The following is a 464,361-nucleotide window of genomic DNA, read 5'->3' on the forward strand; positions in this document are numbered from 1 at the left end:
TAAAGATAGGTTTTTTTCTTCTATTTTTCAGGTGGTCTCAGGAAGCTGAGGAAGGTGGAGGATGCAGGTAAGGGAAAATTGTTACTGAAGAGTCCTGGGGAAAATCTGTATGACAGGAAAGGCCAGACAGAAGATAATCTGTGTATAAAGATTACTTCCTTTGGCCCTAAACCCCTGGGCTCTGAGCTCTTTCCCAGGCTCAGCTAAGCGAGCAGAACCTCTGACAGTCCCCCACCCAAAAGGAATCCAGACCTTACCTCACGGGGGTCCACATGCTCGCATCACCTTTCCCTGGATAATGGGATGCTTCATTAACTGGGCAGCAGGGATGCTAATCTCTGTGTTTATATACCAAGATCTGTAGAACTGTATCACCGTGCACAGCTATCTCTGGAAGGTCCCTCTCTGAGCTCTTAGAATTTAATGGTTTTTAAAAATTTAATTCAGAGAACATTTGTGTGTATATATTATATATATATTCTGTTCTTTTAAAGTTTCAATTTGTTCTATTCCATAAGTGTTATTAGAAATCAAAGGACAGGTCCACCCAAAGCCCTATCGTCTTCCTTGGGTTATATATATATATTATTGAAATATAGTTGATTTACAATAATATATATCATTGAAATATAGTATGATTATACAATGACTGTATCAGTACATCAGGGTGATTCAGTCATACATTTGTATATATACTTTCTCATGTTCTTTTCCAGTATGGTTTATTACAGGATATTGACTATAGTTTCTCATTCTATACAATAAGATCTTATTGTTTATCTGTCCTATATATAATAGCTTGCATCTGCTAGTCCCAAAATCCCAATCCATCCCTCCCCTGCCAGCACTCCCTCTTGGCAACCACAAATCTGTTCTCTATAAATGTGAGTCTGTTCCTGTTTCATAGGTTAGTCCATTTGTATCATGTTTTAGATTCCACCTGTGAGTGGTATCATATGGTATTTGTCTTTCTCTGTCTGACTTACTTCACTTGGTATGATAATGTCTAGGTTCATCCAAGCAGCTGTAATGGCATTCCATTCTTTTTATGGCTGTGTAATATTTCACTGTGTGTGTGTGTATATATATATGTAGCACATCTTCATCTGTTCTTCTGTCTATGGGCATTTAGATTTGTTTCCTTGTCTTGACTATTGTAAACAGTGCTGCTGTGAACATAGGGGGTGCAAGCTTTGTTGGAATATGGGCCTAGGGTTGGGACTTCGGATCATGTTAACTCTGTTTTGGGGGAGGTTGCGCCAGGTTGCAGCACATGGGCTCTTTAGTTGTTGTATGCAAACTCTTGGTTGCATCATGTGGCATCTACTTCCCAGACCAGGGATCAAAAGCAGGCACCCTGCATTGAGAGTGTGGAGTCTTAGCCACTGGACCACCAGGGAAATCTCAACCCTGGTTTTTGCAGGGAGCCTGCATACTGTTCTCCATAGTGGCTCTACCAATTTACATGACCACCAACAATGTAGGAGGGTTCCCTTTTCTGCATTCAGAGAGCATCTTAATTTGCCAGCCCCTGGGCCAGTCATAACCTCAGAACAAAGAGAAGAGCATTATAAGTGGGGACAAGGGAAGTTCTCAGTGCCGTGGGGCCCTAAGTTGCTCTGCATTTGGGAGGGTTAGGACAGGCATGGGCCGGAGCCTGGGTTACTTACACTAAGGCTTGCTTTCCTAACCAGAAGGGCACTTTGCTTCAACCTTCATGGCTCAGCTGCCCCAGGCAATTCACTGCAGTCCCAAAGGAGCTGACAGAAAAGCAGCTTACTCACACGTGAACACACGCGAGGCAGCTGGCCCCAGGCCCTACTCACAAGCTCAAAACTCAGATGTAACTTGAGGTCCTGGATTTGGGGGCAAATTCGCCGCCCCCCCTACCTTTTTAGGTAGCTCCCCTGAAATGCTTTCTCACCTGCCTCGGCTACAGGGCCCCTGTCCCAGGACTGTCTCCGACACTGGAACCGTATCTGGGCTCCACCTGACGAAGAGACCCGCTAGGTCTGCCGGCTGCCCTTTGCCAGAGGCGCTTCGGGAAAACTTAGAGGAGGTTAGTTGCTTCCCCTGGTGAGCACGCGACCTGGCTGCAACCAGCTCCGGGTTCCAGGGGTCGTGGAGTGAGAAAACGTCCTACCAGCCTGGCTTCCTCTAAGCCACGACGAGGATGGACATGAAGTGCGCGCGCAGAGCGCTCCACGCCACAGTTCGCCCACTCAGCCTTGCCCACCTACGTCACGCTCCGCGGGCCCTCCCAAATCCTCCTGATTGGTGGAGAGCAAGCACGAGCGCTCCCGCCCCGCTCCCGGGCCCGCCCTCCTGCGGCACTGCCCCGCCCCCTGGCATACTGGTCTTCCAGCTCCCCTTCCAAGTTCCAAGGCGAAGGCGCGGGAGCGAGAAGGCCCTCGGGCCCTCCAAGTGTGACGGGGCCTTTGCCTTCATGCCAGCGCTCTGGCCCTCGCCCCAGGCCTGACAGTGGCTGCCTGCTCTTCAGAAGTACAGTCCCTGCTCAGCTCGGCAGCCACAGGCCCATTCCTGTCCTTAGCCCTCCACTCGCTCCCCAGGCTGGGCCCCTTATTGCAGAGCACCCGGAAATGCCCACTGCCCAGGTCCCGCTTGACGCCTACACCGCTCCCCCCTCCACGTGCCAGGAGGTTGGTCCCCGAAGACCCACAGTCCAGCACGCGGGTTCTCGAGGCCGATGCTGAAGTGGGTTCCTCAGGCATCCCACGCCTGGAGCCTCCAGCCCTGTCCGCGGACCCTTCCCCCACCCAACTCCTACTCTCCGGACCCTTCGGAATTCCCCACTCTCTGGGACCTTCACCCCCGACCCGCGCACTCTTGCGTCCCCCTGAACCTTCCTCACACTCCCGAGTTCTCCCTCGCACTAGCGCCCCGAACCTCTCCGCGGGGCCGCCTCGCTGTAAGGGACCACTCTTAGCAGCCTCTATTCGCAAACCGCTGCCCTCCGCTCCACGTGACTGAGCACTCGCTTCCCGTGCCGGGATGGTCCTCACCCAGCACCTCCCCCAAGACACCCTCACGGGACCCTCCTCCCCATCCCTCGCATCTACCTCCTATTCTTCCTTCCTCCTCCCGGTAAACATCCTTCCAAGGGCCCTCCTCACTCTCCCACGCGTGCGATCTCGCCTCCGACCCCAGGGCCGTACCCGCACCTCCGCGGGCCTCTGCCTAGCCCCCGACACCCCTCAGCGCACTCATCTGCCAGACTCCTCACGGCCTTCGCACCCCAGGCCGCTCACCCCACTCATCTTCCCAGGCCTCCTGACACCCCCACACACCTCGGCCCTCACATCTACCGCCAAGACCACTCTAGAATCCCCTACACCCCAAGCCCGTCCCCCGCACCGCGTCTGCCCAAGAACCCCTCCCGCCCTCCACCTAGCGCTTCGGTCTCACCCCGCACCCCTCTCCCCCCGGGGCTGGCGGGCAGCGCCGGCGGCGGCGGCGGAGGCTGGTCCCCCGGCCGGGACACACCCACCCGCCCGCCCTCCCGCTTTCCCTCGTTCCCTCCCTCATTCCCTCCCTCTCTCCCGCCCGCCCTCGCTCCTCGCTTGCTCCTTCCCCCTCGCCCTCTCCCGCTTCCCGCGGCGCCCGGCCTCCCGCTCCGCCTCCCCTTGCGCGGCTCTCCCGGGCGCGGCTCCGGGGTTCATGGTGACGAGGCGGCGGCCGCTCCAGCCCAGAGGCGGCGGCGGCGGAGGCGGCGGGAGCGGGGGCGCGAGCCCGGGCCGCCTCTTACAGAGCGCGGGGCCGGGCGGCGGGCGCGCCCAGGCGGCGGCGGCGAGCGCCCCCCCGGCCCGCGGCCCCGCGCGCCCCCCGCGCCGCGCGCCCGTGCGCCTGGCTGCCGGGGGGCCGGGCCGGCGGGCGGCCGCCGCGCCGCGCACCCATGGACGGCCCGGCCATCATCACCCAGGTGACCAACCCCAAGGAGGACGAGGGCCGGGCCCCGGGCGCCGGCGAGAAAGGTAAGGAGGGGCGCAGGCCGGGGGCGTGGGCGCTCCCCGCGCGGCCGGAGTTAGCTGCCGGGCGCTGGCGCGGGCTGGGGGAGGGGTGCGTGGGTGCGGGGTGCGCAGCAGGGAGGCGAGCGGGCGGGAGGGTGAGTGTGCCCGCGCCGCTCGAGGCGCAGGAGGGGGCGTGCGCCTTTCCCCGGGTGGCGGCGATGTGGGGGTGACCCTGCGGGCCAAGAGTTTGTGTGTGCGCTCACGCCGACGGAGAAGTTGTGAGCCCGCGTGTGTTTCTGGCAGGTTGGAAGTGTGTGTGTCGTGTGTATGCAGTGGGCAGAGGTTGGAAGGCTATGTGTGCCCTTAACGGATAGGTTGTGAATGTATGTGTCTATAGGATTCCGTGTGTGTGCACTTGTGTGTGTATACTTGCATGCTGTGGGTATGCACGGGCCAACTGAGAGATGGTAAAGGTGTGTGAGCACCGGTTTTGCTGACAGGCTGTGAGTGTGCGTGTGTACATTTTGTAGAGGTTTGTGTGTACATGACCAGGAGGTTGTAGAGTTGTGTGTGTGTGTGCTCGGGCATGAGCCCGAGCCTGCAGAGTTTGTATGTGTTCATTCCCTATAGAGTTTGTGTGTGAACATGTGTGTGCTTACAGCACTGAACTGGCAGGTTGAGTATGCTGTGCCCGTGGACTGGCAGGGTGTTATGTGTGTGTGTGCAGTTATACCTAGGAAGACTGAGTGTGTGCTGTGCCAGACCATGAACCTGTGTGTGCGCCCAACAGTGAGGCTGTGTGCTTGGGTATGTTTAGTTGGTTGCGCAAGTAGGATTGGGGGCAGCATTGCTGAGCTAGCCCCCTGCTTGACTCTGCTGTCTCAGTGGCACCTGTTGGGTGCATCTGCAGGGTTTGGTGGCCCTTTTTAGGGCCCAGTTCTAACGGACCCTCGGAGGAGCCCTTGGGTGCCAGGTGTGTCCCTCCCGGGAGAGCTGGCACCGTGCTGAAGCACCTGGTTTGATTCCAGCACATTTTGGCCCCATCACACACCCCTCATTGCTCTTTTCCTTTGTGTCCCTGCCCTTCTTGGAGACCTGTTGTCCCCCTCTCTCACGTGCCCTGGTTACTGTCCCTCTAGTAAGCGGGCCTGAGGTTTGGACAGTTTTGAAGGGCCAAGGAATCTGGCTTGTTTTGTTCTGGTGACTAAATCTTCCTGCTGTGTGCCTGGCAAACACCTGCACCGAGGTCAGGAGCAGCCCACTGGGATGCTCCCCCCTCCCCTCTCCAAGCCTGGCCTTTGACTTTGGCAGAGAGTCAGATTTCTTAACATGTGTTACTAACCTTGCTGTGCCAGTCGGGTGAGGTGTGCAGCTCTACTGAGGAGTGGCATGGGGGTGGGGGAAGCACTCCATTACCTCTCCCCAAGCAGGAATCCCTGGGCAAGCCCACGAGGAAAACGCCAGAACCCACCAGAGTCACCCTTCAGATTGGCGATTTGTCAATTCATTTGCACTTTCCATAGACCGTAAACACTGTGTGTCTGCAGACTTGTTTTCTTTTGTGTAAAATTAGAAATCAGACTCCCCCAGGGATTTTTCTGTGCCTTACAGAGGGGCTGAAAAACTGGAGGAGGCTGCTCCAGATGAATCTCCATGTCTCTTTGGGGCCCAAGTTGGCAGCGCCTTGCTTGGTCTGACCTTCCTGCTCCTGGGGCTGTCAGTTCCTGGGGCCCTGGCCTGCTCTCCCAGCGCTGGGCATGTTCCCTCAGGGACAGTTTGCTTGGAGGCATCGAGGAGATTTGATGCCTCTGCTTCTCCTCCAGTCTGGATTGAGTGCTTTGTGTGATGCACAGCTCTTGTGAGGAGAGGTGTGGCAGAAAACAGGAAGATATTTGTCGGGACTTCAGCCTTGCTACTGTTCCCCACCTGATTGCAGGAGCAGGCGCCTCCCCAACTTTCTCTTTTCCTCTAGCTCCTAAACTTTTAAAAGTGGAGACAGTTATCCAAAATTCAAACCACGTACAAATATTCAAGGATGGTGCTTGTTCTATTTAACTTGTTTATGTTTCTTTTCATGACAATCTTGTATTATCTTTAACTGCTTATTTTGTTTGTTTTCTAGTATCAGATTGGTTGGTTGATAACTGATTAGAGGAATTCCTTACCTGCCTCTCTGGGGTGGGGTCGGTGGCTTCTTGTAGTCAGTGCTTCTTGTGGAAGCATTAAAATCCTACCCAGTTTAGTTTCTCACTTTAAAACAAAATAATTTGGGTTAACTATAGTGTGGCAGTAAACTGTAGAACATAGCTTTGGGATACTTTCCTCAGATTCATAAACCACTAAACATGTTTAGCAATGTTTCCTGCTTAAGCATGTTGATATATTTAGACAGGCACAATGGACTTTGTATCATTCAAGTTTTAGGTGAACTCTTAATCGTTTTGGTTTTAATTATGCTGCCTGAAATGTAAGATTTTGCGATAGGAAAGAAATTCTTGGTTTCAAAAGTTCACTTTTATCTTTTGTCCTTAAAATTGGACTACTGATGACTGCCTGTGGGTCTGATTGGGGCTGAGTGAGATGACCTATGCTAGACTCTGCCCGGCTCACCGCTGCGTCGCGTATGCCTTTCGTTAGGTGGAGGTTTGCAGAGGAAGTAGTAAGCGTGGGCTGGGGCCCGGGTTGTTTGCCCAGGTTGATGCTTTTTGACACTGTGCCACCTGGTAGTGCAGCACTCAGAGATGATTGTCCCTGTCAGAGGTGTGGCCTGTCACCAAAGATTTATTTTGTAATCTTGTTTGACTTGACTGATAGTATAAAGAGACAGAGGCAGTTTTCAGTGTGAGTTTAGCCCAGGCTGCTTTACTATCTGGAAATTTACTCTTACAAATCAATAAGAAAAAGTCTAACAATATAGTAGAAAAGTGGTCAGAGATATGAACAAGAAAAATTGTAGAAGAGGAAATTTGAATGTCCCAAAAATGAATGAAATGACGCTTTACTTCCTGTGAAATTTTTCTCCTCTGTCAGCTTGTTTAAACGTTTAAATGACTGACAACGTTCAAAGTAAACAAAAGTTTTGGGAAAGGAATGCTGTTAGAAACCTTTGTGAGAGAATGAAGTGAGTACATACTTTTTAGAGAATATTTGAGTACTGAATCTCTTAGAAACATATTTGGCTGCAAGTAATAGAAAACCAGACTTACTCTGCAGCTTAACCTGACAGAGGTTTATTCTTGTCACATAGCAAGCAGTCTGGAGGTAATTGTCGATAGCTTTAGTTCAGCAACTCATTAGTATCACAGCTGACATCACTGTAATTCCCTTAACTTTCCTACGTGTTGTAATGTGGCTGCCACCCCTCCAAACACCATAGCCACCTTCAGGGAAGGAAAAAGGTCCAGCTGTTTTTAATTGGAAACCAAAAATATTGCTAGGGACCACCCGGCAAACTTTCGGTGGTGTTTAATCGGCCAGAACTGGGTCACATAGTCACTCCAACCTTTGTTTTGGAAGCAGGAAAGAAGATGATTGGGAATAGGTGGGAACAGGTGTAGTCTCAGCCAATCAACAATATTGGTCATACCTGTAAAGCCAGGTCTACCTCTGGTTCTGTCCTAGAGAAACAGCTTTATATGTGCTCCAGGAAACACAAGGATTTTCACCAATGTCTACATTGCTTGCAATATAAAATATCAGAAACATCGTAAGTGCCAAAGGATTAGACTGTAGTACGTCAACACCACAAAAGAGTGTAAGGCGCTTAGAAAGAATGAATTAAATTAGATCTAAGGACACTAACATGCACATTTCCAAGAGATTTTAAAGCAGAGTGGGGGTAAAGTAATTGAATAATATAAGCAGTGTGATCCTGTCTGTATTTTAAAAAATATCAGACACACAGACATGAAACTGTACATATGTCTAGAGACACACAAAAAATAATCTGAAAAAATGCTTCAAACAAACAACAGTGATTTTCCCTGGGGAATAGACTGAGATGGAAAGTGAGGGAACTTTGCCTTTTTGTTTATTAATGAAAATATCCTTGTGTTTTACAGATGAATTTTTTTAACAAAAGAAAAGAAATTTCCCATAGCTATTTGGAGGAAAATAAGTAATTTAAGGGAGTTGAATAATAATAAAACAAAAGCCCCTCAATTAATATGCAACACTAGCAAGCACATATCAGTTCTTGCTGAATAATTATTCTGTAAGCTGATACATGTCTCTTGATGAGATTTCTGTAGGCAAGTTTGTTTTGGCAGATTTTTGGCCCAGGATACTAGGTATATTTCCTCCACATGTTTGTGACACTTAAGCTTAACTCAGAAACCTTTAACCTTTGGGCTGCTAACAAAATTACAGCAAGGAGAAGATTCTTGGAAGCAATAGTCATTTCAGATGCTGGAACAAATTTGAAGTAGATTCAGTTTGATTAACTTTTTAATATTAAACTTTTTATTCAGAAATGACTCTTAAGTTTACATGCAGCCGTAAGCAGTCACACTGACCTCCCTACCTAGTTCCCGCTAATGTTAGCATCTTGCCAAACCTTTGTACAGAATCATTGGCATGGTCAGGACACAGAAAAATTCCATCAGCTCAAAGATCCCTCATGGTGCTGTTTTCTAACTACACCTAGTTCTCTTCCGTTCCCACTCCTTCTCAGCCTATTGGAAACCACTCGTCTGTTCTTCATTTCTGAAATTTTGTCATTTTAGGAATGTGTATACATGGAATCAAACAGTATGTGATCTTTTGGAGTTGACTTTTTTCATTCAGCATAATTCTCTGGATTTTCAGCCAGGTTGTTGCTTATATCAGTATTTTCTTCTTTTTTATTGCAGAATAGTATTCCATGACATGAATATACCGCAGTTTAACCAGTCACTCTTTGAAGAACATCTGATCATTTCTGAATTGGGGCTATTACACATAAAACTGCTATAAACATTAGTGGACAGGTTTTTGGGTAAAGAGAAGTCATCATTTCTCCAGGAAAAGTACCCAGGCATGCAATTGTTGGATCATATGGTAGTTGCATATTTGCTTTTTAAAGAAACTGCCAAACTTTTCCAGATTAAATGTACCAGTTTATAATGTCACCAGCAATCCATGAAAGATCTAATTTCTCCACATCCTCACCAGCATTCGATGTCACTTTTTTGTATTAATCATTCTGATATGTGTGTAGTGGTATCTCATTGTGGTTTTAATTTGGATTTCTCTGATGGCTAATGATGTTGAACTTCTTTCCATGTGCTTTTTCCTTCTGTATATCTTCTTTGATGAGATGTTCCTTCTTGTCTTTGTTCATGTTCTAATTGGATATTTCTTTCACTGTTGAGTGTTGAGAATTCTTTTCATATTCTCGATGTTAGTCCTTCATCAGTTATGTGGTTTGAAAATATTTCCTCCTTATCTGTAGCTTGTCTTTTCATCCTCTTTTACACAGTCTTTTGCAGAACAAAAGTTTTTACTATATCAATTTTTCCTTGTATTGATTGTGCTTTTGAGGTCAAGTCTAAGAACTCTTTATCTCACACTAGACCTGAGTGTTTTGTCATGTGCCCTTCCCAAAAGTTTTGTAGTTTTATGTTTTACATTTAATACCATTATCTATTGTGATTTAGTTTTTGTAAGGTGAAAGTGAAAGTGTTAGTTGCTCAGTTGTGTCTGACTTTTTTGACCACATAGACCGCAGCTTACCAGGCTCCTCTGTTTGTGGAATTCTCCAGGCAGGAATACTGGAGATCCCCCTTCTCCAGGGGATCTTCCCGACACAGGGATCGAACCTGAGTCTCCTGCGTTGCAAGCAGATTCTTTATCATCTGAGCTGTCAGGGAGCCACAACTAGATTAAGTTTTTTGTCTCTGTCTAATCACTTTAGCCACATTTGTTGAAAAGGCTTTCCTTCCTCTTTTGAGTTTCTTTTGCATTTAAAATCAGTGTATCAGTCAAAAACCAGTGCATCATATTTGTGTAGGTCTCTGAGTTTTCTATATTATTCCACTGATGTATGTGTCTGCCCTCTGCCTATACCACTGTCTTGGTTATTGTAGCTGTATATTAAGTCTTGAGAGAGAATGGCCTGATTCCTTCAGATTTTATCTTTTGTTTTAGCAGTTCTAGTTCCTTTCTGTATATATTCTGTATATACGTATGTATTACAATAATCTTGTCTATATCTACAGAAAGCTTGCTGAGATTTGATAGGAATCAAATTAAACCTGTGTGTCAGTTTGGGGAGAATTAACATCTTCACTATATTGAATCTTCCAGTTCATGACCACGGTCTTTCCATTTATTGAGATATGGTATTCTTTGATTCTTTCATCAGGGTTGTGTAAGTTTTCAGCATACAAGTCCTATTAATGTTTTTATTAGATACATATCTAAGTGGTTATGTGTTTCTTTTTTTTTTTTGAGTGATTTTAGTTATGTTTCTAATTTTGGTATTCACATGGTCGGTGCTAGTATATAGGAGTGCAGTTGATTTTTGTATGTCTTTCTTATGTCGTCTAACTATACTGAACTCACTTATTAGTTATAAAAGACTTTGTCTATTTCTTGGGGCTTTTAACATAGAAGCCTTTCAAGATGTCATCACATAAGAACATTTCTGTTTCTTCCTTTCTGATTTGTATGCCTTTTATTTCTTTTTCTTTATTGTGTCGATGAAAACTTAGAGAAGTATGTTGAATAAGAGTTGTGAGAATGGACATCCTTACCCTGTTCCCATTTCAGTCTGTTACTGTTAAGTATATTGTTGGCTGTTTGTGTGTGTGGGTGTATGTCTTTACTAAAAGGTTGAGGAAGTTCTCCTGCATTCCAGTTTTTCTGAGAGTTTTTATCAGAGATGGATGTTGAATTTTGTCATATGTTTTTCCTATATCAATTGATACGATGATGTGAGTTTTCATCTTTGGTCTATTAATATGGTAGATTACACTGATGGATTTTAAAGTATTGAACCATCCTGTATGCCTAGAGTAAGCCTCATGATTTTGTATGTAATTCTTTTTATGTATTAATGAATTCTGATTGCCACCATTTTGTTAAGGATTTTTGCATCTGTATTCATGAGTGATATTGGTCTATGCTTTTCATTTTGAGTATGGTCTTTATCTAATTTGGTGCCAGCTTTGTAAAGTAAATTGGAAAGTATTCTCTTCTCTTTTCTGGAAGAGATTGTGTAACACTGGTGTTCATTCCCAGTGAAATCGTCTAGACCTGGAGATTTCTTTGGGAGGAATTTTTAAATGACAAATTCAGTTTCTCTAATAGTTATAGAGCTATTCAGATCATCTCTTTCACATGGGATAAGTTGTGTCATTTTTGTTTTTTGAGATTTGATCCATTTCATCAGTTGTCATATTTGTGTGTAGAGTTGTCCATAGTATTATTCCCTCATTATCTATTCGATGCTTGCAGGGTCTGAAGAGACAGCCCGTGTTTCTAACATCCCCACTTTCATTTGTAATATTGGTGATTTGTGTCTTCCATCTTATTTTTTCGTGAGACTTAATAGAGGTTTCTCAATTTTCTTGATCTTAAAAAAAAAAAAAAAGAGAGACCCATTTTGTATTTCACTGATTTTTCTCTACCACTTTTAATGTTTTCAACTTAACTGATATCTGCTCTGTTCTTTATTATTTTTCTTCCTTATGCTTGATTTGGGTTTATTTTGCTCTCTTTCTAGGTTCTTGGAATGGAACTTAGATTATTGATCTGAGACGTTTCCTTTTCCTAACATATGCATATTGCGCCACACATTTTTCTCTTTGTATTATTTTTGCAGTAGCTCAGAAATTCTGATGTTATATTTTCATCTTCATTCAGCTCCATGTGTTATTTTAGAGAAAACTTATTTTTAAATTTAGTTATTTTGTTTAATGTTGTCTGTGCTGGGTCTTGGTTTCTGCGAGTGGGGCTGCTCTCTCGTTGCGGTGCGCAGGCTTCTCATTGCGGCGTGCAGGCTTCAGGAGCTGCGGCCCCCCAGCTGTGGAGCACAGGCTCACTAGCTGTGATGCACAGGCTTGGTTGCCCCACAGCACGTGGGATCTTCCCGGACCAGGGGTTGAACTCATGTCCTCCACATTGGCAGGCTGATTCTTAACCACTCGACCACCAGGGAAGTCCTCAGTGTTTTTTGTTGTTTTTTTTTTTTTAATATAGACTTAATTTTTTAGGATAGTTCTAGGTTCACAGCAAAGCTGAGCGGAAAGTGTTCCCGTGTACCACTGACCCGACGCGACTTCAGCTCATTTGGATAAATAATAAGGAGCACTGTTGCTGTACTATATGGTGAGAACGCTTTTTGTTTCGTAAGAAACTGTCAAACTGTCTTCCAAACTGTCTGTATCATCTTTAGTGTCCAGAAGTTTAGTTATGATATGTCTCAACATGGATTCCTCAGGTTTATCCTATTGGGGATTCACTTGGCTTCTTGAATTTGTGAAGTTGTCTCTTAGAAAATCTGGGACGTTTTCAGCCTTTATTTTCTGAAGTACTTTTTTAGCCCTGCTCTTTTCTCTTCTTCTCCTGGGACTCTGATGACACAAATATGAGGTCCTTTGTTATAGGCCCACAGGTTTATCAATACCAACTACTCTTAAAAAAAAAAAAAAAAAAAACACTTTTCTGTCTGTTGATCCAGATTGGGTAATTTCTTTTGTTCTATCTCCAATTTCAGTGATTTGCTCCTAGTCCCCTCCATTCTGCTATTGAGCCTATCCACAAGATTTTTGTTTCAACTTTTGTTTCATCCTGGTGGCTCAGATGGTAAAGTGTCTGCCTGCAATGCGGGAGACCTGAGTTCAATCCCTGGGTCAGGAAGATCCCCTGGAGAAGGAAATTGCCACCCACTCCAGTATTCTTGCCTAGAAAATTCCATGGATGGAGGAGCCTGGTGGGCTACAGTCCATGGGGTCACAAAGAGTCGGACACGACTGAGTGACTTCACTTTCTTTCTTTCACTTTTGTTTCATTTAAAATTTGCCATTCAGGATAAGAAAGCTGTGGTACATATACACAATGGAGTATTACTCAGCCATTAAAAAGAATACATTTGAATCAGTTCTAATGAGATGGATGAAACTGGAGCCGATTATACAGAGTGAAGTAAGCCAGAAAGAAAAACACCAATACAGTATACTAACACATATATATGGAATTTAGAAAGATGGTAATGATGACCCTGTATGCAAGACAGCAAAAGAGACACAGATGTGTAGAGCGGACTTTTGGACTCTGAGGGAGAGGGAGAGAGTGGGATGATTTGGGAGAATGGCATTGTATACTATCATGTAAGAAACGAATTGCCAGTCTATGTTCGATGCAGGATGCTTGGTGCTGGTGCACAGGGATGATCTGGAGGGATGATGTGGGGCAGGAGGTGGGAGGGGGGTTCATGTTTGGGAGCTCATGTACACCCGTGGTGGATTCATGTCAGTGTATGGCAAAACCAATACAGTATTGTAAAGTAAAATAAAGTAAAAATAAAAATTTTAAAAATAAATAAATAAATGAATAAAATAAAATTTGCCATTCAGTTTTTTATGTCTTGTTTTTCTTTGCTAAGACTTGCTATGTCTTTGCTGAGGCTTTCTATTTCCATTTGTTTTCAATATCTTCCTAATTGCTTTTACCATAGCTGCTGGAAAATTTTTGTCAGGTAATTGTAATAGTTTTCTTGGTATTGGCCTCGATTGCCTTTTTTTCGTTCAGTTTGAGATCTTCTGGCTCTTGGTGTAACAAGTGAATTGCAGTTGAAATCTGGACTTTTTCTTATCATGTTACGAGAGTCTGGGTCTTATTTAAAGCTTCAGTTTTAGTTGGTTTTCTCGGACACTGCTCCAGCAGAGAAGGGGAAACACTGCCCCGTTATTGCCAGGGACAGGTAGAAGTCCAGGATCTCCACTTGACCTCTCCTGACAAACTGACGGGCAGGGAAGGGAGTTTCAGCTCCCGCATGATCTCTGCAGTGGGAGCGGGTGAGGGTGAGAACCCTGAATCTTCCTGTGCCTCCCCTGACACCTGGGTAGGAATGGAAGTCCAGGCTAGCCACATGGTCTTCACCGGCACCGCTGGGACAGGGTGGGACCCGTTACCAGCAGTTAGGAATGAACCTCTCTTCTCCCTACATGGCTTTCTCAGCCACTGCCCCAGCAGGGTGGTGGGGTGCCTCCTTACAGCCTGGTCGGGGTGGAAATCTACATACCCTTTGGGTTTTGCTGACCTTGGTGGGGTTGGGGCCACAGTGTGTGCGTGAGTGGTGTTCTCTGCAGTAGAGCAGTTTTATTATCTGAACGTTTCCTGTCTTGCCAGACTGTCCCTTTGCTGGTCCTTTGGTTACAAAGAATAGGCTTCTGAAAGGACTTTTTTTTTTTTTTTTTTTTTTTTTGTCAGCAGCTGTTGATTTTTGCCCATATGCAGCTCCTTCGGCTCTGAGTTTGGGTTTTATGATGCGAAAGAAAACCCGGGGGTCACCAGCCTTGGTTTAAGTTCTCAGCTCCCTCCCTGCTCTGCCTTCTTCCCTCCACCTTTCAGTCAGCTTGTGTTTGCTCTATAAACTGGGATTTTAGTTGTACTAGTGGACAGATTAGGAAGAATTATGTTTACTCCATCTTCTTGGAAGTAGAAGTCCCCTGATTAATTTTTAGACCTATCCAAATTGTTTTAAGGAAGACTGGAATTGCTGAGTTGTCCCTTTAAATGTTTATTTCAGCAAAGTGCTAGTGACTGATGTAAAAGTCAAATTGGGTTAGTGCTTTGAGAATCTTGATTGTCCCTGAAAAAGAGAAATGATAATGAATTCAGTGTGAAATCAAGTCTAGATCAGTGGGGCTTCAGTGACAACTGTTGTTGAGCCAGCCTTCAAAGGATGCATTCTTAAGCTTTCGTCTTAACACCAGAATTTAGATCAGCATTCTCGAGTATCCTGAGTTAGATGTATTTTTGATCTAATATTCTGTTTGATTGGCAAGCAGGTTTAAACCTGTATCTTATCTTTTATTTTGTTTCTCAGTTGAGAATGCATCCATTTAAGTAGATAGAAGTGTCTTCCTGGGGTAAGCACAATGGAGCTTATCTCTGGTTTTAGCACTGCTGGTTACTACTAGACAGAGCTCTCTGGCCAGTGTCTGTGCTGCCCTGGAGGTAGGTTTGGGGGCTTCCAAAATTTGGCTCAGACTGCACTTGACTGGAGTGGCCCATGTCATAGGGGAAGTCCATATGCAAGTGTAGGACTGGGTTTTCAGGAGGGACTACACAGCTTCAAGTATAACTCTGAAGTATTTGTTTATTTTCAGTCCAGTTTTGTTGAGATGCAGTTGACATGTGACACTATTGAAGTTTAAGGTATACAGCATAGTGACTTGACAGACATACGTATACATATATAGTGTGAAATGATTACTACAGTAAGTTTGAACATCCATGACCTCATAGTTACCAGGTTTTTTTCTTATGATTACAATTTTTAGGATTCACTTTCTTGGCGACTTATAAATATACCACCCAGCATTCTGAACTCTAGTGAACGTGTTGCTCATTACATGCCTCTTGCTTGTTATCTTGTAAATTGGAGCTTTGTACCTTATGACCACCTTCACCCAATTCCTTTGCCCCTCACCCTCTGCCAGCCTCAAATCTGATCTCTTTTTCTGGGACTTTGGTTTTGTTTCAGAATCCACATATAAATGAGATCATAAAGTTTTTGTCTGTCTCTGACATTTCATATACCATACTTGCCCCCAAGGTCCATCCATGTTGTTACAACTTCTTTTTATGATAGAATAATATTCCTTTATATAATATATATGTGAATATATGTGTGTGTGTGTGTGTGTGTGTATATATAAAGAGTCGTCTTTATCCATTCATCTGACAGTGGACACTTAGGTTATTTCCATGTCTTGACTATTATAAATAATGTTGTAATGAATGTGGGAGTACAGATACCTCTTTGGGATCGTGATTTTGCTTTCTTTGGATGTATACCCAAAGTGAAGCCAATGGCTTTTTCTCTTTCAGTGAAATTCAGTGACTTTTTCTCTTTCGGCAGTTGGGGAAGGAGAATACATGATAGGGCCAATGGGTTCATTAAGTCCTTTCAGCCAGGAATTGGCAGAGGTCAAGAAACACTCTGGCCACAAAGAGTTCTAGATTTACATATACGTATATAATATGTTTTTCACTTGCTTTGGCAGTAATATACGATGCTAAGGTCACTAGTGTATAACTACTGGAAAAGGGAAATGTCAGGATTCTCTTGGGAAATGTTGAGGTGTAATATTTCCCTTGGAACTTATTTCCAGATTTTAAATCATGATTTATCATATATTTGAAGTTCAATATTTTTTAATGACCCAGATTTCTTTTCAAAAATCTACTTTCATTAAATAGTGTCTTTTCCTTTACTCTTTTAACGTTTATTTTCATATTTTTAAAATGAGAATGTATAGTCAATGCTTTATTTAAAGTTAACTTAGGCAAATGTTTGCATTTATGACCTTGAAGTAACACATAATGGAGCAAAGGCTTAGGAACCTTGCAGCGCTGGGTTAGGATGTGGACGTTTTTATATTTGGGGTCAGCACGGAAACACTGGTGGCACAGCTCTCTGAAACCAGGGCCTGCTAAACAGTGGTCTTTATGGATGCTGAGGGTGGTGTGACCACCGAAGTAATCACTCATTTTGATTCTGAGTTAAAACCTGCTTTAAGTTAAAAACTGAAAGATTTCTTTGTAATTGTAACTTGTGTTAAGGCTGCTGCTGCTGCTGCGTCACTTCAGTCGTGTCCGACTCTGTGTGACCCCATAGACGGCAGCCCACCAGGCTCCCCCGTCCGTGAGATTCTCCAGGCAAGAGCACTGGAGTGGGCTGTATTAAGGCTACTTGCCCAAAATGTTTTAAAATCCTGGTACTCAAAGCGCTTTAAAAAGTGAAGAGAAGTGGCTTAGTGTGTGATGGCTGATAACTGTTCTTACCTTTCATAATTAGTGTTTAACCTAAGCTTTCAGTGTTTCAGGGTATCTGGAAGAACAAACCACACTCCTTTGTCAACACAACTTGAATAAATGTCGCCTTTCGGTGTCAGAGTGAAGTCAGTTTTCCAGTAAACATGCACCCTGTAGTCAGCGTTCTGTAGATGTCTCCCTCTGCGTCCTGTCCAGGAGCCAGCTTCCATGCTCAGCATACCACAGATCTGTTCTGAGTTTTTGACTCAGTCATGTCCAGATCAGAAACCAATGACTTCAATTCCACAGACCTCCATCAGAGCCGTATTTTCTTACCCCTTTTTTGAGGAAACAGTTCAACAGATTTAATTTTTGCTTTGGTTAGAACAAACACATTTCATGTTAGTCATCTACCAGGCATATACAGTTGGAGGAGCTGAAACTGTCAAGGGTGTGAGCACTTACTGGTGAGCATGAATTTTTCTGTCCCACAGGATACTCTGTTTCACTGCACAGGCTTGACTTCTTGAAGTTTTTAAAGTTTTTTAATAACTTTTTAAATAAGGTAAACTTATATAATAAAAATCATTCTTTTGATGTAACCCAACGATGGTTTTCAGAGAAGGCAATGGCAAGCCACTCCAGTACTCTTGCCTGGAAAATCCCATGGACAGAGGACCCTGGTAGGCTGCAGTCCATGGGGTCGTGAAGAGTCGGACACGACTGAGCGACTTCACTTTCACTTTGGTACATTGGAGAAGGAAATGGCAACCCACTCCAGTGCTCTTGCCTGGAGAATCCAGGGGACAGGGGAGGCTGGTGGGCTGCCGTCTATGGGGTCACACAGAGTCGGACACGACTGAAGCGACTTAGCAGCAGCAGCAGCAACAATGCTTTTGAACTGTGGTGTTGGAGAAGACTCCTGAGAGTCCCTTGGACTGCAAGGAGATTCAACCAGTCCATTCTGAAGGAGATCAGCCCTGGGATTTCTTTGGAAGGAATGATGCTAAAGCTGAAACTCCAGTACTTTGGCCACCTCACGCGAAGAGTTGACTCATTGGAAAAGACTCTGATGCTGGGAGGGATTGGGGGCAGGAGGAAAAGGGGACGACAGAGGATGAGATGGCTGATATCGTCACTGGTTCGATGGATGTGAGTCTGAGTGAACTCTGGGAGTTGGTGATGGACAGGGAGGCCAGGTGTGCTGCGATCCATGGGGTCGCAGAGTTGGACACGACTGAGCAACTGAACTGAACTGAACTGAAAGTTAGAAAGCTTCCTAGGTGGCTCAGTGATAAAGAATCCACCGTCAATGCAGGAAATGAAGTTCAATCCTTGGGTCAGGAAGATCCCCTGGAGAAGGGAATGGCTACCCACTCCAATATCCTTACATGGGAAGTCACATGGACAGAGAAGCCTGGTGGGCTTATAGTCCATGAGGTTGCAAAAGAGCTTGACTCGAAGAGCTACTTAGCAATAACGACAAAGATTAGAAAGTTCTATAAGCTTTGACAAACTCATACAGCTATGTAACCACCTCCGTAATCAAGATAGAGAACATTTCCATGATTGACAAAGTAACCCCTGTGCCCCTTAGCCATTACCTGCCTTCCACACTCAGCCCAGAACAGCTCTCTCTTCTCTCCTCTTCCTTCCATTTTCTGAAACTTCATCTAAACAGAATCATGCAGTCTGGAGCCTTTGGCATTTGGTTTCTTTCACTTAGCAAAATGCTTTTGAAGTTCCTCCAGGTGGTTTCCTCTATCAGTTGTTTGTTGGTATTTCTTGCTGAATAGTATTTGATTGTATGCATGTGCCAGTTTGAAAGTGTATGTTTAACTTTATTGTTAAAAAAACCTGCCAAGCAGTTCTCCAGAGCAGCGGTGCTATTTTGCATCTCCACCGATCGTGTCTGTCTCTTCTGGTGGCGCTGTATCCTTCTCAGCGCCTGCTTAGCATCGTCAGTTTTTAAATTTTAGCCATTCTGACAGACAGCTAGTGGTATTTTGTTGGGGTTTTCATTTCTAGTCCCTTAACAACTGATAATGCTGATATTCTTTTTATGTGCCATTCAGATATGTGCCATTCACATTTTGGCAAGGTGTCTGTTCATACTGCTACCAATTTTAAAAAATAGTAGATTATTTGATTTCTCGTTATTGAGTTTGAAAGCTATTTTTGGTATATTCTGGATACAAGTACTTCGTTGAATATGTGTTTTGCAAATATTTTATCCTAGTCTGTGATGTGTCTTTTCATCCTCTAAGCAATGTCTTTGACTTCCCAATTTTTTTGTGGTTAAACACACTTTACATTAAATTTACTGTCTTACAATTTACTTAATAATTGTATATTCTAAAGCATATGCAATTCAGTGATAATAACTACATTCGTGTTGTTGTGAATGTATCACCACCATCCGTCTTCAGAACTCTTTTCACCTTGAAACCTCTGAAGTCCTGTACCTGTTAAATAATAACTCCCCATTGCCCCTCTCCCCAGCCACTGGCAACCATCTTTCTGCTTTCTGTCTCTTGTTTTGACTACCCTACTCATATAAGTGGAATCATACAGTATTTGTCTTTACATGACTGACTTATGTCACTCAGTATAAAGTCCTCAAGGTGGGTCCGTTTGTAGCGTGCCAGAATCCATTTGCAGCATTCCTTTTTAAGGTTATATTGAGAGAGAAGGAGGGAGAGAAAAATGCATATGTATCAGATATCTTCTTATAGATGTGCTATGTAAAGCATACCGCATTTTGTGTACTTATTCGTATGTCAGTGAACACTTGGATTGCTTCCATGTGGTAGCCATTGTGAATCCTGCTGCTGTGGATGTGGAGATGCAGTTGCTTGTTTGAGTCCCTGCTGTCAGTGCTTTGGGATGTATATTCAGGAGTGGAATTGTGGCATCACATGGTAATTGTATATTTAAATTTTTGAGGAACCACCATACCTGCTGTCCCACAACAGCTGTACCATTTTGTGTTCAAGCCCAGTACAAGGATGCCAGTTTCTCCACATCCTCACCAGTGCTGTTATTTTCTTTACTGATAGTAGCTGTCCTAAAGGGTTCGAGGTGTTGATGACGTCATTTGAAGAGCAGAAATTGAAGTTTGTTTGCATGTGAATGTTCAGTTGTTTCCACCTCAGCTACTGAAGAAACCATCCTTTTTCTATTGTATTGCCTTTGAATCTTTATCAAAAAATCAGATGACTGTATGTGTGTAGGTCTATTTCTGGACTCTGTTCTCTCCTTAAATTTTGATCAGCCTCCTTAATGTGAAGCAGCGTTAAGCTTAATATAGTACCAGCCCTCCCTCAGAAGTAAATTTTTGGTCATGATTTAAGCAGAAGAGAAGACCAAGACATTTTACAATCTGGCCGGGCAGATTTACTCTGCATTTTGCAGTGAAGGGTGTTCTGAAAGACAAAACCTATGACTTTCTCCATGCTTTTTTAGGACCTTACCCAAACAGACTGTACATTATATCTTTTTCCAGGTTTAAAATAGGAACTGAGAATTTCTTCTATCTTGAGTATCCTTCTGCAGAAAGCTAATACAAAAGTACAAGATAAGATAAACAAGCATTTGAGTTTAAAATATAGTCTCCCATAGTTATACAATACTGTAAAAATAGTGACTATCTTGATGGAATCCAAGAAACAGAAGCATATAATGTCACCAGCACAGAAACAAATGTGCTAAGCCTCAGCTCTGCCGAGAGTACCTAGGCTCCAGAGAACATGGGGAACACCTTTCAGGCTGTGCACAGGTAGCTGACCAGTCCCACACACACAAAATAAGGAAGTGTTTCTATTACCTAAACAAAAGAGAAGAGCCTGGCAGTCACTGGGTAGCTTGAGTTCTTTTGCCACCAGGTAAATCAGGTGAAACCTACCTGAGAGCAAAATCTTCATCCAGGTGGTATGACCCAGTTTGTATAGAGACCACTATCTGTTTGCCACTGGTGTTAAGACATCTCTTAGAAAATGATGTTGAGATGATCAGCACCTCAGAGGTGGAAGACCAGTTCAGTTCAGCCGTTCAGTCATGTCCAACTCTTTGTGACCCCATGGACTGCAGCATGCCAGGCTTCCCTGTCCATTACCAACTCCCAGAGCTTGATGAAATTCATGTCCATCGAGTCAGTGAAGCCATCCAACTATCTTATCCTCTGTCGTCCCCTTCTCCTCCTGCCTTCAATCTTTTGAAGCATTAGGGTCTTTTCCAACAAGTCATTTCTTTGCATCAGGTAGCCAGAGTATTGGAGTTTCAGCTTCAGCCTCAGTCCTTCCAATGGATATTCAGGACTGATTTCCTTTAGGATGGATTAGTTGGATCTCCTTGCAGTCCAAGGGACTCTCAAGAGTCTTATCCAACACCTCAGTTCAAAAGCATCAATTCTTCAGTGCTCAGCGTTCTTTATGGTCCAACTCTCACATCCATACATGACTACTGGAAAAACCATAGCTTTGACTAGATGGACTTTTGTCAGCAAAGTAACATCTCTGCTTTTTAATATGCTGTCTAGGTTGGTCATAACTTTCCTTCCAAGGAGTAAGCGTCTTTTAATTTCATGGCTGCAGTCACCATCTGCAGTGATTTTGGAGCGCCCCCTCCCCCAAAATAAAGCCTGACACTGTTTCCACTGTTTCCCCATCTATTTTCCATGAAGTGATGGGACAGGATGTCATGATCTTAAGTTTTTTGAATGTTGAGTTTTAAGCCAGCTTTTTCACTTTCCTCTTTCACTTTCATCAAGAGGCTCTTTAATTCTTCTTTGCTTTCTGCCATAAGGGTGGTGTCATCTGTATATCTCAGGTTATTGATATTTCTCCTGGCAGTCTTGATTCCAGCTTGTGCTTCATCCAGCCTGCAATTCGCCTGATGTACTCTGCATAGAAGTTAAATAAGCAGGGTGACAACATACAGCCTTGATGCACTCCTTTCGCAATTTGGAACCAGTTCCATGTCTGGTTCTAACTGTTGCTTCTTGACCTGCAGACAGATTTCTCAGGAGGCAGGTAAGGTAGTCTGGTATTCCTGTCTCTTGAAGAATTTTCCAGTTTGTTGTGATCCACACAGTCAAAGGCTTTGGCATAGTCAATAAAGCAGAAACAGATGTTTTTCTGGAACTCTCTTGCTTTTTCCATGATCCAATAGATGGCAATTTGATTCCTGGTTCCTCTGCCTTTTCTAAAACCAGCTTGAATGTCTGGAAGTTCACGGTTCGTGTACTGTTGAAACCTGGCTTGGAGAATTTTGAGCATTACTTTGCTAGCATGTGAGATGAGTGAGTTGTGTGGTAGTTTGAAGACCAGGTCAGTGGCTAAACTTCTTTTCTATCTTCCTGTCTTCTATCTGGGCCCTTGTTCAGTTATTTCTCCACAAGCCTGCTGGATGTAAATTACCAAAGGACAGCTCTGATCATGCTCAAAGGTGTTTCTCACTGGCCTTAAGATAAAAACATGGTGTTTCACAGCCTGTAGTCCTTCACAGACTGACCCTGGGCCACCTTTACTGACTCCTGTCCAGGGATCCCCTTCCACATGGTGATGATGTGAACCTAAACGTGCTGTGCATTTTTACTCCATTGTGCACGTGCTGGTTTCTCTTATCAGATGCCTTTTCCTTTATATGCCTGATGGATTCTTCTTATCCTCCCAGATCCATCTCAGATGTTACCTTCTCTTGTCACCTTCCTGCACTGTCTGAGCAGGGTACAAGAAACACAGTATAATGTTCAAGAACACAGACTTGGGTTTGAATTCCAGCTCTATCACTTTTGAGTTGTGTGAACAAGTTGTTAATCTCTCTGCTCCTTCATTTCATAGTGGTACGTACCTAATAGTGTGATTATGAGGATTAAATATTAATAATATGTATGTGTGTATATAGTACAAATCAAAATGCATAAGTATTTAATAAACATGTCATATTATTATTATCTCCAGTTCGTTTAGTCAGCAAACATTTATTGAGCACCCACTGTATGCTGTTCACCTGTACCAGGGACTTGGGATGCACAGATAAGTGAGCCCTGGCTGTGCTTGAAGAGGAGGATATTCAGGGCCATGGAAGCTGCCACTTATTTTATGATGACTGTCAAGTACTGTACATGCGGATCTCAGTTCATTAAGATACAGGTACTGTACTCCCCACTGAGGCTCAGAGAAGTTAATAAGCAACTTGCCTGTATGATCTAGAACGTGTAGATATGTGCCTGCCAAACAGTGGAGCCAGGTGTTAAACCACTGGCCGACTCCGTTCAAAGGAAACTTAGGAAGTGCTTGGAGAATATCATAAGCCCTTTGAGATTTATACTTGAAAGACAGCAACCATATTTTTCTGAAAGATGCTTCTTTCTGCTTCTGCCAGAGGCGGCATATTTAACAGGATGAATTCTAGAGCTCACCCAAGTTGACAGGCCACATTTTCTTACAATTCATCTTCTGTTATTTATATAATAAATTCTGTCTCCTTGAGTCTCGCTATTAACTCTTAAATCTCATCAACACTCTTATATTTAGTTGTGAACTGTGAATAGTAGAAATGAGGAGGGTTAAAGTTTATAGTAAAGGTTAAGAATCCAGTCCATGGGGTTCTTGAGGCAAGCATAGCTTTTCTCTCTTAAGATTGTGGCAGAAGTGATAGGCTTCACTATTAACACTTACACACTATGTCTAAGTGTGTAACTAAATAAAAGTGGAATGTTGAGATATTTTAGAGTCATGGGATGCTAAGAAGGCTCTTAAAGATTCTTGAATCCACTTGTATTGGTCAGACTTCTAAATAGCAAAACACAGAATCCACCTAAACTATTCTAGACAGAAAGGAATTAGTCAAAAGAGTTTAGTGGCTTGTAGACCCTCTGGTAAGGCCAAAGAATTAGATTTGGCTGTTTCACGGCCAGAAAAGACATTGAACTATATCTTAGAACTACCTTGCCCTCACTTGTTGCTGTTTCAGCTCAGAAGCATCACCACAACCGTGCTTGTTCTCCCTGAAACTTGGTGATCATTTTCTAAGAATTATTAGAAATAAAAGGAAGCCACTGCCTGTAGGGCCACTTGATTCTCTTAAGGTATATGCTCATTTGAGGAGCTGGGCTGAGATCTAGTTAGAAAAGATCTTATAAAAACAAAATCCCAGATAAATAAATAGAGTCTTGTTCAGACAGTGAAATAATTTACAGCAATTAAAGGGGATGCGCCAGAGCCGCATCTTTTCACAAGGCTGAGATTTTAGAATGTGACGTTGAACAAAAATGCCGGCTCCATAATAACACATAGAGGGTGATAGCGTTCCAGAAACCTTTGAGAGCATGCAAAAATAGCCTCTATAGGGTATGCATGTATGTAAAACTACAGAAACATCCCCAGGAATGAACTCAAAATTAGTGGTGGTTTCTGGAGATGGGGAACAGGGAGTGGGACCAGGAAAGGGTACACAGGTAGCTTCCATTGTATCTTTAATGTTTTGTTTCTTATGGACTATTTTCTTGAGAGAGATACAAGCAAAATGTTAAGTGATCCAAGATCTGAGTAGTTGGCTAGCCCAATATATAGCTGTCTGTTATATTTATTCTCTCTGCTGCTAAGCTGCTGCTAAGTCACTTCAGTCGTGTCTGACTCTGTGCGACCCCATAGATGGCAGCCCACCAGGCTCCTCGTCCCTGGGATTCTCCAGGCAAGAACACTGGAGTGGGTTGCCATTTCCTTCTCCAATGCATGAAAGTGAAAAGTGAAAGTGAAGTCTCTGAGTCGTGTCCAACTCTCAGCAACCCCATGGACTGCAGCCCACCACGCTCCTCCATCCATGGGATTTTCCAGGCAGGAGTACTGGAGTGGGGTGCCATTGCCTTCTCCGATTTTTTCTCTCTACTTCTCTATATATTTATTCTCTCTACTTCTCTGTATATCCAAGGGTTTCATAATTTAAAATGTTAATCCTTGGCTTCAGTTGTGTATTGAGGTAAATTAAAAAAAAATACTGCCTCCTCTCCATAGAGATAAATTCAACAGAAACAGTAAAACTGCAGTTGTTGAATTTAGCTGGTTCCCTTCCTGAAAGAAGGGAGTTCAGGAAGGTATCCGAAACGTTTGGTCACTGAGCTTTCCAGAGGGAGTGAGCAGCCCTCAGCTGCAGCTCCGGCTGTGCCGGGTGTGCGAGCTGGAGCTGAGTTGCACCCCAGTCCTGCCCCATCTCTCTCAGGTGGCCTTCTGCTGGGTGTCATGAGTGCTGGGCCTGGAGCCAAGCTGGCTTTGTGCAGCATGCTGGCCACAAAAGTCCATGTTGGTTTTTAAATGCTCTATTTACAAATGCGTAGTCAGATAGCCCGGGTGTCATCAGAGGAATCATTTGCTTGACTTGCCAGCTCTACCCTGTTACCGTGGGAGTTTATTTTGAGGATAAAGGAACTGAAATGTTGAGTCAAGTCCTGCATATTAACCAAAGGAAAATCATATTGGAAGGAGAACAAAGAAATACGTGAAATGCAAAATCAAGAGGAGTCATCTTAAAAGAAATCATTTGAAAAAGTGTTTGAAGACCCGCGCCATCCCTGGCACACAGAGGCCCTCACAAAGGCTCTGAACTGATGGGATTTCAATCTGGATGGAGTGCTGGTTCCCCCATGGTCTAGGCTGCTTCCAACACTGGTTTTTTAGCGCAGGGATTTCTCCTTGAGTGGTCCATGAGTAGAATTGAGGGAGTCCATCAACTTGATTAGGAAAAAATGTTACATCTTAACTTTCTTTGACCTCTAACCAAAATTCACCATTCTCTTAATTATGAAATAACTGGCAGCAAACCTGTTAATATTAACAGTGCCTGTAACTTTATCATCATACCCCAAACAGATTGGCTTGTGATCTTTTTCTCCTTAAATATCCTTGTGAGGTTTTGATATCAAGGTTATACTGGCCTCAAAAAACAAATTGGAGAATTTTATTCTCTGGAAGAAACTGTGTAAGGTTGGTGTTATTTCTTCCTTAAATATTTAGTAGATTACAGTGGTGAAGCCCTTCGAGGTCTGAAATTTCTTGTTGGGAAGTTTTTTAAATATAGATTTAACTTACTTAATCTATACCTGACTATTCAGATACTCTATTTCTTCTCATATAAGTTTTGGGAAGCTTCTTTTTCTTAGGAATTTGTCTATTTCCTATGCTTTCGAAATACTAGGCGAAAGTTGTACAAAATATCCTTGTATGTTTTTAACATCGGTAGGTCATGCTCTCCTCTTTTTCATCCTTTATTATTAGGAAAAAATTTTTAAACATTAACACAACTCAGAGTTCTTAAGCATTTAGGGAAATGACAACCATTGATAAATGTTTAAATTAGTACACCCTTTCTGGAAGACTGTTTCGTAGAATAGTATATTTTGATATATGAAATGTGAGTGTATTTTATCCGACTACCTGTTTTAAAGAATTTTCCATAAATAAATAATTTCACAAGTGCAAAAATACTCACCACAGCATTATCTATAGCAGCCAAAAAAAAAAAGGAAACAGATCAATAAGGGTCAGGGAAGTAATTGTGCTATTTACATTTGCTAGAGTACATTTATTTTATCTTATTTTAGATTTTTTTTTTTTAACTTTATGGCACCACACAGCATGTGAAATCTTAGTTCCTCAACTAGGGATTGAACTCATATACCCTGCAACTGGAAGCAGAGTCTTAACCACTGGACCACCCTAGAGTACCTTTTGTAGTTACAAAACATATGACAGACATGGGAATGTGCTAGGGAGATACTGTTAGTTACAAAAAGCAGTCACAGAAGAATGTGTACAACATAACCTCTTCTGTGTTGAATATATGATTCTTTTTTAAAATGCATACTTCTGTATGTGAATGCGTATGTAGAAGATAATTGGGAGGCATGGTCACCAGGTTTCTAACAGCGATATATGTGCGTGGTAGGATGTTGGATAGCAGTTATTTTCTTTTTTGCTCTTCGGTGTTGTTTAAAATGTTTGTATGGACATGCATCACTTCTACAAAAATAGCAAAACTTTCTAAAGAGCTTGGCTGTAACAAGAAGATGAGAGGGTGGTAGGGGAGGGGAATGTCAAAGCATTTTTCTTGACTGATGGAGAACAGCCAGAGAAGAAAGAGCTTGAAGCTGCAGTAAAGAAGCGATAGTCAACTGAAAGACAGGCGGGCCTGGACTCAGACACAGAAGTCAACCCTCAAGGGGCAGTACAACATTCCTTCCAGAAAGAAGGGAAAGACAAGAGAAGATATGGAAGAGTTCCGAGCCAAAAGAAAGGGAAAATAATGTTCATAATTAACTCACAGCTGCCAGTTTCTTAGTGAAATCGGAGGTGAAACTATTTGAGTAGAGCCAGGGTCTTGAGGATAGTGGTGAGGGTCTCCAACAGGATTGACTGTAGAAGAGAGTCACTGGGGTGTGGGCAGTTGAGCCCACCTGGGGGTCTTAATAAAACTTTGGTTTAAGGGAACCCAGTGGTGTGGCTGGGCAGCTCTTCTCTAGGAGAAAAGCACAGTTGGTACCAGGCTATGGGGGTGGCTTGGGAGGCATCGTAGCACTTCAGAGGATGAGAAAATTCAGGATACTGATTGACCTTAATCCAGGATGCCTGGGAGGAAAGTGAATTAGGAAGAGTACCAAGGGCTGGGGATTTATTTGGAATTTGGACATCCAAGAAGCCAGAAGACAGGTGCTCAGGGTCAGGGTGGGTTTTCGGAGCTTGACATCTTATGGAAGGCCTGCTCAGTGGCCATAGGAGGACAGGAATGGTCACAGAAGTTGGGAAGGTCCGAGGGTTGTGAAACTTGGAGGTCCAGTGGTCTTGCTCATGGATGTGAGCATTTCCCAGGATAATGACAGGAATTCTTTCGGAGAAGATTTTGAGACAGGTGCTAAGAGATTGGGTTCATGGACAGAAAGACTCCTCAGAGCAGGCTTGAGGGAGGGAGCTGGTAGAGCCCTGGTCTGGATCAGCTGTGGGCCCACAGGGAGCTGGTTGACCTGCTCTCCTAAGACCAGGAGCCTGAACCCCAAGAGAAGCCTCCCTTCATGACTGTGGGGCTTTGCAGTCCAAAACTGGCAGAAGGAATGCTCTGCAGACACTGCTTAGCGAAGGGACAAGATCATGGGGTACAGGTAAGTGGGTAAAAATACGAGAATTAGGGTTCTAATGAGAACGGGATCAAAAGAGAAGCAGGCTAGAAAGAGGAAGGCTGAGCTGCAAAGGGGTGGCGATTTGTTTGCTGGTTTCCCAAAGGAAATGCTGAACTATATGTTTCTTTTTCTTATCACAAAGCAATATCTGCTCACAGCTGAGAGAATAGAAACTACAGATAAGCAAAAAGTAAAAACGAGTAAAGAATCATAAGAGCCACTCACAACCCCTGGGTCCTGGAGCTTTTCCCGTTGACATGTTCCCTCCTCCTGTTCCTGCTGCCACGGATCCAGGTCAAGGCCTCACAGGCTCTAAAACAAGCTTGTCCTCAGGGTCAGATTTCTCTTCCTAGCAGAGCTCCCAGGCCGGCCTCCTCCGGACTCCCAGCCCTCCCATCCTGCCGCCACAGCCATCTTCCCCAAACACCCCATTCCCGCTTCCCTTTTCAGGTTCCATCATATACCACGCCCCGCTCTGGCTTTCCAGGGCTTCTGTAACCTGGAGCCATCTTACCTCCCTGACTCGTTTCCAAACCCTGCCCTTTACTTAGACCTGCTTTGCTTCCCTCCCAGCTCCCTTCCCCGGCCTCCTCAACATCCAGGCCTCAACATCCAGGTCTTCATGATACCTGCCCCGTCGGGCTGGCTGCCCCCAGATTCTCCCAGTTGTCAAGGCCCAGTGCCCTGCTCCAGCCCAGACTGACTGATCTTCGCCTTCTGGATGCTTGACTGACCACTCCTCCTAGGGCCTCGTTGGTTCTTTGTCAGTTCATGCTCAGGTATGACAAGTACACTCAGGTATACTTAGAAGGAAGCCCAGGATTTACAGCTGGGAGGAACATCAGTTCAAGGGAGGCCAAGAGACAAGCCCCCCAAAGTCAACCAGCAAGTTGTTCATGGAGCTGAGACTGGAACCCTGATTCTCAGACATGAACACTCCTCATTGAATTAAATATTGCTTTCTAAATAAAGCTTTTCTCTGATGCCTGGACATGAAGCCCCAGAGACGCAAAGCAGTGGTTATCAGTGATGAGAATATATCAGGCTGCTCAAAATCCAGACTGCTACGCCTGATAGGGGGAGACGCTGATTCAGTAGGTACAGGATCGGCTCTGAGTATCTGCATTAACCAAATAAACAAAACTCTCTGGCTGATCCTGATGTAGAGAGCCCTCAGCTCACCCTTTGAGAAACAGAGCTCGCTCTTGTCTTTGGTTTTTCTTTCTTTGTTAAGTTCTCTGACATTTGCTTGTGGACACGGTTAAGCTCTCCCGAAGCTTCCCATCTCGGGAGCAGGCTTGGGTAGCCAGCCCCCCACCCCATCCAGCACGTGACAGCAGGAGTCTGGTGCTACGACCCGTTCATCTTCTCAGGCCCCAAACTGGCCTGGGCCCAAGCGCCTGTCTTCCTGATGTGCACGGCCATTTGGCCTCAAGAGCCAAGTTATTTTTCAGAGTCCTTGGAGGCAATACCTTGGCAAAAGGTTGAGTGTAGTGGAATTCTTTGGAAAACATCCCCCTGGCCCAGGGTGTTTCTGAGCACCTTCTGTAGCGTGGATGCCCAGGCTCTGGGGGCTGCCAACTGTCTGTGTCACAAGGTATCCATGTAAACCAAACCCATGCTTGGGCCCGGGCTCTCCAAGCCCTGGCACATGCAGCCGGGCCAGGCTGGCAGGAGGAGGAGCCATCTGCGCGGTGATGAGGGCCAGGCTCCGGGCATGCCGCCTGCCTGGGTCTGTGCCTTGTATCTACCATTTCTAGCCACGTGACCTTTGACATCCCTTTGCTGCTGTTTCTTCATCTATAGAGTGAGAGTATAAATTACTATAAAGTTAATTATAATTGTTTTACAAAAAAATGAATTCCTACCCCACAGGATAGGTGATGAAGGTAACAAATGAATGCATAAAAAGCTCTTGAAACAGCGTTTGGCACATAGTGAGTGTTCAGTAAGGGACTGCGGTTATTATAATTATCTCATGAAAACTATGATGAAATAATGAGACTCACTGCTCTCCACCATTAACAGTCCAAGAGTTACCAGTTGCCCCTTGTTGCACGAGCGTAGATTAAAGGAATGACTAATAACGTAGTAATTGCTCTTCAAAATGCTGCCTGGGCCCTCCAAGACAATTAAAATATGCTAGGTATTTCCTAGCAATAAGGTCAAGCCTTGCATAATTTAACAGCTCTACAGCAGTTCAGCATTTTGGTGCTTTGGTAAGGTGGCAGTTATATAACAGGCTGCAACCACGCACATGAGCAGAGCCAGAGGTGGGGGAGAGGGTGCTTTGAAAAGATGTGTTAAGCACAGGAATGAAGGGTGTGATAGATGAAGGACCTGGCAACAGCTGCAAGCTTCAGAAAGTTTGAGTCTGGGGGAATGCATACATGCCCTGTGTCATTTTGGCACATGTTGGCTTGAAAAACATCTCCCAATGTTAACTATCAACCTACTGCCATTCGGAGGTATGAAGTTTTGTCTTGTATTAGCCATATTTCAGGTGTTTTCTCACTCCTTGGTAATATTTTAAGCTAAAAGTATGATTGCATCAATCTCTAAAGTGACACAAAGCTGAATCAGTCTCTGAAATCATGTCTTCATCAAATTTTTATGTAAAAACGCAACTTACATTGTTGCCAAAGTATCCCCTTCCTGTATCCGATTGCCATTCTAACCTTCTTTGGTGCTTCAGACGTAGTGGTTCCATCCTTCAGATTCTAAGTACAGGAGAGCCTAGGAGGGTGTTAGAAAGCGGATGCCAGTGGCTTGTTTCTGTTTGGGAGTGAGAGATGCTAGTCTTATGAGTCCTTCGCAAGTGATCTCGTGTGCTAACCACAAAAATACTTCTTAGACTGCCCTGTTTGAGTTGTGCAGTATTTCTTTAACAGAAGACTGACATTCAAATAGACTGCTTGATGTTTGTCATGACATAAGGCCCAGAACCTCTAGCGACCAGAAGGTCAGTTTGTTTCTGGAACCGTCTTTAGACAAAGATCATCCTCATCTCCTCTAAGGACCCAGAACTGGTTGCCCACACTTTTCAGAGATAATGCTCAAACCAGGGTCTTTAGAGTCATGGATGAGGAGAGAGCTATGGGGATTGCTGTCAGCTAGGCCAGGCTGAAAGCTTGCCTTAGTAGGGCTCACTGGAGAGCCTGCTATTCGCCTTACTAAGGAGCTGCTGTAGAGTAAGTTCCTGGGAATGAGCGAGGCCCAGGAAAGCCTTGTTGGATGGCAGTCTGTAACTTTACCTTAAGTCTTTTAAAATAAATAATTTTTAACATTTACAAATGAGAGCAAAATTTTAGATGAATATATTCTTTTTTATTGCTGCCTGTCCAAGCATTGTGGGAGGTCAGAGTGCTAGCTTAATGACCAGGTGGCTGGCAGTAGCTTGGAGGCCTTAGCCAGCTCTAACTTTCATTTATTCACTGAATACCAGCTTAGTGCAGGCCCTGGACTACCTGGACTACACTGTGCTGTAGAGGAAGGATGATGGCTGGAAAGTCACTGAGCATGTATATGTAAGGCATTATTTTGAATTCCAAACTATTTGATATTTTTCATAATAAAGTTTTTTAAAAGTGAGCTAGCATATTTGATAATAAGGAGACCTTGAAAAATGAAAAAGATAACTAGCTTAAATGCTTTTTAAATATAATAGACTAGAAAACAAAATCAGGATGCTTGCAAAAGGCAAAGTGAAAAGATGAAGAGAGAAAATAGGAGAGCAATAGTAAATTAAAAATTTTGGTGATGCATCCAGGAGTTTGAATATCTGAATAGGAGTTCCAAGGCGAGAGAAGGAAATTATCAAAGAAGTAATACAAGAAAAATTTCAGAACTGAAGGTCAAGGAACTTTCAATCCAGAGCCCAGCACAATGAATGAAAAAAATTACCCTTCTCTGGACACACTGTCATCAACATTCACAACTCCAGAAACAACGAATTGTAACAGCTTTGGGGGGGGCAAATGAATCACAAATAAAAGAAGGAAAATCAGAATGCCATCAGAGCGCTTAACATCAGCACTGAAAGCTAGGCTACAAGACAAGAGAGTAAAGGCGCCAAAATACTGCGGGAAAATTATTTTGCAGCTAGAATGTTATGCTCAGCCGAATTCTCAATAAAATCTCAGGACAGAACAAAGACATTTTTAAATCTGCAAGGATTTTAAGTTTTGCTTCCTGTGGGTCCTTTTTTAGGAAACAACCAGAATACTTCACCAAAATGAGAAAATGAAAAGGAAGGAGAACTAGAACCCAGAAGGCAAGGAACCGACACAGGGAAACAACCCAGCGGGGCCCAGCATATATGAAATAGGCCCAGCTACTTTGAAATTCAGATTATCTGATGGACTTACTGTGTGGAAAATAATATTTGTATATATATTGATAGTTCAGTTAGAGGGTCTGAAAAAGCCTGAATGCATAGAAAATTAAGCAGACTAAACAAAGAGGGAAGTGTTAACTCCAAGGAAAAAAATTTTACAAGGGGGAAAAAAAATAAACTCCATGGCTTTTCAGTAAGCAGTTCCTTGTCACGATAATGTAAAGGAAGAACGGTGGTAGGTGGCACAGAAGAGCTAAGACCTAGGCAGTTATAACAGGAAGGTAATAGGTGAAGGGTAAATAGATCAACCAAGAAATGGCCATATTAACATATTACTTGAGTTTTTAAAAAAGCTAAAAGCATTGAAAACTCGCCTCAAGGTACTGTGTTTTGGTTTCAGCATTTTTGAGCAGTTTGATTTAAACCATGTGTGTTTGTTTGCTCTGAGAAAAATGAAAATGAATGAAAAGGAGAAAAAAGTTGAAAGTTTGACCATCAGTGGGAAATTTCAAGCCTACATCATCCAAGCATTTGTCCCACAGGCATCAAGTGGCGTGGTGGATGGGAGCACACAGACAGTCTCTGTCAGATCCAGCCTCTCTGTCTCCATGTTTCTTAGCATGGGACAACCTTCCTGTCCTTTGGCAGGTGACTGGACCATCTCCTGCCAGAGTCATACCAAGTTTCAGATGAGGTTATGAGGCTGAGCAGGAGTGTGTGCATCATAACAGGAAGGGTGGAAAGAGGAAGGAAGGAAGGAGAAAATCCCCTTCATAGATGGATTTAGAAAATGATTTGCCACTTTACTATCGAGCCAGCTTCAGGGAAATTCTATCTGAAATGCACCAACCAGCTGAATACAGCATCAGATGGCAGTTCCACTTCTTGACCATGTGAAGCTGCTGGTGTGACTCAACATGTGTCTGTTGGCCAGCTCCAGGGAGCAGTGGGTACACCTGGATATCCCATTCCCACCCCAGATCCAGGTTGGAGTTGGAGTGTGATGCTGAGGGTTCTTTATGGCCTGATCCAGTGATCTGTCCAGAGAATATAGAATGGACCAGGTTCCCCCCAACCCACACCCCTCATCCAGGGGGCACCTCTCCATCCATCATCACTGCTGTCCACAGGTAGCTTTTCGTAAGTCTGAGGCCTATCCCAGTCCAGACTAATCCATATCTGGGCTCTCTGCCTGAGTCTCGTTAGAACTGGACCTCTGAGACTATAGTGATGTTAGCGATAATCAGGCAGCTGTCCACTTCTTATACCTACTCCTGTTGAGCAGCCCTGTCTGAAAGAAGTGATTGCTTTTTCTACTCCTACACCAGGGCACCAGGCCAGCCATAAGCAAGGACACAGCTGTCTGTGTTGACTGGTCTGCACTGAAACCCAGTGCGTCCTCTTCTGCTCCAGGCCTGGAGGCCATTTTATAGGGGAGCCATTGTACCAGAGTCCTAGTTGGGAGGACCCCTTGCACTCTCAGTTAGTTGTGGTTTAACCTGTTTGTGGAAGTGTTTTCCTTTGAACAAAAAGAACATCTTTCTTTTACCTTCCAGGTAGTGAGCCATTTTAAAAAATCTTGATTGTTTATTATAGAAGTAATGCATGCTTGTAATAAGATTGAATCAGTATAAAACTGTGTTAGGAAAAGGATGATACATATGTATGTACAACTTTGAACAACATACATACATGTATGTATACATACATGTATGTTCATAGACAACTATGATTGCACATATATGGTTATTCAGTAAAAATGAGATCTTATGCAATGCAACTTGTTTGTTACTGTGACATAACTTATAGACACCTTTTAAAATTTTTTTATTTATTTTAATTGAAGGATAATTGCTTTACAGAATTTTATTTTCTGCCAGATACCAACATGAATCAGCCATAGGTATACATATGTCCCCTCCCTCTTGCATCTCCCTCCCATCTCCCTCCCCATCCCACTCCTGTTGGTTGTCACAGAGCCCTTGTTTGAGTTCCCTGAGCCATACAGCAAATTCCCATTGGCTGTTTCACCTGTGGTATTGTAAGTTTCCATGTTACTCTCTCCATACATCTCACCCTCTCCTTCCTCCCCCACCCCTGTCCATTGTCCATAAATCTGTTCTCTATGTAGACACCTTTTTATGTCCTATAATTCTGCCTCTTTCTCAGAAATATTCTTTATACTGATGTACCCTGGTTTATCCAAGTCCCTTATTGATGAACATTTATTTAAATCCCCCCCGACTTTTGATGTTAATATTAGTGTTGCAAAGCAGCCTTAACCTTGAAGTCAGACCACCTTATTTGGATCCTAGATACTCCCATTTACTTACTTTATAATCTTTAGCAAGTTATTTAAACTCTTTAAGTCTCAGTTTCCTAATCTGTAAAATGGGAATAAAGTTATCCTCGCAATGTCCCTACCCTAAAAAAAAAAAAGCTAAGTGAGATAATATGTATAAAACTACTTAGCATATCATAATAATGATAACTAACATTTATTGAGCACTTACTGTCAGCCAAGCACTGTGTGGGTAAACAAATACTATACTGTTTCACACATGAGCCTTATAACAAGTATCTTAATATCTGAAAAGGCAAGTCCTTCATTATTATTATTAAAATGACATTAACTATTCCTCTGCATTTACTCCTCCAGGTAAATTTTTTAAATCAACTTTCCACCTACCTCCCATCAATATGACAAGCTTTTTTTTTTTTAAATCCAGTTGGAATTTTGAAGGGTATCTCTACTTTTGAAGGTTGCCAGAGTAGAAAGACCCTTATGTCAGAAGGAACTGGGTGGTCTTGTGGTGGCCCTCCAAAGCCACATGACCATGGGCAGTTCATTTAAATGCTCAGCTTCCCTACCTATAAAATGGGAGGGATGATCCTTACAGGGTGAAGGGGGAGGATATTGTAAGAAAGTGCTGGAACAGGGCCTGACACTTCATAAATATGTAACAAACGTACTTGCAGCTGAGGTAGGTATTTGTACTTTGTCTTCTGGCCCTTTGTCATCAGCACCATTTTCAGTGGCAGCTCAAAGATGATCTGCAGTGAAAAGAGTTTGTGTGAGAACAAGAGCAGCAGTGAGCAGGCAGGATGAAGTCTCAGGCCCCCGCTTCCTGTGCAGGGCGAGCTGAACATTTACGACCCGTTGAAGATTAGCCAAAAGGGAGGAAAAGGAATTGGGACAAACAGGCTGTTCCGCCGCGCCGGCATGTGCCACCGACCGTGGAGGGGACTTCCTGCTGCAGGACACATCTGACCTTTGGAGAGGCACTGTCCGGGTGAGGCTGCCCTTTAGCAGGACAGAACACAGCTGTTGTTTAGATATCAGAGGCTAGTTAATAACTGTGTTTGGCAGTCAGCTTGGGAAGTTAACAGTGTGAGAAACAGTCCGGTTCTAGGTTTAAGTACTGCCAGCATAAGGGAATCTTTGTGTTACCAACAGGTTGTTTGGTAATCCTTTGAACAAAAACGAACATTTAGCAGCTTTAAAAAATATGAAGGGAACTCATAAAAGCCGGAGCAGATGTACAGGCAAGGGTCACACTTCCAGTGCCCTCTGGGGAACGGTTTCTGGACTAACACGTCCAACAAATGTGTTAATTCAGGTTGAGATTTCTAAGGCAAATATTGACTCAGTCACAGTATTTGCAGTTAATTCTCAACTTGAATGTGTCCTTTCAGAATGCCTTTGCCTGGCTGTTTTCTTTCCTCGTGTGTGTTAGTTTGCCCACCCTTCACTTTGAACCTTAGCAGGTGAGTTTTTAATGACCAGCTCTGCATTCTTTCTCTAGGCTTTGAATAATGTGTAGAGGAATAAATATAACTATTTCTTCATTTCCCTAGTGGCATAACTGTGGGGAAAGAGGGAAGAGAAGAGACAGTTTAGACCAGGAGATCCTGGCGGAATGTAAATGATTCTCAGTCTTAGGTCACATTACATAAAAATAACTTCTTACCCACAATTCAATATTAAAGGAAAAACTGAGGTTGTTTTGTTTTTTTTTTCCCTCTTCTCAGTTCACTTGATACTTTAGTTCCTGTTAATTTAGAAACGTGTCTTACAGTTTCTTTGAATTGGTGTGCAAACTGCTGCGTGGTTAACCAACTTCTAGTGTAAAATAGAAAGTGTTCACTAAAAGATACAACAAATATACCATATACTTATTTTACCTTAGTGTTGGAAGATATTTTCACTGGATACAGAATTCCAGATTGAAAGTTTTTTCCCCAGATGCTGCTATACCATCTTTTGGCTTCCTTGGTTTCTGATAAAAATCCAGTGGTTTCTGGAATCATTGTTACCTTTATATAATGTAGCATCTTTCTCTGGCTACAGTCAAGATTTTTTCTTTATCTTTTGTTTTCTTTACATTTATCCTGCTTGGTGTTCATGGAGCTTTTTGGATCTGTAAATTTAGGTTTTACAACAAATTTGGAGAATTTTCAGCCATTATTTCTTCAAATATTTTCCTATCCTATTCTTTCTTATTTTTCCTTCTGAAACTGCAGTTATACATGTGGCAGACTTTTTCGTGTTGTCCTGCAGGTTTGATGTTCCTTTTCTTATTCAGTCTTTTTTTCTCTTCTTCAGGTTGGGTCATTTCTGTCAGTCTATCTTCAGATTCACTGACTCTTTAATTTTCTCCATTCTGTAAGCTCATCCAATGCTTTTTTAAAAAATATTTATATATTATATTCTTTAGTTCTAGAACTTCCAGCTTGTTCTCTTTTGTTGTTTCTTTTTCTCTGCCACAGTTTCCTATATATTTCATTTATTCTTTTAGGCCATTGAGCATAATTATGATAGTGCTTAAAAATTCCTCTCTGTTCATTGTGACATCTGGGTTATCTTGGGACCGCTGTTGATTGTCTTTTTTTCTTGAGGTCGGATTGCATCTTGCTTTATTTTTGTATACGTAATAATTTTAGAGTATATTTTGAACACTGTACTAGTATGAATACCGTGACTTCCCCTATATTCTGAAGAAGTTGTTTATGGGGTGGGGAGATTGTTGTTTGTTTTGGGTTTTGCGTGAGCTCTCAATTAATTGGTTGAACTAAAGCCAAAAACTTGGTCTCTTGGCTCATAACTGAGGAGCACCTCAGTTCTTGGCTCAATAATTTTATCTTTAACCAGGTTGCTTAGAGTCTGCTCTATACATGCCAGGCTCAGGAGTCAGTCAGAAATGGGGCAGAGTTTCAGCACTGAATTTGAGTCCCTCTTCGGCTCTATACTTTCTGTGATTTTCTCTTTACTTTCCAGCATCTGTAGTTGTCTCGAAATCTCTCCCCACAGGACTACATGCTTTCTGTTGGCGTTTAGCCATCTAGCAGGGCATTGACTGCAGCCTGCCACCAGGCTCGGAGCCATAAAACTGAGAAACACATGTGAATCTTTTCCCTTCTTCCAGGGAAAGCGTTAGCCTTCTTCTACAATACGCCTGCTTTTTTGTCTTTCCACAGTGCCTTCAGATAGTTGTTTTTTGTATATTTTTCTCTAGAGTTTGTAGTTATTTTCTCTAGGGAAACTAGTCCAGTAGGAGCTTACTTGGCCATATCAGAAGTAGAACCAAAAATATACTTTTTAAAGAACATTTAAATGCAAGCTGCTCCATCCCATAATTAGTTCAGATTAGCAAGTTTGAAAAATATAAGTAGAGAAAAACATGGAACTGGAAAACTTCTAGAGGAAACTGTTATTTATAGGGTCTTGGTAAACAGCAAACTACTATTAATACGCAAAGAAGCAACATAGTTCATTGTAGACTTTAGCATGTTAATGAGGTACCAAAAGCTGCTTTGTAAATCTTTTCATCAGAACTTTTTATTTCATTCTGGTGTAGTAAAAGTTGCCATGCAGTAACTTATTGTACATACCAAGTCCATTATTAAAGGAAGAAACGAATTTCTCTGTCAGAGTTGGAGATTTGTCCAGTCAGCAAATGATAGAACAATTATACAAAAAAAAAAAAAATCAGTAAAGGTATAGATGAATGCATAAACAAAATTGATATAGAATACTACATCCAGCAGCAACAAAATGCACATTCTTTTAAAATGCACGTGGTGTGTTTACCAAGTTGGTCAAAGTAGTGGGCTGTAAAATAAGTCTCTATAAAGTTTAAAAGTTTGAAATATATAGAGAATATGGGATATCCTCTGACCACAGTGGAATTAAATTAGAAATCTATAACAGAAATTTATCTAGGGAAATGCCCAAATACTTGGTAATGCAGCAACGCACCATATATATATAAAATCCATGGTTTTTATTGCAAAGAAGAAATCACAAGGTATTAGAAACTGTTTGTAACTAAATGATACTGAAAATACAGCACATCAGAATTTGTAGGATGCGGCTAATGAGCATATAGAGGGAATTTTATAGTTTTAAATATTTGTATCAGAAAAAAGAAAGGTCTTAAATGTGCTGTCCAGTAGCACTTTGTGTGAGGATGGAAGTGTTCTGTATGTTGTCTAATCTGGTAGCCACTCACCATGTGTGACTATTAAGTACCTGAAATGTAATTAGTATAACTAGGGAGTTAAAATTTTAATGTATTAGTTTAATTTAGATTTAGATATTCATATGTGGTTATTGGCTACTGTGTTGGACAACACTGGTTTAAAAATCAGTAACTGACGGTTTCCTCTTAAGAAAAGTACACAATATAAGTAATAAGAAGGATACAATAAAGATAAGCACATGAATCAGTGAAGTAGAAAGTAGATCAAGAATAAAGAGAAAATCCATAAATCCAAATACTTGGTCTTATTAAAGATCAATAAAATTTGCTAAGTACAGAGAAAACACAGATTACCAATATCCAGGATAATAGAGGAACTACAAACACTGGGAAAATAATGGACTATTATGAACAACTGTGTGCTGAAACAGTAAACGATTGAGATGAGCTATATAAATTCTTTTAAAAAGTGCAGCTCATCAAAACTAACACAAGATGACACAGAAAGTCTGAATAATCCTGTGTCTATTTTTTTAAAAAAGTCTAATTCAACATCAAAAACCTTCCCACAACAATTTTGAACTCTCAGACAATATTGATAGGAATATAAAATGGTATAGTCACTTTGGAAGAAAGTCTGGCATTTCTTATAAAACTAAATATATACCTCTTTGACTCAGCAATGCTATTAATAGCTTTGCCTGCAAGGGAAATTGAAACATATATTAACAAACACAAGTAAAGCCTAGGTATGCCCATCAATAGGAAAATGAATAAGCAAACAATAGGATCTTTATATAATAGAATACAATTTAGCAATATTAAGAAGAAAAGTACATTCATAAGATGCAAGAACACTTATGAAACTAAAAAAATGCTGAGTGAAATTGTTAAACAGTCAGAACTAATCCATGATGGAAAAAAAGTCAAAACAGTGATTCTTTATGGAGGAGTAAGGGGGTTTTAGTCAGGTTTATATATTTGTCTAAACTCAGTGAATGTACACCTCCCACTTGGTTACGTCACTGAGTATAAATTTTACCTCAAAAAAGTTATATTGAACTGAATTTTTTAGGGAAAGTCTGACGTCTGTAGTTTACTTTGAAATACATCAGAAAGATTAGATGGATTGATGGATGGACAACAAAATGAATGTATACATGTATATATGATAAAGCAAGTATAGTAAAATGTTAGTGGTAGAATCTAGGTGGCTGACCATATTTATTTATAAGTATTTAAGTATTTATTTAAACATACTTCGTTGTCTATATGAAATTTTTCCTAATGTTAAAGAGAAAAAGTACAGAAAAAGTATGCTTTTAATTCCATGTTCACATAGTAGAGCTTCCCTTGTGGCTCAGCTGGTAAAGAATCTGCCTACAGTGTGGGAAACCTGGGTTCAGTCCCTTGGTTGGGAAGATGCCCTGGAGAAGGGAAAGGCTACCCACTCCAGCATTCTGGCCTGGAGAAATTCCATGGACTGTATAGTCCATAGGGTCTCAAAGAGTCGGACACTACTGAGAGACTCTCACTTCATTTCACACAGAATTACTGAAATTCAGTGAGTTGAACCTTCACTGGGATCTGCCTTTTCTTTTTTAATGTTTATTTATTTATTTAGCTGTGCCGGGTCTTAGTTGCAGCATGTGGAATCTTTCATTCATCTTTCAGTGAGTTGAACCTTCACTGGGATCTGCCTTTTTTTTTTTTTTTAATGTTTATTTATTTATTTAGCTGTGCCGGGTCTTAGTTGCAGCATGTGGAATCTTTCATTCATCTTTCATACTTGGGATCTAGTTTCCTGACCAGGGATTGAAGCCAGGCCCCCTACACTGGGAGCTCAGAGTCTTAGCCGCTGGACCACCAGGGAAATCCCAGGACCTGCTTTTATAGACACGAAAACTGTGTTATGAACACATTTTTTCTGAATTTCTTGAGAGCTACTATAAACAAAGGACCATGGAATAATTAATTAATATGACTCAGGTGTTTTCCCTGTCCTCTGGAAACTTGCAATCTAATGAAGCATGTAAAACAAACATACAAATAATAGAGTACAGAAGGCCATACTTTCTCTAGAAGGTAAGGACAGGCTTGGTGTGGCTGTCCAGCAGAGTGAGAGTGTATTAGGTTGGAGAAGCCATGGCGGCTGCATGAAGGAGGGGATGTTTTACATACTAAGAGCACAGACGACTTCAGTAGGGAGGACAGTATCCCAGGTACAGAAAGGAGCCTGTGCAGATTTTGAAAGGATGTGAAATAAAGCTGGAAAAAGGGACCAGGGCCTTGAATACCAGGGTTGGGTTTTTTTCAGTAGATAGAAAGGAGACATACGTAGGTAGCGTGTTTGGGTGAGGGAGAGAGGTGAATACTACATTGTAAATGTTCTGTATCGATACCCAGAAATGGAGGAAGTGCAGATGAGAACCCCTCCCCCCACCTCCCACTGTCACACCCCCTTAGAGGGGTGCCACCCAGGCCCCTGCTTCAACTTGAAGGAGTTAGATTAGAGGATCTCCAGGGTCCATCAAATTCTGTGATCTAATGACTGGAAAAAATTGTTGCATGAACAGATTAAATATTTCCTCTTGCCATGTTATATTGCTGTGTTAGCCAACTCTTTCTTCATAAAGTCTGGATTGTACTGTTACATAACTCTCTTATATTACAGTGTCCATATTCTGGGTGTCAGAACTGTGAGCTGTTGCTGTGTGGTAATGTTGCTTTTCACAGACTGGTAACATTTCAGGCTCTTAAAATTTTAATGTTGTGGGAAGAAAAATGATTGAGTCTTTAAACTGGATGGAAGTTACAGGGGAAACCTCCTGCGTATGTCACAGATGGGTCTGAGTCATCCAGACGTGCTTGCATCATTCTGATAATTCCCAAATGCAAGGAAACAAAATCTTAAAGTTTTATGTGTGTCTGTGTGTGTACTAAGTCGCTTCAGTTGTGTCCCACTCTTTGAGATTCCTTGGACTGTAGCCCGCCAGGCTCCTCTGTCCATGGGATTCCCCAGGCAAGAATACTGGAGTGGGTTGTCATGCCCTCCTCCAGGGGATCTCCCTGACCCAAGGGTTGAACCCGCATCGCTTCTGTCTCCTGCACTGGCAGACGGGCTCTTTACCACTAGCGCCACCTGGGAAGCCCAGTTTCTTGTGTTGAAAGAAAATCTACTGCTGCATGACTTTTTAATAATGGCTTTCTTGTCATCTCTTATATGTTTTGATCTTTTGGCTCAGGGGAAATAAATGTCCCAAATATATTGAACCATTGGGTAGGTGATGATAAACTTTGATCTCTAAGCATCCAGGTCTGGATGGATATCTGTTTGTGTGGAGAATGAAGGAAAGATGCTGAAAATAGTAACTTTCAGACCACTGGGTTCTAACATTTGATATGAGGAAAGAAATGATATGCTGAAAAAGTGTGAGATGGGAACATAGACTCTTTGGTAGGAAAAAACAGGAGGTAACTCAGAGCCCTCTCCTTGGTATGTTTGCCTTTGCTGGCTTGATGACTGCCTTAGACCCCGTTCCAGAAACACAAGTTTGATCTTTGATGGAGTGCTAGTTACACTGAGAGCTCTGTTGCAGAGACAGCATGCTTCTTAGCGTTCATTCACTTTTCTTCTTATTAGGGAGAGAAACCATGCCCTGACCTCAAATGCTTCAAAACCATTTGAACACCACGCCACACCTCTCCAAAGGTCTTGTATATTTGTGCTCTGTGAACAGGGCAGAGATGGTCAGTATTCCTATTTATTGATGGAATCAGTCCAGAGAATTCCTAAGGTCTTTTAGAAAGAGGGTGTTCTCTCTGGGGACCCAGTGAGCAGCAGGGTCTCAGTTCAGAGCTGCTTCAAAGACCTATGGACTGTGGCTTCAGACCCAGCCCCAATTTAAGGAGAGGAAGCTGCTTTTCCTCTGCTGGGAACTAGAGACTACCACATCAAGACTCTTCCATTTTTAAACACTTCACTGAAATGTGCGCTCTTTGTTAGCAAACAGCATGTTTTGAGGCCAGATATCCTGTCCAAGTAATAATAATGCCACAGCTTCTATCATTAACATGCTTTCCCTTCCTCAACTTATAAGGATTTTTCATCCAGTTGTAAAACAAACTGTTAAACCTTTTGAAAATACAGAGGAATGTAAGCCATTAAAGTCATCCATAATGCCACAACTGAAAGGTGTTAATCATTGTTAACATTTTAAGATTCTTTTTCTTCCTTTAAACTTTCTGTTATCTACATAAATGTCATAAGGAGATCATGGGAAATATGCCAGCTGTTTTTCACATACATGAGAATTTTTCTCATGTTATAAAAAAATCCTTAGAGAATATACTTAATGACTACAGAATATTCATTCCATTTTGTGAACACAGCATCATTTTAATAGAGCCTCACTATTAGACATTTAGATTGTTTGTAATGTTCCTTTGGAAAAGTGGCAGTATCCTTGGTTTCTTCTTCTGGGGAGGAGGAGAAATATGTGGGTTTGCCTAAGTGCCTGGTGCCACAGACTTAACCTGTTTGGACCCCTTCTTGGGGCCCTGTCTGGCTTTCTGTGCGTCCAGATGGAAGGACCGGGGAGGGTGACCTCAGAGCCGCTGATCATGGCCAGGGTCACTCTATTTGTGCTCTTCTTCCTGGGGACAGGCAGGCTGTGGGCATGGGAGTCCATCCCAGTGGACAGCTCCTCTGCTTCCAGTAGTCCTGGGAGGCCAGAGGACCCACCCCTTCCACGCTCTATCTTCCTCAGGAGAGATGCCAGTCTGAGTCCCACATGGCTGTGGTCTTAGATCTAAAACAGAGAAGCTGTACGTGGCTTGGAGCCCGCTGGGCCTAGTAATAGTGGTACTAACGGCGGCTAGTATTTAGTGGACATTTGCTATGATGCTTCAGGTGATCTGCACACAGCAGCTTGTTCATTTGCAGACCTCCTGTTCTGAGAGTAGGCAGTAGTGTCTCCCAGTGAAAATAAGTAGGTGGGCTCAGAGCCACACAAACCAGCTTGGGGTCCCGGCTCCCTCCATTGACCAGGAGCTCTGTGACTTGGGCAGGTGCAGTTGTTAGGCATGAATTCAGCTACAGAGATCAGAAAACTTTACCAAGAGTAACTTAGACAGGCAGGTAGTTATTTTTCTGGAGGGAGCCAGCCCAGGGCTCATGCAGTATCTTCAGGGATCTAGCCTCTTTTTTTCCCACCTCCACTATCTCCGGTTAGTGGCTTTTGCCCTTGTGCTTATGACATGGCTGCATCTGAGGCAGGAAGAAGCAGAGAAGGAGAAAGCGAGGCAAGCCCTGGACCAAGAAAGCGGAAGCTTTCTTGGAAACGCTCAGCTTTATGTCTCAGTGGCCAGGACACTATCACATGGCCACCTGGCTGAAAGGGACTCTGTGGGGGAAGGTTTAGCTGGGCACACTGCTGTCCTAGAGAAACCAGGGTTTGGTTAGAAAGGGAGATGAATATTTGATGGGTCAGCAGCCATCCATGTCTATGTCAGCAAGTCACCCGTCTCTCTGGCACTCACTGCTTCCTCCTCCCTAGTCTGGTCAGGCTCTCTCAACTGACAGGAGGTGTGCCCAGTTTGCCTTGGGCTTTGGGAGATCCCCAGGGACGGGGAGACCCGGGCATGGGATCCAGCAGCACCCTGTCCATTCCCTGTGGGTCTCTGTGCCTCCCAGCAGGCCCGCGGGCCCCTTGTTCATGAGGTCTGGCTTGCTCTGTCCTGCCATCACTTCAGAATCCGGCGTCTGTGACTCTGCACCACACCCCAGGATTCTTCGTGGTGTGGAAAGCTGACCTTTCTGCCCTCTGCTTTCCCTTGCTCTCCTCCTCCCTCCACTGACTCAAGCCAGCTGCCGCCTCTGCTCCTGTGGCTGCATCTTACATTCAAACCCCCAGAAAGACAGCGTCCGGGGTGAGGAGCATCACAGTCAGGCGGAAGCTTCCTGCCCAGTGGTTCCCCCATCACTCTTTAACCACCGGACACACTGTGGCTTCTTTCCTCACCAGAGAGAGCCCTGTAGCTGGGGCAGGTGCTGAGGGAGCCCCAGCCTCACCCCGACCCGCTCCCTCAGGGAACCTCGGGGCACAGCTGCATGGCTCTTGCGTTGCCGTGCACACTGAACCCGCAGGAGTTGTGCTCCGGGAAACACTGCCTCTGGGTGGGCCTCAGTTGTTGTCTGAGACCATTTGAGATGGGGGTAAGCTTCCTGTCGTCTGGGTGTTGGAGAGACAGCCAGAGCCCCCGCATGCAGACTCCAGGGCACAGTGGAGAGTGTGGGTTTCGTGAAAAAGGTGGAGGAGAGAGTCGGGGAAAGGGGGCTGATCTGACTGCAGGCATCCCCAGGGAGGCCCTTGTGGTCCACAAGGAAGACGCCATCAGCCAGGCCCCTCATCCCAGGCTGCTGAGGGGTGAGGGCCAGTTGTCAGCACAAAAGAGGGAATGTGTGTGCACATTCTTTGAAGCTGTGACTCACTCCAGAGGCTCCTTGTGGCTGTTATTACAGCTGCTGCCGCTGCAAAACAGCTTTGAACCCTAAGGTGTGAGACCGCCTTTGGAGGTGGAGGCAGAGAGCAGGGAGGGTTGTTTGGCAACACGGAGGTGAGCGACACGTTCCACGATCCAGGGACGGGAGGAGCGTGGGTGAGTAAGGCTCCTCTGTCTCTTGAATAACACTTTTAGGTGGTCTGTGTGATTCTGGATGCAAGGAGAGTACACACGCCTGGGCCCTGAGGGTCAAAGGCAAGATTCAGGCCAGGAGGCCCTGTTATCACGAGGCTGTCCAGGTGCACAGGGGGCAGAGGTGTGTCACACCCCCACCAGCCTGTGCTCAACCCGGCCTCTGAGCCGGCCTAGTGGCGTCAGCTTGGGGGCCCCCGACAGAAGCCTAGGAGGCCCTCTTCTCTCATTTGCCACGCAGTCGAGCTCTGGCCCAGAGATGCTCTGGCGGGTCGAGTGCTGGGCCAGCACTCTCCCAGTTCACGTGTGATTGGTTCTGACGCTCCCAGGCTGGCCCATCACTGCCGCTGCCACTTGGGAACTGGTTTATTCAAGCAGCACCCACCTGGACTCTAATGGTTGAAACAGAAAATCACTGGACGGCACAGCCTTCCTCCCCAGATCCCCGGCACACACTCTCATGGCCTGAGGAGCTCCCCTCCAGACTATCTGGGGCTGGGGGGCCATGGAGTCAACCTCCTCAACCTGAAGAATTCTGTAGAATAAGCGTCGGCTCCGTGGGCTGGCTGCCTGTTGGACTGCCAGCAGAACAGCCCTTCGCTGAAACTTTGAACTTGGTCCTGTGAGATTTGCATTTTAAGCTGAAAAGAAAGCCAGATTGCAGAGCAGAGCCAAACTGGTTATGTTTCTTCCTTTTTTTTTTTTGGCCGTTGAGCAAATTCTTTTGGGGGAGGGTCCTCACTTGGTTCCTTTCAGACACCTCTGTCAGAATTCAGAGGAAAGAACCCACATTAGTGAGTGGAGGAGCCCAGGTCCTGACCTCACCTGAGCTGAGAGAGCACCTCACAACCTGATGAGCTGTGCCAAGGGAGAACCCGCTCACAAGGAGCGGTGACTCCTGGGAACAGGGCTGGGAGCCAGGGGCCCATCAACGGCAGGAGGAATCCTTCCAGCTCCCCAGCCAGAGCACTACTATACCCCAGGCTCCCGAGAGTCAGCACCTAGGGGATCCCGGGCTCCAAGACTGGGCCCCAGGGATGGCCCTGCTCACCCTCATCTGGGCGCTCAGCCTGTAGCTCTGCACACGGCCTCGTGCAGAAAGCATGGGCGTGGTCCTGAGTCCCCTTCCATCCCTCTCATCTAGGACACACCTCCCTGCTGCATCACGCGGGACTGGTCCCAGTCTCTCCTTCTTCCTTCCCCACATCTCTGGTCTGGAGAAGCAGTGTTCTGCCCATCCTCCCATCCTGCCTGCAGTGTGGCAGCCGCCTCCTGCCTCTGGGGCTCATTCAGCAGCATCCTGTGCATCTTTCTGGCTCAGCTTGCCAAGACACAGTGCGCTCTAGTCAGGCCCCTGTGTGGCCGCTTTCAGCACCTCCTCGCTGCCTACCAGAGACTGGGCCGGGGCAGGGGGGGTGCGGGGGGGAACCTTGCTTTGTGATTTGGTCACCCTCTGCCTCTCTGAGTCGTCTTACACTTTGTTCTGCCCACAGCTCCAAACATAGGCACTCAGGAAACACTTAGAGATGGAATGACTGAATATAAAAATTTGAAAGCCAAACAAATTCTCTGATGTTTTTGATTTCATAGTTACAGAATTGCCACGTTCATATCTGCAGGAGATATTAAAAGAGTATCATTGTGATAGTCTTTCTCTGGTTTTCTTTAAATAAGTCTGTTATCCAAAGACTTGAGAAGCCGGTCTTATTTCATAAAGGGGGGTGAGGTTTGTAGAATATGTAAGAAAACTTGAGAGTCAAATGACATTTTGATCTCTTGTTTTGAATTTGTAGCTCAGATAATGCCTACCAAAAGCATCTCAATAATTCACTCTTTTTTAGCCAGCCAGTTCTTCAGTCAAGTTTAAAAAGGCTTGGAAGAACATGTGATTTTTAAAATATCCTGGAGGATTTTTCCAGGCCTGGGCAACTCTCATGGGTCAATGCACAGCTATTTCTGTGTGTGTGTAGAGTGGGCGGTGCCCTGCCTGTTCACAGAGGGGCCAGGGCCTGGCTGTCTGGCCAGTGGGGGGAGAGGGGGAGGGGTTGGATGCAGGACTCTCTTCTTGCCTCCTCATACCACAGCTGGGCTCCACTGCAGACCCACAGGCCTGCCCTCCCCACCCCTGGTGTTTGTGTGCCGGCATCTGCTGAAAGGTGTTTATTCTTATTATCTGGTCCCTTTATTCATTTTTTAAAATTATTTATTTATGTACTTGGCTGCGCTGGGTCTTAGTTGCAATATGCGGGATCTGCCGTCTTCTTTGCAGCCTGTGAGATATAGTTCCCTGACCAGGGACTGAACCCGATCCCCGTGCATTGGAAGCATGGAGTCTTAGCCACTGGACCACGACGGAAGTCCCTGAGCTGGGCCGTTTAAACTGTGGTAACCCCAACTCTGGGTCAGGCATAGCACCCAGGTATAGGCCAGATAGGTGTTGTGAGGAGTCACTTGGGGCAAGTGTAGACTGTCCCACATAGGGATGGCTTTGGAGTACACCATCCATACCTGTGAAACACACACCCCAGCTGCTTTGAAGGCCTGTTATTTTTCAAGAGTTGAGTCATGCTTAAAGGAAGAAGAGTCGTCAAGTCAAATGGGAAGCAAAGGAGTGTGGCCCAGCACCCAGGGATGGAGTGCCCAGCCCAGCCCTGAACTCAGCCTCTGATTTTCTGGGCCAGGCCACTCCCCAGGGCACACCACCTCTCAGCTGGGAGGCTGGCTCAGCCCTGTCTCGTGCTGGATTTGCCCCTCGGACCCACTCTTGGCCCTCCTTCGCCCTGCCCTGTGCTCTGGAAGCTGATCGTGGGGACTGTATGGACGGGCCCCTGGCTTCCTGTCCCCTATTGTGCTCTTTACCCAGTGGGGCGAACCCACGGGAGATTTGAGGGGTGGGTGAAGGGGGCTGGGGGAAAGGGGGGTTGTGAGGCCAAAGTATTGACTCTCCCGACTCCTCCCTGAGGCGTCACCAGGTCTGGGCCCTGGTAGGCAGCCCTCTGCACAGGGCACTTCGTCTCAGGTTCCATAGCCTCCTCCCTCACCCCTGTGGTCCCGGCGGTACCTGTGGCGCTGTTTCTGCTCCCAGAACACTGGGCTGTGGTTCCCCTACCCCTGCCCGCCCCTCTGTAAACGGTCCCTTTATTAAACTCTCCTCGGATTACCCAGCCTGAGAGTGCCATCTGTTTCCTGCCAGAACCCTGGCGGATATGGTTCCTAAGATCTTTTCCAGCTCTGAAAAAAGATGCCTGCAAGCAAGGGAGAGCTGGCCCTTTGGGGTTCCCATTTTTCACTGGTGCCTCCCTGCCTGGTTCCCTGGGATCATGGGAGAGAAGGCCTGGCAGGAATGTGATCCCTACAACAGAGTCGCTAGGACAAGGATCCCAGGGGCCCTGGCAGACACAGACTGTAGGAACCCCGACTTCCAAAGAGTGGGCAGGTGTGCCATCCGCTGTGTGGAGGGGAGAGGGCAAGGGGTAATCAGAACAACTGAGGCTGGACTGTCACTCCCACCCCTCTGTGCCTCTGTGACTCTGGGCAGGTGGCCCCACACTCAGAGCCTTGGCTCCTTCCCTGCCAGCCCCGTGTGGACTGCACCAGCCTTGGCCCACACATGATGGTTATGCAGTGCAGAGGAAGGAGTCTGTGTGGACTAACGAGCTGCTGTCATAAACAGCTTTTATTGTGATAGGGTCACAGGCAGGGCACAGAGCCCCGTGGGGACATCCCCACTACTCATGTCCCAGCTAAACTCGCTTCATTTCATCCTTTGCTGTTGTGCGCGCTTGTGGAGACGAGCGTGGCTCCCAGAGTGTCAATTTCAGGATCAAAGCTTGACCTCAGAGACACCAGGTTACAGAATCATGCCATCAAAGAGCCGTGGCCGACTCCAGCCATCTCTGGAATTCAGATCTAGACCTTGAGAGGTCTTAGGCAGCCCCTGTGGCCTTTCTCAGAGCAGCTGCTTCGAAGTAGGTCTAAGAGGGGAAAAGGGAAATTAAGAATATACTTTTTTAAATATGCTGCTGTTTCTGCTCAGTCACTTCAGTTGTGTCTGATTCTTTACGACCCCATGGACCACAGCCCACCAGGCTCCTCTGTCCATGGGATTCTCCAGGCAAGAATGTTGGATTGTCATGCCCTCCTCTGGGGGATCTTCCCGACCCAGGGATTGAGCCCTTGTCTTTTGCATTGCAGGCGGATTCACCACTGAACCACTGGGGAAGCCTACTTTTATTTTTTTTTTTGATAGAATAATGTTTAATTTATGGGACTTACTTTATTCTTTCCAAATTTCTTACAAAGGGCATGTTTTACTTTTTTTTTTTAATTTTTATTTTTGCTTTATTTTACTTTACAATACTGTATTGGTTTTGCCATACATTGACGTGAATCCACCACAGGTGTACATGAGTTCCCAAACATGAACCCCCCTCCCACCTCCCACCCCATATCATCTCTCTGGATCATCCCCGTGCACCAGCCCCAAGCATCCTGTATCCTGCATCAAACATAGACTGGCAATTCGTTTCTTACATGATAGTATACATGTTTCAATGCCATTCTCCCAAATCATCCCACCCTCTCCCTCTCCCTCAGAGTCAAAATATATCTATTCTTAATTATTAAAGTTATCACAGAGTGCTTGACATACAAGAAAAATACATTCTTTTTAAAATATTTATTTATTTTTGCCTGCGCTCGGTCTTTGTGGCTGCACGCGGGCTTTCTCTAGTGCGGTGCACGGGCTTCTCCTTGCAGCGTCCTCTCTTGCTGCAGAGCACGTCCTCTGCGGTGCGCTGGCTCAGTAGTCATGGCACACGGGTTTAGTTGCTCCACAGCAGGTGGGGTCTTCCTGGACCAGGGATGGAACCCATGTCCCCAGCACTGGCAGGCAGATTCCCAGCCACTGGACCACCAGGGAAGTCTGAAAGATACCTTCTTGGAAACTACAAATGTCAAGTACAGTTTTCTCTTTAAAAAAATAAATAAATAAAGACCCTTAAAGAAATGCCATCATGCTCACTTGGCACTGTGGACATTGTGTCATGCCATGTGTCAGCCAGAGGGGAGTCAAAGAAGAAGAAAAGGGCGAAGGAACGAAGGGCCAAGAGAGGGCCCAACACTGCATGCCCTGTGGACACGCACCCCACTGTGCGGATGACACCGCCATTGGGAACTGTGCACACAGCAGCGTGGGTGACCTTAGCAACACGGTGCTCGGGGGAAAATCGAAATGAGATACGCAAGCCAGTATTTCCATGAGCTAAAAATAAGCACACAAGAAAGCCCATCCCACATGCACAGAGTTTGCGAGCACACGTAGATACACCTCACACACGTTAAAGAATCTGACTCTGGGGCAAGGAGCATGGAAAACCAGGCACGAGAGAGAAATGCGCGCACAGAAACACGACACTTTCGCCTTGTTGTTGTTTAGCTGCTGAGTCGTGTCCAGCTCTTTGCAACCCCATGGACTGTAGCCCCGCCCAGGCTTCTCTGTCCATGGGATTCTCCAGGCAAGAGCACTGCAGTGAGTTGCCGTTTCCTTCTCCAGGGGATCTTCCCAACCCAGGGATCAAACCCATGTCTCCTGCATTGGCAAGTGGATTCTTTACCACTGAGCCACCTGAAAGCCCCAGAGCTTCCACCTGATGCAGGGAAACCCAGTGCTCCTGAGGTGCAAGGCAAGCGGAAAAACAGCCCCCAGTTTTTCTTTTTAAGGTTGGAAAGAAACTTTAAAAAGCGTTTACTGTTCGATTTGCCTACTCTTCCCCACTCTAGCCCTCCGTGTAACCCCTAAACCACACTGGTTAATGGATCAAAAGTGACCTTTGTAGGGTCAGAATGCAAACACCACACAGATGCAGCCCAGAAACCACTTGAAAGAAGGGATGCTGTGAGCCGCCCTTCAGGCTCTCTTCTGGAAACTCAGCCGCCTGCAGTGCCTGCCAGGCGGATGAGTGTCCATCACAGCAGGCAAGAGTACCACCCTACCTGTGGTCTCTTGTTTCAAAAGTGCCTCCTGGAAGGTAGGTAAGTGTGTGTGAAGGATAGGGTGGGGTGATTTGGGAGAATGGCATTGAAACATGTATAGTATCACGTATGAAACGAATCGCCAGTCCAGGTTCGATGCAGGATGCTTGGGGCTGCTGCACTGGGATGACCCAGAGGGATGGTACAGGGAGGGAGGTGGGAGGGGGGTTCAGGATGGGGAACACGTGTACACCCGTTGCGGATTCATGTCAATGTATGGCAAAACCAATACAATATTGTAAAGTAATTAGCCTCCCATTAAAATAAATAAATTTAAATTAAAAAAAAAAGAAAGATAGGTAAATGCATGCGAACCCGTCAGAAGAGTCTGCTTAAAATACTTGAAACTTTACACCCGCTCTTCTCTTGTTGGTTTGTTTCCGCTTGTCATATCATGGGTAATTTTTTTGCCAAAGTGACGATCACAAATGTACATAATCACGTGTTACATAAATTGCATTTTTACATCTTTATTCCAGTTATTCTGTCCTTAGTGTTTTCATTTGGCAGTATTTTTCCATTTTGCCACATAGACTCTGTTACATCATTTTTAATGGCTAATATTTTATTAACTAAATACCCCAACACTTATCACAGTGACATTTAGGCTGCATTCCACTTATCCTCCACTTCTGAGTGATGCTGAAGAGAAGGTGTCTATGCTGCATATAACTTCCTCATATTTTAGAAGAATCCCTTAGGATAGACTCAGGAAATGAAATTATTGGATGAAGGAGTGAACAAAAGCATTTACGACTCTTGGTACAAATTACTAAATTGCTTTCCAGAAGAATAGTAGCAGTTTATACCACCATAGCATGTTCTTGTACCAACATTATGCTTCATAAGTTCTTAATTGCTGATTTAATAGCTTATATATGTTGATTGCATTTATTTGATTAACAGTGAACTGAAAGTCTCTCAGTTGTGTCTGACTCTGTGCAATCCCATGGACTATATAGTCCATGGAATTCTTCAGGCCAGAATACTGAAGTGGGTGGCCTTTCTCTTCTCCAGGGGATCTTCCAAATCCGGGGATCAGACCCAGGTCTCCCACATTCCAGGTGGATTCTTTACAAGCTGAGCCACAAGGGAAGCCCTATTTGATTAATACAGAGGTTGAAATTTTTCCAAGTTTGCATTTCTGTTTATATATTATTGTACTATTGAGGGGTGATTTTTTGTTTGTTTATTAAAAATTTTATTGGAGTATAGTTGATTTACAATGTTGTGTGTAGTTTGGGGTATATAGCAAAGTAATTCAGGTACACATATACATATATTCATTCTTTTCCAGATTGTTTACCCGTATGTTATTACTGTGTTGGGCACAGTTCCCTGTGCTATATATAGCAGGTTCTTGTGATTCAGTTCAGTTCAGTCACTCAGTCACGTCTGACTCTTTGCGACCCCATGAACCACGGCACACAAGGCCTCCCTGTCCATCACCAACTCCCAGAGTCCACCAAAACTCATGTATATTGAGTCGGTGATCCCATCCAACCATCTCATCCTCTGTCATCCCCTTCTCCTCCTGCCCTCAATCTTTCCCAGCATCAGGGTCTTTTCAAATGAGTCAACTCTTCACATCAGGTGGCCAAAGTATTGGAGTTTCAGCTTCAACATCAGTCCTTCCAGTAAACACCCAGGACTGATCTCCTTTAGGATGGATGGGTTGGATCTCCTTGCAGTCCAAGGGACTCTCAAAAGTCTCCTCCAACACCACAGTTGAAAAGCATCAATGCTTCTGCGCTCAGCCTTCTTCACAGTCCAACTCTCACATCTATACATGACCACTGGAAAAACCATAGCCTTGACTACATGGACCCTTGTTGACAAAGTAATATCTCTGCTTTTCAATATGCTATCTAGGTTGGTCATAACTTTGCTTCCAAAGAGGAATTAAGTCTTTTAATTTCATGGCTACAGTCACCATCTGCAGTGATTTTAGAGCCCCCCAAAATAAAGTCTGACGCTGTTTCCACTGTTTCCCCATCTATTTCCCATGAAGTGATGGGACCAGATGCCATGATCTTTGTTTTCTGAATGTTGAGCTTTAAGCCAACTTTTTCACTCTCCTCTTTCATTTTCATCAAGAGGCTCTTTAGTTCTTCTTCACTTTCTGGCATAAGGGTGGTGTCATCTGCATATCTGAGGTTATTGATATTTCTCCCAGCAATCTTGATTCCAGCCTGTGCTTTTTCCAGCCCAGCATTTTTCATGATGTACTCTGCATATAAGTTAAATAAGCAGGGTGACAATACACAGCCTTGACGTACTCCTTTTCCTATTTGGAACCAGTCTGTTGTTCCATGTCCAGTTCTAACTGTTGCTTCCTGACCTGCATACAGGTTTCTCAAGAGGCAGGTCAGATGGTCTGGTATTCCCATCTCTTTCAGAATTTTCCACAGTTTATTGTGATCCACACAGTCGAAAGCTTTGGCATAGTCAATAAAGCAGATATAGATGTTTTTCTGGAACTCCTTTGCTTTTTCCATGATCCAGTGGATGTTGGCAATTTGATCTCTGGTTCCTCTGCCTTTTCTAAAGCCAGCTTGAACATCTGAAAGTTCACAGCTCACGTATTGCTAAAGCCTGGCTTGGAGAATTTTGAGCATTACCTTACTAGCGTGTGAGATGAGTGCAATTGTGCGGTAATTTGAGCATTCTTTGGCATTGCTTTTCTTTGAAATTAGAATGAAAGCTGACCCTTTCCAGTCCTGTGGCCACTGCTGAGTTTTCCAAATTTGCTGGCATATTGAGTGCAGCACTTTCACAGCATCATCTTTCAGGATTTGAAACAGCTCAACTGGAATTCCATCCCCTCCACTAGCTTTGTTCGTAGTAATGCTTCCTAAGGCCGTCTTGACTTCACATTCCAGGATGTCTGGCTCTAGGTGAGTGATCACACCATCGTGATTATCTGGGTCATGAAGATCTTTTTTGTACAGTTCTTCTGTGTATTCTTGCCACCTCTTCTTAATATCTTCTTCTGTTAGGTCCCTACCATTTCTGTCCTTTATCGAGCCCATCTTTGCATGAAATGTTCCCTTGGTATCTCTGATTTTCTTGAAGAGATCTCTAGTCTTACCCATTCTGTTGTTTTCCTCTATTTTTTTGCATTGATCGCTGAGGATGGCTTTCTTATCTCTCCTTGCTATTCTTTGGAACTCTCCATTCAAGTGGGTATATCTTTCCTGTTCTCCTTTGCTTTTTGCTTCCCTTCTTTTCACAGCTATTTGTAAGGCCTCCTCAGACAGCCATTTTGCTTTTTTGCACTTCTTTTTCTTGGGGATGGTCTTGATCCCTGTCTCCTAAACAATGTCATGAACCTCCATCCATAGTTCATCAGGCACTCTATCAGATCTAGTCCCTTAAATCTATTTCTCACTTCTACTATATAGTCATAATGGATTTGATTTAGGTCATACCTGAATGGTCTAGTGATTTTCTCCACCTTTTTCAATTTCAGTCTGAATTTGGCAATAAGGGGTTCATGATCTGAGCCACAGTCAGCTCCTGGTCTTGTTTATGCTGACTGTATAAAGCTTGTGATTAAATATTTTATATATAGTAGGATATGGATTGGGGGTGATCTTGGGCTGTTCTTTTTAATTTGCATGTAGCCTTTGTGTGTGCATGTGTGTAGTAAGTCGCTTCAGTAGCGTCCAACTCTGTGCAACGCTGTGGACCATAGCCCACCAAGTTCTCTGCCCATGGGATTCTCCAAGCAAGAATACTGCATGGGTTGCCATGCCCTGCTCCTGGGGATCTTCCCAACCGAGGGATCGAACCCGAGTCTCTTATGTCTCCTACTGGCAGGCAGGTTCTTTACCGCTCGCACCACCTGGGAAGCCTGTATGTAGCCTTCACCCAATATTTAATCTTTTTCACAATTCTACAACTCTTTCGTTTGCCCTTTAAAACTTTTTGAAATTTTACATAAAAAATTTTTAAAGAAACTGATACTGAGTCACTGGTGTTTTAATTTTGTTGAGTAAATAAAACTCAGGATACCCTGTTGGATAAACTTGAGAAAGAATTTTTACAATATGGCAGGATGAAAAATACATCCAGTTGATGCCTTGGAAGATAGACAAAGCCAGGTTCCCATCCCTGCCTGTGATGTACCAGCTGACCAAACCAGTCAAGCTCTGTGAGCCTCACTGCCTTCACTGATGCCAGGAAATGACCAGACCCACCTTGCAGGTGTGGACCAGGGTCATAAGCAAACACTGGCACAGAGGAAGCCCAGAAAATGTGGAGCCCTTTCCTCCGCTTGCCCTGCAGAAGCAAGTGGTTTAGGGGGACCACGCCGCAGGTCTCACCCGGCACTGCCCCTGGCCATGCTTCTTGCCAGTTGCTGGGAACAGTGGACTTGTTGTTCTGGCCTATCTGCTCACCAGCTTCCTGTTTTTCCTGGTGTGGTCGTGTTCTTTTAGTCAGCAGCAGGACAGAGAGAACTAGGCTGGGATGGGTAACCTCAGTTCTCAAATTCCTCTCACAGCGAGAAAGCCTGGTCCTTTCCACCAGGGATTCTGTGATGGTGATCGTGGGGCTGTGTGAACTTGAGCAGGGCTGTGATGCTGAGCCCCCAGTGTGGGGAGGTGAAAAAAGAATGACAAGTCACCCTTGCTGGGAATTCAGGACCCATGAACTTACACTAATGGATTTTAAACATAAGCTGATTAAACTTTAAACTTTGATTTCCCACAAAGTGAATGTCTCACCCATTCCCATGCTCTTCACATTCTGGGAAGAACGGTTAAGACGTGAGCACTGGGGCCAGACTGCCTGGATTCAGATCCCATCTCTACGGTATGTTAGCTCTGTATGTGATGTTTGGCCCATGACTTCACCTCTCTGTACTGCAGCTTCCTCATCCGAGGAGAACGGGAGACTCAGAGTAACTGCATCGTAGGGGTGTTGTGAGGCTCGAATGAGGTCACGTGAGTGAAGTATTAACAGAATTCGGTAGCCCGTGGTAACCTGACAGTAGTTAGCAAAAGGTCCTAAGGTTTTACTTGCTTAACTCCATCGGAATCTCTGGTTCTCACAGGTTAGGCTGGATGCTTTTAGTCAAAGATCTGGAAGTTCAATTTAAAGGTAATTTTGTGAAATTTCTCGGCCCATTAGGAGTAGATAGTATTTATGAAGAATATGCATCAACAGTATAGCAGACATATTCAAAAAAATTAGTTGTAAAATATTATATTCTTATCGGCTTTGATTTTTTTTTTTTTTTAATTCAGGGCTCTTTTCCTATGGAAGAAGTTTGCTTGCTGCTGAAATAGATGTCCCTTTGTCCCAGGAAAACACACTGAGACTGAATTCCGGGACCTGGGGCTGATGGGAGAGGTGTGAGCTCACCACGGGTGAATGTGGGCCTGGGTGTCTGGGGGAGGTGAGGCGGGCGGGTTACAGCTCTTCTCAGGCTCCAGTGCTTCCAAGGTCAGGGCTCCTGCTGTGTGTGCCAAGTCCAGGCCTCTGCCCTGTGCCACGGCTGTACTAAGGTTTGCTAGATGATGGTCTGTGTCCCTCAAGGTGCTGGGGCCGTGCAGAAGTTACAGTGAGCGTGTGGGTCATTCCAGCCACTTAATGCTCCTGCTTCTTTCAGAACAGCTTGCCACAGAAGACTGACTTGGTTAATTGCTGTTCTCAGGAAATCTCAGCGAAGGTTGAGCTCCAGAGGGGTTTACACTGCTGCCACCTTCACTTTTCCACATTATGCTCTGTTGAGATGAGTGAATACTAAGTCAGTGTAATATTCCCTGGGGTTTACAAATTGGGGAGATGACAACCTTTGGTAGCAATCTTGAGGGTATTTGGAACTTGAGGACCGAGTCAGCGATGCAGAATGACAGGTCCCCTCTTGTTGCTCAGCAAGATCCAGGAGGGAAGACCCTGGAGGGAAGTACTGCTGTGTGCCTGGAGCCCAGACAGCTTGGGGGTGGAGGAACGGTGAGCTCTTCTTCACCTGTGGTGCAGGTGGGCTCTTGCTAGTTCCGCTGAATACCCAACCAGAAGAACCTTTTCACAAGCAACAGGGATTTCAACAGAGAAAAAAATGTTTAACATTTTGGTGGATTTCCAAGATAGGTTTCAGACTCTCTTCTTGGAAGGGTCGCAGCAAGAATCAGGGTGCTGTTCAGATACCTGGGTGGCAGGTGGAACCCTCTCTACAGAGAGGGAGGAGCAGGAGTCTGATATACTTACAAGTCAAAAACTGTCCTTTAGAGAAACCTCTTCAGTTCGTTGCAGTTCAGGATATTCATCTGTGACTTTGAGAGCACGTTGGTTTATGGTATCTTGGGAGTGAGGTTCAGCGGTGATATAACTGTTCCAGCAGGAAAGCACCAGGAGGGCTGCAGCCACTCCTGCAGTCAGCACAGTCGGTTCCTCCCTTCCAGGCAGATGTTTTCAGGCCAGAGTCTTAAGTTCTAGAAAAGGGTTTTGTAATCCCCAGCTTCTTGTTGGTTTTGAAATATTTCCTTTATAGGGATTTTTGCATTAATAGTCTCTCAGTAAGGTGGACCCTCAGTAAATCAACTAGTTGTTAGCCGGACTGCAGGCTACTCAGGTACAAGTTGACTACACAAGGCAGAGGAGCCCTCATATACTGAGGATAGGAAGAAAGGAAAAGATCTTCACTGAGGCTAGGGGTGTGTGTGTGTGTTGGGGACATGGGAGCAAGCCTAGTCTTCAGGAGTAATGAAAGGCAGAAATGTATTAGGAATCTAGTTATCATTTCAGAGGGAGTCTGACACTTTAAGCAGGAGTTTATGAGAGCCCAGGAATTTCCTGACTTCCCCATACCACACACACTAATTGAATACTAGCCATAGTTTAGGCACTATGTGATTTGTAGCTGTTGTTCAGTTGCTGAGTCTTGTCCAGTTTATTGCAACCGCATGGACTGTAGCCTGCTGGGCTCCGCTGTTCATGCAATTTTCTGGACAAAAATACTAGAGTGGGTTGCCGTTTTCTGTCATCCTGTGTTCATCATCACCACAGCCCCAGCACCCAGCCCCAGTATATTTTCAACAAAAACTTCCACTTAATTGTTTACTATGTACTGGACACCTTCCTAAGTACTTTATGGGCATTATTCAATTTAATCTTCACCATAACTGTCCTTTTGCCGATGAGGATAACTGAGGTTCAAAGGAGAGTTTAAGTAGTTTAATTAGAAACTTTGATAGGTATATAATGAAAATCAGCATTTTTAAACCAAGATCTGCCCATTTATCCACTACCTTGTACACCTTTGAAATGAATAAACAGTGCAAGACTCAGTGGGCTGTGTTCTTTATATTCAACTGCCTGGAATCTTCTGGACTGAAATCTGTAGGTGGCAGGACACTGAGCTTAAATCACTTCGTTTGCTTTTTTCCCCAGAAAGCAGAGAGAGGATGGCTTCATGGCATACTGTCTTGCTTTCAGATGGAAGTAAGGACTGAGGACACCCTGCTAACTGGACATGCTTATTCCGTCTGTTTATTTCAACAGAATTTTGTGGCCTTGTCCAAAGAGATGTTATAGATGAAGAAACTGAGATCCAGAGAGGGGAAGAGTCTTGCCCAGGAGCAGAGCTGTTGTCCCAGGAGTCTAGCAACTTTGGTCGCTCTGAGTGTGACCATATCTACATCTGAGACTGTCTCAGCACTTTCTATTCTTGCATTGGTTTTTTTGTCTATTCTTTTGCCAAAATTACCGTTTCTTACTTACTGTTGCTCAATAATGTTTCAGTATCCAGTGAGCAAGTCTGTTATCAGACTTTTACATTTCCACATAAATCTTAGGATCAGATGATCTGTTTCCATTTTCACAAAAATGCACAAACAAGAACTGCTGTGGTTTTCATGCATAGTGCATGGAATCTTTAGACCAGTCTGGGGAGAATTGACATCTTTACAATACTGAATCTTCAAAACCATGAACATGGTATGTCCCTCATTTTCTATGGACTTGAAACTTTTCTTCAAATCACGTTTTAAAATTTTCTAAATACAGGTCTTGCCTTTCTCTCTGCTTATTTCTAAATATTTTATTTGGATGTTAGTGTAAATCATACCTTAAATTTTTTTTTCCTTTGCTAAAGATTTATTTTTAGTGTTGTGAAATACAAGAAATATTTTCAGACCAACCTTCTTCCAACTAATTGTTGATGGTAGAAATGTGTCTGAAGATTCTTTTGGATTATTTCTGCACACAGTCACAACATCGGTGAATGAGATGTTTTCCCTATTTCTTTACCTCTCTTTTTCCACTGTAATGTTGAATAGAGGTGGTGATTCAAGCCTCTTTGTCTTGTCCTTGATCTCAGCAGGAAGCTTTCAGCATTTCACCATCAAGTATGATGAGCGCTAGAGTTATTTATAAATACCACTTAACAGATTCAGGATGTCTCTATCTTGTCCTAGTTTGCAGGGAGTTTTATCATAAACAGATGTTGAATTTCATCAAATTATTTTTCTTAATCTATTGATACGATTTTCCCTTTTGTTCTGTTAATGTGATGAGTTGCATTCCTACATTATTAAGCTCATTTGCTTGTGACATACTGTTACCATTTTTATTCATTACTGGCTTCATTTTGCTAATATTTTGTTGAGGATTTTTATATCTATGCTCACAACAAAGATTGCGTCTAGTTTTGCTGTTTTATAATGTCTTTGCCAGATGTTTATGTCACCGTTTAATGAGTCTCATAAAGTGAATCGGGACATGCCATAATTTTTGTTCTCGGGAATAATTTGTGTAAGACTGATATTATTTCTGTGTTGAGCTTGTTTAAGATTGGTTATTTGCTCTTTAAACATGTGGATGTTTTCCTTTAGTACTTTGACAACATTCCAGAGTCTTTTACTTTTCTATGTTTTCATTAAGAAATTAAAATTCCATCTTATGGCTTCTGCTTTGATAATAGTATTTTCTCTCTCTGTCTGCTTTTAAGATTTTTCACAGCAGTTTACTATGATATGCCTAAATATAGTTTTCTTTTTGTTTATCCTGTGCAGGGCTCATTTAGGATCTTATATCTGTGCTTGATGTCTTTCTTCAGTTGTGAACATTCTTGGCTGTTATTTCTTCTGCCCAGTTCTCTCCCTTCTCTCCTGTGACTCTGATTGCATATCTGTCAGTCCTTCTTGTTGCTTCCCCAAGAATCTCTTACCCTCTCATCTTTCTTTTCTGTCCTTTTGTCTTGAAGTTTCAAACTAGGTATTTTCTTCGGCCCTATCATTTAGTTCACTAATTGTCTCTTCAAGCTGTGTTTAAGCTGCTGTTAGATCCACTTATTGAATTCTTAATTTTAGTTATTTTTAAGTTAAAGAATTTCAGTGTGTTCTTTTTATTTTGTTTCTAATTCTCAGAGAAACTTTTCAATTTTATCTTTCAACTCTTTGAACAGATTAAGCATAGTATTTTTTAAAATTCCACTTCTGATAACACCTTTTTTTGTTTTTCAGCACTTGTGAATTTGTTTCTATAGTGTGGTGGGTTTTTTAACTTGGAATCCATTCATATTGCCTCATATTTTCATATACCTGGTTAGTTTTGATTGAGTGCCAGACATCAAAGACGGAAACTTACAGAAATAACTGGAGGATGTCCTCTTCCTGTAGGGAGAGTTTCTCTTTCCCCTGGCAGGCCCTGGGGCACCTGTGGTCTGTTGTACCGGTAGCCCAGCTCCGGGGACTGAGAGGGCTCCGTCCCCATGAGGACCGGTCTGCTTGTCATTCATCTCTCCTCTTAGGGTGGGGCACTTTGGGGATGAGACTCCAATTTTAGTGTCTCTGGTTCCACAAAGTGTCCAGGGAGATGCTGAGCATTTCAGCCTCTTAACTAACACTTCCAGAAGAGGCAAGCATTCTTAGAGGAAACTCATCCCACAGTGCTGGGATCACCTCTCAGAATTTCTCTCTTCTCTGAAATCTTGGCTCCGTTCTTCACTGCTTGCTAATCCTCTGTAACTTCAGGCAGAATTTTTAAAATATTTTTCCAGCTTTTCTTGTTCTCAGCAGGCAGATTAGTCCAAATTACCTAGTCTAACATTATTTCAGTGGCTTTTAAATGTGGTGCTCTTACTCGCATGATGTTTGTTGTGGATTAAATTGTGTCCCGCCAAAAAATATGTTGCAGTCCTAACCCCCAGTTTCTCAGAATGTGACCTTATTTGGAAATGTTGTTGTTTAGGCGCTCAATCGTGTCCAACTCTTTTGTGACCGCCTAGACCGTAGCCCGCCAGGCTCCTCTGTCCATGGTAAAAATACTGGAGTGGGTTGCCATTTCTCCTCCAGAGGGTCTTCCCAGTGGTCGAACCCACATCTCCTGCTTGGCAGTCAGATTCTTTACCTCTGAGCCACCTGGGAAACCCTTATTTGGTAATAGGGTCACTGCAAATATAATCAGTTAGAATGAAGTCATGCTGGAGTAGTGTGGGCCTTTGAGGCAGTGTGACTTGCATCCTTATGAAAAGAGGAGAAGAACCACAGAGACAGAGACGCGCAGGGAGAAAATGGCCGTTTGATGGCTGGGGGCAGAGATTGAGCGATTCACCTACATGCCAAGAAAAGCCAAGGATTACCAGCAGACCCCCAGAAGTAGCAAAGAATTCTGCCTGCAGGTTTCAGAGGGCACATGGCTCTGCCACCACCTTGAATTCAGACTCCAAAACTGTGAGACAGTACATTTCTGTTGTGATAAGCCACCCAGGTTGTGGTACTTTGATATGATAGCCCTAAGGAAACTAATACAGCACCTTATAGTATACAGAGTACTTTCCCATAAATATCTTGTTTGTTCCGACAGGAAAGTGGAGGGACGGGTGACGTTGAGCGAGGTCAGAGTCAGAGAGGCTGAGGCCCAGAGAGGAAGCATCAGCATTCTAGGTCCCGCAAGCCACAGGCGACATCTGGGCGTGCCTGGCTTCCTGCTTCTTTCTGTCCCACTGGAGATGCCATAATTCTCCAGCTTCATCACATCTTTCCAGGGTCCTGGGTATGGAGAGGTTCCCACGTGACCATGCGCCAGTGCCCATTTCCTTGTGTGAAAAGGACAGGCACTTACTTGACTGGGCAGCACGCACATTTATTTATCCATTCATTCGTTCAGTTCAGTCGCTCAGTCATGTCCAACTCTTTGCGACCCCATGAACCGCAGCTCACCAGGCGTCCCTGTCCATCACCAACTCCCGGAGACTACCCAAACCCATGTCCATTGAATCAGTGATGCCATCCAGCCATCTCATCCTCTATCGTCCCCTTCTCCTCCCGCCCTCAATCTTTCCCAGCATCAGGGTCTTTTCAAATGAGTCAGCTCTTCGCATCAGGTGGCCAAAGTATTGGAGTTTCAGCTTCAACATTAGTCCTTCCAATGAACACCCAGGACTGATCTCCTTTAGGATGGACGGGTTGGGTCTCCTTGTAGTCCAAGGGACTCTCAAGAGTCTTCTCCAACACCTCAGTTCAAAAGCATCAATTCTTCTGCACTCAGCTTTCTTCACAGTCCAACCCTCACATCCACACATGACCACTGGAAAAACCATAGCCTTGACTAGACGGACCTTTGTTGACAAAGTAATGTCTCTGCTTTTTAATATGCTGTCTACGTTGGTCATAACTTTCCTTCCAAGGAGCAAATGTCTTTTAATTTTATGGCTGCAGTCACCATCTGCAGTGATTTTGGAGCCCAGAAAAATAAAGTCAGCCACTGTGTCCACTGTTTCCCATCTATTTGCCATGAAGTGATGGGACCGGATGCCGTGATCTTCGTTTTCTGAATGTTGAGCTTTAAGCCAACTTTTGCACTCTCCACTTCCACTTTCATTTATTCAGCATGCACTTAACCAAGTTACCACCTGGTCCTGTTGAGTTAATAGTAGAGACATACAGTTCAGGGAAAGACAGATTGGAGAGGGACAGGACAAGCACTCAGTCCCTTTCCCGAGGAGCTCACAGTCCAATGGCAGAGAAGTTTCACACTTAGACTGTTGTAGCTTTTCTGCTAGAACTTTGCAGGATGTGAATTGTCTTACAGAGGTAAAATGAATTTACCACTGTGCTTTATATCAAATGAAACAGAAGAAAGTATTTGTATAGCCTATTTAATATTTATGATACATCTTTTGCCCTGAAGTGTTAGACACTCTTATTGTAATTATTTAGAAAATCATATGCTGATAAATTGTCCTAAATTGTATCCCAATATAGCTGAATAAATTTAGACCTTATTAGGTAGATGTCATCCAGTTGAAAATGTAGCCTGACAGCAAATGCCAGACCACAGTGTACTAGATACAATTTTGCTGGTAAATGTTTCTGTTTGGTACACCCTGTAACTCAGCCATCAGGGTTTTATATAGAACTTTGAAAGACACTTAAAGGAAGCATCAGGCAGTTTCTGTCCTCAGCCAGAGACAAACTGTAAGCGATGAAACCTTCACTCTTCCGTTCGTTCATCCTTATTAGTACGAGTGTTGAGGCACTGGGGATATGGTGTTGAATACAACATGAACAAACCAAGTATAACATTGACAGCAGAAATTCCAGAAAAGAGCTGGATGAGCCAAGAGCCTCAAAGGCATAGTTGGAATTAGAACAGAGGAGTTTGAGTTGGAGTCTTTAGAGAAGAATTTCAGAAAGTTTTTCGGAATTGGCCTTTTTAGTATGAAAGAGGAGGAGCTAGAGGAAGGCCTGGGAGTCATCCCAGGTGAGGGGAGATGGGAGCAGAGGTGGGGCAGGGAAGACACCAGAAGCTCCAGGAGAGGCCTGTGCTCCATAGACTCACTTACCTGCACACTTGCTTTGTGGAATAAGAGAACAACCCTCAGGGCCCGAGGGTTCAGTACAGCCTCTCGCCTCTAACAGACTGACTTTGTGCAGGTCACTTCATTCCCCTGTGCATTTATTAAGGAACCCGAAAGTCCACCAGGTATGGGGTACATTCCTCCATGTCTCGTTTGTTAGAGTCCCTCCCGTCCCTGCCAACCTGCCCCTGCCACTTGCCTTGTCAGGCTTCGGAGGGCCCTGTCTGATTGGGCCACCTGGGTCCTTGTGGTCCTCCCTCCCCTCCTCCCATCACGTGCTTGCTCTTCTCTCAGCTCCCTGCCCCTGCTCCAGATTGGCTCAGTACCTTCAGGGGCACACGGGGAACATTCCAAGCCTTCTGGCATTTGATGTACTTCTTGGAGCTCTCCAGCATGTAAACATGGTCCATCTTTCTGTAGGAATGTCATCTGGGTTCACATTTCTAGAAGAGTACAGTCCCTGCCCTTCTAGTCAAATGCTGTTTCCTTATCAGTCGGTCCTCTTAATCGTTCCCCGTCACACGTTCTCTTGATTTGATGTGGTCACAGACCGGGTAGAGCGAAGCTTGCATCGCCTTATGATGACACTAAGGGTGTTCTTTCATTGTGATCCAGTTTTTTTTTTTTTTGTCTTTTTGCATCTCATTGATAGAATCTTAAATAAAGGACAGTGCCTGGAGCTTGGAAACAGTTCAGTTCATTCACCCAACATTCTTAGCTGGTTAGAATCATGAAGAAAACACTGTTACCTTCCCCCAAGGAGCTCCCAACTCTAGAAGGGGATTGAGCCCTAAGGAATGACGAGAATGGAACAATAGTAGAGCATCTTTTATTATAGTAGGATTCGTGTCAGTGGAAATGTTTATTATTAAAAGGAGTATATGTAATATGAACAGTAGATTGTAACACTAGTGGCTTTTCAGGTGGCCCTAAAATCCCTCTTGGGTTGAGTGGATCAGATACAGTTCTTCCTGCTTCCCTCCCTCCACATCCCCCTTTTTCCTTCCTCTCTCCCACTTTGCCCCTATCCCTCCCCGTTCCTCCTCCCCTTTCCTCCTCCCCTTCCCCCTCCCCCTCCCTTCTTCCCCCCAGAGCAGCTCCTTTCAGCTTTTAGTGTTCTAGATTAGGGGTCCTTGTAAAAGTTACGATTTTTCGCTGAATATCTATTGATATTTGAAAGTTTGAAAACTACGCTTCTTTCTATAAATCACTTCACCTTGGACTCCTGGACTCTTGGGAAAGTACACACTTACAGATCTTGAGAGCAGAGGATCCTTGAACCTCGGCTCCTCCAAGATAAGACCTCCCACCTTAGGACATGCCAAACAGTACCCTCAGTATAGAATTTAAAGCTTTTCCCTTTTCTGGGAAAACAGCATAGAATTTTGCCTCATGTTGATAATTAACACAGCATGACAGGGCAGATTCTCTGAATATATTTTCACCTCCATCTTTATTTTAAAAAGTGAAGTGTGAGGTAGAAACTGGAATAGGAAATAGATGGGACAGGTGTTGAGGACCTCTTCCAGGAAGGGTTATTTAATGACAGTAGGTATTTTTCTAATTCAAAACCAGGTCCTGGAGAAGCTGAGGAATTGCTGGGTGGCTGCAGTTTCAGGAGCTGGAGAGTTAGTTAGTAGCTAGGAAGGAGGAGCCTGCAGCTAGGGAGGGATCAGCAAGGATGGAATAGGAGGGGGGCCAGAGCTCTGCTTCCTCACGAAGATGGGGTCTCCATCGCCATCTGCCCCAGGTCCCCTCCTGGGTTCCGGAGCTATGTTTGTCTGGGCCCCAGAGGCGAGCGAGAAGGAAGCTGGGTTTGCAGTGCCTTCTGCTCGGTGAGGAAGCCAAGGAAGATGCCCACAGTACGGCTGGAAAGGGAGGCTGATGGAGTGATCAGGGGCCAGGGAGCTAAGTTAAGAGGATGGAGAGTCACGGAAGCCCTGTGGGTCCACCATCTCTGATGGGGGCTGTATCGGTTTCCTGGGGCTGCTATAACAAATAACCACAAAATTGTGGCTTGAACACACACACGTGTTCTCCTACAGTTTCTGGAGGTCAGAAATCAGTTTCACTGGGGTAAAGTCACGGTCTTGGCAGGGTGGGTTCCTTCTGGAGGTTCTGGGGGAGAATTGGCTTCCTTACCTTTTCTGGCTTCTACAGGCACCTGCGTTCTTTGTCTTATGACTCCTTTTTCATAACCTCTCACTTTCATCTCACAGCTTCTAATTCTGCTTGGCCTTCTTGGCATCCTCCAACAGCCCTGGGATTGGATTACACATAGGGGCCCATCTGGACAATCTAGGCTCTTCCCACTCCAGACCCTAACTTAATCAAATTGACAGGTTCCCTTTGCCATGGATGGTAATGTTCACGGGTCCAGGGATGGGTATGTGGCTCCCTTTGGGGAGGAGCATTGTTCGGCCCTCCACAGGGCAGAGAAATTTAGCTAAAGAGTGAGGAACAATTTCTGGAATTCATGATCTGTGCTTGAGCTCTTTGAAGAAGTGCCGCAGTATCCTGTGTTGGGGGCTGGACTGGCCTAGCTGCCAAAATTGAGCTCCATCCACCTTCCAGCCAATGGAATGTTCCCTAGCATGCACAGGTCTTGGCGAGGCTGAGGACCGCGTGGGCAGCTGTCTCCAGAGACGACTCATCTGGTGCTGGAGCTGCTTAAGGAGGGAGAAGTTGCTTCTCCTTTTAATTGGAAGCTTGCTTTGCTCCATAGCCCTGCTCCATCTCAGAGCTGCTGTGTTTCCCAGGCTGTGGAGCATCTGCCCTGCAGAGTAATATCAGAAGTGGGGGCCAGAGCAGCCCTGGCAGGAGGGGTGGGTGTCCCCAGCTCTTCTGGTCCATGGGTGGTGACGGGCCAGGCCCTGGTGGCCATCTTGGTTTGGAAACGTCCTTGGGAGTGACATTTTCCAAACAGTGACCTTTCATGGGGGAAAAACAGCATCTGGTTTAAGATCCCACATCCTCTTGGACCCCAGAACTGCAGGGCTTTTGGTAACCCCAGGGGATTTACTGAGGGTGCGTTGCACTTGCTGTGTGGAATGGAGCAGATGTTTGGGCTTGAGTGCTCGCTTGCGTTGAGAGGACCTAGTCCTTCAGGGTCTTCTGGTCTGTCTCCACCCCCAGCCCTCCTGACCTCCCTGGGCCTTCTGCACTTCCTCAGCCCCGTGGGCCTGGGTCCAGCCTGTCCTGAGTCCTCTCCTCCACCCATGGCTTTTGATCAGTACCCATTGGGCCTCTTTGAGCCAAGGAGCCAGAGCCCTCCCACCCAGACAAAGAGAGGGGTGAGAAAGTGGAGGGGCAAGGACCATCCTCCCTGCCTGTGCCTCATATGCTTGTCCCAGGACTTTGTTATCTGTTGTGTCATTTTTTCTCACAGCATCTTCTGCATGTGGCCAACACAGGACCACGTTGTTGTTGTTTTTTTCCAGATAACAAAGTTTAACTTCTGGTCGGCTAAATGCCTTGCCTGAGACAAAGGCTCTGGAGACTGGCTGCAGTCCAGGATTCTTTCCATCACTCCCATGCCCAGGGTGGAACCCTGTCGACCCAGGCTGACCGTCACACCAGGGGACCCTTTCGCACTGTCTTCTCCACAGTCAAGGCAGAGGATATGCGGGCCCAGAGTCTGCTCTGCAGGCATGTTTGACCTGTGTCCTGTTCAGTACCCTCCAGTTCAGAGATACTGTGACAGGTATTGGATATATACCTTTCTCCTCCACTGGTTTAGGAGTTTCTCAAGGACAGAAACATTCTTTTATTTAACTATTTTTGATCTCTCAGTGTCTAATCAATACGTGGTACCTAGCTGTTACGAGAAGGCACTCCCAAGCACCACCACTTACACACACCCACACCTGCACACACATGGAGTATTTGTAGATTTCGTGCTGATGTAGACTTCCTTTCTGGGGCCTGTGCAGTCTCACGATGGTAAGGGAATATACCTCTCTACGAGAATGGTCATTTCAACCTCTGGTCATCCCAGGACATCCTGTGTCTTTCCTCCATGCCCTCTTGTCTTGGGCCTTTCCTCTGGAGAATTTAAATATGCTTGAGGACTTTTCCCCAGGTGGCAGAGAAGGCAGGCCTCTGCCTGGGGGAGCAGAGGCAGCCAGGGGCCCGCGGGGAGGAGCCTGAGGGTGGCCATCTCTAGCAGCCCCTGGAAGTTACTGAGTTTGGCTCTTGAATGTTGTCCTCAGACTGAGGGCTTGCAGTGCTGGCAGCATGAAGGCCTGGGTCTGTCCCCAGGCTGGGCCATGGTGGTGCAGGAAGCAGTATCCTGAGGCTCCTGAAGCAGGGGCAGCGGTGGCCAGTCGGATCCCCAGAGTGAAACTGGATCTCAGGATGAGCATTAGCCCATGGGGAGGTTCTCCCTCCTCCGCCCAGCCTGGGAGGATTGGGGTGTTATTTTATTAAAGGAGCTAGCAGGCTTCCTTACATTCAGTGTCAGATAAATCTTCCCTAAATACATCGCTCCTGTTTTTCCTTGCAAATGTGGCCATGTTGAGTTATGGGTTAAATCAGTCCTTTTGGACTAGCGTGGGCAGCTTATCTCCTTATTACCTAGTATTTATGGGAATGGTCTGCCAGGTTCCAGACAAGTAATTGGCAAGTGAGTCTTGTGAACAGGACCAGCTCACTAGCTGGGGCCTTGCCACCTACTGGCCTGAAGCACTAAGTCTGTGTGTGTGTTTCTGCATCAGGGCCATCTTCAAGGCTGGAGCCCAGCCCAGGCTCAGAGCCCACTGGCCTGGCAGCACTGTTCTAGTGTGTGGGTATTTGACAAGCCAGGACAGTGTGACCCTCATGGACAGTGGAGTGTTAGTTCACCAGGCATCCTTGCTTCCCTGTGTTACCTTATCTCATCTCACATTGCAGCAACCCAGTGCGAGCCAATCAGGCCACCAAGGGGCTGCACTGGAGGAAAGATGACTCTAAAAGAGTGGGTGGTGAGAGACCTGTCATCATCAGACTTTGCAGAGATCCCAGGGGGAGGGATGATGGCATGGGCCAGGGTGATGTCCCAGGGAGAGGGGTGATGGTGTGGGCCAGGGTGATGACTCCATAGATGGGGAGAGAGCTCTTGCCTGGTGGCTGACTGACTGGGGCGGGGGGTGGGGGGGCACGGTGCAGGAGGAAAGCTGAGCTTGGCGTCCACTTCTCTGGTGTTCTTGAAGTGACATGGAAGCGGTCCCTCGGAGGAAGGAGCCCTGAGCTCTTTTGTGGGGGAACCTTAAAGATGAGGTGAAGACTTCAGGGGAGGCTGCCAGCCCAACTGATAGTTCAAGTGGATTCTTAAAATATCCCATCCTGGCAGAGTGGAACTCTGTGTAGGAAGAATCACATGGTGCTTCTTATTCCATGTGCAGTCCCAAAAATGTGATGTTTATTTAGAAATATGTGGTTTATGCTTTTTTATCTAGAAAGGTTTCTTGGGATCGTTTGTTACTATTTTTCCATTTGTAAAGTTTCATACCCTAGAAAATTCCTGGTTAAGGAACAAATAACCAAAAACACTTCTTACAAAGTCATGCTTTTATGGGAATTCAAATTGTACAGTTGAAAACTCTAGGCTGTCAGCAGTGATTAGAATGTGCATATTTCCATCTGAATCATTAAACTGGTAGCTAGTTGATACCAACAAGTCTTCTAAGTATTCCTTGATTTTCTCGGTTTTTTAAAAATGAAGCAACACACTTACAAACAAATTCAAAACCCAAACAGTATTAAATCACTCACTCAGGCTGTCAGAAAAGTATGATCGTAGGAAAGAAACAAGATAAACACGTGATTTGATAGAATTTTCAAAATTAACATGAGAACGTCTGTCCTATCTGTGAGAAAGGATGCCTGTTTCAATCAGAGTGTTGTGTGGATAAACTCTCATAGTTCACTCTTGTTAAAAGGGAAGAGTTTCTGTGTTTAAAAACCAGGGACGAGAACAAGCCTCTTGCCATACAGTCCAGGGTGAGATTTTCTTTGCCTTAAAATCCTTGAGGTAAGAATTTTCCAAGTTCATTTGGATTCAAATGAAAGCTGTTTCCATGCTGTTGCCTAAAGAGAGAGAAGGAGCACTGTGTGTCCTGTTTATATGATGAAAATAAATATTGCTAGTTGCTCTCTTGTCCCTTTTGGTTGCTGTCACAGGATTGGAAAGCTTGTTTATCCATGTGAAAAAGGAATTCAAAAGGGTTATGAAGTCCAGAGTTGACATTTGAGAGGCTGAAAAACAGAGAGGAAGGACCCAATGCCAGCAACTTTTCCTTGTCCTTGGAGACCCCCAGGGCTATGACTGCCAGCTTTTCCAACAAGCCTACCCTGGTGGGCAACGTGTCAAATGTCCCAAGGCTCTCACTGATCCTCCTGCCTCCACAATTGCAAAATAACGACAAAAGTAAATATTTGGGGCCAGGTTTATTTTGGTCAGACAAGTTCCAGTCTGGTTTCTAAAATTAGGAATTCTGCGGGATGCACGTGGTTTGGGCATCCGGCCAGAGAACTCGGTCTCAGGGATGTGCTGTGCTCTTATTTGTTGTTGCTTGCTTGGAAATGCGCATCCGAACCCTCTCTTGTGTCTGTCCATCTGTGCAGACCCACTGTCCATGCTAAGAATGCTCTCTCCAGTTCACGTGGATACGCGCCCACCCCCCTGCCCTGGCTGGCAGGATTCCCACTTACATAAGGCTCAGACCCCGCTGTCTGTCCCTCACAGACTGCCAGCCAAGCCTTCTAAGAGCTCAGCTCTCATCCTGTCCTTCTCCTTCTTCAGAACATTCTCTTAATCCCTGCCTCCACTGCCTTCAGGGTAAAGCCCTCCAGGCTCTGGTCCCACCTCATGGTTCCTCCTCTGCCACCAGCCAAACTGGCCTCCTCATTGCCCCTCAAGCACACTGGCTGCTTGCTTGCCTTTGTAACTTGTAACTTTCCATTTCCCCCATATAAACACCCCTACCCCTGCCTTCTGTTCATCCTTCCGGACTCAGCTGCAGACCCACCTCCCCAGGTGGACTGCCCTGCCCAGGGGAAGCCTTTGCCAGTCACCGAGCACATTTGCCAGCATCATTTGGCATGGTTTCTTCCCCTCGAAGCCCAGAGCAAAGGAGGTACTTGGGAAACATCTCTGTTCAGCCTTGGCTTGTAGTGGCGCCTCCTGGAAGCTTTCCTTACCCTGGAGGAGGCTGCCCTCCCCACAGTGGCTCCTGGGATTATCTTTCTCATCCTCTCAGACTCGTGGAGCTCTCTCTAGAATGTAGCAAAGGCTGCTGTCACCATAAACCTCTGACTGGGGCTGGGGTGGAGTGGCTGGGGCCTGCATTCCCAGGGCCCTCTTTGTCTTCATTTGCCCTCTTGGGTCGAATAGGAATAAGCAAGGCCAGCTTCATAGGCACGCAGCCTGTGTCCCAGAAAGGACCCACACTTGGTTAAATGCTCTGCTGTTAATGTCTCGAACTTCTTACTTTTTTGAACAAGGGCCCCTGCGTTTGCATTCTGCACCAGGTCTTGCACAGTATGTATCTGGTCCTGGGCACAGGACAAGTGTTAACACGCAGGTCGAAGTGGGGCCACAGTCCAGGAGGAATGCTGGCTGAGGTCTGCGTGGAGGCCAGTGGAGGGCCAGGAGACTGGAGGAGATACTCAGCTCTTTGCTTGGAGGAGTCACAGCTCTTTAAGGCAGGAGTGTTCCACGGAGGTGCTGACTTCACAGGACCTCACTTTGGCCCTAAATAGCCTTATTCAGGTCCTGTCATAAGCCTGTCATTTTTATAGTGCTGTTCCAACAACTTTCACATCTTAATCAGAGGAAAAGCCAAGTCCTTCCAGTGGCTTGCAGGCCCCCTGACCTAGTGCTTCATCATTGACCTACTCCCCTATCGCTGTCTCCTCAATTCTGTTTCAGCCACACTCACCTCCTTGCTATTCTTGAACATGTCAAGAATGCCCCCACCTGAGGCCGTTTGCACCTGCTGTGCTCTGAGCCCAGAAGGCTCACCCTCACCTCCTTCAGGCCTTTGCTCATAGTCACTTAATCAGTATAGTCTTCCCCAAATATCCTATTTAAAATAAAACACGCGCACACACACACACACACACACACACACCACTCTTTAACCTCTTTCTTCCTTTACTTTGATCTACAGTACTTATCACCAGCTTACTTACTCTGTGTTTTACACGTTTATTGATTTATGGTCTGTTTCTCCCCCTGGAAGGTAAGTTCAGTGAGGGCAGGGATTTTTGTAAGCCTTGTTCGCTGCCCTCTTCCTGGAACACTGCCTGACGCATAGCAGGCGCTCAATAGACATGTGCTGGGCGGATTCGCTGTCCTTGGCGGCTGACAGTCCTACTTGACCCCAGAAGGATGACCAGCAGTAGCTGGGGAGAGGTGTGTGAGGCCACAGGAAGTCAGAGAGGTGATGGCAGGCTGGCTGGCAACAAGGAAGTTAAAATGTGCCACACGAATAAGTAGAGATACAGCTTAGAAAGGCCAAAGTGAGCGAGCAGCAGGAGCTAGGAAGAGACCCTCGTTGAAGCTGTTAAGGAGTTAATTTCTGTTCTCATTTGTTAATAGAGACATAGATAGATGCCCTTCGACACTATAAATAAGAAACAGCCACTGACTGTCACCACCACATGGGCCTGCATCTTCTCAGCAGCTACAGAACTAGCATCTCCGTGTGAGTCCGTGCAGTCATGTCACTGCCTGGGTTCCCTGAGACACCGACCCGTAACTTACCTCCCAGCCCTTACTTAGGAACTGCCCACTTCAGTGCCTTTGGAGAGCCCTCTAGCTCCAAAAACCAGAGATCATCACAGGAGATCCCTCAGTGATGTCCCTGGGCAGGTGGAGGCCCAGGTATGTCAGTGGGACCGCCTTAGAAATGTCAGTTCCTGTTATCAGATGCACGGGCCTGACGTGCAAGTGTGGGAGGGACCTCTGATCAAGGGAAACCCCCTTGTCAGAATAACCAGATATCCTAGTCTTGCCTCATAGAGAACAGAGACTCTGGCAACAAATGACATATGTACAGAGTTGATCATTAGCAAAACTGAGGTCAGGATTGAAAACTGACTGACTGGCGGACTTAAGCTTTATTGTCTAATTTTTTGGCCTTGGAAATGTCGGTGCTGTGAGGGGGATAATTGAGGACTCGTGAGGCATTATTTGAGGTGATTATCCCTTTTCTTGGGCTCCCCTGATAGGTCAGTTGGTAAAGAATCTGCCTACAATGTAGGAGACCCCGGTTCAATTCCTGGGTCAGGAAGATCCGCTGGGGAAGGAATAGGCTACCCATTCCAGTATCCTTGGGCTCCTTGTGGCTCAGCTGGGAAAGAATCCTCCTGCAATGCAGGAGACCTAGGTTCAGTCCCTGGGTTGGGAAATCAGTTCAGGTTAGTTACTCAGTCGTGTCCGACTCTTTGCAAGCCCATGGACTGCAGCACGCCAGGGCTCCCTATCCATCTCCAACACCTGGAGCCTGCTCAAGCTCATGTCCATCACATTGGTGATGCCATACAATTATTTCATCCTCTGTCGCCCCCTTCTTCTCCTGCCCTCAGCCTTTCCTAGCATCAGGATCTTTTCCAATGAGTCAGTTCTTCACATCATGTGGCTAAACAATTAGAGTTTCAGCTTCAGCATCAGTCCTTCCAATGAATATTCAGGACTGATTTCCTTTAGGATTGACTGGTTGGATCTCCTTGCAGTCCAAGGGACTCTCAAAAGAGTCTTCTCCAATACCACAGTTCAAAAGCATCAATCTTCAGCGCTCAGCTTTCTTTATAGTCCAACTCTCACATCCATTTGTGACTACTGGAAAAACCATAGCTTTGACTAAACAGACATTTGTTGGTAAAGTAGTGTCTCTGCTTTTTAATATGTTGTCTAGGTTGGTCATAGCTTTTCTTCCAAGGAGCAAGCGTCTTTTAATTTTATGGCTGCAGTCACCATCTGCAGTGATTTTGGAGCCCAAAAAAATAAAGTCTGCCACTGTTTCCATTGTTTCACCATCTCTTTGCCATGAAGTGATGGGACTGGATGCCATGATCTTAGTTTTCTGAATGTTGAGTTTTAAGCCAAATTTTTCACTCTCCTCTTTCACTTTCATCAAGAGGCTCTTTAGTTCTTCTTCACCTTCTGCCGTAAGGGTGGTGTCATCCTCATATCTGAGGTTATTGATATTTCTCCCAGCAATCTTGATTCCAGCTTGCGCTTCATCCAGCTGGCATTTTGCATGATGTACTCTGCATAGAAGTCAAATAAGCAGGGTGACAACATACAGCCTTGATGTACTCCTTTCCCAATTTGGAACCAGTCTGTTGTTCCATGTCTGATTCTAACTGTTGCTTCTTAACCTGCGTACAGATTTCTCAAGAGGCAGGTCAAGTGGTCTGGTATTCCCATCTCTTGAAGAATTTTCCACAGTTTATTGTGATCCACACAGTCAAAGGCTTTGGCATAGTCAATAAAGCAAAAGTAGATGTTTTTCTGACCCTCTTGCTTTTTGATGATCCAGCAGATGTTGGCAATTTGATTTCTGGTTCCTCTGCCTTTTCTAAATCCAGCTTGAACATCTGGTAGTTCATGGTTCACATACTGCTGAAGCCTGACTTGGAGAATTTTGAGCATTACTTTACTAGCGTGTGAGATGAGTGCAGTTGTACAGTAGTTTGAACATTCTTTGGCATTGCCTTTCTTTGGGATTGGGATGAAGACTGACCATGTCCAGTCTAGTGGCCGCTGCAGAGTTTTCCAGATTTGCTGGCATATTGAGTGAAGCACTTTCACAGCATCATCTTTCAGGATTTGAAATAGCTCAACTGGAATTCCATCACCTTATGTAAGGTGGCGGAGGAATAGGACAGGGAGACCACTTTATCCCCCACAAATTAATCAACAGGTCATTTGAATGCTGAGCTGCTTCCACAAAACAACTTTTGAACGCTGGTGGAGGACACCAGGCACCCAGAAAGACAGCCCACTCTCTCTGAAAGGAGGTAGGACAAAGTATAAAAGACAAAAAGACAGAAGAGTTAGGGACGGAGACCTGCCCTGGGGGGGAGTCGTGAAGGAGAAGTTTCCACACAGTAGGAAACCCTCTCTCAGGTGGGTCTTTAGGGAGTTTTGGAATCTAACCGGGAGAGGAAAAAAACCCACAGAAGACATGCCTAACCACAACTGCAGAAAACAGAACTTTCCCACGAAAGGCTCTAACCTAACAGCCTAATGCGCAGCCTGGCCCTTTCACAGAACAAAGGATTGAGTAAATACCAAAGGAGAGCCAGCCTGTTGCTTCGAACCAGCCCCTCCCTGCCCAGAGGCAGAGAGGCAGGCTTGTAGGCAAGGGGCTGCTACAGTCTCAGCCCCAGAGATGGCATCTTCCACCAAACTGTGAGCAGGCTCCCAGCTGCTAACCCCGTCTTCCTGAGATCCCGGATGGTGGACACCCACCACAGGATCACAGCCTGAGGTCACCTCTCCAGAGGAGACACCCGGCACGCCTGAGACGGTGCACAGCCAGCAAACCTAGCGGCCAGGATGGGGGAGGCGATTAAGAGGCATGGTCCACCTGGGACAGTGCGCTCACTAAGCACCTGGTCACCTGAGCTTCTCAGACCTGGGAAGGGCACAAAACACACGTGCAACCCACACAGACTGAGCCAGAACCGGATCTGAGTGTCTCATGTGAAGGTGTGGGTCAGCAGTGGCCTGCCGCAGGGGTTCTGGGTGCAGCAGACCTGGGTATGGCATAGGCCCTCTTGGAGGAGGTCGCCATTAACCCCACCACAGAACCATCAGAACTTACACAGGACTGGAAACAGACTCTTGGAGGGCACAAACAAAACCTTGTGTGCACCAGGACCCAGAAGAAGGGAGCAGTGACCCTACAAGAAACTGACCCAGACATGCCCAGGAGTGTTCAGGAGTCTCCAGCGGAGGCGTGGGTCGGCGGTGGCCTGCTGCAGGGTCGGCGGCACCGAGCGTAGCAGTGCGTGCATGGGACCTTTTCAAGGTGGTTGCCATCATCTTCGTTACCTCCACCACAGTTTGGCCTCAGGTCAAATGAGGCCAAACTCAATGAAACTATGAGCCATGCCATATAGGGCCACCCAAGACGGAAGGGTCATGGTGGAGAGTTCTGACAGAATGTGGTCCACTGGAGAAGGGAATGGCAAACCACTTCAGTATTCCTGCCTTGAGAATCCCATGAACAGTATGGAAAGGCAAAAAGATAGGATACTGAAACATGAACTCCCCAGGTCGGTAGGTGCCCAAAATGCTACTGGAGATCAGTGCAGAAATAATTCCAGAAAGAATGAAGGGATGGAGCCAAAGCAAAAACAAGACCCAGTTGTGGATGTGACTGGTGATAGAAGCAAGGTACGATGCTGTAAAGATTAATATTGCATAAGAACCTGGAATGTTAGGTCCATGAATCAGGGCAAATTGGAAGTGGTCAAACAGGAGATGGCAAGAGTGAACGTCGACATTCTAGAAATCAACAAACTAAAATGAACTAGAATGGGTGAATTAACTCAGATGACCATTATATCTACTACTGTGGGCAAGAATCCCTTAGAAGAAATGGAGTAGCCATCATAGTCAACAAAAGGGTCCGAAATGCAGACTTGGATGCAATCTCAAAAACGACAGAATGATCTCTGTTCATTTCCAAGGCAAACCATTCAATATCATGGTAATCCAAGCCTATGCCCCAACCAGTAACGCTGAAGAAGCTGAAGTTGAACAGTTCTATGAAGACCTACAAGACCTTTTTAGAACTAACACCCAAAAACGATGTCCTTTTCATTATAGGGGACTGGAATGCAAAAGTAGGAAGTCAAGAAACACCTGGAGTAACAGGCTAATTTGGCCTTGGACTATGGAATGAAGCAGGGCAAAGGCTAATAGAATTTTGCCAAGAGAACGCGCTGGTCATAGTAAACACCCTCTTCCAGCAACACAAGAGAAGACTCTACACATGGGCATCACCAGATGGTCAACACCGAAATCAGATTGATTATATTCTTTGCAGCCAAAGATGGAGAAGCTCTATACAGTCAGCAAAAACAAGACCAGGAGCTGACTGTGGCTCAGATCATGAAATCCTTATTGCCAAATTCAGACGTAAGTTGAATAAAATAGGGAAAACCACTAGACCATTCAGGTATGACCTAAATCAAATCCCTAACAATTATACAGTGGAAGTGAGAAATAGATTTAAGGGACTAGATGTGATAGACAGAGTGCCTGATTACTGTGGTCAGAGGTTCATGACATTGTGCAGGAGGCAGGGATCCAGACCATCCCCAAGAAAAAGAAATTCAGAAAAGCAAAATGGCTGTCTGAGGAGGCCTTACAAATAGCTGTGAAAAGAAGAGAGGACAGGGAGGCCTGGCGTGCTGCAGTCCATGGGGTCGCAAAGAGTCGGACACAACTGAGTAACTGAACTGAACAAGCAACAGGGAGGGAACACAGTCTCGCCCATCAACAGAAAATCGGATTAAAGATTTACTGAGCATGGCCCCAACCATCAGAACAAGACCCAGTTTCCCCCTCAGTCAGTCTCTCCCATCAGGAAGCTTCCATAAGCCTCTTATCCTTCTCCATCAGAGGGCAGACAGGCTGAAAACCACAATCACAGAAAACTAACCAACCTGATCACATGGACCACAGCCTTGTCTAGCTCAATGAAATTATGAGCCATGCTGTGTAGGACTACCCACAACAGACGGGTCATGGTGGAGCTGCTGCTGCTGCTGCTAAGTCACGTCAGTCATGTCCTACTCTGTGCAACCCCACAGACAGGAGCCCACCAGGCTTCTCTGTCCCTGGGATTCTCCAGGCAAGAATACTGAAATGGGTTGCCATTTCCTTCTCTATCACGGCGGAGAGTTCTGACAAAATGTGGTCCACTGAAGAAGGGAATGGCAAACTACTTCAGTATTCTTGCCTTGAGAACCCCGTGAACAATATAAAAAGGGTTGGGAAGATCCCCTGGAAAAGGGAAAGGCTACCCACTCCAGTTTTCTGGCCTGGAGAATTCCATGGACTGTATAGTCCATGGGGTTTCAAAGAGTCGGACATGACTGAGCGACTTTCACTTTCATCCCTTTTCTCAGGTGTGAACCACTATCTAGTGTGACTGGATAGAGATCAAATGTAGATATGATTGCATTTTAATTGTAGAACCAACATAGAAGAAGCATATTCCGGGTGAACTGGTTTGCTCCTTTGACTAGTAATTCTTCTGGAAGAAGTTTGACCCAATAATAGCAGTTTTTAGTGGAATTTTATCAATGCATTGTGGCCCTTGTCCACAAGAAGAAGCACATGCATTCATTACCTAGATGATACTTGCACTGTTAGGCTGTGGCGGTGATGCACCAGGAGTGGACAAGCCCCACCACTGCACTTGGGTCACTCATAGGCCAGAGGGAAAAAGAGAGAGAGCCCATGGTATGCTGGTCGCAATAACAGTGGGCAGAAAGGTGTAGGCTTTGCAGTCTAACAAGCTGAGTATAAACTGCACTTCTACCACTTGGTACCTAACTGTGCATTCTTGGGCCAAGCCTAGGTGCCTGGCTTCTAGGCCATTCAAATGAGGGTGGTGATACCTATGTGAGGGGAAGATTGTGTCAGGCTGAGCATGTAAAGCTCTCACCCAGTACAGGAGGTGTTCCTTCCATCAGTGGGAGCTGTGGCTTCCTCGCAAACCCTGTGGTTAGAAAAAAAAACACATGACATGAAATCTACTCCTTAGTGAATTTTTAAGTGTACAGTACTATTAACCATATGAATGTTGCTGTACATCACGTCTCGAACTTTTTCATCTTGCCTGATGACCTCAAGGTGCATTCATGTATAGCATATGACAGTGTTTTCTTCTTTTTTTAATCACTGAGTAGTATTCCACTACACACGTGCACACACACTGCAGTTTCTTTATCCATTCATCCATTGATGGACGTTTTAGTTGCTTCTGCTGCTGCTGCTAAGTCGCTTCAGTTGTGTCCGATTCTGTGCAATCCCATAGACGGCAGCCCACCAGGCTCCGCCATCCCTGGGATTCTCCAGGCAAGAGCACTGCAGTGGGGTGCCATCGCCTGCTCCACTTCTCGGCTAGTGTGAATGGTGCTGCAGTGGACACGAGAGTGCAAGTCTCTCTTTGAGACCCTGTTTTCATTTGGATGAATACCCGGAAGTGAGATTATTGTGTCATATGGTGGTGATACTTCTAATATTAAAAATGTGGGGTTTTTAATTTTTGAGGGGTCTCCACGTTGTTTTCCACAGCAGCCGCCACATTTTAAATTCCCACCAACAGGGCACAAACGTTCCACTTTTCTCCATACCCTTACCAGCACTTGTTATTTTGTTCTGATGATGGTCATCCTTACAGGTATGAGGTGATACCTCATTGTAGTTTTAATTTCCATTTCCCTGGTGATTAGTGATATTGAACATCTTTTCATATACTTGTTGGCCCTAGCATGTATTCTTTAAGAGAAATATCAGTTTATTAATCTGATTGTTTGGGGTTTCTTGCTGTTGAGTTAGAGTACTTTATGTATTTTGGATATTAACCTCTTACTAAAAATATGATTTGCAGATATTTCCTCCCATTCTGTTGGTTGCCTTTTATTCTGTTGATTGTTTTCTTTGCTGTGCAGAAGCTGTTTAATTTAATGTTATCTATTTTTGCTTTCATTACCTGTGCTTTTGGTATCATATCTAAAAACATCATTGCCGAGAGCAGTGTTATGAAGCTTTCCCTTTTGTGTTCTTCTGGTTTTATAATTTTAGGTCTTAACATTTAAAATCTTTAATCCATTTTGAGTTGATTTTTGTCTATGGTATAAAATAAAGGTCCTATCATATTGCTTGGTGTGTGGATGTCTAGTTTTCAGAAATACCATTTGTTAAAGAGACTGTACTTTCTCCACTGTGTAGTCTTGGCTGACTCCCATGTTGAAGATCATTTGACTATGTATGCATGGGTTTATTTCTGGGCTTTCTATTTTGTTCATTTGGTCTGTATATCTGTCTTTATGCCAGTACAACACTTTTGTAATCTCTAATATGTTGTGAAGTCAGGAAATATGAAGCCTCCAGTTTTGTTCTTCTTTCTCAAAATTGTTTTAACTATTTGTCATCCTCTGTGATTTCTTATGAATTCTAGGATTGTTTTTTCTAATATTTCTGCAAAAAAAACACAAAAAAAGCCTCTGGGAGTTTGATCGGGATTATTGACATTGTAGATTGCTTTGGGTAGTGTGGACATTTTAACAGTATTGTCTTCTAATCCATTAATACAGGCTATCTTACCTTTTGTTCTATCTAATGTATTTCACCAGTCTTTTGTAGTTTTCGATGTAGAAGTTTTTTGCCTCCTTGGCTAACGACCCTGTGGACTGTAGCCCACCAGGCTCCTCTGTCCATGAGATTCTCCAGGCAAGAATACTGGGGTGGGTTGCCATTTCCTTCTCCATTTTATTCTTTTTGATGCTATTATAAATCCAATTGTTTTCTTAATTTCCCTTTTGGATTGTTCATTATAAGTGGATAGAAAAGCAACTGATTTTTATACATTGCTTTTGTGTCCAACAAGTTTGCCGAATTCATTTATTAATTATAATAGTTCTTTTGTGGAATCCTTAGTTTTCTGTTATACTATAAAATCACGTCATCTGTGAGCTGAGATAATCTTACTTCTTCCTTTCTGATTTGGATGCCTTTTATCTCCTTTTCTTACCCAGTTGCTCCCACTTCCGGTACTATATTGAATAGAAGTGGTCAGAGTGGGCGTCTTTGCCTGGTCCACATCTTAGAGGAAGAGCTTGCTGTTGTTTACCTTTAGTATGATGTCAACTGTGAGGTATTTCGTATCGCCTTTATTACGTTAAAGTGTTTTTCTTTTAATCCTAGTTTTTAAATTATTTTTTATCATGATTCAGTGTTGAATTTTGTCAAGTGTCTCTTCTGCATCTGTTGATGATCATGTGATCTTTGTGTTTCACTCTGTTTTGGTGTATCACATTGATTCGCTTTTGTGTGCTGAACCATGCTTGCATCCCAGGGACACATCCCACTTGGTCATGGCATGTGATCCTTTTAATGTGCTATTAATTTTGGTTTGCTAGTATTTTGTTGAGGACTTTTACATCTATATTCATCAGGGCTGTTGGCTTGAGGTTTTCTTTTCTTGTGGTGTCTTTGTCTGGCTTCGGTATTAGGTTAATGCTGGCCTCATAAAATGAGTTTGAAGTATTATTGTCCTTCTGTTTACCTTTCTGAAAAAGTTTGAAAAGGACTGGCTTTAATGATTTCTTAAATGTTTGGTAGAATTCTCCAGTGTAGCCATCTGGCCCTGGGGTTTTCTTTATTGAGAGATTTTTAATAATTGATTCAGAGTCCTAATTCATTATTGGATTGTTCATATTTCCTATTTCTTCTTAACTCATTCTTGGTAGGTTGTATGTTTCTAGGAGTCTGTCTGTTTCTTCTAGATTTCCAACTTGTTGGCATATAATGGTTTATTTTTTAATTTATTTTATTTTTGGCTGTGCTGGGTCTTCATTGCTGTGCATGAGCTTTCTATAGTTGCAGCAAGCAGGGGCTACTCTTTGTTGTGGTGTGCGAGCTTCTCACTGAGGTGGTTTCTCAGTGAGGAGCACAGGCTCTAGGCTCATCAGCTTCAGTCGTTGCAGAGCGTGGGCTCAGTCGTTGCAGAGCGTGGGCTCAGTAGTTGTGGCACATGGGCTTAGTTGCTCCGCAGCATGCAGGATCTTCCCAGACCAAGGAAGGGACCCCTGCCTTGGCAGGTGGATTCTTAACCACTGGACCACCAGGGAAGTCTTGGCATATAATTGCTCATAGTTCTCTCTTATAATCCTTTCTACTTCTGTGACATCAGTTGTAATGTCTCCTGTTTCATTACAGATTTTACTTATTTCAATCTTCTCTCTTTTTCTGTTAGTCTAGCTAAACATTTGTTAATTTTGTTGGTCTTATTAAAAAAACCAGCTCAGTTTCACTAATTTTTAAAATTGTTTTTCTGTTCTCTATTTTGTTTATTTCTACTCTAATTGAGGCTGCATCACCAACTCAATGGACTAGAGTTTGAGCAAACTCTGGGAGGCGGTGAAGAACAGGGAAGCCTGGCGTGCTGCAGTCCATGGGGTTACAAAGAGTCAGACATAACTGAACAGCTGAACAATAGCAACTCTAATCTTTATCGTCCCCATTCTTCTTTTAACTCTGTTCTTTATTTGTTCTTCTTTTTCTTATTTCTTGAAGTGTAAAGTTAGGTTATTTACTTGAGACCTTTCTTCTTTTTTAATGTAGGTATTTACTACTATAAAATCCCTTCTTCATATTCCTTTTTCTACATCCCATAAGTTTGGGTATGTTGTGTTTTCATTTTTATTTGCCTCAAGATATTTTCTAATTCCTTCTAATTTCTTCTCTGACCTGTTGATCATTCAAGAATATGTAGTTTAATTTCCACATAATGGTGAATTTTCCAGTTTTTCTTCTGCTCTTGATTTCCAGTTTAATTCCATTGTGGTAAGAAAAGATGCTAGGTGTGATTTTAGCCTTAAATTTGTTAAGGCTTGTTTTGTGACTTAATCCATGATCTGTCCTAGAGCATGTTCCATGTGCACTTGAGAAGTATATATGTTGTTCTCTTGCTGGATGGGATGTTCTGAATATGTCTGCTAGGTCCATTTGAAATAAAGTGTTGTTCAAGCCCTCTGTTTCTTTACTTGGCTTCTCTAGATGTTATCCATTACTGGTGGGTTATTGAAACCTCCCACTGTTACCATGTTGCTGTCTATTTCTCCCTTAAGTTCTGTCCATTTTTTCATGCTCTCATGTTTTTGCATGTATATGTATAATTGTTACGTCTTCCTGGTGAGTTGACCCTTTTACCATTAGATAATGTTCTTTTTTGTTTCTTACGACAGCTTTTGACTTAAAGTCTACTTTGTCTGTATAAGTAAAGCTCTCCTTTATCTTGGTTACCATTTGCAAAGATTGTCTTTTTCTAGTCTTTCACTTTCAGCCTATGTGTGTTCTCAAATCTAAAGTGAGTCTCTTGTAGAAAGTGTATCGTTGGATCTTATTTTTTTTAATCCACTGAGTCAATCTGTGTCTTTTGATTGGGGAGTTTAATCTGTTTATAGTAATTACTGATAAGTGAAGTTGCTCAGTTGTGTCTGACTCTTTGCGACCCCATGGACAGTAGCCTACCAGGTTCCACCATCCATGGGATTTTCCAGGCAAGAATACTGGAGTGGGGTGCCACTGCCTTCTCCAGGAGATCTTCCCCACCCGGGGATTGAACCCCAGTCTCTCACATGGTAGGCAGACACTTTACCGTCTGAGCCACCAGGGAAGATCAGGGAAGGTCTTACATTTTGTTAATTGTTTTCTGTCAGTCTTATTACATTTTTGGCCCTCTTTTTCCTAGCTTTCTTCTTTGTGTTTTGTTGGAGGTTTTTAATAGTCACATGAACTTATTCCTTCTCATTTGTGTGTGCGTGTGTCTCTTCCATAGGTGTTTTCTTTGTTGTTGTTGTTGTTAATCCCATAGGTTGTTACCAGGGGACTTTACATAAAACATAGTTTTAACAACCTATTTTTAAGCTAATAGGTAAAGCTACTTTTAATCTTGGCATAGTTTTTATGACTAAGATACAGATGGATTTTTTTAACTTTTTAATTTTAACCTTCCTTTAATTACTTTAATGAAATTAACTAAAATTAGTGGGTGTATATTTTATGAGCCTGATGTGAGTAAATCCCAGTTGTATCTTTTTTAGAACTTGATAAAGTGATTCTGACATTCATCTGGAAGCATAAAGGATTAGACTATCCAAGAAGTTTTTTAAAAAATAATAAATGGGGACTGATAGTATTAAATATAAAACAACAAAATCTACAGTAGCAAGGCTGTATATTACTGGCGCAAGTAAAGGAGTGGAGTGGGATCAGGTGGAATGGGGTAGGGTAGAACAGAATCCCCTAATCATTGTATAAGGATGAATTATTCAGTAAATATTATTAGTATATTTGGCTAGTCTTTTGAGGGGAAGGTAGGTTCGTATAGCCTATTGTATACCAGAATAAACTCCAAACAGATAAAATATTTAAAGAAGAACTAGAAGAAAATATAAGTGAATAGTATATAATAGGCTGGGAAGGAATCAGGTGAAAAATATTTAGATTTGATTTCCTTAAAACTTCTGCACATATGTAACTGCTGTTTTAAAAAGTAGGAAACGGAAAGCAGAGACAATTTCCTGTGTACAGATTAGTCCAAGGATTTTGTGTCTGATATATGGCAAAGAAACCTTTGTAAGTCAAAATATTAAAAAAATAGGCAAAAAAAAATGTACAAGCAGTTTTCAAAAGAAGAGATAGAAATGACCAAAAAGTATAGGGAAGATTGTGGAACTCAGATGGCAGCCTGAGAAATGCAAATTAAAACAACAGCACGTGGCCGTTTTCACCTTTCAGCTTGGCAAAGGCTGTTTCAGGTCTCAGTGTTTGCACAGCCTACGTGGAACCCCCATGAGGGGGTGGGTGCGCATCAGCACCACCTCTCTAGGTGGCAGATTGTCCATAGTTATCTAGAGGCTTGACATTTTTTTTTCTCAAAGACTTTGGCCTTTGAAAAGCAATTATACTTCTAGGAATTTCTTCTAAGGGGATAAGTCAGATGTGCACATAAAATTATGTACGCTATGCTCCCTGCAGTATTATTTTTGGTGGTTCAGTTTTTTACTTCTTATAATGCGTGATGCACAGTATGCCATTAGTATTTTAATACATGATGCAAAATCCAAAGGATACTAAAGTAATTCTTCCTCCTTTCTGGTGAGCTCTACATTCCTCTCCCGTGGGGCAACCAGTTACTTACATTAGTAAATCCTTCTAGAGACACTCTTTCCATCAATAAGAATATGCACATGCTTGTGCTTTCTATTTTGTTAATTTATTTGATTTTGTATTTGAAGGTTGATGGTAGCATGCTGTATGTTTCAGTGTACCTTGCTTCTCTTATTTACTGTATCTCAGAATGTGCTCCGTTATCAGTAGGCTGTATAGTACAGAGGTTAAGAGCCCAGACCAGTTGGATTTGAATAAAGCCTAGTACTTACTGGCTCTGTCATCTTGAGCAAGTTTCTTAACTTCTCTGGGCCTCGTCTAGAAAATGAATATAATAATAGTCCTTACCTCATAAGATTACTGAAAGGATTGAGTGAGTCAAGATATATATAAAGTGCATGGAACACCGCCTGGTGCATCTTACATAAGATAAGTGTTAGCTGTTATCAATGCACACGGAACTGCAGCCTTCTCCTTGACAACTGTGTAATATTGCACATCTGGGATGTATTATATTTTGTCCCACACTGATAAACAACTAGACTGTTCCCAGCATTACTGTTGCAAACAAACTGCAGCATTTATTATGACACATTTTTAAAGGAAACAACACAAATATGCAAAGTTAGTTTAATTGTGGCACAGTGCACATCCATTCAGTGGAATCCGATACAACCAATCAAACTGAGGTTGTAGAAGGATATCTCATGAAATGTAAAAACTTTCAAATATATTTTTTAAGCAGAAATAAGCATTTTAAATATTTACTCAGTTTTTTCCACTATACGTATAAGTAGATTATAGAAATTGAGAAGCGATACAAAAATATAAAGAAAAATTATAATTAAGCTAGTCATAGTATCCAGAGATTGCTGTGCTTACTTAGAGTGAAGTCACTCAGTCGTGTCTAGCTCTTTGTGACCCCACGGACTGTAGCCCACCAGGCTCCTCTGTCCACGGAATTTTCCAGGCCGGAGTACTGAAGTGGGTTGCCATTTCCTTCTCCACTGGTGAATCTCATATGATCTCTCTGATTTCGGAAAATGTGCACTATGTATTTTATAGAAAGCAGGAGTTGTGACCTTTACTAAACACAGCCAGGAGCCGTGCGTTAGCTTCTGTGGCCGCCGCGTGTGGGCGGTATAGATTGAAACTGCTTGGAGGAGGGAGGCTTGTTGTGGGCAAGAGCACTTCCCAGGAAAGGCGTGCTGCAGGGATGAGCGTGCCCCTAAAGAATCTCAGAAGCTGTTCCTTAACAAATCAGTCATTTTCATTGTTCTGTGTTACCTTTCACACATTCGCTTGTTCAGTAGACATCCATTATGACAGGCCTATTTTGCACCAACGTATTTCTAGGCTTAGGAACTCAGACATGAACAACATGTGTTCCAAGCAGGTAGCTGCTTGGAACCTTCTGGAAGCTGCCTTCCCCAGCTTGTCCAGAGCAGAAGACAAAGTCACAAGCGCTGGACAGCTCAGCATCTAAGATGCCCTGCCTGACGCTGCGCACATGTGCCTCCCCACGCGTCTTCATGATGGTCAGTTCTTGTGGCTGCGCAACATTCGCTCCGGTTGCTGTGCGCTGATTTAATTAAGCATCCCTGCTCTGCTGGATGGTCAGACCGCTGGTGTGAGTGCAGCACGGTCTTTGACACATCACTCACCTGCTTTTCATATGACTTGTTCCAGATAATAGAGTTACCAGCAACGTGTGAGTAAATGGGCCCAGGCCATCAAAACCTTACCACCATTGGCTATCTGTTTTTATTTTTATCATTTCTGCTCATTTATTAGATCCACAACTGGGCCTTGTTGTTTAAACATTTCATTAATTTGATTACTGTTAAATGTCAACCTTTGCTTCCTCGAGATAAGTGTGTTATCTGTTTAAATCCTTTGTTCCGCTACTGATTTTGGCTTTCAGTATGAAAAACAGACTCTGTACAGTGATGGTTAAGAGTTCATATTCTAGACCCACACAGACCCAGTGTATCTCCAGCCCTGCAACAGGAGCTGCATCACGTGGGCACAGGGGTTTGCAAAAGCACTGAGGCCAGGAAGGGCATTCCCAGCTGAGAGGCTTCCTAGGAAGCTGTCACAGAGTTGATGGCCCAGGGACATTGAGGGGTCAGTAGCACAGCCTGTGTGTCTGGCTTCATCTAATAGGGCTGCTGGGAGTGTTACAGGTTCATTTTGGGCTTTTCAGAGTACAGTGTTTGGAGTGAAGGCAGGTGGTCCAAAGCCTCATATTCAGAGCTTCTCCCTGGAAATAAAACCCAAATCCATCAAGTGCTGGGGAGAGACAGGGAAACAGGTGGGGAGGCCAGGCGCCTTACAGCCGGCTGCTCTGGCTTTGAACCCCAGAACCCTCCCTGCATACTCGTATGGACTCTGAGCCTTGATTTTCTCATCGGAAAATGGGGTGATGGTATGGGCAACTGCACATCGTGAAGGCCACAGGTGAGCTGTGTCAGGGGCTCACAGAAACAAGGCACTCAGCTGATGTGGGCTATTAGGAACCAACTATGAACAGGGGAAGCACATCCTCCCATCTCTGGAGGATGACACCAGGGTTTCTCCTGCCCAGTTCTTAGCCATCAGCCCTTGCCGGCCCCCCGCCTTGATTTCTCACTGCTAGAGGAACCACTGCCAGTTCCAGGTTGCAGCAGGAAAAAGAGCTTCCAAAGGCACGTTTCCTTCAGAGAGTGGAGGGTGTAATTCCCTGGGCAAATCGATCCTTTGCAGATAGAGTCGGGACTGATGGGACATCTCAAAAAGTGACTCAAGTCCTTTTTCTAGGAGCGAGAGATGTTTGAATTCTCAGCAGCCACATCTGCTTTTGAACCCTGCACGGTCTGCGCCCTGGCCTCTCCCCACCCCCACACCTCCCAATTTATTCCAACAGAGGAAAATTGTGTTTGTTGACGACTCGTTCAGGGTGGGAAAGGAATGTAATGTATGCATAGACTGCCCAGAATTTCCTGTTAGACACTCATTCCAAACCACGGCTCTGGGATGCATTCCAGAGATTGCAGCCCAATTCTGGAAGAGAAGAAATGGTGCATTCATTTAAAAGCTGACCCTTGAGAGGAACTCCCCCTCTTTCCTTAAAAAAGTGTGTTTAGTTTTTTCCGTGGTAATGTGGTTGTAAATCCAGTCGTATGGCCTCTTCAGGGTTGTAATGCTCTGACATCCACAGGGGCAGAGAAATAGCCTTACTTTGGGAAACTCTGGTGTCCAGTTTTGCAGTTCTGATAACATCGGTGTCTGCATATTTTTAATATTCTGCTGTAAATAATGTGGATGACACAAATCTACTGTGCAGTACCTTTCTCGGTTCTGCTTGAGACATGGAAGAAACTGGTTCTGAGGGCAGGTTTTGGTGCTTTGACACCTTAGCCGTAGACTTTGTGTGTTAAGTCAGTTTTCTCCTAGAAATTCTGTTACACTGGGTCTTTGGCAGTCTGGACCCCGTGCCAGCACTCAGGCTGTCTTGGCACCGTGGAAACGAAAGGTGAACCTTGACCCCTGTAGCTGCCAAGGTGCAGTTTCTTCTCTTGGGGAGACACTTGAATGACTAGGGATGAATTCACAGTCATTGGAGAAGGAAACGGCAACCCACTCCAGTGTTCTTGCCTGGAGAATCCCAGGGACAGAGGAGCCTGGTGGGCTGCCATTTCTGGGGTTGCACAGAGTCGAACACAACTGAAGTGACTTAGCAGCAGCAGCAGCAGCAAACATTCCCACCCACGTCAGCTACTTTTGTCTTGACCCTGAATCACTCTTTTGATCATATAGAGATGGGGGTGGCGGGGCGACGCTAGGAGTTATAGACCAGATCAGAGACAAGGATGGTTGGTGGGATGCTCACAGAGGATGGTATACAAAGCCCTGATCCTGGGTAGACTCTAGAGATTCTGGTTCTGCAGCCAGGGGTTCGGGATGGTTCCTAAGCCTCTCTACATCTGGAATTGAAACCAGGTCAGAACGTAAGAATTGTCAAAGGGCAGTGGTGGTGCGGCCTGGGCAACTACCACAGTACCTAGGAAACGCTGGCTTTGGGGTCTGGATACAGAAGGGAGCCAGTCAGGTCAGGAAGTAGAACAGGATGATCAGAAGAAATGCCCTTTTCGGCCTCTTACGCCCACCGGTTGTGGGTTCAGTGGTGCATTCTGCCTCTCGTCCCAGTGATGGACCAAACCCCACCATCAGCCTCGGTGGACTCTCCCCATGGCATTCCATACTTTTAACTATGACACTTTAGTTCTGATCATATTTCATGTAAGACTTCCTTGAAAAGGCCTGAATTCTAGGGCTTATTTTAAGTTTCACGTGTGGACCTGGTTCTTACTTGTTTACTTTCTAACATCATTATTATTATACAAAGAAACCTTCACTAGATAGGAGGTAGAGTTCTAAAGAGCTTCTTCACGTTCTAAGTTTAGAATTCACATAACCAAAAACAAAATGTGTCTGCCTACGTGTTTTCTCCTAAAGCCAGGCTGTCTTTGTGAGTACTGTCGTCTGGGTACAAGCTACCTTCTGTTCATAGTGCAACAATGCACTGGGCTTAGACCGAAAGTTTTTGTTGCTGTATCTTAAGGCACTGGTAGACTTGCTCTCATATACAAACATATCCTGTTTTCACTGTGTCCGTGCAACAACCCTGGGAGGGTAGGTATACTCATGTTACTGGTGTCGGTTAGGTAGATGAATTCACACTGACAAACAAAATGCAGGGCTGAGACTTGAACCCAAATGTCCCTCTAAAGCCCATTTTCTTTCCGTGTAACTTGTATTTAAAGTCGATTTTTAAATAAGTTCCATTCTAGGTGCACAGAAAGAGTCCACATCTGTGATTTTTAAATATCCTGGAAATCTTCTCTATGGATGGATAGCCTACATCAGCCATAATCTAAAATTTAAATTCAGTAGTTCCAATTATGGAAGTCAAAGCCATGACATGCGGTACAGATCTGGTCATATCACTCTCCGTGTTCATAGGATCAAATCCAGACTCATCACCGTGGTTTACAAGGGCCTTGCTGACCTCACCCCTGTCTCATACTCCTCACCACATTGATTTCTCAGATTTCATGCTCCTCTCACTTCAGGGCCTTGACACCCTGCTATTTCCCTGCTTCCCTGCCCCCTCCAACAATTTTATGAAGCTGTTAGCCCAGTTCTTAGACTTCTTTCTCCTAAGAAATCACTCCTACTCTCCCTGCCCCAAATCTAGACCATGAGCCCTTCTCCAGGCCCCAGCCACGCCCTGGGCCACCCCACTGTAACAACAGTCAATGTTCTGTATCAGAATTGCTTATTCCCGTGTCTCTCCTCCTGGGCGTGTGTATCATGAGGTTAGGATGGTGCCTGTGTGATTCATCAGTGTCTCTACATTGCCATGCCTAGGAGCCCACATCTTCAGGGGATAATCCTTTCCATTCCAAATAACATAAACCCAATCCATACTGGCTTAAAAGAAAAAGAGAGTGTATTCTTTCATGTAGCTTAAAATGCCAGAAAGTTCTGGTGTATTGAAACCAGGTCCACAGATGATGTTGTCTGAGGTCTCTCCCTCTCCACAGCTCAGTTACTTTCTCCCCAGTGTTGGTTCATGTGATCAGGTAGGTGCTTCTCACTTGGTGGCCAAGATGGCCCTAGTGGCTCCAGGCTTACATCCTGCCAGTTTCGCAAACCAGCAAAGAAAAAACATCTCCTTCAGTAGCTGTAGCATTGAGTCCCCGGGCTAACGTTCGTTGGCCCAGCTTGGGTCACGTGCCCATCCCTAAGCCTATCACATAGCTCTGATTGGCCGGGCTGTGGCGATGCACTGAGAGTTGGCTGGGGGGAGAGTGGTGGAACTTTAACCAGAAGGACAGATGGTGGATCCTGACAAGCAAAAATGTTGCGTTTCTACTACACACCCTGTCGGCAGCTGGTGCTTTGAAGATACTGGTTCTTGCTGCTGGGCCTGCAGTCTTCCCAGAGGGATTGGGGAGGTATTTTGGATGATCCCTGTCTTACCCTGAGGACTGAAGACTCAAAGAAGGCAGCCATCTCTGCTCCCACGTCAGCTGCCCCATCTGTAGGCACTCTTAAAGCCCTTCATCTGCTCTGCTGGAGGGTGGAAGCTCCCCAGCCCTTGGTGGGGAAAGAGAAAGGTGTGTCTGAGTGGGAAGCAGGGTCTTCATCTTCTGGGCTGCGGTGATATCAAGTCCGGCGGTGAAGAGGGAAGCGTTTGCTCTCAAAATGTGTCCCAGGAAACAGAGCCCCGTGCCTGTTTGTCCTCAAGGTCACACACTCCCCATATGGTCAGAGGGCACTGGGCAGGTGAGTGAGGCCCGTACCCAACATCTCCAGCTCTTTACAGCCTTTCTCAGGATTTCTCAGAGAAGCATTTCCTACCCAGGGCTGCTCAGAGAAATGGAGGCGTCTTAGGATCACCCCATCTGGCCCTGCCAGGGATCTCCCAGTCCTACCCTAGGGGAGTCCATTTTCGGGGCCAAACACCTGTATGGAGAGAAGGACAGCTGCTGGGAGCAACCATGAGCACATCTTCCTTAGCAGAACTAAGGGAGAAAGTGGGGCAGTCCTTCTGACAGACCAGCACGCCAGGGCCTGAGGGAGATGGCAGAATAGAAGGGCCCAGGAGGGGAGCCTGCAGGAGAGACGTGTTGGGTCTGTTGGCCTCCTCACCTGGGAGGGTGCGCCTTTTGATGCACACTGAGGGGCAAGGAGCTCCCGGGTGAGAAGCAGACAGGCAGGCGCAGAGCCCATCGGAGGAGAGCTGAGCCAGTGGGTGCTCGGACACCTCATCTTGAAAGCACTGTTCTTTTCCTAAGGGAAAGCAGGTGAACAGGCACCAACAACATTCATCTGGACACTTCACCCCTCCTTTTCTTCCTTTTTCCTTTCTCATCTCTGCCTCTCCAGTTGAGTAAACTCACTTCTGAGATTTTTCTAGTTTTGCATTTCTAAATTACAGTGTAGGTGACCAAGATCTGTCATAGTAAGTTGGGCCTCCTAATTGTCAGGTGCCAGGGAACAAATGTGTACCCACGGAATCTAGCCTGTGATCCAAGGTTTACCTGCAGAACCCCCACTCCTGTATGAAGCAAAAGCTTTTAGGAGACTCATGGTAATAATAAGAGCTAACATTTATGAAGCGCTTGTCCTGTGATAGGCATCATTCCGAGTGCTTGGTAAGAACTCATTTAACTCTCACAATAAGCCTAAGACATATAACTTGGGTCCCATACCTACATTTGCTAGTCGAGGCAGTACCTGGGAAGCTGACTGCAGAGGCCACACTTAGGACCACCAAACCGTCTCCTCACTTGTCAGGCTACATCTCAGTGGGTCCTGTCAGTAGTTATTATGGGACTCAGAATCGGCAGCAGTGAAACAAGCTTCACAGCTGTCGTAGTGGTCCAGAGACAGAAGGTGAGGGCCCTAGCTGGGATGTGACAGAGCCAGGGCATTGTTGTGGACAGGTTTAAGAGCTGCTAAGAATATCAATGGACATGAGTTTGGATGAACTCCAGGAGTTGGTGATGGACAAGGAAGCCTGGCATGCTGCAATTCATGGGGTCGCAAAGAGCTGGACACGACTGAGCAGCTGAACTGAACTGAAGAATATCAAAACCAGTGACTTAATGAGGGGGAGAAGCATAGATGTTTATACCAGGAGATTGGTGCTCCAACTGAAGAAGGGACCTGCTGGGTGAGGGGCTCATAGGAGGCATCCAGAGACGACATCTGTCTGGCGGGCAGGTGGATAAAGTGGCCTGGAAGTTGGGAGAGAGGAATGGGCTGAAGATGTAGCCTAGACATGCACATGTTTATTGGGTAACTCAGTGGCAGAGGAATAAACCCCTTTCACTGGAACAGGCTTCTTCCAAGAGGTAGGCTTTGAACCAGCCCCTGAAGAACAGGGATGTTCTTAGAAGTGGGGAATGAGGAAAGGAGGAGCAGGAGGTAGGGTGGAGTGTGATGAAGAGTCTTCCTGAGAGAAACCAGAAGTCAGGTGCACACGTGGGCATGGAGAGGAGCAGGAAGATGATCCAGGGAAAAGCAGCAGAAAGCTTTGGAATGATTTTTGATGATGTTTGCCTCCTAAACTGATAAAACATGGGTATCTTTATGAAATGTTTGAGACTGATGTTTGAAGTTCCTATCCCTTTACTCCTCCAAAATATTCTTAAACTCAGTGTGTGTATTAAACTGTCTTTTTTTAATATCTTACTGTTAACAATTCTGATACAGACCATCTTCTGGCCCCCTGGGCCACCACGAGACCTCTCCTGTTATCAGTAGGGACATTCAAAGGGGCGAGTGAAGACAGGTGGTGAGAGGCCGAGTCTTGACTAAGCAAAGAGAAGGAGCAGGGCCGCCTGTGTGTCCAGGGACGGTGAGAGGCCAGGTGGGCTGCCAGGTGAGAAAGGCGGTGGAAGCGCTCTGCTGGGGCAGGCCACGGACTTGGCGCCTTCTTTTCACACGGCCTCATCTGGTGTGGTAGGTGTGTTCCTTGCTGGCGATGTCGCCGTCTGGGGGTGAGTGTGGGCCACCACAGCCAGGCCATTTGCCTCCTGCAGGGCTTACGGTGCTGCCCTCTCCTGCTTTTCCCTTCAAACCTCCCAGAATAGAAAGCAGAGGAATAAGTCTAAAGGGTTAAGTTTAGGAATAGGATGTGGTTTCTCCTGAGCTTTACAAAGTTGCTGAAAGAAAGCTTAACAAGACGATTTTCTTTCTAAAACGTTAGAGTAAAATATAATAACCATCACGCATTTAGAAAAACAGAAGGAAGAAATGTAAATACTCATATCTAACAATTTCCATTAACATTGATAGATATATTTTGCCAGGCTTTTCTCTATTGTAATCTCTTCGTTTGTTTTGCACAACTATGATCAAGTCATATATACAGTTATCTCGCTTTTTCGACCTAATGTTGTAAACATTTTTCCATGGCAACATAGATTTTGATTTCATACATCAACTGTGAAAGCCTTTTAGCAGAGGCTTATGAGTAAATCAAGGGCCTCTGGATTGTAGCCAGTGGAGAGGCGGCCACTGGGGTGGAAGGCAGCAGGGTCTGCCTTGACCTTTTCAGGGAAGCGAGGGTCACGGGCGGGGTGATGCTCATACTGGTCCTCAGGAAATCCATCCATTTCCCCCGCTAGCCTGCTTTTGAGAGTACCAGCCCAGCCCAAGAGTGATTAGACGATTCAGAACCCCCAGCTTCCAGGTGGTTCCTGCAGGCCCTGACGTTGACCTTATTTAGCAGGAAGATGCCCAGACCCTCCCACAGCCCTGGACGTGAGACCACTTGAGCTGCTTCACCTCTTCCTGTACCGATCAGGGAGCAGAGTGAGCTGCCATTTCCCCATCGGGGGCAATGGTTTGCCAAGTGACCCGAGCAAATAGTAACCCCGCAGTCCTGTTTGTGGCTGCCAAACGGGCAAGTAATCATATGGTGAAAGTTATAAGTAGCTCATGATCTCCAGAGTCAGGAATTTTTTTAATATATAGGTTAGCTTGTTAGTTTGTTAGTTATGGGGAAGATTTATGTGATCTGTTGATGAAAACAGGATCCAGGAAAGTGAGTTTTACAGAGCTATTTACTGCCCAGCCCGGGTGTTAACAGCTCATTGTCTCCAAGATAGGAACAAACAGCTTGTTTATTTGTAGAGAAATGTACTATCACCCAGAGAAGAGACAGTTTTTTCTTCCTCTGACTAAGTTATTTGAGTGAGCCATAAAAACTAAAACACCCGTAGTAACAACAGAACAGCTTAAGCAATCATTTATATTAAATATGAGTTTATGGCCATGCTTTTCTCCCCATTTGGCGTATTCCCTCTGTCTTAATCTGACCCGAGCTGTTACAGGATTGTCTTTGGCGTGGTGCATGGGGAAAGCACGTGCTCTGGAAACAGGCCCACTTGTGTTTGAGTCCCAGCACAAGCACTTCCTAGCTGCAGTGAGGTAGAGGCAGTCACCTGTCTCCTTGGGTGGCTAGGAGGGTGGTTTGAGATAAGAATTGTGACGTGCTCGGCCCAGCAGGCCAGCCCTGGGGATAGTGGTCACTGTTGCTGCCACCTCTGCTGCGCGGGAGGTCCCTGTGCCTGGTGGTCCCCGTGGCCTGGTCTGGTCGGGCCAGGCGTGTGGAGCCTGAAATGAGAAAATGGATGCCCTTTTCCATGGGGTTGCAAAGAGTCGGACACGACTGAGCGACTTCACTTCACTCCACTTCACTTTGACATACACCTGAGGGTTCATAAGGAAAAAAAATAGCCAGGTGTTCCAAAGATTCATGGTTCTCAAGTTCATCTTGAGTGAATGAAAATCTTTTTTTCTCCCCCGGCCACACCTTGTGGCTTGCAGAATCTTGGTTCCCGGACCAGGGATTGAAACCAGTTGCCCGCGATGAAAGCTCCCAAGTCCTGACCCCTGGACCACCAGGGGATTCCCACTGAGGATCTTAACTTCATACTTCCTAGGCCATTTGCCCAACCCCTGACTAGAAACCATCCAGGCCTGTCGAGCTGCTGGCAAAACAGCCTTTCTGTCCTTTCTCAGAATTTCCACCTGAATGCATTTGGTTTTACTGCTGGCAGAAGTGTGCCTGTAGACTTCCAGCAAAGATTTTGTGATCTCTTGAGAGGGTGGGTACTATACAGATCCCTCGGGTGTACAAAGAGGAATCATGCCAGAATCCCTCTGTGGGAGAGATGGACACCCAGTTAGAATAGCACATGTTCTAAACAATTTCCTGCAGTGGTAATTTTCCCACCAGCCCCCAGCACGGGCCCTGTGCCGGTAGCCTGTGCGCAATGCTGCTGACCCACCCAGATGTGGCATGTGGTGGGACTGCATTCCCAGGCAAAACGCTCCTGCACCTCCAGGTTGTCAGCGTCCCCCCCGGAGGCGTGTTTCTCATCAGCACTAATTTTTGCCTTTTATTTCTGACTTGTGGCGGCTTGTCTTGTGAGCCCTGGATAACAGAAAGGACCCATCCCTCCCTCTGGAGCCTCAGTCCATTGCAGGCCAGGGACTGAGTGGGTGGCACAGTGTTGCCCTGGGTCTCATGAAGATGGGCTCTGTCCTGGCCAACCCTTGCATTCTGTGCCATCTCTCCTGCAGTTTGTTTTAAGTGTGACGGAAGCGTCCACCCCTAGGCTCTCTAGGTCCAGGCTCTTATCAGCTTCTTGGCAAGTGGCAGAATTTAAGAAGAGGACTGCTTCGTGCCCTCGCACATGTTATTTCTTTACCCATGAAGTTAGTCTTGCTGTGGTGAGCAGGGAGCATCCAGGAACCCAGTTTCCAAGTGAGTCTTTCTTCACACTTCACAGAGAACTGCTTCTCAGCAAGGATCAGATCTGATTTGTGCCTGCAAGGACCTGTGTTTCGAAGTAGAGCTTGTGCGAAGGTTGAAGGACTTTATATGCTGGGCCCAGGAATGCAGATGGCACCTGACCCCGGGGATGGCTCGGCTAATGAGCACACAGCCCCCACTGGGCCAAGGTCAGGGGAGTTCTGTCCAGCCAGCAGGACTGGACTTCATCAGCCATCCTGCCCTCTAGGAGTCACACAGCAGTCTCTCAGAGGGACGTCCTGGTACCTTTCGTCTTCCAGTCGTGACTTGGTCTCGGGTATCATCGAATTACAGTTGACCACACTGTGCCGTTTCTCTTTCGCAGCCTCCCAGTGCAACGTTAGTCTGAAGAAGCAGAGGAGCCGCAGCATCCTCAGCTCCTTCTTCTGCTGCTTCCGTGATTACAATGTGGAGGCCCCGCCAGGCAGCAGCCCCGGCGTGCTTCCGCCGCTGGTGGAGGAGAACGGTGGGCTCCAGAAGGTCAGTGCAGATGCTCAACTGCCGCCACGGGGTCTCTGTCCCATCCTTGATGAACACCCTTAGGAAGACTCTCTGACAGTATGTGTACAGCCATTAACTTAAAGATTTGAAATTGCCAAAAAAGTTCATCATTTTGTTACAGGATGTGTCAGTCATTCCTATTTCACAACGAAAGAACATATTTGATGCGAGTTAGAAGAGTCACTTCACATTTTTATCACATTCTGTTGTGGGAGGTTGAACATATGAAATAGAGAGTTAAAGAACCAGGAACAGACAAAGAAATGAAAAGTCCAGAGGAGAAACAGAAACTTGGAAAAAAGCAGATAATAATTTAAGTGGATTTAACTACCCTGTTTAGTCATAAACGTTTGTTATATATTCTTTTATACATATCAAATAAAACATTTTATGTCAGATCATCACAATAGGTAAAAACAAGTTCTACCCACATGCTGTCTAACAGACATCATATTCAAAACCAAATGATTCAGAACAGTTCAAGGTAAGAGAATGAGCAAAAAAAAAAAATTACAGAAGTATAAGCCAAAAGGAAGCAGGGATAACAGTAGTAATCTCATGCAACATCAGGAAAAAAAGGAATATGTAAATCACATTGGCTCTTAAAGTTTTCACTCAAAGGTAACAAGACTCATTTCAGCTTACTTTTATTGGCCAAAGCAATTCCCATGATTATACTTAACTTCAAAGAGCATGAAAGAATAATCCTACCATGTGCCCAGAAAGAGAGCTGGAATTATTTGGTAAACAGTGCTAATGACTTACAGAGCAGGTGGCTACTAGTTTCTGACCCAGCATCCAACATAAAGTAATATCAAAAAAAAAGGTAGAAAATAAAGAGATGGGCAAAGTATACAAAGCAAATCAAATAAATAGAAAGCAAAAGTGGCAATGTTAAAATCAGACAAACAGAATTCAAGGCCAAAAGCATTAAACAAGAGAAAGTGGGACATTTTATGTTACAGCATCTAATACATGAAATATATAGTAGCCATAAACCTTTACATACCAGTCAACAGTACAGCCAGAGACATAGTAGAATATCATTTGAGCATCATAAAAAGCTGACTTCTAAAAATAAACGGCCAACAACATAGGAAAATCATTGGCAGTTCTGGCTAATATATGTAATAGGATTTAAAAAATGAAACGATCGATACGAATATGGAAAAGATAGGAAGCCAGTTTTATTTGCAGATGGCATGATTATTTGCATTGAAAACCCAAAATACTACCGAAAAATGAGAGTTCACTAAAAGCTTTTGGTATGGTGGCTCTTATTTATTGAGAAATGTGCTGTGTTTCTGAATAGGAAGACTTGACATAGAAGAAAAACTATCTAAGAAGAGCTGAGAAATTTTTGGAAAAATATAATGAAAGATAACTTGCCTCAAGAGATACTAAACCTTACCCTCTGTTGATGTGGAAAACTATGTCAGTAGAATTTGTATAATGAAGTTTGCCTGTAAGCCCTGTCGCAGCCCTGTATTCTGATATCTCCCCTCAGTGTACTTTCCTGAAACTGTCAGCTTGTACCGTTTGAAAGGCATTGCTGTAGAGAGTTCCTGTTAATGAAGGGAACATAGTTTGTATCCTAGGCCTGTAGAGGATTAAAAAAAACGAAAGGAGAAGAATTAGCCCAACTGGGCCAGCGCCCTTGAAGTTGGACCTGCCCCGGCCTGGGTCAGGTCGTGGAAGTGACAGACCTCTGCTGGCCCAGTGACAATGGCCACGTTTCATGACAAGGTGAAGATTGAGGACTTCCAATATGACAAGGACTCTGGGACGTGTTTCTACTCCTGCCCATGTGGGAATTTCTGCACCATCAAGGAAGGTTTGAAGAACAGGGAAGACATGGCAACGTGGCCTAGCTGCTCTCTCCTTGTGAACGTGATTTATGTCAAAGATCAGTTCACGTGTGGAGAGACAGTCCCAGCCCCTTCTGCTGACAAAGAACTAGTTAAACACTGAAGAAGACATGTTAGATTCCAAAGCCTGAACTTTGGGAAATGAGCCAAGCTGGAAAAATCGAATGCAAAGTCAATAGCTTCTTCATGGGTACAATCATTTTGGAGAGAGAGAGAGAGAAGTCACTGCTGTCATAGTAAGTTTTGTTTAATGAATACCTGCCTAGATGAATGGCTTGAGAAGGTGGTGTTGAAGAACCTTCCTCCTGGAAGGTTTCCTGGAGCCCTTGGCTGTATCTACCAGAGAATAAAGGTCTTTAAAGTAAAGGCATCTCCTGCAGCAGAGCTGGACTTAGCTGGACCTAGTGTTTGTTCGTGGAAATGTCCTTCGGTTAACACTTGTCAGCGTGGCTTTTTAAAGCATTCACCCTGAATAGTGCATCACTTGCATAGTCCATGACCCTTCAGTGCGTGAGACCAGACCCTGTAGAAAGAGCCCATGTCAAAGTGGGGCAGCTCTGCCCTTTGCACTTGCCTAATCAGGACACTGGAACGTAAAGCCCAGGCTCAATAGATGTGGAGGCCAGTTGCAGGCCTGTCTCTACCACTGCCTCCCAGGCAGTCTCTGCCTCTTTGAGCTCAGCCTGCTGGAGGAGGAGAGAACGATTCCGTGCACCCTGTGTATGTACTGTGTCCTCGAGAAAAGCTTCTGAGCAGTGGCCTGGTGGGACAGCCATTGCAACTGTCGCGATTACAGCCTGGACTGAAGACCAGTTGCCCCAAAATGAAAGTATGAAAGTGCCTACAGCCCCTGGCCAGAGGCGAGGAGGAGTTGGCACTCTGAAGACTCCAATGGCAAAGACCATGGAGGACTACTGAGGGTGAGGCAAAGTGAATGCCACTGCTAGATGCTTATTCACCATGCACGCCCCGTGATCACACACACACATAAACCTCTAGGGTCATTCTCAAGCTCAGATACCTGTCTAAGGTAGCAGCTTTGGTCGTGGTCTGTGTTTCCTCAAGCCCTTCCAAAGTAACCATTTAGTGGGTGTTACCTCCCACCTCACTGATTCATTCACTTAGTCTAAAGATGCACTTGTGTTCGGGGGCTGTTTGCCATCTCCCCACTAGCACTTTGGTTCTCAACTGGAGATGACTGTTTCCCCTAGTAAACATTTGACAGTGTCTGGTGACATTGTGGGGCTTCCCTGATGGGTCAGTGGTAAAGAATCCACCTGTCAGTATAGGAGATAGCAGGTTCAATCCCTGAGTCAGGAAGATCCCCAGGAGGAGGAAATCGCAATTCACTCCAGTATTCTTGCCTGGAGAATCCCCATGGACACAAGAGCCTGGTGGGCGACCATCCATGTGATCACAAAGCGTCAGATGCAACTTCAAGACTGAGCACACACACGCACACGCACACGCACACGCTCAGAGACATTGCTGTCGACGCTCCAGGGTTTCTACTGGCATCTAGTGCCTGGGCCAGGGATACTGCTGAGCACCCTACAGAGCACAGGGCAGCCCCGAATGTCAGCAGTGCAGGGTTGAGAGGGTCCACAGTGACCCAATGGGCTTGTGAGCCTCTGGTTAAAATCTGTCCCACCAATCTCCAGATGTTAGGACCATAGTATTTAAAAGCTTCTGAAATGTACTTCTCTGCATAAGTTCTTGAAAACTGAGACTTTATTTGATTGCACTGTTATGTTGGAGAATAGCACACCTCTGCCCTTAATGATGACAGAGGCAGTTGTGAATCCTTAAGACAAGCCCCCAGTGTCCTGAGGAAGGAAAGAGCCGTCAAGAGTACGTCAGGAGGAAACAAGAGCAACTGTCACACCGCAGAGGTGATGACGAGGGACTGGAGATAATCCAAAAGTTGCTAAATGGTTCTTGGAGCAGAGATCAGAAAGGTACCAGCCATCTGCCACTGTGTCAGTCAGGTTTGACTTCTTCTCATGAGACCCCTGTCCCCAGTGACCCCCCTGAATAAAGAAGGATAGAAGTGAAAGTGAGTCGCTCAGTCGTGTCTGACTCTTTGCGACCCCCTGGACTATAGCCTACCAGGCTCCTCCATCCATGGGATTTTCCAGGCAAGAGTACTGGAGTGGGTTGCCATTTCCTTCTCCAGAGGATATTCCCAACCCAGGGATCGAACCTGGGTCTCCCGCATTGTAGGCAGACACTTTACCGTCCGAGCCACAGGAAAATCCATCCCATAATATATAAATAAATCCATCCCATAATTCTGGGAGATTTTTTTTCCTCCTTTGCTGAAACTTTTCTTGTTGCTCTGACTGAGCTTGAGTAATAGAAAAAAGCTCAAATTTATGGCCAGAGTCAGAGCAGGCGTTATTAATTGGCCTGGTGAGGCGAAAAAGAAGGATACACTCTCACAAATCCTTCCATGTGGAAGACTGCAAACGATGCACCTCCTCATCAGGGACCATGGTGCTGTGACTCATTGCCTCCCATCTCATCAGCTGAAAAAGAAGAAGAAACACGGAAACTGGAAATTCTCAGTGGAGATAAATTTGATTTTTTATTAGCTTTTCTCAATGATGCTGATATGAAGTGTTTCCATGGACCAAGTTTAGAGTGACTGGCATTCTGGGGATAAGGAATGGTTGAGGCCCTTTCTTGGGACCTGAATTTTCTGAACACTCCCCACCAATACAGGTTCTGTTCCCTTTCATGGGAAAGCTGTCCCCCTTGCCTGTGTCCTTGGAGGGTATTCCTTGCACCATGCCTGTCCCATCTGCCCAGTCCTCCCCTAGAAGAGGGCCAGAAGTGGCCAGGGGATCCTCAGAATCTGGTTAGACTGTCTCCATTTCCCTGTGTATCATATTGACTTGAGGCTTTAGTCTTTGGAGAAAAACTTACTTACAAGCATCAACAGGTGAGTTATTAGAGAGATTTATGGATCAAAGTAAAGTATGGGTTTTCCTTTTTCCTTTTCAATTAAGGATTAAATTCCTGGGAGTAAAGGAGGCACTATTTAAATAAACAGGATGACTTATGAGCCTCAGGAACCTGGCCTGGTTTGTCAGGGGAAGGAGTGGCTGGGAGGCAGAGGGGGAGCCTAGTAACTGAGGACTATTCTTGGGTTCCTCCTGCTCATTAAATCCCACCAAGGTGCAGAGAACAGGAGGTCATATGGCTGCAGTACTCAAGAGTACTTTGAAGTTTCTTTTGAGAATATGATCTATTTCTCTTTAAACCTGACAATGATTTTGTTTTTTCTTTCTCCTTAGGGTGACCAGAGGCAGATCATTCCCATACCAAGTGTATGTATATTTATCCAATTTTATTTAAACACTCATAGAATCTTGTAGCTGTGGGCCTACTAATATAAAAGACTTTTTTTAATATTTGACTTATATTGAGCTTTTTAATCGTGGTATAAAGAGCTCTGTTGTGTTTGGGGGGGCAGGGGAGTGAAGCTACATTTTAAACTGTTAGCAGGAAGTCCTGAGAACTTTCTCAAGAACAGCAAGGCAACCAGCATTTATTAACCAAACTCTGACCTTTCTCTCTGAGAAGGGCCTCCTGAATAAGTTTAAGGCAGCACACATCCTTCTCCCCCACACCCCATAGACTGGGAGACCATACTTTTGTCCCAAAGAGGTTCTTTGCAACAGGTTCTGTCTCAGTGGTACCAGGTTCCCAAGACCCCCCTCCCAGGGGAGCAGGCCATTTCTGATTGCTCAAGTGTCGGTAGCTTGGCTATGGCTCCATCAGAAAAATCAGCCCAATCATATTCACAGACCTTGCAGGACCACCCCTGCCCCATTCCCTGCTTCCGCCCTGACTCTCCCAGGCTGGCTGTCCTGCAGCTCTGCTGCAGCTGGGTATTCCCTTGAGCCACCAACTTCTGTCCTGGAGTTCAGGAGACTGACCAGAGTCTGAGCCCAGCACAGGTTGTCCCCACCGCCCCTCCTCTTCCTTCTGCTCTTGGCAGCTGAGCCAGGTAGCCCGAGGCCAGCCAGCAGGAAGCATTGATCTTCGGTCAATGATCAGCTCCCAAAAGAAACTTGCAGTTGAGATGCCAGTACCAAACAAGATCTTTCAAACAGTCTGTCTCCTTAGAGAAGGACTTAGGTGTTTTGTTTTTTTTTTCAGATGTCCTGATACTGGTATCCTAATCCATAAAGATTCTGATTCAGATTGTCTGATTGAAGTCTGTTCATCTGTCTTTCCTTGGGCTTTTTAACATTATTTTCTGGGAGCATCCAAGAGATACTGATCTTACATTGAAAGAAACGATGGATTTCATTAGTACAGGTTGACTCCAAATTTGGTAGTGGATATCACTTGAGAATTTTTTCCTGAACTTTAACTCTGCATTGATTTGCAGATTGCATGAGTTTGTGGAGTGATTGTGACTTTGCCAGCATGCCTAGGGTTTAGGCTTTGTTGGGAACTGACTTGGATCAAAAAGATGGATCAATCAGTATAGCTTCTAATCCAGTGTTTGAGTAGGGTACCCAGTGGGATTGCTACCAGGCGTCTCTTTTTAATCTTTATAATAGAGTAGTTTTGTGTATTTTCCCTGCAAGCATGTCTACATTCAACAGATGACAACAGGTGGCCTCTGTCCCTCTACCTCTGGTACTCTGATAGCTCTGTTTTTTTCCCAGAGTTAATTCACAGCTATCTATAAAGTTAAGTGCTATATCAAAGTATTTGTCAGGGCAAACACTCTACTGAGACAAATGACCCTTTCTCCACAAATCTCTTTCTAGAGTCCCAGAATAAAATAGCCAAGAGGGAAAAGACATCTTCTGTAATTTAGCTCAGTGTTAGGTCAGTAAACTGCAGACTGTTCCCTACATGTGAGACACTGGGTCAGGCTTTAAGAATCTGACATACTTTGCAGGAAAACAAAGCCTACCCAAAGTAACTCACATCTTTGAATGATCACCTCCAGAAAAGCAGGTCCACTGATGGAGACCATGTGACCTCCGCTGGCTGTGTAGCAGGCAAGACTGAACCCAGGCCCATCTGGAGGCCAGCTTTGCCAGAGGATTCGAGCCTTGGGGTCCCCTGCAAAATCTGCACCTACTTGTCTCAGTTTCAGGTCACATAAACAGTAGCACTGGCCTGTGGTCCAGAAAGGGCAGTGGTTAGTACTGAGAGCCCCTGAGAGCTCGAAGCACTGCCCCACAGGATCAGAAGTCCAGGTTTGTACTGAGCCTCCAAACCAAGTCCTCATACCCTGTAAAAACCTTGTCCAGCCCATGAAGACAAAGGTGCCCCCTGAGCCTGTGGGTGCCCAGAGGAGGTCCAGCTGGAGGCCCATCGCTGCTGCTCCCCTCACAAGTCCCCCTTTTGTTATTCACATGCTGTAGTTTACATGTGCAGGTTGGGTCTTTTGATTTTGTTCTTGTTTTTTACTAAGCTCGTTTTTTCATTATTCAATTTTTCATTGACAGCTTTTAATATTTATTTGTTTGTGCAGACTTCTCTCTACTTGCAGCAAGCAGTGCTGCTCTCTGTTTTCAGTGTGCAGGCTTCTCGCTGCTGTGGCTTCTCTTGTTTCAGAGCACGGGCGCTGGAACACAGGCTCAGTAGTTGCGGTAGACAGGGTTAGGTGCTCCACGGCGTGAGGGATCATCCCACATCAGGGATCAAAACCATGTCTCCTGCGTTGGCAAGCAGATTCTTTACCACTGAGCCCCTAAAGAAGCCCTCATTCATATTTTTTCATTATTCAAAGTCATGGTTTAAAAAAAATACTGAAAGATTAAAATAGAAAAGAAAATCCCCCAACTTGATCTCACTCCTTAGAATACCCTTCTAGTATTTGTTGTATATCCTTCCAAAAACTGTCTAAATCAACACAAGCACCTTTAAACAAGCGAGAGTATTACAAATTGTTTTTCGCTTTTAGCAGGATACCGTGAATGTCTTTCCAGATATTAGTCCTCAGCAAGCTGCCTCATTGTTTTACATGTGGTTGATGGCATTTACTTGGTTTCCACTTCTGTGCTCTTAAAAATAAATATTCTTGTGCTTGTGTGTTTGTGCACCTGAGTGATAGTATCTAGGTGATCGGTTCCTAGTTGTGGAAATGCTAGGTCAAAGGGTATACTGTATATTTTGGTAGATTAAAGGCAAATTATCCTCTAAAAACCTAATTTAAATTCCCACCAAGAGTCCATCCCCTTATCAAAAATGGTAGTTAGGAAATATTTTAATCTTTGCTGATCTAAAAGTAAAGAATGGTATTGATTTATTGCTTTGTTTTTTCCTGAATGAATATGAACATCTTTTTACAAGTTTATTGTACATCTGTATTTCTCCTTCCCTATTCGTTTATACTGTTATCTTTTCAAATTTCAAGGAAATTAGCACTCTCCCCTAAATTTATGATGTATCTTTCGGGCTTGTCCACAATCATTTTGGCCACAAAGAAGTTTAATTTTGTATAGGGAAATGTGTTCATCTTGTCTTTTATGGCTTCTGAACTTTACATCATGCTTAGAAAGATCTCCCCACTCTATGACTGTGACCCACATCTTCTCCTAGTATTTTAACAATTTCATTATCACACTTAAATCTTTGATCCATCTGGATTATGTTGATGTAGGGTGTGAAGTCGAAATTCACCCTTGTTTGCTTTTCCAGGTAACCCAGATCCAGCTTTATTTGCTTTTCCAAATGGCTAGTCAGTTGTCCCAGCATCATGTACTGAGTAACCCATCTTTTATACACCTATTGGAAGTGACATCTCTACCTGGACTTGGTTTTAAACGTACCACTTAGTAACATTTGTCTCCCAATTGGGAGCTGGGGCTTGAGGCCCTCTGTACACCTAATCAGAAGCCTCATGGTCTGTCTGGTACAAGTCAGGTACCGAAGGGTAAGGAAAAAGACAGAGGAACAGTTCGGAAACAGTAAAGTTTGGTGGTAAGGCTGAACGTGAGCACTCAGTGCTTTGGCCCCAGTGTAGACCTAACCCCGTAGTTCCACACTCTTGCTGGAATAACAGACAACCTGGTGCTCCTAGCACCAGTGAGACAGTGCAGCTGAGCCATAAACATGTTGAAAGACAAGAGGAGAAAGTTGTTTTCTAACAGTTATGTTTCTGTGCTGTTGGCTTACTAAGCCTTTTATAAACAGCAAGCCTTATGAAAAGCATCTAAGCAGAGCAGCTCCTCTCACTAGAGGTGGTGCCGAGTCCGCTTTGCCCACAGCCCTGAGACTCTGCCCTTAGCTCGGAGGTATGGGGATGGTGGGGGACAGTGTGCAGACTCAGCGCCCAAAACCTCAAGTGCACAGACCACCATCCGTGTCCCAGGAGGAACACTGCATTTTTAAGGTTTGCGAGAGTGTGCTATGGGGTGAGCGCCTTAGATCAACTATTCCTGGCTGCCAGTTTATGACCAAACAGGACTTTCACTTCCACTCCCAGGAAGATCACTGGTGTGAGCACCCTCCCCAGACCTGCCCCCTCCCTCACCCCCCATGATTTCTTGCCGCCATTCCCACACCCTGGCCATGCCCACCCATGCTTTGGAACAAATCATCATGTTCAGAAAAAGCTCTTTTTTATATACTTGGTGTTTCTCCTATTCTTCAGCTTTATGATGGCCTGAGAGAAAATTTGCCTCAGGACATTTTTTAGTTAATGATTCAAGCATCACCTGAGCAGATCACTGAAGTCACAAAACACGACTGCAATTATGTAGTGTCCTTGCATGTTCCAAGGACACAGCAGCTGTCCTGAAGAATTCTTACCCTCAGTCTGAAGAATTTGCATTAATCTAAAGCTGAGCTTTCTGGGAAGCTGCGTGCATTTAGGAACCAGGCTAAGGATTAACGAAACTCCACCCACCCGCCCCCCACCCCCCCACCGCCCCCCCGCACAGTGCATGGCCCCAGCCTGGCCTAGTTCTCTGCAGCACAAATGATAAATCAATAGCTTGCTTATTATGCCTCTCACCCCACTCACTCTTTTTTCTCTTAAAATAATATGGGAAGGCTTCTTCCTTACTGGTAACTCAGAGAATGCTTGTAAAGTGTGGGTTAAATCTGCAAAGAAAGTAATTTTTATTCTTGAGCTTGGAAAATAACTGAGCCACTTTTGGCAGATCTTTGATGTTTTCAGATATGCTCGGGATAGAAGTTCTAGATCTTTATTTTCCAGGCTGGCAATTACATAAAGTTAAAATGTTGTTTTAGTCTATAAATGCATAGAAAAAGGTCTAGGCGGATACACACCAAACTAAAAAGGGGGGCACCTGGGGAAGGGAATGGGGGATATGGAAGAGGGAATACTTGCATTTTATATGTCTATATTCTTTACAATCAGAATGTGTTTTTATTACATAATTGTGAAATAGAAAATTTTTTAAAATTTTTTATTTTAGTTGCAAGTATGTTTTCTGCTATGGTCCACACAACAGAATAACCCCAGTTCTGTATGTTGTGTTCATTTATTGGGCTCCTTACACTATGCCTTTTTAAATCTCTTTTTGATACAGAACCTCTTGCAGGTTTTGCAGGGTTTTTGTTTGTTTGATTCTTTGCTTTTGGCCATGCCACACAACATACAGGCTCTTAGTTACCTGACCGGGGATTGAACCCAGGCCCCAGCAATGAAAGCACTGAGTCTTAACCACTGGAATTCCAAGAAATTCCCATGGTTTATTTTCATTTTTTAAAATATAAAACTCGCTTACTGATTTGAAATGAAGGGCAAAGTCCTTTCCATGACCCTGGATCCCACACCCAGGGTCTAAGACATGTCCTTCCCAGAGTCACACCGTCCGGGATTCTGCCTGTGAACATTCGTTAGAGCCAAGGGAGTTGGGAGGCCATAAGGGCCTTTTCTCCTGGGTGATGTTGGAGAGAATGAAACACACACACTCGCTCGAGAGAGCCCCTGGCATTAGAAACGCTCCTGTCTCCACCCAGGGCTCATCCTGCTCAACCCCACCAGCCCTCCAGCCAAGATAATCATTGCATTTGCAAATTTACCTAACCTGTTGACCGCCTGTGTTACATTCACTATTGAACTAGCTTAAGTCCAAAATTAAATTCCGTGGCTAATGTTCAACTTAAACCAAAAAGAGAGAAAGAAAGAAAGAGCCATTTGGAAGGAAATACTTCTAGATTTCTTTTTTTCTTCTTGTTTTATTTGATAAGCTGATTTGTCCATTCTTCAGTGGTTCGGGGCAGATAGAGATTTTCGTGTTGATTTGTTTTGCATTAACTCCAGAACAGAGATTGACCTTCCTCCAGGACAGAAAATTAGCTAGTTAATATTGGGTAGTGAATATGCCACAGAGTAAACTGAAGTGCTTAAAATCATTTCTAAAATGAAGCAAGGCCCAAGAAATAAATACTCTAAGTCAAAAATTGAGATTGGCTGAGGATATCCAGTATTTTCTTAACTCTTTATGACCTCTTTATCATAAGATTGTCAGCTACTACAAAGGTACATAAATGGGTTTTCTGGTTAACACACAGCATGCGAATTCAAGTGTGACTGCCAGGGACAGAGACTCTAAAGGGATAAGAGCGTCGCTTTCACCCAGTATTGTACCGAGTGGGGCATGCACAGCAGAGGGCACTGTATGTGGGCCAGTCTGATTTCTGTTTCCTGTTATTGGAGGTCACTCTGGATTGCTGGGCTCCCCTGGTAGCTCAGCTGGTAAAGAATCCGCCTGCAGTGCAGGAGACCTGGGTTCGATCCCTGGGTTGGGAAGATCTACTGGAGAAGGGAATGGCTACCCACTCCAGTATTCTGGCCTGAAGAGTTCTATGGATTGTATAGTCCATGGGTAGGCTCGCAAAGAGTTGGACACAACTGAGCGACTTTCACTTTTCACTTTGGATTGCATTTTGCTGGTGGTTCTATAGTTCCTCTTAAAGGTTTTTCAGAATTTCAGTCACTTAAAAAAATACTATGGTCCAGTATAGCTCTAAAATATACTTACATACCATACTGAGTTTAAAATGAAATAGGACCCCAGAACATGGGTTGCATGGTTAGAATAGCTGTTATAATTGAACATTCATTTTCATATTGTCCATTTTAATAATAGCAATAGCTACCACACATGTGCCAGGCAGAATGCTGGATGTTTTACTTCAATTATAGCTGATAACGACCTTTTATGGTAAGTATTATTCTCCCAACTCAGAGCCAAGAAACAGAGCTCATGAAACAGAGCTGATATTCCAGCCAAACTTTGTCTGGTTCCAAAGCCCAGGCCCTCATCACAGCTTTTCATACAGTGGCACAGTATTTGTTCGGTAAAACTTTGGTAAGCTACTTCTTCCTATTGTTTTTAATAAAATTCCATGATGCACCTAACCAGGCATTTAAATGTTTGGTTTCATTTCTAACCTCATTGACATAGTGTAACACAATAATAAGGGAATTGGTTAATCTTTTATATAAAGGTAATAATGTTTTTTTTCCCCCCCTGCTTTAGCCACCAGCTAAATACCTCCTTCCAGAGGTAACGGTGCTTGACTATGGAAAGAAATGTGTGGTCATCGATTTAGATGAAACATTGGTGCACAGTTCATTTAAGGTAAATCAACATAAAAAACGATCGAACATCTTTGTGATTTGGCCACAATTGTATTGGAAAATGGAAAACTAAAAACATGAAAGCTTGTGGTTTGTTGGCATATGACTTCACTGTTGATAAAATCCCAGTAACTGTTGGTTATTAACTCAGGTAAACATTAACTCAAGTAGTTGAATATTAACATAATTAGTTTGGGAGAAAAAAATCCACTGGGCTGCCAATATCCCTGAGACCTCATTCTTATACAGTTTAAGTTTTCCAGCACTCTGCCCCCTGCAGAAATATTTTCCAGGTGGCACAAGGCAGTCAGTGCCCCAGGACACTGCTGTGTGTTTGTCTAGGTAACTGAGCACTGCACAAGCTGCAGGTTATATGGGGAAGGACAAGGGGAGGCACAGTTGAAAACTAGCAAGCAACTGACTGTCCTGGAAATTTTCCCAGACCAAGTTTTGGAAGATGCCCAACTCTGAAGAAGAATTTCAGAGCTACGGCATCTGAACAGACTCAGTCATTCATCTTAACGGCTTTCATGACAAGAGCTTGCTGGAGTTTTTCCTGAGCTTCATGGCTAAGTGTGTATCCCCCTGCATGCCCTCCCTCCTGAAGGCCAGGGGCTGCAGTACTCTCTGCGTGAGCATCACAGTCTGACTTCCATCTCCTCCCTCACGCCTCCCTCTCCATCTCCCCACCAGAAGAGCAGCCAAAATTACAAACTACCCAAGGGCCTCCATGTATGTGTGTGTGCTCAGTCCTGTCTCTGCAGCCACAGGAACTGTAGCCCACCAGACTCTTCTGTCCGTGGAATTCTCCAGGCAAGAGTACTGGACTGGGTTACCATTTCCTCCTCCAGGGGATCTTCCCGACCCAGGGATCAAATCAGTGTCTCTTAGGCCTCCTGCATTGCAGGCAGATTCTTTACTACTGTGCCACCTGGGAAGCCTGGGCCTCCAGGGGGAACTGCAATGGCTGTACTCCTAAGAAATGAGTTAATTAATCATTTTTCCAATTTTTGAAGTTGTTTGAAACAAGTAAATGATGAAAAAGTTTGGAAATAGGGGATTGGTGTGTTGGGGGAGAAGCAGAAGGCGTATAGGGTCCTGGTCCTGTTTTCCTTGGGGTGTTTCCCTACTGTTGCTGGCCAGTTAGACCATTTTCCTCTGTTTACCACCAGCCCATGACCCTGCTTACTTTGCTGGAAGATATGAAAGCACCACCTGAGATGAAGGGTGTTTCTGACACCAGCCAGTCACTCCTTGATGGCTGTATGGGAAGTGGGAGAGAGCTATCAAATTTTCCTGCAGACCTTTCTGCCAGAAACATCCCTCTTTGGGCCTGCTTCTCACTAAACAGAATCCTCCTTGACAGGTCAGGGCCAGGCAGTTGTCCTGGAGTCCTTGGGAGTGTGGAGGAGGGGCCACACACCCTCCTGGCAGGGAGAAATGGCCTGGCTGACCACTGGAGCATATGGGTACCACTCATTCCACAGCCCCACATGGGCCTTCCCAGGATTGATCCCAGGGATTCAGTGACCTCATATCCCAACTCAACTGTGAACTGCGTTGGAAGCCTTTCCTCCCCTGTGGGCAGGATGCTCAGGACTTTTTCACATCCCTGAGGAGCAAAGGCCTTTAGGGCAAAGGTCAGTTGTCATCACAGCATAGCCAGCTTCCTTGCAAGCAGCTCTGGGAGCGTGGGCATCACCAGCCAGATTGCACAAGATTACTGAGGGCTCGTGGCTCCAGGGAGGGAGCCTTGGGAGCCCCTGGTGTCTCCAGGGCCTGCTCAGAGGGCGATTGATAACACAGGTGATATGAATAACATGTCTTCATTTCTTCCCTCCCTGAGCTGCCTGCATTTTCAAGCAGAATATTGTATGATTTTTAGGGTTCTGGGCATCTCAAAGCCCTTTGAGAATCCAAAAGCTAAGAACTTCTCTCCTTGAAACTACAGAGCACGCAGACCCAGAGACACATGTTCACAGCCCTGGCTTTGGCCCCCTTGTTGTATGTATTTTGTGGAATAGAATGTCACAATCTAATGCCTTACGAGAACTTTTTCCTTCAGCCTTTTGTTTTCTCACCTCATTCTATATTTTAGTTGTGAAGTGATAAAGTACCAAGCTCAGCCTTGACCTTCCAACCAAAGCAGTGAAGAAACTGTAAGCTTAAGGCTCAAGTGCTCTACTGAATGCTTAGTACTGGTTCTGTGACCCAGTATTCTCCACAGTTTTCAGTGTATATCTCAAAGAACAGTGTGTGTGTACAGTAATGGACTTGAAGGCAGACTTCAGTTCAGATTCTTACCAGAGGCTCTGTACCCCATGCCCCTGCCCAGGGACCATCACACCCAGTCTCCCTCCTTCTGCTCCTCTCTTCCTTATCCCAAGTGTTTGTGATCTCATGATTCTCTTGGGCCTGTTCGTTTCCACTTGATTTGTGGAATTCATTTAGAACTGTATGCGAGTCCGTCGTTGAGAATATAGCGACTGTTGAAGAATCACATTTGAGTTTTAAGTGTCACTAATTGCGGGGTTACTTTAAATATGCAGATGTTTATATATCTGTTTGTGAGTGTGCTCGGTATTGTACCACACAGTGCAGAACTGTCTAAGGTGTGGTGGCTCTCCCATGCACTCCACCCCACCCCCCTCCAGGGCAGGAGACGGTGCCAGGCAAGGCTGGAAATCACTGACGCACAGGGCTGGATGCAGCCATGGGCACTCATCAGACCCATTGCTCTAACTGTGGAAGACTGGAGAAACCAAGGTCCAGAGGGGAAAGAGCCTGCCCAAGGTCGTGGTCTGTGGCCTCTGACCTCACCCCATATATCCAGTGTCCCCACTTTGGGCCCATGTGTTGAACATGTCTGTATTTGTGCAACTTACCAGATGGCTCAGTGGTAAAGGATCCGCCTGCAGTGCAGGAGATGCAGGTTCTATCCCTGAGTCGAGAACATCCCCTAAAGAAGGAAATGGCACCCACTCCAGTATTCTTGCCTGGGGAATCCCATGGACAGAGGAGCCTGGCGGGCTGCAGTCCATATAACCGCAAGGAGCCTGACACAACATAGCAACTCAACAAGCACTGTCCTCTAGGGCTGTCAGGCCCTCGCCGCCTCCCCCTGGTGGCCAGCAGTGGTTCCTGCCGCTCTAGGCAAGCGCCAAGAGTTGGAGGAGCCCTGTTTCCAAGCCAGGTGCAGATGCTGAAAATGTAACAATATTCAGAACAGAAAATAACATGCTTTCCTGCTTATGTTTATTTTGAGGAACCAAAGCATGCTCCAATGTCCCCTTCTAGTCCAGGCAAGCTCTTTTGGTGCTAAAGTTTCCAGTTTTATTTTGTTCTGTCAGACATATTAATTATAGTTTCTTCTTTCTCCAGCCTATTAGTAATGCTGATTTTATTGTTCCTGTTGAAATTGATGGAACTATACATCAGGTAAGAAATCAAAGCTAAATCTGAGTTTCAGTAAGCATTTTTTTTTTAGTAATTACATTTTCTATGAACTGTATTTCTAAATTCCCCTTTCAGTAATCATTTGTTCCTGAATCAGGAGGAGGCAGACTTTATTAAAAATTCAGTGATTTTCTGCTTTTTTTTTTCACTCAGATGAATTTTGTGCTTCATTTATAAGGGAAGCTATAATCTATTTGTAAATATTAGATGTGGTTGCAAGTTCGAATAGTTCTTTGATTTGATGCAGACTTTTAGAAGTTTCCATATCCCCCACTGGCCTAGCTTGATGGTCTAATTAACTTCCCTATGTAATTGCTTCAGCTACTCTCCTAGCAGGCAACAGGGAAATGTCACAAGTCACTGACTTGCGGTAGATTCTCAGCAAAGATTGTCAAAGCTTGCCAGCCACTCCAGACTGACCTTGTCACTCCCGCATCGTGTTCTGTGAATATTTAGGAAAGCCCAACCCAAAAGGGAAAGGAGGAAGGGTGTACATTTTTGGATCAGCAGGAAGCTTTGAATAAAGATGCCCTAGTCAGTTGCCATGCATCTTTTGTTCTGATATTTTTTCCCCTTATATTCCTTTTTATTGCATGAAGCTCCTCTAGGAGTAGATTCACTTATGAAATATTGGAAACACTATGGGAAGACGTTGCAAGTTTTCCACAGGAATGCCCCAGCGTCTTCCTCGTCAGCCCCAGGCTGTAAAAGGAGAGCCTGTGGCCTCGTGTGTTCATATCCTGGGATGGCCTGACGTGTTCATATCCCGGGATGGCCTGGTGTGTTTATATCCCGGGATGGCCTGGCATGTTTGTATCCCTGGAGGAAAACCCCCCTTGGTGCTTGAGCCGTAACGGGGTGTCTTTCCTTGGAGATGCCGGTAGTCTCTTTGGCCCTTGAATGCAGGGTGTCAGAGCTGGTGGGGCCTTGGGAGTCAACAGGTCCAGCTGCCTCACTGTCCACATGGGGGAAGTGAGGCTCAGCCAGGGAGAGGCTTGGTTCAAGGTCATACAATAGGACGAGTTGACATGAGAGCTCCAGTCTCCTGTTCCTGACACGGGGCTCTTTGCCGGGTACTTTAGTGCCCCCTCCCCCACCGCCAGGAGGTCCTGCCAGCAGCCCACCCCTGGTGTTTCCACGCTTCATGCTTTGGAAAGCCATCAGGGAGCCAGAATGGCAGGCACTTGGGCATTTAACACTTGCCGAAGCATCCACAGAATTAACTCCGCATCTGAGAAGCAGTTAAGGCTTTTGCGTTTAATATCTTGGCTCGTGTGACAAGATAATGGGATGAAGGAGAAGCTGCCCACTGGCATGACAGAAATTAGGAGAGAAATTAATCCCTTCGTTCCTCATGACTGTGAGCATGGTCCTCAGGACCTGACTTGCTGTAGCCAGCCTGTTCTCAAAGGAGCTGCCCAGCTCCCCCAACCCTCCAGACTGTGCTATGATTCACCTGGTGGTACACACTCCAGAGCTGGGATCAGAAACTCTTTCTCCTGAGGGAATGAAGCCACAGGCGCCCAGAGGAGGACCAAGGCCCTGGCGAAGGCCGTGGCCTCGTTCAAGTAATCCAGGATAGGCTGTGCAGGTCCCAAGGGGCCTATTCTCGGTTACTTGCACGCGGACGCGGGCCTGGACGCCAGCCTCTGGGCCCAGGACCCTCCTCTCTGTCAGAGGCACCAACACCATAGTCCCCAGACCAGTCTCCTGCCCTTCGCATGTAGCAACGCTTGCTTTCCAAGCAGCATCCCAAAGGAGACTGAGGACCACAGGCCGCACCCATTCCCAGCACCTAGCAGCCTCCTGAGCAGAGTGTAGGCCTGGAGCTACTGCAGCCACACCCCATCCCGAGGCCTCTCCACTCCGCAGAGCCCTAGGGGCACCCATCCTGGCCATCCTGCTCCTCTGGCCCTCCCTCCACACGCCCTTTCACTCGGCCACAGGTTTCCCACCAAGACCTTCACCTGTGTGAACCCCTCTGTCAGCAGCTCTTCCTCTGTATGGAGCAGAGCCCCGTTCCCCTCTGCCCCTCCTCCTGTAGGGCATCCAGCCTGCTCCATCTGCCGTTCACAACCCATGCATACTCACCTCGACCTGCCTTTCACACTGACTCCAGCCTTTCCTATCCCCATCTCCCCCGCCTTCATCTCTGCCTCTGAAGGGCTGGTCAGCAGAGCTCTGGCCATTCTCCAATACCCCAGGTGTTTCCAGGCAGGGTCTCATGCTCAGACTAATTTCTCGTCCTTATCAGCCTGGTGAACTCCTCCTATTCACCCTTCAAGGTCCAGGCCAAATGTTCCCTTTTGTGAGTCCCTCCCCTTAAGAGGGCAGTTTATCATCGTTAATTTATCCTTACGCTGCAGCTTTCATTATGCATGTTTATTTTGATCTGTTTTGCTGAATGTCTGCTCTAGACTGTGAGCTCTTCAAGAGCAAGGTCTGTGTTTCCCTCACCTTTGTAACCACTTCAGGCTGAGGCCAGAGCTGGAACTGAATGAATATGAGTCGAACTGAATTTTAACAAGTTTGAATTATTTTAGGGAAATAGCTAATTTCAAGTGAAATTTATTCAAGTTTTAATTAGTTCTTCCCTCCTCCCACCTTCTCTGCCTCCTCTTGCCAGCTCTGCCTTCTTTCCCCGCGCCCATGTTCCCTCAGATCTGTTCAGGCTTCCAGTTAGGGGCAGAGCCCAGCCACTCTAGGAAAGGCGGTTCTTTGCCCCCCGTGCTTGGCCGCTTCTGATGCCTGGTTTCTGGGTTCGAGAGTAGGCTGGCCTCACATCCCCTGAAGCATCTGTTTCTGGAGCAGACCGAAGCAGAGTTAATGTTGTGTGTCAAGTAGACCGTTTCCCACACCGACAAGGAAGGCCTTCATGCAGCTTTACTGCTCCTGCGCCTCCACCCCAGGCCTTCTGAGCAGGGGAAGGGTTCCAATCAAGTAGACAACCACCAGAGCAATCCCAGACCTGCCAGGCAGTGGGCCATGCCCTGACCTCCACCAGAAGGACCACCCCAGACCACGGCCTCTGTCCAGAAACGGCCTGACCCAGAGCATGTCCCATGAAACACACATGAAATGAAGGCTCTGGGTCACCCGAACGTGGCCCAACCTGTCCACTTGCTGGTTCTGAAAATCCCCAGAACCCTCCACACCAGGTCAGCTTCCCTTTTCCCCTGGGCGAGGAGTCTGCTCCAAACTCAGACCTGGAGCACACCGTGAGGGGTGTCTGGTCCTAAGCGCCATGTCAGATTACACAGCCCCTTGTTCAGTCCTCCTGGGGGCAGGAGGCAGGAACCGGCTTAGGAACTCTTCCTCCCCAGGGCTCTCGGGGCCCCAGGCCTTCCTCGGTGGCAGCTGTGACTGACCTGCGTGCTGTCCCTGCCGTTGCAGGTGTATGTGCTGAAGCGGCCACACGTGGACGAGTTCCTCCAGAGAATGGGACAGCTGTTCGAATGTGTGCTCTTTACTGCCAGCCTGGCCAAGGTGGGTCGTGCCCCCAGCCCTCAGAGCCCAGCCCCTCCAGCCCTGCCTCCTGTCTTCAAGCGGCCCTTTGTTAAGGTGGGGGAAGCAGTTTCCATGGTGACAGGTTCCCACCCCAGATGGGGTAGATGCAGGCCCTGTGCACAGCACCAGCCTGAGAGGCTTTTGGGTTACCATAGTGACAGGAGCGTTGGGAACAAACGCTCCATAAAGCTGCTGCATGCCGCCAGTGAAGCTGCTTGTCCACAGACCAGGAAACCACAGGCGTGTCCCGTGTGGCCGAGACAGGCATCTGCATCTCATCTGGTGACTGGCTGAGGCCTCTGTGCACTTGGGTTAGCAGCTCACCTGGGTTTCAGGGAAGGATAAGCATCAAAGTTTCATCCACCCGCGAAGGCTGAATGAGCGTTCTGACTGCCCTAAAGAGCCCCAGGACCTCAAGCCAGTCACTTCACTTCTCTCGCCTCCGTTTCTTCTGTGAGATAGGGATAATCCCATCTACTTCGTGGGGTGGATCAAATGAAATAACGCCCAGAAGGAGCTCAGCACAGGCCCCGACTCCTGTTCAGCAAGGGCCTGTGGAGCCCCTGCTGGGTCTCCCATGTGCTGTGCTGGGCACTGTCACATGGTCACTGCTCCTGGTGTTCATTCTTTTATTATGATTATTCATGATGATAAAATAAGCCACACATGTTTTGGCCCTGTGGTTTGATTTGAATCTCTGACCCAGCATCTACAGTGGCCCTGACCAAAGAAAGTGGTTTCTTTGCCCTTACCCACTGTTTGAGGGACCTAGCCGGTTGACAGCACTGCCTCCCACCATGTGGGTGAGTCTGTCCTTTCGCAGGTGAAATGAGGTGCCTGCACTGTGTGGAAGGCCTGCCTCGCTCCTCGAAAGAGCTCTTTGGCATGTCTGTGTCTCCAGCCCTGGCCCTGACAGGGCCAATGCCATCCATTTGTTGGTGGCACCAAGAGTGTCTCCACGGGCACCTCAGGGACCCTCAGTAGCCCCAAGAGGAGCTCTGCAGAGTCCAGGTTAGACGTCTGCCTGTCTGCAGACCTCCAAGGATGCACAGGCAGCTTCCTCCCCCGTGTTCCATCTCTATGCAGGCTCCCTTCTCTGAATGTTGGGGACTCTGACCCTGAGTTCCCAGATGTGCTGTGCTGCTTTGCTGGACTGGGCATTTCTGGTTTGGGCCATCTCTCTGCCATTCCGTCAGGCTCATCACCGGGCCATAAAGCTTGAGCCAATGGGGGAGGGAATCAGGAGCCCCAGGCTGTCTTCTTTATGCTGAAAATAGAATGCGGCCTCAGGAAGAACATCATCTTCCCCAGTGGGTACCCTTTCAGATGAGCGGTACCCACGACTGTGCTGTAGTCCCGATGGCTCTTCTGACAGTGCTCTCGGCTGCTGAGGCGCCTGAAGTGATAACCAAAGAAATAACCAACAGGAAGGTTGCACTGTGCTGGGGGATTGAGAGCTGTTTTTTTCCTTTGGCAAAATTGAAAGCACTCTTTCTTGGCATCATCCCCAGCACTTGCTTAAACATCCTTGTTCGGTCTCTCTTCCTGGACGGCTCCCACCTGCCCCTCCATCTGTCTCTCCAGCCCTTCTCTCGCTGCTACCCTAGGCTGCCTTTGCTGAATCAGCCCCCACGTGCTTCCTTCCAGGGACTTCAGTGTGGTCCAGTGGATTGGACTCCACACTTCCACTGCAGGGGGCACAGGTTCCATCCCTGGTCAGGGAAGTTCCACATGCCATGCAGCATGGCAGGGAAGTTCCACATGCCGTGCAGCTCATGCGGCAGAAAAAAAGAAAAGAACGTGAAGCCTTCCAGCTTCTCTCCTCCCTAGTGCCCAGCTCTGCTGACAGGGAGCCATTCCCCAGGGCTTGGCCGAGCTCAGCCCCCAGCCAGCACCGTTGGTGTGCAGGACCTCCTGGCCTGCCTCCCTGGGGCCTGAACAACCTCTGCTGACAGAACCTCACAGTGTCTACTGCCCCGTCTCACGTCCTTCCTTCATTCACTCACCCAGCAAGTATGTCCTTTATACCTGCTGTGTGTCAGGCACTGTCCTAGGCATGAGGCATACTGCAGAGAACACGAGATGGTCCCTGCCCACTTGAAGCTTACATCCCCACGGTTGGGACTCCCAGACGAGGACACTCCCTTGAAAGATGTATGCCACCACCGTTGTTAGTGATAATGAAGAAATTAGCTAGAGTCAGCCGCTTAAAAATGACCCACATGGCACTTCTCTACCCTCACCTGGAGCCCTGAGCTCACCTCCCTTGGTCAACAGGAAGCCCAGCCTCCTCCTGCACTCTCTCCATCAGGATGTCTCTGGAGAGAGGACTCACCCATGGAGCCAGGATGCTGCTTGTAGCCCTGCATCCGGCAGCCATGACGGCCTTTGCTCTGCACTCGGGGTGCTGTGCGTTCCACCACTGGCCTTCCCACCACCACCAGCCTCGGGTGCTTCCCACTTCCCCAGCAGAGCCTCTGGGCCCCTAAGGACTCTGACTGTGCCCCTCACTTGGGTCTTGGTGCTGAGGCCTGGCCTCATGTGGCCTGGAGCTGCCACTCTTTTGCCTCCAGCCCGAGCTACTCAGTCTGGATGAAGATTTTCCCTCAGACACAACCCCTTTATTTCTTCATCCCTTTCAGTGTTCTTTGGGGAAAATTCCCCAGGCCATGGGAGATGGCCAAGCAGGATGAACCCCAGCTGTGATTGGGGCTCTAATTCCCTCCCTTAAAAGTCCTGGGCTCCAAGTCAGTGGCTGTGCTGTCTGGGCACATTCTACGGCAGTCAGGGGCTGGGCTGGCCGTGCTGCTCAGAGCTCCTCTAGGGGGCAGTGTGGCCCCGTGCACAACAGCCAAATCCGAAGTCCGCACTTCCCTTTGCTGATGCAACTAGTATTTACCGAGCCCTACCAAGAGGCGGCGCTAGTGCTGAAGAGCCCATCTGCCAAGACATAAACTAGGTTGGGAAGATCCCCTGGAGAAGAGAATGCCTACCCACTCCAGTATTCTTGCCTGGAGAATCCCATGGACAGGGTAGCCTGGCAGGCTGCAGTCCGTAAGGTCGCAGAGAGACCAGACTGAAGCGACTTAGCACATGCAAGGTGCTGGTGATGTCGTGGGGAACACGGCAGACAAGGCCAGGACCCCTGACAGATGACGGAACCGTCAGGTGATCCCAGGTAGTGGTGAGCTCTGTGGAGGCGATGGCAGCTGTGAGGCCAGAGAGTATCTGCAGAGGAAGGTGCAGGAGGGCTGGGAAGGTTGTGAGGAAAGCCGAGCGCTGAAAACTATCTCCTCAGTTTTCGGAGAAAGTGTGTGCAGAGGAGGAGAAGTGTGTGCAGAGAGTGGGGAAGAGAGTATTCCAGCAGAGGGGACACTGATGCACAGGTCTCAACCATGTGCAAAGCCAGCGTGGCTCAAGTGACTTGTGGTGGAGCTGAGAGGCAGCCCTGTGGGATCTGGCAGGGACCTGGGGCTTCGTTCCAAGTGTGGCAGGAAGCCAGTGCAGGGTCTGACGGGTGTTTTCCAGCAGCCGTTCTGACAGCTGCAAGGTGAGTGAGTGAGTGGAAAGGAGGCCCCACGGGAAGCGGGAGGCTCCTCTGCAGGCCAGAGATGACAGAGGCCCGGACAAGGGAGTGACAGTATAAACAGAGAGATGCGGGCGGTTTCGAGATATTTTTGGAGAGGGAACTGACAGGAATTTCTGATGGATTCGATATGAGAAGTGAGAGAAATGGAAGAATCCAGGGTGTCAGGGAATTACCCAGGGTCTTGAAACACCTGCAGTTATATAAGTCCCTTTTTAGGTGAGTAGTATGGCTCTTGCTACAGGAGGTCAGGGCTCCTGAGCTCTTCCAGGCCCCCACCATTCACTGTGGCGCCTGCTTCCCAGTACGCAGACCCTGTGGCCGACCTGCTGGACCGCTGGGGTGTGTTCCGGGCCCGGCTCTTCCGGGAATCGTGTGTTTTCCATCGTGGGAACTATGTGAAAGACCTGAGTCGCCTTGGGCGGGAGCTGAGCAAAGTGATCATCGTGGACAATTCTCCTGCCTCCTACATCTTCCATCCTGAGAATGCAGTAAGTAGCCCCAGACCAAAGGGACTCAGGGCTCCAGCTAAGCTCTCTTGCCAGGTAGAGCGGCTCTCTTGCCACTTCCGTACCTTCAAGAACCTGTGTGGGGGTTTCATGGCCTTTTCCTTAGTGAAATCCCAGCTTTGCATTGAGCAGTTACGTGACATTGACCGTTATTTATGCTCACTGAGCCTCTCTGCCAAAGTTGCCCTCTCTGTCAAATGGGCATTCTAGGCATGCTGATTCGTGGGATTGTTGGAGTATCAGGTGTGGCAGTGCTTGTGTTGGGTACATGTTCAGTGAGCCTGTTATCTTCTCAGCATCTTTGGGATCATGACTGAGAAGGTTTTTGTCTGTCATCAGCCTCCTGGCTATTGCCCAGGACTTCGTGACCCCTGTAAATTCAGAAGGTCTGGGTGACCTCTTCAACAGAAGTATGAAGAATGAATAAAACACTTTAGTGAGGTCTTCAAATGAGACTACCAGGCTTTACCACCTCCTAATGATGTTTAAAAAGTAGACAATGGGAACATTTCCTGCATAAAACTCCCCAGAGCGTGGCAGCTCCCAGTGCCAAGTCCCTGGGTGCAGCACATCTCAGAGCAGGAGAGGCGCCCTCCTGCCGCTGGCCCTTCATTTCCAGGAGGCAAGGGCAGCCCTACTGGAGACTGCTCACCCTTCCACAGTGGCTGCCACACTGGACCTCAGCTCAGGCTCTGGAGAGGATGCTTCTCCCAAGACCAGGCTTCCCAGTCTCAACGAAAGCCCATACAGGATCTTTTCCTTGAGACCATAACCACGTTGCTCCTCTTACAACCAAAAACCGAGTTCAAGCTAGGTTCCCTTAGTGTATAATCATTAACTGAACAAACATTCAAAATATATTAAAGTATGCTCCTTTTGATGAGTTAGATTCAGTATAATGCATTTTGTAATGTGTCTAACAGATAAGGATTCTTTTTATCATCTCAATTCCAGGCACTTCCCTGGCGGTCCAGTGGTTAGGACTCTGTGCGTCCATTGTAGGGGTCACGAGTTCAATCCCTGGTCAGGGAACTAAGATCCCACAGGCCATGCAGCACAGCCCCTTCTACCACCACCAAAAAAATAAATCCTAATCCCATTATCACGTCTGATAATACTAGCAGTTTCTTGATATTATCACTAACGTCCAGTCTGTATTCATCTTTTCCCTATCATCTAGAAATATTTTCTTTTATTTGGATTGTTTGAGTCAGAATCCAAACAAGGTAGGTACATACATTGCTTTGGTATTGAGTTCTTACTGTGACGTCACATCAGAAGGTATATAACATCAGATTGTCCCACTTCTAAAGATTTTAAATTGCCCTTTGGATTCAGGTGTTATCAGCCTGATCCATCCATTTTCAAATTTTCAATTGACTTTTCACCTAAAAATGTGAGCAGTTGTTGATAATCTTTGCCTACATCCACTATTTTATTAGAAATTAAAAAATGGCATCTTTCTTTTGCATCTGTTGGCATCTTTCTGCATCTGTTGGCTGGAATTCTTTTTTTTTTTTAATTGAACTTATTGATTACTTGATTACCCTAAAATTCAGTTTAAACAGGGAAATCAGAGTAAAGTCTTGGTTCTTTTTCTTTATTTTTTTCTGTTTTGAGAGTTATGAGATGGTGCTCTAGCAACCTCTAGAAGTAACCAATTTTTTTAGGTACCATTATGAAGCTATGGATTTTTTAATGTTATAATTTAATCTATTATCCTTTTTATGCTCAAATGTTCACCTATAGCCAGTGGATGCTCCTTCAGATAACAATAGTCTTTGATCACTTCCTGCTTTCTGGTCCAACAAGATATTCCAAGCTCATCTTGTCCATTTCTTGCTCCAGCCCTATAATCAGCCATTTTTCTAAGCAACCTGGTTCCTGTGAGTGAAAATAGTATTTAGAGACCACAGTTTGGGTGGGTTCTCATTGTTACTAGGATGTCCTTTGCTTCCAGTCCTTTCTACTGGACAGAGCGAACATGCATTTATTTTTATTTATAGAATGAAGACAATCATAAATTCACATTGGTTTTTCCAATTCAGTTGTAACAGTTTTTATTTAATTTCCTTTTGTTTTTGTATTTATGTCTCCTTTTACACTGAAACTCATGATTCCTTATTAACATCATTACAGATTTCATTCATCCTATAGTATAGTTTAACAGTTTCAAATTGCATTGTTTTAATATTATTACTAACAATAAAACAATTGAATGCATTTAGGAATTTTTTTTGAGCAATTCTACGAACAGAAAACTATGTTTCAAAATCACCTGAAATAATCCTTTCTGTGGTTATGTCACTGAACTTATATACATGAAGGTTCATTTTTTTGGTTGCTTTTTTCCCTTACTGATTTAATTGCATTTCAATCATGTAACACGTTTACATGGTTTAGCATCAAAACTGTCACCGAAGGTTCTCCCCTTGGCAGTCTAGTGCTTAGGACTCCGCAAGCGCTTGCACCATAGGAAGGTTTGGATTTAATCCCTGCTCAGGGAAAGAAGACTCCGCATGACTCGCTGTGCGGCCAAAACTTTTTTAAAAATTAAAAACAAAACTGTCAACAAAGATACATTCAGAGAAATCTTGTGTCCATTCCTGCCCTCTCCCCTATTCCCACCCCTTCCCCTAGGAGTGGTCATTTTTTGCTCACTCCTTAGCTTGTTGATTTTTTTTTATTACATAATGAATTGTCGGCTTCCCCGGTGACTCCGTCGGTAAAGAATCCACCAGCAATGCAGGAGATGCAGGTTCGATCCCTAGGTCGGGCAAGATCCCCTAGAAAAGGAAATGGCAACCCGCTCCGGTATTCTTGCCTGGAGAATCATGTGGACAGAGGAGTCTGGAGGGCTACAGTCCATGGGGTCGCAAAGAGTTGGATGCAACTTAGTGACTAAACCACCACCACCAGTGAACTGTTACATTTCTAAACAGTCTTTAGATTTGTAAAAGGTTCAAAAATCTTAGTTTTAAAAACATTTTTGACTTCCCCAAATTTGTTTTTATGTCTCTTTGCACCTCTTGCTACCACCCTCTAGCAGCCCTCCCCACCTCTCTATCTAAAACTGAAGGAGACTCTGTCTCTTTCTGTGGCTCAGAATGTCCTGAGATGTTTTACTTCCCCTATTAACTGAACTCTGTGAAGCATGGGAGGCAATAATCCACATCTCCATGCTGTGCAGTGACACTAAGTAGAAGCCCTCGGATACTCTCTACAAAGATGTCAGTGGCTGATTGGTGACCTCTGACTGCAAGTGCTCTGAGGTGCAAGGAGTGGTTTGATGCAATAGAAAGAGTGTCTGATGGACCGAGGAAGCTGGCAGGCTACACAGTCCGTAGGGTCGCAAAGAGTCGGGAAGACTGAAGCAACTTAGCATGCACAGACACAAGGTAGTTATATGTTCTGCGTTCTGGCTACCTTTCGTGCAGCAGGAAAACAAAACAGGAAAGTGCATACCGACTGGATACACTTAACTTTGCCTTCCTGAACCACCTCCCAAACCAGATAGATTCAGGTTGATTTTAGCTGGGACGGGAGAAGAAGCAAGATGGTGATGGTGCTGGTGATCAAAGAAAACACTAAAGTGTGGGGACCCAGTCAGGCTGGAAGCGGCCCCCAGGCCCGATACAGCTCTGCTACCTGCTGCACGCACTGTCTTCCAGGTGCCTGTGCAGTCCTGGTTCGACGACATGACGGACACGGAACTGCTGGACCTCATCCCCTTCTTCGAGGGCCTGAGCCAGGAGGACGACGTGTACAGCATGCTGCACAGACTCTGCAGTAGGTAGCCCCGGCCTCCGCCCGCCTCCTGCCTGCGCACCCTGGAACCTCAGCCTCGGGACCCGCCTGGCCTCTGCTCCCCCGGGAGCTGAGAGAGAGGACACGCCGTGCTCCAGGCCACGGGGCGAATGTGGCCATACCTACCTGGTTTATTTTTTAAGAACAGAAACAACTATTTTAAAATGAACTCTTTTAATGAATTTCATAAAGGGACATGCATTTTACTGGATTTGCTTTTCTTAGAACATACCAAAAAGGAAAAAAATGGGAAAAAAAAAAAGCTTGGTATCTATCAGACTTCCTTTTACAGCTGTCCTCCCCTCCAAGCAGACAGCCTGTCCCCTTCCACCCCAGCTCAGAGGAGCTGACCCAACTCAGAATCTTTTCCTACAGGATGAAGTGCCTTTTTGAATGTTATTTTAAGCTGAGAGTTAATTTTTCTATGCGACATATTTCCAGACATCTTTTAGTCTTTTATTGTCTTAGATTCTCTAAGAAGATGAATATGACAATTTTGTAAAACCTGGGAGGTGGGGGGGGGGTGGCGGGTGGCAGGGGATGGGGGTGAGTCACAGGAGCCTGTCTCCCAACAGGTGCACTGCTCTGACCGCCTGTGGCATGCCGCACGGCCAGGCTCCTGCGAGGAGATTCTGTGACTGTGTCAGTGTGTTTCTTCATTTCTGACCCAGTTTGGAATGTATCCGCAATCGCGTGGCTCAATGCTTTAGGCAACGATAGATCCTTTTGCATTCTCATTATTATTTCTGATGGTGACAGATCTGTCTTGAGGTCACATTCTTCCCCTTGAACAGTGGCATCGTGTCTCTTCGGCTTTCACACGACTGCCATATTTCTGTACCTTTTTGGTTTGGTTATTGTTGTCGTTGGGGGTAGATCAGTTACAGACAACTCTAAAACCCTTGGATAGTTAAAAAAGGAATTCTGTTTATTGGTTTTTTTTAATCTGTCCTTTTCGAAAGCTGGATACCCATGGAGCTGTTCGGGAATTTTCTTTGCTGCTACCGCGCTGCCACCAAATGGAATTGACCAGCGGCTGTTCCACTGTTCTTTGCCACTGTGCCTACGCTCAGAATCTGCTCACTGCTAAGCTGCAGACTTGGACAGGGTCAGAAACCTAGGTGTCCCACCTCACTGAGGACTGCAGACTGCGTCCCTTCTCTGGCACCAGCCTCACAGGTTCAGGAGGGAACAAAGACCAAAGGGCCGACGCACCTCATCGGTGTGGCGTTCCTTTTCAAACTGCAGTCAGCCTCAGAGCTTGTGCTAAGCTGACTGTTCTCTCAGGAGAACCTGTGGCCTCAAGCTGCCACCACGCTGATGTGGCCCGAGTCCATTTCTTGGGCTTCTCTTTTGAAGCACAGCCTGTTTCTGAGCTGAGGGTGGGGGAGATGCATCTGGATATGGGACCCATTACCCAGAGCCAGGGAAAGAAAGGGCCCCCTCCCTGAGCTGGGGCTCCTTTTGCAGCCTTTTCCAGTGAGATCTTTTAAGCAGTGCCATGATCCTCGTTTGACAATGACGGTCTATATAAAGTATTGCTCTTAAAGATAATTAAAAAGAACCCTTTCATGTTGGCACCATTGCCTTAGTCCTCTATGGGTCAGGCCGGAGTTCTGGTGGGAGCCACCGGCACCAAGAAGATTAGAAAACAGTCGGGGTGGGTGGGTGGGGGGGTGTCAAAGTAAAATTTCTTTTCTGCTCTCATTCACAAAATAGTGAAGCCAGCTGCCAATCACGTCCTCCCAACAGCACTTTGGTCTGCGGACTGCCGTGCTTTCAGGAGAGAAGTAAGTATTTAGGGGCAACCAAGTCTCCCCACACTGAGCGTTCCAAATGCAGTCATCCACATGCCAGTTAAAATAGAAACAGCCCCTTGCTCAGTGTGACCACAGAAAATGACAGTTATATGGCGGGTCTGTACACGCCATGCACCTTGATTTGGAAAACTAGTCATTAAATGAACCCACTGCCTTAAATGTCTTGAATGTTGCAGCCAAGTGTCTGTCACGTGTTGACATCCACACAGAAGTCAGTCCTGATGAGAGCCTTGGGCCCCTCACCTGTGCTTCCTGCTTTGTTGGCATCCCAAGGTCTTACTTGGAACAGGGGGCAGCAAGGAAATTCTAGAATATTCCAGGGGCATCAAACCTAGGAATCGTGCCCCTCTTCTGATGGAGTGAAGACACTTGGCAGGCTTGAGCCAGATCCTTCACCTGGTCGTTCCCGAGGCCATGAGTGCCACTGCACTGGGCCGGTGCAGAGCTGGCGGGGGGGGGAGCCCGGTTCCACCACAGACACAGAATGTCTCGGGAGGGCCGCAGGCCCTCCGGAGAGTTCTGGATTCTGTGCACCTTATTCAACCCCACTCCAAAATTCCGTTCTTATTTTAACCCTTGATTCTGCTTTATGTATATAATCAAAATATCTATATTGATATATATATTTTTAATCATCTACATGTAAATGAAGCAATAGAATTCTAACATAAGGCCAAGAAATGAGATGAATGTTTGGGGTTTATGTTTTTAAGGTAAATACGGGTATTGTTTTTACTTCTTACCTTTTATGAGATTATGGGCTTTAAAACCTAAGGAAACCTATCTCTGTGCCATATACTTCCCATGTTACCAAAACACCCCCAACTCTTTCGCCAAATGAAAAATCTGACCTCCTGAGTGTCCATGGTCCTTTTGGTACCAGGTTAAAATAGAGTCTCCCGGACAATTATTTTTCACTTTAATATCTGGAACAGGATGCCGTGGGTCATGGACTCTGGCTGGGCCTCGAGTGGAGGCGCCCAGGCACAGTGGAGGTTGTTACTGCTCTGTCTTCCATTGCTCTGGAATCCCACATGTTGGTCCATGGTCTCACCCATTAGCTGTTTGTAAACAATGCATCTGTATCCTAAAAAGAAACACCACCCGTTGTAGCTGATGGCTGGTGGGGAAGCTCCTCTGACGTGGCACCGTCTTGATGAGATGGCCTTGGAGACAGGAGGATGCCATGATGGCCCTGCCTTGCCGTGGTTGCAGCATGTGAGTGCATGGCATGGAAAGGGAGTCTGTAAGTCTAGAACCTGGCAACATTCCACAACCCTGTGGATTCAAGATGGCTGTCTCATGAAATCCAGAACCACACAGCCCTATGGTCAAACACTAGTGACGTTTGTGCCTCTGCTTTTAAAGGTGCTGTGATGGACAGTGGGCCCGCCAGGGTTCGAGAAGAATGGATGGTTTGAAGTGCTTGCCTTTACCTGTGCACAGTCCACTGGCTGCTCTGTTCCTATTTTACTGTAAATGTGATGGTGTCTGCTGCTGTTCATTCTCCAGAGAGCTTCTAGCACCCCTGCCCAGGGGTGGAGATGCTGGTGTCTGGGTAGTCATGGATTTCTGGTGGATATTTGAATGTGATAAACATCGCTGGGAAATACTACGTGTGGAATGTGCAGTTCCCAGGGGCGAGCGTTGTCAGTGAAGAGGTTTGCAACGATTTCCTTCCTGCCAAAAATAAATACGTGAAACCGCACTCTCCTGTGGGTGGACTGCTTCTTAGCGCCTCTCCTCACCGTGTTCTCTGTTCTCTCCCAGCTGTACAGCCTCACACCAGCACCTTGGGTCTCTGAAGAGCAGGGGCCGATGAGAGCAGGACAGCCAGGATCTCAAGAGCTGTGGACCTTGACTCCAAGGGAGCTAGAAAACCACTCTGCCCAGGGTTAGGACCAGACAGAAGCAATCTGGCTCACCATCCTCCCCCAAGGATTCCAGCCCTACCCTCAGGCTTCCAGATTCAGCCTGAGGAAAGCACAGCCCCCACCCCGCTCCCTCAGAGCCACAGGCATTGTGGTACCTAAACCCACAGCCCTTGCGTACGCTGGCTGAGGTGCTCTGGTGACCAGATGAAGCACGGCAAAGGACCAGGAAGAGAATAAGGATACCCAAGACAGTTTCTCGCACTGGGACATCCAGGAAACACGGCCCTCAACCCAGCCCCTCTATACAGGAAGGTAAGGGGCTGCAAGGGTCCCCCCTCGCCCCCTCCACACACACACTAGGAAGTACAGGCAGAGCCCTGGGCACAGCCTCACCACTCTCAGCACTGTCTCTTCATAAAGATGCCTAATTCAGATAGCAAAAAACACTAGGGTCAGCAACCTCAGCAGATAGGTCTTATCCTCGTTTTGTGGATGAGAAAACCGAGGCCTGGGCGACAATGCTCTGAAGTCTCACAGGGTACAGGGTTCTACCAGGCATGCCTATTCATCTGTAAGAACACAGGGCACAGTGTGCACCAGCCCAGGGAACCTAGTGTTTACTCAGAGGCAAGCCCATGCCCCCCAGATAGTCTGTGCCGGCCCCTAGGTGCCCTCTCTACTCTAGAGCACCCAGCCAGCCGGGGCAGCCCAACTGCCTCCCTGGTTCTGGATTCCTAGGCTGAGTCCCTTCCCTTGCCTTCTCTGGCATTGTCCCCACGCCCCCACCTTCGCATACAGGCAAACAAAAGGTTGAGAACTGTGGCTGCCCCTGAAGCTGGGGTGTCCCAGGGAGTGTCCACAGGTCCTCTGAATAGGCAAGAAGGGAACAGGTCATCACGAGGTCACTTGCTTGGGACCTGGCATACTGAGCCTTGACCTGCTGATGTTTTCTCGTTTGAGCACCTATCACCTCTGTATTGTAGGACCAGGGCCGGAAGCCAAGGAGGGTGGGGGAGGAGTGGCTGGGAAAGAAGACAGTCGCTGGGCTTACCAACTGTCTAGCCACTGGGTTGCATTAGGAGGCTGGCCGCACAGTCTGCATAACCTGAGGTGTTTGAGTGGCACACATCTGTGCCAGTGCTGCCTGGGGATCAACAGGCTGCTCAAGGCCCATGAGCCACCAGCTGGCATGGCCACCAGCCTGATCAGCAAGGGGAGCACGCTGGACCCTCAGGCCTTCAGGAGCAGGCTACGTGGGCTCTGGGTGTTCCACCCCACACCGCTCTTTCCCAGTGCCCTCTCCTTCCTCAGCGATCCTGTTCTGGCTGCCCATTAGAATCACCTGAGGGCCCTTTAGAATACAGATCCTTAAGTCCACCCCAGACCACTGAAACGTCAGTCTCTGAGGGTGGACATTCTGTTTTTAAGTGCCTAGATGACTCAAAAGTCATCTACCAGAACTGAGAACCGCCACTCCAACTAGTTGTGGAGGAGAAGTCACCCCAAACTGTTCCAGGCCTGACACCCAGGTATGGCAGACAAGCTATGGGCAGGGCTTAGGAGGAATGACATGCATTGTTCCATCTGAAAGATCAGGCATGGGTTCATTGCAAAAGAAAAAAATTCAGGAAACCAAGAAAAGTACGCAGAAAACAGGATACACCGGGAGCCTTTCCCCCAGGCAGGGATGAGGAAGGAGCCCCAGTAAGAGCCCCAGCTAGTTGATAGCTCCCTGCTTTTATACTGAGGTAGGGAGCAGAGTGGCTACCCCACTTCACATCGGAGCAGTGGGCCAGGAAGGTCAAAAGCAACACCTCTCCTGGCCAGAGGAGTGGCGAGGGGTGGCGCCTTCCCGGCCTCTCATGTCTAACTGGCACGGGTGCTCCCACAGGGCAGGGCCAGACTTCCCCCGCCGCTGAGACGCAAGACGGCAGCCCCTTCTGGTTCTCAGCAACCTAGGCCTGTTCTCTGCCATCGGGCTTGGACCCTCCTCCACACGGCCCGTGGGCACAGGGCTAGCTCCATCTCCTCTGGCCCTGGAGGTTCCCTTGGTGCCCGCGGGGAGTTGCTCTCCGACCATGCGCGCCCCCGTGGCCGGGGACCCTGTCACTGCTCTTCCGCGGCCTGCAGCCAGGTTTGGGGGGGCGATGTCAGGAGGAGAGGCCCCACGCGGGCCCAAGGCTACTCTCCTCAAGGGCGTGGGGCCGGACATGTCCAGACCGTGGGACCCAGGACCCGAGTGAGGCCGCCCCATCCTGGATGCAGGTCCTATACGCTCCCCGGAGGGACGCACCACCACCCCCCCGCCGCGGGCCTTGGTCCTCAGGAGAGGTGACATCTTGCATCTGTGTGGGAGGGACTCAGATGAGGCCCGGGGCCCCAGGACAAGGAGCGGGGAACCAGAGAGCAGGTAACCTAGGGGCGTGGCTTGGAGCAGGCCGGCCTCCATCACCGCCTTCCCCGCCCTCTAGGCCTAAGTCAACACCGAGGCAGAGCTGGCGGGCTGGGCCTTAGGAGATAAGCCCAGGGAGTGGGGCGGGAGCACCACATACCGCTGAGAACCCTCGGACCCTGCAGGGCGAGAGCGGAGGCAGGCAAGGCCAGAGCGGTGCTGGCCAAGGCGAACCAGGCTCAGTGTCCTTCAGACTCCAAGCCCGGGTGTGTGGGAGGGTGGCAGAGCAGGAGGAAGGGGTGGCAGCGCCCCCTCCTTGTTCTGAGCAGGAGGAAGAGAGAGGCTGGTACCGCCTCCTTGTAGCATCCTAGCTGCCTGTGAGCACTGCTCAGGACCTCGGTGTCCTCTCCGTGTGTCAAGGGCCTGATCCCATGGAGCTTGTCCACACCAGACAGGAAACAGTGATGCTCATCTAGGCCCCAGGCCAGGCCCTGGGCCCACTGCCATCTCTCTGGGCTCACAGGTTACAGGGGAGGCTGTTCTGGAGTAGGGCAGTTATGCCCACCCAAGTTCTTCTAGGTCCCAGAGACCCAGAGATTTCTAAGGGGAGGGGTCTTGGAGAGGTCCTGTGCCTCCCCAAGCTAAGCTGCTGAGGCTGCACGGTGCCAGGTGGGCTGTCCTACCCTGCCTACAACAGGCATGGAAGGAGGTGTCATTTTGGTTGAGTCCAGAATGTGGAAAAGGAACAACGGGCAGATCAAGGAGAGAGGCCTATCGGCAAAAGAAACAAGTGCAAAGATCCAGAGACTAGGATGAGGTTGGCGTAAGAGACACAGGAATTCTGTAGCTGTGGAGAGAATAGAACTGGGGAGAGAGAGAGGAGATGCAGCCAAACGGACAGGCAACTAGGGATATTATTTTAGGGATGCCAGTGGAAGATCTGAAGCAGGGGAGTGGCATGATCTGATTTATGGCTGAACCGTCTCTCTGGCTATGGTGGGAAGATGGACACAGGGGCCAGAGAGACTGACGCAGGCTCAGGGTACCGACTAGTGTGAGAGGCTGCTTCCCAGAGCAGGCTGGCCAGGCCCAAGAGCCCAGATGAACCAACCACTGGCCAGCCTGGTGGGTGTGAGGGGAGAAGAGGAACTTGGGATGGCTCCCAGGCAACCACCTAGATGTTTCTGCCCTTTTCAGAGGCTGTGAGGAGGCAGATCTGAACGAGGCCTGACGTGGATGTCCAGCGTGAAGGCAGACGTGCCAGGAGAAGCGTGACCAGATGAAGGAGACGGATGGAGGCTGAGGGGGGTTGGGAAGACCGGGAGCCGGGGTCAGAAGGGGCACTGGCGTTTCCATGGTGTTTGAAGCCTGGGGACGGGAACTTGGGAAGAAAATAGAAAGGCGACAAGAGCGAAGGCCTGAGCTCTGTTCCTGACGCTGAAAGGCCCCAAAGGAGACTGTGGAGCAGCCGGTGCAGCGGGGAAAAAACTTGGGCTGGGGGCTGATTCAAGGGGAAGGGGTGGTCAGCAAGTCTCTGGCTGTAGGGCCTGGTGGTAAGGTGAAGACAGGGAGTCAACCCCCAGCTTTCGGACTCTGGCACCTAGGAAAGAAACATTTCCAGGGAATGAGGAACAAAGACCAACCACAATGAGCAGAGAAGCTGAGATGAGATGGGGAGAAGTGAGTGCACAGCATTTCACTGGACACTGGACAAAAGGGGCCAGGAAACAGGCGCTCAGGTAGGCAGAGCCACACTCACACATGCATGCGCTGTGCACGCGCAGGTCCCAAAAGGGAATGGAGGCTCAAAAAGGCATTCTCTCACACACGAGGTCAGACGCGCACAGGTATTGGCCAAGTGCCCTGTGACACGGGCCTCCATTCATACACAGGGACCCAGTAACTCTATCTGTGAAACAGTCACACACTGGCAGTACGTCCTCCCAGGCACAGTTGGGCCTAGATGTCCTGGAGTCGCCCCAACCTGTGACAGGGAGCAGTGGCAGTGAGCGCTGAATATGGAGAAAGGGTCTTGGGGTCAATGGCAGCTTTCAGCAGTGTTTCTGCATTGGAAGGGGAGTCCACACTGGCTGCACTGTAGCTGGGACTGAGGCCATGATGACCCTGGAGTTTCTGGAAGGCTCTATTTCCAGCTCCTCCTCCATCCCACAATCAGGAAGGAAAGGAAGGGGCAGCAGAGACGTGGGAGAGGCATCTTTCCTGGCAGGGGCTGGACTGGCCTCTCCCACGATGGGTATCAAGGCTCCCTGGGGAGGGCTGTGCCAGGCAGTGAGCCCAACTTAGGCTGTGAAGGACAGCGGAGGTGCAGGAGGGAGCCCTGGCCCCCTTCCCCACCTTCTGAAGTGGCCTGGGTCTCACAAAGCCAGACTGCCAACCCACCCGGCAATAAACAGCCTTGGTCCCGCTTCCTCTTCAAGTTTCCTGGGGTGGCCTGGCCTACTGGAAGTCGGGATCAGGGGCGGTCAGAAGGGAAGTCACGGTGGCTTCCACAGCCCACATCTCAGCAGAGCCCAGGCCTCCGCCCCCTGCTCTCTCTGGCCACCAGTCTAGCCGTGGCCCTGGGGGCAGGTCTGGCTCTTCTCAGAGAGCTGGGTCAATATTTGTTGACTGACTGACTGACTGACTGACTCAGCGTGAATGCCCCCGCCCGCCAAGCACTGAGGTATGTTCTGCTGGGCCAGGCGGGGACAGGGATTGAGTTACAGTGGCGATGGGCAGAGCTGGGCCCCATGCCAAGCCCAGCACTGCCCACAGGCAGGGTGAAGGCAGGAGCAGTTTCCAGCAGGTAGGCTGGGTGGGGAGGAGACTCCCGGGGCCAGGGTGGGAGGGCTGCTCCGAATCAGGAGCACACCACGTGGGGTCACTGGGCTCAGGGATGCCCAGGGACTGGCAGAGCTGGGGAGGCAGCGGAGCTGGCCAGCAGGTGAGAACACTGGCCGGGGCAGGGAGGCTGCAACCAGAGCAGCTCTGGGTGGAGCGGGGTTGGGGCGGGGGTTGGGCAGAGGGGAGAAAGTGGCAGATTTTCTGCAGGATGGGGGTGTCTGTCTCCCAGAGTCCATACCCTGGGGGCCCCAGGCCTTCCCCCCTCCTCCCACTCCAGCAGGCAGCGCCCCTCCTCACTTCCTGGAAGTCAGGCAAAGTGACCTCGGAGTCCGCCCCTTCACAGGTGCCTCAGGAGGAGGAAGTTCACACCCCAGGGAGACAAGGGGCAGCAGACCCAGAGGAGGCTCTGGGTAAAGACGGGCCGGGGGCAGGGGTAAGGGGGATGAGGGGACCCCAGGGAGAGAAGGGGGCACCTGAACGGGAGGAGAACCCAGGGGACAGATCAGTGGGGCGGGGGAGTCACGAGAGAAGGGGGTGCAAAGGAGAGAGGATGTGTGGGCATGGTGGGGGCACCCAGGGAAGGAGGGGGCACCAGGAGAGAAGAGCAAGTCAGAGGAGGAACTGGGCATCTGAGAGAGAACGAGGGCCATGGGGGGACAGAGTGAGCCCCCAGGGAAGAGAAAGGGGCTTCCAGCAGGAGAGGGCACTGAGTGGGAGGGGGCGGTGTCCCCACTCAAGGCAGGTGATGGAAGGGGAGGAGGGGACATGCTTGGGTGCGAGAGCCTGTGGGTCCGAAGGGGCACCCTAGGGAGGAAGGGACCACCTAGGGGAAGAAGAAGAGGGTGCTGGGGGGAAAGGGCCCCCACCCTTTGAGCACCCCTTCTCCACCCCCCAGCACCCACGTGGAAGACAGGTGACATGGATGAAGCCTCAGGCCCTGGGAGCCTGAGAGTGTGACTCCCCAGGCTAGCATTGGGTATCGGGGCACCCTGCGAGCCCCTTGGGGGTGATGCTGTCCCCACAGGAAGCCCTGGTGACCCCTCTGCTGAGCCAGCCAGGCTTCCTGCCCTCTGCCGCTGCTTCCCGGTTACAGCTCCTGGTCTGTCCCTCTCGTCACAGCCTGCCTGTGACAGCCCTGGTCGCTGTCAGCAGTCACTGCTTCTGCCCGTCACCGCCGAATGTCACTGCCTGTCCCTTGACCTCACTGCGTGTTTCCCTTTGCTTGAGACCACCGTTACACGGTCACCGCGTCTGCCCGAAACTGCCGGCACTGCCACAGCAGTTCTGGGAGCAGTGAGAGCGCACGGTGACTCCATCCACTTTCCCCTCCGCAGTCAGGGGCTGATGGACCTTCAGGGCGTCAGGCAGTGGGAGCCGGCAGTAAATGAGAAGCCCCTGGCCCCGGAATCCTGTGCTCTAGAGAGGGAGACCAGGCGGTGAGCACTCGGGGACTCCAACTCGGGTTGACGAGGCAGCTCTAGCCCCACAGGAACCCCCTTCCCCCTCCCGCCACCCCCCGTCCCCTGGACGGCTCCCTCCTCCACCCCTCCCCGCCCCACACACATCCATGGCCGCCTTGGCCCTCTTTGAGAGGGTTGGTTGTTTCCCAGTGTGAGCTCACCAGGGCCTGGGTCGGCCCGGATAAAGACCTAAGGAATGTGGGCCGCTCTCGGTGGCCCCCATCACACTATGCCTCTGATTCTGTAACTCTGTCTCCCCTGCCACTTCCTTTCCCCCTGGCCATGCAGAGTCAAGGCTGTTCCTCCTGCGATACAACACGCTGGAGTGGAGCAGGGAGGGGAAGGGAGAGGAGTGAACACCACACCAGGGCCACGAGAGGGGAGAAGTTCAGAAAGAAGGGACTTCTGGATCTACGAGGCAAAGCAGCAGCAAGAAGGAAGAGTTGCAGTTGGTGGGATTTAGAGGTCAAAAGAACTTCCACCAGTGAAGCAATGACAAATCTCAGGCAGGGGATTCTGAAGGAGGGGTGCAGGGAAGCCTGAGATCATTGAGAATCACCTGCAGACATGCAACAAGATCCAGAGCTGCCTCCTTCCCCAGATCCTTCTCATTCCCCCTCCTCTCTCCTGTGCGCACTGGGAACCATGGAGCACAACAAAGTTGCTGTTTGGAGAGCCAGTGGCTGTTGCAGTCTGTTTGCAAGGCTTGTTTGTAAGCGTTCAGCTGTGTATCAAGAATGTGAGAGTGTTTGGGCCTGATTTACCCAAGCTGCTTGTGTTGGCTAAGCCTATCACTTGCTGCAGAGTCTGTCACCTTCTTCAGAGTCAGGCTGTACGTTCAGAGTCTGTCCTGGGTTTGCAGAATCTTCATCTACTCTGCCAAGCCTCTTTCTATCCTAAGCCTGTTTGGAGAATCTGAGTCTTTTTAAACAGTCTGTCCCTCTTTCCTCATGGACAAGATACTTTTTTTTTTTTTTAATTGCAAAAGCTGCCCTGCATGCAAACCTCTCCCTGTCTACAGAGCTGGTCTTACATCCTTGGCTGGGACATCTCTTTCTGCTTAAAGACACTATCCTTGTTTTCAAAGATTTGTCTGTTTTCAGCACCTGTCCAAGTCAGCAGAACCTGTTCCCTTGGCAGGAAGTATCTCTGTCTCTAGACTGTGTCCTGCTCGCAGTCTTTTCCTCTTTCAGAGCCAGGTTCTGTCTGCAGAATCTGAGCCCCGTTTGTAGGGTCTGGGGTGTTTTTCAGGGCCTTTGCCTATTTGCACGGCCTATCTGAACTTGCCTGGATAGGAACTCTGTCTGCAGGCTTTACTCCTACAGAGTTCTCAGCACCAGGGGGCACTGTGTCTGTGAACACCTCTGTCTTTCTGTAGAGCCCATCCCTGTTGGCAGAGCCCATGTCAGCCTGCACAGTCTATTCCTAATAATTGCATGTGAACTTTTTAATAGGACCTGTTCCTATTCATGGAGTCTTTACCTGTTTCTAGAACTCATCCTTTTCTAAAGCCTGTCCCTGTTTGCAGAACCTGGGCTCTCTACAGAACCCAGCCCTGTTTCAATATCTTGCCCACGTCTGGAGCATCTGTGCTGGACCACAGAGCTGATTTCCCAGCTGGCTCCTTTCTAAAGACGTCACTGTTAACAGAGGCTGTCTGTTTGCAGAGCCTGAGTGGGCTTGCAAGACCTCTCCCTGTCTGCCAAGACTCTGTCTCTAGCAGCCTTGTCTACAGAGCCTGTCTTTTCACAGAGCCTAAGTCTCTCAGCAGAGCTCATGACTGTTTGCCCAGCCTGTTTCCATCTCCCTGTGTGCAGGATTTGAGGCTGTTTCCTGCAGCTGTCCCTGCATGCTGAGCCTGACCATGCCTAGAGAGCTTTGGCCTGTTGCAGAGTTGCCTCTGTCTGAGAAGCACATCTCTGACTGATAACTCTGGGCCTGTTTGCAGAGCCTTGCCTATCTGTGTGCCTGTTCATATCTTCAGAGTCTGTCCTTTCTGCAAAAAGTCCCTGTCTTAAGAGTTTGTCCCCATCCACAAAGATTTGCAAAGCCTTCCCCATTTCTGAAAAGCTCCTCCATACCAGCAGAACCCAGGACTGTTCGTAGAGCCTTTCTCAGCATTCACAGCCTTTGCTTGTTTGCCCAGCCTGTCTGAATTTCCCCAGGTACAGTCTGTGTCTCTTCACACAGGTCGTCCTTTCAAAGGTGGTGTCTGTCGACAGAATTCATCTTTGTCAGGAGAACCTGTGCCTGTTCCATCCCTTTCTTGGGTCTCAGGAAGCTGTCCCTGTTTGCAGGGCCTATGCTTGTACACAGAGCCTTTTCTCTGCAGGTGCTGTGTCTCTTTGCACAGCCACCTTCCAGGTGTCTGAAAGACCTTCACTTTGCCTTATGTGCAAAGCCTATCTATCTTGCCTACAGGATTCTGTCTTAATTCAAGAGCTGTGTCCCTGTTGGCAGAGCCTGTCCCTGCCCGCAGCACCTGTTGTTACTGAGCAGAGCCCTCGCCCTCTGCAAGCCTATCAGCATCCACAGCGCCTGTCTCTGGCTGCAGATCCTACATCTGTCTGTTTTGAACTGTCTGTTGGCAGAGGTGGTCCATAGACTCAAAGCCTATCGCTGTCTACCAAGCTCAGCCTTTTTTCAAGAGCACAAACACAGACCACAAGCTAGGTCCCGGTTTGCAAAGCCTCTGTGCTGACATCTGCAGTACCTGTCCTGGTTTTCTGGCACTTGTGTTTATGCAGCCCTCGTCATAAGGGGCACAGGCCATGATGAAGGGGCTTTGGAGAGCTGTGGGTGGGGAGAGCTCCTGCTTGGAGCCCAGAGGACCAGGGGGGCAACCCGGGCTTGAGGACTCCAGCTCTTGTTTCCTCTCTCACTCCCTCCTGTTCTAGGATGGACCCCAGGAGGGGCCTCCCTAACACTGAGAGTCACAGGGACCTCCACATATGGATCATTGAGGTGAGCAGCACAACCAGACAGAAGAGCTGGTGGTCTCGGAGACTAGGCTTCCCCCACCCAGAGGGTCATGGTTGGGGGAGGGGCTCCCCTGAGTCCTCACGAGGCACCCTCCTCTCCCAGAACCTGCAGATGGTGCCAGTCCCCGAGCCGGCTTATGGGAACTTCTTCGAGAAGCACTGCTATGTTGTTCTGCACGTGAGCACTTGAGCCTTTTGGGGGACTGAGCAGGGGGAGGGGCACAGCCCACTGGGGGCTCTGATGATGCAGATTAAGCTCCACCCTGGGAAGAGGCAGGCTGGGAGCCCAGGAATCGCACCCCACAAGGAGGCTGCTGCGCCCTTGAGACCTGTTTGCCCTTCCCTCCTCATTTTCCCTCTCTTGCCTGTGGAAGCACCTGACCAGTCTCCCCACAGCCCTTGCTACCTCCTCCCCCTTGGGCCCCAGCCCACCCCGCCCGCCCCTGGGGCCTCAGCCCCCTGCCACACACACACAGACTCTCGGGCCCTAGGTCCCCCAGCGCCTGAAGGCCACGCCGGGGGCGCCCAAAGACCTGCACTACTGGATCGGCAAGATGGCGGGAGCGGGGGCGGAGGGCGCGCCGGGCTCCCTCCTGCGGCACCTGAAGGAGGCGCTGGGCGGCGCCGCCGTGCAGCACCGCGAGGTGCAAGGCCGCGAGTCCGCCTGTTTTCGAAGCTACTTCCGTTCTGGAATCATGTGAGTGAGATGGGCAGGGGGCTGAAGGGGCCAGAAGCTGTGGGGTGGCTGGCAGCTGGGGCAACTGGCTTCCTCATCACAGTGTGTGGGGTGTGTTGGGGTGTGTTTGCTTTTTGTATATATATAGAAATCATACCATACAACCTACCCATATAAAATACACAATTCAGTATTTATAGTATATCCACAGACTTGTGTGATCCATCACCACAGTTTTAGAACATTTTCGTCACCCGGGGAAGAATATCCCTACCCTTTAGCATCACTCCCCGCTTCCTCCCATACTCCCTTCCCTCCGTCTGTTTAGATTTATCTCTTCTGGACATTTTACTTAAACAGAATTAGACAATGCCATGGGTGCCTCTACCACATTTTATTTGTTTTCATCACTTAATGGATATTGGCTTGTTTCTACTTTTTAGCTGTTACGGGTAATACTGCTGTGAACATTGGTATACAGGTTTGGGCTAGTTTTTGCCCCCATTTTTATTGAGATATACAGTACTGTATCAGTTTAAGGTGTACAGCATAATGGCTTTACTTGCATATATCGTGAAGTGATTACTGCAATAAGTTTACTCACCATCCATTATTGTTTATAAATCTTTGTGTGGACATTTGTTTTTCATTTTTCTTGGGTGTATACCCAGGAGTGGATCCCAGTTTTGTTTTTGAGTTTGCTTTTGTGTTACCATGCCCAGTATAAATATGTCTTTTGTTGTAAATTGCTTCAAATATGTTTTTAATTACCAAATGCATTGAACCATAGGAAACTGCCAGTATTTGATCATTCTGTTGAACCAAATACATGTAAATACTGTGTACATAAATGCACGCACACATGTATACATGCACATGCAGAAACATGCCAGCCCATATATGTCGACCTACCGGTGGGCACACATCAGTGAGTATTCATGTCCACCTACACACACATACACAGTTATGTGAATTCCATGCATACACATCTATTCTCACACATACATACCCACATGCATACATGCATGTGTCCACATATCTACACATGGATAAGCACACGCACAGTCCTGTCCCCATATGCTTGCACACACGTGTTCATACATGTTAAACAGGCATGTGTGTCCCCACACATGTGCGTGCCCATGTTCGTGTCTGCACTCACTGCCACTCGTGGCGGTCTGTGGTCTCATGTGGGACCCTGTGTTCTCCTCAGCTACAGGAAGGGAGGCCTGGCCTCTGCCCGCAAGCATGTGGAGACCAACGTGTACAACATCCAGCGACTGCTGCGCATCCGAGGGGGGAAGCATGTGTCGGCCACTGAGGTGAGAGTTGTGAGGGATGCCGCCTGACCTTGGATTCAGCTGGACTGCATGTCCTGGAGTGTTGGGAGGTGTGGGAGGGCGGTGGGGCAGTGAGGGGAACATGGGCAGTCAGCATTCCCCAGTGGCCCATCCTGATGAGGAGAGAGAAGGCAGAGCCCGGCTTCCAGCCCCACCTCTGCCATGTCTCCTCTGACCCTTGGTCTCCTCGTCTGTCCCGGAGCACATTAAGACCTAGGACAGTGAGGCAGACGAGATGATGCACCTGGGTGGCCCCGGTAACCAGCACCATGAGAGAGAGGATGATCTGGGGAGGTGCACGGCCCCACACTCTCATACACATCATCATTGCCACCCATAGGCACACACAGCCTCTCCCACTGCTACCCCAGAGCCACTCGGCCCATTGAGAGCCTTTGTGCAAATTAGACCTGAGTGCTCCTTACTTCCGTCAGGATATTGATGGAAAATACTAATCTTGTGAGAACAAGACGGCCTCCTGCCATCCAGTGTGGTGAACAGTCAGGGGTCTGACAGCTGCGATATGAACGGCGCCCCCGAATTGTGCACATTACTGTCTGCACGGTTCTGGACTCACAGGCAGTCCCGCCCAGGCTCATGCAGGGCCACCCACTGATTCAGTGACCGAACATCTGGCTCATGCAGGGCCACCATGCAGCCCGAGGTTTTGCCTGTTAGCCTGCCATAATTATTCAGAGCCCCCAATTTTACTCTCAAAAGTGCCTCTGTTGGGGTGACAATTGCCCTCAGCCCCAGTTCACACTGTCCCCTACACAGGCACACAAGCACTGTCACCCAGGAGCACATACAGCTACCCACACGGAGAAGCGGACGCGTGCGCCCCACTCGTATCCATATGTCCACGTACACACGCACTGCTGTGGACACGCGCCGAGAAGTGTCAGATCCAGTCACGGACACCCTGTGAAAGGAAGCATATTGTAGTCACAGACACCCAGAGACGCACCCAGCCACACCCACACAGTGACCCTCGAGGTCTCACATGCTTACACCGATGCGTGTCTACACGCAGCTCACACCTACACCACACATACCACACCACACTCATACTGCTAGCTGCACACAAGTGACACACCTGAGCTTTGCTCACATGGGCAGGGGCTGGCTGCGGGCCCTTCCCAGGGTCCAGGCAGTACGACCCCCTGTCTCCTCCCTGACCCTGGCCCTCGCAGGTGGAGCTCTCCTGGCACAGCTTCAACAAGAGTGACGTCTTCCTGCTGGACCTGGGGAGGCTGATGATCCAGTGGAATGGGCCCAAGGCCAGCGCAGCCAAGAAGGCACGGGTCAGTGTCCACCCCAGGAACGAAGGGCTGCAGGGCTTGGGGAGACGGACGGTCCTCCATGGGCCCATCCTCCAGCCACCCCAAGAAGTGGGCATGGCTCTCTGCCCAAGAAGCGGAGAAGCACCTACAAGCTGAGTCCAGATTCCGCACTGGGGGTACCCCTGGATGCCAGGATCAGGGGGTACCTCCCCAGGCCCCCCACCTTGGAGCTGAGCAGTGACAGGAAGGGTCTGGGCTGGAATGTCTGAGAGGTGAAGGGGGCATGCTGGGGAGGCCCTGACTTCCAGCTCTGGTCCTGCAGGGCCTGTTCCTGACCCACAGCCTCCGGGACAGGGAGCGTGGTGGTCGTGCACAGGTCAGTGTGGTGGATGATGAGGCTGAAGCCACTGACCTCATGGAGATCATGGAAGCTGTGCTGGGCCACAGAGTGCGCAACCTGCATGCCGCCATGCCCAGCAAGAGGATGAGTGAGCTGCAGAAGGCCAATGTCCACCTCTACCAGTGAGCAGACCTTGGGAGTGGGTAGGGTGGGTGTGTCCATCGTTACTGCAGTAACATGGTGCCTCTAGGAAGGCCTCTAGGAAAGGCTCTTGGCTGTCTGGAGCAGGCCATGAGGCACCTTAGACTCAGCCTGTATTCTTGCATGGCTACCTTCCTGAGAAACTCATTGTACCGACAAGGCTACTGAGGCCCTGAAAAGGCCGGGGCACTGCCTAAGGCTTCACAGCAAGGCTGCAGAGAACCCAGCCCCCAAGCCTTCTGCCTCTGGACGCAGGAGGGGCAGTGGCGGCTGGAGTAGAGCCAGGCCAGGAAGGGGCTAAGCTGCCCACATCTGCATGCCTGTCCCGTAGAATCTGCCAGAAGAGCAAGGATCTGGTGGTCCAAGAGTTGTCAACCTGCCCATTGACCCAAGACCTACTTCAGGAGGAGGTGAGGCAGGCTTGGTCCCAGCCATCCCCACCCACTCCGTAACTCCAGCCCAGTCCGGACCACACACTGACCAGCTCCACTTCTGATCCCAGAACTGCTACATGCTGGACCAGGGCAGCTTCAAGATCTACGTATGGCAGGGACGCCTGGCCAGCCTCCAGGAGAGAGGGGCTGCCTTTAGGAGGGCTCTGGTGAGGCTGGGGCCCTGTCTCAGAGGGTCGTTGTGGCGCCCTGGGGTCTGAGGATGGGAGACATGTGTGTCTTGGGGTCTAAAGGGAGGGGTAGTCCTGCCCCGGGGCCAGGAGGGGGATACCTCGTGCCCTTGGAGCCCTGTCTGATGGAGAAGGCTATAACCCGGTCCCGGGGTCCAAGCCTGGAGACCCACTGCCCTATCTGAGGGAGGAGACACTCTGACCAAAGATCCCAGGGAAACACACGACCCCTCTCTGGGGTGCCACAGGCTTGTGGTGCCCTGGAGGCCCTGGCAGGGAAAGACCAGAGAGCATCCAAGAAGCCATGTGTAAAAGGGAGCGTGGGGGACCTACCTTGAGGTCTGAGGATTCTCCAGCACTGGGCCCGCCTTCTTTTTCCAGGAGGGGAGGCAGGGTTCTGCCTGGGGTCTGAAGGCAGTCATAGCCCGCCCTTCCGGAGGCCCAGAGTAAGGGGAACCTGCGTGTCCTCGGGGACCTAGGGGAAGCCGGTAGTGTCGGAGCCAGCTCCTTATGCGGGTCACGAGCTCAGTCAGTTAATGCTGCTCAGTGCACGGCTGGCCCCGCGCATCCCGCGGGGTAGAGTAGAGCAGTGGGCCCCTGGGCCACATGCCTCACCCAACTCCCGCCCCAGAGCTTCATCCAGGCCAAGGGCTACCCGAGCTACACCAGCGTGGAGGTGATGGACGACGGCGCCGAGTCGGCCGGGTTCAAGCAGCTCTTCCGATCGTGGTCTGGGCAGCAGCGCAAGAACAAGAACCTTAGTGGGATGGGTGAGAGGGCGTGGCCAGAGAGGGGGCGGAGCTCCGAGCTGCAGTGGGCGGGGCAGGGCCCGGACTATCCCAGAGAAGAGTGAGGGGTGTGGCTGGAGGGGGCTTTTTGCGTGATGAGCGGGGCAAGACACCCTCTGTCCCACCCTCAGGTAAACTGCTTCAGGTGAAGCTAGACGTGGGCAAGCTGCACAGCCAGCCTGAGCTAGCTGCCCAGCTCAGGATGGTGGACGACGCTTCTGGGAGCGTACAGGTGAGGGGCACTGGCTTGGCTGGGTGAAGATGTCTTCAGGTGAACCATGTGGCTGCTAAAGAGTCGCAGGTGTGCCCTGGTGCATGTCCGCACACAATCAGGGACCCTCGGGGGCATGTGTACATATACCCACACCGCCCCTGAGCCAGCTCACACTGTGTGTGACAGTATTGTCACACACAACAATGGCCACTTGCTGGGTAACGCTCATGGCACTCAGCACAGTAACATCTGGACAATTAATTGTGCCCTTTTGTCGTATGTTTGACACAACCATACCTATTATTTTATAGACACATACACCTTTGTCATTGCACTTATTCACAGCTAGGTACACAGTTGGAAACATGCAGCTGTACAGACTCTACATCGCACATGATCACGCCCCCACACATCCAGCCTTCAGCACAGTCACACCCTGGGCTCAGACAGATGTCCTGGGAGACGCAGGGTCTGGGGGCTACTTCCAGGCTCTGTACAGGGCAGGGTTGCCTCTTGACTTACTGGGTCACCCCTGGTCAGGGCCCTTAATTTCTTCAGGACTCAGTATTTTAGAAGACTCCTTTTTTTAATTTGCAAAATGGGGCTAGATCTGTGGTCCTACCTGGACCCCAGGCTGGTGTGGGGGTGCTGTGAGATGATGGGAACAGGACAGCTGGCCCTGTTTGAGGGGGTGCTAGTTCTCAAGGTTGGCCAAGGTCAGAGAAAATACTGTTGCTCCAAGGTTCCCTCCAACTTTTGCCCTGGTATGGTCAGACAGTGGCAGTGAGCGGGGAAGAGGCTGAGAATAGGAGGACGGGGAGCAGGGAGAGAGGATGATAGGTTGGAGGACAGGGAGAGACTGAGGGAGAGGGGGGAGAAGACAGAGGAAGAAGACAGAAGCTAGAGGGAGGAGGGGATAGGGCAGAGCGGGAGGGGTGAAGGCCCAGGAGAGGAGAAAGGGAGTCAGGGAGTGGTGGGGTACCCCGGGAGAGACGGGCAGCAGGGAGAGAGAAAAGGAGAAACAGGAAAATGGAGATAAGGGCAAGGAAGGCAGGAAGGAGGGGTCTGTAGCCCAGACCCCAAGTACCAAGGCAGAGAGCGAACCCACCCACCCCAGCAGTCGGGGGACAGGCAGCCAGGGGGAGGGCCCAAGCCAGGAGGCCTGGCTGCCAGGTGAGTGCAGCTCCTGGAGGCATGGGACGGGAGTCAGCCTGTTCTGCAAGAAGCAGGATGCTGGGTGCTCTAGTCTTTTCCAGAGACTGCTGTCAGGCCTCAGAATGCCCTGATACTGTTTCTTACTACATCAAAGTGAGCACTGTTACCCCCACTTTACAGGTGGGAAAAGATTTACACTTTACAGATTCACTTCACAGGTGACTCTCAGCGTGGACTCACTGCCCATGTGGGTGACCAGGATTTGACCGAGGTCTCCCTGGCTTGGCTCCCCACAGGAAAAAGAAATCACGCTAAGTGTGACGGACTGTTTCCCTTTCAGTCTTAAAACAGGCTTTGCTTTTCTAAATGACACTTGAGAACAGGAAAATTTTCCAAGAACCCCTGGGCCTTGCTTCCGCCCAGCTTCTGCTCCCCTGGCCTGAGCAGCGAGCAGCAGTGCAGAACCTGTCTGGCCCTCGTCCAGCTGTGGCTGGCGGGCTCAGGCTGGGGTGGCCTGAAGCAGCCGGGGCAGCCTCTGGAGTCCTCCCTACTTGTTTGTCGCAGGCGCTCCACACCAACTCAGAGTTCTGGCTGTGAGCAGCCTGGTGCAGATGTAGGCCCCAGGGGTTCGTGGGGGGAGCACAGAGCCTAGGGTAGGTGCACACCTCGGGGGGAGCCCCTTGCTGCACAGGTGCAGCCGGCCTCTGCCTGCAGAGAGCTTCCTGGCTGGACAGGTGGGTGGGCTGGTTTAGGTGGAGGCACCACCCGTGCCTGTCAGTCCCCTGTTCGCCAGGTATGGTGCGTCCAGGACTCATGCAGGCGGCCTGTGGACCCCAAGCGTCACGGACAGTTGTGCGCTGACTGCTGCTACCTTGTCCTGTACACCTACCGGAGGATGGGCCTCATCCAGCACGTCCTGTACCTGTGGCAGGTGTGCCGGCCTGAGTCGGGTGGCGGGCACCCTCAAGCCCTGAAGCTGAGGAGCCGAGGACAGGGTCTGTGACCTGTGCTGAGGCCTCACCACTCCCGCCCACAGGGCCTCCAGGCCACGGCACACGAGATCAGTGCCCTGAGGGCCAACGCCGAGGAGCTGGACCTGTGGTACCATGGAGCCCTGGTGCAGGAGCACGTGACCATGGGCAGCGAGCCCCCCCACTTCCTCGCCATCTTCCAGGGCCAGCTCATGATCTTCCAGGTAGGGCTCACCTCGCTGCTGCCGCCACGGCCTCCTCACCCCACTGTGTGCCCGTGGCCTTTCCATGCCTGGGCTGCGCACTTCCTCTGCAGGCCAGGGGCCAGCCTACCACCCCTCAGCTTCCTGGTGTTTCTCTGAGGCCCAGGCGCTCCGAGGGTGACCCCTGCCTGCCCCAGTTTCCTCCCCTGTCCCCAGAGCCAACCACAGAACAGGGGCACAGTGAGGAAGCCAAACAGAAGGGGAGCCGGGGCCTTGTCCGGGGTCACACACAGACCCAGCTGCTCCCCACTTTCCACCTTTAAGGCCTGGGGGATCCTTGCTCTGACCCCTCCAAGATGGGGTGAGGGATCCATTTAGAAAGGCCCTGGCCCCCTATTCCACATTGAGGGGATTTTCCCACTACACACTCACAGGGTCCAGAAAACAGAGGCAGCTTTATGAGGGGGGCCCTGGGTGCCGAGGCAGTGCAGCCCCCACTGGGAGAGGGAGGCAGCCCAGGAGCCCTTACCTCAGCCTGAGGCCCAGTCCTCTCGTAGGGGCGCCCCAGCCACAGCAGGAAGGGGCACCCGGCACCCACCGTCAGCCTCTTCCACATCCAAGGCACCGACAGCTACAACACCCGGACTGTGGAGGTGCCAGCCCGCGCCTCAGCCCTCAACTCCAATGATGTCTTCCTGCTGGTGACGGCCAATCTCTGCTACCTCTGGTTTGGAAAGGTAGCCCACGCCCAGGCCAGGGGCACCAGCCCAGGGAAGTCCACTCCTCAGCGGAGGCTGACTGCAAGCCCAGCCTCGAACAGGCCAGGAGGGAGGCGGCGGAGAGCCGCCTGTGCTTTCTGGAACCTGGGGGAAGTTATAATGTGACAGGTGGACAGGGGCGTCCACAGGTCAGAGCCAGGCCAGGCCCGGGCCGCCTCCCCTCCTTCTGGCCTCGTTCAGGGACCACGTCCCTCCCCAAGTCTCTTGGGGATCTTCAGCTGATCTTCAGCATAAAACCTGAATGATCTGCAAGTCTAGAGGTCTCCATCCTGTGCTCCAACCTGGAGAGGGTCCCTGTGACCTTGATCTCCTGAGGAGACAGAAGCCGGGGGCGGGGGTGCAGGGAGGAAGGGAGACACTTCTTCACGTGTGGTGGGCCACGAGCCCAGGCCTCCCGGCCCCCATTAGCGGGGGATGAGGGGCTGGAGGTGAGGCCCTCTCCCGCTGCAGGGCCTGACCCAGCTGCCTGCCTTCCAGGGCTGCAGCGGTGACCAGCGTGAGATGGCACGGACAGTGGTCACCATCATCTCCAGGGAAGACATGGAGATAGTGCTGGAGGGTCAGGAGCCTCCCGACTTCTGGGAGGCTCTGGGGGGCCAGGCGCCCTACTGCAGCAACAAGAGGTGACAAGGCTGGGAAGAGGGGAGGAAACTGAGGCCCAATAGGGTGGGTGATTAGTTACGGATCACACAGGGAACTAGACAGAGCCCGGGAGCCCGGGAGCCCACCCGACCCTTCCCTGTCCACTGACTTGTTGCGGGAAGATGCTGGGGAGAGCGATGCAGTGGCGCCCTCTGCTGGAGAAATGTGCTCCCTGCATGGTCCCGTCCTGGACCCTCCCTTTTGCAGAGGGCCTGGGGGCAAAGCGCCGTCCCCCAACCCTGCACTTCCCACGGGTGGTGTCCCCAGGGTACTGGGACATATGGGGAAACAGCGTGTGAGCAGTGTGCCAGAATAGTGTGCGTGTAGTGTGTAAATGGGTAAGGAAGGGCAGAGTGAGGTCTCTCAGGGCTCTGGAAGCAGAGTGCCTGTCTCTGTGTCTGTGGGACCTGGCTATTCCTCACACGTGTCTCCTGAACACCTACATTCTGCAGTCCCTTCTCTCAGTCTGGGTTCCCTCCTCCTACTCCTCTCACCTTTGGCCTGAGGCACAGCTCCTGGGCTCCCAGCTTGGGGTGGGGCCAGCAGCTTCTCCCTCCCAGGGCAGCAGGACTCCCCCTGGGCCCTCCCTTCCCTCCTGCCCTCCACACTCAGCCAGCTGCCCCCTCCTTCCCTGTGCTCCTTCCCCGGGAAGTTCACGGGGCAGCTTGTGCTTCAGCTGCCTGTGGGTAGACAGATCACCTAGCTTCCTCCACTGACGCATGGAGGCCTGAAGAAGGGCAGGCGTTTTGGGAGTGGACCCTGAGACAGGGGGAGCTCAGAGGAGGGCCAGCACCTCCTGCCCCAGGAGGCATCATGTCCAAGCCCCGGAGGGGTGGTGGAGGAGTGCTGTGCGGAGGGCTGGCTTGGCCCAGGCTGCCAGAGGCCCGGGGGCCCCTCACAGCCTTGTGCCATGCTGGCCAGGCCCCCTGAGGACGTGTGCGACTTCCAGCCACGACTGTTTGAGTGCTCCTGCCAGGCGGGGCCCCTGGTCCTCACAGAAGTAGTGTTCTTCAGCCAAGAGGACCTGGACAAGTATGACGTCATGCTGCTGGACGCCTGGCAGGAGGTGCGGTCACCTGGGTGCCCGGGTGGGGTGTGAGTGGGATGGGTCTGCGCCTGTCTAACTGGGGGAGAGTGTGTGTGGCTTCGTGTTTCTGGCCACGTGACTGCATATAAGGCTGCAGGTGAGTGAGCACCTGTGACACTGAGACCCTGAGACCCCGAGGACTGTGACCCTGTGGCTGTGGGTGAGACACCAGGGGTGACTCTGTCCCGGGGAGCCTGTGGGAGACTGTGCCTGTGTGTCTAGCACTCACATGCGGTGGAGCTGGGTGCAGGGGAGCTGGGTGCAGGGTACCTGTGTGCCTTCCGACCGCGGGAGTCCAGGCAGCCAAGTGCCTGTGGCTGACATGTCAGTGCTGAGTGGGTGTCCGTAAAGTGACTGTGTGTGTGTGTATACGTATGTGTGTGTAGTGGCCATAAAGTGATTGTGTGCGTATGTATGTGTGTAGTGTCCATAAAGTGATTCTGTGTGTGTATATGTATGTATGTGTATGTGTGTGTAGTGTCCATAAAGTGATTGTGTGTGTATATGTATATGTGTGTAGTGGCCATAAAGTGATTCTGTGTGTGTGTATGTATATGTGTGTATGTGTATGTGTGTATAGTGCCCATAAAGGGATTGTGTGTGTATATGTATATGTGTGTTTGTCCATAAAGTGATCCTGTGTGTGTGTGTGTCTGTGTGTGTGTGTAGTGGCCATAGAGTGATTGTCTATGTGTATATGTATATGTGTGTGGTGTCCATAAAGTGATTCTCTGTGTGTGTATGTGTGTGTAGTGGCCATAAAGTGATTGTCTTTGTATATGAAGAGGTGGCAAGAATACACAGAAGAACTGTACTGTACAAAAAAGAGCTTCATGACCCAGATAATCACAATGGTGTGATCACTCACCTAGAGCCAGACATCCTGGAATGTGAAGTCAAGTGGACCTTAGAAAGCATCACTACAAACAAAGCTAGTGGAGGTGATGGAATTCCATTGAGCTCTTTCAAATCCTGAAAGATGATGCTGTGAAAGTGCTACACTCAATATGCCAGCAAATTTGGAAAACTCACCAGTGGTCACAGGACTGGAAAAGGTCAGTTTTCATTCTAATCCCAAAAAAAGGCAATGCCAAAGAATGCTCAAACTACCGCACAATTGCACTCATCTCATACACTAGTAAAGTAGTGCTCAAAATTCTCCAAGCCAGGCTTCAGCAATACGTGAACCGTGAACTTCCTGATGTTCAAGCTGGTTTTAGAAGAGGCAGAGGAACCAGAGATCAAATGGCCAACATCCGCTGGATCATCGAAAAAGCAAGAGTTCCAGAAAAACATCTATTTCTGCTTTATTGACTATGCCAAAGCCTTTAACTGTGTGGATCACAATAAACTGTGGAAAATTCTGAAAGAGATGGGAATACCAGACCATCTGACCTGCCTCTTGAGAAACCTATATGCAGGTCAGGAAGCAACAGTTAGAACTGGACATGGAACAACAGACTGGTTCCAAATAGGAAAAGGAGTACGTCAAGGCTGTATATTGTCACCCTGCTTATTTAACTTATATGCAGAGTACATCATGAGAAATGCTGGGCTAGAAGAAGCACAAGCTGGAATCAAGATTGCCGGGAGAAATCTCAATAACCTCAGATATGCTGATGACACCACCCTTATGGCAGAAAGTGAAGAGGAACTAAAAAGCCTCTTGATGAAAGTGAAAGAGGAGAGTGAAAAAGTTGGCTTAAAGCTCAACATTCAGAAAACGAAGATCATGGCATCTGGTCCCATCACTTCATGGGAAATAGATGGGGAAACAGTGGAAACAGTGTCAGACTTTATTTTGGGGGCCTCCAAAATCACTGCAGATGGTGATTGTAGCCATGAAATTAAAAGATTCTTGCTCCTTGGAAGGAAAGTTATGACCAACCTAGATAGCATATTGAAAAGCAGAGACATTACTTTGTCAACAAAGGTCTGTCTAGTCAAGGCTATGGTTTTTCCATTGGTCATGTATGGATGTGAGAGTTGGACTGTGAAGAAGACTGAGCACCGAAGAATTGATACTTTTGAACTGTGGTGTTGGAGAAGACTCTTGAGAGTCCCTTGGACTGCAAGGAGATCCACCCAGTCCATCCTAAAGGAGATCAGTCCTGGGTGTTCATTAGAAGGACTGATGCTGAAGCTGAAACTCCAGTACTTTGGACACCTCATGTGAAGAGTTGACTCATTGGAAAAGACTCTGATGCTGGGAGGGATTGGGGGCAGGAGGAGAAGAGGATGACAGAGGATGAGATGGCTGGATGGCATCACCGGCTCAATAGACGTGAGTTTGAGTGAACTCCAGAAGTTGGTGATGGACAGGGAGGCCTGGTGTGCTGCAATTCATGGGGTCGCAAAGAGTCGGACATGACTGAGCAACTGAACTGAACTGAACTGATGTGTATATGTATATGTGTGTGGTGTCCATAAAGTGATTGTGTGTGCATATGTGTGTGTGTGTGTATGGATGTGTGTGTAGTGGCCATAAAGTGATTGCTTGTGTGTATATATTTGTGTGTGTAGTGTCTTCGTGTACCTGCATTTGATCTCTATTTATTTCCTCTCTGATCTTCACTATTTCCTTGCTGGTGCTGACTTCAGATTTTGTTCTTTTTCTAGTACTTGTAGGTAATAAGTTAGGCTGTTTGTTCCAGAGTTTCTGGCTTTCTCGAGGCTGGCCTGCATCACCATGGATCTCCCTCCGAGGACTGCTTTGGGTGCATCCCATAGGTTTTTGTATGGTTGCGTTTTCATTGTCATTTGTTGGCGTGCGTGCATTTGCCTGTGTTCAGACAGCTGTGTGTAATGGCTGTGTGGCCAAGGAACTGGCTGTAAGTGGCCAGACCAGCCAGGAGCAGTGATGCTGTGCAAGAGAGACTGTGAAACTGGCTGACGGTATGGGTGCCTGCGTGAATGTATTCATGCAACTGTGCGATCACGTCTCAGTGTGGCCGGATGCAGTGGTGTTTCCGGCCACTGTTTTCCAGGCTGTGCCATCCAGTATGACTGTGTTTAGGTGCAGCTGTGTCTGTGTGTGGGTGATTGTGTGTGGCTGTGATTTGCCCTCTGGCTGAGTGGTGATGGACAGTTGTGTCTGTGTAGCTGTGGCCATGTGTGTGTGTGTCTGGGACGCCGTGTGAGTGTGGCAGGGAGGACTTTGGGATCCCATCCCACTCAGAGCACAAGCAAAGCCCTGTGCCCAGCAGCCCAGATTCTCCCTCCCTCTCTCTGCTCTGGCCACCATGTCTTTCCGGCTGCTCGTTGAGCGCACCAGCACGCTCAGGGCCTCTGCGCTGCGTGTCTCCTCTGCGCAGAGCATCCCCCACCCCCACTCCCTCAGATCTTGGCTCAAACGTCATCTTTTCGGTAAGGCTTTCCCTGACTCAGTGACCGTGTCTGCTGCTTCACCACCACGACCACCACTCCTCTCCCTGCCTTGTTTTCCTCCATCTGATATTCTACATAATTTACTTATTTTTGTGCTTCCCCCAGCAAAATGAAAGCTCTGCAAGGGCAGGGATTTTGTCTGTGTCTTTTCCATGGTTGAGTCCCTCATCCCAAGACAGTGCCTGGCACACCACTGGGACTCAGTAAATACGTGTGGATTGACTGCTCACATGCATGCCTGCGAACCTCCTGGCATGTTTCCGGGTGTGTGGGTGTGTGGCCGGCCCGCTGGGTGGGTCTGGTTGGCTGGGATGTGTGTGGGGAGCTCTGAGACCACCTGATGGACAGGGCTGGGAGGGAAGAGGTCAGCTCCACCCACCCAAGGCCAGGCCCACTCTGTGGCCCAGATCTTCCTGTGGTTGGGGGCAGCTGCCAGCGAGTGGAAGCAGAAGGCTGTGGCCTGGGGCCAGGAGTACCTGAAGACCCACCCAGCAGGGAGGAGCCTGGCCACACCCATCGTGCTGGTCAAGCAGGGCCACGAGCCTCCCACCTTCACTGGATGGTTCTGCAGCTGGGACCCCTACAAATGGAATGTGAGTGACACCTGGACTCCCCATCCCCACCCTAATCCACGAGGAGGGGGCCACCCTGATACACTAAGGGGGATCATCACCCTGCCCAGGGACCTCCGGTCTGTGGAGGGAACTTGATCCCTTTGTTGCCCCTCCATCGAGCTCCCATCCTGATTCTTGCCCCTAGAGCACCCAGTCCTACGAGGAGGTGGTGGAGGGTAACCTGGGAGCAGTTTCTACCATCTCTGAGATAACAGCCGTGAGTATTAGGGCCCCCCTTCCCTGGTGGCTCAGATACTGAAGAATCTGCCTGCAATGCAGGAGACCTGGGTTCAGTCCCTGGGTTGGGAAGATGCCCTGGAGGAGGGCATGGCACCCCACTCCAGTATTCTTGCCTGGAGAATCCCCATGGACAGAAGAGCCTGGTGGGCTACAGTCCATGGGGTCACAAACAGCTGGACCCAACTGAGCAACTAACGCGCACACACACACACACACACACACACATTCACACACACTCATGGGTCTGGGCTGGCATGGCCCAGCGGCCAGAATGAGCAGGGAAGGAGCCAGGTGCCGGAAGGGGCAGGAATGGCATTGGGGGCAAGAGGACCAGGCAGCTCAGTGCAGCCTCCCAAGGGAGCCTATCCCCCAGCTTCCTGAGCCTGAGCCCCGTCTCCTGGCAGGAGATTGTCAACTTCCAGCTGTCCAGATGGCCAGGCAATGACAGGGCAGGCCCGTTGGCCCTGCGGGCCCTCAAGAGCTCCGAGGACAGCTCCGAGAGCTGGAGCTCGCTCTCGGAGGTGGGCCCTCGCGCGGGCACCGGTAGCCGGAGCACTGTCAGCCGGAGCACCGTCAGCCGGAGCACCGTCAGCAGCGCCAGCAGCAGCAGCTACCAGAGTAGCCCCCGATCGCTGGGCAGCGGGGGCCTGCCCCAGGAGCAGCTGAGGCACCGGGCTGCCAAGGACCTGCCGGAGGGCGTGGACCCAGCCCACAAGGAGGTGAGTGCTCAGAACCCCTGCTGCTGCTAGTCCCCACACTCGTGCAGGGAAAGCTGAGCTGCAGGCACCCAGGGCATGACCCACAGGTGGTGGGCCATGGGCGGCTGCCCTGGGAGATGAGTGTTCCAGATGGGGTGATGGGCAGAGAGACAGGGGAGAGGATGGCACATCGGCGGGGGTGGGACAGGGTTGTGGGCTCAGCTGACACCCTGCCTCTGCATCCACTCTCTCCTGCCCCCGCCCTGCCCCAGGCCTATCTCTCAGACTCTGATTTCCAAGATATCTTTGGGAAGTCCAAGGAGGAGTTCTACAGCATGGCCAAGTGGAGGCAGCAGCAGGAGAAGAAGCAGCTCGGCTTCTTCTGAACCCAGGCCCTGCCCTGCCAGTGCCACCCAGATGGCCCAGGCGTGGGCACCCGCCTGCGGGCACCCCCCTACAAATACCTGAGCCTGAGGAGGCCCTCCTGGCACTCCCTCCTTGGAGACTCCTGGTCCCTAAAATAAAAGCCAGTGGCTCTGACAAGGTGTGGTGAGTCAGCTTTCAGGGCTGGGTCACTCAGGTCCGCCTCTTAAGGGAGTGGGCCTCTGGGACTGGGGGGCAGGGGGGCTGTGACATTCCAAAGCCTGAGCCCTCCATGCCCTCCACCTTGAGCAGGTTTGTTTCGTACTGGTCCGTCCTGCCCAGGGGAACAGACGCTCCCCACCCCCACCTTGCTCCACTGTGAAGGTGGAGAGAAGAGAATGAGGTGCTGGGGCTCCAGGACTCTGCGACACACATGCGCATGCACGCACACACACACACGCGCGCTTTACAGGGATTTTTCTGGTATCCAGGTAAAGAGACCACAGTACTTAGTTTGACAACTTTTATAAAAACCCTCAACCCAGGGCCGGGCCGGAGGATGGACAGAGGGCTGCATGTGGCCCCTAACGGAAGTGAGGGCAGCACCAGGGACTGGGCCAGCACCTGGGCTCCTGAGAGGCAGCAGCAGGCAGGAGGCTGGAGCTGAAGGCGGTGCGGGGCTGCCGGCTCTGAGTGAGTGGCTGGGACAGCCCCCGTCGGGCCCCCAGACATAGACAGAGGGTCCAGTCTGCTCAGGGCAGCCCTCACCAGACCCGAGCCTAGTCTCGGAGGGCCACCTTCACAAAGAGGGTGGCAGATGGGTGCTGGTCTCCGTTCTTGGAGAGGAGGTGGATGTGGCGGTATCCTGGCAGGCAGATGGGTGGAGAGGGGTGCACCAGGAGAGTTGTGTTCACTCCGGGAGGATGCTTCAAGGGACAGCCAGCCCCCACCCAAGAAATGCCTCCCGTCCCACCCCGCCACCTGAGTCGTTCCCCTTCCTCACAGACACTCACCCTGCTTGAGGCTTTTCAAGGGGATGGTGCTCTGGCCAATGAAGTCGTTCTTGGAGGAGGCATCGTAGTCCTCCACCACAAAGCGCACGAGGGCAAGCTCAGGCACAGCCACCTCAAACTCAAACTCCGTGTCCCACCATGGGTTGAAACCTAGGGGGTGCAGGCACCGTGTCAACAGCACGGACATCAGCTCCAGGAGCCAGGCTCAGCCCGGGCCCAGCACGTACCATTATTGGTGACCACAGAGGTCTGGCGGCTGGCCATGTCCCGGCTCACGCCATGGATCTCCACTGTCACCTTGGGGTCCACGATTGAATTCTTATTCTTGTTGACTTTTGGCAGCTGCTGCCCTGAGATGACCTGAGGAGAGGCAGGGGATAATTAAGTGTTCAGGATGGTAGCGAGGGGGAAGGAAGGCCCGGGGCACCTGTCCCCACTGTGGCTGGCCATACCCTGACATTGAGTCGTTTTGGAGTCCACCAGGGGCCCTGGGCCAGGGCACGGGAGTTGAAGGTGGAGTTAGGGTCTCGCAGGAAGGCAGGCTTCAGCACATACCCACAGGCCCCATTGTCCAGGAAGCGGCCCTGGTATACATCCATCTCTGACCCAGGAGTCTGGAAGTTCAGGGCCACTGCAGGCAGGACAGAGTAGTCACAGGCTCTGTGTGTGTCGGGGGAGGGGGGTGTTTCAGGGGTCCCAGAGCCCAGCTGGCTTGGAGTACACTGGGGCTCAGAGTCACATAGGCAGAAGCAGGGTTCAGGATCACTCCAATGCATACTGCCCTCCTGCTGCCCTAACTGGCCCCCCACACCAACCTTACATTCCATTTCTGGTGCCAGAATTCAAAGGACAAGTGCGTTAATGATGAAATTTCAGAGGCTGTATTTGCTGCCAGGAGATTATTTCCAAACTGAGATTACCAGCTCTGAAGCCCACAAATCCGTGAATCTGGCTCTGCCTGGGTCCCCAGAGTCCCCTGGCCCTCCAGACAGAAACCCTAACCCAGGGCTCCTCCAAGCCCCAGCCAGCCCATACCGATTTGGCAGCCCCCATTCCACATCTCCACAGGGCTGTAGTTTGAGGAGTCTGTTCTCCACCCAGCGGGGTAGATCCTGCTCAGGTGATCCACGTTGTGGCGGACAAAGCTGTTTCCTGAGGCGGGGTATGAGTCGATCAGAAGCAGAGGCCTTCTGCGTGAGCCCAGGCCCCTCCCTAACATCGTGGAGTGCCGGCTCTGTGAAATGTCTGGAGGGGTGGGAGCTAGTTCTGGCCCTGGCCAGCTCAGATGGTCAGACAGATGGGCAGCAATCTAGGGGGTGGGGAGGCAGGGCCAGGTTCACCTGATTCTTGGAGCAGTCGGAGGGCGCGGTTCTCAGAGAAGGATGACATCTCATAGAAAGCCTGCCCAGAGGTGCCAGGGCTGGGGAAGCCCCGAAAGTGGACGCTCTTGCAGTAAATGACCATGTCGGAGAGTTCCTTCGCTAGCCTGAGCTTGTCCTCCTGGGGGCCATGGGGAGGCCCAGGTTAGATTCAGAGATTGGGGCAGGCGGGCACTGAGAGAGCCAGAAACCCAGACAGAAGCAGAGAGAGGGGCAGAGGGTCTGAGTGGCAGCCACAGAGCACCCGGACAAGGCAAACATCCCACAGGGCGATGGAGGGTGACGGCGGGTGAAGGCCCCAGGGCTGCCCCCGTGCCCCCACAGCTCCCCCTCGGACCTTGGACTTGTGCTGCACTTGGCTCCTCACCGCCTCGTCCTCCATCTCAGCAGCCTCATCCTCGTCTGACACCACAGTGGCCTCGGGGCCGCCTTCTCCTCCAGGCGGGAAGAGCCCGCCCAGCTTCTTCCCCTTTAGCAAGATCTTCCCCCTCAGTTGCTAAGGGTGGAGGAGGCAGCTGATCAAGATCCAGCTGGCCTCCCGGCCAGTCCCCTGCCCTCTCCTCTGGGCACCGGGTCCCCATGGGGCACCTCAGGGGAAGGCAGGCTGGTGACGACCCCATCCAATGGCCGGTCCAATAGCATGGGCCCCAGGAGGGCGCGCAGGTGTCGTGCCATCACGCGCTGCTGCTCCAGGCTGCAGTGGTTCTCCAAGGACAGGATGACGGGGTAGGGGGATGCCTGGAGGCCCAGGGGTAGATTAAGAGGGGTCAGTGGCCCCCGAGTATCTTCCTCCTCACCCCCAGGGGCGCGCCCACCTTGAAGGCGTAGTCCCGGATGGCCCTGACCACGTCGCAGAAGAGGATCTTGGAGGTGAAGGTGTAGCCATGATAGATGATCGGCTCCTGGTTGGGCCCATCCCAGCAGTCGAGCTCCAGGCAGCGGCAGCCTTTGCACAGCGCCCTGCAGGTGGGGTGTGGGCTAGGCCCTTGGTCCCGCCCAGGTCAAGCCCGGCCCCGCCCCGCCCCGCCCCGTCACGCCCCGCCCCGCCCCGTCACGCCCCAGTTGCCCTGCCCCACCGGATGTAGGCTTCTGTGCTGCTGGGACCGGTGAGCTGGTCTTCCAGCAGGTAGGTGTTGTGCGAGGACGACACCAGGTAGTGGCTGAGCGGCTGGTCCATGTCCTGGTAGACGCGCCGGTGCGCCAGGTCGAAGGCGCTGCCGTCAGCCGAGAGCAGGTACATGAGAAAGCCGTCCTTGGTCATCTGACGCTGCGCCTTGGCTGGGAGGCGGGAGGCGGGAGGGCGACTGCCGGTCAGAGCGCCCTGGGAGCAGGGGCCCCACAGCCCCGCCTCCCATCCTGAGCTGGTGCGGGGATCTCTTGGAAGGGCGTAAGTTTGAGTCTCTTGACCAAACCGTGACTATACCCCAGCATGGAGCTCTGTCTCCTCCTCTTCTGTCCCCCACTCGATGAGGCCCCCCGAGGGCAGGACCTCATCACCTCCTTCTCCAGGACTGGGCCCCCATCTGACGTCTTAAAGCGTTGTGCCCAGCATGGGCTGGGAAATATTGCCCAGGGGCCCTGGGAATGGCTGAGGCGTCCCCTGCCCTCCAGCTCCCTACTCGGGCTGCCGTCTCCGCAGGGGTCTTCCCTCCGTGTGGGGCCCGGGACTGCAGGTCACAGGCCCTCACCCGTCTCGCTGGGTTCATAGCGCTCAATGAGGGAGAGAGCCAGTGCAGGCCCCGCCGCCTCCTCCCGCTGCTGGTGCTGCAAGAAGGTCACCAGCTGATCGACCGACAGGGTCTCCTTGGAGCCCGTGGCCTCCTCGAAGGTGCGGTCGATCTCCTTCCTCTGGGTCAGTATCTTGTAGAAGGTCTCAATCTCCTCATCCTCCAGGGAGTCTGTCTGAGAGTGGTCACATTCCTGCAGAGCCAGGATGTCAGGTAGGCAGGGCTCAGAGCAGGTCCCAAGCTGTGTTCCAGACACACTGCCAGGCAGACCCAGCCCACGCTTCCTCGCTTCCTCACCTTGAAGATCTTTCGGGCATAGCTGTCATCCACCTGGATGTTGAGCTCCTTCAGAAAGTTTTGTAGCTCTTTGAAGCTCATCTTGTTGTCCTTGTTTTTGTCAGCTTTTCGCAAGCAGGAATGAATCCAGCTGGGCAGGAAGTAAGGAAAGAACCCCAGGAGCCGTGGTACCCACTAGGTCCCAGCCAGAGCCATGGTTCAAGCTCAGGATCAGCTCCTAGGCCCAGGTGGACTGAGGGCCCCTATAGACCCAGCTCCCCCCAGGCCTGGCTGCTGGCACATCTGCATTTCAGGGGAAGACCTGGTAGCCTTTTTGGAGGAAATATGACGTCCAATGAAAGAGCCTTTTTCCTACTTGCTGGCTTTGAACCCTTTCAAAACTTCAAAAATATTTATTTTCTCACTCTAAAAGGTTCATTACAGACAGTTGAGAAAATGAAGAAAAGTAAACAAAGGCCCCATAGTTCTATCAGCCAGGGGTACCTACTGTTAACATTTCAAGGTATGTCCTTTTGGTTTTCAATATATAATTATTACTCAACTTGACTAAAGCCTTTAAGGCTTATTTAGTAGGAAACAGCAAATTTCAAGCCACTGATCAAAGGTGGGGACATCACGTGCAAAAACAAAGCCTGGATCATGGTGTCATGATTGTGGTGCTTTGGTCCCCACTTCTTTCCCTCTATCTCTCCCATCAGCCTTGAACTTGAGAACTAGAGGAGAGGCTCCATACTACATTCCACAGAAAACAGAGAGCTAATTATAGAACAAGAAAATGGGAACTCATGAGCACAATGAAAACATGATAGCAGGTTTTTGGAAGAAATCAGAAAGGAAACAGCAGTATAAATCACACCATATAAACATTTTTTAAATTCTGAGGCTCAAATAAAGAAAAAACAAAGTCATCTGTCTGACAGACTGGAGGAAGCATTTGCAGCAAAGTTTTTGAAGAATTAATTAAAAAGAAGAGTATGATGACCCTAAAAACTAAAGGAGGAAGGGATGTAAACCAAACTTTTACAAACATTGATAGTAATCAAAGATATTAACAATTTGGAAATAAGATGCAATTTCTTAGACGATAAAATTAGCAACTTAAAAGTATATTCCCAGTGCAAAGAAGGGTGAGGTGAAATGGACACTCTCATCCATCAGTTGGACAATGTAAACTGGTACAACCCTTAGGAAGGTAATGTAGAGATATCAACCTGTTTCACCAGTTGACTCAGTAATTCCACTTCTCGGAGTCCATTGATAAGGAAATACTTCGAATACTGCAAGGTTTTATGAACGTAGTCCTTGGCAGTGTTATTTATAGAGGTAAAAGAATAAAAACAAATGAAACGTCTGAGAGTGAAAGAATGGATCACTAGTTTATAGTTCATCCACTCAGTGGAACAGTACACAGTCATTACAGCCAAGACTGTGCTAACACGGGGAAATAATTATGACATAATGTTACATAAAAAATGACACACATATATTAATCTTCATTATTTTTGGCAAATGCATCATTAGACAAAATGAAATGTGGCAAGAAAAGATTAAAGGGAGAGCTCAAATGTCAGTAGTTTCTGGAGGAGGCAGGTTTTCTGGGCCTTAAAGCTTCATTCTAACATACCCAGATAGTTAAATTTGTATGTATATATATATATATATATATATATATATATGTATGTATGTTTTATGTAAAGATATGTATACATTTACATAAAAAAACATGGTAGAATTCCAGGTTAAATACAAGTTCACAGTGGTCCACGCAAGCATAAGGTCCCAGTGCTGACTGCTCTTCAGCAGGCTGGAATGACTTTTAAGACCTCAAGGTCTAGGCAGCAGAGGGCATGAGGTTGTCCAAGCACAAGCCTGTGCAAAAGGAGTGACTATCAGAAAAGCGCCATAGAACTGGGCTGTCAGGAAAACTCAAAACTGGGCTTCCCTGGTAGAGAATCGGCCTGCCAGCGCAGGAGACACGGGCTCAGTCCCTGGTCTGGGAAGATCCCACATGCCTCAGAGCAGCTAAGCCTGTGATCCACAGCTATTGAGTCTGCAAGCCTAGGGCCCATGCTCAGCAACCAGAGAAGCCACTGCAATGAGGACCTGCACATTGCAACTAGAGAAATGCCCGTGCAGCAATAAAGACCCAGCACAACCAAAAATTAATAAATAGATAAAATTATTTGTTAAAAAAAAAAAGTTCAAAGTCAGGCAGACAAAGCCTTGAGAAAAACACTTAAAAGTCCCTGAAATGCTGAAAAGCACACAATAAAGGGAATCGACAGAGTTCAAAATGTGTCCCCCAAAGGAGCTGGATATACACTAGCAATGAGTACAGTAATCAGAAAATGAGATTAAGAAAATAATTCCTTATAGTAGCATCGAAAGGAATAAAAATACAAATTCTTTTAATGCATCCTGTATACTCTGAAAGTCACAAAACACTGTTGAAAGAAATTAAAGATCTAAATAAATGGAAAGATACCCCGTATTTGCAGATCAGAAGGAAGACTTGATACTGTTAAATGAGGAATACTCTCCAAATTAATCTGCAGATTCAACACAATACCTGTCACAGTCATGCTGGCTACTTTGCAGAAACTTAACCCCATCCTCAAATTCGTATGGAAATTCAAGGTGCCTAAAATAGTTAAAACATTCTTGAAAAAAATAAATTTGGAAGACTTACACTTCAGGATTTCAAAGGTTCCTACAAAGTTACAGTAACTAAAACGTTGTGCTGTTGGTGCAAGAACAGACATTTAGATAAATGGAATTTAGATAAATGGAACAGAGGACTTCCCCAACAGCCCAGTGGTTAGAACTCCGTGCTTCCAATGCAGGGGTTATGGATTCAGATCCCTGTTGTCCCCCCTGTGTGGCGTCGCCAAAAAAAAAGGACAAATGGAGTAGAATTGAGAGTCATGCAGTAAACCCTCATATTTATGGTCAATTGATATTTGACAAGGGTAGAAAGATAATTCAGGGAGGAAAGAATAGTCTTTTCAACAACTGTATGTCTACATGCAAAAGAAATATGAAGTTGGATCTCTCATATCACACCATACACAGAATTTACAGAAACAAACTCAGAGTGGATCAGAGGCCTAAATGCAAGCACTAAAACTGTGAGAAAAAATATGAGTAAATGTTTGCGACTTTGAGTTAGGCTAAGCCTTCTTAGATATGACAACAAAAAACACAGGCAGCAAAAGCAAAAGGTAAATGTGTCAGAGCTCACTGAAGCACAAAATTCAGAGAAACCCACCAAAATAAGGACAGAACCCACAGAGTGGTAGAGATTAATTGCAAAGCATATATCTGATAAGAGGCTTGTGCTTATAATATTTTAAAAAAAAAAACTCTCACAACTAAATAATAGAAAGGTAACTCAATTAAAAAATGGGCCAGAGATCTGAATAAACATGTCTCCAGAGGAGATACACAAAAGCACATAAAAATGGTCAATATCATTAATTGTAAGGGAAATGCAAATCAAAACCACAGTAAGATACTTATTTTAAAAAGAAAATAACAAGAGTTGGTAAGGGTGTGGAGAAATCGGAAGCCTTGAGCACTGTTGGTGGAGACGTAAAGTGGTACTTGCTATGGAAAACAGTAGAGTGGGTCCTCAAAAAGCTGAAAATAGGATTACCAGATGACCTCACATTCCACTCCTGGGTATGTACCCCAAAGAATTGAAAACAAGGTCTCAGATACTCGTACACCCATGTTCACAGCAGCATTATTCACAATAGACACAAAGTGGAAGCAACCCAAGTGACCATGTGTGGGCGAATGAATCAAGTGTGGTGCACACACACAATGGAATATTGTTCATATCAAAAGGATGAAAATTCTAACGTGTGACAACATGGAAGAAACTTGAGGACATTGTGCTAGGTGAAATAAGCCAATGGCAAAATGACAGATACTGTATGAGTCCACTTATATGAGGAACCTAGAGTAAGCAGGTTCATGGAGACAGAAAGCATAGCAGCGGTTGCCCAAGGCTGGGGGAGGCTGGAATGAGGAGCTACTGTTCACTGGGTACAGAGTTTCAGTTTTACAAGATGAAGAGTTCTGGAGATGGCTGAACAACAGTGTGAATGTACTTAACACTACTGAACTGTTCACCTGAAAATGCTTAAAACAGCGAATTTTATGTTATGCATATATTACCATAATTTAAAATTAAAGAGACCCGTTAAAAAGAACAACAAATGGGCAAAGGATCTGTTGAATAGCTGTTTCTCCAAAGAGATATACAAATGTCCAGTAACCACATATAAAGATGTTCAGCCCATTAGCTACCAAGGAAATGCAAATCAAAACCACAGTGAAATGCTACAGGATAGCTGTCATAAAAAAAGGCAGACAACAAGGATTAGTGAAGATGTGAAAAGTCAGAACCCTCATACACTGCTGGTGGGAGTATAAATTTCCTGTCTGGAAAATAGGTAGTTGTTCAGAAGTCTAAATATATACTTACCACAAGACTCAGAAATTCTAGGTATGTATCCAAGAGAAATGAGAACGTATGTCCACACAAAAACTTGCACACGAATGTTCGGAGCAGCATTATTCAGAGAAGCAGAAACACAAATGGCCATCACCTGCTGATCGGATAAATAAAATGTGGACTAGCCAGACAATGGAATATTGGGGACACAGAAGGAATAAAGTACCGATACAGGCTATGACGTGGACAGACCCTGTTGTTTACCCGCTACATTGCAGCCCCATGGACTATGTAAGCCCACTAGGCTCCTCTGTCCATGGGATTTTCCAGGCAAGAATACCAGAGTGGGTTGCCATTTTCTCTTCCAGAGGATCTAAATTCCCGACCCAGTGATTAAACCCATGTCTCCCGTGTTGGCAGGCAGATTTTTTTTACCGCTGAGCCACTAGTGTGTCTCCGTAACATTATGCTAAGTGAAAGAAGCCATTCACAAAAGACTGTAGGATTCCATTTATCTAATATGTCCAGAAAGACAGAGTATCAATAGATTGGTGAGACAGAAAGCCGATTAGTGGTTGTCTAGGCCTTGGGGGTTGTGGGGAAATGGGAACTGCTAAAGAGGATGGGTTTCTTCTTAGGATGATGAGGACATCCTAAAATTCATTGGGTGATGGGTTGCGTAACTGTGAACACACTAAAAAGCATGGACTTGTACACTTTCACTGGATGACTTACGTGGTAAGTGAATTCTCTCTCAATAAAGCCGTCATAAAAAAAGGAGTTGGTACTGGTTCCACCCTAATCCTATACACCAGAAGCCTGATCTTTTTGAGCCATAGACTAGGGCATTGTTGTGCACCTAGGTTTTGAAGTGAATTTGTTTCTAGCCCCCTGGCTGGCCTGCATACCAGGCCTGGGAGAACTTGATCACTCCCCAAAGAATGGCACAGGGGATAGGGGTAAGTGGGAGTGGACCATGGCCTCCCAAACTCCCAGAGGAGAAAAAAATGCAGTTAACTCTAGGAAACATTAAAATGTCTAGGACTAGGGGACTTCCCTTGTGGTTCAGTGGTTAAAAGTCAGCTTCCAATGCAGGGGGTTCAGGTTTGATCCCTGGTCAGGGAACTGCCCACATGCTGAACAGCATGACAGAAAAAAAAAATCTTTAATAGATAACATTTAAAAAGAAAAAGAAAACTAAGACTGTTTTTTAAAAAGATACATAATTTTTTTTTTTTAAGTCCAAGATTAGGTCTCCCATTGAAGCAGGCAGCTCCCCTCAGCCTCCCCAGTCTCCCAGCTCTATGCTGGTTACAGCGAGGGGACAGGGGACATCGCGGAGCTGCCCGCTGTCTGGCCCTTGGGTCAGAGTAGACAAAGGAGGGCCCAAGTACCTTCCCTGCTTCCCCCAATTGTGATGTATTTGGAGACAGGACCTTGAGAGACTTAGATAAGACCATGAGTGGGGCCCTCGTGATGGGATCAGTGCCCATATAAGAAGACACCAGAGGTCGTGCTCACTCTCTCTTCCTGCCTCCCCCCCATCCCACCCACCCCCCACCCGCCCCCTCCATGTTAAGACAGAAGACAGCCATCTACAAGCCAGGAAGAGAGCTCCCACCAGAACCTGCCTCTGCTGGGCACCCTGATCTTGGATTTCCAGCCTCCAGAACTGTGAGCAAATTATTTTCTGTTGTTTAAGCCACCCAGTCTATGGTATGTTGGTTATGATGGCCCAAGCCAGGTGTCTTCCATACTGCTGCCCTGGGGACAACCATAGCCAGCAGCCGCAGGCTGGATCTGGGTCCACTGCCCTCAAAAGGATACTGTCGCAGCTTCTGCCGCTGGTCCATGGAGCCCGAGTGGTGGATAATCTTGCCCAGGCCCTGCACCCAGTGCTGGGCATCGGCTGGTGATGGGGCAATGAGGTCTAGAGTACTGCGCTGGTCCTTGAAGACGATGGAGAAGCAGCGGTTCTCAGGCACATCCCGAGCAAACTTCTCCAGGCCCTCTGTGCGGTGCCCCATCCGCACCTCCTGGATGTCCTCGATGGAGACTGTGGGAAGGGGGCGGGGGCACAGAGAAAGCCGTGAGGGGCAGGAGGATGGTCAGAGTGGGGACAGAAAGAGGCTGGCATGGAGGAGGAAAGGGGGACACAGCTGCCGCAGGCAGAGTGGAAATGCCCGGGGAGAGGGAAGTTGACTTTAGGGCGGGAAAGGCTCCTATGGTCCCAGGCCCCCTGTTTCTGTGCTAGGAGGAAGTGGGGCCCCTGGGAGAGGATCGGTGCAGGGCAGGGCTCTCAGACAGTGACTGGGAGAGGCCACTGTGGAGCTTGGGGCCTGTGACGGGGTGGCCACGTGCTTTCCTGGTGTACTTGACTTTGGGCCCTTTCCCTCCCTCCAAGACAGCCATGAGAGCCTCCAGGCTCTTCTGACCACTCAGGAGCCTGGAGCCACCCTCAGTCAGCCCTGGCCCTGGGGTGTGGAGATGGAGGCCCAATGACAGGGAAAAGTGCTTGTGTCGGGGGGCAGCCAGGGCCTTGCCTCCATGCATCTGTGGGTCCTGATCTCAGGGAGCCCCTGGGGAGGGCTGGTGCTCCAGGATCCCGAGAGGTGGACTGGAGGGTGCCCCTGGGAATCTGAGACGACATCATTCTATCCTTGGGGACAGCAGGGGGCCCTCCTGGGGCAGCCCAGCTTTCCTAGCTTCAGGGAGGAGCAAGGCCCTGCTTGCCCCGCTTCAACCCCAAGGTGCTCTCCTGACCTGGCTGGGAGCCAGTCCCTACAGCTGGGCTCGTGCTGGGCCTCCCATCATCTGGAGCCAGGTCTGCCCCTGCCCCAACACCATCCTGAGCCATCCACATCCATCTTCCCTGGTTTGAGACCAGCTCTGGCCAACAGCCTGCCTGTCCTTCCTGGTGAGTGCCCAAGGGCCTCCCGGTCACCTGCAGGCCCCATGTGTGAGGCATATGCCATTCCGGGCAGCAGGCTCTGAGGTGTGAGACACACAGACCCTGGGCTGTCTGGGGTGCAGAGGATATCCCTGTTTAATCCTTCCCTGCAGCCTCCCCAGCCCTGCCAGGCCCCACACTGGCTGCAGCTGCCCCAGACTGGGAGTGAAAACAGGAAGCCTGGGTGGTGGGAGCCAGCTTCCCACCCACTCCAGAGAGAAAGTCCAGATGCCTTCCTGACTGATAACCCTTGTCTGCCTGCGGTAACCAAAGCGGAGGGAGGCAGTGGAGACTTGGGGAGCAGGAAGCAGAGACACAGAGCACTGGGAGACTGCCCCCAACCCCGCTGCTCCTGGCCTCAGTTTCCCCGGGGTGGGGGAGCGCAGGCTCACTACTCACTGGGAAGAGGGAAGCAGATGACAGGCATGCCCAGCCCACAGCTGTCTCTGTGTCTCAGACACTCCTCACCTGAGTGCACCTGATGCCCAACCCCAGGCTATCGCCCCTGTGGCCCTCCCTGTCAGGATGCAGGCCCTTCACCCACAGCCCTTCCGCGTTCGTATCCCTGCACCTCTGCTCATGCTGGGTCTCTGGCCTGGGAACTCCCTCCTGCCCTTCTGCCCACAGCTGTCCTGGTACAAGGTCGCCATCTCACCGGCCCAGGTCTAGCAAGGCCCAGCTCGCCTACTCCTCCGTCTGCCCCCCACCCACCCCTGCCAAGTGCTTGGCACACACTGGGAACCATGCACATGTCCTGGCTGGGGGATGGGCTTCCAGGAGTCCCCAGGGCTTGAAGAGTATGATGCCCCGTTCCCACGGTGCCGCCAACGGCCAGCATCTAACAGGAAACCCCGTATCAGGGCAGAGGTCTGTGAAGGAGCCTGGCTGGAGCCACAGACAGAGGCAAGGGCTGGGTCACTACTATCTTATGTGACCAACATGTGTAGAGTGTCATTTTCTGAGAGCCCTTCTGGCTCCATCCCCTCCGACCCTGCCCTCCCCGGCTCAGACCTCCCAGGCACACAGCTCCCAGGACCCAGCCAGGCTCCCTCCATCTGACCCTGCTGCGGGCCTGCAGGTCACACCTTTTCAGGATTCTATCCAGTGTCCTGGGGCCTGGCGGACCCTCCCTTTCCTCCTCCCACCTGAGCCTCTGTCTGGTCTCATTCTCCAGAGACCTGCTTAGTGGGCTCACCCAGCCTGCACCCCCTCCACAGCCAAGGGCAGGTGATTGGGTGATGAATTTCCAGGGACTTGGACTGTGAGAGAACTCCAGCTGCAGTGAGCTTTCCGTACTACCAGCCACATGTGGCTATTCACATATAAATTAGTTAAAATTCAGTGAAATTAGGGATTCAGCTCCTTGAGTACAGTAGCCACGGTTCAAGTGCTTGGGGGCCACAGGTGGCTAGTAGCTGACATATTGGACAGCACAGATACAGAACATGTCCATTATCATAGAAAGTTCTTTTGGTTAGCTTTGGTCTAAACTTTTCCCACCAAGATTGCCGGGAGAAATATCAATAACCTCAGATATGCAGATGACACCACCCTTATGGCAGAAAGTGAAGAGGAACTAAAAAGCCTCTTGATGAAAGTGAAAGAGGAGAGTGAAGTTGGCTTAAAGCTCAACATTCAGAAAACGAAGATCATGGCATCTGGTCCCATCACTTCATGGGAAATAGATGGGGAAACAGTGGAAACAGTGTCAGACTTTATTTTTTTGGACTCCAAAATCACTGCAGATGGTAACTGCAGCCATGAAATTAAAAGACGCTTACTCCTTGGAAGAAAAGTTATGACCAACCTAGATAGCATATTGAAAAGCAGAGACATTACTTTGCCAACAAAGGTCCATCTAGTCAAGGCTATGGGTTTTCCAGTAGTCATGTATGGATGTGAGAGTTGGACTGTGAAGAAGGCTGAGCGCCGAAGAATTGATGCTTTTGACCTGTGGTGTTGGAGAAGACTCTTGAGAGTCCCTTGGACTGCAAGGAGATCCAACCAGTCCATTCTGAAGGAGATCAGTCCTGGGATTTCTTTGGAAGGAATGATGCTAAAGCTGAAACTCCAGTACTTTGGCCACCTCATGCGAAGAGTTGACTCATTGGAAAAGACTCTGATGCTGGGAGGGATTGGGGGCAGGAGGAGAAGGGGACGACAGAGGATGAGAATGCTGGATGGCATCACCGACTCAATGGGCGTGAGTCTGAGTGAACTCCGGGAGTTGGTGATGGACAGGGAGGCCTGGCGTCCTGCAATTCATGGGGTCACAAAGAGTCGGACACAACTGAGCGACTGAACTGAACTGAACTGAAAGGTGCAGAGGGAACCTCTCATTTTGCAAAATGTTTGGGGCATTCTGTGTTGGCAGAACTTGCTTTCTAAGACCTTGCAGGAGGCACTCTCCATCTACAGGCTTGAGCTCTGAATTCCTAGACCTTCTCTGAAGCTTCCAGAAAGCCCTCAGGCCCACAGCCTCGAGGGAGCTGCCCAGCCAAAGCCTCTCTATGCAAGTCCCAGCCGTGCTCCACCCCAACCTGCCTGTCCTGGCTCCAGCCCAGGGAGGAGCTGCCTCCTGTGGCCCCACCTCTCATCCTGTCCACCAATACCCGGAAGGGCCTTATCTGCCCTTGGACTTTGGGCCTTACCACACCTGAGTCCTGATCCATCCGCCCAACTTCCCTCCCTCCCACAAATGTCTGGGTGGATACCTGTGCGTGCTGGTAACATAGTTCCATTCCCTCCTTTCTTGGGAGCCTGACGTTGCCCATCTGTGGCTATGGCTGTGTATCCCCACTTCGAAAAAGCATGAGCATCTCCATCTGTGGTCCATGACTGCCCTCTCAAGCCCAGACTAGGCTTCAGTTTCCCTATCAGTGATCTAACTGACTCCCTTCCCCAAGCCTGACCATCTCAGATTCCCCATACCTGATATCCTGGTTGCATGACTGACCGCTGCCCCGCCAGGCCAGGCCTCAGTTTCCCTACCTTTGATCGTGGTCCACGATTGACCTCCAGCCCCGCCCCACCGCATCCCAGCCAGTGTCAGTTTCCCCATCAGAGCGCAGGAGCAGCACCCTGCCCCTCCCCGCGCAGCCCGGGGCACTCACACAGCTGGGATTCCGGGGTCCTCATGACCTTGCGGGACTCCTGCCAGATGGTCTTGCAGTCCTCTTGCAGCTTGTAGAAGCGTTCTTTCCGCCATGAGCTGGACTTCACCTTCAAGAGCTGGCCGCCCTTCAGCAGTGCCTGTAGGTCCTTGTCATCCTGTAGGCCTAGGGGACAGAGCTGGTAAGATGCCACCTCCTCTAGGGTACCTGCTGCTCCAGGCCCCATGCCGGCTCCTTTTTCAGCAGCCTCATCCTCAGCTCTCTATTCACTTCTCCCTCCATCACCCTTGCTCCAACCTGATTCAGGAGCCCCGCCTTCAGGCATCTCCGACTCCAGCTGAGGCTGTACAAACCTTAGGACACCCACCTGTTCAAGGCCACACTTTATATGTAATGACCTGCAACCTACAGCTGAGTGGACAAAGAACACACGGTTCCTGGGTGACCAGACCCCTAGAAAATGGCCTGGCTCCAAAAGACTTAGTAGGCTCCTCGCTATCACACCTAGGGGTCAGAGTGACCTGAAGGAAGCTAGGACCAAAAGATCAGGCAGGGCAGGAAAGAAGAGGGGTAAACACAGGTGGAAATGGATCGCAGAGTACCATGAGTATCATGAGCCCAACAGCCTCCCAAGTCTACTGGCTTTGGAATCATGTATTGGGTCCAGGCTAGGCCTGCTGAGATGCCTCATCCCTCCCTGTCTACCCCATCTCTGAGTGGCCTGGGTCTGGGACCTCTCAGGGTAGAGCAGCCGAAAGGCATAGTGCAGGCCTTTCCGAGGCTGAGGCAGCACCTGGCCTGAGGCCCCGCAGTAGAGGAACCCTAACTGCCTGGCCCCCTCCCACCCGGCTCCTTTCAGAGATGCAGGCTGGCCTGGGGCGTGGGCTCCCACAGAGACAGTGTCCTTCATCCCACCAGACCCAAGCAGGAGACACCAAAGGGGCGCCAGGCCTAGTTTCATAGCATCCCTCATCCCAAGCAGGCCCTGTGCCAACTGTGATCAAAGAGGGACCCCGCACCACCATAATGACCCATCAGTGTAACTAACGGTGAAAGGAGCGTCTAAATGCACGTCTCAAGCCAAGCCCCATGGAGCCCAGCAGCCAGCACTACTCAGAGCCAAGAGACCACCTCCCCTCCCTGCTGTCCCCCAAATGAAAATTCTGTGGCTTTTCAGCAATCTTTATCCCGCTCTAGCAGAGTGGAGGCTTCAGAAGCCGTGCGTGTCCAGTGTGAGGGGCCTGTGCCTAGGCCTACAGGCTTTTCTTATCTCAACCCAGATGCCCAACCCCAGATAGGTTCCCCCACTTTATCCATGACCCCACTCCCTACCCCCCAGCCAGCCTGCTCCAGATGCACACAGGACCTACAGAATCTTCTGGACCACTTCCCCAGGCCTCAGCCTCTATCCCTCCCTAGTCACCTCCTCCAGTGGGAACGTAGCCCCATGCTAACACTTCCCCCTCCACGATTTTAGGCAACTTCCTTCCCTCTCTAAACGTCTATTCCGCCATCAGCACTGGGTAATGTCTGATGTGACCTTCCCTCACCTTTGTTCCAAGTCTCTCCACCCCCCTGCCTTAGTGGCAGCAGTTCCCCTTCAGCCCCAGGGGAGGCCCAGTGGAGGAGAAGGCTCCTACGGAATGTCCTCAACTGGTGGCAATGTGTGGGGGGCTCAAGAAAGAGGCCGGAGAGAAGGTTGTTCCCACTACCTTCCAGAGGAGAGCGCTGCCTCAGCTCAGCTAGGGGATCCCACTGTCCCTCCCGAGGCTGAGGTCAGCTGAGAGGGACATCCCCTTGCCCTCTGCTTGCACTCCCCTCCCCCACCCCCGCCCAACTGGGGCATCTGGGTTCACACGCATGGCACAGATGGGAGTGGGGACACAGGGTCGGAAGCCTGTGGGAGCTCCACCCTCCAGTTTTGGAAAACACCGTGAGCAGACGACATTCATCCTGTCCTGGAGCCAGACTGCGGCCCTGTCGGCGGTCACGCAGAGATAAGTCCCTTGGCTGCCTACATGGCTTCCGGAACACAGACCTTGGTCCCAAAGGGGGTCTTGATAATAGTGGCCCTCCAGGCTGCTGGGAAACCTAAGCAGATACCTCTTTCTCTGAGCTTCTCTGAGGCCCTTTTGTTTCTGAGGCTTTTGGTCTGCCCCCAGCCCTTGCTCCCGTAGCACCCAGCAGGTCCATAGGCACCCCTTCATCCAGCCCCACTCACTCCACTATATAGCATCTTCTCCTGTGGGAAGGTGGCAAAGAGGGGCCCCTGAGCTCAGGGACTCCTGGGTTGACCTTGCAGCCTCATCAGTCTGCCCAGGCTAGTTACAATGAGGTGGCTATATGGGGAATGCAGAGAGGCTGCAGTGCTAATAGGAGGGGTGTAAGATGCCAAGAGCCCTGCCCATGTACATAGGGTGATGCCTGATGAAGACAAACTGAGTCTGGGCTGCAAAGCAGTGCACAGCTACACAGATATAGCCACACACACAATCACACAGTCCACCATACTCATCATATACTGCCATACACAACCAGGAAGAGACAATGGGCCACACACAGTGACACACATTTACATGGAGTCACACACAGCCAAACAAGGTACCGTGCCAGAACATCGTCATTGTCATAATAACAGTAGCCACCATAATAATAGTTCACATTTAAGTAAGATCCTGTTCTTAGCACATGTGTTTAATCACCCCAACAAACCTATGAGGAAGGCAATACTGTTCCCATTTTACAGATGATGAAACTGAGGGTCAAGGAAGTTACACGGTGGAGTTGGGACTCAGAAGCCTGCCCACAGCATCAGTGCTAGGTAACGTTACCTTATGCAGCCACCACCTGGGCATGCTGCCACAAAGAGCAACAGCAGAAAAATCTATAGAACACACACAGCATAACACAGATGACAGAAACCCAGTTGCCTGGGTCACCCACTGTCACATCTGTCACCCACAATCAAACATGGTGTGCAGCATCACAGTGGATCACACACTGTCACACTGGTGCCATTTGGTTACCCAGCACTGCATATCCTCATTGCTGCACAGTGGCCCCAAGTACCATACAAGGGACAGAATTACCACTAGGCGTGTAAGCAAGATGGTTTGAGAGTGGCAAGGGGCAGGGTAACCAATCCCCCCAGTACATGGCAACCCTGCAAAAACAGCCCCTGCGAGTCATACACTCACAGAAGTACTAAACAGGTCCAGGCCCCAAGACACACAGTCTGCGTCCTGCCCCAGCTGCCTTCCCAGCCTCCCCTGATCTCGGGGCCCCTGAATCCCTTACCCAGCCTCTGCCCATTGAGCGCTGCCACCTTGAGGCTCTGTTCCTGCAAGTAGAGCTCTCTGGAGCGGCTCAGTCTCCGGCTCGGCCTCCGGACCCCAAAGCACTGCATGACGTTCTGAAGTGCCCCTGCCGCCCAGCAAACCTGGCCCGGGACAGTGTGGCGTCCAGAAGGCGGCCGCGGACCTGGGGGCGGAACCACCTCCTCGGAGGGGAGCAGGGGCGGAACCTGGAGTAGGTGGGCGGGGCTATAACCAATGGAGGCGGGGCCTGTGTGGGTGGGTGGGGCCTTGAGTCTAGAGGCGGGGCGATACAGACATCAGCGCTGAAGGGGCGGAGCCATATCCTAGGAGGCGGGACCAGTTCCAGAAGTGTAGAACCGATGCCTAAGAGATGGGAGAGTGGAATCAAGGCGGGCAGAGGAGGGGCCAGAGCTCAGAAGGCGGGACGCTCCGAAGGAGGAGCCGGGGCCAGGAGGCGGAGTGGAACAAATCCATAACCCAGGAAGCAGATCAGTGGCGAAAGTCGAGAGTCCAGAAAGCGGATTAGGGCGGAGCCAGAGCCAAAGAGGTGGGAAGAGGGAGGAGCCAGGTCTGGGAGGCGACGTGGGGCAGAGTCAGACTCAGGAAGACGGCGGGGTGCGGAGCCAGAGTCCAGGGGACGAACCGGGGGAGGGTACAGCGATGGAAAGCAAGGCCGTTTGGGGGCAGGGAGGGCGGTACCTCGATTTTGGAGGCAGTGTGGGGGCGGAGTCCGACCAAGGGGCGGAGACTGAGCCGGGAATCCTAAACACTCAGCTGGAGACTTGGCGGAGGACCAGAGGGGCTGGGCGAGATTGAGCCGAGGAGGGAAGCCCGGCCCGGCGGCGGCCTGGGCTGCAGGGTCTAGCGGACAGCTCGGTGGGGCCAGGCCAGGCAGAGTTGAGGATGGAGCTCGGCCGGACACCGGAGCCCGCCAAAATATTTTACCTCAGTTACTCAACGAATCCATTGTGACTGAGTGGGCCATTGCTTCACATATGAATCCCAGGTAGGCCTGTTTCCTTCTGAGGGAGTTTCTCTACCTGAGTGGAATAATCTCCAAGATGCCAAATGCGAATGGAATTCTTGAAAAAATGCCGATCTTAAAAATGAATCTATTGACACAGGCTTGCTTTGATAAATAGGTGAGGACTCCAACTCTATACGAAACTGTGCTGCCAGTGTGCTCGGGAACAGTGGGATCTTTCATGTAAGTTACCACCCCACTTTCATTCACCCAGCAATTATTTATTGAGCCCCTACTGTGTGCCAAGGTCAGGACATCACCCAGAGGCCTGACTCACTCCTCTCTTTCACTGTCTGCCTCTGAATAGTTCCTTCATTTGCCTCACTGCAGCTCCAGTCACCAGCACTGACAGTGAGTCACTCGCAAAGCCAGTTTTTAGCACAGACAAGCATGGCAATAATAACGATAAACTGAAGTGCAGAGTGACTTGCCTAAGGTCTCACCTTGGAGAATAATAAAGCATGGGAACGTGTGTTAGTGAAGGTGAGCTGGAATATGGGCACAGACAAGTTGTTCTTCATTTGCAGTGAAGGGAGCTGAGGGTAAGGGGAAGCCTCTGTTTTAGAGAAACCACACAATGGTTTTTAACCAGAGGGCCAAAGACTCCTCGAGGACCTATGGATGGAACCACATCTCAATATAATTTGCTTCCTTTGAATTCTTATGTGTTTTACTTTATACATTTAAAAACTTGATCCTGAAAAGGGGTCCACAGGCTTCATCTGACTGCTAAAGTGGTCCATGGCACAAAAAAGTTAAGATCAGTGTGGATTGGTGTGTGTCTGTGTTGTGTGGGCCTGGAATCCCAGGGACAGACATGTTGGAAACAAGGTGGGTAGGGGGTTGCAGAGGGGACAAAGGCAGTTAAGGGAGGTAATTTGGGGTGATGGGCTAGAAGCAGCCGGGCCTCCAGGGGAACAGCTTTGGATTGCAGGGTTCGTGCCAGCTCCGCAGGAAGGGCTGGGCAGTCAGGCACTTGAGAGGCAGGTCTCAGACAGGATGGGCCAGGGCTGCCAAGCCCATGCCACAAGACTGGGAGGTGCTGACTGAGACTCTGCGTGCTCCCTCTCCAGGCAAGATACTAGGGCTGCCTAGAAACAGAGACTCCTGGAGAAGGGAACGGCAACCCACTCCAGTATTCTTGCCTGGAGAATTCCGTGGACAGAGGAGTCTGGTGGGCTACAGTCCATGGGGTCACAAAGAATTGGACATGACTGAGTGACTAAGCACACACACACACACACAGCGAGAGACTGGACAAAGGCACAGAGGCCACAGAGGCCCAAGGCTGGAGCCCATCCCATGATCTGAGGCTGCAGCTGTGTCAGAGGCCACCAGAGGGCTTATAGGACATCTGAGTGTGAAACAGGCACAGAGAAGGTGGCAGTCTGCAGGACAGACAGCACTAGCTAAGGGACGATGAGAGCGAAAGAGAGGTCTCTACTGTGATCCTCTGAGCTGCCCAGCCTCCCTGCCAGTCTGGAGGAGCACTAAGGATACCTCTGTCCTGAGGGGAGAAGAGGGGGCACTGGAAAAGGCAGGGATCCCATGACCCAGCTGGAAGAGTTTGCCTTGAGAGCCCAGACAACTGGTATGAGGGTAACAGCTCTGGGCACTGAGCAAGGCCTCTCTGGGCCATGGGGCCCAGGTCTGAGCCAACCAGGAAACGTGAGACAGACTGGGCACTGGCTGAAAGGAACATCTGAGTCTTCCCTGAGTTCCAGAGGGTCTCTAGTGGACAGCTGGAGGGCTCTGCCTTTCCCCTTCCCATCTATTACCTCCACTGCTAGCACAGAAATCATGGTCTAGATGGATAGTTTAGACTATCCATGATTTAGACCATACAGCGTGGTTTAGATGGATAGGTGGTGGGCACACGTCTTGGACTCCAGGGGTACTAGAAAACAGAGGGCGATGGACTTAAGCAGTGATCAGAGTGAGAGAGGCAGGTTTGCTGAGCTGGCAGATGACCTAGGGGGCTACAGTGCAAAGCTCTTTAAGAGTGGGTAAGCCCCCAGGCTGGCGCAAAGAGATGCCAGGTGCAGGTTGGGGACCCCCTGCAGCTAGGAGACCCCCCTCCCCTCAGTCCCTGCAGTCCGCAGCCCACGGCTACTCTCTCTCCTGGAGAGGCTGCGATAGGACAAGGAGCTGGTCCAAACTGTTTCCCGGTCTTTCGGAAGAGACAGAGCTCGGGTGGACAAAGCTGAGAGCCACAGGCAGCTAGAGTAGAGACAGGAGCCTGTCTGGCCAGGAGGGTGCGCAAATGGGGGCGATCGGGCTGCTCCTCCCAGCCCCGGCGTCGCTGACCATGATTTCTGCACTGGGCAGTTACTGCGGCACGGCCCACCTCACCTCGCACACCTCCTCGCCCCACTCTTTCCAGCCCACAACACTCACGCGCCCGGACGCGGTTCAGGCACGCCTGTGCTCTGGGGAGCCTCTCCCGGCGGCCCGGACCGGGCGGAGAGAACTTGGTTATTCGTGGATGCTGGTTCCTTCCCTCCTCGGCCCCTGCGAGCGCACCAGACCCTGGAGCCTAGCCTTCTGTGACCAGGATAAAGGAGGGCGGTCGACCCCAAGGCGGCGGGGCCGGGGGTCGTCTTTAGGGAAGTCTTCAGACTCGCACACCCGTTTTCTCCCTACCCTCGGGGTCTGCGGGACAAGCCTGGAAACGCCCAGGGTCGCGCCCGGCAGTCGGGTCAAGATTTCCTCAATGCGACAAAAGGGCCGAGGGGCGGGCCCGGGGCGGGGCGGAGGGCGGCCGGAGGAGCAGGGGGTCCCCCGCCCTGGGCCGGGGACGGCTTTACGCGGGGTGGGCCCAGGAGGGGACCCCCCCACCTTCCCCGCGAGAGGGCCGAGCACTCACCGTGCAGGGTCAGGAAGTCCCGGCCCGAGTCCATGCCCGACGGACGGCGTGGCGGGAGGGGTGCGCCGCGGGACACTCGTCCGCGGCGACAGCGCGGCGGCCTCGGGTCCGAGCGGAGTGTGGTGGAGGGACCCGAATGGACTGCGGGGGGCAGGAGGCCGGAGGTGGGCCCGGGACTCCGCTCCGCCCCCCGCCCGCCCGCGCCCCCGCCCCCTGGGCCCTCCAACCCGCGCCTCTCCCCGCCCCTCCTGGGGTTTGGCTGGGAGGGCAGAGGTGGGGGCCTGGAAGCCCGGCCATCCCTGGCCCAGGCCTGTGGGCGCGTCCCGGACAGAAATAGCCAGATCCCTCTGGCTTCCTCCGCCGCCGCCACCCACAGGCCGCGGGCCCTGTCATTAGCGCCGGCGACCGGGCCCCACGCCCTGCCTGTGGGCGCTTCGCCGGGTTACAGTGATGCGCGAAAGAATCTGCGTTGGGACCAGGACCAGTAACGTTCGACGCCCAGCCCGGCTGGTGCAGAAGGCAGCCTTGGAGTCCAGCCGCGGCTCTCCGGATGTCTACTTTCTCTTCTGCAGAATGGGTGCATGGGCTCGAGTTAGAAGGTCCTCGGAGAGGCATGCCTGGATCTAGTCTGAAGAAGGGTCCCCTTCCCTCTCTCTGGGAAGTTTCTAACCCTGGAAGTGCCTTTGGCGGAGCCTGGGGCAGAAGCCATTAAACTTAGAGTCGGTAGTTGCAGAGAACTTTCCCTTGAGCCCCTCACACCCCAAACGCCTGGCGATCTGTACAACAAAGTGGGGGACAGAATCTAGGACATCTCCAAGGTTACTTTTTTGGGTGGCATCCCAAGGGACTGTCTGGACAAGGGATGCCCTTGCCCCTACTCCCACAATCAACTCTTACAGTCCTGACACACTTTTTATAAGTACCCAGAGACCCCACCCCCAAGTCCCAGAATCCTACTGCCCACCAACTTTTGGGAAAGGGCCTTGAGAGAGCCCCCAGAAGACCTTCCAGGATGGGGGTGGTGATGGTGCTGAGCCCACCAGTGAATCCCCCAGGCTTCCTGGGCTGATGAAGCCAACAGTGAGAGTCTGGCAGAACCAGTTGGACCCCAGCCCCTCCCCCTCCCAGCAGAGGCAGGTCTGGGTGGCCTTGAATACCTCAGGAAGTGATGTAAGCCAGCCAGAGGCCAAGTCTTCCCATCCTGATGATTGAGGCTGGGTCAGGACTTTGGAGAGCCCCCCTCTGTCTGCACACCTCTCCTGCACAGAGAGGGCTAGCCCTTAATCCTGCACTCTCCCCAAATGGCCTGCCCTCAGGCCTGTCCAAGCCCTCCTTGCTTTCCCTTCTGCTCAACAACAAGCAAGTCCACACAAGGCCTCCCTTTGGAGCTCCAGCCTGGGGTCAGGGAGGCTGAGGGGTCCTTCTCTGTCCTCACTCTCTCCCCCAGGCCAGGATGGCTGCCTCTGGACCTGCCCTCTGGGGGTCTCTGCTGGCCTTGGGGCGAGTCCTGGGACCTCTGATATCCCCAGAGGACTTTAAGCCTCTCTGCTCAGTAGGTTAGGCCTCCCCCAAGCCCTGCTTTTCCCAGGTAGCCACACCACAAAACTTAACACCAGCAGTTGGCTCAGCTTCATCTTAAGCATCATTCCTGTTTATTCATGTCACTTCCCAGCTCTGAGCCCCAAGCCTGAAACCAGGGCATGACCTGTCACCTCTCCCTCTGATGCCCTGGTGGGGGCTGCAGCCTGGCTTTTCCTTTGCACATAGCAAAGCTGTCACACGCAGGCCCTCTTCTGGCCTCTGGCTCAGGCCAGAGAAGCTGAGGCCTCCTCTGGAGCCTGGAGTTGCTGGGCTGGATGGGCATGGCTGACTCAGAGTTGGCACATGCAGCCAGGTTCAGTCAGAAAAGAGGGCTGGGCCACGCCCTGCTCAGAGAAGCCAGGCTGCTGCTCTGACCTGTGGGTCAGCAGCTCCCCAAGACTCTCTTCTCTCCTCTGCTGTCTGCCCATCCCTTCTGCCGGGTGGGAGGCCCTCTACTTGATTACTTCTACTGTGTGTAAGCGTGTTCAGTGTGTCTGTGTGTGGAGGGGCTGGGGGAGCCAAGCAAGAGGCTTTGCATTGAATTGCAGTTGCTGGAATCTGTTCCCTCTGCCCTAAATAACCAGGGACCTCTGTGTGCCCAGCCCTGGCCAGGTGCCCAAATTGCCCCCCTAAAATCCAGCTCTCAAGTTAGTTACCTCTGCAGGATGCCCCTGAGATCCAGGGGCCATGCCTGCCCAGAGACGAGTTGTCTAATGGTGGACTTTCAGGCATCTCACCCCCAGCTGACCTTCCTGTGTGAGTGAGGGTGGGTGTAGGGGGAGGTTTCTGGGACGACTTGGAGACAGGCCAGACCTACCGTCTGTGCCCACCTTAAGTCACTTCCCTTGGCCCCTCCCACCACTACCCTGGGGAGGCAAGAGATTAACCCAAGAATGCCAACTTTCCAGACATGCTTCAGAGCCAGCCCTGCCCAATCCCTCCCCCAGAAACACAAACTTGGGTAGGTGAGGTGTGGTGGCAGCAGAGAGAGGCGGGGAGAGAGGAGTGAGACAGGGCAGAGAAGTAATGGGAGCCAAGTTCCGACGGGCCTGCTAAGGGCTGCCATTTTTACTCTGGGGAAAATGGGGAGCACTTGGACATTTTCAAGTAAAAAAGGGACGTGTTGTGATTCATATTTTTTTATTTGTATTTTAAAAATTTAAAAATGTGTTATTGGAGTATAGTTGATTTACAATGTTGTATTAGTTTCAGGTATTCAGCACAAGTGAATCAATATTATATATACTCTTTGAGTCTTTTCCCATATAAGTCATTACAGAGTGCTGAATAGAGTTCCTTGTGTTATACAGTGGGTCCTTATTAAGTTATCTGTTTTATATCTATGCTATTTATATATATATGTAGTGTGTATGTTAGTCCCAATGTTTCAATTTACCCTGCCCCCACCCCACCTTTCCCCACTGGTAAGCATGTTTGTTTTTTACACCTGTAATTCTATTTCTGTTTTGTAAATCCGTTCATTTGTACTATTTTTTTTTTAATTTTTGCCAATATATTTGAGCACTTCTTGGATTTACAGAATATATTAGATAACTAGAGGTCTTAGAATTTGATATATTAATTATATAAAATTTCAAATGAACTGTTTAACTCTCTGCCTAAGTAGACTGTATGCATAGGGGAACATTAATCCACAGGAGCATTTGTACTATTTTTTAAGATTACTTTTTAAAATTTTTTCTTTCTCTCCACCCCACAGCTTGTAGGATCCTAGTTCCCTGACTGGGGATTGAATCCTAGTCAGCAGCAGAAGGGTGGACTCCTAATCACTGGAACTCCAGGGAGGTCCCTGATTCATATTTTAAAAGAATCACTCTGGCTGCTGGTCGGGGAGTATCGTGGAGGAACAGGGCTGAAGCAAGGAGGCCAGGAAAGGGGCTCTTGCAATAATTCAGGTGAGAGTGAATGGTGGGTCAGCCACCAGTGGTGGGGGCGGAGGTCATAAGAAATGGGAGGAGTCTGGATACTTTCTGATGGGAGAGCCAGCAGGACTGAACAGTAGGGGCTGTGAAAAGAAGAGGAGTCAGGGAGGACTCTAGGTTTTTGGTCTGGACCGTTGCAAGCAGGTGGTTCCCAGAAGCTGAAATGGGGATGGCTGAGGAAGAGCGGGTGCTCTGTTGTGGACGCATTACATTTGAGGTAACTGCAGACAGCCAAGGTGAGATGTCAGGTACAAGATGGATGTACAAGTCTGGAGTTTTAGAGGGGAAGGTGGGCTGGAGCTAAACTCTGGGCTATGGTTCAGAGCATGTTGAAAATGCCCATAAGCCTTCACATAGTTCTCGACTCTGGCTAATCTTTCTGAGAGGCAATTTGACAATATCTCAAATATTTAAAAAATATATATGCTTTGGCCAAGCAATTTTATTTTTATAATTTTTTAAGGTTTGTATTTTCTAGTAAAAAAATATATTTATTTATTTGGCTGCTCTGGGCCTTAATTGTAGCATGCAGACTCTTAGTTGCAGCCTGTAGGATCTAGTTCCCTGACCAGGGATTGAATCTGGACCCCCTGCCTTGGAGCATGGAGCCTTAGCCATTGGGTCACTAGGGAAGTTCTTGGCCAAGAAATTTTAATTCTGTATCATCTGTATATTATGTATGTAAACATTATATAAGGTAAAGTTCACTAGCAGGGACCCGGTTAACTCCTGCTTAACCAGGACTTATGCTCTCAAGTACACAGTCTAGAATAACTTGATATTTCCATGACAGTGTGTTCCCCTCCACCTTTTAAACATAAAACAAAACGAAACAATCCATCATCTTTGAGTTGCAGTGAAAAAAAGCAAATTGCAGGACAATATATATATAATGTCTAATATCATTGGTGCTTTTTAAAAATTAAAAAAAATCTTTATAAGTACTTCATTTGTATAGGCAGAAGCAATAGCTAGAATGATATAGAAATAACCCAAGTAAAGAGATTGAGAGGAAGATACTTTTTATTTTTTATGTATTATTTGAATTTTTACCATACTGATATATAATTTTTGAAATTGAAAAGTAAAAACGAATTTTTATTGACATAGAGTTGATTTACAATGTTAATTTCTGCTGTTTAGCAAATTGACTCAGTTATACACATGTACACATTTTTTTGTATTCTTTTCCATTATGGTTTTATAGAATATTGACTATAATTCCCTATGCAGTACAGTAGGACCTTGTTATTTATCCATTCTACATATAATAGTTTGCATCTGCTTACCCTAAACTTCCAGTCCATCACTCTCTGACCCCCTCCCCTGCCACCCCTTGGCAACCACAGGTCTTTTCTCTACATCTATGAGTCTGTTTCTTTTTTGTAGATAAGTTCATTTGTGTAATATTTTAGACTCCACATACAAGTGATAATCATATGGTATTTGTCTTTCTCTTTCTGACTTTAAAGGTAAAAAAATATGTAAAAGGTCAAAAATGTGTGGGAACCCAGAGATAAGCAAACACAAATTCTGGTCGGCAGAACAGGTTGTAAAGTGAAGAAGGGAAGTTCCCGTTGTGCTGGCCAAGTTCTCATAGATGAGGGGGCTGGCGCCCTTTACTACTGGCGCAGGGTTGGGACCATTCAGTTAGTCACAGAGCAAACAGAAAGTGGTTGCTGGGCACAGCAACAGGAATGAATCCGGCTTATCAGGCAGGGAGATTCAAGTAGAAGGGCGAGAAGAGGGTGGAGATGGGGAAGCACAGAAGGAAGTGGGGAGTGAGTGAACAGATTTATTGAGAGGGACCAGGCAGCCAAATACTGCTGAAAAGTCAAGGACGATGAGCACAGAGGAGTAACTGGAGCTTTCCTGGAGATCTTGGCCTGGAAAGAGCTGAGGGGGGCTGAAGCCAGAGGGTGGGAAGGTCAGAGAAAAGGGGGAGGCCTCTCTCAGGCTGGGCCAGACTCTCTGTGACCTTCTCGGAGGCTATTTGGAGGCAGGATGTAAAGGTAATGGCGAGAATCCATTGTCCTGTCATTCGCAGGGCAGGGAAGGGGGCTGGGGAGACCACCCGGTTTGGACAGGCCCACTTCTAACGCTAGAACAACAGAGTCCCCACCACCACCCAGATGGTTCTACGAGCTCCTTACTGCACAGTGGGGGCAGGAGGAGGCTCACATGTTTGTGAACAATTGGACAGACCAGCCCATTTGCCTGTGCCCTCTCCACTTCCACCCCTCCCAGCACTACCACTTACTGTAGCTACCAGTCAGCCAGGAGAGGAAGGCCTTAAAGAAAGAGCCTGCACAGGCCCTGCTGGTGGGCTCACAATGTTTGCACAGGCATGGGGCACATCATGTTGACTTCGTGGCCTCCTCACTCGGGCGAGGGTGCAGCTCCAGGAGAGTGAGAGCAGGATGCTCTCAAGTACACAGTCTAGAACAGGGGCCCTGGCTTCCCAGCTCTGAGGATGGAAGCAATACCAGAAATTAGAGGTGAAAGAGGCAGGCCCAACCACGAGAACAGGAAGTAGCCCAGATACGTGGGCAAGCATCCTGGGCCTCATCTCAGGAAGTGGGTTTCAGGCTGTAGGACACACAGTAGTAAGAAGAGGACGTTTGTACCACCTGTGAGCAGCAGTCGCGCCATGGCGAGGATGAGTCACTGTGATGTCAAAGCTGCTGACAAGTGCACGCTGTCCCCACCTCGGTGGATGATCTCATAACCCACCTGATCGCACACATAGGATGGGTGGGAGTCGTCCTTGGCCCCTCTTCTCTGTCACTCCCATTACACCTATCCTTGAGTCTTAAGCCCATCTTTTAACTCCATCTCCAATCTGTTCCTCTCACCTGAATCCCAGCATCCTTCCCCTTTCCTGACCCCAGTGGGAGATTCCTGATCGAGCTCCCTGTTGCCTCCTATTTCCACCAGTCTTTTGTTTCCTAGCAACCGGAGTGATCTCAGTACAACATACAGCTGATCACCACACACCCAGCTTCAGACCCTTGATGGCCTCCTCCTGTCCTCAGAAGAAAGGTTAAATTCCCTAACGTTGCCTGCAAACCCACTTATGATCCTTTGCCTAGGAGTTTTCCTCCACTCTCTGAGTTCCACCCCTGAACTTCTTTCATTTCCACCCATATGTGTGGCCCTCTCCTGGCTTTAGCTCAACTGGGTCCTTCCACATGGTGTGCCTTTTTTCCTTCTCTCCTGGCTTACTCCTACTGGTTTACTTTTTCACTGAAAAAATTGAAATATAACTTACATACAGTAAAATGTACCCTTTTTGGTGAATAGTTCCATCCCCCCAAGAAATTCCCTCATTCTCCTTGGAGCCAACGTTAGCTCCCATCACCAACTCTTGGTAACCACTGGTGTGTTTTCTGGCTTGCATTTTCTATAAGTGGGTATCCTATAAATGGACTCATTCAGTATATATGTGTAGCCTTTTTGAGAATGGTTTCTTTTACTCAGCATAATGAATTTGACATTCTTCTATGCTGTCACGTGTATCTCTAGTCTGTTTCATATTTGTTGTGGAGAGTATTCCATTGCATAGATGTACAACAATTTTTATTTTTTTTCACCAGTAGAAAGAACATTTGTTTTTTTCCCACTTTTGGGAGATCATGAATATTGCTGCTATAAACATCTTTGTACAGGGTTTTGTAGGCACAAACTTTCTCATTTCACTTGGAAAGACACCTAGTTGTGTGGGACTGTTGTGTTACTTCATAAGAAACTGCCAAACTGTTTTTCAAAGTTGCTATACTAGTTTATAGGCTTCCTGGTAGCTCAGCTGGTAAAGAATCCACCTGCAATGCAGGAGACCGCAGTTTGATTTCTGGGTCAGGGAGAGCCCCCTGGAGAAGGGATAGGCTACCCACTCCAGTATTCTTGGGCTTCCTTGGTGGCTCAGATGGGAAAGAATCAGGCTGCAATACGGGGAACCTGGGTTCGATCCCTAGGTGGGGAAGATCTCTTGAAGGAGAGCAGGGCAACCCATTCCAGTATTCTTGCCTGGAGAATCCCCATGAACAGAGGGCCTGGTGGGCTACATTTGAGCAACCATGCACAGCACAGCATACTAGTTTTTATTCCTGTCACAATATATGACATTGAGTTGCCTCACCAGCACTCAGTTGGTTTGTTCACCTGTTTGTTTATTCAATTTCTTGACATTCTACTAAGCACGTAGAGGTACTGCATTGGAGGCTTTTTTTTTTTTTTTTAGTTCTTTATTGAATTTATTACAGTATTGTTTCTGTTTTGATTTTTTTTGGCCACCAGGCATGGGGGATCTTAGCTTCCAGACCAAGGATCCAGTCTGCACACCCAGCACTGGAAGGTGAAGTCTTAACTGCTGGACTTCCAGGGAAGTCCCTGCATTGTAGTTTTAATTTACACTTTCTTGATCACTAATGATGGTGAATCTACTCATTCTTCTAAATCTCTGCTTGTTGTTCACTTCTACCCAAAACCCACTATTATACTTGCTTTCTCTGTAGACTGATTACTTTCCTGTCCTTTGTGGTTCCATGACAACAAACATTTTCTCCACCTTGACCATAACCCACTAAACTGCAACTGTTTACCTGTTCCCACCTACTCAACACCCTAGAGAAACACACACACACTTCCCCATACCTCACAAACCTACACACCCACTTCCCCACACTTCACACACTCATTCAGGCCACCAACTTCCCCACCCTGCCTCAAACCCCTGAGCTCTGCGAGTGTGGAAGCAGCATCTTCCTTTGGTACCTCCAGCTCCCAGCACAGACCTGAAAGAGACTCCTTACACAATAAATATTAAATGAATGAATGAATAAATGCTGAAAAAATTTGAGAATGGGCAGATGAAAAAGGGAGACGCTTTGCAACCAGAAGGACCTGGCTGTGCCAATTAACCCTTTCTCTGTTGGTCCTCAACCTAAGCTCATCTTCAGTTCAGTGGCTCAGTCGTGTCCAACTCTTTGTGACCCCATGAATCGCAGCACGCCAGGCCTCCCTGTCCATCACCAACTTCTGGAGTTCACTCAAACTCATGTCCATCGAGTCGGTGATGCCATCCAGCCATCTCATCCTCTGTCGTCCCCTTCTCCTCCTGCCTCCAATCCCTCCCAACATCAGAGTCTTTTCCAATGAGCCAACTCCTCCCATGAGGTAGCCAAAGTATTGGAGTTTCAGCTTTAGCATCAGTCCTTCCAAAGAACACCCAGGACTGATCTCCTTTAGAATGGACTGGTTGGATCTCCTTACAGTCCATGGGACTCTCAAGAGTCTTCTCCAACACCACAGTTCAAAAGCATCAATTCTTTGGTGCTCAGCTTTCTTCACAGTCCAGCTCTCACATCCATACATGATTACTGGAAAAACCATAGCCTTGACTAGACGGACCTTTGTTGGCAAAGTAATATCTCTGCTTTTTAATATGCTATCTAGGTTGGTCATGACTTTCCTTCCAAGAAATAAGTGTCTTTTCATTTCATGACTGCAGTCACCATCTTCAGTGATTTTGGAGCCCAGAAAAATAAAGTCTGACCCTGTTTCCACTGTTTCCCCATCTATTTCCCATGAAGTGATGGGACCAGATGCCATGATCTTCATTTTCTGAATGTTGAGCTTTAAGCCAACTTTTTCACTCTCCTCTTTCACTTTCATCAAGAGGCTTTTTAGTTCCTCTTCACTTTCTGCCATAAGGGTGGTGTCATCTGCATATCTGAGGTTATTGATATTTCTCCCAGCAATCTTGATTCCAGCTTGTGTTTCTTCCAGCCCAGCGTTTCTCATGATGTACTTTGCAATACAAGAGAAGACTCTACACATGGACATCACCAGATGGTCAACACCGAAATCAGATTGATTATATTCTTTGCAGCCAAAGATGGAGAAGCTCTATACAGTCAGCAAAAACAAGACCAGGAGTGGACTGTGGCTCTGATCATGAGCTCCTTATTGCCAAATTCAGACTTAAATTGAAGAAAGTAGGGAAAACCACTAGACCATTCAGGTATGACCTAAATCAAATCCCTTATGATTATACAGTGGAAATGAGAAATAGATTTAAGGGACTAGATCTGATAGAGTGCCCTATAAACTATGGAATGAGGTTCATGACACTGTACAGGAGACAGGGATCAAGACCATCCCCATGGAAAAAAAATGCAAAAAAGCAAAATGGCTGTCTGAGGAGCCCTTACAAATAGCTGTGAAAAGAAGAGAAGCGAAAAGCAAAGGACAAAAGGAAAGATGCAAGTATCTAAATGCAGAGTTCCAAAGAACAGCAAGAAGAGATTCGAAAGCCTTCTTCAGCGATCAATGCTAAGAAATAGAGGAAAACTACAGAATGGGAAAGACTAGAGATCTCTTCAAGAAAATTAAAGATACCAAGGGAACATTTCATGCAAAGATGGGCACAATAAAGGACAGAAATGGTATGGACCTAACAGAAGCAGCAGATATTAAGAAGAGGTGGCAAGAATACACAGAACTGTACAAAAAAGAGCTTCACGACCCAGATAATCACGATGGTGTGATCACTCACCTACAGCCAGACATCCTGGAATGTGAAGTCAAGTGGGCCTTAGAAAGCATCACTATGAACAAAGCTAGTGGAGGTGATGGAATTTCAGTTGAGCTATTTCAAATCCTGCAAGATGATGCTGTGAAAGTGCTACACTCAATATGCCAGCAAATTTGGAAAACTCAGCAGTGGCCACAGGACTGGAAAAGGTCAGTTTTCATTCCAATCCCAAAGAAAGGCCATGCCAAAGAATGCTCAAACTACCGCACAATTGCACTCATTTCACATGCTGGTAAAGTAATGCTCAAAATTCTTCAAGCCAGGCTTCAGCAATGTGTGAACCGTGAACTTCCAGATGTTCAAGCTGGTTTTAGAAAAGGCAGAGGAACCAGAGATCAAATTGCCAACATCCGCTGGATCATGGAAAAAGCAAGAGAGTTCCAGAAAAACTTCTATTTCTGCTTTATTGACTATGCCAAAGCCTTTGACTGTGTGGATCATAATAAACTGTGGAAAATTCTGAAAGAGATGGGAATACCAGACCACCTGACCAGCCTCTTGAGAAACCTGTATGCAGGTCAGGTAGCAACAGTTAGAACTGGACATGGAACAACAGACTGGTTCCAAATGGGAAAAGGAGTACATCAAAGCTGTATATTGTCACCCTGCTTATTTAACTTATTTAAGCTCATCTTAGTAAAGGCGATACCGCTGTGCGCGTATTTGCGGATGACGGCTTCATGGCACCCTCAAACAGAAGGAAAGCGGAAGAGGCAGGCCGGAAGTGGGAGTGCCGCAGGTAGTTAGCGGCGTCTCAGTTGCCATGGAGACTGGAAAGCGAGAGCGGCAGTCGGCTGAGTCTGGATCTTACGCTTTCGCCGGGACAACGTGGACGCCCAGCCCGCGTCTGGCCCGGATCCGCAGCCCCAGCCAGTCCACCTGGCTCTCCTCCCTCGCCTACTCCGAGTCCTTCCACCATGGCTTCGGGGGTCGGCGCCACCTCGTCTCGCAGCTCTCGCTCCCGCCGCTCCCCGAGCCGCAACTGCTGCGCTTGCGCCCCACCTCTCTGCGCACCCAAGACATCTCGTACTTGCTCACCGGCGTCTTCCGCAACTTGTACACCGCCGAGGTGATAGGGGAGGAGGTGAGCTCGAATTTGATCAAGGCCCGCGGCAGCGAGGATGCGCGGCACGAGGAGTTCGTGGACCAGCTGCAGCAGGTAACAGGGTACCGCGCCCCTTTCGCTTCTCCGCGTGCTCACCCAGGGGATGGCGGGGTCGCATCTGCGGCCGTGCTGGGGACCCAGGGCGCGACTCAGCCACTCGGCAAGTGTCAGCCCCTGTCTGGTGCAGCCGCTTTTCCAGGCACAGGGTACGCAGCTGGGAAAGAGCAGACCAAGTCCGTTCCGCCGTATATCCTACGTTGTAGTGGAAGGACACTCTGTACGCGCTCTTAGGCAAATACACAGACTCCACACATAAGGTGTATAACTGTAGCACCTATCTCTTTACATCTCTACACAGACAATTGCACACGTAAGTGAAACGACAGAAAGCAGAATAGTTGTTTTCCTGGAGATGATAAAGCTGAAAGTCACGTCCGCTCTGGGGTGCCGGTCTTTGTGTCACAAACCACAATCTTAACCACTGAGAGGCATCCATGCCCAGATTTTAGGAAGCATGCCCAGTCTCTGGAACACCAGCTCTGCTTCCTTATCTGTATAAGGAGGAGAGCAGCTGTCCTGAGTCCTCTCTGATAAGGCTGACTGCTGGCCACGCTGCCCACGACTTTCTTAAAGGAGTCTCAGCTTAGTGCTTTCAAGCGGCTGAGGTGAATTCTGAAGGGGTCGACAGCTGGAGGCTTTCGACCTATCACCAGTTCACTATGCTCCCTGCAGCTGGGCAGCAAGTCCTTCTATCCTGAGTGACACAACCCTCTGTCTGCCACAGGTGGTGTGTTAACTTGCATTTGGTATTTCAGAGTTTGGATGACAGACCTCTTTACCAAGAAGCCAGTAGTCAGGAGGCAGGATTTGAGACTTGGCACTGTTCCTGACTTTACTGTAAAAGCTTTAAGCCATTTCCCTCTGTGGGTCTTAGAGTTCAGATCTGTCTGGTTAGACCAGGTGGTCTTTGCAGTTCTGTGATTGTTCTGTGCTTCATGGGAAACAGTGCTGCTCGGGTGAGGTTGAGTCATCTCACTGTATTTCTGTGCATCTGATCACCCACCTGCCAGATTCGGGAGCTCTATAAGCAGCGGCTGGATGAAGTTGAAATGTTGGAGAGACACATCATTCAGGCCCGTGCACGGGCCCTTGCGGAGAAAGAGCGGGCCATGCACCAGGCCAAAGTACAGTTCCTTGAGCCCTTTATCAAGATGCCTCCAGGTGTGTATGATGAGCTGCTCTATGCCCTTCACCCTAACCCCCCAGTTGTTAATATATTACTGTGTTACCTCATTGAAAGAATGTGAAGTCGCTCAGTCGTGTGCGGCTCTTTGCGACCCCATGGCAGTAGCCTACCAGGCTCCTCTCATCCATGGGATTTTCCAGGCAAGAGTACTGGAGTGGGTTGCTGTTTCCTTCTCCAGGGGATCTTCCCAACCCAGGGATCAAACCCGGCTCTCCCGCATTGTAGGCAGACACTTTACTGTCTGAGCCACCAGGTAATGGATGTCATGAAAATGAGAAATTGTGCATCAAAAGACTCTTACCAACAAAGTAAAAATGCAACCCACAGAACCTCTCTAGTCTTTTTTAACGTGTTTGGAGAGTGAGTGGCACCAGTGTTGTTTCATTATCAGAACACGCCAGTGTGCATGTCTCCAGAGCAGGGAGTCTCACCTGCATAGCCAGCACACAGCCCCCTAAGCCAGGGAGTCAGCGTTGAGGCAGTGTTATCCTCCAGTGCGCAGATGGCCCGCAGGTGTTCCCTGCTGCTCCACAGCCCCCGCTTCCCCTCTGTGGTCTAGCATCCTGTCTAGGGAGCCATGTTGCATGCCACTGTCATTTCTCAGTTTTAGACTTTTCATTTGGGACCCTTCTTTGAACTTTTCCTGTCTTTTATGTTCTTGACCATTGAGTTTTCTCCCAGGTTTTAAAATTTGTGGTAAAATGCAGATGTGTATAACGGACTTTTGGACTCAGAGGGAGAGGGAGAGGGAGAGGGTGGGATGATTTGGGAGAATGGCATTGTAACGTATACTATCAGGTAAGAATCGAATCGCCAGTCTATGTCCGACGCAGGATACAGCATGCTTGGGGCTGGTGCACGGGGATGACCCAGAGAGATGTTATGGGGAGGGAGGTGGGAGGAGGGTTCATGTTTGGGAATGCATGTATACCCGTGGTGGATTCATGTCAATGTATGGCAAAACCAGTACAGTATTGTAAAGTAAAATAAAGTAAAAATAAAAATTTAAAATACAATAAAATAAAATTTGTGGTAAAATGCACATAACATAAAATTTACCCTCTTAACTTTTTAAGAGTACAGTTCAGTGGTATTAAATACATTCATTATCTTATACAAACATCATCACCATCCATCTCCATAACTCTTCATCTCACACAACTGATATGCCCATTAAAAATACCTTCACAGTCCCTCCGTCCCTCCAGCCCCTGGCAACCACCAGTCTACTTTCTGTCTCTGTAATTTTGACTACTCTAAGTAGTATTCATATAAGTGGAATCATGCAGTGTTTGTCTTTTTGCGGCTAGCGTGTTTCACTTAGTGTAATGCCCTCAAGGTTCATCCATATTGTAGCCTGTGTCAGAATTTCCTTCCTTCATACGTTAAATAATATTGTGCTTGTATATTACATTTTGCTTATCCATTCATCAGCTGATGAACTCTTGGGTTGCTTCCAGGTGTTAGCTGTTGTGAATAATGCTGCTGTGAATATGGACGTACAAATACCCCTCTGAGATCCCACTTTCAGTTCTTTGGTTTTGTGTCTAGAAGGGGAATTGTTAGATCATATAGTAGTACTATTTTAATTTTTTGAGGAACCACCATACTGGTTTTCACAGTGCCTGTACCATTTTTACTTTCCCACCAACAGTATACAGGATTCCCATTTCTCCATACCCTCACCAACACTTACTTTTTAGTTTTTCGATGGCGGTGGGTGTGTGTGGGGAGGGGTGTGTAGCCATCCTGATCGGTGTGAGGGGGTACCTCATTCTGGTTTTAATTTTGCATTTCCCTGATGATGAGTGATTTTTAGTATCTTTTCATGTGCTTATTTACCATTTGTGTATCTTCTTTGGAGAAATGTCTTTTCAAGCCCATTTTTTGGGGGGGGTTTCACATTTCACATATTTATTGGGAACCATTGGGGAGAGGACCTCTCCCTGTCAATGGAGAAGCTCACAGTTTCTTCAGCCACTCCAGGCTTGGGCCCCAGGGGTCCTGAGGGTAGCTGGGCATGTTGCCATCGTCTTAGAGGGGCACTGGGAACTTTTAGGGTATGGCCCATTGATCATGACCAAGTACTTGGTGTTGGGGCTGAGTGTGGGCAGAATTACAGGGAGACCCCCACTGGTGAAGGATGCCACCAGCACCAGTTCCTTGGCACAGACATTCTTGAGGAAGGCTGCGATTCTCTCGGCCAGCCTGATCTTAGCAGCAGCGAGGGCGTGCAGAGCACTCCTCAAGCCTGTTCTTAATCCATCGTATTGTTGTTGAGTTTTAGGGATTCTCTGTATATCCTGGTTATTAATCCCTTACCAGATATATGACTTGAAAATATTTCTCTCATTTTGTGGGTTGCGCTTTTCCTCTGATGCACAATTTTTAATTTTCATGAAGTCCAACTTGTTGATTTTTCTTTTGTTTTCTGTGCCTTTGGTGTTGTAGCTAAGAGACCATTGCTAAATGCCGTGTTGTGAAGTTTTGGCCCTGTGTTTTCTCCTAGAGTTTATTAAGTGTTGGTCTTGGATTTTAGATCTTGGATTTAGGTCTTTGATTAATTTTGAGTTACATAGTGTTACAGAAGGATCCAACTTCATTCTTATAGATAAAGATGTCCAGTTTTCCTGGTATCGTTTGTTGAAAAGACTGTCCTTTCCCTATTGATTGGCCTTGACGCCATTGTCAAAAATCATTTGACCATATGTATGAGGGTTTATTTCTGGGCTTTCTATTCTATTCCATTGGTTTCTGTGTCCACTTATGCTAGTACTATGTTCTTATTACGGTAGCTTTCTTGTAAGTTTTGAAATCAGCAAGTGTGGGTGGGTCCTCCCGCTTTGTTTGTTCAAGATTGTTTTGACTATCGGATATTCCTTGAGATTCCATAATGGATTTTAGGATGGGTTTTACTATTTCTGTCATTAAAAATGTCATTGGGATTTTGATAGAGATTTCATTGAATCCATATTTTGCTTTGGGTAGTATTGACACTTTTAAAAGAATATTTTGGCTATACTGGGTCTTTGTCCTGGCGCTCAGGCTCTTCATTGCTGTGCACCGACTTTTTCTAGCTGCAGTGAACAGAGGCTGCTCTCTAATTGTAGAGAGGCTCCTTGCATGGGCTTCTCCTTGCAGTGGCTTCTCTTGTGAGCACAGGAACTCCAGAGTGCCGGCTCAGCAGTTGTGACTCATGGGCTTAGTTGCCCTGTGGCGTGTGGAATCTTCCCGAAGCAAGAGTCAAACCTGTGTCCCCTGCATTGGCAGGTGGATTCTCAAGCGCTAGGGAAGTCCCAGTATTGGCATTTTTAACAATTTGAATTCTTCTAATCCATGAACATGGAATGTGTTTCCATTTATGTCCTCTTTCACTTTTTTTTTCAGCAAAGTTTTGTATTTTTTGTTATTTAAATCTTTGATCTCCATGGTTAATTCTCAAGTAGCGTATCCTTTTTGATGCTCTTGGGAATGGAGTTGTTTTCATAATTTCCTTTTCAGATTGTTCATTTTAGTGTATAAAAATGCATCAGATTTTTGTGTGCTTACTTTATGTCCTGCTACTTTGCTGAATTCACTTCTTAGTTCTAAAGAGGATTTTTGTGTATGAAATCTTTAGTGTTTTCTGTGTATGTGCATGCTCAGTCACTCAGTCATGTTCGACTCTTTGAGACCCTATGGACTGTAGCCCACCAGGCTCCTCTCTCTTTGGGATTCTCCAGGCAAGAATACTGGAGTGGGGGTTCCTTGGAGGTCCAGGGGTTAAGACTCCAGGTTGCAATGCACGGGCCCCTGGGTTCGATCCCTGGTCAGAGAACTAGATCCCACATGATGCAACTACTATATTCTGCAGTGAAGATTGAAGATCAGACCTGGCACAACCAAACAAGTAAAAATGAATTTTTTAAAAAATAGAACACTGGAGTGGGTTGCCTGCCCTCCCCCAGGGGATCTTCCTGACCCAGGGATCAAACTTGCGTTTCCTGCATTATAGAAAGATTCTTTACTTCTGAGCCACTGGAGAATCCCACTGTTTTCAACTTATAAGATCATATCATCCACACACAGTAATAATTTTACTTCTTCCTTTCCAGTTTGGATGCCTTTTAATTCTCGCCTAGTTGTTCTGATTAGAACTTCTCGCATTATGTTTACTACAAATGGTGAAAGCAGGCATCCCTGCCTTGTTCCTGGTCGTAGAGGAAAAGCTTTAAGTCTTTCACCACGGAGTATGACATTCGCTATGGGTTTTCATCCATGATTTTCATTATGTTGAAATAGTTTCTGGTTGTCCCTAGTTCTTTGTGTTTTTTTTTTTTTACTCATGAAAGGATGCTGAAGTTTTTCATACAATTTTCTGTATCAGTTGAGGTGATCATGGGACTCTTTCCCCTTCGTTCTGTTGCTGTGGTGTATTACATTGATCGATCTGTTCACAGGAACAGATCGCACTTGATAATGGTGAACTGTCCTTTCAGTATGTTGCTGATATTTTGTGAGGATTTTTGCATCAGTGTTCGTAATGGCTGTAATCTTGTAGTGTCTTTATCTGGCTTTATATCAGGGTAATGCTGGCCTCTTGAACGAGATAAGAAGGGTTCCATCCTCTTCAGTTTTTTTTTTTTTTTTTGTGAAAAATTTGAGGATTGATATTCATTCTTTAAATGCACTTGAGAAGAATGTGTATGCCATTATTGTTCGATAGAGTGTTCTATATGCCTGTTGGATCTAGTTAATCTATTGGGTTCTTTAAATCCTCTCTTTCGTTACTTGTCTTTTGCCTGTTAACTCTTTCTATTATTATAAATGGGTACTGTGGTGTCCAACTGGTATTATCATAGAACTGTCTGTTTCTCCCATCAGATCTGTCATTTTTTGCTTCATTATTTTGATTATCTGTCATGAGACGTGTAAATGTTGATGCTTATTATATATCCTTGCTCTGTTGAATCTTTTATTAGTATGTAATGTCCTTCTTTGCTTTCTTTGCTGCTTGTAACCTTTTTTGATTAAAAAGTCTTTTTTTTTTCCTCTATTATTATAGCCACTTCCTCTCCTGATTACTATTTGCATAGAAATCTTTTTTCATCTTTTCATTTCCAATCTATTTGAGTCATTGGATCTAAAGTGAGTCTCCTGTAGACAGCAATCTAGTTGGATCATGTATTTTTATCTATTCTGCCAGTTTTTGTCTTTGACTGGAGAGTTGAATGTATGTACCTTTAAAGTGAAAGAAAGTGTTAGTCGCTCAGTCGTGTCCGACTCTTTGCAACCCCATGAACTGTAGCCCACCAGGTTCCTCTGTCCATGGAATTCTCCAGGCAAGAATACTGGAATGGGTTGCCATTTTCTCCTCCAGGGATCTTCTTGAACCAGGGATCGAGCCCGGGTCTCCTGCACTTCCTGCATATTCTTTACCATCTGAGCCACCAGGAAAGCCAAAATTACATTCAAAGCAATTACTCATAAGGAGCAACTTCTGTCACTTTGCTGTTTTTTTTGTCTTGTATCTGTTTTGTCCCTCATCTCCTGCATTAGTTCAGTTCAATTCAGTCATGCAGTTGTGTTTGACTCTTTGCAACCCTGTGGACTGCAGCACGCCAGGCCTCCCTGTCCATCACCAACTCCCAGAGTTCACCCAAACTCATGTCCATTGAGTCAGTGATGCCATCCAGCCATCTCATCCTCTGTCGTCCCCTTCTCCTCCTGCCCTTAATCTTTCCCAATGTCAGGGTCTTCTCAAATGAGTCAGCTGTTCACATGAGGTGGACAAAGTTTTGGAGTTTCAGCTTCAGCATCAGTCTTTCTAATGAACACCCAGGACTGATTTCCTTTAGGATGGACTGGTTGGATCTCCTTGCAGTCCAAGGGACTCTCAAGAGTCTTCTCCAACAGCACAGTTCAAAAGCATCAGTTCTTCAGTGTTACTGTCTTATTTTGTATTTAGTCAGTTTTTGTAGTGAAATGTTTAAATTTCCTTTTTTAAATTTTCTTTTGAGTATATTCTACAGCTATTTTCTTTGTGGTTGCCTTAGGGATTACATTTAAGAGCCCCAAATTATAACATTCTCATTTGAATTTATACCAGCTTAACTTCAATAAATACAAAATTCTTTGTTTCTTTACATCTCCATCCCCAGCCCTATTGGTTGTTGATGTCACAGAATTACATCTTTATACATTGTGTGCCCAGAAATACCAACTAATCCGTTAGTCTTGTAAATTATGTAGAAAATAAAGACTTGGAGCTACAAACCAAAGTCACTATAATACTAACTTTTGTGATAATACTGGCTTAATAGAATACTAACTTTTTATACTACTGTATGCCTGGGGGGCTTCCCAAGTGGCAGTAGAGATAAAGAACCTGCGTGCCAGTGCAGGAGACATAGGAGACTCAGGTTCAATCCCTGGGTTGGGAAGATACCTGGAGAAGGGAGGGCATGGCAGCCTGCTGCAGTGATCTTGCCTGGAGAATCCCATGGACAGAGGAGCCTGGCAGGCTGCAGTCCATGGGCTATCGTCACAAAGAGTCATGACTGAAGCAACTTAGCACATAACTTTGAACTTGGTTTTTTTTTGTTTTAGCTTTAATAGTTTTTTTTTCCCTTTAAATATATTAGTCTCTTAAATCATGTAGAAAATTTTTATGATTATCCATGTATTTACCTTTACTGACATCTTTATTTCTTCATGTGGCTTGGAGTTACTGTCTAGCGTCCTTTCATTTCACATTACAGAACTCCTTTGAGCATTGCCGGTCAGGTCTAGTGGTAACAAACACCCTCAGCTTCTGTTTATCAGGAAATGTCTTAATTTCTCTATCCCTTTGAAGGACAGTTTTTACTGGATATAGGATTCTTGGTTAATAGTTTTCCCTTTTAGCACTTTGAATATATTGACCCACTGCCTTCTGGCTTCCAAATTTTCTGATGAAAAGTGTACTGACAACTTTATTGAGGATCTCTGAATGTGATGAGTCACTACTGTCTTGCTACTTTTAAGACTCTCTCTTTGTCTTTCAAATGATTAATTATAACGTGTCAATATGAGTCTTTGAGTTCATCTTATAATTCATGAGCTTCTTGGATCTTTATATTCATGTATTGCATTAAATCTGGGCCGTTTTCAGCCATTATTTCTTTAGATATACCCTCTCTGCCCCTTTCCCCTTTCTTTTCCTTCTAGGACTCCCACGGTGGGTATGTTAGTCACTTGCTGGTGTCCCACAGGCCTCTTAGGCTCTCTTTACTTTTCCTCAATCTTTTTTCGTTTTCGTTTGACTCAATAATTTCCTTTTTTTTGTATCTTCAGGTTCACTGATTCTCTCATGCCTGCTCAGATATACTTTTGAATCCCTTTAGTAATTAGCTTTGCATTTCAGTTAGTGTTCTTTTCAGTTCCAACATGTCTTTTTAGCTTCCTTATAGGTTTTCTGCCTGTTGATATTTACGGGGTTTTTTGTACATCATTTTCTTGATATTCTCCACATGTTCTTTTATTAATAGCTCTATGAGCGTCTTCAGAGAGTTGTTCTAAGCCTTTGCCTAGTATAACTGCGGTCAGTTTTTTCAAGGACAGTTGCTGTTGATTTAATTTTTTCCTTTGAATGGGCCATACTTTCTCATTTCTTTGTATGTTTTCAATTTTTTTTTGTTAGAAACTAATCATTGAATCTAATAATTATGTGACTTTAGAAATCAGATTCTCCCCCTTCCACAGAGCTTGCTGGTTATTTTGTAATTGTTTTTGGTTTTGTTTGTTAGTTACTGTTGGCTGTCTGTGCTGAGGTTCCGCCTGAGCTATAATCTTAAGGTTCTTTTCTGAACCCTTCCCTGAGTGTATGTGGTCATGTTCTGATTTCTCCCTAATCTGCAGTTGTTTTTGAAGGTCTTAGTCTCTAATATCTGGCTTTCAAAAGAGGGAAAAGAGAAAGATGAAGGAGGGGGTGCCAGCCATTTGAAGTCCCTAGAAGTCACTTCCACCTGGAGGAGGAGGGGCATACCATAGTGTGGGAGGCGGTTCTTTGCCTGCACCTGTGTGGTCATTGGCAGTCAGAGCCCAGATCCCAGGTACGTGGAGGACAGGCTTTTTGGGTCAGCCAGGCTGTCACGGGTTGTGTGTAGGTTGCCCCAGAAACACATGCACAGATGCCTGCCCTGGGACTGAGAGTGAGGGGTGGGAGCTGCTCCTATGCTAATTTCACTGCAATTGCCTGTCCAGGCTTGCCCCTGGAAGTACAAGTCTTCAATAGACGCCATAGTTACAGAGTAGTTCAATTAGACTGATTCTACTAGTGCAACTTACGCCGGGGTGGAGAGACAGAGTCCCCGTGCTTTGTACGTCCATCTCCCCAGGATCCTCTCTTTTCACAGTGTTGTTGTTGTTGTTGTTTTAAATTATTTTGGCTGTACTTGGTCTTAGTTGCAGCATGTGGGATCTAATTCCCTGACCAGGGATCGAACGCTGGCCCCTTGCGTTGGGTGCTCAGAGTGTTAGCCATTGGACCACCAGGAAAGTCCCTCCTGACAGTTCTTGAGAAGCCTTTCACTCTGTAAGGTGGTTCTAATGTTTCCTCGTGACCAAACTCCAATTCACGCTTGGAGCAGCACCATACAGATGATGCTGGCTGCTCCAGCCCCCCAGCACTTGGCTCCTCTCACTACCACACATCAGGAGGCACAAGTGATGTTAGCCCTGATCACCTGGTCACCTTCGTGTCTCCACGTTAAGTTCTCCATGTTAGATTGTAACTGACTAGTATTTTGTGGAGAGGTATTCTCAGATTTGACCAGTGTGCGTTTTACTCATCAAATCCCCACACCAGCGGTGCTAAGAACTCTTTTCAGTCTACCATCTCTCTGACAATACTTGGTAAATTTTTTTTGTCAAAGAAACTGGGTCATTTTTTTCTATGCATTTGTCTATAGTCTGGATTTTGCTGATTTCACCATTGTGGTATCATTTAACCTGTTCTTATGATCCCTGTATTCCTTGCAGTTCACTAGTTATTTCTAGAGACTTTATGAGATTTAAGTTCAACTTTTGAGAGGAGAAAGGGAGAGCCCAGTTCATAGATGGTGCTGTGTGCTCCCTTCAGGAGATGCATAGTGTTTGATATCTCTTGTTTTCATGATGCTGCCAGTTTTTGCCTAGATATATTGTTTCATTAGGGATTACAAATTATAAAGCTAATGGTACTGCAATACTGTAAAGAGAAACTTTTCTGTGATGACTCTGATTACCCCAAGATAGGAGCAGAATTAATTCTTTCCCTTTATCTGCCAGTTTTTAAAAATAATGAGTTGGTTTCCATAACATCTTCCAAAGATGAGTAAAAAGGTTTGGTTGGTTGGTTGCTTTTTCCTCATGGATTTCATGACTAGTTATGTTTATTGTCCTGTTGATGCTCAGATTGTCCCATCTTTAGCCGCTTGGAGCCTTTTCAAGGTGATGCCTGACTATTGGCATAACATTGGTTGCCTATGGTAAACTTCCTTACTTTCTGGAACGATTGGATGTTCCAGGTTCATCTTGTGTGTTTATTGCTCCAGACCTGGAATTGGCCATTTCTCAAAAGAAGTCCTGGTACCTTATATTCCCCCAAAGACTTTGATCTGTCATCCTGCATCCCTGAAAATCATCATTTTCCAGGGCAGCAGAGACAGTGCTTTTAGGGTGAGGAGACCTGGCATGTCTGTGGCCTGCAGGGAGGGAGAAGTAGAAAATACAGTGGCTTCAGAAAGCTCTACACTTATGGGGTCCTGCTGGGGACCAGATGATGGGTAAGATGCTTCACAAATGTTATTCCACGGAATCCTTCCAACAGCCCTGCAAGATAGGTTTTCTCTCCATTTACAGGTATAGGAATTGAGAGAGGAGCTCAGATGATTCCCTAAATTCCCACAGCTCAAAAGGGCTGGGACCCAGCTTTGAACTTGTGTCTGTTGTCAAAGCCCCTGTCTGTCTGCTGTCAGGAGGAGGGGGAAGGCCTGTTTTCCATGCACAGTGTCACACGGTTGTAGATGGCTTCCCCTAGGGTGTGTGGGGCCCTGTCCCCTGGCAGGTCTGCCCTCGCTGAAGCTCAGCCCCGTGAGACAGTGAGCACCCCGTGCAGATTCCATGTCTCCTGTCCCCCCTTCTCCGCAGCAGTCATGTAGCTGCCAGACCCCGTCCCTCAGTCGTGGATTCAGGCAGAGATGACTGGTGGTGGAGTCTCGGGAGGATTTATTGGTTGCCTGCTGTCTGGCAAGTCCCCAGAGTCAGATCCTGTCCCTGTCTTTGGAAGGATTCTTCTGGCTAGAGATCAGGGGAGATTACATAATTATTTGTTTGTTTGCTTTTAAGGAGAGTGGAATAAAACATTGAGAACTGGGAAATAAACAGCAGCCAAGAGCATTTCCCAATGACCTTCATTTTATTTTTTTACCCAAGATAATATTAAGTTATGGGCTTCTTAGGTGGTGCTAGTCGTAAAGAACCCCCCTGCCAATACAGATTTTAAGAGACGTGGGTTCGATCCCTGGGTTAGGAAATTCCCCAGTGGGAAATGACAACCCACTCCAGTATTCTTGCCTGGAGAATCTCCATGGACAGAGGAGCCTGGCAGGCTACAGTCCATGGGATCGCAGAGTCAGACACGACTGAGTGACTTAGTATGCAATATTAGGTCATAAGCAGACATTATCCACCCTGGTTTCTCAGCCTTCTGCTGGGAAGGTTTCTCTTTTTTATTTCAGAAATAGCAGAAGTAGAGACCTCAATCCAGTTCCCTGGACACCTTTCTGGTTCTGCTTCTCAGGGTAGAGAGTGGTGTCCCAAGAACCTCTTTTGTAACTTGGATGGTTGATCCTGAAGGTGATTGTTATTTGAGGTACTGAAGTAACCTTTCTCTCTTTGTTAATACAAATGTCACAAGGTGGAAAACATGTATAAATTCTCCAGACAGAGGGAGAAAGATCAGAGTTTTGCAGAATGTTCTGTGCTCTCATTCCCTTTCCTTGCTGGTGTCTTATCTGAATTATCTTTTGGGAAAGGGAGCAGCCAATGCCTTGCAGTCCCATGCTCAGGGGCAGGGTCCATGTAGGAAGCCCACCCTTCCTACAAGAGGTCATAAGGCCAGTGCAGGGTGTCCAAGGCTCACCTGGTCCACCGTCCACACCTGATGTGGAGAGAGATTTCCCAAAGCCCTGATAACAAGCTGCGCCCCACCAGCCCGCTCCTATAGACAGGGAACTGCCCACGGCCTAGGGGAGGACCTTGGAGGGAATTGTATCAGGAGAGAGAGGATACATCTCCTTGCCACATGGCCTTTGCCGTTTTTCTGGAAGCTTTATCTTATCTTTTAATATTTCAAATAGGCCATTGCCAAGTCCTTGGGAACTGGGCTGGACTGGGTCAGTTTGGCATTGCTGCCACTCCCTGCTGAGGGCTCTGTATTGCAGAGGAGAGGCCTGGGATCCACATTTGCCCAGAATGACCCTTTCAGCTGTGGTTCTGGGATGGATCAATGAGAGGCTCTTGGTGAATTTTGGAAGGAAGCCCCTGTTCTCCAGAAACAGGAGCGGGCAGATGACTGAGCAGTTTTGAGTTTCATAGCGAGAGTCCAGATCATGTCCTAAGAGCCCCTTGCTTCAGTGCTGTGGGCTGAAGTTCTTCATGATGCACTAATTCCCTGACCTCTCTCCCACTCTGTAATCCCCTACATTCAAACAGCCTCCCCTTTATTTGGCTGCAGCAGCTTGTGCGATCCTAGTTCCCCAGGGAGGGATTGAACCTGCCTCCCCTGCAGTGGAAGCGTAACCTGTGCCCCCTGCAGTCCACATAACCCCTGGGCCATCAGGGGAATCTCAGCAAGTCCTCTTAAAGCACCATGTTTGTTAACAATCAACAAAGCTTGAAAACTTTCAAGTCTTCCATTCGCCCTATTTATTCCTTAATTTTTGTCAAAGTAGTAGTGCACATGATTCTTTTCTTTTTTTGAGGGGTGGGTGGTTTGGCTGTTCAGTTCAGTTGCCCAGGCATGTCCAACTCTTGGCAACCCCATGGACTGCAGCACGCCAGGCCTCCCTGTGCATCACCAACTCCCAGAGTTTATTCAAATTCGTGTCCATTGAAATGGTGATGTCATCCAACTGTCTCATTCTCTGTCTTCCCGTTCTCCTTCCTCCTTCAATCTTTCCCAGCATCAGGGTCTTTTCAAATGAGTCAGTTCTTTGCATCAGGTGGCCAAAGTATTGGAGTTTCAGCTTCAGCATCAGTCCTTCCAATAAATATTCAGGATTGATTTCCTTTAGGATGGACTGGTTGGATCTCCTTGCAGTCCAAGAGATTCAAGAGTCTTCTCTAACACCACAGTTCACAAGCATCAGTTCTTCAGCACTAAGCTTTCTTTATGTTCCAACTCTCACATCCATAAATGACCACTGGAAAAACCAAAGCTTTGACTAGACGGACCTTAGTCGGCAAAGTAACGTCTCTGCTTTTTAATATGCTGTCTAGGTTGGTCATGACTTTTCTTCCAAGGAGCAAGCGTCTTTTAATTTCATGGCTGCAGTCACCACCTGCAGTGACTTTGGAGCCCAAGAAAATAAAGTCTGTCCCTGTTTCCACTGTTCCCCCACCTGTTTGCTGGGGGGTTCTGGCTGTGCTGCGTCTTTGTTGGTGCACTCGGACTTTCTCTAGTTGGAGTGAGCAGCGACTGCTCTCTAGTTGAAGTGCCGTGGGCTTCTCCGTGTTGTGCGTTCTGTTGCACAGCACGAGCTCTGGGCATGCGGGCTTCAGCAGTTGTGGCTCGTGGGCTCTAGAGTGCAGGCTAAGTAGTTTTGGCGCACTGGCTTAGTTGCCTCATCGTCTGTGGAATCTTGCTGGACCAGGGATTGAACTCATGTTCCCTGCATCAGCAGGCAGAGTCTTAACCACTGGACCACCAGGGAAGTCCTGTGTACATGGTTTTAAAAAATCAAATAGTTTAGAAAAACTTCTAATAAAATAGAAAAAATCCTCACCTACATATGTCAATACACATTTGTCCAAACCCATAGACTGTAGAATACCAAGAGTGAATCCTAATAGAAACTTCAGGGTTCGTGTGATAATGGTGTGTAGTGTTGGGATCTTTAGTTGTAAGGGGTGTTGATAAAGGGGGAGGCTGTACATGTGTGGGGGCAGAGAGTGCATGGGGAACCTCTGTACCCTCTTCTCAATTTTGCTACAAATCTAACACTGCTCAAGAAGTCTGTTGGAAAAAATCTCCACCTCACCTTTCCCAACTTCAGGCCACTTGCCAGACATGGCCATTTTTAGCTCTAATTCTTCTGGAAGCCTCTCAATAATATACCTTTTCTACTGTTTCCGTGCTCATCAACCCAAGATGTTATTTATCAACTTCCCATTCTATTAAATGAGATCTCCTCTCCTGTGTCTGCTGGTCGGTTGGTGGTTGGCTGATCTAGCTGGGCTTAGCTGGCTAGACCAACGTCCAGCTGCGCGTCCAGCTGAACATGGTTCCCTGCTGCATGTTGGGTTCAGGTCAGCTCCACGTGGATTCCTGCTGAGGTCCGGGGTGAAGGGCCAGGAGCTCTTCTCATGACGATGGCAAAGACACAAGAGGGAAGGCTCAGCTGCACAAGCACCTTTCAAAATCCTGCCGGCATCTCATGGTCAAAGCACATCATACGGCCAACATCAGGGGTGAAGAAGTGGGCTCTGTCTCTAGTAATAAGAACTGCACACTCACTTGGATACAGAGAAGAGTGAAAAATTGGGGCCACCCATCAATCTACTCTATTTCTCCTAACGCTTTTTTATTGATCTCTCTGCGAGTAACCATATTTTGGCTTAAATAATACCACAACACAGCCTTGCCCAGTGGTTGGCCTCTTGTAAGTGACCAACTAAAATACTCACTGATGAGTTTCTTAAATCTCAAAATCACCACTGAAGAATTCTGTTAGGTGGTTTAGGCTGGGAGGATGAAGAAAGCTTGAGTGTAGTTTCTTTGACATCAATCTGCCTCGAAACAGCTTTTCTCTTTCCCTTCTGTGTAGTGAAGACCATCTTCAGATGGTGTGTGGACAACGAGTTGCTACGGAAGCACCATTTGATCTGCCCGAATGATTACTACAGTGACTCAGTGCCATTTTGTTCTGCACCTAAAGGTAATGCGTCTGTACTGCCTTCGAGCCTCTGACACCATTCCAGGGAAGTTCTTTAGTAGCAGGACCACAGCAGCCACCTTTGTGCCATTTCCTTGTTCATAGATCTTTTGATCGTGGCTATTGAGAGGGCCAGCTCTGAGCATGCCACTTCCTCACTAGCTTACTAACTCCTACGAGATAAAAGTCTCAGATTCTCAAAGTGATGATATCCTAGTCAGTTGCCCAACGACAAGATGTGAAATTATTTTAAAATGTAGTTGAATGAATCACGAGAGGGCAGATCTGCAGACAGACGAGCAAGGGAGCAAGTGTCTCATGGGCTCAGAACACAGACCTAGGGGTTCTGCATACCCCTTACAGGCCAGGAGCGACTTTGAGTGTGGAGAGAAGGTTGGGAGCAACGAAGGCTGTGTGTGTGTGAATGTGATACGGGGCTAGTTTCCTGCGCTGTGGGAGGCAAGACCCTCTGAGAATGAGTGGGGTGGGAAGCTGTCTTGTGGGCTTAAGCAGGAAGGTAATGTTTTGGAAGCATCACCGGGTAGATGCTGTGACCAGACATCTGGATGGCAGCCTGGTGGTGCCAGGCTCCAAAGATAAGCTCGTCAGCAGCCCCAGTCAGTGGAACTCTGATGATCTCTTGGGGGTTTGGAGCTAAGAAAGCCTTTGGGGTAGGAGGATGGGGGTCCAGAGAATTGAGGATGTAGATGAAGAGAGAGTTTAACTGATGGCCTGGGCCATGCTGACAGGTGAGGCCAGAAAGAGGAAGCAAAACCAAGTACCTGGGATACTCAGCCACTTGGTTTCCAACCAACTTTCAAATACTATCTTAGGCAGGTAAATAAGGATGGAGTTCACATGTACTGAGGACTTTTTTTTCCCCCCTGTGAGATCTGGTTCTATTTCTTTTTCAGATCAATTTTATTGGAGTATAGTTGGTTGACAGTGTTGGGTTATTTTTAGGCATATGGTAAGGTGAGTCAGTATATACATACATATAGTCCACTCTTTTTAGATTCTGTTCCCATATAGGTCATTGCAGAGTACTGAGTAGATGTTATTGAGCACTCACCTGGCACTGTGCTCGGAGACATGATGGTACCAGTTTCACTGCTGGCAACGTTGAATATCCTCATTTAACCTTTTGGAGATGATTTTACAGTCTACAAAGCTAATACAAGCTTTGATTTCTCATGTGAGCCTTTTAAAAGGCGTGTTCACGTGTGCGGTATGTGTCCATGTGTATGTGTGACCGTGGGCCTCTCCTGTTCCTGGCCATGTTGGACAAGTGAACAGATAATACAGTATGAACCCTAGAGTCTCAAGGATACAGAGTAAGTTCCAGGAGTAACTGAGTTGCTGAAGGGCGATTATTTAATACATCTGGTGTGGGAAATATAAACATTTAGAAAAGGAAGCTAGCGGTGCCTTTGATAATTTCATTTAGTCATCTTGGATGGGTCACCTCTTCCCCTGGGTCTGGTAACTTCATGTTTTTCCTGGTGCCACAGGTGTCTCTGTCCCTGGATATTCAAAACAGACATTTAGTTCTGAGAAACGTTCCATCCCAAAGAACGAGCTGACCAAGAAGCCCACATGCAGGAAGATGTCCTCTCCGTCTGCGGAGGAAACGGACTATACTATGGAAAGCCTCACGTGGGACTCGTCTTTTAAGGCCAAACTCACATCCAGAGCAGCCATCAAGGTGAGTTTGAAGCCAGGGTGTGGTGGGGGGGGGTGGGGGAGGGCAGGGCCATGATGAGGGGGATGGGGCTCCAGGTTATACACGTCATAATGAAGCCACAGCAAAACAGGAGAGTGTCCTTGGCCATCCGGGGTCACGGGATCAGCAAGATGTCAACACACACACCCCCTCAGCCTCTCATTGACTCTATCCTTTTCTCACATTTCAAAGAAAACAGGTTTACCGAAGAATAAAAACTGGATGAACCATTTGCGGGTGCCCCAGAGGCAGCAGGAGCGGCTTCGGCTTGCCAGGATGGAGAGTCGGAACCGCTTCCTGAGAAACCCTCGCTTTTTCCCTCCTAACACCCCGTGGGGAGGCAAGTCTCTTCTCTTTCCTCCCAAGAAGCCAGCACGGGTAGGAGACTTCCAGGACAGAGAGCTGGAGGAGAGGTGCGTCTTCTCCTGACTCTTCAGAGACTTGGACCCTGTACAGGAAAGCACAGAAAGAAGGTCGTGGGTCTGCTTTGGCTTCTGGAGGGTCCTTGAGGTTTGGGGCCCCGGGGTCAGGATCCAAGTCGAGCAGGGCTTCAGGGCTGCCTGCGGGTGTGGCCTCAGGACATCCCCAGAGTCCTGGCTTTGTGCTTTTCTGACCTTTTCTTGAGGAATATGGTTAGTGTTGGCCCTTTGCTTATATCTGAACAGCCTGGGTCAAATGGGAGGCATCTCTATAGCTGTGTGCTCCTGCTGTTATATTCATGTGTCTTGGGTAATAAAAATGTTCAAATCTGCTTAATGACAAGTAACTAGTACAGATAGTGACTTTTCTTTAAAAGAGTGTGTGCGCTCAGTCAGTCAGTCATGTCCGACTCTTTGGGACCCCGTGGACTATAGCCCACCAGGCTGCTCTGCCCATGGAATTTTCCAGGCAAGAATACTAGAGCCATTTCCTACTCCAGGGGATCTTCCTGTCCCAGAGGATCGAACCTGCATCTCCTTACCCACTGAGCCACCTGGGCAGCCGTTTGGCTATATTTCAATGTGTCCATACAAAGGGAATGATTTGCTTCACAGGTTCATAATTTTAATGGACTTAAAATGATTAGTGTGGGACTTCCCTAATGGTCAGGGGAATAAGACTCTGTGCTCCCCAGTTCTGGGGCTCAGGTTCGATCACTTGTCTGGGACCTAAATCCCACCTGTCACAAGTAAAGATCCTGCCTGCTGCAACAAAGACTTGGTGCAGCCAAATAAATTGAAAACAAAAAAAACACTATTAATATTTATTTATTAGAGAAATAATATGCTTTTATTAAAAAAAAAAAAACAGAAAATATTTACTTAGGCTTCACTGGTGGTCCAGTGAGGAAGATTCTGTGCTGCTAATGCAGGGGGCCTGGATTTGATCCCTAGTTGAGGAACTAAGATCCCAGAGGCCACTTGGTCCTGCCAAAAAGAAAAGAGAAAAACCAAAAATGAAAAGATTTGCTGAGAAAAAATAGCACCTATATAAACCATGCAATTAACATATTGGTGTTTGGGATTTTGTATGTAGCAGAGCAGCTCCTCGCTGTGATCTGTTGAAAGTCAGCCCTCGACACAAGGGTTTGTAAAAGTAAAATAAATTTAAAAAAACATATTGGTGTTTAAGCTTCCAGAGTTTTCCCTGTGCCATGTGTAGCTATATATATCTTCACAAAGATTCAGTCTTGCTGTAAAATTGTTTTGTGACCTGCTTTGCCAACAATAAAACCCAAAGGATGATGTGTTGCCAATCTCTTTGATGGCTTGAATGTATTTATTTTCCATGAATCACTTACAGGGATGAAACTAACAGCCTCTCTCACCCTCCCTTTCCCTCCCACAGTTGTGCTGATACTCCAGTGTTTCTAGCTAAGCCCTCCATCGGATTTTTCACAGATTATGAAATTGGACCAGTTTATGAGGTAGGAATCTGGTTTCTTTACATATCCCACTCTGCTTCCTTATTTTTAAAAAGTCTTTGCCGTGGAAATTTAAAAACATGCACACACACACGCAGGCCATACACAAAACTAGGGAGAAAACTGTCATGTTCCCTCCGTGCCCATCACCCAGCTTCAGTAGTTGCCTGCATCCAGCAAATCTCGTTTCATCTGTTGCCCCACTGTTTCAGGTGTGTGCATCTGTGTGCACATGCGTGCACTGGAGTATTTTAAGGGAAAGCTTAGACAGCGTGTCATTCTTCAGTTAATACTTTAGTGAGTGTCTCTTAACAGGTAAGGACTTTTAAAGAGTAACCATCATCACATCCAGCAATATTAGCAGTGATTCCTTAATATCAGCTAATATCCACTGTCTGATTTTTATCCGTTTATTTTTTTTAAGTCAATTTATAATTGGTTTCTTTAAATCAGAAATCAAATATTGTGTTTGGTTAGAGTATCTCTTATTTCACCCACATTTTTTTTAATAATTCCTCCATTTATTTTTTAAAATGCTGTTTGTTTGTAGAAGAAACTGTAATTTCTTATAGCCTAAATCTGGCTCATTGCTTCATTTCTCTTTATTTCTCTGTGCTGGGTCTTTGTTGCTGCGCAGACTTTTTTCTAACTGGAAAGTGGAGGCAACTTTCTCGTTGCAGTGCACTGGCTTCCCCTTGGGATGGCATCTCTGTTGTGCAGCACAGACTCTAGGGTGCCAGGGCTTCTGTAGTTGCAGTGGGGGGGCTCAGTAGTTGTGGCTCTGAAGCTGTGGAGCACAGGCCCAGTAGCTGTGGCGCGCAGGCTTAGTTGCTCCATGGCATGTGGGAGCTTCCTGTATCAGGGATCAAACCTGTGTCTCCCACACTGGCAGGTGGGTTCTTTACCACTGAGCCACCAGGGAAGCCCCGGCTTTACTTTTATTTTCCAATGTTGTGTTAGCTTCAGGTGTATAGCAAAGTGATTCAGTGATACGTATACATGTATCCTTTTTCAAATTCTTTTCCTATTTCAGTTATTATAGAATTATAATATTGAGTAGAGTCCACTGTGCGATACAGTAGGTCCATATTGATTATCTTTTTTATATAAATGTGTATATGTTAATGTCAAATCCCTAATTTATCCCTCCCCCACCTTTTTCTTTTGATAACTGTTAAGTTTGTTTTTGAAGTCTGAGTCTGTTTCTGTTTTGTAAATAAGTTCATCTCTATAATTGTTTAGAAATCCACCTATAAATGATATGCTATTTGTCATATTTGTCTGACTTACTTAAGAGAATAATCTCTAGCTCCATCCGGGTTGCTGAAATGGCATTATTTCATTCTTTTTTCTGGTTGAGTCATATGCCATTGTATTAATACATAGGTGTCCTGAATTCTTTATCTGTTCATCTGTTATGGACATTTAGGTTGCTTTCATGTCTTGGCTATTGCAGGCTATACTGCAGTAAACACTGGGGTGCATGTATTTTTTCGAATTACATTTTTTCTAGATGTATGCCCTGCAGGGGGATTGCTGGATCATATGGTGGTTCTACGTTTAGCTTTAAGGAACCTCAATACTTTTCTCCATAATGGTGTTCCCAGTTTACATTCCCACCAACGGAGTAGGAGGGTTCTGTTTCCTCTGCACTCTCTCTGGCGTTTATTGTTTGTAGAGGTTTTCTGTTTTCTTTCTTTATGGGTGCGCTAGGTCTTGTTTGTTGTGTGCAGTCTTTCTCTAGCTGCGGCCAGTGGGGGCTGCTCTGTCCCAGGCCAGGGGTCAAACCCATATCCCCTGCAGTGGCAGGGGGACTCTTCACTGCTGGACCGCCAGGGAAGTCCTTGTAGTTTTCGATGAAGGCCATTCTGATCCGTGAGGTGATGCCTTCTGGTAGTTTTGTTCTGCATTTCCCTAATTAGTGATCTTGAATATCTTTTCATGTGCTCTTCGGCCATCTGTGTGTCTTCTTTGGGAAAATGTCTATTTCGATCATCCACTCATTTTTTGGTTTGGTTGTTTCTTTGATATTGAGCTGAATGAGTATATTTTGGGGATTAACCTCTTGTCAGTTGCTTCATTAGCAAATATTTTTCCCCATTTTGTAGGGTGTCTTTTTTCATGGTTTCCTTTGCTCCACAAACGCTTTTAAATTTAATTAGATCCCATTTGTTTATTTTTGTTTTTATTTTCATTACTGTAGGAGGTGGATTGGAAAAGATATTGCTGCAATTTATGTCAAAGAGTGTTCTGCCCATGTTTTCCTCTAAGAGATTTATAGTATCTAACCTTAAATTTAGATCTTTAATCCATTTTGAGTTTATTTTTGTTTATGGTGTTAGAGATTGTTGTAATTTCATTCTTTTACATGTAGGTGTTCAGTTTTCCCAGCATCACTTATTGAAGAGACTGTTTTTTCTCCATTGTATATTCTATTTTTAAAAAATTTGTTTAACTGCACTGGGTCTTAGTTGTGGTATGAGGGCTCTAGTTCCCTGACTAGGGGTTGAACCCAGCCCCCCTGCCTTGGGATCATAGAGCCTTAACCACTGGACCACCAGGGAGGTCCCTCCATTGTGTATTCTTGCCTTCTTTGTCATAGAGTAATTGACCATAGGTGCGTGAGCTTGTTTCTGGGCTTTCTATCCTGTTCAATTGATTATTTCAGTTTTTGTTCCAGTACCATATTGTTTTGATTACTGTAGCTTTGTATTCTAGTCTGAAGTCAGGGAGCCTGATTCCTCCAGCTCTGTTTTTCTTTGTCAGAACTGCTTAAACTGTTCAGTCTTTTTGTGTTTCCATACACAGTTAAACATTTTTTGTTCTAATTCTGTGAAAAATTCCATTGGTAATTTAATAAGAATTGCATTGACTCTGTAAATTGCCTTGAGTAATACAGTCATTTTGATAGTATTGATTCTTCCAATTCAAGGATATACATGGAATATTTTTCCATCTGTGTCATCTGCAGTTTGTTTCATTAGCATCCTACAGTTACCAAAGTAGAGGTCTTTTGCTTCCTTCGGTAGGTTTATTCCTAGGTAATTTATTCTTTTGGATGCTATGGTAAATGGAGTTGTTTCCTTAATTTTTCTTTCTCATCTTTCATTGTTAGTATATAGAAATGCAAGAGATTTCTGTGTATTAATTTTGTATTCTACAACCTTACGGTATTCACTGATAAGCTCTAGTAGTTTTCAAGTAGAGTCTTTAGGATTTTGTATGTATAGTATCATGTCATCTGCAAACAGTGATAGTTTTACTTCTTTTCCAATTTGGATTCCTTTCATTTCTTTTTCTTCTCTGATTGCCATGGGGTTAGGACTTCTAAAACTCTGTTGAATAAATGATGACTGTGGGTATCCTTATCTTGTTCCTGATCTTGGAGGAAATCCTTTCCGTGTTTTCCTTTCAGTAGTTTCCCCTCTATGTCCACTTAATGGAAACGCTTTCATAAGTGGGTGTTCACTTTTGTCAGAAGCGTTTCTGCATCTGTTGTGATAAGTGTATGTTTTTTATTCCTCAGTTTGTTTCTGTGATGTATCACACTGCCTGGTTTGTGGATATTGAAAAATCCCTGCACGCTTGGGATAAAGCCTCCTTGATCATGATGTATGATCCTTCTAATGTATTGATGGATTTGGTTTGCTAGTATTTTGTTGAGGATGTTTGCATCTATGATCACCAGTTATGTTTGCCTGGACTTTTCTTTTTTTGTGGTATCTTTGTCTGGTTTTGGTACCAGAGTGATGGTGGCCTCATAGAATGAGTTTAGGTGGCTTTGTTCCTCTGCAACTTTTTGAAAGAGTTTCAGAAGGACAGGTGTTGACTCTTCTCTAAAGGTTTGATAGAATTTGCCTGTGAAGTCATCCAGTCCTGGACTTTCGTTTGTTGGAAGTTTTAAAATCACTGTTTCGATTTCAGTGCATATGATTTGTCTGTCCATATTTTCTGTTTCTCCCTGGTTCGGTCTTGGAAGGTTGTACATTTCTAAGAATTTGTCCATTTCTTCTAGGTTGCCCAGTTTCTTGGCTTAGAGTTGCTTGTGCTAGTTGCTGCGTTTCTCTGCCATCTCATTTTGTCTGACTCTCTGTGTTTCCGGTCCTTGTTGCTCAAGCTGCAGGGCTCCATCTCTCCTTGCCTCTGGTGTCTGTCCCCTGGCGTGTGAGGTGGGTCCACGGGCTTGGGCAGGCCTCCTGGGGGGAGGGACTGGTGCCTGCCCTCCGGTGGGTGCAGCTGGGTCCCGTCCCTCTGACGGGCAGGCCTGTGTCAGGAGCTGTGTTTAAGGCAGCCATGCGGTCAGGACGTCTTTCGGCGGCCTGTCTTCTGGTGGGCGGGGCTGTGTTTCCATCCTGTTTTGTTGAGGGGTCCCAGCACTGGGTTCTGCAGCCTGTTGGGTGGTATCAGGTCTCAGTGCCAAAGTGCCACACTCCGGGAGAGATCACACCAACGGGTGTTCCCTGGGGTGTCCACCGCCACTGTCCTTGCCCCTATAGTGAGCCACCGCTGACCCCCGCCTCCCCGGGGGACCCTCCGAGACGCACAGGCAGGTCTGGCCCAGGCTCCTAGGCGTTGTTGCCTTGTTCTGAGTTCCAGTGCTCGCGTCACATCCGTTTGTGCCCTCCAGCAGTCCTGTGTGGCTTCTGCTCTCGAGCCCTGCTGGCCTTCAAAGCCAGGTGCTCTGGGAACTATTCCTCCAGATGTCAGACCCCCAGGCTGGGGAGTCTGATGGCGGGGCAGGTGTCAGAACTCTCACTCAGTTGCAATGTAATTATTTTCCAGTTTGTGGTCACCCATTCGGCGGGTATAGGATTTGATTATTATGGTGGAAGTGCCCTTCCTACCATCTTGTTGTGGCTTCTTTCTTTGGGTGGTAGAACATCTTTTTTGGTAGGTTCAAATCTTTTTTGTTGATGGTTGTTCAGTGGTTAGTTGTGATTCTGATGTTTTGTAAGACGAGTTGACCTCAAGTCCTTCTTTGCTTTCTGTCTCAGTTTGACTCTTGCTGATTGCTTTATTGTGGAGATGTTCAACATATTCTTTTATCCTCCATATTTTCTGTAAACTTGTTAGACGTAGAGACTTGATTAAATTCATGTTCAAGATTTTTTTTCATTTTTTGGCAGGAATACTTCTTTGGTGGGAGTGTATATTTCTTACTGTATCCCATCAGGAGCAGTGTGATACATGGTTTTCCCATTATCAGTGATGAATGACTTCAGGTGTTATGAGCCTAATTTACCCTTTATAAAGGTCTTACCAACCTCTCATTTAATGCTTTAGTAGCATTAGATGGCTGTTGCCTAGATCAATTTTTTTTTAATTAAGGGTTATAAAATGGTGACTTCAAATTCTACTATTCTTTCTGCATTTATTATCTGTGATTTTCTGTTTTTTAAAAAAGCCTTCCCTCAAACTTCCGTTTATTTCCCCTCTTCCTTTTACTCTCCTTACTCCTGGAGATAACTGTTTCTGTTAGTTTGGGGTCTTCCATTGTTTCTTTTTGAAACCATAGGCAAATATATAGGTATATTTGAACACTGTCTCCTACTTACTGTCCTCAGTTCAGTTCAGTCACTCAGTCGTGTCCGACTTTGTGACCCCATGGGAGGCAGCACGCCAGGCCTCCCTGTCCATCACCAACTCCCGGAGTTTACTCACACTCATGTCCGTTGAGTCGGTGATGCCATCCAGCCATCTCATCCTCTGTCGTCCCCTTCTCCTCCTGCCCCCAATCTTTCCCAACATCACGGTCTTTTCAAACAAGTCAGTTCTTTGCATCGGGTGGCCAAAGTATTGGAGTTTCAGCTTCAGCATCAGTCCTCACTCTCCTCTGCACCTTGCTTTTTTCACTTAACAGTATATCCAGTGAGCTTCAAGAGCTGTGTGTAGAGACTTTCCTCGTTCCTTTTCTCAGCTTCGCTCTTGATGCTTGCCTTCCTCCATCCTGGAGAATCAGGTCAAGACCAAGCTTGGGAGTCACCAGTTCTGTTCATTAGGTATAAATGTAGCTATGTTTAATGGTGACAATCCCTTCACACACATATGCACTGTACTTTGCAGTTTAAAGAGCACTTGCAAATCCATAATTCTTTAGGAGCTCTTATCCACTCTCATCCAGTGTGCAAAAGCACACTGATATGTCAGTCATTTAGGCTAAATGTTAAAGAAAGCATTTGTCTACTTGAACATAACAGTTACTCTCTTTTGGACTTCTGTGTTTGGGGCTTCTGTGTCTAGTCATCACATTTCAAAGATGGTGAGGTTGGCAGACTGAGAGAAAGAGAGCTAAAATTATTTCACTTTGGGCATGGAATGGGCAAAGGGAGGGCTGCTAGGGGACAGACAAAAGGCATTTCTGTAGGACCTGCAGGTGCCCACTGTGGAGCCTGGAGATGAAGCAAGCACCGGCTGTGTAGGACCGTCTTCCCCTCCTGTCTTTATTCTTTCATGGCACACTTTTCTTTATCTTTCCCACCAGGTTGAAACCCACATGGGCAGGGGTTAATTCTAGGTTTGTTTAAACCATTTTGGTATTAATGCTCACAGATGGTAGGTCTGTTGACTGAATTACCTGAATACTGGTCTACCACTTAGCCTTGCTTACTCCTAGTACAGAGTAAATCAAGAACAAAGGAAATGAGCCCCATTTTTCTGTATAAAAATATAACATGTGTGTATGTGTGTGTGTGGGCTTTGTTTGTGGGTTGCCCACCCAGCAGGTATGGGACTTAATTTTATCATGATTGCATTCCTCCTCCCGTCTCATTGCGGCTTTTCTTTGTCTTTGGATACCTTTTTTGGTAGGTTCTAGTTTTTTCTGTCAATAATTGTTGAGCAGTTAGTTATAATTTGGGTGTTTTTGTGAGAGGGGCTGAGCTTGCATCCTTCTCTTCCCTTTTGTCTACCATCTTCCCCAGGGGTTTGGATAAGGTGGTGAGTGACAGCTTATAAGCGGTTTTAAAGATATCTTTTCCTTTAAAAGGTTGCTAAATATGCAGATTGTTTAAATATATAGGCAAGTATATGTAAAAGAATGTTAAAATTAAAGCACAGTGTAATGATTATGAGTAGGATCTTTGAGTCCATATGGTTGGAAGAAACCACTCATTGCACAGAGAACCATATATAATTAGCACATTTCAGGGAAGGACATACAGTATCATTTTTTCATAAACTTTTGTTGACACTGATGAAAATTTTTATTTATTTTCTTATTTGGGGGATTTTTTAAATTGAACTATAGTTGACTTATAGTGTTGTGTTAATGTCTGCTGTATAGCAAGGTGGTTCAGTTAAACATACATGCACGTCCTTTTTTTTTTTAAATACTCTGTAGCATTAAGGTTCGGAGAAGGCAGTGGCCCCCCACTCCAGTACGCTTGCCTGGAAAATCCCATGGACGGAGGAGCCTGGCGGGCTGCAGTCCATGGGGTCGCTAAAGTCAGACACGACTGAGCAACTTCACTTTCACTTTTCACTTTCATGCATTGGAGAAGGAAATGGCAACCCACTCCAGTGTTCTTGCCTGGAGAATCCCAGGGACGGGGGAGCCTGGTGGGCTGCCGTCTGTGGGATCACACAGAGTCGGACACGACTGAAGCGACTCAGCAGCAGCAGCAGCAGCATTAAGGTTTATCATAGGACACTGAAGATCGTTCTCTGTGCTATACAGTAGGACCTGTTGTCTGTCCATTCTGTCTGTAATAGCTTACATCTGCTAACCCCAGTCTCCAACTCCATCCTTCCCCCAACCCCCTTGGCAACCAGGTCTGTTCTTTATGTCCATGACTCTCTTTCTGTTTCATAGACAGGTTCATTTGTGGTATATTTTAGATTTCATGTGTAAGTTAGATCATATGGTATTTGTCTTTCTCTTTCTAACTTACTTCACTTAGTATGATAATCCCTAGTTGCATCCATGCTGCTGCAGATGGCGTTATTTTGTTCTTTTTTAATTGCTGAGTAGTATTTCATTGTATATAAGCACCACAGCTTCTTTATTGATTCCTTCGTTGATGGACATTTAAGTCGTTTCCCTGTATTGGCATTATTCCCTGTTGTGAATAGTGCTGCTGTGAACACAGGGGTGTATTCATCTTTTTGGATTAGAGTTTTATTTGGATATGTGCCCAGGAGTTGGATTGCTGGTAATTCTGTTTTTAGTTTTCTGAGGAACATTCCATACTGTTTTCCACAGTGGCTGCACCAACTTACATTCCCACCCACCAACAACGTAGGAGAGTTCCCTTTTCTGCCAGTGGCAGAGAGTTGCCCACATCCTCTCCAGCATTTGTTATTTGTGGAGTTTTTAATGATAACCATTCTGACTGCTGTGAGGTGGTACCTCATTATAGTTTTGGATTTGCATTTTTCTGATAATTAGTGATGTTGAGCCTATTGACCATTTGCATTTCTTCCTTGGAGAGATGTCTGTTTAGATCTGCTCATTTTTCAATTAGGTTCCTTGTTTTTTTATTGTTGAGTTGCTTGAGCTCTTTGTATATTTTGAAAATTAAGTCCTTAATGGTCCTATGGTTTGCAAATATTTTCTCCCATTCTGTGGGTTGTCTATTAAAATTTTTTTTTTTTAAGTTTTCCTTTGCTGTGCAAAAACTTGCAAGTTTGATTAGGTCCCACTCATATATGTTTGGTCTTATTTATGTGGCCTTGGAAGACTTACCTTAGAAAATGTTGATATGGTTTATGTCAGAGAATGTTTTGCCTATGAGCTTTTCTAGGAGTTTTATGTTTGTTAATGTTTGTTTTATGTATTTGGGTATTCCTGTATTAGGTGCATTTATGTTGACGAGTATAAAATCCTCCTCCTGTTTTTTTTCTTCATATGGTATCTTTCTTTATGGCCTTTGTTTTAAAGTCTGTTTTCTCTGAAATGCCTTTTCTGTCCCCTTACTTTCAATCTGTGTGTTTCCTTTGCTCTAAAGTGGGTCTCCCTGGGGCAGCATATTGTAGGCTCTTTTTTTTTAATTTTAAATCCAGTCTGCCACTCTGTGTCTTTTGAGTGGAGCATTTAGTCCGTTGACATTTAAGGTAATAACTGATAGACATGTATATTGCCATTTTAAACCTTATTTTCCAGTTGATTTTATGTTTCTTCTTTGTCCCTTTCGTTTTCTCTTGTGGTTTGATTTTCTTTTGGATTATACTTATGTTCTCTTCTTTTTGTTTTTGTTAACCTATTTTATGTTTCTGATTTGTGATTACCCTGTTTTTCAAGTCTGTTAAGCCCATTCTATATCTACTTAGTTAGACTGGGAGTCATACAGGCTCAAACACATCCGAGGAAAGGAAAAAAATCTACATTTTCTTACTGTCCTCCCCCACATTTTATGATTCTGATGTCCTCTTTTACATCTTCCTGTTCATCCTTTTGCTGTTCATTGTGGTTTCATCACTTTCACCAAAATATTTTTATTTTTTAAAAAATCTGTGTTTTGGGATTCCCAGGTGGTGCTAGGGGTAAAGAACCCGCCTGCCAATGCAGGAGAGAGACATATTGGACGCAAATTTGATCCCTGGGTCGGAAGTTCGCCTGGAGGAGGGCATGGCAACCCACTCCAGTATCCTTGCCTGGAGGATCCCATGGACAGAGGAGCCTGGAGGGCTAGAGTCCATGGGTCACAAACAGCTGGACACAACTGAAGTGATTTAGCATGCATGTACTGGTTTATTTAGGTGATTTGCTTTCCAGTTGTGATTTTCTCTTTCCTATAGATTCTTTCTTCTTTTTTATTTAGGGAAGACCTTTCAATATTTCCTTTAGGATAGGTTTACTATTGCTGTATTCTTTTAGTTTTTGCTTGTCTGAGAAATTCTCTCTCCCCTCCTATTCTAAATGATAATCTTGCTGGGTAGAGTATCCTAGGTCGCAGATTTTTCCCTTTCAGGACTTTGAATATATCTTGCCATTTCCTTCTGGCCTGCAGCTTTTCTGTAGAGGAATGAGCTGATAGCCTTACGGGGGTTCCCTTGTAATTAGCTCTTTGTTTTTCTCTTGCTACCTTTATAACCCTCCTTATCTTTTACTTTTGCCATTTTTATTATGTCTTGGTGTAGGTCTGTTTGGGTTTACCTTGTTTGGGACTCTGTGCTTCCTGTACGTGGGTATCTGTTTCCTTCTTTAGATTTGGGAAGTTTTCAGCCATAGTTCCGTCAAATACTTTTTCGATCCCCTTTTCTCTTTCTTGCCCTTCTGAAATCCCAATTATGCATAGATTGGCACACTTTCAGTGCAGTTCAGTTGCTCAGTCGTGTCTGACTCTTTGTGACCCCATGAATCGCAGCACACCAGGCCTCCCTGTCCATCACCAACTCCCGAAGTTTACCCAAACTCATATCCATTGAGTCAGTGATGCCATCTAACTATCACATCCTCTGTTGTCCCCTGCTCCTCCTGCCCTCAATCTTTCCCAACATCAGGGTCTTTTCAAATGAGTCAGCTGTTTGTATCAGTTGGCCAAAATATTGGAGTTTCAGCTTCAACATCAGTCCTTCCAATGATCATCCAGTACTGATTTCCTTCAGAATGGACTGGTTGGATCTCCTTGCAGTCCAAGGGACTCTCAAGAGTCTTCTCCAACACCACAGTTCAAAAGCGTCAATTCTTCAGTGTTCAGCTTTCTTTATGGTCCAGCTCTCACATCAATACATGACCACTGGAAAAACCATAGCATTGACTTGACAGACCTTTGATGGCAATGTAAAGTCTCTGCTTTTTAATATGCTGTCTAGGTTGGTCTTAACTTTTCTTCCAAGGAGTAAGCGTCTTTTAATTTCATGGCTGCAATTGCCATCTGCAATGATTTTGGAGTCCAAAAAATTAAAGTCAGCCACTGTTTCCCCATCTATTTGCCATGAAGTGATGGGACCGGATGCCATGATCTTCGTTTTCTGAATGTTGAGTATTAAGCCAACTTTTTCACTCTCCTCTTTCACTTTCATCAAGAGGCTCTTTAGTTCTTCTTCACTTTCTGCCATAAGGGTGGTGTCATCAGCATATCTGAGGTTATTGATATTTCTCCTGGCAATCTTGATTCCAGCTTCTGATTCCTCCAGCCCAGCGTTTCTCATGATGTACTCTGCATATAAGTTAAATAAGCAGGGTGACAATAGACAGCCTTGACGTACTCCTTTTCCTATTTGGAACCAGTCTGTTGTTCCATGTCCAGTTCTAACTGTTGCTTCCTGACCTGCAAACAGGCTTCTCAAGAGGCAGGTCAGGTGGTCTGGTATTCCCATCTCTCTCAGAATTTTCCACAGTTTATTGTGAGCCTCACAGTCAAGGCTTTGGCACAGTCAGTCAAGCAGAAGTAGACGGCATGCTTTAGATTATCCCATAGAGCTCCTGTTTTCACTTTTTTCATTTGGCTTTCTGTCTGCCGTCCTGATTGGGTGATTTCCCTTATTCTAGCCTCAAGATCACTTATTCGTTCTTCTGCATTATTTGTTCTGCTGTTCATTGCCGTTAGTTCAGTTTTAGCCTCGGAAATGAGTTTTATAATTTTTCTTGGTTCCTCTTTATAGTTTCTAGTTCCTCTTTACAATATACTCTGCATTTCTGTTGATACCGTTTCTTAATTTGTTCAGTATTTTCATTATTTCCTTTTTGAAATTGGTGTTTGTTAGACTGAAGAGGTCTGTTTCATTGTTTATTCTTTCAGGGGAATTCTCTCGGTCTTATAACTGGGAGTGGTTCCCCTGCTTCTTCATTTTACTCATGTTTCTCTTGCTCTCCGAGTTTATGAAAAGCAGTTATTTACTGTGGTCTTGGAAGGGCCATTTGCCTGTGGGAGCATTGCTGTGTGGCTTGTGTGGGTTTAGTATTTTTTTGGTGCAAGGACTGTTTTCAGTATGGATGCCTGTCGCCTCTTCTCAGCCTGTGTTGGCCACTATGATGCCGCAGCTAGTGCCTGGGCCTGGAGCTCTCAGAGGCAGTGGCTGCTCACATGTGCCCCCGGAACACACAGTGGGAGTGGACTCACAACGCCTCCTGGAGTTTGCAAGGGCTGTGGCAGCAGTTAGTGGCTGCTCCAGAGTCTAGGACCGATGGAGCGGGCAGCTCAAGACCGCTCCTGAAGCCCAGGGGCAGCAGCAGGAGGGGGAGGCTCAGGACCACACTCCTGTTCTGCTTCTTGAGAGCTCCTGCAGGGAAAAAGGCTGCAGCGATGGGTTCCGCCCCTCCCCTCATAGTGGTGCCCGGCTTCTGATGCTGCCCAGGCTTCCTTCTCTGAGGTGCAGTTGCATTGGATTCCAGCCTCTTCAGACTGTTTCCACAGAGTCCACCCCTAGCCCCCTCTCTGGGTCTGATCTCTGAAACCCAAGCTTCCCCACCCAGCCCCCACCCGTCCCAAGCAGACATGCATCTGAGACTGGGGAGTGCGGGCAGAGGCACTGGCCGTCTGTGCGGGTCTCTCTCCATTCTAGCTGCTGCAAACAAGGTGTGTTCTCATCCGAGGCCCTAAAGCGCCCCCTCTGTCCAGACTGATCTCCGCGCCAGCAGGCGGACGTCCCAGCAGGCAGGAAGCTTTCCTCTTTCACAGCTCCCTCCCATGGCCGCAGGTTCCATTCCGATTCCTTTCTCTCTCTCTCTCTCTCTTTTTTTCCCTTGCCTTTTCTTTTGTCATACCCAGTTCCATGGAGATTTTCTTGCCCTTTCAGAGGTCCGAGGTCTTCTGCCAGTGTCCCATAGATATTCTGTGAGAATCCTTCCACATGTAGATTATTTTTGATGTATCTGAAAGGAGGTGAGCTTCATGTCCTTCTACTCTGCTGTCTTGATCCTGGACCTAATGAAACCTTTTAAATTAAAAAATATACGTGAATGAGAATTAGGTTTTTCACTGTTGCAAAACGAAGTTACACATAAGGAAAGGAGAAATGCTAGAATGAACTCCATGCTGCTGGATTGTATTTGGAAGTATAAATAGGAATTCATGATTTAAAAATATGGGTGTATATGTGTGGGGAGTGTGACACACACATAATTGGATAAATACAAGAGTAAATAGAGATGGATGTCAATGTGTTGGCTAGTACACATATTTCCTTACTGTATCCATTGACGGATAGAAACAATGACAGCCTAGTAACATTTAGCATGCCTGCTGTCTCCAGATCTTGGTTTCTACATACTGTTCTCCCAAAACAAAAGAACACCAGGCTCCTTGGGAAACTGATTCCAGGGTTGAGGTAGAGGAAATAGAAGATGAATGCAGAGCATCTTTTGGTGCCAGAAAGTAAGGAAATCTCAGAGGGAGAGAAAAAGTAGGGGAGAGGGCATGTCAACAGGGCACAGAGCTCCCACTGGCTAGAAGAGAATCAACTCAAGCAACTAAACACATAATAACGGTATTAGATTATAACTCAAAGAATTAAATAGATATCCATGAATCCATACTAATATAAGTAAATATCGGAATAAATAAATGGAAGAAAAGGGACTTTTTGTCTGAAAGGATTATAATTAATGTAGAATGAGAATTTAAAAATTGCCAGTAATTATCACACTATAAAATCTATAGGCAAGACATACTAATAAATACTAAAATTACTAGGTAGAATGTGAGCAGAAACAGATAATTTCATAGTCTCTGCCCAAATATTTAGTAGTTACAAAGGAAAAATAATAACTGTACAGTAGAGAACCCTGGAAGACACCACTCTAAGCAAGTGGTTATGGTTAACATCACCACTAATAAAACCAGTAGCATATAACCTTGATATGATATACTGGGAAGGACACATCAGCTCTGTGATATTCCTGTAAGTAAAGCATAATCTCAGTCCAGTCAGGAGTAATCATCAGAGAACTCAAAACTGAAGGACATTCTAGAAAAGCATTCTACAAAATAACTGACCTGTACTCTTTAAAAGGTTCAAGGTCTTGGAAGGTCATGGATAACAAGGAAATATTGAGGAGCTGTCACAGGTTGGAGATGACTAAGAAGATATGACAGTCTGATGCAACTCGAGCTCCTGGGTTAGATCCAGGAGCAGAGAAAGGATGTTAGTGGACAAACTGGAAAAGTCCACATAAATTGTGTGGTCTCATTAATATATTGTACCAAGCTTAATTTCTGAATAGTCTTGGTTATTGTTCTGTTATCTAAGATGGTCACGTAAGAGGAAGCTGGGTAAAGAGTGTATGGGAGCTCTCTGGATTGTTTCTGTAACTCTTATAAGTCTAATGTCCCAAAATAAAGCATTAACAACTATCTGTGTTCTGGGGTGATGCTGTTAAAGTGCTGTACTCAATATGCCAGCAAATTTGAAAAATCAGCAGTGGCCACAGGACTGGAAAAGGTCAGTTTTCATTCCAATCCCGAAGAAAGGCAATGCCAAAGAATGTTAAGACTACCACACAGTTGCACTCATCTCACACACTAGCAAACGAATGCTCAAAATTCTCCAAGCCAGGCTTCAACAGTACATGAACTGTGAACTTTCAGATGTTCAAGCTGGATTGAGAAAAGCCAGAGGAACCAGAGATCAAATTGCCAACATTCGTTGGATCATAGAAAAAGCAAGAGAGTTCCAGAAAAACATCTGCTTTATTGACTACGCCAAAGCCTTTTACTGTGTGGATCACAACAAACTGTGGAAAATTCTTAAAGAGATGGGAATACTAGACCACCTGACCTGCCTCCTCAGAAATCTGTGTGCAGGTCAAGAAGCAACAGCTAGAACCGGACATGGAACAACAGATTGGTTCCAAATTGGGAAAGGAGTACGTCAAGGCTGTATATTGTCACCCTACTTATTTAACTTCTATGCAGAGTACATCATGAGAAACGCTGGGCTGGATGAAGCACAAGCTGGACTCAAGATTGCCGGGAGAAATATCAATAACCTCAGATATGCAGATGATACCAACCTAATGGCAGAAAGCGAAGAACTAAAAAGCCTCTTGATGAAAGTGAAAGAAGAGAGTGAAAAAGTTGGCTTAATACTCAACATTCAAAAAACTAATAAGATCATGGCCTTGCGTCCCATCACCTCATGGCAAATAGATGGGGAAACAATGGAAACAGTAACAGACTTTATTTTCCTGGGCTCTAAGATGGTGACTGCAGCCATGAAATCAAGAGACGCTTGCTCCTTGGAAGAAAAGTTAAGAACAACATAGACAGCATATTAAAAAGCAGAGACATTACGTTGCCATCAAAGTTCCATCTAGTCAAAGCTATGGTTTTTCCAGTAGTCATGTATGGATGTGAGAGTGAGACCATAAAGAAAGCTGAGCACAGAAGAATTGATGCTTTTGAACTGTGATGTTGGAGAAGACTCTTGAGAGTCCCTTGGAAAGCAAGGAGATCAAACCAGTCCATTTTAAAGGAAATCAGTCCTGAATATTCATTGGAAGGACTGATGCAGAAGCCGAAACTCCAATACTTTGGATGTAAAGTATTGGATGTGAAGATGTGAAGAACTGACTCATTGGAAAAGACCCTGATGCTGGGAGAGATTGAGGGCAGGAGGAGAAGGGGACGACAGAGGATGAGACATTTGGATGGCATCACCGACTTTATGGACATGAGTTTGAGCAAGCTCTGGGGGTGGATGATGGACAGGGAAGCCTGGCGTGCTGAAGTCCATGAAGTCTCAAAGAGTCGGACACGACTGAGCAACTGAACTGAACTGTGTTCTGGGGTGACTTCCAGTTATGGTAATGTTGCAATTAGATAGCCTGAGTAATCTACAGGGAAAAAAAAAAAAAAGAACATTCTAAAACTGAAATTACTCCAGAGAAAGGCTTAATAGCAAATTAGACACAGACGAAGGGAAGACGTGCAGATACGTCAGTGGAAATGATTAGACTGAAGCAGAAGAAAATGAAGGAGTATAGAAAATCGCATTTAAAAATACGGGACATAGTAAACAGGTCTGTGACACAAATTGAAGCCCCAGAAAAAGAGGAGAGAGAGATGTGACAGAAGCAGTACTTGAAGAAATGATAGATGAGGATGATCCAAAAGTAATGAAGACTTCACGCCACAGAGTAAAGCACTAACCACCCTAAGCAGGATAAGATAAAGAAAACTGTACCTTGCACCTATACTTATATGTTTACACATTATAATAAAGTTCTGCTCTAAACTGAAGACAGGGTTTAGGGGAAGTTAAAGCATCTGGAGGGAAAAGACTCACTGCCTTCTAACAGAAATGATAAGATGCTAGAAGGTATTGGAATGGAAGCTTCAAAGCAATGAAAGACGGTACCTTGCAATCTAGAATTCTAAACCTAGTGAAAATATTCTTTAAAGATGAAGATAGGGACTTCCCTGGCCATCCAGTGATTAGGGCCCCAGACTTTCACTGCCGAGGGCCCGGGTTCAGTCCCTGGTGGGGGAACTAAGAGCTTGCAAGCTGCATAGCATGGCCAAAAAAAAAAAAAAAAATGAAGTCTTTCTCAGACAAATAAAAACTGATACTTCATTATCAGCAGTAATAATTCATCACCAGAAGACCTGAATCAAAGGAATTCTCCAGTCAGAAGAAAATTATGCCACATGGGAGTAGGGAAATGCAAGAAGAAATGCAACAGTAAGGGAACATTTGTGGAGACATCTAAATTAATATTAAATGTAGTATAACCATAATAATAATATAGTTATTATTAGTAATAGTATGTGTTGTTTTAAATATATGTAGGGACTTCTAATAAAAACTCAGAGGGGTAAGTGGATTTAAAGTGTTCCAAGACCCTTGGATTGTCTTACAGATGTGTAAGTGATAATTAATATGGAAACGAGTAATTCAAGGCTGCTTGTTGTAGTCTCTGAACTAACCATTATTCAAATAGTAAAATGATATAAAAGTAACAAGGTAGACATTTCTCCAAAGAAGACATACAGATGGCTAACAAACACATGAAAAGATGCTCAACATCACTCATTATTAGAGAAATGCAAATCAAAACCACAATGAGGTACCACTTCACACCAGTCAGAATGGCTGCGATCCAAAAATCTGCAAGCAATAAATGCTGGAGAGGGTGTGGAGAAAAGGGAACCCTCCTACACTGTTGGTGGGAATGCAAACTAGTACAGCCACTATGGAGAACAGTGTGGAGATTCCTTAAAAAATTGCAAATAGAACTACCTTATGACCCAGCAATCCCACTGCTGGGCATACACACTGAGGAAACCAGAATTGAAAGAGACACATGTACCCCAATGTTCATCGCAGCACTGTTTATAATAGCCAGGACATGGAAACAACCTAGATGTCCATCAGCAGATGAATGGATAAGAAAGCTGTGGTACATATACACAATGGAGTATTACTCAGCCGTTAAAAAGAATTCATTTGAATCAGTTCTGATGAGATGGATGAAACTGGAGCCAATTATACAGAGTGAAGTAAGCCAGAAAGAAAAACACCAATTCAGTATACTAACACATATATATGGAATTTAGGAAGATGGCAATGACGACCCTGTATGCAAGACAGGAAAAAAGACACAGATGTGTATAACGGACTTTTGGACTCAGAGGGAGAGGGAGAGGGTGGGATGATTTGGGAGAGGGTGGGATGATTTGGGAGAATGGGAATTCTAACATGTATACTGTCATGTAAGAATTGAATTGCCAGTCCATGTCTGACGTAGGGTGCAGCTTGCTTGGGGCTGGTGCATGGGGATGACCCAGAGAGATGTTGTGGGGAGGGAGGTGGGAGGGGGGTTCATGTTTGGGAACGCTTGTAAGAATTAAAGATTTTAAAATTTTAAAAATAAAAAAAATAAAAAATAAAAAAAAATTAAAAAAAGAATTAAAAAAAAAAGTAACAAGGTAATAGAAGGAGAAATGGAAAATTTTTTAAAATTTTTCGATTAATAGGAGACAAAGGAAAAAGGAACATGGTGGATAGTGTTGTTCAAGTTAAAAATAAAAACATGGTAGATTTAAACTTAAATTTGTTGATAATTGCATGAAGTAATTAAATGGACCAAGTACTTCAGTTGAAAGAGAAAGATCAGGGAGTTCCCTGGCAGTTCCCTGGTTAGGATTCCTGCTTTCACTACCAAGGGCATGGTTTTAGTCTCCGGTTGGGCAGCTAAGACCCCGCAAGCTTCATGGCATGGCCCCCCTCCCCAAAACAGAAAAGATAGAGAGGGATCATCGGACTGGATAGAAAAACCGAAACCAACTAAATGCTGCTGATGTCAGCTAACCTTTAGAAATACGAACACAAATCTCCACTGTGATGTCTGTTCCACCCAAACTGTTAGGAGTTCCTGCCAGGCTTGAAGAAAATGTTCTGAATTTCTTCCCCCTGCAAAATAAGAAAGATACTAAAGTATTGAAAATATAAGGACGGAAAAAGATATTAGACTTCAACAAAATAAATTAAAAAATAAACTGGTGTGGCTATGCTGATATTAGAGAAAGTAGATGTTAAGGCAAGAAGTATTAGTAGAAATAAAAGGGACATTTCATACTGATCAAAGGTTTAAAAAAGTATTTTTCCAAAAGATACAGGTATTTAAAATCTACATATATTAATAACTCAGCCTCAAAATACATAAGCAAAATTTTAGAAGTCTAGAAGAAAAACAGAACCAATAACAAACATGAGGAGATTTAACATTTTCTCAGAGACTTAAAGGGCAAGTAGACAAAAACAACAGTAAGGACATAGGAGAATTGAACAATGTAGTTAACAAACTATATCTAATTGAGTTATATATCACACTGCACCAGCAATTACATGTACAGTTTCTTTAAAAGTATACTTGGAACATGGAACCAAAATTGTCTTATGTGCTGGATCATAAAGGAAATAAATTTCAAAGGACTGAAAATACAGTGTTTGGACCAAGTAGACTGAACAATAAAAATATAACTAGAAACTCCCCTACATATTTGAAGATTAAGCAGTTTATTACTAGACTATGAGTCAAAGAAGTTATAATATAAATTAGAAAATAATGATCATTTTTAAATGGAACACCAAAGCTTCTGGGACGTAGCTAAAGGCATTTTTAGAAGAAAATGTATAGACTTATGTTCATATATTAGAAAAGAGACAGTCTGAAAATCAGTGATCAATGTACACATCTCAAAAATTAGGAAAAAAAACTGGCAAATTTTGCCCAAAGAAGCTGGAAGGGAGGAAATAATTAAAATAAAAAAAGCATTTTAATTAAACAGAAAACAAATATAGTGAGGATCAACAAAGCCAAAAGTCAATTCTTTGAAAAGATTAATAAACCTGATAAGTTCCTGGCAGAACTGATCAAAATGAGAGAAGGTACAAATTAACCAATATTGGGGAAATGAAGACATCATTATGAATCCTACAGACGTTAGAAAGATAATGAGGTTTATGAACAACTTTATGCCTAGAAATTTGAAAATATATTTGAGATAGTCGTAATTTTAAAAATTTTGTGAAAGTGATAACTACAATGAACAGCAGAAGGATGAAAATGAAGATGTGAAAGAAGACATCAACAAAATTTGAAGAGGGAAGTAAGAAAGTGTAGAACTAACAGCCCATGTCTCTGAGATGTGCCTGTTCCCCGTGGTGTGCTGGAGCCAGGTCACGCTAGCTCACGAGGGCTGACCGTGCACGTCTCGGCCCAACTCCCTGCTCAGTGATGTCCCATTGGTCTTGAAATTGACTGTATTGGGAGTTTTTACACTACTGAAATCAGCAAACACTACCAAATCAGGGCTCTCCCCACCCCAAGAACTGGCTATTAAGCACTTGCTAGCACACTACAGGGTATAGTATACTCATAAATTGAAAACTCATTGACGGAGTTAGTGGTCTGCACACTTATTTGATGAATAACGGCCGATACATTGTTGTTAGTGAACGAAGGCAAAGACAGCGCTTATAACTGAGAGGGGGGAGAAAAGGACTCTAGTCTGAGAGCAGTGAATCTTTGTTGAAACTTCTGTTTATTTCTCTGGCTGCTTGCTTTTTTATGTTCGGCTATGCTGGGTCTCCGATGCTGCTCGCGGGCTTTCTCTAGCTGCAGCGCGCAGGCTTCCCATTGCGTGGCTTCTCCTGGTGCAGACCATGCGCTTTAGGGTGCACGGGCTCAGTAGTTGCCGCGCATGGACTTCGTTGCCCTGCAGTTTGTGGGGTCTTAGTTCTCGGGCCAAGGATAGAACTGCTGTTTCTTGCATTGGCAGGCGAATTCTTAACCTCTGGACCACGAGAGAAGTCCTGGGAACAGTGAATATTTTGCATATTTTGGTGCAAAATATGCATATTTTGGTGGCAAGAAAGAGGCCAGTTGGACAGTCTGTTCTTAAGTAGTCTGAATGATGGTTTCAAAACAGTTTCAGAATTTTTAAAATGAATTTCCCAGAAAATCTTGTGAAATTAATTGTGGAATATATGTGACAGGCTGCCCTTTATTGTTGTCTTTATCTTAGGTCAGGTCTGCACCGTTTTCCTCATTAAAAACTTCTCAGTTCTCCCCATTTTGGTCAGAAGTTCCTAGAGGAGAGGATTTAACCCTGAGGGCTTTAGTCTCTGATGCAGAATCGTTGTTGAATGTCAGTTTGATCTTGAGGGCACAGCAGTACTTGAACACCCGAGTGTCAGATACAATGTAAATCTTACAAGAGACATTTGGAACCTATTCTGTATCCAGTTTTTGGGTCAGTGTAGGTCCAATCAAGAGAATAAGATGGGTCAGTTTTAGTTAAGTAATTGGTTTCCCCCCCATGATTAATCAATTATTTCTTTTTTTTTTTCGAAGTACATAGCAATACTGTGAAGCGTGTTGGCTGTTGTATTGTGTTCATTTTGTCGGTGCAGGCACATCTACTTAGAGCCATTGAAATTAATGAAGCTTATATTAATCTAGCAAAAAATGAATCATTTCATTTAAAGTCAGTATCCATCTTGCCTCTGAAAGAATCCCAGATTTGTCCAGTGGGAGCCTTGTAAGTTGTCTCTGTGTTCTTTTAATGTGACCTAGCAGTTTCTTGAGCACTTCCTTGCATTCTGGAACAAGATGTTCCAGGCTGATTTTGTACTCTGTTTGTCCCAGTTCTGGCATCAATTCCAGAAGCTCTGGTTGCTTTTAGTGGAGAATGGTGTTTAGAAACCAAGATCTAAGCACTAGATCTGCTATTTGCTACTGGGGTGTCATTGCTTCTAAGTCCTCTGAATGTTTAGAGGTGAAAATACAGCAATTTCATAGGTCTAACCACACATACACACACACACACACACATATATATATATAGAGAGAGGTGTATATATATATATGCATATATACATGCATATTTCTATATCTGCAGGCTTATATATTTAAAATCATGACTTCATGATGATACCTCTAATTCAGTCTAATTCCATCGTGCCTCCTCTCATTCCACGCCTGTAGCTCCCTCCACCCACAGTCATCTGAAGAATCTTGGAATAATGTTCTATTTGTGAAAGTTTCTGCATCTAATAGTTTACTGAGCCTCCAGTTCAGATCACCACAGTGGCTATATGTCCAGTTGCAGGATTCTGAGTACTTATACAGTGGGAGTCATACAGCTCAGGTGTATTACATTCTGGAGCTTCAGAACAGCATTTGTGGTTAAAAGTACTTGATAGAAGAAAGCAGAGAAAGGGAGTACTTGAAGTGGTCTCTTCTGACATGGTTTTAAAGGGCAACTTTCACTGGAGTCTCTCTTAATATGTCCAGCGTTCCACTTTCTGTGACCATGCAGCAAATTGGCCTGACTTCACAGCGTGGAATAGCAGTTTGCTCTCTGATCAGGGGGACACAGAGAGGAGAGTTTATCTCTTCTGCGCGATGTCTGGGGACTCAGCCAAGAGACCGGAGCCGAGGTCTCCTTCACTCACGTGTGTGGTGGTTAATGCTTGCTTTTGGCTGAGACCTCAGCTCTTCTCCCCGAGGCTTCTCCACATCAGCTAGATCCTTTATTTTCTCTTCCCTTCCCCAGAGCGCAGTGGCCAGTTTCCCCAGAGCACACCTCCCAAAAGGGAGACGCAGTCCTCCACAGTCTGCTTATAGATGGAATTGTATCTGGTGACATCTCTTAGAAATTTGCACCTTGCATCTCTTGGGCAGTATGACTGTGTACATAAGTTGTTTACCTTGTTTAACTATACAGTTTAAGGATAAGAACATTTTCAAATTTTCCAAGTCTTTAAAAATATATGTCTCATGCACCCTTTCTCAGGAAACTTGAGGGGAGCGTGCTTCCCTATATAGGTGAGTAAACCAAGGAAGAGGAAGGCTTGCTATGTGGGAAACGAGAGATCCAACATAGGAGGCCGGTGAAGGAGAGGCCCAGCTTAGTAATGGTTAAGGGGCTTTTCTGTTAGTGCTGTTGCAAAACTTACCAACATTTTTTTTTTTAATATTTATCTATTTGGCTGTGCCAGGTCTTAGTTATGGCATGCAGAGTCTTCTCTCTTCTTCAAGTTGTGGCATGTGGAGTCTTTAGTTGCAGCAGGCAAGGTCTTTTAGTTGCGACATGTGAGATCTAGTTCCCTAAGCCAGGATCGAACCTGGGCCCCTTGCATTGGGAGTACGAAGTCTTAGCCACTGGGCCACCAGAGAACTCCCAACGCTTAACAACTTAAAACAACCATTTTTATCATGCCTGTAGATTTTAGAAATTCTGACAGGGCCCAATGGGAAAGGCTTGTTCCATGGTGTTTGAGGCCTTAGCTAGAAAAAGTTAGTGCCTGGGGGTAACCTGAAAGGTGGGACTGGAGCCACCTGAGACATTTGCAGTCACAGAGTAGTTGATGTTGGCTGTCAGCTGAGTCTGTGGGTGAATTCTCTGTGTGGCCTGGGCTTCCGCCTCAGGGTAATCAGGCAGCTCAAAGTGAATGATCAGAGCTTTGAAGTGAGTTCCCTACCAGCAAGCGGGAGGCTGCATCACTTTTTATGACCTAACCTTGAAGGTTCCCTTGCAGTAGGAGAGGAAGTCATTGCATCCTCTGATTGCTATAGGGTACAAGTGAGTCCCTAAGGTTGGCCCCAATTTGAGGGGAAGCTACATAGACCTCACCTCTCAATGGGAGGAGAACTCGTGGGCGTGTCTGAAACCTGCTACAGGGGTTGACCTGTCCTGGGTGACAGCAGTAGGCATAACAGGTGACCAGTCCAGATTAGGAGAGGCCAGAAAGCTCTTGTGGAGTTGACCTGTGGGGGTCACACTGATCAGAGTCCCTGATACATCCAGGACATCGTGAGAAGAGCCTTGTAGGGTAGTGGAAAGAGATTAAATTATTGATAAGGGAGACTTTCCAGTGGTTAAGACTGTGCCTTCCAATTCAGTAGGCATGGGTTTGATCCTCGGTTGGGGCACTAAGATCCCACATGCAGTGTGGCCAAAAAAATTAAAATAAAATTTTAAAAATTATTGATAAGTACATGGCAAACAAAATAATTGGTTGATTAACTCCAAAAGAAACAAAAATTGTTCAAGGGAGAATTTCATGCTCAGCTGTGACTATTTTTTACATAGCAACCAATAACGTAAACATTAATTACTGATCTAACCATGAAAGAAAGTGATAGTCGCTCAGTCGTGTCCAACTCTTTGGGACCCCAGGGACTATACAGTCCATGGGATTCTCCAGGCCAGAATACTGGAGTGGGTAGCCTTTTCCTTCTCCAGGGGATCTTCCCAACCCAGGGATCGAACCCAGGTCTCCCGCACTGCAGGGGATTCTTTACCAGCTGAGCCACAAGGAAAGCCCAGGAATACTAGAGTAGGTAGCCTGTCCATTCTCCAGGGGATCTTCCTGACCCAGGGATTGAACCTGAGTCTCCCACATTGGAGGCAGATTCTTTACCAGCTGAGCCACCAGGAAAGCCGATTTAACCATGAGTATGGCATAATTTGCATCAGGAAGATGAGGGTAGGAAGGATAGGTAGGATGGCATACGGTAAGCTGGTTATGGGCGAGGAAGAAGAATATCCGTGTCATCCATAATTAATACCTAAAACCAAAAAAAAATTAGCATGCCATCTGGAGACATGGAAGTAATTTCCAAAATAATCAGCTAAAGGAGGAAAAAGTGTTTTCATCTGGTTGTGGGAAATGGTGGGCGTGGAGGCAGGGGAAGAGGGCAGGATTTCTATTTTCAGAGCTTTGTAGAACCCTTTGACTCTCTTAACTATGTGGCTGTGCAATTTGATGAAAATACCTTAAAAAGAAAACCTACCCAAAGAAACACCATGCCCAGATCATTTTACAGGTATATACCACCAAACATTCAAGCTAATCCCTATCTTATATAAACTTTTAAAGAATAGAGAAAGGAGCATACCCTCATCCTTAGGTAATGAGCCTGCTATGGTCTGAATGTTTGTGTCCCTCCAAAATTCATCTGTTGAAGTTCTAACTGTCAAAGATGATGGTATTAGAAGGTGGGGTCTTGGGGAGGTGCTTAGGGCATGAGCATGAAGCCTTCGTGAATGGGACTAGAGCCTTTCTGAAAAGGCTCTGGAGAGATCCCTTGCCCCTCCCACCCCTTGAGGGCACAGTGAGAAGTTGCCAGCTGTGAATGGAAGAGGGCCTTCATCGAAACACATCCATGCTGGCCACTTGATCTTGGACTTTCCAGCCTCCAGAACTGTGAGAAGTACATTCCTGTTGTTCCTAAGCCACCCAGTTTATGATGTTTAGACTAAGACAGAGCCTAGTACCACCTTGAACCAAAGCCAAATAAGGAAGTATGACAGCGAGAGCCATAGCCCAGTCTTGCTGAAGCACATAGACTCAGGCACTGCGGTGGCCCAGTGGTTAGGGCTCCATGCTCTCGCTGCTGAGGGTGTGGGCTCAGTCCTTGGTTGGGAAACTAAGATCCCACAAGCTGCATGGCATAAATAAACAAATAATGTATTATTTGGGCGGTGAGGGGAGAGCACGGGCCATCCCATCCTCTGTCCTTTGGAGCTGTGAGAGGACTTACCTGTCCTGAGTTAAGGAGCAGACTGGGATGTGGGCTGCAAGTGCTAGAGGCTAAGGAGTTGAGGTAGGAGTGGAGATCTATATACCTTGTAAGCCAGGAGCTTATTATGTTTCACATACTTTCCCTTTTGTTTTCTTTCCATATTTTGGTAACTTTGAAAGACGTTTGAAAGAAAAAAAAGAGCATAGGTTCAGAAATACTAAGTAGAAAACGAAGTAAGAAAACACACATACACACGCACACACATACACACGCACACACATACACACGCACACACATACCCCAGGAGTAAATTGCGTGTAACCCAGGAAGGCAAGGAGTGTCTTCATGGTGGCCCTTGAACTGGCTGCCCTAAGCCTATCATTTTTTTTTCCTCTGTGGCTTCCAGTGCATTTAAGGAAAGCCAGCCCCCTTCACAATCCTTGTAATTACTGTTTGCGCAGACCTTGCAACCATGCTGTAGCTACCACAGTTCAGTGCCTGAGCTCCCTCCGCCTGCACCTCCTCATTTCAGTTGCCCATGGGGAAGAACCCTTAGTAATTGTGATGTATCCCAGGGGCCATCGCACCCTACTTCCCAGCAGCTAGAGTTCTGCTCGCCGTCAGACAAGAGAACATCAACTCCAGAGTCACATCCTCAGAATCTGCTGCTTTCAGACTCTTGTGATGGCAAGCGTCACAGCCCAGATTCCCCATAAGGTAGAGTCTGAGGTGGTGAGAATACGTGCTTTTGTTTATAGTTCCAGGGAGGACTGAGGAGAGGGGGTGACAGGAGGCAGAGCCAACACGAGAATGTGTTACTGCCCTGAACTCTGGTCAGTGCAATTGATTATTCTGTCCCACGGGACATCCCTTCATAAACTGCTCTCTCATTCGGTCAGGGGTTTGGCTGGGAGCAAGGCTCTCTAGAGACATGCCTCCGTGAACACGAAGGGCAGTTGCTGTCATGAACACCTCGATTCGTGGTGACACCTGCAAGCTATCCCTGTATTTGGGAAAATAGCAGATTGAGGGAACAGTTCCCAGGGCTGTCTATGCACCTGTGCAGATCTGAAAAGGCAAAATGGAATTAGTGTCCTTGCCCTATGGAAAATAATTTAATCCCTACCTCACTCGATAGCCTCAACAAAATGCTTTCCAGCAAAGATCTCAAGCAAAAAGGTAGGAAGGAAATATAGGAGATAAAAGGTTTCTTGACACTAAAGTCTAAACCTTGAACCGAAAGATTGATAAATGTTATGTTAAAATTTTAAAGCTGATACAAGACTCCACTTTATGGGGAACCTGGGCTGTGACATGTGGCCTCAGAAGGGCCTGAAAACAGCAGACCCTTAGGATGTGATTCTGGAGTTGCCTCCCCTCCCCGCCGAATCTGACAGCAATCAAAGCTCTAGGAGGTGGGAAGTAGGGTGTGATGACCTCTGGTATACTAAAATTTTAAAGATAATACAAGTTATAAACTTGTGGTTGTTTATAACGTATACCTTATAAAATGTTAGTGCCCAGAAAATATAAAGAATTTCTGCAAGTCAATTAAAAAAAAATACACAATGGCAAATGGACACTGTGATCAGACATAGCACACAAGAGGACACCTAAATAACAAACAAACTTATGAAAAGATGCTCATCATCACTAATATTGGAGAAATAAAAATTATAATGTGGGTCTCTCTGATCTGGTTCAGAGCATGTGTGGATCTGGTTCACAGGTGGATTGAGGCAGTATGTTATGCTGGCCAAAAATGGACTTAAATGTTGATTTAGGAAAAGTAAATTCACTCAGTCGTGTCTGAGTCTTTGTGACCCCATGGACTGTAGCCTACCAGGCTCCTCTGTCCGTGGAATTTTCCAGGCAAGAGTCCTGGAGTGGGTTGCCATTTCCTTCTCCAGAGGATCTTCCCAACCCAGGGATCGAACTCGAGTCTCCCGCATTGAAGGCCGAGGCTTTACTGTCTGAAGCACCAGAGAAGTCTGATTTAGGAGAGCACCCCTCTGAATAAAAGTATGAAGACATGCTTCGAATTTATGGGGCTGTTATCCGGTGTGGGGCTGGGGCCAGGCTTCATCTGTGTTTTTCATGTTTTACTTTTTAAGCTGGAAAAATGGCTTGTCATGTTATAATTCATATGTTTTTCCCAGTGTAATATTTCACAAAATAGGAGCCAAAGGTGTGTGCATGTGTGGAGTTCTTCTTCTGTGCTGAGCATTGTGCTGAGTGCTGTTGGGGGTCAGCACTGTGTGAGTTCAGTTCTAGGTGCTGAGACCTTAGGGGTCTCCCGATCTGAGGGGGAACAGAAGGCAGGGTTCAATGAGGGGCATGGGCTGAGTGATGGAGAGAGGCCCCGTTACAACCCTGAATGCAGGTAGCACCCCTGGCTGGGCCCTTGAGAAGAAGTGGCTCAAAGGGTTATGTCAGGGGACTGCCCTGGTGGTCTAGTGGTTCTGAGACACCTAGCTTCCTCTGCAAGGGGCACAAGTTCGATCCCTGGTTGTTGGAGAACTGAGATCCTGCATGCTACGTGGTGTGGTCAAAAAAGGAAAAAGAAAATGGATTATGTGGAGAAAGAGCAGTGAGTGAGAGGCGAGGAGGCAGAGCGTCAGGGTCCCGGGCTCAGTCTCTCCACTGTTACTTTCCAGGGAAGGAGGCTCTCTGAACTTCAGTTTATTTGCCCTAAAACAGAGGTAGTTCTTACCTTCCAAGAGAGTCAGACACAACTGAGTGACTTTCACTTCACTTCTTCACTTCACTTCCCTGGTCATTGGGAAGTCGAGAAACTCAGTAAACAATAGCTGTGATTTTGGGGACTTGCCTGGTGGTCCAGTGGCTGGGACCCAGCGCACCCAGTGTGGGGGCCCACATCCAATCCTTGGTCAGAAAGCTAAGATCCCACATGCTGCATCCAATCCTTGGTCAGAAAGCTAAGATCCCACATGCCGCAACGGAGACCTGGCTCAGACAAATAAATAAAGATAAAACAAACATTGCTGTGGTTTTAAACAGGCCAGAGGCCAGGTCAGATCTACTCCCACCTCTGTTTACCTTGTAGTTCTTTTTTTCTAAAACCAAACAAAAGTGGGTAAAACAGTTACCTGAAATCCCACGGCCCCCTCACCAGCTCGACAGTTACCAACACGGGGCCAAGCTCATTTCATTCATCCTCCACCCCATTCCCATATTATTATGCAAGCCCCAGGTTTCACAGCCCCTGTGTGCACACGTGTCGCTTTGTCTCTGCACAGACGGTGATCTCCCTGCAGAACACCACATCCACCAGCCGCCACCTTCGAGTCCTCCCTCCGTCCACGCCCTACTTTGCCCTGGGACTGGGTAAGCTCAGGGTGGCAGTGGGCTGCCCATCCTTGAAATTGTATGCTGGCCTTGCCTGAGGTTGTGTCCCCACGGGGCTCCGGGTGGCTCCTGAGGCTGCACCCTTTGTGCTCCAAGGCGGCCTCCCACAGAGCCCCCCCCCGCCTGACAGTTCCTCCTTGGATCGCACCCCAAGCTCAGTTCAGCCCTCTCCTTGCTCTGCGCAGCGTCACTGCGCCCTGGCTCCTCACTTAGGCCATGGCACCAGCCTCCCAGCCAGCCTTCCTGCTCCCGTGACTCGGGTTCTCCTTAAGAACAGCTCTGATCGTGTCCCCTCTGCTCCCTAGAAATCTCAAGTGTCTATCTGCTGCCCACAAAGTGACTGCTAAGCCACAGGGCCAGGCATGGCCTCCCTGACGTCCCTGCCCACTGTCACTGCCCTCCCCACCTTAGGTCCTGGGATTCTGACCTGGTCTCCAGAATCTCATTGTCACTTTCGGCACCCGCAGGGATGTTCCCAGGAGAAGGTGGAATGGTGGCTCCTGGAATGACCTGCCAGTACATTGTCCAGTTTTTTCCCAACTGCCTTGGGGATTTTGATGACTTTATTTTAGTGGAGACCCAGTCAGCACACACGCTCCTGATCCCCCTGCAGGCCCGGAGGCCGCCCCCTGTGCTGACGTGTAAGTACCTGCAGCCCTCTGGGGGTCGGTAAGGGCTGGTGCCCCTCTAAAGGACCACCTGCCCACAGGGCCCCGCAGTGGCAGCACACAGCCTGACCCCTTGGGTAGGGGCTTCTGAGTCCTGAGGAGGGACCTGCCCGAAGATCCCTCATTCTTCCAGAGTTAGGCCCTGACTGTCCTACTTCCCCGGGGGGAGGTGGACTCTGAGCGACACATATCAGGAAAGCAGGCCGCGGCCCAGGTGACCCCAGCCTAGGCGGCACTGGCTCGGGGCACCCTGAGGCCCACGCACATGGTGTCCTGGGGCACCAACCACTGCCAGGTGGAAGCAGGGGCGGGGGTTGTCCCAGTCCATCCCTCCCCCGCCCCGCCCATCCCTCCCCCGCCCCGCCCATCCCTCCCCCGCCCGCCCATCCCTCCCCCGCCCCGCCAATCCCTCCCCCGCCCCGCCCCGCCCCGCAACAGCCACTCAGCTTGGGCCACACCTCGGGGGGAGAGCCCGGGTTGTTTCTCTTGCCCATCTTCCCCTGTGGCTGCAGTGTCGCCCGTGCTGGACTGCGGCTACTGCCTCATTGGGGGCATGAAGATAACCAGATTCATCTGCAAAAACGTGGGCTTCAGCGTGGGCAAGTTCTGTATCATGCCTAAGAAGAGCTGGCCACCACCCAGCTTCAGGGTGAGTGCTCACAGCACCTCCTGGAAAAAAAAGCAAGTCCATTGAATGCAGTAACCGCCGAGAGGGACTTGCTCGAGTGCCCCTGGGGCTGGAAACGCAGGGACAGAATTGTAGAGCCGCAGTCCCTTAAGAACCAAGAGGTACAGAGTATACCACTGTAATTCTTGTTATACTCCTAATACCTGTGTGACCCCGGGCAGGTCCCATCACCTCTCCTGTCCTTCAGGGCCTGAACAGGTCTCATCACCTCTCCCGTCCTTCAAGGCCTGTCTTGGATGTCACTATACCCATTCATTCATTCACTGAGTCATTCAGTCAGTCATTATTGTGGCAAATGTTTGACCTATAGCAGAGGTCACAAATTGGAAACTCTTCGGTTGAATTTTGTGGTCGTGTTTATTTGGCCCAGGGCCTCAAAACATTTTTGGCTAACATTGCTTGAAACTGAAAGTGTTAGTCGCTCAGTCATGTCTGACTCTTTGCGACCCCATGGACTGTAGCTCATGAGGCTCCTCTGTCCATGGGATTCTCCAGACAAGAATACGGGAGTGGGTTGCCATGCCCTCCTCCAGGGGATCTTCCTGACCCAGGGACTGAACCTGGGTCTCCCACATTGCAGGCAGATTCTTCACCATCTGAGTCAGTAGAGAAATCCAGCATTGCTTAAAAACATATCTTGAGTCAACAATTAAAGATACAGAGATTTCAGGAAGCTCCCTGGGTATCCCGTGGGTAGGGCTCTGCACTTCCACTGCGGGGGCTCGGGTTGATCCCTGGAAAATCAAGATCCTGCATGCTATGCTGAAAACACAAAAAAAATAGATAACATATAAAAATGTGCGTTTGCACTTTCTCTGAAACACTAGAAGATGTGCAGCCCTGGGCCAGGATCCACTGTGGCCCTGTCAGCTGGAGCTGAGAAGCAGGGCGTGTGCACATGCCCGCCCCCGCCCCACCGTTTGCCCAGGCTCCCGCCCAGCCCGCATGCCCCATGGCAGCCCCGTGCTGACAGCACTGACCGTCACGCTCGTGCACACCGTTATCTTTCTCAGAGGAGAGATGCCTTGCTTTCTGTGCATCTCTGGAAACAAGCGATAGATCCAGGAGACCACGCGTTCCCTGAGACATTTCACTCATAGCTGCCACATGCCAGGGACCTGGAGGCACGGGCTTGTGTCCCTGCTTGCTCGCGGCTTCCTGTGTAGGCATCAGGGCTGCAGCTCTGCTAACAAGTTGGCAGCTTGCTTCAGGAGCTCACGGCCAGGGCTGGGTTGGGAATGAAGGCAGACGCAGAAGCTGGCACGAGCCACACATTCCCTGGTGCTGTAGTAGGGAAAGGACCGTGCGAGGGAGCCCGCCTCCTGGGGGAGACCTTCTCACACGCCTCCTGCTTTGGGTCTGAAACCCTTGTCAGTGGTCTTGTACCGCTGACCGATAGGCAGCTCTTTGCAGACGCTCTGTGATGTACTCGTCTTTCAACGTCAGAACCCCATCTGGTGCAGGTTGAGTAAGTGCTTGCTGAATGGCTGCGTCTCAGTTTCTTCATGAACAGGGGACTGGATGATCCATAAGAGCCTTCAAATCACAGCATGGATGTTTGGAGGAGAGACATGGGCCATCTGAGCAAGAGACTTTACAGTTTCTTCCATACTGTTGGGTCATCTTCTGCTTTTCTTTAAGGCCGTTGTCACCATCGGCTTTGTTGAGCAGCCTCCCTTTGGGATCCTGCCGTCGGTGTTTGAGCTGGCTCCAGGGCAGGCCATATTCATGGAGGTAGGTGATGGGACAGTAGCAGGTACTCCCACCTCGTTATGATCGGTTGCTGCTCCCTCATTTGCTTCCTTGATTTCCTTTGCCTCTGTGGGGTTCTTTGTTTTGTTTTGTCTTGTTGGGCTGTGCTGCATGGCTTCTGAAATCTTAGTTCCCCAACCAGGAATTGAACCCAGGCCCTTGGCAGTCAGTGCTGAGTCCTAACCACTGGACCGCCAGGGAATTCCCACCTTTGTGTTTTCATGACCCAGGTGTCCACTCCCAGGTCCAAGCCTTGGTGGTTTCTATAAATTTTGTTTACTGATTGGGATGTTGTTTGTTAGAAAACTTATTAATACTTCCAAATAAATAGATTCACATGATTAAAAATTCAAAATATGCAAATAGATGCATGGTGAATTGTTCCCTCTCCCCCCACTTCCTTGGCCACCCTGAGGCCACAACCTTACCAGGTCTGGGTGCCCTTGCAAGTGTATGTGATGACTACCTAAACACGTGGTAGTTTCTTTCCTATGTTTCCATTTCTTCTTCACACAAATCGTTGCCCACTCTATACTCTGTTCCGCACCAGGTACTTCCCACACCTCATTTTTTCTAGCGGCATAGTACTCCACTGTGTGTATGAACTGTAATTAGGTCAGCCATCTCCTGCTGATGGATATGAAGATTATTTCTGATCTCTGGCCATCTCAGGGAGTAGCTTATACATACATCACTCTGTCCTACCTGCAGGATACAGTCCTTGTTGTGCATTTGCTGACTTAGGGCCTCTGCCCTTCTAATTATGGTACATGTTGCCAAAATCCCCCCATTTGGATTATATTATTTTATGCTTCCAACAATAGTATATGAAGGTGCCTGTTTTCTCATATCTTTGCCAAAACAATGTGTTATCAAACTTCTTAAAAAATCTGTCATTATGGACGTTTTAAAACATACAGGGAATTCCTTGGTGGTCCAGTAGTTAGGAGGCTGTGTTTACCTTGCAGGGAGCATGGCTTTGATCCCTGGTCGGGAAACTTAAGGTTCCGCCAGCTTTGTGGCTCAGTCAAAATAATAATCATCAGAATACTAATAATCTGAAAATGAATAGATATATACGTATGTGTGTGTGTGTGTATATGTTATACACACATGTATAACAGAATGAAAATGAATAGATATATACGTATATGTGTGTGTGTGTGTGTGTATGTTATACACACATGTATAACAGAATTACCTTGCCGTACACTTGAAACTAACCTAACATTGTAAGTCAGCTATACTTAAAAGGACAGAAGTCCAACTGGCCAAGCCACCCCTCCAAAATAAACCCATATAAAAAAACCAGAAGAGTTTAGGGATCACCCAGGTACTCATTACCCAGCTTCAACTTTTCTCAACTCTTGGCCAACCTCATTGCCTTTATATTCCTCCGTCTCTTCCCACCAAACCCTACCCCGCCCCTTTAGAGCAGTTTGAAGAAAATTAAGACATCTGTCACTGCGTTCAAGATCGCTAACTTTCTGCTCTTTGCCAGTAGGAGGCGTGAAACTTTTTCTGGCTGGTTTGCATTTCCATTTTTGATCATGAATGAGGTTAAACATGTTGTTTAAGAGCCATTTTTATTTCCGTCTCTGTGAATTCTCTCTTCTTATCCCAGAGCCTGGGCTGGACCCCAGGGAGACGGCCAGGAGGGGAGGCCCGAGGCAGAGGGTGTGGCCAAGGAGGAGGAGGTGATGGGGAAGAAGCCCCTTCACGGGAGGCTGCAGGACAATCCTTTCCTCCCCAGGTCCTGTTCCTCCCAACCAGCCTGGGAAAGGCAGAGCAGACCTTCGTCATCGTGTGTGACAACTGCCAGATAAAGGAGCTGGTGACCACAGGTGGGCGTGGTGCGCTCCCGGGGCGGGGCTCTGGTCCGTGGCTGTGGGGAGGGGAGCGGTGGTGCACTCGGAATGCTGCAGCCTCCGGGCACTGGGCTCTGGTTTGGGGCCTCTTGCTCTGGCCAGACTTTAGAGACCCACGGCAGTGTGGCCCACAGGCCTGTCCCAAGGGGCCCTCTAGTGCGACAGAGATGGAAACCTGGAGGACAGTCTTTCATCACGTCACTTTGAAACTCACCTAGACCTTGGGGACCTGCCGGTGACTCACACAGAAACAGCCAGGGCGCCCCTAGGTTTCTGCTGTTAGAAGGGGCGTCCTCCTGCGTTTCCTTGGGCGCCCCGTTCCTTCCCGGCACCTGTCTGTCTACCATCCACCCAGTTCACCCAGCAGGCATTAATTGAGTGCCCATCACGTGGTAGGTTAGCAGAATCACTTCCTATTGGTCTGTGACAACGTGACAACGTGAGTCTGTATGCTGTTGGCTCCGTGTGTGTGCACTTCCTGGGGTCACGATCGTGGCCAGTTAGTTGCATGTGGATGGTGACCTCGGTCATGTGACAGCCTTCAGCCAGAGTCCTGACTTCAGCCCTCGTGAAACGTTGCTCCCCTAACCTTGTCAGGAGTTGGGCAGCTGGTTGCTCTGGATCTGATCTATATTTCTGGTGAGAAAAGTCAGCCGGAGCCTGGAGAGCTCACAGACTTAACAGCCCAGTACTTCATACGCTTTGAACCTGAAAACCTTCAGTCCACCGCCAGCAAACTGCTGATGATTAGAAACGCCACGTGAGTGACGCCTGTGCGGGACCCCAGGACACACCCCGCTCCCTCCTCACCTGGCCTGACATCCTGAATCTGAGCACAGGATGGGAGGATGCGGATGAGCACTGTGCATCCTGGTTCTTGCTAGCCACACATGACCATTTAAATGGAAATGAACTAAAATGAAACACTTGCTTCTTCAGTGGCGCCAGCCCCATTTGAAGTGCTCAGTGCCTGGGTAGCTAGCGGCTGTCGTATTGGAGAGAGCAGATCTGTAAGATCTCCAGCAGTGCAGGGGGTCACGCTGAGCAGTGTTGCTCTCGATCCTCTGCCTGTTAAGTCACTTCAGTCATGTCCGACTCTTTGCAGCTCTAGGGACTGTAGCCTACCAGGCTGCTGTGTCCGTGGGACTCTCCAGGCAAGAATACTGGGGTGGGTGGTCGAGCCCATGTCTCTTATGTCTCCTGCATGGGCAGGCAGGTCCTTTACCACTAGCGTCACCTGAGAAGCCCCGCTAGTCTATCCTTAGCCAGCAACAGTTTTCCAGAGAATTCCTGCCTGGCCCATGAGGGGAACTCTCTCGCATCCCAGGGTCAGACAGCTGAAGGTCTGTGGGCTCAGCTGTCACTGCCATTTACTCTCTGAGCACCCTCTCGGCCTTGCCATTATGCCAGGGCAGACCGCAGGGTGCCTCCTGGCTTACTGTCCCCCTGACCCTGGCCTTACACAGGCTCTCTTACCTGGCACAAGGAGCAGTTCTCACCTGCCATCTCCTGCCCCACCCACACCTGCCGTCAGCAGCAGGGGGTGGGAGGGCTGGTCGGCAGAGTTGGGCCACGGCCTTGGCTCCACTGCCTACTGTCAGGGTCGCCCCCGCAGGCACGTGGAGCTGGCCTTCCACTGGCAGATCGTGAAGCCCAACCTGCGGTCCCTGATGCCCGGAGAAACCTACAGCACAGACAGCATCAAGTACCACCCAGACAGGGAGACAGCCTTCTGCATCACCCCCAAGATGGGCGTCCTCAGCCCCCACACGGACCATGAGTTCATCCTGAGCTTCTCCCCTCAAGAGGTTCAAATGGGGCCATCCTGGTGGCTGCACACAATTGGGTCATGCAGGTTTCACCCTCCATCCCTGTTCTCTGGTGATGTCGAAGCCACAGCTGTGGAGATCCCCGGTGTCCTGCCAAGGCCAGCGCCTAGCCAAGAGTGGGGCTAGCGGACAGGCTTGGTGTGTGCAGGACGAAGCAGCTCGTCTTGCCTGGCCCCATCCCGCCCACCCTGTCCTGAGCAAGTCTGGCCTCACTTCGACTCTAGTGTCTTCCATGTTTCTACTCCATCAAAGGTGTTAGCATTCCTGCCCAGCTCACAGCAGCTTCCAGAAAGTGAGGTGGGGTCCCCCAGGGCAAGGCTCACACAGCCGTCGATTCCCAAAGTGAAGCCCTGTATGTAACAGGCGAGGGTGGAGCAGGAGGGGGGTTCCCAGCGGCCCTTGTTGGTAAGACAGCAGGTCTGCCTCTCAGCCCGCCATTCAGCTCCTGATACTGTCTGTCCCAGGAAGGCTTGATGCTTCAGACACATTGAGGGCACTGCCAAGGGCCTTCCCGTCCCCCAGGCCCAGCTGAGGTGGGCATGCCAGTCTTGAGATTGCAGTGGCCCCTGGTCCCTGAGTCAAGGGTCACGTTCTGGCAGCCCCCGTTTCCCCCAGTGTGGGGAGAGGCTGCAGGGAAGCAGTGTTGTGTCTCAGGAAGGTGTCTGTGGCGGCCGGCCCACGGGGAGGATTGCTGCTGTGACTCGACGCTTCCCTGGGGCGGGCTTTCGTCTTCAGGGTGCTGTGTTTGTCTTGCAGCCAAGGGATTTTCACAGTGTGCTCCAGATGGTGCTGGAGGAAGTCCCAGAGCCTGTTAGGTGAGCAGGACCCAGGCCCTTGGCTGAGGGGTGGGCACCAGGCCTGCCCTCCCATGGAGGATGCTGGAGGGGGAGGCACCAGGACTGAGTGGATGAGCCCCTGACCCCCAGCAGGCTTTGGCAGGTGAGAGCGCCTTACCTTGCCCTGGCACCAGGCTTGGAGCGGGCTCCGCATGCAGGGAACAGCTCTCTGATTGTGCACCCTGGAACCTGGAAACGGTGCCCCGTGCTCACAGTTGCTACCAGTGGCCCCTGGGGGGTGGTGCTAATGGAGGAAGGAGTCGGTGGCACCTCTGCCAACTCTTCCCTAAGCGGGCTGTCGCTGGTAGTGGGGGGGTCCCCGGTCAGCTGCTGGGGAGTTCCAGGCTGGTGTGGCGGCACTGTGGTCCCTGGAAACACAAGGAGGGAGCTTGGTCCTGGCCTGCAGTTGAGCTGCCAGCACAGCTGCTGGCATTCACTTGTTTCAGGGCATTGCTGACACCTCCAATTTCAGGGGGCTCAGTAGCTGTGGGCAGGGCGTGCTTTCCTTTCACAGGACCAGAGATAGGGGACACGATGACTCTAGCTCATGGTGGGTTTGTGTTCAGTTTGGACTTGGAAAACTCCAAGGACCCCTCGTACTGCATGGATGATGTGATCGTCCTGGAAATCGAGGTGAAGGGCTCAGTGGAACCTTTCCAGGTTCTCCTAGAACCGTATGCCCTCATCATCCCTGGGGAGAACTATATTGGCATAAACGTGAAGAAGAATTTTAAGGTAGGTGGTTGTCTCTCTCCAGCCTGGACTGGTTGAGATGGTGCTGAACTCGGCACAAGTTCCTGGGCTCAGAGGTCTTTGGCCTGATATGTTACCCACAAACCCTACTGGTGCTGTCTAGTGGCCGGGAATTAGCTGGGAGGGTTTGGAAAGGACTTTTGTGAGCCCCAAACCCCTCAATCCCTTAGCAAGTACAGTCTCGCAGGGAGCCTGAGTCGGGATGTGTCTTTCAGATGTGGAACAACAGCAAGTCAGCCATCAGGTACACGTGGGGGAAGATCAGCGACTGTCACATCATTGAGGTGGAGCCCTGCACGGGGACCATCGGTACTTCAGGGACCGTGGGGGGGGGCTGGCGGGGGAGCGACAGCTCGTGGTCACAGGAGCCTGGGCAGGAGTGATCTGATCTGGGCCTGAGGCCCTGTGATCAGCTCCAGCCACAGCTCAGCCCTGGCCACGACATGAGGAGGGGCCCGACATCTGGGCCAGCCGCAGAGGGAGCCTGCCGCCCCTACGCGTCTTCCCCCCTCACCTCATCCTTCTTCTCCCAGAGCCTAGCGAGGTCGAAGATTTTGAGTTGAACTTTACCGGGGGTGTCCCTGGCCCGACGAGCCAGAACCTGCTGTGTGAAATCAAAGATTCACCCACGCCCGTGGTGTTGCACATTGAGGCGGCCTTTAAGGTGCCTGTGATGGGGCCGGGTGGCTAGGTGGGCTGGAAACGGGGGCGCCAGGGTAGGGCACCAAGCCCACACCCGGGTGGCCCAGTGACCGGCCCCTCTGGGTGCCTCAGGGGCCGGCCCTAGTCATCGATGTCTCAGCCCTTCAGTTTGGTTTGCTGCGCCTGGGACAGAAGGCCACCAACTTTATCCAGATCCGGAACCTCAGCCAGCTCCCGGCCACGTGGGCCATGAAGGAGAGCCAGGTCTCCCTGCAAGAAAGGCAAGAAGACGTAAGTGCTGTGGTGCCACCCCGCCCCCAGGCGCAGATTAACCCGTGTGATGTGTGAGCCGTGACGCCTTGACTCTGAAGCTGGCGCGCTCAGGCTGGGAGAGGAAAAGCCTGCCTGGTGACCTTTGCCTGGCAGTGTCCCCCGACTCCCCATCCTTTCTACCGCAGAGCGGAACCCCGGAGACTGGATTTTCCTGTTCGTCTCTCCGCCTTCTGACACAGAACTAGGACAAGGGTTTCTCCCTCTGTCAGAGTAGCCGGAGTCAGGAAGAAAGTGGGCAGCTGAGTTGGGAGGGAAGCTTCCAAGGCCTCAGGGAAAGGGCAGGCACGCTGCTGGGAGTCCAAGCCTCCCAAGGATCATGCTTGCAGTTTTGAGGACCTGCCACCAGGCGGTGAGCGTGTGACCCAAACCAGAAAGTCTCTGAAAGGAAAATCACGGCCACTAAAATGGCACGCTTCCTTTTTCTCTAAGAATAGAAAATATTAAAAGTGGCTAAGTATTTACTGTCAACTTCTAAATTAGGGCATCATGTCTAAATACCACATTCAATCCTGAGCAAGCCCAAGCCACACCACCAGCAGGCCCAGGAAATCACTGACTCACCACACCCACTCTTCACACGTGGGCGTGGTCACTGCACGTGTGAGACTCTGGCTAGGTTAAGAGGGTCTGACCCTCCCTCTAGCTGCAGCTCACCCAGGTTCCCCTGCTGCCCACTTTCTTTCCCCTTGAAAGCTATTCCTCTTCACCTGGTAGCCTTGCTTCGCCCCTGCGCACTCTGAAACTGTGAAGACAGTTTTGTATCGAGTGGCCAAAACCATTGCCACGGGATCTGCTCCACAGGCTTGGCGTTAATGCTGGATACCCCCAGGGCTCACTGGTCACCCCGCCTGGCTCAGGAAACCAGAGGCTGAAACTGGCACAGTGGGGGGGCAGGTGTTCTCAGTAACCTTTTATTCAAATGAAACCTTCAACAGAAACCCAAGATGTAGAGTATGAACCAGAGGCCCCCTGATCAGGCATCCTGCCTCTCCCCACATCCTACCCCCCAACTCTAGGACTTCTGGGGAGTCCCTGGGATTTCCCAGAGCACAGCTGGAAACTTATGGACCTCAGCCAGCCACCTCATTGGATAGATACAGAGAGGGTTGGGGGCTTCCCCAGGGCCACACCACTTCTAGGTGGCAGAATCATATCAGATCCCATTTCCCTGATTCCCAGTCTGTGTTTTTCCTCCCACTGGGAAGAATAACTACATTTTATAATTGAAGTAATTATCAATTTCACAGTGTATTGATTTATGTCCAAATTGAAGCTAGTCGCAATCTCTGTAGTTCTGTGTACTGTATTCTTGTGAGCTCTCCAAATATTGAGAATTGGGGTTTGTTGGCTGTGCCCAAGTCAGGATCCAGAAACCCACCCCCAGACCAAAGCCTGCCCCCGCCACATACACACATGCCTTGGGCTCTGTGTGAAAAACAATGAGCAAAGAACGCAAAGGAGCGCTTCCCTTCCCAGCTCTGCTTGGACCCAGTGCTCAGGAGAGACAGCTACTTCTCCTGAGGTGTAGGCCAGCCCTACTCCCCACCCGCCAGTGCCTGGGCAGTGAAACCTCTGCAGCGAGAAAGCACAGGGCCCAAGACAGCACAGCACCGCTGCCAGGGCGGGAGGTGGGCTGGCTCAGGGCAGGGGCTGCCAGGTCCCCCTGCAGGCAGGTGCCTTGCACTCATTCATGGTCTTGGTCTCAAGGAAGAAAGAGACGACAGAGGAGTTATGTTGTTCCTGGTTGTGATCTTTCAATGCCCAGTGACACCGTGCTAGTCACTGTGACCCATCTAGGGGGCCTGGGGCATACAGTCAGGGGCACTGTCGTCCCCGAGCCTTCTCCCTTCCCTTTTAGCGCCTGGTACGGGGCAGGAGGTAGACACGTCAGGTAAACGTGAACTCACTGCAGTGGGGAATTAGGTGAGGGGGTGACCATGTGGGGAAGGGATCACCCAAGTTTACCAAAACCAGACGGGTCCTGATCATCCACGTGCAGGAAAGCCGATCTACTGACACTGGGTTGTGGTGAAGGGAAGTGTAGCGTTTATTGAAAGGCGCCAGACAAGGAGAACGTGAGGCTCACGCTCAGAAAGCCCGGAACTCCTGAAGGGTTTCAGCCAAACGTTTTTAAAGACCAGGTGAGGAAAGGGGGTTATGGCATCTGTGGTCAGCTCGTGCACAGTTCTCTGGTTGGTTGATGACAAGGTAGTGTCACAGCGATTAACGTCATCAATTCCCAGGCTCCAGTACATCGAGGGACTATGCGCTCATGGTCTTCAAGTAGTTAACTTCTTCCATTTGGTGGTGGTTTAAGCATCTGTAAAACAACTTAGGAAACGTGCACCAGTTACTCTTTTCTAGGTGTTTCAGAGAGGAACTAAAGCAGAGGATATGAGGGAGGGGTCTGTCCCGAGAAGACACAGTTATAAGCACAAGGACACATCTGTGGCCACATGGAAGCTTGGGCCCTGGCCGCGGTCTGGGGGCTTGTCCTTCCTTCCTTGGAGCCGCAACTCCTGACCCGCACCTGCGCAGTGGGGCGGGCAGACCGCTCAGAGCCACCGCTCTGAAGGCGCCTCCCTCTGCCTTCCACCTCCTTTCCTTGGAGACTCACTTTTCATCGACTTCTCATTCTGAGCACTTGCTCACCTGTGCTCCCCTGTCCGCTGTCTTCTTCCGACCCTGGAAGCGCTCAGGGGGCTGGGGGCGCAGCTTGGGGGTGACGCTGGTTGGTCATGGCCAGCCCCCAATTCTGCAGTTCCAAGGGTCCACACTGCTCTCCCTTCTCCACATCAGGTGTCTCCCTTCGACATCGAGCCATCGAGCGGCCAAGTACAGCCGCTGGGGGAGTGCAGAGTGAGCATCACCTTGGAGGCCCGGCGCTGCCAGCGTCTGCAGACCGTCCTGGAGCTGGAGGTGGTAGACGGGGCCTGGAGGTAAGGGGATGCAGGGAGCCTGTACAACACACGCTGCATATTCACGGCATATTTATTTATATCATATGTAGTTTCGTGTTCATGGACGTTTTGGAATTTAAAGGTATTGATAAGACGTGTATAGTATAAAGTTCAGAAATTACAAAAAAGGAAATGAAAATGATCCATAATCTTATTACCTGGACATCATTCACTAGTAATATTATGGGGTATGTGTATCCTTCTAGTGTATGTGTGCTGAAGGAATGAAGGGATATACAGTAATGCAGCCACTTGGGACAGCGTTTTGTTACCTGGTAGAAGGGTGACAGTACTCTTGGTCCAGCATTCATCCTGGATATAGTTGCAGAGAAACTTAGACGTCTGCAGTGGGAGCCCTGTGCTCATCCTGGAAGGCTCATAGCTGGACTGTTAATGATAGGGAAAAGCTGGAAACAAGAATGTTCATCAGCAGGAGAATGGATGCAAAATAACTGGCAGATTTTTTCTTTTGTTGAGATTCAGTTGACTCGTTACATTGTGTAAGCTTAAGGTGTACAATGTACTGACCTGAGGCTTCCCTGAGGGTCCAGTGGTTAAGACTCCGCACTTGCACTGCCTGGGGCACGAGTTCCATCCCTGGTTGGGGAACTGAGATATCCCACAAGCTGCACAGTGCAGCCAAAAAAAAGAAAAGAAGAAAAATACTGACCTGATCCATTTATATGTTTCGGCACGATTGCCACTGAAGTATTAGCTTACACTTCCATCACTTTATGTAATTACATTTTCCTTTTTGTGGTGAGAATAACCAAGTCTCCCAGCAGGTTTGATGTATATAATACAGTATTGTACATAATCACCATACTTCACATTAGGTCCCCAGGACTTGTTCACATATTAATTGGAGATTTGTACCCTCAAACAGCATCTCTCCTATTGACCCTGGCCCAGCCCCAGCTGCTGGAAACCACCGTGCTACTCTCTTTCTTTTGGCTTTTTTAGATTCTAGATATAAGTGAGATTATAGAGAATTTGTCTTTCTCAGACTGACCTCACTTAGCACAATGTCCTCAAGGTCCATCCAGGTTGTTGCAAATGGCAGAATTTCCTTCTTTCTCATGGCTGAATAATATTCCATTGTATGCAAAAACCACCTCATCTTTATCCATTCATCTGTTGACAGACACTTAGGGTGCTTCTATACCTTGGCTATTGTGAATAATGCTGCAGTAAACATGGGGATGCAAATATCTCTTTGATATCCTGTTTTCATTCGCTTTGGATATATAGTCAAAAGTGGAATTGCTGGGTCAGATGGTAGTTTGATTTTTAATGCTTTGAGGATCCTTCATACCCTTTCTGTTGTGACTGAACCAATTTACATTCCTACCAGTGGTGAACAAGGGTTCCCTGTTCCCCACTTCCTCAGCAACATTTGTTATCTCTTGTCTTACTAAAGATAGCAGTTCTAACAGGTGTGAAGTCATATCTCATTGTGATTCTGATTTGCATTTCCCTGATGCTCAGTGATACTGAGCATCTCTTCATATACCTGTTGGCTATTTGGATGCCTTCTTTCTGAAAATGTCTAGTTCCTCTGCCCATTTTTAAGTTTGAGTTCTTTACCACTGTGCTACCTGGCAATGGGAAGACACAAAGGTCTAGGGTTATTGAAGTTTCTTTGATATGCATCTTAATGAATGCAGGAATTCTATCCTGAATTCCACTCAGGATGCACCGTTGGGAACAGGTACAGTGGCTGCTGGCTTGATGGTTGCAACATCCTTTGTTTACTGAAATGGCAGACTGCATTCTTTGTCGTCCACAGTGTGCAAATACTTCTCTCACTTGGTAGGTTGCATTTTCATTTTGTTCACTGTTTCTTTTGCTGTGCAGGAGCTTTTTAGTTTGATGTCATCTCACCTGTCTGTTGGTTTTTATAGGCTATCTATTTTATTTATTTTGGTGGGGATGCGCAGCACGGCCTGTGGTGTGCAGGAGCTTAGGTCCCAAACAGAGGTCGAGCCTGCGCCCCTTGCAGTGGAAGCACAGTCTTCACCGCTGGACTGCTAAGGAAGCCCCTCCCTTGCTCCCTTTTGCTCTTACTGTTTTTTGCTCTTCTTGTTTTTTGTTTGTTCATTTTTGCTCTTACTGTTTTTTGGTACTTTCAGTGTCAGATCCAAAAAAAACATTCCTCAAGATGTCGAGGAACTTCTTCCCTGTGTTTTCTTCCAGGTGTTTTATAGTATAAGGATCAGGTCTTATGTTTAAATCTTTGATCAATTTCAAGTTAGTTTTTGTGCGTGGTATAAGATGAGGGTTCAATTTCATTTTTCTACATGTGGTTATCCACTTTTCCCAGTACCATTTGTTGAAGACAGTGTCCTTTCCCCATTAGATGTTTTTTTTTAATTGAAGTAATAGTTAATTTACACCCTTGTGTTAATTTCAAGTGTATAGCAAAGTGACTCAGTTGTATATATACATATATGTGTGTGTATATTCTTATATATATATATATATATATTCTTCTTCAGATTCTTTTCCATTATAGTTTACTACAGAATATTGAGTATAGTTCCTTGTGCTATATATTAGATCCTTGCTGTTTACCTGTTTAATATATAGTACTGTGTATGACCAACCTAGACAGCATATTATAAAGCAGAGACATTACTTTCCCAACAAAGGTCCGTCTAGTCAAGGCTATGATTTTTCCTGTGGTCATGCATGGATGTGAGAGTTGGACTATAAAGAAAGCTGAGTGCTGAAGAATTGATGCTTTTGAACTGTTGTGTTGGAGAAGACTCTTGAGAGTCCCTTGGACTGCAAGGAGATCCAACCAGTCCATCCTAAAGGAGGTCAGTCCTGGGTATTCATTGGAAGGACTAATGTCAAGCTGAAACTCCAATACTTTGGCCACCTGATGCAAAGAGCTGACTCATTGGAAGAGACCCTGATGCTGGGAAAGATTGAGGGCAGGAGGAGAAGGGGATGACAGAGGATGAGATGGTTGGATGACATCACCAACTCAATGGACATGGGTTTGGGTGGACTCCGGGAGTTGGTGATGGACAGGGAGTCCTGGCGTGCTGCGGTTCATGGGGTCACAAAGAGTCGGGCACGACTGAGCAACTGAACTGAACTGAATTTATCCTACTCCCCACGCTCCACCCCCACTATCATCTTTGGGAACCATAAATTTGTTTCCTGTCTCTGTAAGTCTATTTCTGATTTTATAAGTTCATTTGTATCTTTTTTTTTTTTAGATTTTACATATAAGTGATATCATATATTTATCTTCCTCTGACTGACTTCTCTTAGTGTAATCATCTCTAGGTCCGTCCACATTGTTGCAGATGGCATGCTTTAATTCTTTTATGGCTGAGTAATAGTCCATTGCTATATACAGCACATCTTCTTCATCCATTCATCTGCTGATGGACATTTACCTTGCCTATTGTAAATGGCACTGCAGTGAATGTTGGGGGTGCGTGTATCTTTTCAGGTAAGACTTTTCTTAAGATACGTGTCCAGGAGTGGGATTGCTGAATCATATGGTAGCCCTATTTTTATTCTTTAAAGAACCTTCATAATATTTTCCATTGTGGCTGCAGCAATTTGCATTTTCACCAACAGTGTAGGAAGGTTCCCTTTTTTCTACACACTTCCTAGCACTTACTGTTTGTAGACTTTATGATGATAGCCGTTCTGATGTGAGGTAATACCTCATTGTGGTTTTGATTAGCATTTCTGTAATAATTAGCAACATTGAGCAGCTTTTCATGTACCTGTTGGCCATCTCTATCTTCCTTGGAGAAATGTCTGTTTAGGGTGTTCTTGGCTTTCTTATCGAATGTTAGCTGAGTGTATGTGTGGTCCCCTTCATGGATCACAGCCTTGTCACATCAAAGGGGCTTGCATAACTCAGTGAAGCTATAAGCCATGCTGTGCAGGGCCACCCAAGACAAGATGTGGCCCCCTGGAGAAGGGAATGGCAAACCACTGCAGTATTAGAGACACAAGAACCCCATGAGCAGATGAAAAGACAAAAAGACATGACACTGAAAGATGAGCCCCTGCAGTTGGAAGGTATCCAGTATGCTATTGGGGAAGATCAGACAGCAATTACTAATAACTTCAAAAAGAATGAAGCAGCTGGGCCAAAGCAGAAACGACGCTCAGTTGTGAATGTGTGTGGTAGTGAAAGTGAAGTCCAATGCTGTAGAGAACAGTGTTGCATAGGAACTTGGAATGTTAGGTCCATACATCAAGGTAAACTGGATGTCGTCAAGCAGGAGATGGCAATAGTGAACATCGATATCTTAGGCATCAGTGAACTAAAATGCGCAGGAATGGGCGAAATTAATTCAGATAAGCACTTTATCTACTATTGTGGGCAAGAATCCCATAGGAGAAGTGGAGTAGCCCTCATAGTCAACAAAAGAGTCCTAAATTCAGTACTTGGGTGCAGTCTCAGAAACGACAGAATGATCTTGCTTCCTTTCCAAGGCAAATCATTCAGTATCACAGTAATCCAAGTCTGTGCCCCAACCACTAATGCCAAAGAAGCTGAAGTTGAACAGTTCCATGAAGACCTCCTAGAACACCAAAAAAAAAGATATCCTCTTCATCATAGGGGATTGAAATGCAGAAGTAGGAAGTCAAGAGAAGATACCTGGAGTAATAGACACATTTGGCCTTGGAGTACAAAGTGAAGCAGGTTAACGGCTAACAGAGTTTTGTCAAGAGAACATGCTGGTCATAGCAAACACCCTCTTCCAACAACACAAGAGATGACTCTACATGTGGACACCATCAGATGGTCAGTACCAAAATCAGATTGATTTTGTTCTTTGCAGTCGAAGATGGACACGCCCTATACAGTCAGTGAGAAGAAGACCTGGAGCTTCAGATCCAGGTGGCTCAGATCATGTGGCTCAGAGCATGAGCTCTTCATTGCAAAATTCAAGCTTAAATTGAAGCATGTAGGGAAAACCACCAGGCCATTCAGGTACGACCTAAATGAGATCCCTTACAATTATACAGTGGAGGTGATGGATAAATTCAAGGAATTAGATCTGGTAGACAGAGTGCCTGAAGAACAATGGATGAAGGTACATACAAGAGGCAGTGACCAAAACCATCCCCCAGAAAAGCAAGAAGGCAAAGTGATTGTCTGAGGAGGCTTTACAGATAGATAAGGAAAGAAGAGAAGCAAAAGGCAAGGGAGAAAGGGAAAGATAAATCTAACTGAATGCAGAGTTCCAGAGAATAGCAAGGAGAGATAAGAAGTCCTTTTTAAATGAACAATGCAAAAAAAAAAAAAATTAGAGGTAAACAATAGAATAGAAGGGAAAGACTAGAGATCTCGTCAAGAAAATCGGAGAGGTCAAATGGGCATGATAAAGGATAGAAATGGTAAGGATCTAACAGAAGCAGAAGAGGTTAAGAAGAGGTGGCAAGAATATATAGAAAAACTATATAACGATAACCCTTATGCGAGACAGCAAGAGACACAGATGTATAGAACAGTCTTCTGGACTCTGTGGTAGAGGGCGAGGGTGGGATGATTTGCGAGAATAGCATTGAAACATGTATAATATCATATAAGAAACGAATCGCCAGACCAGGTTTGACACATAAGATGGGAGCTCAGGCCTGGTGCACTGGGATGACCCAGAGGGATGGGATGGGGAGGGAGGTGGGAGGGGGGTTCAGGATGGGGAACACGTGTACACTTGTGGCGGATTCATGTCAATGTATGGCAAAACCTATACAATATTATAAAATAAATAAAAGCAACTCAAAAAAAACTATATAAAAAAGGTCTTAATGACCCAAATAACCACAGTGATGTAGTCACTCACCTAGAGCTGTAATTCCTGGAGTGTGAAGTTCATTGGGCCTTAGGAAGCATTACTACAGACAAAGCTAGTGGAGGGGATGGAATTCCAGCTGAGCTATTTAAAATCCTAAAAAAATGGTGCTGTTAAAGTGCTGCACTCAATATGCCAGCAAATTTGGAAAACTCAGTGACCACAAGACTGGAAAAGGCCAGTTTTCTTTCCATTCCCAAAGAAGGGCAATGCCAAAGAATGTTCAGACTACCATACAAGTGTGCTCATTTCACATGCTAGTAAGGTTATGCTCAAAATCCTTCAAGCTAGGCATCAGCAGTACATGAACTGAGAACTTCCACATGTTCAAGCTGGATTTAGAAAAGGCAGAGGAACCAGAGATCCAATTGCCAACATTCATTGGCTCATAGAGAAAACAAGGGAATTCCAGAAAAACATCTGTTTCTGCTTCACTGACTATATGAAAGCCTTTGACTGTGTGGGTCACAACAAACTGTGGAAAATTCTTAGAGATGGAAATACCTTACTTGGAAATGCCACCTTACTTGTCTCCTGAGAAACCTGTATGCTGTTAGAACAGCAGTTAGAACTGGACTTGGAACAACAGAGTGGTTCAAAATTGGGAAAGGAGTATGCTAAGGCTATATATTGCCACCCTGCCTATTTAACTTCTATGCAGAATACATCATGTGAAATGCTGGGCTGAATGAATCACAAGCTGGAGTCAAGATTTCCAGGCAGAATATCAACAACCTCAGATACATGGATGATATTCCTCTAATGGTAGAAAGTGAAGAGGATCTAAAGAGCCTCTTGATGAGGGTGAAAGAGTAGAGTGAAAACGCTGGCTTGAAACTCAACACAATCTAAGATCATGGTATCCAGTCTCACCACTTCATGGCAAATAGAAGAGAAAATAGTGGAATGAGTAACAGATTTTATTTTCTTGGTGTCCAAAATCACTGTGGATGGTGACTGCAGCCATGAAATTAAAAGACATTTTCTCCTTGGAGGGAAAACTGTGAGAAACCTAGACATCATATTAAAAAGCAGAGACGTCACTTTGCCAACAAACGTCTGTATACTCAAAGCTATGGTTTTTCCATTAGTCATGTACCCATGTGAGAGTTGAACTATAAAGAAGGGTGAGCGCTGAAGAATTGCTGCTTTCCAATTGTGGTGCTGGAGAAGACTCTTGAGATATCAAACCAGTCAATCCTAAAGGGAATCAACCCTCAGTATTCATTGGAAGGATTGATGCTGAAGCTCCAACACTTTGGCTGCCTGATGCGATGAGCCAACTCATTGAAAAAGACCCTGATGCTGGGAAAGATTGAAGGCAAAAGGAGAAGCGGGTGACAGAGGATGAGATGGTTAGATAGCGTCATTGACTCAGTGGACATGAATTTGAGCAAACTTCAGGAGATAGTGAAGTACAGGGGAGCCTGGCGTGCTACAGTACATGGGGTTGCAAAGAGTTGGACACAACTTAGTGGCTGAACAACAGCAACAGAAATAGGTGGCATTTTTAAATGAATGAAATACCACAGTATTCTGGGTGGAACACACTGGAGGTTTTGAAGGCTGTTAATGATATTCCCTCCCTCCTGCTCTTCTTCCCTCCCTCCTTCCTTCTTTTCTGATGGAAAATTTCTTATATAAAAATATTAATGATAGTATAATTGAACACTGGTGACCTTGGTCTGGAACAAGTTGGAACGGGGCTTGGGTTCCCAGCCAGAGACTGAGCCCGGGTTGCACTGGTGAAAGCCCCAGATCCTAGCCACTAGAGTGACAAGGGTCCTGGTCCTTCATCTTTGGGAAAAGAATTTCTGCAAAGATGGAAAGTAGTGAAGCAAGTAAAGTTTTTAATAAAAGTACAGTAAGTGTACTTACTTACTCCTTGGAAGAAAAGTTATGACCAACCCAGATAGCATATTCAAAAGCAGAGACATTACTTTGCCGACTAAGGTCCGTCTAAGTCAAGGATATGGGTTTTCCTGTGGTCATGTATGGATGTGAGAGTTGGACTGTGAAGCAGGCTGAGTGCCGAAGAATTGATGCGTTTGAACTGTGGTGTTGGAGAAGACTCTTGAGAGTCCCTTGGACTGCAAGGAGATCCAACCAGTCCATTCTGAAGGAGATCAGCCCTGGGTGTCCTTTGGAAGGGATGATGCTAAAGCTGAAGCTCCAGTACTTTGGCCACCTCATGCGAAGAGTTGACTCATTGGAAAAGACTCTGATGCTGGGAGGGGTTGGGAGCAGGAGGAGAAAGGGACGACAGAGGATGAGATGGCTGGATGGCATCACCGACTCGATGGACGTGAGTCTGAGTAAACTCCGGGAGCTGGTGATGGACAGGGAGGCCTGGCATGCTGCGATTCATGGGGTCGCAAGGAGTCGGACACGACTGAGCGCCGGAACTGAACTGACAGTACCTGTGGATAGACACAAGGGCAGACTCAGAGGGAGAGTCCCGAGTTGCTGAGTCGTGCCCTCATGATGACTCGAGTTACTTTTATGGGGCGTTTCTTCCGGGTTTCCTGGGGCCGATCATGCTGATGTGCCTGGGTCACGTCTGCTGTATCTCAGGATCCTTCCATGTGCCTGCACGCATCTCTTTGACCTTCAAGGAACCTTTCTGTGCATGTGTGGCCAGGGAGGTCTCCTGACTTCAGGAATGAGAGATATGTGCTCCGGGCAGGGCTCAATAGTAGCTTAGCATCATTCCCCTTTGACCTTCAAGGAGCCTTTCTGCGCATGTGTGGTCAGGGAGGTCTCCTGACTTCAGGAATGAAAAGTATGTGGTCTGGGCAGGGCCCAGCCTCCTCCCTTAATTGTCCTGCTAGTCTTGTCTTGGAGTTTCAGTCCATAGGGAATAAATCTCCAGTTGCTTTACCCTCAGAGGGGCCTATCCACCTCCTGTCTGATAATGAGCCCCTGTGTATCCATCATCTACCTTCAACAGTTATCAAATCATTGCAAATACTGTATCATCCACATGCTTCACACACTTCTTCCCACCCCTTCTCAGACTATTTTGAAGCAAAACATTTATTTTCTTAAATTGACTGGTGGTAATATTTTGCTTCTTAAGCTGGACGAGGGTGGAACACAGATGTTCTTTTCATTATTATTGTTTTAATCATATATATATATATGTATGTATATATATATATATATTTAAACTGTGTGTTTGTTTTGTACTTGTTTCACCATGTATTTTGTTATAAAAACACCTAACTGCTCGTTTTAGATCCTCATGAGTTCTTAATGTATCCTCCAAAGAGAATGTGCCAGTTTATACTTTCACCTCCAGGCGATGAGACTACCCATCACCCCAGACCCTCACAGTCAGATATCTTCAGGCTGTACTTGAACCAGCAACAGGGGGAAAGTCCCAGCAGAGTCTCGTTCAAACGTGCTTTCCCACAACTACTGTCGTGGGCCTCAGGATGAGTCTCTTCACTCTCAGCTGTAACCGCATGGTTCCTCCTGGTCCTTACCCACGGTTAAGTCTGTTTTCTCCTCAGGGAGAGTCAATGCCTTTTATTCAGTCTTTTCTTATTTCCTTTCTTATCTGTATTCTTTCTTCTTAAAGGGCCTTGCATTAGTCAGAATATTTACAGTTGCAAGTGATGGAAATATAACAGTTTAGGCAGGAAAGGGGAACCATTGGCTCACATACCTGGGCATTCCTGCCCTGCCCAATCCAGGGGCTCCAGCCTCTTGTCTGGGTTTCTACTTCTTGCTCCTTCTCCACCCTGCATCCCTCTTCCCACATCCATCCTTCCACACAGCTACTCTCTCTTTGTTGGCCCTTCTCTCCCCTATTGGAGGGGGCCCTTGGCCACAATGCCCCAGGGAAGAGGGCCACTTAGAGCTCCAAGCTCACAGACTTCCAGCTTAATAACTACTCCATGAAGAATGAAAATGCTTTCTCCAGAGATATAATCTGATTGGATCTCTTTGGTCCCTGCCCCCTCCATACACCGCAGTGGGGAGAATCTGGCTCCAAAAGAAGCACTGGGCAAGCTTGCCAGACAGTAAAAACAGTAGCTACCATTGCCCAGCACAAATCTGCTGGAACTGTAGTGCATGGAGTTAAGCATTTTCCTTGTATACTCTATCTCTTGGGGTTTTTCTCTTCACAGGGATACGTTCTTGGCCCTGCAGATCACTAACTTGGTCTCTGATGGATCCACCTGTTCCAGCCTCTTTTGTTTGTGACGTGTTCCTTTTCTGTAGCTATCTGTTCAGTTCAGTCACTCGGTTGTATCTGACTCTTTGTGACCCCATGGACTGCAGCATGCCAGGCTTCCCTGTCCATCACCAACTCCTGGGGCTTACTCAAACTCATGTCCATTGAGTCAGTGATGCCATCCAAGCATCTCATCCTCTGTCGTCCCCTTCTCCTCCCAACTTCAATCATTCCCAGCATCAGGGTCTTTTCAAATGAGTCAGTTCTTCACATCAGGTGGCCAAAGTATTGGAGTTTCAGCTTCAGCATCATTCCTTCTAAAGAATATTCAAGACTGATTTCCTTTAGGATAGACTGGTTGGATCGCCTTGCTGTCCAAGGGACTCTCAAGAGTCTTCTCCAACACCACAGTTCAAAAGCATCAATTCTTTGGCACTCAGCTTTCTTCACAGTCCAACTCTCACATCCATACATGACTACTGGAAAAACCAAAGCTTTGACTAGATGGACCTTTGTTGGCAAAGTAATGTCTCTGCTTTTTAATATGCTGTCTAGGTTGGTCATAGCTTTTCTTCCAAGGAGCAAATGTCTTTTAATTTCATGGCTGTGGTCACCAGCTGCAGTGATTTTGGAAGCCAAAAAATAAAGTCTTTCACTGTTTCCATTGTTTCCCCATCTGTTTGCTATGAAGTGATGAGACCAGATGCCATGATCTTAGTTTTCTGAATGTCGAATTTTAAGCCAACTCTTTTACTCTCCTCTTTCACTTTCATCAAGAGGCTTTTTATTTCTTTGCTTTCTGCCATTAGGGGGGTGTCATCAGCATATCTGAGGTTATTGATGTTTCTCCCAGAACTTTTCATTCCAGCTTGTGCTTCATCCAACCCAGCATTCCTCATGATGTGGTCTGCATATAAGGTAAATAACCAGGGTGACAATATACAGCCTTGACGGACTCCTTTCCCGATTTGGAATCAGTCTATTGTTCAAAGTCCAGTTCTAGCTGTTGCTTCCTGACCTGCATACAGATTTCTCAGAAGGCAGGTTAGGTGGTCTGGTATTCCCATCTCTTTCAGAATTTTCCACAGTTTATTGTGATCCACACAGTCAAAGGCTTTGGCATAGTCAATAAAGCAGAAATAGATGTTTTTCTGGAACTCTCTTGCTTTTTTGGTGATCCAGTGGATGTTGGCAATTTGATCTCTGGTTCTTCTGCCTTTTCTAAAACCAGCTTGAACATCTGGAATTTCATGGTTCATGTATTGCTGAAGCCTGACTTGGAGAAATTTGAGCATTACTTTACTAGCTTGTGAGATGAGTGCAATTGTGCGGTAGTTTGAGCATTCTTTGGCATTGCCTTTCTTTGGGATTGGAATGAAAACTGACCTTTTCCAGTCCTGTGGCCACTGCTGAGTTTTCCAAATGTGCTGGCATATTGAGTGCAGCACTTTCACAGCACCATCTTTTAGGATTTGAAATAGCTCAACTTGAATTCCATCACCTCCACTAGCTTTGTTCATAGTGATGCTTCCTAAGGTCGACTTTACTTTGTATTCCGGGATGTCTGGCTTTAGGTGAGTGATTACACCATCATGGTTATCTGGGTCATGAAGATGTTTTTTGTACAGTTTTGTGTATTCTTGCCACCTCCTCTTAATATCTTCTGCTTCTGTTAGGTCCCTACCATTTCTGTCCTTTATTGTGCCCATCTTTGCATGAAATATTCCCTTGGTATCTCTTAATTTTCTTGAAGAGATCTCTAGTCTTTCCCATTCTGTTGTTTTCCTCTATGTCTTTGCATTGATCACCAAGGAAGACTTTCTTATCTCTCTTTGCTATTCTTTGGAACTCTGCATTCAAGTGGATATATCTCTCTGTCTGTCACTGTCTTACAAAGCCCTCTATTTATGTTTCCTCACATTTTGGTTTGGAATCCTTTGGTTTGGGGTTTTTCTTCTACATCTGAGAATCCTTGGCTGCCCACTCCTGCCTTTCTGGAGGAGGAAGTTGGTTTGCATAAGGAGCTGGTGGTATTAGATTCCTCTGGGTAAGTGGGTATAGGAGTGGAGGGCGTCCTCCTCCCAGGACTGAAGTGAGTGTGTGAGTAGCCTCAGGGCTTCTGGAATAACCTTAGAGGAAGGGGCCTTTGAGAAAGACAACGCAGGACAAGCAGTCAAGGAAACCCACACTGGCCAGCTTCACAAGTCAGCCCCTTCCTTCCTTCATAAACAAGATCTCTTTGGGTGATTTTCTGTGTAAAACAGGTTGGAAGCCCAGTGTTACCGCAGGATCTGTAGGGACCTCTCTCCAGGGCCACATCTACCTTCTTCATCGAGGGTGGGGGTGGGGGAAATCCTGCTGCAGGATTTACCAGTCTGCCACAGCATAATGCCTGAACTCTGGGAGCTAACCTGGCCGAACCAGCTGCACTGATCTCCCAGCACGCCTGTAGTTATACCTCCCGGCTCTCTCCCCTCAGCCCACCCTGCCCTGCGTGCTGCATCAAGGGATCTCTGCTTGGCCTTCTCCAGGGGTCTTAAGTAATGGTTTTGTTCTCTGTTTTATCACTTAACCTTTCTTTTAGTTTTTTTTTCTCATCGGAATAGCGTTATATTTGCTTCCTTGTTCTTTGTTCAGAATTTTCCACAAGTAGGTCATGATGTTAACATTATAATATATCTCATTATAATAGTGATACACGGGGCAAATATGATAGCTGCCAATCCCAACCCACTGTCCCTCCTTCTCCACTCTGCTCTCCTACTCCTTCTCTTCCTCAGCCATACTTGTGACCATCTCTCCTTTAATGGTGGACTGCCCTGATGGCTCAGTGGTAAAGAATCTGCCTGCCAGTGTAGGAGACATGGGTTCGATTCCTGGGTCAGGAGGATCCCCTGGAGAAAGAAATGGCAATCCACCGTAGTATTCTTGCCTGGAAAATCTCATGGACAGAGGAGTATGGTGAGCTACAGTCCTTGGGGTTGCAAAAGACACAACTTAGCGACTAAACAACAACAGTTCTTTAATGGTACTCATCGCGTGTGTGAAGTGATATTTCACTGAGAATTTGATTTGAATTTCCCTTATGGCACATAATGCTTAGCATCTTTCAGGAGCTTACTGGCCACTTGTAGATCCTCTTTGGAGAACTATCTCTTGAGTTCTTTGCTCATTTTTTAAAAATAGGGTTCTTTGTCTTTTTGTTATTGAAATAAAGGTATTCTTTTTCTTTTTTTTAGGTTAAGTGTTCTTTTTATATACATGTCTCTTATTCAGTTCAGTTCAGTCGCTCAGTCGTGTCCGACTCTTTGCGACCCCATGAATCACAGCACACCAGGCCTCCCTGTCCACCAACTCCGGGAGTTCACTCAGACTCAGGTCCATCGAGTCAGTGATGCCATCCAGCCATCTCATCCTCAGTTGTCCCCGTCTCTTCCTGCCTCCAATCCCTCCCAGCATCAGAGTCTTTTCCAGTGAGTCAACTCTTCGCATGAGGTGGCCAAAGTACTGGAGTTTCAGCTTTACCATCATTTCTTCCAAAGAAATCCCAGGGCTGATCTCCTTCAGAATGGACTGGTTGGATCTCCTTGCTGTCCAAGGGACTCTCAAGAGTCTTCTCCAACACCACAGTTCAAAAGCATCAATTCTTTGGCATTCAGCTTTCTTCACAGTCCAACTCTCACATCCATACATGACCACTGGAAAACCCATAGCCTTGACTAGACGGACCTTAGTCGGCAAAGTAATGTCTCTGCTTTTGAATATGCTATCTGGGTTGGTCATAACTTTCCTTCCAAGGAGTAAGCGTCTTTTAATTTCATGGCTGCAGTCACCATCTGCAGTGATTTTGGAGCCCCCAAAAATAAAGTCTGACACTGTTTCCACTGTTTCCCCATCTATTTCCCATGAAGTGATGGGACCGGATGCCATGATCTTCGTTTTCTGAATGTTGAGCTTTAAGCCAACTTTTTCACTCTCTTGTTTCACTTTCATCAAGAGGCTTTTTAGTTCCTCTTCACTTTCTGCCGTAAGGGTGGTGTTATCTGCATATCTGAGGTTACTGATATTTCTCCCGGCAATCTTGATTCCAGCTTGTGCTTCTTCCAGCCCAGCATTTCTCATGATGTACTCTGCATATAAGTTAAATAAGCAGGATGACAATATTCAGCCTTGACGTACTCCTTTTCCTATTTGGAACCAGTCTGTTGTTCCATGTCCAGTTCTAACTGTTGCTTCCTGACCTGTATATAGGTTTCTCGAGAGGCAGGTCAGGTGGTCTGGTATTCCCATCTCTTTCAGAATTTTCTACAGCTTATTGTGATCTACACAGTCAAAGGCTTTGACATAGTCAATAAAGCAGAAATAGATGTTTTTCTGGAACTCTCTTGCTTTTTCTATGATCCAGTGGATGTTGGCAATTTGATCTCTGGTTCTTCTGCCTTTTCTAAAACCAGCTTGAACATCAGGAAGTTCATGGTTCACGTATTGCTGAAGCCTGGCTTGGTCTCTTATTAGATATATGATTTTCAAGTCTCTTCTCCCATTCTGAGAATTGTCTTTCACTTGTGTGTGTGTGTGTGTGTGTGTGTGTGTGAGTGTGATCTATCACCTTATTTTCAGCTGCACTGGGTCTCCGTTGCTGTGCGTGGGTTTCCTCTAGTCACAGCGGGCGGGGGCTGCTCGCTGTTGCAGGGCTCAGGCCCCTTGCAGCAGTGGCTTCTCTCGCTGTGGAGCACGGGCTCTGGGCACATGAGCTTGTAGGGGCCTGGTTGCCCCACGGCATGTGGGATTTTCCCAGACCAGGGACTGAATCTATGTCCCCTGCATCAGCAGGCAGATTCTTAACCAGTAGACGACCAGGCATGTCCCTCTTTTCACTTTCTTGATGGTGTACTTGGAAGCACGGAAGGTTTTAATTTTGGTGAATTCCCAGTTTATGTATTTTTCTCTTTTGTGGCTTATGCTTTTGGTGTTACACCTGTGAAACCACCGCCTAATGTCCGAAAGATTTACTCACATGTTTTCTTCTAAGAGTTTTATAGTTTTAGCTCTTATTTTTAGGTCTCTGATCCATTTCGAGTTAGTTTTGAAATCAAGAAGTATGAATTCTCCGACTTCATTTCTCTTTCTCAAGATTGTTTTGGCTATTCTGGGTCCTTTGAATTTCTGTATGAATTTTAGAAGCAGTTTATCAGTGTCTACAAAGACCTAGCTGGGATTTTAATAGGGAGTACATTGAATCTGCATGTCTGATCTGGGGAGTATTGCCCTCCTGACAATATTAAGTCTTCCCATCCTTTAACAGGAAAATGTCTTTCCATTTATTTAGGTTGTTTTTCATTTCTTTCAGTGATGTTTTGTAATTTTCAGTGTATAAGTCTTATACTTTTTTGTTAAAATTATTTCTAAGGATTGTGTCATTTTTGATGCTTTTGGAAATGGAGCCTTCTTAATCATACTTTATGATTATTCATTGCCAGTGTGTAGAAATACAAACAGTTTTTTGTATTTTGACCTTGAACCCTATAACCTTGCTGATACGTTACTTCTAATGGTTTTCTAAATAGAAGATTGTGTCATCCGCATTTAGCGATAATTTTACATCTGCATTTCTTTTCTTTTTCCTACCTAATGGACCTAATAATATTCCAGTTCAGTGGGCTTCGCTGGTGGCTCAGAGGTTAAAGCATCTGCCTGGAATGCGGGAGACCCGGGTTTGATCCCTGGGTTGGGAAGATTCCCTGGAGAAGGAAATGGCAATCCACTCTAGTACTCTTGCCTGGAGAATCCCATGCAGGGAGGAGCCTGGTAGGCTACAGTCCATGGACTCGCAAAGAGTTGGACACGACTGAGCAACTTCACTTTCACTTTCAGTGTTGAATGGAAGAGGCAAGAGTGGGAATCTTCACCCTAGTTCTAAAAGACACAGATGAAGTCAGTGTCTGGACATCCTTACCTTGTTCCTGATCTTAAAAGGAAAACAGTCTTTACCTTTAAGTCCAATATTAACTGTAGGCTTTTTGTAGGTATCCTTTTTCAGGTTGAGGAAGTTTCCTTCTGTTCCTAGTTTGCTGGTTTTCCTCATGAAAGAATGTTAGATTTCATTGACTGTATTTTCTGCATTGTTTGAAATGACCATGTCCTTTGTCCTTTTTTTAAATTAATGTAGTATTTTACGCTGATTTTTGTATTTTAAACCCAAATTTTATTTCTTATTTGACTTCGTGCTTATTTGGGAGTGTGTTGTTTAATTTACACGTATTTTCATTTATTTATTTATTGTTGGCCACACTGTGCAATTTGTGGGATCTTAGTTCCCCAACCAAGTATTGAACCTGAGCCCTCAGCAGTGAAAGCACAGAGTCCTAACCACTCGACCACTAAGGAGCTCCCTGTTCTGTCCACTGTTTAAAATGACGTATTGAAATCTCTAATCTTTATTGTTTTGAATTTTTATTAGAATATTTACATTTACAGTGTTGTGTTAATTTCAGGTATACAGCAAAGCGAATCAGTTATACATATATCCACTCTTTCTTTTTTAGGCTCTTTTCCCGTGTAGGCCGTTACAGAGTGCTGAGTAGAGGTCCCTGTGCTGTACAGCAGGTCTTACTAGTTACCTGTTTTATCCATAGTAGTCGCAGTCTCCCAGTTATCCCCCACCCCTTATCCCCTGCTAACCTTGTTTCCTACGTTTATGACTCTACTTTTGTCCTGTAAATAAATTCATTTGTAGTCTTTTTTTTTAGATTTCACCTGCAAGCAATATCATGTATTCTTCCTTCACTGTCTGCCTTACTTCACTCGGTAGGACAGTCTCTAGCATCCGTGTTGCTGCAGACGGCACGACTTCGTCCCTTCTATGGCTGAGTACCATTCTCCTGTATACGTGGGCTGCATCTCCATCACTCCTCTTGACGGACATCTCGTTCACTTCCATGTCCTTTCTGTTGCGTGTATCTTTCTGAATCACAGTTTTCTGCAGCCCTAGTGGGACTGCAGGATCATGTGGCCGTTCTGTTTTTAGTTTCTTAAGTAGCCTCCCCAGTGGCTCTGCCAGGCTCCATTCCTATCGACAGCATACCCTTTTCTCCACGCCCTCTCTAGCAATTTACTGTTTGTAGACTTCTTGACCTTTCTGACTGGTGATACCTCATTGTAGTTTTGATTTGCATTTCCCTAATAATTAGTGACTTATTTTTCATGTGCTTTTTGCCCGGCCATCTAATCATTGTTTTTGAATGGTCAATTTCTCCCTTCAGTGCTATCATTTTTTGCTTCATGTACTTTGGGACTCTGTAGTTAGATGTTTGTATTTATAATTGCAGTTAAGCCTCATTTTCAAAGATATTTTACAGCTTTTACAGGGACAATTTTTTTCTTATTTGATATTCTTTTTTTCCGTTTTTTTTGTTTGTTTGTTTGTTTGTTTTCACTTTTTGGCTGCACCTTGCAGCATGTAGGATCTTCCCCAATGAGGACTGAACCTGCACCCTCTGCATTGGAAATGTGGAGTCTTCACCAGTGGCATGCCAGGGAAATCCATTCTTATCTGATACTCTTGAAGATCGCCAGGGTGACTTAGATGGCAGAGGCTTTTTTGTCCTTAATTATTGAACAAAGTGAACAAAACTCAGGAACTTATGGCAAAAAAATGGATCTGGGGAGAAAGTTAAGAAAAGAAAAGATAGCATGAAGACATCCTTGTGATGGAACTGTTCTGTGTCTCGACTGTGGTGGTGTCACGGGTATCTACATGTGATAAAATTGTGCAGAGGCAAATACAGATTAGTGCATGTCAGCTTCGTGGGGTCCGAATAAGACTGCTGAACTGGATCCATCTCGGTCTCCTGCTTGTGTCGTGGTGCCGTCATTATGCAAGCTGTTACTGTTGGGAAGTCGGGTGAAGCGTATACTTGGATCCCTTTGTATTTTTGTTGTTGTTGTTACAGCTGCATGGGAATATACAGTTATTGCAAAATAAAAAATTAAAAGCAAAATACATGTTATCCCCATTCCTCACATAAGGAAAAAATTACCCTCAGACATGTTTGGGTAGGTCTGTTTCTAGGTTTTTTAATATTGTTCTATTGATTTGCTGTGTATCTCCCTACCAGTAACACACTCCCTTGATTGATATAGCTGTATAGGAAGTCTTAATATCCAGTAGACTAATTTCCTACTTTATTAATCTTCAGTCTGTGTCCTTTATCTTTCTATATAAATTTTCAAATAAACTTGTCTATATCTACAAAAATCATGGCTAGGAGTTTGATAAGAACTGTGTTAAACCTAATAGATCATTTTTGGGAGAACTGACATATATGTTGAGTCTGTTCATCTGTGATTGTGATTTGTGCCTCTCTGTTTAATGTCATCTTCGATTTCTTTCATCAGCGTTTCATAGTTTTCAGCACACAAGTTCTGTATGTGTTTAATTAGAGATTTGCCTGTTTCACTTTTTTGAGTAATTGTCAGTGGGATTATACTTTTAACTTCTGTTTCTACATGTTCCTTGTTAGCCTGTAAACATGTGATCAAGTTTGGAATTCTTTGCGGTCCAGTAGTTAAAACTCTGCACTGTTTCACTGCTGGGGGCTCAGCAGGTTCTATCCCTGGTCGGGGAACTACAAAATCTCACAAGCTGCCTGATGCAGCCAAAAAAAAATGTCATTGATTTTTATATGTTGATTTTTAGCCCGTCACTTTGCTGACTCACTCATTAGTTCCAAGAGTTTTTATTATAGATTCTTTGGGATTTTCTACAAAGACGGTCATGTCATATGCATACGGATAGCTTTTACTTCTTCTTTTCTGATGAGTATGCCTTTTCTCCCCCGTGTTCCAGCCACCTTCCCGTGTACGCTGAGGTGCAGGAGCCCTACGTGTACCTGCAGAGCAGCCAGGTGGAGGTCCCCAACCTCTACCTGGGCGTGCCCACCAAGATGGCCATCACACTCGTCAATGGCACACTCCTGCCCACCCACTTCCACTGGGGCAAGGTACATGAGCCCACTCCATTGGGCCCCACCCTTGCAGCTCTCAACCCCAGAGGCCCATGTTGAGGGGCATCCTGCCCCCCCAGACACCACCCAGAACAGATCACTGCTTCCGGGGGCCGACTCTGTAGCCTGCCCCGTGTGCCAGGGGAGATGAGGCCATGTCTCCATGCATCAAAACTAGCTACCCACTGTTCCCCATCACCCTGGGCCTCCAAGGGCAGCCTTTTGTTAAGTCCAGGGAACCCCCTGACAGGTGTGAGGTCCATCCAGCATGGTCAAGGAGAGGAGAAGGGACCAGTGGTTTATCCCCACCTGGGAGCACCATGCCCTGCTGGGCTTATTGAGGGACCCTAGTCAGCAGCGTCCCCAAAGCATGCAGCGGTCCTGATCCCTCTGTCAGGACCCAGGTCCATCCTGGAAGCCCAGCCCCTGACCTGCCTGTGTGTCTGCCAGCTCCTGGGGCTCCAAGCAGACGTCTGCACAGCGAAAGTCTCCCCGAGACGGGGCACGCTGGGCCCCAGCGAGGAGCGCCAGCTCAGCCTGGAGTTGACTGCGCATACCCTGGTGAGTGTGAAGCCAGGGGCTGCATTGCCTGGGGAGGCCCCCGGCTGTCTACATCCATGCCAGCCGGGAGGTCTGCCTCAGACCCCTGTCCTGGGTCAAGCAGGGAACAGATTTCTTGCATTGGGGTCTGGGGCTCCATTGCTGCTGGGCCTGCTCTCTAGGAACACAGGGTCAGGAAGGCTGGAGCAGGCTGGGATGGGCCCTGAAACTCTTGAGCACCACCCTTAGCCCTCGCCAGCCATCCTCTGTGGCACAGGTGGGCCCACCTTTCCACCTGCCCAGAGATGCCCCTGTGCGGGGTGCCCCAGGGGCATCTGAGCGGTGCCCCGGTTCCTCAGAAGAAGGACACAGTTTCTCCCGGGTTCAGCCCACAGGAAGGCCATCGGGCAGAATGTGCTCCATCCTTGGGGGGTTACCAGCTATCCGTTTGTAGTTCTTATGGAAAAAGAAGCTTCTTCCTCACAGGGACTCACAGACCCAGGTCCCAGTACCTCTGTGGGGAGCATGGAGACATAGGCTTTCTTGCACAGCTGAGTCTGAGCTCGAGGGTCACAGATGAGTAGGCCCTGGGCTGGCCCAGAGCACACCTCACGCAGGAAGGGTTTGACTTCTGTGATAGCAGCTTCATCGGAATAAATGTGCAGCTTCTCCCAAGATCTGCTTGGCGGGGGTCTCCTTCAGGCGAGCACGCCCAGATGTTGGGAGCCGAGTCACAGCCAGGAGCCCTGAGGAAGGGGCCAGGCCTCCTGAGGGTCTGGGGATGGTGGCCCATTGACGGGGTTGGGAGCCCTTCCACAGAGATGAGCCTGGACAAGGCCTTTGGGTTGAACCCTCCCGGCTGCCCCCTGTGCCGCAGGAGGCCATCTGAGGCCCTTCTGCCAAGGCCCACCCTGGGTCTTACCCACGGTGACACGCCCCTGGTGACCTTTCCTACAGGAAGCGGTGACCGACGTGGCCCTCCCTTGTGACGTGTCAGGCATGAGGGAGCCACTGGTTCTGGGCATCTCAGGGAAACCCCGGGGACTGCAGGTAGCCATCGGCGTCTCTAAGGAGGAGAGTGATGACAGGTGAGCCCAGGGCTGGGCCTGGGGGCTGGGGCGGCCATTCAGAGGAACGGCCTCGCTGTGGGACCAGCCTCTCTCAGTTGATTCCCACAGCCAGGAGAAGACCCCTCACAAACTCTGTGGGGAGAGACCCCTCCCCCCTGCCCCATCCCTGCCCTCTGGGTGGTCGTTCTCTCTATGCCAGAGGCCAGACGTCCATGGTGTGGGGAACAGCAAGGGACAGGGCTGTGGGCAGCTGGGAGACACGCGGCCTGCCCCTGGCCTGGGAGAGCTGGTGGCGGGGGACACCCGTCTTGGCATGGAGGGTGCATCTGTGGGGTGGCTGGCTTTGCGAGGAGGGCTTAAGGCCTGGTTTGGGGGCAGCTGGGCACCTCCAGCCTGAGGTGGCTGGCCGGGCAGGGCTGAGGGTGGCATGTAACTGGTGCCCACGGGCTTGGACAGTGCTCCCAGCACAGAGCTGTGGCCGGGCCACCCCGAGACACTCCACCTGGACTTCGGCTCAGCAGTGCCACTGCGGACCCGCGTGAACCGCCAGCTCTTCCTGACCAACTGCTCCCCAATACAGACCCCTTTCACCCTCGAGTTTGAGTACTTCGGGAGCCCTGTGAACAGCCTGAGCCAGAAACCCAGTCCGTGAGTCCAGCTGTTTTCAGTGACTGTTCTCGGGGAGGATGCAGCCCGGGGTTGCCCCGCTGGGCCTCCATGTGGCTTCGGCGGGTGTGAGTCGCCTGAGGAGGGTGTCCGCAGGTAGACGTGGAGAAACACAAGGAGTAGGGGGCCCTGCCTGCCCACCTCCCAGGCCTTGAGAGGAAAGCGGGGCGTGTGGCCGCTTCTAGTAGCCTGGGCTGCCAAGGCAAAGGCTTTGGATAGACCAGGCAGTCCTGGGGCCCTAGGATGAGGAAGAAGTTACTGTAGGTGGAGGCAACCATGGCCAGAGGGGGAGTGAGGCATGCTGCAAAGCTGTAGCTTGCAATCCCATTGGAAGTATTTATATCCCAGAAGTTAGCTCAGCTTGCCAGCACCGCACTGTAGACACCTCCCCTCAGGTCTCCTAAGGTAGGGAGAGTGGGGGGGCAACTTCGGACTGCTGGGAGTGGGGGCTGCCACAAACAGTTCCTTAGCCATGAATTTGTCAGCTGCAGAAAGTTAGCATGTGCAATGGCGGGATAGATGTCCGCAGGAGACTGGAGACGGCCTATTGCAGAAGGCTGGGCAAAGGCTGGGAGTCTGGACTGGGTCTGCATCCTCGGGTCACCAGGGCACAGAGCCTGCGGGTCAGGGGTCCCTGCCCTCGAGCACTCCTGGTTTGGTTAAGACTGGCAGGCAGCCTGCCGCTGAGATGCTTCGGGTGGTGGGGTGCCGAGGGATCGAAGACCACGGGTGGAGGTGAAGAGGAGCCCTGACCGGCTCTCCATGGGAGGAGAAGCAGGGCCACCTTCCTCTGCTGGAAAGCTGGGAGTGGGGAGGGGGGATGCTGGTTGCCTGGGGAGATGGCTGAGGTCTGGTTGAGGGCCTAGATGGCTTGATGCGATTTCCGTACCCCTCTTGTCAAGCCCCGACATGCCTCCCGCCCTGCTGAAGACGGCACGGATGCGGGAGCTCTTGGCCAAGCGTGAGCAGTGGGGTAAGAGCCCAGGCCCGGCCAGAGCAGGGTTTTGTGGGGCCTTTGAGGGTGTGGGCCACCTGCTGCAGGAAGGGGACCCTGGCCAGGGTCACTCCTCAGCATCCTTTCTAGCCAGGTCCCTGAGATGGCCATGGCTTCCACGAACAGCCCCCGCTCTTTAGAACACGGCCACCTTCTTGCTAAGGAAGAGGGTCTATGCACAGGGTCTGGCTTTGATTTGGGATGGGTGGTGGCTGGTGGCTTAGGAGTGAGGGCTCCCACTTGGCCTCATGGCGGTGAGAGAGCTGGACCCTGGACCCCAGGCTTGCAGGAGGGTCTCTTTAGGTGGACCAGGGAGAGACTGCAGGTGGCTTGTCTGGTTCAGTGCTTTGCTGACACTTAAGGGTTGGGACCTCTTTCCTGCCCGGGGAGGCTTCCTCACCATTCCTGGGTCTCATTGCAGAGTTTATGGAAAGCATGCTGTCCCATGGAAAAGGAGCAGCCTTCTTCCCCCACCTCTCCCGGGGCGTGCTGGGCGCCCACCAGAAGCTCAGCATCGACCTCACTGCCTGCGCCAACATGTGGGGGGAGTACTGGGATAGTCTCATCTGCACGGTAAGTGTGGGCGGGCGGGCAGGCAGGCAGCCTGGGGCACAGGGACCCCCACCCTGGCCCCCACCTGCAGGCTCACTCTCCTCTGACACCCAGCCCTCAGCCTCACAGGTCTCACCAAGTAGAAAGGTGATGTCTGCTGAGCTCAGGATGGGCCTCTGCGTTGACCAGCAGCCCTGGGATTCCTGCAGGAAGGGTCCTGTGAGCAGAAGCACCCACATCTTTGCCCATGAGGTCCTCCTGAGGCTGGGACCATACTTAGGATGGCTGAGGAGTCAGATGGGCTGCCTGCCCTGGCCAGAGTCTGAGATCCAGAGTGGGCAGTAAGCGTGGAGACGGCATGGCCTCCCAGAGCCACAGCCTCACCCAGGCCTTGGTGAGGGCATCGTTCATTCCCTGTCAGCCCATTCACTGACTCCGTCATTCAGCATGAACTGAGACCTTATATGTACAGGTTCCGGTGTGGGCCCCTGGACTGTGTACAGGGGTGAGGAAGACAGCAGACCACCCCAGTAGGGAGCGCCTAGTTTAGGATGAAGGGGTGAAACAGGTTCCACGTCCTATGTCATTTAATTATTGCACAGATTTTCAACTAGTAAATTGGACAGGTGAGTTATGGTAGTTATTTGCTTTAAATTGTGTTCTAGCCAATGACCAAGTGGTGATCACCTTAATATACAAAGAGTTCTTAACTAACAATAAGAGTGGGTGGCACAAGCATCTCAAGGGGCAGAGGGTCATAATAGGCTGTTCAAGAATGACAGCTGGAGATGGCCAGTGAACATGAAAAGTATTTCATCAGCACTGCTAACTAAAGAAGGGGAAAACCCTGGTGGTCCAGTGGTTAGGACTCAGCATTTCCATGGCAGGGGGCCTGAGTTCGGTCCCTGCTCTGGGAACTAAGATCCACAAGCTGCATGACATGGCCAAGAAAAAAGAAGTGAGAATGAAAGGCACCCGGAAATACTGGATTTGTGAGATGAGCAAGGTTTAAAATTGTCGATGGAGGTGCAGGGATGGGTGCCCATGGGCACAGTGGGGCTGCTGGGAAATGTGTGCCCTTCAGAGGCACTTGTGCAGGGCGCTGGGGATGCACATTTAAAGTTGCCCCAAGGAAAGAAGTGGATACACGAACAAACAAGTTTCATACCAGGCTTTTCTTCTCAGCATTGTTTATAATAGAGGAGGAGAAAAAGGAGACGGTGTAGACATGTGTCCACCAGGAGAAGATCAGATAAAATGTTAGGCTACATCCATACCCTGGGATTCCCACAGCCAGTTCAACAATGCCGTACACCTTCATCAGTAAAATTACCGTATGTGGTTAAAAGAAAAAGAAAAGATTGCCAAAATGAAAGCATGCCCAGAATGCCCCTCATTTATATCTGTTTTATGCACACAAGTCTGTCTAGACAGTTCTAACTGAAATACTAACAGTGAGTCATGCTGTGGCGTGGGATAGGATTATGGGTGAAATATAGTCTGTTAAATTTTAAAAAATAAGTGATTTTGACTAGCAGAGAAAATGATCACTATTTCCATTTAAATGATGAAGAAATTTTATCCAAAGAGCCATAAGAGGCCAAAGGCCATCAGGCTGGGAGACAGTGGTCACACGTGGAGACCCTGGGCTGGCTGGAGGAGGGGATGAGGCACCTTGGGGACATGGCGGCAGCAGGGGATGACAGAGGATTGGTGTGCGTCTGCAGGTGGGAGACTTGCCTCCAGCAGTCATCCCGGTGCACATGGCGGTGGTGGGCTGCCCCATCAGCTCCCAGAGGACCCCCCACTACACCACTGACCAGACCCAGAGGGAGCCCATCATCAGGTACCGCTCCTTGCCCACCTCCCCTCCGCTAACCCCGGAACCCTCTGGCCTCCATCCCGGCTGTCCACACCAGCTCGTTGCTGCCCAGCTGGCCCAGTGCCACCTGGTGTCACCCAGCACGAAAGCCCTGGGCCAGCACTACCCCGGAGGAGAGAGGCCTCAGGGGCATGGCCGTGATCTGCACGTCTCAGAGGGCTCTGGGGGGACAGGAGTGAGCAGTTGGTGGCGCCCGAGGTCAGGGCCGTGCTTGGGGCCTCTCACTGGGGTTTCTGTGGTTGGTCAGGGTGGTTGGAGAGTGGGGAGGCGGGTGACTGGGCCAGTGAGCAGCCCTGGGTCACGGTTCACTGGGGGGTCATGTTGGGGTGGGCCTCCAGCCCTGGGGCTCTGTGACTCCGGGGTGAAGACAGACCACTATGGGCCTCCTCCCTGCCCAAGCCCCGGCCCTCCTCTCTGAGGTGAATTGGCCTATGAGGTGTGTGCTGATCCTGGTCCCCTGCCTCCAGGTTCGGCACCCGGGTCTCTGGAGGAGACCAAGTCACCCGGATCCTTCGCCTGAATAATTCCAGCCCCTGTGGTGAGACGCTCATGAGAGAAATTGGGGCTCTTGCTTCAGGTTGTGCCACGTGGGGGCCAGGATGGGAGGGCAGCTGATGGCCCACAGCTTGGACCCTGGAGTCCAGCGGGCCTGAGGTACGGAGAGAGGACTTCAAGGGCTAAGGTGGGGAGTGGCCAAGCCAGTTGGGGGTCGTCAGAGCCCCTTCCACCGTGAGGCCAGGGCTTGCCCTTGCCTGTAGAGCCTGGTGTCTTCCACTGTGCCCGGGCCAGACGCCCGCCCTGGCCACATTCACTTGGTGCTGGACAGAACATGCAGAGCACACCTTTTCCTTTCAGCCAGCAGCCGCTGTGCCGCTTGCTGGGAGCTAAAGGATGGAGGGGAGAAGGCAGGGGCTGTACGGGTGGGAGGAGCCGGGAAGTCAGCAAATAAGCAGAAGGAAAAGCAGCTGTAGGGAGAGCACAGGGAGGCCTGGATTTGTGCATTTGGACATGAACGCTGGTCTTGGGATCCGGAAGACCAAGGGTGATGGAGCCGACGGCATAAGCCTGTAGACTTGAAACAAGAATTGCCTGGAAGTGACAATGATAAACGAGGCCCCCACCAGCCTGTCTGGGAGAACTGGTGGCCTCTGGGGCCTGCAGGGAGTGGGCCCAGGCAGGAGTCATCTGCTCTTTCCTTACTCTTCACGCCTTTCTCCTGCATCTGCCCCAGACATCCGCCTGGACTGGGAGACCTACACTCCAGAGGATAGGGAGGACCGACTGCTGGAGCTGCTGGTGTTCTACGGGCCGCCCTTCCCGCTACGTGACCATGCTGGGAACGACCTCCTATACCCCGAGACCCCGGAAAGCAGCGGCTCCTTCTGGTCCCCAAGTCCCTCTGAGTCTGAATCCAGCCGTGAAGCCACCCCATCTGTGAGCAAGGGTGGCGGGTGGGCCACTGGGCCGGGTCAGCGGGTCTCATACTGAGCCTCGGCGACTCCCTTGACTCAAACTGAGCCTCGGCAACTCCCTTGACCATAGGCCGAGGGCAGCTCCAGTGCCGGCGCCCCCCAGAAGATCATCTCGGTCATCCTGCAAGGGCATGAGGGGATGCCCTCTGACCACCTGTTCTCCATCAGCCCCAAGCAGGTGGTGAGTGGGTGGGGCGGGGAGCTTCGGGGAGCCATCCCCCTGACCAAGGCTGGGGGTGGGGTGGGGTGTGGTTGTCCAGCGCTGAGGCTGCTGTGCCTGCCAGGTGGTCCCTGCGGGGGGGAGCAGCACCATCCACATCTCCTTCACACCCGTGGTGCTGGGCCCCGACGTCCTGCACAAGGTGGAGTGTGTCGGCTACGCCCTGGGCTTCTTGAGCTTGGACGATGAGGTGAGCGCTTTGGGCCTGGGGAGGGCTTCCCCCCACCCCACCCCACCTCTCAGGACTCCAGTGATGGGGCCTGGGCTTGGTAGGTGGAGAGGGAGCTTCCGGGCCGGAGGCGCCGCCTGCAGGACTTTGCCGTGGGACCCATGAGGCTGGACCTGCACGGCTACGTCAGGCTGGCGCAGTGAGTCCACAGGGCCACCTGGCCCGCCTCCTGCCCCTGGTGGGGAGCAGCCTCCTTGGGCGCTGCTGGGGACCATCCCGGGCCTTGGGAACAAGAGGATGGGCACGGGAGGGTGGGGCCGGCCAGGGGCAGGTGAGGCCCCGAGGCCCATCCCGGGCTGTCGCCGGCAGGCTGAGCGTGGAGTGGGACTACGGAGGCAGCGTGGTGTTCTGGCAGCAGGCCAGTGACCTCATCCCCGAGCAGCCCTGCGCTGGGGTGAGTGTGCGGCCCCCCTGCCCTCCCGTGTCACCCAGGTGCCCCCCACCGGCCCTCCGGGGGCAGAGCCTAGCAGTCTGAGTCCCCCCCTTGTGGTTGCCAGGTGCTGAGTGAGCTGGTGACCACCCGCCACCTGAAGTTGACCAACACCACGGAAATCCCTCACTACTTCCGGCTCCTGGTCTCCAAGCCCTTCTCCGTTTCTCAAGAGGGGGCGAGCCACAGCCACCGGGCCCTCAACCGGAAGCAGGAGGGTGAGCAGGAGACGGCAGCGAGGGGCAAGCAGCTGGTGCTCCACCCACAGGAGAACACACTGGTCAGTGGCGGCATCTGCGGTCCCCGCCAGGGGGCACACACTCCTGGGCCGGGGGCCACCCTCCTCTTACGTTCCCGCACGTGTATGTACAGACAGCCCGGCCACACAGCACCCTCCCAGGGCTGCACTCAGACACAGACAGCGGTGGTATCCAGGCCCTGCCGCGCCCTAAGCACTTGGGCCAACTCCCCAGCCAGACAAGACTAGCTAGCGCACGCGCACACACAGCCACACACAGCCACACACACCCACAGTCCCACACACACACCCCCACTCACCACTCAGGGGCCAACTTCCCAGACAGACAGGCAGACAGACAAGACTCCAGCCAGCGCACGCACACACATACAGCCACACACACCCACAGTCCCACACCCACACCTCCATCATCTCACACACACACACCCCCACTCACCGTCCCACACCCACACCCACCATAACACACACACACTGTCCAGCACATATACCGTCCCACACACACACTCACTCTCCCACACACACCCCCTGCAGCACACTTTCTGCACAGGGGTCTCCACATGTAGATGTGCCCTGACCTATCAGAGCGCACACTCACGAGCCCTAGACACACCAGTCTGCCTTCATCCCCTCTGCCCGCGTCCTGGTCCTGAGAGCACCTCCACATGGCACAGACCCTCCCCACTCACCTGCCCTCTTGCAGAGTTTCATCACCGTCTTTCCATAAACGTAAGGCACACTGTTCCCAGGCGCCCCCTCCTGACATGAGAAGGCTAGGGCCGAGGCCTAGGAATCTGTATTCCTAACAGGTCCCTTGAGTAAACTTGTGCAGTTAGATCCACAGACCTGGGTTTGGGAGCCACATGTCCAAGGCCCCTCCCGTGAGGCCTCAGTGATACCTTTGCCCTCTCCCCACAATCACCAGGATGACCCCTGAGCAAGGGTAAGCTGACTCTGTGCCCCACAGCCAACAGGGTGACCCCTGAGCAAGGCTAAGCTGACTCCATGTCCCATGCTTGAAACTCAGCTGGGGCCCCTCACTGCCCTTAGGACAGACACAGGCCTGCCCTGGGCCTGCGGGCTTGCACACAGCCCTGGCCACCTGAGGGGAGGACAGCTCCATTCCTCAGGCCCCTCAGCTCCTGACGGCTGCTGGGCACAGAGCAGGGTCTGCAGGCCATGCTGGGTCACAGGCTGAGTGGGCAGCAGGCCGGTCCTGCAGGAAGGAAGGGTGGAGCCCCAGATGGGCAAGCTGCTGCCTGCCTCCAGCAGCCTCAGGTGACAGCTTGCTCACAATCTGCTCAGGTGAACGTGTCCTTCTCGCTCTCCCTGGAGCTGCTCTCCTATCAAAAGCTCCCGGCTGACCAGATGCTGCCCGGAGTGGACATTCAGCAGAGCCCGAGTGGAGAGAAGCAGATGGTGTTCACACAGAACCTGCTGCTGGAGTATAGCAACCGGACCTCCCAGGTGAGTCCCCGGCCTGGCTCACATGGTAAAGAGGGGCACCAGGCTGAGCTCTGCTCAGGTGGAGTCCCGACCCCGATCGTCTGGCACGTGGAGAGATGGGGTCATTGCCATCCTTACCAGCCTCAGGAGCTCAGAGCCAGGTGGGGTGCTGGAGTGTGGAATATCAGGGAGGGCTTCCTGGAGGAGGAGGTGGCATGTGAAGCCTGCACATTGTTTAATGGAGAAAGAAGGGGCCCGTCCAAGGGAATGGCCTGACAGTGCCAACAGTGAGCAGCTGAGGGGCGCCTCTGGGGCTTGTCTGGGACTGTGTGTGCACCAGGTGAGAAAGCCATGGGCCTTGTTCTGTGGGCTGTGACAGGCTCCACACCCCAGCCCCGCAAGCTTCTGAGGGGAGAGGCCAGGAGGAAAGGTGAGGTGGCCCAGAGCCCAGGAGGAGCAGAGGGCTGGATAAGGGGGACGGGTAGGCAGGGAGGGGACCCGGGCAGGGAGTGGAAACCACAGCGCTGGAGAAGGGAGCAGACGGCGCCTCCCTGGTCGCTTCCCTGCTGGAACCCCCTCAGCGGCGGTGCTGCCTGTGGGCTCCTCAGAAGCTGCTGCGCGGAGGGCTGGCAGGGTCCCGTGTCCCTGCTGCTCCCCTGGGTGCCCGGCTCTGTCCCTAGGTGGTGCCCCTGCGGGCCGTGGTGGCCGTGCCTGAGCTGCAGCTCTCCACCAGCTGGGTGGACTTTGGCACCTGCTTCGTGAACCGGGACCGGGTCCGGGAGGTCTACCTCATGAACCTGAGTGGCTGCCAAAGCTACTGGGCCGTGCTGACAGGTGTGTTAGGCCCTCCTCCCTAACTCCGCCAGACCCCCCTGGCGGGAATTGCTGCGCTGACGGCCACTTCCCCCATCCGAAGTGGTCCCCCCCCGGGGTGGTGGGCAGCAGCAGAAGTGCCAAGAGGCGGGGGTCAGCGCCGCAGGCGGTGCGTGGAGCTGCCTGCGTGTCCTCCCCATCCTGCAGGCCAGCAGGAGCCAAACAAGGCCCCCGTGGCCTTCAAGGTCTCCCCAAGCAGTGGGCTGCTGGAGGCACGACCGGTCAACGCACCCCCCACCTCTGTCACCCTCCAAGTTTCCTTCACCGCCAGGTATGGCCCCCCACGGCCTGGCTGGCGCTGCCCGCCCCCCCCGGAGCCCCGGGCCAGCACTCCTCCTGATTTGAGCCCTGGCTTCCCATAGGAGCTGTGAGCTGTACGAGTCCACGCTGGTGGTGGAAGGCGTGCTTGGGGAGAAGCCGTGCACCCTGCGGCTCCGGGGCTGCGGCTCGTATGACGAGAGACACGCTTCACCCCTGCACCAGCTCTGAGGCTCTGCCCTCAGCCCCCAGTCCTGGAAATAAACATGGCCCGGAGCTCTGGAGCGGTTTACTGGGCACGGGCCTCTGCTGGGGGACCTCTGAACAGCTCCTGGGATGGAGGGACCCCTCCAGGCCCGCGCCTTGTGTCCTCAGGGCTCAGCCAAGGGTGGGTCCGCCGGGCGGAGACCAGGGCACTTAGTGTTCAGATGGAGCAGAGGCAGGACCAGCCTAGTGAGAACTGGCCCTGCAGAAGAACCACAGGCACCGAGGTAAGACCGCGCATTTACTGCGTCTGCGGCACTCCCCATCCACAGGGCCTGCCCCCAGGGATCACGCGGCGGCCTTGTGGGCTGGGTGGGTCTTAGCCGGAGGGGCCTGACTCCGCATCTGCTCCTGTGCTGGGGCATCTGTTCACGTTGTGCGTGCTCACATCAGCTCAGGTGTCTTGACTTGCCATCCCTCCCATGCTGCGGGCTGCTGCGCCTCCGCCCTGGGCCGCCGTCAGTTTCCGGGGTATTCAAAGACAGCGGCAGCTCCCATGCCAGTCCCGATGCACATGGACACCACCCCGTAGGCCCTGGGGAAGGAGACACACAGGTGGGGTGGAGGCACGGCCACCAAGCTCTCGCCAGGAAGGCTGAGCTGGGCGCACTAGGGCCCAGAGGACGCCAGACCTCAGGGCATGTGGGCCCCAGGTGCACACACAGGGTGACAGATGCCTGCTGCAGGCCAGGATCCCGTCTCCTCAGCTTGGAGCCTGTGGGCGTACGTACACCTCCCCCAGACACCCCCACGGGGTCAGCCTCACCTCTTCCCGCGGCGCTTCAGCTCATTGAGCAGCGTGATGACCTGTCGAGCCCCTGTGCAGCCCAGCGGGTGGCCCAAGGCCACTGCACCCCCGAGAGGGTTCACCTTCTCAAGGGGGAGTTTCAGCTTCTCCACACAGTACACAGCCTGGGGGGAGGTGGAGCATCAGCTGCGGATCCCTCTCTGGTCCCCTTTGCCCCTCGCCCCCTGGCTCCAACTGGGGGCCCCAGGCCACACTGCAAAACAAAGGCTCACCTGACTGGCGAAGGCCTCGTTGATCTCAAAGATGTCCACATCGTCCACCGTCAGCCCTGCAGGCCCAGGGGAAAGACCTGAACTGACCCAGCGGCCCCCTTAGCGGGATCCTCAGTCTCCCTGGGGGCCCTGCCCCATCCATGGGCTGTAGGCTGCCTGCTATGTCTGCCTTTGTTCAAGATGGGTGTGTGGAGCCTGGCTGGGGGTCGGGGTGCTGGTCTTCACCCCCACTTCACTCTGCAGCACCCACAGGACTACCCCAGGCACCTGTCCCCCACCTGCCTCAGGCAGCAACAGCACAAGAAACAGGAACTGGATCTGAATCTTGGGGCTGAAGGAGCCATCTTACCTGCTTTCTGCAAAGCCACAGGGATGGCGTAGGCAGGGCCAATGCCCATGATGTCAGGCGGAACCCCAACCACTGCATAGGACCTCAGGACCCCAAGGATGGGAAGGCCCAGCTCTTCTGCCTTGGACCTCCTGGCCAGCAGGATGGCAGCAGCTCCATCACTCACCTGGCTAGAGTTTCCTGGAGGCAAAGCACAGGGTTAGGGAGGCCCGGGAGCCGTGCTGAGGTGGTCCACACCTTCCCCATCCACCCTGCCTGGTGGCTCCAGCACCCAGAGGAGGACACCCAGCGTGCAGCAGCCCCATCTCACCAGCCGTGGTAGAGCCCCCCTCCTTAAAGGCGGGCTTCAGCTTGGCCAGGCCCTCCATGGTGGTGCTGGGGCGGATGCCTTCGTCCTGGGCCACGGTGACGCTTTGCTCTGTGCCCTTGTCGTCACGGACCGTGGTGGTGACAGGCACGATCTCAGCCTGGAAACAGCCCTGGCTCTGGGCTCTGGCTGCCCTGCCAGCACCGTGGACAGCCAGGCTCAGGCTCACATGGGGTTACTTTCCTTCCTGGGGTCCCTCCCTGACGCCCCCACCCACTGCCCTTTGGGACAGAAGTGCAAGCTGAGGCTGCTAAATGCAGGGACACGCTTGCCTCAGGGGAGTATGGAGAGGGCCTGGTGTGGGTCCCTACTATCTGGGCAGTGGGAGCCCAGGCTTCACAGGGTCTTTCTGGTCATCGGCCTTAACAGATCCTCAAAGGGGAAGGTTTGAGCAGGAGGCTCCCCTCTGAGCCCTTCACCCAAGAGGGATTAAGCCAACCGAGGCTGGAGCCCCAGGAATATTCGTGCTGGCTTCTGTGGACTTTCCGTTCCCTCCCACCAGCCCAATCCCCTCTGTTTCCTGTGACTCCATGTATTTATAAATGACATAGGGACTTCCCTGTGGTCCAGCTGCTACAACTCCATGCCCCCACTGCAGGGGGCCCAGGTTCGATCCCTGGTCAGTACCTCCCACATACCACAACTGAAACCCAGCACAGCCAAATAAACATTTAAAAAATAATAAAAATGACATACACTAAACTACTGGATGAACCTTAGAATTTAAACAGTGTAAAAGCATAAGGCATTTTAGGGTGATTGTTGCAATCATATGCAAAGGCCCAGCGGCATTCCCAGGGGAAGAAGCCACAGCTCTTACCCGACTCTCTAGTGAGAGTTTGAACCCAAGTGGCTAAAAACCACTGCCTCAGAGAGGCCCACCTGGCTGGAGACCACTGCCTCCACAGCCACACACACCAGGGGGAAAGACACTCAGACAACAATGGGACGTAGGGCTAAGTGTGCAGTGGCACCATCCCTGGTCCACCTCCCTACCTGGGATGGAAAGGCTTGGAAACCACTTGCTGCCCAGCAGTAGCCTAGGGCAGCTCCATCTGACACCACTTACGCGCTGAGTTGCTTCAGTCGTGTCTGACTCTGCAAGCACACAGACTGTAGCCTGCCGGGCTCCTCTGTCCATAGAATTCTCGAGGCAAGAATACTAGAGTAGGTTGCCATTTCCTCCTCCAGGGCATCTTCCTGACCCAGGGATCGAACCCGTGTCTCTTATGTCTCCTGCGTTGGCAGGCAGGTCCTTTACCACTAGCGCCACCTGGGGAGCGCACTTAGAACAGCCTCAAAAGCTCACTCTCCAGCCCTTGCAGCATGTCACCCAGACAGCACTCACTTTTGCTGGGAAGCCAGTGCAAAGGTGTCCTGCTTCTCCCGCGAAATGCCAAACCGCTCAGCCACATTCTCTGAGGTTATCCTAGAACACAGACGGGGAACACTGAGTCTGTGTGGGGCCCGGGGCTGCACACGGGGCGGAGGCGGGGAGACCTGTGTCTCAGTGACACCAGGCGCACAGGCGGAGGCACCGTAGTTGGGCCTCTAAGCGTGCACACAGGAGGGTTTGGGTGGGGCGCCAACTGGCCTGGCCAGCTTCTCCTGCGCCTCAAGGGAAACTGCTTTCCTGTGAGGAGACGAGGACTCCCAGGCCCCCATGGGAGGCCACACCCAGCTTTCTGCTCCCGGGAGCTGCAGCCTCCCACAGGCCAGTGCCACAGCGGGGCCTCTGGCCCAGCCTTCTGGCTTTCCAGGCTTCCCGCAGAGAGCCTTCCCTCGGGGATGGTCCCCGGCTGTGGAGGCAGCCGCATCCCCTAGCACGTGCTGTGGAGCCAGGACTCCCCGCCCACGGCGCGCGGTGGTGCTGGGCGCAGTGCTCAGCGGCTCTGCAACGATGGCGCCTTCGATGCCACCCTGTCAGGGCCCAGTGCCCTCACCGGCATGGCTGCTGGGCAAATACCTACCGCTTCCTCAACTTTTGAGGCCAAGGTTTTGGGATGCAGCTGCCCTCAGGCCTTTGTTAATGAGCCCCTTAGGGTGGGAGTGATAGGCTGGGCCGTGCTTGGACACCCAGGGGCACAGACGCACTGGGGGCCTCAGGAAGTCCCATCCCCAGAGGCTGGGCCATGCTTGGAAACCCAGGGGCACAGACGCACTGGGGACCTCAGGAAGTCCCATCCCCAGAGGCCCTGCAGAGCAAGCCAGGCCTGAGGCGAGGGGCCACAAGGGGACCCAAGCTCCTGAAGCCCTGCTCCGGGCTAGGCAGGGAGCTGAGGCCGGTGCTCACCCCATAGGAATCAGGCAGTCTCTGGCCTTCTTATTCTCCACCAGGCGTGAAGTAACATTTCCAGGGTTCCCTCTGTCAGCCAGGGACATGGACTCCACCCTGAGGAGGAGGAGGTGATTAGCAGGCTCCCTACAGACAGCTGGGTGCCAGCAAGTGCTGGTAAACAGCCAGGGAGCCCCGGGCCAGCCAGGTAGAGCTGGGGGTGCAGGGCTGCTGAGCACCACCTCCACCCCGACCACCGCACAGTCCATGCGCCCGGGCAGGGCCTCACTTCCCTAAGACAACTGCGCCTTCAGCCAGCAGCAGTCCCCAAGGAAAGTGGCCTAGCGTTGGCCACAGTGGGGAAAACATGTCTAACAAGCCCAGGCCCTGCCTTCAGGGGCCACAGATCCGGAAGAGAGAAGAGACCAATATTCTAAAAGCCACATGTCAGAGAGCAAGCTGACCTGTGTGGTCAAGGAGGTGCTAGGAGCCGAAGGGAAGGCTGAGATCTCGAGTTGGTGTGGTCACAAAGGGCTTTCAGGAGGTGGCAGAATATAAGGCTTCAGAGGGTGGTAACACATAACTCTGCATGCTTTTCATGCGCCCAGCACTATCTGAAAAATCCTCCCAAGTATTAAGAGCGCTGTGAGCAATGCCAGGCCCAGAGAACCTGAGTTAACTTGTCAGTGGGGACCAAGTTTAGGTAGTCGGGCTCCAGAGCCCACTGCCACCTATAATATCCTGAGCCACTCGTCATGAGCAAAGTCTGAGGAACAGTCAACCTGTGACACGGGGGACTGTCCTGGCCCAAACCCTCAAACCCTGTAATTTGGTTTTTCACGTGCTTGGGGACTCAAATTCCCCGTCAAACCCATGAAGGCTCCAACCCTCTCCTCAGTCCACACACAGCCCCATCCATCGTCCAGTGAGAGCGAGAAGCCCGGGCGCAGCCTGGTCAGTGGCCTTTGCCAGGACAAAGTCCCTGTGGTGTGGTCTCTGGCTTTATCTACAATTGCTGACACGGGCAGTACAGCCAGCGCCAACTGGCACAGCTCCTAGATGGCCCAGCAGGGTTCCGATGAAGAAATGCTCTGGAGAGGAACTGAGAGGCAGAGGGCGCGGGTCAGGATCCTGGGGCTGCCGGGCCCCTAAGCCTGCCGAAGCCCTGAAGGGGCCTGCGCTCTCAGCACCAGATGCCACCCCAGCCTCCCCTGCCTGGAGTGCCGCCCAGCACTCGTGGGGCTCCGTGGGCTGCAGCTGAAGAGGGAGTCACAGCTGTCAGAGACCAAAGCACCAGAGATCTGACCGTGTCCCTCAGCCCAGGAGGCAGCGGAAGTTTCCACCTCGGACAGGGCGAGGGGGCAGACAGCCTGTCAAATGAACAAACTAGTCCTGGAGCAGACAGCTGCCCTGGGCTTTGGGAACCAAAACTGCTTTTTCCAACCATCATGAATCAACAAGCGTTGTCACAGACGGGAACCCAGTGCTGCATTTTCTCAAAATGCTTGCCCATATCTCCAGCCTGACAGATTTCCAAGAAAAGAAAGCTCTTCAAAGCCAGTTTCCTCTGGTGTTGAGAGGTGTGAGCGGTTCCCAAACAGCCAGGGCTGGGGGCTGATTCTAAGCAGAATTTGTAGGAACCAACTCGCCCCCAGCTGCCTGAAAGGGCTGCAGGGAGAAGCAAGAAATCATAGCCTCTGAGAATCAGGAGAGGAACATCAGTTTCATTGTAACAAGTTGGTTAATAAGCTCTGGCAGAAAGAAATTCTTACCCACAAGCCATGCCAATGTCATAAGACCCATTTCTGATGCCACCTGCAACAAAAGCATTTTATAAACATCCTTCCCCAGAGTCCATCTGTCTTGGGAACAGGGGAGCCTCTTCCCCACCTGGTCTCTAAGGGGGACTCAGCCCCAGCCTCCGAGATGGAGACCCAGGAGTGCTCAGAAAAGGCTGGGGGGCTGCCCAGGGAGGAGGGGGGCGCTCCTCCACGCTTTCTGTGGGTACAGTCCTCTCAGAAATTACTGCTTGCCCCGCAGGCAAGGATGACTCAAACCCATGGAGCCAGGACTAAGGCCAGGTCGTAGCCAGGGGTGCCCACCCAGTCACAACTTACCAGCTATGCTGGCCACCGCCTGGAGCCCCGACGAGCACTGCCTATTGACAGCTGACAAAGGCACAGTCTCCGGGATGCCACTGAAACAGGAAGCAAGAGAGTCAGCCCCCTCTCTCTGCCAGCGCTCAGGGAAAGCAAGCCTGGGCTCCTGGCCAGCCTGACTGCCCCTTTGTGGGAGAGTTGGGGGGAGGTCAGACAGGAAGACCAGGGGAACAAACAGGCAGCCCTGCCCGCACTCCAGGCGATTCACACTGGGCAAATCCATTTCTGCAGGCGCTTGCGCCCCAGGCCCTGCAAGCACATGCCCTTCCATCCCGTGATTCTCCTCAACCAAGGCCAAGCACGGCCCAAAGGCAAGAGAAGACTGGCTGGGTCTCGTCTTGCCTTTGAAGGTTCAAAAGTGAAACTGTACAACCCTCTTTCTCCTAGAGCCAGGGTCTCCAACCCTCAGAGCATGGGTGAGTACCGGTCCCTGGCCTGTTAGGAATCGGGCACCGCAGGAGGCGGGTGACAGCTGGTGGCGAGTGACGCTTCATCTGTCCTCACAGCCGCTCCCCATCGCCTGCACTACCGCCTGAGCTCTGCCTCCTGTCAGATCAGCGGCAGCCTTAGATTCTCATAGGAGCTCAAACCCTTCTGTGAAGTGGGCATGCGAGGGATCTAGGCTGTGCGCTCCTTCTAAGAATCTGATGGCTGACAATTCGAGGTGGAGCGAGGCTAGGGTGGGGAGTGGCTGCAAATACACATCTATCATTAGCAGAGAGGTCTGACCACACAGACCATAACAAATCAGCTGCAGATCCATATCAGAACGCTATCAGTGAGGGGCAAGCGGCAGTTAAGCTGCGTCTGGTGGCAGGCTTTAAGTCAGAATCTGACGCTTCAGTCCGCCTGTGGCTTGCCCATTATTTTATTGACCACTTCCGTCTGGGCCTCTTTCCCACACAATGCACCTGTCTCCGTTTTCGTAAGCCCACAAGCTAACCCTAGCCAAAATGAGTAGAAAACAAACGTCGCTGGGGAGCTTCTTTAAAAGGTGGGAAGACCCCATGATGAGAGAGCAGAAGATGCTTAAGACTGCCAACAAAAAAGAAAGCTGCATTTAAAAGAAAATGCCAAGAGTCCTGATTAAATTATGGGTTCATCACAACGAGTGACTCACATTTTCCAAGACTGCTTTGTAACTGTGTGGTGACCAGCTATCCAACAAAGCGAAAAACCCTTCAAAACTGCTTCACCACGTGGGGACCAAGCACCCTGCATGAGAAGACAAGCCTTGGGACTTCCCTGGTGGTAAAGCGGGGAGGAATCTGCCTAATAATGCAGGGAGCACGGGTCTGCTCCCTGGTCCAGGAGCATTCCACATGCCTCAGAGCAGCCAAGCCCGAGCGCCACAGCTACTGAAGCCCACGTGCCTAGAGCCCCTGCTCCACAACAGAGTAGCCCCCGTTCACCACAACTAGAGAAAGCCTGGGTGCAACAGCGAAGACCCAGCACAGCCAAAAGGACAGGCAGACAGACAGACAGGCCTTTGGCATTTCTACAAAGAAAAAACTCAAACATGAAGAACAGAAGCAATTGCTGAAGGCTACCACTCACTTCATCAAATGGACCTGTACTGAGAGCATCATTGATAGTGCTAACTTTATAGCTAAAGTTAAGAAGCCCTTCTCTATTGGTAAAGAGTTGATCCTGCCTGACATCTGCTGTGAACTTTTAGAGGAGAGGCTGCAGTGTAAATGGTGGCACGTGTTCCTCTTTCAGACAGCACCGTAACTAGACAAACTGATGAGAAGATTAATAGCAGCGGACGTTGTGCTGTGCACCGTGCTGAGTCGTGCCTGCCTCTTTGCAAACCCATGGACTGCAGCCCGCCAGGCTCCGCTGCCCATGGGATTCTCCAGGCAAGAATACTGGAGTGGGTTGCCATGCCCTCCTCCAGGGGACTCTTTCGAACCCAGGGATCGAACCCAGGTCTCCCACCTTGCAGGTGGATTCTTTACCATCTGAGCCACCAGGAGAGCCCAACACAGTTGTTAGAGAGGATAAATGACTCACTGTGGTACACAGACCAGGGTGGTAAGTCTATCGAATTTGACAAGGCAACAGTGCCTGTCTGTGCAATCTACTTTTTAGGAGGATGTGTATGAGGGTATGTTACGTGCCCTTTTGTTGCCAACCACACTACAGTTGCAGAAAGATTCCATTCTCTGAATGATCACATACCAGGAAAACTGAATTGGTCTTTTTGTGTCACGCATGAATGGAGCAGCTGCCATGGCTGGATGGCTTTCTGGTTTCACTACTCACGTCAAAGAGGTAGCTTCTGAATGTGAGTCCACACACCGCATCATCCATAGGGAAATGCTGGCTATCTGAAAAAGTCACCTGAACTTAACAGTGTTCTGCAGGATGGGGTTATAGTTATCAGCCACACTAAGGTACTTGCCCACAACTCATGTCTGTTCACATAACTCTCTGAGGAGATGGACTCAGAGCACACATGTCTTATACACAAGATCACTGGCCAGAGTTATAAGAGCCGCTCCAGAAATTTCTTTTAGGAAAAGTCACCACATTTCAGTGATGCAGAATGGATCACAAAACTTGCCTACCTTGAGTGACATACTTAACCTCCTCAAGGAATTCAATCTGTCATTTTAGGGTAGAATGACAACTGTGTTCAAATTGGCAGATAAAGTGGCTGCATTCAAAGCCAAACTGGAGTTATGCGGGCAATGGGTAAACGCTGGGATTTTTCAAACATCAGCAGAGATTTTGAAATAGACTGAGCCAGCGCCTTCTTTCTCCCAGCTGTTGCATGATCACCTACCTCAGTTTTCAATAGAGCCTGAGCATTACTTCCCAACCACAAAAGACCCCCGACCTGGGAAGGAATGGATCCACAACCCGTTTGTGAATGAGCCAGGGAAGTTGACTTTGGCTGTGCTAGAAGAGGATCACTGCTTTAGACTGAAAATGACGGTGGCCTTAAAAGTCACGTTTCAGACTGTCAAATCTCCACACTTTCTGGGTTCAAATCAAGGCGGAATATCCTGAGATTTCCACAAAAGCACTGAGAAACCTGCTTCCATTTCCAACATCTTATCTTTATGAGGCAGGGTTTTCTGCAGTGATAGCAACCTACATGAGATTATGGAGTAGACACTTTTTTCCCACCACCCCCAGATGGGACTGTCTAGCTGTAAGAAAACAAGCTCAGGGCTCCCACTGATTCCGCACTATGGTGAGTTGTATGATTGTCTCATTATACAACACAGTGTAATAATAATAGAAATAGTGTGTACTGTAAATTTAATGGGCTTGAATGATCCTGAAACCATCCCCCCACCATACACCAGTTCGTGGAAAAACCGGCTTCCACAAAACTGATCCCTGGTGCCGAAAGGATTGGAGACTGCTGCCCTAAAGAACAGAGAAGAGGGCCTGTCGCCAGGACAGAGAGCCAGCGCCAAAGAAGTGCCGAAAGTGTGACAGAGGGCTAACAGGCCCAGGAAAAGATGCTCCACATTGCTGATCATTAGAGAGATGCAAGTCAGAAGTATAATGAGGTGTCACTCCACACCAGTCAGAATGGCCATCATTTAAAAGTCTACAAATAACAAGTACTACAGAGGGTGTACACAAAAGGGAACCCTCCTACAGTGCTGGTGGGAAGGTAAGCTGGTGTAGCTACTATGGAGAACAGAATGGAGGGGCCTCAAAAAGCTAAGAGTAGAGCTGCCATCCGATCCAAGAACCCCGCTCCTTGGTGCACATCCAGACAAAACTCGAATTCAAAAAGATACGTGGATGAGAGGCAAGACAGATCCCCCACATAACCAGGTAGGGAGAAAGAAAGAAGGGAAAAGGAAGGGGAGGTGGGATGGAACCTAGACCCCCGAGAGTGGAGCTGAAGGAGAGAAGGTTCCTGCATGTGGGGAAGCCCCTTCACTGGCAGGGAGATCACCTGGGCAGAAGAGGATCTTCGGAAACTCGGAGAATATAGCAACCGGCAGGCAGGACGGAGAGACCCGCACAGGTGGTCCGGCCCCAGCCCTCCACGCCCCGGCCTGAGACACGTGTCCGCTGGTGCACATGCGCTGGGTTTTCAAAGCAGACCTGGGGAGAGGGCTGCCGCTGGCTGCCACGAGACAGCCTGAGGTGGCGGGAGTGAGGAGCTCTGCAGCCGAGAACGCTCACGGAGGAAGCCGGGACCACTATACACGCGGAGCCCCACTGCTGAGTGATGTGCAAAGGGTGGGGTCACCATTGGGCCTTTCCCCCAAGTGGTGACCCTACCTTCCTAGACACCCGGAAGGGCTCCAGCCAGGACAGGCTCTCACGCCCCTCCCTTCCAGAGTGGGCTGATGCACTCTGGGGCAGACTTGGGAGCAGGGACCAGAGGGTGACCCACATGCAGAGGTGGGGCTGAAACCACAGCTGAGCCTCAGAGGCTGTGCAACTAAGGAAGAAGAGCTGCAATCTCTCCTCCCAGCTGCACGAACAACAGATTTACACCCCACGATGGGATTATTTAACTTATATGCAGAGTACATCATGTGAAATGCTAGGCTAGATGAAGCTCAAGCTGGAATCAAGATTGCCGGGAGAAATACCAATAACCTCAGATACACAGACGATACCACCCTTGTTGCAGAAAGTGAAGAGGAACTAAAGAACCTCTTCATTAAGGTGAAAGAGGACAGTGAAAAAGCTGGCTTAAAACTCAACATTTAAAAAAATAAGATCATGGCATTCAAACCCATCACTTCATGGCAAATAGATAGGGAAAAAAATGGAAACAGTGATAGACTTTATTTTCCTGGGCTCCGAAATCACTACAGACAGTGACGGCAGCCATGAAATTAAAAGACATGTTGTTCCTTGGAAGAAAGGCTATGACAAACCTAGACAACATATTAAAAAGCAGAGACATCATTCTGTTGACAAAGATTCGTATAATCGAAGCTATGGTTTTCCCAGTAGTCATGTACAGATGTGAGAACTGGACCATAAAGAAGGCTGGGGAGCAAAGAATTGATGCCTTTAAACTGTGGTGCTGGAGAAGACTCTTGAGAGAGTCTCTTGGACAACAAGGAGATTAAACCAGTCAGTCCTAAAGGAAATCAACCCTGAATACTCATTAGAAGGGCTGATGCTGAAGATGATGGCCAAAATGAGCAGACTCATTGGAAAAGACCGTGATGCTGGGAAAGAGTGAAGGCGGGAGGAGGAGGGGGCGACAGATGATGAGATGGTTGGACGGCATCACCAACTCAACGGACATGAGTTTGAACAAGCTCCGGGAGATAGCAGAGGACAGCGAAGCCTGGTGTGGTGCAGTCATGGGGTTGCAAACAGTGGGACACGACTGAGTGACTGAACAACAGTGGGCTTTGTGAAGTCAGTGTCTGCAGAACATCTCCTGCAGCCCAGACAGGTCTAGCTTTCGCAGCTGAGAACTTCGTGGACATGCACACGCTGTGGAGCCAGGGCAGAGTCTGAGCTGCTCCACAGCACCCCAGGGGGTCCAGATCCATAATTACCAGGCCATGACTTCAGTGGGTGGATGCTGGTGGCCTGGTGAAAACAACACCTAAGAGACGCCAGGGCCAACTGTGGCATCCCCACACTTAGGATGGGGCTGAGAGAGGCGCCGATGGCGTCATCTGAGAGCTCGCACACGGGTGAAAGGCGACAACAGAGCACACCCGTGGTGTGTGAACAGCTCCGGAGTGGGAATACTCACTGGTTTCTCTCTGAGTGGGAGTGCTCCAGCCCCGCCTCCCTCATACCGCATATCACACACACAGTTAAGGAAGTGATCTGAGGGCCTCTACTCCAACACCTAGGTAGCAGACCGCGCCCTGACAGGCCGCTGCAACCACAGAGCAGAGTGGAGACCCTGATCAACACCCAGCGCAGGCTCTGCTCACTGCATCAGTCACACCCCCTGTCAGAGGGGACAGTGGCCAGCACACACTAAGGAAAGAGGTGGCAGACATACTGTGAAGAGTTCTCGCAGCAACAAATATTAAACACATGCAGACTACACAGGATGTTCCCACATAAAAAGAGCCCTCCAAGACAGTCTGAGGGGCTGGCCTTAGAAGGAAGAACCCCCAGATCATTGAGCCTTGAAGGCCAGCAGGGCTTGAGTGCAGGAGCTCCACAGGGCTGGGGAAACAGAGACCCCCTCTGTGAGGGCACACAGCCGGTTTCATGGGCACTGGGGCCTGGCTTAAAGCAGCACCTTTAGAGGAACCTGGGTGAGGCCCACCTAGTGGTCTTAGAGGGTCTCCTGGGCAGGCAAAGGGCGGCTGCAGCTCACCAGCTGAGGTTCAGGACAAGCACAAGGATAGTGGCGCCTCCAGGGAATATGATTGGGGTGAGCTCTCCTGGAGGCCCCCATTTCGGCACCAAGACCAGGGCCCACCCAACAACCTGCAGGCTCCAGTGCTGGAAAGCCTCAGGCCAAACAACCAACTCTATAGGAACACAGCCCCACCCACCCATCAGAAGACAGCCTGCCTGGGCTTCCCAGGGGGCCCAGTGATTGGGAATCCACCTGCCAATGCAGGGGACACGGGTTCCCATCCCGGGTCTGGAAAGATCCCACATGCTGCGGAGTAACTAAAGCTGTGTGCCGCAACTACTGAAGCCCGCGGCCTGAGCCGGTGCTCCCCAGCAAGAGACGCCTGCGCACTGCAGCTGGAGAGCAGCCCCCACTCGCCGCAGAGAGAGAAAGCGGCAACGAAGGCTCAGCACCCGACACGGTAAAAAACAAAAAAGCAACAAATAACATACAAGGAATCCCCATAAGGTTATCAACTGATTCAAGGTTATTTCATTAGCAGCAATGCAGATCAGAGGAGAGTGAGTGGCTCAATATATTTAAAGTGATGAAAAGGAAAAACCGACAACCAAGAATTCCCAGCAAAGTTTTCATTCAGATTCAACGGAGAAATCAAAAGCTTTACAGACAAGCAAAAGCTAAGAGAACTCAGCACCACAAAAACCAACTAATTCCCTAATAAGAAAATTTAAAACATGGGAAAGCTCTCCAATGAAAGCAAGCAAAGTAACAGGAAACCATCCACACACAAACAGGACGGCAAAACCAGCAAGCATGACGGTCCAGCGGCTGGAGAGCCGCCTCGCAGCGCAGGGGATGCGGGCTCGATCTGTGGCGCCGGAACTGAGATCCACATGCGATGGAGCGACTGGGCCCACGCAGCCAGCTATGGAGCCTGAGCACCTCAGCAAGAAACCCCCCATGCCACAGCTAGGACCGACACTGCCAAATAAACAAAACAAATTTTTAAAAAGTCAGCACTCATGAGAAGAAGAGAGTACAACCGAAGGAAATGGGAACCACATTTGAAATTAAGAACCAGCAACTTAACCTTGTCCATATATAGACCGCTGTATCGAAACCTCATGGGAACTGCAAACCAAAACTATGATAGATTCACATACGGAAAAAGCAACCCAAACACAACACTAAAGACAGTCCTCAAACCACCGGAGAAGAGAACGGAAGAAAGGAAGACCAACAAAAACAAATCCAAAACAATGACAAAAATGGCAATAAGGTGGCGGTGCGGAACTTCCCTGGTGGTCCAGGGGTTGAGAATTCACCGTCCAGTGCAGGGGAGTGGGGGTGATCCCTGATCAGGGAACTAAGATCCCACAGGGCACCTAAGCCCATGCACCACAACTAGAGAGAAGCCCTCGAGTCACAATGAAGATTCCATGTGCCAAGACGGAGACCTGATGTAGCCAAAAATTAATAAAAATATTTTAAAAAGAAAAAGGCAATAGGAACACACATATGGATAACTACCTCAAATGTAAAGATTTAAATGCTGCAACCAAAAGACACAGACTGGCTGAATGGATACAAAAACAAGACCCATATACATGCTATCTATAAGAGACCCATTTCAGACCTAGGGACACATACAGCCTCAAAGTGAGGGCGTGGAAAAAGATATTCCATGCAAATGGAAATCAAAAGAAAGCTGGAGTAGTAATACTCATATCAGATAAACTAGACTTTTAAGAAAAGACTGTTACAAGAGACAAGGAAAGACAGTATATAACAACTGAGGGATCAATCCAAGACGACATAACAATGTAAATATAGACGCACCCAACACAGGAGGACTTCAACGTTTACAGCAAATGCTACCAGCCATAAAAGTGAAAACTGGGCGTGAAAACATGCCCACCTCGGTCACGGCCGCCGTGGGAGGCGGGAGGGGCCTGCCAGGGGCTGGGCAGCCTCAGCCTGACCCGACCCTGCGGACAGTCCGTCACCAGACTGCACACTCACACAGCGCTTAGCACCTCTCACAGGAGGACAGATCCTCCCTATGATTCCTGAGGGTCCTCTTGACCCTGCTTGTGAGAGGCACCGTGGTATAGGCATGGTACCAGAGAGTCTCAGGTTCGAACCTCACCTCCATCAGTGCCACTACTGTGAAGCCCTGGCCAAGTCACTTAACCTCTCTGAGCCTCATCTGCAGGCTTTCAAGAAACAGCAACTGCTCTGGTAGGTCAAGTCAGCCAAAGCACTTCCACCCTCACCCTCCTCCCCACATGGCCCACCCAAAGCCAGACAGGATATGGAGGGTGCCCTGCCACTCTCAACCCTCAGGGCATCACAGCCAGCTTCTCCATTTTATAGCCGTGCAGCCGAGGCCCAGAGAGGCAAAGGGGCTTGCTGCAAGCCACACAGCCAGTGAACGTGGGATGGAGTCAGGGCTGACCCCAGACTGGGCAACAATTCTCACATGGAGCCTCGAGCAGTTCTTCCGCAGAGATTGGTGACACCTCAAGAACAGAATTATACGTGCGAATCAGAGAGCACTGGGACAGGATGGCCAAGGCTGATACAATTCACAGCTGGAGATTCCACAACATTGGTTCCAGCCAGGAGTCTCCTGGCGTACGACTGCTAAATACTGGCTTCAAACAAACCAATGGGAGCCACAGACCAGACACTGCGATAAGACAAGATCACCTTTCTCCAGTTGTGGAACGTGGGTTCAGTAACACTGCACACTCAAAGTCCTTTTTTTATGAAATGTCCTGACGCACACAGAAGTAGGGAGAATACTATAATGAACTCCCACATGCGAATCACCCAGCTTCCTCTATTGTCAACACTGGTCAACAGTGCTTCCTTTCTCCCCCTCCCACATCTTTCCCAAGGCTGTAGTGCTTAAAGCAAATCCCAGATGCAATGTCCTCTCACTAGCAACCCGTTCAACCCGCCAAGCCAACAAATGACATTGTTTTTACATAACCGGCATGCCAATGTCACACCTAACAAAAAATAACAATAACCCTTAAATAATCTAATATGTAGTCCATGTTCAAGTTTCCCAGATTGTGTCAAAGATGTCTGTTTGCAATTAGAAGAGTGTTCACAAAATTTATTTTGCTCCAAATTCTACAACTATGGCACTTCACATGTTCTACTTCCAAGAAGGGCTGTACAAGGCACAGAGATAGGAAATGCATCAATGCCACCTCTGAAAAGCTCCAGCTGTGTGCTGGACACAAACTAGCTCACAGTAGGCCCTCAAGATGAGGCCAGGTTCCCTCTTAACCTCTGTACCCAGTCCAGCAGCCCTGGGGACGGTGGGCCCCACCTGTGCACCATGGACTATTACTCAGCAATGAAAAGGAACACGCTGCTGATACAACAGTCTGAATGAAATCTACAAAGAATTATGCTGAGTGAAAAAAAGCCAATTCCAAAAGGTTACAATCGGTATGGTTCCCTTTATATACCTTTCTTGAAATAAAATTACAGAAATAGAGAAGAGATTAGTGGTTGCCAGGGATCAGGGAGCGGAGGGGTGAGAAGGAAAGTGGGTATGACTATAAAATGGTCCTTGTGGTAGAGGAAATGTTCTGTAATTTGATGGTATCAGTGTCAATATCATGGTTGGGAAATTGTACAATAGTTTTTCAAGATGTTCCCACTGGGTGAAACTAGGGAAAAAGTACATGAGGGTCTCTGTATTCCTTCTTAAAACTGCATATGATTATCTCAAATATACTATCTCAAAAAGTTTAAGAAAAAAGGGGAGAAATTGAGAGTAATACAATAATAGTAGGGGACTTTAACACCCACTTACATTAATGGGACAGATGACCCCGACAGAAAATCAGTAAGGAAACATAAGCTTTAAATGATACATTAAACCAGATGGACTTAATTGATATTTATAGAGCATTCCATCCAAAAACAGCAGAATATATTTTATTCCCAAGTGCACATGGAACATTCTCTAGGACAGATCACATCTGGGGCCACGAATCAAGCCTCGGTAAATTTAATAAAACTGAAATCATATAAAGCATCTTTTCCAGCCACAATGCTATGATATGAGAAATCAATTACAGGGAAAAACTGAAAAACACGAACACATGGAGACTAAACAACATGTTACTAAACAACCAACAGATAACTAAAGAGATCAAGGAGGAAATTTTAAAAATACCTAGAAACAAATGACCATCAAAACACAGCAATCCAAAACCTATGCAGTGCAGCAAAAGCACTTAAAAGAGGGACGTTTACAGTGATAGTCTTATCTCAGAAAACAAGAAAAGTCTCAATTAAACAACCTAACCTTATGCCTAAAGCACCTAGAGAAAGAAAAGCACATAAAACACAAACTTAGTGGCAGGAAAGAAATCGTAAACCTCAGAGGAGAACAGAGATGAAGAAAACAATACAAAAGGCCAATGGGAGCGGCAGCTGGTTCTTTAAAGATGCACAAAATCGGTGAAACCGATAAGTCTTCAGCTAGACTCAGCAGAAAAAAAGGGAGCGGGCTCAAATCAATAGAGTTAGAAGTGAAAAAAGTTACAACTGATGTCAAAGAAATACAAAAGACCATAAGAGACTACTACAAGCAATTATACACCAATAAAATGGACAACCCAGAAGAAACGGACCAATTCTTAGAAAAGGTACTACCTTCCAGCTGAACCAGGGAGAAATGAGAAATACAAACAGACCAATTACAAGCACTGAAATTGAAACTGTGATTAAAAAAATTCCAACAAACAGAAGTGAATTCTTCACAGGTGAATTCTATCAAACATTAAGAGCTAGCACCTATCCTGAAACTCTTGCAAAAAATTACAGAGGAAGGAACACTCCCACGTTTATTCTATGAGACCACCATCACTCTGATACTAAAACCAGACAAATACCAACAAAAAAAAGAAAATTACAGGAATTCCCTGGTGGTCCAGTGATTAAAAATCAATCCACCTGCCAATGCAGGGGACACAGGCTCGATCCCTGGTTCAGGAAGATTCTGCACGCAGTGGGGCAGTTAAGCCCGTGGGCCACACCTGCTGAGCCCTCTCTCTGGAATCTGCAAGTCTCAACAACTGAAGCCACCACAGTGAGAAGCCCACGATGAAGAGCAGCTCCTGCTCACTACAACCACCGAAAATCCTGCACACAGCAATGAACACACAGCGCAGCCCAAACTAACATTCTTTAAAAATGTATGATTTATCTTTAAATGTTTTACTTAATTTATTTTTGGCTGTGCTGGGTCTTTGTTGCTGTGCAGGGGCTTCTTCTGGTTGCAGCGCGCCGGCTACTCATTGCCATGGCTTCTCCTGTTGCAGAGCCCTGGCTCTAGACACGTGGGCTCAGTACTTGCAGCGTTCGGGCTTAGTTCCTCCGCAGCATATGGAATCCTCCCGAATTAGGGATTGAACCTGTGTCCCCTACCTTGGTGGCAGATTCTTAACCACTGGACCAGCAGGGAAGTCCAATAATAAATAAATTTTAAAAAAAAAAGAATAAACTGGAGAGAGAGAATATTTAAAGAAAAAAGGAAAGAAAATTACAAGCCAACATCACTGATGAACACAGACACAAAAATCCTCAACAAAATACTAGCAAACCGAATCCACCAACATACTAAAAGGATCATAAATCCACGACCAAATGGAATTTATCCCAGGGATGCAAAGGATTCTTCAGTATATGCAAATGAGTCAATGTGATACACCACATTAACAATCTAAAGAATAAAAACCATTATGATCATCTTGAGAGACCCAAAAGAAGCTTCTGAGAAAATTCAATACCCATTTATGATAAAACTCTCCAAAAAGTAGGCTTGGGGGAACCTACTTCAACATAATAAAGGCCATATATAACAAACCCACAGCTAACATCATTCTCAACAGTGAAAAACTGAATGAATTTTTTCTAAGATCAGGAACAAAATAAGTAGCTCACTCTTGCCACTTTTATTCAACATAGTTTTGGAAGTTCTAGCCACGTCATCACAGAAGAAAAAGAAATAAAAAGAATCCAAGTTGGAAAAGAAGAAGTAAAACTATCACTGTTTGCAGATGACTTGATACTATACACAGAAAATCCTGAATACTCTACCGGAAAACTACTAGAGCTCATCAATGAATCAGTAATTACACAGTATACATAATTAATACACAGAAATCTCTTGCATTCCTATACACTAACAATAAAAAATCAGGAAGAGAAATTAAGGAAATAATCCCATATACCATCACATCAAAAAGAATAAAATACCTAGGATTAAACTTACCTAAGAAGGCAAAAGACCTATACTGTACTTAGAAAACTGTCAGATGCTGATGAAAGAAATTAAGGATAACACAGACAGAAGAGAGATATACTTTGTTTTTGGATTAGAAGACTCAATATTATCAAAATGACTATACTACCCAAAGCAATCTACATATTCAATGCAATCTCTGTCAAATTACCAATGGCATTTTTCACAAATTAGGAAAAAAAAAATCTACAATTTGTATGAAAACACAAAAGATCCTGTATAGCCAAAGCAATCTTGAGGAAGAAAAACGAACCTGGACCCAGTGCAGGGGTCCTAGGTGCGATTCCTGGTCGGGGAACTAGACTCCACCTGCCATGACTGGGAGTTCACATGGGGCAACTAAAGATCCCATGTGCCACAACTAAGACCCAGTGCAGCCAAACAAATACATAAATGTGCAGTGCATCACCAGCCACAAAATGATTTTTTTTTTAATAGAAAAATGGAGCTGGGGAATCAGGCTCCCTGACTTCAGACTAAACTACAAAACTATAATAATCAAAACAGTTTTGGTACTGGCACAAAAACAGAAATACAAATCAATGGCACAGGATAGAAAACCCAGAGATAAACCCACACACCTATGGTCACCTCATCTATGACAAAGGAGGCAAGGATACACAATGGAAAAAACACAGACTTCAATACATGGTTCTTGGAAAACTGGACAGCTCCATGTATTAATAAAAAAATGAAATTAGAATGCTCTTTTATACCATACACAAAAATAAATACAAACGGATTAAAGACTTAATTGTAAGGCCAGATGCTACAGAACTCTTAGAGGAAAATATAGCCAGAACACTCTCTGACATAGATCGCAGCAATATCTTTCTTTGATTCACTTCCCAGAGTAGTAAAAATAGAAAAAAAAGAGAGAGAGAGAGACCAAATTAAACTTTTGCACAGCAAAGGAAACCATAAACAAAATGAAAGACAACCCACAGAAGGGCTGAAAATATTTGCAAAGTGACCAATAAGAAATTTATCTTCAAAATACAAAAACAGCTCCATGCAGTTCAATATAAAAAAAAAACAACCCAATCAAAAAATGGGCAGAAGATCTAAATAAACATTTCTCCAGAGAAGACATACAGATGGCCAGAGGCACATGAAAGGCTGCTCAACCTCACTACTTATTATAGAGTAATGTAAATCAAAACTACAACGAGGTATCATTTCACACTGGTCACAATGGCCATCATCAAAAAGTCTACAAACAATAAACGCTGGAGAGGGCATGGAGCAAAGCAAACCCTCCTACACTGCTGATGGGAATGAAAACTGGTGCAACCACTATGGAAAGTAGTATAGCAGTTTCTTAAAAACTAAATATAAAGCTAACAATGATCTGGCAATCCCACTTCTGGGCATATATTTGGAGAAAGCCATAACTCTAAAAGATACATGTATCCAATGTTGACTGCAGCACTATTTACACTTAGCCAAGACAAGGAGGCTACCAAAATGTCCATCATGAGAGGAGTGAGTGAAGAGGTGGTACATATACACGATGGAATACTATTCAGCCACAAAAAAGAACAAAACAATCCCATTTGCAGCAGCACGGACAGACCTAGAGATGATCATACGATTTAAGTCAGAGAAAGACAAATATATGCTATCACTTGTATGTGGGACCTAAAACAATGATACAAATGAACCTATTTACAAAACAGAAATGTACTTAGAAAACAGATTTATGGCTACCAAAGGGGAAAGGTGGGCGGAGGGATAAATTAGGGGTTTGGGATTAACATATACACACTACTATATATAAAATAGATACATCATCAAAGGCCTACTATATATAGCACAGGGCACTTGACTCAATAATCTGTAATAACCTATATGGGAAAAGAATGAATATATTTACATGTATAACTGAATAACTTTGCTGTACACCTGAAATGAGCACAACATTGTAAATCAACTGTACTCCAATATAAAATACAAATTGTAAATTTAAGAGTCTACAAATAACAAATCCTGGCTAGGGCGTGCAGAAAACAGAACCCTCCTACATTGTTCATGGGAATGTAAATTGGTGCAGCCACTAGGGAAAACAGTATGGAGGGGACTCAAAAAGCTAAAATTAGCCTTGCCATGTGACTGAGTGATCCAACTCCTGGGCCTATATCCATTCAAAACTATAATTCAAAAATATGCATGTATCCCAGTGTTCACTGCAGCACCATTTACAATAGCCAAGACATGAGAGCGATGCGAATATCCATCAACAGAGGAGTAGATAAAGAAAATGTGATGGGTGTATACAGTGGAATATTACTCAGTCATAAAAGGAGTGAAATAATGCCATATGCAGCAACACGGATGGGCCTAAATAGAGACTGTCACACTGAGTGAAGTCAGCCAGACAGAGAAGGCCAAATATATGCTATCGCTTACATGTGCAATCTAAAATATGACACAAATGAGCTTATCTTCAAAACAGAAATGGACTCGCAGAAAACAGACTTGTGATGGGGGCAGTGATTAGGGGAAGGATGGCATGGGAGTTCGGGGCTGACAGATCCAAACTATTATATAAAAATGGATCAACAACAAGGTCCTACTGTGTAGCACAGGGAACTACAGTCACTATCCTGTGATGAACCATAATGGAGGATATTTTTTTTAAAAGAATGTATATAAATGTATGTGTAACTGAATCATTTCGCTATACAGTAGAAATACAACATTGTAAATCAACTATGCTTCAATTAAAAAAAAAAAAGAATGCTTAAAATATGAGGCCAGAAACCATCCCTACTCTCAGCCTTTATGTTCCCACCATTCTCTGCGGAAAGCCTGTTCCCAGCTGGACAAAGAACCCTGACAGGTACTAGGTATTCTAACATCCCTCCTTCGGGTGGGTTCCCCCAGGCTTTCACATGGGTTTCAGCCCGAGAAGCTGGTAGAGCCACCTCTGCCAATGTAATCTGAGCTGGCCATGGGTACAAAGTCCTGCACAAATCCCGAGACCTACGGACTCAGAACCTCGGGGTGAAACCTGCTGATTCTAGCACATAACCCGAGTTGGGAACCTCTGGACTCGAGGCCAGGCCAGGTTTTGCTGAAACCTTCTTGGGTGGAGAATGTCCTAGGCACCTGTGGCCTGTTTACCCTTCCCAGGTCCCCTAACACCCTACTACTTAATTACTGCCCCTTCACCCAATCCACCCAGTGATCAGTGAACACTGACTCAGTGTGAGGGATGCTGACATGCAGGGAAATACAGCGCCCGAGAGGACGCCCAACCACACGCAGAAAGTGAATTAACTAGCCACATCCGCAGCAACAGAGCAAGACAGCAAAGCACGTCAAAAGGAAGCACGTAGCCAGCGACTGGAAAAGAAGGGGCCCTCTTGCTAAGCCTCGGGTGCTCAGCGAGGTCTGGGGGAAATGGTGACACTGTTCGGGCAGAGTATAACTAGCGAGGAGAAGGGCGGCAGGGACAGTAGACTGACCAGCTTAGGGAAAGCAGTGGGCAGACAGGGTGGCTTAAAGCAGCAGCAGCAGGTAGATAAGACTGGCAGGCAAATCTGGAGCCGGACCGAGGAGTCTTTCGAACTCTAGGCTAAGCAGTCTGAATGTCTCCTAGTCTCCACATCTTTTCTCATTTTCCTGTGCCTTCGCTAGTTCACGTTCCTATTATTGCTTCTCCATGCAACTGGGATTATAGAGCTAAGTGGTTCTTAAATCTACACATGAAAATAATTGAAAGCTCCTCCCCCATCTTAGGACAAGAGGTAAAGGGCAATTCTGGCCCATTCCCAAGTCTCTGTGGATGAGCTCTGCTTTGGAGGCGCCAGCTTACCCAACTAGCATTTAAAAAGCTCTCTTCAATGTGCCTGCCTGGATATTTACAGGTAAATATTTACAGAGTTCACACTTACAAAAGCCAAAGCAACAAGCTGACTTAGGCTTAAGAAAGATTGGGCCACAGTGGACTTTCTGCTCAGGCCCAAAGGCTGTTTTGTCCTGGCTCTGCACCAGTAACACACCCTCCTTTCAAAGTAGGGGAAAGGTAGCATCCAGAAAAACAGGGTGCCGAGCACCCTGGCTGTGTCGGGGTCTGGAGTCCACCAGACCCTGATCTTCTCCCACCAGCAGGCTGAGTTCTCTGGGGCCGGAGCCCAAGCAAGAGTCCGAATAGCCAACCCAGAGCAAGAACTAGAAAAGTTTACCTCAGAAACTGGGCGATTCGGGCCATCATCGCTCCGGCCCCGGGCTGAAGCACATTTCCTGTGGAGAGCAAACCTCCAGTCAGTGCCAGGTGATGCTCTGGGCACTAAGGTATGGCTGTGATGACCAGACAGGGAGCGTTCCAAATCCTCCTTCAGAACCACTGGAATGTCAAGGTCTGGAGCAGAGTGAGCCAGCTACACAGCAGCGTGTGCTGGTCAGACACTAGATCCAGTCCCTGAGAGGCCCATGATCCCCTGCCCATGCACCCTGCTTTTCCAAATCAGCACACTCTGGGCAGGCCGCCTGCCTTTAAAGGTAACACAGAAAGAAGAATGTAGTGCAAAGCTTGAAGTCGGAGGAGGCAGTCCTGTCAGTTAGCAAAGTGTTTCTGAAAATGCACACCTCCTTGATTGTCCTCCACCTACTCACACTCCAGGGGTTGAACAGTGATCCCCCACCTAGGGGTGGCACCTCTGTGATGAGACTCTTACCATATAATGTTAGGTGGGGGAAAAAGATTAGACTAAAGGTCAAGAGGTCCTAGATTCAGGTCCAAGCTCTGCCGCAAATCCCCCGGGCAGTTTCTCCATTATTAACTGTAAAGCTGGACTTTGATGGTTTTTCGATGCTCCCTCTGTTCTACCCTGGCAATAGACAGGACATCAGGATGGGTAGAGAAACCCAGACTCCTGTCCCTTAGAGTGTTCTCAAACCCTGGCACCAAGACTCTGGCGTGGAAATGTTTGTCCCGTGCAATTCCTACTTCCTATCATACTTAATATGAAGAATGTGCTTGAAGCCGGCACAGAAAGTGCCTGGACACGAGGGTGGGAGGGGTGGTGGAGTCTATAGCCCTAAAAAGATGATTACACTTATCTGCGTGCAGTCTGTCGCCATTCCCCTCACTGAAGACGCCTGGAAAGCGCCTGAATGGAGGGAGGTGTTTGAGGAGCGCTTTGACGGGATGGGAAGGCGAGGATCGAGCGCAGGACCAGGGTGGTCCACTCACCCACGCAGATATCTCCCAGCTGGGCCGGGCTCAGCTTGACGTCCTGGAGAACCGCGGTCATGACGGCGGAGAGAAGCTCGTCGGGGGTGGTGTCCTACAGCCGAAAGAGCGACCGCTAGGATCCCGAGTCCGTATCCCAGCTCCCAAAGCCTCGCCCTCCCCCAAAGGGGCAGAGCGGTCCCAGATCGGGCGCAAAGCCACCACCGACGCCGAAGGGAAACGAACGGAGGAGCCAGACCCCAGCCAGCCCCGGGCCTCCATCTCACACCTGGCTCTCGAGCCCAGGTGCCTCACCTTAAAGCCGCCGCGGCCCGACCGGCCAATGGCAGTGCGCCGCCCGTGCACCACCACGACATCCTCTGCGGACGCCCGCCGCGCGCCGCTCCAACACGGGGCGGCCTGCGGCTCCGGGTCCGAAGCGGGCCGGCCCTTCAGGTGACCCAGCACCACCTGCAGCCTCCGCATTGCGTAGCTCGGCGGGGTAAACCCTCAACCAGCCAGGAGGAGAGGGCAGCAACCAACAGACCGTGGCCCACGCAGGCGCGGAACCTTACCTCTGACCCACGGAAATCTAAGTCCCACCCACAGACCTACTGGTCTGACTGGCCTTTCCCTCTAAAAGTCCCGCCCACCTCCCCGCCTCAGCCAAGCTCTGGTTGGCGAGCCTGCCTGAGGTCCCGCCCCAAGCCGCAAACCGAGCTTCCCAAAGTTAGACATCAGAGCGTCTTTTCACTCAAAGCCCCGCCCACAGTAGCCTACGCCTGCCAACCGAGGTGGACTTTTCTGAAGCCTCGCGCAGAAACGCGGACAGGAATCCTTTCCACTTGCAGCCCCGCCTACTGCCAAACCGCTGGCCGGTTTGCAAGAGCACCTTTCGTTGCTTGAAGAAACTTTCACCATTGCCAGGGGTCCCTTTCCCTACAACCCTGCCCACTGCCGGCCACCAAACAGATGGCGAATTGTCAGGAGCGCTGCCTACAGTTTCTTACCCGGGAAAGAGGGGCCGGGGCCTCTCATTTCTCTTCTCCGTTCCTAACCTTCTCTGCTGTCTCCCCCAGGCTGGGAGACCGAGATAATTCCGAGATGCCCCAGAGCCTACCTTGACGCGTTTGGGCTCTCCTGGGAAGTCTTTCGAGAAGACTGAGAGAATCTGGGATTCTGGGGAGGCAGGAGAACGGATTGTACAAAGTTGCCGAGATGTGACGGGACTCCCTATCTGGAGAAAGAGCCATATACATACATACACATATTTTTTAAAAACAAATTTTACAGTTAATTTGGGATTAGTGCCCACCTACCCCACTAGGTTGGGGTCTCCACCAAGGCAGGGAAAGACTTTGTATCCGGGGTGCTTGAAATATACTTGACACTTAATAGGTGATCAATAAATACCTACTGAACGAGTGAAAGAACCAAAGCTCCCCAGGTGAGGAGGTGTCACCTGCCCTCTAAAGAGCGAAGCCAGGTGCCCGCTTGACTCCCAACATCAATGATTTCCCCTAGACCCCAGAGGGTAGTACTGGGATTCTCTCAGACACATAAGGTCGGGGTGTCCTGTTACCCTCAAACACGGAGGGAGGGGTTGTGCTCCCCACTTTTGAAGGGCATGGCCGTGGTCTGCCTCTGGCGCCATATGCCCTTTCCCTCCTCCATGTCCGAGTGTACAGCAAGGAGTCCTCAAAGCCCTACGGGCAGGAGTGCTCCCGCAGATTGCGGGGGAGCGCAATTTGCTCCTCGAGCGCAGCACCGCCTGAATCCCTCAGATCCCCAGTGGAAAGAAGGTAACTCCCCCACTTCCCAAAGATTAAGTCTCGTCTTTCCTGTAAACGCGGAAGTAAGGTCATCGTCCCACCGCAGCGCCAGACCCTAGTGGACAGATGGGTGGAGCTCAGAACACCTCAAAAGGCGGGCTCCGGGTCCCCACATCCCCAGCCCCCCCCCCCGAGATCTCGAAGGCAGTGATGGGACGCCCCCCGCCTCCGCACATCTACTGGGGCTCCAGATTGTCGGGCAGGGCGGCGCTTCTCGGAAGGAGACCGGCGGGGCGGGATCAGGTGGGCGGGGTGGCCGAAGGGGAAGGAGGAAGCGCAGGCCAACGACGCGACTCGACTGCGCGGCTGCTCCCGGGGCACCCCGCCATGACTGAAGGAGTCCCCAGCGCGGGGTCCGCGCTCCCCACGCCTGCCATGTTCTCCCTGCCGCTGGCAGCGCTCAACGTGCGAGTGCGGCGCCGCCTGTCGCTCTTCCTAAACGTGCGGGCGCCGGTGGCGGCCGACTGGACCGTGCTGGCGGAGGCGATGGACTTCGAGTACTTGGAGATCCAGCAGCTGGAGAAGTACGCCGACCCCACGAGCAGGCTGCTGGACGACTGGCAGCGACGTCCGGGCGCCTCAGTGGGCCGCCTGCTCGAGCTGCTCGCCAAGCTCGGCCGCGAGGACGTGCTGATGGAACTGGGACCCAGCATCGGTGAGGAAGCCCCCCTTCCGGCCTCACATCCGATGTGGGAGCGGGAGATGAAAGACCCGACCTTCACTGGTCCCTCCTCGGAGGGACCCATCCCTCCTCGGAGGCGGCGGGGTGGCGGGGTACTTTGGGGATAGCAAGGGAGACATTGGAGACAACCCGCAGAGGGGAAACCGCGCAAGACTAGTTCCCTCTTTCAATACCCGGGATGATGGGGCCTGGAGAAAGGAGGCGAAGGCCCCGAAAGGCACAAGGAAACCGCTAAGGCCAAAGCTTTCACATCGGACCAGGAGTCAGAATCCAGGTCCTCTGTTGGGGTGCTTGGGACTGCTTCAAGCAGAGCAATAGGCAGGGAAGGGGCTGAAAGCTGACAGTCTTGGAAATCTCAGGTCCCTACAAAATGCACCCTTTCCTGCCACCTTCTGACACACGATATGCTTGCACAGGCATGGGGACAGTGGCACACCTCGTTTGGTTGGGGCTGCTGCCTTTGCTGCATATACACACCAGGTCTCCTGAGTGCTTTCATGCTCTGCCCGCATCAGCAGTGGATCCTAGAGGACACCTTGGGTTTAATTCTCAGGAGCCTTAAAAGGCAGGTTGGGCTGGGGGACGGTGAGGAAAGGGGCAGAGGCACAAGCCTGACCTCGATGGCTTCTCTCATAACCAGAACACACTGATATCCTTTTAGGATGGCCAGAGCCAGGTGGGAGCTCTGGCCATCCTAACAGAGCTGTTGAACTGTGGATGGCACCAGTGGGCTGGAGAAGCCCTGGGGCACAACACAGCCAGGAAAGTGGGGCCGGGGCTGGATCCTGACTGTGGGTAAAGGCATGGGGTACCCCTGGGGAGCTGGCCACACCTTGTCTCTTCCCTACAGAGGAGGACTGCCAGAAGTATATTCTGAAGCAGCAGCAGGAGGCATCTGAGAAGCCTTTACAGGTGGACTCTATAGACAGCAGCATCCCTCGGATAAATGACATGGCAGGCATCACTATTCGCGACGACCCCCTAGGTAAGGGCCCAGTCCTGCCCCTCTGGGCCATAGCACATTGTGGAGTTAAGAGCATGAGTGTTGGAAGCAGATGGGTTGTGCTTGGGCAAGTCAATCTCTCTGAGCTTCAGTTTCCTAAGAAATGGGAATAATAATAGTCCAACCTCTGGTTTCGAGTATGAGAAGTGATGTTTAGCTCATGGCTAACCTAGGCCTTGGCCTGGGGTGGAGAGGAGGTACTCGTTCGATTGTGTGGGATCCAGGACCAGGGTCGCTTAGGCTGGGGGCACCTGGCTGGGCTCATCCCCAGCCTTCCTAGAGGGCTCTGACCATCTGCATTGTGCTCGCACCCAGGGCAAAAGCCTGAGTATTTTGATGCCTTCATCTGCTACTGCCCCAGCGATATTGAGTTTGTCCACGAGATGATCCGGCAGCTGGAACAGACAAACTATCGGCTGAAGTTGTGTGTGTCTGACCGTGACGTCCTGCCTGGCACCTGTGTCTGGTCCATCGCCAGTGAACTCATTGAGAAGAGGTTGGCTACGTGGCCGCAGGGCAAGTGGGCGGGTGTGCAAAGCCCTGCCAGGGATCCCCATGCTGGGGCCCTCCCAGTCAGCCCCTGTCTAGCCTGGCACACTGGGATCCTCCCAAGGCTGTCCCCTGGTGAGTCACCACAGTGCCTGTAGCCTGCCCACTCTCCCCTAGGTGCCGTCGGATGGTGGTGGTTGTCTCTGACGAATACCTGCAAAGCAAGGAATGTGACTTCCAGACTAAGTTTGCACTCAGCCTCTCTCCAGGTGAGCTCAGCCCTGCCCTTGCCATAATAGAGCAGTGGGCAGGGCCTCAAGATGCCAGCCGTCCCTCCTTAAGGGCCATGGATGTAGCATCAGGGAACTCAGGCAGGTCTCTACACACCTAAGTGTGTGTGCACAGGAGTGCCCTTTGCGTGGGTAAATAGGCACCGGGGGTGCTTATTGGGAAAGGGCTGTTGTTAACCCCTGACTGGAGGACTGGTCCAGCCCTGTGATGGCAGAGAGCCTGGAGCAAGCTCTGCCCCCTCTGGCTTGCAGGTGCCCATCAGAAGCGACTGATCCCCATCAAGTACAAGCCAATGAAGAAAGAGTTCCCCAGCATCCTGCGCTTCATCACTGTCTGTGACTACACCAACCCCTGCACCCAGAACTGGTTCTGGACTCGCCTCGCCAAGGCCCTGTCCATGCCCTGAACTGCCCGAGCCCCTGGGAGCGCGTGCCTCTGTGTGCCTGTACATGTCCTTCTACCCCTGCCTCCACCCGCGGTTGTAGGGGGATCTGTGCTCCGCTGGCCTCTCGATCCCTGGACATGCCTGCTCCACGGACACAGCTGCAGCCATGGTCCATATCTGGACAGCACCTCTCATGTCCTCCATAGAACACGGGGCATGCCCACTTGCTGAGTTATCAGCCAGGATGGTGGAAACCAGAGGCAGCTGGGACTAAGCGGAAGACCAGAAGAGCCAGCTCTGACCCCTCCATCCGTCTTGGGCCTCAGTTTCTCTGCCTGAGAACTAAGCGGGGTGTGGGGAACAGGCAGTTGCTGTGTTTGAATCATCGTGGGAAATGGTGAAGCACTGTTCTGAGTCTCCTGGTTGAGGGCCAGCTGGCCACTGTGGGGACCAGGTGCTGTGCAGCTGCTTCCACAGTGCTTCAGGGCCCCACTCCTCACACCCCACTTCCCCCTGCACCAGGGGACAGAGGGTGAAGCAGGCTGGCCCAGCACAGGGGGATCCTGCATGGAGCCTGATCCCCCACGGCCCACCTCTCATCTGCCTTTTTGACTCCTCCCAGCTTCTGCTCATCTTCAGCGTGGTAAGTCCCCAAGAGTCTGGCCTGCACTCCTGGGGCTGTCTTTCACTTCCACCTGTCGAGTGCCTGTGGTTCTCTCAGCTCTGCCCTGCACGATACAAGATCCCGACTTCTGGCCTCTCCGTCAGATTTGGTTTCTGGGGCTAGGTCAGCATGGTGGTTTGGGCAGGAAGTCTTTCTTTCCGGGGCCCACTCACAGGGAGAACTTTCCCACCAGTCTTCTGTTGCTTAGCTGCCTTACCAAGTTGTTTGCTGGAACTAGTTTACAGGGACCACACAAGAGCCTCCTGCCCCGAAGCTTGTGGGCACATGGACACATACAAGCCCACTCGCCGAGACACAGGGATACACGCACTGGAACCCTCACGCACAGACATACAGGCATCTTTGTGCACACATCCCCCTGGGTACAGCTCCCAGAAACAGCTGGTGGGATAGTCCCACCACAAGGGGATCCTAACCCTGGACAAGATGGGACACTCTTGTATTCTTCTTCTGTTTTCCTTTTTCACTGGAACCAGATTCTGGAAAGGACCCACTATACCAGCATTTACACCTTCAGTGAAGCGCAGCGCAAGGAAAAGAGCTGTTGAACTCACACAACAGGTTAGCTGCGACAGCTGGTTTTCTCTCCTCGGGAGAGTTGTATGTTCTTTTCTCTTCACCTCTCCTTCAAGGAGAAATGGTCATGATCTCAGACCTCTGTCCCAGCATGGAGCCCAGAACCCTAAATCTAAAAGCAAATATATGTCTTCTCTCCTCTACCTTCAGTGAGGGCTGGGGGCAAAGCACCTTCCCTCGGGGTCTCAGGAGGGTCTGGAGGCCCCACTCTGCCTGATTCTCATGAAGCACTTAGCTACCAGGTGCCTATCCCCTTTGATACTGGGAAATATTTTACAACAATTTCAAAAAGGTTCTTTCAAACCTGTTTCTATTCATTGTAAGAAGGTCAAAGAGCTGAGAAAGGCCTCTGTTTGTAGTTGCCCCCTTCTGTATCCTAGGTTTATAATAAAGAGTCTCTACTTCGGGAGCAGCAGGTTTCATTGGTGTCTGGAAAGAGTATGGAAGCAGTAACCTGGGTGTGAAAAACTGGCCCCTTGGGGAGGTTCAAGTGGGTCTGGCAGGGGCTTCCTGAAGGCTGGGGCTCCACCCCCGGCCTCTCTAGGGCTGCGGACAAAGTTAGAAACAGCAGCTCAGCTCCTGATGCTGGGGATACTGCTTACCTCTGCCAAGCTGGGTCTTCCGGGTAATCAACCACGCGCCTGGGTGGGACAGGGCTGCTCTTTTAGGCCCCAAGAAGAATTTGGATAAGATCCCCATTCTAGATCACAGATCCCTGGAGAACTCAGTTGTTAAGAATGGCCATCCTGGGGCATGTCTATGTTAACCCTAAAGGAGTTGATCTGTTTTTAAATAGAATGCACCACTTTTTTACTGTTCCCTTGAGAAAAATCGGAAAATATAAACAAACAAAAAGACACCCATAATCCTAATCCCGGAGACGAGTCCAGTGACTTTTTAGAGTGCCCAGAGATTATCAGCAACCTCAGCTATTCTCTTCCTGGTCTCTGTTACCATGTCCCGGCTCCTGAGCCTTGTGGATGCTGGAGGCATCCCAGCCTGGGTCCTAGCACTCCAAGAAACCCCCCTGTGTTCAGAGCAGCCCCGAGGCCAGACCTTCCTCTCTAGTGGCCCCTTGGAAACAGCCTCAGTGTGGTCCCAGCAGGGCCCCCGGGATCTGCCTGAAACCCCCATGGCTGTGGCGGGGGGACAATCTTTGGGTCTGCTCCTGGTCATGGCGAGGGGTTTCTGGGTAACACGTTACATCATGGGGAAAGCCTCCATTCTCTCAGGTCATGATGGTGACCCGAATGTGCTCACCTCACTCTCGTCTGATCCTCACACCCTTCCCACCTTCCTCCAGTGCCCACCTCCCCACAGGCAGGTTCCCAGATACTGAGAAAGCTTCCTCTTCTCACTTTTGGTTTAGTCCTCTAAGAACTTTTGACAGAGAAATCCTCTTTTTTCGAAAGAGAAACTTCACTGCCGCAATTGTCCAAGGCAAGTTTTGGAGGGCAGCAGCAGAGATTAAATACAAGGTTACAAATCTACATGACGATGGACCTGGATCCGACGGAATCAAGAGCGAGAGAAAGAAACAGGGAGAGGGAGCTCCTCCAGATTGGACAATAAACTATACCTATGGTGTGGCTTTGTTCAATCCTAGTTCAAACACAATTATAGAGAGCTTCTGGAGGACTTCCCAGAGGTTAAGACTCCATACTCCCAACGCAGGGAGCCCCACGTTTGATTTCTAGCCAGGGAACTGTTAAGAGATCCCACACGCCGCACATCGTTATCTTGCCTGATGCGACTACAAAAGATCCTGCGAATTGCAACCAAGACCTGGCACAGCAGCCAAATAAATAAATACTTAAAAAAAAAAAGATGGTTTTGGGTGATAGAGGACAATATACAGAATATATGAGAACTCTTAACAACAACAACAAAAACCAACAACCCAATTAGAACATGAGCACACCATCCCTGGTGGTGCAGTGCTTGGGAGTCCACCTGCCAATGAAGGGGAACACAGGTTCGAGCCCTGGTCTGGGAAGATCCCTCATGCCATGAGGCAGCTAGGCCTGGGTGCCACAACTCCTGAGCCTGCATGCCCTGGAGTCCACGAGCTGTAACTATGGAAGCCTGGGCGCCTAGAGCCTGCACTCTGCAACAAGAGAAGCCACCGCAGTGAGAAGCCCGAGCACCGCTCCTAGAGAGGAGCCCCTGCTCCCCGCAACTAGGGGATAGCCTACGCACAGCAACCAAGACAGCACAGCCGAAAATAAATTTAAAAAAATAGTTTAAAAAGCTGCAACAAAATGATCACGTTTAAAAAAAAAATGGCCAAGGGTCTTGAATAGACATCTCTCCAAAGAAGATATACAAGTGACTAAGAAAATACATGAAAAGATGCTATCATTAGGGAAATGCAATTCAAAACCACAATGAAATACCATTTCATTCCCATTAGGATGGCTACTTTCAAAAACTCAGAAAATAACAAGTGTTGATGAGGATGTAGAGAAATTAGAACCTTTGTGCACTGTTGACAGGAATGTAAAATGGTACAGTTGCTGTGGTATGCCAATTTCCAAAAAAATTAAAAATAGAAATACCATATGATTCAGCAATTCCACTTCTGTGTATAAACCCCAATGAATGGAAAGCAGGGTGCTAATATCAGAGACGTGTACACCCATATTCATAGGAGCATTATTCACAACAGCTAAAATGAGTAAGCAAGTCAGGTATCCCCTGACAGATGAATGGATAAACAAAAGGTAGTATATACATATAACAGAATAGTATTCATCCTTAAAAGGAATGACATTCTGACACACGCTACAATACCAGGACATTATGCTAAGTGAAATGAGCCAGTTACAAAAAGACAAATGCTATATAATTCCACCTATATAAGGTATCTAGACCAGGCAAGTTCTTAGAGATAGAAAATAGAATGGTGGTTTCCAGGGCCTGTGGAAAGGAGAGAATGAAGGGTTGTTGTTTAAAGAATTTGAAAAGAATAAACACACACATAAAACTGAATCGCCTCGCTATACTTGAAGCAAATACAACATTGTAAATTAACTTTATTTAAATTTTCTTAAAAGGCAATTTCAAATATTATTTGAAAAAAAGAGTTATTTAATGGGTACGAGTTTCAGTTTTGCACAATGAAGTGTTCTGGAGATGGGGAAATTTGGGTATTAGATGATGCTAGAGAATTATCACTATTTGTTTTAGATGTGATACAGCATTGTGGTTACATAAAGGAAATGAACATTTGTTAACTAATTCTGAAGCATATTGTTATGAAATGAGTAATGTCTTGGATTCGCCTTTAAATAATTAAGAGAGAAAAAATAACAAAAGCTATATGAAGCAAATGTGACCATATAGCAGTTATTAAACTGGAGGAGCATTTCTTCTCTCTGCTCGTGTGTCCAAAATTTTTCATAATTAAAAAAAAAAAAGTTAAAAAGTACAAGCATCGCTGCTACTCCACTTGCACAAAAGTCTCTCTTCTGCATCTCCCTAAGGTGGGTATTTCAAAATCATTCATTAGGAATGACTGAAACAGAAAGAAAATAATTGTTTCATGCCTCAGGGGGCAAGTGGAGGAAAAGTTTGATAATATATTCCCAGATATCTGAAAATCTCATCTTGGATAGTTGGCTTTTTAAAAATTATTCACTATTTTGAGTCTTAATAGAAATATACTGAAAATAGTTTCTTCAACTCAAAAATATTTTTCCTTAACTTAAAAGAGATTCTCAGGAACTCCATGACATTTGAGACAGAAGGACCAGATTACTGATCCTGTAAAAAGGGAGACGCAACATGGCTGCTCAGCAGTCGCCCTGCAAGCCTTGCTCTGTAGCAAAGGGGATAATGTCTCCAGCTTGGGAGGCACAAATAAAGTTCTTGCCCTCAAGACAGCAGAAGCAGCCTTTGTGGGCCTCTGGCTGACAGGGAATTCTGAGTGGTTGGGCCAGGAACTGGCAAGTGGTAGAAAACTGGAGAATGCCTGTTCAAACCAGGCTGGAAGGATCTCAAATTCCAGAGGGTGAACTCAGAATCACAGAGTAGAACACAGACAGAGCCGCTGAGCCGGTAGGGAGGTGCGGGAGGAGGGAGTCACCATCATTTCAGGTGACCACTGTCCCCACTGGCTGCTGTTCACCAGGTGAGACAGAAGAGATGGTCCCTAAGTCCCCGGGGACTTCTGGTACCGGGGAAGTACCAGATATGGAATAAACACACCTCTCCCCAGTCCCTCTGTTAAGTACAGCTTAACCCACCCTGGGAGATATAGATAGATAACTAGAAAGAAAGTGAAAGTGTTAGTTACTCAGTCAAGTCCAGCTCTTTGCAACTCCATGGACTATAGCCCGCCAGGCTCCTCTGTCCACATGGAATTCTCCAGGCAAGAATACTGGAGTGCGTTGCCATTTCTTTCCCCAAGATAGAGATATATAAATAAATAAAGACTTCAAAGGACAGAGAGGAAGATAAACAGGCTAGTGGCCTCGGGACTCAGAGAAAGACGTGGCAAGGATTCCCAGGTTTTTCTTTTTGCTTCGAATATCTCAGGCTGAGCACTGGAGAAGCTAGTAACCGAGAAACAAATGGGTACAGACAAAAGAAAAAAAAGAAGTCCTGCTCTTTCTAGCCAGGAAGGAGCAGCCCAACAAGAAAGAATACTTTCAGACAATAATACTCGACTCCAGCCAAACTGCAGGAAAACTGTCCTGCAACCTGCCAGCCGAGGCAAACCAGGAGCCTGGGCCCCCACTCCTGTCTGCAGGGAGCTGTCAGGAGGCCTAGCAAACAGTCAGGGTTGTCATCAGTACCAGCAGCAATGTCCTCCTCCACTGTCGGTGCAAGCCATCGGGGCATCCTGCCCTCCCACCAGAGTGGTCTACGCACAGGCTTAGTGGACAGCCTGAACTCCTGCACTAGCCCAGCAGTAATTAGGCGCCAACTCTGCCTCCCTGAGGGCTTCCCACGTGGCTCAGTGGTAACAAGATCACCTGCCAAGGCAGGAGACTTGGGTTCAGTCCCTGGGTTGGGAAGATACCCTGGAGAAGGAAAAGGCAACCCTCTCCAATATTCTTGCCTGGAGAATCGCATGAACAGAGGAGCCTGGCGGGCTACAGATTACAGGATTGCACAGAGTAAGACACAACTGAGAGACTAAGCACCCTCGCGTACCTCCCTGCTTCCCAGGACGGCAACAGGGGCTGAGCTGGGAACCTGGACTTTGACCTCTTTCTGACAGCATCGGTGTGGAGACAGAGTGAGCCTGCTAAAACAGAAGATCTATTTATGTTTTTCCTCTTTGAGACACTCATTTTAATTTTGGGGGTAAGTAAACAGAAGTGGAATTACTGCATTTCGCTTTTTTTTTGTAGCTATATTCTGCTATTATTTTATTTTTTTATATTGGTTTTGCCATACATTGACATGAACCAGCAATGGGTGTACATGTGTTCCCCATCATGAACCCCCTTACACCTCTCTCCCCATCCCATCCCTCTGGGTCATCCCAGTGCACCAGCCCCGAGCACCCAGTATCATGCATTGAACCTGGACTGGCAATTCGTTTCACATATGATAATTTACATGTTTCAATGCCATTCTCCCAAATCATCCCACCCTCGCCCTCTCCCATAGAGTCCAAAAGACTGTTCTATACATCTGTGTCTCTTTCGCTGTCTCACATACAGGGTTATCATTACCATCTTTCTAAATTCCATATATATGCGTTAGTATACTGTATTGGTGTTTTCCTTTCTGCCTTACTTCACTCTGTATAATAGGCTCTAGTTTCATCCACCTCATTAGAACTGATTCAAATGTACGGAGCACTGTTTATAATAGCCAGGACATGGAAGCAACCTAGATGTCCATCAGCAGATGGATGGATAAGAAAGCTATGGTACATATACACAATGGAGTATTATTCAGCCATTAAAAACAGAAGATTTAAATATCTATCCAGAGTCTCATAATACTCGAAATGTCCAGGACTGAAAGTCACTCTCTATACTGAGAACCAGGAAAATCTCAACTTAAGCAAGAAAGGATAACCAACAGTTATTAACCCCAAGATGACACAGATGTTAAAATTATCTGACAATGATTTTTAAGCAGCCAGTGTAAAAATGCTTCAGTGAGCTATTACAGAGATACTTCAAACAAATGAAAAGCATCTCAGCAAAGAAACAAAACAGATGAAGAGCTAAACTGAAATTTTAAAACTGAAAAAAAAACCCACTTGAAATAAAAATCTTACTAGATGAGTTCTATAATAAAATGAACTATGTCTGATTCATGTTGAGGTTCGACAGAAAACAACAAAATTCTGTGAAGCAATTATCCTTCAATTAAAAAATAAATAAATTTTAGAGCCGCCGAGCTTACCCGGAAGAGATCGAAGCCGGGTCACCTTTAAGGGACCCGGAAGGGAGTGTTTGGGCTCGGGAACGGTGTCGCGATGTGGTCGAGGTTCTCCCCGGGATCGCCCTCAGGGGCATGTGCTTGTTCATCCCAGGAATGGCCACCGCGAGCGTTCACAGGTTCAGTAACCGGGGCAAGGGAAAAAGGGTTGCTCATTATTCATATCAGTGGTATCTGATGGAAAGAGATAGGCGCGTCTCTGGAGTAAACCGTTACTATGTGTCAAAGGGTTTGGAGAACAATGATTAAGGAAAGGTTTCCTGGTTGATGAAGAACAACTCAGTCGTGCTCTTCTAACCCTGCTAGTAGATTATGCGGCTTATTGTGTAGCATGCATTGTATTTTGTAGTGTGTAATAAAAATAAAAAAATTTAAAAATAATAATAAATAAATAAATAATAGAAATCACCTAATCTGAACAAGAGATGACAGAAAAAAATTCACATTCCCAGAAATCTGTGGCACTATAAGAAAATATCTAGTATTTATGTCATTGGAGTCTCAAAAGTAGAGGAGGAAGAAAGTGGAGCTTAAAAAAATACTCAAAGAAATATGACTAAAATTTTACAAAGACGGCAAAGACATAAACCTATAGATTCAAGAAGGTTATAAAATCCCAAACAGGATAACCCAAAGAAATCCATGTCAAGATACACGTAGTTAAACTTCTGAAAACTGAAGACAAAGAAAAGATGTTGAAAGTAGCTAGAGAAATGACAACTTCCCTATAATGAGAAAAAAAAAAAATGAATGAGGTCAAATTTCTCATCAGAAACCAAGGAAGTCAGAGGAAGTGGCACAACGTTTTCCACGTGCTGAAAGAAAAGAACTGTCAACTCAAAATCCTATATGCAGAGAAAATCAGAAATGAAGAGGAAATTAAGACATGCTGAGATGAAGAAAAACTGCGAGAATTTGTCATCAGCAGTTCTTAAAAAATAGCTAACAGAAGTTTATGAAGCACAAAATAAATGATCGGAAAAGGAATCTTGGACTACCAAGAAGGAAGAACAAAAGAGTAAAAATATTTTAATACAGTGTTTTCCGTTTCCTCTTCAGTTTTCTAAATTGTATCTGATGGTTTAAGCAAAAGGTTAGTAGTTGTGTGCAGGGCAGATTACAGAAGGTGATAAGCACTGCGGTAATCTCTATTTCAAGTATTTACATCTGCTCAAACCTGGGAGGAGGGACACTGTGGTCCCTTCTATTTCCTCTTTCCTAAAAAGATCAAAGCCCACTAGGTCCTGTCCAGCGCCCTCTATCTTGAGTACACACGTATCATCTGATGCGATTCTCAATCTTTTATTATTTTTTTTCCCTTTTTTGTCACTCTGCATGGCATGCGGAATCTCCCCAGCCAGGGGTAGAATCCATGCCCTCCACAGTGGAAGTGCCAAGTCTTAACCATGGACCACCATGGAAGACCTCTATTTGCACAGAGAAAATATTTGAGACAGTTATAACCCAGGGAGAGTAACGGGAGTTAAAGAAAGTTTCCTTTCCCTCACTGAAACTGGTCGGGTCAACACAAGCAGAACTGAGGTGAAGTGAAGTGAAGTGAAGTGAAGTTGCTCAGTCGCGTCCGACTCTGCGACCCCATGGACTGTAGCCTACCAGGCTTCTCCGTCCATGGGATTCTCCAGGCAAGAATACTGGAGTGGGTTGCCATTTCCTTCTCCAGGGTTATGTATATACAGTGCCACATCTAAATATCTACACAAAGAGAGAGTTTCCAAAATCTATCAATAAATCAAAATGAAATTCTACTGGAAATGGATGAGATGGAGAACCGATTAGTGGTTGTCAGGAGTCAGGCATAGTCGCAGGGGAAGGGGATGGGTGTGCTATAAAGAAGTAGCAGAGGGAGGTTTTAAGGTGTTGTAATAGTTCTATATCTTGATTGTGCTGCTGGTTACACAGACCTGCACATAATAAAATGGCAAAGCACTGCACATACACAATTGTACCTGTGTCTAGTTTCTCGTTTTGATACTGTACTCTAGTTACATAAGACGCATCCACTGAGGGAAGTTGTGTGAAGGGTTCAGAAACTTCTCTGTGCTATTCTTGCAACTTCCTGTGAGTCTATAATTATCTCAAGATTAAAAACTTCACAAATTTTAACATAAAAATGAAGTAAAAAAAACAAAAGCCCCTGGGTGCTTATGCAATGCCTAAAGCTTAACTTTCCATCTTGTTCCCTGCCTCCCTCAGTTTTATTAAGATATAACTGACATATAGCACTATGTAAGTTTAAGGTGCACAATTTGACCTGCCTATATTTTGTGAAATGATCACCACAGTAACTTTAGTTAATATCCATCATTTTGTATAGATCAAAAGAGAAATGTTTTTCTCTTTGTGATGAGAATTCTTAGCATACACTCTCTTAACTTTTCTGTGTATCACACATCACTGTTAACTACAGTCATCATGCTATATATTATAACCTCAATAGCTATTTATCTTATAACTGGAAGTCTGTACATTCTAACCACTTTAATTCCCCCTCCCCTCAACATTCACCTCTGGTAACCACAAATCTGATCTCTCCGAGTCTGGTTTTTTGTTTAGATTCCACATATAATTGAGATCATAAATTATCTTTTTCTGTCTGACTTATTTCCCTTAGCATAATGCCCTCAAGGTCCATTCATGTTGTTCCAAATGGCAGAATTTCCTTCTTTTTTAATGGATGACAGTGTTAGTCACTCAGTTGTGTCTGACTTGTTGCAACCCCCTATAGCCCACCAGGCTCCTCTGTCCATGGAATTCTCCAGGCAAGAATACTGGAATGGGTAGCCATCCTCTTCTCCAGGGGATCTTCCCAATCCAGGGATCGAACCCAGATCTCCTGCATTGCAGGCAGATTCTTTACCGTCTGAGCCACCACAGAAGCACTTTAATGGATGAAACGTGTGTATACACACACACACACATACACACACACACACACCACACATAAACACACTCGTACAGCCATTGATGGACACTTAGGTTGTTCCCACACCTTGGTTATTGCAAATAATGCTGCTATGAGCATGGCAGTGCAGGTATCTCTTTGACAGAGTGTTTTCATTCGCTTTGGATATATACCCGGAAGTGGAACTGCTGGACCATATGGCAGTTCTATTTTTAATCTTTTGAGGAACCTCCATACTGTTCTTCGTAGTGGCTGCACCGGTTTACTTTCCAGCATTGCACAAGTTTTCTTTTTCCACATCCTCATCAGCATCTAGCTACCATCCTGCTTTTTAAAAAGAACTATTTTCAATATAACAATGATCACTGGCAACGTATACTCATGCATATGTAAAAATCTGTGCATTTTCAATCAGCATTCTTTGTTGAGAAAATGAACCAAATTTTGTTTTTGAGGACTTGCTTATTATCTTGCTCCAGGTCAAAAGCAGAATATAAACAGAAACTACCCAGGGCTCTTGCCTCAGGGAACTTAAAGCCCAGGCAATGAATCAAGACAAAAATGCAGGAAAACCAAATAACTGAAGAATTAGACCACACAGCCTTCCATAGCACATATGCTGACATGTGCCAAAGGCAATGTGTCCTGTAAGACCTGAAGACAGGCCTCTGTAAGAGGCAGGTAACCTTGAAGTTGGCTTTGAAAGGCGGCGAAACTGGTGGAGTAGAGACCTGGCAGAGGAGGAGATTCAAGCAGTAAGGGAATGATACAGACAGATGGGAAAAGTGAGGGGCACATCTAGGGGCGAGCAGACTGATAGGATGAGATCCCTCCAGGTTCAGTACGGAGCCCCTGAAATGCAGGCTGCAACAGGGTACATGTGTCTGGGCAGGAAAGGACTGGTAAACCCAGAGGGTAGAGAAGATTAGCTTAGTGGCTACAGTGCAGGATAGATTTGAGAAATTGATAAGCATGCTGAAAATTTCTGCTTTAGGCAAGTGCACAAGTAAGATTGAGAAAAGAAGTAACTGCTGGCTACAGGAGAGATTCTGGGATCCCCAGAATTTCCTGTTTCCTCAGATCAAACCCTGCCTGGCCCATTCTAGTGTCCCGTGTCCTAGGCACTTATGCATCAGTTGAATCTGCCAATTCCTAACTCTGAGGTCACGAGATCCTGAGGGTGCACCAAGTCCAAGGATCCATGAGGTTAATTCTCATGAGCTCTCTGCTTTATGAGGCTCTTCTGACTTGAGTATCATCAGTGAGAATGTTTTAAGGACCCCAACTTCATCTACTTTTGAGAATTACTGCCTTCAGGAGTTGGATAACGAACACAGTGTCATTCAACAGAACTAGGTGAACCACATATGTATTTTTATATTTTCTAGTAGCCATGCTAAAAAAGTAAAAAAGAAACAGATGACATTAATTTTAACATTTTATTTAACCCAATCTATCTAAAATATAATTTCAACATGTAATCTGTATAAAGACTATTGATGACATTTTAGGTGGTTTTTTTCATATTAAGTCTTTAAAATCCAGTGTGTATTTTACACTTACAGCACATCTCAAATTAGACTAGCCGCATTTATAGTGCTCAGCAGCTACATGGAGACAGTGGCTACCCCATTATACAGTGCAGCTGTAGAATCTTGCTACTTAAAATGTGGTCCCTGGACTGGCAGCATCATACCATCTGCTAGAAATAAGGAATCTCAGGCCCCACTGCAGGCCTAATTCATAAAATTCTGCAGGTGATTCATAGGTACATCTGGGAAGAGAGATATAGGGTACTCAGTGTTCTCACTACCTAACATCAACATTGCTTCTCTTCATTCAGGCTCCATGCCATGCTTTTGCTTTGTGCTTTTTCAACACCAGTTCCAGACACAGATCTAAACTAAGCAACACCTCTCCTTGATGCTGAGCATCAGAATGGGTTCAGGCATGCCAAAAGTTTCAGCCAGATTCAATGAGATCCAGTGAATTCTTTGAGAAATCCCACTGTCCTTGAATGAAAAAGGTAAGTGTGGAGCATGATGGGAGATCCTGCCTTTATATGAAGCCTGTGAATGGAGGGAAAAAACTGATGGCCTCCTTTGAGCCCCTGCTCTAAGTCTTACAGCTTGACTTTTCAGATATGTTGTTGTTCAGTCACTAAGTTGTGTCCGACTCTTTTGTAACCCCATGGACTACAGCACGCCAGGCTCCTCTGCCCTTCACAATCTCCTGGAGTTTGCTTAAATGTAAGTCCGTTGAGTCTCTGATGTTATCTAACCATCTCATCCTCTGCCGCCCACTTCTCCTTACACCTTCAATCTTTCCCAGCATCAGTGTCTTTTCCAATGAGTCGGCTCTTCATATCAGGTAGCCGAAGTATTGTAGCTTGAGCATCAGTCCTTCCAGTGAATATTCAGGATTTATTTCCTTTAGGACTGACTGGTTTGACTTCTTGCAGTTATATGAGCCACTAAACTGTTTGTTTAAACTAGTTTGGATTGTGTTCTAGATGGTTATTATCTGTTTTCTCCTCCCCTTGTTCTCTGCAAGGCTCTGTGTCCCTGGATATTGATCTCCAAGAATTATATCAATAGGCCCCCCTTACCTTCTGGTTTTCTGTTGGGATTGGTTAATTGTCAGCACAAGTGGAAGGTGGAAGCACAGGAAGTCATAAGGTCGGGATATTTATTCCCTTGCCTCCTTTCTTGTGGGGCTGCCGAGGGCTGACTTCTTTCTACCACAGGCCACAACTATTTTCAGGTAGATCTCTCCTTTACCTACCCTCTCTCATTCCAGCAGTCCTCTGCGTCCTTGCTCCTTTAGGCCTCGGGATGGTTGGTTTCCTGAGGCTGACAACACAGGACTATTGCACATTCCGTTTGGTTTCCCAGTCCATGCCTTAGCAAACAGCTCCTTTATTAAACTCTCCTCAAATAATCCACTTTGAGCATGCCCCTTACTTCCTTTGGGGACCTGATTAGTACCATAATTGGTGTCAGCAATGGCCTTAAAATAGGATTCTGGAATTGAGTTGCTCACATATATGAGGAAGGCACTGAGTTTGGGATTACCAGATGCAAACTATTATATACAGGACCAATAAACAGCCAGGTCCTATTGTATAACACAAGGAACTATAGTCAATATCCTGTAATAAGCCATAACAGAAAAATATATGAAAAAGAATATGCATATATCTATAACTGAATCACTTTGCATATACATATATAAACTGAATCACTTAGCCATACATCAGAAACTAACACATTGAAAATCAACTATACTTCAGTAAAATATTTTAAAAAAGAGAAAGTGATATGTGCAACTTATAATTCATGACCTTAACAAAATTGTGTGCCCTCTACTTTCCCTCCCCTTCATGCTGCAGAAATGTGGATACAGTGGTGGAAGTTAGAAGCTCTGTTTTGTTTTTAAATATTTGGCTGCAGCGGGTCTCAGTTGAGGCATGTAGGACCTAGTTCCCTGACGGGATGGAACCCGGGCCCCTTGCATTGGGAGCTCAGTCTTAACCACTGGACCACCAGGGAAGTCCCTTAGAAGCTCCATGTTGAGGACAGCAGACACAGCATAGGAAGGGCCTGGGATCTTGATTATTGGGTTGAACTATCAGCTCAAAATTGTCTATACTCGACTTTTAGGTACGGGAGAAATAGATTTCTACTTTGGCTACTGTTGCAGCAGGAGTGCTGGCATCCTTAATGCATCCTTAATCCTGTCACCGGCAACCAAGAGGTCCTAAGTGACAAAACAGGTTTGATGCAAGCCCACTGCCGTGCTCAGCCAACCGCAGTCCCACCATGCCCACTCAGGTCTCCTCCTTTCTCTGCTGTGGGTCCTGCCCACTCTTCAGATGAACACTGGGCCCACGAGCTGATTCAAATCACTCCTGCTCCTGAACAAAGGCTCCCCTTTCCTGGCCCCATGCTGGCTGTGAGGATCTGTGTGCTCCACCAAAAGGCTGGCCTTAACTGGACACTTCCTATGCAGGGATGCGTATTAACTCACATTCTAACTGAGAGGTGCAAGGACAATGTGGTTTGTTTTCTGTAGTCTAATCTTTCCTATAAGCCCCTGTCCTGCTAGGTGGCAAGGGGAGACTTAGGCTTGCTGATGAATATTAGATGATTAACAGTATGTTTCAGAGTAACTTGGTCTCTCTGAAGTAAATGCTGCTTCTCGGGTCTCTTTCTATCCCCCTGCCCTCCTCACCTTACCAAGAAGGTCTGGGAGACAGAGGAGAACTATCATATGATATCCCCTATATGTGAAATCTAAAAAGAAAGTATACAAATGAACCTATTTACAAACAAAAACAGACTCACAGACTTAGAGAATGAACTTAAGGTTGCCAGCGGGAAAGAGGTAGGGAGTTTGGGATCGACATGTACACACTGCTGTATTTAAAACGGATAACAAACAGGGACCTACTGTATAGCTCAGGGAACTTTGCTCAAGGTTATGTGGCAGCCTGGATGGCACTGGGTTTGGGAGAGAATGGGTACATGTAGATGTATAGCTAGGTTCCTCTGCTGTTTTACCTGAAACTATCACAACGTTGCTAATTGGCTATACTCTGATATAAACTAAATAGCTTTTAAAAAATAACTAAGGCCTTGGAGCTCAGGAAATCAGAGGTTCAAATGTGAACTCACAGCAGAAGGAAAGTGTTGCTTTGGATTTCTGTGTCTTCTAGCTGTGCCATGAAACTCCTGGCTTCCTTCCTGAACTTCCATAATTACCCGGATGCACTGCACCTCATCTGGCCTCTAGAGTGAGATGCCAGCCCTCAGAGCTGGAGGCCATGGTCCCAACCACTGGCCTTTTGCCATAAAACCCCCCTCCACAGGCCTTTTCACGGCCAGTCTCTACACCAGCCTCTACGGCACTTCCAAGTGCTGTCATGGGGCACAGGGAAGCTTCTGATTCCCTGTGGACCGAGCACAAGCTGTGAGGGACTGGATATGGTACGCTGGTGTTCAGGGCCTACGCTCTGCCCTCTGTCACACTGTTCCTACAGTATACTGGACATGATGCAAAGCCAAGTGGGAGGCTGCTCTTGGCAGCTTGCGGCTTCTCCCAAGCCTTACCCAGAGAAGCAGCCCACAAGCCTCCGACATTCTGAATTCCTCAGGTTGCCCTATCTGTCTTAGATGTTTCTACAGTTTCCCCTATTCAAGACTGGGGGTGGGGGTGCTGGGGAGAATGGACGGCAGAGATGAGGACCCTGGAGCATGCCTGCCTGCTTGTTCTTCCTCTTCCACTTCTCTGCTCACATACCTGCAGGCAGTGCTACTTTTGTTTCCTCTCCCTTTTTCCCCTCATGGTCTGGACATCACAGGTAGGGAAGTTTTCACCCCTACAGTATACAAGGAACACCATGATCTGAGCAAGTAAGAACCAGCTTTTGACATAAGGGCTGCAGGAAAATTGTGAATTTGGGCCCCTCCAGGGACAATTATATTAACAATCCATCCCTCAAATTTTATGTTAAAAAAGAAATTTGTTGTTTTAAGTTTTGGCCACACCACATGGCATGTGGGATCTTAGTTCCCTGACAAAGGATCAAACCCACACCCCCTGCTGTGAGGGGCAGAGTCTTAACCACTGGACAGCCAGCAAAGTCCCTCTGCTGAAAAATTAAAACCCTTTTGCTGGGGTGCTTTGTACCAACATGTCAGTTGCAGGTTCTACTCTGTTGTCTTCAAGTCTGCCCACCCCTCTAAATCTCTGCGGTGCAAATTCCTTCCCTAGCCTTTCTATATCCAGGGGTGGTGGTCCTAAGATCCATTCCTTTTCCCTAGGCAGTTTGAGGGCACATGCACCTGCTGGTCATATAGCTCCTACTACTACTATTACTACTACTAAGTCACTTCAGTCGTGTCCGACTCTGTGCGACCCCATAGACGGCAGCCCACAAGGCTCCCCTATCCCTGGGATTCTCCAGGCAAGAACACTGGAATGGGTTGCCATTTCCTTCTCCAATGCATGAAAGTGAAAAGTCAAAGTGAAGTCGCTCAGTGGTGTCCAACTCTTAGTGACCTCATGGACTGCAGCCTACCAGGCTCCTCCGTCCATGGGGTTTTCCAGGCAAGAGTACTGGAGTGGGGTGCCATCGCCTTCTCCATATATAGCTCCTACAGACTGGTAACTTATACTCAGTGTAGAATGCCATGTTTGAATATGCCCATACACACGCACAAGCTTTTCCAGGGCCTTCCAAGGAGTCCTTGACACTCCAAATTTGCTTCTTTCCTGGGTCTCCCTGCCAGGTGAAATGTGAACAACACACCACGTATACATATGTTACAAGGTGAAGTTACCCAACTCCATATTGAGAAAGGCTTTTTCTTCACAGACCTAACAGCTTTCCATTCTGACGACAAACTCGGTGTTGGTGCAACACGCAGTTAGTTCTGCTTTGCGCTCCTGCTTTCGGGCTGGGTCCCAGGGTTTGTCAAGTGCGTAAGAAGGCCCATCACAGCACCAGCTATTCTACAGCGCTTACCACGGAGCAACAAGATCTTTAATTTTTTTTTTTCTCTCAGATTTGAGTGAGTTACAACTAAGTGAGAACAAGTCACCTCCCCCAAAAGACTGAAGCAGAAGAATCTGAGTTAACAGAAGTGTCTGCTAAAACTCTCTGTCTGCTGGATGCGGTGGATAGAGCTTAGATTCCGCTTGAAGAGCATGGAGAGCCCTCCCTCTGTCCCCATCTGCTGCCATTCACCAGGGAAGTGACATCAGTTTGGGGGCCCAGGCCCCTTTGGATGACAGAAGACAGTCCCATTTTCTGGCAGACTGCTCACAGCTGAGCACGTGGAGCACCGTCCGTAAATGCATGCGCACTACAACCTGAGAGGGTGCTTTTGTCCCCATTTCTTGATGTCCTGAAATTTCCAACTCCACATTCAGTCCAGCAGAACCCCACTTTTGGGACGCCTGAACCCCAAATTCTCTCATTCAGGTTGGATGCTAAAGGCAAACAAGGCTTCACAATCCACTTTATTTTCTTCCCCAGACATTGCAATAAGGAATTAGGTAGTGCTGGGGCTTCCCTGGTGGCTCAGTGGCAGAGAATTCAACTGTTAATGCAGGGGACACGGGTTCCATCCTTGATGCGGGAAGATCCCATGTGCCATGGGGTGACTGAGCCAGTGTGCCACAGCTACTGGGCCTGTGCTCCTGAGCCTGGGAGCTGCAGCTACTGAGTCTGCGAACCTGAGAGCCTGTGATGCACAAGAGAAGCCGCTGTGATGAGAAGCCCGTGCTCCACCACTGGAGAGTAGCCCCGATCACCGCAACTAGAGAAAGTCCACCCACCAGCCACGACCCAGCGCAGCCAAAATTAAGTGAGCAAACCACAGTTTTTAATAAGATTAAAAAAATAAACGAGGTCATGCTATGATATGAATGACATCACACAGTGGTGGCTGAAACCTGTTTTTCCTGAGCAAGCAAACCTGAGTCAAGACACACGGCTGGAATTGTTGCTCAACCCCACGTTCCAGAAAGCTTTCTCACTCTAGTCCCACCAACAGGAGCAGCAGCTATACTGAGCATTTGCAAGCCAGGTTCTGTGCTAAGCATTTCCAGGAATATCTGGAGGCAAGTTTTCTCAGGCTTTCTGAGTTCATTTCCTCATCTGTAAAATTGGCATAGACACCTCACAAGGCTCTATTACTGACCACATGAAGTATACATTCATAATCCTTTAATGCACTACCCGGCACATTACAGGCACTTTAACTGTTGTGATGAATATTCTCTTAGGCTTTTGATCTGAATTTGTATGAATCTGATGAACCATGCTGTCCAAATCTACCCTAAGTTCAGAGAGCATGGGACACCAAATTATCAGAAGATAAATCTGATTATTCAGTTCCTGAGCTTAGTGAGAGATACTTATATTTTTCAGTGTTGTGACTAGAGCTGTGACTCAGAGATTCTGAAACTCCTGTCTAAGGTGGAGTATTGAATGGTACATTTATTTTTGAAAATTTTCCTAAAAAGGCAAGAAATGCAGCTCTTTATACATTTCTAGATGCTTACGATGCTGGCAAAGGCTTAAGGTGGGCAATCCACCACCACTACCAAGGTCAAAACTCCACACAAATCCTTTACTTCTATTGGTGAGATAGGGTATCCCCCACTCCTCATGGGTGATCTACAACCCAATTTGAAATACAGGATATTCACAAAAAGAGAAGTCTATGGTTACCTGGCAGTACAGGCTAAGTGCCCAGAAATGGTCTGGATGAGGTAATAAGTGCACATGACTTCCCTCAGGCCTGGAACAATCTCAGAAAACAGCGGTCCGAGTAGGGGGGCAGGGAGGGCTGACCATCATCAGCTGAACCTGGCAGACCAGCAAGACCTGGATGGGTGGAGCAGAAGGAAGGTGGCATTCCTGGAAGGAGGAAGGGTGAGCAAAGGGAGGCACAGTGAAACCAGGCTGAGAAGAGTGTCGGACGCTCCCTTCAGCTCAGAAGAAGGGACAGGCAGATGGTCGAGTAGCACGTGTATTATTATCTGAGCCATGTGAAACCGAACTTTGAAATTACGAAATATACTCTAAAAGGACATGTGGACATCTAGGGATAGTCGATGAGAACTACTGACGAGCACGTCTGTCCTCATCACCAAGTTAAGAAACAGCACTAAATGAATCCTGGAAGTGTTCGGTGCCCTATCCTACTTGTATCCCTTTCCTTTCCCCCAGTCACCAAACTGAATTGTTCTGTTTCCCTGAAACTGAATTGTTCTGTATCCAATTGTGCCTACTTTTGACGTCTTCCTGAATGCAATCACTCTGGTGTGTACACTTCTGTTACTTTGTTTCTATCATCAAATACGTACTGCTTTGTGTACAGTTTGAACTGTAAGGAGAAAACAATATAATATTGTGTAACACTAGCAATGTAATTCTCTAAAGCAATTCATTAAGGTCTGTTTCACAAAAGTATTCTGGAGACCCACGAACATAACACCCAGCTTAGTTAATAATTAAGAAAATGCAAATTAAAACTGAAATGAGCTATCATTTCACTCTCACCAGACAGGCAAAATTTTAGAGCCAAATGTGAATTTGGGGGTGACACATTCAGTCTATAACCTACGTGCATCTTCCAGCCCTTATTCCATATATTTATATATGTGTAAGTTACAGACTGAATGTTTGTGTGTGCCCCAAACATATGTTGAATCCTAACCCTCAATGTGATAATATTAGAAGGTGGAGCTTTGAGGAAGTAAATAGGTCGCGAAGGTGGAATGCTCGTGAATGAGATTAGTGCCCTCCTAAGCGGAGACGAGAGCTTGCTCCTGCCTTTGCCATATGCAATACAAGAGGGGGTGGCTGTCTACAAACCAGGAAGCAGGGCTTTGCTAAACATCAGATCTGCCAGTAGCCTCATCTTTGATTTCCCAGACCCCAGAACTGTGAGAAAAGAATTTTATTTAAGCCACCCATTCTGTGGTAATTTGTTATCCTGGCCCAAACTAAATCAATGCAGAAATTTATCTGCAACTTGTTTACCTTGATTATAGATCATTCCACTCCAGCATGTATAGACCTCTTTCATTCTCTCCAGCTGCTATGTAATATTTCACAGCATGGATGAATCATAGTTTTACCAGTCCTCCGTTAACTTCTTTTCAACAGTTGAAATATTTGGATTTACAAAATTCAAAATGTGCAGAAGAGAACATCCCTTCTACGTGTCAGTAGCTCTGGTCTGGCGGCAACCAAAGTTACCAGTTGTAACGGAGTGACTAGATGCCGACCAATCCCATTGCTTCCTCCTTGATTTCAGTCGTGGTGAGTTAACTGGCTGTGTTTGACCAACACAACCTGGGAAGAAGTAACAAACATAACTTCCAGAGCTGGCCAGCTTCTGTGGTGTTCCGCCTCTCAGATAACCAGCTGGCTGAATGCAGAGGGTCCAGAGGAAGAGTCTATGCAGACGCTAGGAGACGGTGATGCCACAGGACTGAAGGAGGCAAACTTTAACTGTCAACTTGGGCCAAAGGGACCAAGGACATACGTACTGGACTATATGTGTGTCAGAAATAAGCTTTTGGGTTAAACCAGCCAGTTTAGTGTAGTTTGGGCTTGCTACTTCAGCTAGCATTAACACATGAGCTTCTTATTTATGCTGAGATGTTCCACATATGTGCTCAGTCACTAAGTTGTGTCTGACTCTTTGTGACCCCGTGGACTGCAGCCCACCAGGCTCCTCTGTCCATGGATTTCCCAGGCAAGAATTATTAGAGCAGGTTGCCATTTCCTACACCAGGGGATCTTCCCAACCCAAGGACTGAACCCATGTTTCTGGCATCTCCTGCATTGGCAGGTGGGTTCTTTACCACTGTGCCACCTGAGAAGCCCTTCGCACAATATACACAAGCAATTACCATTCCTGTATCAATAGATATCTTCATTCAAGGTTGTTTCCAGTTTCTTCCTATTACAATAACACTACAATAAACATTTTAATGAAGGCTTCTAGACATATTCCACCTTTAAGAGATCGTGTTACAAAAGTAGTAGGTACTTAGGAACCTGCTCCAGCTCAGTCAACTACTTCCCATCTTTTGCTGAATTCAGCTTGAGTTCAAGTTGGCATGGTGCCAGCCTGGGCGAATGTGAAGTTACTTTCTGGCTCAGAATTCAGTTTGATGTTGAGACTCTACTTTCTGCATGGGCTGATTCCTCCCTCCCCCACAATAACCTCTTACTTACCTATTTTTTTCCACGCTCTGAGACTCTGTCATCATAGTCCAGTATGTGTGCCCTTGGTCCCTTTCCTGGATTTGCCAAGATGTCAGATTCTCCCCAGGCTCCAGACTCCTAGCTTGCGCATGTCTTCTCTGCTCACGACCTCCACTGATTTAATCAACACCATGCCTGAATACATGTCTGTGCAGGGACCATTCCAAGTGCAGAGGTGGGAAGCACTTCCATGTGAGGAATGGGTGAAATGCCCTCTCACAAGAGATGACTTTATACTACATCTGAGGTGTGATAATGGAGAGAGGGGGCAAGGGGGAGAGAAGGATTCCAGGGGTTTATAGCTGGTACTGGCACTGACAAGGAACTGCTGAGAAAATCAACTTAGGAGACCTAAATTTGTGCTTTTCTTTACATTCAGGCTTTTCACATATGGTACACATTCATTTATAGATTTCAACTCTCTCATTTAAGAAGTCTATAAAACTTGAACTATTAAAGCTGTAATTACCACTTCAGGGCATCACGAGTCTTGAAATTAGTCCTTTTCCCTCTACCCTGCAGGTGCTAAAAGCAAAGCACGATGCAGGTAAGCCGCTTAAAGGCAACAGAGAAAGAAGAGGAAGTATGAACATAATTTCCCTCCCAGCTTCTCAGCCCAGACAGTGGTTTTCATCTTCTGATTTTACACATTGTACTTGATGCTGTCTACAGGGCTTCCCTCGTGGGTCAGTGGTAAAGAATCCACCTTCCAATGCTGGAGATGTGGGTTCAATCCCTGGGTGGGAAAGATCCCCTGGAGGAGGAAATGGCAACCCACTTCAGTATTCTTGCTGGGGAAATCCCATGAACAGAGGAGCCTGATGGGCCACAGTCCATTGGGTCACAAAGAGTTAGACAAGACCGAGTGACTCAGCACACAGCACACATTGCTGTTTCTCTACTAGACTATACTCCATGAAAACAGGAACTAAGTCACCTTGTTCATCACTATACACCCAATATTTATGATAAGTGTTCTCACATGGAACATACTTCATAAGCTGAGATTCTGGCCTCCAACAGCCACCAATTCCTTGCTCATTAAAAACATGAGATCTTAACAACTAACAGGCCACATGGAGAAAGTCCAGGAGATAGAGGAAATAAAATGACCAGATCTGCAGAGCAGGTTCTGGCTCAACTAAACCATCAAGCTTTCTACTTTGGAAGAAGTAGAGAACAAGCCATCAACAAATGTATAGTACCCTGATCAACAAAAACGTGGGTCAATAAACATCTTGGATTTTCACTTTTAAGTCAGTAGCTCCTTTTCACTGGGGAAAAAGAGAAGGGAAAAAGGTGGTCAAATTTCTCCCTGAAGGAGAAATTATTCTGCATACAAGTTAAAGGTGTGAAAAAAACACAAAACCCTCACAAACTTTCTGAAGGCTGTTCATGGTCCATAAGACCAATAAACCCAAGTTAAGAATCACTGGCTTATGGATCTATTAGACAAATCTTGAGATCTCTAATCTTTATCATCATATTTAGCTCCTGATAGATCTGATCCTCATCCTTCAGTTCAATTCAGTTCAGTCGCTCAGTCGAGTCTGACTCTTTGTGACCCCATTAATCACAGCACACCAGGCCTCCCTGTCCATCACCAACTCCCGGAGTTCACTCAAACTCACGCCCATTGAGTCGGTGATGCCATCCAGCCATCTCATCCTCTGTCGTCCCCTTCTCCTCCTGCCCCCAATCCCTCCCAGCACCCGGGTCTTTTCCAATGAGTCAACTCTTCGCATGAGGTGGCCAAAACTTCGCATGAGTTTCAGCTTCAGCATCAGTCCTTCCAATGAACATCCAGAACTGATCTCCTTTAGGATGGACTGGTTGGATCTCCTTGCAGTCCAAGGGACTCTCAAGAGTCTTCTCCAACACCACAGTTCAAATGCATCAATTCTTTGGTGCTCAGCTTTCTTCACAGTCCAACTCTCAGACATACATGACCACTGGAAAAACCATAGCCTTGACTAGATGGACCTTTGTTGACAAAGTAATGTCTCTGCTTTTCAATATGCTATCTAGGTTGGTCATAACTTTCCTTCCAAGGAGTAAGCCTCTTTTAATTTCATGGCTGCAATCACCATCTGCAGTGATTTTGGAGCCCCCCAAAATAAAGTCTGACACTGTTTCCACTGTTTCCCCATCTATTTCCCATGAAGTGATGGGACCAGATGCCACGATCTTAGTTTTCTGAATGTTGAGCTTTAAGCCAAATTTTTCACTCTCTTCTTTCACTCCCATCCTTCTTCTCTCTGCCAAAAGAAAAATGCAACACACGGCAATAAAGGTGTCAGTAGTCAATGGCTGAAACTAATCTTTATAGGAATGCCTGTGCTATGCTTTCAAACTTGGAAACTCTGGCACTTCTCTGCGACTGGGATATGCTAGCCTCTCAATTTACACCTGTTTTATATCATATTAACTTTGCAGGATCCCCTCCCGAAACATTCTCTAATCCCTCCAAGAATATGGAAACGTGCTAACGTGGTGGCCGCAGCTCATAACTGACTGCTTTGGCTTCGAGGTTGCTGGATTTCCTGCACAGGGCTTCCAGTGCCTGGAAGGGCTTGGGTGAAGATGTCTTTCATGACAGCTATTGATCTGAAAGACATCCAACTGAGAAAGACTTTCAAACCTAGCCCAATCCACGTGGCTACTCTTCACTCCATTTTACCAAAGGCTTTCAGTTTCATCTTATTGACTTCCCCAAATGACCTAAGTGGACAATCTGAGAAAAACTGAAGTTCAATGACGTCACACAAAAGCCAAGGCTTTGACGTGACCTCAAATCTGCTGGGCCAAATAGCACTAGCTTAATGGCCCCAGTTGCCTCAGGGGAAAAACTGCAACCTTTCAAGGCCCCGAGACAGGTGATCATTTGAGCTTCAAAGCTGAGAATGGACAGAACACCTTCCCTATCCTGTAAGGTTACAGGGAAGGCCGAGCCGGGCGCTGTAGAAATAACTTCCACCTAGAAAAAAATTGTCGTCACGGGGCGAGCTTCCGGTTCCACTCTGTCCCGTGGACCGAGACTTTTTATTCCAATTGGCAGTCGTCCACACCCCAAGGCTACCCCACCCATCTGCTCCCTCGGGTTTCTCCACACCCTGCGGGGCCGTGTGCACGTCTCGAGGGTGTGACGGTTACGTGGCGACGTCACTTGGGAGAACGGTGCAAAGCGAGTAGCGTAACCGTGATCTTGCAGGATCGGAGCCTTGTCGCGGAACAGCGCGCCTAGCGCGTGGAGGCGGGCCTAACTTATGACTGACGTCCACACACACTTACTGCCGTTCTGATTCCTTCTCAAATAAGCCAATGAATGCGACGACGGAGACGGCAACGTGCCCTCGCCGCCAGAAGTGGCTCCGCCCCCTCCACTAGGCTGCCCTTTGGTCGCCATGTTTAGTGTGGCTCCTGCCTCTGGTACTTTCGGCTCTTTTCTGGCTTTCCGATGCCCTTGCTGAACTTCTTGCAAAGTATTTCTTCCCTTCCACAATCAAATTCGTCTTCCTCGGGCTTTCTTCTTGCTCGCTGTTTATCCAGCCACACTTAAAATGGCAGCTGGAGGCGGGGCCGAGGTGGGGGCATGCCCGACGCGGTGACGTCAGCGCGCTGCGTGTCGGCAGGTGGAGGGAGAAGGGAAAGTTTGGCCAGTGCGTGGGGCTGAGGTGGAGGGCGGGACAGAGGGGCTGGGCCCAGGCGAAGCTCTTGTCGCTGCTGCTGTGGAGGCCGAAGCTGGGACCTGGGCCGGGGAGGGGTGTGCCGGCCGCAGAGGAGCAAAGAGGCGAGGTTCGCGGGTGCTTCGAGCCCCCCACCGCTCTGCCGCGCGGCCACCCAGCGCCAGGCGCCGTCCGACCCGTGGCTGTTCGCTAGGCGGTTGGTGGGGGCGCGGCGGCAGCGGTTGGGGGTGGGGAGAGGCGCGGCGAGGAGAAGAGAGAGGTCAGTGAGTTTGCGGGAAGACCGAGTGTCGTGCCGCCGTCATGACCGAGGACTCCAGTGCCCTGCCCTGGTCCATCAACAGGGACGATTACGAGCTGCAGGAGGTGATAGGTGAGAGCTGGCGCCGCGGAGGAGGGAGGCGCCGCGCTGGGCGGCGGGTGACGCGCCGGAACGTGGGGTCCCGCGGGAGCTCGGGGAGCGCAGGACTCTCAGATATTCGTGGGCGCTCGAGTGGCCCGGGGGTTGGTAGGGCGCGTGGTGAGGCTCGGGGTTTGTGCAGCTCCTGCAAGGTGTGGAGGGGATTTTGAGAGGCGCGCCTGTGCGGCTAGGTGGGGTGGGGTCTGGGAGGCTCGTCAGAGATTTGTGTGGCGACAGATGTTTGAACCTGAGCCACAGATGTGTCTGAGACAGAAAAGTGAAGATGTGGGACGGCTTTACAAGGCTTTGCGAGGAATGGGGTATTGCAGTTGGGGGCTAGGTCATCTATTTGTGGGGTGATAGGTTAGGGTGTTTCTGTTCAGTCCTGCATCCGCGTGAGAACGCGCACGAAGTGCCAGGCATGGCTCGGGTGGAACTGGGGAGCCTCTCCAGGTGAAGCTGCAGGTAAGGCACTGAGCGACGTAGACCAACTTACGACTGCTTGGAATTGACTTGCCAGCCAGGGAGGTAGATCTAAGTAGGCAAAAAAAAAGAATTACAGGTTTTGGCAGGTGCTAGCAAGGGAACAAGCAAGATGTTCTGAGAGACCTAGTTGGAGCCATTTCAAGGAAGATGCTTTTTCTGAGGTGTTCACATGTAAGGTGAGCTCTGAAGGATGAAAAAGAGTCTTGAGGGCCAAGGGAAGATTGTTCCTTACTGAGAAATGAGGAAACGCAAAGGCCCCAGAGAAGGGAAAAAGCTTGATGTGTTTTAGGACCCGAAAGAAGACTGGTAAGGTTAGAAAGGTACGAGAGGAGCCAGATTTTAGGGACCTTCTCAGCCAAAGTGAGTGTTTTGAAATTTTAAGTGTTTTTGGAGGGCTTCAAGCAGAAACATGATAAGATCCAACGGTGGTTGTGTGTGGAATGGATTTGAAGGGGGTCTGGGAATACCAGCTGGCAGAGATCACAGCTTGCACAAACATGAATAGTAATTATCAGAGAGGCACAGTGACTGGGGGAGGGTGGGGACTGGGGATAAGGGGAGTATTTGTCGGACAACAATAATCTAGTGATCTTAGAAATCAAAAGGGAGTGGGTTTAGCTAAACAGAAGCTCGAGCCAGCGAACATCAGCAGACCCCTGTGTATTGGAGGAAGAAGATTGTCTGCTTTGCTAGATCAGCATCCTGTCCTAAATTAGTTTCATAACAAAGAGTGGCTGAAAACTCCTTAGCTGTCTTGGGGGTTGGGGGGAGTGAGTGTTTATTGCATTGTGTCAGTGTTTAGAGAAACTTTGTCACATTTCTTTCTCTTTTTTTTTTCCCACTTGCTTCTTGTATCAAAACAAATCTGGGGTAAGATTTATGTGAAGACATCCAGTCTTTTTCCTTAAGCTGCTTCATGAATCTGGTCCTTACTGTGTGCCGCATCTTTGGTGTGTACTGGTTCATTCTAAAAACTGTTTCTGAGTACCTCCATTAGAGTTTCATATTGAAAAAAGGGATTAAGTGGGAGATTCCAAAACGATGTCTAAAAAGGCAAGGAAAAGGGGTCTCTGTCATTTTAGAAGAGAAATTTTGCTTTACCTTTCCAGTAAGGTGTACATCTTTCTAGGGTGGAGAGTAGCATTGTGGTTGTTAATGCTTCTGGTATTCAGGTGGCACAAGGCTCCAGAGCTTTAGAAACTTATTGATTTGCTATTCTCAGACCAATAGGGTGTCTGTGAGTGAGCAAAAGGGAGGCTCAGCCCTCTGGGGTAGGGTTAGTCATCATCTCACTCCAAAAGTTAAGAACTCTTAGGTGATTTGACCACTTTATTTTTAAAAACAACTTTACTCTGAGATATAATTTCACCCATTTTTTTTTAGTATAAAATTAACCCATTTTAAAGTGTAAAATTAAGTAATTTGAGTAAATGTATTGTGGTGCGCCAATCAGTATAATCCAGTTTTAGAATATTTTCATCACCCCATTGAGATCCCTCATGCCTGTTTACAATTAATCCCTGTTCCTACCCCCAATTTCAGGCAATCGCAAACCTTTCCAACTCCATAGATTTGCCTTTTCTGGACGTGTCATGTAGATGGGATTGTATAATATATAGTGTTTTGTGTTTTGCTTCATTCACATAGCATAACGTTTTTTCATATTAAAAACAATTTATATACCATAAAATCCACCTGTTTTAACTGTACAGTACTATCTTTTTTTTTTTTTTTTTTAGTAAATTTACAGAGTTGTTCAGTCATCACCACAATCCAATTTTAGAACATTTCCATCATTCCAAAAAGATGCCTCATGTCCATTTGCAGTCACTCCCTGTTTCCACCCCCTGCCGAAGGCAACCACAAATCTACTTTCTGTCTCTATAGATTTGTCTTTCCTGGACATTTTCCCATAAATATGATCATATAATACGTGATCTTTTGTGTTTGGTTTCTTTTACTTGGTGTAATGTTTTTTGAGGTTCATCCATATTGCTGCCCATGTTAGTACATTATTCCCTTTTATTGGATACCTTTTGATAGACACTGGATTGCTCCCGCCTTTTGCCTATTTTGAATAATATTGCCGTGAGCATTTTGTATCAGATCTTCAGGTGAACATGTTACATTTTTCTTGAGTGGAATTGCTGGGTCATATGATAGATTTATTATATGTTTAACTTTTAAGAAACAAATTTTAAAGTGCCTGTGCCATTTTACATCCCCTTCAGCCATGAATGAGGATCCCTTTTCTCTGCATCTTTGCCAGCATTTGTTGTCTGTCTTTTTGATTAAAGCCGTCTTAGTGGATGTGAAGTATATCTGATTGTGGTTTTGTTTTGCATTTCCCTACTGACTAATGATGGAGAGCATCTTTTCATGTGCTGATTTATTAGCTTTTCATGTCTCTTCTTTGGTGAAACATCTATTCCAATTTCCCGCTTGGGTTGTCCACTGGGTTGTTCTCTTCTCATTAAATTATAGAGGCGAGTGTGAGTTTTAAATGTCTATTCATTCTGGATATGAGTTCTTCACCTGATACACGATTTCAGATATTTACTCTCAGTCTTTCCATTTCTTTGCTAAGGTGGGACAGCAGGGGGTCGGGACTTGCTGGATCTTAGTTCTCTGATCAGAGATCGAACGCCATCCGTGGCAGTGAAAGAGCCAAGTCCTAACCACTGGACCACCTGGGAATTCCCTTATTACAGCATTTCCTACCCCCCCACCCCCCCCAATTTTATCATTTTCTTAATGGTGTCTGCTAAAGCATGAAAGTTTTGAATTTTGATAAAGATTACTGTTTGTGCTTTTGGTCTTGTATCTAAGAAATCTTAACTAGCGCAACATCACAAACATTTTTTTCCTGTGTTTTCTTCTAAGTGTTATAGTTTTAGCCCTTAAATTTAGTCCTCTGATGTATTTTGAGTTAAGATTTCTGTAAGGCATGAGGTAAGGTTTTGCAGATACAGATGCGTGCGTGCATGCTCAATCACTCAGTCGTGTGACCCCAGGGACTGTAGCCCCCGCAGGCTCCTCTGTCCATGGTGTTCTCCAGGCAAGAATACTGGAGTGGGTTGCCATTTCTTCCTCCAGGGGATCTTCCCAACCCAGAGATCAAATCCAGGTCTCCCACATTGCAGGCAGATTTGTTACAGTATGAGCCACAATGGAAGACTTAGAGATATTATAAAAGTGCAGGAGATGCAGGAATTGAACCTGCATCTCCTGTGTTGGCAGGCAGATTCTTTAACCACTGAGCCACCTGGGAAGCCCAAAGACACAGACATAGAAAGGTAAAATGGCCTGTCCAAAGTCAGAACTAGTTAGGGGCACAGTCAGTACTGGTGTCCAGCTATTGCCTAATCCAGGATTCTTGTCCTTGCATCTGCATTTTGATTGATTTTTGGAAGTAACTGAAAGATGGTGGTCATCGTCCCACCTTAAAGGAAATATCCTTATAATGGGAAAAAAAAACAAACTTGGAGCAGATTTTTTTGTAGATAACCCTTTTAGTTAGATTTATTCTCTTTTGCATATCCTTTTGTCATTTTTAAAGTGTTCTTTTTCTTGCTGATAAGTTCCTGCTGCTGCTAAGTCGCTTCAGTCGTGTCTGACTCTGTGCGACCCCATAGACGGCAGCCCACCAGGCTCCTCCATCCATGGGATTTTCCAGGCAAGAGTACTGGAGTGGGGTGCCATCGCCTTTTCCGAATTAGTTCCTAGAAGCTCCTAATGTACTTCCACTCTACTCTTCACACACTGTGTCTCACTTCATCTTCTCAAAAGGGAGGAAAAAAAGTTTTTCCTTGAACTACAGCTTAGTGCAAGCAGCAGGGGCCAGTAAAGCTGTACAGTTATTCTAGCTTTGCTTCATGCTGAAATGTTTGAAACACAGTATTTTGTAATAAGCTGTAAGTAGTTTTCAAAATGAATTTTTGTAATTTCTCCAGATTATACTCTTTTTTTTTTTTTTTCAGGAAACAAATGATCAAAGTCTGGAAAAAAAGGCTTGAGGGAATCTTTTGAATATCTGTTTTCAAAGATTGTATTTTAAGGAAATAATATAATGGTGTCTCCTTTCTTATCAAAATATATATTTATTTGAACTATATATGTATATATTGCATGTGCTTCTTAGAGCTGTATTTGTGGGGTTAGTTTCTCGTGTTGTTTTGTTCTCTCATTTTTTAGCAAAATCCTATAGAGCAAAGAAAATTCCCTTCCTAGAACATAATAAAAAAGTATAGGTTGGGAATTCAAAGGACTTCCTTTTAAAAAATTCTATTATCTGAAGCATGTTTTGGCAAGGGTCTGAAGTTCTTTAGTATGATTACTGGTGAAAGATGTGCATTGGTCTCACAGGAGTCGTTCACCTTCTCAGTGTTTCTGCGCTCCTTCCTGGTCTCTGCTGTTGCATTAGAATTTCTGACCAGGAGCTCTTGATGTGTGTTGAAGCAACTGAAGAGTATGGACTTTGGGGTTAGACTGACCTGGAATTCAAATCCTGGCTTTAGCTCTTGTTACCTATCTGATCTTGGGCAATTTATTGGTTTTGGTTTCCGGTTTTTGTCTGTAAAATGGGGATAATAGTACATTTGTCATTGGGGCTGTTGTATGGAATTACAAGTGTAATTGTTTATAGGAAGCTTTTAGCTCGTATTTATCACTCCATACTGATGATTGTTATCCCTTTGTTTTTTTCTCCTTCTTCTATTTCTTACTTTTGGTACTGCCATAAAATGTGAAATATCTCATAATTGGAAATCCTCTAACACTTGTAATTTTGTAGTATTTTGAATCTGTTCTCATGTTTATTGGAACATCGCTGCATCTTTTTTTTCTTACTTCCAGATCTCATTCAAGTTTAGATCGCTTTGGGGATTTATTCTGGACATGGTAGTACAGCTGTGTAAGGCCCTGGATTGCCCACAGTACAATATAGTGGCAAAGTGGGAAATCAGTCTGACAAGGGCTTTGCCATGTTGCTTTTGTTATCATGCATTTTGAAAAACCTCAGTAAATATTTAGTGTTTACCTCAGCCTAGGTTCAGAAAATTGTTCTTAAGATCTTTAAGATCTGTTTTTAGTGTGATTCACCAACCTCTGATACTTTGGTGAAGGCATCCCACTAAGTTTATTCCCTACCACCTCCCCCGCCTTTTAAATTTTCATCAGTTGTTCACTAGCTACACATTTGATGTCTAAAGTATCAGTTACCAAGTACAGATTGCAGGATCCCACCCCTAGCTCCTCCATTAATGTGAAAGACATTATGTTCTATTGATAGAGTGATGTTTAATGGTTAGTGTATTTTCTCCCCTGATTGGAAGACTTCACTATGATAACATTGTCAGGAAGCCACATTGAGCTAACAACCTCATAGGGTTGTATCAAACAGGGATTGCATTTGACTCTCTGTAATGGAAAACAAATAATAGTGGCTTAGTAAAATACTTTTTCGACTCCTTTATATGACAAGAAAACTGAAGTGGCAAGCCTGAGGCACCCAGACTCCTGGTTTTTCACTCCACTTCACTTAGCACTGGACTTGCATTCTCAGAGTTGCAAGATAGTTGTTCCACCCCTAGCCTGTGCTTGTGTTCCAGACCAGAAGAATATGGAGAAAGGACAGAGTCACGTGACAGCTCAGGTGGTTCCCTTTCAAAGGGCTTTCTTTCCTGGAAGCCTTACTCAGTGACTTACATTTCCATTTTATTGGACAGACTGTGTCATTTGGCCATTTGCAAATGAAATGATGCTTTTTATCCAAGCACATTATTATTTCAGACAAAGTAGGTCAAAGTTCTGTTATTAAAGAAGGGAAAATTGTATGTTGGATAGGCAACTAAAAGTGTTGGCCTTGTGTTTTTTTGGTTTTGGTTTTTTCAAATTAAAATAGTTAAATAAGACATTGCAAGTAAATAATTTAACCTGACACAAAATAATCAGTTAATAAATGTTAGCTTTAATCTGAAGAGACAGTTGCCTACCAGTTAAGAGCATGGTGTTGAAACATCATGTAGTTCTGGTTTCTAGGCCCTTCTGTGCCCCTCAGTAATTAATGACCTGTCTTACCTTTGTTTGTCTTGCTTTGTAAGATCAATAATACCTAACTCATGGAATTATTGTGAGAATTAGATGGGAAAAAAATGCAAGTAAAGAGAGTGCTCAGCATAGTATTTGGCACACAAAGTAAGAGCTCAGTAAACGTTAACCAGTGCTTACGACGGTAATGATGAAGTAACAGCCCTGAAATCTTTGTATGGAGAACGAGCATGATTTTTATGATATTTTTGTGTTTATTCTGCCTCAACTGAGCAGATTTTTTTCTTTAAAGTGTATGCTACTACTCAATTGACTAATCCATTCACCAAATATTTACTGACTTCCTTTTGTGTGTTAGACACTATTTTGGATGCTAGAGATAACAGCAGCAAAGCAGACAGAAATCCCTTCTTTTATGGACTTTATAATCTGGTGATGATGAAGAACAAATAAAAGTAGGGGAAGGGATGGGAACCCCTGGGGATAGAGATGAGTTTTAAGTAGGTCAAGGAAAGCTTTCCTGAGACAGTGACATTTGCAGAAAGACGTGAGGGAGGTGGCGAAGCGAGCGAGACGTGAGGGAGGTGGCGAAGCGAGCGTTGTGATTATCTGCAGGAAGTTTGTTGCAAGCAGAGGGACCAGCAGGAGCCAAGTCTTGGAGAAGGAGCACGCTTCTGTGACTAAGGAGTAAGGAGACAGGGGTGGCTGGAGCAGAGGGGAGCAGGGCTGAAGGGATCTGGAGAGTAAGGTGGTAGGAATGGGTGGTCCTGGCTGTCAGATGGTGTGAAGCCTAGTAAGTCCTGGCTTTTGCTTCATGTAAAGTTTTAAAAGGATTACCTAGGCTGCGAGGTGGAAAATAGTTTTGTGAGGGTATAGGAGTGGAAGGGGAGGTTATCTGGGGGAGAGAGGTAGTAATGGAGGTGATGAGAAGCGGTAAGATGCTGGTATAATATATTTTGAAGTTAGAGATATGCCTTTGAATTAGATATGAGAAGTATCCAAGATTTTTTGGCAGGAGCATCCGGAGAGATGGGGTTACTATCCATTGAGATAGAGATCACCAGAGTAAACAAGAGAGATGATTCATTGTAAAACCATCAGGCTTCTTGAATAATTACTCAGAGCATATGGCAAAGCGACTTTATTTTTATCTTTGTATGGAGAACAAACATGATTTTTATGATAATGACTGCCCTTACAGGTGTTTCTGTAAAGGAGTTTTAATTTTCACTATGACTCTGACAAGAGGGCTAATTGAGAAAAAAGCTTACAAAATTGTATATTCTTGTGCTTCCCATGGTTCAGGTGAAAACGCCTTAGTCATCTTTCAGAATGACCAGCCTGGACTAGCTCTTTAGTGGCTGTGTAAACCCTTACTAAAAAATACTTAAAATCTTTATAATACATATCTGTTATAGTGATGGTTGGTCAGAATTTTGGGGGGAAAATATCTGCAGTTGATTTGGTTCATTTGATTTATTTTTTCCTCACAGGTAGGAATAAATCCATATTTTCGCTTACTCTTTATTTCAGGATCTAGTTAAGTGGAGAGAGACTGGAACTAAATTTTTTTAGTTCCCCTCATGCCTTTGGGCACCTCCTTTTCTGTCTCAAGGGATAACAGTACCCAGTTTGAAGGATTTCAGAAGAAAGCTAGTCATGATTTTGCACTCTGATCCATTCTGGGATGTAACGTACTCTAATGCAGCAGGTAAAGAGTCAGCTCGGAGAGGACGGAAGAGTGGAAGAGTGGGGACCTGGGGGATGGTGTGTGGAGGGTGGGCAATATATAGAAATAGTCAACTTCTGAATTAGGATGCTTAATTGGAAATGGTGTTACATTGTTTTACAATTATTTCCTGTTATATTATTCTTCATATTAGGCCATTCCTTTTTGAGGGCATTAGAACAGTAACTTTCACACATTGGCTAAACCATTCCTATCAGATAGCATTTACATATTTGCGTGTGTATTTACACTGAGACAAAAGTTTTACAAGATGATATTTGCGTTTTAATTTTATTGAAGTATAGTTGATAGATGATATTTACTTTTATCATGTGCAGTATGGACTTCCCTGGTAGCTCTGCTGGTAAAGAATCCGCCTGCAATACAGGGGACCCCGGTTCAGTTCCTGGGTTGGGAAGATCCCGTGAAGAAGGGATAGGCTACGCATTCCAGTATTCTTGGGCTTCCCTGGTGGCTCAGATGGTAAAGAATCCACCTTCGATGTGGGAGACCTGGGTTTGATCCTGGGTTGGGAAGATTCCCTGGAGGAGGGCATGGCAACCCACTCCAGTATTCTTGCCTGGAGAATCCGCACTGACAGAGGAGCCTGGCGGGCTACAGGCCATGGGGTCGGCAAGAGTCGGACACAGCTGAGTGACTAAGCACACACATGTGCAGTATGTCCTGATGGTTTCTAATTTGATTCTGCTTAAGAAAAAATGGTGGTTGAAATCCAGTAAGTTGACTTAAGGTTTGAAAAATGAAGGAACCTGCTCTAAAGAAGAGAAAGAGAAAATAGGTATCGCACAGTACTTACATTATGAAAATGCAAATTTGAGTAGAATGTGTCTTATAAAATTCAACATGCTTTCAATATTTTTCTTCCCTATGCCTTCTTTTGTCAACATTTTGGTGAAATTACCTTTTTATTTGGAAAGAAGATGAGAGAATGGAGAGGAAGGAGGAAAGGTTTAATGATTTGCACAGTTTTTCTTTTTATTGTTTACAGTTCATCTCTGTCCAAGGCTGTATGTGCAGGAGAACTGGTGATTAAAACATGGAAAAAAACCTATAATTTAAATGGTATGGGTGAAAATGGGGAGTTGGTGAGGATAATTTATCCTCACATGTTTTGGTAAAGATTCACGTACTTTAGAAGCATAATAAACCTTCCCTATGCCAAATTCCCGGGGGGACACAGCTATGTTTTTTGACAGTTAAACATCTAAGATGATAGGTAAATAAATGAATGATAATGACATTTATTGAACATTGCTTCACTTCATGCTTGCTAAGTCATTTCAGTCGTGTCTAACTCTTTGCAACCACATGGACTGGAGCCCACCAGGCAAGAACACTGGAGGGGGTTGCCTTGCCTTCTCCAGGGGATCTTCCCCTCCCAGGGATCAAACCTGTGTCTCTTAGGTTTCCTGAATCAGCAGACAGGCAGGTTCTTTACCACTAGCATTTCCAAGCGTGTAGTCAGAGAACCCAGTTATTGTGCTAATGGCAGTGGAGCTAAAGTTTGAATCTAAGTGTGTTTTCCATGGAGCTTCCTGAAGTTCGGTGAGTTTTGAATTGTGCTTTAAAAGGAGGGGGAGGTGTGGATTAATATGTAGGGAACAAGGTGGATGACTTGCCCAGAGGCATGGAGATGGGGATAAACTAAATTGCATCTGGGATATGGAAAGTAAATTAAAGTGTTGAACTGTCAAGAAGTATAGTATCAAGTAGTGGCTATGGTTTAGTAATCTGAGGGGTGATATTGTGTAAATGGAGTATGAAGATTATTAAGATTAACAGATGGATTGAAGCTTAGGCAGGTTTTTTTGCTATCTGTGGAACTTACTCATAGCTAACTATATGTGTACTGTACTCGTTTGTGTGCATGCGTGTATGATTCTGTGCAGTTTTATTACAGACGTATGGTTGTGTAACTACCACTAAATTCAAGAAACAGAACTGTACCCCACCACACAGTCTCTCAGGCTGCCCCTTTAGAGCCGTCCTAACCTGCCTGCTCAGGCTTCCCAGGTGGGGCTTGCGGTAAAGAGCCTGCATGCCAGTGCAGGACACAGGAGGGACCTCGTTCCATCCCCGGGTTGGGAAGGCCCCCTGGGAGTGCTGACGGCAACCCACTCCACTGATCTTGCCTAGAGAGTCCTTACAGACCGAGGAGCCTGGCAGGCTACAGTCGGTAGGGTCGCCGAGGGTCAGACACACGGAAGCAGGCACGCATGCACAACCTGTCTGCCCGCATCCCTTATCCCTGACAGCCACTAATCTATTCTCCATTGCTGATACTTTTGTTATTTCAAGAGTGTCGTATAAATTGAGTCATAAAATATGTAACTTTGAGGTTGGCTTCTTTCACTCAGTGTAATGCCCTTGAGGTCATCCAAGTAATTGTGCATATCAACAGTTTGTTCATTTTTATTACTGAGTGGTATTCCTCTGTGTGAATGCACCATATGTTTAACCATTATCCTATTAAAGGATATTTAGGTAGTTTCCAGTTTTTAGCTATTGTGAGTAAAGCTGCTGTGAATATTTATAAGCAAGTTTCTGTGTGAACATGTTTTAATTTATCTCAGATAAATACCAGGCATATAAATGCCAAATTGTACAAATTCTTTTTTTTTTTTTTTCTTAGTTTTAAAAGAGATGGTCAAACTGTTTTCCAGAGTGGCTATACCATATTTTATATTTCCACCTAAAATGCATGAATGATGCAGTTTTGCTACGTCATCAGCATTTGGTGTTATCACTTAAAAAAATTTTTTTAGGGCCTCCCTGGTAAAGAATTCACCTGCCAATGCAGGAAATACCTGATTCCTAATCAGGTTCGATCACTGATCTGGGAAGATCCCACATGCTGCAGAGCACCTAAGCCGATATGCCACAGCTGCTGAACTTGTGCTCTAGAGCCTGGGAGCCGGAACTCCCAAGCCCACGTGCCACAGCTGCCGCAGCCCAAACGCCCCAGAGCCCACGCTCCGCAACAAGAGAGGCCACTGCATCGGGAAGTCTGTGTACCACGGTGCACGGGATAGTGAAGAAAATGTAAAGTTGAGGTGGTAGAGAACCTGCGGTGCCAATGCAGGAGACGTGAGAGACCTGGGTTTGATTCGTGGGTCGGGAAGACCCCCTGGAAGGGGACCTTTACTCACCGCAACTAGGGAAAAGCCTGAGCAGCAGTGACGATCCAGCACAGCCAAAAGTAAATTAATGAAACATTTTAAGAAATTTTACTTTAGCCATTCTGTTAGGTTATCCCATCTCTGTTGAACTGCTTTTGTACCTTTGTCAAAAATCACTGTGTTACATTTGTGGGAATCTATTCCTGGGTTCTCTGCTCTGACGTGTATGTGTGTCTGTATCTGTCCCTCTTCTTATACCAGACTATCTTGATTACTGTAACTATAGAATATGTCTTTAAATTGGTTTGTATGAATACTTCAACTTCATTCATCTTCTTTACTATTCTGTTAATTATTTGAGGGCCTTCCTTTTTCATATACATTTTAAAATGGGAAAAAAAAAAAAACCCTTGGAGTAAGCTTGTCTGTGTGTACAGAATACCTTGTGAGGATTTTAATAGGAATTTCATTAAACCTGTCAATTAGGAGAGTACTGACATCTTTACTACACTGATTTTTCTAACTCATGAACATGGTGTCTCTCCCAGTTATTTAGGTCTTTTTGTTTTCTTTGGTGTTTTATGATTTTCGGCCTACAGATCTTGTCCTTGTTTCATTTTGGGGGAACTTGTAAATGATTCTGTGTTTTAAGATTTTGGTTTTTACTTTGTTGTTGGTATCTAGAAATGCAGTTGATTTTTGTGGGTTGATCTTTTATCTTACAACCTTGCTAAGCCCTCTTATTAGTTCCAGAAGCTTTTCTTATGTGGACAGTCATGACCTCTACAAACAGGGACAGATTTATTTTTTTCTCATCTGAAAGTGAAAATGAAAGTGTTAGTCACTTAGTTGTATGTAACTCTTTGTGACCTCATGGACTGAGACTCTCCAGACTTCTCTGTCCATGGAATTCTCCGGGCAAGAATACTAGACTGGGTTGCCATTTTCTTCACCAGGTGATCTTCTGGACCCAGGAATTGAACTTGGGTCTCCTGCATTGCAGGCAGATTCTTTACCATCTGAGCCATCAGGGAAACCCAATCTAATCTGAATGCCTTTTATTTCTTTTTCATGCTTTATTGTGTTGTCTAGGACTTCCAGATATATTGAATAAAAGTGATAAGAATGAACATCCTTGGGTTTTTCTCAATCTTAGAGGGAAGCCAGTATTTCATCATTATGTGTTAGCTGTAACTTTTTTCTGTAGGTGTTCTTTTTTTTTTTTTAACTTTATTTTACTTTACAATACTGTATTGGTTTTGCCATACATCAACATGAATCCGCCACAGGTGTACATGAGTTCCCAATCCTGAACCCCCCGCCCACCTCCCTCCCTGTACCATCTGTAGGTGTTCTTTATGAGACTGAAGAAATTCCCCTCTATTCCTTGTTTACTGAGAGCTTTTTTTTTTAAATCATGAATGCTCTTGATTTTTAAAAAATGTTTTTTGCGTCAGTGGATATGATCTTATGACTTCTTCTCTAGCCTGTTGATGTAGTGTATTACACTGGGTGCTTTTTGTTTGTTTTTAATATTACACCAAAGTAGCATACCTGGAATACATAATACTCTATTGCTGGATTCAATTAGCTGATCTTTTCTTAAGGATTTTGCAGCTAAATTCATGAAAGGTATTTGTCTAAAGGTTTTCTTTTTTTTTTCTTGTGACGTCTTTGTTTAGTTTTGGTGTTTGTAATACTGGCTTCGTTAAATGAGCTGGAAAATATTCCTGCTTCTTCTAATTTTTCTAAGTTGTTGAATTATGAGTTAAAGTTGTTAGTAGTTGTTCTTTTTAAAAGAGATCAAGATATGTCACATAACATAAAACTAACCATTTTACTTCAAATGACCATTACATCTACTACTGTGGGCAAGAATCCCTTAGAAGAAATGGAGTAGCTCTTAGAGTCAACAAGAGTCGGAAATGCAGTACTTAGGTGCAGTCTCAAAAATGACAGAAACATCTTTGTTCATTTCCAAGGCAAACCATTCAGTATCACAGTAATCCAAGTCTATTCCCCCAACCGCTAATGCTGAAGAAGATGAAGTTGAATGGTTCTTTGAAGACCTACAAGACCTAGAACTAACATCAAAGAAAGATGTCCTTTTCATCATAGGAACCTGGAATGCAAAAGTAGGAAGATAAGGGATACCTGGAGTAACAGGCAAGTTTGGCCTTGGAATACAAAATAAAGCAGGGTAAAGTCTAACAGAGTTTTTCCAAGAGAACTCACGGGTCATTGCAAACACCTTCTTACGGCAACACAAGAGACGACTCTACACGTGGACGTCACTAGATGGTCAGTACTGAAATCAGATTGATTATATTCTTTGCAGCCAAAGATAGAGAAGCTCTATACAGTCAGCAAAAACAAGACTTGGAGCGACTGTGGCTCAGATCGTGAGCTCCTTATTGCAAAATTCAGACTTAAAGAAAGTAGGGGAAACCACTAGACAATTCAGGTATGACCTAAATCAAATCCCTTATGATTATACAGTGGAAATGACAGATAGATTCAAGGGATTAGATCTGATAGATAGAGTGCCTGAAGAACTATGGATGGAGGTTCATGACATTGTACAGGAAGCAGTGATCAAGACCATCCCCGAGAAAAAGAAATGCAAAAAGGCAAAATGGTTGTCTGAGGAGATCTTACAAATAGCTGAGAAAAGAGAAGCGAAAGGCAAAGGAGAAAAGGAAAGATAAACCCATCTGAATGCAGAGTTCCGAAGAATAGCAAGGAGAGGTAAGAAAGCCTTCTTTGTGATCAGTGCAAAGAAATAGAGGAAAACAACAGAATGGGAAAGACTAGAGATCTCTTCAAGGAAATAAGAGATACCAAGAGAACATTTCATGCAAAGATGGGCTCGATAAAGGACAGAAATGGTATGGACTTAACAGAAGCAGAAGATATTAAGAAGAGGTGACAAGAATACACAGAAGAACTATACAAAACAGGTCAGGACCCAGATAACCACGATGGTGTGATCACTCACCTACAGTCAGGCATCCTGGAATGCGAAGTCAAGTGGGCCTTAGGAAGCATCTCTACGAAGAAAGCTAGTGGAAGTGATGGAATTTCAGTTGAGCTATTTCATATCCTGAAAGATGATGCTGTGAAAGTGCTGCACTCAATATGCCAGCAAATTTGGAAAACTCAGCAGTGGCCACAGGACTGGAAAAGGTCAGTTTTTAATTCCAATCCCAAAGAAAGTCAGTGCCAAAGAATGTTCAAACTACTGCACAATTGCACTCATCTCACACACCAGCAAAGTAATGCTAAAAATTCTCCAAGCCAGGTTTCAACACTATGTGAACTGTGAACTTCCAGATGTTCAAGCTGGATTTAGAAAAGGCAGGGGACCAATTAAGATAAATAACTTAATTAAAAAAAAAAAAGGCAGGGGAATCAGAGATCAGATTGCCATCATCTATTGGATCACTGGAAAAGAAGAGAGTTCCAGGAAAACGTCTACGTCTGCTTTATTGACTGTGCCAAAGCCTTTGACTGTGTGGATCACAACAAACTCTGGAAAAATTCTTCGAGAGATGGGAATCCCAGACCACCTGACCTGCCTCCTCATAGATCTGTATGCAGGTCAAGAAGCAACAGTTAGAACCGGACATGGAACAATGAACTGGTTCCAGATTGGGAAAAGAGTACTGTCACCCTGCTTATTTAACTTATATGCAGAGTACATCATGCGAAATGCTGAGCTGGATGAAGCACAAGGTGGAATCAGGATTATCAGGAGAAATATCAATAACCTCAGATATGCAGATGACACCACCCTTATGGCAGAAAGTGAAGAAGAACTAAAGAGCCTCTTGATGAAAGTGAAAGAGGAGCGTGAAAAAGCTGGCTTAAAACTCAGCATTCAAAAAAACGAAGGTCATTGCATCCAGTCAATGAAAACAATGACAGACTATTTTCTTGGGCTCCAAAATCACTGAAGATAGTGACTGCAGCCATGAAATTAAAAGATGCTTGCACCTTGGAAGAAAAGCTATGACCAACCTAGAGAGCGTATTAAAAAGCAGAGACATTACTTTGACAACAAAGGTCCGTCTAGTCAAAGCTATGGTTTTTCCAGTAGTCCTGTATGGATGTGAGAGTTGGAATGTAAAGACAGGTAAGTACCGAAGAATTGATGCTTTTAAACTGTGGTGTTGGAGAAGACTCTTGAGAGTCCCTTGGATAGCAAGGAGATCAAACCAGTCAATCCTAAAGGAAATCAGTCCTGAATATTCATTGGAAGGACTGATGCTGAAGCTGAAACTCCAGTATTTTGGCCACCTGATGCAAAGAACTGACTCATTGGAAAAGACCCTGCCTGAATTTGGGAAAGATTGAAGGCAGGAGGAGAAGGGGATGACAGAGGATAAGACGGATAGCATCACTGACCTGATGGACGTGAGTTTGAGCAAGCTCCAGGGATTGGTGATGGACAGGGAAGCCTGGTGTGCTGCAGTCCATGGGGTCGCAAAGAGTTGGACACAACTGAGCAAATGAACTGACTGAACCATTTCTAAGTGTAAAATTTAGTGTTTTTTTCTTTTTTAGTATATTTGCAGTGTTTTGCATTCATCTTCATTGTTTTATTCCAGATCATTTTCCTCACCCAGAAAGAAATCGTATCCATTAAGCAGTAACCTCCCATTCTCCTCTTCTCCTAACCTTTGGTAACCACTAATCTGTTTTCTGTGTTTATGGATTTGCCTGTTCTGGATATTTCATAGATACAGAGTCATAGAGTATGTGGCTTTGTGGTTGCTTGTGTCACATGGTGTGCTTCCAGTGTCCGTGCCTGCTCCTTGGCTTACGGCCCCGTCACTCTGACCTTTGCTTTCATTGCTTCACCTTCTCTGACTTGACACTCCTGTGCCTCTTCAGGAAAGACCCTTGTGATTACAGTGGGCTCACTCAGATCATCTGGGATCATCTTTCCACCTTTATTTTAATTTAATAACATTTGCAAAGCCTTTTTGCCATTTATGGTAACATTTACTAGTCTCAAGGATTAGAATGTGGTTATCTTTGGAGAGGGGGTTGGTTAATTATTCTACCTACCACAGGGATTTTAGAGTTTTTACTATTATCCCACTTCTCCCTGAGGCGCTGTTCTTTTTTTTTTTTTTTTTTCAGTCTCTCTGTTTTAAATTGAATAAAACTATTGACTTTATCCTCAAGTTCACTAAATTTATCCTGTGTTATCTTTATTTTTTTATTGAGCTTCTCCAGGAAGGTTTTTTTTTTTTTAAATTTTGGAAATTATGTTTCAGTTGTGTAATTTCCAGTTGGTACTTTAAAAAAAAAATAACTTCTCTTTCTTTGTAGAGATTTTTATATTTTTAATATTTGTTTTCAGATAATTCTTAACTGTTTATTGAAGCATTTGTGTGATGGCTGCTTTAAAATTCTTGTCAGAAATTCCAACTAGTGATTCATTTTAGTGTTTGCATCAGTGTGATTGTCTTCTCATTCAAGTGTGCTTTTCCTGGCTCTTGCTGTGACAGTGTGATTTTCTTTTTTTAAATTATATTCTGGACGTTTAGGATATTAATGTTAGGAGACTCCTGATCCTATTTAAAATTTCTATTTTAGTAGGCAGCTACTCTGCTTGGGTTTAGTGTGTAAGTCCTGGCCTACTTTTGTGAGCTCTGTAATTCCTGTGATAATTGAGTTTTCAGAGTTCTGGCAGTGCTGTTCTCTGCTTTATTCTTCTGGCCCCGCAGGGACTCCTGTTTAATCTCTACAGGTGTTACCTGGACTGACAGGTGGGTGTCTGTTCAGTTCCCCCAGCCCCCCAGCCCCCACCCCAGGTGTGGGGCAGGGAACTAGTTGTCCCTTTGGTGAATCTGGTCTGTTGTTCTCTGGGTGTGGGGTGCAGACGCTGCTGATGCTGATGCTGTGGACTGGCTGGGTTGTCCCGATGGGGATTGAGAAATATATCTTCTAGATCGCTACTGAGCTTCCCCTTTCACAGTACTTTATCCAGAAAGGATGTTTCACATTTGTTTGTTTATTTGTCTTTCTATCCTGTTTGGTGGTTCTGGGAGGCAGGCTCTTCTGGTGTCCACTCGTACACGGATAGGTAGGAGATAAAATAAAAACCCAGGGAACTCACAATAATGCTTTTCTGCACATCCTGAGGGTCCTAGCCAGTCCATCGACTTCTTTCTACCTCTCTGATTGTCTGTTTCAGATTATCTTTATGATTGTCTGTTGAATTATTTCTACGATATTTAATTGTATTTAGAAGAGAAGAGCAGGGAAATGTGAGCCTATACTAAAATATTCTAGAACTTCTAGAAATCTAACGATTTTTATTTCGGTGTGTGTGTGCTGGTATTTATTGATAGTTCTATGAATGGTCAAGGCTTTTGCTTTTACTGACACCCTACTTTGCAGAGTGTTTCTCTACATCTGTTGTTGAGTGTTAAGAACAAGTTAAGAACTATTCTTTTGTTTAAATTGTGTGCACTTAAATTGTGTAGGAGTCAGAAACGTCTTGTTTTAATCGCTGCCTCTTTTTATTTACTCATTTTATTTATTTATCTTTAGGGAGTGGAGCAACGGCTGTGGTCCAAGCAGCGTATTGTGCCCCTAAAAAGGAGAAAGTGGCAATCAAACGGATAAACCTTGAGAAATGTCAGACTAGCATGGATGAACTCCTGGTATGCACTTCTTATATTTCTTGTACATTCATGTTAGAGTGGGAAATAACTTGAAGTTTTTTACTTTTTTTCAAAATAAACTTGTGATTTCTTCATTAATAAGTATTGCTTATTGTAAAATTCATAAAAGCCAAGTAACTAGAGAGGAAGAAAATTAGTTACAATTCTCTCATTCTGAGATTGACACTAAATGTGTTGTAAGTGCACATTTAGTCATCTTTGTATTTTTATGATGATAATATCATATACTTTTTCTTGTCTTTAAAAAATTTATCATAGAATTCTATGTCTATAAATATGAATATGGTTTTCAGTAGGTATATAGTGTTCTGTTGAATATTTCATCTAACCTGTTCTCTGGTATTGAATGATTTTTGTGTCCTCTTTATTGTTATAAACAATGCTTGCTTGCTTCTTTCTCTCTTTAAAATAGTATCATGCAGTTGTGATTCCTGGGTCAAATGGAGCATCCTTTAAAAGGCTTTGGCCTTCTAGGAACGAATCTGCATTCTGACCATTGATGCAGGATGACAGATAGAATGACCCAGCAGCACTGGCTCCTCCAAGGGTCAGGGAGAAGAAAGGGGGCCCCAAGAATCTAGAGCTGTATGAGATTTCTGCAGTGTTAAGAACCATCAACACAGGGATTGTTTTGCAGTTCTTTTATACTCCGTGACACCTAGAGTAGTTTTAAGTATGTAGTAAGTATTCAGCAAGCGAAATAAGATAGTTTTTCCACATCATTTGATTTTTCAAATCCTCAACTTCTTTGGCTTAAAATGCAAATATATCTATCTGCTTCTGCTTTGTATACCTCATGAGGTTTTTCTTGAAGATCAAATGATATAGTACTGGAAACCATAAACTACCATTCAAATGTGAACTAATATTGTTAAATTGTTAAATAATTTCTCTAAGATCATGCACAGTTATGGTAGAAAGGGCAGAAACTAGGACTGGGATGATTTGTCAGTCCAGAATTTTTTTCCATTGTCCCAGATTGGGTTTAATTTGTAGTATAACTGTGATACAGAGATAATATAATTATATATTGAACTTTCAGCAGATGAGGCAGATCTATTTCATCAGGAATTGGTAAGGCATACGCAGAAGCTGAAGAATTGGGTTGCTAGAGTGATCTTGAGCCGTTTGGTGAGAGAACACATACTTGGGAGGAGATGCTGATTGAAACACTATGTGGTGTACTTGGGTTTACAGCTGCCAGCAAGGACCTTAGAGCACCACTTGAACATGTGAACTACAGTGATCATAAAAGATGCCTAAATTGTAAACTAATTCTTCTTACAGAAAAACGGTATTTTTAATCCATATATTAACACTGGAATTTGAGAAGTCCAATATGAATTCCTATCATTGGCCAGTTACTTTTCATAATCCATAACGATGGTATAAAGAAAATGAAAGTCTTATTATTTACTACTTTATGACTAAAGCAACTAAGGCTCAAAGTTTAAATAACTTGACTAAGTTCATATGACGGTAACAACACTTTTTCAGTACTAGGCGTTAAAGTGTACTTTAACCTCATAAACATCTCTGAGATAGGTAGTAGCTCTACTCTGTAGATGAGGGAATTAAATCATAATAAGCAACAGAGTCTGGACTAAAAAACCAGGTTTTTATGACTCAAGTCTACTATTTTTTTTAACTTCATAAAATACTAATAAAATGATTAAATCTTAGTTCAAAAGTGTAAAGAGCATCTCTTCTCAAATATCATTTGACATTCTTGAAAGTAATATTTGTGTTATTACACTAGGGCCTTACTTTCAGAGGAATGCAAATTTGATATAGCTTAGTGAAAGGAAAGAAATTGGTTAGACCTTTATAAAATTTGTCCACATATTCCAGAAATCTTTACATTGCATATATAATATTTGCAAATCAACAAATAATAAAGATGGGGGAAAGTGATTTAAAGTGACTTCAAAATAATTGGCTTTCTTAAAATAATTGGTGCATATGCAGGTAGGATTCCACTCAACCCTGAACAAGCATCAGAAATGAAAAGAATGCCTGATTTGTGGTATTTGTGGTAGTGTTAGGACTTGAGATCTAAGTGCCAGTGGCTCTGTATCTAAAAGATACAAAGGCCTTCAATTTATCTTAAAAAAATTATCAGCTCAGCATACTCAACTTTTGATGTTGTGATTGTAAGATTTTTTTTCAAGACTGTCTTCATTATAATGCAGAAAGGATGCTCTGGGTTCTCCGGAGAGTACTGATGTAAACCAATTACAGGTGTGTATTGTGCGTGACGGTGACTAGTGAGGAGGCAGTATATTATTCCTTTCTCTTGTCAAAATGTTTTCTTGTTTGACAATCTTTGCAAAAAGCGTGATCACAAAATCAGCTGTCAGATAGTAGTACATTTATTTTCTCCAGAGATTTTACTCACAGACTCTAGGAAAGGCATAGAATGCAGATGATTGAGATTTTTCTCTCCTCTGATAAATGCTTGGACTGGATTCATTGGACAAACATCTGAGGGGACCATTAAGAGGCTTAAAATGTCTTTTCTTCTATCATAAAGCTCACGATCTGGTTGAAGAGTTAAGGTTCTTGTCTGCTGTACAAGGCAGAGTGTGACAACGCCTCGGAAAAGTTTGAATACTATGTTGAAGTACAAGGTAGACGCAAACTCCTAGTTATGAAGGTGGAGACCTTTGTGGAGATGTTTGTGTCCTGGGCCACCCGGGCTGGGAAGACTTTGAAGAGGCAGAGATGGAGACCCTGCTGGTCAAGGCTTTAAAATCAGCAAAGGATAGCATATTATCTAATAACGTTATGAATATGTTGATACAATATATATTATATATATTAATGTAACTGAGACGTTTTCATAAAACAGTTCTTAATTATATTATATGGAATGCACTCTGATTTTTTATCCTATTTTTGTCTATTTTTTAATGTGATCCACTAAGTTTGTATCATGACCCATATGAGTTGCATCTCATAGGTTGAGGAACACTGGATTGCACGAAAAGATATTGAGACTCTAAATTCAGGGAATGACAATGGAAAGAAAGACACAAATTTTGTCAAGATTTTATAGATTGAAAAGTTGTTAGTTCTAGAATGAGCACTTCATGATGGCAGAGACTGTTCACTCTGAATGGATGAATGAATGAATAAATTAACATTACTTGGGGAATGACTCAGTAGTGTGAAGTGAAGGAAAATCAACTATGTTGGAGTAATTAGAAAACCAGGGGGGTTGCAACACTATTTACATTAGTTAGAACATGGATGCAACCTAGTGTTCATCAACAGATGAATGGATAAAGAAGCTGGTACGAATAGGCAATGGAATATTACTCAGCCATGAAAAGGAATGCATTTGAATCAGTTCTAATGGGGTGGACAAACCTAGAGCCTGTTATACAGAGTGAAGTAAGTCAGAGAAAGATAAATATCTTGTGTACTAACACATATATATGGAATCTAGAAAGGTGGCACTGAAGAATTTATTTGCAGGGCAGCAGTGGAGAAGGCAGTGGCATCCCACTCCAGTACTCTTGCCTGGAAAATCCCATGGATGGAGGAGCCTGGTGGGCTGCAATCCATGGGGTCGCACAGAGTCGGACACGACTGAGCGACTTCACTTTGACGATTCAGTTTCATGCATTGGAGAAGGAAATGGCAACCCACTCCAGTGTTCTTGCCTGGAGAATCCCAGGGATGGGGGAGCCTGGTGGGCTGCCATCTATGGGGTCACACAGAGTCGGACACAACTGAAGCGACTTAGCAGCAGCAGTGGAGAAACAGACCTAGAGAACAGACTGATGGGTGTGGTGGGGGTGGGGGAGATGGAGAGGGTGGGATGTATGGAGAGAGTAACATGAAAACTTACAATACCATAGGTAAAATAGATAGCCAGTGGGAATTTGCTATATGACTCGGGGAACTCAAACGGGCTCTGTGACAATCTAGAGGGGTGGGATGGGGAGGGAAGTTCAAGAGGGAGGGGACATATATATACCTATGGCTGATTCTTGTTGATATTTGACAGAAAACAAAATTCTGTAAAGCAATTACCTTCAATTAAGAAATAAATAAAAGAAAAAACAAAGCCAGAGGGCAAAGAATAGAAATCGCGATGAATGAGTTTTAAAAAGGAGTGAACAATGGTCATTAAAACATGGCTTTAGAAAGCCTGAGGTGGAGCACTAAAAATTCCAGACAAAGATCTGGTCCTAGCAGACAGATAGGACTGTCAGGAAAGCATTTTCATGACTAGGAGTGGAAGCATTTAGGAGTGTTGAGGAAGCTGCTGGGAAATTTGAGTCAGAATGAGGCACGTGGGATCTTTGTTGCAGTGTTGCAGGCTTAATTACCCTGTGGCATATGGCATCTTAGTTACCTGCCCAGGGATTGAACCCATGTCCCCTGCATTGGAAGGCAGGTTCTTAACCACTGGACCACCAGGGAAGGCCTGCCACAATTTCTTCATCTATTCATCTGTCATTGGATATCTAGGTTGCTTCCATGTCCTGGCTATTATAAATAGTGGTACAGTAAACATTGGGGTGTGTGGTGAATCCTAAATTCTTGAACACAGTTATAATTACCTGAGACTTAAGATATGGTCCCAGGTAATTAAACAATGAAAAACATTTATTTTTCCTATTTTAATGTCGGCCTTTCCTATGGCTCAGTGGTAAAGAATCCTCCTTCAGTGCAGAAGAGGTGGGTTCCATCCCTGAGTTGGGACGATCCCCTGGAGTAGGAAATGGCAACCCACTCAAGTGTTCTTCACAGGAAAACCCATGGACAGAGGAGCCTGGTGGGCTATGGTCCATGGAGTCGCAAAGAATTGGACACAGTTGAGCACTTAAGCTGTATATTGTCACCCTGCTTATTTAACTTATATGCAGAGTACATCATGAGAAATGCTGGGCTGGAAGAAGCACAAGCTGGAACCAAGATTGCCGGGAGAAATATCAATAACCTCAGATATGCAGATGACACCACCCTTAGGGCAGAAAGTGAAGAGGAGCTAAAAAAAAGCCTGATGAAAGTGAAAGTGGAGAGTGAAAAGGTTGGCTTAAAGCTCAACATTCAGAAAACGAAGATCATGACATCCGGTCCCATCACTTCATGGGAAATAGATGGGGAAACAGTGGAAACAGTGTAAGACTTTGTTTTTTTGGGCTCCAAAATCACTGCAGATGGTGACTGCAGCCATGAAATTAAAAGACGCTTACTCCTTGGAAGGAAAGTTATGACCAACCTAGATAGCATATTGAAAAGCAGAGACATTACTTTGCCAACAAAGGTCCGTCTTGTCAAGGCTGTGGTTTTTTCAGTAGTCATATATGGATGTGAGAGTTGGACTGTGAATAATGTTGAGCGTCGAAGAATTGATTCTTTCGAACTGTGGTGTTGGAGAAGACTCTTGAGAGTCCCTTGGACTGCAAAGAGATCCAACCAGTCCATTCTGAAGGAGATCAGCCCTGGGATTTCTTTGGGAGGAATGATGCTAAAGCTGAAACTCCAGTACTTTGGCCACCTCATGCAGAGTTGACTCATTGGAAAAGACTTTGATGCTGGGAGGGATTGGGGGCAGGAGGAGAAGGGGATGACAGAGGATGACATGGCTGGATGGCATCACGGACTCGATGGACGTGAGTCTGAATGAACTCCAGGAGATGGTGATGGACAGGGAGGCCTGGCGTGCTGCGATTCATGGGGTTGCAAAGAGTCGGACACAACTGAGTGACTGAACTGAACTGAACTGAGCGTTTAAGCACGCAACAGGATTGTAATGTCAGTGTAGTAAAACTTTTTATAGGAAGGTTTCCCTGATTGTCACTCCTAATTTTGGATGATTCACCTCTTCAGTGAAATCATATAGTATTTAGTACTTCTCCTATCAGACTTTATTCATGTGTGTTGTAAATTAGTATTTGTCTAACTTCTTCACCATACTGTAAGTTTCGTGAACGTTCATCATTATACTAGTATTGCACCTGGCATAAAGTAGGCACTTGGTAAATTTCTGTTGAAAGCATGACCTGTGTTTAGACAGGTCTACCCCAGTGTCTAAAATCTGTCTTGCATATTTCATCCTTTTCTTTTGTTCTGTAATTTTATGTGCTTTGCACCTTGTACTGCTATAATATCCCACATCTTATAAAACACATAGTTCCCGCCCACTCTATGAAGACTTCTTGCCTTAACTGTTCTTTCCTCTGGAATTCTTGTAACATTTTCCTCATTTGGCATGTATATGCTGTCCTGTACATTACCTCTTATGTGTACATATCTTATCTATTCAAGTCCTATATAACTGTGCCAGTAGGCAGGTTTTTATTACTTTAGTTCCTCTTCCTTATCCTCCGTGTTTACTTAGCTTGGAAGACTGTGCTAATACTTAGTGGGTAGCAAAAATGCACACAACAAGCCCTCGCCATAAAAGAACTTACGTCCGAGTAGCGAACATGAGAAGAGAAGGAGCACCTTTCGTGAACACTTCTTATGAATCAGGGATTTGGAACAGCTTTTACACAGTTGATCTTACTGAACAAATACCAAGGGTGTAGGGCAAGTATATCAAGAAGTAAAAAGCTGTATAAAGTGCTGTAGGATTTCATTCAGCAAATATTTATTGAGGGTAGACTGTGTGCCAAGCACAATGATGAGTGCTAGTAATACAGAGTCTGATCTCTCATTGAGCTTACAGTTTTGTGAGGGATGCAGAAAAATAAACAGGCAACTACATATGGTATGATAATTCCCACCATGTGTAGGAATCCACTTCTAAGTACTTGCTTGGTTGAAGCTCTCAGTTGCACAGGGGAGGACAGGCGCATAAGCATCCAACTTTCTATCCAGACATATGTGCTATAATGTAAGGAGATGTGCACAGAGCTTAGAAGCTAAGAGAAGGGACATGTCACTAAACCTGGGAAGCTGGGTGGAAGTGGTATTTTGGCTGAGATTGGCAGGGTGATTTGGTGTTTTTAGCTGGATGAAAATGAGGGAAGTGTACTTTAGGCAGAGGGAACAATAAGGTTAAGTGTGCACAATTAGAAGCAGCATGGCTCACTTCAAGTTACTGTGGTAGGACTTGGGTGTGTTGAGGGTAGTTTCAGTGAAGGCAGTGGGAATAATGGAGAGATAAGCAGGGTCCTGACCACAAGACTTCCATAAGGCATCTTATCACATCAGATCTAATCTAAATTCATAACTGAGAATAGTGTAAGCTTCGACTTTGGGCTCAGGTTTCTACTTTTGATTTAGTTTATGACTTCTTTAAAGTGAGAATTGTTAATCATTTCACAAAAATGAGATGAAACTATTTTGGGGGAAAAAAGCGCCAAACAAAAAATCACTCTCCATTTATTAGTAATTATCCTCTGTGACTGTAAAACCTGTTTCCCAAGATTTCTTCAGGGACACCTTGAAGTAAAAAATGTGTCCCAGTGGAGGCCTCTGTGGTACTGTGCCAAGGTGTGATAAATAGTATGTTTCTGGTTTCAAAGATTACTGGTTTAATGAGTGAAAGGAGTAGGAATCAGAATGGACTGAGGGAAACCAAGTGGTTTTTTGGTTTAACCATTCTTGAAGAGATCAGAACCATGAAAATCCTAAAAATGTCGTGACATCGTCTTTGAAATTCATTCTAATGTTGTTTTAGGCTTGCATATAATGAATTACCATGTTTTCTCTTCTTTGTAGAAAGAAATTCAAGCCATGAGTCAGTGCCATCATCCTAATATTGTGTCTTACTACACATCTTTTGTGGTAAAAGATGAGCTGTGGCTAGTCATGAAGCTGTTAAGTGGAGGTGAGTAGAGTACAATGAAATGCCAATTTCATGGTTTAGAAAGTAAATACAAATGTTTTCTTTGGTTTGGTTTTCATGGACATGCATTTGAGGAGATACTGAGATTACAGTATCTAACAATACTAGTGTACAAGGTGAGACAAGTCACATGTTGCATTTGGTTGTCATGCTTCTTCAATTTCTCTCAATCTAGGATGGTTCCCTCCTACTTCCTCTCTTCCATTTCACAAATTTATGAAATGTCTGGTTTGAAGGGTCTGTGTTGTAGGATGTTCCACATTCTGGATTTATGTGGTTATTTCTTCCTGGTGATGTTTAACTTGATTTATATTCCTCTGTTTCCTACAAATTAAAAATTAGACCTAAAGGGTTATTTGGACAGAGTATTTTGTAGGTGGTGCTTTGTACTTTATATTGCATCACGTAAAGAAGTAGTATTTGCTGTCTGGTTGTATCTTTAATAGTGATGTTGATTTTGATTGCTGAAAATTACGACAGCCAGGCCTCTCCATGGAAAAGCTGGCTTTATTTCCCTTTGCAGCTAGCAAGAAGTCTTTGGGATGATACTGTGGCACTGTGAGTATCCAGTTCCCCAAGTCTTTGATCTAATGATTTTTAATATCCATTAACAATCCTTGTTTGAGTCAGTTATTTTGTCAGAGGTTGCAGAATGGTAATTTTTTCTTTTTCTTTTTATTAACATTTATAAAGTGGCATTCTTCGCTGTGAAGAAACTTCCCTTTATTAACTGGGACTTTTTGATTACTCTGTACTGTAATTCCTACTGAAAGAAAGTGAAGTCGCTCAGTTGTGTCATGTCTGACTCTTTGCGGCCCCATGGACTGTAGTCTACTAGGGCCCTCTGTCCATGGGATTTTCCAGGCAAGAATACTGGAGTGGGTTGCCATTTCCTTCTCCAGGGGATCTTCCCAACCCAGGGATCGAACCCGGGTCTCACGCATTGCGGGCAGACACTTTAGACAGGATAAATGTGTTTTTTTAAGGACCAATTTTCACAGTAAAGAATGTTTAATAATCACTGCCAGTGACTTTTTTCTTTTTTCCCACTGAGTGATGCTTTCTTTTTTGAAGTATTACTATGTAAACTCAAGGATTTTTTTTCATATATTCAGTGCCTTTCAATCAGTTACACTCTTTTTTTTTTTTGATGCTCAGGTTATCCAAATTTTGTTAGTGGAAGTCTCTTCAAACGTGCTGTGGTGTCCTTTTGACATGATCCATCAATCTTCGATAACCTTGATTTTTGGTTCTGTATAAATGATTCACAGTTATTTTGCATTTCTCAGAATCGGCCAATATTCTAAGGAGCCCTGATCCTCTTTATGGGGAATGGTATTCAGAAAGTATAACTTGGATATCTGAGTACTGCTACTATTTTGTCCTTGCTTCTGTTTGGAAGAGCTTGGAAATATAGCATATTAAAACAAATCATAATTTGACATTAGTATTTCCAATTCAGATTTAACATTGCAGACCTTTAAAACTTTAAAAATTACACTCGCATCTCTTTTCTCTTAGACAGAAAAATCTTGGTCCCCCATATTAACATAATTATGTACTGTATCCTGCACTATTGTGTATACAGTTATTTCTGCTTTAGTCCTTAGAATAAAATGTAAATATTGCTAATTGCAAGCAATGGACCCTTAGTATGTATAGATTGTCAATTTTGTTATGGTTACCCAGAAGTCCATGCCATATAATAAATTAGACATTTTGCTACAACATGGATTTGAATGATGTGGCAAGATAGGACATGTGAGTGATGGAGCTGCCCAACTTTCCCATCACTTTGCTGCTTGTTTGCATATGTATTTAACATGGGAGCATTATTTTTCATTTTCAGTTTTAGTGTAGGATTACAGGAAAGAGAATCCATATTTGTTATTTTAATACCATTACTCATTGAATACCTTACTTCCCCAGAGAAGCTTTAAAGAAAAGTCTGTAGGCTTTAGAATTAAATTCTAGATTTTCTACTTAGCGGTTATATCCCTAGGCGAACTCTTTGAACCTGTTAACTTGTCTGTTAAATGGGGATGCCTTTCCTGCGTTTCAGGGTATTGGTGAGGAGTAAGTGAGATGACTGTGTAGAGCATCCACCACTGTGCTGACATCTAGTAGGTGCACAAGAAATTTTAGTCATTAATGATAATGATCCCGTGTTATTTGATGCTTTTCAGTGTAGCCAGAATCACCTTTTTGTTTCAATCCCATTAGTGACACACTGGAGAAACTGGATTGCTTTGTTAAAGGCCCTGTTCATATGATGGTTGGAAGCCTTGCTAACACCAACCACCTTTCAAGATGGTGGTCAAGCATGGTTCTTTCAGTATGGACAGATTTGGGAATATTAGGTAATACTGTATCTTTCGTTATTGATCACCTACAGCATAATTTTCTTTATATGTAATTTGTGAAATGTGTAATACAGAGTTTTTAATGTTTTGCTAAAAAGTCCTCTGATGAATGGGAATAAATTGCTTGATTCTCTGATCCACAGCTGTATGCCAGTCCATCCTTTCTGCTACTTATAAGCAGAATGCCTTTAAAAAATTTATTTTTGTTGCTTTTAAAGAATTCCCATTCCTCTCTCAGTGAGTATATGTCCTGATCACAAGGCAGGATATGGTATATATAGCTGGGTGGGATGTCTTTGAAATGTACCTTTCTGTTCTTCCAGGTCTTAAGTTTCCTGGGATGGTGCCCAGTTTTTCCAGCATTAGGACTCAGGAAATTTCCTGGGCAATAATTTTCAAATATGTTCCAAGCATTAATTCTTTTAAAGATTACTTTTAATTTTATGAGTCAACATAATCTTATATCTAAATGTTTACTTTTGGAATATTAAAAATTTTGCACCTTTTTTAGTGTAATCTTTGGTAGTTTTAAAGTGAACACATTTAAACTGAAGAGATACATTAAGCAATATGTAGAAAACAAAAAAAAGAACTAAGCACAGCAAAAAAACTTTTTTAAATAGGAGGGAACTGTCAAGATAGCTCAGTTAAAATGGCTTTCATCAAATACTTATTGATTACCAATACTTTGGTGAATCAGTCAGTTCCTTGCTCTTATGGGTCTTATAACTAATAAAAAGTTGCAATTAAATAATTATAAGTGTGTCGAGTGCCATGAGGAAGTATCAGGTATCATGGGAACAAGTATTAGCAGAACCTAACTGTTGAGGGAGAGTGGCTGTGATGGGATAGAGACCGCCTTCAGGAGGTGATGTTCTTCAGGAGACTCGAAGAATAGGTAATAACTAGCCAGGTGAGATGGATGTGGAGGTGGTATCAGGGGGAAAATGGGAGAAAGACCCACAGATAGAGGAACACTGTATTGGGGGTGAGTGGAGGCAAGATGGAGGAGAGTGGTGTGCCTTGGGATCTGATAAGGAAATCACAGCTAGAGCAGAGAGAGCGAGAGATGGGGACCATTGAGAAGCAGGGGCTCCATCTGAATAATTTAAAAATATAAATAGCCAGAATTAACACAAATATGTATAGGCTACATTCTTTCATATTAACTTTTCCTTTCGTACTAACTTTTCCAACCAAAATATTTAAAATGCATATGTTTGATTTAGCAACATTGTACTGATATAGAATTTAATAATCTAATTAAATTGTAAAATGAACTGCAACCGGCACTCTTAAGCCCATGGACCAGGAGGACATCATGGTTAAAATAAGTTAAATTGTGCCTATTATAATTATTTTATAATGCTTTCTTATAACTATGATATTATTATCTTTTATAAATTAAATAATTGGAACTCATGTTGAGTGTTGAAATTTATTAGTATAGAAGGTTAATCTTTAGAAATTAGAACCACTTTCTATCTAAATAGCTATTTCTACCATTTATTAGCACCAAACTGCAATGTAAGATTTTTAGAAATCAAAGTAATTAAGAAAGCTTCTGAAAGGAAAAGATAGAGAAGAATCTGTAGGCTTTAAAGGGAGGAACTGTAGAAATGCAGAAGTCTAATTTAAATGCACTGTCTTAGTGAATTACTTTGTGATTTAAGGATACTCTCATCTTTGTCATCTTCTGAGAGAGAAAAGGTATGGTACTTCTTTGACCCTGAGCATGACCCAGGTAAAAAATACATGGTATTGTGAGTGACAGATTTTGTATGATCAAGCAACAGTGAGGGTATGTCTGCTGATTTGAAATGAAATACTCAGAGCAAGCAAATTTTGGCTCCTTTTAAAACTTATATGGCTTAGGAAGACGTAAGCAGCACCCAGTGGGTAAAGATTGATTAAAACTTGGTAAAAATACTGGTATCTAAAATGGGTGAATTAATTTTTGACTCAGTGTTTATTCATAAAACTAAACTGAGGAAATAAATATATTGACTGAGTGATTAATTTGATTGAGCTATAATTGTCAGATTTAACAAATGTCTTGAACCAGCAACTGCTTCACCACTTTTTCAATATCATTTTAATGTTTAGTAATGATTTTCTTGTACAGTAAAAGTTTTTCACTTTTTTAAAATGTTCTGTGCCATGGACTGTGGAGGCAGATGTGAGGTAGTTTGGGGAGTAGATGATCTATACTTTAATTTTTTGCTTCATTAAAAAATTTATACCAAATCCCTCTTGTTTTCCATTATTTAATTTACTTGCATTTACTTTAAAAAATTCATGGGTTTCAGTGGACAGTCTAGGTTGTTAAAGTGCAACTTCTTGGGCCCTACGTGAGATCTCTTGAATGGCAATCTTTAAGATCTGGGAATCAGCATTTTTAGCTAGTTTGCTAAGTAATTTCTTAATGTATTAAAGTTTGAGGACAGATTATCCCTATAGAACACTTCTTCCAGATAATGCCCAAGGACATACTATTTTATATGCCGATACAGGCTTCCTTCATTGTTCCTTTTCTTTAAATCTTAATTTGAATCATCCAGTGATAGTTTTCTTTTGCTTAGCATATTTTACCTTCATCTTTCTCTTAGTTTATATGAAGAATTGTATATAATTTTGATATTTCAAGAGGGGGGATTGTAGGCATTGTGTAAGATGCTGCAAGATGCTGAGGAAATCGTTTGAGAAAGAAGGGGGACCCTTCCAGGACCAATATTTGTCAGTTAAGGATGTAGATCTTAGTGGCATGACCATCCCTTCACCTATAAAAACCATATTCTTGGGAGACTAAAACTGAAAAGACAACTTATCCCAGGGAAGAAGGGGCTTCTTAGATAGCTTTGTTTGGGTATATCCATTCTGGGCATAATCTGAGGATGTGCATCACTTTAATTTCCCTATTAACCACTGGGTGATGTGAAATTAATAGAAATCTAAGATTTTCGAAAAGGAGTTCCTGCTTCAGACTCATTTAAAATGCATATCTGGTAACTTTGCTGTGCCCTAGGGTCTTTGTTGCCCATTTCTTTGACCTCCCAGACTAGAAGGTCTCTGAAAGTCAGCAGTCATGCTCTGTGGATCTGGACATACTCTGTGGCACCTAGTTCTAGATCTTATATACTATGACTTAACTATTGAATGAAAAAATTGTGATTTAAATTCCTAGTAGGAGTTTTCCCCTTTGCCTTCCTTATTTTAGATATTCTTTACATTACAGTCATTTAACTCATTTGGCATTTATATATATATGTTTTCTTACTGAACAGTTCTTAATGTGGCCTGGATTTCTAAGAAGAATGAAATACCTGGCCAGTTGGTATAGTCACTTTGCTCTGGGGGTCAATGTGTGATTGGTTAAACTAAACAGAACAAAACTTGTTCCTTAGTTTCCCTCCTTGTGGATCATAGTCTTATGAATCCCAGAAATAAAGAGGGAGAAAATCTTTAAAAAGTTACCAAGAATCTGAAGTCTCCCATTATTTGTCTACAGAGAAGAAACAGCCAGTCTTCTGTTAGAGGTGGAGCGTGGTAGTTGCCTTGCTTTCTAGGATGGGGAGGGTGGGATCTGGGAATCTTATTCTGCTTTTTATGACTTTCAACCAGTTTTCCTGTGTTCAAACCTTTCCATCAGTAACCCCTCATATCCGTCTACGTGGTCTAAGGTGTTTGTGTTCTGAGCCTTTCTGGAACTCAAGGGAAGAGATCTATGTTTTCCTAACTGATACATCTCCTCTGCAGGCACTGAAGTTTCCAATTTTTCCCCTCTGCATACTCAAAGTTACTTTTTCTGCTTTCTCTCTTTCAGAAAATTAATAATGTATCTCTTTTGTTCTTCTTGTTTTCTTTTTTATTCTGGATTTATGCCCTTTTTGTCAGGCTTATCAAGTTAGTGGATTTCCAGTGGGAGCTGAAGTAAATGTGTTCAGTTCTCTCATGTTTTCAAGGATTTCATCTAGACCACTTCTTTCTCTCTTGGAAATATATATTTTTCTCTGTAAGTGTGTGCAATAAAAAACACCCACCAGGGCAAGTTTTCAACAGAAACATTTGCCAAGAAATGGACATTCAATCTTTTCAGTGTACTTTGTTATATTTCAGACTCCTTGGCACAATTTTTAATATTGGAAATTATTTTGTTTTGGTTCTCTGATCTTTATGGGCCATTGTACTGCCAGAAATCCTACTGATCTCTAGCAAGCTTTTTTTTTTTTTATGGTAGATAACATTCTGTGATTCTAATTATTATGTACTTAGTTGCTCAGTCATGTCTGACTCTTTGTGACGCTAAGGACTATAGCCTGCCAGACTCCTCTGTCCATGGGGATTTTTCAGGCAAGAATACTGGAGTGGGTTGCTATGCCCTCCCCCAGGGAATCTTCTCAACCCAGGGATCGTGCCCAGGTCTCCCACATTGCAGGCAGATTCTTTACCAGCTGAGCCACCGGAGAAGCCCTTAATTATTATATTGGTGTGTTTTCCCTCCCTCTGATTTTTAATAGGAGTATTATTTCCTATCCTGGGAAGAATGAGATTGATTAATACATCTAGGCTGTTATTTAAAGAGAACTGCTACTTTTATTCCTTGCATATTTTTCTTTGTCTTAACCTGTTTTATTTCTATTACTTATTAACCTGAAATATAATTTTAACCTTTAAATTAGTTTGCATACACATGTGATATTTGACCTGAATTTCAGATGTATTTTATATCTTTATTTAAACAATGTTGCATACTCTAATCTGATGTTAGAAACCTAAATTGGTTTGTTACATCTTTTGCTAAAGTGTTATTGACCAATATGGTTTACCTAGGGATTCTTCAGAGGTGATTTAAAAAATCCTCTATTACCTTTTTCAAATTCTCATTAGATGCCTAAAGAAGATGCTGGTGTAACACTTCTATTTGGATATTAGGTTGCTTTCTGTTTTAGAGTAGAATTAATATATTATTAATTTTAAACTTTTATATTTCCTTATATTGCTATTTTTTCCTTCCTTTCCTACACAGCTAAATTTACGAGAAGATTTACATGTGTTTTGATTTTTAAATGGCTCTGAATTATATTGAATGAGTTAAAAAATTATTGAAAACTTTTTATTCTCTTTTCAGGTTCTGTTCTAGATATTATTAAGCACATTGTGGCAAAGGGGGAACATAAAAATGGAGTCCTGGATGAAGCTACCATTGCTACAATACTCAAAGAAGTGCTGGAGGGTTTGGAATACCTGCATAAAAATGGACAGATTCACAGGTATGTGAAAGATAGCACTCCTCTCTTTTGGATGAGTGCAGCAGTAGGTATGCTGTTTCATTTCATTGAGGCTATTCCTTGTTCTTTGGCACAGTTACTCATAATCTCTGAGTGTTAGCGAGGCTCTTGGTATTATATTATTAGTTCCAATACACTGTGGTTACACAGCTAGTAAACATTTAAAAAAATAACAAACGCTCTAGTCAAATTAGAAACTTCAAAAATAAATTCCCAATTTCCTACCAGGAGTCAGTTTGGAATATTCCTTTCTAGTTTGTTTTATATCTTGAGTATTTTCTGAAATTATTAAAAGCTTTGTAAAATAACTTTTTAAATTAAACATTATTATTATTTTTAAATAAAATAACATTTGAAGAGCCATGTAGCATTTCATGGATCAAGTATTTCTGGCTCTTTATATCTATTCAGTCCCTGTGTACGGATAACAAGAATTATTATCTGTACAAATGGTGGTAGATTCTGTTAGTACAAATTTGTTTAATCCCTGGATTTGGTTTTCCTTCATTTGAAGATATATTTATTTCCCCATCATTTCTTAAGGATAATTTCCCTGGATATAAGAATTTGTAGTTTACATTTCTTTTCTTTGAACACTTGAAAGATATGTTACTTAATTCTGGCCATCATGGTTGCAGATGAGAAATCTGTCATGTGAATTGGTACCAATATGTTGCTTTTCTCTGCCTGTTTTCAAGATTGTTTCTTTGTGGGACTTCCTGGTGGTTCAGTGGTTTAGGACTGTGCTCTCAATGCAGAAGGCACAGATTCAATATCTAGACTGGGAACTAAGATCCCCCCATGCTGCACAGCATAGCAAAAAAAAAAAAGCAATTGTTTTCTTTATCTTTGGTTTTCAGAGGTTTAATTATGATGTGTCTTAGTGTGGATTTCTTTAGGTCTATCCAGTTTGGGGTTCCCAAGTTTCTTAAATCTAGGTTTTTGACGTCACCAATTTTGGGAAGTTTTCAGCCATTATGTCTTTGAATACCTTTGTAAGCTATTTTCCTTCCTTTTTTTCTGGGACTCTAATGGTGGAAATGTTAGATCTTTTGTTGTTGAACCATATTGTACCATCATCCTTCTGGCTCAGTTTTCAACCTACTTTTTTCTGAGTTCAAATTGAGTAAATATTCTTGATTTGCTTTCAAGTTTGCTGATTCTATCCTCTGTCCTCTCCATTCTACTCTGGAACCCATTCCTGGAGCTTTTATTTCTATTAGTGTAGATTTTCCATTAAATAATTTTTCTTTGGTTCTTTTTACATTTTTTATTTTTTTGCTGAGATTTTCTGTTTTTCCTTTAAGAATTTCAAATTGCATGTTAGAAGCATTTTTATGGTGGCTAGTTTAAAATTCTTGTCAAATAGTTCCAACATCTGATTCTTCTTCATGTTGATATCAGTCTTTCTGTTCCTGTTTCTTTTTGGCCATGCCATGTGGCATGCAGGGGCTTAGATCCCCACCAGGGATTGAATTCGGAGTACAGAGTCTTAACCGCTGAACCGTCAGAAAAGTCCCTTAGATGTCTTCTCTTATGAATTTTTTCTGGTTCTTGGTATGTTGAATAATTTTTTAAAATTGTATCATGGATATTTTGGATATTATGTTAGAAGACTTTTGATCCTATTGAGATAATGATATAGTGAAGTAATATATTTTAGCAGGCAATTTTCCTGATTTTGAGAGCCCTCGCAGTGGTGTTCTGGTTTGTTTTGTGTATGTAGCACTGCTGAGGCTCTCTTCTTGATTCCTGCTGATGCCACCCATGGGCGTAGCGTGCACTTGCCCAGGCCTGGTGCTGCTAGGTGGAAGGTGGGAGATAGTGGCTGTGCCTGTGAGTCTGTGCACACTTCCTTGGGCGCATCTTGTGGCTTTCCACCTGATGCTAGTTGGGCTCTTGTTCATTCTCCGGTATTGCCTGTGGACTTGAAAGGCACATTTTCTAGGTCCTCTTTTGCTACTGCGTGACGAATTGGGTCTGAGTCATCTGAGTCATCTGAGTCTGGGTCATCTATTGCCACTGTGTAGAGGAGCAAAAGGTACCAGACCTGGGTCACTCTCAGCTGCTGCGTGGAAGAATGGGAGATCTTGGCTGGGCCTGTCAGCGGTGCTGGTATAGGCAGCATGGACCTATCTACACTAGATGTAGATTGGACAGTGAGTGAAGATTCCTGTCTGGTCTTCATTGGCACCTCTGGATTTCGGGCCTAGTTGGTCAGCCTGAGACTCTATAGTCCAGCTATGTAATCAGGGATGAGATTCCTGCTAGGTTTGGTGCCTCTTTGGCCACAGAGAGCAGGCTTAGAGCTTTTTTTTTTTTTGATCTGTACTTGTTGACAGTTCTGGGTTGCAAGACTATAATACCCATTCCAGGATATATGAGATTGAAAGAAAACTCAGGGAAATGGTATAGTACTATGTGAAAGTGGACTTGAATTCATTGTAAATGTGTAGTGCAGACTCTAGGGAAACCACTAAAAAAGGGAAAAAAGAATATGCTAAGAGAGGAGAGAAAAATAGAATTACATAAAATGCTCAATTAAAATCAAAAAAGACAGAAAGAGTGGAAGAACACAGCAAGATACAGATATAGATATATATCTTTAAAATCCTCTACTTTTAAGGAACTACAGAAAGAACAGACTAAGCCCAGAGTTAGCAGAAGGAAATTAAATAAAAACATCAAGAGTGAAAATACATGAAAGACTAAAAAGACAGTTGAAGAGATCATTGAAACTGAGAACTGGTTTCTTAAAAAGTAGATTGTTAGCTAGACTCACCAAGAGAAAGAGAGGACTCCAATTCAGAAGTCAAAGAGGAAACATTGCAGCTGACACCACAGAAATATGAGGTCGTTAAGAGACTACTATGAACAGGTGAAGTGAAGTGAAGTAAAAGTCACTCAGTCGTGTCCAACTCTTCGTGACCCCATTCTCCAGGCCAGAATACTGGAGTAGGTAGCCTTTCCCTTCTCCAGGGGATCTTCCCAACCCAGGGATTGAACCCAGCTCTCACGCATTGCAGGTGATTCTTTACCAGCTGAGCCGCAAAGGAAGCCCAAGAACACTGGAGTGGGTAGCCTATCCCTTCTTCAGGGGATCTTCCTGACCCAGGAATTGAACCGGGGTCTCCTACATTGCAGCCAGATTCTTTACCAACTGAGCTATCAGGGAAGCCCACTATGAACAGGTACATACCAACAAATTGTAGCACCTAGAAGAAATGAATAACTTCCTAGAAACATAGAATCTACTAAGACTGAATCATGAAGAAACAGAAAATCTAAACAGACCAGTTACTACTAAGGAGATCAAATCAATAATCAAAAACTTCCTAACAAAAGTCAAGGACCAATAATTTCACTGGTGAATTTTACCGAACATTCAAACAGGAACTTAGATAATCCTTCTCACATTCTTCCAAAAACTAAAAGAAAAGGAAACATTACAAACTAATTTTACCAGGCCACCATTACCCTGATACCAAAGCCAGACAGACTCTATAAGAAAACTATAAGGTAAACTTATATGCAAAGGTCTTCAACAAAACATTAGCAAACCAAAATCAGCAATACATTCAAAGGATCATGCACCATGATTAAGTGGGCTTCATCCTAAAGATGCGGGAATGGTCCAGCATACTCAAGTCAATGGGCATAGTATACCACTTTAACAGAATGAATGATAAAATCTTGGTCATCTCAGTGTTGTTTTTTAGTTGCTAAGTTGTAGCCAATTCTTTTGCTACCCTGTGAACTATAGCGTGCCACACTCCTGTGTCCATGGGATTTCCTAGGAAGAACATTGGAAGGGTTGCCATTTCCTTCTCCAGGTGATCTTCCTGACCCAAGGATCAACCTGTCTCTTGTTTCTCCTGCATTGGCTGGCAGACTTTTTACCACTGCACCACCTGGGAAGCCCTCCAAGGCTTACTGCTCTACTCTTGTCCTTTTCATTTCTGAAGCCTGAAGATTTCCATTTTTTATTTCATGTTGAGTTCTGTGGCAGTATTCTCCCCCAATTTATCCAGCATTTTCTTTGTGTTTGGCGCAGAGAAATGGTGTGTCTTAGGGCCAAGGCCTGTGTAGTAAGTGATGAAAATCTGTTTACCGTGTTGTTGCAATAGAAATTCTCCATATACCCCTACACACAGGTAACGCTCATTACTCATAAAATTTGTGTTTGGTCCCTAAAAAAAAAAAAAAAAAAAAGAAATTCTCTTATACATTAAATCAGAGGCCCTCAACATTGGCTTCATATTGGAATCACCTGGGAAAGTTTTCTAAGTACTAGTAAACTAAGTGGATCTAAGTTTACTAGATCCACTGCCAGAAATTCATTTAAGTGATTTGTGATGAGGCCTTGGCATTGGGACTTTTGAAAGTTTCCCAAGAGATCCTAGTATGCAGCCAAGGCTAAGAACCCTACTTACACTTTAGCTGAGCTGCACTGAGACTTCAATAGGAGAAAATTGGGAGAAAGTTGTTTTACTGGGAAGCAGACATGGATGTTTTCAGTAGATTTTGTTACTTCTCATATCTTTAGAGTCCAGTTATTTCAGATAGATTTGTATCAGTCTGCTGGATTAGGTCAAATAATGTTACTCTGTCTCTACTGTGTTTTCTCCTTGACCCCTGAGGCTTTAGAGGTTTCTACTAGAGGGAACAGGTCTCTAAATTTGAGTTACACTTTTCTCTCTGTATCTATGTACCCAAATATTTTTTCTATTTAAAGGGGTTAGCTTTAACAGAAATGGTAGATATTTAGTCAGTTTAAGATGCATAAATGTAGTGTATTGTTCAGCTTTGTTATGATTCATTTCTTCTCTTAAACTGTGCCTATTATTGGGCTTCCCAGGTGGCACTAGTGGTGAAGAACCAGCCTGCCAGTGCAGCAGACGTAAGAGACACGGGTTTAACCCCTGGGTTGGGAAGATCCACTGGAGGAGGAAATGGCAAAACATGCCAGTATTCTTGCTTGGAGAATCTCATGGGCAAAGGAGCCTGGCGGGCTCCAGTCCACAGGGTCACAAAGAGTCAGACATGACTGAAGTGACTTAGCACGTAGCACATGACATGCTGTTTGTTGAGTCATAGAAATGTAATGGGGAGAACCTTGTTCTGTACTTTTAATTTTAAATTTAATTTTAAAAGGAATTTGCAACTTTGGTGTAATAGTGACATGTGAGAAATGGCATCAAGCTGTGAAAAACAGAACTTACTGTTCTTGCTATTTAAGAGTGGTTGGAGGATATAACTGGGGGCTGCTGGGCTGCTTGATATTCTTTGAGATGAAGGTTTGTTTTTTTTTTTTAAAGGACTGTTATATTGATTTCCAGATATTTAGTTACAGATCTTTCCTTCAAGTTCAATTTGTCCTGTTGTGTGTGAGGACAGACTGGTGTTTAATTATCCAGTGAGCCATTTAGCTTCATGGTATTCCTCTGCTTTCACTCTTGGAAGCTGTTCAGTAGATTGCAACTTTGGTCTGAAGAGGGAAACATGAATTTATTATCTTAATTGATCAGGAAAAGTAGTCATCCAAAGTATAGGTTCTGCTGGCAAGAGATTGCTGTTTCTTCACTTAAGACAAAAGCTTAGGGACTATTCTGGTGGTCCAGAGATTAAGAATCTGCCTTGCAATGCAGGGACTCAGGTTCAGTCCTTGGTCAGAGAACTAAGATCCCACAGGCCTCAGAGCAACTAAGCCCATGCACCACAACTACTGAGTCTGTATGTGTGCTCGGAGCCTGCGCTCCACAACCAGAGAATGAATTGTCACAATGAAAGATCCTGCCTGCCACAGCCGAGACCTGACACAACAAAAGAAAGCAATGTTTTTCAAAAAGGCAGAAGCTTAGAAAACAGTTTTTGAATGCATAACACCAATATTTAACTCAGATAACCATTATATCTACTGCGGTGGGGAAAAATCCCTTAGAAGAAATGGAGTAGCCATCATAGTCAACAAAAGAGTTTGAAATGCAGTACCTGGGTGCAATCTCAAAAGTGACAGAATGGCCTCGGTTCCTTCCCAAGGGAACCCATTCAGTATCACAGTAATCCAACTCGATGCCCCAACCACTAATGCTGAAGAAGATTAAGTTGAATGGTTCTATGAAGACCACCTACAAGACCTTCTAGAAGTAACACCAAAAAAAGATGTCCTTTTCATCATAGGGGACTGGAATGCAAAAGTAGGAAGTTAAGAAATAACTTCTGGAGTAACCGGCAAGTTTGGCTTTGGAGTACAAAATAAAGCAGGGCAAAGGCTAATAGTTTTGCCAAGAGAACACACTGGTCATAGCAAACACCCTCTTAAAACAACACAAGAGATGACTCTACACATGGATATCACCAAATGGTCAATACCAAAATTGGATTGATTATGTTCCTTACAACTGAAGATGAAGAAGCTGTATGCAAGCAAAAACAAGACTTGGAGCTGACTGTGGCTCAGATCATGAGCTCTCTATTGCAAAATTCAGACTTAAATTTAAGAAAGTAGGGAAAACCACTAGGCCATTCAGGTGTGACCTAAATAAATCCCTTACGATTATATAGTGGAGCTGATGAATAGATAGATCTGGTAGACAGAGTGCCTGAAGAACTGTGGACGGAGGTTCATAACACTGTACAGAAAGTGGTGACCAAAACCATTTGTAAGAAAAAGAAAGGCAAAATGGTTGTCTGAGGAGGCCTTACAAATAGCTGAGAAAAGAAGAGAAGCAAAGGAGAAAGGGAAAGTTATACCCAACTGAATGCAGAGTTCCAGAAAATAGCAAGGAGAGATAAGAAAGCCTTCTTAAATGAACAGTGCAAAGAAATAGAGGGAAACGGTACAATGGGAAAGACGAGATCTCTTCAAGAAAACTAGAGATAACCAAGGGGACATTTCATGCAAAGATGGGTACAGTAAAGGACAGGAATGGCAAGGACCTAACAGAAGCAGAGGTGATTAAGAAGAGGTGGCAAGACTACAAAGAACTGTACAGAAAAGGTCTTAATGACCAGGATAACCAGGATGGTGTGGTCACTCACCTAGAGCCAGACATTCTGGAATGTGAAGTCAAGTGGGCTTTAGGAAGTATTACTAAGAACAAAGCCTGTGGAGGTTATGAATTTCAGCTGAACCATTTCAAATCCTAAAAGATGATGCTGTGAATGTGCTGCACTCAGTATGTCAGCAAATTTGGTAAACTTAGCAGTGGCCACAGGACTGGAAAAGGTCAGTTTTCATTCCAATCCCAAAGAAAGGCAGTGTTAAAGAGTGTTCAAACTACTGTACAATTGTGCTCATTTCACATGCTAGCAGAGTCATGCTCAAAATCCTTCAAACTAGGCTTCAGCAATACATGAACTGAGAACTTATAGATGTACGATTTAGAAAAGGATTTTCTGAATTTAGAAAAGGCAGAGGAACCAGAGATCAAATTGCCAGCATATGTTGGATTGCAGAAAAAGCAAGGGCATTCCAAAACATCCATTTCTGCTTCATTGACTGCACTAAAACCTTTCACTGTGTGGATCCCAACAAACTGGAAGTTTCTTAAATAGATGGGAGTATCAGACCACCTTACCTGTCTCCTGAGAAACTTGTATGCAAGGCAAGAAGTAACAGTTATAACCAGACATTGAACAACAGACTGGTTCAGAATTGAGAAAGGAGTACATCAAGGCTGTATATTGTTGCCCTGCTTATTTAATGTATATGCAGAGTATGTCATGCAAAATTTGGGGCTGGATGAATCACAAGCTGGAATCAAGATTGCTGAAAGAAATATCAGTAACCTCAGAAATGCAGATGACACCACCCTAATGACAGAAAGTGAAGAGGAACTGAAGAGCATCTTGATGAAAGTGAAAGAGGAGAGTGAAAAAGCTGGCTTAAAACTCATCATTCCGAAAACTAAGATCATGGCGTTCAGTCCCATCACTTCATGGGAAATAGAAGGGGAAAAAGTGGAAACAGTGACAGATTTTATTTTCTTGAGCTCCAAAATCTCTGTAAACAGTGACCACAGCCACAGAATTAAAGGCCACTTGCTCCTTGGAAGAAAACCGTTGACAATCTAGACAGTGTATTAGAAATAAAAAGCAGAGACATTGCTGACAAAGGTCCGTATAGTTAAAGCTATGGTTTTTCCAGTAGTCATGCATGGATGTGAGAGGTACCATAAGGAAGGGTGAGCACCAAAGAATTTATGCTTTCGAATTGTGGTGCTGGAGAAGACTCTTGAGAGTCTCCTGGACTGCACGGAGATCAAACCTGTCAATCAGAAAGGAGATCAACCCTGAATATTCACTGCAAGGACTGATGCTGAAGCTTCACCTGATGGGAAGAGCCAACTCATTGGAAGAGACCCTGATGCTGGGGAAGATCGAAGGGAATGACAGAGGGTGAGATGGTTGGATGGCATCACTGACTCAATGGACATGAGTTTGAGCAAACTCTGAAGATAGTGAAAGACAGGGAAGCCTGGTGTGCTGCAGTTCATGGGTCGGACACAACTAGGTGACTGAACAACGGCAACAATGCCAATACATGGCTTAAAAGTTCAAATGGTACAAAATGGTAAAGGATAAAAAAGCAGGTCTTCTCCGTATCAATGGTGCCGACTCGTGGTAATGTGGTAATGCTATGTACTCTAGATACAATGTGATGAAAATGACACTTCCCCGGTTTTCCTTCCCCAAACTCTTAATACCAGTCTAATCATGAGGAAAACATCCTACAAATTCCATTAGAAGGACATGCTGTTAATAGCAGTGCATCAGTACTGACTGATTAATGTGGCGAAAGAACCATACTAATGTACAGTGCTAATAATAGGGTAGACTAAGCGACAGCTGTATGGGGATTCCTCTGCACCATCTTCTCAACTTTTATGCAAATCTAAACTTGTTCTAAAAAATAAAGCATTTTAAAAAGAGTCTCCTTCCTCCATTGAACTTCTAGTGAAAGTGAAGTCGCTCAGTCGTGTCCGACTCTTTGTGACTCCGTGGACTGTAGCTCACCAGGCTTCTCTGTCCATGGGATTCTCCAGGCAAGAATACTGGAGTGGATTGCCATTTCCTTCTCCAGGGGGACTTCCCAACCCAGGGATCGAACCCTGGTCTCCCGCATTGGATGCAGACGCTTTAACCTCTGAGCCCCCAGGGTTCCAGTGAAACAAGCCCCTAAAGGACAGCTTCCTCCTATCTCTTATGACAAGAGTGACAAGGCCCCATCCAAGACCCTTTCCTGAGCCGGAACTTCTAGTACCCTGCTCTACAAGGAAAAACTGGCCATTTTCTTGTGATTCCTGTGAGAAAGATTTATGCCAAAATAAACATATTACCACATATGTTTGTTAGTATTTGTAGTATTTCGTTTATATAATATGTCATAGTTTAACTGGTCTCCTATGTAGATGGATAGTTAGTTGCCTTATTTTGTTACAGCATACTAATTTATAAGTGTGATATTTGGAACAGAGTTAAGAGGTGGCAGTTGGGAGCTGGGATAGCAGGAGGGAACAATTGATTTTATTTTGGTATGTAGTTGAATTGATTGATTTGCTGCTCCACATCTCTTCAGAGATAACCAAGTTTTATTTTAGTGTTTAGTTGGATGGATGGATGGATTTAGTGATTCATTTATCTCCATAAGTTGATTTAAAGCAGGTTGTCTTTTATTTAGTTATTTAAATCTGTTTGATGAGTAGATGAGAGTTGCCCTCTGTGCACTAACTATTAGGTTGGTGCAAATATAATTGTGGCTCCAGACCATGAATTTTAAATCATTATAACTAGGCTCCCACACATCCCACACATGCCTATCTTCCCTGGTGGCTCAGACGGTAAAAGTGTCTGCCTACAATGTGGGAGACCCAGGTTCAATCCCTGGGTCGGGAGGATTCCCTGAAGAAGGAAATGGCAACCCACTCCAGTACTCTTGCCTGAAAAATCCCATGGACAGAGGAGCTTGGTGGGTTGCAGTCCGTGGGGTTGCAAAGAGTCAGGCACCACAGAGGAACTTCACAACTTCACTCCCACATCTTTATTAATCAAAGTAGGAACCATTACAATCAACACATTTTTGCCAACAAGAAATAAGTTTGTTTATTCCTATAATAAAAATCTGTGCTTTGGGATTCCACAGACTCTTGGAAAGCATTTTCCCTGCAAAAGATTATCAAGATGCTTGAAGAAGTAGTAGTTGGTTGGCGAGAGATCAAGTGAATAGAGCACATAAGGCAAAACTTCGTAGCCCAGTTCGTTCAACTTCTGAGGTGTTGGTTGCGCAGTGTGCAGTTGGGCATTGTCTTGGAGCAGAATTGGGCCTACTCTGTTGACCAATGCAGGCTGCAGGCATTGCATTTTTCGGTGCATCTCAGGTGTAATCATTTTACCTGGATTCAGAAAGCTGTAGTGCATCAGACCAGCAGACAGCCACCATGACCTTTTTTTGTTACAGGTTTGGCTTTGGGGAGTACTTTGGAGCTTCTCCTCAGTCCAACCACTGAGCTAGTCATCTCTGGTTGTTCTATAAAACCCACTTTTTATCATGTCGTAGTCTGATCAAGAAATGGTTCGTTGTTGGGTAGAGCAAGAGAAGACACTTTAAAACGATGATTGTTTTGATTTGCAGTCAGCTCATAAGGCACCTGCTTATCAAGCTTTTTCACCTTTTCAATTGCTTCAAATGATGAACATCTGTAGAATGGTTGACGTTGAGTTCTTCAGCAACTTCTCATGTCGTTGTAAGAGGATCAGCTTCTGTACTAACACTATAAGTTGCAACCTGCTGCAAAAAACAGAGGAGGAAGTCACTAAACTGTACGCTGTTTTTTTCCATTAAGTTTTAGATGTCATTCAGAAAAAGGAGTTGAAGGTTCATGGTTGGCTTAGTTGAATGGTCTTTGTCACCACAGGAAGGAAATACCCTCAGTTCTCTCCTGTTCATTGTGTAGGCTTTAGGTTTGTAGGACAAAGTGAGCCAGCCTTTACTGTAAGTCAGCCTCTGGGAAGAAGTCCTATAATTTCCTTGCATTTATAAGCAGGAAAAAATACTGAGTAACATGATTTCTTTATGCTTCAGTATATATTCAGGAAAAGTGTTGTGTACTCTTGGTATGGTGATGCTGCTACATAACACTTGTGAAACTGTTGTTCATTATTTGCCAAGGAATGGTTATCTAAGTATGGGGAAAAGAAGATGGAAGGACAGGAAAGAGATGATGTGCGTCCTTTCACTGGTTCCTTTTCCTGACAGATGTGGCCTCTTCCATGACCTAGCCTCACTTTTCTTTCGGTCTAACTTCAAGCTCTGGCTCTCTTGTGTTTGTTTAATTATGTTTATTTTTAATTATGAAATAAATAGGTGAGTCCACTCCCACAGGACAGTCAAACACTGTTCCCCTTGACTCTGGTCCTACTCCTCTCCTTAAAAAAACTAAATTGATTGCTCCCCTTTTGGTGTGTGTGGAAAGATGTGTTCATGCCTGTGTGTGTAACTAATGGTGGCATACCCAATGCACTGTCCTGTTTGAAGTGTTCACTGGCAGTATGCATTATGTCCTAGAGGGCATTTGAAGTCATAACAGGTTGATTGACTTTAATAAATTTCATGGATGTAACAGATTTAATTTAACCTTTCTGCTACTGTTGACTTTCTAGATTGTTGCCATTTTTGATTTGTTACTTCAGACAGTGCTATAGACAGCCCCCTTGTACATTCTGTGTGCCTTGTGAGAGTTTCTCTAGGTTATCAAAGAAATGGATTACTCAAAGGAGTTGAGGAATATAAATTTTGCAGATTCTGCTGACACATTATTGCATGAGAAAAACATGTTGTAGATTTGAATGGATAGTACAGTATCATTTATGTTGGAAGAAAAGCCTCGATATGTCACAGGAACATATTCTATTAACAAGACTGATAATGGTTGGAAACTGTGTAGAGAGTATTAGACCTGAGAACAGTGGTCAAAACGGATTTTGACCTTTTCAGTGAAGTTTAGGTTTTTATAACAGGAATGTATTTATGTATTACTTGAGTTGTTTTAGTTACTAATAAGAATATAGATATGTTTGAACAATTTATATATCTTTATGCTACAAGCATAGAATAGTCCCTGTTATCAGCCACATACTGATCATTGTAAAATTTTGTTCATAAAGTGTAGAAAAATCAGTGAATTTTAAAAAGTAGATAGGTGAGAGTGAGGGTCACATTCTTTAGCCACTGTTATCTCAGTCAAATATTTAATAATCTTGAGTTTTTTCAGATTTACTAGTAAAAGCTATATGTTACTATAGCTTTCTATTTACCGTGTTTGGATTTTAGTACAAGTGACTACAATTTTTAAAATTCTGCTATTGGCTCTAATACTCTTTAATGCAATTTTGCATTAAAGCATTTAAATATTACCAGTGTTGTGGTGAATATATTGAACTTCTTAAATTATGTAACTCCAAAGAATAAGTGTTTTTTAATAAGTAAGTTTTTTTTCCTTACAGAGATGTGAAAGCTGGCAATATTCTTCTTGGAGAAGATGGCTCGGTACAGATTGCAGGTACTGATTAGCGTTTCTTTTTATTTTAGCTTAATGGCTAATAGAACAGCATTACTTATCTTCTATGTTTTCTTAGTCAGTTTTCTCTTCTATACCCTGGACCATCTCTGGTCACACATACTATGTTGATACGTCCCTGCTGACTCAAGGTATCTTCCACTAGTCATCCTTCATTTTCAGTCTTAGGCATTTTCTAACCACTACTTATTATGGTTATCTATTCCTAACTCCCGTTAGAGTCATCTTCTGTGGGTTCTTATACCATTCTTTAACTTTCCTCTAAAGGAGAAATGGTCAAGAAACTTCATTGTGTTTAATAAATGTGCTTTAGGGAAGTTATACTTCTCTTCTGGGAGAAATGGGTTATTTGCCAGTTAGGAAGACACACCTGAGAGGTGGAAGTGTACTTTTGGCAGATTCAGAGTTGAAGAGATAAGAGTTAGAGTCCAAGGCCTTCCAGTGTTGGTATCTTGGTGAAATGCCCCCTCCCCCAGGGTGAGACTCCAGAATGGCTGAACTGCAGGACTGTTGAGCAAGCAGATCATCTGAGAAAATCTCAGCTTGGTCCCACACTGCTGGAACAGTCAGGTGTTTGGCAGGAGGAAGATAACTACCCAAACCTTGAATTATTTCTTCAGCTTTAGAAGAAAATTTAGGCACACATCTTCATGTCCTCAGGTAAGGGAATATTTTAACTAAGCCATATAATGTTCTAACATAAAGAAAAAGGTTGATAAATTTAACTCCTATAAAATTAGCAACTATTGTTCATCAAAAGAAGAACAGTTTGTCACCATTAATAAGTAAAAAGTAAAACCACAGAATAGATAAGTTATTTGCAGCATGAGTAACTTGACAAGGGGCTCAAATTTAGAATATACAAAGAACTAATTAAGGAAAAGTCAACCTCAAATGAAGACATCAAAACAGAAATATAGTAAAAGGTATACAACCTCAACTAGTTAGCAATTAATGCACAATAAAATAACATTGGGAAATCACATTGTATTAACTGATGTAGCAAACACATCTGACAGTACTAGTTATCAGTGTAAAACAAGAGAGAATCTCACCTTCTGATGGTGAGAATATAAGCTAGTAGGAACACTTCAGTAAGTTGAAGTTACGCATACCCAGAGACTTTAGCTTCTAGATGTATGGCATAGAGAAACTCATACTTCAGTGTGCCATAATGCTAATAAGCATTGAAAGTTTGGAACATTACCAAGCCTTTTGTTAGTAGAATGTATGAGTAAATAGTTGATTTATACTTTAGAATACTATATAATGGGCTTCTCTGGTGGCTCAGTAGCAAAGAATCTGCCTGCCAATGCAGGAGACACCAGAGACGTGGGTTCGATCTGATCCCTGGGTTGGGAAGATTCCCTAGAGGAGAAAATGGCAACCCACTCCAATATTCTTGCCAGGAAAATCCCAGGGACAAAGGAGCCTGGCGGGCTACAGTCCATGAGCTCACGAAGAGTCGGACAAAGCTGTGCACACACACACTTGAACTTGATACTATATAGTGATGAAAATGAGTAAACTCCAGCTGGATACAGAAGCATTAAATAAATTATAAAACACAGGGTGAATGAAGCTAGTCAAAATAGAATATATAGCTTGTGATTCCATTTATATAAGTTCAAAACCAGGCACAATTAATGCTGTATTGAGTAGAGAAGCAAAATCAAGTGCTAAGGAACAAAAAAGAAAGAATTCTAGGAAAATGGTAGAGTAGGAAGCACCAAGAATCTTCTCCCCACCTAAACAACAGCTGAATTGGCAGAATCTGTCTAGTGTAACTATTTTGAAATTCTCCATCTCATTGATTGCTTGAAACTTTTAGGACAAGACTTGGAAGGTAAATTGCAGTTAATTTTGGTCGGTTTCAGAGCTGCTCATTTCTTACTCATCAGCCACATGGCAGGCAGCTATGCATATATTTTTGGAGCAACTTGCAGGAACTATGGTGGGGAGAAAGGACCCTGTCCTTTGAATATCCTAGCATCTGCTCTGATTACTAATTGCAGCTTCTGATCACAGAGATGCAGACAAAGAGACAGGCAGCCATTGTTACAGTTCCTCTTTTCCACATGATTTCCACGGCACTTGAACAGGTCATTGCCTTTCTTTCCTTCCTTCATTTCTCTCCTCTTCCCCTTTTTGAAGCCAAACCTTAAAGACTAGGACAATAAAAAATAACTACAGGGACTTTGCTGTGGGTCCAGTTGTTAGGATTCTGCACTTTCACTGCCAAGGCACTAGATTCCATCCCTCATCAGGGAATTAAGATCCCACAAAGCATGTGATGTGGCCACAAAACCAAAACAAAAGCAACATTTGCAGGGAAAGTTGAAAAGTGAATGTTTGCTCTCAGGAAAAGGTCCAGAAAAGATCTGAGAAGGCCTTAAGTTTACATTTCAGGCCAATGCTTGACACAGACACAGCCTACAACAACTCCAAAAAACAAAACAATAACATAAAACAGCAAATCCCAGGGAAGGGGAAGAATCTGATTTCCAGAGTTAGCACATTATTAGATTCAAATGTCTATCTTCAATAACAACAACAACAACAAAATCACAAGACATTCAGTGAAACAGGAAAGTATGATCTATTCAAAGGAAACCATCACTGGAAAAGGCTTGATGGCAGATATATTAGACTTTAAAACAACCATCTTAAAGATGTTGAGAAAGAGTTAAAAGATAAGGAAAAACTCAAACCAACAATTGTTAATAAAATCTAAATATCAATAAGGAGAGAAGACTTGAAAAGAAACAAAGAAATTCTGGAGCTAAAAAGTACAATAACTTGAATTGTGAAATGAAAAACTTATTAGAAGGATTTAAATGCACATTTGATCTGGTTGAAAAAATAATTGGTGAACTTGAATATGGAAATTATTAAGTCTAAGGAACAGATTTATGGGTTGCCATTTCCTTCTCCAAGGAACAGAAAGGAAAATGATTGAACAGAGTAAATAGAGCCTGATGGGTCTGTTTGGATATCATTAAGCAGACCAACATCCACATTATCTGAGGCCTCGATGGAGAAGAAAGGGGCAGAGAGAGAAATTGAAGAAATAATGGCTGAAAACATCTCAAACTTGATGAAAAACATGAATATAAACGTCTGAGAAGCTCAGTGATCTCCAGCTAAAGTGACCTCTGAGAGACTCACAGAGACACATTATAATCAAACTTAAGAAAGACAAAGAATCGTAAAAACAGCAGGAGACAAGTGACTCATCACATACAAGGCGTCCTAAACAAGATTGTCAGCAGACTTCTCATCAGAAACTTGGGAGGCCAGAGGCAGAGGGACAATGCATTCAAAGTTCTGAAAGAAAAAAGTGTCAACCAAAGATCCTTTTAAAAGTAAGGGAGAAATTAAGACATTTCCAGATAAACAAAAGTGGAGGGAATATGTTTCCCCTAGACTTGCCCTGCAGGAAATACTCAAGGGAATTTTGCAAGGTAAAATGCGAGGACCCTAGATAATAACTCCAAGCAGTATGAAGAAATAAAGAACCCAATAAAGGTAAATACATGGGTATATAAAAAAACTACTGTTATTGTAACCGTGGTTTGTAACTGCACTTTTTGTTTTCTGCATAATTTAAGAGACTAACACGTTACAGAAAAGAGTTATTGGTCTAAAACTTGATATTACAATAGCATTGGTTTGTAACGCCACATCTTTTCAACATAATTTAAGAGACTGATGCATTTAAAATGATTAGTTTATGTTTTTGAGCACACAGTTTATGAGGATGTAATTCTGTGATAACAACCCGAAGAGTTAAGACTAGTGCTGTAAAGAAAAAGGTTTTTGTATGTTATTGAAGTTAAGCTGGTGTAAATGCAAATTAAGAGTGGTAAGTGTAACCCCCATGGTAACCATAAAGAAAATAGCTATAGAATATAAATTTTTAAAATGAAGAAAAATTTTAAGCATTTTACAACAAAAAGTTAAGCACAAAATAAGTAATATAGGAAATGAGGAACAAGTTTTTTTGTTGTTTTGTTTTTAATTTGCATTTAGCAACTTAACATGCATGCTAAGTTGTTTCTAGTTGTGTTTCTTTGTTACCCTATGTACCGTAGCCCACCAGGCTTCTCTGTCCATGGGATTCTCCAGGCGGGAATACTGGAGTGGGGACTTCCCTGGTCGTCCAGGGTAAGAATCCACTTTCCAATGCAGAGGATGTAGGTTTGATCCCTGCTCGGGGAACTAAGATCCCATATGCCTCTAGCCCATATACAGCAACTAGAGGAGCCAGGAGCACCTAAGACCCAATACAGACAAATAAACAAACAAATACATTAAAAAAAAAAAAGAATCCTGGAGTGGGTTGCCATGCCCTCCTCCAGGAAATCTTCCCGACTCAGGGCTCGAACCCATGTCTCTTATGGCTCCTGCATTAGCAGGGCAGTTCTTTACCACCCGTGCCTCCTGGGAAGCCCCCCGAAAGTTTTAAATCATGTGAAAAAAATAACACAATGATAGAAGTAAGTCCCTCTTTATCAGTAATTGCTTTAAATGTAAATAAATTAACTATCCAATTAAAAGAATGGTTAAAAACATGATCCAACTTTAGATCCAAAGATACAAAGAGATTAGAAGCAAAAGGATGGTAAAATATATTCTATGCAAATAGTGGCCAAAGAGAACAGAGTAGCTACTCTAATATCAGACAAAATAAACTATATTTAAAAGGTTGTAAGAGATAATACATTATATATTAATAAAAGATTAAATAGATATAATAAATAGATAAACAGTTATAAACATTCATGCACATATTAACATACCAGCAAAATATTTGAAGCAAAAAGTAACAGAATTGAAGGGTACTGTAGATAGCTCTATAATACTAAAAGGAGCTCTGTAGTAATAGTTGGGGACTTTAGTACTCTGGTCTAATAACGGGTAGAACGGACAGAATGTAAGGAAATAGAAGACTTAATAACACATTGACTGACTAGATCCAGCAGGCATATACCAAGCACTCTACCCAATAAGAACAGTGTACACATTCTTCTGAAGTGTCCAAGGGGCATTTTCTAGGATAGACCATTTTTTAGGCCACAGATTAAGTAATAATTATATAAAGTATTTTCTCTTACCACAATGAGGTAAAGCTAGAAACCAACCACAGAAGACTTGAAAATTCACAAATTTGTGGAAACTAAGCAAAAATAGATTGACAAATAGATTTTGACAACTGGTGGATGAAAGAAGACATCACACAGGAAACTAGAAAATACTTAGAGATTAATGAAAACAAAATCACAACCATACCAGAACTCATGGGATGCAGTGAAAGCATTGCCAAGGGGCAAATTTGTAGCTTTAGATGCTTTATTTTTTTAAAATAAAGCTAGCAAATCAACAACCTAACTTCACAGCTTTAGGAACCAGAAAAAGAAGAAACTGAACCCTCAGTTAGCAGAAGGAAATAAATAATAAAATTTAGACTTGAGAAAAGGATATAGAGAACAGAAGAGCAATAGAGGAAATTGATGAAACCGAAAGTTGATTCTTTGAGATCACCAAAATTGACATACCTTTAGCTAGGTAGACTAAGAAAAAAAAAGAAGACTCAACTTACTAAAATCATAACCAAAAATGTGGATATTGCTACCAATTCTACCAAAATAAAAAGGAGTGTAAGATGTATTATGAACAATTCTACTCCAGCAAATTGGATAACCTAGATGGGCAAATTTTTTGAAACATAAAACCTAACAAGATGAAATCATGACTAAATAGAAAGTCTGAAATGATCTATATATAGCTTGTAAGGAGATTGAATCAATAATCAAAAATTTCCTGACACAGAAAAGCCCTGGACTCAGTGGTTTAACTGGTAAATTCTGTCAGACATTTATAGAAGAACTAATAACAGCCTTCCTCAAAGTTTTCCAAAAATTTGAAAAGGAAGAAACACTTTCTGACTCATTTTATTGAGTCCAAAATTACCCTATTCCCAAAGTCAGGCAGAGATACTAACCCAAGAAAAGAAGACTATGGGCCAGTATCTATTATAATCATTGAAGTAAATATTTTCAGCAAAATACTAGTCGCAAATCCAATTCATATCAAATGGATGATATACTGCCTCCATATGCTGGATGACACAGCATATTACATGGATGATACACCATGACCAAGTAGGATTTCTTTGGAATGCAAGAGTGGTTCAACATGTGAAAATCAGTGTTACACATGAGATTACCAGAACAAAGAGAAAAAGAAAACCCACATGATCATCTTAGTGCACCACAAACATATGAGAAAATTTAACACCCTTTCATGGGCTTCCCTCGTAGTCAGTTGGTAAAGAATCTGCCTGCCGTGCAGGAGACCTGGGTTTGATTCCTGGGTCGGGAAGATCCCCTGGAGAAGGAAATGGCAACCTGCCCCAGTAATCCTACTCAGTGATGAAAGACTTGAAAGCTCTTCCTCTGAGTTCAGGAACACAGGAAGAATGTGTTAGTTCTGTTCAACATAGTACTACTGGAAGTTCTAAGCTGAACAATTGAGCAAGAAAAATAATGAGACATTCGGACTAAAAAGAAAGAAGTAAACTTATCTCTGCAGATTCTATGATCTTACATGGAGAAAACCCTAAGCATAACATTACGTTTAAAAAAAAAAAATGCTTGAACTAATAAATGAACTTTGCAAAGTAGGATAAAAAGTCAGCACTTAAAAATCAGCTGCATTTTCTACACTAACAGTGAACAATCTGAGAAAAATACTACAAACAATTCTGTATACAAGTAGCATCAAATATAATTAAAATACCTAGAAGTTAACATAACCAAGGAAGTGAAATACTTGTACAATGAAAGCTATAAAACATTGCTGAAAGAAATTAAAGAGGATGTAAATAAATGGAAACACATCCCCCTGTTCATGGATTGGAAGGCTTATCATTGTTTAAAAAACTTAGTACTACCGAAAGTAACCTACAAATTCAATGCAATGCCTGTCAAAACCCCAATAACTTTTTTTGAGGGGGCAGATATAGAAAAAAATCCTAAAATGCATATGGAAGCTTAAGGAACCTCAAGTAGCCAAAACAGTCTTTTAAAAAATGAACAAAGTAGGAGGATTCATACTTCCTGATTTCAAAACTTACTGCAAAGCAGTAGTAATAGAAACAGTATGTTGTTGGTATAAAAATTGCCATAAAGACCAGTGGAATAGAATAGAAAACCCAGAAATAAACCCTTGTACAATATGATCAAATGATTTTTGACAGGGGTATCAAGGCCATTCAGTGGGGAAGGAGTCTTCAACAAATGGTTCTGGGAAAACTAAATATCCCAATGCGAAAAAATGAATTTGGACCCTTATCTAACACAATATTCAAAAATTAACTGAAAATGGACTCTGATATAAAGACCTAAAACGGTAAAACTCTTAGAAAAAAACAGGGCACATGTTTCATGACATTGGATTTGGTAGTGATTTCTTAGATGTGACACCAAAGGTACAGGCAACAGAAGACAAAAAAATAGATTGAATTTCGTGATAATTTTAAAAATTTGTGCACTTAAAGACACTATCCACAGAGGAAGAAGGCAACCCACAGAGTGGGAGAAAATATTTGCAAATCATGTATCTGACAAGAGACTTACAATATCCAGAATATACAGAGAACTCCTTGAATTCAACAGCAACAACAAAGTCAATTTAAAAATGGATTTGAATAGACTTTTCTCCAAAGAAGATATGCAAATGTTCAGAAAGCACATGAAAAGATGCTCAGTATCACTAATCATCAGGGAAAAAAATACAAGTCAAAACTAGGAGGAGATAATAACACACCCATTAGGGTGGCTATTTATCAAAAAAATACAAAATAGCAAGGATGTGGAGAAATCAGAATCCTTGTTCACTATTGGTAGGGACATAAAATGGTAGAGTTCTTGTGGAAAACAGTATGGCAGTTCCTTAAATCAATTAAAAATAAAAATTCTGTATGATCCACCAGTTCCACTTCTGAATATATAAGCCCAAAGAACCTAAAGCAGGAATTGAAACAGCTTTCTGTACACTCATTTTCATAGCAGCATTACTTACAATGGCTAAAATAGGGAAGCAACTTAAGTGTCCATCAGTGGATGAATGTATACACAAAATGTGGTATGTACATACAATAAAATATCATTCAGCCTCCAAAGGAAGGAAATTCTGACACATGCTAGAACATGAGTGAACCTTGCAGATCTTGTGCTAAATAAAATAACTCTGTTATAGAAAGATAAATACTGTAGGTTCCACTTACATGGAATGCTTAGAGTAGTCAAAATTTTAGAGACAGAAAGTAGAATGGTTGTTGCCAGGGGCTGAGGAGTAGGGGCAATAAAAGTTATTGTTTAATTGATACAGAGTTCCAGTTTGGGAAGATGAAAAGAATGGATTGGAGCAAGGATGAAAATCTGGGGTGATGGTGTGTGGAGGTGGAGAGGAATAGAATGAGGAACCCATTAAGCTATGTGTTAATTTAGTCAAGAAGTTCAGCAGAAAGACGAGAAAAGGTCATACTATGTATGTAGGACCATAACTACGTTATATTATTTTCCTATGTATATATGTTAGTTACTGTACTTTTAATCCCCTGCTGTTATATTCTGTTTTAGACTTTGGAGTTAGTGCTTTTTTAGCAACTGGTGGTGACATTACTCGAAATAAAGTGAGAAAAACCTTTGTTGGAACCCCTTGCTGGATGGCGCCTGAAGTTATGGAACAGGTACTGGGTCTTTTGTCTTTTTACAGTGATTTGAGTTATTTTACAAAATTAAAAACTGAGCAGTGTTTGCTTTCGAGTGGTCTGCTAGGTTAGCTTTGGGAAACATGCCTCTGTCCCTTGTTTAAGACTTGGCATCATGCTTAAAAATAAACCCCAAACTCTAGAACTTAGCAAAGGACATATTAATCTCAAGATTTATACAAAGGCAACCTAAGGAATAGTATAATTAAGATTGATTTAATGGCAGTATCCTTAGTACAAGTTAAATGACCTGATCTTTCTACACATGGCTCTTGAAGGACTAGTTTTCCCCACATCCCTATTTCCTAGTTGTGTCAAACAGACTGCAGTTTATGTCGCTCATCCCATCAACCTTATGGAAGAAAACTCTGCTAATTCTAGAATCCAGAGCTCATATTTTGCTCCTTGTTTATTCTCTTTGTGGCATTGGAAACTGTTGACCTTTTCCCCTTTACTCACATCTTTCTTTTTTTTAATTGGAGGCTAATTACTTTACAGTATTGTAGTGGTTTTTGTCATACATTGACATGAATCAGCCATGGGTATACATGTGTCTCCCATTCTGAACCCTTCCTTCCCCATCCCATCCCTCAGGGTCATCCCAGTGCACCAGCCCTGGGCACCCTGTCTCATGCATCAAACCTGGGCTAGTGATCTATTTCACATATAATATACATGTTTCAATGCTATTCTCTCAAATCATCCCACCCTCGCCTTCTCCCACAGAGTCCAAAAGTCTGTCCTTTATATCTGTGTCTCTTTTGCTGTCTCACATATAGGGTTACTGTTACCATCTTTCTAAATCCCATATATATGCGTTAGTATACTGTATTGGTGTTTTTCTTTCTGACTGACTTCACTCTGTATAATAGGCTCCAGTTTCACCAACCTCATTAGAACTGATTCAAATGTATTCTTTTTAATGGCTGAGTAATACTCCATTGTGTATATGTACCACAACTTTCTTATCCATTCGTCTGCTGGTGGACATCTAGGTTGCTTCCATGTCCTGGCTATTATAAACAGTGCTGCGATAAACATTGGGGTACACGTGTCTCTTTCAGTTCTGGTTTCCTCGGTGTGTATACCCAGCAGTGGGATTGCTGGTTCATATGGCAGTTCTGTTTCCAGTTTTTTAAAGAATCTTCACACTGTTCTCCATAGTGGCTGTACTAGTTTGCATTCCCACCAAAAGTGTAAGAGGGTTCCCTTTTCTCCACATCCTCTCCAGCATTTATTGTTTGTAGGCTTTTTGATAGCAGCCATTCTGACTGGCATGCCCTTTACTCACATCTTTAGCTTCCTCATTCTCCTACTTACTAGGCCATTTTTCTGACTTCTCTCTGGCTTTCCTTCTACTGCTAAGCAACACTGTTTCCCAGCACCTCATCTCTAACTACACATACTCGCTGTTTCTGTCTCTACTTCCCACCTGTTCATTGTTCATTATTTATGAATTATATCCAGTTGAGTCTTGTTTTTTAAAATTGGGTAGGTATTCCAACTCCCTATAGATGAGTTACATAAATGTCTTATGTCAAACTCCGTATGTAGAACCGAATCTACTTTTCACTCTGTTGCAATGCCTGTATTGACCCTAGTGTGGGTCAAGACTTCCCACACTAGGGTTATGGAGATGGCTGAGCATGCAGGTACCTGACACTGGGCCTGATGAGATTGGCCGCAATTTATTATTTGCTTGTACGCATACCTGGAGGCAGAGGATGCTGCATGCCTTACGGGTTTGCACTTAGGAAGGGAATGAACAGTTGCTACAGGAGACAGGCTTTGTAGTATCAAGAAAGTGATGTGCCCTTTGGTTTCCTTGTGAAGGTAAGTCTGGCAGGGAGCAGAAACCTGCTACTCAGGAATAAACAGGAACTGTACCTGATCGTTTGATAAGCAGGGCTTGGGGCCTAGGGCACATCTCCTTGGGAGGATAGTGGGGTAGGGAACTTTCACTTAGGTCATTACAGGTCCTTCTGTTTACCCCATGTTGAGGCAGTATGTAACATGGAGCTTTAATTTTAGGTTTCAAACCATACACTCCCAAATCCCGTTTCTGCTCCTAGATTGCTTAGGATAGAAAGTTAAAATATTTAGTTCTATAACATACTGGTGACAGTATAGAGGAGAGAAATTTGGCAACATATTCACACTAGCAACTTTAAAAGTATTTTTACCCTTGTAATTTTTTTCACTCCAGAAATTAAGGTGATAAAATAATACTGTAACATAGGAAATTTGGAAAACAAAAGACTGCCAAACCTTTATTTTTGTTCTAGGTCTTTCTGGTTTTTTCTTTAATAGATGGTATACCTGTTTGTAATAGTATCAAAACTTTTGAAGAATTTTGTAATCCTCTTTCTTAAGTGCTTTCTCATATTATATCATAAAGTGGTTTTCCATATTTTCACATAGGATTCATTAATATTGCTTTTAGTTGAATGTACAATGTTTCTCTAAGTGAATATACAATATTTAACCATTTCCCCAATGATGCCGGACATTCATTCCATTTTTTCTTTTTTTCGCCTACCAAGTAAATTTAGCTTTTGCCAACTTTAGATTATATTTTATCGGCTTAAAGTCTGTGGTTCTTGATACATATTAGAAGCTATCTTGAAAGTGCTCCTGGGTGGTAAAAGTAATCTTGTACATCTCTCTGTTCTGTCCAGGTTCGTGGTTATGATTTCAAAGCTGACATCTGGAGTTTTGGGATCACAGCCATTGAACTGGCCACGGGGGCAGCTCCTTATCATAAGTACCCGCCAATGAAGGTGAGGCTTCTATCCATAATACTCTCCCAGCTCATGTCTCAGTTCCCTGTCAGAGGCTTACCTCATTTGACTTTTTTTTATAAGAATTACGTAGATTTATTAGTATATGAACAAGTATTTTTATATTAAAAAGCACTATATGAATGTAAGAGTTTATAAAAATAGTAATTGTCCTCATTTACAGTAACTCAGCCATTCATATTAGCATTTTATCCTCCACTTGCATGTAAGTAACACACATAGCTGGCGCTCTTGTGTTTGTGGGATCACTTGACATTCTTATCCATTGTATTCTGCCCTGCATTCCTTCTAGCTTCTTTAGCAGTTAGAATCTCTTCTAGGTATTTGGTATGTGACACTGGGTAGCTTTACATTGTAGCTGACCTTCTTATTTGATGACCCACCCACCATCTCCTGACTGTGTAACTAGTTCGATGTTTGGATCTAATCTGTCTCGTTTTGGTATGTGTTCCCCACAGTCACCTGTGTAGAGCAGCCACAGTGGGGGTGATGATCATTTCTACCTCTTAAGGTTGTTGGAACAGTTCCACGTTAATAGTAATTATTGTTAACATTCATTGAGTGCTCATCTGTGTCAGCCACGGTTTTTAAGTGCTTTTTATACGTTAGATCCATGCAAATTGTTCATGTGCCATACATATGTATTATTTTCTTTGTTATTGAATAGAAGTTTGCTTTGTGGTAAGACATTAAGCATCTTTTATTTAAAGGCCTGTTACATCCTGAAGAAGTGTGTGTGTGTGCTTAGTTGCTCAGTCATGTCCAACTCTTTATGATGCTATGGACTGTAGCACACCAGGTTCCTCTGTAGGATTATCCAGGCATGAATACTGGAGCGGGTTGCCATTTCCTACTCCAGGGGATCTTCTGACCCGGGGATTGAAACTGTGTCTCTCGCGTCTCCTGTATTGGCAGGCAGGTTCTTTACCAGTAGCACCACCTGGGAAGCCCCCATCCCGAGGGCAACCATTTTCATCTGTGTGACCCCTAAGTGAGAATATGCACATGAATTCTATTTGTCTGTTTGTAGCTCTAGCCGTTGTTTATAGTTTTGCTTGCCCGCTTTACAAAATGCCTTAAAATGGTGAGCACCATGTGAATTTTTGTCATAGTGATATTCATGTATCTATGTTCTTAGAGCACTTTAGAACCTTTAAAATGTTACTCTGTCCCCTTTAAGGCACTAAAAACATAGAGACAAAATCAGTAAGGATAGTATGAAAAACCTCTCTGTATGTCCATATTCAAAACATGTGTATATATTTTCTAACCTTTGTTTGATCGGTGAAAGGTTAGTTATACTTTAAGGCCTTGGTTTTTTCCTAAAGGTCAAGATTGCTAGGTGTAAATGAATATTCACAAGGCTTTGAAAAGGATTACTCTTTATAACTGTTAGGTGGAAGGCTGGTTTGAGGCCCAAGAAATGGCTTATTTTTGAAAAGAGGTCAGGGAGAAAGATAAGGTTTACTTTCTATTATTGTAGGCAGTGACTCCTAAAATTGTAGCCAGACATACACATGTTAATAACCTATTTGCTCAAAATGAGAAATACTTACAACCTTAGTAATCCCCTTTTAGTAAATATAAATTAAATCTGAATAGCAAATAATAATTCTGACGATAGCCTTTTAATTTTGGTTTTGACTTTGTGCTAAGAAAAATGGGTTATGCTTTTATTGAAAAGTCAAACAGTATAGAAAATCACCCCAAATTGCATCATATGAATAGGATAGGATGACTTCATATCCTATTCATAGCCTTCATATCCTTTGTTACTTATGTCTCTATGCGTCAAGATAGTGTGTTGCCGTGTAAGTGAAAGAAGGAAGAGATTCAGGATGGACAGTTGCTGCAGGGAAGGCAGGAAAAGCGCAAACTAAAACGGTTATAGCTTTGTTAACTAGGACATCATCAGTGATTTCTGTGATCGAAGTTTTTGACGAGTTCTGGGAAGAGAAGGCCAGGTTACAAGGGGTCAAGTTGAAAGAGAGCTATGAATAGGTAAAGTTGGCAAAGTCACACTCTTTAATTTTGCCATTTTTTTTTTTTTTTAAGTTTGCTGGTGTAAGAATTGGACAGAAGACATGAAGGAAAGATTTCAACTAAAGGACATACAATACAGTGCTGATACAGTTGAGCCTTTACAGGCACATTGCCTGGGAAGCCAACTGTCTATAGGATATTATTTATCTGGAAAACACCTAAATAGCTCTAGTTTCCAAACAACTGATCTAGACGTGAACTTTCAGATAATAAAATCTGCTCAGATGTTTGGAGGTTGTCTATATTGAAAAATTGTGGCCACAACATTTGATTACTGAATCTTCAGAAGTTTACATTATGTTGAAAATTCTCACAGGTTTTAATGCTGACACTGCAGAATGATCCTCCTTCTTTGGAAACTGGTGTTCAAGATAAAGAAATGCTGAAAAAATACGGAAAATCATTTAGAAAAATGATTTCATTGTGCCTTCAAAAAGATCCAGAAAAAAGGTAAAATATGAGATAAAGCTTATCCTCTTCATCTAATATATAAACCATTGGGGAAGGCTATGAATCACATGCATACATACATACATGTGCAGAGAATTCAAAAGAACTAAACTTAAACATTAGAAAAAATATACAGACCATTATACTAAATTGAAAATGAGTGAATTATATACTTTCTCCCTTCTTTTTAGTATACAGTGCACCCTAAATAGTTAAGCTGTTTCTTGGTTAATTTCTTTGAGTTATAAATGTATTTGTTAATGGGAGTTAGTGGGAGGGCTTATTTTTAATTTGCATTTAAGAGTTATAAATAAACCAGTATCTTAATGCTCTTTACGATTTTATTAACAGGAGAAATAGCAAATACTATATTTAATGTCAAATAGTCATACTTTCTTCCTTATTAGAAAGGTATTTTAGTTAAGTAGACCAAAAAATCAAAGAGCTTATTATTAACACTAGAAAGATTGAATGGCAGGTGAGTTAAGAAACATGGTCATCTAATGTATATATCTATGAACTAAACAGAAGCATAGAAGTTAAAGATTATTGCATATAATCTTTTATCTTTGAGGTCAGTCAAAACTCCTGATTTCTAACCTTGGGCCCTGTTCTCACTCTGTCTTCTTTATCTGTTTCACGTGGTATATAGACCACTCAGTTTTGTAGCACTAAAAGATTTTTAATTTTTATTTTTCTAAAGCTCAACAAAACTAAAAGGTTTGAATTGACTTCCTTGATCATGTCTTTAGTATATTAATGGGCTTCAAAATTTACTGTTGGAAATATTGGAAAGGGTAAGAAAAATAGGCAGCAAAGTTCAAACCTGTCGTTTCAGAACTTTTTTCCTCTTTCTTAACACACTGGTATTAAAACACAGGGAACAGTTTTGCTTCTGCCAGATTAGTTGACTGAAATTCTGAATTCTGAATTCTGTTACAAACACCTAGAAATTCTGGATAAATCTGTCAAACTTAAAATCACAAGAATAGAGATGAGCTTGTAATAAAGGGAGGTCTTCAGATGCCAGAATTAACAAGGAAGCCATAAATCCAAGAATTATAAACTCATCCTGTGGCTGCCTTCAGTGCGACACTGTTCAGTCTAGTAACCTACTGGTTTGGAGTTTTAACTTCCAAGTGGGGACTAAAAATGAGATACAGGGCCTACCCATATGGGGATTTTGAACTGAGATTTCTGCTTAAAGCTAGAACATTGATAAGTATGCATCCTGAGTGGAAGGTTAGATCAGAGAACAATAACAACAACAAAAATCTGTCATCACAGAAACACAACAGAAATCTTTCCTGAATAATCAAATCCTCTGACTTGGACACTCCGCAGGTTTACAGTCTGAATTTATACCCATATTATCCAGGAACCCACAGGATTAGAAAATAACAGTTATTACTAAGCCAGTTTTATTTCTGGCGGAAGCAATCAGAAACTGCACTGTTAGTCTACTTCCAAAACCCAGGTCCCTGCAATTCTTGCACTGAAGAGATCACGGTCCAGAATTACAAAACACACAGTGAAACCCCACACTGTGAACCGGAAGCAACATTCAAAGAAATAATGGCCAAGAATTTTCTGAATTGATGAACTATCTGTATTTTCAGGCTAAGGAATTATTGTCCTAGATTCCAAGCAGTATCCCTCTTTTTCCACTTGTATACATTGTCATGAAACTACTGGACACAAATACAAAGAGAAGGTCTTAAATGTGGCCAGAGAGAACAGATTACCTAACTGAGGAATAGCAGGCAGATGGACAAACCACTTCCCCAATAACAGCAGTTAAGGCCAGACACTATAGTGGAACAACGCTGAGAGAAAATAACTGTTAACCCAGAATTCCCTAATTCTCTAAATCTAGTCAAATTCATTCACCAGTAAGCATGAAATAATTTTAGTCAAAAATTGAGTTTTCCAGTCATGTTTTATCACATAAAGAACTCCTCTGGAGTGTATTATAGAAAGAAGGAAGTGAGCCCATAAGAAAGGAACAAATCATAAGAAACAGTGTTGGACAAACTGGTAAACATACTGAAATTGTGACTGAATGGAAAGTAGGAATGGTGACGTCTACTCTGAGCTTGCATAGCACTTCCACGTTTATTCTGTCTTTTGATTTCTGTGAGAATCCTCTGAGGCCCTGGTCCTCAGGCTTGAGTGCACTTTGGTATCACCTGGAGAGTTTTAAAAACTGCACCCAGGTTTGCCCCCACGGATTTTGCTGTAACTGTTACAGGGAACAGCCTGGGATTTTTTATATTTGTAAGATAGTTTATTTCTCTCTTGTGTGACAGTTCCCATCTGGTATGCCAATTGTATTCCAGGAGGGCAATACAAAACCCAGGCTACCTGCTGCCTTGTTCTTATATAGCTAGATTATGACCCTCATCTCTTTAGTTGAAAGGATTTTTTTTTTAAACTCCCAGATATTATAATGCACAGCCATGTTTAAGAACCACTGCTTTTAGGGATTTAGCCAGGTAATACTGAACCTTAGAGAAGTGACTTGTTCAGCGTTACATGGTAGGTATATGGTGTCAGTCAGGTCCAATTTCTTAAGTGTAGCATCGTTTATTCTTTATTCTCATACTAGTTTGTGAAGTTGACAACAATGCCTTTACTCAAATGAAGTAAGACTGCACAGTTAAGTTAAAAACTACATGTAAATTAAATTTGGAAACTATACATTGCTCTTAGAATCTTCAGTTTTTTAAAGGAAATTGTGAAATTATTTTTTAAGAATATGTAATTACCTAAGTTGAAGACTTACAGGTGATTATGTGGCAAGAAGCACAGTTCTTGATTTGTCAGTTTAAATGTATATTTTTTGCTTCTTTAAAGTAGATAAAGCCAACTTCGTGGGAAATAATATTAAATAGCAAATATATTGAAAGCCGTTAAGAAATCATGCTTCTAAAAGAAACATTTCACTAATGAATTTTTGCAAGAGCCTATAATAATTGTTATCAGAAAACTTCTATTTGAGTTTTTAATTCTGTTCGGTGCTTGTACTGAGCTTTTCCTTTTTGGTTTTTAGCAGGTGAAGGACAGTGGAGTACACTGAGTTTTTATCTTGATGCTCAAGAAATCATGTTTTCATTTTTGAAGATGAAAACCCACATTCCAGTTCAATTAACTATAAAAACTTTCTTTTCTGGTTTTAGACCAACAGCAGCAGAACTGTTAAGGCACAAGTTTTTCCAGAAAGCCAAGGTAGGACATTCTAACTTGGTTTCATGTATTCAGATGATCCTCCTCAAACACCTACATTAGGTTCACTGTTCAGAGGTTGCATTGCCTTCAGATGATTATTTCTGGAAGAATGATGGTAGGTCAAATAATTGCTGGGGCCATTATTTGGACAGTCTTTCATATATAAGATAATTCTATAAATTAATTTAAGTGTCAGGTAAAACTTAAAAAACAGGAAAAATTAATATTACCACTATAAATAAAATCTGTGGAAAATTCTGTGAAATATACTGAACTCTCATTTTAGGGTTTACTACTGAATTAGTAAACATCTCATTTCCCAAAGATATGGGATAAATAGGATATTATTATAGTTGGGAAATGTGGGACCACAACCCCAAAGGACGTATATTAAAGCAAACTTTTCATAGATGGTGGTTCATGCAATACATTAAAGCTTTGTCTCAATTTATAAAGTCATGGTAGTATTATACTAAAGGATCTTCAGAATGAAAGAATAGAAGCTTTTCTCAGACTTTATAAAAACAGTTACTATATCACATTAATTGTGGTGAATATTTCTGTGTCAATTTTTTTGTTTAGTAAAAACTTCTTATAAAAAGCAAACTTATTTTTCCTCTCCAGAACAAAGAGTTTCTTCAAGAAAAAATATTGCAGAGAGCACCAACCATTTCTGAAAGAGCTAAAAAGGTAAATGTGGATTTAACTCAGTTTTTCTGAGAAATTAGAAGTTTTACTTTTACGTTTTGAAAGTGTATTTGACTAATGCTGTGTTAACAGTATGAATATTACTCATTTTCTTTCAGTCTTTTCTTCAGCATGCTTGATATATTCTTTTAGCAATAGTCTGTGCCTCAGTAGTACTCTGCTTTCAACTGGAATGAAAAAGTATGGTACATAATTAATTAATTCTAAATTGTGTTAATCACTGTTTGCAACTACCAGAGTGAGTTGGGAAGTTGGGAAGTTTCTTTCCACCGTATAGAAACAGTGAAGACACCACTTCACACCCACCTGAATAACTATAACAAAAAAGACAGACAACAGCAAGTATTGATAGAGATGTGGAGAAACTGGAATCGTCACACATTACTGATGGAAATGGAAGATGGTGTGGTCACTTTTGTGGCAGTTACTGAGCAAAGTTACTGTATGACCCAGCCAAGTCTACTCCTAGCCATACCCAAGAGAATTGAAGATCTGTACACATAAAAACATGTACATGAATGTTCATGGAAGTATTATTCATAGCTAAAGTGTAGAAACAAACTGAAGGTCCATCTACTGATAAATGGATATATAAAATGTCATGAACCGATAGAATGGACTATTATCCAGCATTAATAAGGAATGAAGTACTGATATGTGCCATAACATGGATGTTCCTTTAAAACATTGTGCTAACTGAAAGAGATATTCTGTGATTCTACTTATGTGAAATATCCTTCTGGAAGCAAACGTAGAGAGACAGAAAGTAGATTACTGATTGCCTGGGACTTGAGCAGATTGTAAGGGAGTGGGTAGGACTGCTAATGGGTATGGGATGTTTTGTGGGAAGTGGAGAGAGTGATGAAAATGATTGAAATTTGTTTGTATAGATGGTTTTTCAACTCTGAACATACTAAAAATCATTGGATTGTAATACCTTGAATGGATCAATGTTATATGAATTATGTCTTAGCTGTTAATTTAAGAAAAGAAGCATTTAGAGAATGGCACTACCACCAGCAAAAGGCTCTTGGGAATTGAAAACATTATAGAAAAAATTAAAAAATTCATTACAAAGATTTTAGGGTAAAGTTGAGGACATTTTCCAGAAAATAGAGCCAAAAAGCCAAGATACAGAAAAGATGAGAACATTAGAGGATTAGTTGAAAAGGCTCAACGTTTAAGTAAAAAGAATTCCAGAAAAGGAAAACTGAGAAAAGCAGAAGAAATGATATCACTGAAAAATTATTCAAGAATAATTTCATGAATTTCCAGTTTGAAAGAGCTCAAGTAGCCAGCACAATGAATGGAAATAGATCAACACTAAAGCACATTACCACGGTAGCTCAGAATGTTGTTGCTGTTGTTCAGTCACCCAGTTATGTCCAACTCTTTATGACCCCATGAACTGCAGCACACCAGGCCTCCCTGTCCCTCACCATCTCCTAAAGTTTGCCCTAGTTCATGTTCATTGCATCGGCTCAGAACACTGGAGGTGAAAAGATCCTGTAGCCTTCCAGACAACAGGGAAAGGTTACAGTTAGAATCAACAGTCATAAGGACCTCAGTAGCATCTCTGGAAGCCACATCACAATGGAGCTTTACGTTGAACATTAGGGGAAAAAAATGTTTTCTAACCCAAAATTGTTTTCTTTTTTTACTAGGCAAACTATTAAGTGGAGTGTGGGAATGGAATCAAATTACGTTCAGAAATGCACAGCTTTAGTAAATAGACCAGGCTAATAGTAGAGTAAGTGCTTAAAGTAAGAATAGGGGAGTCATGTGATTGAGGAAGCATAGTGTCAGTCTGATGGAACAGATCGCGGGGCTCTGGTGAGAGGCTTCCTCGAGAAGATGACACTGATGAATACCTAATGTATATGAATATGGTGAGAGGAGGTTTACATAATAGAGAATCTGGGGATAAATATGACAAGTAAGAAATAAACAGGACTTCCCTAGTAGTCCAGTGATTAAGAATCCACCTACCAATGCAGGGGACAGGGTTTGATCCCTGGTCCAGGAAGATTCCAGATGCCATGGGCCAACTAAGCTCACGTGCTGCACCTACTCAGCCCACACTTCAGAGCCTGTGCTCCGCATCAGAAGTCCACACACTGCAACTAGAGAATATCCCCCCCCTCCTCGCTGCAATTTGAGAAAGGCCACATGCAGCAACAGAGACCAAAAAATAAGTAACTTTTTTTAAAGAAAGAAAGCAAATGTTAACTCCAGGGGAAATAAAAAAGTTCTACAGGAAAGAAAAGTAATTGTAATATATATGGTTCAACCATATAGTTTATATAATCATGTTATATAAACAATTGATTTACCCAGAATTGCAGTGTATCTTGAAAAAAGAGTAGGGAATTAATAATAAGGTTAAATTCTCATCTTCTGTAGCAAGAAGTCAATAGATAATTTCTAAAACCAGGAAATCAAGGGTTAATAATAAGAACAGATTACTCAGAGAGATGAATATATATACATTCTAAAAGAATAAGCTAAAATGAATTGAAAGTGGTTGCCTGTGGGGGAAGAAGATGAAAGTTAGGGGACTGCTCTTTTTCTTAATATTTGCACAGCTGTAGTCCTCTTGAACCGACATAAATTGTGATTCTAAAAGTTAAAATTGAAAAAAAACCCATAATCTTCTTTATCTTGAACTTATTTATTTGGGGCTTAAACTGCCCCCATTTTTTCTTGATGTCTGAAGATATGAAGCCATTACTCAGATTTCATCTGACTTCACATAAGAGGGATTTGGATGATGTGCAGGCTCAGACTATCAAAGTACAGGGAAAGTCAGTGGTTGTGAGTAAAGACAAATAGTGGAGATTAGGAACAGAAAGCAAGTGAAGCATGGTGGATGTGACTTTATATGGGAAAACTTATTTATGGGGAAAATTATCTACTTACGGTGTTGAAGTAATAGAGAGAGAAATATGACTGACTTTTCTATACCATAAGTGTCAAACACTCCCACAGTCCATGTCTCTCTTCCTAATGAGCAGGTTCGGAGAGTACCAGGCTCCAGTGGCCGTCTTCACAAGACGGAAGACGGTGGCTGGGAGTGGAGTGATGATGAATTTGATGAAGAAAGTGAGGAAGGAAAAGCAGCAATTTCACAACTCAGGGTATGTTTTGTTAAACTATATGCTTTAGCTATAGAGTTCTGTCTTACTGTCTGAAGCCTCTTAGATAATACTATATTCTGTGGTTCTGTTCAGCTTAACCAGCTAAAATATAAAAAAACACAGACAGAATATTTTGAACACTTTATTAACAACAGGAGCCCAAGTAAATCTCCATGGAGAGGGGGACTGAAATATCAGTTTTACTGTGATAATATTTAGGGTATATGAAACTGAACTAAATTGAGAAGTGAGAACTATAATGTCTGAGATGAAAGTACGCTAGATTGGATTAATGGCTGATTAGACATTTCAGAAGAAAAGATTAGTGAACTTGAAAGCCTAACAGTTGAAACCTAGTCCCTAAAATTTGTTAACCTTCTATCTGAAGAGGAGCAGTGTACCTTATTTTCGTTTTGTATATCCTGGATGGTGTGTGAGTGTGTTAGTTTTTGCTGGAAATAGACACCAAGACATGAAGTGAGCAAATAACGTTTGAAAAATGGCACTGATAGACTTGCTAAATTCAGGGTTGCCACAAATCTTCAGTTTGTAAAACAAACTATGATATCTACAAAGTGCGGTAAAGAAAGCATAGTGCAGTAAAATGAGATGGGCTAACTTTGACTGATTTTAAGATTATTTTCTTTATGAATGGTTTTGAGCAATTTGATTATGATATACCTAGATTTTTTCCCCCCACATTTCATATTTAGGGTTTATTGAGCTTCTTGAATCTTTGGGTTTAGAGTGTTTTTTAAGTTTGGAAAGTTCTCAGCTATCGTATTTTCAAATAGTTTTTTCTGTCCTTCCATCTTGAAGAGTCAGATAACATGTATATTAGGCTTAAAGTTGTCTGACTGTTCACTGATCTTTTCACTTTTAAAAATTCTTTTTCCCTCAGTTTCATTTTGCATGGTTTCTGTTGCTAGCCTGTTCATTATTCTTTCCTTCTGCAGTGTTAATCTGCTACTAATGCCATGCAATCTCTTTTTCATCTCAGACATAATGCTAGAATTGTGGTTTGGTGTTTGGTTTGGTTGTTAGATACTTAAAATTTGATTTAAGTGTTTGATTTTGTATCTTCCATGTCTCTGCTTAACTTTTTGAAGTTACATAATATAATTATTTTAATGTCCTTCTCAGCTGATTCTAACATCCAGGTCAGTTTGGGGGCTGCTTTGGTTGTTTATTCTTTTCATTGTGGCTTGAAAGTGTTTTCCCAAGTTGAGTAAATAAAAGTAAAAAATGAAATCAGATAAAATTTGATAGAGTACCAGGAAGGAGACAGTTATCCAGAGAAAGAAGCTTAGAGCTTCCCTTTTGAGTACTTAGCAGAATACTTATCGATTACTGTATGTGAAAAACTACCCATGTGGAGAACAGTGCCCAGCACTCACACAGCCAGAAACAGTGGCCAGACTGGAGAAATTTAAAATTCACAGGGCATTCAGTAGACTTCTCAGTAATGGGGTATAATATATTGGCCTAGATACTGAACACTGCTCCAGACCCAACTAAAACGCATCAAAGCAGGATACAGAAGGATTAAACTGTTTCCAGCTGCTTAACTGTATTCTAGAACAAAGCATCAAGATTCATAGAAATACAAAATTAGCATCATGCAACAAGGTGAAATTCAGTGTCCGGCGTCTAATCGAAGATTACAAGTATGCAGTGTGCCAGGAAAACAGTAGGAGTAAGCACACTTTATGCTCAGCTCTTGGTTTTAAATCCTATGCCCTACTAAAAGAACAAAGGCTCACTGGAGAAATGGCTGATTCCACAGCTTACACAGGGGAAATATAAGATAAATCTGGGATATCTTGTTTTGACAGAAAAGGTTTTTTTATTTTTAATATATGAGCCAAGTTGAAGGAGCTCCCACTAGCCAAATTAGGGAGAATTTAACCATCAACATCATAAAGTGTAGAAATAATTATAAATCATTAAAAGAATAGGAGTCAGTAGAGCCCATACAAATAATACATAGATATAAACAAATGGGGAGAAAATGATGATTTTTCATTACAGTAAACTGCCAGTGGTGGTAAATGTAGGAGTGGATGGGGAAATTCATCCTTTTATAGCCATCATAAAGCAATCATAAAGATCATCAGTGGGTGCTAAACACATGGGAAATCTTTGATGAACAGGCTATTTACGTGGTCTTCTAGTATCTCTCCATAGATTGCCTATTAGTTACAAGGGGAAAAATAGCTACTGCCTACCTGAGAAATCAGAAAATGCCTTGACTCAGTGATAAAAATTAACATCACTAATAAGGATCACAGGGTACATGAGAGTCTCTAAAACACAATACCATAAGAAGATAATCACTATGTAGAATTGATTTCAGTCTAAATCATGAAGAAAGATCAGAGCACAAATTAGGAGCAGTCTATTCAGAATATATACTAGGCAGGGGAAATGATTATGTGTCAGATAAGATCTAGAGAGACGCGATGACTGACTGCAGTACATGATCCTAGACAGAATCTTATACTAGAAAAACAAAGGCCCTAAAGGACAGTAGGAAGTCTTTGGAAAAGCTGTATTACGTGTAGTTAATTAAAGCATTATTGTTAAATTTACTGAAATCGATAATTTTAGTAGAGTGAAGTTGTGTGACAGAATATTCCTATTCTTAAGTACACAACTATTCAGTTGTAAAGAGCCACGATTATATACAACTTATTCTCAAATGGTACAGGATTGATTAAATATATATAAAAAGAAAGAAAGTGAACACTAATAAAGCACATAAGGAGAAAGGCTAATATTGGATGAGTCTGGGTAAAGGGTATGGCAGTGTTCTTTGTATTATTCTTATTTTTACAATTTTTCTGTAAGTTTGAATTATTTCCAAACTAAGGGTTTTTTCTGTTGTTGTTGTTGGCATGTACTTGCTGTGATACCTTAGGTATTGCATGAACCTTGAATCTCCTTAATGGTAATGAAAAATTTAAAAACCTATTAATTGGCCTTGTAAGAAGTCCACATTCACATTTAGTAGAATTTAACATAAATTGAGTTTATTTAGAGATATGGTGTTGTTTTTTGTATTTTCCAGTGCTTAGATCCAGAATTACTGCTAATTTATGATTTACTAAATCAGTTTAACTTTAAATTTTCATATGGCAGGTTATAATTGGAATTTCAGTTTTGGCTCAGGTTTTCTTTACTGAAGTCCATAATCAGAATTATTCTGCTTTAAAAATATATTGGATAATTAGCTTGACTGTTTACATTTAGTATGAGAAATTACGCATGTAATATGTGGATGATTAGTAGAAAGGATTGTACTTTGAAGAATGTGACCTCCCTACTACCTGATAGTCCCTATATGTTTGCTATAAACTTCTGCTATAAAGTTCTGAAGTCTTAAAATACTATGAATATATTGATACATTATAGGCTAGCTGGACAAAGAATACAGTAATATCATTTTAGTTTTCTTTTTCCAGAAAACTCACTAGAGTTACCGATGATTTAATTATGGATCAGAATGAAATGGAGTTGACTTGCATTTCACCATTCCGTGCAGTTTTGGAACTGACTACAAGTAACCTGAGTTTTCAGTTAACAAGCCTCCTTTTTTTGTATTTCTTTTAGTCTCCCAGAGTGAAAGAATCATTAACAAATTCTGAGGTAAGTAGTTGTGATTGTTGAGTCATTAAAGTATATGTGCTTTTGTTTTGGTTTAAATGTTAAACACATTTTTTTGTATGTGCTTAAATAGGAATGGGGATTTATACTAGTCAAATAGTGTGAAAAGAAATCCTACTAAACAGACTCCTGTTAGGCTGACCTGCCTTATGCTCATTGCATACTCAGTCAAGTCGGACTCTTTGCTCCTTCAAGGACTGTGGCCTGCTAGGCTCAGGAGGAAACGACAACCCACTCCAGTATTCTTGCCTGGAAAATTCCATGGCCAGAGGAGCCTGTTGTTGTTCAGTCCTAAGTCGTGTCAGACTCCTGTCAACCCCGTGGACTGCAGCATACCAGATTTCCCTGTCCTCCGCTGTCCCCAGGTGTTTATTCAGATTCATGTCCATGGAGTCAGTGATGCTATCTGTCCATCTCATCCTCTGCTGGTCTCTTCTCTTTTTGCCTTCAATCTTTCCCAGCATCAGGGTCTTTTCCAATGAGTGGGCTCTTTGCATCAGGTAGCCAAAGTATTGGGACTTCAACAACCGTCCTTCCATATTAATAAAGTGTTAGTCACTCAGTCGTGTCTGACTCTTTGAGACCCTATGGACAGTAGCCTGCCAAGCAAGAATACTGGATTGGGTTGTCATTCCCTTCTCCAGGGGATCTTCCCAACCCAGGGATCGAACCCAGGTCTCCTGCCTTGGAGGCAGATTCTTTACCGTCTGAGCCACCAGAGAAGTCCGTATTAATAATAATTGGCATTTTCAAAACTAATCTTAAAGTTCTATTTTTCTATCAAAAATTAGAACCAGTAGGTAACTTGGTTTCCTCTCTGTGAAGTGCAGTGGACACAAAATTTTAATGCTTCCTTGTCTCCTTGATTTTGCTTATATAATAACAGCTATTAGATCTCTCATTGCCCTTTTAATTTTTTCTCTTTTAACTCAAAATTTTGGCCATTGCATTGATACTGTTTTCCCTATTAATTTATAATTTTGAATATGTTTAACTTGATTTTGTGTTCAACATTGGTCTTTTTTCCCCAAGTTACATAACTAAAATTTGTGAAATTTTCAAACATGCAAAATAATGTCTAATGTTATAAAACTTCACATTCATTTTGAAATGCATTTCAGATATGTTAAGGAACCATTGGTTGATTTTCTTTCTTTATAAGTAAAGGAGGGTCCCCAATATAGGAAAATGTCACTTCTAGAATTTCATAATATATACTTAAGTCTGTATATTGTGGTGCTATTTTGCTGGGCAAAGGAGATGGCATAGATATAGTTAAAAATAATATGATACAAAGAATTACTGTTCTGAAGAAGGAAAAAACAAAAAAGGACTACTGATACTTGCTACATCATGACTGACAGAAAAAACTGTGCTAAGAAGCCAGACACAAAAAGAGTGCATATTGTAAGATTTGGGCTATATGAAATGTCCACAAAAGACAAATTGATAGGCTGAAAGTAGATCAGTGGTTGCCTAAGACTAGATGTGGGAGCAAGAGTTCACTATAAATGGACACAGGAGAATTTTTTGAATTGATGGAAGTGCTGAAACCTGGTTGTAGAGATATTTATACAAGTATAAATTTTCTAAAAATCATTTGAGTTGTAGACCTAAATAGGTGGATTTAGTGGGATATAAATTTACACCTCAACTCATAAATTTCTCCAAGCCAGGCTTCAGCAATACGTGAACCATGAACTTCCAGATGTTCAAGCTGGTTTTAGAAAAGGCAGAGGAACCAGAAAAATATCTATTTCTTTTTTATTGACTACGCCAAAGCTTTTGACTGTGTGGATCACAATAAACTGTGGAAAATTCTGAAAGAGATGGGAATACCAGACCACCTGACCTGCCTCTTGAGAAGCCTGTATGCAGGTCAGGAAGCAACAGTTAGAACTGGACATGGAACATCAGACTGGTTCCAAATAGGAAAAGGAGTACGTCAAGGCTGTATATTGTCACCCTGCTTATTTAACTTACATGCAGAGTACATCATGAGAAACGCTGGGCTGGAGGAATCAGAAGCTGGAATCAAGATTGCCAGGAGAAATCTCAATACCTCAGATATGTAGATGACACCACCCTTATGGCAGAAAGTGAAGAAGAACCAAAGAGCCTCTTGATGAAAGTGAAAGAGAAGAGTGAAAAAGTTGGCTTACAGCTCAACATTCATAAGACTAAGATCATGGCATCCAGTCCCATCACTTCATGGGAAATAGATGAGGAAACAGTGAAAACCGTGGTTGACTTTATTTTTCTGGGCTCCAAAATCACTGCAGACGGTGATTGCAGCCATGAAATGAAAAGACGCTTACTCCTGGGAAGAAAAGTTATGACCAACCTAGACAGCATATTAAAAAGCAGAGACATGACTTTGTCCACAAAGATCTGTCCAGTCAAGGCTATGGTTTTTCCAGTGGTCATTTATGGATGTGAGAGTTGGACTATAAAGAAAGCTGAGCGCCGAAGAATTGATGCTTTTGAACTGCGGTGTTGGAGACGACTTTTGAGAGTCCCTTGGACTGGAACGAGATCCAACCAGTCCATCTTAAAGGAGATCAGTCCTGGGTGTTCATTGGTAGGATTGATGTTGAAGCTGAAACTTCAATACTTTGGCCACCTCATGTGGAGAGCTGACTTATTTGAAAAGACACTGATGCTGGGAAAGATTGAGGGCAGGAGGAGAAGGGGACGACAGAGGATGAGATGGCTGGATGGCATCACCGACTCGATAGACATGGGTTTGGTTGGACTCCGGGAGTTGGTGATGGACAGGGAGGCCTGGCATGCTGTGGTTCATGGGGTCACAAAGAGTCGGACACAACTGAGTGAATGAACTGACTGAAATTTACATCTCAAAAGTTCTTAAAAACAGAAAAGCATAGACATATTTGACTTCCATTTGAAAGAGGTGTACTGAGGTTGCAGAGATGGGCCAGTTCATACATAAGAACTGCTTTGAAAAGGTTGCCCCTCCTACACTGCTTGCCCATCAGCAGGCCCACCTCCCTCTCCTCTAAGCTTACACAGCGCTGCTTGTGTTTTTGTTACAGCTATTTTCCACAACTGATCCTGTGGGTACTTTACTCCAAGTTCCAGAACAGGTTTCTGCTCATCTACCTCAGCCAGCAGGGCCGACGGCTGCGCAACCCACTCAAGTCTCCCTGCCACCCACTGCAGAGCCAGCGATAGCAGCTCAGGTACAGCAGGGCCCGCTTTCTTCCATGGTCAGCCTTCTGGGTGGAGGAAGAAGGCGGAGGCTGGCGTGCAACACCACCTTGTGCACTAAGGATGATGTCCTGGTAGATTTTGAAACAAGTTAGAAATTCTGTTCTCACAGTTTCACATGTATGCAGATAAGAGAGTTTAACAAGGATCACACGGTTTGTTTTTTGAGCACCAGAGTAAGTTAATGATGGAAATATCCCAAACAGCAATAGTTTGGGGGATTGAAATTTCTTGTCAGCTTCCTTCCTGTCTTCTGGTCTCAATGCCTGCCCCCACCCCCAAAGGGAGCCACTCACAGGATATGCCACTGCTCGGCCTTACACACCTGAGGGACCACCTAGAGGGCTCCAGGAGTGCCACAGGAGGCTGGGCGAGACGCTTGCACACTGTCACGGCGAGACCTTCTCGTAACAGTGTCTGCTGCTTGGACAGTGGACCGAATGAGAAGGGCTCCCCTGTCTTGTCAGCTTTTTGTGATATCCTTATTCTGCTCAAGGTTAGAATGCAGCTGCCACTGAGGAGCACTGCCAGCTCTTCTGTCATCTTTGTTAATACTGTCTCCAAACCGTGGTTTTCCTGTGCTGCTCTTTTTAAGATACCTGTCAGTTTTGTGGGGTTGATTTTATTAAAATGCCATAAAGTGATGTGTGAATCCACCCAGTCAGGCGCATGTGACCTTATTGAATCAGAAGGCGCTGCGAGTGCTGAGGGAGTGAAGGCCCCCTGAGAACCGCCCCACCACTGCTGTGCAGCCACTACTCTTCCCCGGGAAAGCTCAGTACTGTCTGCAACATAGCCTGTGCTCCATGGCGAGAGTACAAGTTCAGAGTCTACACGTTTATTAAACAGTAGCAGTGTTTTTATTTTGTTTTTTCCTAAAATTCAGGTAGGAAAAAATAAAAATAGAAGGTCAGATGTTTTCATCTGCATCCCAGCAGTGCTCTGCCTTTGGAGACCACTGCTCTGAGTGCTTCCAGAGTCCTGACTGCATTTAACCTTTCCTTTGCCTAAGCTTTCCATTTCTGCCCATCATATGGGAAAGGAGATAGTCATCTTACGAAAACTGATGAAAAGATTGGATTCATTTTATAAACAGCCTAAATAGAATGTACATCCTCCAGTAAGCAAGGGACAGCTCTATGGTTTTCAGAGGATTAAAGATCTGGAACCTCCAGGTTGGGTGGTTTCCTGAGCAGCAGCCAGTTTAGGCCTTACTACAGATGTGTGGCCAATGGCAGGTTTTTTAAAGGGAAAATCCAGTGTCTTGTTCTTCACTCTTATAGAGGGGAACAGAGGTCTGAAAAACGCAAAATTGAAATGTGACTGTGTATGGCATTTCATGTAGGTTTGACAGTGATCTTTCCAATTGTGTTTGACTCAGACTGACATTCAGCTATTGCTGCTGCCTTAGGGTGCATGTGCTCCCACAGCAGGGAGTCCTGGGGACTAGGATGCCCACACCTGGAGATGAAGAAAATTGCTGCCACGTGGACAATTCATCTCTTAGACGAGCATCAGTCACCACCACACTCAATACTCCAGGCAATGACTTTATACCTTTCAATGCTTTTTAGGCTCTGTCTTCAGGAGCAGGTTCACAAGAAACCAAGATCCCAATCAGTCTAGTACTAAGATTACGGTAAGTAAGACATTTTGTTGTTGTTCTTTTCTGAATACTCTGAATGTGCTGATTTCTCTTTGGAAGTTACTCCTTCTCATAGTGCATGCCTGAGAGTAACTGGATAGAACTGTGTGTGTTTGCTCTCGGGTGTATTATTTCCCTCAGATATAATAGCAGTAGTGTGAGGATCTGAGTTACCATTGACTCATTCCTCTTTCCACATGTGAATTCGTAGTCATCTCAGTATGACCATAATTAGAGCAGAGGCAGCAAGACCTATTTGGGGAATGTTCTGGGGGTTTTTTGAACTAATTATTTATTTTTTGGAGAGGTGGTTAAAAGTCAGATTTTTATTTATTTTTTTGAACTTTTTTTGTATTGGGGTATATAGCCAATTAACAATGTTGTGATAATTTCAGATGAACAGCAAAGGGACTCAGCCATATGTATACATGGATATGCTCTTTCCCCAAACCACCCTCTCCCATGCAGGCTGCTACATAACATTGAACAGAGTTCCCTATGCTATACAATAAGTCCTTGTTGGTTATCCATTTTAAATATAGCAGTATGTCCATGTCAGTCCCAAACTCTGTTAAGTGTCCCTTTGGAAAATGTTTTGATTTTACCACTAGGAGCAATGAAATTATGCCATAAACCTGAAGAAAGCAGATTTAGCTACCTTTTCTTTACCTGGACCCAAATAGTTCTGAATCATACAATGTCTTGGTAATTTCATCCTATTTTTATTGTGTACAAAGAATACTACTTGTCTGTTTTAAAAATTTTGTTTTAAAATCTTAGATCAGTTAATAGTATGAAATATTACTTGACATATGCTTCAGAAGGGGAGAGGATGCTTGTAAGTGGTGCAGTTAGCTTTTTGAAGGGCGGTTTTTAATGGACTGTATTCCAGACTTGTTTATGGAAGAGGAGACTGGAGTCTTATTCTCATTGATGAAGATTTTGAAGTTCAGTTTAGCATATTGTTATCTTTGAAGGTGTTTGTACTTGGCATGACAGTCACATCACAAAAGTGATACTGAACATTTGACCTTAATTTTACTCATCTTTCAGAAAGAATAGATTGAACAATTACATATTAAGCCGACTAAGTACAGCACTATTAGCTATTGTGCTAAGATACTGAGAAAGGAGAAAATGAAATGCAATAATCAAGTCTGTGTTAGAAGTTGATTTTTATTAAGTACTTAACTGAACTAGCATAGCTAAAAGCAAGTTTTAGTAGTAGATATGCAGCGAAGTATAAGTCCATGTAGACAAGTGCAGAGAGGCAATGAGAGGGAGAAAATCCCTGTTGGGCAGGTTGTGCTGGATTTGGGGAGGTGTGCTTTAAGCACGATTTCAGTAGCATCAAGCATGTGTCAGATAGACCTAAGCCCTCCACATCATTAGGATAAAATGGATTTGGGTCCTAAGTGATCAGGCATGTCTGCCTTTATACATGGTATTCTAATTTCTCCATCTTTAATCAGAACCTCCAGGGAGCTTGGTTAATCTCAGTACTTGGTGTGGTGAGCGATCACTGTAACTATCCCTTGTCAGTCACATTTTAATCTCTGGAGCCTTCTACTAACTCTTCTGCCAGTATGGACCCCATTCCTGTCCCCGTCTTCTCTCCATTCCCAAAGCCTTCCTGTCCATTGCTATTGCTAAGTCACTTCAGTCGTGTCCGACTCCATGCAACCCCGTAGATGGCAGCCCACCAGGCTCCCCCATCCCTGGAATTCTCCATTACATCCTATCTAAAAAAAACGACTAGTATTTCTAAAGTTTCTCCTCATCCCAATCTGTATATTCTTTATCCTTCTCCTCTGAACCCCTGTGGAATTGAGGGCACATCACGTATTTCATTCTATGAGTCTGCTCAGACTGGTCCCCAGTAGTGCGCAAGGGGCTGTCCTCAGCAGAGGGCTGTGGGGGGCAGGAGTGGAGATAAGGAAGAAAAGAGCCGCCTCTGTCATTTTAGTCACACCTCCCTGTGCTCTTGCGTAGATTCCTCTTAGTTTAATAGGTCATCTTGTTGGGTGTAAGGATGAGAGTGGGCGTATATTGACCAGTGAAGGACATAGATTAAACGAGTTGTAGCACAGCTATTAATAAATGATCACTCTGAGTCGTTTGCTCTGAGCCCTCGGCGTGAGTTCATTAGGACAGATCATCTGGTCTTTGGAACAGGAAGATCTTTCTCTTGGCATAGCTTTCCTGGTACATGTAGGCAGACTCTGAATGTATAAATTCAGAAATTTATTTTACACATTTTGTTTTTTTTCATAGGAATTCAAAAAAAGAACTAAATGATATTCGATTTGAATTTACTCCTGGGAGAGGTGAGGCATCAAAATCAAAACATTGAAAACAAAATAACTGCTCATTTGTCATTTGAAGAAAATGTGTATGAATTTTCTGTCCTTTAGGTATATTTTCCTCTTAAAGGGTGATAAAAATGTTCCTGGCCTAAAGGTTGAGGGTACGTGTGAATAAAATAGAAACACAGTTTTTTTTTGTTTTTGCTTTACAACTACCTAATTTAGAAAGTATAATACAAGCAGTAGTAAATATAGCTCCAGTTTACTATGGCAGACGTTGTACTAAGCAGCATCTCATTAAATTTTCAAAATGGCCCCTCAGGAAAGATTATTGTCCCCGTTGCATAGATGATGAAATTAAGGCTTAGAGAGAGTAAAGTAACTGTTTACAGTTCCCACAGCTGAGAGGAGGTGTAGTTGGACTTCAGACTCGGATCTGCCAGTGTGCCGAATTCCGTCCCTCATTACTGAGCATGTTTGTACTTGACAGTAAGGAAACAGCAAGGCTTCCAGTCCCCTCCCTCCCAGCTGAAGCCGAGCCCCGTCACGCATAGTTTCTGTCCATGAACTTCTCCCAGGGACAAGGTTTATAATTTTCTTTCTTACCTTTGTTACTCAGAATTCGTATTTGTAAAATGGCTCACAGCTATTGGGTATCTGTCCTGTGTGCCAGGCTCAGTCTGTCCGCTGCCTCGGTCTCATGAGCAGCTCACTGAAGTGCCGAGAACGTGAAAACAAATGCACATGTACAGAGATGTATCTGATTTCTGTCCTAAAGCCAGGCAGAGTCACTCTTTAAGGTCCTCATTCACATCACTGGTCCTCGGCACAGCCCCTCCCCAGAGGTCCTCTTGTTCCCTCTGGGGGCTTAGTGCTCAGGCCTTGGGAAGGAGTCAGTGAGAGACGAGGTTAATTGATGGTACTCTCTCCTCCTCTGTTTAGTTTCTAGTTGTATGCCCACAGACTGTATGTACTCAGATAGTAAAACCTGGGATGACTGGATGTGAAGGAAAGCCTACCAGAATACAGAAGAAAATGATTTTAGGGGAAAAAAAAAAAGAATTAAAAAAAAAAAAACTAGGAGTGTGATCCCTAAAGAAAAGTGATTAAAATTTGTTTTCTTAAGGTTTAATTGAAGGGAATACCCTAGTGATCCAGTGGTTAAGATTCAACACTTTTACCCCCAAGGGCACACATTCAATCCCTGGTCAGGGAAATAAGAACCCACAAACCTCTCAGTCTGGCAAAAAAAAAAGATTTAATTGGGACTAAATCATTCTGTGTTATTATCCCAGGAGATGTGCCACACGCCGTCCCATCCCCAAGCTCACAGGGCTGGGTCCAAGGTTGCCCTCAGCCTAGCAGTTTCTCCTGCAGCATCACTGTCAGGCGCTCTGCTGACAAAGGCAAGATCCCGTCTAAGGCATGCCATCATTAGAATGTTATCTTTACACTGAGCTGATACTTGCCATCTGGTTGGTGGATCCAGGTTCCATCCTCTAGCTCGACCTCTGATAGTCCCTCACTTGAGGTAATCCTAGTGGTAGGAAAAATCTTTGTGTGGAAGAAGGCACCCCCCATCCCCCCCCACCACCACCTTGGGTCTTTGGATTTAGCAGCGAGCTTTAGTCTGGCCGTGCCGGCACCTGCTTTGAAAGTTAGCAGGGACATGCATGCACAAGAAAATGGAGCGCTTTCTTCTTTGTCTTTGCAGATACAGCAGAGGGTGTCTCTCAGGAGCTCATTTCTGCCGGCCTCGTCGATGGAAGGGATTTAGTCATAGGTAACTACTTTGTGCTTTGCCCTTGTGCCCTTGTCTCTCTGCCTATATCCTTAGGATATAGAAAATCAGGCCTTGATTCTACTGAATAGGTCAAATGGTTCTAGGAATGGTTCTTGGCTTTGTTGAAATAGGAGGTGTTGGGGGAGAGTTCCTTCCTACAAAAAAGAAAAATCTCACTTCTGAATTTGCTTTGTTACCCCCAATGATAGTGAGTGAAAGCTTATCCAGGTCTCTGGGAGATCATAGAAATGATGACAGAAGTCACAAGTTAGAGTAAGCTTGGCCATATCTAATCCATTATGGAGGATGCACTCTCTCCTTGGGCAGCCAAGAGGTAAGAAAAAAATCATCACAGATTTAGTCCTAAAAAAAAGCAGGAAGTAAGAACAGGCACAGTCAGGCCACAGGTACATGTTTCTGAAGGAAAAGACTATGATGTAGGACAAGTCAGCAGACTTTTAAAGGGCTAGATAATAAATAGTTTAGGCCTTGTGAACCATGATTACTTTACAATATTGTAGCAGTTTTTGCCATACATTGGCATGAGTCAGCCATGGGTGTACATGTGTTCCCCATCCTGAACCCACCTCCCTCCCCATCCCATCCCTTAGGATCATCCCAGTGCACCAGCCCTGGGCACCCTGTCTCATGCATTGAACCTGGACTGGCCATCTATTTCACATATGATAATATACATGTTTCAGTGCTATTCTCTCAAATCATCCCATTCTCCCCTTCTCCCACAAAGTCCAAATGTTTGTTCTTAACATCTGTGTATCTTTTGCTGTCTCACATATAGGGTCATTGTTACCATCTTTCTAAATTCCATATATATGTGTTAGTATACTGTATTGGTGTTTTTCTTTCTGGCTTACTTTACTCTGTATAATAGGCTCCAGTTTCATCCACCTCATTAGAATTGATTCAAATGCATTCTTTTTAATAGCTGAGTAATATTCCTTTGTGTATATGTACCGCAGCTTTCTTATCCATTCGTCTGCCGATGGACATCTAGGTTGCTTCCATGTCCTGGCTATTATAAACAGTGCTGCGATGAACATTGGGGTACACGTGTCTCTGTCATTTTTATACATAGTTGGCTGATTCCCATTCTAGGGCTTTCTGGCCCGTGAATAGGCAAGTCCTACCTCTTAAACTGGAGTGTCGTTCCTTAGTTAATACGGCATCTTAAAGAAAGTTAATCTGGGGACTTCCCTGGTGGTCCGGTGGTTAAGACTCTGCACTGCTGCTGCAAGGAGCAAGGGTTCAAGCCCTGGCCTGGGAACCGAGATCCCACATGCCACACAGTGCAGTCAGAAGAGGTGAATAAATACAATAAAGCAAAATAAACTTTAAAAAAAAAAAAAAGAAAGTTAATTTGACAATGGTAAGATTTATTTGTGCTACTTGGACTTGTATTTTAAAACACCTCTTGTTTAGGGAGCGATTTATCTTTCTGCTTACATTTGGATTGTATGTAGGAGATTGTGAACTACTGTTTAAGTTGTTAACATGGTTAAAATGTGGATTTACATAACTTCTCATTGTTTTTATGATTATAGTGGCAGCTAATTTGCAGAAGATTGTGGAAGAACCCCAGTCAAATCGATCTGTCACCTTCAAACTGGTATTCATCCCTTCTTTCTTGTTAAACTGTCTCACTTTTACATACCAGCAGCCTCTGCAGACCAGCTTCCATATTCCCTGAGTGATGAGAATAATCAAGTCTGGTGATTGTTTAGCCTCCCCATGTCCTGGGCTGATGTCTGTCTTCATTGGCCTCCCTTCCCCCCTGCCTTCCAGGAAGCCTCCTACCCGAGGCCCTCAACTGTTTATTCTCAAAACAGATTGTCAGGCTGATTCCCCCTTTGTACCTAGACTCCACCTGCACCTTTATCTGCCTCCTGTTTGTATCCCAGGGACCTTTCCCCAACTTCCCTCTCTCCCATAATCCCCGTGTAAGTTTTAATTATTACCTGCAGTTTTGTTTTGTGAATAACCACAGCTTCTCATTTTGTTTGGTTCTTAGGCATCCGGTGTCGAAGGCTCAGATATTCCTGATGATGGTAAACTAATAGGATTTGCCCAGCTCAGCATCAGCTAAAACACAGCCCTGGAAGAGGCAGCCGAAGGAGATTCCACACATGCGTGTCTCTGTTGCTTCTGTTGGCCTAAACCCAGTACTGCCAAAGAACCCAGCAACAAACCTCCCAGCTAGGAGCTTTAGAGGTCTTTCTTTAATGTTTTTCCTGCCATCATCCCTGCTTTTTCCCACAGGGAAAGAAAAGTTGGATCACCAGTGGCCAGCATCCCTTTTAAAGAGTTCCGTTAGTAAACTTACTGCACGCATCCCCTGTCTTCCTCCATCTAAGAAGTGGCCCGGGTGCCTCAAGGCCCAGGAGGGAGGTCTGTCAGCTCATCTTGCCTTACTCCAGTGATGGCGCTGGGTGGAGAGTAGCAGCTCTATTGGGCTTCCTCATCCTGCTTGTTCTCCCACACCGGACGGGATGTGGGCATCTTGGGATATCTCTTTACCACTGAAGTAGCAATTAAAAGTTGATTGTTCAGCTGGAGCCCAGAGAATTTAGTTTAGTGATTTTTTTGTTTTGTTTTGTATCTGATATGAATTCTAGCAACCTTCGTTAGGAAAAAGCACAGCCTCAGAAGGAGGCAACCTAAACTATGTTCTTGTTTTGTTGATGATGTTTCTAAGCGTTTTGCTGAAGCTGCTCTCAGGCACCCCTCTTCATTACTTGCTCCAGAAAGGGTTGCTCGCCTTAACTTCAGCTGGTGCAAAACATCTGACTGTAATCGAACTTCAGCCATCGGACCCTTCAAAGAGGAACTTTGGACTGTTTTTAGGGGAAAAAATCACGTAACGGCTTATAAACAAGAGTTACCCCAGCAGTGGTGTTTTGAACAGGAAAAAATCATAACTCATATCAGTGTGGAAGTATTTATTTCAAATCTTAAACAACTGAAGAAAAACTGCTCCTTGATCCTCCCATGAAAATCAATTTGCCTGGCCTCCGAGTCATGAGGAAATGCAAGGCTGAGATTTCTACAGCAATAAAGGAGACTTGCCCTAGGCCAAAGAGGCCTGCCTTCTGACCCCTCTCCTGCACTGACCCTTAGGAGGGGCTCCACACTTCTGTGTGCTGAACCTGACCCAAGATGGAACGTGAAACCACATGTGCCGTGACTTTTAGGATTTATGAGTAGACAGTGTTCATTTGATTTTCTACAGAAATAATATAAATTATTCTTTAGGTTTAAAAAAGAGCACTCGTAATGCAATATGTGAATCACCAGTGGGGTTGATTTTTTTTTTTTTTCCTACTGTTTCACAGTCAGCCTTTATCTAACTGCAGATTGTCCCTAACAAGTTTTACAAATGAAAGAGATCCTCAATCTGGCCTTAAAACAACACAAAAAGATGGGCTTTGGCCCCATGGAAAGAGGAGAGCTGCCTCTTACAGAATCAGTTGATCCCTTTCTATCTTTGGTCTGTGAATAACAAGATTGCTTTACCTAGTTTTATTTTGGAGCACCTCTGAAAGCTTTCCCCACAACTAACTTGTTACAGTTTTAATTTCATTCTGAGCTCGTAGTTTTAACCTTGGGCTTTCTTCACTGGCCCTGGATACAAAGGCATGTTGGGAAAGGGGTGGGTGTTGGAGAGGAAGGGAGGGGATGGTTTGGGGTGAGAGGGTTGAGAAGAAAGTAGATCAGAGGATCAGATGCCAGAGTCCTGGCAGGATTGGTGAAAGGAGGGAGCCTGTTGAGCCTGGAGACAGAAGATTGATCAGCTTGATGGACAGATACTTAGCTTTTCTTTTTTCTTTTCTTAGAAGAGAGTTGAGGGGGAAAGGACAGGAAGGTAGGAATAAGTTTATGGAAAAGATATAGTGTCCCCTTTGGCACAAGACTAGGGCTTACCTTAGAGTCTGTATTTTCGTTTCAAGTAAGCCCTTCATAGTCTGCTTATTTCTGAATCCAGAGGGTAGTGGCATCACTCTATTCTAGTTTTATTTGGAGGTGATCAAAAGCCCAGGCTGGAAGTAAGCAGCAGCCCATCTCCTTGTTCAGTTTCTCCTGCTGGCCATTACCTGTGAGCTGCAGTGGGACAGGCATGACCTTTGAACTGAAGTGGGCTGGGGCTTTCTCTTTCTTTTCCATTCATCTTTTGCCCTGGTGGGAGTTAGGAGCCAGACACCAAGCCCCAGGACGTGTTAGTTCCTCTGCATGATGTATGGTGTACTCCCTTTGCTGGCGTGTACAGTGATGCTGAAAAGAAATGAGTGAACAGAAACTTCGCCGGTGAGACAGCACGTGACCTAGTGAGCAGTCTCGCTCCTTCCTGGGAGTGGCGGTCCAGGATACACCTCTCTCCCTAGATCCCTAGGATCTCCTGGGTCCTGGGGTAGGGACTAACTTAGCACAAGGTAACATGTGCCAATGCTATTTGTAAAACGTATGGTCTTTCTAAATGATTCATGGATTTGTTTGGGATTTTTTGCTTAAGTTGTGAACCAAATCCTAGAGCCAGCTGACACTCTTAATAATCTGGAGGGCAGAGTAATGGTGTATCAATAAATGGAGGTTCCTCCTTATGACATATGCTAGATTATGGAAGATGTAAAATATTTGACTTCCCCTCCCCCCCCCTTTTTTTTGGACTTTGTACTTTGCTGCATGTTTCATTCATTTTTAATCAATAAAGAATAAATTGTCTGTGGTGGTGTAAGGATGCTTCACTTTGGTGACTGTTCATGGGAGCAGCAGGAAGTGAAAAGGTGTATTAATAAACAACGTAAAGCCATTGTACAAATAGGGAAGCTGAAATCCCCAGAGAGAGCGATCTGCTCAGGGAAGTTTGTTAGGGTGGCATAAAGAACTCCTCTCTTTGACCTTTTCTGTTTACCTCTGCCCATGCTATTGGGCAAGCTAAAAATACCAGATTCAAGTCCTTGGGAGTCCCTTTTGGAAAGTTCAGAGCAAGGCTGAACTTGTTCCCATTTCTCAGCCTTTCTTCGCCTGCTGGGTAAGTAACTCCTGCCCCAGAGGTGATGTTTGAACCTTGACAGGACTGCTTTGGGGTAGGTCCTGGTAATTCAGGGCTCAGGTCCCAGGACCTTAGGAATTGATGGTATCATAGCTGATTGAATTTCCTTTTAAGGTAAACGGGTTGTGGAGACAGAGGAGGAGGTGCTGACTACTCAAAAGTGACCATGGTGTATGTGGGGGTCAGGGCAGGGGCAAGAGTAAACAAAGCCTCTCCACTTGCCCATCATCTTTAGCAAGATCAGGTCTTGTCCAGAAGCCGGGTTCCTCACCTCTGCCTACTCGTGTTAGCAATGCTCAGCGCCACAGTTCATGGATTCCTCCTGTGGATCAGCTCACCTACCCTACACATTTTGTAGTTTTGTTTTTTTAAAGTAGACTTTTTCTTTCAGAGTAGTTTAATTTCACAGAAAAATTGAGCAGAAATTTATACAGCGTTTCCATATACCCCGTGGCTCCATGCAGGCACAGCCTCTTCCACTGTCAGCATCCTGCCGCAGAGTGGTACATGTGCTGACCTGGTAAGCTTACATTGGCTCTTCATCATCACCCAAAGTCCATAATATACCTTCCAGTTCTCTTGCTGTTGTGTATTTTATGGGTTTGGACAAATGGATAATATGTACCCATCATTATGATCCCACAGAGAATAGTCTTCCTGTCCTACAAGTATGCAGCCTTTTCAGAACAGGTTTTTTTCACACAGTTATATGCATTTAAGGCCTCTCCATGCCTTTTTGTGGTTTGATGGCTCATTTCTTTTCAGTGCTGACTAGTATTCCGTGTCTGGATATACCACAGTTTATTGATCCATTCACTTGCTGTGTGCAAGTTTTGACAGTTACGAGTAAAAGTGCACTAAGCTCCTTTGTTCATGTTTTTGTTAATATGTGTATGAGTTTCAGCTCGGTTGAGGAAGGAGCCCCCTGGCGGATTTTATGGTAAAAGGAGTCTTTTTCTAGGAAACCGCCTACCATCTCAGGCGGCTATGGCGTTTTGCGTTCCCACCAGTGACAGAGTTGCTTTTGGTGCACGTGCTCACAGGCACTCGGCGTTTTCACAGTTTGGGGTTTGGGCCATTCCACTAGATGTGTGGTGGTGTCTCGCTTTCATTTCTGATTCCCTGATGACTGTGTTGAGTATCTATGCCCCTTTTGCCATCTGTGAATACTGTTCGATGAGGTGTCTGTTAGGTCTTTTGCCCACTTTTTTTTAAGATTTTTTTTTTTAATGAGGATCATTTTTTTAAGTCTTTATTGAATTTGTTGCAATATAGCTTCTGTTTTATGTTTCGGATTTTTTTTTTTTTGGCCTCAGAGCATGTGAGATCTTAAACCTTCCTGACCAGGGATCAAACCCACACCCCCTGCATTGGAAGGCAGAGACTTAACCACTGGACCACTAGGGAAGTCCCTAAAGTACTTTTAAATAAAGGTATGTATATTTTTTTTAGAATACTGTTGCACACTTAAGAGACTATAGTAAAAATATAACTTTCATACTAGAAAACAAACTCACTGTATTGTGTCTAGGTATCCCAGCAGCATTTGTTGAAGAGACCGTCTTTACTCCATTGTATTGCCAGTGATCTTTTGTCAAAGATCCGTTGAATCTGTTTTTTTCTGGGCTGTCTGTTCTGCTGGTCTATGTGTGTGATCTTTTGCCAGTACCGCACAGTGAAGTCAGATGTTCTCAGTCCTGCACCTCTGTTTTCAAATACTGTGTTGACTGTCCTCAGACTTACCTGCCCTGAGCCTCCAAGCAGTCTGTCAATTGCAGTCAGATTTTCTTACTGTGGTGCTGATTCTTGTGGAGTCTGAGTTTGTGGATTTCTGCTCCAAGAAGTTATAATTCTCTGTATTTAACTTTCTGGCTCCAGTCTGAGGGATAGCAGTTTGCCCTGTGACCTCATCTCTGATGGATCTAAAAAGAATTGTTGATTTTTCAGTTTGTCCAGCTTTCTACCAGAAACAAAGTGACAACTCTAAGCTGTTTACATCCTGGACAGGAAACCAGAACTACCACATGTTTTTATTTACTAGAGTCGTTCTTAGCACTTCCCTGGTAGTCCAGTGGCTAAAACTCTGAGCTCCTAATGCAAGGGGCCCAGGTTCCATCCCTGGTCAGGGACCTAGATCCCACATGCTGCAACCAAAGCTGTGTGCTGCAAGACATGGCGCAGCCAAGTAAATATTCAGAATCATTCTCAAATTTGGAAGAGATTTGAGACACCCTCCAGTGCATCCCATTCGGTGATGTCTGAGGAGTATTTTCCCCTCCTGCACCATTTGTACAAACACCACCCTCTACCCCACGGGCAGGCGATTGCCAGTGACTGTGCATCCATTCAAGTTGCGCTACTCCAGTGATCAGAACGCTCTTCTCTTTGGTCTTAGCAGTGCCATTGACTGAAGACAGATGCAAGGAGAGGAAGAGGAGAGAGACAGGCTGCAGGTTCTCCCTTAAGGGCTGGAAGCAGTCCTGTCCTACTCCACAGCCTCCCAGAAGACAGTGAGGGTGGCCAGACTGCTGGAGACGCCAGAGAGCAGCACATGTGCTATCTGGGAGCTCATCCTCCCAGGTCAGCGAGACCACAGATCCCTGGGGCTACAGTGTTCCTGGGAGGACTCCCAGCTGTGGGCTTTGAAGCATCGTGGGGAGCCTTTGGCAGACTGGTTGGGGTGGGAGAGGGGCAGGGTTAAGAGAACAAGTAATGTAATCAAAAACTTAGAACTGGGGGAACTGGGAGTGCAGTGAAACCAGTGGAGTTTGGGGACCTGTAGTTAAACTGTGGAAGGGCTTTGGTTGAATCTCACTCTTCTGTCAGAGCGTCCTCATCATTTATCTGTCTCTAGTTTAGGATCCTACACTAGGAAGTGGAACACTCCTTAGAGACCATCTAGTTGGAGCTGTCCTTTTACGCAGATGCGGAAATTGAGGCCAGAGGGCTAGAAGGGGCAGACGGCGGATCACAATGAATCACTGGTGCTACCTCCTAACTGCTACCTCCTAACCCCATTCCCTTTGGAGCCTTAGAGCTGAAAGGACCACAGAATCCTTTCCCTGATCAGACAGAAGAGATGACGACTGAGCACAGGCTCCTCCTATCTCCACCTCAGTTTCCCCCACAAAGGCTGAGCCCCAAAGTGAGTAGTGGCAGCTGGTAGCATCTGCTTTCTTGGCAGTTCATTCAAGGCTGTGCTGAGGACAAGAACTTGCAAGGGAGCTAGGTGAGGAAGCAAGAGGTGGGGCTGGCGACAGTGGGGAGCCTGGTGGGAAGTTTAGGGTAGAGGAGGGGGCAGAGAGACGTGTCCTCTTATGCAGGGTTGTGGATGCTTGCTCTCCCCTCCAGCATCTGCCCTGCCTAGACCCTCCCTTCATACGGACTGAATCACAGGCCACAGGTACAGGCACATTATAGCCAGGGCTGCTCTGCACAACCTTACTGCCTCACATTCTCTCCACCCCTGCACCTCTGCTCATCTCTTTTCTTAAAATAATTTAAAACAGACTTTCCAGGGACTACACAAACAAATAGGTGAATGTGAGTATGACACCCAAGCATGTATTTTCCCCTAATGGTCTATTTTGCCCCATCATTCTGATCCGCCCATAATTAGATGCCTTCCAAGCCCAGGGTCTACCTGTAGTAAGACCCCCAGGGTAGAAAAAAGATGGGGCCATTCATCTGTGAGAGGTTCCTATAAGAATCCTGACCTGCCACCTCCCATGCTGTGCCCCGTCCTAACCTAGACTCCAGCAAGGTTATAGGAATGACCCCCAGATGGGGCTCCCCAACTGGGGTGAGGCTTTGTCCTTTGATGCTCACCGAGATTGCCTGGGGTGGTTGGGGCTACTCTGGAGCCGCCTGCATTTGTTTTTTATTGTGGGAAGGTGTTAATGGTTTCTTCCTTGATTAGGTAGAGATGAAGATGCACATGTTAGCTGTGCTGCTGAAGGGAAAGGCATGTATGCCCTTGGTGGGTCTCCTGGCCTTACTATTACCCTTGGGATGACTGGTGTTGCATACCACCACGTGCTGGGGACCCTGCAGGAGACAGTAAGGTCAGGGTCATGAGACCAGGGTGGTTGTACTTCTGGCCGAGTTAACATGCAGTCTGGTCCTTGCTGCTCTACTGCCATGTCCCCCTCTGTCAAGTAGAGTAGCAACTGCCCGGCAGCATTGAAATTACGCTCAGAATTTGGATTCTTTCACAATGGGAGGGGTTTGCACTGGAGTGAGTTGTAGAGGATGGTGCAGCTAGAAGGAGTGTGGTCCTTGTACACCATGAAATATCTGACTAGAGCTCGCTGCTGTGTGCTAGGCCTGAGAAGTTCCTTTGGTATTACCTTGTCCCGCAGTCCGTCAAACATCCTCAGATCCTCCAAGCCAGAGTGGACTGTTTTTTCATCATATTCTGTCATTCCTAGACCTGAGCTCAGGAGCAGAGGTGTGACAGGTGGAGCCACACAAGGCTGGATTAAACATTAACACAGCTGCCACCATTACCCCAAGCGAGCTGCAAAGCTAGCTGGTAGCCCCAGCTAAGGAGCTGGTGCCCAGTGACCGTGGCTCCCTTTGCCCAGGTCTTGGCTGAACTGGGCAGCTTTGGTCACTTCCAGGTGCAGCTGCTGATACTGCTGAGTGTGCCCAGCTTTCTGACCACCTTCTACATGTTCACCCAGGTCTTCATGGTCCTGGACGAGGCCCACTACTGTTCAGTGACCTGTGTCAGGAACCAGACTCTGAACCTGAGCGCGGCTGAGCAGCTGGCCCTGGGCTTGCCCCTGGATGCCGCAGGCAGTCCCGAGCCCTGCCTCATGTTCCAGTTGCCCCCGATGGTGCCAGCCTGGAGTACATCCTCAGCCACAGCTTCAGTGAGACACAGCTTTGCGAGGCGGGCTGGGCCTATCCCGAAGGCAGGCCCTTGTCCGTAGAGAATGAGGTAAGGCCGCACGTCAGTCTGACTTTCTAAGTGTTTTGAGTCAGTCAGCTGCTCTGCCTGCTGCTCTGCCCTCAGTCTCTGGTGTGACTGCCTCTGAAGCTGCCCCTTCACCCCAGGCCTGAATGACCATTGTCATGCCTGTTTTGCTTTCTGTCCTCTGCCTGTCGGCCCATCTCATTCTCCATCCATTCCCTTTGTCTGGGATGTTTGCCCATCTGTCCATTCATCTCTCTGTTTTTATCTGTCCCTCCGCCTGTCTGCCCCATGGCCTTTCCTGCCGCTCCTGTCCAACTGTTCTGATGCCTTTCTCTTTCCTAGGTTTGCATCTGCCTTCCCATTTGCCTTTGTCTTCCAGTCCACCCCCTGTGTGTCTGCCCACTTACCTGTCTTCCTTGTTTAACTAATCTTGCAGTCCTACCCCTTCCCTGCCCACTCGTCTACCTTCCTGCTTGCTTGCCTTGGAGTCCTTGCCTTCAGCCTTTCTCTCTCAATCTTTTCCTGCCTGCCTGCCTGCCCCTGAGATGCTGGAGGCCACGAGGAACTCTAGGACTTGTCCTGCACATACCTGAGCAATTGCTTATGCTAACTCTGTTCTCTTAGGAGGGGCCCCAGCAGAACAGTAGAAAGACTTTCCACTCCAGCCACCTCAGAGCAAGAAGGGTTGCTTCCCAGACAGTAGGGCGGAGCACAGAATAGGGAGATGACTTGACAAGGGCAGCACACATGCTTCCCAGTGAACCTGGGACTCATTCAGGGCACCCAGCAGCCTGACGTCTGTCCTCCTGCCTTCTTCCTGATCCTCCCGCTCAGTCCACTCACAGGGGGAGTAGGTCACCTTGAACTCTGCTAGCCCCTGGATCTAGGCCAGCCTGGGTTTGTCTGATCCTCAGTGCCCCTTCCTTCATCTCCTCAGTGTCTCACCGATGGTAGATCTGATCTTCATCATCCTAAGATGCTGTGTCTGCCTTGACAGGTGCTCATAAACTCGCTGCCCATCTAGCCAAGTGTCACCATCCTTATAGCTCAGGCAGGCTTCCAGAGTGCTCAGAGCCAACCCTAGCTCTTGTTCACAACCTTTGCTGGACTGTTCATGGAATTGTCATCCAACCAACAGCTCCTGAGTTCTCAGTATGTGAGGCACAGTCAGAACAGAGGCACTGTCAGAACAGAGGCACCCTGTTCACCTCTGAGAAGACCTGGGCTCCTAGTAGAGGGACAGAGGCTCAATGAACTCCTTGGCTAGAATTCGCTTCTTCCTGGGGAGAGAATGGGCAGGCAGCTCCCTGAAGGAGTTGGTGTGTGAGCTGGGTGCCCAGGGACCAGAAGAAGGTTAATAGGGAAAAGGAAAAAGCCTTCATAGACAGAGAATAGAAAAAGAAAGGCCTGGTAACAGGAAGAAGGTGATGTGTCAGGAACTTGGTTTGCCTGGGCTAGGGGTGGGCAGGTTTCATGGGACAAAAGGGATGCTCTCAAGGACTAAGGGCCTCTCTCTCCTCAGTCACCAACTTAGTCTTTGCTGACCCTGGTGTTGGACCTTGGCCCTCTGGCCCTTCCCTGACATGTTTCCACAGACCCACCCTCCCAAGGATTGCAACTCCCAAGTGAATGTACGCTTTTGGTACTTTGTGCCTCCAACTACTTGACAACCCCAAACTCGGGCCCAGAGTGGAGCTACCTTGTGTGAGGTGTCCATCCTGGCTTCCAGTCTACAAGCAGGGGTAGAAGCTACAGTACAAGCTACGCTGACTCTGGGGACTTCTCTGAGCTGATATCCCAAGTTTCTTTATAACCAGCAGCATCACATGCAAAGTGAAATACAGATAATCCAGATTTGAGAAGAAAAAAAAAAAATTTCCTTATAAGCTGTGTGCTCGTGAATGACAGAGTACATTTCTCCTTCTCAGCCTACCTGTCCAACGTTTCCTGGGTGCCCATCCTTGGTAAAAGAGAAAATGACTCCCAGCCCTGTTCACACAAACCTCTGAACACAGAGGTCACTGGACCATCAGTGAATAGGAAAAACAGTGAGGTCTGTCCTGGAACCACAGAAGGAAGGCGTGCAGAGCAGAGAGAATAGCCATTTCTAGGGTCTGGAACATGAAAGCCCCTGGCCTGTGTGAGCAATGCTAACATACAAAGCGGACTGGGAAAAGACAAGAGCCAACTCTTAAAGAGTCTCAGATACCAGTGCTAAGGAATTGGGACTTTCTTCCAGAGACCAGTGGGAGCCATTGATGGTTTGGAACAGTGGAAATGAGACTTGATGGGTTGTGCTCCAAGAAATGGGGTGGGATTCTGCAGTCCACCATGGCAGGCCCCAGACAGAACTGTCTACCGTAGGCATCAGGGCTGGGGAGGTTGACACCTGGTGTCCCAAGTTGGAGCTGTCTTCGTCTCGTTTCCATCTGCAACATGACACCGGCACATGAACTGGGGTTGGTCTTGGCACCTCTCCAAGCCTCTCTCTTCTGCGAAACAGAGGGAATAATAAGCCTACATGGAATTAGAGAATTTGATAAGATAGGATTAATGAATGGTGTCCACTGAGCAGAGGAGGCAGCCTTGGTGGAGTCGCATGGCTTGGCACTCGCGTCTTCAGAGCATGAAGGGCCCTTGTATCCGAGACGCCTATGTCACCAGCTGTGTGCTTCTTGGGCCTCACGAAGCTGTGTTAGTACAGCCTCAGCTGAACTGACTTAGCACAGCCACTTTGCTACCTATGTTGTACGTGTTAATTCCTTTTATCCTATCAGGTGGTACTAAGGAACCTGTTTCATCTTCATTTGTACATGGGAAACTCAAAAAAGACACCAGCAGATCAGCTAACAAAGTCACACAGAATGACTCAGCAGACCTTTATTCATAATTTTTTATTTTAAACAATATCTAACTACAGAGGCGATCTGTGGTGGCGAGACAAAAAAGCAAACAGGACAGAACTGGGTGGAACACCAAGTTCCAAGTACCCGGTCCTGCCACACTTCACTCTCAGGAGCAGTCCACTCATCATTTGATGGTCACTTAAAGCTCTTACAAAATTAACAGTTGTCCTTCAAGACAGATGTAGGAGCAAAACACTATCTCCTGAATTGGTTAATTTTGGGCTAAAGATTAGGTAACTCATGGAGATTGGCTTCTCAGCTAGCTGAAGGTATTGATTGGTTCCTTCCTTCCTTCACTCACTCATCCTTTCACTCAGGAAACATTACCTTAGCTTTCCCTTAGTTTCACTTCCTGTCCAGGGCAGCAAAGATGTCTGAACTCACTGCCATCCAGCTGTCCAACTCTAGGACCTAGGACCAGCTGCTGAAGCTATGTATAGTAAGTCCAGGATTGTTGCTAGAATTATGTGAGATGATGCATGTGAAACATTTGGCATAGTACCCAGTCCAGAGAAAGCACTCAGCACGCATTAATATTGTGAAGTTGTCTCCGTGAGCTCTGGAGGAGAACTCACCTGTCATGATCCCCCTGCGCACACTTGAGTATGGAGCTGAGAGGTGTGCAGGGGGCACAGAACTTCCTTGAGGGGCACACAAACGGGGGTCAGTCACATGCCATTGTTGTGTGTGCACATGCAGTGGACGTGTGTACAGATCTATATGGACACCCATATGTTCTTCAGTTGGACTTCCAATCTGTCCGTCAGGTTCTGTGAGTCTCCAGGTAGGCTGTCTCCCCTCCATCACCATGTGTGTACAGGGTTCATGTTCCTGCATCCTAATCTCTTTCCTTAAGGGATGTGTGAGGGCTCCTTAGGGTTCTGATTGCCCGAGAATGATGGGAGTTTCAGGGGGATTTTGCAGTCAGTTGGGAAAAGTCTGAAAGGCCCAAGCAGGTCACAGGGGTGCCGTAGTTACAGGGAAGAGGCCCCATTTGTCAGGAAGAAGCAGTTAGTGACTGTCAGGGTGTTCCCAAACCGTGCATCCGTAGTGGGTCAATAATTTTATATGGTATCTCCAGGCCAAAAAAATGCCTAGACGATTCATGTAATAAGTAATTTGATCCAAACAACTTAAGAAGAGGGACTTCCCCGGCGGTCCAGTGGTCAAGACTCTGCAATTCCCATGTGACCCTTGGTTGAAGAACTAAGATGCCTCATGCCGTGCAGTGGGGTAAACAAACAAAAACCATCAACAGCAAAAATAAAACAGAAACAAAACTTCAGAATTTATATACTAATAACTCAGTAGCTGTTTAAAAAAATACACAAAAGAAAACATTTGAATTTCATCCTCAAGTAAGTGCAGTTACTTCCTAATAGGATATATTGGCAACCACACATCGCAGTCCTTGAGCCCTGTGGGTTTCACGTGGTTTTTGCTTTTTCCACAGCACTTGCCAAAAACACAGCTTTACACCGATCACTGAAAAGAATTGCGTGAACCATCTGGAGCTGGTAGTTGGATATGAAACAGATGTTGACTGTCACTGTTTTTCCCCTTAAACTTCTATGTATCGTGTCGTGCACTCTGAGTTCACAAAGCTGGTGCCCTGGGGTACCTTGATACACAGTTTGGGAACCTGCTCCACTTCTGTCCTGAGAGGTTTGTCATGCATGGTCTAGCTGATAAAAGGCTTGCCTTAGCTACCCCTGAGCTCACATCTGCCTGTGTCTACCTCATTTTAACATGGTCTATGGTCGGAAGCATCTGAAGGAAACCTCAGTGTATGTGGCTGGGCTCCTCACTGGGGTGCTCACCTTCGGGCCCCTCTGCGACTGGTAAGAACCTTGACCAGTTCCCCCGACCCAGCATGCTCTTGGGCTCCTGGCCCAGAGTTTTGTTCTCCCCAGGGCCCCCTCTCACCAGTCTCCAGGTAAGGCCCTGTCTACCTGCAATGGGACTCCCAGCTGGGGCCATGCACCTTCCCACAGACAGAGCACCCAGCAAAGGGCTTGGGGCTGGGTCTCCCTTCCTCTTTCCCCTCAGAGAGATTCACTCCTCGACCTGCCCCTTTGCAACCCCAGGATTGGCCGCAAGGCCACTCTCCTGGTGCCGCTGCTCCTCTTTGCCATCCTCGACATGAGGCCAACCTTCATGCCCAGCTTTGAGCTCTACATGGTCCTGTGCTTTTCTGTGGCCACAGCCGTCCCTGGATAGACCTTCAGCAATGTCACCCTACGTGAGTATCTGGGCCCTGAAGCCATCAGCTGCAGAGCAAGGCCATGGGGCCTGCGTGGCCACACTCCCACGCTGCCTGGGGGGCCCAGTCAGCTCCATGCCCCTAAGGTGATGGCACTGGCACGCCCCGAACTGGACCAGGACCACAGCCCCTGACCTGGTGGCATCTCACGATGGCAGGGAGTGAGGGTGGGGTCCAGCCCAGCCTCAGCCTCTGCCTGCTTCCAGCTACAGAGTGGGTGGGGCCCTCGTGGAGGATCCAGGCTGTGGTCCTGGCACAGTGCGCCTTCTCCCTGGAGCAGATGGCTCTTGCAGGACTTGCCTGTGACATCCGGAACTGGAGACTCTTCCAGATTGCTGGCACGGCACCTGTCTTTCTGCCCTTCTGCTTCTGGTGAGGAGATATTTCCCAGGCAAACTACCTCTTGGCTGGTGGTGCATGCAGAGAGGTGTCTGGGAGAGGGAGCCTGTGAGGCCTGTAGGGTGTATGTGTGCTAGGACAGGGGGAAGTTCAGGCCCCAAGGTCACAGCCATTCCTGACCCACAGGGCCCTGCCAGAATCTGCACGGTGGCTCCTTACCTGGGGGAGGGGAGAGGAGGCCAAACAATTGATCCAGAAAGTGGCCTTGATCAACAGACACAAACTCTCCTCCCAGCTCCTGAGCCAGGTACTTGCAGCACTGGGCCAGCCCTGCCTGATGGGACCACACAGACCGGCCTGCCTGGCCCCTCACTCTGCACATCCCTCCCAGCTGGCCCCAGAGAAGACCAGCCCCGCAGGGAATGCCCTAAATCTGTTCCAACACCCCTAGCTCCGGAAGGAGACCCTGATTCTCTTCTACATCTGGTGAGTGGACTCAGGGCCCACGGCCCTCGCTGAGGCCTAAACTAAAGGGCTGCCATGTCTCTGTGGGAGGTAGCTGTCTGGGTACCACTGGGTCGCTTGCTGGCTGTGCTTCTGTCTCCTGTAGTGGCTCCTGGCCAAGGCAGTCTCTTTTTCCGAATGCGATGGGATCTCATCACCTGGCACTGAGAGGGACTCTTGAACTCTGCAGGTTTGTGAACAGCCTGGTGTTCTGTGAACAGGGAGGCCTGGCGTGCTGTGATTTATGGGGTTGCAAACAGTTGGACGCGACTGAGCGACTGAACTGAACTGAACTGATGTTCTATGGCCTGGGCCTCAAGGTGGGGCACTTTGGCCTGAACATCTACCTGACACAGTTAATCTTCGGAGCAGTTGAGGTGCCTGTCTGCTGCTGCAGCATTTTATAATGGAATGGATGGGCCGCAGGTAGAGTCAGTCGGGGACCCTGGTTCTGGATGGCCTCACGTGTATCACCATCATTTTCATCCCAGCAGATACCATGGCCTCTGCCCACACCCACCCCTGCTACCGAGACCCCTTGTTTCCTTTTCAGGAGTGAGGGCTTCTCTGGGGCTTGGGTGCACAAGGGGTGAGGAGTTTAGGAGGCAGGGACAGGGCCCAGGGGGTGGGCTGGCCACTCTCCCTGTGGCTGACGGCAGCTTCCACCAGATCTGCCTGTGGTGGTCACTGTGCTGGCTCTGGTGGGGAAGTTTGCCTTGGCGGCTGGATTTACCATCTTCTACGTGGACTCTGCTGAGCTCCTCCCCACTGTCATCAGGTAAGGGTGGCGGGTGCAACCCTGACTCCTCTGCTCCCAAGACCCTCATTTTGACCATCCCTCCTCTGCCCTCCCTGGTGTTCCCCACAGAACTTACAGGACTGGCTCTGGGGCAGCAGGGCTGGATGGGGTCCAGGGCTGGATGAGGTCAGGGGAGTGCAGAGGAGAGCAGTGGAGGGTAGATACACCAGGGGCCATAGCCTGGCCTTGGCAGGACTAAATACTGTGAGTCCAGGTTTGATGAATGGCTCAGAAGGAAGTCTGCAGTGGGAGTGGGGGGTGGTCAGGAGGTGCAGCCTTTGATCGGAGACTGGATAGGTGGGCAGGAGTGCAGCCGGCAAACAGAAGGCCTGGAGGTGGGAGAAGCAGGCCACATCGTAGGACCAGGAGAAGTGCAGGTTGATGGGGTGGGAAGGCTGGGTGGACTTGAGGAAGCCTGGGGACCGTGCACGTCTGGGGGACCAGATGAAACATCGGGGCTTTCCAAGGACATGAGCTGGGGTGGAACTGTGGGAGGAGCTGGGGTGGACCCAGAGGAGGCCAGGTCCGCTCAGCTTCTGCCGGCCTTCCCACAGGCAGACAGGCATGGCGCTGGTGGACATCTTTTCAAGGATCAGGGGCATCCTCATGCCACTCATGATCCTGCTGGGCGAGCATCGCGTGTCCCTCCTCGTGCTCATCTATGGCAGCCTCCCCAGCGGGGCCGGCTTACTTGGCCCTGCTGACAGAGACACGTGGCCAGACCCTGAAGGACACTGTCGACGACCTGGAGCAAGAATCCTGACCACAGTGAGGTGCTTGCTCTCTCTGAAGCCCAGGACCTCACATCAGTGGCCCCTCTTCCAGAACGCCAGATCTCTACTTTACCACTTGTCCATTGTTGCAGAGGGAGCCCTCACAATTCCCATACTTTGGGGAGGAGGTGGCGAGGAATGAGGACAGTTCCTAGATAGCCAATGATGACCTTCTGCTTCCTCCAGCTCTCTGAAGGCAGTGCTCTCAGAAAAGGATTTGGAGGCCTCGGGAAGTATTTCCAGCCCAGGGTAGCCTTTAGAGCGGCACTTAGCTGTATGACTGTGTCTCCAAAGCTAGACCTGCAGCAGCAAGGAGCTGCCTAAACACTCCCCTGTAAATAGCTGGACCTGTGAGCACCACCAGCCTTGCTAATGGAGGCAGTACCCTGTGAGCTGGCCCCAGAGCCAGCCACCCACTGCCTGGCCCAATCTCAGAAGCATCCTAGATGGGCCTCCCTCCTTTCAAAACCATGCTCATCCCCAAAACCACATCCCCAGTACCCTGTTCTGGATTAGAATCTTGGGTGTGTCTTGGCTTTAACTTGTTCTCTGACACTCTTTGGGGATATGGCTCCTCAGATCCCCTCCATCTGGGATTCCCCCTGTCCTGAAAACATAGTCAGGCCCAAAACAGGACAGCTGAGTAGGGCCTCTCCCAGCCCTTGAAGTCATGGGCCCATCCAGGCAAGTGGCAAAGGGAAGTTTGCAGTTCCTCCAGTGGCTGGACCAGGCCTGAATGGATAAGGTGGGACCCACAAGACATTTGGTCTAGCTGAGAGGAGACTGATTCAGTCAGAATCAAAGCTTCAGGGTTGCCTTCTCTTCAGAGATTCTCCTTTACCTGCCCTTCACTCAGGACCAGTGGCGGGGAGAGGCAGGACGTGGTTCTATCCCTCTCTAGGCCCCTCTTTCCTTTTGTTTTCTGATGCTCTGGCTCTTGCAGGGCCCATGCAGGGTAGGAGAAGGGGGCAGAAGTCTTCTTACTTGGTGGCCACTAGTGTTGGTTCTTTTGGGATTTGCAGTGAGTAATCATCAGTCAGTGGCCCTGGGAGGCTCCTACAATTAGGCTTTCTTCAAGAATATTCAGGGGTTCTCAGTGATCACCCCAGGACCTCTGCGTTGCTCCTTAGTATGAACAAGATGCTGGCAAATGACTCCTTGGAACCCTACTTCATCTCCTGCCCCTCCCAGTGGATCCCCACATTGTATCTCTTGGGCTGGCCTCCTTTACAAGACAGTCCAACTAGCACAACCATAGCAGCACGTTAGCCCAACTGTCCGCCTTCTTTCTGCTTGCATCCCAAGAGCTGGACACAGCTAGAGAGCATCACACTCGTGGCTCTCTTCTCTGAACCCACAGTCACCAGCACTTCCTGAGTCTTCAGCAACACCTTGTATTCCTACCAGCTTTTCAAGTCAGCTTGTTTTCCAATTCTCACTGGTGGCTATTTCTCAGGTCCACTCTGCTTGTCCCCCTTCCTCTTACCCCCTACCAGATAGCTTCTCATCCTCCTCTCAGAGAAAGAAAAAGCCATCCCATGGCCACTCCTCAAGTTTCCCACCAGGAAAACTTTAACCTACACTCTCTCCTCCCCTGGGTGGGGATCTGGGAGCAGCTGAGCGGAGCATCTGTTCCTCCCTTAACTTTCCTCTCCATTCTTCCTCCTTAGGCCTGGGGATTGGGGGTGAGCAAGTGGTGCCTGGAAGGATGGGAAGATTTCCCACAATGGAGGTGGAGCCGTCATGGGGGAGGCAGGTGCTCTGGGTGTTGGACACAGTGTGCATGAAGGCATGGGGCTGGCTTATGTGGAGATTTTCCCAGTCTGCCTTGCCCCTTCTGTCCCTAGGGCCCATGGCCAGTTGTGCCCCAGTGGTGGAATGCTGCTCCCCTTCATCCTACCCAATCCCAGGACCTCCCCACCCCATTGTGACAGTGCTCCCTAGACACCATGGAACCCAAGGGTTCTGCTTCCAAGGGTCCGGCTGGGCCTGGACTGTGGTCAAGTGGGCCCTGGCTTTGGCTTGTGGTCCTGTCTCTAGGGAGGAAGGGCTGGGAGGGTGTTGAGGGTTTCGACTATGATGACACCCAGCAATTGTGGGGCCGCATTCTCAGTATAGGTGTTGACAGGAGCCTGCCGGACCTTGACTGACTGTGGGAAGTCTGTGGAAGGAGCAGGCTGCCCTCCCAGGAACCGTGAGTTCTAAGATGTGGCATCTGGCCACTTCCTGTCCTCAGAAAGGGGGCTGCTCCTGGCTGTACCTCCCTTGTCCCAGGCCTCAGTTTCCTCTTTTTATATCGGGAACCAGTTGCTGGGGCCTGTCCACCTGGTGGGGGACCTTTGGGAACAAGTGCTTCAGGTTCTTGCAGACTGTCAGGCCCCTGTTGGGCATTCAGGTGATGCTCAGGGGACACTGAAGGTCACTCTACCAGAGAAGCTGGCTCCAGGCCCCAAACCAAATCTTTGTGAGCAAAATAAAAGTTCTCTCCATCCCTCCCTCCTTCACTCCCCTCTTTCCCTCCCTCCCTAGGAAGTCTCCTCTATTGTGTGACACCCTCTCCAACCTTACACATGTACACACTCTGCTAGTTTCCTGTTGCTGTTGTGACAGATTACCACAAACTTACTGGCTTTCAACAACACAGATGTATTATAGTCTTGCAGGTCAGAAGGCCAAAATGGGCCTCACTTGGCTAAAATTAGGTGTCACAGGGCTGTATTCCTTTCTGGAGGCTCTAGTGGGGAATGTAGTTCCTTGCCTTTTCCAGCCTCTTGAGACTGCCCACAGTTCCTTGGCTAATGCTCCCTTGTATCTACAAATCTTGCAATGGCTGGTCAAATCTTGAGAGATATGACTGAAGTTTATTCATTTTCACTGCTGCCTTGTATGCTATTAGAGAAAGATACCACAGTTTATCCATTCTTCTCTTGATGGGGTTTTTGGGCTCTTTTCCCCACCCCCCATATTTGGAATGTATTGTCATGAAAGTTTTGATACTCTTCTTGGATCATGTGTACAAATGTTTACCCAGAGTATACAAGTGGGAATAGAATTGCTGGGTCATAAGGTGTGAGGCTGGGCCTTCCCTAGTGGCTCTGCAGTAAAGAATCTGCCTGCCAATATAAGAGATGCAGGAGACACGGGTTTGATCCCTGGGTGGGGAAGATCCCCTGGAGGAGGAAATAGCAACCCATTCCAGTATTCTTGCTGGGAAATCCCATGGACAGAGGAACCTGGAGGGCTACAGTCCATGGGGTCACAAAGAGTTGGACACAGCACACACACACTCAAGGTGTGAGGATATTCACCTCTATGAGACAATGCCTAATTGTTTTCCAAAATGGAACCATGAATACTCCTGCCTGAAATGTGTGAAAAATGGATATTGGGTATTGTCAAACTTCTTAAATTTTCTCAAGCAAAGTGTAAATTATGGTCTTGATCTGCATTTCCCTTATTATTAAAGAGATTGAGCATCTCTTCATATGTTTGTATTTTCTCTTATTGAAAAGCCCATTCATGTCTTTTGGCCATTTCTCTATTGTCTTATCATTGATTTGTGGCCTCTTTATACATTCTTGATCCTTTTTATCCCCCCACTGATGCATGTTTGTTATATATTCTCCCAGTTGTGTGATTTTTTTTAACTTTACGATGTTCATTTTTGAGCAGTCCAATTTATAATTTAAAGGCTTTTTAAAATTATTTTATTTTTTTATTTTTGGCTCTGCTGGGTCTCTGTTGCTACATACGAGCTTTCTGTAGTTGTGGAGAATGGGGGCTACTCTCTAATTGCAGTGTATGGGATTCTCATTTTGGTGGCTTCTCTTGTGGAGCACAGGCTCTGGGCACATGGACTTCAGCAGTTGCAGCCCAGGGGCTCATTAGTTGTGGCCCAAGGGCTATCAAGTATATTTGCTTGTTGTTGCTCTTCAGTCACTAAGTCATGAGAAATTTAAGAAGCAATTCCATTTACCATTGCATCAAAAAGAATAAAATATCTAGGAATAAACCTACCTAAGGAGACAAAAGACCTGTACTCTGAAAACTATAAAATGCTGATGAAAAAAATCAAAGAAGACATACACAGACGGAAAGATATATCATGTTCATGGATTGGAAGAATCAGTATTGTCAAAAATGAGTATACTACCCAAGGCAAACTACAGATTCAATATAATCCCTATCAAATTACCAATGGCATTTTTCACAGAACTAGAACAAAAATATCTTAAAATTTGTACGGAGACACAAAAGACCCCACCAAATAACCAAAGCAATCTTGAAAATGAAAAATGGAGCTAGAGGAATAAGGCTTCCTGACTTCAGACTGTACTACCAAGCTACAGTCATCAAAACAGTATGATACTGGCACAAAAATAGAAATATAAATCAATGGAACAGGATAGAAAACTCAAATATATATATATATGTGTGTGTGTGTGTGTGTGTGTGTGTGTGTGTGTGTATATATATATATATATATAGGACTCCATCTAGTTAGTTTACACATCCATTACCTACCTATTTATTATGATTTTTGGTGAGATATTTATGTTCTTCTGTCTTAGCATTGGAGAAGGAAATGGCAGCCCACTCCAGTGTTCTTGCCTGGAAAATCCCAGGGACAGGGGAGTCTGGTGGGCTGCCGTCTATGGGGTCACACAGAGTCAGACACGACTGAAGTGACTTAGCAGTAGCAGCAGTCTTAGCAGATTTCAGTTATGCAATGTAGTGTTATCCACTATAGACACAAGTTTTTACATTATATCCTCAGGCCTATTCATCTTATAGTAGAAAGTAATTATTCTTTTACCAACCTCTTTCTTTTTCCCACTCCAGAAATCACTTTCACTTTAGTTTTCACTAGTCTGATTCTTTAAAAAAAAAAAAAAATCTGCATATAAGTGATAACCCTGCAGTATTTGTCCTTCTCTATCTGTCGACTAGTGTTAATGCCCCTGAGATCCATCCATGTTGTCACAAATGACAGGATTTCCCTTTTTTCTCATGGCTAAGTAGTATTTCACTATGTGAAATGACGTATACCACATTATCTGTATCCATTCATCCACTGATGGACACAGTGTTGTTTCCATATCTGGCTGTTTTTGTTCACTGTTTCCATTTCTGTCTTAACTTTATAATCTTTTTCCTTTATTTGGGTTTGTTCTTTTGTTTTTTTTTCTCTTGTGATGAGCATTTAGTTCTTTTATGTTCAGTCTTTCTGATTTTCTATTATAAAGCAAGTTAAAACTATAAATTTTCCAGAGTACCACTTTTTATATCACCTATAAGTTTGATATGAATGGTATAAAGTTTTATAATTTTCACTTATAAACATTTGTGTTGTTATCACTCAATTTTTTCATATTGTAAAATTTTTCATTATGACCTCTTTGACTTCTGAGATATTCAAAGTTTTATTAACTTAAAATATATATTCATAAAATTTTAGAAAAATATACGTACATTACATGTTCATGGATTAGAAGACTCAATATTGTTAAGATGTCAGTTCTTCCCAAACTAATCTATAGATTCAATATAATCTCAATCAAAAGCACAGCAAGCTGTTTTACAGATATCAGCAAACTGATTCTAAAGTTCAGATGGAAAGACAAAAGACCTATTAATAGATATTCCACACAGTAATAAGAAAGAACAAAGTTGGAGGCTTTTAAGACCTGATTTTAAGACTTCCTGTAAAGTTTTCCATAATTACAATACATAGTATTGGCAAATAGAATAGACACACAGAAACATGAAAGAGAATAGATGACTCCAGAAACAGACCTGCATAAATATAGCTAACTGGTCAAAGGAAAAAAAGGCAATCCAATGGAGAAAGGATGGTCTTTTCAACAATGGTATTGGAATAACTGGATGACCATATGCAAAAATACAATGTAAAAAATATTAATGTAAACACAGATCTTATACTCTATAAAAATTAATTCAAAATGGTCATAGACACAAAACTATATAAAACTTCTAGAAGACAAACTAGGGGAAAATCTAAAAGGTTTGGCAGTGAATTGCTAGATACAACAACAAAAGCAAAATCAATGAAAGAAAAAAATGATAAGTTGGATTTTATTAAAACAAACTTCTGCTCTGCAAAAGATGCTGTTAAGAGAATAAAAAGGCAAGCCACAAGCCACAGAAAATATTTGCAAAACATATCTAATAAAAGGTTTGTATCCAAAATATACAAATAACCCAAAGCTCAACAATGAGGAAGTAAACATCCCATTTTTTTTTAATGGGCAAAGAAGATACATGATGGCAAATAAGCATACGAAAAGATACTCAACATTATTTGACATTGTGCATGCCTGCTAAGTTGTTTCCATCATGTCAGATTCTTTGTGATGCCAGGCTCCTCTGTCCATGGAATTCTCCAGGCAAGAATACTGGAGTGGGTTGCCATGCCCTCCTCCAGGGGAATCTTACTGACCCACTGGCAGGCAGGATCTTTACCACTAGCGCCACCAGAGAAGCCCTATTTGTCATTAGGGAATTGCAGTTTAAAGAATGAAAAAAAGAACACATCTGTTATTATGGCTAAGGTCCAATAAGCCATTATCAGGTGCTGGCAAGAATGCAGTACAACAAGAATTTTCATTCATTGCTGATAGGAGTGCAAAATAGTACAGCCACATTGGAACAGTTTCCAATTTCTTACAAAGCTAAACATAGTTTTACCATATGACCCAACATTTGTGTTCCTAGGTATTTACACAACCTATTTGAAAATTATGTCCACAGAAAAACCTGCATGCAAATATTTATAGCAGCTTTATTCACAACTGCCAAACACTGGAAACAACTGAGATATCCCTCAATAATAGATGAATGAAAAAAAAACCGCAGTACATGCATACACTGAAAAATAATATTCAAAGATTAAAAAAAAAAGCTATTAGGCCATGGAAAGGTGTGAATGACCCTTCAGTGCATACTGCTGAGTGAAAGAAGCCTAAAGGCTATATAATTCCACATCTATGACACTGCAGAAAAAGCAAGATATACCGTAAAAAAGATCAGTCATTGTGAGGGGTTTGAGAGGAGGGAGCAGGGTTTAATAAGTGGAGAACAGATTCTTTTAGGGCAGTGAGATACCTGTCTGATACTCATGGTAGATACATGACTCCACACATTTGTCAAAACCCACAGAACTTTACAGCCCAAAGAATGAACTATACCATATACAAATTTTAAAAAAATTATTTAAAAGCTGGAGGGATCCCTGGATGGAATGCAGACTGTGATGGATTAATGAAACTATATTACACCTGTATGAAATATATATTCTAAATTAACTGTTTGTTAGTGATTTCCAATTTAATTACATCGTAGTCAGAAGATGGGGCTTCCCTGGTGGTTCAACAGTAAAGAATCCGCCTGCCAAGGCAGGCGAGGCAGGTTTGATCCCTGGGTCGGGAAGAGCCCCTGGAGAAGGAAATGCCAACCCATTTGAGTATTCTTGCCTGGGAAATCCATGGACAGAGGAGCCTGGAGGGCTACAGTTCATGGGGTCGCAAAGAGTCAGACACAATTTAGTGACTAAAACAACAGCAGTCAGAAGATAGGTCTAGAACTTCCCTGGCGATCCAGTGACTGAGACTCCACTCTCCCACTGCACGGGACCGGGGTTCAAGCCCTGATCCTGGTCGGGACGATCCCGCATGCTGCACAGCTGGCTAAAAAGAAAAAAAAAAGATCTCTATGATGTCTATTCTTTGAAAATGTGTAGAAGCTCTATACAGTGAACAAAAACAAGACCGGGAGCTGACCGTGGCTCAGATCATGAGCTCCTTCTTGCCAAATTCAGCCTTAAGTTGAAGAAAGTAGTGAAAGCCACTAGATGATTCAGGTATAACCTAAATCAAATCTCTTACAATTATACAGTGGAAGTGCCAAATAGACTCAAGGGATTAGATCTGATAGACAGATTGCCTGAAGAACAGGCAAAGTTTTGTGACATTGTACAGGAGACAGTGAGCAAGACCATCGCCAAGAAAAAGAAATGCAAAAAGGCAAAATGGTTGTCTGAAGACGCCTTACAAATAGCTGAGAAAAGAAGAGAAGCAAAAGGCAAAGGAGGAAAGGAAAGATTATACCCATTTGAATGCAGAGTTCCAAAGAATAGCAAGGAGAGATAAGAAAGCCTTCCTCAGTGATCAATGCAAAGAAATAGAGGAAAACCATAGAATGGGAAAGACTAGAGATCTCTTCAAGAAAATCAGAGATACCAAGGGAACATTTCATGCAAAGATGGGCACAATAAAGGACAGAAATGGTATGGACCTAACAGAAGCAGAAGATATTAAGATGAGGTGGCAAGAATACACAGAAGAACTATACAAAACAGACCTTCATGACCCAGATAACCACAATAGTGTAATCACTCACCTACAGCCAGACATCCTGGAATGCAAAGTCATGTGGGCCTTAGGAAGCATCACTATGAACAAAGCTAGTGGAAGTGAAGGAATTCCAGGTGAGCTATTTCATATCCTAAAAGATGATGCTGTGAAAGTGCTGCACTCAATATGCCAGCAAATTTGGAAAACTCTGGAGTGACCACAGGACTGGAAAATGTGTTTTCATTCCATTCCCAAAGAAGGGCAATGCCAAAGAATGTTCAAATGACTGCACAATTGCGCTCATCTCACACGCTAGCTAAGCAATGCTCAAAATTCTCCAAGCCAAGCTTCAGCAGTATGTGAACTGTAAACTTCCAGATGTTCAAGCTGGATTTAGAAAAGGCAGAGGAACCAGAGGTCAAATTGCCAACATCTGTTGGATCATAGAAAAAGCAAGAGAATTCCAGAGAAACATCTACTTCTGCTTTTCTGATTATGCCAAAGCCACTGACTGTGTAGATTACAACAAACTATGGAAAATTCTGAAAGAGATGGGAATACCAGACCACCTTACCTGCCTCCTGAGAAATCTGTGTGCAGGTCAAGAAGCAACAGATGGAATTGGACATGGAACAACAGACTAGTTCCAAATCAGGAAAGGAGTACATCAAGGCTGTATATTGTCACTCTGCTTATTTAACTTATAGGTAGAGTACATCATGCGAAATGCTGGACTGGATGAAGCACAAGCTGGAATCAAGATTGCCAGGAGAAATATCAATAACCTCAGATATGCAGAGATACCACCCTAATGGCAGAAAGTGAAGAGGAACTAAAGAGCCTCTTGATGAAAGTGAAAGAGGAGAGTGAAAAGCTGGCTTAAAACTCAACTCAGAAATTCAGAAAACTAAGATCATGGCATCTAGTTCCATAACTTCATGGCAAATAGATGGGGAAACAATGGAAACAGTGACAGACTTAATTTTCTTGGGCTCCAAAATCACTGCAGATGGTGACTGCAGCCATGAAATTAGAAGATGCTTGCTCCTTGGAAGAAAAGCTATGACCAACCTAGACAGCATATTAAAAAGCAGAGACATTACTTTGCCAACAAAGGTCTGTCTAGGCAAAGCTATGGTTTTTCCTGTAGTCATGTATGGATGGGAGAGTTGGACTATAAAGAAAGCTGAGCACCAAAGAATTGATGCTTTTGAACTGAGAGAGTTCCTCGGACAGCAGGATATCAAACCAGTCAATCCTAAAGGAAATCAGTCCTGAATATTCATTGGAAGGACTAATGCTGAAGCTGAAACTCCAATACTTTGGCCACCTGATGTGAAGAGCTGACTCACTGGAAAAGACTCTGATGCTGGGAGGGATTTGGGGGCAGGAGGAGAAGGGGACAACAGAGGATGAGATGGTTGGATGGCATCACTGACTCAATGGACATGAGTTTGAGTAAACTCCAGGAGTTGGCGATGGACAGGGAGGCCTGGCGTGCTGCGATTCATGGGGTCGCAAAGAGTAGGACATGACTGAGTGACTGAACTGAACTGAATATAACTTTTACATCCTTTTACTCTCAGCCTTTCATGACCGTATGCTTTAAGTGTACCTTCTTACAGAGTGGGCTTCCCTTGTAGCTCAGCGGGCAAAGAATCCACCTGCAATGCAGGATACCCAGGTTTGATCCCTGGGTTGGAAAGATCCCCTGGAGTGGAAACAGCTACCCACTCCAGTATTCTTGCCTGGAGAATTCCATGGATAGAGGAGCATGAAGGACTACAGTCCATAGGGTCACAAAGAGTCGGACACAACTGAGCAACTCTCACTTTTGCAGAGTGACCATTTGTCATCAAAATCAGGACACCTGTGGGAGGGAAAGGGGGCACTATGATTTATTACAGAAGCATAAAAGACAGAAAATGGGTATGTTCTGGGAAAATGGGGAAATATTGGCTGCCCAAGATTGCAGGGAGAAATAACAATAACCTCAGATATGCAGATGACACCACCCTTATGGCAGAAAGTGAAGAAGAACTAAAGAGCCTCTCGATGAAAGTGAAAGAGGAGAGTGAAAAAGCTGGCTTAAAGCTCAATATTCAGAAAACTAAGATCATGGCATCCGGTCCCATCACCTTATGGCAAATAGATGGGGAAACAGTGGAAACAGTGGCTGACTTTATTTTTCTGGGCTCCAAAATCACTACAGATGGTGATTGCAGCCATGAAATGAAAAGACACTTCCTCCTTGGAAGGAAAGTTATGACCAACCTAGATAGCATATTAAAAAAGCAGAGACATTACTTTGCCAACAAAGGTCTGTCTAGTCAAGGCTATGGTTTTTCCAGTACTCATGTATGGATGTGATAGTTGGACTATAAAGAAAGCTGAGTGCCAAAGAGTTGATGCTTTTGAACTGTGGTGTTGGAGAAGACTCTTGAGAGTCCCTTGGACTGCAAGGAGATCCAACCAGTCCATCCTAAAGGAGATCAGTCCTGGGTGTTCATTGGAAGGACTAATGTTGAAGCTGAAACTCTAATACTTTGGCCACCTGATGCGGAGAGCTGACTCATTTGAAAAGACCCTGATTCTGGGAAAGATTGAGGGCAGAAGGAGAAGGGGACGAAGAGGATGAGATGGTTGGATGGCATCACCGACTCAATGGACATGGGTTTGGGTGGACTCCAGGAGTTGGTGATGGACAGGGAGGCCTGGTGTGCTGTGGTTCATAGGGTCGCAAAGAGTCGGACATGACTGAGCGACTGAACTGAACTAAACTGTTTAAAAACAGCATATTAATTTGATTTTTAGAAAGGTGAAACCAACTATCTTTTTTTAAAAGATGACCATTCTTTTTGGAGTTTGTGGTTTTCGTTATTTATTTACTTGGCTGTGTCAGTTCTTAGTTGCGTCATGTGGGGTCTCTGTTATAGCCCTTGAGGGCTTCTCTTGTTGTGGTGGCATGTGGGCTCAGTTGCTCCACAGCATGTGGGATCCTAGTTCCCCAACCAGGGATTGAACCCATGGAACCCATGTCTCTGCATTACTAACCGGCGATAATCAATGTACTTTGATTCATTCTTCCAATCATAGTTATTGAATTCCACTTTTTCTACATTTCTTTTTTCTTTTCTTCCCTTTTTCTGCCTGACGTTTGGGTTTTGTTTTTCCCTTTAGTCTATCTTTTTCCACTACTCTTTCCTAGCTATACTATTATAGTGCTCATCCTTAAAATTTTTATCAAATGCAAATGTAACTTTGAGGCACTTCCCTGGCAGTCCAGTGGTTAAGACTCTGCGATTCCACTACAGGGGACATGGGTTTGATTCCTGGTTGGGGAACTAAGATCTTGCAAGCCAGGAAGCACAGCCAAAAAAAAAAAAAGTAACTTTGAAATTCTGGCATCTTTCTCCTGCACCTTGAACAATAGAAAGATTTTAAGATAACCCAGGCTCTGATCATACCTATCCTAGCATATATTATTGCTACCCACCATTTTATCTTGTTTTTTTAATTCCACAATTGCACAGAGCTTTTATTACTTAATGCAATGAACATTTGATTGCTTACAACTGCATCTCAGGTTGTCCTGACATAATTTTCTTCCTCCTAATCCTTTATTTTTTTCCCAATGGTTTCAGTTCAGCTCAGTTCAGTGGCTCAGTCGTGTCCAACTCTTTGCCACCCCATGAATCGGAGCACGCCAGGCCTCCCTGTCCATCACCAACTCCCGGAGTTCACTCAGACTCACGTCCACCGAGTCAGTGATGCCATCCAACCATCTCATCCTCTGTCGTCCCCTTCTCCTCCTGCCCCCAATCCCTCCCAGCATCAGAGTCTTTTCCAATGAGTCAACTCTTCGCATGAGGTGGCCAAAGTACAGGAGTTTCAGCTTTAGCATCATTCCTTCCAAAGAAATCCCAGGGCGGATCTCCTTCAGAATGGACTGGTTGGATCTCCTTGCAGTCCAAGGGACTCTCAAGAGTCTTCTCCAACACCACAGTTCAAAAGCATCAGTTCTTCGGCGCTCAGCCTTCTTCACAGTCCAACTCTCACATCCATACATGACTACTGGAAAAACCATAGCCTTGACTAGATGGGGACCCATTTATTAATGAGTTCCTCTTTTACACAGTTTCTGAACTCCTTTTTCACTACACTGTATATCCCTGATCCAAACTATTCTCTTTTTTTGGCCATGCTACACAGCTTTCGGGATGTTAGTTCCCAGATCAGGGATTGAACCCAGGTTCTTGGTAGTGAACACTCAAGAATCTTAACCACTAGGCTGCCTGGGAATTCCCACCAAAACCATTTGCTTGACTTTTGTGTTATTTTAGGATTTTGCATTTTCGCATACATTTTATTTTATTTGGTGCATCCTCCTCCTTATCCTTTAGAAGTGCCGTCAGATGTGTTGCTGCCTCAACATTTGACTATAACTATTTTACTCTTAATTCTTGACAGATAATTTTGTTGAGTAAGCAGTTTTAGGTTGGCTACTATTTCCTGTCAAAATGTTGATGATACTCTTCACTCTTCCTGGTTTCCTTGTTGCTTAACAACTTCTGTTTCTTTTTAAAAAAAGAAGAGTCAAAAATCTTAAACAGTGATTCTTCAACATTATAAAGCTATTCTTAACAGTCATTAAAGTAGTGGTAACATCTCACCCTTATAAAAATGTAACAGGCAGATATACATAAGTTTAGCAGCTAAGAAGAAGAGCAGAAATGTAAACAGGAAACTGCATAGTGTTTTGTTAGGTAACCCAGAGTGACCACAACCCTCTGTAGATGGAATCGAGTAACTACAAATGAAGCTGGGAGAGTAGGCTGTGAAAAAGGAAAAAAAATGTAACAAGCTTAAAATCACAACTTGGATCTCAATGGTTCAAATATCTTATCTTACACAAAAAGGATTTGGTCAGTTTTAGTATAAAATTCCTCCAAAAAGAAAGTAAAAAATAAAATTATCCAAATATATTGTCCACAACTTTTGTTTCTTAACAAAAGACTGCATTTGTCCATGATCTCTCTTCTGTTGTTCACTATGAGGGCTACTCCATTTCTTCTAAGGGATAGATAGTAGTAGATATAACGGTCATTTGAGTTAAATTCGCCCATTCCAGTGCATTTTAGTTCACTGATTCCTAAAAGGTCAGTGTTCACTCTTGCCATCTCTTGTTTGACCACTTCCAATTTACCTTGATTCATGGACCTAACATTCCAGGTTCCTGTGCAATATTGTTCTTTTTAGCATCGGACTTTACTTCCATCACCAGTCACATCCATAACTGGGCATTGTTTTTGCTTTGGCTCCATCTCTTCATTCTTTCTGCAGTTATTTCTCCACTCTTCTCCAGTAGCATATTGGACAGCTACCAACCTGGGAGTTCATCTTTCAGTGTCATATCTTTTTGCCTTTTCATACTGTTCATGGGCTTCTCAAGGCAAGAATACTGAAGTGGTTTGCTGGGAGAAATATCAATAACCTTACATACACAGATGACCACCCTTATGGCTGAAAGTGAAGAACAACTAAAGATCCTCTTGATGAAAGTGAAAGAGGAGAGTGAAAAAGTTGGCTTAAAACTCAACATTCAGAAAAACTAAGATCATAGCATCTGGTCCCATCACTTCATAGCAAATAGATGGCGAAACAATGGAAACAGTGACAGATTTTATTTTGGAGGGCTCCAAAATCACTGCAGATTGTGACTGCATCCATGAAATTAAAAGACATTTGTTCCTTGGAAGAAAAGCTGTGACCAACCTAGAAAGCATATTAAAAAGCAGAGACATTACTTTGCCGACAACGGTCTGTTTAGTTAAAGCTATTGTTTTTCCTATAGTCACGTGTGGATGTGCGAGTTGGACTATAAAGAAAGCTGAGTGTCGAAGAATTGATGCTTTTGAACTGTGGTTTTGGAAAAGACTCTTAAGTGTTCCTTGGACAGCAAGGAGATCAAACCAGTCAATCCTAAAGGAAATCAGTCCTGAATATTCATTGGAAGGATGGATGCTGAAGCTGAAACTCCAATACTTTGGCCACCTGATACGAGGAGCCAACTCCTTTGAAAAGACCCTGATACTGGGAAAGATTGAAGGCAGGAGGAGAAGGGGACGATAGAGGATGAGATGACTGGATGGCATCACTGACTCGATGGAGATGAGTTCAAACTCTGGGAGTTGGTGATGGACAGGGAGGCCTGTCATGATGCAATCCATGGGGTCGTAAAGACTCGGACACAACTGAGCGACTGAACTGAGCTATCTTGTCTCTAGATGTTTTTGAAGATCTTTTCTTTGTCACTGGTGTTCTGCAGCTGTGTTACAGTGGGTTTCTCTTTTATTTATTCTGAGTGGGATATGCTGTTTCCTGAGTCTAAGGATTTGTGTTTTTCAAGTTTTAGAAAATGATTGCTTTTATCTCCTTAAATATAAATTCTCTCTTTCTCCCACTGAGCCTGCAACTGGATGCATGTTAAATCTTCTATCTTCTTCTTCTTTTTTTAAAATTTTCTTTTTTGGCTGCACTGGGTCTTCATTGCTGCACAGGTATCTCTAGTTACAAAGAGTGGGAATACTCTGTAGCTGCGGTGCACAGGGTTTTCCTTGTTGTGGCTTCTCTTGCTGCGGAGCACGGACGCTAGAGCACAGGCCCAATAACTGTGCACAGGTTTAGTTTCTCCATGGCACGTGCAGTCTTCCCAGACCAGGGATTGAACCTGTGTCCCCTGCATTGCCAGGCAGAATCTTAACCACTGTACCACCAGGAAAGTCCTCTTCTATTGTCTCATTCATCTTTGTGTTGAATCCCTTTAGGGTGTTTATTTGAACAAAAACTTGTTATTCAGTAGTTTTTAACTTTACAAGTAGTGTCTTCACTCCAAAGGTATCTGCTATTTGCCTCTGAATGTTAAGTCCACCTCCATAATTATAACTTCCACCTCCTACTCTCAGAATGACCTAACTTCTCAAGGATTTGATAATATTTGTTTTGAGTCCTTGGCTTGATCTTAATCTGTGAGAGCCTTGCCAGCTTAGTGTGGAGAAACTTCCTTTCTGAGTAGACTTGCATCTGCTTTCGCTGATAGCCAAGTGGTACCCCAACCCAAGATCTCTTCACCTCTGCTCAAAACAGAGTTTTAAGCTTAGGTCCCCCCACTCCCTTGTTCCAACGTAATATCCTTACAGTCTGTTTTGCTAGCTCACTCCTCCCCTTTGCCTGCCTTTCCAGCTCGGCATGCTACTGCTGTCCATTACCCTAACATTTTGGCACGCCATGGCACCATTCCTGGCTCCCCACCTCTGCAGCCAAGGCTTCTCGCCACCCACCTTGGCCTCAGTTCATGGCCACTTCTAAGCCAAAAAAAAATTTTTTTAAGCAATGATCCCCAGAGACCTCTCCTATCTTTTGCAAGACTGGTGGTGCCTCAGCGTGTGTGTGTGTGTGTGTGTGTAAACAAAGTTTCTACTGTGGGGAAGTTTCAGGGGAGCGCCTCAGGACTTAGCCATTCATGATAACAGAATTCATGATAACAGAGCATTTTCTAACACATTAAAAAATCTTAAGTGCTTTACATGTTAGCAACGGGTGGGACAATGGGGGACAAATTAAGAAATTTCCAAAACAGAGGAGGGAACTACAAAGGCCATCGAGGTTGGGATCCAAACTGTTTTCAAGCCAGAGAGGCCATTTTCTGGCCAGTGGCTCCCACACTGGCCTCTGATGTTCTGAAAAGTGGTGTCAGAGAAGACTGAGCTGCATCCTTTCTTTGCAGAGATGGCAAAGGAAAACAGCCTCAAGATAGAGTTCAAATCTCATCCTCATCCCAGAAACCTCCACCAACATGACGGAGCAGAAAGCCCCCGTTCCTGTTCTCTGGATATACTATTACAGAGACTGAGGGCTATAGATGCCCAGGATGATAAATTAGCCAACATCATGGATGTGGTGGGAGAGTTTGGCACATTCCAGCGGAGGCTAGTGGCCCTCAACTTCATTCCCACCTTCTTGGCCTCCTTTTTCATGTTTGCTGATACCTTCTTGTTCACACCCCAAAAGCCCTATTGCAACACCAGCTGGATCCTGGCAGTGGGCAGCAACTTGACAGAGGCTGAGCAGATGAATCTGACCCTGCCCCGTGCACCCAATGGCAGTTTCCTGACTTGCCTCATGTACATGCCTGTGGAATGGAATCTGGATTCTATCATCCAATTTGGCCTCAATCACACAGACTCATGTCAAAATGGGTGGATCTATCCTGAGGCCAAGAGGCGGTCACTGATAAATGAGGTATGCCTTGTCCCAAGTTGTCCGAAGCTACCCCAGGTCCCCAGAGATGTGCCTTCACCCTCACTGAACAGTGCGGGAGGGAAACTGAGACCCACGAAGGTGAAGCAGTTGGCCCAAGGTCACCCCACAGAGGCACAGCCAGGGCAGAAACAGGATTCCTTCTGCCCAGCCCTAGGCTTACCAATCAGCCAGGAAGCTAGAGTAGGCTGGGGAGTAGGGTCAGGTGGCGGTGTTTGTCATCTGTCCAGGAAACTGCTTCTGGAGTTGTGGCCCTGCCTCCTGAAATCACACAAGTTAGAGAATTGGGGAAACAACAGCTTTGATCTGGTACCTCTTAACAGTTTCTCAGCCTAAGCTGTTACCTGGCCCTTTCACAGCACAGGCCTGCCCAATCTGATTCTCTAGCCTGGAGCCTAGCATCTGTATTTGGGAAAGAGTTTTTGGCGATTCTGGCCTTCGCTCAGTTACCTGTCCATCTATGCCCTTTCTTGGCCTGTGTCTCCAGTCTCTCTCTCCAGGCCTAATTCCTAGAGTGTGCTAGGTGTAAGTGGGATGCAGAGGTAGCAGCTGAGGCCTGCTGCACACAAGTTACCTGCCATTGTCCCTGGCCCCTTTTGCCTAAAAGCCCACACTGCATACAGGCTCCTCTCTGGACCTAGAAGGCCCTGGGTGGAGGCCTGTGGCCAATCCCTGCATATAACCCCCAGTTTGACTTGGTGTGTGGCGAGGAAACAAACAAGGAAATCGTGCATACCATGTTCTTGGCTGGGCTCTTGACGGGGGCTTTCCTCTTCGGGTTCATAACTGACAAGTAAGTCTTTTGGAGTTTCCTCTGGGCCCTGGGACATCCCTCCCTCTTCTTCGTGGCCATTCAGAGCCAATGAGTCTCAACTTAAGGGAGGCAAGGGTAGGGGCACTCCAGAGGCGGGTGGACGGCTCTGGATCTGATCCTGAGTGCGGAGTGGGGCCACCCGCAGAGATCCACGGTCTCGGCGCAAGCGCCCTTCCACGCCTACAGGTTGGGCCGCTACCCCACCATCCTGCTGTCACTGCTGGAGCTGGTCATCTTCGGCTTCGGGACAGCCTTTGTCAGCAGCTTTAACCAGTATATATTCTTCCGCTTTTGTGTGTCCCAGGCCGTGGTGGGCTACGCCATCGGCAGCTCGGCTTTACGTGAGGCGGGGCGCTGGGGGCGGGGCGCTGGGAAGGGGGTGGGGCCGGCGCGCACCTGCTGGGAACCCACCAGACAGTTAGGGTTGTGGCCCAACCTGGCAGCGAGTGGAGGCTTAGGGATGCCAGCAAATCTGTGTCCACATTGCCCTTGCACCATCATCCCCCTGGTACCCCGCACATCCCCATCCCCTTCACACTCCTTGCTTCACCTACATGGCTTATGCCTATTCAACTCTTAAGAAAGCCCAGGTAGCTAGTAAGCACATACTGACTCCTTTCATCCTGGCAGCTGTCTATTCAGCAGGGACTATTCTGCTATTCCTTTAGCTGAGGAAGATATTTGAACCTTGGGAAGTTAACCAACTTGCTCAGAGTCACACGGTAGTTAGTGAAAGAGCTGGGATTTCTGCCCGCCCCCGCCCAACCTGTGATGCAAAACTCCCGCGCACCCATACATTTCTTGCTGCCATGGCCTTGTGTGAAACCTGCTGGGGAACGCTGCTCCTGCTTCTCACTGGGAAATTTCCAGAGTCCCAGCCAGAGGGAACGGGGTCCTCCATAGAGGCTGAGCTCCAAGTGGCCGAAGCACTGATGCCGTAAGAGCAAAGACAAGGACAGTGACGCCTCGCGGGTGCCAGGCCACATGTGAAGTCCTGTGCCCAGGGCCAGGCCTTCTCAGTGACAGGTGTGTGGTCAGGCAGGAGATGTTCAGAGGGAACTGCCAGGTTGAGGACAAAGTGCAGGCTACCTCTGTGGTTGGGAGCTCAGGCGAGGGCCTGCAATGTGCCCTGGGGACACTGAGGCACTCTCTGTGGCTTTGAGGTGCTGTCTCTGGACCCAGATCCCAAGCAGGCAGGAGAACGCCAGTCCCTGAGCAGAGCTGGGGCATCTCAGCAGGCTGGGTGCCAGGGCAGCCTTGTGAGCCCTGAGCTGATTCTGATTCTGTCCTCTGCATAGTCACTGAGTGGCTAATGGGCATGCACCGGGCGTACGCCTTCATCCTGGGACACTGCTTTTTCGCCATGGGAGTCGTTTTCCTGGCAGGACTTGCCTACAGCCTTCCCCACTGGCGGCTGCTGTTTCTGCTGGGCGGAACACCTATATTCCCCCTCATCTGCTATATCTGGTGAGCAAACAAATACGGGACATGCACAAGGATGGGTCTGATGGGCTGGAGACTAGGAGGGTGGGGAGTCCGTGAAGGGTTGGAGTGCATGGGATTTTCCCTGGGAGAAAGTGTATGAGATGAGAGAGAGACAAGGGCAGGGCCTCTGGAACTCCAGCATTAATGCCATCAGAGGAGATCCTCAAAGAGATGTCAGAGAGGTGGTCAGAAAACCAGAAGAAAAAAATGTTGAGAGGCGAGAGTTTAAGGATTAGGGAATGGTCAGAGTTGAAGGCAAGAAAGGTGAGAAGCATCTGTTGGTCTTGGTGACCTTGAGGTGGCTTCTGTGGAGCTAGAGGAGGTTGAGGAGTGAGGAGGCCCTGGAAAAACTAGGGTCATCCGGGTGGCTGAAGGAGAGGGCAGTAGAGAAGGCAGAGAGGCAATAAACTGAAATCACCGTGTTAAGGGTTTGGCAGTTCTGGGTGAAGCAGTGATCATCTTGCCACAGAATGTAAGGACAGACTCACTTTCTGCAACACTGTGCCTTTCATTAGGCTTGAGTAGCTGACTTGAAGACTGTGTCTTTCATGAGTAGATGAGCAACATGGAGAGGGGAAGAGATTCAGGACTCTCTCACTTCCACGAACAGGAAATTTCTAGCCTTTCGAGTTGGCAAAGGAAGATGGCCACTGGGCCGTGTTTGTTTTTTTTTTTTTTTTTTTTTTTTTTTTCAAATAATAAGTGCTGTCCTGAAGGTGGTAATACCTGTCCTTAGTAGGTGAGGTTATCAGACATTCTTACCAGCTTTAGGAATTCAGCTGAAATTTCAGGTTAAAAAGTTCCATATTATATTCGATTCTTCCTTTTTCACTGATTTCATTTTTTCATTGCATTTCTCTTCTTTCTCAGCCTTGATGCTGAAAACTCAGCCTCTGTGCACCAATGCCAAATCAAGTCTTAGAGACACAGTTTTGAGTGAAACAGAAAAGAATAAGCCTTATTGCTTTGCCAGACAAAAGGGGGGACAAGCAGTCTCCTGCCCCAGAAAGTGTGTCCCAACCCGAGAGGATTCAATGAGGAGTTTTATAGTAATGGTTCAAGGGTGGAGTTGCTGATAAGATTAGGGTATGTGCAGGACCTATACTCCTCTAATCTGGTTTCGGGTAATATTAAAATATATATATATATATATATATATATATATATACATATACATATATATGTTTGTTTGTTTTATGTATTTGGCTGTGCCAAATCTGTTGCAGCACATGCGATCTTTTTAGTTGTGGCATGTGGGATCCCTGACCAGGAGTCAAACCCAGCCCCCTGCATTGGGAATACAGAGTCTTAGCCACAGGACCACCAAGGAAGTCCTCAAGTAATCTTTTGATGAGCTTCTCTGGTCCCTTTAATTGGGCCTTAGGCAGTCTTCTTTGGAATGAAGAATGCTGACAGCTTCCATTTATTGGGGGCTTTATAAAGAACTCAAAAGATATTGTTATGTGTATCCCTTGAGACTGAGCCAGGACCCTGCGCCTAAACCTGCTCTGCTGTTTCTTGGCTGTTCCTTCCTTGTCTCTGCATCCCCTCCCTTCCCTGATTAGTCGACTGGAATTCAGGGACACTCATGGAGGTTGGAGTCTGTTCCCTACAAACAAGAAACGGGGGACACAGAAAGGTTTCCAACCCAGGATCCTCACAGGGTCCTCCTCAGTTTCAGCCTCTCCTATGCTGTCAGTGCCAACTATTCCACATCTGAGGACTGGGGTCTCCAGGGTTCTCTGAAGCCAGGAGCAAGGTTCTCTGACCTCTCACTACTCCAGCTGTGCGGCAGGGGCATTGCCTACCCATTCGGCCCACTTCTTCCACTTCTGGGCTTCATGAACTTGCTAAATCTTTCTTCCTATCTCTCCTACTCCTTTTAAAAAAAGTTTTTTATTATTAATTTATTTGATTGTGCCAGGTCTTAGTTGCAGCATGCGGGATCTTCCATTTCCCTTGTGGCATGCAAGCTCTTAGTTGCAGCATGTGGGATCAGGCTCAATCCCTGGGTCTAGAAGATCCCCCTGGAGAAGGAAATGGCAACCACTCTGGTATTCTTGCCTGGAGAATCCCATGTACAGAGGAGCCTGGTGGGCTACAGTCCATGGGCTCATAAGGATTTGGACACGACTGAGCAACTAGTTCCCTTATAAGGGTTCAAACCCGAGCATTGGAGCATGAAACTTTAGCCACTGGACCACCAAGGAAGTCCCTCACTCCTCTTTTTTAGTAGGCATGTGGTCAATCTCCCATCTTTTTGGAGACATCCCAGTTTAATGACTTGAAGACAGTTTTGTAGCCTTAGAATGGAGGAGGATAACAGAGTGACTGGTTGCTGGCCCCTTAAGGGGCTGGAGGGGAAACAGGAGCAGGGGCAGGTAGAGGGGATGAAGTTGTCTCTAGAGAACTGGGTGTGTGTGTACAGTGGCCAGCCACAGAGTCCAGGCTGGGGCAGGAAGAGGGACAGTTACAAGAAATCAGCAGGGGCTGATGGCAAAGTTTTGTTGAGAGTGCCTTTCCAGGGGACTGAGGTTCATACCAGCTCCGCCTCTGTGAGTTTGGGCAAGCCACTAGGTCCTGAAGCTGAGAATAAAATGGGAATAGTCATACTAGATCTGGGTTTGGGCAGAGGATTAACAGACTGATAAAATAAGGACACTTAAGAAGTGCTTTAAATGTTAAGCTGTGTAGGTTCTTCAACTTGGAAGGATTAGGAAGAACCAAGGACCTAGGGTTATTTTGAGGTCAAAGGCAACGGGAGATGTGACCAGGAGGAAGTGGGCCGGAGTAGAGACCTCCATTCACCCAGGCAGGGGCTGGGTCCTGTGGTCAAAACTCGGGTCCTGCCTCCCATACTCTCCAGGCTATTAGGAGATAGGAAACAGGAGAATCCCCAACGATGAGAACAAGGCTCTAACAGAGGATGTGGATGCAGAGGGAAGTGGCCTCAGTATGTCTGGGCAGGTGGGGACACCCCCTAAGATAGAAAATAGGTGTTAGAGGTGGCTGAGGGGGACAGAAGCTGTGGTGCAGAAGCAGCCAGTGGCCGGGGTGTCACTGAGCAGTGGTGGATACTGTGAATGACTTGGGCAGGGGAGGGGGGGCAGGGAGGGATGGGAGTCCGAGGATGATGGTCACCTTCAAAGCCTCCAACATCAGAGTCACCTCATGCTGGAACAGAATGGCCACAGCTGAGGCTGGGATGGGGCCAACTTGGGTCTGTGGGGCATCTTGGAGTGGTGGGTAAGAGGGAGATGGGCCATGCAGGATTCTCCCAGAGTCCCCAAGGTGGCTGATAATGAAAGGCAAGCTGGAGGAGGCCAAGCAAATGCTGTGCTATGCAGCTGGTGTGAACAAAAAGACCATTCCTTTAAGTCTGCTGGATAAGGTAAGAGACCTCTGGCTTGGAGCCGGGGCCTGGGCAGGGGGGCTAGGTAGGGGCCTCTTCCCTCCTCATCCTTTCAGGTGGGACCTCGGCCCAGAGGATGTCCCCAGCCCACTGCTTGAGCAGGATAGTGACAGCGAAATGGAACCCTGACAGGGAAAAGCCAGAGGCCAGGCTGGTCCTGGGAGGCAGAGGGCCGGGGACCTCGTGAGTCCTGCTGGCGGGGAGCAAGCTGGGGTCTTGGCCCTGCCTGTGGCCGGTCCTGCTTGTCCTGTAGTTGCAACTGCCTGGAAAGAAGGTGGCTTCGGCCTCTATCTTGGACTTCTATAGCAACAAGGACCTCCGCAAGTTGACCTTGGTGATGTGCAGCGTATGGTGAGTACCCAGGGCTGGTGGCGGGGACTGCAAACGGGCTTGCAGTTCAGGGATCCAGGGAGAGAATAGATGTTGGGGGGCCGGTGGGGGGGCAAGGCCTGAGAACCCAGATCTCTATGTTTGCTCCTGTCCCCCATCGCCACCCTGCCATGCTCTCCTCTGCCTGTTTTTATTCCTGGCCCTGGCTTTCCGTGTGTCTTTCTCGGAGTGTCTCTCTCTTCCGGTAATGAATTCCAGGTTTGCTGTTGGTTGCAACTATTACATGCTGAGCTTCAAGATAAAGGAATTGGGTGTGGACACCTACCTCACACAACTGATTCCTGGCATAATGGAGGTGCCCGCCCGGCTCTGCTGCATCTTTCTCATCGAGCAGTTGAAGAGGAGAGGAACACTGATTGTGGCTTTGTTCCAAGGAGCCATCATGTGCTTCCTTAGCCTTACGCTCCCATCAGGTACAGCCTCCACAGCGCCCCTTTCCGCCTCCCTGATGGTACCCCCCAACCTTCCAGCTTCCTCGAATCCCTACCTCGTGCCTCCTGCCCCTGTCCAGCCAACACAACACCCTGAGAGTCAGCCTCTTGCATCCATAGCCCGCCAGCCCGACAGTGGCCCTAGCACTTCCTGAGAAGGGAACCGTTCTCTAGAACGGGTGAAGAGGGGCCTCCCAGGACAGGGCGCTGGAAGGTCCCAGGGCCCTGGGAGGGGAAGAGGTGCTGTTCAGAGGAATCGTCCTTGGGCAGGAGAGCGGGCAGCCTTCTTCCCCTCGAGTCCTGCCCACGTCAATAATTAAATGCGAACAGAGGCAGTAGAAGTAGTCTTCAACTGCTACCCCAGCCCTGTGTCATCTGTAGCCTCACCAGGAAAAACTCAACTGCACATTGAAGATTGAGCATAACACTGGGCCAAGCTCTCAGGAACAATTCTTGCATGGAGGCCACTCATTCCCAGGGGAGCCCCATGCCCCGCACCCTGTCAATTCAGAACCAGGGAAGGAAACGGGAGGGCGGACTCTCAATATTTTCAAGATTGTGAAGAGTCCTAGAACAGTGCATATGCCCCAGGTCACAAGGCTGGAAGAATGTGGCAGGGCTGAGGATGTGGACATTAAGATGTCAGCATTCATTCCCCTGATCAGAATGGCTACCACAGCCCCCTCAGCCTCTGGGGCCAGGGTCGGGGAGGCTGTGTCCAGGATCTGCCTCATGGAGTTCCCTCACTCTCCTTGGGGGATGCAATTTTGTCTGTCTTGACCTGGACCCTTTCTCTCCCTCTCCTGCTGTTGGCAGTGTTGACTGGCTAAAACAAAACAGAAGAAACAAAGCCAGGATTCAGCTTTATTGTTCAGTGGTTTTTTTAAAATGTGGGTCTATAATGAGCTAAGCAGAACTGTCTGAAACTAGGCAAACTAGAAGGAAAATCCCCAGTAAATAAAACTAGGTCTCCAATTTCATCCCCCAGCCAAGTGAAGCCAGACCTGGAGTTGGGCACGGGGAGGAGGCCTAGGGCAGGGTCCCGCAGGGGCTAGTAGTGGGGGAGCTGGAACTCCTGGCTCTAGGTCAGTGAGCCAGGGGTTCAGCTCCCTTAGACCTGAAGAATGGGGTTTCCCAAAATCATTTCTGCCTCTTCCAGTGTATAATCTGGCTCCCCAGAGTTGGGCATCCTGGAATGTCTAGCCATTCAGGCCCCAGGGACTAAATGCCCCCTTGCCCCTCTCTACCTGGCAGAGAATGAAGGAGAAGTAGGGAGAGCTCTGAGCAGGCAGCCAGGCACACAAGGTGCCGGCCTGGGGCTGAACGGATGCTCCAGAAGGAGCAGGCGGTGGGGCAGGGGAAGCTGGATCTCGGTGAACATGTGGAAGATCACAGAGAGCCTGGAGGCAGGGATGCGGGAGCTGAGTCCACACAATAGATGATGGCCTGAGAGCCCACATGGGTCCCACTCTACTGACCAACTCTGCCTGCTGAAGCGCTTATTCCCTCTAGCAGACTGGCCCTTCTCTGAGTCTGCTGGCCAACTGACCAGGTGGTAGGGGTGGACTGTCCCGACGCCTTCTGAGGGGGATTGAGGGAGGGCCAGTGGGCAGGCCTCCCCAGCCTGCCCCGAGGGAAGGATGGCCACAGACTCAGGTGGCTGCATCGTCTGGCCACAGAGTTGAAATCCCTTGTGGTCTTGATAACCCTGCTTGGAGAGTTCAACCTGGCCGCCTCCATCACCATATTCTACATCTACGCTTCTGAACTCCTCCCCACTGTCCTCAGGTAGGGGGCCTGGTGGGTGCTGGTGGGGGCGGGGTATGCTCGGGGGTGGGCAATGATAGAATGAATAACAGCAGCTGAGATTGGGCCTTCACCTGCTGACAGGCACCCTGCTCAGCAATTTACATGGGTTACTCCATTTAACTTTCACCCAAAATATCCCCCCAACACTATCATCAGCCCTAATTCAGACATGAAATCAGAGCGGTAAGGGCACTGGGTCAAGGTCAGACAGAGCAAATGGCAAAAGTGGGATCTGGACCTAGGCTGTCTGACTCCAGTCCCTGACTTGCACTAACTGCCTAAACTGTGTCTGGGCCACTCTGGGGTTCAGGCCCTTCTCCAGAGGAACCCTTGATGATGGCTGTAGTATCCCCCTCCCCACCCACCCTCGCACACCCACACTATGGTGTATGAGCCTTATAATTCTCCCACTCCGTGCTTCATAAAAAATTACTACCTACCTTGCAATAACAAGGAACTAAATTCTCCAAGGTTGCACAGTGAGTTGGACAGGGTAGAGATAAGGGTGTGGGATTTGGGGAAGCTGCTTTTCCCACCCAATCCAGTCGCTGGGCCCAAAAAGCCTCCAAATGAACTCTCACCTCCCCTTCCAGGGCGACAGGTCTGGGTCTAGTGTCTCTGGCCTGGGCAGCTGGAGGCATCTCTTCTTTGACACTCGTCAGCCAGAACATTGCCATCCTACCCATCGTTCTTGGCTGCCTCTCGGCCTCCGTGGCTTTGTTCTCCTGCTCTAGTTTGCCAGAAACCCACGATCAACCTCTGCCTGATAGCCTGGAGCACATTACCCCACGTACAAGGTGGGTGTGCATGGCTTCCGGGCTCTGGCCAGAACAGGGCCTGGTTTTCAAGCCTTTGGCCATGAGAACATGTCAGACACTATCCATCCCCACCCCACTGCCAGAAGGCCTATGAGACAAAGGCTACTCTGTACTCACAGCAGACTCCCTTGCTCTCCTGGATGCTGCCGCCTGCCTTGGTCCAGCCCAGCCTCTGCCAGCTCCCATCCTGTCTGGCTCTCCTGATCCAGGGTGGGCCAGACCTTCTTCTTTCCTCATCCCCTGATGCCTGTCTACACTGGAGTGATGCCCGTGGTGATGTTCTGGGCTTCCTCCCCTCCTAGGGCACAGAGGACTGGCTTGGAATCAGCTTTCTGAGTACTTCTCCATTCCTTTCTGAACTCCCAGTTCCTCAAAAAGGACCCAGTCTTTTATTATGATTTTTTTTTTTTTTTGACCATACCACCGCACAGCATGGATGATCTTAGTTCGCTGACCAGGCATTGAACCCGTGCACCCTGCAGTGGAAGCTTGGACTCTTAACCAGTGGACAGCCAGGGAAGTCACCAAAGGGACCCAGTCTCGGTTCATGACTCTGGCCTCTTGGCCCCAGTAGCCCAGGACCCCGCTTGGGAAATAGGCTCCACCCAACTGCTTTGTGGGCTCTCTGGTGTCTGGTCTCCTAAGCGACCCTGGAGAAGGCTTGTCAGGATTGGTAGAAACACTCCTTCCAGGATTTAGGCCAGCAGAGCCACAACTCGCTCCCTGGACCTGAGCAACAGGGAGGGGCAGAGGCTGCCTGCTGTCTCCCAGTGCCCTCTGCTCATAGCACAGGGGCCTCTGCCACTGCTTCCTCAGTCCTCCTCCCCACCATCGGCCTACTTCCCTTGTCTCCTTTTTCAAACTCTCATTGACAGCCCCTGAGCTAGGCATGGTACCAGAGCTGGGCTGTCAGAGGTAAGAGGTTCCCAGGCTTGAGCAAGGGAGACAGATATGCAAACAGTTTTCACCAATGGACTCTGACACAGGAATATACAGGACCTATAGGAACCCCAGGAGGGAGGAGCTTTAGTTTAGGGATTTGGGGCAGGCTTCCCAGAAAAAGGATATTTGAGTAGGGCTTTGAAGGATGAATAGGTGTTTGGTCCATTGTAGAGAGGGGGAGTGGCATGCAGCAGAGGGACAGCATGGTAACTTAAAAGCACAGGCTCTGGAGCCAGACAGCCTGGAGCTCTATCCCTGCTCACCCTTCCCAGCATGTGCACAGGGAGGTTACCTACTACCTCCGAGATTCGTATTTGCAACATGGGATCACAGCGTGATAACAGCAAAGGCTAACGTGTATGGAGCATTTCCCATGTGTCAAGGCCTGTCCTTGTTGCGTGCCCTTCCACCTTTGTCCTAACAGTCACCACATGCAGTAGTGACAAGGGCACTATCCGTCGTTTTACAGATGAGGAAACTGAGGCATGGAGCGGTAGAGACATAGAACCTAGCCTTCCTCTCTCACAGGAATTGGGAAGGTTACCCCCAAATAAAGTGGTTGGGAATTCCCTGCCATTCCAGTAGTTAGGACTCTGTGATCTCACTGCCAAGGACCTGGGCTTCCATCCCTGGTCGGGGAACTAAAATCCTGCAAGCCGTGCGGTGAGGCCAAAAACCAAAATTAAATAAATAAACAATAGAGTGGTTGGCACAGTGGCACAAGGCAAGTGCCCAGTAAATGCCAGTGATGAAGATGGTAAACAGCATCCCAAAGATGCAGAAGAGCGCAGGGTCTGACCAGGGTTGGGAGACGCAACAGGCCTGATTCTGGAGGCGAGGACCCCTCCTAGGCTCACACAGAAGCTTGGCTGGGGACCCACCAAGGCATGGGAAAGCTCCGCCTCTCAGGAATGCAGAGCCAGGCCTGGCCTGTTTTCTCAGCTCCTAAAAGGATGCAGCTCAGACTTTTTCTCCAATGGTTTCTTCAGGAGCATAAGCGAGGAACTCTCGAATGAGGACGTGTTGAGTGACGATGTGACGGAGGAAGCGGCCAAGAACACCATTCTCAACGCCAGGCTGACAAGCATAGACCACGATGGCCTCTCCAGCCCGTCTTTGCACTCTGAAGAAGAAAAACAGGCAAGGAGGAGGACTGAGCACCAGGCCCCCGCATGACCTCAGGTGGGAGCTGAGCGGCTGGATATGGGGCTGTGAATTCCAGGCCTATTCCAACTTGGGGGGGCAGGGTCAGTCCTGCTCCAAGGCCGGCCCTCCCACCTCTCAGGGAACTAGCATATGATTCATTCCAATAAAGGTACCATGTTTCACTTGAGATGACTAGGTCAAAATTCACTGTGTCCAGAGGACCCAGGGGCCCAAGCCTGGAGGAGAGTGGTCCTTGATGTCTCCGCTGGCCTCTGGGGACAGCGAGGAGTCATCTGGTTGGGGTGTGCGGGTGAGTCGTGTCTGTGAGGGCCAGGACTGGGAAAGGGCAGCACTCGCCTCCACGCTGCCCACCTCCTTTAGCTCAGGTGTCCACTAGTGTGGGTGGTCTTCCTGCTTCGAGTGCAGGCTGGGGACAGATGCCACAGGCCCGCCCCTGTGTGCTCACCTGTCAAGGGAGGGGTGGAATGTAAAGGAATGAGAAAGTCTCCCGGCACAAGGCTTTCTCACACCATCTTTCCTTTGCTTTTCCCAAATAAGCACCCCTTGGGGATTACCTATCTCACTCTCATCCTGTGGAGAGGGGAGGGCTGTGTCTTCCCTGATGATTCCATCCCGACTGACCTCTGACCTCCACCACCCTTAGGATAATGCTCAAACCCCAGCTCACAGTCCTGGCTGCCCTGGAGGTGAGTCTGCCTTCCCAGTCAGTGTAGAGGCACCTCCAGGCAGGGCCCAGGATTCCTTAGCCACTGGTCAGACCTAGAAACGTTTGGGTCAGGCCCTGGACTCCACTCTCTCTCTCCTCCCTGGGAGAGTTTATTTGGAAGATCATTATCAATTTGCAGGGAGGTGCTAACTCCCCAGGGATTCTGTGGGAAGGAAGGAAAGAGTGTTTTCATGGAACCTCAGGGTCTCCTGGGCAGGGGCTGGAGTGCAGGGCAGCAGGGCACCCAAACTTCAGGACAGTAAGAAGCTGGTGTCTAGGACTCCATCTTAAAATACCATTTTTTTTAAAAATTGAAGTATGGTTGATTTATGTACAATGTGGTGCTAATTTCTGCTGTAGAGCAAAGTAACTCAGTTATACACATACACACATTCTTTTTTTTTTTTTTTAATGTTTTTCTCCATTATGGTTTATCCCAGGATGTTGGATGTAGCTTCCTGTGCTATACACTAGGACCTAGTTGTTTATCCATTCTAAATGTATAAAGATATCATTTTCTGATTTCTCTCTTCTTTACCCAATTTCCCAGGATTGCCTCCAAAGAGGGGTTTGAAAGGCCCAGGAAAAAGGATCTCGCGAAATTTCTGCTTACAGGACAACAGGATATTTGAAAGGCCTTTCTTGCTCCTTCTGGGAGAGGACTGTCTGTGAGCTATGATGGCCCACACATTAGCTCTGTTTAAATGCCTCATCTCACATTACTTTGGTGGAAGGATTCAGCCAGTGCTGCAGGGAACAGGAGGAAGACGTGGGTCTGGACAGAGAAAACTGATGGGGCAGGGTCGAAAGAGCTGGTGGCCACAGACGTGACTGGCAGAAGATCTAGAACACCCCTACCTCACATAAATATTCCTTAGGTGGCCAGGATTCGTCAATCACTTGCAGATAGGACCCAGTTTGCTTATCTGTTGTTGCTGTTGTTTAGTTGTTAAGCAGTGTCTGGCTCTTTTGTGACCCCATGGACTGTAGCCCAGCAGGCTCCTCTGTGTGTTAAGATTTCCCAGGCAAGAATACTGCAGTGCGTTACCATTTCCTTCTCCAGGGAATCTTCCCAACCCAGGGATCAAACCCGTGTCTCCCTAACTGCAGGCAGATTCTTTACCTCTGAACCATTAGGGAAGGCCATTTGCTTATCTAATCAATGGCTAATATTACCTAGAGTTTGGCATTGTATATTTTAACAGGCCATAGGCTAGCCACTAGCCAGATGAGGCTGTTGAGGGCTTGAAATGTGGGAGCTGAGATGTAGGCAAGCCCATAGGCCGAGGTCAGGCTGTGTCTTTATCCTGAGGGCAGTGAGGAGCTTCTGCCAGCTTTGAGGCAGTGGACGCAGAGTCAGTTTTGCCTTCCACAAGGGTTACCCTGCTGGCTGTAGGGTGATATATCCATACAGTAGAATGTTTTCTGGCCCAAAAAAGAAATGAAGTACTTATATGCACTACTGTTACTCAGCAAAGGGCTCCTGTGTCTGCAGTGTAGAAGGCCAAACTCTGACACTGGATGTTAGCAGCAAAGTCATGGTTTATTGCAGAGTGCCAAGAAAGGGAGCAGGGGACACATTTCCGATCCATTCCAACTTTGAGTTGGAGGTGTTTTTAAAAGGGAAGAATAAGGAAGCTGAGATTAGTTATTGTCCTGTATCATTTCCCTGATATTTTAAAAATCATAGTTTCAAGGAGTCATGAGCTTTCCAGTTTCCAGTTCTCTGATCTAGACGGTCCATGGCTCAGGGGCCTGTGAGCTCATCTTGCCCTGGAGATGTAACTTGAGTTTGTACATTAGATATCTACAACAGCAATTTTAGTACACAGATGCTGTTTCCATGTTATCAACAGTAGTTGTCTTAGTCATCAGATTCTAGTTGATTAGGGTTCAGTGAGCACAGGATCAAGGTCAGAGGGGACAAGAAAAGGAATAATGGTTTCGATAGAGAGGTTAATCATAAACCAGGTAAGGAAACTTTGTTTTAGGAGGCTCAGCTTCACTACAATGTGAATGAGCCTTGAAAAGTATGCAGAGTATAGTAAACCAGTCACAAGAGGCCACAGAGGTTGTATGATTCTATTTAATTTAAATGTCCTAAATAGGCAAAGTAGATTAGTGGTTGCCAGTGTTTGGGGAGAATGGGAATGAATGAACAAGGGGATTTCTTTGGGGGCTTATGAAAGTGCCTAAAATTGGTTGTGGCAATGGTTGCACAATTCTGTGAACACACTCAAAACCACTGATCGAGTACTCTAAGTAGATTGTGTGGTATGGACTTATATATCAATGAGGATGTTAAAAAAGAGAGATTAGCAGAAGGCAGAGTAATGAAGGAGCAGAGAGCAGGGTGCTGATCTGACCGCAGTAGAGTTGTGCAGCATTTCTGGAGGGGAGTTTGGTATGATGCACAAATATTGATGTTCTGACTCTGTCTACCCTTTGACTCAGGAATCCTCCCCTGACTTACCCAAAGGAGGAGATACGAAGATAGGTGTACACAAGGAGGTTCATTGCGGCTTTCTTACATTAAAAATATACAATTTGGGGAAAATACAATTTGAGGGGATTTCCTTGGTGATCTGGAGGCTGATTCCATGCTCCTAAGGGAGGGGGCCCAGGTTTGATCCCTGGTTAGGAAACTAAGTCCCCCCTGCTGCAATGAAGAATAAAGACCCTGTGTGCTGCAGCTAAGACCTGGCACAGCCAAATAAATAAATGTTTTTTTTTATTTCAATTTTTTTTGGCAGGGGGGCGGGGGCGTGAAGCTTATGGGATCTTAGTTCCCCAACCAAAGACTGAACCCATGTCCCGATCAGTGGAAGAGTGGAATTCTAACCACTGGACTGCCAGGGAAGTCCCAGTCTTCTTTAAAACAAACTTTAAGTCATTACTAAGAGATGCTACTGTTCAGATTATATAGTTAATACAGTTTATTAAAGCTCTATATTTGCAGACATGAAAAGCTGTCCATGACATATTGTTTAGAGAAGTGGGTAGTTTAACAGGGACTTCAGCAGTTATGTAAAATTCAGGCATTTCTTTACACATAGAGGGAAGTTCATCAAAAGGCTGTGTATCTTTCAGAGCCCCTGATTTATGGAGTGTATTAATTTTCTCGGGCTGCTGAAGAAAGTACCACAAAGTGGGTGGTTTAAAGATGGAGATTTACTTTTTCACAGTTCTAGAGGCTACAATCCAAAAATTAAGATTATGGTGGGGTACTTTGGTCACCTGATGCGAAGAACTGACTCATTTGAAAAGACCCTGATGCTGGGAATGATTGAAGGTAGGAGGAGAAGGGGACAACAGAGGATGAGATGGTTGGATGGCATCACCGACAATGGACATGAGTTTGCGTAAGCTCCGGGAGTTGGTGATGGACAGGGAAGCCTTTGGCGTACTACAGTCCATGGGGTCGCAAAGAGTCAGACGTGACTGAGCGGCTGAACTGAACTGAGTGTTCTCTTTGGAGAATCTGGGAAAGAACCTTTCTGTGCCTCTTCTAGCTTTGGGTAGTTGCCAGCAGTCCTTGAGTGTGTATCTGTGTGTGTGTCTAAATTTCTCTTTTCCTATGGGGATACCAGTCACTGGACGAGGGCCCACCCAGTACAAAGTCATTTAAATTTGATTACAACTGCAAAGACCTTATATCCAAATAAGGTTACATTCACAGGTACTGGGAATTAGAACTTGAATGCACATTTGGGGAATACACAACTCTGCTCACTATGTATGCTGTGCTGTGCTTAGTAGCTCAGTCATGTCCGAGTCTTTGCCACCCCATGGACTGTAGCCCGCCAGGCTCCTCAGTCCACGGGGATTCTCTAGGCAAGAATACTGGAGTGGGTTGCCATGCCCCTCCTCCAGGGGGCCTTTCCAACCCAGGGATCGAACCCAGGTCTCCCTCATTGAAGGCAGATTCTTTACCATCTGAGCCACCAGGGAAGCCCAAGGATACTGAAGTGGGTAGCCGATCCCTTCTCCAGGGGAACTTCCCCACCCAGGAGTTGAACCAGGGTCTCCTGCATTCATTGCAGGGCGGATTCTTTACCATTTGCGCTACCATGGAAGCCCCTCTGCTCACTATGTGATGTTCGTTCATTTCTTTTCACTCTTTAAACAATTTTTTAAATTTATCTTTGGCTGTGCTGGGTCTTTGTTGCTACTTGGGCTTTCTCTAGTTGTAGCAACCTGGAGCTACTCTAGTTGCGGCGAGCGAGCTTCTCCTGGCGGAGTTTTCTCTTGTTGCGGAGCACAGGTTAGACAGCAGGCGGGCTTTCGTAGCTGCAATACGTGGTCTCGTGGGCTCTAGAATGCTGGCTCAGTAGTTGTGGCGCATGGGCTTAGTTGCTCTTTTCACTCCTTAATGAAAGCATTCAAGAATATGCATTTATCTTTTGAGTAGGTGTATCCCCAAAGTTCTTGAAAGGATGTTTTCCTTTTCCTGGGTTCTAAACAGTGTGTTGTATTTTGACTTCCTCTTTGACTCAGGAATTATTTAAGAGAATAAGTTAAAAGTACTAAGCAGCCTGAGATCCACCCTGTTACTGCTATTTTGTTTGATTGTTTTCTTTTTCTTTATTCTTTTAGTCTAAAAGTTAAAAGCTCAACAAAACAGAGTAAATTCAAATGCAGAAGTCACTCCCTAACCACCAGTTTCTAAATCTCACTCCAACAGATAATTGTTAATATCTTGGAGAGGCTTCCCTAATGGAAAGTGGCTAAGACTTTGTGCTCCCAATGCAGGGGGCCCAGTTTGATCCCTCGCCAGGGAACTAGATCCCACATGCCACAAATAAAAGTTTGCATGCCACAACTAAGACCCAGAAGAGCCGAATAAATATTTAAGTCTGTCTTTGACAGAAAAGAAACTCATTGAAAAAACCCAAAACTTGAAGTATATATTTCCAGACCTTCCTTTCATGTATACAAAACTACAGGGTTTAATTATCTGCTTTAAACACTACTGGAATAGGAGAAATTGAGATTCCAAGGGATAAAAGCAGTAAAACCAGGAAAATGCAAGAGAAGAACACCAACGTTTAGTTTTCCTAAATCAAATTAGCTTCTGAGGTGAATACAAACACAGAAAGAGCAGGAGCTTTTCTCCTCAGGGCTCTTTAGAACCTGATGGAACATCAAAGTCCATCAAACTTTTCTCCAGATGTAAACACAAAATCAGCTTTATTTATTGATTTACTGCTGCTGCTGCTAAGTCACTTCAGTCGTGTCCAACTCTGTGCGACCCCAGAGACGGCAGCCCGCCGGGCTCCCCCGTCCCTGGGATTCTCCAGACAAGAACACTGGAGTGGGATGCCATGTCCTTCTCCAATGCATGAAAGTGAAAAGTGAAAGTGAAGTTGCTCAGTCGTGTCCGACTCTTAGCGATCCCATGGACTGCAGCCCACCAGGCTCCTCCGTCCATGGGATTTTCCAGGCAAGAGTACTGGAGTGGGGTGCCATTGATTTAAATTTATTTTAACTGGAGGCTAATTACTTTACAATATTGTGGTGGTTTTTGCCATACATTGACATGAATCGGCTCTGGGTGTACATGTGTTCCCCATCCTGAACCCCCCCTCCTGCCTCCCTCCCCATCCCATCCCTCAGGGTCTCATCCCAGTGCACCAGCCCTGAGCACCCTGTCTCATGCATCGGACCTGGACTGGCAATCTATTTCACATATGATAATTCATGTTTCAATGCTATTCTCTCAAATCATCCCACCCTCACCTTCTCCCACAGAGTCCAAAAGTCTGTTGTTTACATTTGTGTCTCTTTTGCTGTCTTGCATATAGGGTCATAGTTACCATCTTTCTAAATTCCATATATATGTATTAATATACTGTTTTGGTGTTTTTCTTTTGACTTACTTCACTCTATATAATGGGCTCCAGTTTCATCCACCTCATTAGAACTGATTCAAATGCATTCTTTTTAATAGCTGAGATCAGCTTTAAAAAAAATCTGAATCTCAGCTGCTTGAGTTACTTATTTAACTAGAGGCAGGACCCACCCCTCACCCTCAGACTTGGATAAACAAATCTGTATGACGTTTGCCCTGCTAAGGGCTATAGTTCAAAACATTTCTTTTCACTCATAATAGTGTCCCACTGATCTTACAAAAATCTTGTACTACCTTTGAGATAGAACAGAAAGAAGAATTATTTAATTTCTGACATATCTCAAGATGCAATCTATAAGATTTCAGACAGGTATAATAAATTATTGACTGTGAAGGTCACTCTGTCGTGTCCAACTCTTTGCGACCTCATGGACTGTCGCATGCTAGGCTCCTCTGCCCATGGAATTCTCCAGGCCAGAATACTGGAGTGGAGCTGTTCCCTTCTCCAGGGTATCTTCCCAACCCAGGGGTCAAACCCAGGTCTCCCACATTGCAGGCAGATTCTTTATCATCTGAGCCACCAGGGAAGCCCTAAATTAGTGAATCTGAATTATAATTGATTTTTTTTAAACTTTCATTTTTTGGCCACATCATGTGACTTGCAGGATCTTAGTTCCCCAACCCAGGGCCATGGCAGTGAAAAGTGCCAAGTCCTAACCATTGGATCACCAGGGAAGTGCCTGAATTTTCTATTCCATTTCCCAATTTCTGATTACTTTTGATTCAGTGATTTTATCTTTGTGTTAAAAGTGGAAGGGATATATATACTATATATCAAACTTTATATATATATATAGCTTTATATATATAAAGCTACCAGTATACTCCTAACTTTTCACTCTTAAAACTACTTATTTAAAAGGATGTATATATGCCTGAATGGTTTCAGTAGAATCAGTACTAATGAACACAGCTTTAGGTAGGTTAGATAAAAACAATTAGTCTGCTATTATTACACAAACAGAATAAAATATATTGGAGTTTAAAAACAGTGCATTTTTATCCAGAAAGCATATTTCTTCAGAGTTTTTCTCAAAGAGGTTAACTTTGAGAAAAATTCATGTTGTGGCTGCAGACTTTAAAGAATGAAGAGATAGTTCAGGGGTGTTTCATTGGTGAACAGAGTATAGAAACTGAATTTATGTTTGTCTCCCTTTTCCTATTTTACAATGAGTTCTCATTTTTATATCTACTAAATGAAATGTTTTTCTTTTTCTGAAGAGCTTACATCTAGTGCTTACCCTCAGATTAGTTTTCACTGACTTGTGTGTCAAGATGTAATATGTTCAGTTAACAAAAAACACCTAGACTGAAAGAAAACTTGATTCAGTCAAAGACCTTGCTCAGTTCAGTCATTCAGTCATGTCCGACTCTTTCTGACCCCATGGACTGCAGCACACCAGGCTTCCCTGTCCATCACCAACTCCCGGAGCTTGC

The 464,361-nt window shown here is 46.2% G+C and overlaps 9 protein-coding genes, 1 non-coding gene and 2 pseudogenes across 14 annotated transcripts; 9 read left to right on the forward strand and 3 right to left on the reverse strand.

The window, feature by feature from the left end:
* CTDSPL (CTD small phosphatase like) lies at nt 3,871-128,100 on the forward strand. Its single transcript, XM_018066968.1, has 8 exons — nt 3,871-3,992; nt 97,070-97,224; nt 102,413-102,445; nt 109,607-109,708; nt 113,089-113,145; nt 116,557-116,649; nt 120,562-120,747; nt 124,437-128,100. The coding sequence occupies exons 1-8, from the start codon at nt 3,914-3,916 to the stop codon at nt 124,560-124,562; spliced, it is 831 nt and encodes a 276-aa protein (XP_017922457.1). The 5' UTR covers nt 3,871-3,913; the 3' UTR covers nt 124,563-128,100.
* On the forward strand, nt 97,235-100,434 carry LOC102191563 (annotated as a pseudogene).
* Nucleotides 114,712-114,801, forward strand: MIR26A (microRNA 26a). Its single transcript, NR_129680.1, has one exon. It is a non-coding gene; the product is annotated as a microRNA 26a (primary transcript).
* VILL (villin like) lies at nt 133,024-153,723 on the forward strand. 2 transcript variants are annotated; one of them, XM_018066966.1, is made up of 22 exons: nt 133,024-133,464; nt 133,846-133,912; nt 134,837-134,938; nt 137,860-137,926; nt 138,047-138,121; nt 138,435-138,640; nt 139,833-139,941; nt 141,153-141,263; nt 141,565-141,764; nt 142,115-142,193; nt 142,286-142,384; nt 143,037-143,175; nt 143,325-143,425; nt 145,356-145,493; nt 145,599-145,757; nt 146,294-146,473; nt 146,993-147,138; nt 148,079-148,223; nt 152,039-152,224; nt 152,391-152,462; nt 152,890-153,204; nt 153,456-153,723. In XM_018066966.1, the coding sequence occupies exons 3-22, from the start codon at nt 134,847-134,849 to the stop codon at nt 153,567-153,569; spliced, it is 2,733 nt and encodes a 910-aa protein (XP_017922455.1). In that variant the 5' UTR covers nt 133,024-133,464; nt 133,846-133,912; nt 134,837-134,846; the 3' UTR covers nt 153,570-153,723. The 2 variants fall into 2 exon arrangements, with proteins under 2 accessions (XP_017922455.1, XP_017922456.1); XM_018066967.1 differs by lacking the exons at nt 133,024-133,464; nt 133,846-133,912; nt 134,837-134,938 and adding an exon at nt 133,507-133,602.
* Nucleotides 154,056-175,857, reverse strand: PLCD1 (phospholipase C delta 1). Of its 2 annotated transcripts, none has more exons than XM_018066970.1 (15): nt 175,695-175,857; nt 168,488-168,652; nt 164,252-164,480; nt 157,963-158,092; nt 157,627-157,858; nt 157,015-157,216; nt 156,754-156,898; nt 156,527-156,676; nt 156,276-156,434; nt 155,900-156,059; nt 155,595-155,711; nt 155,012-155,190; nt 154,787-154,919; nt 154,560-154,709; nt 154,056-154,411 (listed from the first exon to the last, which is right to left on the reverse strand). In XM_018066970.1, exons 1-15 carry the CDS (start codon nt 175,726-175,728, stop codon nt 154,326-154,328), a joined length of 2,271 nt encoding a protein of 756 aa, XP_017922459.1. In that variant the 5' UTR covers nt 175,729-175,857; the 3' UTR covers nt 154,056-154,325. The 2 variants fall into 2 exon arrangements, with proteins under 2 accessions (XP_017922459.1, XP_017922458.1); XM_018066969.1 differs by lacking the exon at nt 175,695-175,857 and adding an exon at nt 171,785-172,017.
* On the forward strand, nt 186,395-276,814 carry DLEC1 (deleted in lung and esophageal cancer 1). Its single transcript, XM_018067178.1, has 37 exons — nt 186,395-186,972; nt 187,989-188,139; nt 202,213-202,323; nt 203,832-204,025; nt 204,236-204,456; nt 205,871-205,949; nt 234,126-234,213; nt 234,702-234,875; nt 235,415-235,551; nt 237,232-237,324; nt 239,096-239,186; nt 239,808-239,970; nt 240,826-241,018; nt 241,796-241,854; nt 242,442-242,610; nt 242,844-242,937; nt 243,162-243,292; nt 243,403-243,561; nt 246,403-246,542; nt 265,435-265,588; nt 266,042-266,152; nt 267,089-267,219; nt 267,658-267,849; nt 268,770-268,840; nt 269,283-269,434; nt 271,141-271,259; nt 271,763-271,833; nt 272,527-272,729; nt 272,838-272,948; nt 273,052-273,177; nt 273,261-273,355; nt 273,526-273,610; nt 273,714-273,926; nt 275,208-275,369; nt 276,029-276,182; nt 276,369-276,492; nt 276,584-276,814. The coding sequence occupies exons 1-37, from the start codon at nt 186,577-186,579 to the stop codon at nt 276,708-276,710; spliced, it is 5,244 nt and encodes a 1,747-aa protein (XP_017922667.1). The 5' UTR covers nt 186,395-186,576; the 3' UTR covers nt 276,711-276,814.
* On the reverse strand, nt 190,127-192,402 carry LOC102168214 (annotated as a pseudogene).
* On the reverse strand, nt 276,968-301,297 carry ACAA1 (acetyl-CoA acyltransferase 1). Its single transcript, XM_018067177.1, has 12 exons — nt 301,022-301,297; nt 300,728-300,821; nt 299,718-299,775; nt 282,872-282,951; nt 282,527-282,569; nt 280,773-280,871; nt 279,828-279,908; nt 278,423-278,613; nt 278,113-278,292; nt 277,764-277,819; nt 277,510-277,655; nt 276,968-277,278 (listed from the first exon to the last, which is right to left on the reverse strand). Exons 1-12 carry the CDS (start codon nt 301,190-301,192, stop codon nt 277,203-277,205), a joined length of 1,275 nt encoding a protein of 424 aa, XP_017922666.1. The 5' UTR covers nt 301,193-301,297; the 3' UTR covers nt 276,968-277,202.
* Nucleotides 301,417-307,058, forward strand: MYD88 (myeloid differentiation primary response 88). 2 transcript variants are annotated; one of them, XM_013973392.2, is made up of 5 exons: nt 301,417-303,193; nt 304,071-304,205; nt 304,539-304,719; nt 304,890-304,981; nt 305,255-307,058. In XM_013973392.2, the coding sequence occupies exons 1-5, from the start codon at nt 302,605-302,607 to the stop codon at nt 305,407-305,409; spliced, it is 1,152 nt and encodes a 383-aa protein (XP_013828846.2). In that variant the 5' UTR covers nt 301,417-302,604; the 3' UTR covers nt 305,410-307,058. The 2 variants fall into 2 exon arrangements, with proteins under 2 accessions (XP_013828846.2, XP_013828847.2); XM_013973393.2 differs by lacking the exon at nt 304,539-304,719 and having other exon boundaries at nt 305,255-305,275.
* On the forward strand, nt 330,396-415,512 carry OXSR1 (oxidative stress responsive 1). Of its 2 annotated transcripts, XM_018038247.1 has the most exons (18): nt 330,396-330,831; nt 348,829-348,941; nt 356,649-356,757; nt 364,267-364,408; nt 376,931-376,986; nt 385,650-385,759; nt 388,459-388,560; nt 390,941-391,074; nt 394,254-394,302; nt 394,927-394,992; nt 398,025-398,147; nt 401,760-401,795; nt 404,870-405,016; nt 406,619-406,683; nt 408,964-409,016; nt 410,710-410,778; nt 412,341-412,405; nt 412,808-415,512. In XM_018038247.1, exons 1-18 carry the CDS (start codon nt 330,762-330,764, stop codon nt 412,880-412,882), a joined length of 1,584 nt encoding a protein of 527 aa, XP_017893736.1. In that variant the 5' UTR covers nt 330,396-330,761; the 3' UTR covers nt 412,883-415,512. The 2 variants fall into 2 exon arrangements, with proteins under 2 accessions (XP_017893736.1, XP_017893737.1); XM_018038248.1 differs by lacking the exons at nt 330,396-330,831; nt 348,829-348,941; nt 356,649-356,757 and adding exons at nt 357,229-357,333; nt 358,999-359,135.
* On the forward strand, nt 418,016-431,459 carry SLC22A13 (solute carrier family 22 member 13). The gene is given in 12 exon segments (XM_018066630.1): nt 418,016-418,028; nt 420,407-420,679; nt 420,682-420,788; nt 425,414-425,511; nt 425,758-425,912; nt 426,140-426,305; nt 426,459-426,770; nt 427,069-427,172; nt 427,175-427,267; nt 427,443-427,554; nt 428,130-428,267; nt 428,269-431,459. Coding segments are annotated over 12 exon segments (1,641 nt in total). The 3' UTR covers nt 428,339-431,459.
* SLC22A14 (solute carrier family 22 member 14) lies at nt 444,509-456,610 on the forward strand. Its single transcript, XM_018038485.1, has 10 exons — nt 444,509-445,021; nt 445,729-445,832; nt 446,040-446,194; nt 447,152-447,320; nt 450,609-450,729; nt 451,004-451,101; nt 451,339-451,553; nt 453,206-453,359; nt 453,974-454,177; nt 456,130-456,610. The coding sequence occupies exons 1-10, from the start codon at nt 444,509-444,511 to the stop codon at nt 456,314-456,316; spliced, it is 1,920 nt and encodes a 639-aa protein (XP_017893974.1). The 3' UTR covers nt 456,317-456,610.

Source organism: Capra hircus, chromosome 22 (assembly GCF_001704415.2).
Source record: "Capra hircus breed San Clemente chromosome 22, ASM170441v1, whole genome shotgun sequence".
Lineage (NCBI taxonomy): Eukaryota > Metazoa > Chordata > Mammalia > Artiodactyla > Bovidae > Capra > Capra hircus.

Coding starts and splice junctions, on each gene's coding strand:
- ACAA1 (XM_018067177.1), bottom strand. CDS start 301,192: ATGCGGAGGCTGCAGGTGGTGCTGGGTCACCTGAAGGGCCGGCCCGCT. Junction 280,872..282,526: donor GACATTGGCATGGCTTGTGG/GTAAGAATTTCT, acceptor CCTCCTCCTCAG/GGTGGAGTCCATGTCCCTGG. Junction 278,293..278,422: donor GGGGGGCTCTACCACGGCTG/GTGAGATGGGGC, acceptor CTTTGCCTCCAG/GAAACTCTAGCCAGGTGAGT.
- CTDSPL (XM_018066968.1), top strand. CDS start 3,914: ATGGACGGCCCGGCCATCATCACCCAGGTGACCAACCCCAAGGAGGAC. Junction 102,446..109,606: donor AGATCATTCCCATACCAAGT/GTATGTATATTT, acceptor CCCCTGCTTTAG/CCACCAGCTAAATACCTCCT. Junction 116,650..120,561: donor TTACTGCCAGCCTGGCCAAG/GTGGGTCGTGCC, acceptor CCTGCTTCCCAG/TACGCAGACCCTGTGGCCGA.
- MYD88 (XM_013973392.2), top strand. CDS start 302,605: ATGGGTGGAGCTCAGAACACCTCAAAAGGCGGGCTCCGGGTCCCCACA. Junction 304,206..304,538: donor TATTCGCGACGACCCCCTAG/GTAAGGGCCCAG, acceptor GCTCGCACCCAG/GGCAAAAGCCTGAGTATTTT. Junction 304,982..305,254: donor TGCACTCAGCCTCTCTCCAG/GTGAGCTCAGCC, acceptor TCTGGCTTGCAG/GTGCCCATCAGAAGCGACTG.
- DLEC1 (XM_018067178.1), top strand. CDS start 186,577: ATGGAGACTGGAAAGCGAGAGCGGCAGTCGGCTGAGTCTGGATCTTAC. Junction 241,019..241,795: donor TGAGCTTCTCCCCTCAAGAG/GTTCAAATGGGG, acceptor TTTGTCTTGCAG/CCAAGGGATTTTCACAGTGT. Junction 243,562..246,402: donor TGCAAGAAAGGCAAGAAGAC/GTAAGTGCTGTG, acceptor TCTCCACATCAG/GTGTCTCCCTTCGACATCGA.
- PLCD1 (XM_018066969.1), bottom strand. CDS start 171,893: ATGCAGTGCTTTGGGGTCCGGAGGCCGAGCCGGAGACTGAGCCGCTCC. Junction 156,435..156,526: donor CCAGCCTGCCTTCCCCTGAG/GTGCCCCATGGG, acceptor CTCCACCCTTAG/CAACTGAGGGGGAAGATCTT. Junction 154,710..154,786: donor CTCTGTGGTCACCAATAATG/GTACGTGCTGGG, acceptor TGCACCCCCTAG/GTTTCAACCCATGGTGGGAC.
- OXSR1 (XM_018038247.1), top strand. CDS start 330,762: ATGACCGAGGACTCCAGTGCCCTGCCCTGGTCCATCAACAGGGACGAT. Junction 405,017..406,618: donor AGCCAGCGATAGCAGCTCAG/GTACAGCAGGGC, acceptor AATGCTTTTTAG/GCTCTGTCTTCAGGAGCAGG. Junction 412,406..412,807: donor GATCTGTCACCTTCAAACTG/GTATTCATCCCT, acceptor TTTGGTTCTTAG/GCATCCGGTGTCGAAGGCTC.
- SLC22A14 (XM_018038485.1), top strand. CDS start 444,509: ATGGCAAAGGAAAACAGCCTCAAGATAGAGTTCAAATCTCATCCTCAT. Junction 447,321..450,608: donor CCCCTCATCTGCTATATCTG/GTGAGCAAACAA, acceptor TGGGCCATGCAG/GATTCTCCCAGAGTCCCCAA. Junction 454,178..456,129: donor CACATTACCCCACGTACAAG/GTGGGTGTGCAT, acceptor TGGTTTCTTCAG/GAGCATAAGCGAGGAACTCT.
- VILL (XM_018066966.1), top strand. CDS start 134,847: ATGGACCTTCAGGGCGTCAGGCAGTGGGAGCCGGCAGTAAATGAGAAG. Junction 143,426..145,355: donor ACGCTTCTGGGAGCGTACAG/GTGAGGGGCACT, acceptor CCTGTTCGCCAG/GTATGGTGCGTCCAGGACTC. Junction 147,139..148,078: donor CCCTACTGCAGCAACAAGAG/GTGACAAGGCTG, acceptor CATGCTGGCCAG/GCCCCCTGAGGACGTGTGCG.